The sequence below is a fragment of the Globicephala melas genome, chromosome 1, assembly GCF_963455315.2.
Source record: "Globicephala melas chromosome 1, mGloMel1.2, whole genome shotgun sequence".
NCBI classification, from domain to species: Eukaryota; Metazoa; Chordata; class Mammalia; order Artiodactyla; family Delphinidae; genus Globicephala; species Globicephala melas.
The window spans coordinates 4,349,556-4,837,142 of record NC_083314.1 but is presented as its reverse complement, the minus strand read 5'-3'; the positions used below and the strand labels follow the sequence as shown (position 1 = coordinate 4,837,142).

Below are 487,587 nucleotides of genomic sequence, written 5' to 3'. Positions count from 1 at the left end.
TTTGTATCATCTTTTTAGATTCCACATATAAGTGATATATGATATTTGTCTTTGTCTGGCTAACTTCATTAAGTATGGTAATCCCTAGGTCCATCCATGTTGCTGCAAATGGCATTATTTCATTCTTTTTTATGGTTGAGTAATATTACATTGTATATATGTACCACATCTTCTTTATTCCTCTGTCGATGGACATTTAGGTTGCTTCCATGTCTTGGCTACTGTAAATAGTGCTGTAATGAATATTGGGTTGCATGTATCTTTTTGAATTAAGGTTTTCTCCAGATATATGCACAGGAATGGGACTGCTGGATCATATGCTACCTCTAGTTTTAGTTTTTTAAGGAAGCTCCATACTGTTTTCCATAGTAGTTATACCAAGTTACATTCCCATCAAGAGTGTAGGGGGGTCCCCTTTTCTACAAACCCTCTTCAGCATTTATTGTTTATGGACATTTTAATGATGGCTATTCTGACTGGTGTGAGGTGATATCTCATTGTAGTTCTGATTTACATTTATCTAATCATTAGTGATGTTCAGCATCTTTTCATGTGCTTTTTGGCCATCTGTATGTCTTCTTTGGAGAAATGTCTATTTAGATATTCTGTCCTGTTTCTTTTTTTTTTTTTTTTTTTTTTGCGGTACGTGGCCTCTCACCGTTGTGGCCTCTCCCATTGCGGAGCACAGGCTCCAGACGCGCAGGCTCAGTGGCCATGGCTCACCAGCTTAGCCGCTCCATGGCATGTGGGATCTTCCCGGACTGGGGCATGAACCCATGTCCCCTGCATCAGCAGGCAGACTCTTAACCACTGTGCCACCAGGGAAGCCCTCTGCCCATTTTTGATTGGGTTGTTTGTTTTTTTAATATAATGCTGCATGAGCTGTTTGTATATTTTGGAGATTAATGCCTTATTGGTTGCTTTGTGTCCGAATATTTTCTCCCATTCTCTGGGTTGTCTTTTCATTTTGTTTATAGTTTCTTTTACTGTGCAAAAGCTTTTAGGTTTAATTAGGTCCCATTTGTTTATTTTTGTTTTTCTATTTCTCTAGGAGGTGGATCCAAAAAGATATTGCTGCAATTTATATCAAAGAGTGTTCTGCCTATGTTTTCCTCTAAGAGTTTTGTAGTATCTGGCCTTACATTTAGGTTTTAATTCATTTTGAGTTTATTTTTATGTACAGTGTTAGGGAGTGTTCTGATTTCATTCTTTTACATGTAGCTGTCCAGTTTTCCCAGCACCACTTATTGAAGAGACTGTCTTTTCTCCACTGTGTGTTCTGGCCTCCTTTGTCATAGATTAGGTGTCCATAGGTGCGTGGGTTTATTTCTGAACTTTCTATCCTGTTCCATTGATCTATATTTCTGTTTTTGTGCCAGTACCATACTATGTTGATTACTGTAGCTTTGTAGTAGGGTCTGAAGTCAGGGAGCCTGATTCCTCCAGCTGTTTTTCTTTCTCAAAATTGCTTTGGCTATTTGGGGTCTTTGGCATTCCCATACAAAATTTTTTGTTCTAATTCTGTGAAAAATGCCATTGGTAATTTGATAGGGATTGCACTGAATCTGTAGATTGCCTTGGGTAATATAGTCATTTTGATGACATTGAATCCTCCAATCCAAGAACATGGTATATATTTCCATCTGTTTTTGTCATATTTGATTTCTTTCATCAACATCTTACAGTTTTCAGAGTACAAGTCTTTTGCCTCCTTAGGTAGGTTTATTCCTAGGTATTTTATTCTTTTGATGCAGTGCTAAATGGGATTGTTTCCTTAATTTCTCTTTCTGATCTTTTGTTGTTAGTGTATAGAAATGCAACAGATTTCTGTATATTAATTTTGTATCCTGCAAACTTACCAAATTCGTGAAAGTCTAGTAGTTTTCTGGTAGCACAGTTAGGATTTTCTATATACAGTATCATGTCATCTGCAAACAGTGACAGTTTTACTTCTTCTTTTCCATCTTGGGTTCCTTTTATTTCTTTTTCTTCTCTGATTGCCATGGCTAAGACTTCCAGAACTATGTTGAATAAGGGTGACAAGGGTGGACATCCTTGTCTTGTTCCTGATCTTAGAGGAAATGCTTTCAGCTTTTTGCCGTTGAGTATGTTGTTAGCTGTGGGTTTCTCATATATGACCTTTTTTATGTTGAGGTAGGTTCCCTCTATGCCAACTTTCTGGATAGTTTTTTATCATAAAATTTGTTGAATTTTGTCAAAATATTTTTCTGCATCTATTGACATGCTCATATGGTTTTTACTCTTCAGTTTGTTAAAATGTTAATCACACTGATTGATTTGAGGATATTGAAGAATCCTTGAATCCCTGGGATAAATCCCAGTTGATCATGGTGTATGATCCTTTTAATGTATTGTTGGATTTGGTTTGCTAGTATTCTGTTGAGGATTTTTGAATCTATATTCATCAGTGATATTGGCCTATAATTTTCTTTTTTGGGGTATCTTTGTCTGGTTTTGGTATCAGGGTGATGGTGGCCTCATAGAATGAGCTTGGAAGTGTTCCTTCCTCTGCAGTTTTTTGGGATAGTCTCAGAAGGATAGGTGTTAACTCTTCTCTAATGTTTGATAGAATTCACCTCTAAAGCCATCTGGTCCTGGACTTTTATTTGTTGTAAGTTTTTAAATCACAGATTCAATTTCAGTACTTGTGATTGGTCTGTTCATATTTTCTATTTCTTCCTGGTTCAGTCTTGGGAGGTTGTACCTTTCTAAGAATTTGTCCATTTCTTCTAGGCTGTTCATTTGATTGGCATATAGTTGCTTGTCGTAGTCTCTTATGATCCTTTGTATTTCCACTGTGTCAGTTGTAACTTCTTTTTCATTTATAGTTTTATTGATTTGAGCCCTCTCCCTTTTTTCTTGATGAATCTGCTTAAATTATCAATTTTGTTTATCTTTTCAAAGAACCAGATTTTAGTTAAATTGATTTTTCTTTTTTTTATTTGTCTGCACCAAGTCTTCATTGCCCCATGTGTGATCTTCACTGCCCCATGTGGGATCTTCACTGTGGCATGCAGGATCTTTTAGTTGTGGCATGTGGGATCTTTAGTTGAAGCATGCAGGTTATTTAGTTGCAGCATGCCAACTCTTAGCTGAAGCATGTGAGGTCTAGTTCCCTGACCAGGGATTGAACCTGGGCCTTCTGCATTGGGAGTGTGGAGTCTTAGCCAGTGGACTACCAGGGAAGTCCCTCATTGATCTTTTTTTATTGTTTTCTTCATCTCTATTTCATTTATGTCTGCTCTGATCTTTATGATTTCTTTCCTTCTACTAACTTTGGGTTTTGTTTGTTCTTCTTTCTCTAGTTGCTTTAGGTGTAAGGTTAGATTGTTTATTTGAGATTTTTCTTGTTTCCTGAGGTAAGATTGGATTGTTGTAAACTTCCCTCCTAGAACTGCTTTTGCTGCCTCCAATACATTTTGGATTGTCGTGTTTGTGTTGTCATTTTTCTCTAGGTATTTTTTGATTTCCTCTTTGATTTCTTTGGTGACCCATTGGTTGTTTAGTAACATATTGTTTAGCCTCCTCTTGTTTGTGTTTTTTTGCATTTTTTTCCTTGAAGTTGATTTATAGTCTCATACTGTTGTGTTTAGAAAAGATGCTTTATATAATTTCAATGTTTTAAATTTACTGAGGCTTGCTTTGTGGCCAACATGTGATCTATCCTGGAGAATGTTCCATATGCACTTGAGAAGAATGTGTATTTGGCTGCATTCAGATGGAATGTCCTATAAATATCAATTAAGTCCTCATGGTCTAATGTGTCATTAAAGACCTGTGTTTCCTTATTGATTTTCTCTATGGATGATATGTCCATTGGTGTAAGTGAGGTGTTATAGAACTCTTAGCATTTGCCTTATATATTGTGGTGCTTCTATGTTGGGTTTGTATATATTTATGATTGTTGTATCTTCTTCTTGGATTAATACTGTGATCATTATATAGTGTCCTTTGTCTCTTCTAACAGGCTTTACTTTAAAGTCTGTTTTGTCTGATATGAGTGTTGCTACTCCAGCTTTCTTCTGTTTTCCATTTTCATGGAATACCTATTTCCATCCCTTCACTTTCCATCTGTATGTGTCCCTGGATCTGAGGTGGGTCTCTTGTAGACAGCATATATATGGTTCTTGTTTTTGTATCCATTCAGCCAGTCTGTCCTTTGATTGGAGCATTTTATCCATTTACATTTAAGGTAATTATTGATGCGTATCTTCTGATTGCCATTTTGTTAATGTTTAGGATTTGTTTTTGTAGGTTTTTTTCTTCCCTTCCTCTTTTGTTTTCTTCTCTTTCTATTTGATGTATATCTTTAGTGTTGTGTTTGGGTTGCTTTTTCTTTTTTGTGTGTGTATCTAATGTAGATTTTTGGTTTGTGATTCCCATGAGGTTTTGATGTAGCAGTCTTTATATAAAAAAGGTTGTTTTAATTTGCTGGTCTCTTAATTTCAAATACATTTCCAGTATCCTGCATTTGTGCTGTCCTCTTCTCATGATTGCTGGTTTTTGTGTGTGTGTGTGTGTGTGTGTGTGTGTGTGTGTGTGTGTGTGATTTCCTTCCTTTCCTATATATTTGCCTTTACTGGTGAGCTTTTACAATTGTAATTATTTTTGTTTCTAGTTGTGGCCTTTTCCTTTCTGCCTAGACAAGCTTCATTAGGATTTTTTTGTAAAGCTGCTTTGATGGTGCTGAATTCTCTTAGCGTTTTCTTGTCTGTAAAGCTTTTGATTTCTTTGTGAAATCAGAATGTGAGCCTTCCGGGGTAAATTATTCTTGGTTGTAGGTTTTTCCCTTTCATCACTTTAAATATATAATGCCACTCCCTCCTGGCCTGCAGAGTTTCTGCTGAAAAATCCTCTAATAGCCATATGGGAATTCCCTTGCATGTTATTTGTTGCTTTTCCCTTTTTGCTTTTAGTATTTTCTCTTTGTCTTTAATTTTTGTCAAGTTGAGTAATATGTGTCTCAGTGTGTCCCTCCTTGGGTTTATCCTGGATGGGACTCTCTGAGCTTCCTGGACCTAAGTGTTTCCTTTCCCACATTAGGGAAGTTTTTGTCTATTATCTCTTCAGATATTTTCTCGGTTCCTTTCTCTTCTCCTTCTGGGACCCCTATAATGCAAATGTTGGTGCATTTAATGTTGTCCCAGAGGTCTTGAGACTGTCCTCATTTCTTTTCAGTCTTTTTTCTTTATTCTCTTCCATGGCAGTGATTTTCACCATGTTTTCTTCCAGCTCACTTATTCATTCTTCTGCCTCATTTTTTCTACTATTGTTTGCTTCTAGTGTATTTTTTCATTTCTGTTATTGTATTGTTCATCTGCTTGTTCTTTAAATCTTCTAGGTCTTGGTTAAAGATTATTTATATTTTCTCAGTCTGTGCCTTGATTCTGTTTCTGAGATCTTGGATCATCTTTACTATCATTACTCTGAATTCTTTTTCAGGTAGATTGCCGATCTCCACTTCATTTAGTTGTTCTTCTAGGGTTTTATCTTGTTCCTTTGTCTGGAACATATTTCTCTGCCACCTCATTTTGTTTATCTTTCTGTGTTTGTGGTCTCATTTCCACAGGCTGCTGGATCCTAGTTCCTCTTGCATCTGGTGTCTGCCCCCTGGAGGGTGAAGTTGGTCCAGGGGCTTGTGCAGGCTTCCTGGTGAGAGGGACTGGTGATTGCCCACTGGTGGGTAGAGCTGCGTGTGGTCCCTCTGGTGAGCAGGGCCTTGTCAAGGGATGTGTTTAGAGGTAGCTGTGAGCTCAGTACAACTTTAGGCAGCCTGTCTGCTGATGGTGGCACTGTGTTCCCACCCTATTCGTTGTTTGGCCTGAGGCATCCCGGCACTGGAGCCTGCAAGCTGTTTGTTGGGTGGGGCCAGTTCTCAGTGCCAAAATGGCGCCCTCTAGGAGAGCTCATGCTGATCAGTATTTCCTGGGGCCTCCATCACTAGTGTCCCTGCCCCCACTGTGAGGCACAGCTGGCCCCCCACTTACTTCCCCAGGAGACCCTCCAAGACCTGCATGTAGTTCTAGCCCAGGTTCCTATGGAGTCAGTGTTTGTGCTGGGTCCCAGTGCATGTGAAATCTTGTGTGCACCCTCCAACAGTGGAGGCTCTCTTTCCCCCAGTCCTGTGAAGCTCCTAAACTCAAGCCCTGCTGGCCTTCAAAGCCAAATGCTCTGGGGTTCCTCCTCCTAATGCCAGACCCTCAGGCTGGGGAGCCTGACATGGGGTTCAGAACTCTCACTCCTGTGTGAGAACCTCTGCAATATAATTATTTTCCAGTTTATGGGTCACACACACAGCAGGTATGGGATTTGATTATATTGCGAAAGCGCCTCTCCTGTCTTCTCATTGTGGTTTCTTCTTTGTCTTTGGATGTAAAGTATCTTTTTTGGTAGGTTCCAGTCTTTTTTGTTGATGGTTGTTCAGCAGTTAGTTGTGATTTTGGTGTTTTCATGAGAGGAGGTGAGCTCAAGTCCTACTCTGCCATCTTGTCTCCTTCATGTCTCAAGAGTGCTAATTCAAACTACACTGAGAACATCAACTAGGAGCACTGGTTGAAGAATTTTGTATCAACATCTAGTCAGCACTATCCACAGACTGGAGAGAACAAGCAGAGATTCCTTTTGTGTAGTTGAGAAGCAGGCAGTCACACCCTCTCCTCCCTGGGGGCACCTGGAGCCCTGAGAGCATTCAGTTGCCCACAGCATGGGAATAAATCCAGAATATATTTTAAAAACTTTTCCCAAGTCAGTAATTTGAGTAATTACTCAAATTGAGTCAGTAATTGAGAAACAACTCAATACAATTATGGGTCAAAGATTTGAATATACTCTTCTCCAATGAAGCTACGTGAATTGCTCCGCATTACTGGAGCAACTGAAACTCCCACATTCTGATGGTTACATACTTATCGTGTGACCCAGAAATTCCACCCCTAGGTATTAATTCAAGGAAATGAAAACAAGTGTCATCACAGTAACTTGTACTCATTCACATGTACAGAGCAGTGTCATTCATAAAGATCCTAAAATTGAAACAATCAAATGTGCTTGGACAGGAGATCAGATGAATACATTGTTTCCTATCCACACAATGCAATATACTCAGCAATAAGAGTGAACAAACCATTGGTACCTGCAACACCATGGAGACATCTCAGTAGCTCTATGCTAAGTGAAAGAAGCCAGCCATAAAAGGCAATATTGTATGATTCCATTTGTGTGAAATTCTTGAAAAGGCAAAACTATCTATTGATGGCCAGAAGCCAGGATCAAGAGGAGGGGATAATGGCAAAAGAGCACAAAGCAAGTCTTTGGGTGATAGAATGTTCTAAGTCTTAGCATGGTAGTGGGTAGATGACTTCATACATTTGTTAAAATGCATTAAATTATACTTTTAAGTTTATATTTCGGGGGAAACTAGATAAAATACTAAATGAATACCGTCAGTGTATTTTGATATTCCAAATTGAGTCCTCAAATTAGAAACTACAGTTGTAAAAAGTAATTTGTAAATTTTAAATACATTGCTTTAATGTTTAAATGGTGTTACTACAAAACACCATGAGTATGAAATGGTCTCCATTTTTAAAGTGGGTTTGATTTTAAAATAACAAAAGTGAAGAGTAAGAAGTTTATCTTGAATGCTGGTTCTTGACCATGAGAAAAAAATTTAAAGTAGTAGATAAACATCTGTGGAGATTTTGAGAAGGACATTTAGGTGCTCTCAAAAACTTTATATGTCAATAACAGGGGCGCCACAATAAAAAAAAATCATGTTATGCCTTTCCTTTTCCTCCACATTGCTATGTCACCAGGTGTTCCCTGTGTTATAATGCATAATCAAGGCGAGGCTGCCCTATCCACTCTCATACATGCCAATAAAACTAAGAGGAAGGAAGGGAAAAGAAGAGGGAAAGGTACCACAGAGAACACATGTACACACAACAAGGGTTAGTGGAGACTGAATTAACTGAGCTGGGGAATGGGGGGAGAAGGCAATTAATTAATACCATCTCCCAAAAATCTATCAGGAAATTCTGTACTCAAAATTTAAAACTTGCCTAGTGCATTTTGTCAGAAAGCCTTGTCCAATACTTACAGGAGAGACTGTGTGTTAAGCGTGCCATTTAATTTCTGTCCCGCATTCCTGCCCCACAGCATGGGGCTGAAGCCACCATCAGGCTCCCGTCCCAGCCAAGCCACCTGTTGCTCTGAGACGCTAAGGGCTTACTTACCTCCTTTGTTCATCAGTTTCTTCATGTCTGCAAAGGACTAATTAAAGCATCTTCTCCAGAAACCCTAGGAGCATGGTCCAGGTTTGTTTTTTTCAACTGTAGAGCTGATTCTAATGAAAAGCTAAGTTTGAGAGCCACTGGATTAGCCAAAAGCTAAGATTTTTATAGTTTTATATTTTATGGTTTTATACTCCAAACATCCATCAGTTCCAATGAAATCGAGTACTTAGGCATATTTTCTACCCTTCAAATTATAGTCATCCTTTGGTATCCATGGGAGATTGGTTCCAGGACAACCCCTTCCCCCCACCCTGCCACATACCAAAATCCAAGGATGCTCAAGTCCCTCATATAAAATGACACAGTATTTCCATATAACCCATGCATATTCTCCCATGTACTTTAATCTCTAGATGTCTTGTAATACCTAATACAGTGTTAAGTGCTATGTAAATAGTTGTAAAATACAATGTAAATGCTATGTAAATAGTTGCCAGTGGGGGATAAATTTAGGTTTTGCTTTTTGGAACTTTCTGGAATTATTAAAGTATTTCCGATCTGGGCTGGTTGGATTTGTGGTTGTGGACACAGAGATACCGAGGGCAGACTGTATATGGCAGCTGCAATGTACACAAAGTGTCTCAATATTACGAATTCATCCTAAGAACAGACACTTCTATTTTAAATAGAGAGAAATAAAGCTTCAGGGAAATTAGGTAACAGGACCATACCAATGACAGAACTTGGGGAAGGTTTTAATTCACCTAGAAACTTCCACAGTACACTATTTAATTTTTATGCTGTTAATACTATATTTTCCATAAATGTATACATTTTTGTGTGTCCTATAATTCATTGCTACTTCCCGGCAAGAAGATTGTCAGACTCACTACAAAATAATACTCCAAAAAGAGTATTCTCTTTCATTTATATATAAGGAAAATCCAACTGGGTTTTTGTATTTAAATCTATAAAATTAAGATATGACCATCTTTCTTAGACACAGACACTAAGCGGTACTGAGACTAACCCCTATGACAGTGGCAGGCAAAGTGTTAAAAATCAAAATCAATCACAGCTATATCTTAGGCTTCCAAGGATGCTGTCTTTCTCAGGGTCAGACCTTTGCTCCCGCTATGGAAACAAGAAAAATTCAGCATATTATTCACAGAAATTCTGCACCCAAGGGAAATTTTGTGCTTATTTCCAGTTTGACTTTTGCTCTAGGTTGGACCTTCAGAGTCCCTGGATGAGAAGCCCATCTTCCCAGGCTTGGGAGCATCTCCCGTCCGTCCTCGACTCTTACGTGAAGGTCAGTAAACAGTCGTTTGGCTTGGCTAGACCTGCTGTGCTGTCCTTAGTGACACTGATTACCTCTTCTGTGGTTTCAGAGCCCAATGAAATTAGCTGACCAGATGCCTCCCCAGCAAACCCGCCAGAAAGGTTTAGGGCTCAGTTTACACTGCAGCAGTCACGAGGCTCCGATATGGAGATGCAGGGTCCTTGCGACAGTTCCTCAGGAGCACTATAGCCAATCATTAAAAAGAGTCACCACCAGGCAGTTCTGATTATGACCAACTTTATTTTAAACCTGCATCGTTGGGCACTTTATGGTAATGTGTCATTCATCCAATATTTACTTTTGCATATAGTTTTTAAAATTCCCCAAACAATACTTTTACAAAGTCCTCCCAATAGTAGTCAGCTTTAGAGATGACTCTTATCCTGTAGCCTCAAGGATGCAAGAACAATGACGCACATCTTGATGCTGGGAAGGTGTGTATGGATACCAGTCACCATGGCTAGCAAAAAGCTCGAGTTTTTCAGTCCTTCCAAATAGTTATTCATTTAAAGAAAGAGAAATAAGCTTTGGGAAAGTTCAGTTTTTAACCTCTCATGTACCTTTTGTGTAAAAAAGCTTTATGCATTTTAAACTGTAGGTTTTAGGCAGTTCATACTTGTTGTTTTAGGCATTGCTCTAAGTACTGAATCATGACAGATTTAAGAAATCTCATTTTTGATATATGATTATTAAAGGTTCTCCAAATAACCACATGGAAACTAGACTATGTGAAGGATGGTGACTCAACACACATGGTGCATTTAGGATGCACAGAGTCTAATTCTGGCCTGTCCTAAAAGTCATGTAATCAACCAAAGGGCAGATTTGTCAATGTACCTCAACAAGGCTCTCTTCCGAAACATGAAGTAACACAGAGACGAAGAGACTCAGAGATTTATCATATCAAAGAGGTAATCATTTGTGACTTGGCAATCTTTTAAGATAAAAGATTGTATATTTTAAATTACTTCACTTAAGTATGGTTTGAAAAAAACATAGCTTTCTGGATAGAAAGCATCTGGTTAAGTTTGCTGTTCAGTACCTTGTTTTATTTTTTTGGTATGTTTGCATTATCACATCCAGAGCTACAGATTTTCCACAGTGCTTCTGCCTCATTCAAGTATAACAAAAGTAGAAATCTATAGAAGCTCTAAGGTTAAACAAACTGTACATTATACAAAAATTAACTTAATTTACACAGTCAAAAAGTATTGGCAATGCCCTTTATAAATCTTACCAAAGATTCATCACAAAGGATATTACAGTTGACATATGTTTTGTCATCACCATAGAAATGCCATCTAGATTTATGTGGTACAGAACTATTTGTTAAATGTACACATGAAGAATCAGCATTTTGCACTATACACATTTCTCTTAAAGTAACAGTATTGTCAATAGTAATCTAAGATTCAGAATTTTCTTGTTGCATATTTATTGTTGCTGAGGCAGTTAGTTATGATATATTAATGCAATATTCATAATTATTTTAAATAAAAACATTTCTCCTGCCAACGGTATAAAGAATGTTTTCTCTAAAATCACATGGAATGTTGCTACATACAGTTTTACACAAATACTGAAAAACATGACCTTAAGGCATCTGCTAGAAAAGCAGATGTATTTATATGAACTAAATTATGCAAGAAAAAATATTGCACAAAATCCTATTATTTTCAAAATAAAACATGCTTCTTTCTAAATACACATAATTCCCTACCTTGACCAAATCACAATGTTAACTGATTTGCTCAAAACAACTCTGCCTCTTAAACAAGATTTAAGAAACACACACTAACAGATTCCTGGGCTCGACAGAGGAAAGACGTCAATACTGACAGTTTGTAGAAAGCATTTCATATATTAAGAAGTGGTCTGGGGGAATTAGGTTTGGGTGTTCATTTTACATTCTTCAATTTATATTCTGATATACAAATATCTACCCAGAATCAGGATATTGTATGCTAAACAAAATGGAATTCAGATTAGAAAATTTATTCATGAAAATAATCTTTTCCTGAAAAATTCAGATTTTCTAGAAAATAAGATCTACTAATTATGAGAATAGTCACAGTTTTGTCCTCTTTATCAGCAGTCTACTTCTTCACCTTACTTCAGAAACGATGAACTCATTAGCATTCCTGGGTCCTGTTTATTAGGATACGAGCACAAACTCCTCACAACAGCACTGTCACAGACAGTTTTAGTTTAAAAGTGTATGTGTGTGTGTGAGGGGAGGCAGTTTCTAGAGAATGCTATTATCAAGGTAAAGACAGTAAAACGAGATCCCATCAACATGCATCTGCATGCTCAGTTAATCCTGATTCGAGTGACGTGGCCCTAAGTAGTGCAAAGGGACATGGTTTCATCAGAGCCTCGCTGCCTGGTGATAGGAGAGCAGAGTGGTGATGGACAGTCAGGTAAACGAGAACACTTAGTTTCTAAGAGCCTCTGAATCTGGCCTTTAAAAGTAGGTATCCTAGGTAGCAGCATTACTGTACTTCGTATAACAGTAGAGAAAGTTAATCAAATTAGACATGGTACAATGGTTCTGTACTTAGAGCACGTTTTATATTAAGCAGCTTTAAAAAGGCCTTTTTTTTGGTGATAGAATCTTGGCTGAATAACTTCTAAGCAAAATACATTATCGTTATTATTGTTAACAGGGATTTACAATTCCTTTTCCTTTTAATTAGTTCCTGCACAGCAGGGACTAGGCCAATTCTTTTATTTCCCTATGTCCACAGTTACTGTACCTTGTGTATGACCAGTACCAACAGCTGATAAATAGTTCCTAAATGAGTTTTTAATTTTTAATCAGAAAAGTACTCATGCTATATTTTGGTGCCTTTCTAAAATATGCTAAAGTAGGTAGCCATCAAAATATACCACTTAACACGGTCTCACTTAACAAAACAAGAGCCCCTAAATTCACACACGACTCTTCTATCCCCCTGAAATACCACGGATGCAATACCCAAGGGCAAAAGGATAATAACTAGAGTGGGATTTGGGGAGAATTGTGACTTTGTCTAGAGGTCACATAAAGACTGGGCCTCAGAGCCAAAGGTCTGATTTGTTTATACAATTCTGTTGTATAACAGGTGTTGCTCCTTGGGGGTAAAAAAAAAAAAAAAAAAAAAAAGAATTCAAACAGCAGGAGAGTTTACACATATTTGGTTTAGTTATAATAGAAAATGTGAAGATAGTAGGAAAAATACTTTTATTTCAGAACTCGCCTCAATGTCACTTCATTCTCTGTACAGCCACCATAATACTGGGAAGTCTAGTTTCAGAGCAGACTTTGAATACTTAAAATGTTAACGGTTTGAAATACGAATACTTGCTACTAGTCTTTTGGAGTTTTTCCAAGAATAACATGCAGGGGTTTTGCTTTTGTTTCCAACATGGAATATAAGAGCTGATTTTGTATGTTAAAATAAGGCACAAATTCAGTTTAAAATATCTTGACACAAATGTGACTTGTCAGTGGATGAATACCCTCACCACACACAGCAGTGCAGTCAGACATCTGGTGAGGGGACCAAAAGACAGGAAAAAAACTCACGTTTCTGAGGCCTTGAAACTTATCAAGCAAATGGATCAAAACCCAAATTGTGCCTGTGCTACACTCACAATGATCCCAGTCTCCAGACAGTGAATTCTGAAGGAAAAATACCTCATTCCAATATTCACATTAGAGGGCTGCTTTACATTCTTTTCAAAAATTATGAAGAATATTTGCCCAGCAGATTAACGACCAGAGTGACAGTTTTTCCTTCTTATTTAAAATAGCTCTTCTGATAAATGGACTTTTTTATATCTTTCAATTAAATAAAATGGAATTTTGTAACGAGTATATAAAAGCAAAATTTGACAGGAACCTTGAATCTTTTGTGTTTAAAAAAAAGGATTAAATTTAAAAAAGGATTAAACACCCTTTTCCTTAATACATACAGAATCTATCCTTATATGGAAAACAAGGTCTTCCTTGTTTTCCTTCATAAACATGAATGAATAATTGTCCTCCCAAAATATATCCATTGAGAGTTTGAAATGCACTTTAGAAAAGTAAAACTTGGTCATTTTCTTTAAATTATTTAAAGACTGACCTGAATGAATATTTTACGCAATGTTTTTAACAAACCCCCTTCCAGGATTTTAATTGAAAATTAAATTATGATTTCAGTAAATATTTTAGAGCACAGTCTTGATGAGGGTTCTTGAATGGGTTCTCAAACACCTTTCCTAAAATGATAATGTAAACAAAAATCATGAGTGGGGACGTATAGAGTATATATATTGAACATACTAACAACAAATGAACCATAGCATCACTGGGTTTTTTTTCCTGATTATTCCTGTCTATCTAGCCAATCATCAAGCAGTCAATGCACGATTCCTTCTCAGGTGAACTTCAAAGCGTGAAAGTGAATTTGAGAGACAGGAGACGATGTCCCATGTAGAAGAATTCCAAGTAATTTACGTGGATTCCGTGCCCTCACGGAGAGGAAGCACGAGCCCCAAGCCTCAGTGTGGGCGGCACACGGCGACTTCCTCCTGAAGACGGCAGTAGGAGCGGCAGGGGAAGGAACGGCTTTACAGGGGAGGAACCCCACAAACGCCACCGCAGCCTGGTGACCAAGGCCAACATCGACATTCACAAATCATGTGCACAGCATGGACCCTTGATAAGATGTAATGATGAAGACGGCACTTTTCTTCTGTAACCCCCTCCCCAAAACCCAACCGTCCCGTTACAATCAATCAATCATGAGAAAAACACCAGACAAGTTCCAGCAGAGGGGCATCCTACAGCATATCTATATCTGCCCAGTCCTCCTGAAAACTGTCAAGGTCGTCAAAACCCAGGGAAGTCTGAGAGAGGGTCACAGCCAAGAGGAGCCTACGGAGCTGTGGCAGCCAAGTGTGATGTGGTCCCTGGGTGGGATTCTGGGACAGAAGAAGGATGGCAGGGAAAAACTAAGGAAATGTGCATGGAGCATGGTTCATGAATTGTGAAGACGTACTGCACTGACATCATAGGATATGAAAAACAGCGGAAACTGAGTAGGGAGACATGGGGACACTGTACTTTCTCCACACGGTTTCTATAAATTTGAAACTTCCAAAATATAACGTCAATTATTTTAAGAAGTCCATCTGAGATGATATGAAGCATTCTGGTAGAGAATTATTAGTTAAGGGAAAAACAGATAGGAACACTTTTTTATCAGGACAGTTTATGTCACATTTGGCTTCCTGGGGGTGACTCCTACTTTAGCAAAGTCATACAGAAAGACTGTGAAAAAACTTAAAGTGTCATTTGTAAACAGAAGTCATTAATTTCACATTGTAATCCAGCACTTCATATATTTCGCTGAGTGACATGTAAGGTAAATGCGAACCTTTATACCTTTTGGAAAACATGGCTGCAGTGTCCAGAAGAGAGCTTTTTAACTTTGAAAAAATGAACTTTGTCCTTGATTTGATGAATAGAAAAAGGCATTATTGCTCTGCAGAACACTTATAACTTATCTTTCAAAATTTACCTGCAATTCCATAAATTATGTAAGTATGCTTAATATAGGCTTAAGATTAAGGCAATTAGTTGGTCAACAGTTTCAGGCTAGTTCTGATAGGTTTTGGTATCTTGGCCAGTTCATGCTCAACCAGGTTAGTACAGTAGCTACTGGTTATGTGCAAGGGTTAGATGTATACTTCGTTTAAATAAAATAAGTGGCGTTAAGCACCAAATACTGGGAAATCATATGTTCAATATATACTTTCAACATACATACAAGCTAGTACCTGATTTAAGAGCACAGTAGAAGAGTTAGCTTTACATTTAAAAATCAGTGGATAAATCTATATACCACGAGACAGACGAGTGGGAGAAATGTCCCAAATGAAAAACAATGTTTAGACGGTAGGAAGAGTTGTCTTTTCTACCAATCCTTTTATGTTTATGATAGGGTACAGGGACTCCTAAAATGTCTCCGTAGAAGCTTGGATGCAAGCGACGGACTCTTCATTTGTTGATTTAAGCTTGGTTTCCACTTGCTTTTCCTTCTGAGATGTTTAAGTCTTGCTGGAAGGCAGATGTTACGTGGCATAACGACACCACCTCCTGAAGCAGTCCAGAACCTTCTGAAGTCTCTTTGGCTCCTTTCCCTTCTTTCTCCCAAGGAACAAAAGACGGACGGCGCCCAAGGCTGGGTACCAGCGGATCACCCGGAGTCTGGCTTAGTGTTTCTTTCTTCTCTGTTTGGGAAGCTCCGGGCGAAGCCAGCGGCAAACCCAGTCCTGGAGCGGGGTCCGGCTCTCCCAGCTCTGTGGGCCGGCTCGCGGCACCAACGCCGAGGCGTCGCTCACCGTTCTCCTCTTTGAGGATGGACAGAGAGTCCGTTCCCGCGCTGGAGGCCACCCGCTTCCTGGGCGAGGGCGGGAGCTGCCTGCCGTGGAGGGCACTGTCGTCCTGCCCCAGGTGCCACTCGGCCTGGTCACCGGAACCACCGCAAAGCAGGGCCAGGTTGTTCTCACTGGGCGTGTTGGATTTATTCTGAGAGAAGAAACAGCGCATTTAGAAAAAATGGAAGAAAATTATAGCATTACTTCAGCAGTACTGTTTTCCATTTTGAAATCAGTATCTTTCAAGGCTGGGAACTCAAAGTCCCTCCCAGAGGAAATGAAGCATAGACAGTTAGCTCTGAACACCTCCCAGGGCGCCCTCAACAGGAATGAAGTGAGATGGATACGGGTGCCCAGGCCCTTGCACCTTTCAATCACCTATAAAACTCAAACCAGACCCTAAGTGTTGGCGAGGGTGTGGAGAAAAAGGAGCCCTCGCACGCTGCGGGTGGGAGTGTAAACTGGTGCAGCCACTGTGGAAATCAGTGTGGAGGATCCTCAAAAAACTAAAAACAGAACTACCATACAATCCAGCAATCTATAATACACCTACTTCCGGGTATGTATCCAAAGAAGATAAAATCAGTATCTTGACAATACAGCTGTACCCACGTGTTCACGGCAGCATTATTGACAATAGTGAAGCTATGGAAACAACCTAGATGTCATTGATGGACGAACAGGTAAAGAAAACGTGGTACGTATACACCATGGAATGTTACTCAGCTTTTAAAAACAAGGAAATCCTGCCATTCGTGACAACATGGATGAACTTGGAGGGCATTATGTTAAGTGAAATAAGCCAGACAGAGAAACACAAATACTGCATGATGTCACTTATATGTGGAACCTAAAATAGTCAAACTCAGATGTCGAGAGTAGAATGGGGGTCACCAGAGGGGGATGGGGGGTGGGGAAATGGGGAGATGCTGGAGGGGCAGGTTTCAGTCGTGCAGGTGGGAAAAGTGCTGGGACCTAATGTACAGCTCGGTGACCACAGTTCTTTGCTAAGAAGGTAGAGCTCAAGTGCTCTCACCGCAAAGAAAAGGTAACTAAGTGAGATAAGGGATATGTTAATTAGCTCATCTGTGGTCAGCATTTCAAAACATCAAGTTGTACACCTTGGATGTACACAACTTTTATTTGTCATTATACTACAAAAAAGCTGAAAAATAAAAAGGATTTGCAAAACAATCCTTCAAAATAACACAAAAAACAAGCAGACAAACTATATTATATAATCAATGCCAAGTTCTGGAATTTATTACCATCAGAACAGAGTGGAAATTACTTATACTTCTCTCTCTTGTGTTCTTAAAGCAGCCAGTTCAATCTGTTTAAAGTATTATTTCTAAAGCAATACAATGAAACATTACTTGAATTAATACATTTATTAAAACTTTTTTGAACATCCAGAAAATACAGAAAAAAAGTGGGAACATTTCACGTTTAAAAGTTCCCCAGAAAAGACAACTATAAAATTAGGTTGTAGGAAAATACTACTGCTTGACAAAATAATTTCAATTAATGACAATAACCACCAGAATTGCATAAATAAAAGGGAAAATACTGGAATTTTGTTACTAGAAATAATTCTTAATGATTAACTCTTACAGTATTTTTGGAGTTTTGACACTTATCTGAGGTCAAACGCTCCTACCAACTAAGGTGATGACAAAAGCCATCACAGTGAGTGCGAGAAACTGTTCATTTAATTTTACCAGTTGGAAAATCGACTCACCGTGGGCTTGTAATCAATGTCGTCCATCGACCTAAAGAAGTCCAGGCTCCTGGCCGCCGCCAGCTTCCCCTGGTCCTGGCTGTGCGTGCTCAGCGTGTCCAGGATCTCGCCCAGCAAGTCCATCTCACCCGAGGAAGGGGCCTGTGCTCTGGTTTCAAGAGAGTCGTCACTTTCGTAGAAATAAGCAGACGCTTCTTCTCCGTCTTCAGAGGACAACCTGAAGAAAAAGAAAACACGCACTGGTGATTACGTGACCACGAATGCTACTTACAAGCAACCTCTTACCAAAGATCGTCAACTAAGGTGGGAGTTTTAAAACCAATGTAATATTTCTGTAGAACAGCAAAGTGGATAATTGGTTCATGGCCAAATTCTTTGTAGTGATGTACACACCGATTCAAATGCTGGAAATCTTGAGTATGTGCACTGAGAGCAAACAAACGTTTATGGCTCCTTATCAATCCGGAAGCACAAGCGGGGCTTCTCACAGTCTAATCCTGGGGAATTTGGGACATTAGCCTTAGAAATATCAGGTTCCCAGAATACCTGGGAAGTTTGCTAACTCCAAGTTCACTTTCAGTATTTTTATATAGTTTTCCTTTTATTTGTTTATTCACTTGTCTTATATAAACAAAGATATACTTAATGCAGAAAAAAGAATGTTGATTCTGTCATCCCAAAATATCTTAAAATTGTTTTAGAAGTTGAACATATACTATTATTGTTTCCCTTGTTTTATGTTAAAATTAATTTTTAACACTTTGCGTTAAATTCTCCTCTTCTGATACCACCATGGAGTTAGGTCCCGCCCCTCGCCTATCTGGTTTGTTTCTATTGACTACTTTCACCGTTCCTGATATCTACCTGGCCCTCTTCAGGAGGAGGGTAGGAGTCTAACTTAGTGAGTGGGCTTCTGTTTCCCCTTTAACACTATCCCAGGTATTGCTGCAGACGTTACTGCTTCCCAAGAACAAGTTATTTCAGGTCTATCTTGCTTTCCCATCTCAAGATTCATCCCCCGTGAGACTCCAATTAGCGCTGGTTCCTCCTGCTGAAGAATATACCACAAGGGAGTAAAACCTGATCTCTGGGAGTGCACGTTCTTTACATCTCTCTTGTAACCTAAAGCTTCTGCCGCTGAGCCGCATCGCGTAACAGAACAGGAGACCCCGCGACTTACTTGCTAGCTCTTTCTGCGTCCTCATCATTGTCAGCGCACAGAACACCATCCAGGCTCTGAAGAGTCCTTCTTAGGCGCGGCTACAGAGAGAGATCGACACACTGGCGTTAAGTCGTTAAGGTATGTCTCTTCCGTAAATTTTAACCAACAATTTGATCTGACAAGGAATACTTTTTAAAGAAATATGCATTCAGGGGTTTTGAATACTAGCCAGTAACTTGACTAGCTGGGCAGGAGGAAGGGGAGGATATCAGACAACATTTACCTCAACGCTCACATCTCAAACCAGTCAACAAAAAACAAATCACTGGGCTGAGTACATAAACACTCTGCCCGCTCTCCCAGTCTGTCGGTCCCCGATTTAGGAATCCCTGACTTACAGGCAATCACTTCACCAAGCACTTAGCCCCCAGTTTCAATAATAATCAATACTTGCAATCTTGTTGCTTTTATCCCTTACCCACACTCTCCCTCACACCAAGTACTTTAAGGCAATGCTTCTCAATCATTAAAGTGCATGTACATCTCTTGGAGTTTGGTACAGGTTCTGATTCTAACACGCTCTTAGGTGAGGCTGCTCTTGGGTCTCAAGGTAACAAATCCTAGACAATGCATCATTTCACCTGTAAATACTTCACTATGTAGCTTTAACAGATAGATTTTTTTAACACAACCAAATATCATGATCATACATAATGAATTAATAATTATTCTCTAATATCTCATATTCCCTTACTGCCCCCGAAATATTTGAGTGAGTTTATCTGGACCAGAATCTCAACAGGGTAGCACTGGATTTGGCTGACATGTCCCTCGTCTCAGAGGACGATCCCTTCCACCTTCCCCCGCTCCATGCCACCTGTGTCCTTTAATGTGTTATTTTACCCTCGTTTCCTATAAACTGGCAATTACATCTGGAGCTTGGTTAGCTTCAGGTTCTGGGTTTTCCCTCTGTTTTTGGCAAGAATTCCCACAGGTGTTGATGTGTTTCTCAGTGCATCACACCTGGAGGCACCTGGTGATCAGATGTCTCACTTTGGGTGGCACTAAGACTGATTAATGGCTTCAGGTGTGGTTGGGCAGTGCATCCACTACAAACTTTATCAGCCTTTCACCTGATGGTTTTAGCATCCTATAGTAACTGCTGGCTAAATCCATTATTTCAGTAGGCACTTCAAAATTATGCTTTTCAAAAGCATTTCCTTTATATTTATTTGTTGGCATTCCATAAAGAACTGTCTTATTAACTATGTGGCTATCCTGAAATACAATGTGTACCAGAAAAATAGGATAATTCCTTCCTTTTATTTAACAATTTTTAGAGTAATGAGCTAATCTAACAGTCTATAAAGGTGAGCCAGGAGGGGCCTTTAAAAATTACCTTTTGTATATATTTGATATGGCTCATCACCCCATCACGGTTACTACTCTTCTTGAGGTTCAATCTGTCCCATTTTTGAACTACACTGTGATTATGTTTTTTAAGTAGTTATCTTTTACAGATTTACCTCAAAATATCTGCAGGGTTAAATGATATGCTATTGGGTATTTACTTCAAATTAATCCAGAGGTGGGGAGGGATCATGGGTAGGGCTGGCACAGAAATAAGATTGGCCGTAAGCTGATAATTGTTGAAGATGTATGCAAGGTACCTGGGAATTCATATAAGCTTCTCTTTACTTTTGCATGTTTGAATCATGTTAAGTGTTCATTCCACAAGAAAATAAAAACTTTTACAGTTTTTGTTATGGACCAAGATGGCAGAGTAGGAAGACCCTGCATTCGCCATGCCATGAACACGCCTCATGCCATGAACATGCCTCAGCCCACGGACACGCCTCACCCCATGAACAAACCAAAACTATAACTACACAGAGTGACCCATCTGAGGACGACGTGAAGACCAGCAGAGCAGCTCCTCTACGATGAAGGATATAAAGAAACACACACTGAAACACGTCAGAGGGACAGAGACCATCGAGTCAGGACCCACACCCTCCATGCGGTGACCTGTAAGCAGGAGGGAATATCACAAATATTAGAGGCCCTCCCTCAGGAGCAAGGGGTCAGGGCCCCATATGGGGGCACCCCAGCCCGGGGGACCTGCACTAGGCAGGGGAGCCCCCTAACATTTAACTGACACCCAGTGTGGCTTACATCTGGGAGAGCCATGGGACTCTGGAAAACCGAGACTCTGCTCTTGAAGGGCTTCTGCACAGACTCACTAGCTCTGAGTCTTGATGCAGAGGCAGCGGTTGGAAAAGCACCTGGTCATATGTGAAGGAGAAGATTCACTGACTAGCTTCAGGGCAGGTCCTGAGGGGCAGAGATCTGTTAGAACTTTCTTCAGGGACCGAAGTGCTGGTGGACACCCTTTTTTAAATTATTTTTCTCTCTCTACCTAGCTGGCCCGGCACTGGCAGCTGCCACTTCTGACATTCTCCATCTGTCTTGTGAGCACCGCAGTCCTGACCCAGCGTTCTCCAGCTGCATCCAACCTGCCCATCCTGGCCACTGCCCCTCCAAAGCGGCTCCCGTCCTGCCACACCTGGCAGGTAGACTTGCCAGGGTCCAGCATCCCCTAAAGAGGCTCCCGCCCTGAGAGGCCAGCCCTACCCACCAGTACACCTGCAACTGAGCGGCTGAGCCCTGCAGCCAGCCACACCAAGGGCCAGGCTGCCTGCAGCAGTTACAACCAGCTGGGCCTGGAACCAACTTGCCCACCAGTGGACCCAGAGCAGTTGTGACTGGGTGGGCCTTCCCGCCAGTGGGCAACCTTGGTGCCACCGCAGCAGGAGGACACATAGCCCACAGAGGGGGACACCCCTGGAGCATCTGACTCTGGTGACCAGGAGGGATTGCTCTTCTGGGGCCCATGAGAAACCTTCTACATAAGCCACTCCTTCAAGGTGGAGAGATGTAGCCCATCTACCCAACACACAGAAACTATACAGAGAGCGAGGCAAAGTGAGGAGACACAGGAATGTGTTCGAAAAGAAAGAATAAGACAAAAGCTCAGAAAAAGAAACGAAATGGAAATAAGTAATCTGATAAAGAGTTCAAACTAATGATCATAAATGTGCCCAATGAACTCATGAGAAAATAAACAGTGAGAACTTCAATAATGAATTACAAAATATAAAAAAGAACCAAGCAGAGCTGAAGAATACAATAAATGAAATAAAAAATACACTAGATGGTATCAACAGCAGATTAGATGAAGCAGAAGAATGGATGGATCAGTGATCTGGAAGACAGGGTGGTGGAAATCACCCAAAAGGAACAGCAAAAAAGAAAAATGAATTTTAAAAAGAGATACTTTAAGGGATCCTAGGGACAAATCAAGCACACTAATATTCACATTATAGGAGTCCCAGAAGGAGAAGAGGCAGAGAAAGGGACAGGAAACTTATTTGAAGAAATAGTGGCTGAAAACTTTCCTAACCAGGTGAGGGAAACAGACATCCAAGTCCAGGAAACAGAGTCCCAAACAGGATGAGCCCAAAGAGACCCAAACCAAGACACAGTGTAATTAAAAATGATAAAAGTTAAAGAGAGAATCTTAAAGGCAGCAAGAGAGGAAAAAAACTAGTTACATAGAAGGAAATCTCCATAAGACTATAAGCTGCTTTCACAGCAGAAAATTTATAGGCCAGAAGGAACTGGTATGATATATTCAAAGTGCTGATAGAAAAAAAACCCAAAAAGCAAAAAAAAAAAAACCCTTAAAAACCAAGAATACTCTACCTGGTAAGGTTATCATTCATAATTAAAGTAGCAGTAAAGTTTCCCAGACTAACAGAAGCTAAAGAAACTCATCACCAGTAAACTAACCATACAAAAAAATGTTAAAGGGACTTCTTTAGGCAGAAAAGGCCAAAATTAGAAATAAGGAAATATATTAAAAAAATCTCATAAACATATAGTAAACATAGTGAGTGTATCAACCACTTACAAAGCAAGTATGAAGGTTAAAAGATAAAAGTAGTAAAATCAACCGTTGTAACTATAATAAGTAGTTAAGAGATGCACAAAATAAAAAGATGTAAAATGTGATGTCAAAAAGGTGTGTTGGGAGATAAAAATACAGTGTTTTAAGAATGTTTGGACTTAAGTAACCATCAACTTAAAACAGACTGCTATACACATAGGTTGTTATACATGAACTTCATGGTAACCACAAACCAAAAACCTGTAATAGACACATAAAAATAAAAGAGAAAAAGACCCAAAATTAACACAAAAGAAAATCATCAAACCACAGAGAAGAGACTAAGAAGAAGAAAAGAACACAGAAGGACTGCAAAACAAACCCAAAACAGTTAACAAAATGGCAATAAGTAATACCTATTAATAATCACTTAAAATGTAAAGGCCTAAATGTTCCAATCAAAAGACACAGAGTGGCTGAACTAATGAAAAAGCAAGGCCCATCTATATACAGCCTACAAGAGATTCACTCAAATATGAAAACACACACAGACTAAAAGTGAAGCACTGGAAAAAGATATTCCATGCAAGTGGAAACAAAAGAAATCTGGGGTAACAACACTCATATCAGACAAAATAAACTCAAAGACTGTAACAAAAGAGTGCACACTGCATAATGATAGGGGTCAATCCAAAGAGATAATATAACAGTTGCAAATATTTGTGCACCCCGGCTCCCTGAATTCAGACTGTACTACAAAGCTACAGTAATCAAAACAGTACGGCAGCTGTCTATAAGAGACCCACTTCAGACCTAGGGGGACATACAGACTGAAAGTGAGGGGATGGAAAAAGATATTCCATGCAAATGGAAATCAAAAGAACACTGGGGTAGCAATTCTCATATCAGAAAAAACAGACTTTAAAACAAAGACTATTACAAGAGACAAGGACACTACATAATGATCAAGGGATCAATCCAAGAAGAAGATATAACAATTGTAAATATTTATGCACCCAACATAGGAGCACCTCAATACATAAGGCAAATACTAACAGCCATAAAAGGGGAAATCGACAGTGACACAATCATAGTAGGGGACTTTAACACCCCACTTTCACCAATGGACAGATCATCCAAAATGAAAATAATTAAGGAAACACAAGCTTTAACTGATACATTAAACAAGATGGACTTAATTGATATTTATAGGACATTCCATCCAAAAACAACAGAATACACATTCTTCTCAAGTGCTCATGGAACATTCTCCAGGACAGATAATATCCTGGGTCATAAATCAAGCCTTGGTAAATATAAGAAAATTGAAATCATATCAAATATCTTTCCCGACCACAATGCTATGAGACTAGATATCAACTACAGGAAGAAATCTGTAAAAAATACAAACACATGGAGGCTAAACAATACACTACTTAATAACCAAGAGGTCACTAAGGAAATCAAAGAGGAAATAAAAAAATACCTAGAAACAAATGACAATGAAAACACGATGACCCAAAACCTATGGGATGCAGCAAAAGCAGTTCTAAGAGGGAAGTTTATAACAATACAATCCTACCTTAAGAAACAAGAAACATCTCAAATAAATAACCTAACCTTACACCTAAAGCAATTAGAGAAAGAAGAACAAAAACCCCCAAAAGTTAGCAGAAGGAAAGAAATCATAAAGATCAGATCAGAAATAAGTGAAAAAGAAATGAAGGAAACGATAGCAAAGATCAATAAAACTAAAACCTGGTTCTTTGAGAAGATGAACAAAATTGATAAACCATCAGCCAGACTCATCAAGCAAAAAAGAGAGAAGACTCAAATCAATAGAATTAGAAATGAAAAAGGAGAAGTAACAACTGACACTGCAAAAATACAAAGGATCATGAGAGATTACTACAAGCAACTATATGCCAATAAAATGGACAAATGCTTAGAAAAGCACAACCTTCCGAGACTGAACCAGGAAGAAACAGAAAATATAAACAGACCAATCACAAGCACTGAAATTGACACTGTGATTAAAAATCTTCCAACAAGCAAAAGCCCAGGACCAGATGGCTTCACAGGCGAATTCTATCAAACATTTAGAGAAGAGCTAACACCTATCCTTCTCAAACGCTTCAAAAATATAGCAGAGGAAGGAACACTCCCAAACTCATTCTATGAGGCCACCATCATCCTGATACCAAAACCAGACAAGGATGTCACAAAGAAAGAAAACTACAGGCCAATATTGCTTATGAACATAGATGCAAAAATCCTCAACAAAATACTAGCAAACAGAATGCAACAGCACATTAAAGGAGTCATACACCATCATCAAGTGGGGCTTATCCCAGGAATGCAAGGATTCTTCAATATATGCAAATCAATCAATGTGAGACACCATGTTAACAAACTGAAGAATAAAAACCATATGATCATCTCAATAGATTCAGAAAAGCTTTCGACAAAATTCAACACCCATTTATGATAAAAACCCTCCAGAAAGTAGGCATAGAGGGAACTTACCTCAACATAATAAAGGCCATATATGACAAACCCACAGCGAACATTGTCCTCAATGGTGAAAAACTGAAACCACTTCCAGTAAGATCAGGTGCAAGACAAGGTTGCCCACTCTCACCACTATTATTCAACATAGTTTTGGAGGTTTTAGCCACAGCAATCAGAGAAGAAAAAGAAATACAAATCAGAAAAGAAGTAGTAAAGCTGTCACTGTTTGCAGATGACACGATACTATACAAAGAGAATCCTAAAGATGCTACCAGAAAACTACTAGAGCTAATCAATGAATTTGGTAAAGTAGCAGGATACAAAACGCACAGAAATCTCTTGCATTCCTGTGCACTAATGAAAAATCCGAAAGTGAAATTAAGGAAACACTCCCATTTACCATTGCAACAAAAAGAATGAAATACCTAGGAATAAACCTACCAAAGGAGACAAAAGACCTCTATGCAGAAAACTATAAGACACTGATGAAAGAAATTAAAGACGGTACAAACAAATGGAGAGATATACCATGTTCTTGGATTGGAAGAATCAACATTGTGAATATGACTATACTACCCAAAGCAATCTACAGATTCAATGCAATCCCTATCAAACTACCAATGGCATTTTTCACAGAACTATAACAAAAAATGTCACAATCTGTATGGAAACACAAAAGACCCCGAATAGCCAAAGCAATCTTGAGAAAGAAAAACGGAGCTGGAGGAATCAGGCTCCCTGACTTCAGACTATACTACCAAGCTACTGTAATGAAGACAGTATGGTACTGGTACAAAAACAGAAATATAGATCAATGGAATAGGATAGAAAGCCCAGAGATAAACCCATGCACATATGGTCACCTTATCTTTGATAAAGGAGGCAAGGATATACAGTGGAGAAAAGACAGCCTCTTCAATAAGTGGTGCTGGGAAAACTGGACAGCTACATGTAAAAGAATGAAATTAGAACACTCCCTAAGACTGTACACAGAAATAAACTCAAAATGGATTAAAGACCTAAATGTAAGTCCCGACACTATCAAACTCTTAGAGGAAAACATAGGCAGAACACTCTATGACATAAATCACAGCAAGATCCTTTTTGACTCCACTCCTAGAGAAATAGAAATAAAAACAAAAGATAAACAAATGGGACCTAATGAAACTTAAAAGCTTTTGCACAGTAAAGGAAACCATAAACAAGATGAAAAGACAACCCTCAGAACGGGAGAAAGTATTTGCAAATGAAGCAACTGACAAAGGATTAATCTCCAAAATATAGAAGCAGCTCATGCGGCTCAATATCAAAAAACCAAACAACCCAATCCAAAAATGAGCAGAAGAACTAAACAGACATTTCTACCAAGAAGATATACAGATTGCCAACAAACATATGAAAGAATGCTCAACATCACTAATCATTATTGAAATGCAAATCAAAACTACAATGAGATATCATCTCACAACAGTCAGAATGGCCATCATCAAAAATCTACAAACAAACAATAAATGCTGAAGAGGGTGTGGTGAAAAGGGAATCCTCTTGCACTGTTGGTGAGAATGTGAATTGGTTCAGCCACTATGGAGAACAGTATGGAGGTTCCTTAAAAAACTAAAAATAAAACTACCATACAACACAGCAATCCCACTACTGGGCATATACCCTGAAAAAACCATAATTCAAAAAGAGTCATGTACCACAGTGTTCATTGCAGCTCTATTTACAATAGCCAGGACATGGAAGCAACCTTAGTGTCCATCGACAGATGAATGGATAAAGAAGATGTGGCACATATATACAATGGAATATTACTCAGCCATAAAAAGAAATGAAATTGAGTTATTTGTAGTGAGGTGGATGGACCTAGAGTCTGTCATACAGAATGAAGTAAGTCAGAAAGAGAAAAACAAATACCATATGCTAACACATATATATGGAATCTAAAAAAAAAAAAAAAAAGCCATGAAGAACCTAGGCGCAGGACAGGAATAAAGATGCAGACCTACTAGAGAATGGACTTAAGGACACGGGGATGGGGAAAGGTAAGCTGGGACAAAGTGAGAGAGTGGCATGGACATATATACACTACCAAATGTAAAACCAATAGCTAGTGGGAAGCAGCTGCATAGCACAGGGTGATCAGCTCAGTGCTTTGTGACCACCTAAAGGGGTGGGATAGGGAGGGGAGGGAAGGAGATACAAGAGGGAAGAGATTCGGGGATATATGTATATGTATAGCTGATTCACTTTGTTATAAAGCAGAAACTAACACACCACTGTAAAGCAATTATACTCCAATAAAGGTGTTAAATAAAAAAAAAAGAACTACACTTTCAGGCACTAAAATTTGATAAAAATTTAAAAAATTATAAAAACAGTATGGTACTGGCAAAAAACCCAGAAATATAGATCAATGGATCAGGATAGGAAGCCCAGAGAGAAACCCATGCACTTATGGTTACCTAATCTATGACAAAGGAGGCAAGAATATACAGTGCAGAAAAGACAGCCTCTTCAGTAAGTGATTCTGGGAAAACCGGACAGCTACATGTAAAAAGAATGAAATTAGAACATTCCCTAACACCAAACACAAAAATAAGATTAAAGACCTAAATGTGAGGCCAGACAGTATAAAACTCTTAGAGGAAAACATAGGAAGAACACTCTGACATAAATCACAGCAAGATCTTTTTTGATCCACCTCCTAGAGTAATGAAAACTAAAACAAAAATAAACAAATGGGACCTAATGAAACTTAAAAGTTTTTACACAAGGAAGGAAACCATAAACAAAATGAAAAGAGAACCCTCAGAATGGGGGAAAACATTTGCAAATGAAGTGACCGACAAGGGATTAATCTACAAAATATAGAAACATCTCAGGCAGCTCAATATCAAAAAAAACCCCAACCCAATCAAAAAGTGGGTGGAAGATCTAAATAGACATTTCTCCAAAGAAGACATACAGATGCACAAAAAACACAAGATGTCCAACATCACATCTCTAATTATTAGAGAAATGCAAATCCAAACTACAATGAGGTATCATCTCACACTGGTCAGAATGGCCATCATCAAAAAATCTACGAACAGTAAAATGCTGGAGAGGATATGGAGAAAAGGGAACCCTCTTCCACTGTTGGTGGGAATGTAAATTGGTATAGCCACTATGGAGAACAGTATGGCGGTTCCTTAAAAAACTAAAAATAGAGCTACCATATGATCCAGCAATCCTATTCCTGGACTTTTTTTTCCAGGAGAAAACCGTAACTTGAAAAGATACATGCACCACAATGTTCACTGCAACACTATTTACAACAGCCAGGACATGGAAGCAACCTAAATGTCCATTGATAGAGGAATGGATAAAGAAGATGTGGTACATATATACAATGGAATATTACTTAGCCATGAAAAAGAATGAAATAATGCCATTTGTAGCAACATGGATGGACCTAGAGACTGTCATACTGAGTGAAGTAAGTGAGACAGAGAAAGACAAATATCATATGATATTGCTTATACGTGGAATCTAAAAAAATGGTACAAATGGACTTATTTACAAAACAGAAATAGAGTCACAGATGTAGAAAACAAACTTATGGTTACCAGGGGGGAAAGAGCAGGGAGGGATAGGCTGGGAGATTGGGACTGACATATACATACTACTATATATAAAACAGATAACTAATAAGGACCTACTGTGTAATGCAGGGAACTCGATACTCTGTAATGGCCTATATGGAAAAAGAATCTATAAAAGAGTGGATATATGTAAATGTATTGTATATGATTCACTTTGGTGTACAGCAGAAACTAACACAACATTGCAAATCAGCTATACTCTAATAAAAATTTTTAAAAAGTAAATAAATGGCATGACAGTAAAAAAAAAAAGTATGCACCCAATATAGTAGCACCTAAGTATATAAAGCAAATATTAACAGACATAAAGGGAGAAACTGGCAGTAATACAATAATAGTAGGAGACTTTAATACCTTACATCAATGGACAGAACATCCAACAGAAAATAAGGAAACACTGGCCTTAAACAATATATTAGACCAGATGGACACACACACACAAAGAACATTCCACCCCCAAACAGTATACATTCAAGTGCACATGGAACATGGAACATTCTCTGGGATAGATCACATGTTAGGCCACAAAAAAGTCTCAGTAAATTTAAAAGGACTGAAATCATATCAAGCATCCTTTCTGAACACAACAGTACAAAACTAGAAATCCATTACAAGAGGAAAACTGGAAGAAACGAAACTCATGAAGACTGAACAACATGCTACTAAACAACCAATGGGTCAATGAAGAAATCAAAGAGAAAATAAAAAGCACCTTGAAATAAATGAAAATGAAAAACATTGTTCCAAAGTTGATGGAAAATCAGTTCTAAGAGGAAAGTTCATAGCCTACCTCAGGAAAAAAAAACATATAAACAATCTAACTTTACACCTAAAGGAACTAGAAAAGAGAAAAATAAATAAAGCCCAAAGTTAGTAGGAGGAAGAAAATAATAAAGATCAGAGTGGAAATAAATAAAATAGAGAGTATAAAAACAACAGAAGAGATCAATGAAACTAAGAGCTGGTTCTTTGAAAAGCTAAACAAAATTGATAAACCTTTATCCAAACTCATCAAGGTAAAAAGAGGGCCCAAATCAATAAAATCAGAAATGAAAGAGAAGTTACAACTAATACAAAGAATCCTAAGAGACTACTACCACAACCTCTCATATACCAACAAATTGGACAACCTGGAAGAAATAGATGAATTCCTAGATACATACCATCCTCCAAGACTAAATGGGGAAGAAACAGAAAATCTAAACAGACTAATTACTAGTAATGAAATTCAATCAGTAATAATTAAAAACTCCCAACAAACAAAAGTCCAGGATCAGAAGGCTTCATAGGTGAATTCTACCAAACTTTTAAGGAAGAGTTAACACCTATCCTTCTCAAAGTATTCCAAAAATCTGCAGAGGAGGGAAAGCTTCTAAACTTGTTCCAAAAGGCCAGCATTACCCTGGTAACAAAACCAGACAAAGATATTACAAAAAATGAAAATTACAGGCTAATATTCCTGATGAATATAGATGCAAAAATCCTCAACAAAATACTAGCAAACCAAATCCAACAATACGTTAAAAGGATCGTACACCATGATCAAGTGGGGTTTCTTCTAGGGGTGCAAGGGTGATTCAATATCCACAAATTAATCAATGTGCTAGAGTGACAGAAAGGAAAGAATGAGTAGAGAAATATGGGAACGTGCAGTATGTTTCTCCATAATTTTGGTAATCAGCAATGTATTGGGACTTATAACTGTAATACCACTTTACAACTATAAGCTTAAGGTATGTGAGTTAAACTAGAAATTTGGGAAACAGCCTAAAAACACAACTACCACTTACAACGTTATTTCTGTGGGAAAAATATATTTCACCCACTCACTCCAGAACTCACAAAATATAATGCAGCCTCTGATTCTAAAGACAAGTCATTATTGTTACACTGACCTCTGTGTATGCTTACCATTATGCCAGCTCTGGGTCTTGCATTTAATTCTTTTAATTAAAAACAAAACAAATCAAAACAAAAACCAAATGAACAAAAACTATGAGGGAGCTGGGACTTTATGCTATTTAACAAATCGTCATTGACTATTTAAGAACTAATACAAGAAGATAATAAACACATAACTTAATATTTATGTTTACAGCATACTTTGCAAAGCACTCTCACATACACACTGGGCTAGGTTCTGGGAATACAGAGTTGAGTTAGGTTGAGTCTCTGCCTTTAAGCGGCTCAATGTCTAGTGAACCCCACAGTACATCTGGAGGAACACCAGGGAGGCCCCATAATTGCTCAAGGTCACACACCTTATCAAGAATAAGAACCAGAAAGTGGAACCTGATGTGTTGCCAGCTCCTTGTTCATTTTCTTCCACAAGTTAGTTTCATATTCTACAATCTGCCTGCATATACCACAGACTCTCAGTTATTTTTTTATTAACTATATATATATATTTTTAATGAAGCTCCTGCTTTTCCACAGTCTAAGTCATTTAAGTCATAAGTGCTTCACAAGTACCTCTGTATTTAGTTTTCCATTTTCTATCTAGGCCAGGGTTCTATCAATTTATATATACATAGGAGTGTAAAAGTGTAACTTAGGGTGAGTTTTCACAACAGAATGAGAATTAGAATCAGAAGTAAAACTGATTAATGTTTTGCTTTCTACGGGCGTTACGCTTTGGCTAACTGAAATAAGCTTCTAATGAAGTTATCGAATATGTATATGCAATAATTCAATTCATTAGGACCTGCAACCTCCATATACAGTATGAAGTAACAGTGTCCAAACACATGGTGAATGTGTCAACTGCTTGATGACCTCATATTACATAATTGTTAAGGTCACAAAAAAGAAAAAAGAAAAATAATTATAATTTGATCAACACTCAAGATAGAGGGAAATGGCAGCGTATTTAACAAAAGCATCATCAGCTTCTGAGCTCACATGACCCCAGATTATCTCTACGTCACTGTTTCTGATGGGTTTGGACGCAGGCACAGTGCTTTCAGAGGAAATAAAGAATTGTTTCCACTATACCCAGCACACACAACACAGGCAAAAAGACCTGGTCATAACTTTATGAACAGGAGTCTTTTATGGGTGACTGGCAGCTAGTAAGCTTAGAGTGCAAAAAATATACTGTGTACCCTTCAGGGTGTGTGATACACAGCCAACACGAGGGCATCTTTATCTGGATTCATACCTCACAGATACATCATTGCCGAAAACCTGCACACTAAACTACTCAGAAACGAAACTACGACTAACAGAAAAATAATCCCAACACGATGAAAATTAAAAATATATATATTTTAGTAAACTGACTATAGCTTTTGAAAAGCTGTGCATATCGTTATTTTTCTAACTATAACGTTAGATAGTTAATAGTTGCAGATGCCAGTGGAATGGACTTTGTATACGGTATGTTTTCAGAGAAAAATACTATTCTATTTCAGATCTGGATAGAAACCTCACAGTAACAGGTGTACAGTGGGAAAGTTCCCAAGGGCCAATGAACATGTTCGTCATAAATTATTACCTAGAACCCCCTGAAACAAGTGCCAGGACAGTCGTAACATGGCTTATACTTGGGAACAGGAGCTTTCTTTAAAGAAAAAGTGATTATGAAATAGATTGAGAGAGAGCTATAAGCAGTCAACATGGAGAAAAAAGTAAGAAAAAGAAAAATTAAGTTGATTTACATTTTTAAAAGACCATATAAATAGTTTTCAAAGTTGCACTAAATGACACAACATGGTTCTTGCCCCTGGAAAACCAGCCAGTGTCACAGGTAAGCCTCCCATCACCTGTGCATCTGCCGTGTGCAGTTATGGAAGCTTCTCTCTTTTCTGTGTTTTGAAATGTGCGTAGCTTTTTCCATGAATTTTTCTGAAAAGGGGGGGAAAGACTCTTCCTTTCTTGATCAAGGTACAAATAATGGCCAGGTTTCTTTAATTTACTGACACAAGAAAGAAGACTGTAATCCTGGTTTTGGTGCCTCTAATCTTTAGGGAGCGTTAATAGCCTGTGATGACATTTTCTGGGCGTCCACAAAGTTAGCAGTTGCTCCCTGGTTCACTCTGCTCTGACCCACAAGGCATCACCGGGGCCCCTTTCAGCGCCTGATGCCTGCCCTGAGTTGTTCTACCACAGGACCTTTGCACAGGTTGATCCCCCTGCCTTGCAGGTTCTCCTCTTACGCTGATCCCCTCCTCCCGGCCCCACTGTCTCTGCCACTACGCATCTGGACTCACTGGAAAATCTGTAACTGCCCACCCGCATCTGAGCCTCTTTCCTCCCACCTTGTAGAAAAGCTGCAGTCGCTGAGCTGCTGACAGACACATCTTTTTAAAGGCAAATACAACAATGCTCTGCTCCTCTTTCCATACCTCCTTCAGTGGCTCCCCACTGTCTTTGGGATAAAGCTCCGACTCCTCAGTTTTGCCCAGACTCTGCCGCAGGGGTGTTCTACCAGCTGTCTTCCCTCCCGTGCGTGCGGGTCCAGCAGAACCTCCCCCACCTGGCCTTTTCCCCTCTTTCTCTAGTTGTCCTTCATGCTTTGCTCTCCCCTCCCGCCTTGCAGGATACACTTCCTCACTCATGCGTCAGTTTGCTGCTGCCTCCTGCATCCCTAGAGCACCTAGACGCACACCTGCCGGGGGCCTGTCCCTCTGCACCGCGTCCTGGTTAGAGCCCCTCCTCCCTGCTCCACAGCCGGTTCCGAGGACAGGCGCCTTGCTCCCTTCTCTCTCGTACCCTCAGAACCACGCAGCGTGTGGTACATATTAGTGTCAGGAAAACTGCAAAAGACTTTGAAAGGAGCTAAAGATGACGGCGTGTCCTGTCAGCGGTATCTGGATGGTGTTCAGGAGACTTTGTGGGGTTACCTGATTCTACAGGGCTCTCCATCTTTCATTGTCTCTAACGACCTGCCCAGGATACAACTGGACAAACTGTGCAACCAAGTCCTTACCTGGAGCCTCTGCTGTGGACCACAGGTTGTAGATTTATGGAGCCGAAGCCTACAGAGCCCTCCCAGGAGAGCTGCAAGGTACCCACCTGACAGGGTCCAGCCTCAAAGGCGCCTTTCCCAGCAGGCCGGGAGCCTGAGAAAATCCAGAGAACCTCAAGAGGGATTCACCCCAATTTGTAGCTATTTCAGGTAAAACATATTTTTATCTGGTAGAAAGCTTTCTTGGGCTTAGTTTCCTAGCCTTCAGATAGCAAATAACAGGACTTTTAGCAGCTCAAACGGATTTCTTACGAAAACTTCCAGAAGTAAATTGTGGCCATAGCTGGCCTATACTGCATGGCTCTAGATTCACAAAGGTGTGATGTAAATAATCAGGTCAAACCTGATGAGAACAGCCTTCTTTTCTGATCAAGAATAATCTTTGAGATCATGAGGATCACAGGGGGAGAGAATGTCAGGAAAAATGTAAAAGATATTGAAATGCGTCCAAAATTACGGGTGTCCTCTCAAAGGAATGTTAGGTACTGCCTAGCCTCCTGGGGCAGATTGGGGGATTGTCCAGCGCTCTGGAGGTCTGCATGGCTCACAGGCACTATTTTTTTTGTTTTTTGTTTTTTTTGCAGTATGCGGGCCTCTCACTGTTGTGGCCTCTCCCGTTGCGGAGCACAGGCTCCGGACGTGCAGGCTCAGCGGCCATGGCTCATGGGCCCAGCCGCTCCGCAGCATGTGGGATCTTCCCAGACCGGGGCACGAACCCATGTCCCCTGCATCGGCAGGCGGACTCTCAACCACTGCACCACCAGGGAAGCCCCACAGGCACTATTAATAACCCTGCAGAGGCCAAAGGTACCTTGGGGAGGACTGACAGCAACGGAAATGTTTCTTGTCCCCAGGGATGCAGCGAATTCTGCCTAGTGTAGCCGCAGGTATATGGTGCAGACAACGACAGTTTTGTACCTGTTAGCATGTACACTTCAGTATTTTTGACTGTCTAGGTGTCTGTTCTTTGAAGTATCCTTTGTATCAGTTTTTTTTTTACATCTTACTGGCTTTCTCATTAGCTAATGAACCAAATAAAACGAGGGCATTATAATTCTACCCTTTAATAAAAAATTCTTCTTTAAAGCAGGTGGTTAGTGTTTCGTGAATAAATGAATACCTCCATACATGGTAGTAGTTTCTGTTGAGCACTTCAACGACTTTTAAAACTGATAAGAAAATACATAACGCAAAGAAGACGGTACTGCGCTAACTGGCCGACATGGGCATTTTCAGCACCTGCGAGGCACAGAGGAGTGTTACGCTCATTCATTCAGTAAAGATTACAAAAATGTCTGCATGTACCAGGTAGTGGGCTACATGCTAGTATGAGTATGACCGACAACAGGGCCCCTTGCCCTCATGGAGACTGTGGTCTAGTAAATGAAACATGAATTAAGTTGAATAATATAAGCATACAATTATGACAGCAGGAACCTGTACTAAACTACGACTGCCACAAGGAATCTGACCTCGTCAGGGAGGTCAAGGGAAGGCTTCCCCTGAAAGATGTTTGACTTCAGCTCTGAAAGGTCAGTAGGAATTAAGCAGATGATGAGAAGAGGAACTAAAACGTGCAAAGGTCCCGTGGTGGGACGACCAGGGCAAACACAATAGAATCAAAGACGCCTACGGTGCCCCGTTGGTCAGAGCCTGGGTCCCCTGCACAGGGTTATTTAAGGGCCCACTGGTCTTGCAGTTGCCTGGCTGACCACTAGATGGCAGGTGTATACTAAGAAGGCACAAGGCTGGATGCAGGTAAGTTTACAGCAGGTCACAGAAACTGGGGGAGATCAGAGGTGTAGCAGGAAAGAGTGGGAAGGCAGAAGGTGGTAGCGGGGATGGAGACGGGGACAGACCCAACTTGCAGGCCCCGATGGTGGAGGGTAACAGGAAGCCATTCATTGTCTTTTCCCTTCAACAAATATTTGAGGACCTCCTGAAAGCTTCTCTGTACTCCTTGAAGGTAAGTAGCAGCCACACCTCATTTAAAAAAAAAAATTCTTGGCATCTCTTCACACCACAAACATCCGTTAAGCACCTACTACACGTGAGCTACTGTCTTCCATGCTGTGAGGCACACAAAAGAAAAGAGTTCCCTTCCTCTCAAGATTTTCAAAAAAGGGTGAAAATGCCAAATACTGAATATAATAAAGCAGTTACAAACACAATTCTTCCTATGGATATAACTGCACTCAGCTTTTTGATCACATATGGCAACTTATGTAAATGACCATTAATACTGATCATGATTTATGTCAAATTGTAACATTCCTAATAAGTAGGTTCCATCAGCAGGCTAACAATACTAACAACATAGAATTGTAACTACATTCTTTAAATACTGGTAAACTGGGATCAATAAGGAGATCTGGAAGTTTCCGAACTGTACAGACCTAGTGCAGCTGGAACTCTAGCTATGGTCAGGCACTATTGACCCCGGAGGCTGTGCAAACTAGCAAGTAACTACTGGCATTTGCAGCTCTCTTGGGAGCCAGTACTACACTAAAAGGGTACATTTTTTGGATGCAAGAAGACATCATAAGGAAACAAAACAAGCAGAGTTTTACATCCCTCTGACGCAAAGAATTAAAAATAAATATGGGGAATTGGCCGTCACACGTCTTCAATTGGACTCACTAGGTTCTAAACACATAGTTGTGCAATAAAAATTTTCTCACATGGAAATATAAAATATAAAGCGAAAAATTAATATACTATCAATATTTTGGAAGTAAAGCACTTGTATAGCAAGGGATGCTTACTAAGAATGTCAAAAATACTAAACTAATGCAAAAAAGCTATCAGTGTGGAATGAAATTTATTAGAGAAGATATTGTATTAGAGAAGAGAGACACTGAGTGAAGCAAAGAGAACGGACTGGAAAAGACCAGAAGGAAGAGCAAACACACGAGGAGAGTGACAGAGGCAGGGGGTCCAGGTCACAATACCATCAAACCCCATGTCTAATGAGGCAGCAAGAAATGAGTCTGGTTTAGCTACAACAAGCAAGATAAGTGTTTCCTTTCTTTTCACTACAATGGTTTCCCCAAAGCATATCAGAGGCTAAAATGGTGAGGATCTTCCCCGATGCACAAGGAGCCTGTTATCCTGCAGTTACCATTTCTGTCACTAGATGGCAGACAAATCTAACACTAGGGCAAAATCCTGGGTAAGGTGAAATTCATAGTTGGGGTTAAGGGGCCAGGGAAGGATAAGGGATACAGGCAGATGAATGGGAAAATAAAAGTTTTTAGACTTCATAAAATTGAGATGCTTGTAATATATGAATTTTTGGAAAGGAGGTACTCTGTGCTACTGTCCCCATTTCAGAGCTGAAGTGACTGAGGTCCACAGCGTTACCTGGCTTTTCCGAAGTCTACAAAAACCCCCTGGGCCTATGCACTTTGCAGCCTAACACAAAAAATATCTGCGTGAAATAATACGGGAATAAGTTATCAAGAAAGCTACTATACAGAATTATAATGCCAATACCTTAAAAATACATGGCAGTTTGCAATTTGAAAAGAGGTTTAAAAACGTGTGTCATCATTTTTACAGGCGGTAACTGAAGCACAAAGTGCCCTACCCGTGACTTACTTGCTTCAGTGTATTAGGTGTTTTATAGGTCATACGTTAAATACCTACTTCACCACACACTCTGGTGGGCATTTTCCCTGTTTTACATATTAGGGAACCAAAAGCTTAATGAAGTAAAGTCTCCTGGGCAAGATTAGACAGTTAGTGACGGAGCCGAGACTGCAACCCAGGTGTTCTGGCTTTCTGAACAGAACTCTTCATTATAATTACACTAGATAGGTCAGTCCTCAGAGACCCAGAAAAAAGAAATGTCTGAAAATTAACCCAAGAAAGACCTTCTTAAAATGGCAAGTCTTAACCTCAATTTTAAAACAGGTGGTAGTTACAGAATGATCAAGAGTACTGCTGTCCGGGTAGGTGAAGAGACAAGAGATTAAGACACTTTTCCAAAGATATTTCCGTCACAGCAAGAAAGTTAAATCGAAGGATTAACAAGATACGTGTTTGCTGAAGTCTGATGAATTCAGGTTATGAAGGGCTTCTATTACCAGGCTAAGGAAATAAGCTTGAATAGAAGCGTCAGAATTCCATTTCTGAGCAGCTGAGTGTCACGTGAGACTAGTTCCGGCGGGAAGATTCTGAAGTGGTCCGGACACATCCGTGACCACTTCACCAGCCTCCCCTCCTACAGCCACGGTGCCTTCTCTGCCAGCTTTAGCCACTTCATTCTCCATCACTCGGCTGTCACCTGATACGCCCTCTCTTATGAAAGCAGTGCTCTGTGAGTACATTCCTGTCTTACCAAGTCCTCAAGGCCAAGAATCATATCTTTTAATTCATTTTGCTTTTAAATCCACTTCCATTTTGAATGCAAAAAGCAGCAAAAGAATGTCGATTCCCATCCTAACCATGACAAACATCTGGATGGTCTTAAAGAAAAATATCATAATTTTTTCTTGAACCTATCAGAATGCTGAGTTGTAAGGCAACCAAGTAAAATGAATTCCATAGAGTTAGAAGCCCCTCCAAAGAGAGATAGGAGCCAGGATCTATTTCATCCTTGGCAAAGCACACACACAGAAGAAGAGCAGCTGGAATATAAACAGGGAGGAAGAAACGTGCTGAAATGCAACCAAGACCACATGGGGACTAACATGCCGGTTAGGAAGAGCTGGTAGACTCAGCGACAGGGGTGTTTGCACTCGCAAGCTCTTCTCCACAGGTAAAATCCTATAATTTTATTTGCCAGATCAGGCAACTCAACCATCTGGTGCTGCAGAGAAGGACTGGGGACAGACAGGAGTCTGAAAGCGCTCCCATGGGGGTGCAGGCCTGCAGGAGACAGGCACGAAGCCCACTGACTCCTGAAGGTCCTTCATTTACGTACAGCAAGAGCCAGAGCTGCTGGCAGACGTCAGCAAACTCAACCCCAAGACCACGGGGGCAGGTGTAGAAGTACAAACTCTACACCCCAGGGAGGAGCCGGAGGCCCTGACAGGCACAGGATCCTACACGGATACCAAGCATAAATCTACCACCACTAGGGAGGGGCAGGCGGCCTGCAAACTGCCCCAAACCAATCACAGGTAAAGGGAAGTTTATCCACCACAAGCAGGAAGGGAGGGATGCTGAGAAGGTCCCACACCTGAGCCACAGGGGCACATGGCCTATGAAGACCAAAGCCGGACCAGAGCACAGAAAGCCCATAAGGCTAGGACCACGTAACTAGCAACAGAAATTAACTGCCGAGGGACGGCTGCAAACACCGAGAGAGACCCGCTACGTAGAGCGACTGCCGACAGCTGAGGGTGAAGGCGGAACACTGAGAAAAACCTTCCGGTACCTCCACAAGTACTGCCGTCTACACACACTTATAATAACAGCAGCCACTGCAGGTAATGATGTCAACAACAAAATCCCAACCAGTCCAACACATGATGAACTCAACCTCTTGTACTAACGGCCTCACACCATTTCTGGGTGTAAGTACTATTTAACTTACTCTCTACTGCTTTTTTACACATGGGGTCCATCACCCAAGAACTACCAGACATGAAAAGTAAGAACAAAATAAAAAGGAGAATATGCATAAACAGATGGGATGACAGCAGAGAGATGGAATCTATAAAAGAGTCAAGTTGAATGACAGAATTGTAAACAAAAACATGATATAAAAGATAAAGAATTCTTTGATGGGCTCATCAGCCATTTAAAACAGGTCAATAAAAATTATTTAAACTGGCATTCCTATACACTAACAATGATCTAACTATCTGAAAAGGACAATCCCATTTACAACGGCATCAAAAACAATAAAGTACTTAGAAATAAATTTAACCAAGGAAGTGAATGATCTATACAACAAAAACTTTTAAGACACTGATGAAAGAAACTGAAGAAGACACAAATAAATGGAAAGATAGCCTGTGTTCCTGGATACGAAGAGTTAATATTGTTAAAATGTCCATATGACCCAAAGCCAGCTACAGATGCAATGCAATTACTATGAAAATTCCAACAGCATTTCTCATAGAAATAGGAAAAGGAATCCTAAAATTTGTATGGAACCACAGAAGACCCCAAATAACCAAATCAGTCTTGGAAAGAGCAAAGCTGAACTTCCTGTTTTCAAATTATATTACAAGGCTATCGAAATCAAAACAGTATGTTATTGCTGTGAAATATACATAGATCAACGGAACAGAATCACAAACCCAGAAATAAACCCATGCACTTATGGTCTAGTAAGATTTGACAAGGGAGTCAAGAATACTCAATGGTGAAAGGGTAGTCTATTCAATAAATGATGCTGGAAAACTGGATATTCACATGCAAAAGAATGAAATTGCATGAATTTAACCTTACATCACAAATAAAAGTTAACTCAAAATGGGTTAATAAGGACTTAAATTTAAGACCTGAAACTGTAAAACTCATAGCATGTTAGAAAACATAGGGAAAAAGCTCCCTGTCATCAGTCTTGATAATGATTTTTTTGGATATGACACCAAAAGCACAAGCAACAAAAGCAAAAATCAACAAATGGGGCTACATCAAACTAAAAAGCTTCTGCACAGCAAAAGAAATTATCAACAAAATGAAAATTTCTCCCATTCTCATGGGATGGAAGAAAATATTTGCAAATCATATATATTGGATGGGGGTTAATATATAGAATATATAAGAAACTCATACAATAGCAAAAATAATAATTATCTGATTAAAAAGTGGGCAAATGACTTGAACAGACACTTTTCCAAAGACATACAGATGACCTTCAAGTACACTGAAAAGGTGCTCAACATCACTAATCATCAAGAAAATGCCAATCACAACCACAATGAGATAACACCTCACACCTGTTAGAATGGCCATCATCAAAAAGACAAGAGGGAAGGAATACTGGAGAGGGTGTAGAGAAAATGAGCCTTTGTGCACTGTTGGTGGGAATGTAAATTGGTGCAGCTACTCTGGAAAACAGTATGGAGGTTCCTCAAAACACTAAAAATAGAACTACCATATGATCAGTAATTCCACTTCTGGGTAATTATCGGAAGGAAATGAAATCACTGTCTCGTAGAGCTATCTGCATCCCACAATCCCTGCAGCACTTTTCACAACAGCCAAGATACATAAACAGCCTGTGTACAGGAATGGATAAAGAAAATGTGGTGTATGTTTATACAGAGGAATACCATTCAGCCATAGAGAGAAAGAAATCCTGCCGTTTGTGACAACATGAATGAAGCTGGAGGGTATTATGCTCAGTGAAATAAGCCAGAGAGGAAAACACAAATAGTGTATGATCTCATTTACATGTGGAGCCTAAAAAAGCTGAACTCAGAGAAACATAAAGTAGATTGGTGGTTGCCAGGGGCTAGGGGGTGAGGGAAATGAGGAGACACCGGTCAAAGGGTACAAACTTGCCCTTACCAGACGAATAGGTTCAGGGACTGTGCAGAATGGTGACTACAGTTAACAACACTGCATCGTATACTTGAGAGTTGCTAATTTGCTGAGAGAGAGAGTAAGTCTTCAACGTTCTCGCTACAATAAGTAAGTGGTAGTTATGGGGGGTGAGGGATGTGTGTTAACTAACCTGACCAGGATTAGACTCAAGTGTTAGAAAAGCCACGAAGAACTTCCAGAGAAGGCTGCACACAAAGTAGTCCTATTTTGTAACCTGTTAAGATATTTATGCATCATGCTACTACTTTATGTTCTATACCAGGAAATATAATCATGTGTAACAGACATAAATCCGCTTCAGATAATAATAAGGTTCTATAATACTCTCTAGTTACACTCCTGGAAATTTCTCCCTCTCAGGGACACTAACGCACAGCAGCAGGAACATGTACAAAGACAAGACTGGCCTTTCCTTTCATCAACACTAACACTAACCTCTGACCAACCTTAAAGGCAGCTCTTATACACAAAACAGGAAGAAAGTAATCATTTCTGTATGGCAGGATGCCTGGGAGAAAATAAGAATTTGTCTAGAAAACTTGGGGACTTTTGGAATAGAGAGCTGTTGTTACTTTCACCAAAAGCCCTTAAAATAAAGATATAACGAGAAAAAGCTCTCACAAAATTAAACAGAACAGAAAGATCTTGGTGATGTAATTACCGATGTAAAGTCTAGAATGGTAATACTCAATATATTTACCAAATGGAAAATTTAAGTACCTTTGTTTTTGTTTCAAGACTTTGTGATGAATGACATAGCCATCTGTGGCAATAAATCTGAAGAGTAAAAGTATAACATTAAAAAGGTACATTTCAACCCAAAAACATCTCATAAAATATAGGGAACATGTTCACATAAGCCTTTATCATACCCTAGGTATTCTTCATTTTAAAAATGAAGTCCCGGCCAGTTGCTGAAACAAGGAGTTGGTCTTGAATTATCTCTTTGAAAGAACAATGTTCTTGAACAATTTTATGACAATATAAATTTCTCAAATATGTATTCTATTGTGTTTCCAAAAGAGAAAGGCAAATTTTATAATTATGAATTTTGTCTTGCATAACCATTCTTTCAAGGAAAGAAAATATTACCTAATGGTCACTAGAGGGCACCCCTGTCATCCATAACTGGGGTGTTGGGGAGAAGGGCTGGCAGGGCACAGATGTAACAATAATCAAATCTGACATGTTGTAAATTAATATTATTTCAACAGAGAAAAATAACTTTCTTTAAAACAACAACATGGTACCCATATTTTCAAAGTGGACTGAAAGGATCAATTCTATAAATTAGTAGCATTGGTGTAAATTAGACTAAATAGATGCTATATCAAAGAGTGGCTTTTGGACAGACTGCTAAACCATGTTTTCATTTAGGCAGTACTTTTTGTGGGCAGCTTTTAATAGAAACACACTTACTTAAATTATTTTTTAAAACATGTTATCATTTGGAACTCTCATACTTTAATACTTATACTTTCTGATCACTTTAATTCAGCACTTTAACTTAATCATAATAACAGAATTCTCAATACTGAGCCAAAGTAAACAGAGTGCTAAAAATAAAAAACTAGGGTTTCTCCTTTTTTTTTTTTTTTGGCTTACCATGATTTGGTTAAACTTATTTTTATTATTTTGTAAGATTTATATTATATTAAGTATTTTTTCCAAGTATCTGGCTCTCCTCCTTCATAAACTCATTTCTCCCCCTTCCCCTGAGGTCACAACTATTTTTCTCATTGTGGTTTACAGTCATTTTTTTCCTGGTCAGAAGAAGCAAGTGGCTACTTCCCTCTGTAAACCAATGACTATGCCATTTCTTTCTTGACCAATAAAGCAAAGCTATTCAATGGACTATATTTTTCAAAGACCTCAACAAGCATGTCATTTTCTGAAATCTATTCTGTCACCTGAGAAAGAAACACTGTCCTTAATTACATTCGTTTTACTCCCAGATTCCACTGAATTCCAATGAAGAAAAGTGTGTCACAATCACAATAGCATAAACCACACCCTACTAGGTGTGAATATCCCATCACTTAGATGCTTAGGAACTAAGCAATTTAGAGAATCTAAATGTTTAACTTTTCTGGTAAATTTCACAGAAACAAATTCATTGGCAGTATTTTAAAATATGAGATTTATTCTGTGTAAAATGTAAACCATCTGACATCTCATATTTAAAACATGCTTACATACTGGGATCTAAGTTTCCATTCAACTGCAATGTGGCTTTCAAATGCCTTACCTGCAAGTCTCCACATGCCAAAAAAGGCATATACAACTTCTAAGCACATTTTTTAAAGATGAAATTCCATTACTCATCAATTATAAAATGAGCTCATTGACGCTGTGCTATATTCCAAATCCATTAGGATGATTTATAAACCAATAAATACGTAAGGACTCAAAAATACAGTTTCATTTGAAGTCTACATTATCACCTTGTACTATGGGTAAAAAATGGAAAAATCACATATATCATATTTTATGGCATAAACTTTGTCCTTATTTCTTCACTCTAAAGAACTATTCATATCTCGGACTCCTAGTCTACATGTGAATGTAATTTGAAGAACAATAAACGGCCACTAGTTTAATAGTGCCTCATCTTATTAGGAGGCATTATGGCTGTTGAGCATATTTCTATTTGTAAACACTTGGGTTAAAGTCTTGACTACATTCCAAGTAAGGGCATTTGTCAGCAGTCACACCCTTTCTATTATAGTACAAATGCAAAAATAACCTTCCATTCATATTTTCTCATGCAGCTTTTACATAATTAATTAGACAGGTTGAAAATAAACCTGAGTGGATTGCTACTCGCCCCAGACATGCAATAGTTAAGAGTGATACGTGTGCCAGGGTTTTAATGGGGCTTAACAACAAAAAGCTTCGATCCTCCACTTTCACTCGATTTTGCTGCAGTGGTTTTGCTCGCTTAGGGCCATCCATCTGTTAAGGTTGACTTGTAATACAGCGACACACTTGCTCGCCATTCACTGGTCTAGTTGTGTGTGTGTGAGCCTGTGAGACACACAGACACACAGACAGCACACATTACGATTACCAGAGTAAGTTAAGAAAGGCTATTATTATTAAATATAATAATAGGTTCATATAAATTTTGCATAGTAAAGTTATTTCTCATTCTTAGAAAGTTTCAATAAATTTTTACAAGCAAATATTTTAAAACATAATTTTAAATGACAGACTTAGTCTAGACATTGCTCACTGAGTCTACAGTGTTTTGTTCTAAAATAAAATGGATGAAAGAAGGTAAGTATGTAGTCAAGATGAAAACGGTTCTGCACCATGGCCAGTGGCGGTATTCTCCCTGGACCCAACTGGCCCTATTTTCAATAAAACCAGAGGAGGAACCTTTCCCTGGAGTCCTGTTAGGCTGGGGCTGCTGCTGGAACTGTCATCTTCACACAAAAGGGAAAAGGGTTGGGTTTCACAAATGTGAAGCCTAATTGGAAGATCTTCATGGCTATACCCCTGACATTTATTTAAGCCTCATCAACAAAACGGGAGATAACCATACTAATTAGCAGACCAATACACAAATTACCATTTGTTGCGAGCAGATATAGATTCACAATCCATTTCAAAAGTAAGCTAAGTCATGGAAGCTTAAAACACCACACATTTCAATTTTTGTTCTTTTCTACAGTACCCAGATTATAAAATTTTATTTTTTTTTTACTTTAAAATATACTCTTGGAATTTAAGTTACCAAAGTCTCATTTTTCTCTTTCGAAAAATGGATGAAGATAAAGTGTTTCATGTACACAAATCTAGTTGGGAAACTGGAAATGTACAGTTCTTCTTATATAGCCAAAATTGACTTTTCAAATGGATAAGCAAACAGGTTAGGAATGGGATGAGGCAAGCCCACATCCCCTATGTAGACAATCTGACAATAAAATGGCATACTTCGGGTCTTATAAGCTTATAAACCAAGAGATTTCTTGGTTGAAAACAGAAAGTTGTATATTTCTTTCCAAATCATAAGCTGAGATCTAAAGGTATCCCTACTTAGAATGAAGACAGATAATTTTAGGGTCCCCAATGCTTCAGTGACTACAGGATTGTTAGTGACTCTGGAAAGAGAGAACAGGGAAGAAGGTCGGATGGTGCCACTGCTATAAAAGACCTGAAGCTCAAGATATGCGTTTATGTATAAATGGACAGCGGCCAACTACTTAGTGCCTACTGTGTGGCAGGTGCTTTACATACATGATCTATAATGCCTACAGCGTCCTCGGAAGATGACATGGACTGTTCCTACCGTTTCACAAATGTAGAAATTAAGGCTTAGAGATGGTGTGTTTGGCTTCATGCTCGATGCCAGCAGCCTCCTCCAAGTCAACACTCTCTGGCTGTAAAGTCCATACCCCTGCCTCTAACAGTCCCTCCTCCACGAGCACCCCTCTCAAAGCAAAGCATGAGAGCAGTGGCCAGGGACTTAACGTTCCAGAATCAGTCCGTCTGTCTGCTTTTCAATCCCTACTCTGCTATTTTTACTGTAGAACTTTGGGCACATTTCTCAACCCCTCTGCTCCCCCATTTCTAAATCTGAAAAAATGGGGGTAACAGTTCCCACTCTGCTTGGATTGTTGGGAGTTTTAAATTAATCCTGTAGTATGCACAAACACACACAGACTGTTAATCAAGGAACTGTCTCTTTTCCTTGTGTTTCCCAAGGCTGCTCCAGTGCACTTTAATGTTATCTCAACTCTATCACAATTGAGGTTTAGAAAATAGTAGTAAGAACATCAAAATTATCTGGATCACCAAATCCCATAGGTATCTACAGAATCTTGTCTTCAAGTAACTGAATTTACCACCAAGCAAGTCTTTTAAGAGAATCTGGGGCTTCCCTGGTGGCAGTGGTTGAGAGTCCACCTGCCGATGCAGGGGACACAGGTTCGTGCCCCGGTCCGGGAAGATCCCACATACTGAGGAGCAGCTGGGCCCGTGAGCCATGGCCACTGAGCCTGCGCGTCCGGAGCCTGTGCTCCGCAATGGGAGAGGCCACAACAGTGAGAGGCCCGCGTACAGCCAAAAAAAAAGAATCTGGTCACGTGAACAATCAAATATAAGATGCGGCCCAGGACATGGTTGCTTCCGGAGAAGCCAGTACTGACACGAGAGAGATGCTATGGAACGAAGGAAAGAGTGTATTCTAGGCTTATTTCTGCTTGTAACCTTTACATCTTTTTAAGCAGTTCAACACTCATGTGAAAGCTGAGGCCACAGTGAGGAAGCTGAGGGGGCTCTGAGGAAGGTTCTGATGAGCCTGAGCGCTTCACATCATGAGACTGCATGGGAGAGACCAAATAAAGAAAACCGACCTTCCGTCTCCTGACACAGGGATCCTTGCCAGGTACCTCCTCGGGACCGTGTGCAGCCAGCCCCATGTCCTGAGATGGCGACGAATCTCCTGAACAGCTTTCTAAATCTCTGCATTAGGAATCATGGTAGCTGTGCTTTTTCATTTTGGCTGCTAAGCACGGGATGGGGCCTTAGCTTCTTACTACACTTACTTTCTCTCTGCCGTGAATCTTCCCTAAATTAAATGAATTTTAATTCTTTATTCTATGATTCTTTGTAAGATATCAATTTATTTTTGGAAATAGGTAGAATATAAACAAATAAACATCAGTGTCTCTGACGTATTTATTGTTATCTAGGTTCTTTCGTTAACCGCACCCAACTACTCCCAGAATTGCTTCCGTATTTAATTGAAAATCTTAATGTGCTCAGATCCTAATATTATTACAACTTGTGGAGATAGGAGTGAGAGAACATACTGATTTGGGAATCACCATAGAACAACACGCACATGGTTCTAGCATCAACTTTGTCTGCTCCACAGGATACTGGATCTTATTTTGATTAAATCAATGAGATTGGATTATCTCCAAAAAGTGAACCAAGGAAGCTTCTCAATACCAGACCACAAAGAAAAGGCAGTAGACTATGCCCGATCCCTCTTGATCTCTTTGCCCAAAGTGCAAATATTGCATCTGAAGCTTATTTCTGCTGAGGTCCTTTTGTTGGCGTGAGTGGCTCATCTCTCCCGCGAGAACGGAGGCCACAGCAGCCCATCAGGGTAGGCTGACCTTAAACTTACCAAGCTTCAGATTTGTGGGACAAAGATCCAGCCTCTAACCACTCAAAAACACAGATTTTTCTTTTCTTTTGCAAAGATGACTTCTTGGCAAATAGCATTATAAGGCAATGAGAAACCGAGAAATCCTCTGAGATACTGCCACACCCCTTAAAACCCCTACTCTGAGAACTGCTTTCCCTGTTCGCACCCACCACCGTCCCAGTGTCTGTGGTAACGTGGTCCTCTCCCGGCCTCTCCGGCTAGAGTCGACGGAGCCAAGGATTGAAGCCCGATCCACTTGGGATGATTACGTCCTTCCTCAAGAAACTGGATTTGGGAATTGTGGTCAATTTCTCTCTTTTCTTTAAATTTAAATTAAAAAAAATTTTTTTTGGAGTATAGTTGATTTACAATGTTGTGTTAGTTTCAGGTGGGATTGACATATACACACTACTCTACGTAAAATAGATAACGAATAAGGACTTACTGTGTAGCACAGGGAACTCTACTCAATACTCTGTAATGGCCTATATGGGAAAGGAATCCAAAGAAAAGAGTGGCCATAGGTCTATGTGGTCCATTTCTAGCAGTTGTTTGAACTGAGGGCCTGCAAGGTCACCGAAGGGACAGAGGAGCTGAGAAAGCTGATCTACAGAATGCACAGTGAACAAACACGCAGAGAGAACAGACCAGGTGAGACAGACAGAGAAGATGGTGGGGTCGATACTCTCCCCCGACTGCTTCTCCCATTTTCCAGTCCCAATCCCCCCAGCACGTGGAGGCAGGAACACCTAGATCCTCGTAACGCATGTCCTGCTGTTGTCGTATTTCACGTGTATGTGTTTGCTAACACTATGAAATTAAAGAAATAATTCAGATCTGGAATTAGATGACAATTTCAATTTGAATGTACCATGGTCTGCTTTTATAAATAAGCTGCTGACCACAAGTTGGCTATCATTTCAGAGCCCTATAACTTTCAGCTCAAAGAAGTAAAATTAGTATTGCAAGAAAACATGCATTCTGGCAGCTATGGGGAAAAAAGTAAGGGTGGAAAGCAGCAAGGAAAAGAATTGCCAAAGGGCCCAAAATTTACCTCTTTGGTTAGTGTCTATGTGAATCTAAAGCTATCAAATTTCAATTATAGAAGAAATACAAGCAAAAGCAAAAAGTTAAATTACAATAAATACTGGGTTGCAAACGGTTGGAAATATAAACTCAAAAAATTTAGCTGTTAAAATACATATACGCAGATGTATGTACCTATTTACATAAAGGGACAGATGTATACAAAGAAACATATTCTGGGTATACACATTGCCTGAAACTCAGGCATTTATCACTTGCAAAGACTGTTACGCAGACATTGCCAGCACCTGCACAATAAATCTAAATATGTTGGTTTAACAAATTCCTATATACCGAGTAGGAAAATAATAATTCTCAAAAGAATAAGCCCTACTTCTTTTAATTCTTGTTAAAGTCATGTCATGTCCACCTGAAAACCATAAAATGCTAACTAATGAATGCAGACAACTACACGAATGGTATTACAGCAAATGATAGCCATGAAGATTCAGGGTAAGTATGTGATGAATGTAACCTATTATCCTGTAAGGTTTTCTATTACCTAATATAATTTTCTCTATCAGAAACTGTGTCTCTAGGAATTCAAAGAAAACAAACAAAAACAGAAATCAGTAATGTATTTTATAATTAAATTATCATAAAAATATTGTGCCACGTTAAAGAAAAGGCAGATTTAAAATTTTAAATATGAGGAGAGAAAAGTAATTTCCTTAATTTAAAACTGACATTTAGAACAGGGATTTCTCCTATTTAAGTGTTTGCTTTTTATCTTAAAGCATCCTGCAGGTAACAAAGACTCCCACATTTCTTTCACATAAAAATCTATTTATCATGATAACCTAAAATCTAATCTAATATAATCTAAGGAGAAAAATTAAGAAATTGATTGCAAATCCATCACGAATTTACAAGTTAATGAATGTTTTCCAGTTAATGGTGGTAGCCAGAAAAGTTTCCTACCCTTGTGGAATAATTATTCATTGAAATAATTCAGGTCATGCAACCAGCATTCATGACCAATATGCTGCAGTTAAGCAATACTAATGTATGAAAACGTAAGCTTAACAAATGGATAAATCATAGAGAAGGCACTTTGTATGTTATAAAAACAGTCCCCTGAAGCAGAGATTTTTTTATGTTTTTCCAAAATACCTAGAAAGGTGCCTGACGCGTAATAGCTGTTGAACAACCAAACGAATGGGTCTTCTTTACAAAGGCTGAGGTTTTAGCACCGCTTCCAGGGCCCTCTCCCCATTCCTAAAGACACAGGAAAGCCCTGCACTGAGTGTCTGCACATCCAGGGAGCTACCTGAGCACCGGAGGTGGGCTCTTGTCCAGCCCTGCCACTAACTAGTTACAGAACTTCAGGCAAGTGATGGGACCATTCGGCTACCAACTTCCTCAACTGTAAACTTTGGTGACTGTGATAAACGAAGCTTTGCAGCTGCTTCCAGTTCCATGGTTTCGTAACTATAATCCACTTGAGAATTCATTTTAAAAGCTAGTTTTCTAAGACCACGTAAAGTATGATTTGGCATATGCAAACTTTGCTTCCTTGAAACAAGCAGCAACACACTTATGATGCAAAATCAGAGACACATACAGCTATGATCCTGAGCCCTTTCCTACTTTAGGACAATATTTTAAGTAGCATTAGATAGAAGCAGAAGCTTTAACTATTGATAGCAAATAAAATATCTAACTTTAGAAAAAGACAGACATACATTACTTCGTATTCTCATTTCTACAGATTACTTTAGCAGTCAAATCCCCACGTATGAGTTTCATCTTACCTTTGCAGTAAAGGAAGCCATCAATAAGCTACCCCGAGTCCCGGGCCACCACACACTGCCCTGTCTCTCTCCACTCACCAGGAGGACACGACCCAGTGATGTGTGTACAGACTGGGACCTGGACCCTGGGCTCCCAGGACCCTCTTACGTGGCCCAGACGCCACCTACTCACCTCCTTGACCGTCAACGCAGGGTTTCTCACCATATGATAAAAAAAATCAGTGGGTTCCAAATTTTCCTGAAGAATTGATTGGAATTGCTTGACTTCAGAATCTGCGAGATGGGAGGGTAAACAACCTCACCTGGGCAAGCTTACGCCTTGCTAGGTTTCTTCCCTTTTCACTGCGTAGCGTGTAGACAGGCGTATATTGTACAGAACCAGAACAAGTCCCATAATCGTCCTCATTTTCCTACATGTGAAGAAGCATACAAGTGGTTATTCTAAAATACTCATTTTATTACTAAACTTTTTTGCTTAATAGATAAAGTATCCAATACAGATGCAAGTAACAAAATAACACTTGGGGTATAAGTTTAAAAAAAACCTATTTAGGAAGAAAATGCATTTTTCTATATTATGAATTAATAAATTCCAAAATAGTCTGACTCTTTTGAACAATTTCAATAAAATTTATACGAAGATCGCTCACTCTCCATTACTACAATGAAAGTTTTAAGTAGTCTCTTCCCTCCAGAGGCAGAAATTCAAAACACAACAACTGATAAAATCTGCAAAGATATTATACGTAATCAAATCAAACACACATATACATAAACGTAACTATTCACATATATGCAATATTCACAGATTCAAATACACCTTTGTAAATTAAGAACGTTCTTCAATTTAAAGTAGCTGCTATTGGCAAGATCCTATAAAGCCAAACGATGGCATTCCTGCCTTAATTCTGCACCAAAGATCATCTTTTAAAAAAAAAAAATTCTCAGCTTGAAGCAAGAATTTCAATTGTGATATCAAGGCAATCAACTTTATGAAAACATACATCCTGTTAAAGCACCTTTGAAGATCTTGGTCGCTCTGTGATAAAATACGCAGACAATAAAGAGATTATTCAGGGGGTGCATAGAGAATGGCAGATAGTTGCCAGAGGGCTTGTTATGAAAAATACATTCTTGAACAAAGGGCTAAGCATATTTCAAAAGTCATTAGAAACATAAATCTCGTGTGATTTGTAAGGCATAAGCTTCAAACTAACGCAAGAATCAAGGTAGAATGAAAAGCAGCACAGGACGTACCTTGTGTCTCAGCTTACTCTTCACTTCCTTTATTCCCTGCTTTGCATGATTCTTTGCCTAGGAAATGATAACACCAGTGTCTGGCTCAGCGTGCTTCTATTACACTTAAGGAGTAAGTACATGAGATCCCATTTAATGAAAATTACTAAGTCTTCGTATTATACAGAGAAAGAAGAAATTATAATCTAAAGCTCTATTTTCAGGGACACATACCACACACTATTACACCTAAATGAGGTGGTGAAAGCACGATTAGTCTCTGTTTGCATAGGAATCATACAAAGGCTAGCAGTTAGCCTATTCCGCCTCCTAAACTATTAAAAAACACAAGAGGCCACAAGATGACTACCGCCCAGCCATAATCTGAAACTTTGACAAATGGGCAAGGAAAAGAGAAAGCACATCAGAGCAGCAGGTTATTTGGGCAAATGTCTGGACTTTAAGAAACTCAGGCTGTTTCCATCTCCAGGCTATTGTAAATAGAGCTGCAGTGAACACTGTGGTACATGACTCTTTTTGAATTGTGTTTTTCTCAGGGTATATGCCCAGTAGTGGGATTGCTGGGTCATATGGTAGTTCTATTTGTAGTTTTTTAAGGAACCTCCATACTGTTCTCCATAGTGGCTGTACCAATTCACATTCCCACCAGCAGTGCAAGAGTGTTCCCTTTTCTCCACACCCTCTCCAGCATTTATTGTTTCTAGATTTTTGGATGATGGCCATTCTGACCGGTGTGAGATGATACCTCATTGTAGTTTTGATTTACATTTCTCTAATGATTAATAATGTTGAGCATTCTTTCAGGTGTTTATTGGCAATCTAAGTGTCCATCATCGGATGAATGGATAAAGAAGATGTGGCACATATATACAATGGAATATTACTCAGCCATAAAAAGAAATGAAATTGAGTTATTTGTAGTGAGGTGGATGGACCTAGAGTCTGTCATACAGAGTGAAGTAAGTCAGAAAGAGAAAGACAAATACCGTATGCTAACACATATATATGGAATCTAAGAAAAAAAAATGTCATGAAGAACCTAGGGGTAAGACAGGAATAAAGACAGACCTACTAGAGAATGGACTTGAGGATACGGGGAGGGGGAAGGGTAAGCTGGGACAAAGTGAGAGAGAGAGTGGACATATATACACTACCAAGTGTAAAATAGATAGCTGGTGGGAAGCAGCCGCATAGCACAGGGAGATCAGCTCGGTGCTTTGTGACCACCTAGAGGGGTGGGATAGGGAGGGTGGGAGGGAGGGAGGCGCAAGAGGGAAGAGATATGGGAACATATGTATATATATAGCTGATTCACTCTGTTATAAAGCAGAAACTGACACACCACTGTAAAGCAATTATACTCCAATAAAGATGTAAAAAAAAGAAGAAACTCAGGCAACTTTACAAAGTGCTTTTATAGGCAGACACGAGTCTTGTTGTGTCTATGTCATATACAGTTTTCCTGGAAAAAATTACAAGTCATTTAACAATTTAAAGGCTCTGTTCATGTTCCAGGGGAACCTGGCTCCAGCATCGGAGGCCGTGAGGTCCCGCTGTGGTTCCCGTGCAGTGTGAGTGAACTGAAGACCACGGGGGGTTTTCAGAAAAGCTCAATTCCCACTGGAAATTCCCACCCACAGAAGAAGTGAAAAGAAATTCACATTTATTTTGCGCTTCCTCAGCGTTTGTGCGCTGGGTACCGAGCATGCTTTACCTCATTTAATCATCACAACGCTATGGAGTTAGTACTATTACTATTACACTTTACAAATAAGGAAAGTGACTCAGAGGGTATAAGCCTCCACAGCCTAGATTCAAATCCAGGTCCAAGTCCAACTTCTTCCCAAGAAGAAGGAGAAACTAAGGTTTTTAAAATACATCCACCGAATCTAAGCCTCACGAAAGAAATGGCACTGTGAGTCTTATTCTACAGACTCAGGTCATGTGGATGAAGCCAAGTTACTTCCAGGAAGGGTCTTCCCAAGTTCACGGAGGGGAAGAGGGGCCTGTTAATATCCGAAGTACTCAGCAAGCATCTGGCAGACAGTAACTGCTCAAGAAATGTTCTGAACTGAACTAAACTGTTATTTCGTTATTGTAAATGAGGCAAAACCAAAACAAAGATTTCGTTATTGTAAATGAGGCAAAAGATTATCTAAAAAGCCACATAACACTAAATTATATTTCCATGGTTCTTTAGAATCAATAGAGCATTTCTGCATGCATTATTTTAGTGGTAAAGCCACTGAATCTATTTCAAGGGTCTTGTATTAACGCCTACATTCCCGTTAGGTAAAAATGCATAATTACCCCCCTCAAAAATGTTCCTGTTCTAATCTCCTCAAATTTGCACCTATCTTTACTCACATTTGGACTATATTCTAGTTTGCCTAAATATCCTCTATTCTTTCAAAACCCACCTGATTCACATGCATCGTTCAGATGCTTCTAATGCACAGAGCTGAGTGAGGTGTCAGTCATGGTCAGCCATCCTTGTGCTGATTCACTCACACGCCTGCTGTCCACCTCCCCCTCACTGACCTCTTTCAGACCCTCCGGAAGGTGGGATACAGGATCTCTCGATCCTTTTCAATTTATCAAGTGGAAACTTATCAACAAACAAGTATTCTCTGCAGAAAAGCACCCAGCAAATACGGCTTTGGCTAGTAATTTAGAATGCAAAGACCTAACAAGAAAGTTGACTCAGAAAATCTTTTAGCCAAATCAAATATGTATTCACTTTGCTGTTACTTTTAGATGTGTAAGAAGATAGGTATGTCCACTCGAGTTTTCTTTATGGCTCCTTATTAGCATGGAAAAACAAAAGATAGAAAAATGTTCTAAGTCTAGGACAAAATCATTATTTCCTTCAATGAATACATATTCGGTACCTCTGTAGTGCGTCCAAAGCGCCGAGAGTCACACAGCAATACAAATATAAAAGCAGGGACAGCCCCTCTCTTACTCACAGTGCCTGCCCTGCTCCAATAACCAGTACAAAGCCTAGATCATGACAGTGATTTGCTGAATGAATAAAACAGTTAAAAACATGGTTCCCAGGGTTTTTAAAAATGTATTATCTACAGAACTTCAAGGTAAATAAATCCTGTTATACCATACAAGAGAAATTGGGAATTTTGTTCATAGCAATCTGTGGTCAAAGGAGGAATTTCAGAGCTCATATTTCAGAATATGAGCAGTCTAGAAAGAAGAGTTTTCGGTACAACCATGAAGGTCACAGATTGACTTATCTACTTGCCCCAAACCTCTTGATTCATGTTCAACCTGATCACAAGACAAATGTTAAAGGTGATTGAGTATATTCTAAATACTCTAATTCGCCTGAAATTAATTTAGGGAATAATCTTCCAAAGAGCAGAATTTTAAATTTTTGAAATATTTTACTGTTCTGCTGAGCAGGGTTCAAAATAAAATACTGGTTAGAAGGATACAAATTTAAATGACAAATGGGGTTTTGAACATGTTTGCTCTATCTCTGTGCTTTTATGGAAGATATGAGTGAAATTAAGGAGAAGAACACGTATTTAGCAAAACTAAAATCTAACCTCTCCAAGCCTGAAGGAAAATGTTGAGCATTCTCTCAGGAATCAAAATGAAGGGTACTTGACTGTGACACCTTTTTAGAATCTTAAATGTGGAAAACGAGGCTCAACATTAGTTCGATTTTTTTTACATGGCAGCTATGTGCTATTTCATTGTGAAAAATTAACATCTCTTCAAAAACTGTATATAGATCAAACCACCAGTATTAATTAGAGTGAGAAGGCGATCTACTCAGAGAGCCTTCCTAGCAAGGCTTTGAACAAAGGCAGAGGCTGACACTTCTAAGACAAAACGTCACCTCTTCTTACTTTTACTTCCTGATAAGGCTTCAGATAGTTCAGAGATTTGGTTCCGTATCTTTGAATCCACTCTGTAGATTAGCCTCGCTACTATAAAACATAACCTTTGAAACAGATTTTTTTAAACAGAAATGGTGGCTACCTATATATCAAAACTGTAAGTCAGGGAAAGAGTGTAAGTTCTAAAGTTATCAAAACATATTATTCTATCATTAATTCAATCACATCGATTCATTACTGAGAAAGCATGTGAAGATAAATTCTTATAAAATCAAAACCAATGCCCAGAATATTTTTAGAAATACACACTATATATATGACCTATTGAATTTTCAAAGAAAGCCTTGCTGAGTGCCAACCCACCAGCTCCTACAGGTCTCCTGTATAGATACCAGGTGCACAGACACAAGTGTTGAAGCAGAGGTCTGTCCACAGGTCCTGTGGAAGCACAGAAGAGCTATATAAATGCTTTTTGTGTGGCGCTGGGACTTTTTTTTTTGAGGGGAACTAATGTCTAAACTACGTCTATAGGATGAATTTAGTAGGTGGATAGAAGCCAAGAAAAGGATGTCCCAAAAGCAGCAGGAACGGCCTGTGAAGAATGAAGAGGCAGAAGAGAGTGCCCTGCATTCACGAAATGAGCAGAGCTCAGGGTCTGGAAACACCAAAGCTAGGGGTTCGGGGAGATGAGACGGGACGCAGGAGGGGCCGGCTCCTGGAGGGTCTCAGTTATCACAGCAAAGAGATTTTGAGGTTGTTAATTATTTACTTATCGTGGTTGCTACTGGTATCATAATTATTATTTTACTACAAGCCATGGGGTATCACTGAAGAACTCTAATTTTGGAGAGTCAAAGTATCTTTGAGGGAAGAGAACTTGCCATATTTTTAAAAATGTTTTTCTACTTAAGCCTCAAGTGCACAATGAGAATTTAAAATATGTTGTTAAATGAAGGAATCAAATCTTTAAAAATGGCTCTTCGTCATGGACTGTTTCGATTTGAGGGCACAATTTTGCTGATAGCTTTGAAATAAAATGAAGAGCCGTTTTTAGATTATACAGAGGAAATATCCTGTCTGGACAATGATACAATTTTAATAACTGAGTTTGCTTCAGTCGATATTAACTCTAAATTTTTTAAAAAGCTTATTTAAAGGAGAATAGAAAAGATTTTGGATTTACATGTTTATCATCTAGGAAAATGTTATAAAATTTTACCAGTAGAACTTTTAAAACACCAAAGGGAACTTACAAATTTATATGCTGTTCGCACAGCGGGGGTTGCTTTGGTCATTGCTGTGTTGAGTAGTGCACCTCCTTTCTGCAAAGGAAAAACAGAAACACAGTCCTAAAAATTTTTGGCCAGATTGTCCTGAAAACAAAGCATTATTAATAGTATAGAAAAAGAGCTTTACTCACAGCTTAAAGAAAGACCTACAAAATTATTTCATGTTGGATGTTTTCAAGCTTTTATATACGCTATAGTAATTTCACACAAAATGTAAACATTCTACTCTGTTCTTTTAATTGGCATAATAAAATCCCTTCGTCTTTGCAGTTTAGGCAGACTTGGGCAATATGACCAGTATATATTTAAAGTTTAATAAAAAAGAAATACAATCATCTGTTTCTCTGTTTTGTAGTAAAGTCTCAATCTGTGACAGAGAGTTTTATATTTTAAATAATCATATTAACAAAAGCACATTACCAGAAATAATAAAACTCCCATCAAATCCTACCACTCTGCCTAACTCCTTCTTCTGGAATATATTATAAGGTGACAGTAAAATCTTGCTTTCCAGATCAAGCCATTTATTTTGAAAACGGAAAGACAAAAGCTTTCTATTTTAAAATTTTCTTTATAAGTAGCAACAAACCATAAGCATAAAATAAAAATATTTAAAGTGTGAGAAAACATAGAAACATTTCGAATATTGCCAATAAACAGCATAAACATAAACAGTATACTTGAACTGAACATTTTCCCATATATGTTAGAGTGAAAGAAAAAAAAAGAAACTGTGACGGTTTATTATTACCTTGACTGTATGCACCCATTGCTGATATGACCTCGAGTTCCCTAAAATATATAAAAATGTCAGGAATATCTGATCAAAAATAAATCCATAAACCAAAATTCATCAAGAACTAGCATTTCCAGGATTTTAGTAGGCAAATTGTATTTATCTGCAATATTGTAAAAGAAGCAATTCACCATAAGAACTAATAAATGCTCTAATTCCTAGGAAAATAGTAACTAGCACTTTTAAGACTACTTTTTCTTTACTCATATATGAAGATAACATGTTAAGGTATTCTATCTTTTTTCATTTTAACACTACTTTCAGAGGGAAAAAATAACCTCTCTTTCGAAATCCTAAATTCCTACATCTTTTAAACTGATTTTTTAATATTTATGTCTATGTTGTTTTGTAAAAGTTTGGCTCTTTTATACAATTAGGTTCATTTAAAACAATATTTAAAGTGTATAAGGAGTGGGAGGGAGGGAGACGCAAGAGGGAAGAGATATGGGAACATATGTATAACTGATTCACTTTGTTATAAAGCAGAAACTAACACACCATTGTAAAGCAATTATACTCCAATAAAGATGTTAAAAATTTTTTTAAAAAAGTGTATAAGGAAAGGAAAAAACTAGAAGGAAATTTAGAAATGCAAAGATCCTTGAGGACCAAAAAGATTCCTCTATAGTTGTTAGACATTAGTATGAATTGATAGCAAATTTTACTTTCATGCAATTAACCTGCAGTAATGTTCTGAAAATATTCTCTAGTTGTAAACCCAAATCTGAAAGGTACTACCCCAGGAAATATGGTAGTATCTCCTCATGGTTATCAGAAAGTTCAAATGCTGACACAACCAGTCCTAGTAAAACCAGTAATCATGTATTTGGCTCCAAATATGATAATTAATTTAATCAATAAGATGATATAAGAAGGCAAAAAAAAAAAAAAGAAAGCTACACAACTAAAGTACTGTTTTATATCAGCTGACTTTAGTTAGATTTCATCTACCTTCCTGGTTGTTTAAATGCTTAAATACTCCCACAAGAAAAAAAACAAAGGTTACTCAGAGACTGACTACCCAGTACAAAGGATCCCTAAAGTAGATTGTGTTCTCCTCCTGTGTGTAGCTGTGGCTTTTTAACAAATGCATCACCTTGCTGTTATAACACAGAGGCAGAATGATCCTTAGCCCAAGAACTTCTTTCTAGCTGTTACCTTTGCATCCCTAATCAACATCAGGCAAAAAATTTCCAGCTCTGGATTCCCTCCTATACTTAAAAATCTCTCCCTAATTTCAAAGAAATATCAAGAAACAACCCCTATTCTGAAGAACATCTCTTACTACTCAGCACTACACTGTACCTTTTCTGGAAGAAGAAATACGAGGAAAACAGTATTTTTCTAATCTTATGAAATGACTACTACTACAAGAAAATGTATCTGCCTAAAATAGCCTATGCATTGCTTAAAGGGCATGAGTTTCAGATAGTATACAGCCTGACCAAAATTTTTATTTCCCTTGTAAAATGATGAAAAAATACAAGTTATTCTATTAATTTATTTCTCAAGGAGATTTTATTAACAGAAATTAAACAGTATGTCTTTATCCAGATTATTCATATACTTTTACTTCTCTATTAAAAAGTCTCATCAGTTCATATACTTTTTACTTCTCTACTAAAAATGGTTGTGTGGAAATCACATATTTAAAACTTGGTTATTATTCATAGTATTCTGGAAAGTGTTTCAATTCATTCCCCAAAATGAAGTTAGAAAGTGGAAAGAGAAACACCAACTACTATATGATATAACTATTTAGCATTCTGGAACACTTGTCATTCCAGAAAATATATTTTTTAAACCTCTGAACCACAAAGAAAGTAACTATCATAAAACTTCAGAGCAGTTACAGAAAGGTCAGCTCTTGGAGAAAGTTGTGAGGAATAAAAATAGCTCATACGTATTCAGCTCTTTACAGGTTGCAAAATGTTTTTGTCTGTGTTATATTACTTGAGTTGCATCTTTCTACTGTAAAATAGGCCAAGCAGGTGGTGCCACAGGCAGAGCAGTTGGATGGGGAAGGAAGTGGGCTTTGCAGTCCAGTGAGTCTGTGGGTCAGGCCACTCTGCCCTTGTGAACCATGCCACTGGGACTAGGTCTGTAACCTGGCTGCTGCAACGTGTAGCATGTGACAGCACACCATCAACTTAGTTATTCTGACAAATAACTTGCCAAATGAGGAAACTGAGGTTCTGATGTGATTACCTGCCCAAGTTCACAAAGATTGCAACTGAGAAAGAATAAGAGTCGAGGTATTTTAATTCTTGGTTCATTAGTCCTTCAACTTTTAAGATGGAAGCATAAATAAAATATGAGAAGAGTTAAGTTATATAGAGATTTTCTCTGAATGACTTCAAAGCGATTGTACTAGAAAGGAAAGGGGGCTGCTCAAAGCTGATACCAAGAGGAGAAACAGCTGATAGTCAGAACCACCCGTAATAATAATGTGGAATCATGTGGTATAGGGACAAACAGGAAGTCCCTAAGTAACAGCTTAATAGGAAAACATGTAGTACAATTTAGGTAGATTCCCGGTAAAAAAATTTTTAAAGGCTAATTGTCTCTTTCAACTCTAGTGCTTTTAAGTCTGAAGGCTCCTATTTCCACAAAATTTATGAGACAAGCACATTATTCTCTGATAATGTGTGTTTTTTAAAAAAAAGGCTGTTTTTCTTCTCAAAAAATAAACCTAAATGCCAAAAAAAAAAAAAAAAAAACAACAACCCTCAGTCTTTCTTTTAAAGTAACTGGATTATGGAAATAATAAGCATTATGGAGGAAATTCTCAACATTGTACTTGTTAATCAAACAAGTGATTTTCTCGCATTCAAGGACAAAATGTCTTTCTCACTTGTGCAAAGACTTTCTCGTCAAATATATTTGCTTAAATTCCAGTAACCTGCAGTCACTTATCAAAAAAAGTAAATTGTTCTAAATTGTTCAGTGAGGCCAGAAAAATGTCACTAAAACTAATGATTACTTACCTACCACCCCTTCAAATTTCTTTGGTAACCAGTCAGTAAAAAAAGAAATAGGATTAAATAAATATAAGACTGATCAGATTATGCTGGGAAACTAATGAAGAAACCAATGCTAATAATGGAGAGTAACCACACACTTCTATATAAAATCAATCTGAAAATGTGTCTCCTTTTTAAAGTTCAGAAAACTGGATGTGGATTTTTAATAACTAGTCTTATTTTAAATGAAAAAAAATAGAGGTACAAACTACTAGGTACATTGTAAAATAAAATACTATGATGTAATGTACAGCACAGTATAATATACAGCCAATATCTAATAATAACTTTAAATGGAGCATAATCTAGAAAAATACCGAAACACTATGTTATATACCTGAAACTGATATAACATTGTAACTCAATTTTTAAAAATTATGCGGGAAAAAAACCATGATCTTAACTACTCAATATTCCTCAGTTGCTTTTTCACAGACCGATATTTGTGTTTATCTAATTGCATCCTTTGTCCTATTTGTGGTCTCTTTGATGACCTTTTAACCTCTATGCTATTCTTCCCTCTACACATTTTCTGATATTCTTTTTACTTTCCTCTTAAGATAAGGTTGAATGTTCTACAAGTCTCCCATGAAAGGGATCAGGGGTAACATGGATTTCCTTAACAGTTCTGACCACAGGGATTCACAGGACAGAGAGGCGTTTTGGAAAATCCACACCCATTCACAGCTGTTAACCACAGTTCTAGACCCAATGTGAATCGAGATGTTCTACATGTGATGTGCTGCACAATAGCCACAGCAATTACACAGCTCCACTATCCTCATATTCATTTTATCATAACCATGCATATTAGCAACAAAAATAGTATATAAACTGCCACTGTAATGGAATAGAAAGAGGAGAAATGAGATGCTTGTCTAAAATTTCCTATTTTTGCTTAAAGGAACATATGATTTTTTCTTTAGCTTCAGTGAATGTTGATTTCTCCTACAGTGATCTTTCTGAAGGTTTTATATATTAAAAAATCTTCAAAGGATATTCAAAAGAGACAGGAATTTTGCTTTTATCCATCAGGGCAGAGAAGGCTTGAGTACTGCTCTTGTTTACTGAAGGTCTTCTAATTGAGAAGATCTCTTATCATAAGAAGGCAATAGATCACAGTTATTAAAGCAGGAGCTCTGAAGCCAGGCCGTCACGTGTGACCTTGGGCAAATTATCGAGGTGGGTACCCTCATAAAAATAAGGCTACACCAAAAACAAAACAAAAACAAAAAACCTACTCAAAGTCCCTCACAGGGTGCTGTGAGGGTTAAGTGAGATAATGCTTGGAGAGCTCTTACGAGAGCTTCTACCACATACTAACATTCAATAAGTATGAACATTTATCATAATTTTTACTGTAACTATGAGAGAAATGAGAAATTATAACAGTTTACTTTCTGAACCCCAGTTCGGTATCTCAGACGTATTCTCTCTCACAAATGTGGTCTAGATGACAAATGTTTGCAGCAGACTTCTAGGAACTATTTTTGGAACTATACATACACATATATCTCATTAGTAAGAACGATGCTAATTTTTAAAAGATTATTAGTCTTTTTATTTCAAATTCTAATGATTTTGCTTTATTTTCTTCTAAGAAGAATCTCTATGTATCTCTAAGATAATAACCTAAAATATAATTAAAAGAATAACACCTGGCAGCCAGGCATCATTTTCTAATGTACTTTCTTGCTGTACCTACTGAAATGAATACTTGTTAAATGATGCTTTCCTTTTGGATCAGTATTGGCTCCTTAAAGTAAAATAAGAGTTCAAAACCTTTTTCATTTTAAGAAGGAACAACAAAGTGGTTGGCATTAAGTTGTACTGAAAATGCAGCAGTCTCTCAATCAGATGCTACCTGGTGATAAATATGCTTCTGTTCTTTTTTAAACAGCAGGGCCTTCTGTGAAAAAATCTGGTGACCCTCCTCCCACCAGAAAAGCCACCTACCCTCTACTCTGTTACAGAGGGTCTGTGGACCAATGGTGAAGACTACAGAATTTCACTACACAAAAGGATCATAGTTCCACCCCATTACTGTCACACGATGTCATCCTCAATCCCATATAAGATACTAGCCCCACGGGTCATAGCGATAATGAGACGGCAGGTATGTAAATGCTGAGTAGGCGCCTCAAGCAATCCGTCCACGAGCTGACAATATTTTGCTTGTCTGAGTTGAAAAGTAAAAAAGCCTTATTTTAACACAAAAGTTCCATTGAAGCTACATTTTTATCCATAAGCTGAGGAGAGCGAGGAGCTGAACGATTCCACATTCAGCTCACTTGCTGAGTCGAGGAAACTAAGTTTTTCTCAAAGCTGAAAGCTTTCAGTGAAATGCTATGCTTACATCAGAGGAAGGTCCGTTACTGCTCAGTTCATCTGTACCTCTTATAATGAACAAATGACCTCAATGGTTTTTATACTTTTGTGGTGCAAAAGTAAATCTTATTCAAGATTAAAATTAAATTTGGGGAAGTTTGTAGATGAGGACTTATTACTCTTTGTCTTTTCACATTTTATTTCTCAATGCTAGCAACTATTTATTCACACACAGACTAAAGGTTTTTTTTTTTCCCTAAATTAAACCTACATATAAGTGGAAAAACTACTATCACACCAGGTGAAAGTGAACACACCAGGGATTATTTGTTTAGCCCATCCCAAATCTAGAACAGCACCTGGTACACTGGAAACACTCAGCAAATACTGGCTGAAAGAATGAAGAGGACATTTCAAGGTCTCCAGCAAAATTCTCTGCCAGAATCAGGACTACATACTGGAACATTATGTACAGAGTACCAGTCCCTAAGTCATTAATTTCCTAAGTACTGTAACACTGTCTGAATTACTTACATTTCAAACAATGTAACTGCTCAATTATATTACATTAATTATATTAAATAAAAATGGGGTATCACCTAACTGTGTGTCACACATACAAAATAAGACGCCTCCTTCCACTGCTTTAAGTGAGCACTTATTACAGTGACAAGTGTAAGAACATGGGACAGTAAACTGAAAAGTCTGTTCCTAACGCTGCAGGGTCTGCAAAGCAAAAAAAGTAGACTTCTACAATGACACTCTTACTACAGAAGCAGCTGCGGTGTTCAAACCTTTCTTTCTGGACTACATTAAAATCTACTATACCAACAACAATCTCAGTTCTTTAATCTTAGTAGTAGATATCACTAGTAGTTTTCTAGTGGAGAAAACTAGTCAGGAGGCTGGAAAATACAAACTAATTGCATTTCTATGATATTCATCTCCAGTAATATTAAGAGACTATCCAAGCAAACCACTACCAACTCATGAGACCGCCTTCAGCCTTGAATAACATACCAGGCAAAGTAACTTAATACTTAATAGTTCTTAACTAAGAACTTAATAGTTCTTATAAGATGAAAAAATGTATCTAAGATATTAGATATTTAGGAGAAAATAGTTGTTTATGAAGTAGATTATATGAGACACAAGTGCAAATATCAAGATAATTGTTATTCAGAAAATGGATAATCTCACTGGAACTAGTCTTTACCTCCACAAAAGCCACCTGAAGTGATCTCTTCTTCAAATACATCAGAGAAACCCTTTCCTGCATTTAGTTTTGCCAGTCGACCATCGATAAACTGAAATTAAAAAGTGTCAAATATGTTAATTTTCGTTTACTTCAAATATTTAATTTTTACTTACAACAAAAATATTAATAGCAGACACTCATATAAATTACACACACGTGTGTACACACATACAGATACATGACAAGAAAATTCTCAAACCACTGAAATAGCAGGTACTCCGCAAATAGCAGCTTATTAGTTAAATGAGGAATGTACGGCACAGACTAACTTCATTAACAAGAAACAAAACAGCGTGGTGGTGAAGGTCACAGCCTCTGTGAGGGTCTGCATCAGGCTGCTGCCAGGCGAGCCTTGGCCCATGAGGCTGTGTCCTCCCCCCAGGCCTCAGTTTTCTCAGTATCTGCCTCATGGTATTGCTGTAAACATTAAATTAAATTAACACAGACTTATTAGCACAGCTTCTGATGCAGTAAGCATTCAAGAAATGTCAGACGTTACTATTTTTGAGGTTAATATTAACTTCATCCAGTAAAATAAAACACTCATCTAAACTGTTACGTTCTAAAGCACAACAGAGCACCAGATAATTCTAGCCATTTAACAACAAAATAAACAGAACTTTCACAATTCCTGGCATGTGTATTGACTGAACGATCAGAACTACGGTTACGAACATGAATATCGTTCAGGTAAACACATGCTGACTTGACTTGCATGAGGTTGTTTTCAGCAGTATTTTTCAGCATTCTGAAAGAAGAGATTGGGGTGGGAAATAGATGCTACCAAGAGCACCTGGAGACCCTTTTCAAAACACAGTACCTGGAGCGTATCTCGTCCAACCACCTGCTTTGCCCCATCTCTGTCCTATTACTACAAACACAGCATAGCAGAATCTTGGGGTTTTGAAAAATATCCTTAGGTGATTATTTTGCTGACCAATCCCAGGCATAAACCAGTGATATATTTTACATGCACACGTGCTACTGGCACTTGGTTAGTTTTATATTGTTAATCTGTGGCATCTGACACTTGTATCACTTACATTATGAAAAATATTATAAATGTTTTGAGGTTTCTCCACTCATGAGGACGGTGAAGTATCTTTAAGGCTCCACTGCATGAGAGGCAAAGGATAACACAAGAAAGACTTAAATGATGCTTGAAGAGCAGACATGAAGATCTGGGGATTAACATAAAATGCTCATTTTCATTCTGGAATTAATTAATCCTGGCGACAATTTTTTCACCCTAGAAATTTAAAGTTTAGTTAAAATAAGGTAGCTTATATTAGTTAAAATAAGAATTTTTTAAAAATTCTCACAGTCTGCCCTAGTGTTCTGGTTAAATGGTTAGCGGACAAAGCAACTAAGGGGAGTGGTGAGGGCAGTGCTGTTCTCAGGCAGCAAGGTGAAGGCCAGGAACGGCAGGAAGTCACGTCAGTTGTAAGATTCTGAGACAGAAATGTCCTACAGACCCAAATTAATGAAGAATGGCAAAGGAATCAAGAGATTCCCATTCAAAATGTGGTTTAACTACCTTATTACCATAGAATGGTTTTAACAAAAAATGTGGTAAAATGGGTTTAAACAGACATACTCTAAAAGGATACGGTCCTGGGGGGACCTTCAAGATGGTGGAAAAGTAAAACATGGAGATCACCTTCCTCCCCACAAATACATCAGAAATACATCTACATGTGGAACAACTCCTACAGAACGCCTACTGAACGCTGGCAGAAGACCTCAGACCTCCCTAAAGATGCCTGAGGGTGACCTACACGCAGAGTCGGGGCCATATCCAAAGCTGAGCCCCGGGAGCTGTGCGAACAAAGAAGAGAAAGGGAAATCTCTCCCAGCAGCCTCAGAAGCAGCGGATTAAAGCTCCACAATCAACTTGATGTACCTGCATTTGTGGAATACATGAATAGAGAGCGAATCATCTCAAATTGAGGAGGTGGACTTTGAGAGCAACTGTAGACTTGGGGTTTGCTGTCTGCAACTGACTTGTTTCTGATATTTATGTTTATCTTAGTTCAGTTTTTAGTGCTTGTTATCACTGGTAGATTTATTTATTGGTTTGGTTGCTGTCTTCCTTTTTAAAAAATTATTATTGTTTATGTTAATAATTTTATTTTCCTTCCTCCCTCCCTCCCTCCCTTCCTTTCTTTCTTTCTTTCTTTCTTTTTTCTCCCTTTTCTTCTAAGCCGTGTGGCTGACAGGGTCTAGGTGCTCCTGCCTGGTATCAGGCCTGAGCCTCTGAGGTGGGAGAGCCAAGATCAGGACACTGGACCACCAGAGACCTCCTGGACTCACAGAATATCAATCGGTGAGACCTCTCCCAGAGATCTCCATCTCAATGCTAAGACCCAGCAAGCTACAGGGCTGGACACCTGATGCCAAACAACTAGCAAGACAGGAACACAACCCTACGCATTAGCAGAGAGGCTGCCTAAAAGCATACTGAGTTCACAGACACCCCCAAACACACCACCAGATGTGGCCCCGCCCACTAGAGAGACAAGATCCAGCCCCACCCACCAGAACACAGGCACCTGTCCCCTTCACCAGGAAGCCTACACAAGCCACTGAACCAACCTCACCCACTGGGGGCAGACATCAAAAACAACGGGAACTACAAACCTGCAGCCTGTGAAAAGGAGACCCCAAACACAGTAAGTTAAACAAAATGAGAAGACAGAGAAATACACAGCAGATGAAGGAGCAAGATAAAAACCCACCAGGCCAAACAAATGCAGAGGAAACAGGCAGCCTACCTGAAAAAGAATTCAGAGTAATGATAGTAAAGATGATCCAAAATCTTGGAAACAGAATGGAGAAAATACAATAAATGTTTCACAAGGACCTAGAAGAACTAAAGAGCAAACAAACAATGAAGAACAACACGATAAATGAAATTAAAATTTCTCTAAAAGGAATCAATAGCAGAATAACTGAGGCAGAAGAATAGATAAGTGACCTGGAAGATAAAATAGGGGAAATAACTACTGCAGAGCAGAATAAAGAAAAAAGAAAAAAGAATTGAGGACAGTCTCAGAGACCTCTGGGACAACATTAAATGCACCAACATTCAAATTATATGGGTCCCAGAAGAAGAAGAGGAAAAGAAAGGGTCTGAGAAAATATTTGAAGAGATTATAATTGAAAATTCCCTAACATGGGAAAGGATATAGTTAATCAAGTCCAGGAAGCACAGAGAGTCCCATACAGGATAAATCCAAGGAGAAACAGGCCAAGACACATTAATCAAACTATGAAAAATTAAATACAAAGAAAAAATATTAAAAGCAGCAAGGGAAAAGCAACAAATAACATACAAGGGAATCCCCATAAAGTTAACAGCTGATCTTTCAGCAGAAACTCTGCTGAAGGGACTGGCAGGACATATTTAAAGTGATGAAAGAGAAAAACCTACAACCAAGATTACTCTACCCAGCAAGGATCTCATTCAGGTTCCATGGAGAAATTAAAAACTTTACAGACAAGCTAAAGCTAAGAGAATTCAGCACTACCAAACCAGCTTTAAAACAAATGCTAAAGGAACTTCTCTACACAAGAAACACAAGAGAAGGAAAAGACCTACAATAACGAACCCAAAATAATTAAGAAAATGGTAATAGGAACATACATATCGATAATTACCTTAAATGTAAATGGATTAAATGCTCCAAACAAAAGACATGGACTGGCCAAATGGATACAAAAACAAGGCCCATATATATGCTCTCCACAAGAGACCCACTTTAGACCTAGGGACACATACAGACTGAAAGTGAGGGATGGAAAAAGATATTCCATGTAAAAGGAAATCAGAAAAAAGCTGGAGTAGCAATTCTCGTATCAAACAAAATAGACTTTAAAATAAAGACTATCACAAGAGACAAAGAAGGACACTACATAATGATCAAGGGATCCATGCAAGAAGAAGATAAAACAATTGTAAATATTTATGCACCCAACACAGGAGCACCTCAATGCATAAGGCAAATGCTAACAGCCATAAAAGGGGAAATCGACAGTAATGCAATCATAGTAGGGCACTTTAACACCCCACTTTCACCAATGGACAGATCATTCAAAATGAAAATAAATTCGGAAACACAAGCTTTAAATAACACATTAGGCAAGATGGACTTAATTGATATTTATAGGACACTCCATCCAAAAACAACAGAATAAACTTTCTTCTCAAGTGCTCATGGAACATTCTCCAGGATAGATCATATCTTGGGTCACAAATCAAGCCTTGGTAAATTTAAGAAAATTGAAATTGTATCAAGCATCTTTTCCGACCACAACGCTATGAGACTAGACATCAATTACAGGAAAAAAACTGTCAAAAACACAAACACATGGAGGCTAAACTATATGCTACTAAATAACCAAGAGATCACTGAAGAAATCAAGAGGAAATCAAAAAATACCTAGAAACAAATGACAATGAAAACACAATGACCCAAAACCTATGGGATGCAGCAAAAGCAGTCCTAAGAGGGAAGTTCATAGCAATACAATCCTACCTCAAGAAATAAGAAAAAGCTCAATAAACAACCTAACCTTACATCTAAAGCAATTAGAGAAAGAACCAAAAAAACCCCAAGTTAGCAGAAGAAAAGAAATCATAAAGATCCGATCAGAAATAAATGAAAAAGAAATGAAGGAAACGATAGCAAAGATCAATAAAACTAAAAGCTGGTTCTTTGAGAAGATAAAAAAAATTGATAAACCATTGGTAAGACTCATCAAGAAAAAAGAGAGAAGACTCAAATCAACAGAATCAGAAATGAAAAAGGAGAAGTAACAACTGACACTGCAGAAATACAAAGAAGGATCATGAGAGATTACTACAAGCAATTATATGCCAATAAAATGGACAACCTGGAAGAAATGGACAAATTCTTAGAATAGCACAACCTTCCGAGACTGAAACAGGAAAAAATAGAAAATATAAACAGACCAATCACAAGCACTAAAATTGAAAGTGTGATTAAAAATCTTCCAACAAACAAAAGCCCAGGACCAGATGGCTTCACTGGCGAATTCCATCAAACATTTACAGAAGAGCTAAAACCTATCCTTCTCAAACTCTTCCAAAATATAGCAGAGGGAGGGACACTCCCAAACTCATTCTACGAGGCCACCATCACCCTGATACCACAACCAAACAAAGATGTCACAAAAAAGGAAAACTACAGGCCAACATCACTGATGAACAGACACAAAAATCCTCAACAAAATACTAGCAAACAGAATGCAACAGCACATTAAAAGGATCGTACACCATGATCAAGTGGGATTTATCCCAGGAATGCAAGGATTCTTCAGTATATGCAAATCAATCAATGTGATACACAATGTTAACAAAATGAAGGATAAAAACCATATGATCATCTCAAAAGATGCAGAAAAAGCTTTCATCAAAATTGAACACCCATTATGATAAAAATTCTCCAGAAAGTAGGCATAGAGAGAACTTACCTCAACATAATAAAGGCCATATACGACAAACCCAGAGCCAACATCATTCCTAATGGTGAAAAACTGAAACCATTTCCTCTAAGATCAGGAAATAGACAAGGTTGCCCACTCTCACCAGTATTATTCAACATAGTTTTGGAATTTTTACCCACAGCAATTAGAGAAGAAAAAGAAATAAAAGGAATCCAAATCGGAAAAGAAGAAGTAAAGCTGTCACTGTTTGAAGATGACATTATAACATACGCAGAGAATCCTAAAGATGCTACCAGAAAACTACACTACAGCTAATCAATGAATTTGGTAAAGTAGCAGAATTATTGCACAGAAATACAAAACGTAATACAAACGTAATACAAACGTAATACAAAATACAAACGTAATACAAATACAAACGTAATACAAACGTAATACAAACGTAATACAAAAATTAAATACAAAAATTTAATTTGCATTAAATACAAAATTAATGCACAGAAATCTTCGTATTGCTATACACTAAAGATGAAAAATCCTAAAGAGAAATTAAGGAAATACTCCCATTTACCATTGCCACAAAAAGAATAAAATACCTAGGGATAAACCTTCCTAAGAAGACAAAAGACTTGTATGCAGAAAACTATAAGACACTGATGAAAGAAATTAAAGATGATACCAATAGATGGAGAGATATACCATGTTCTTGGACTGGAAGAATCAACATTGTGAATGTAACTCTATTATCCATAGCAATCTACAGATTCAATGCAATCCCTATCAAACTACCAATGGCATTTGTCACAGAACTAGAACAAAAAATTTCACAATTTGTATGAAAACACAAAAGATCCCGAATAGCCAGAGCAATCTTGAGAAAGAACAACGTAGCTGGAGGAATCAGGCTCCCGGACTTCAGACTATACTACAAAGCTACAGTAATCAAGACAGTGTGGTACTGGCACAAAAACAGAAATATAGATCAATCGAACAGGAAAGAAAACCCAGAGATAAACCCACACACCTATGGTAACCTTATCTTTGATAAAGGAGGCAAGAATATATAATGGAGAAAAGACAGCCTCTTCAATAAGTGATGCTGGGAAAACTGGACAGCTACATGTAAAAGAATGAAATTAGAACACTTCCTAACACCGTACACAAAAATAAACTCAAAACAAATTAAAGACGTAAATGTAAGGCCAGACACTATAGAACTCTTAGAGGAAAACATAGGCAGAACACTCCATGACATAAATCACAGCAGGATCCTTGTTGACCCACCTCCTAGAGAAATGGAAAATAAAAACAAAAATAAACAAATGGGACCTAATGAAACTTAAAAACTTTTGCAGAGCAAAGGAAACCATAAACAAGATGAAAAGACAACCCTCAGAATGGGAGAAAATATTTGCAAATGAAGCAACTGACAAAGGACTAATCTTTAAAATATACAAGCAGCTAATGCAGCTCAATATCAAAAATCAAACAACCCAATCCAAAAATGGGCAGAAGACATGAATAGACATTTCTCCAAATAAGATATACACATGGCCAAGAAACATATGAAAGGATACTCAACATCACTAATCATTGGAGAAATGCAAATCAAAACTACAATGAGGTATCACCTCACACCAGTCAGAATGGCCATCATCAAAAAATCTACAAACGATAAACGCTGGAGAGGCTGTGGAGAGAAGGGAACCGTCTTGCACTGTTGGTGGGAATGTAAATCGATACAGCCACTATGGAGAAGAGTATGGAGGTTCCTTAAAAAACTACAAATAGAACTACCACATGACTCAGCAATCCCACTACTGGGCATATACCCTGAGCAAACCATAATTCAAAAAGAGTCATGTGGGGCTTCCCTGGTGGCGCAGTGGTTGACAGTCCGCCTGCCGATGCAGGGGACACGGGTTCGTGCCCTGGTCCGGGAAGATCCCACATGCCGCGGAGCGGCTGGGCCCGAGAGCCGTGGCCGCTGAAGTTGCGCGTCCGGAGCCTGTGCTCCGCAACAGGAGAGGCCACAACAGTGAGAGGCCCGCGTACCAGAAAAAAAAAAAAAAAAGAGTCATGTACCACAATGTTCATTACAGCTCTGTTGACAAAAGCCAGGACATGGAAGCAACCTAAGTGTCCATCGACAGGTGAATGGATAAAGAAGATGTGGCACATATATACAATGGAATATTACTCAGCCATAAAAAGAAACGAACTTGAGTTATTTGTAGTGAGGTGGGTGGACCTCGAGTATGTCATACAGAGTGAAGTAAGTCAGAAAGAGAAAGACAAATACTGTATGCTAACACATATATATGGCATCTAAAAAAAAAAAGTGGTTCTGATGAACCTATGGGCAGGACAGGAATAAAGTCGCAGAACAGAGAATGGACTTGAGGACACGGGGAGGGAGAAGGGATAGCTGGGACGAAGTGAGAGAGTGGCATGGACATACATACACTACCAAATGTAAAATAGCTAGCTAGTGGGAAGCAGCCGCATAGCACAGGGAGATCAGCTTGGGCTTTGTGACCCCCTAGAGGGGTGGGAAGGTAGGGTTGGAGGGAGACGCAAGAGGGAGGGGATATGGCGATATATGTGTACGTACAGCTGATTCACTTTGTTATACAGAAGAAACTAACACAACATTGTAAAGCAATTATACTTCAATAAAGATGTTAGAAACTAAAAAAAAAAGAAAAGAAAAAGGATCCGGTCCTGGCTTTTTTGTTAGAGTATGAGTTGTTCTCATAAAAATTAGAACTGAGGGCAGGAGCCGTAGATTATCCATTTTTACAGCCACGTTATGCTTGGCACGGAGAAGGTTCTGATAGAACAAATGAAAATGAACGTGGAGTTTGGAGTCTGAAAGCCCTCCCTCACACCCTGCCACTTATTAGCTTTATGATCTCAGGCAACTTGCCATCTCTGGGACTCTGTTTCCCCTTGTATAAAATGGGAAAAATAATACATAAATACCTTATGGGGTTTTGTAAGAGTTAACTAAAATAACGTGAAGTGCCTATATTGTAGACACAGAATAAATGTTAAATAATCAAGTTTACTTTCCCTACTGTTACCACCCTTTCCTTCTCTGTCAACCCCTGAGGTTCCTGAGCGGGGAATCACGGCCCCTCAGGTAGGCAGCTTTAACACCTGGAAGAACGCCTAACACATAGTTGGAAATGAATGTTTACGAGGGACTGAATACACTGAAACAATACTAAAGGGTATACACTTTTCATGGTTTTAAAGTTAAAGAACTATAAGTTGTGGAATTATTCATTTCATCTCGAGATAAAAGTAACTTCCAACCTTGGGCACCTTTGCTACATACAATAAATGGTTAATGTGAAAATAATATAGTTTAAAATGCTTGCAGAATTTGACTTGCACACACTTTCAGCACAGTATGATAAATCAAACTAAAGTGATCTAAGGTGATGGATTTTGAAAAAATAAGGTGAAGCAAAATGTTAAATTTAAAATAATACATTACTGACAAATGGAACAAACTAAGACATCCTTTTAAAGGACTTAATTTGCCTTAAAAGATTAAGACTACAAGACTTTTTAAAAGGTTTTCATTTTTGTGTTTACTGGAAATAATCCATTCATTTTAGTTTGAGTGGAACAGTTCAAGTCTAAAAAGAGATAAATCCCCAAACTATTTACTGATGATGCGTTTTTGAGGATGAGTAACTACTCTGTGTTACTAAACTAGTGATTTGAGCTAAGAGAAATTCATCACTTGGTAAAATGCCCCATGTTATCACTGACTTTGCAAACAATCCTGTCAGTGACTGACACTTATCAACATACATACTTAATGAAAATGTCTGTTCCTAAAAGATTAATTTTGTGTGCACACACATGCGCGCACACACACACATTACATACACACACATACCAATGCAGACACCCAGGAATAACTGAGAAGTGGTATAAATGGAGAGGAATGCTGAACCTAACAGTTCTCTAAACTCCTTTTTGTATTTTTGAGTCAATAACGGCTTTTATTTTTTCCAAGTGAGATTGGTTCATGATCACACCACTCTAATAACTCTGTAGCATTTCATAGTAAGGGAAAACAGTAGCTGCAGTTGTATAGATATAATTTTGAACTAAAACGTATTACCTGTTGGAAAATCAATGTCTATATAATGTACTGTAACCTGTCGCTTGACTAGTACTTACCCACATCACTTAGTAAACATGTATCTAAGACATAAGTTAAAATTAGGTGCAAGTAGATTTTTAAAAGAATTTATGAGTATGCTTTAAGTTAATGCTTTTTACATAAATCTTAGTACTTTGCTTTTTATTCCAAAAGTAAAAATTAAAACCTGGAACTAAACATGCTAAATAATCACACAACATAACTGGAAATCTCAAAAACATTCATAGACATAATTCCATAGTATAGATTCCATAATTTACTTATAAACTATAAATAGACAAAATGTATTTAATAAGAATAAACTTAGTTCTCAAGATCAATAACATCATCCCCTCTAAGTCATTAACAGTTGCAAGATTCTGGATTTTGCTAATCCTTACAATGTGCTCTTAAAGTGGTGTAACAGGTTACAAGATAAATGTAATTAAGCAGTGAAACTGCTTCCTGCTGACTCTTTTTTTTTTTTGATATTGATATCACTAAGGTTTTCCAAAGAGTTTTTATCTTCAAACAACCATCTTAATAGGAAACTGAGTCAATCTAAAGAAATTATCTGTTGTTGTAAATGCCCTTCAGTAAGCACTACTGTTAAATGGAAATGAACATCTCCACTTCAGCTTTTAACATGTAATTAAATATAAAATGAATGTTTTACAAATGTAATAAAACATAAAGAACAGACTTGACGGCAAGCATCTTTATAAAAAATATAAAAAGTATGTTCTGATCAGATTCACAAGTTAAACGTGAATAGATGGCCAGTAGGCCAGAGGGAATGTATCTTTCCTCTGAGAGACAAAGTGTATGTTTTTCATAGTTCTTTGATTCTTCACCATTCAGCGAGTTTCTGGCATTCAGTCCAAAAATCCAAAACAAGTTATGCTATTACTCCGTGTTCCAATGACTTCAGTGGTCTAGGAATATGTCCTATAAATATTTAATTGCAATTGATCCATCAAAACTCTGAGGACAACAATAATTAAATTTCAAGATTCTTATATCATTTTAGGAGAAATATTTGACTTTTTAATTAAGAGCTCATAAAAAGATTGTTCTGGGGAGAGGGGGCCAGGGGAGCACTTCTCTACCAAGCTGGGGAGGGGGGAGGGGGAGCACTGTTTTTAGTGCCAACATGACAGTCTTGTCCCTGAAGAAAAGCAGCAGGTGCACTGGAGCCACACAACACACAAATCCACACGCCCACACCCCTTCTCCACCTGGGAGAAATGACCAAGTCTCAAAAAGTTATCTCATATTAGAAACCCTTCTTGGGCACAAAGATAACTATTAAAGTCTTCAGAGCTAGAGAAAAAGACATTTTTTAACGAATTAGAAATCTTTAGAAATTTAAAGGAAAATTTAAATACTGCAAAAAAATTACTTTTAAAATATATTAATTTCTTATGGATCTTTAAATTTTCCTTTCTATATAATGCTTTGGGCTTGGGCTAAAAAAAAAAAGTAGTCTAATTTAAATATTTCTTCTTAAACAGGCTCAGTACACCTTGACAGGTTAGTGAAAATGACACTGAAGTGCTACAATAAATTAGTCAACAGATACTTACAGACATCTGCTAAATGCTAAGCATTCAGTTAGTAGCTATATATAAACACAAACTGCTATTACAAGTGGGGAAAAGCTAGGTCAGCTTAAAGCTAAACCAAGAGAATTAAGTATGTGAAGGAACAGAAATAGTTATTTTTATTCCATTTCAAGAATTAGGTAATCATATGACTGTAGTATACTAAATTAGACCACCATGGTATAAGGAACAGAAAAACACTTTGAAGGGTATTGTAAAAAGCCCACTCAGTGCAATTTATCATCAGAACTAATAACTTAGTGGGACAACAACAGCCCTTCCAGGATATATCAACAGACACAAAATAATCTGCAACAGAATTAAGTTTTTTGAGCTTCATGACCACCAGACAAAAAAAAATTCATTAACCTGTTCATTCAATAAACATTTAATTGAATGTTTACTATATGCCAGGCACTTTTCTAGATGCCTAAAAAACCAGAAATGAATGAAACAGACAAAAATTCAAGCCTTCATAATATTTAAACATCTAGCGTTTGGGGACGGGGGGACAGAACAGATAGCATGAAATAAGAAGTGTAATAAATTATGTAATGTGTTAGAAGGGAATGCGTGTTGGAAAATAAAACAGACCTGAACAAGGGAGCTCGGGGAGTGTGGGGCAAGGAGCTTTCAGTTGTCAACAGTGTGGTCCAGGGCAGGCATCACCATGAGGACGACACCTGAGCCAAGGCTGGAGGGCAATGAGGCAGTGAGCCCGTGAGCCCGTGAGCCCGTGGTCCGGGGGAGAAGAGGACCCGGGAGAGGGGAACCACGGGCATCAACAAGGCACAGCAGGTGTGGATGCACCCAGCAGGCCTGTCCCGAGGTCCAGGGGTTGAGAGAAAAATCAAGCAGCAGTGATGCCTGTTCTCACCTTAATTCACAATCTGCAGTCTCAACGGTGCTCTGAACGATGCTGAACCACCTCCTTTTTTCTCCAGCCCGCTCACTCTCCATCTACTTCAGGTCTTCTCTCCCCTTAAAGGTCCAACCACCTCCCCTTCCTCTCTCAGCCCATGACCTTGCCTCCTAATCTCACTGGAAAAAAAAAAAAAAGAAACCTAAAGCAACTGAAAGAGAAATTCTGCCACAGCTCCTGGCTCACGGCCCCACTCCTTCCTGCTGTCATGGGGTGTCTGCTCCGCAGGGACCAGCTCCTCTAATGCTTCCTCCTCCTATCTCCTGAGTAGACCCATCTCTGCCAGGTCTGCCCTACAGCCCACGAACACGTGCCTTCTCCTCCTGACCCCATGTCTTCTCTGGCCTTGTCCACTTCGATGCTCCTCTTTAGGGTAAAACTCAGAAGTGCAGCCAGTACTGTTGTCTCCAGGCCCTCCCCGCCTGCACCCCAATCACAAGGTCTCCCTCACCTCTCCGGTAAAGCTGCTCCTGCTGGGGTCATCCTATCTCCATGTTACTAAATCCAGTGCTCAAGTCCAAGTTCTTCCTTTAATCAACCTGTCACAAGCATCTGACACAGTTGGTCCCTCCACTATGGTGTCCTTTCTCCACTTGGTCCCAAAGGTACTCACTAGCCTGAATTCTCTCCTACCTCCAGAGTTACTCATTCCTTCTCGGCGTCCTTGGTCATTGCCCTCTGCTATTTCCTGGTCCCTGGACCTCTGGTCATTCCTATTTATACTCACTCCTTTGGTCGTCTCACTTGGTCTCCAGTCTAATGACTTGAACTACTATCTATACGCTGATGACTCCCAAATGTATATCTCAGGTCTAATTTTTGCCTCCGCCTCATCTATCCACTTGCCTAATAAATATCTTACTTGGATGTCTAGAAGACACCTCAGACTTAACATGTCCAAAACTGAACTCTTATTCTGCCCACCAAAATTTCTCCTGCCCACAATCTTGCCCATTTCGATAAAATGCGAATACATCCTGCCAGTTTCTTGGATGAGAAATCATGGAATCATCCCTGACTCCTTTCTCTCACACTGCACGTTAAATCTTTCAGAACATCCACTGACTATATTCAGAACAGATCCACAGTCTGACCAGTTCTCTCATCTTCCACAGACCAGTTCCAAACTGCTCTCTCCTCTCACGCAGATTACAGCACAGCGTCTAAGTCTTCCTTCTGCTTCCCCCGTGACCACCCTACAGGATGGTGCCCAAATGCCACGTTCTCCATGAAATCTACACCGACTATGCTACTTTAAGTTGCAATCTCACCCCAACCCCTGGTGGTCCCCCTTCTTGTTCTATTTACTTTTCCACAGTCCTTATCATCTCTGAACATTCTACATAATTTAGTTAACTTATTGTTGGTCTCCCTCCCACTAGAAACACAGAATTCACAACGTCAGAAATTCTTTTCTGCTTTGTTCTCCAAAGTATCCCAGCACCCAGAACACTTTCTAGTAGACAGTAGACACTCAAATTATACTGCTGAATGAGAGAATGAATAAAGAATACTTAGATGAGTGTTTCTAAAATTTTAGTGTGCCTATTTTTATGGTATTTCATTAATAATGTAAATTTCTGGGTTTTAATCCAAGCCTCCTAAATCCAAAATTTCTGAAGGTGAGACTCAAGAAGATGCATCTTTAATAGACTTTCTAGCTAAATCTGCAGGTGGTTTGAGCCCACATTTAGACAAACGCTGTTTAGGATACTACTTGAAACTCGTTAACAAAGGATGCTGAAAAAATGTATCCCTTGTCCTAATAAGCTCACTCTCCTTGTGTATTCCTTTTGCTACCAATAGGAGTCCATGTCTTCCCTATGTCACATGGTATTTTTATTCTTTTTTCATCATATAAAGTATGTGCTGGATACAATTACCATCTCCCATCCATTCATATGTCAAGTATTTCCTAATACTCCCGAACTGTTGAATTTTTAGTACTAGAATGCATGTGTTGATCTTAGCTATAGATGACATACCATAAATAACTATCGTGCTTCTTTCAAAAAAGATCAATAGGAAAATGTAGAAATGTATAAGAATTTATTATTTATGTTAAAAGCTTTCTAAAATCTCCAGCTAACATAAAAGGAAAATATTTGGCTTCTGACCCACTCCTTTTATCCAATATCTTATGAAGTCAGAGAAAGTGGGTTGTAGCACAAAATACAGAGAGTGCTGAGGATCCCGCAGAATTTTCCCTTTTACACACTATACCATTAAGTGACTCTGGGTTTGAAATTACAGACACCACTCAGTTGAAACACCTGACTCCTACAATGTTTGGATTTTCCCAAATGAAATAGATGAAGAGCTTATAAAATATCCATTATATTCAATTTTATGAGCTCATCATCTACCAAAATCATAAAGACATTTTCCTGCCTATTTCTTATAACAGGAATAGCAGTTTTTATTTGATTTCTTTATTTAACAATATTAAGTGTCTACTATATACTAGATATTAGGATACAAACACTTTAAAAGTGATCCTTGTCTTTACAGAGCCTACAACTCAAGAAGGAGCCAAACAAACCAACAAATATCATATGGTACAAATCCAAGACGCTAAAAGGCAAGGAATTTATAAACGACTGAGAGATCAAGAACCTGCAAAAGGGACATCAGAACCAAGTCTTAAAGAATGACTGAGTTGAGTAACGTAAAATGGAGAGAGAGCGTTCAAGCCAGAGAAGACAGGAAGGAGACAAGCATACATGCATTTATTCATTCCTTTATTCCTGAAGGGACGGTAAGTCTTAGTGGCTCTGTGGATGCAAGTCCTAACTCGACCACATACTAGCTGCTGTGTACACTCTTAGCAAATTATTTAACCTCCCCATAATTTAGGTTTATAACCTGCAAAGTGGCAGTAATAAAGTAGGTCACTGTGAAGATTAAACTAGTCTAGATAAAGCACTCAAACAGTACCCTGCATAAGTCATAATTCAACAAATGTTATTTTTATTTATTCATGATGACCATCATTCATTCTCTCACTATTTATTAAGTATCCATTACAATTCAAGTGAGAAGCATAAAGAGGGGAAACCATTTTCAGAGACCTAAGAGCAGACATCCAGAATGGCTGCAGTAAGGGTATTGAGAGAAGTATTAGAGAGAAAACTAGAGAGACAAATGCCAGAAGATGACGGAGTCTGTGTGCCAGGCTAGGGTGTGAACATCACCCTAGATATAATGAGAAATATGTAAGATATGCTTTTCACAAAGAATACTCTCAAAGCAGACTGGAGGATGGCTTGAAAGGGGCGCGAAATGAAAGAACACAAACCGGTTACCCAAGAAGTCACTGGCACTGAAACGGGGGAGAATAAAATAGGTAAATCTAATATTTAGAAAGCAGAATCAACAGAACATAGTAAACAACTAGAAACTGCGTGCAAGAAAGGTTCGTGGTGATGGTATGAGAAAAGATGACGCCTAATTTTCTGGTTTAGGCAACAGGGTAGAATTAGTTCCCAAAAGAAGGGGTGCAGGAGGGGCCAGTATGTTTGTGTATGTGCAGATGCACGTATGTATATGGGCGATGCACATGTTTGTATGGGAGTGTATGTATATGCATACACACATGTATACATTTGCATGGGTCTAGACTAAAGATACGTTTAGGACTTATCATAATAGGTAATTAACGCATGTATGGTCCTACATAAGGAAGCCCAGTGAGCTGGTATGAGCTAGAGACGTAGAGGTCTGAGGACAGAGACATTCAGGGTATAGACAGAGGCAAGCGTAATGATAAAGGGCCCAGGAGGAACTGCCTAGAGAAAGGGAAAAAGTTAGAATGTTGTATCACGGATAAAAAGAATAAGAGTATTCTAAGAAGTACTACTAGTCAATATGCCAATAAGTAAGTATTTAAGAACAGCAGAGTGAGGACTCTTTCCCTATTCACTACAGCTGTAAAAACAAAGGCTACCCTCACAGGAGAAAGCACAGGCCCACTCTTTTTAAAAACAATTTACAATAGCCAGGACATGGAAGCAACCTAAGTGTCCGTTGACAGGTGAATGGATAAAGAAGATGTGGCACATATATACAATGGAATATTACTCAGCCTTTTATAAAAAGAAATGAAACTGAGTAATTTGTAGTGAGGTGGATGGACCTAGAGTCTTTCATACAGAGTGAAGTAAGTCAGAAAGAGAAAAACAAATACCGTATGCTAACACATGTATATGGAATCTAAAAAAAAAATGGTTATGAAGAACCTAGGGGCAGGACAGGAATAAAGACGCAGATGTACAGAATGGACTTGAGGACATGGGGAGGGGGAAGGGTAAGCTAGGATGAAGTGAGAGAGTGGCATGGAGTTATATATATTACCAAATGTAAAATCGATAGCTAGTGGGAAGCAGCCGCATAGCACAGGGAGATCAGCTCGGTGCTTTGTGACCACCTAGAAGGGTGGGATAGGGAGGGTGGGAGGGAGATGCAAGAGGGAGGAGATATGGGGACATATGTATAACTGATTCACTTTGTTATAAAGCAGAAACTAACACACCACTGTAAAGCAATTATACTTCAATAAAGATGTTAAAAAAAAAAGAAAAATTACAAACCAAAAAAAAAAAAAAAGTGCTCTCTTCCAGTATGCAGAATGAGAACATTACTGGATGGGAAAGTTTGAGAAAGACACATTTATATTATCTTATGATGAACACTAAAAGAGGTTTTGCCAAGTTGAATTTCCCTATCATTTTCCACTCCGATAAAGTTAGAATATGGACAAGCAGAATTATTTTGTGGAAAAAATGTATCTACTGTAATATATTTGAGCTCCAGATGTCCAACAGTGACCTAGGCTGCCAGTGAACAGAGAGTCTGTATTCATGGACATCCCACAGGTCCGTGGTCTGCATGAGGCTCTGGGATCTCCACAGTAAGTTCAGCCACGGTCCTTGGCCATGGGGCGTGTATAGTAAAATGAGCAGAAACAACTCTAGTTCCCATGGCCTTAATAACAAACAATACCCAAGAAAATAATCTCCTCTGCTGGGTTAGTGTAATAGGAAACAAAAGGAAGACACTTAAAACTAACGGCTTAAATCTCTGTAAAGCTGCAAGCTAAAGGTGCTGTCAGAGCCATGGGTTTAAGAAGTGGTTTCTGGGATTCCTTCCAAATCCATTATCTAAAGAGGAATTTATCCAAATGGAACTTCCTATCATCTGTCTAAGCCATGTTTATTCCATGGTATCATGGAATGTTAGAGCCGAAAGGTATCTCAGACTTAGTGACCTTTTAGTCTAATTCATGTTACAGATGCAGTAACCGAGGTCTAAAGAGGATAAGAAGTCAGCTGTCAGTGAAAACAAAGCCTATTACCGGCGAATCCAGAAATAGTAAAAAAAAAAAAAAAAAAAAAGAATATGTTTTTATACAACACTTAAGGAATTTAAATAACTTAAGTAATTAATAGCCTAATTAATAATGACAAAGCCAACTCCCAGAACATTTCCTCCCTACAGAAAAGATCATAATCCTTTCAGCTTATCCTTTCCTTGTCTTTCTTTATAATTTTATCACGTTTCCCTAAATAATACATTATTTAGTTTTCCTCACTGTTGAACATTATTACATAAAAGGACTCATCATATCAATTCTTCAGTGATTTGTTCCTTTAATTCATTCACATTTAGTTCTGCTGAAGCTCATTCATCTCCCTGTTGTGTAGCTGTTCTATTGTATGAATGTGACAATTTATTCATCTTAATACTGATGACTGTCTAAGATTACCAGCAGTACTTTGCTGTTATGAGTAATTTTAGTAGATGATTTTTGGTGCACAATTTAGAGTGAAATTGCTGGGTCAAAAGAAACTGAAGTTTAAGTCATAGCACCAAAGTGTCTTGTCAATAAGTTGTGCAAATTTTCACTCCCCTTAACAGCTGAAACTTGGTCCCGTGCTCCATGTCTTTGCCAAAATTTGAGATTTTCAGGTTTTTAAAACTGGGCCAGTCTGGTGAGTGTGAGGGGGTATTTCATTATGTTTTTTATTTGCTGTTCTCTGATTACAGATGAGGTGGAACATCTTGTATATCTTTATTAGCCATTCAGGTTTCTTCATTTGCATGTGCTTATCCAAATCTTCTGCACAATTATATATGTTTTTTACCAACATGCGGGAGTTTGTTTTTTTATATTCTAGTTTCTAAACTCTTGGGTGGTTCAAAAGTATTGCAAATATGGAGTCTTTTGATAGCCAAAAGTTCTTAATTTCATGAAGTCAAATTTATTAGGCTATTTCTTTATGTCCTAAGTAACTTGTCTTTATACTCAAAGTAATAATGTCAGTTTGGTGTCTTACTTTCTAAAGCTTTATGTTTTTTGTGGCTAAATTATATATGTGAGGGGTTCCAATGGTAATAGATAGAACCTTTCTCAGAGGGAAACATTAGTGTTTTAAGTATGATGTTTATTGAAAATATGTTTAATCATGCCTTTTTGCTTTTATCATGACTCTAATGAATATTATGAAAAATCTGTGCATCTGTTGAGATGATCTAATGATTTTACTCCTATAATGAGTTAATGTAGCGAATTACATTCATAGATTTCCTAATGTGTAACTACCATTTAATTTCTGGGATAAAGTCAACCTGCCCATGAAGCAGTATCCTTTTTACACCTTGTTAGAATTGGCTGAAAATACTTTGCTTAAATTTTTGCATCTGTGGGCATAAATGAAACTGGCTTATAATGTTTTCTTCTCATGCTGTCTTAGGTTTTAGAATCAAGGTTATCCTGGCCTTACAAAAGAGACTGAAGAGTATCTCCCTTTTGCCATAGTCAAAACAGGAATTTTTTGGAAATTGAAGTGGAACCATTTGATTCTGGAATGTGTGGGAGAACTGGCCTGTCTTACACAGTAAATATTGGTTAAATTTAATTAACATATTTACCATTTATTTTGCTCTTCCTTCCTTCTTGCATTTCAGACATTCCATCTTAGATCTGAGAAAACTTTCTCTCTGAATTACTTTCTTAAAGTACTTCCTTAAGAATTTCTTTCTCCTGTTGGTAGGGTAGTCAGGGTTCAACCAGAGAAGCAGAACCAGTAAAAGATTTAAGAGACAGATAGACAGATACATATACACATATGAGAGTTATTATAAGAAACTGGTTTACAGGATTATGAGGGCTGGCTAAGCAGGTAGGAAATTCATAGGATAGGCAGTCAGGAAGGACAGACCATGGGCAGGTGGGACCACAGTCAGGGGCCGATGCTGCCACCCACAGGTGTACCTTCTCTCTTTCAGGAAAATCTCAGTCCTGTTCTACAAGCCTTCCAACTGCTTCCGACAGGCCCATCCAGCTCATGTAGGATTATCTTCCTTATTTAAAGCCAAATGATTAGGGGTTTAAATTACACATGTAAAAATACCTTCACAGCAATACTTAGATTAGCATTTGATTAAATAACTGGGGGCCACAGCCTCACCAAGTGGACACATCATTAAAGCCAACACAGAGGGCAAACTCAGCTTTAGCAGGGAAATGTCTGCATGGCACTCTTGCAATTAAAACGTATTTTAGTTGGTGTAGGACTCTAGGCATTTTTTTCTCAACACACTGAAGATATGGCAGTATCTTCTGGATTCCACTGCTGCTGGTGTGAAGTCATCTGTCAGTATTTGCTCTCTGAAAGTAATCTGTTTTTTCTCTTTTAAAAAAGTTTCCTCTTTATTGAATGTTTTAGAGCTGAATCTGCTGTGTGGGTGTAGATTTCTTATTTCCTCAGTTTGGAGATGTGGGACTTCCTGAATTTATAAAGTGTGCATGTAACTGGCTCTGGCCCTGTCCTTCCAACCAGCATCTCTCCTGCACTTCATGTCTGCTCCTTTCAGGACTGACTGTATGGATTTCAGACATTTCCACTCCACCCTTTATGTTTATTAATCTCTTACATGTTCTACTTCTTCGTGGCTCTGTACTATGTTCTGGATAATTTCTTTTTCACATCTTCCAGTTCAGCAAATCTCTCTTTAGTTAGATCTGACTGGCTATTAATTAATACATCAATTTCCTTTCATTTAAATTACATGCTTCCTTACCAGAAGTTTATTTGCTACATTCTTAAAATTGTCTTTACATTCTTCAAAGTTTTTACGCCTTGAACATTTTTAAAGCTCGTCTTTTATTTGTCTGAACATCTTAAGCACAGCTATTTTATATTCTACTTCTGTTACATCCAGTATTTGAAGTCTCTGCAGGTCAGTTTCTATCTGCTGTTTCTGGTTCACGATTTGTTTCCCTGTATGTCTAATGACTTTTAAGAGTGAAATTTCTCTTTGGGATCTTAGCTGGGAGAATTCCTTGATGCCTGGATGAAGGGGGATTCCTCAAGGAGGATGCATATTTGCTTCTGCCTGAGGGCACTAACAGTCAGGATAACTTTACACTTGACTTGAGTTTGGTCAGACCAAATCAGAAATTATTAATTCAGGCTTCAGAGTCCTGTGCATGCTGGTGAGTGGCAACTTCTCAGCAGCGCTCTTTCCTCCCCTCCACTCATGCCAGAGCTTCAGATGTACAATCCCCAGGAAGTGGCTGAAGGGAAGGAGCACCTTTATTTCTTGTTTACCTTTAAGTAAGTCTTCCCAGATTGATGCGAGTTGAATCTCCTATCACACTTCTCATCTTGGAGAGTAAGCACTGGGCTTTGTCTCCTGTGACCCTCACCACGATGTTTTTTCAAATTCTGCATTTTAAATTGTTTCAGTACATAAGTGAGCTCCGAATCCTTCCCTGCCATATTATCAGAAATTACAGTTCACTTTAATGCCTACCTTAAAATTATATGCTTCTCTCCTGGGTTCATGTTCTCTCAATTTTGATGCATAAGAATTGTTGAATAAAGAGAGGACCTAGGTAGTTCTTGACCCATAATGGATCACAAACTCATGGTCAGGAATATTAATCATTTGTACCTAATAAATATTTTTATATTCTTTCAGAAAGATCAGTAGTGTCTTTGAGAATTCATCTATGCTAATAATTTTTATCAATCGATTCCTATTTTTTTCCCTTTTCCCCCCAAGCTTTAGTGAAGCGTAACTGGTATACAAAAAACTGCACATAATTAATGCAGACAATTTGCTGAGTTTGGGCAGATGTATATACTCCTGTTACCATCACCACAATCCACGTAATAAACATGTCCATCACCTCCAAAAGTTTCCTTGTGTCCATTTATGTTCCTGTTTGTTTGTGTGTGATAAGAACATGAGCAGGAGATCCACACTCCTAACACATTCCAAAGCACACAACACTGTACTGTCGGCACCTCGGATGCTGGACCTGACTCACCTTTACAACTTTGTGACGCTGTCAACAGAATCTCAAGTCCTTTCAGGGATACCTTCAAATATCTCTTTCTTAAGGTTCATAAAATAGTATCAAGTTCAAGAACACGGTCAATTGGTGTATGTAAAACTATCCAAGTTGTCCTATAATCGGTTCTACTTTGACCATTTTCATATGTTACATTTAGCCTTTCTGACCAAGTCATACTTTTAAAACATCCTGCATAGATATGTATTTTGTTAATGTAACTGCTCTAAGGATGAGGCAGACCCTAAAATATATGAGCTTCCACAAAGTTGCATGCACTGTCGAGCTGAGAGTGCACAGGTGTTAATTCACATAAACCGTATCACAACCTGTGGGGCAGGGTACGATACTTGTTATTTTACAGAAAAAGAAACAGATACTTATGAACAAAAAGCTACTGAGTGACAAAGCCAAGGTTTAACCCAACTCTACCTGACTCCTAAAATACATATGCTTTTTGTAGTTATGTAAAAAAAAAAAAAGACCATGTATGAACTTTAACAAACGATAAGACTCCAGTTACAGAATCTCAAAAAGGGAAGTAATGCGTCATTCTACCCAACCATTCAGTCCTTGACCTCCATATAATTTGAGCTTCATAACTCAGTTTTGACAATGGGAGGTATAATTATCTCCTCTTGACAGACAAAAACACAGCAAGGGCACTGATATTTAACTCAACAAGCATGTACTGGACGACTAGCCTGGGCCTGCACTGTACCCACACACTTCAGCATTTACAGACCATCACTCGATCCTGTTCCAATCCTGCGAAGTAATTCAGTCTATACCGGAGCCCTCTAGGGACAGAGAGCTCCAAAGGGAGCCCACTCCATCCTGGGAAATTCACAAGACATCTTTAATCTGGAAACCCACAAAACCTGGTTCTTTCTGTTCCAGAAAGCTGTGTACTGGACAAATCTAATCCTTTCTTTAAGGTAACCTTTCACATATTGGAAGACAGGTATATCCCCACAGAGCATTCTTCTAACTCAGATCATTATTTAGAACTTCCTCAGAATACAGATAAATGGTATTGGATTTTTTAACCATGCTGGTTTCTTTACTTATCTAATTTGAAGCTTATTTTGAGTTATTTGGTCTCTTTCCTCTTAACAGACAAAGGAATTTCTATTAACTTGTCTGCTTCTCAAGGGCATCACTGAGTTTTTTGGTTTGTTTTTTGTGTTTTTGCCGTACGCGGGCTGCTCACTGTTGTGGCCTCTCCCGTTGCGTAGCACAGGCTCTGGACATGCAGGCTCAGCGGCCATGGCTCACGGGCCCAGCCGCTCCACGGCATGTGGGATCTTCCCGGACCGGGGCACGAACCCGTGTCCCCTGCATCGGCAGGCGGACTCTCAACCACTGCGCCACCAGGGAAGTACCATCACTGAGTTTTTATTCATGTCTGCACCCTGGCCCCAAGCACAGTTTATGACACACTGTAGGTCTTCATTAAATGTTGAATTCACATAGCTAACTTTACACTTAAAATTGTCATGTGGAATAAGAAAAGTAAGTGTTAAGAACTTAATTTAAATTACATAAACAGAAATACGGCAAGCCTAAATTAAGAAACTTGCCGTGATCACACAGTGGGATGAAAGAGACACTGCATCTAAACTTTCTGGAATCTGATGTCAAGCTGCTGCTTTTTGAAATGACAGTTTTATTTTCTGAGCCAGAAATCAAGACACACAGAAGGACTATAAATTTTTTCTGAAATTTTAATTTGTGATTATGTAAAGTTTTACAAAGCTTGAAAAGTTACGTATTTATAAATCGTTTTTATAAACTGGATTGCATTGGGATGGTCCTATTAAAAAACTCAGTTGTTTACCATACCCATCTAGCACAGTACGATAAACCCTTCTAAGATGCCTTACATAACCAGTCTTACTGCTGCTTCTGCTGCGCCTGGATACTCTCCTCTGTGAGACCATCAGCTGAGCAACTTTCAGTGAGGAAGTTTTTAATAGCAAAGTTCAGACATAATTTTACAGTGACAAAAAAGTGTTATAAATTCCTGTTACATTTCTGTAAACTTGTTACAGAACAAAACGTGGAGGTCCACTCTTACCTGCTTAAAAAGCTGGAGGTTAACTGCGGTTTCTAAAAAATGTTTCATCAGACTTGAGCGGTGCTTGACGAAACTCTCCTCACAGAACGTGATGGGCTCACCCTGGATAGAAACAAAGAATTTCGGGGACGTCAACAGAAAGTCAGCACAAACCAGTCTATCTGAAGAGGCACCTGGGGGGGTCACACAGGAGTGTAAGACAGAACTTCAAGGTACTCAGGGTGTAGAGGGAGTGAGACCCTTACACATCATGGCTGGAGGTCAGGCTGGTAGAAATATTCCTCGAGCCGATAAGCTTCTGCCATAGCTTCCTAATCAAGCATCCCTTGGGCTCTAAAAAATGGTCACTTTCACTCCCTCACAGTAAGACTAAATCCCCTAAAAACAAAGATTTAATATCATTAGATTGATTATGAGTATTAAAAATTGCACACAGGGCTTCCCTGGTGGCACAGTGGTTGAGAATCCGACTGCCGATGCAGGGGACATGGGTTCGTGCCCCGGTCCGGGAAGATCCCACATGCCATGGAGCGGTTGGGCCCGTGAGCAATGGCCGCTGAGCCTGCGCGTCCGGAGCCTGTGCTCCGCAGCGGGAGAGGCCACAACAGTGAGAGGCCTGCATGACGCAAAAAAAAAAAAAAAAAAAAAAATACACCGTATTTGCCACTATCATAGAACTTACAATCTAATGGGGGAAAAACAACAAACAAGGAATCCTGTTAAAGGTAAAGACCTGTTGTCTTTGAATCCCTAATATCAGCAATATATCTAGTTACACTGGGAGCCCAATAAATGTTTTATAAGTGAATAAATGAAATAGCAAGTAAGCTAAAGCCTTGCTCCGTATGACATATTGTCTTTTCCAAAGCAAATATAAATTTTAAAAATAAACAAAATCATTGCCTCTAACGGCAGTTCCAACTATATCATTGCTATAACAAAGAAATCAGGACTATTGATAATCTTAATTTTTATTTGATGGACTTTTCATCCCCAAACATGTGAGAGAGATTTTATTACAGTCTGTAATATGTCTAAAAGTTGTCATTAACATTGCAGAATAGTCTTCAACTCAAATATAGAGTTCTAGCTCCAGTTGAAAAGCTTAGACTTCTGATGTTACAAGCAAGCATTTCTTCTGATTGGAGGGTGCAGAGAGCGGGGGTGAAAGTCTCCAGGGAGAAGAGGTGGGAGCAAAGTCTACCGACTCTTCCTCAAGAGTTGGGCGTAACTAGTCATCAGCCAATGTGAACTGCCTGGAAGAACTCTGTCCTCACTAATCTTGTAGCAATTGCCTGCAATCTGTCAGGAGAAGGGGCAGAGAAAGCTCAGACGTGCTGCCTGCCCCCCTCCTTGATAACAACCATCACGGTAAAAGCTTCCAACTGAACCTTTAATTGATCAACAGTTTGTTCGCTAAGAATCTCAATGATTATGAAGAAGACAAAGCCCTGACACATCTTAGAATTTTCTCACAGGGGGAAGAAAAATAAGGCTTGTTTAACAATGCTGTAAAGTTTTATGTATTAATACACAAGAGTCTCAATTGCTGTCATCCTTGGGGTGTATTCTGTGGAACAGATTCTTTTCAATCCAAGTCAAATTGGATGGCGTGGTAAGAAGGAACTCTGCTTAGGATCTTCTGGTTTATTTATGACCTGATGAAAAATCAGGATTAGGACTGAGTAGTTTCTCAAAAACTGTCTTGTTCCAAGTAAGGTGACTACATATCCAGTGTTGCGTGCTAAATTCCCAGTTTAGGCCTGCAGTATGGAAGGTTTAATCTGGGGGCATCTGTGGCTTCACAGAGGAAATTTGAGCTGGTTTTGAAAACGAATGGAAGCTTTATGAAACACAGACAGTCTTGAGAGAGGACAGACGTGGACAAAACGTGGGTAGTGTGTTTGGGGTGGGTGTGAATTAGAGAAAGCACCAAAGTGGGATAATAAGAGGTTGGCTGAGGCCTAGTGGCTACTGGGCATGGGTTACAGAGAGTACCAGAGGGAAAGGGTAGGTTGAGCCATCCTAGAAAAGGCCCGAGCCACATTCTAAGACATTGGCTGTCTCCTTGAAGGCCTCAAGCAGCTCAAAGAAGCGTGTGTACGTGTTTTGGAATGGAGAGCGCATAAGCAAGAGGAAATAATGGTACACAATAAATCAGGCAAGAAAAGACAAACTAGGCAGCAGACAGGAAGAAACAGCACTGACTCTTATTACCTAACATTTATGGGGCACCTATGACTACACTAACAGTAATAACAGCAGCTAATGACTGCATAACACTTGTTATGTGCCAGGCACTGTGGTAGGGCACTTTACACATATTAACTCATATGAACCTCAAGCTCATTATCATCATATTCTACACATGATTAAACTAAAACAAAGTTTAAGTCACTTGCTCAAGACTGCGCAGCACTGTAATTGTTAGAGGCAGGATTCACTCTATGCTCTCAACCTCCAAATGATCCCATTTCTGGGTATCCAAGACTATATGAAATGTTTTATTTATTCCACGTCATGTAATCTGTAAAAGTACAATAAGCTGTGTTAATTATTACATTTTACAGATGAGGAAGCTGAGGCTTAGAAAGTTTAAGTAGATTAACCCAGGTTGTGAGAGTTTGAAGTTGATGTGGTTAATTACGCTACTAAACATTTCATGGCAAAATCAACAGGACTTGTTTATCAACTGATACACAGCAGTGGTTCTCAAACAGTGGTCCAGGGACTCTGACCTTTTCATAGGGTCTGCAACACTAAAACTATTTTCATAATAGTGCTAAGATGTTATTTGCCCCTTCACTTTCATTTTCTCACGAGATCCGACTGAGTTTTCCAGAGGCTTCATAATTTGCAATACTGCAACAGAATGAAAGCAGAATCAAACGTGAGAATCCAGCCAGCTTCTTTTAAGCTGGGTAGTAAAGAGATTTGGAAAAATGTAAAACAGTGCCATTCTTCTGACCAAATTTTTTGTTTAGAAATAGACTTATTTTTCATGAAAACATGTTTTATGTTAAGCTTAGTAGGTTTGTGTTTTTACCTTTCCATTTTTAAAAATTATTTTTTCTCCTTCCTTTTTTATTGGTTTGTATTGTTTTGAAATAAATTATCAATAATAACTATTTAAAATATATTCAGTTTTCATTTCTAATATGGTAAATAGTGATAGATAGACCCGACATAAACAAAAGTTCTTTGATGTCCTTGATAATTTTTAAGAGTATAAAGACATCCAGAGGGCTTCCCTGGTGGCGCAGTGGTTGAGAGTCCGCCTGCCGATGCAGGGGACACGGGTTCGTGCCCCGGTCCGGGAGGATCCCACATGCCGCGGAGCGGCTGGGCCCGTGAGCCATGGCCGCTGAGCCTGCGTGTCCAGAGCCTGTGCTCTGCAATGGGAGGGGCCGCAGCAGTGAGAGGCCCGTGTACCGCAAAAACAAAAAAACAAAAAAAATAAAAAAGACTAGGAATACAGAACAAAAACCAGGTTTAATAAGAATCTGGTAAAATCAATTGTGGCTTGTGTCTCGGCTTGGGCTCTAAGCCAAGCCTGAGACAGGGATTCTTGTTCAAGTGATTTGCTGGCGGAGAATTCTCAGGAAATAGGTACTAAGGGGACCAGGATACGGCAGGGAAAAAGGACAGGCAAGAATGTTGGTTTCATCTGGAGATCAGCTTCAGACTGAACCCACGGAAAAGTACTAATCGTGTGGCAGAGTCCATCCAGCCTTGAGGCAAGGCCAGTTTCCTACTTCCTGTGTGGGTCAGTCACTGAACCTGGGCCTCTCGGTGGGAGGGGTGGAGGAGAAGGTGAGATGCCTGGAAGGCCCTGCCCATTTAGCTAAGGGCAATTTTCCTCTGAAAGTAACACCAGCCGGTACAGCCTGGGGAGGGCCTCTAGGACAGTGAAGGCCGCCTGAAGGTACAGTAACACAAGCTAGAAAGTCAAGCTTGGAACATGTGCTGTTTAACCTATATTTAGGAAATAGCTGCACAGAGCTAGGTATTCAAGTTAAGCGGATCACCCTACTGAGGGACAAAGATTGATGCAACTGAGAAATACTCATCTATAATCTAATTAATTTCTTAAAATTCTACAGCTCATTGACAGAAAAGTAAGTAAATAAATATATAGTTCAGTGGAGACACAGAATAATCAGGTAGAAATATTAAAAGGTGGAAAAGAAAAAATCTTCACGGGAAAATTCTGACATGACGGTAAAGCAACTGACTCTTGCTCATGGAGCAGTCATGAGGCAACAGAAAGGAATCAAAACCAAAATTGCTGCAACTGGAATGTCAAACAAAGGAGCGTGGAAGGACGTAAGAAAAATAAGATGCATCGTAGAGTAGGAATGAAGTTCTTATTACAGAGAAGAGAACCAGACTTTCCAGAAAGGAACCACCAGCACACTGCTCACCATCACATTTAAGTATGTCAGTCAACAAACACATTCTAAGGATGAATCAACAACACACCAGCACTCTACGATGAGGACCCACTGACAATAGTAAAAACACCAGAGCTCACACTGATTTACCTTTTAAAATATAAAAAGCAGAGCAGAGTCATGATTATCCACAGAACAGTGTCACTCTCAGTCACCTGTATAATGACTAATGATTGGGAAGAAAAAGGGTGCCACCCCTGCAGGGTGCCAGGAAGTGCAAGTCACTCCTACCTGACGGCATTTAAGTTACTCAGAACTGCCCTCCACTGGCATCAATCTGGCCCATACGGACCACGGGATTTACCTCTAGAAGTAAATTCTCCATCCTCCGGATATCCAGAGACATTTGTATCTTTCTTTTAGCACTCATTTTCTGCACTGTATTAAATGTACATCTTTGGATTCCCTGTAGCACCCAACACAGTACCTTGTGTCTTCAATAAATACCCACTAGTTACTATCTGAATTATTTTTATAAGATAATTAAGGCACAGGTAAGATATGGATGAAATGGAGCTGTTTTTCCTACCCTATTACTATGTTCAGCTTCAGAGAAGTTATTGTTATTGAATTAATATAACACTTTAGTTTAGTTTATTTTTAAGAATAGATGTGTTTAAAGTTCTAGACTATTCTCCAGGGTGGGAAACTTTGCAAGAGCAAGAAAATACTTAAAACATAGACTAGATCTTTATGCTTTAAGAATGTGTATGACTTAGCAAAAGTTCATATTGATTAAAAAAAGAAAGGAAGGTGTCAGGAAGAATGCTACTGTACAAAAATGTGAAGTAAAATCCAAAGCATCAACATAGTACTTATTCAGTTCCTTAGCACACGTGCACGTAATATGTAATGTCACTGTTTCATAAGGAGTATAAACAAACTAAGCAAAAATGTCTGCATAATGACGGTATATTTACATTTTTAAATTCTCTGAAAGATTTGGCTACCAGTTGTCTCGTGGGAATATTAAAATATAGTTAGGTTCTCATAGAAAACAGTAATAAAGATTTTTCAGGCTATGTAGCATCTGTCTTCCAAGTGTCCCAATGCTATTATTATGGCATATCTACTCTCAGTTTAGTGACCATGAAAACAATGCTGCTTTAATTGCTGAGAATCGTTCGTGAAAAGTCGCATGTTCACATCATAAACTTTAGTCATTAATAAAAATCTTCTCTTATGTACATATTATTACAGGAGTGTATCCTAAGTTATTAGATCTGTCTTGAAAAAAACATAGCTCTCAATGTTCCACTGGCCTGTGATTCAGCAAGTTAAGATGGGAAAAGAAATTGATTTTGTTTTTAGGGACAGCTGCTTCTAGCACTTTGGATAAACAAGTGCACTTTAAAAGATCCATAGATTTATGTATTAATTTTATACATACTATGATAAAATACATTTCTCTTCCCCACAATTTAAGGACAAACATCCTCTATTCTCATGACACATATTACCAGTGATATACAGATGGAACCCTTACTAGCCAAGTCCCCAGTTCTCCCTGCCCCATACTAGTTGGGCAATATTTTTACATTTTTGCTAAAAAATTAAGCAAAATTCCCTCTCTACTAGTTTAAAAAAAAAAAAAAAGAGCGGAAAGAGAGTGCAACCATATTCCATCTGAAAGCCAAATACCAAATACTTCTTTTGTAGAAACCATCTTGAGGTCAAAAGGTACTCAAGGTTGGGTAATAAGATGAGTGGGTACCTCACATGCTTTGGGAACCACACCACTGCGAGGGGTGAGTACATAAACTGTCCAACTCGGATTTTGAAGTCTCTAACAAGTTAGCAGTTACAAATTTGTTAAATGGAAGCTTTAAGGCAAAGATTTAGTGATTGGCCACCTAAATTATGGATGTCAATCCTGTACTTAAATTGCTTGAACTTAATCACAAAATATAACTCGCTGGTAATGTTTTAAAGGAACATAATCCAAAAAATGTCTGAAGGACAGCTCTTGCTACTAGTCAAACAGGAGCCCAGATTACTAGCTAATCTTTATTTTAAAAAGAATTTCCTTTTTATCCATTAGCAAGGCTCACGGCAGCCCAGAAAAGCTTGAGTGTTTGAAACTAATGGTATCATCCTAAATATTCAAAGGAACAGACTTCAGCATTATTTCCATGCTCTTAGGGTAATAAAGTATATGCTTTTGAATATACTAAGCAATATTTTAACTCAGGCAAACATTTCCTTAGCATTAGCTGTTGGTCAAAAATTTGACTTTTATTTTTTAATAGCTTGTGATACAAATGATACAGAGGTACAAATGATGACCCTTTATTGGTTATTTAGTGCAATCATTTAAAAGTATTCTCATGTTTACGGCAATGTTTTTCTTTTGGGGGGATCAGCAGAGGGTACTTTATTTTAGTTACGTTAAGGGAATTTTCCTTACCAACTTTACTACTTCTAAAATGTCATTTTTAATGATCACAGCTTAATGTACAGAGCATTAACTATATATACCAGGCACTGCTCCAGTAATTTACATATATGAACTCATTTTATCCTCTGAACAACCCAAGAAGTATTTTTTTTTTTTTTAAACACATGAGGAAACTAAAGCACTAAGAGGTTATTTGCCCAAAGTCATACAGCTAGTTAGCCACAGAATGAGGATTCAAGCTCTGTTTTAGACTCTGTGCCCTTAGCACTTTTCTTCCATTTATTTAGCACATTAGCTTGATCTCCTGTTTTTGAATTCTTAAAAAGTAGCTAACTTGATGCTGGCTAAAATCCAAAACCAACAAAACACCCATTATTTTATTGAAATCACTTTCCAAAAATTTAAGGAGTTTTATAATTTTCTCTGTAATTAAGAGCAGGTACCACTTATTTGTCAATCATGCCAGTGTGTCATTCAGAGAGTGTAAATTAGGCACTATGAGAAAAGTCAGAACATATTAAGCGTTGTCACTTAGACATTCTAAGTGCTTAATTTATAAAATAAGTTACTCTTTGGCAGTATTTGTCATGTGCATTTGAAAATGAATACTCAGATCATCCTGAGGGCTTTCCCTCACAACCCACAACCAACTGGTTCCCCAGTGCCACTGCAGAGGGTGCAGGGGGAAGAGGAAGAAGCAGTTTGAGTGGCGGCAGTCACCCCTCGTGGACAAAGCCATGCATGGAAATATATGGCATGAGTAACAAATTACTTCACAAACTTACATGGACTCTATGAGACGCCTATACCATCTGCACCTTTTGAGAAAATTCTTAAGATTGTGTATTGTTTGTTCAGTCTTTACGTAAATGTATACGGAGTGTCTTCCATATATTTTCATTGAGAAGAAATGTAAGTTCAGAAAATTTATCTCAAGGAGTAGATGATATGAGGAAGGAGGCCTAATGGAACGAAACACTCCACGTTGAAGCAGGACCGGGACCGTGGGAAGGACAGATCCAGATGCAGCCCCACTCGTCACCAGCTGGGGAACCTTAGTGGAGGTTTTTAAACTCTATGAGCATCACTTTTCTTATCTTTAAAATGAAAGGGGTAATATTTTGAGGCTTGTAAAGGTTAAATGAAAGAGTTAATTCAAAGGGCCCATCAATGCCTGGCATCCAGTGGGCACTCAACAGTTATTATTTTAATAGCAATTAATAAACTATTAATGTCTGGGAAAATAATAATATAAGAACTACAATAAATAATATATTAAAAAGGGAAAAGAGGGCTTCTCTGGTGGTGCAGTGGTTGGGAGTCCGCCTGCTGATGCAGGGGACACGGGTTCGTGCCTCGGTCTGGGAGGATCCCACATGCTGCGGAGCGGCTGGGCCCGTGAGCCATGGCCACTGAGCCTGCGCATCCGGAGCCTGTGCTCCGCAACCGGAGAGGCCACAGCAGTCAGAGGCCCGTGTACCGCAAAAAAAAAAAAAAAAAAAAAAAAAAACTAGCAGATTTTCAAGACCCTTGCAAATTGTCAGGCAGCACACCAAACTCTAAGGACCCTCAAACTTTGCACAGAAGTGGTAGATGTTTTTTAAAAAAAAAAAAAAAGAGGGAAAAGAAATGTGTTAAGGAAAGTAAATATAATCAATTCACAGAAAGAAAGTGTCACTATAAACTACTGCTTCAAGGATCAGGAAAGAACTAGATGGCCATTAAAAGCTAGAAAGATAAAAGCACTGCCAGGAAGAAAGAACATTGTAAATAAGGGTTTGGAAGCCTGAGAAGCTTGGGACATTTAGAGCCTCAGGCAGAATTCTCTGAGTTGAGGTCAAAGTTCAGAAAAAATAAAGGAAGACACAGACCACCTGCCCATCACGAGGGCCTTGAACACCAGGCGAAGGCAGGGCCCTGAGACTCTGGTCCGTCACAGACCAATCAACAGGTTCAATTTTGTCAAACGTAAGGGAAATACTGGTTCAATTTTTGTGTGTGTATAAACAATCATGAAATTTCAAAAAGTAATACCTAATTAAAGAATTCATATCCATTAAAAGCTATTTTGTAATATTTTCCTTTCCAATTGTACTCCAGTAGCTGGAGGATACCACTAAAATACATTTATGATGAAAAGAGACAAAACCATGAAATAATTGTAACTTCTAAACTTGGCTCTTTTCTTTTTTTTTTTACATCAATCAGAAAATATATCAAAGATATATGCCTGCTATATAAATGTCCAAAGAAAGAGTCCATGGTTATTTGTAAAGATAATACCTAAAACAACAAATATTTTATATACAATAATTTTCCTTAAAAACTATTTATTTTGAAAATATATAGGAAAAAAAATGTCCAAATACATTCAGTATACTTTAAAAATTGAGCTTTCATTCAAAGACTGAGTCAAAAGAAATGTGAAGGCATACAGAATGAAAATACCATCCCCCAACTCCCAGAAAGAACCAGCAGTAGAAAGGAAAGGAGAAAACATCAAACATAAAAAGGAAAAATGTAGATAAGTTAACAAATAAATTTATAAGCTGTGATCAATAAACAGGAAAGACGTTCTCTGACAAAATTATTTTCCCACAAATGCTGAGAATCTGGTTTTCACGATGTTTAAAAAACAAGTCAGTCATTGAAATCCTGTAACCCTACTATCTGCTCAATCAAGCTCAAAGAGGTAGAAAATCAAGCTACAAAAACTATAGTAAGTAATTAATGTTCAAGATGGAATATTTTAATAATTTTAACCGTCACCTAACAACACGGATAATTTAAATCATTTAAGAAAATATTCTCTTCAATCTACTTTCCTCAAACCTGAAGTCTTTTACAAATTTAAAAAGGAAAATGAAAAGAAAAATGTAGCTTATAGATTAAGTATTTAAATGCAGCAAACTAATTTTGTCTTTCAAACCCATTTTTGTTTCAATTGATGTTTACTAATTTTAACGACTATGCTCTACTGTAGTGTGGATGACTGGTTTCCAGTCTTGTAAAGAATGAGACCCTATCACTGTCAATAATTTTTGAAGACTCCCCCACGTGAGATACGTATACTCTGTACGGTACTATGAGTTCTATATAATGTTTTAAAATATACACACGTATTTCAAAAAGATCAGCATGCAGATCAGACCACATGCACTTTTCCAGAGACAGTAGCTGATGTGCCTAACTCAGTAACTCCTCAGAGGTGCAAGAGCCACTGGGTGGGAACTACTAATTTAGAAGTCAGCTCGGAAAGCATATAACCCGTTCACATTTGTTTAGTGCTTCATGGTTTATGACAGGATTTACACACCAACCCTGAAAGGTAGACAGAGAAGGTATAAGAATTCTCACTTTACAAATAAGATGGAAGTCGAGTGAGACTAAAGAAATGGGTCGAGGTTACACAGCCTTAACAATGGTGAAGTATCCACTAGATAACAGGTCTTATTACTTATTACTAACTCAATACTTTTAATCCATTTATTCACCTGGTCATGAAAGGGCAGTGTAATCATTTTTGTAAAATCAGACTAACACGCTTAACCAATAATTCCGAGAGAAAAAGACATATTTTAATTTATACCTTTTTGGACCATCTAACAACTTGGGTTACAATTCTACATAATAATAATTTGGGGGTTATTAAAACAAGAAAGAAATGGCAAAGTGAGCTAGGGTATGCTAAATAGATAAGCCCACTTAGAAAAGTGTTATGAATTAGGAAGACAATAAATTTCCAAATGTTGCAAAATGTTCAAGTTCTAATATTTTTAAACTTTCACATTATACTTGTCATTTCTAAACTCTGATCTAATAAACCCAACTGTCCGGTTGATTTCTTAGTAATCCTAACAAGATTGGGTCGTTACTCTAAGACGTAGTAACACAACTCATTAATTAGTTATGAGTAAGAATTCCAATTTTAGAACAATAAACAAGGTGCTATGCAAGAGAATGTGGGAAATATTAACTCAGGGTTATTTACTAAAAGAACGAAAACCATAAAGTCAAGAAACTGGAGGTGGAACATCATGTTTTAAAGCATATTATTTTGTATTTTCAAAAACCTTTGCGATACTTTTTCGGGTGGGATATTAAAATGTTTCCACACAAGAGCACATTAAAACAGTGATGAAATAAAACGCTTACAGGTTTGTATCTCAGTGCATCTCTGTAGGATCCAAACAAAGCAGCCTGCGCCCTCAGGAAGGCCCTAGCCACTCCGTCCCCCGTAGCTGTAGACTGCTTCTTCAGTTTATTTTTCAGGGCCGAGACCTGCGTGACAGAGAGGAACCGTTCAATTCACACCTCAGAGATTGGTACAGCGAGGCACGAGCCCAATGGGCAGGCGGACCGCAGCGTGTGCAGGTCAGCCGGAGCCTCATCCTCTGCCTGACGGCTTATCTTCTAAGTCAGGGAGCACCTGCTGGTCTGTTAATTGAAAGGAAAGCAGGGGCCCACAGTAATGAGCTAATGCAAATTGGTCTGTGCTCTCTTTTTTTCCCAAGGCCTCTTGACATAAATAAGCTTTAATTATTTTACAGTAAACTGCTTGTGAGCCACTTTTCTGCAGATTTTTAGCAATTACAACATGTGTCTACTTGTTTGGAGATGAAGCCGGTTGGGTAGCGTTCAACTGCTTGTTAGTTAATTTTATTTTTGGAAGCTTCGTTTGTATATATAAATAATTTTCCAGTCATTTGTCGAATAGTTTTCACCATTTTTAGATAAAAAGAGGGGAGGGAAGTTAAGGTTACTGAGAACCTACCACAAGTGGGGAATTGTGTTGTGCTCGTTAGACACTGTCCCATCTGATCTTCAGAGTCTTCTACGAAAGGTACTCAACGTTACCATTTATGAAGAAACAGGGGCTCAAACATGTGAATCGACTTGCCCTCAATATCTGGCTACTAAGTGGCAAAACTGAGATTTCAACCCAGTTCTGTCCAGTTTTCTCCACCACCACATGCAGGATTCGAGGTCAACGTTATTGCCTTATGAACCAGTAATCACATTAATAATGTTTTAAGATCAAAGAAAAATATATTATCTAGGAATTTGTGGAATTTTGAAAGGCACCTGCATTTGTTACAATTTTTCATACAGCTGCATCCTTTAATTTCAGGTTGTGTGTATTTTAGAGAATGCATGCTGTTTATGAACAGCCCTCACTTAGATGAGTATTTTCTAAGAGTAATCAACCTTCTGATGCTCACTCTTAGTTTTTAAAGGGGAGGTGATGTGATCTGTTCCTATGCATCCAATTCACTTGACCAATTCCTTTCACAGATAATAAAAACTACACTCTGCACACTTAAAAAATACCATTGATGCTCATATACATTACTTGTCAATGCTCTACATGCGAACGTGAAGTCACGTAGAAATTCTGTTTTCTTAAGAAAAAACTGATGGGACAAATTCTGGTTGGATTGTTCCCTTATCAGAGCATGTTCTTACCCTTACGATACTACCAGATAACAAAACAATGTCATTCCTCCTTTACATATATATGCAAGGAGGAATATTTTTATTTCTTTATACAAGCAGCCCTGACTACTCTTGTGGATGATGATTGTAATTGAAGTGTCAACCTAATTAACAACTAAACTTTGAATAATGCTAATGAGAAAGGAACACAGCATCAGAGGAAGGACCAGCTCTACAGGTGATAAACCTTCACAGTAGTGACATTTTCCAGTGTAAAGTCACAGTTACTGTGATCTGATCAAAGACAGAGACCCCCATTGGGTCCAATTATAACCACAGTTTTGAAAAAATTATTGAGTTATGATGTTCATAATCTATGCAGAAAGGCCTTTGCAGTATAGGTCTTTCCCCATAGCTGTGATCTTTTCAATTTATACCCAAGCTCCATAGATTCAGATAAAAGTTTAGACCCTAATTCATTTAGCCCACAAAGTGCATAAATTAGGATTCATTTAAGAAGAAGTTTTTATTATTAAAATCTAACCTCAATTAATGCATATTTTTAGGTAACCCACATATTCAAAAATAAATACAGCTGAAGGATGCAAAAACAAACCTCTGACTTAACGTCCTTTATTCTTAAGTCTGTAATAATGTTATTTTTTAGGTTTCAAATGCCTTTGAAAAAAAACCAATGGGGATGAAAATCAATACATGTATTTCATTACTGCCCTCTAAAAAGGCTTATGATGGAAAGAATAAGATTCTAGTCTTCCAAAGTATTATAAAAAGAAAATGATTGGGTTATTTTAATTTTTACTTTAGAAAACAAAAAAAATTTTTAAATGTCATGCCTTGTATCTTTGTAAAAGAAAATTCCTCAAGATGTATTTTTCTATAAAATCTGGAAGCGACAATTCAGTTCTCCACAAATTAAGAATCCTTAGGACAAGCATGACACATATGCTCCCAGAGACTGGAGGCAAGTCAAACCATCCCTCACCCTTTATTACCCCAAGTCCTTGATTACTTAATCAATGCGTAAGTTATCCAGGGTATTCATCACACTGCCTCAGGCCCTTCCTAACCAAATCATAACGAGGTAGCCTTCACTTCCAAAATTAGTCAGTGAGAGCTCTTGAACTTCCTCAAGAGCTCTATACAAAATAGGAAAGAAGAAAATACCTGTTCTAGAACTGTCCGAAACGGTAGCCACTAGACGCACAAGCACTTGAAATGTGAGTAGCCCAAATTATCATTTGCTATTAGTGTAAAAAAAGAAATACACTGGATTTTGAAGACTTAAAAAGAGCAAAATACCTCATTAATAATTTTATTGATTACATGATGAAACAGCATTTTGAATATACTGGATTAAATAAAATACATTATTAAAATTAATTTCACCTATTCCTTTTTACCATGATTACTAGAAACATTTTAATTGCATATGTGGCTCATATTATATTTCTATTGGACGGTGCTATTCTATATGAGCATACTATATAATTTCAAACAGACATGTGAGACTAGTAAGAAATATGGTTAAGTTTTTCCTTTGCCTATTTCTACATTATTTCAACCTTTACAAACAGCATATAAGGAGTTCTTCCTTGACCTACTCTAGGTGGGCTTCGACTGCCAGTAGGTCTGAGGTGGTTCCTGTTTTTCAGAGACCAGAAGGGCAGCTGAGTTAAGCGTTTCTGTGTGCACCAATGAGCGCTCAGAAACAGCCTGTAAAAATGAAAGCGTTTTTTAATAGTCAGCTTCAGCTATTAGGATATTACTCTAACATAAAATGATTGTGTCAGCCTCGCTATTTTCCTGTCCTTTAGACCACTGGAGTAAATTATCACCAGTTACCACTATGCTTTGCAGAGCTAAATAGCTTTTAGCTGTTTTTATCTATAAATAAGGTGATATATCTTCTGCACTTATTTAAAATACTTGGTCTGGGAAATAGCATTTTCTGCTTTAATTTCCAAACTTCTAAGTTTAGTTACGAAATAAATGTACATCTTTCCATGATACCCTAAAGTTTATACTCACATATAACTGAATTCAGAAAAGCATTTGGAACCTTGGTCACATGGCTATTATCACAAAATCCTATCATGGGATCTTGAAAAAGTATCAATTGTTTTCTCTTTTTATTCTTAACAAAGTAAGCTTCAATCTCCGATGGCTAAAGATGACTTGAAAACTGACATTTTATTTTATTATGACATTTTTTAGTCTGTATATAAATTATTTTTGAAGTCTAATTAGGTATCATACTAGACCTCCCCTGCAAAAAAAAAAAGTTAAACAGTGAAAAAAACTTCAGAATAAACGTCATTTCACTGCTCTTATCAAATGTTCAAATTCCTTTCATACAACGAGAATCCAGGCTTCTAAAGCAGCCATCACAGGAGGAATTATAACCTGGGTTTGAGCCCAGTGGGAGTTCACTGCAACATGAATAATATTACTACCAATTCTCCACTTTTACCCTCTTAGCACTAAGTGACCATGGATAAAAGAAGGGAATTACATGAGTAAACACAGCAAACAGGTATAAATAGAAGAGTGCAAGCCACGTGCACATGGGCTGAGTAATGAAGCAATTATGCCAACCGGGGGTTAGGAAGGGAGGTGACATAAAAGAGCTGAGTTTTTCAGAGAAGTGACAGAAATTTTCTCTTGACTTTTAGATGTGTCTTCTCAGGAAAAATAAATCAATCACTGTAACCCATAAATTTTAATTTTAATTTTTAGGATCACAAAGAGAAACACAAGGGTAAAGAACAGAAGATAAAAATAAATGTTCAGGAATAACATTAGGATAAAACCTACATGACCGGAAACATCTCTGTGATGTCTTTAAGTATCCTTTTTCCTAACTAAGCTGCACTCTAGAAACTACGGACATTCAGAAAAGTTAATGTTTCAAATAATTATTTGCTTTAGGAAAAAGTTACAAGGTTAAAGCCTTTTATTCTTCCATGAAACATGTTATGGTCATTGTATGAATCAGATATTAAATCCCTACACTTCTTTAATCCTTCTGATGTTCAGTTTTTTAAGCAATAAAATTAACGCTTCCTTCTTAACATAATTTTCTAACATGCTTCTATCTAAGAATTAAAACAGTAACCTTTAACATTTATTAAATGAAAAACATATGATACACTCCCAGAGGGTATCATGACATTGTTTCTCTGAATGCTTAAATTACCTTTCGAAGCCTAAAATACCACGTCATCTACAACTATTCTCCCTTCAGAGGCATCTTAAAATGATCACAACCCAAACTGCTCTTACTCTACCTCAAGTCCAATGTCAGTGTCACTTCCGTGCATCCAGGTGCCTTGCAGGTCCTCTCAACGCTGCACCCTTTCTCATCTTCCAGAAGCAGTAATCACTGAGCCCCAGCTGTTCGACCTCTGATGTAGATTTCAAATCTGTCCGCTTTTCTCCAACTCCCTGCCACTATCCAGTTCAAGCACCTCCCATCTCTCACCTAGACCACTGCAAATGGTCTCTGAACTGCTTCATTTCTGCTTCGTTACCCCAGTGATCTTCAGGACCTAGAACCCAAGATGATATTTTTAGAAGTCAAAGTGGATCTCACTATTATTCCTCTGCTACAAATCTCCAGTGAATTCCCAGTAAAGTCTGGAGGTCCTGAACAAGAAGCACAGACCTTCCACTCATTTTAAGATGCCTCTGAAGGGAAAATAGTTGTAGATGATGCTCTCACTCCTACCTGTCTCTACCACCTCATCTGTGTAACCTCTTCTTTTGTTCCTCTAAGTGCAGCTATACAGGACTTCCTTCCATTCCCTGAACCTGCCAACAGCAGAGCCTTTGTATATGCTATTCCTCAACCTTCCACCTTACTCATACTCATTGTTCAGGCCAGGTCTGCACTCAGGTGTTTTGACATGTTGAGCTGAACCTCAAAAGGCAGATCTCAGTTTGGAGGCAGGTAAGAGTGGCCTCTCAGCTTGGCTACCATTATTTTCATTTGGGCTCGCTTATGGCAGAGACAGCTGTCAGCCTACCAACAGCCACTCTCCCTCTCTTTGGTAATAGAAATCTTAAGTTTTGAACGGTGCTTGGTTAACCCAGCTGGGCAAACCCAGCTATTTCCCAGGATCACCATGACCTGGTGTGGCCCTGTGGTTGGGTTCAGCTAATAATGGAATGTGAGTTCCAGGACCACAGCTTCTACGTCTTCCTGTCCACTCTGCTCCCAGCACAATACAGGCATACAGTAGGTGCTCAATCAGTATCTGCTGAACGAATGAACAAATTAACCTGTCCAAGGCATGCTGCTACACTAACTTCTCTAGTTAACTGGATCAGAATATCTGTGATGGTGCCCGGGAACAAAATTCATTGAGAAGTCCACCAAGTCATCATATCAGCAAGATTTGGAAACCACTATGATGACAGTGCTCACAACATCACGCACACAAAAAGTCTCTCAAATATGGAGAAGAACTTAAAAAACAAGGAACAAATTTTTAAATTATTTTAAAGCCAAAACATATATATACATACATACACACATACTGGCCATAAGAAGACAGAGAAGCACATTATTAAGATGATAGTGGAGGAAAAAAGACATCAGGAGAGGGGCTTCCCTGGTGGCGTAGGGATTAAGAATCCGCCTGCCAATGCAGGGGACATGGGTTCGAGCCCTGGTCCAGGAAGATCCCACATGCCGCGGAGCAACCAAGCCAGTGCGCCACAACCACCAAGCATGTGCTCTAGAGCCTATGCTCCGCAACAAGAGAAGCCACCACAATGAGAAGCTTGCGCACCACAATGAAGAGCAGCCCCAGCTCGCCGCAAGTAGAGAAAGCCCGCGTGCAGCAACGAAGACCCAACGCAGCCAAAAATAAATTTAAAATAAGACATTAGGAGAAGAGCTGGCTAATTTAGATGGAAATGAAAGGCCAGGAGAAAGCCAAGGAAATTCATGAGCACTGAAAATCACTAGAAGTAGCAAACTCTAAATCAACTTTAAAATGGCAAACATACAGAGACATGCAGGGAGGAACCGCGCAGGGATGGGTCCTGCAGAGGGAGGCACAGATTCTCTCACGCAGCCAAGAGAAAAACAACAAAGACCTTTTAAATGTTGAGGCCCAATTAATTAAGATTTTGAGCTTTTAATTTTTGTTTTGTTATGCTTTGCTATTTAAAGTTTATATTAAAAAATACACACCAAGAAAACAGTAGGAAAAAATAGCAGGATCTATTCATAGTTTACTTACAAACAAAAAGCCTTTTCGTAAACAATCTCATCTCTGAAAGTAACTATTTAGAAGAAGGGTGAATCCCCGTAACAGCCAAAGTCGAGTGCAGGAGCACGGTGACTGCCATCACAACCTGCTCTCCTTCTCCAGAGACAGGAAACACACAGTTGCACGCAGAGCCACAAAGATGGATATTAAACCGGCTTCCAGGTTTCTCCCTTTCGTTACTATGAAAGTCAGATGAAAATACCCTTACAAACACTACTCTCAGGGGCAAACTGAAAGCAGGATTTGTCTCCTGGAGACTACTCTATTAAACAAAAAAGTGTCCTCTCAATTACTCCAGAACCAGAGTGAAATTGTAACATAGTTGCAACCTGGACACTCTACCAGTTTGCTGGGGACTTCATTCACTGCTAAACAAGATAAGGATTACAGCATGGCTGTGGCAAACCTGGAACTAATAAAATATTCTCTGGGGCCTTTTTTTTTCTCTTTCTAACATATATTATGACAATTTAACATACTAAACCTTCGTGTTAGATTAGAGGAAATATCCAATGAATTAAATATATTTATTGACTTATTTGTATGGTTGTAAGAGTTAAATTTGTTTACATACTTTAATTTTTTAAGCTGATTTTAAAAACTCTCTGAAAAAGCCAGTTCTTTTCCAAACTTATTCCCAAACTAATTAACTCACTTGAATACAGATATATGAAAATTTTAATTTAAAGTCAAGAGTTGGGTTTTTTTTCTCTAGTTCTTTAGGCTTGTAATGATTTTTAGTTAATCGGAGCAATTTGTGTCTTTCCTTTTCATGTAACGGTAAAACCATTAACCTAGTCCTTGGTGTGATACTTGAAAGCCTCAGTATAAGATGCACAGTATTTTATTTTTATTTATTTATTTATTTATTTTTGCGGTACATGGGCCGCTCACTGCTGTGGCCTCTCCCGTTGCGGAGCACAGGCTCCGGACGCGCAGGCTCAGAGGCCATGGCTCACGGGCCCAGCCGCTCCGCGGCATGTGGGATCTTCCCGAACCCGGGCACAAACCCGCGTCCCCTGCATCGGCAGGCGGACTCTCAACCACTGCGCCACCAGGGAAGCCCAAGACGCACAGTATTTTAAATGACTCTATTTTATAATAAGGTCTTTTCAATGTTTGAATAATTAAATATGCTTTATACTAAATGTTGCTGTCCTGTAACATACTGTGGCCTACCGTGAATGGTACAATAACTCTTCAGTGTACATACTGTATTTTCTACACAGGCTCATAATAGAAAATAGACAATCGTTTTCCAATAGCATTACATATAGCATGAAAATGAATTTTTAAAACAGTGTTGACAATCCTAATTTAAATCAAATAGGTCATAATGATACTTCTTTAACAAGATTAGAATGGAGAGTAAGCTTCTATATCAAATTTTAAGAGTTACTCATTGCACTGTGTATCACGTTTATACGAGACAGACCATGCTCTAGTGCCTGGGGCGTAAGTCAGAGGATCAACTTCTATGAACTAAAGCTCTAGACATACCATTAACAGCATACTTTCTGTGGCTTTATCCTCTTATCTAACATAGGGGTATAAGTATATTGACCTGTCTCAGAGTATATTATTTTTTACAGTCTAATAAATTAAAATTATTTAAAAACAGTTAAGCAGTACAGGTCAAAATTTGTTTTCCTAGTAATGAATATTCTAATGCATGTAACTTTTTCAGACGTCAATTCTAACCTGCTTTCTTCTATAATAGTTTATAATTGTTTTAACTTAATATTCACATAAAGACAGATTTCCTGTATCTCATTATAACTTTACTTAGCTTAATTTTCCCACTAGTGAGGCATCCTATTTATTTTTGAAATAGTAACAATTTCCAAATTACTTTTTAAAATGTTAATGATGATAAAAATTTAAATGAGCACTAATACCTTAGAAATACAACATTTTACATTATTATGTAATTGAAACTAAATTTGTGTATATATTTGCAATGAAGGGGGTCTCAATAATGCATTTTCTTAAATTAAAATGAACCCATTTGAGATTTCAAATGTTATATTTAATACAACTGGCTCTTTCTGCCCCCACTTAAAAACATACCACAATAACACTAACTGCAATCGATACTGTTACATAGCCCTAAAATTTACTTTTTTATTTCAAAACACTCAAACTACATATGTTTGAAGGTACCTATAACTTGGCATAGCCACTAAAAAAAATAAAACTCACAATGTATTCGTAGACAAAAACTACAACAGTATACTTTAATGCTTTTAAAAGTTATTCCATGTAATAATCAATATCGTTAAAATCACTCCCAATAAAATTTGTTTTTTTTCTTTTAATGATCCAGATCTAAAGTGAAATGATGAAATCGAAAAACAACTGTTCTTGTCAGAAGACAGGAAGAGAGTTTTTTCCCCTTCCCTTAAGGAAAACAAAGGATTCCTGAAAGCTTTGGCCTGATTTATTTTTCCAATTTTAAATACCTTAAGAGTAGCGGAACTGCTACTGGCATGGTAGTATTTCTAACAGTCAATAAATCTAAAATATTATGTGTGAATATTGGAATGAAGCCATTAAGAAGATTACAGCATGCAACACAGCAGAGGGTCCACAGGAAAAAAGAACTAGTAATTCAGGACAACTGTGACCACTGACCTTGGAACAGCCAAGACCACTGGTCAAGCTGACACGATAATAAAGTGCACATGCACAGAAAGCCATCTAGCCTGTAAGCATAATTTTAATGTTTTGGTGAATGATTTTAAAATGTCCCCATTTAAATATCAGTTAATTTATTAAGTTATCAAACAATACCAACTGTAATATTTTTCAGGCTTCAAGTATATTTTATTAATTCAAGTCACAGAAAAATTCAGTATGATCGTTTGTGATTTTTAACACGTCTCATTTAAAACATTTACAATTATAGCAAGTATGATGTGATACTTTATTGTATTTCCTACTACAAGAGATAGCTTTGGAAAACTGATGAAAAAGCTAAATTTATTAGAGCTGGGTTAAACGAACAATCACCTGAAACATTTTTAGAAAATGACTCTAACTTTAAAACATCTCATACTTTCTGTAGATAGTCCTAGCTCCACCTCAGGACTATTTCAGTTTATTCATTCTTCAAATTTGTCTAAGTCTGCACTCCTTAATTCCAAGCATATATTTAGTTATATCTGCATTACCTTGCAGAGTTCCTTTTTATGAATATGTTTTTACTATTTCAGTTATGTTCAGTTAACTGTTGCTTATAAATAAACAATGAGATGGTCCCTCTTGTCATTTATATATTTGGGCTTTTACATTTCATGAATATTGTTTAACTTCCTCACATATTTAAATAAATGTTTCAATATCAAACTAATTCTACTAGGAAAGTAGAGGTTCCCAATTTAAAAAGAATCACTCATCAAAACATTACTATTAAAGATTGTTTTTCTCAAAGAAATAATCAGCTATCACTGGGGCTGACTATAAAAATTTTAATATAACACAAAAAAGCTGATTTCTTTTTCTTTTTTCTTCCTCTTTCTTATCCTTCCTCATTTAAAAAAAAGAAAAAACAATCCTTTCTTCTTAGGGAATTAATGGTAGGAACTACATGCACATAAGGAAAACATTCTTAAAAGCTAGGACTTTATTTTCATAATTATGCCCCTATCCAGTGAAGAATACTTTGATGGATTTCTAAATGAACAACTCCAATCCTTTCTAGCAGCTTCTGCAAAATCTTTATAATGAGGCAATCGAGTTATAATGAGCTAAAAAGATAATATAATTCTTCACTGGACTGGGTTTGGATTTGTTCATACATAGCATAAATTTTACTACAGTTAGATAAAGTAGTTCGATTTAATTTGCTTCAAGGTCAGCAAGTATTTTAGGTTATTTATGGGCATAAATAATCTGAGTTTGACTTTAAAGTCACATTTTCCCTATCACTAGCCATAAAAGCAATCAAGGCTAGTATTACTGTATTTTCTGAGTTTGAGATTTTTTTTATTCTTTTTTATTTTCAAGCTCCCTAACAGTGATTTCAAAGTACTTGCAGTATTACAGAAAAAAAATATATTTTAAAGGTTTTTTATTCCCGAATTTTAATATAGCTGAATAAACAATGGGTTTTTTTTTTAAAGGGGAGTTATTTTAACTTAGAACTATGTTATAAAGATATTTTAAAATAGCCATTAGAATATATACAGAAACAGTACAATCTGCATTTTTACCCTGTTCTGAGGAATACGAAGGCCAGAAAATTGACTTTGGAGACTATTTAACACAAAGTACAGAATATATCCTATTATAAGCTGCAGACCCACACATGCACACACACACAAACCTCTGCAAGATCAAAGACCAGAAGAGAGCCGGCACTTAATTTATCAGCCTTTACAGACAAAAGACAGTTTTCGTCATTTCAAAAGGATCAGATGTCTTTTATGACAAACTGGGTTTGCAGTTTAATTTACAAATAGAATTCTAAGTAAGCAGTCTTTGCTCTGCCAGAGCAAATGACAAACAGTGTAGGTTTTCATTCTTGCAGCCCTCAGCAGGATAGAAAGGATTAAAATAAAACTGAAATAATTTAGAGAAAACAAATAAATGTTTCAGAAAGTTGAGGGAGATCAAAGCCAGAATTTTCTGACCCCAACTGTACAAGCATTTCTTATTATATTGACCAGTGCCATCAGATCATTAATTAAAAGGAAAAGCGCTGGCAGGTGGCAGGGAAGCAAAAGCCGATAATTGGCCCCCTTCTTCTTCTTGCCTTCAAAAACTCTCTCATTCTTTTGCAAGACATGCCACTAGGCAGATAGAAATGCCTACTTTGTAATATAATGATTAAGATGAGATGAAGAGACTTATGTTTAAAGAAACTCTGCCTAATGAATGCATCTAGCTTTTTAATTACGATCCTACTTTTACAATAAGGAATATGATATTGCATCTGACATCTCCTCAACTGCCAAAAGGTAAAAATACGAAAGACAGACTCTGCTTTGACTCCTCTCACACCACATGCTCATATTCAGCCCTTCTATTTCAGACAGAAAAATGGGAAAGTAACTCTTGGTGATTCAAGGGTCCAGGAGAAAACATATATACGCTTGTTCACCACAAAATATCCTCCAGACTTACCACGTCACTCGGTAGGCTGCTCAAGTCATTAAATGGTGATTCTAAAGTGTTTGTGTCAACATTTAACATAACCACATCCTCCAATGATTTATTTTTCACTCTCTGTTTAAAAAACACAATTATAAACAAACATCTTAGTATATTTTCCTTCCAAAGTTATAATGAACGTAGATATGTAGAGAAAATTATCTTAATGCATTATCCTTAGGAAAAGAAAAAAGGAAAATTCTACATCATAAAAGAATATAAACAATTTTGCCTTATGAGAAAGTCTGTCTAAACCATTCAAAAAAAAAGATTAAAAATGCTTAAAATAGCATGTTTACTCATCTAAATATATTAATAGTTTGGAGACACTGAATGTAATTTAACTACCAAAGAGATACTACAACAAATACAAAATAGGCATGGCTATATTAAACTAAATATTTATATCCTTTAAATTTTACCAATTGAATTTCAATCCTATGATACAGGAACATGTGGCCCGTTCTATAGCTATTTTTAGCCTAAATCATACTGCAGGGTTAACACAAAACAATAAATATGACTACTAAGTAGTAAAGTAAGTTTTAAATTAATAAATATTTTCTCTATATCTTCATGTAAATTTGGTATAAGTTGATGATGACAAGTGAAATTGAGTAAGAAAAAATGACAGAGAGCAGTAATATGGAATTTACTGTTAGTAATGTTTATCCCATGAATTTAATATAAAGGATCAAATTTAATAGCCTATCAGATTAACTATTTGATTTGTCATATTTGTTTGAAAGCTTAGTCAAATGGTCAAATTATCTCAATATATGCATAAATGATAGTAAATTAGAATTTATTAAATTTTTATCCTTAAAGAAAGAAAATATTTATAGTTTATTTTTCTTATTTAAACTAATATGTCTACTTAAACAAATCATATAATTCTATTAGTCTTATCTAGATGATAGCAAATAATATTATTTCCTAATGAAAATAAGTAAGGTGTGCATTAATGAAATATATCCATCAACCCAGAATTCCCTAATTGCATAGGTCAACTAGCAATTGGTCAATTAATTTCAGTGCAGTAGTTTTAAAAGTGACATTCTAGAATAATAGCCATTTTTTCAGATTATTTAAATAGCTTAATATTAAATTGGCCAAGCCAATTTTTTAAGTTAGCCAAGACTGGAATTTCTGTGATCCACTTGGAATTTCTGTGATCCACTTAGGATTTCAAATCTCTGCGTATCAGGTAGAATGTTAAATTTGCTAGGAAAATGGTAGTCTAGAGTAGGGAATTTTTATGTGTTAGGATAGCCACAATGTCTATGTGGAATATGCATTCTCAAGGGGGCATGTGATTCTAAAACTCTATCCTGTAAAAGACATTATAATTATTCTAAAGTAAGACTAAGAAAATGGCCATTTCTAAGAAAGTAACTTATAACAGTGATACTATTGTCAAAACATTTATAAATAAACTCATTTCCTTTCCATGTGCATACATATACGTAAAAAAGGTTTACATATATAAATACGTGGTTATCTACAAATCAACTATAGCATAACTACAAAAATAACCTATGAACAAAAACTATATTTATATTAATGGCATTTGTATGCAAAAAGTATATAATAATTTTGATTTCCCTCTTCAATTCTAAGTTGCCCTTTTAACAGAAAATGTAAAGATAATCCAGAAACCTGATGTATTTTTCAAGGAATGAAATGAGTTCATCTAAATAGCATAGAGTAATGGTTATGTGACCCCAAAATGTTTGTAATGACGCTAACACTAAACTCTGAATAGCTGAGTCACTTTGCTGTGCACCTGAAACTATCACAACATTGTTAATCGGTTATACTCCAATATAAAATAAAAAGTTTAAAAAAAAATCTCGGAATAAAGGAAATTAGCATTAGTATGAAATGTATACCTTTTTCAAAGTTTCTCTTAGTTTTAAGAAGTCTAATAATAGCTGAATATTAAAATTTGTTAACGGGAACACTCATTAAGAATGGAAAATGTATTCATTTCAATAAATCAACAGACTGGGCCTCCCTAAAACGAGAACAATTCTACAAAGGCAAAAAAGGGGGGAGAAGATAGCATGTAATTTAAATCTTTAAAAAAAAATTCTTATTAATGTATTTTCTCTGTTATTTCCCTCCAAATCAGGCTTTAGCCATTTTTTTCTAAACAGGAGTGGAAAGTCATATGGCATATAAAACAGCACCACTTTCTCTGTCCCATATTTTTACGTCTCATAAAATTCATCAACTTGTTTGGATGGGGAAAGAGTAAGAAAATGTGAGAAAACAATGTGCTTTTTCTTCAAAAATAAGAAAATGATATTAGGACACAGACAAAATCTTATTGAGAACAACAGCAGATGCTGAACTGGCGAGACTCCTGGCATCCTCCACATGCCATCCTCCTTCCAGGTGATGCCAGCACACCTGCACACTCTGCACATGGAGCAAGGGAAGGGACACGGTGGAAGCAGCCACACGATACTGTGAAACTGGGCCAACACTTTACCTAGAATCATTTGTGCATTAAAACAAATAATATAACCCTCACATCTGTAGCCTGTACTGACTTATTCCCAATCACAGGCCTTAGTTTGCCTTGACTTCATCCCTAAAGTCTAGTTTTCAGGGAGAACAAAATGCCCTTGTCCTTTATTTTAGAAGCAAATTTACTTTTTAAAAAGAGATTTCTAGTCATCTTTTACTTATGATCGCATAAAAATAATTTTTAAAACAGATTTAGAAAGACATTAATTTCATGTCTTTGAACAATTGTTTAAAAGTCTTTGTAAAACTGATAAAAAGTGTTGAAACTGTCTTGACTGAGAGAAGAGAATATTTTTATTCTTCCTCCACAAAAAATTAGTTGTACTTGCAGCCAAACAAATGTGAAAAATTATTCAGTTCTGTCTCATATATAAAATATGTAAATATATATTTATATTTTAATTATAATACCATTTATATAAAATAAAAAAGCACAAAAGATCAGAATTTTAGTGAAAATAATCTGTGTAATAATGTCATCATAAAAATAGAAACGTAGGATCTGTATCACCTGGTAAAAGATTAAGAAGAAAGTTACTAAATGGTACCCAACTGGTTGAAAAACATTCTTAAAGTTCCTATTATAGTTTCTCATTCACTATTAAACCAAATAAAACTGACTATTAAGACAGTTTGATAAGTCCAGAGTATAAAAGGTACAGAGATTTCAGCCAATCTAATCATGGCTTTACACAGTCTCATTTAATAAGAGCCAATTTAAAGTTAGAAAGGACTGCTTCTCCAAGACAATACTCTAAGGAGTAAAAAAATTCTTAAATTTGCTCCTTTAAAAAAGGACTGATTTTCTCTACAGGTGTACAATAAACATGTGATAAACTGAATTGAATATTTAAAGCATGTACTCCTTTCTACAATATTTTGGAAAAGCTGAATCATTTGTTTTAAAAGTTGGTCTAGAATCATTATGTAAAAATAATAATAACATCAACAGGTACAATCAACCACTTTAAATATTTTTCATCTGTATAAATAAATGTATTATAAAAATGACATATTCTATTAGGTACATTACATAAGAAGAGATACGTGCACTAACATCAAAATCAAATTTGATAACTTTTTTGAAACCATACCAACCAACCATGGTTAGATTTTGCAAAAAGTCAAACTACTGATGAATAAAATTCCAGTCATATATTCCACACTCTAATAACAGATTAAATACCTATTTATTCATGTTCTATCTTATACAATTTGTCCTTTCAATGCAAGTACCTTGGGCTGTAAGAAGTTATTTTCTAAAAATTGACAAAATATAGAGTCATAATGTTATCCAACCCAGACTTCAAAATTAAAAAGGAATTAAACCTACTAAAAATTCATTAAAATGTATTCTTTATTAATGGTTAAAGCACGACTCTCTCCACAAAGGATGCTCAGGAATTTTAAAATAATCACCAGGCTCTTCCTTGATCAGCAAAGTGATGACTGATGGTATATACAATGACAACAACTAATCAGAAAACCAAATCTAACTCATTAAAGTTGCTTATTAGAAACTGGGTTAAAGTACAATATGAACAACCAGCAAGAAAAGAAATATATTTGAAAAAATCAGCCGGCATAATGATGCCATGCAACTGACCCAAGTCTTTTGTTTACTTTTTTAGAAGCTAATCTTATAAGAAGTCTTCTCTGGAAACCTCACTGATTTGAAGCTCAAGGTGTTTAAAGCTCAAGGTTTTTCACTACAGTGATAACAAGTGACAAAAGTCATTTTCGAATGACAGTGCAAAAAAAAAAAAAAAAAACCGAACTACATTTTAAGTCCCAATAGGACTGAAATTAAAGTCTTACAAAGTTATATTCTAATTTAAAAGTTCATGATTAGTGTATTAAAACACATTTTGAAAAACACCGGTACACTGAATTATAGTGCAGTTTGCAAAATAAAACTTTCCCTTTATGACACATAATTACATGAATTCTCACTTTCAAAATACAGAAATATTTCTTCTGAAAGAGAAATAGATATAAAAGATCTCAAGTTCCATAAAGAAAGTGGTTCATCAAAGACTAAGTTTTTTAGTATATAAAACTTACCATACGACTTCAACCAAATTGAACCTACTTTCAATGGGTCTCGTACCACTGAAGATGGTCATTTTGCATACTAATTAAAATAAAGTTATTTTAACACTACCTTTTTGAAAATGATCATGTAAGTACACTCTAAATATGCAACTAGTCACTTCTTTGTACTATTCAATTGATATTCTTTCAAAACACACCTGTTTTAAATTAATTCATAAAAATAATAGTTATCACAATCTCGTGTCTGAAAGATACTCACCTCTATGAGGCTGGAGTGTATTCCGATCAGGTATGGCATTGGGGCACTAAATTAAAAATATATATGTATGTGTTCATACAGCTCATTAAAACTGAAACAATAAGTAATTCAGAATGCTTTAAAAAATAAATTTATTAAATGTATAGTTCTAACAGTACATCATAGATATTTAAAATTATTCAGTATAGAAAACTCAAATATAATCTTAGAGGCCATTAATATATTCAAATTAAGGTTGATTTATATAAAATCACGAAATCATTTATAATTAAAAGTTATAATGTTTAAAAAACAAGAATATTAGGGTCTAGGCCATAGTCTGAGATGAATCTTTTCTGTATACTTCCCATCAGATATATCCTAAATAATCATCAAATTTATTCACATTTCTTTGTACAGTTTTTTTATTCAGTTAGATTCTTATATGATTTTCTTAATATATATTCATTGTTTCACACCTACTATTTAGTCACCCAAATTTTTGAGTCAGTCACAATATATTTACTGAGACCTACTATGTGCCAGGCACGGTTTGGGAACTAGAGGTGCAAAGATAAATAATTTCCTCCCCCACTGTTACCATTCTATTTCTGTGCTATCTTTCCACTCATGTATCTTGTCTATTATTTAAACTCTGTACATTCTTATTTATCCCAATTTAATTGTAATAATAATATAATTTTAATAAATTTTAAAATATTCAGGTAAGTTTAAGAATTCTATTGATTAATTCAACACAATATGTGGAGCATACTCAGGTGCCAGTACCTGGCATAGGGGTTAGGGTACAATAATGAACAATATAGACAGAATATATTCCCTTCTGGAGCTTATACTCTGGCAGAGAATACAGACATTAAATAATTTTTGTAATGTACAAATTAAGACTTACTAGCAATTTCAAAACTATTTCTCATGAAATATAGGGCAGAAATTATTCAACTTGACATTTCAAAATTAAAATGTTATTTAACAAGAAAACATGAAAATGAACAATGTCTACAAATGTGATAGAAGATATGCAAATAAATAGCTATTTAAAAATAAAACATTTTTGGCATTTCTTTTATATACATCTTTGTGTTATATTTAATGCAAACCTTTTCTGTTAATGAAAACAGATAACCTTCTTTTTCAAAGAATTTGCATAATTTTCCAAACATCCCCGTCATTATTAGAACAGAGCTGTCCAAACTCCTGCATGTCCACTTTGCTACTGAGAATCAGTAACAGATAAAAGAGGCACCTTGGTAGATCCACAGTTTTCAAAGTAACCTTAAACAGTTCCTAATTTATTTAAGGGATGGCTAGCCACTAACTTCTATATCCAGGATTCACAAAAAATAAAAACGGTTCAAGTTCTTCTTCCAATCCTTATTAGCCTGTTCCTTAAGTCATATTGTACTAGATTCTAATTCCCAGTTGTCTTTGTCTTCTACAGCTTTGTTCCTTCCTATTTTTTTTTTTTTATTTTTATGCAGTAGACCATCTGGAATTGATCTGATATTCTGGATATTTCATTTGACTGAAAGTTGAGAACTATTTATAGGCCTTGATATCCCTAGGATCTAACATATTTTCTGCCTTCAAAAGGAAACAGAAGGAATAAATGTGGACTCTTCCACTTTTGCTTAAATAAAAGGAGGCTAGTTGCTTCCCCAGTTCAAGTTCTCATCTCTGGAATTCCTTCTGTGACTCCATAGACGATATAAAATATGTGCCACTAACTCCTCTGGGCTCCCATGACTGGGTTCCGGCAACTTTCACAAAACAGGGTGGGCAACTCCCAAGATCTTAAATATGTCAAGCCTTCTCCACACCCAAAATAGTACAAATTTATTAAAGTTACTGTGCAATTTTCCAATTCGCCCCAGGCTAGGTTATCCAACAGGATTCATAATATAGAAAGATTCAGAACATCTCAAATCTCAAAGCACGTTTTAATACAATGAGTGTTAATCAAAACACTTAAGACTTCTAAAAATAATTATTACATCCATTTTACATACGTTGAAGGTACACTGAGTGGATCAGATTTCAAACAATCAGAGCCAAAAGTAATAACTACCAACTGAAGTCCTACGAAATACACTAAGGTAACACTTTTAAAACTTCATGAAAGCTAGTCACCTCTTGAAACATAAACAATAAATTTACAGAAACTGTTAAACTAGAATAAAAATCCAATAAAGAATTCCTATGCAGAACTTAATAATAAAGTAAACCAAAACTTTTTCTATGGGATCACTGGGTATCTCTACGTGTTTTTACTTCATTAATTTCTACAAAATCTAAAATATAAACATGTTAGACTGCAAACATTATCAACTAGAGCATACTTTCCTAAAATAAACATGATGTTTTTTCAGAATATAGATTTAACTGAATAGTTATTTCATTGTCATGAAAATTGGATTGTATACATCCTAATATTAAGTCAGCCAAGTCTCATGAAAAGTAATTTTGCTACCCTAGCTGAAATCTCCTAATGAGATAGAGTGTTAATAAGTCAGGAAGAGTTCCTTGGCAACACAGATGTTTTATCAGCTATGTGCAAAACTACCCTAGATCTTTCTGTCAATGGAATTATTTTGCAAAGATAAGATACAGAAGGCTCTATTATGACTGCTGCTTCTTTTCGGTAGCAACTAATCTTTGCTGAAAAATAATTACTATGTAATAGCTTTTTTTCTTTTTAGGTTTTCTCATGGAGGCCACCCATGGGGTAGGCTGTAACAGCAGTATATTAACTTAGGGTAGTCTAAACAACATAATTTTCCATTTATGTTTTTAAAACACTATTCTCTTAGGAGCTACATCTTCTCCTTTCATAGAATGAAGAATCAGATAGATAGCCTAAATAAAAAGGTGACAACCATTCTCGAACAAATAAATGATTATACTTTTACTGGTACTGGAATCATACTACCTCCGAGGTGTTCAAGGGCTCAGAAGGTTAAGCGTGTCTGGCAACATTACTTTAGACTTGCTATATTAAAGTACTTTCCCTTTGTTGTTTTGTTTTGCTTTGTTTTTACAGTATCAATACCTAACATGAGATCCGCCCTCTTAGCAAATTTTTAGGTCTACAATAGAGTATTGGTTAAGTAAAGGCACAATGTTAAACAGATCTCTAAAACTTAATCATCTTGAATAACTGAAACTTTATACCTGTTAAATAGAAACTCCCCATTTCCCCCTTATACTGGTAGATTAAGGGGAAAACAAAGATGGCGTCACTTCTTCCCAGTAGCCTTCCCTACCCTAGCAGATAGGTGGGCACTTCCTCCTAGGTGTTCTGCTCAGCGTTCTTTTATACGCCTCAGACCTAAACCCTAGAGCATCACAGTATTCCTCTGTGCTCATCATGTGCGCGTGTGTACATGTGCACAAACGTGGGAATTTCTTCCTATCTGGGGATCCGAGAGGGCAGGAGCTACGTCTTACTCATTACATTACATACTCGCAGCCTGGCAAACACATGTTTACTAAACGTCTGGCGTACAAATGGATGAATGAATGAGCCGGCAAATTAGCAAGCCTTCCTCAGCCGACCAAGATGCGCTATTCATCCACGGTCACAAGATGGCATCGTGGCCCTCCAAGTCTGTGCCACACCAGAGACACACTTCCAGGAGTCAGGACTGCCTCAGGACTGGGAAAGTCCAATCACCTTGAAGAGCTGGCAAAATACACATCTACCCCATCACATCTTCCTGGTGCTATTTTTGGAGTGGAATATAACATTTTCTTTAAAAAAACCCCATGAGATCGAAGGGATAATCTCTAATATTTTTCTCCCTTTTGCATATAGGATCATTTGCAAAGATGTAAAGGGAAGAAAACCACTTTCCCTAGGGAACAGTTTAGTCCATGGAATTTTCTGACAATGAAAGAGAGCTGGAGTCATAGACAGCTATTTTCGGGGAAAAAAAAAGTATATGATACTGCCCACTTCCTATGTCAGAAGCTGAGCCTATCACTGTGACCTTAAGGTTCAGGAACTCTCAGATAACTCCTTGTTTGACTATCACTGCTCTACTCTCTGGGCCAGGGAAGTGCCTGGCATGGCGGCTGTTAGAACTTGTCCTAAAGTGGCTATTTCAGAGGTTAGAAACTAGTAAGACTGAAACAAGCTTCCTTCATCACAGTGGAAGCAGCAGAAAAAGGACTTGATGGCAGGGTTAGAAAGTATCAGGAAGACATATCTGTAAAGAGGTAGCGATAGTTTCTAAATAACAATATTTTAGAAAGTCCTAAGTGTGTAATCATTACAGAGAACTGAACTTAAAGGGATGTTACCTCCTAAGATTTCAGAACATTTTTATAGAAAAATTTAAATGGCATTAACATTACATATGATAAAATATAATTCTAAACCTCACAAAGTGTTGGTTCTTGAACCACTAATATAGATTTTAAAGAATCATACATCAATATATTTTCAAATACTTTTGTCAATATTATTTAAAATAAGTTTTAATTACTGAATACTATGTGGAAAGATCTACTACACATGTCGACATGAAAGAATTGAGGTTCCTGCTTTCAAGGATGCTAATCTATTCTAGGTATACTGGTCAGAGAAGAACACTCTAAAGTAAATACCAAGAGAGCTATTTCTAGATCCAGCTTTACTTGCAGATTCGTGTGTGTGGTGCTTCACAGTGTAATTAAACCACACACTTACAGTCTCCTGCCCCACTGTTTCTCCCTCCCAGCACCCAAAGTGCAGAATGGCAGTGGGAGGTCACTGGAAACCTGCTGCCCAGCATTATCAATACTATTACCCTGCTGTGGAAACACACAATTCACTGGTATAATCAATATGTGGCCAAAGGTACGTACTCTCGTTAAAAATCATTTGTCCTGAAGAAGGCTAGTCTTGAAAACGTCAATGTTATGAACTTAGATCATTTTAACCCTTAAACACTTTAAGTGATCTGCTTTTCATGAAATCAGAAAGTTAAATAAATAACTACTTTGATTCTAAAAGATCTTTGTTTTTTAATAACATTAGTTGTGATATAAATGAACACATTATGGTCAAAATCAGTTCCTTCTTTCTGTGTGTGTGTGTGTGTATGTGTGTGTGTGTGTGTGTGTGTGTGTGTGTGTACGTGCGCGTGCACATGCATGGTTTAGAGTAAAAATGTCATCTGGTTTCTTAAGAACTGAGCTACGCCTGCAGAAGATGATTACCCTACAGCCCCGAGGAAGATCCCAAGGCTGCTGTTTGGGAGTCTAATTCTTCCCTAACCTCCAGGAGAAGGGGACAGTTGAAATCAGACTGGGTGAGATCACTGGCAGCTGTGTCTGTGATGCCAAGAAACTTTCCAGAATTGCCCCCGACACTTGTCAACACTGATTTTCACAGTGGCTCAAGGCTGAGGCTTCGATAACCAGGAACTCAGGGAACCCCTGCATTAGAGGCAACCCCTCTGCTGGTATCTGGTACTGGATGTGCTACTGAGGGAAGAGGCGTGCGGGAAAGCGTGTCCTGAGGGGGAGGTCACGAGCGTGTGCTCCGAGAGAGGCAACCTGGTGTCTGAAAGACTCTGCGGACAAATGCTGGCATCTGGGATGTGGTGCTCTCACTGACACTACAACTTCTGTGAAATGCTCCTAACCACCGCGAAGACCGGATCGGCTTCTATTTATGCATTTAGTTATCTAGATGATTAGAGAGGAAACTCACAAAATCTAAAGAACTTCATGTTTGCCAAGTATAAATTTTTGCTACCTTTGGAGAGAACTACTCTTCCCTTCATAAAACCACCTTTTAATACTTGTTACTCATCTCCACGTCACGTTTCAGGGATCTCATTCATGTATATACACACATGTACTCCAAGCTCACTGGATCTACACATGAATCGCTCTTTCTAACCCTAACACCTGGGCTGCCAGGGGTCCGGCAGAGCCAGCTTACCAGCAGTAGTCCAGCAGGTGAGGAGGGAGCGCTGGGATGTAGATGTGCTGCCAGTACATCGGGTAGAGCAGGGCGACCGATCCATGGAGACAGGCGGTTAACTAGAATTTGTGAAAGGAAAACAGCAGTAAGCGGCCGCTGACCTTCCAAACAGAGAGACATGCTCAAGTTATCAAAGACCGAAGACACTCATAAAACAATTTACTTAACGACCTGAATCACATTATCTTGACCAATTCTGCCTGCAAAAAGCCTCATGTTTCAGAAGGCCCTCTGAAAAACACATAAGCAGCAAAGTAGCTTCTTGGGCATCTTACGTGGATGGTTATAACTTCCTGAAAATATAGTGTTTGGGGGCAAAACTTAGAACATATAAAAGGAAACCTGAAAAATTAGGCGAGCATCTTAGAAGGAACCGTAGGAAATTACAGTGTGTGCCGCCCAGGTTGCACTCACTCAGATTAATACACCACGATGCAATATGGGAAGGAGGAGAGGCTGAAAGCTCCTGGGGGATATCATTAGGGCAAATTGCCAAAGAATGAAACATGAGCCAGTCAGGAGAGTCTGGAAGCTGCAGTATCACCAGGGGACTCAACGTTCGACAGTTGGAGCTTCAGCAACGTGTGAACCGCGGGTGACGGTATCAGGAGACTCTGCTCACTGACACGGAGAATGTCACTATTGACCAGAGAGCTGCCCAAGCTTGACAGCTGTACCACAGGAAGCCAAGGATATCATAATTTCATATTTAAACTGTTCATTTCAGATTAACATCGTGTTTCCTAGCTTTATATCACAACAGCTGCAAATACACTGATGCTATTTTAAAGGTAATTGCCATTTTAATTGTTTTGTTTTGGCAAGCGGCTAATTAAATATTTTTTAATGCTTAGCAAAGGGATATCGCTTTTTTTTTTCCTCCCTCCTACTGACCCTCATCAGAATTCTTTCTCTGACTTCGTTTACATTTTAAATTATATTTCTGTATGTGTTGAGTCATTTCTTTAGCATTTAAAGCAATAATTAAATCAGCATTCTTCATTTTAAAGTTTTGCTATAGTCTGCATTTTCAAGACATTTACTGAATAAGTCATTTTATTTAACTTGAAAATCAGAATTAAAAAACAAAACCCTCTGAAAATGCACCACAAAATTTCTATAAACCATTATTTCTATTTTATTATACAAAGAAATTAAAATTTATACATAGTAATCAAATTAATTCAAAAGGATAAATGTAAACAAAGTAACTCAATCTTAACAGCAACATTTGTCTATATTTAAGTGTAAAATAGTTCCACTAGATTTTTTAAAAGTCAGTTGAAATAATCTAATCTGAACCAAAAACATAAAAATTTTGACTAAAAGTACTTTCATCTTCGTCATATGTATTATATTTCTTTTCCAGTTAAGATTTTTAATTAATTTTATACGGCAAAAAAATTTATTTGTTCCATTTAGAATGCTATCATTAAAGGATTTTATTACTTTGCACTTCGAAGTTTTAATATTTTATCTATACTATTCCTTCAATAAATATTATTTTTTAAATTCCTTAATTAGAGCATACAGTATACCACTAGGAGGCATTCAGATACTTCTATGTAACAATTACGGACCAGATTTATTTCTCTCACATATTTGAACTAGAGGGAAATGAAAATGGGGTTGATCTCAGTTGTGTCAATTCTTAGAGAGCTTGCATGTGCTCGCTGGTTGTAAATGAGGTAACTTTAAATGCTTCAGTGTAACTTGATGGGCTAAAAGCACTTATGTAGCTGTGAAAGGCAGTTAATTTACTCAATTTCTCCATCTGCAGATAGATGGCTTTTAAAAGAGCTCATTTAAAACCGTTTTAAAAAGGAAAGTATTCTTTCTTATTGTTGAGAAAATAATTAACAGTGTAACAAGAGGGAAAAAATGCATTCTCAAAATGAGGAATGATAATAATAGTAACTTATTTTACTAGGCACACCCAGAGTCCAAAGCACTCTATTAAATGCTACAGCTGTTTCCCTATGCCCTTAATGGTTATCCTTAAGTGAAGTTATGAATTTCTCACTAATAAGGCACAATATCATCTGATGAATTTGACTGGTTTCTTAGAGGATGATTTCTGCAACGAGAAGCAAAGTCACAAACTTTCTGCAAAGGCCAGCATTCAGCAGAGGGTCATGCCAGCTGATCAAGATCTACCAGGAAAGAAGGAAGCTCTACAGGATTCGTTAGCTTCTTAGATGCAGGGGATCAGTGACAGGGAGAGGTAAAAATACTACCCATCCCACATTCCTGCCCGGCCCCAAACCTCAGTTTCTGGCCTAAGCGACCAGGACGAATTATTTAAAGAAATATAACAAAAGTGTCAGGTTCAGGTGGGACTGTAAGGAATGTGCTCTCACAAATATTGATTCTGTTAACTATGAGACATCCAAGTGGAGATTTCCAAAGAAGGCAGAAACCTACCAAAGAAGATCTCCCTTACACACCTAGCATCATGTAATAACTATGTGATTTAAAAAATAGAGAAGATACTATTACAGCATATACTTTGTAGAGGAGATAGTAAAGTTGTAAGTAAAAAAAAAAATACAATTAAGAAAAAATAAATTTACTAGGAAATTAAACAGTTATATGCAAGTTGTATAAGGTAAGAACAATGAAGTACCTCGTGGACAAAAGTTAGGGACTGGCCACTAAGAGGCTGTGCCACTCTGGCACACCTGCAAATATAACCAGATCCCAGTTTCCCAATCTTTAAAATAAGAAATATATGCTAGATGATCTATAAACCCCGTCTCTGGGAGATCTAACATTCTCTACTCTTGGATCAGATCAATTCTAACATTTTGTATTTTTAGTAATAATTAAGAATTGTTTTTTCCATACGGGTGGTTAACAGAACATTTTAACTAGACTATAATTCAGATCCACCTTCTAAATCTATCTAAACATAATCTCTAAAAGCTTTAAAGCACATTAGGTAACTGTGAAATTGGAGACATTATAATAATTTACTTGCTTAATTCAACAGAGTTTTTGAGTACCTGCCATGTACCATCATAAATCTCTACTAAGCAATAGGGACACAGAACAGAACAAGTTACATATCAGTGGGGAAAGCAAACAATAAACAAGTGAAACACATATTATGTCAGAGGTAAATTTTATGAAGAAACCTAAAGCAGGGTAAGAGCAGAAGGGCTATTCTAGACAGGAGCATAGGGACAAACTCTGATGTGGCCACATCTGCACTGAGACCTGACTGAAATATGGGAGCCACGTATGGTGCACTTGGGGAGAAGGGCATTCAGGAGTCCTGAGGTGGGAGCAGGCTTGGCACCTTCTTGGAGTAGTAGGGGGTCGGCTGATTAGATTAAACAGGAGAACAGCAGGAGTTGAGGTCAGAGAGGAAGCAAGGTCGGAACTGAAGAGCCTCCTGGGACACAGCAAAGACGCCAGATTTCATTCTGGATAAGATCTGTCCACACCTCTGAACACAGTGCTAACTGTCACAACAAATCATTTACCTAGAACATTTCCAGAACTTTGCAAATTAAGGAAAATAAACAACATACTTTAGAAGTTTGCTTTGCAGAATCAAGTTCTATAAAGAAATGAGATCAGATGGAGTATAGTCTATAAAAATACTGAATCACTATGTTGTACACCTGAAACTAGTATAATATTATAAATCAACTACATGTCAATTAAAAAAAAAGAAATGAGATCAATTTATAAGCCAAGTAAGAAGGAAAAACTTCTTACTTTTAGGTTATTTATGAAATATTGAATCTTCAAGCTTAAAGGGAAATGGTGATCATATTTCTTTGGATCAGAATTACCCAAAATTCTATGATAGGTTCATGATAGGGCTAGAACCCCACGGCGCTCTTCTGACATTCTGTCAGCTGTTTTTCTAACACCACATAAGCTGTTCTTCATGAAAGCAGGGGAGAGGAGAGAAGAAGATTCGGTGTTTGGGTTAGAACATGTTCCTGGCATAACATCCTTGAAACTGAAGGACTTATACATTGCTATCATTGAATAAAAATGAAGTGTACTAAATAAAGCAAAAAATGTACCAAATAAAGGTTAAAGAAAAAAAATCTTCGTTAAATGGCATAGGAATATTTAAACGCACATATAATTTCACAGAGCACACTCAATATATTGAACTGATTCAGACCCAAAGCGTGGACTAACACAAAATAAAATCACTGGGATATTTATTTCCCATATAGTACAACTGTAAAATAAGTACATATGAAAACCATGTGAAAGAGACAAGAACTGTGAAATCAGAGGGAGAAACCTGACAACAGAGGTTGGCAACAGTGAGCTTAGTGGTGGAATAAAGGCACCTAGAGCTTCCCGTTCTGGCCACAGGTCTAAGGGAGCTGCTCTCACGGACAACAGTTACGAGGGCAAACGTTTATAGGATGCTAGCTCTGTGCCAGGCGCTATTCTCAGCACTTGACATACTCAGATTTAATGCTACAACCACCTTATGAAACAGGCAGTATTATCACTGCTCCCATTTTACAGATCAGGACACTGTGGCAAAGTTACACCAATTGCCTGAGATCACACAACTGGCAAGTGGCAAATCCAGGAGACCAACGCCAGCAGGCTCCAGAGTACAAAAACCAGTATATTAACCTGCCTTTTGATATACAAAGATTCAAAATCCCCATTCATTGTAAGGCTTTGAATAATATATACTGGCTGAAAATATTTTATCCTAATTATATAGTGGAGAATGAGCCTCTGACTGAACAGACAGACAAGAACAGTTGACCTTTAAATGAAAAATTCAGGATCTAGGATAGAGATGCAATTTACAAAACTTTCCCAGGCATCACAGTCTGCGCCTTCAGCAGGAAACCAGGAGAGCAGATTCTCTGAAAAATGTTACAAAGATAAGATACTTGATAAAAATTCTACCAGTTATCATCTCGATCTGCATCTGCGAGTATATTTAGTTGGAAGCCAAACCAAAGTTCTTTCCCTTTGTGATATGGAATCTCATTTATACCTTGTTCTTGAACTATATATTTACTGAGGAGATCAGCCTACTAATACAACTAAGCAACGTTTTAAGCAATTCAGTAGACATCTATTTTGAGAAGAATAAAACCACATTATCAGATTTCCAAGGAGACGACAGGAAAACGATCCATCGAGTGTGATGACCACGACGGAAAACAGCACAATTCTAATTCACACGCTTTACAAGTAAAGATCTCATCCTGACGCACCGCCACTCCTGTTGTTCTAGTCTCTGTGTATCTCTTAGCCAGATTCTGCCTCATTTTAATGTAGGAGTCCCACTGCCTTCAACTAAAGTTCTATATGAATTACTGAGGGGCAGATTTATGTCCCCTAAGAATGTATTTATGCACAAAATCCAAGAAATATTGATTAGAGACTTCATTTTATTTTTAACTGAATCAATGTTTACTTCAGAAATGTAAGCGCTATAAATACCTAAAGGTACACAGAATAAACTGCTGCAGATATGAACGTGATAAATTTCCTTGTGGAATGAAAAAAATTTCAGTGGAAAGCATAAAAAAACTATCTGTTTCAACACATTTAATTTACATTCACGTTTAAAAGTTGAGGACAAAAAAGGTAGCAGCACAGTATTTGAAAACCACAAAGCTATCCCCACTATAAGATATTCTTACTTGAGCAAAATTCTGACACTCAAATTAAGTGATAGTTGTAAAGAAATGTTTACAGAAATAGCCATTTTATATCATGAAAAAAGACAGTATTTGGCTGTACATTTTTCTTTTTCAATACTTTTTTATACTAAAGTATCAGCTTATATTTCATTCTCTTTCTCCATCCCTTTAGGATGGTAAATTCTGCTGCTTCATTACTAAACTTCATCCTGACCTCTCTGCATCATATCCAAGTCCCTTGGAAAGTTCTGCTCATCTCACGGTTGGTCACTGGTTAATTAGCTCTTCCGAGCCAAACAATTCTAATATTTTCTTGCTTGCTTGCTTCTTCCATGTACTCATTCTTTCACTCATTTGACACATGGGGAAACCAAGGCAAAGTTGAACCAACCTGCCCAAGATCACACAGCTAGATGTGGGGCCCCAAACATGTGTCAGGCACCGCTGCTGGTGCTGGGGACAGAATAATCAGCCAAGGAGACAAAGCCTCTGCCCTCAAGGAGCTTTCACTCTAGTGAGCCTCAACAGGCACCATGCCTGTCATACCGACCCCACCTCAATTCTGAATTCCTGTAGCTGCCACACTGCACATAAATGTCAACGCCTTCAAACACTCCCCCCGCCACATGACTTTCCCCATCACTGAATTTACTGCTCTCTAGTTCACGTTTTCAAGCCAATTCTGTAGCAGTTTAGCTTTTCCTGGAGAAGAGGCCCGTCTAGTTTTCTACAACTTTCAAGCGTCTGACACTGTAACACAGCTCAAATGTATCTATCTTCTCTCCACACAGACTTCTAGACCCTGGATTCTAGAGGACCGTTCGTGTGAATTCTATAAAAACCATATATTTTAAAATAAGGCATTTATTTAAGAAATGAACAGTACAGTTAAAGAATCACTAAATTTAACAATTAGGAAAAACCTTAGAAATCATTCTTGTTCAATTCTTTCATTTTTTATATAATAAACTTCAGGATAAAAGGAAAAAATGGCTTATATGCAGTCATCCAATTTTTCAGGTGAGTAGTCAGGAACTGAAAAACGAATCTCTAATTTTAGAAGACATTATTGATATAATCACACTACTACCACATTTGGGGACATATTCCAAATAACCAATAAATAAAGTCTAATGGACTGAACGCACTGTTTTAAATAGTAGGCATCTCTGAAAATCATAACTTAAAATACCTCTCACCAGGAACAAAACTAATGGCAAACCACCAGCAACTGAAAGAGACAACCGCAAGCAGCCCCAAAGGACTTCTGAATCCTTACAAGTGAACTATTTGTAAATTACAGGTATTTAAATGAGAATGAATAATTGTACATATATATCATATGCTGTATCATTAAAATTGTATATAATATTCCCATATATACTTAACGTACACATATGTATATTTAGCAGGCATATCAAACACTTGTAAATATATACATCTATACATAAACACACACACACACTTTACAGAGTTACAATTTACTAGTAGCAAATGACATCAGGCTCTGCCCCCATTATATATCAGACACTAAGGAAACAGCTGACGAATATTTGTCCTTTGTGTGTCACTGTAAACTTCTCCCTCTTATTTACCTACTTTCAAGCAGACTGTACATCCAACAGACATTTCCTTATTAGCCATGCTTCTAAAACCCAACTCCATCTACCTTTCATGGTCACTGTTAGCTCAGGAGCTGGTCGCCTCTTTTTCTACTTACTGTGACTGCCTTTTAACAAGACAGCTGTCAGAGTTTTCCTACTTTATTTTTTCTAATGCCACCAGCTTCTCTTCCCCAAAACAAAACTGGTCACAGCATGTCCCTCATTTGCCTCCCCACAATCTGTTGGATAAAATCCAAACCCCTTCATTTAACAAACACGGTTCTTCACAATCTGGCCACTGCTATCTCTCCAACTACATCTTGTAGCATGACTTCTCTCTGTCACTCTATTTGCGCACACATACACACACACACAAGTATATATCTCCTAGACAAATCACAAATTTCTTCCAAGAACCAGGCGTAATATTGAGGTCAACTCTTTAATCTACCACCTTCCCTCCTATATTTCCCACATCAGAGTTCTAGTCACACTGACTGGCCTTGATTGACACTATATGATTTATTATTTATTACGATTCTAGAGAATCATAAGTTAATAACTTTGAAATTCCCACTACCTGGCAAATAATAATATTTATCGATACCAAATAAATAAATACCCTTATACTCCACGTTTGGAAAACTCTACCAATGTCAAATATCTCCTTCAAAATAAAGATCTATGTTTTTCTTCTCAAGTGGTTAACTAGTTTTTACTCTTTCCATTACACTATTTTATCATAGTAAATCACAACAAAATATGAGATTCATGGAAGCTGTGCCTTCAATTTATGCCTCTCAGATCCAAGTTCACTCTCTGCCACCCATCTGCGACAATGGATCTGGGCCCTTGAAGTATTTACCAGACAGAGGACAGAGTGAGCTCTGTCTGCAGAGGACACAGGAGACGCACTGCAGGAGGATGGGACTGTGGCTTCCTGGTTCCGTGTGCTCTGGGGCAGGCTCCTGCAGGGCCTGTGCATCTCCGGGGCCTGGCTCTTGTAGGGCACTGGTCAGTAGTACCCAGCAGTAACACCTGGCACCTTCTTCAGGTGGTTCTGCAGCAGAACGTGTCTAGGGAGCCATCTCCCATGGCAATCAGGTAAACTACCTGGTGGCAGGTTAATTATACTGAACCTCTTCCATCAAGAAGGAGGCTTGATTAGGTTCACCCTCACTGGAATAAATATTCTGGGTAAGGACTCGTCTTCTCTGCCATAATCCTTCTGCCAGCACCACCACCATCAGACTCACAGAATAACACACCTGTCAGCACGGCACTCCATAAAGCACTGGATCTCATCAAGGTATTCATGTAACAGCAAAGTAGAGCAAGAGGCTCATGTCCATGAACTCAGCTACTCTGGCCTACACTTATAACCTAGAAGCTGCTGGCCTAATCAAAAGGTGGAATGGCTCACGGACGACTCAGTTATGATGCCAGTTGGGAAAGAACACCCTTAAAGGGTGGGGCTCTGTTTAACATGATGCAGGATACGCTTTGAATCAGAAACCGTTTTGCGGCGCTGTTTCTCCCAAAGCCAGAATCCATGGGACCGGGAGTCAAGGGGTAGGAGTGGGGTTGGCCCTCTCATCATCACTCTTAACAGTCCACTTGCAGAAATTCTAATTCCTGCCCCAGCCATGCAGGGTGCTTTTGGCTTGGGGATCTGACCTCCCAACAGTGGAATGCTTCCACTTGAACCAGAAGATGTGACTGCCACCTGGCCATTGAATCAACAGGCTAAAAATTGGGGTTAATCTACTGGCTGGAATGATTGATCTCAATAACCAGAAGTAAGTCGGGTTGTTTTTACACAACAGGCAGGCAGGACTATGTCTGCAACCATGGAATTCTCTGGGATGCATCTTGGTACTTCCACGCCTGGTAGTAAATGTTAACGGGAAATGACGGCAATCAAAAACAAAAAACAAAAAACAGAACTATCGAGGATCCAGATCTTTTGGAAATGAAAGTTTATATCATTAAACCAGGTAAAAAAAAATCCAACCAGCTGAGGCTCTGGCTGAGGTGAGGGGACTGTGGAACAGGTAATGAAAGAAGGAAGTCAGAAATATCAATTATGGTCTCATGAGCAGTTACATAAACAAGGGCTGTAGTAGCTTTCCATATTTTTAATTTTCCTATGTTTATTTTTATCTGCTGACCACTTTTTCTTCTCTGTCTCATCTTTATCTTACATATATGTTGTTAGCAGTTAACAGAAAATTAAATGTAATTGTAATTGAAGAGATGGACACATGACTCTCGGCACTGTGCTGCTTCCCATTTGGGGGAAAGGGTGAAAACGTCTGTACTGCAGCTACATCTCATTAGGCAGACACAGAGCTTTGTTTTGCTGTTGCTCAGGAAGTGCAAGTGATTTAGAGGGTGTCAATGGAGGATGAGCATCCAAAGGGGTGGCCTGTACCAGTTACCGATTTACTGCCTCTCACCCTCAAGTCTACCCCTCTTTGTCAGATCTGAGAAAATAAATCTGTGCCCTTTCGATATCTTTTCCTTTTAGCAGCCGGCACGATGCTAAGCTTTGTCCGGAGAAGACAATGAAGCGACATTTCGGGAAGACAGGGTTTGACGTCCTGGCCCCAGTCTACTCACCAGGCGGTCCCCCTTGGAGCTCGCCAAGCACGGTGGGTGGCTGCCAGGCTGCCGTGTGACAGCAGCTCAGCCCTGCAGGCCGCAGGGGCCGGGGGCCCCCGGCTCGCCTCGGCAGCTCCGGGCAGGGTGCCTGTGGCCCCCGCGGTGCGCGGCGGCTGTGGCACAGAGGCTTCTCCTGCACCTGGTGGGTGAAGCGCCACCGTCAGCAGCGCCCGGCAGCCGGAAGCCTCCCTTGGTGCCACCCTCCCCTCAGCTGGCTTCCGGCGGGGCGGGGGGTCTCCGGCGAGACAGCCCGGAGGAGCGGCCTCTCCCAGTGACTCCAGAGCAGTGGGCTCTCTGGGCACAGATCCCCAGCTCCCCTCAGGTTCGTAGCTGCTTTATACCTACTATGCCAGGTTCTTCACAGCTCCCGGCACTTCCCGCAGCCCCTCCCTGTTACCCCGATCTCACATGACAGTCTTAAATTCTTTATATTCAACTTGCATCGTTCAGATGACTGTAGTTTCTCTCTCCTGACTGGACCCAGACTGATACAGAGGCTGTGACCTCGTTTCCTTGCCTGTGTATGTAGAACACTGTCTAGCATGAGTTAGGTGAGCCATAGATGAGGAGTGATTCAATGAATGAACAAAGAAACCACCTGCCATGGGAAGAAAGGAGTATGTTTTCTCCTTAGGACTACGTGAAGGCCAAAAGATAGCAAACCAAGTTCCTGTACAGATTGGACAAGAGTCAATATAGCAAGAGAAATTCATGAAGCTGAAAGAGTTTAAGATGTACTGATAACTTTTCCCCCAAGGAATTACAATTTTGGCATAGACTTTTTTAAAAATTAAAAATTTCTAGTAGAAAACAGCTGAACACAAATCTTTTTTTTTAAGACAAAGGCCTATATGGAAATTATCCTCTAATTTATCAACTTCAGAATTTACAAAGAAACCTTTACCATTGGCATAATTATTATTATTTAAAAACACTAGTGTCAAAAAAGGCAATCAAAGAGATACATTTTTACTTGTTAAAGAGACATGTTTCTACCCTGGCATTTGCAGCATCAGAAGAACATTTCATATTTCATACCATAATTAGTGAAAATTTTATTATATTTTAAATACTTTTCTCTCTGATATCCACAGTTCAGAAGATTAAGTTTACTGCACCCACATACACACACACATATCGACCATGGTTCTAACCTTTACTGTGCTCATTTCTATGAAAAACAGCTCTTATCACCTCAAGAGTTAGAAGATACAAACACCTGCAGCTTTTCCCGTCTTAGACGTTTCCTCCACACAAATCGTCCCACAAAGTGTCACATGACCAACCTCAATAGTCCCATTTCCACGCTCCAGCCACATCCACTTAGCAGGGAATGAAAATGCAATGTTCTGAAGAGCAGTATCTAAGTCAAATAACACAATGGTAAGTAGAGTCACTGTCTGCAGTTTCGGCTGACATAAGTGGTTGCTATGGGCTTTGGGAAGAATTAAAAATCCAAAAATTGTTCCTAGATTCTCTCTCCCTGAGAGGTCTTGATAATAATTTTTAACTGCACCATGCTGCTGCAGCTTTAAAATCATAAGGGGGAAAAATACACTGCAATAATCTGAAGCAGGGAGTAGATCTGGGTAATCTTTGTTCTCGCACCAACGGTTCAGTTCTTAATCTCCAGAAAGATTCTCTGTGCTGCCGGTTTCAGATTAAATGCTGATAGGTGGCACTACTAAGAGACAAGTCAAGAATACGTAAAATCCAGATGGAGAGGTTAAAATCCTGCGGATTCCCCTTCAATCTAACTCAACCTATAACATCTACATTTTAATAGCTGATTTTCCGCGGATCACAAGATTTCTTTTTGCATAGGCCCTTGATGGTATTAATGAGGGAAGGGGAGAAAAGCATATGCTTAAATGCCTGGGGGCAACTATAACAAAGGAAGAGATGACAGTGTATTAGCACAATTCCTGCACTCACAGCACACTGCTTGCTCTGAGCAGTCCAGACAGGACACGGACTACACAATCACATCTCTGTAACTAATGTGCTTACAGACTCCAAGAGGGTGATATCTACCAACTAAATATTGGTCAAAATGGGAGCTAACACTCAGACATCTGCTCTAAAGAGAGCATCTCTTGTACCTGCTTCCAAAAGGCCACAAAGATACACTCTAGTTAACACATCACTGACAGGATGACGAGAGCTCCTGTCAGACGCTGGCCAGCTCAGTGTTGGAAACAAAACGCACGGCCCCAGCTGACTAGCTAGAGAACGTCTGGGGGACAATTACAGAGCACCTGACAAGGCTTCGTGCCTGACTGACTTGAGAGCCGATGACACGGCTTTAAACAGCAATCCTTCCCTACCTCTGGTCACAAAACAGCAAAAAGTCAACTGATACACCCTTGTAATATCATGATTTATTCCTTTGCTTTGAATACATGAGACTCTGGGCCGATGTCCTGCTAGTCTGCTATTCACTTGGGGCTTAAACCTCTAGGACCTGCCTACGGCAGGTACAAAATCAACATTCTTGTTCAGGATTACCAGGAACCCTTCCGTGTGTACCGGATAATGTACACATCAGTAGGATAAACACAAAACCGATGACATTCCAATTCATTCAACTCAAAACACGGAAAAATATAATAGTGAGTCCTAACAAAATACATTTTACTATAAGGAGGAAAAATCCACGAAAAATTTTAAAACATAACAATACTCTTGATACTTTTGCTAACACAGCTCAAAACTTTTTTATTTTAAAGTTTATCGCTATAAAGATAATTACAAATTATAATTTTAACTACACACAATACCTGAGGAAGGAACACTCGGGTAGCTCATTATCTGTCAGGGTATCACCAGTAAAACCCCCGGCTAGCTATACAGTTGACAGATATGATTCTAATAAAATTATGACCATATCAAAGTATAAATCCAAAGTTCCCAAAACTATAACAAAATTATAAATGCGAGGAACTTATACATGCTCTTCCAATAATTAAAAATTTGGCCACAGATTAAAAAGTGAAAACCAGGTAAAACACAATTTCTTGCATTAATTTTAAGTACATTATAGTCTTTGTGGTACATAAAATCCTATAAGGATGTAAAAAGCTTCACTGGCAGTAGTCTTAACCTCAATTCATTGATACGTTAACTATTCCTTCCTTGGTCGTTTCAGAGGTTCCACTAAACGGTTTCTAAAAAATATTTACTTCTAATTTATGTTATGGTACTAGTCTTTGACCTTAAACATTACTGGGCGTGGAATTTATAGCACGCATGTGTGTATATACATGAATTTTTCAAGCTAGATTCAAGTGAAGCAGCTTCCCCTACAGAAGGAGGGTGAGGAGATCATGAGAGCAAACTTGAATTATGTTTCTTTTATCAGTCCTACTGCCCCAGATGGTGAACCAAAACAAAGCTGTTAACTGAGAGGTGACATCACCACCAAGTTTTCAGGAACTTTCATAAACAACTGCTATTACGTTGACCTCAAATATAAGAAACAACTCCCTGGGGGCTTCCCTGGTGGCGCAGTGGTTGAGAGTCCGCCTGCCGATCCAGGGGACACAGGTTCGTGCAGAAAAAAAAAAGAAACAACTCCCTGACTAATACCAAGCCTTTATTAAAATCATTTATTTTCTAATTCAAACAAAGTTAAAGGGTAGGCATGTTCATTTTTACTCTAAACTTCAGATCCAGATTATTATAAATTTATAGCTGATAATCATTTAACCTTATGCCGATAAAATTCTAAGCACTTCATATATACACATATGTGTGTGTGCATGTACACATATCCTTAATCTTTAAAGCAACCCTATGAGATTAAAACTAGTATCACTCCCATGTTCCCAGTTTAAATGTGAAGAAACTGAGTGGAAGAGAGGTTACCTAGCCATTAAGAGGTGTCTACAAATTACAACAAAAAGAAACACCAACATTTTACAATACCCACCAAAAAATGTTTTTACAAAATATTTACATATATTCAGATTTCTTTCCTTTTTTAATTGAAGTATAATTGACTTGAAATATTATATTATTCTCAGGTGTAAATACAGTGATTTGGGATTTTTATACATTACGAAACGATCAGCATTATTAAGTCTAGTTACCATCTGTCGCCAGAGTTTTGGCAATATTATTCAGTATGTTCCCCCTGCTGTACATTACATTCCTGTGACTTATTTATTTTCTCACTGGAAGTCGGTGCCTCAGCCCCCTTCACCTGTTTTGCCCATCCTCCCACCCCACCTCCACCTCTGGCAACCACCTGTTTGTTCTCTGTATCTATAAGTCTGTTTCTGTTTTGTTACATTTGTTTGCTTTGTTTTCTTAGATTCCACATATAAGTGAGATCATATGGTATTTGTCTTTCTCAGTCTGACTTATTTCACTTAGCATCATGCCCTCAAGGTCCATCCATGTTATTACAAGTGGCAAGATTTTATTCCTTTCTGTGGCTAATATTCCATTGTATATATGCACCACATCTTCTTTATTCATTCGTCTATGATGGGCACTTAAGCTGCTTCCATATCTTGGTTATTGTGAATAAGGCTGCAATGAACATAGGGTTGCAGATATCTTTCTGAATTGGTGTTTTTGTTTTCTTTGGATAAAAACCCAGGAGTGGAATTGCTGGACCACATGGTAGTTCTATTTTTAATATTTTGAGGAACCTCCATACTGCTTTCCATCAGATTTATTTCTAATGTTTCCCTACACAGACCAGCTTACACGCTCACGCCCACACTTCCTTTGGACCTCTGCTCAAACACCACCTCATGAGAGAAGGCTTCCCTGACCTCCCTACACAAAACTGAAATCTGCCCCTGACCTTTCACCCCAGATTCACACTCACTTTCTCCCTCATCTCTTGGTACTCAGCACCATATGACATAACAGCTATTTCTTCATTCATGTCTTCATCTTCTCTATCAGTTGGATATAAGCTCCAAGAGTGTTTGGACTTTGCTTTGCTTACTGCTCAATCCTCAGTGCCTAGAAAGTGGCAAGCACATAGTAGGTGCATAATAAATATGTTACATGAATTAATCTTGATAGGAATTTAGCTCCTAGGTCTCCAAGATAGCTTGTACAATCTTTTTAATCTTCAGGACAACATCCATATAGAAATATTCTTTATAATCTTGAAAAAACTGGCTTAAAAAAGTGATGAGGATAAGCTGTGTGGCGCAGCTAAGAAAGAAATAAATTAATAAATAAATGCAGGAAATGTCAGTATAACCGAAGATAATGTAGTTTAAAAAAAAACGTGATGAGGAGGAAGAGAAGGGGAGGATAAATAAGAATGATTTTACCTCAACGGTAAGTTAAGCACAGCAGAAAAGCAAATATATAAGAAGTACCAAATAATTCAGATTGAATTTCTTAACATCACTTTAAGAAAATGCAAATAATTACCTGCATCACTGACTAGCACTTATTCTCTGATTGAACTACATAATTTCTCCACACTTACTCCTTCAAATGCATATAACTTGTTTTTCAATGTGTAAAATAATGTATTTTCAATTTTTTTTGAAAAGTGGGCATATCATTATTGCATTTCAAAATCTCAAAACTGTATTTTTTCAACTCTAGAGTAATGCAAATAACCCAAAATTAGCATCAGGAGACCCAGTTTCACATTACCTGTCTCCAACTATCTTATTTGGCCTTGGGGTAGCCATTTAACCTTTCTCTGAAAATATCAACACCTTTCTCATTGTTACACCCTAAAGAGATGCCCTAGAGAAATCCTGAAGCTCCTTCTGCTCTAAAATACTAAAACTTTGCAGAATAAGGTTTTTATTTCTACTATCAGAGAACAAAACATAGGTATTATCTTATTTTTATCAGTTAGCCAAATTTCAAGGAAGCTAATTCATGAAATATTAAATAATGTTTTTAATAAATATCTCATACATTACTCAAAACTATATTTACATTTATATTAAAATTTTTAGGTCAAAAATACTAAAATATTAATGCTCAAAGTGAAAAAAATTAGAAAATCTAGCAAAATACTTCTGAATGTTTTTCTATGACCCAAGAAAACTCTATTCTCCCTGCCTTTACCACAGTAATGAAGACCTTCCAGAAAAACATTTCAGTGAGTAGCATAAAACCTGTGATTTAAAAAACACGCTATTTTGACTTTTAAGTTATTATCAGTCTGAAGAGCTCCTCCAAATCAGAACTATTATAGAACCCACTCCCAAACCACTACTTGGTAACAAAGATGAATCTACCTATTACCAGGTTAGGATAGCAGCTATTATCATGGCCCCTTGATTTCTTTCAAGTAGCTCCAATGGAAAAAGCCTCAAGTGAATAATAAAGATCTCATAATAGCTCTTAAGAATTCGTTAGATGGTAGAAGGCACTAAAATGAACTCTGGAGAGTTAAAAAGAAAAAAGAAAAAAAAAAAACTCTCATCTTCTGATAAGAAAAAATAATTAACCTGACTTAATGCACCCGCGAAGGCCTTCCATAAATCAGACCTTTGTACTCCAAGAGCCAGATTAAAACCATATATCAAAAGGGTATGTAGATATTGTCTCGTAAGCACACGCAGAGCATTTCTGCCTCTGCGTGGGCTGCAGGTCTTTCCGCGCGGAGGGGAGTGTGAGATACTCACGGTGCTGAGTTTGCCGGAGGTGATGATGATGCGCCTCTCGTGCAGCATGCTGGCGTAGAGCTGCAGCATGTTGTTCGCGTCCACAGCCACAAAGTACTCCGTGAGGTTCCTCTGCACAAGCCAGAGACAACTGTGTAAGTTACAGGGAAAGTATCTGATACGTTCGCCACAGAGTCTGAAGTACGAACAATGTTAGGAGAATAAGTGGTATTCATTAAAATAATTAAATTTAATTCTATTCTGCCGCCACACAGAGCACGTAGCCTTCTACTATTATTTGAAACATAGCCCTACTCTACGAAAACATTCTCAGAGGGTGATCAGAGCATCACATCTTTCCCACCCTCCCTCCCCAGGCACCTGAAAAAGAAGCCTGTTTTTTGGGCCCCAACCTAGACCTGCTGAGTGGTAATCTTCAGAGTACAGCCCCAGGAATCCATTTTCTAAAAAAATACTGCCAGTGGTTCTTACACACACTGAACTTTGAGAACTGCTGCTCCAGAAAATACATTTGAGTCTCCCTCTGTTTGCCAATCAGCCAGCAGGCAAAATCATTGCCTGAAACTATAGACTACGCATAAGGCAACCACAGGATGAGATGGGTTTATAAAGCAGACCCTTGATTCTTTTTTTTTTTTTTTCCTGTACGCGGGCCTCTCACTGTTGTGGCCTCTCTTGCTGTGGAGCACAGGCTCCGGACGCGCAGGCTCAGCGGCCATGGCTCACGGGCCCAGCCGCTCCGTGGCATGTGGGATCTTCCCGGACCGGGGCACGAACCTGCGTCCCCTGCATCGGCAGGCAGACTCTCAACCACTGCGCCACAGGGAAGCCCACCTTTGATTCTTTATTAAGGAAGATCTCATTTATATCCCATGTCAGGCCTGCTTTATACCACTATAACCAAATAAAAGTTGGTGTTAATTTGATTCCTTGACTTAACACTTCAAATTGTTTTCCCCACATAGGAACAAAACTGGGGTAAGCTGCGTTAACTTTCACTTTTAGATCCTCTCCTCTTACTTATTTTTAATTTTCTGTACTCAAACTTAAGCCCATCAGAAAGCAACAAGTGATAAAGAGACTGAATGAGAGATGACAACAGACTGAAACTGCAGTGCCAGGTGCACTATGACCCAGAAGGCTAAAACTTCTAGTTGAGCAGGAAACTAAGAAATCCAATGTTTCTTCTATTTCTGTGAGGTACAGACCTTCCCAGAACAAACCAGTAATCACAGCAGGGCACATAAACGGAAACAGTGAGTGATGCTGAACTTGGTGGAGAGATTCATTTCCTGTTTTCTCTAGCTGAAGCACACCTCACCTTCTATTTCAAGTCTTCATAATACAAAATTACTTTTATGTCATTCAACGTTAATATTTTTCCTATAATCTCAAAGATAATTTCTAGATGGGGAATTATTTCTCAATGCAGAATGCTGCCTTATGTATAGGTCCTTGCTTTTTTTTTTCCTCTTCCCTAAACAGGACATTCTAAAAATAAAATATATTAATGGAGATGTAAAAATGTATATTCTCAGTGGCAGTTTTTCCTTAGAATGGTTCTTTAAAACTTCCAAAGTCACAGCAAAGTTTGTGAAGTTTGTTAAATCAAGCTATTAGCGGCTTATTAGTAAATTTAAGAAAGGTAAGAAGAGGAGAGGCTAAAGCAAGAGACTGACTGACTTGTATTAACAACCCTGATGTGGGGGCAGGCGCGCATAAGTCAAGGCGGTGAGTCAGCCTCCAGGAAACCTAACAGACACCCGCAGCCCACGGTGGACTCGCACAAGACTTGAGAGCCTGGGATGTGACCTGCTGATTTGATGGTCTATCCCAGGCCCACGTGAAGAGCAGCTGAACGCAGTCTCTCACAGGAGTTAACTGGACTCATCTGTACCAAAAACACCACTGACAGTCTCGGTTCGAAATTAGGAAATTTACAATTGTCTTCTTGGACTTTGTTCGTTCACTTATAACCCACGTGCTTTTGGAAACCAAACACTCAGTAGGTTCAAAAACATTTTTGGAAGCACAATAGAGTTCTGAGGAAAATAATACATATTCCTTAAGTTGATGTTTCCTTCACTTTGATTGAATTATTTCTACTAATTCATTTTATCTTTCCAAAACGAAGCTGAAAAAAATTATGAAAGGAAATACTTCCTTTTCACACAGCATCCAAAAGTGTACTTGTCAATTCTATTTATCCATGTAAGCTTTTCTACAGAATTTTAATTTGTAATAACTACTAAAACACTGAAAATATTTATAGTAAGGCTACAATCAGGACTCTAAATAAATGTGAACTGTAGCAATTTTATAATTTCTTGTAGTATCCTTCAAGCCTTACAAAACATGTATTACTTATATTAAAAATCAGGAAATCAAGTAGAGAACATCTAAAATTTGAAAAGATATATATATATATATACAAGGAATCTAAATACTATGGTCATTTCACTAAAGTAACTATTTGCGTGAAAATATTTCCCATTGCACGTGTTCCTTCCCTGCCAAAAGGAGTCATCTCCTGAGACCTCTCTTCTGCCTAATCTGGGGATCTCAGGACCTAACTGAACACAGACTATCCTACTGAACTATCTCAAATGGTAGAAATCGTTTTTCTCATAATTTGTCTTATCTACAGGAGGTAAAGTAGCAGATACATAAAGAAGAAAAAGAGATAACATTATTCTTTATTTTTTCATTTTTTCTCACAGAGAGTTACAATGTTTTCTATTTCTCTACAAAGAAATCCTTAAACAGTGAGACCAAAATAAATAAATTTCATAATATCAGTAGAATAAAAACAGAGAAAACTTACACTCTCCGGTATTGTTGGGAGTCCAGTTACATCAGGGGCAATGAAGTAGGAATGCTAATCAACAGAAATAAATCACATAAGAAAAGGAGAATTAAAATTTGGTAGCATTACGTATAATTTGAGATTAAAAATTTTAAAACATATCAACTAAATAAATACCAAGGACTGATGCTCAGGGTTTGCTGAATTTGAGAGATTCTTAAATGAGATAGCAGGTTTATATGAGATTTAGCAATAACTTTCTCATACAAAAAGTTTAAGTGTTGGTTAAAAATATTTCACTTTAAAATTGAAGTGGGAATCCTAGAAAAAGTTTATTAAGACCAAAAAAGCAAATTACTGAAAAATAGATAGATAGATAGATAATTTTAACACATTTGGTTTAGGGAACCTGGAAAAATAAGGTTTGTTTACCCAAGAATATATCAAAATCTATTGAGATTTTTGAGTTCCTACAGTTAAGTCCCCATAAATTTCTCTGGTACATATCAGCCACTATATTATTTAGAAAGCAGAAATAAAAAATAGTTTTTTAATATTTAAAACTTCTTAAAAGGTAATTAACCCAAAATATGACTTTTATACACCCACTAAACAAATGTTAATTAGCTTCTATAATATTCAAAGCAATACAACAATTCATAGACATATTTACACAAAAAGCATACTGTGCACACCTTCACGTTTCACAGAATGTTCCCAAATTTTACCACCCAGAATCAGAGTACAAGTCAATCACCAAAATCATTTTATTTTCTGTTCATATTAATGTCCAAAATCATTTTACTATCTCACATAAGGACCTACTTAATACTGTCTTATAATTAAAGATTTGGGGGCAAAAAACCATTCTAGCCAATACTGAGCACCACTGAACTAGTCAGAGCAAGGCTAGTTGGCACCGTCACAATGCGTGGCTTGCAGGGTGGAAGAACAAGGTCCTGAGACCCTGGACAAAACATGTGACAGACACCCATGCAGTGAGCCCACTTTGACATCACCACCACTGACACGAGGGTAAACATGGATTTGGTCTCTATTAGCTATTTGTATTTGGATGGATTTTTAATAGCACTGTATTTCATAAAGCTATGCTTTAAAAGATAGTATAAACAGAAAATATAATCTGAATGATTAATTTTCTTAAAAGAAGCAAATTTACCACTTCCCAAAGGACCAGAGTGAATCTTAAAGACATAGTGAAAGAAGTAATTAACTTCCCAATTTAACAGTGATTTTCAGAAGCCAATGTCCTTTGAACTCACCCGTGCTAGGGAGGGCTGATCTTTCAGAACTTGCTCACTGGCAATAAATATCTCTTGGTTCTTACAATACATAAGAGACAAAATGAGTACTTTACTTTCATGGGAGAAATTTACACAACAATTTGCTGTGTATTTGAGACAAACCCATGTAGCCACATTATCTGCTGAAAATATTTGAATAGCATTCATTACAAATGTTTTAAATGCTGATTTGCTAGTTCTTGCTAGAAAAATCTTGAAGCACTTTAATTCTTTTTTTTTTTTTTTTTGGTCGGTACACGGGCCTCCCAATGCCGTGGCCTCTCCCGTTGCAGAGCACAGGCTCCGGACGCACAGGCTCAGCGGCCATGGCTCACGGGCCCAGCTGCTCCGCAGCATGTGGGATCTTCCCGGACCAGGGCACGAACCCGTGTCCCCTGCATTGGCAGGTGGACTCTCAGCCACTGCGCCACCAGGGAAGCCCAAAGCACTTTAATTCTTGACTGAGAGTACAGAATTCTGTGGATATTTAATGGTTTTGAAATGTACTTTCAAAATAAGCATTTACATTAGATATTAACATTTCATAAAATCTCTGTGATATTCTAGTGGTTATAATGTCAAGTCTTGAAAAACTCATGTGATGGAATATTAATGAAATACGAAATTTTAAGAAAATCACAGCAGTTTCTCAAGCCTTGTCATATTTTTATAATGGAAATTCTGCAAACAAACAAAAATTTCTTTTCCACTTGTGGAGGAACAAAAATGCCTATGACCATCAATTTTAACCTGACATCACAAAACTAAAACTGTACTAGTAGGTGAAGACAAGTGTTTTCATCCCAGTTTTGCTGGTCATTAACTGCACAGCACTGGCACGTGACTTTATAACCTATTATTGAAGTCAAATGAAATTACTGAGTGGACTTTACATAAACGTTTATCAACCAGTTGGATTTAACAATACCTAAGATATTGTATTGAGAACAGGTGAACAAGATTTGAAACCTATCACAGACTACTGATTCAAAAGCTTATATGTGGGGCTTCCCTGGTGGCACAGTGGTTGAGAGTCCGCCTGCCGATGCAGGGGACACGGGTTCGTGCCCCAGTCCGGAAGGATTCTACATGTCGCAGAGTGGCTGGGCCCGTGAGCCATGACCGCTGAGCCTGCGCGTCCGGAGCCTGTGCTCCACAACGGGAGAGGCCACAACAGTGAGAGGCCCGCGTACCGCAAAAAAAAAAAAAAAAAAAAAGCTTATATGTGAGGCTTAAAATATAAAAATAACCATCAGACATAGAAATACAACACAGTCACTCAAATTCCTTTACCAAGATTATTTCAGATATAATAAAAATCCTCTCCTTATCAAATGAAACGTCAACTTACTAGCAACTAACATTCAAATAGCTTTTCGTGGTATATCTAAATATATCATTTCATAAAATTCCCCAACTTTCTCAAAAACTGATTCACTAAATTTCTCAAATGGATAAAAGGGAACATCAAAAGAGATTAACTTTTTTGCCTCACATCACACATTTAGTGACTGTGATTTAAACCAAAATCTTCTAGTCTTTGGGTATTAAGAACCTAGACATCTTTGTCTTACAGTTCTTATTAATAAAGGTAAAGTGTTTCAATATCCAATATTTCTGAAATGTATTTTTATAAGATATTTAGTTACTCCTGAACAAATAATACTGTCAAATTTAGAGAATACATTTTTATTTCTCAGCTCTCCACAGCTGCCTCTATCATCTTAGCACTTACAGTATGTTTCCTTCACCATTTAACAAAGTGTTAGAATCACTTCATACATACAACTCTTCCACAGAAAAACACTTATTTTCAGAAAATCCAGAGCTTTTCCTCCTTCTCCAAGGCATTTTTCCTTGTCCTTTGTACTTCATTCCCACTAACTGTGAACCTGCATTCTTTCGGCTTCAATGACGTCATACAAATCTGAGTTTCTCCTTAACTGCTCCTTCCTCCAGTCCTCTCCCTCCATGTACTCTCTTCTTCCATACAACTTCTTCGGGCAATTAGACCTTACCCTCTGCTCTATCCTCTCTACATTCTGCCCTTTAAATTGCTCAGTTATTCCTACAACCATGTCTGCAGATGACTCCCCAATTTGGGTTAACAATTCCAGGTTAGGGCTTCCCTGGTGGCGCAGTGGTTGAGAGTCCGCCTGCCAATGCAGGGGACATGGGTTCGCGCCCCGGTCCGGGAAGATCCCACATGCCGCAGAGCGGCTGGGCCCGTGAGCCATGGCCGCTGAGCCTGCGCGTCCGGAGGCTGTGCTCCGCAACGGGAGAGGCCACAACAGTGAGAGGCCTGCGTACCGCTAAAAAAAAAAAAAAATTCCAGCTTATCCTTAGCTTTCCAGCCCCCAATCTTTAAATGACTACATAACATTTATTTCCACTTTGGCATTAAGCAACAAATGAGGATTCAGACATAAAGGGGCAGAGAACATAATGCTGTTAACAACAAGGGAACATTTCACAGAGGTGGGAACTGAGCTAGTTCTAAAGATACATAGTCTACAAGAGGTTTTAGAGGAAGCTGTACAACCAAGAAAGCACAATGTTCACTCGAGAAGATGAACAGAAAACTGTGACCAGAGTAGAGAATCAATTCGTGGGGAAAAAAACTGAGACAGAAAAGTGAAAAGCTGGATTGAGGCTAAGAAGTGGATGGTCCTGAAAGGCCAAAAATTTGGACAAATTCTACCGAAAATGGGGGACTACTAAAGGTTTTCATCAGGGGACTTTACATAGTTGAAGGAAGTTTGATCTTACAGCCTTTAGAAGGGACTGGAAGGAGAGGCTGTAGACTAAGGACTGCTTGAAGTGATGAGCACCCAGACTAGGCTGCTGCCACCAGAAATATAAAGAAGGAAACCACAGAGGGGAATATTATGATCAAACAAAATTACAGGGGGAAATCTAAGCAAGAAGAAAGTTATTACCAAAGAAAGAATGAAATAAGGCTAACAGTTTCCTTATCTTGCAAATACCATATGCTAACACATATATATGGAATCTAAAAAAAAAAAAAAAAGGGTTCTGACAGACCTAGGGGCAGGACAGGAATAAAGACGCAGATGTAGAGAATGGACTTGAGGACACGGGGAGGGGAGAAGGGTAAGCTGGGACGAAGTGAGAGAGTGGTATGGACATATATACACTACCAAATGTAAAATAGATAGCTAGTGGGAAGCAGCCGCATAGCACAGGGAGATCAGCTCGGTGCTTTGTGACCACCTAGAGGGGTGGGTTAGGGAGGGTGAGAGGGAGACGCAAGAGGGAGGAAATATGGGGATATATGTGTACGTATAGCTGATTCATTTTGTTGTACAGCAGGAACTAACACAACATTGTAAAGCAATTATACTCCAATAAAGATGCTAAATATCAAACAACCACCAAAAGACCTATTAACACGATTACATACATTTCAAATTGCTTTCTCCTTCAATTTCTCTTGCATCATTATATATTTTCCTTCCTTAATCAGGACAGTTTATTGTTATTTTGGAAGAACCAAAATCAACATAGGTAAATTTTAACATTCTATTATATGCCAAATTAATGAAGAAAATTAACGAAAACATTCATATTTTGTGATTATTAATTTTGAACACTTACAAAGCCTCCCAAAGTACTAGGGTGATTTTAGTTATAGACAGTACAGTTCATTAAAAGTTTCAGTGGTAAATAATCTATACCACCACAACCTTACTGCTTTGAGAAACTTTAATCATATTTCCAGTATTTGGTGATTATACTAAAAGATGTATTGAAGTATGGGGAAAGAGTTTTTTAACCCAGAATCTTTATCATATAGTTGGTTATATAGTACATTTTCAATACTTATTATGTACTGTTTTCATTTTATGAGAGGTATTTGGTATTGTATACTTGTGTGGGTGTGGGTGTGTATTTTCTTATTATGGACGGATTTTACCTGAAAATCAATGTTCCTTGCAATCAAAATATTCTCAGATATTTGGTAACTTTTAGCATATAATTTAAAAATCTGTGATTTAACAACTACCGAAGTATACATCTATCATATCATGTTATGATAGTTAAAGCATGTCAGAAAGCCTCAATATCACCATGTAGTAATGTCAGTACAGGCATTAAAGTCTTCATGGCAGCATGGGTGACTCAGCAGAGTTTCTAAACTGCTGTGACTCAAAACATCAATTACTGACTCAATACTTACCACACTCAAATTGACAGGAGTGTTTGCCTTTGGTACTGGCTGGTTATAGAGTGATTTGAGAGTTTCATTCAAATCATCTTCCTAGAGTTTCAAAAAAAAAAAGTACATTTTATAAATGAAATAGGAACTAAGTAAATACAATTAAAACTACTTGACAAAATCATTCACTGTGCCTACTCACTTCAGACGTGTTATATACAGGCAGACCCTGGAGATATGGGGGGGTTCAGTTCCAGACTACCGCAATTAAGCAAATATAGCAATAACGCGAGTCTCATGCATTTTTCAGTATCCTAGTGCATATGAAAGTTATGTTTACACTACACTGTAGTATATTAAATGTGCAATACCATTATGTCTAAAAAAACACAACGTCATACCTTAATCTAAAATACTTTTTTAGCATACTAAACAATGCTAACCATCATCTGGGCCTTCAGCAAGTCAGAATCTTTTCACTGGTGGAGGGTTTGCCTCGATGTTGACTGCTGCTGACTGATGAGGCTGGTGGGTGCTGAAGGGTGGGGTCGCCATGGCAGTTTCTTCAAACAAGGCAATAAACTTTGCTGCATCAACTGACTCTCTCTTTCATCGGCAGTTTGCAATGCTGTTTGATAGCATTTTACTCACAGTAGAACTTATTTCAAAATTGGAGTCAATCGTCTCAAACCCTGCTGCTGCTTCATCAACTAAGCTCATGTTATATTCCGAATCCTTTGTTGTCATTTCAACAATCGTCACGGCATCTTCACCAGAAGTAGATTCCATCTCAAAAAGCCACTTTCTTTGCTCATCCATAAAGAAGCGATTCTTCTTCTGTTCAAGTTTTATGATGAGATTGTAGCAATTGTCACATCTTCAGGCTCCACTTCTAATTCTCATTTCCTTGCTATTTCTACCACATCGGCAGTTACTTCCTCAAGTCTTGAATCCCCCCAACTCAAAGTCATCCAATAGGGTTGGAATCAACTTATTCAAGCTCCAGTGAATATTGATATTTTACTTCTTCCCATGAACCAGAAGTGTTCTTAATGGCATCTAAAATGGTGAATCTTTCCCAGAGGGTTTTCAATTTACTGTGCCCAGATCCATCAGAGGAATCACTATCCGTGGCAGCTACAGTCTTCCGCAATGTATTTCTTAAATAATAAGACTTAATAATAAATTTTAAAATGATAAATACAATAAATATAAACATAAATTTAAAATACTGATAATAATAAATAAAAGTCAAAATTACTCCTTGTTCAACGGGCTGAAGAATGGATGTTGTGTTAGCAGGCGTGAAGAAAACAATAATCTTGTTGTCCATTTCCATCAGAGCCCTTGGGTGACCAGAGGCACTGTCAATGAACAGTAATATTTTGAAAGGAATTTTTTTCTGAGCAGTAGGTCTCAACAGTGGGTTTAAGATATTCAGTAAACCATGCTGTAAACAGATGTGCTGTCATCCAGGCTTTGTTATTCCATTTATAGAGCACAGGCAGAGTAGATTCAGCATAATTCTTAAGGGTCCTAGGATTTTTGGAATAATAAATGAGCATTGGCTTCAACTTAAAGTCACCAGCTGCACTAGCCCCTAAGGAGTCAGCCTGTCCTTTGAAGCTTTGAAAAGTAGGCACTGACTTCTCCTCTCCAGCTATGAAAGTCCTAGATTGCATCTTCTTCCAACAGAAGGCTGTTTCCTCTACACTGAATATCTGTTGTTTAGTGCAGCCACCTTCATTAATTATCTTAGGAGATGTCCTGGATCTTGCTGCAGCTTCTACATCAGCACTTGCTGCTTCACCTTGCACTTTATGTTAAACGGATGGCTTCTTTCCTTAAACCTCATTAAACCAACCTCTGCCAGCTTCAGTCTTTCCTTCTGCAGCCTCTTCGCCCCTCTCAGCCTTCGCAGAGTTGAAGAGAGGTAGGACCTTGCTGTGGATGAGGCTTTGGCTTAAAGGAATGTTGTGGCTGCTTTGATCTTCTATCTAGACCACTAAAACTTTCTCCATATCAGCAATAAGGCTGTTTTGCTTTCTTACCATTCATGTGTTCACTGAAGTAGTACTTTTAATTTGCTTCAAGAACTTTTCCTTTGCATTCACAACTTGGCCAACTATTTAGTGCAGAGGAACGCTTGCATTTTCCATTTTAATTTTAAAATCACAAACCTAGTTTTTAAGAAATAGGTACAATTTAAGTAAGATTATTGTACTAAGATGCAACTTTGATGCAACATGAAAATATTCTAAATACTTCTTTTCTAAGTAGCTCTTAGTTACTATTTGCCCCATGCTAAATGGGATGACGTAAAATATATAACACGTCTATTCTATGGGATTTGTACAGTAATAATGTACCTTGATGTGCACACTCACTTTTCTGAATTACACATACGAATCCAGTAATAAATACGTGAAGGTAGCTTCTCATATACATAGTTATTTTTATTCTCTCTTAAAATGTTTATGTTGGGAGAATAAACCAAAGGTAAAGGCAGTTGTTCAAATAAGTTAATCATTCATTTTAAGGGATATGGATACAAGACACACATGACTTCTCACAATTTCTCATAACTTGACTATGAAAACTTAATAATTCAGATCTCTACAAATTCTTGCAAGAGTGTGTACTCAAAACTGCCTATTTTCGTTAGTGTATATATGTCAATGCTACTCTCACTTCACCCCAGCTTCCCCCTCTCCCCCGTGTCCTCAAGTCCATTCTCTATGTCTGCGAATGTAAAATAGATAGCTAGTGGGAAGCAGCCGCATAGCACAGGGAGATCAGCTCGGTGCTTTGTGACCACCTAGAGGGGTGGGATAGGGAGGGTGGGAGGAAGGCTCAAGAGGGAGGGGATATGGGGATATATGTATGCATATAGATGATTCACTCTGTTGTACAACAGAAACTAACACAGTATTGTGAAGCAATTATACTCCAATAAAGATCTATTAAAAAAAAACAAAACTGCCTATTTGAAATTCTCTTTAGAATGACCTAACAAGAAGGACCCTAAAGCATTCATCACTTGACCATTTAAGCAGTGAAATGTACCACAGGATATTGTGGATGATAGTGATGTTCTGTGTATACAAAATCCTTATGGAAACAAATTTTTTAAATGTCTAGCTTTTAAGAATCCTTTGTAGTTGCCTAATGCTGATCAGGTAAGGATAACTGACTGTGAATCTAAATTCCAATCTAAATACCCTGTGGCACTGAATTAACAATGAAAAGAAAAATTATTACACTCATAGATTTACTTCCAGTTATTGATTAATACTGTGAACTTATAATATTTTTTTCCTCTAATTAGGAACACAAATGTAGTCTCCCTCACTTCCTCTCTTCAGGAAACCACGGTATGTTTTTTTACATATTCCAGTACTACGTATGGTCTCAGGGAGCATATGACATACAATAAGTATAAGTTTCTGAAGGTAACATATTTAAAAGTTGGACAACTAATACAATTAATGTTGGTTCCACATGTTTACTCAAAAACACAAAGAACAAGAAACTATAATGAAGTAGAATTCTGGTTTTGGGTTTTCGATGCAATAATTGAATACTGCTATTTCCAGTTATTTTCTTAGGAAAATGAATGACTGAATAGCTTAAATATAAAATTGTTCAAGTGTAAAATGACCTTCTAATGAATATTTCACAGAAGTACATCAAGTGTAGAGAGGGAAATGTTTACACACACAGCACACGCACACAAACCCTGGACTTTTGACAAACACTAAGAACATGCTACTATGTTATAATAATAAAATTTGATTGCCAACTTAGGAGATTGCTCACTAGAAGAGTAAAAGAAGTGTCTTAATTTATTAATAATACATTTAAATTCTATTTAATAAAAAGTATCTGGAGTAGTATTTGTATTGAGTTTAGGTCTGTTTTTAAAGATATTTACACTGAATCTTAAAAGATGAGTGTTCTACCAGTGTTCTAGGAAATTTAAGTGGCTCCAAATAATGGGATAGTATATTGTGTGTAGAAAAGTGGGAGCAGAGAAGCCAAGAAGGACTATCAGATGGCAGATCATGAAGCTTCTAACATGTCAAGCTGCACACGTTTAGATTTTATTCTAAGAAAAAAAAGGAACCACTGAGAGGATTATAAGCAAGCAGTAAAATGATATAATCAGGTTTCAGAAAGATCATTCTTAGAGATCAGATTATGGTGGTACTTAACAACTAAGAATGTGCATAAGATGCCCATAAGTAATTTCTAGAGAGAAGAGAAAAGAAAACTAAGAACACCAAAATTCTAGGTGTAGATAAAGGAAAAAGTTCAAAGAAAGACTGAGGCTATAACTAAAAGCAAAGAAAACACAATGTCAGATGACCAAACAAAATACAGTCTCAAGTGAGGAGGAGTATCAAGTAAGAATTTAAGCAGATAGCCAGAGACCAGAAAATATACCCTACATTTCAAAATTAGAAAGCAACAACAGGCAATCACTGCAGATATTTAAAAAAAAAAACTTATTTGAATTAAATTGCATCAAATAGCATAGCTAATATCTTAGTAAATTAGTCCTTGTTTAAAATAGGGAAGAATGATTAAGGGGAAAATTTACAAACTATCATCCCAGAGAAGTTCATTAATTCAAAGCAAACTTCAGTTTCTGTTTTGTTTTTATTTTTAACAAAAAAGGATAAAGGTGTAAAGATAAATATAAGAGCTAAAGTTATAAAATTCTCAGAAGAAAAAAAGAAAGCTTCATGCATGACATTGGATTTGAAAATTATTTCTTGACATGACACCAAAAGCACAAAGCAACAAAAGACAAAAACAGATAAATTGGACTTCATGAAAGTTAAAAACTTTTGTGCATCAAAGGACACTATCAACAAAGTAAAAAGACAACCCACAGAATGGGAGAAAATATTTGCAAAGCAAATATCTGAAAAGGATTAATATCTGAATATGTAAATAACTCCCACTCCTCAACAACAACATGAAGACGCGATTAAAAAATGGCGAAGGACTTGAATAAATAATTCTCCAAAGAAGATATACAATGACCAATAAGCACATGAAAAGACTCTATCTCGCTAATGTTTAGGGAAACGCACATGAAAGCCACAATCATATACCACTTCACACACATTAGGATGGCCATTATAAAAACAAAACAAAACAAAAACAAAAAGTAACTGCTGGGGAGGATATGGGGAAACTGGAACCCTGTGCATTGCCCCTGGGAATGTAAATTGATGCACCCACTGTGGAAAATGTTATGGCAGTTCTCCAAAAAGTTAAACACGGAATTACCATGTTATTCAGCAGTTCTACTTCTGGGAATATACTCAAAAGAATACATGGACTCAAACAGTTATTTGTACACCCACGTTCATAGCCGCTTTGTTCACAACAGCCGAAAGGTGGAAGCAACACAACTGTTCATCTAAATATGAATGAATAAACAAAATGTGGTGTGTGAATAACAATATTATTCACCCTCAAACAGGGAGGAAATTCTGACATACACTACAACATGGATGAACTCTGAAACATGAAGTGAAATATGCCAGTCACAGAAGGATCTATATTGTATCATTCTACTTATACGAGGTACATGGTCCCATGCAGACAGACAGAAAGTAGTATGATGGTTGTTGCCAGGGACTTGGCAAGGGCAGGGAGGAATGGGAAGTTGCTGTTTAATGGGTAGAGAGATTCAATTTGGGAAGTAAAAAGGTTGTAAAGATGATGGTACTTATCACTGCAGCACAATGTGAATGTATTTAATGGTACAGAACTGTACACTTAAAGACAGTTAAAATGGTAAATATCATGTTAGGTGTATTTTACCACAATTTAAAAAATGGGGAAAAAACATGACTTACCAGTTCCTTAGCCAAGTAGTCTGCCAGAGTATTTAGAAGCTTGTAATATACTTCAAACCATGGCAGGTAACTGTAAAAAAAAAAAAAAAAAAACTTTAAAAATGTGTGTGTGTGTGTGTATCATTTAGAATCAAGAAACAAGATGGCAAAATAACATCAAATCTAGATTATTTCAAACAGGTTGATCCTGGAAGGCAAAAAAGAACTATACCCATGTTCTCTTTACTGTTACAGTAAAATTTTACATATAATATACTATTAGTTTTCATAAAGTAATCAGAATCCAAAAATTCCATTATAAAGGTTATTCATTACACGCTTCTATTTTATGTTAGCAGCACCAAAAAATCACTTAATCCCACTGTGTGGTAAGCATGGTATGAGTGCACCAAAAGCACTCATAGAATAAAAATTAACCACTGTAATAAGATAATATCAAATAAAAACTAATTTTAAAAAGCTTTTAAAACAAAGATATAATCATTTCTTTTCAAATATTACTGAATTAAGTATATAAAAAATAGAATTATGTGCTTATTAATTAAATCAATTCTTTGGAAATTGATGTTTACGTAGGATGGTAAATTTCAAAATAAATATCAGTACAAGAAAGCCTATTTTAAAAATTGTAAATATTATAAATAGCATTTAAGTATCAAAAACACGTATAATTTAAAAATCATTTTGATTCATTTTGCTAGATACAAATTAATTTTATGAAAGCAAAATACTAAATCCAAAAATCAATTGCACAAAATAAAATCTGTACTCCTTTTCAACAAATTAAGGTATGTATATTTAAAATCTATCCAAAGTTTTTAATTGTTTATTAAAATGTACACTTTTCACATATAAGAAGAGTAAATCACAACACACACCAGTGTAGTTAATTATCAGTTAACAAATACTCATTTTTTTCTTCAAAGAATGACTACAACAGACTACTTTTTAAAGAGAAAAAAGTGTGATACTTTTACTACACAATTATATACTGACAAGAGTACAGATACACAAAACAGATTTCATAATCAATGACTAGAGCTTAGAAAAACAGCATTCTTTCTGCATTTTTTTCATATAATGTCTGATTTATTAGTGACCATGAATGATGCTTTTTAATTAGGAGTTGCCTGAAGTCATAACAAAAGAACAGTCAGGTAAATGACAGCATCCTTACTCAGCAGAATGCTATAGAGTTCTTTAAAATGATCATTATAAATAGTAAGTAATGATATAAAAGAGACCTATCATATTTTAAAATATCTACCAACTTTTCATTAAATCTAGCATATTGAGTAGTACATCCATTTATCTCTGTGCCCTTTGAAAATGCCACTAAAATGACTGTAAATAAATAAAAAGGGTATAAATTAATGAGGACAAGGCAAATGCAATAGAAAGCAACAAAGGTGAATGGCTTTGTAAAGGTGGTAAGCAAGCAAAGAATAACTGACTTTGCAGAAAAGAGAAAACCAAAACCTGAGTGTCAAGAGAAGGGAAAATGACCATTAGCCAACAGACTGGCCCCCACAGGATCCTGAGACACTGATCTGGGAATTTTTCAAAGGAAAAAAACACCTCAAAGGCCCTATATTTTCTTGTGAAACTAACCACTGCACATACAATGATGCTAATTCAGTTTAGTGCCTCTATCTTAAATATAAATTAACGGTCTAACCACCAGATATTTGAGGAAATACAGACATCAATACAAACATAAAAGGAACTCCAAGTAAACAAAGACAATACAAACACCAGGTGAAAGTTTCAAAAATTATCATTAATATCCACAGGAGCTGAATAAAGAACAGGATGCTTTTTTTTTCATTGTTCTAATCTAGTATTTATTTTATTTTTTAACATCTTTATTGGAGTATAATTGCTTTACAATGGTGTGTTAGTTTCTGCTTTATAACAAAGTGAATCAGTTATACATATGCCCCCATATCTCTTCCCTCTTGCGTCTCCCTCCCTCCCACCCTCCCTATCCCACCCCTCTAGGTGGTCACAAAGAACCGAGCTGATCTCCCTGTGCTATGCAGCTGCTTCCCACTAGCTATCTATTTTACGTTTGGTAGTGTATATATGGAAGCAACCTAAGTGTCCATCAACAGATGAATGGATAAAGAAGATGTGGCACATATATACAATGGAATATTACTCAGCCATAAAAAGAAACGTAATTGAGTTACTGTAGTGAGGTGGATGGACCTAGAGTCTGTCATAAAGAGTGAAGTAAGTCAGAAAGAGAAAAACAAATACCGTATATATATGGAATCTAAGAAAACAAAAAAGATCATGAAGAACCGAGGGGCAAGATAGGAAGAACAGGATGCTTTTAAACAAAATGAAATATAAAAAAGGAAAAAGAAGTGAAAAAATAAATTTTTAGACAATAAGAACAAGTTCTTATAAATTCAAAATACAAATGCTAAAAAAAATTAAAATCAATAGAAAGGGGGCTTCCCTGGTGGCGCAGTGGTTGAGAGTCCGCCTGCCGATGCAGGGGACATGGGTTCGTGCCCCGGTCCGGGAAGATCCCACATGTGTGGAGCGGCTGGGCCCGTGAGCCATGGCCGCTGAGCCTGCGTGTCCGGAGCCTGTGCTCTAAAACGGGAGAGGCCACAACAGTGAGAGGCCCACGTACCGCAAAAAAAAAAAAAAAAAGAAAGAAAAATCCATAGAAAGATTAGAACCTAAATGATGAATATCTCTTAGGAACTAGGATAAAGAGATAAACAGATAGAAAATAAGAGTAAATATTAAAATATCAGTGTATCAACCTCGACTATCATGTAGTTGACTAATAGTGGTTCTAAAAAAAAAGAGGGGATAAAAGAAATGAAAATTTCATTTTAAAAACTACTAGAGGGCTTCCCTGGTGGCGCAGTGGTTGAGAGTCTGCCTGCCGATGCAGGGGACATGGGTTCGTGCCCCGGTCTGGGAAGATCCCACATGCCGCGGGGCGGCTGGGCCCGTGAGCCATGGCCGCTGAGCCTGCGTGTCCGGAGCCTGTGCTCCGCAACGAAAGAGGCCACAACAGTGAGAGGCCCGCGTACCGCCAAAAAAAAAAAAAAATTACTAGAAAAATCTCGGAACTTTAGACATGAGTTTCCACATTGAAAGTGCCACTGGGGTAACTGTAAAATAAATGAGCCAAACCAGAGTATCACAGTGAAATTGCAGAACAGGGGCAACAGAAAAGCACCTAAGAATTTCCAAAGAGACAAAACAGGTAGCGTACGAAGGCATCAAATCCAAAATGTCCCTGAACCTCTGTCTCAACAGCAATTCTGGGAAGTCAGAAGATAATGCCTCCAAAAGGCAGAGGTTAAATCCCTTGCAACCTAGAATTCTTTGTCCAGAGAAACTATCAATCAAGTTTGGGGATAGACTAATAGCAGTTTCAGTCTTTCTAGAACTCAAAAATTTACCTTCTCCATAATATTCTTGGGAAGCGACAAAATGCAAGAGTGAAGTAGAAAGGAGGAATATGGGGATATAGAGACAAGAAACTGAATTCCAGGGAAGAACAGGTAAGTCTAAGGATAAATGTGCCAACGCCTGGTAAGCAACCAGTCCCGATGGAAACAGGAATGAGGGCATTGGGTAGGATTTTCTGGGACAGGGGGTTGCAACAAGCTGACAGCCTCATGTGGGAGTCTCGAAAAACCTGGGTGAGTATGTGCCAAAGCTCTGACGGTTTGGGGAAAATCTAAGAATCAGAAGTTAGTATAGATAATCTCAATTTTCACGTTTAAGTTACTCAACTCTTCTAACCCTAGTGCTTAGATAGCTAATCTACTTTCTACCATATCTTTCGCTTACCAAAAAAAACCCTTAAACATTACTAATACTGTTTTTAGATTATCAACTCAATATCATGCAAATTACCACATCGTATTTTCCATACTCATTATAACTCAATGAAATAATTTTCATGGAGGATGTCCTGCTAAGACACACTGTAGTTCCTTGGATACAGTACAATTTCTTTGATTTGAAGTCATTTCATAGTCACATTTCAACTTTTAACAGCCTGAAGAAATTGCTATTTCAAGAAAATGTCAATGTGTTATGTAATTCAGATCTATATGCTCAGATGAGATGAGACCTAATCTATTTAAGGAACATGAAGGTCTGTTTCTATCCTGCTCTCAAGAATCTTAAGATAAAGCAAGATTTATTGACTTTAGGTGGTTTGCATGTCTACCTGTTAATCCTTATACTGTCATTTTCACCTTACTCAAATAATGTGGAACCTTGTTTAAACTTCCTTCCTGGTTCACTATAAAAATAAGATATGTAATAAATATCTCATAATTATAAGTTATTGCAAAGTGAGAGAATCTCTTTTTTCTAGACCAAATGTTCTGGTTTTCTCATCTTTACGTTATTACTTTTCATCGATTATCTTCCCCTTCCAATTTCTTTTCAAATTATGAAAGCAAACTGGAATCCAATTTTTCATTAAAAAGCTAGTTTATACCAAAAAAAACACAATTTATTTGTAAGATTATGGACCTGTTTTTGAAAATGAAACAAACTGAATTAATAATTGATTAACAGTCAGTTTACTTTTCAAAATTTAACAGTGCTAGGTATTTTGGTATCATTTTACAATTACTATTATTTTTTATTATCTCCAAGAATACTTTCAACTGCATTGCATCCTGATACCAGGCTATGTTTGTTCTTTATACAGGGATGCTGGATTTTGTTCTCATGTTCATTCAACTCTTGACTATTATATATAGATCACTGCTATAAATCAGACTAATATAATTTTTTAACTATTACAACAAGGCTTACACCTATGAGATATTTCTCACAGTGATCTCTAAGGCTCCATCATGCTTAGTTATTTCTGTTTGGACAGTAAGACTTACTAGTCAGGTCTATGCCCATCTAGGGAGTAGAGAGCAGAATCTAAGAATCAGAGATTCCACACATTAAAATAACTGGAAGTACAGAGAATAAAACTTCTTAGGCACTAACTATAGGTATGAAAATACGCTAGGTACTTTATACGTGTTCTCTCATTTAATTCTTATAATAATACTATGATGTATATTTGACTAAACTAAGGTAAAACAACTTATCCAGGGTCACAAAGCTACCAAATGGCAAGCCTGAGATTAGAACTCTGACTGAGCAATAATACATGTTCAGGGGTCTACCAATCACCCAATACAGGCATGTACTTCTATAATACCCAGCCTTTGAATAAACATTGTCCAATGACCAGATGTTTTCAGGAAGCTGCATAAAATGTGAACAAAATTCATTCATTCTAGTTTAATCTTAAATCAGTCTACTTATAATTTCTGTACACTAAAGTAAATCCTATCTTCTAAAATTTGTTTAACTAATGTTCAGAGCATTACCTTCCTTTCTGCCTCTTAAATTATATTTTATTCATATGGGCAAATTTCCCAGCAGATAAACATCTGTTTGACTCTTTCATTTCACAGATTGGTAATTCCTTCCAATTATAGATTTTAGTACTGCTTATACGTTCATCACTGTGGATAAAAATTTTGAAAAGGATATGGCCTGCAACATGGTACAAGATCTCTGCCCAAACAACATAAATCTATCAACATCTAAGTAAATTTCGATCAATAAGAAAGAAGACTCATAACTGCATTATCTATTGTCTAGCCAACATTTTTCTCTATATACAATGTGTTCATGAGAGATAATGGGACAGACTCTCAAATTTCTACAACAGCACTGCCTGATACACCAGTAAGTACCATCACCATAAAGAACTGAGTTTAGTTACACACAATGTGCTTCGTGAACATGTACTGGTTCTTGGTGATAACTAGCTCCTTTTTAAGAGTACATATCATTCATGTTTTTTTAATGAAAACATCACTTGTATCCAAGTGGCACTACTCTGTAACCTAGTCACGCTCTTAGGATGTCAAGGAAACAGGGACATTTTCCGCTGCAAATAAACAACAGCATCCAGAGCGGAGGGTGCAAACTGGCTACAGGCAGACATACCCAGCCCACAGTCATATTCTGTTTGGGCAACGCACCATTGTTGTTGTTGAACTGAGTAAGTGGCCAACTTCTAAATCAGATAATTCACTTAAAAATCTAGATTTCTTCTCTTAAAAACCAAAAGAACTGGCAATACTGGTTACACGTTTTTTTATTTTAACTTTGCAACAAATACCTAAAGCTGGGTAACAGCTTCTGTCTTTGGATGGGGCATGTGCTATTTATTTGGATCACCCCAATTTCCTACTGTCAGCCAAACCTGCTTATCTCATTTTAGGCCCTTATCTTGTCCCTACAGGTAACTGAATTCACAACCCCTGGTATGGTGCAACTATTCAACAGGAAGTCCTGCTTACTTTTTTATATGACAAGAAAATGGTCCAGGGTACACAAAGTCGTCAATAATTCAAATATTTTAACAAGATGCCATTGCACACTTTAAAGATAAAACGTGTGCCAAAAAAATACATACACACATAGATATAAAATAAATATTATAAACTATACAAGCTTATCTTGCTCAGGTAAGAAATGTTATTTCATGTTTTTATTTTTGTGGTTTTTAGATACTTTTCAAACAACATAAGTTCAAAGCAATTAATTTTTAACTAATGTATAAGCTCCTAAGCTGATGGTCATTAAGTTAAAATAGTTTTCACTAAATTTTACAGTCCCAATCTGTTTTTGTACAACCAAACACAAAAATCCCAGAAAGTTTTAAAAAATGTATTCAACATATAATGACTAAATAAGATACTTTACTTGAATTTTATAAAACTGAAAATGTAGTTCTTTAACAAAGGATTCCTGGGACTCTCATAGTCTTGTAAACATACATAAATGTAAAACAAATACATGAAGGCCAATTATTTTAAAACGAAAGTCAAAGCATCTCCTAAGATTATTTCCTTAATTTTTCATAAAGACAAGGCAAAGGACAGATGTATATGTAAAGCCATGCGAGACTTCCCTCACACTTGGCTTCCACTATCGAGCTGATAAAACTTTTACATCCAAAAGTCAAAGGTTAAATAAAGGAAAGGAAATGTTTTTTGTCAAACAGTCAGGTAACCACTAACAGTCTAAGTGGTCAGCAGGAACCTAACTTAGAGTAATCAAATAAAACGAAGGAAACTGCCTTTCCGTAGAAAAATGTCTAATGTCTAGAGGCTGTTTTTCTGCCTGGAAAATTGACACAAAATGTGTAAAATTGAAACATTCTGCTTCTAAGGGACTTGCTTCAAGGAAGAGTGTGAAAGCCTCAAGTTTGGTATGAGTTACAGGGGATGTGGGCAGGGAGGACTACAAAGGCCCCAAACATCAAACTGTCTTCCTTATGAAAGTATTTAATTTTGAACCCTTGGCGACAACTTTATAGTTGTAAAATTATGTTAATCAAATTAGGGGAAAAGTTACTTCTTGCATTTTTGCTATTATACAAAAGCAATTCTAAATACAAACAATGGCATGATTTAAATTAGTAATATCTCAGGGTTTGTTTGTTTTGTTTTGTTTTGCGGTACGCGGGCCTCTCACTGTTGTGGCCTCTCCCGTTGCGGAGCACAGGCTCTGGACGCGCAAGCTCATCGGCCATGGCTCCAGGGCCCAGCCACTCCGCGGCACGTGGGATCTTCCCGGACCGGGGCACGAACCCGTGTCCCCTGTGTCCCCTGCATCGGCAGGCGGACTCTCAACCACTGCGCCACCAGGGAAGCCCTCAGGGTATTTTTAAAATCTTGTTAAAGTAGGAGAGACATGCCATAGAAAAGGCTAAAGCATACAAAAATTCAAAATTAAATATTGACTTTTATATTAAATAAACCTGAATTGTAATATTTCTTCTATAGAGAGAGAGAATGAAACAAATACAAATTAAATACACTTACTTTCAAAACTTATAATAGCATAAATCCAGTCGAAGAAGAACCCATGGTTTTGAGAGCATTGTGTGCAAATTTTCTAGCTTAGAACTCTAAGGTAAATCTAAATTACTTTCAAGTCTTATATAATTGCATCATCCAGGATGAAAAGTAGCTTTAAAGCTTTATGTGAAAATTTTCTAGCTCATAACTCTAAGGCATAGAGTAGTTTTTATTAATAATGTATATAAATCACTTAGCAAAATGCTTGGCTTATAGTAAACAAACACTAAATGATGTTGTTATTAATTTATGTGTTATTATTAGTATTATCATTGTCACCTCTAACCTAAAAGTCTTTGTTATTCAAGAAATCCAACACTCAGAGTTATTTTTTGCTTTTCTAATGAAAATTTACTACCAATTTGTATTTAATTTTACTTTGTATTAAAAAATCTTAAACATCCTTAAATGTATCCCATTTTCATTATGACTACTCTTTAGGGACCTAAAATATTTTAAACTGTTCGATGTCAACAAAAACTCAAGAAATATTTATACTTTTAAAATTTAGATCATTAAAACATAAACTCAAACATTAGAAGGTAAAATAAATGAAGAGTTTTATTTTAAATGAGTTTTTTGATGAAGATATAGTTGATCACAATAAAAAATTTTAGTGTTTAACAGGATATAAAGACAACAGGAGAAATTATTAATTTCTATCTAAGAATCTTAAATCACTGATACTAAAAATGACCTCTGAATAATCAATCTAGTATTATCTCGCAACAATAACTAAAAATGTAGTGTGTTTCAATATAAATGCACTACTTTTTCACAAAAGACAGCTTCAAGAAAAAGATGCTAAAATTTTTTCATATTTGAAAGTCATAATATACTCCAGGTAAAGAAATAAGTAACTAATTTAAAAAACTATAATCAGAAAGGAAATCATCTTTATGCTAAATCTCAACTTTTAAGAAAAAAAGTGAAATGACCAATTGTCAGATTAAGCATGTACAAAAATTCTCAGCACTTACAGTGGATAATATGAAAGCCATAGAAGCTTTTTCAATTTATTAACTGCTTCTATATATATTCATTCACTTTACCAACTGTGAATAAACACTACAGTTAAATATTTAGTTTGCTATCCAATAGAAAGATTTATAAATGTGTCTTAACAAGACATGGAAATAAGTCTAGAATGAATACCAAAATTTAAGCAATGATTATGTTTTACAAATATAAGTGCCTTTACTTTCTTTTTCTTTATTTTCTTCCAATTTTTCTATAGTAAAATATATTACTTTTGTTAACAGAAAAGCATGGTTAAAGACACATATTTCTGTGTCTTGCTTATTCAAGTATTTTGTCATTTTTCTCAATAAATTTTAGCCCTATTAATGCTTAATTCTAAGAAGCCTTAGAATTTAGGACTTAGAATTAAGCCTGAATTCTAAGAGGACCAGGACATTCCCAAAACACTGAATGCAAACATTACTCTAAAGCCCTGGCAGCCACCAGTGAACACTCAGAACACTAGCAGAGGTGGCCTTCTCTCACAGAACCCCTGGAAGCAGCAGAGTCTGGAATTCAAGAAATTGGCCTTTAAAGGAAGAGACCTGATTGCCCCAACCAATCCCATGAATAATTCGTTTGCTGCTTCTACCTTCCCTTCCCACAACCCTTCAAAAATGACTAAATTCTAAGTCTTGGTTTTATATGAAGCTAAACAAACTTTCTCCTACTACATCTTAAGGATACGATGAAATTGAGTGTTGTTGGAAGAGAAAAAATAATAGAAAATAAATTGTAGGTGTAGTCACATTTCTCCTGTCCTCTCACAAAGCATTTCCACCACGTTGAACATTCTGTGTTGAAATTACAGAAAAACACTAATATCTGGCTCTAAGATGGTGATGGGAAGGTCACCTCACAAGTAATATTTTTTTGTCTTCCAAAGATCATTCTTTTGCACTGTGATTCCAAATTTCAAGCGTGTAGAATGAAATGCCTGTTCCCTCCCCATTCTTAATTCTGCTAGTCAACAATGACCAGCTGCTGCCTTTGGAGTATCTCCACGAAAACACACTTGTAGGACCATTTCCTGTCCTGGTTGTCTTACCTGACAAAAGATGATCTGGGTAAATTCCCACACATTTTTAATATGCTCTTTATATAGTCCTGACATCTCAGAATTTTAGTGCAGGAAAAACTGATTAAAATTACTTTTGCTCACTGCAAAAAGTAGATGAATGCTGAAGTGTACAAAGTCAAAGAATTAGAGATCTATCCTTTTATAAGTATATACAATCATATATTAATATATAAATCTGTTATTGACTACTCCTTAAAATATACATTTATATATACATATAACTTGTTCTTTACAAACGTAAGAACACACTATAAATATTACCTTGAAACTTTTCATCATTTCACAATATATCATAAACATTTCTCCAAGTCAGTATCTGTGTGTATAATTTTTCCTAACAGATAAATAATATTCCATTGTACTAGTCATTAATTCATTAACGTATTTATTCAACAAATATCTATTAAGAGTTTACTCTTGTAGGCACTGGGAATACAAAGCATCAGTGAACAGCACAGATAGCATTCCGGCAGGGAGGGGGCACAGAGTGGAGCCTGGGGAATGGGCCCTAAAGCACCTAATCAGTTCCTCCTGAGAGACATCTACATCCAGTGGTTTTGCTCTTATAAACCATGTCATAATAAATAACTTTGCTCACCCTTTACTACTCACCACTGGGAATATTCCTGAGATTTAAATTTCAAGAACTGGAATTAACTGAGTCAAGGAGAAGGAGACTTTAAAAATCTGATAGATATTTTTAAATCCCCCTTCAAAAAGTCATGTCATTTTACAGTCCTACAAGCAGCACATGAAATATCTATTTCCCCTCATGCTTTTTATTTTTAGTTTTTCATTTCTGCCCATCGTAATGTGCTCGTTTCTTTTACCTTTAGTAAGGCTGAGCATCATTCACAGGTGATGTGTGTGTGTGTGTATACACACACACACACATATATGTATATATACGCTATTCACATTTCCTCTGTGAATATGCCGTTCAGATGCTTTATGTATTTTTCTATTGGGTTGTTTCTCTCTCTTATTATACTCTATGGTGATTAACTCTCTGTCACAGTGGTTGTAAATATAGTCCTACCAGCTTATTATTGGAATATTCAATTTCCTTACTATATTTGTCACCAAACAGAAGTTTTCATCATTATGTAGTCAAAGGATGCCAACGTTTTTGGCTTCAGGATTCAATGTCAGGATTCAAAGGCTCTCACAGTTACAGTAGTTTTTAAAAATCAACAACAATCTCTTCTAGCACGTTTAGAGTCCCATCCTTCCTTTCAACACGTATGAAGTTCAATCGAAAGTGGTGAAGACTCAGTGTAGTCCGTGGACAAACCAGAACCCAAAACACCATTATTCCTCTCACTACAGCACTCACCGAGATTTGCCAAAATTATTTTCACAGACATACACCGATTACACCTTAAAATAGGTATTTACCTACCCATCACAACTTTCTAAATAAACTGCTGAATTTGATTATATTTTAATTCTCTGTTCTCTAATTTACTGGCTAGTCTCTAAATTGGCTATTCTCAAAGAACACCGTTGCATACTACTTTCCAGGACAGTGACTGAGACATGCCATTAACATCTATGAGATGGCAGTCTTTTAATTTTCTAGGAAAAAATAAGCTGTAGGATAGAATTTTCTCAATTTAAGATTCTCACTCTCCTCCACAGTTTTTCATAAAGCTTTGATACCTACTATTTCTTATCTACTGGAAAGCACCGTCAAATAACAAAAGGAACATTTACTCTTTTTAAAAAGACTAAATAACCAATAATGCTTACTGTGAAAGGTTTTCTTTATTGGCATAGACGATTTTTTTGGTTTTTATTACACTGATATAAGTGAACCATATTTTCTGCGGGTGAGACTGTTCTTAATGTAGAACGACAACATTCAAGTCTCCTTCCACCCAGACGGGTTTGAGAACTACATAAAAGTAACCTGATATGGTAACTGCTCTAGAATCTGCTTCCTACAAATTAATGACAACTGGTTTGGAGATACAGACACGATACTAACCCTTCAATCATTTAACAAATAGCTATAGTTCATATTTTGTGTAAATATTTCGAGGTTAACAATGGCTTTCCTAAATTGAAACAGAAATGGCTAAGAATGTTTATTCTACAAGCCCATTCACAGGGACTATTGTGAAAATTTAAAAACGTGCTAATTATTAATAGGTTCATTGTATTCAAAGTATGTTAAGAGTTCAAAACAAAGAGAAAGATTTAGACTCTTTAATTATGGATATCATAATTAATTTATGTAAAATAGATTCAAATATTACATAAGAATGATGTCTATAACTTACTCTCAAATGGGTCAGCAAAAACAATACTACAACAGAGAGACATACAGAATTTGTGTGTGCGTGCGTGCATGCGTGCACATGCGTGTGTGTGTGTGCGTGTGCGCGTGTGTACACTGAGAGAGTGGGGGGAGGTGGGGAGAGACAGAAGCAGGCTAACAACTGTGAATCTAGGGGATGTGTAGACAAGAGCTCATGGTACTATTCTCGAAACTTTTCTGTAAATTTGACTTTTTAATGAAAAGATATTCTGAGTAGAATTTATAACTTAACCCTCAAAGATTGAGAGGAATGTAGCTAAAAAGCAAATGAACATTAAATTTAATGTTATTTCTTTTACTATAAACATTTCTATAGAATCTAGCTTGACCAATATCCGTATTGTAATCACAGTATAGAGTCCTATTTGTATAGAACACACCTACATTTCTGAGTCATCAGGACATATTAAAGGGAAGCTAACCTTCCGGACCGTCCTCCTCAGCACTAGCAACTCAAACCCAAGGTCCACAGACAGAGAGACGCGCTCTCAACTGTCTACCGAGTGAGTCCAGGCCAACCAGGTAAGTGATGGAGGCGGACAGGCAGGGCTTGTGAAACAAGCAGACTCCTGACACAAGGAGACACCTGCTGCTCAGCACCAGCTCAGTGTTGCTGGGACAGCAAGACCAACGCTAGCAAAAGGAACGAAAAACGTGAACTTTATGCAAAATTTCACTAAAATTTATAAGGTTAGAAACACCTTCTAAAATTTTTTAAGCACCATGAGGCCAAATAAAACACCTCTAAACACTTCTGCCCAGAATCACCAGCTTGCAACCTTTACCTTCAACCAACAATTCACTTTCAAAAATCCAAGTTCTGGGTCAGCAATAGAACACATATTAACTTAACTGAATTTTTTGCATCCTACTTAATATGTGAAGCATATATTATCTGACCTCATATCTTAATTTTTCAAAAATAAACCCACAAAAACTAATCTTTAAAAGGGCCAATTCTAACACAATATTGTAAATCTACTATACTTCAATAGATTAAAAAGAAAAAGAAGGAGCCAATTCTTTGAAGCAAAATTCTACTGTTACTGGTATATCTTTAAACCAAATTGATGCCATATATAGAGAGTAAATAAAATTATTTTTCAACTTAGTGGGATTTAAATAAAACAATTAAAAATATATATAAGCATATTTTTAAGCATCCCAAGCACAGCAAAGTACAAAAGAAAGACACCGTTAATCTATCGTGCCTCCAATTTTATTTTTTACTACAAATACTTACCTGAGGATGCATAAGCAGATTTTCCCTCCCGATGTGAGTCGGCAGAATCCAAACCTCTGTTTACTTTCAATGTCTGTCAGTACAAAGGCAAAGTGCTGTCCGACTTGATTCTGAGACACTCTAAAATACAGTAGTATTATAACACTTTAAGCCTTGTGTGAGAATTTTCTTAGAGAAAAGCAAATGCAAGAATAGATGTATGTGTGGCATTGTTTTCACCTTTCCAATCAGTTGGTTCTCAAAGATAGAACGACGTTTTAAAAACTAAAATGAGCGTGAAATGTGCAAATTAAATCATGAAGCAAGTACCAAAATAGGTTGAAACGCCTTATGGACTGAGCAATTCAGCATATTCTAATCCCTTACTAGGGAATCATAAGGTATCTTACCGTAAGTTTTCACATGCTTGAAAGTACTTATCAAATATTTCATAAATTCCGAACGTACTACTAATGGAACCGGGGAGGTGAGAAGCTGGTCATATGACTGTCCGCCCCTCCCCAGCCTCTCCTCCAGGTGACTCTAAGGCTTCTCACACAGCAAAGCGTGTTGCCGCACAGCCTACTGGCAGCCACCACCAACTCTGTTTAATTGCTTCTTCTGTTGACATTCTCACCCAATAAAGTACCATACAAATTACTACTGGCAATTTTTTTAGCATTCTCTTCTAGAGCTACCTGTATCCTGGTAATAAATTTCTAAGTACAAAATAAGAATACAATTTCTATAAAAAAAAAGCTTACTACAAAGAATCTGAGCTAACGTGGACTAAGTATCATCATACGTGTCACACTGCCATGTAAGGTGCAGTATAAATCATTACGCTGAACCTTTACTATTATTTAAAATATACAAATATATTTCCTGTTACTGGCCATAACTCTGCCATTAGACAACAATAACTGAACATCTGCTTCCTTGTCCCAAAATAAAGTTTCCAGGACACCTAAACTTTGGCTTTGAAATAGCCACAGGAATTATGTATGAGGAAACAAGCTACTTACCCCTACTGCACCAATACTACAAATCATTTTCAATTGTCAGGAAATACTGCAGTTCAACTGCTGAATATTTAACAAACACAGTTTTATGGGGACAGGTTTGTTTTTGTTTTTTTAACTTTTACAAACTTCACAAACAACCTCTAGTGTCTCCTGTGCCCTCTAGTGCCCAATGTTCACAATTTACTTCCATAGCGTTTCTTCCTTTATTTCATCTTTGCTATTAATTTGGAAATTGCAACTTTAGCAGGCATAAGTGATTCCCCAGAAAAGAGGTAAAACAAGGGGCATATTCACCAGCAGTACTTATTACTATCAATTAGCCCATCGTTCGAAAGGCTTTTTTATCTTTAACACTGTAAAATTTTAGATTTTTACTAATCTCTACTTTTAGCAAAATATTTTCCTAAAATAAATTTTCTTTTAATACCACCTCACAGCATACCCTTAAAGAAAACTGATAATAGGGTATGAAAATCACATGAAAAACAATAAATGATCTGTTATTATGCTCAAAGGGCTATATATTCTGTGACATTCCAGTTATACACAGGTAATACTCTATTCATCCAGCATTTGTTCAGTAAAATACAAACATAATGAGATTTTCAAAACTGCTAGGTAAGAGGGTTTCTCTGCAGCCTTCCATAATATTGCACGATTTCTATAAAGCTATTCTTGGGAGACAACCAGCCATGAGTTTTACAATATCACACAGATGGTCTTTTCAATCAGGGTGAAGTGAGACAGAAACCAGGATATATACATCTGATTTTAAAAGACACAATTCTAAGGCCCTGATAAAGGACATATTAATGTTTTTTTCTCCTAGTGCTTACAACATGTACCTGAAGAACAAAAGGAAGAAATGGAACCTTAAGACTAATCCTAACTGGCCACAGTGGAATAAACAGAAGATATAATGATTTAGAAGGCTTCTCCATTTCAAATATTATTTAATTTTGAACCTCTAGTCTTTTTTGTTAGAGGCAATGGGGGAAAAATACATTTCATTTTATAAAGAAAACACATGTAATAATTTTAAAGTGCTCACTGAGATTAGGCTAAGGTTATTTTAAATGATGACTTATACTGTACCTTTCAACGTCAAAGGGGAAACAGAACTTTGGCACAGTCTGTAGTACTTCCTGCAAATGCAAAAAAAAAAAAGCTTTAGAATATTTTTAAAGATGCAGTTAAAACTTTTTTGGAGACATTTTTTAGGAAAAAAAAGTTTGTCTTTTTCTTAAGAAAAATAACAGAGGTTCCTGGACTAAAATAATTGATTATTAAAAAGGAATTAAGTGTGTGCTTTGGCAGATTGCACTGACAATGCCACGGAAGCCCCAGGAGGGAAAGGCCTGGCCTGAAGGGTATTAACACCCCTCACATCCCCGCTGGGACTCCCTTCAACAAGGCCATATGGATTTTACAAGAAGCACCGCACCATATGGGTAAGCTGCGTCTGCTGCTGCTTGTACCACAGAGTAGCCACAGGGACTTCTGACAGATCCTGGCTCAGAAATATAAATGTTGTTTCAATTAAAATGCAGGCAGAGAAAAGGGAATGAAGTTGGCAGCAATGAATTACTGAGAGGTATAACAACTCTACGTGCCCCAGAGTAAAATGGTTCAAAAAAAAGTATTTTCTATAGCTAAAGAAACACATTTATATGTTGAACTCTTGGTAAATTCAACATCAGTAACACTAAGTTTAATCCCAAATAACACTCTTAAAGAAATGTGTATCTAAAAATAAGCCTTTAATGTAAAACTACATAGCTTCTACTCTGTGCACTTTTATTTAAGAATTTCCTAATATGAAAATCAATGTTTTAATTAAGCATAGAAAATAATCTTACTGACTTGAAACTGCAGTGATTTTACAGTTATTATAAAATAATTTTAAAAGCTTTTAGAAATCATATACATTAACAAGTATAACAAAATGCAGATAACTGTCAGATATCTGGCAAAAAAATAGAAAAAGATCTATTTTGTTAAATATGAAAAACAACTTAAAATTAACTCCTGTCGTAGAGTCAGAATTGAAGACACCATCACACAAGTTTAAAGCCAGGCGATTTTACAAGAGAAAGCAGAGATTGATGAAGAGGCTTCATATTAAAAGAGTAAAGAGCAAATATCTTCATGCAGTAGCCACTCCCCAGCAAAAAATGCCCTATCACTACTTCTCTACCAATAAAACTTACATTCAGAGAAATCATCAGTATATGAATATTAAGCCCTATACACAGTCATAGGATTGAGTGTTTTAAGCAGAATTTCTCCCATTCTTTTAAAATGTAAACTGGTATAAAGTATCAAGTAAAAATAAACCATTGTAAAATTCCAATGCCAAAACCTAAGAAAGCTTCAAGAGCCTTAAGTCCCTGAAGCTGAAAGAAAAGCATATGTAAAAAAGCTATCTTCTATCTTTAGGGCAGGGTACCCAGGTTTGCTTATGAACATACATTTGTAAGTACGAGCGCAAACCCCGTATTCAGAAAAAGCCAACTGTTTTACTACTGACAATGTTTTATTATCAATAAATGGAACTAAAAGAGCTGCTAAGCTTGAAATAATTCAAATTACTTAAACTGAAAACAGGACATTACAAAAGAGAACAGTTCATCTGACCACTGCTAATCCTTATCTTGTGCTGCAAAAAGTGAAGCCATTTCCCATATTTACAACACACATGAACGCTATTCAGATACTCCCCCTGCAAAGCTGTTCATATCATTTCTGTAACAATAAAGATAGATATTCAAAATCCATTGTCTGCTTCCAAATATACCCGAATTAATAATATATTTCACATTGATTTTAAGACTCAAATAAAGAAGAATGTTTCCCAGTTAGTTGCTCAATCGTTCACACCCTCCCCCTCCCTCCTTCCAGAAGCAACACACATGCACACACTTCTGCAAAACAGCCACGGCTCGCTCCCCAACTGGCAGAAGCATCCCTCAGGGGACAAGTCTTTAAACCTCCGCACTCTTTAAAATTCAACCAGCCAGCAGGTCTATAGACTAGTGTATAAACAGTATAGACAAAAAAATCCTCTCTCAGCTTATGTCAGTGACAAAGCAGCTCAGCAGTTGACTGTTCCTCCCCTGACAGTATAAGCTGGGCTTACACAGATCAATGGCTGCAAGTCCTACCTAGCTCCCAGGGCTCGGTTTTCTTCCTTAATTACAGGTGCTATTCAAACTGAGGTTGAAAAAGAAGAGAGAGAGAGAGAGAGAGAGAGAGAGAGAGGTGAGAGAGAGAGAGAGAGAGAGAGAGGGAGGGAGGGAGGGAGGGAGGGAAGAGAGTTGGAGGGAGGAATAAAATACATGCAAATAGTTTTTTGGATCCTTTTAACAATGATGTTAATTGAAAACTGTACTTTTATATTGATTAGAAGTGCTCATAAACTCTGGTATTTCCACCGCACTGTGTTCTTGATATGACACATACACACACACATTTCTGGATTGGCATCCGTAGATTATGTGAAAGGTTTAAGACAATACTCTGCAAAAGTTATGTTTCTCTATTCCTACCGGCTTTTGTTTTTATGAAATACCTAACTTCCTCAGGCAAGAAAAATTATCTGGGTTCTCAAAATCCTCTTAATTCTCTAAAAGATTTCTTTTCATAGAAAGAACACATTGACTAACACGTCAAATGTTAAAAACAGAAATAACAAAAAGAATGATATATTAATAGAATATAAAATTATGAATAGCAAAATACAAGAGGCAATACCACATATATCTGCATATGCCCTAAAAACAAGTCTACTGCTATATAAATAAACTGACTGGGAAATATATAAATGACTGAAAACAAGGATTAATGCAAATTTATACACTGTGGTTTTTTGGTACTATATCCTGTATCTGTACTAATAAGCATTATGATCAAACTGATCGTGTAAGAGAGAAGAAACTGCTCATGTTAAGAGTGGTATATTGACTATCCATGAGGTTACCTTTGAGCATTATAAATTGATCAAATAAAAGAGGAAAGGAGCATTTAAGAATCTACTTTTAAAAAAAAAAGCTGAAATATGTAAAGTTTACCTCCTGATTAGAGTTCAGTAACTACAAAGGTCTTAGAATTTCTCTGAAAAAAATCTAAGAGGCAAGGAGATGCACCATCGTTGGGATCAGTACTTGTTTTCCTTGTCCTCAATGGCTCCTTCCCCTGCCCTCCACTGAAATGCTGAGGTTCCAACCAGTCCTCTCCGCCACACTCAGTAAATTATATCTGCCTAGGCAATCTCACCTACACCCACGGATTCAACTACAACTACCAAATTTCTTAGTCCTATAGCTCAGATACTTCTGTGAACTCCAAGATTATACTTCTAACTACTTTCTAGTATCAATCTCTGAACATTCCCCAGACACCTCCAACGCAGAATGAACAAAACTGAAGTCACTCTTTCAGTTTTATAGTCCTTATCACCCAGAACGGCAGCACTGCACACCCCGTTACCCAAACAAGCACATGGTAGTTGCCTAGACCTCTCCCTTTCCCTGACCCCCATATGCAATCAATCATTCCTCAAATTCTGTTTGTTCAACTTCATAACCGTCCTTCTCCAGGGGTTCTCAATGGGAGGGCAGAAAGAATTAGACGGAAGATAAGATGGTATAAGATAATCACTTGGGAGGGTTTTTCACAATACACTCGATTGCCTACAATAAGGGTCTTGAGTGTTTAACTTGGTTTGACTGCAACCTATAACTAAGGAATAAGATAAGGGCGCCTACTGTACACAAGCAGTAGTTACCCTCTCACTGCCAGAAGTGACACGGTGGACTTTTTTGGGGACTGATTCAGCACCCTCCTCAAGGACTCAGGAGTCCTCCATCCTTCTGCTCTGCTGTCCGGAGTTTGTGGCTTTGTCCTCAGGCATATCTACTCGTGGTCACAAAACGAGCTGCCAGAGTTCAGCTGACCACATGAAGATACCGCTGTATCCAGCGAAAGCTTCCTGGGAGGCTCTTTCTATCAGCGGGGAAACCTTTCCCAGCAGGCCCACCGGCTGACTTTCCCGTGGCAGCTGATCAGCCAGAAGGTGGCGGCCACTGCTAGACTAACCACGGGCAGGGCAAAGGTTACCCATGCTTAGCTTAGCCTTAGACTACTTAGAGAAGTCAGAATTCAAACCCATCCATTTTCCACTGGCCACAACACCTGTAATTAATTACAAAGAAGCTTGAGTGAAGCATCATCTTTTCTTTCTTAAGACTCCTCACAGCAATTTTAATTAGATAAGAATTACAGTTCTACCAAAGTTCTCAGGAAAAATATACACGATATTACATAAGGACAGTTTTCAAATATGCATAAATTTATTCATCTGAATAACACTTTCAGAATCCTTTTGTAAAAAGGGGGCTTTACTTATCAATTTTAATCTAATTTTTCACAATGGCCACTGATTCCTAAAAAGATAGTTACTTAATTTTGAACATTATCTCCCCAAACAAATGAGAATGCATTAATACCATGTATTCACTCAATCTATTTGTGCTTTACATGGGGGAAAAATAAACTTTTTTTTTCCCAAAAGAAATATTCACTGAGCTACCTAGTGACAAGCAGGTTGCACAGCGCACAACGGGGATTCCCAAACTGCACCCGAGCTGCTCAAGGCACCACGGCACACCCACAGGGGTACTGCGAGATGCTCTAAGTTTCCAAGGAAACACAGCTACACTAACAGGGTTTTTAGATTGGGATGCATTTTATTAAAATGCATTTTATTAAAAGGCAGAACAATTATACCGTAAATTACACATACAGCCTCTTTAAACATCGTCTTACTTTCTAAAGTTTTTTAAGCTTGGAGACTCTATTTTAAACTTAGAGCCAAGGAATAACTATCAGAATAATTGAGACCACTGCAGGATTTTTCTCTTGGTTTTACTTTTATGTACTATTTCAATTAGAAGTAAATTTCTCTTTCATCCTTCTTCCTTAATTTAAGGAAAACACCAAGTCTGTGAATTCTAACACTAACAGTGTTTAGATTGTTAACTCTGATCAAGTTATTTTTCACTATCAAAAATTAAGAATGGGGCTTCCCTGGTGGCACAGTGGTTCAGAGTCCGCCTGCCGATGCAGGGGACACGGGTTCGTGCCCCAGTCCAGGAAGATCCCACATGCCGCGGAGCGGCTGGGCCGGTGAGCCATGGCCGCTGAGCCTTCGTGTCCGGAGCCTGTGCTCCACAACGGGAGAGGCCACAACAGTGAGAGGCCCACATACCACAAAAAAAAAAATTATGAATGAATTTTTATTGTTGAAAGATTTAAATAACTGCCACGAAGCAAATACATTCGACTGTAAAAAGAACTGTATTGTAGAAATACGCATTTTGAGATTTTGGTTCTATGTGTATCAGTCAGGTGATGAGAGCTCTGTACTCAATATTAGCTTAATCTAATGCCAATGAAAAAGCCTAGATTCAAAGCAGTACAGCATGATGTTACCAAAAATACGTATACTGTACTTAACGATTAGATAGGTGGTTTACTTGGCAAATAAAAGGAATAATACATTTCCCTCATTAATTTAAGATAAAGAGAAGAATTCAAAAGGCATGAAAGTATATATATATATATATAAGCAAATGGGCTTCCAAAGGTTTTTTGTCAAAAATTCTATTCCAACCACCTTCAAATTTTTATGCCTACGTTAACATTAACTTTTAAACAGTGATTTGAATAACAATTATCCAACTCTAAGAAAAAGCCACCTAGGAAGACTCCCTTTCTTTTTCCCTAATAACCATGTAACCTCCCATTCCTTTCAGACTAATATACTTATTCTTTGCATCACTCACCCCTATTTTAACTAGTAACATTTTCTAGATCAAAGGAAACACCTATATAATAAAATAGAGCATTGCCTATAATATTTATTTGCATTATAGACACTAAGCTACTTAAAAATGAATATCAAACTGCCATTAAATCAAGATAAGTAGAATTAAGATAAGTAGAAAAAAGCCTCAATTTTTAGAGAGAAACAAGTTTGACACCAGTCAACTGATCTGCTACCATGACCCCAACCCACAGCTAGATGCTGTGGAGAGTAAAGGAAACGTGATTACTAATTTTCAGAGCTACGATGAGATCCCAGAAATAGGCACAGGCACCAGTGTGCAGGCACACACCCACGAGGCAGCAAAGCCCAGTGGTCAGTGCACGGTGCTCTGGAGCCAGGAGGTGACACTCAGACCTGGCTGTGCCAGCCCCCGGCTCAGCGCCCCCGTCACCACCTCTAGAAAATGTGCCAAAATTATCATCTATCTCATAGGATTAAGTGAGGATTTACTTGGGATTTGTATGAGGATTAAGTTAAAAATCCATGTAAAATGATTAGACAGTGTCAGGTACATAAACCCCACTGACAACTGTTAACTCTTTTATTAATTAGTTAACTTATTTTAAGAACTCAAGTGTCATATGAATTCAAATGAAGAAGATACTTATTCAACACATATTTACTAAATAACTACAACATTTAAGGTCCTGTGTCCAATGACCTATGCCAAAACATTAACATACTGAGATACAAAATACAAAGTATTATACTGAATAATTTATCTGCCTCCTTGGAAGATGGTTAACACATTTAATTAATATAGATGCCTATGGATATAGATATAGATTTGAATATATTCAACTATTTCTGTTTAATCAAACACAATAGAGGCAAACTCGGTTAATGCTGCAAAATCATACACTGTGCATATCTGATGTTTTCAGTATGTACAGGAGCTTACTTTGGGCTACCACCCTGGCTACTTCTTTGAATTAAAAATATCTTCAAAGAGTCACACCAACAGACATTTTTCATTTAAGGGAGGGTTTACTAATAAAATTCTTTTTTCATGTACTTATTTATCAATACACTTAATAAGGATTAATTACCAACTCTGCACAAGGCACTGTCCAGTGTGAGGAACGGAGGGACTTCCTGCCCCCTTCACCTCAAAGGGGGCTTCCCTGCAACTGTCCTGGCGAAGACACTGATAGAGATGCCCTTAGAAAACACATCCTCTTTGTAGCACTGCCCTTGATTACTGAATTATGTTTTCCATTTTCTTTAATTTTGAGTCATTCTTTGTTCTTTGTTAACCTTTAGCTGGATTTTACATTTTCTCCAGTCTGGATTTTATATTTTCCCCAGTCCTGTGGACTGCCAGACCCTTAATTCATATTATTTCTCATATTCTTCAGACCTAGACCATGTGCAATCTTTCTGTCACTGTATTCATGTAAATATTCTCCATTCATTAGGTAAATCACACATTAAAGAATGTATTTTGCTGTTATGGATGACAAACGAGGTATGATATGTCCCAGAGAAGTAAACTACAATTAACCTTTTTTTTTTTTTTTTTGATCCTGCCTTGAACCCAGTTCAGAACTATGCCTGCACTGCTTGATTTTCCTTAGATAGTGAATCCTGCGATAAATCAGATGGGAATCTTGTTTGTCTGATGCTTTAAGAAACAACAGAAACTTTAGTTTTAGAGCATAAATCAGGGCCCCTACACTTTAGATGACTATTGTATTCTGGGAGCAACAGTACACATACTAATTATTTCTCTATACCTTGAAGGTCCCTGGAGTCTACAAGGTCACCTAGTAGAAATGAGAATCACGGTGTCTTTTTAAAGTTTGGAAAAATCATAACTGACTATTTACCCATTTGGAGGATTTGTCTGGAAGAACTAAATTATAATTACACAATTATAAAATACAGACTGTTCTATGAAGATTATTTACTTAGGTATAAAGTCTAATCAGTACTAACTCATATTTACAAACTCAACATGAACTTATTTATATGAATAATTAATATGCTTATGTACATTTATGTATATTCATTTAGCAAATATTTAACATGCGAATAGTAATCAAAGACAATCACAATGTAATGTAATAAAAGCGTGGGTGGTAAAAGTGAAAAACACCAGGGAGTCTAGAAATCAGACATGTACACCAAATTCAGCAGGGGTGCTTCTGGAGGAGTGTGGTGGAAGTCCCAAGGGAAGAAATCTCATCTATTGCTAAACAGAGAAATACAGAGAGAACAAGAAGTTGGCCCGACTATTGTACAACGGGAGGGAGGTAGAGAGGAGTTAAGGGTGGTTTTCCCATCACAGGAAAGAATATTACAGAAAGGTCCAGAAAGGTCTGGAGACAAGAAAGAACACGTACAAAGTCTGGGGGGATGATAAGAGAATGTGGCTTGAGAAATAAGCAGGGGACTGATTCTATCAAAAGGGCTTTAGGCCAATTAAGAAGTTCTGACTTGATGCAAAGAGTAGGGAAACCACCCTCCTGGTTTGCCCAGAACCCTTTACATGCATCTTCTCAGCGCAGTTATCAGCAGCAACCCCTTTTACTCTCAAAAGTGTCCAAGTTACAATTTATCATAACAGAAATCAGAACAGTGGTACCCTGGGGCTGTGGGAGTGGGTTAGCAGGCACAGGAAGTAACCAGGAAGCAGCAAGAGGGAACTTTCTGGAGTGACAAAGATAGTCTGTATCTTTAAAGGAATGTGGGTTACACAGGCGTAGGCATCTGTCAAAACTCATTTCACTGTACACTTGATATCTGCATTGCACCATATACAAATTATCAGTGAAAAAGTAATAAATAAGTATCTCAGTTTGGACAATAAATCATGGTCACCCAACCTAAGAGAAACAGGGAAGCTTTGAAAGGTTTAAAGCAAGGGAGGGACATGACTGGACTTGAATTTTAGAAAGATCACTCTGACTACAGTTTGTAGAATGGGTTTTAAAAGGACAAGACTGAAGGCTGGAAAATCAGATAGAAAGGCTTTTGCAATCGTCAAGGTGAGGCGTGGTGACCTGAAATGAGACAGTGCAGCAGGAATGCAGAGAAGGTACAAAACTGAGATATAAACAAGAGTAAAAATGGAGACGCCCAGGAGGTAGCTGGATAAAACGTCTGGTGCTCCAGAGAGAGAATCTGGCCTAGACAGAGACAAAGAAAGGGAATGGCACCGATTAAAAGATACGGAAGTGGTAAGAGATAGGACTCTTTTATTGTCTGCTGTTATGGACAGTTACTATTATTCTTCATATTTTTATAGTCGCCTCAACAAGCAGCTTTATTATAATGTTCCCAAATTATGAAATCACTGTATTTTCTCATAATCCTGTCTTTATTTTTCTAGTGATTTGTATCAAGATATACGTTATAGAGTACTCAACCACTTCTGGCATTATAATCACAGTATGTCATCAGTCAGTAACCAGAGATCAATGAAGTTAGTAGTGACCCAGAAAGTCCTAGTTGTTCTAACTGACATGATCAATCAGAACAAACGAATCTCCAAAATCTGTGACGGCTTATTCAACTCTGGAGTTCTCCTAATGCCTAACCAGTGCCTGGGACATCACTCATGCTCTCAAAAAAAAAAAAAAAAAAAAAAACAACTGTTGACTTCATATGAAATGACACTGTTTTAGCACCAGCAGAATCAACCCACCTCAGTAGACAGTTCAAGGAAATGTGATTTAAGAGTCTGCATGCTTTCTTTCTGATTATCTTCCCAAATAAAGATATGATAAAATAATTGCTTACTCTGTGCCAGGTTCTGACCTAAGCACTTACATGTTTATCTCATTTAACCCTTACAACAACCCATGTTTTATTCCCTTTTCTATGTGGAGGGGAAAAAAGAGGTGAAAGAGACTAAGTAACTTGCCCAAAGTCACACAGCTAACAAATGTTAGAGTTGGGATTTGAACTCACAGGCTGAAGCTTCTAACCATTATTCCCCATGCCATGCCTTTTTTTCACTTTGTTTTCATGTAGGGTTCAATATATAATCAGAAGATGCCTGAATCTGATGCCTGCTTGGTCTCTATATGGTAGATATTGTCCATACATATCAAGAATTAAGGGTATACAATTAATACCTCCGAACCAAAGTTCAGCTTGGCGTATGGAAAAATAAAGGGGGCCGAGATGTGAGGAAATCGTGGGAGAAGAGATGGGATAATATGTCATCACAAATGTGAGTCTTACCTGCTCTGGGTTGTTCTATGCCCTTGAAATTAAGTCCTGAGGCAAAAAAGCAATGCTACTTATGTCTACGCTTATTTATTACCACTGAAAATATTAGATTTACAGTATAAACATACATCTGATTTCTTTCAAGTAAGACTTATAAGGACTTAAGTAGATTCTTTCTCACAGAGGAACAAAAGACCAAGGAATTAAATTTGAAGGCTATTATTATTATTATTATATATATATATTTTTTGTGGTACACGGGCCTCTCACTGTTGCGGCCTCTCCTGTTGCGGAGCACAGGCTCCGGACGCGCAGGCTCAGCGGCCATGGCTCACGGGCCCAGCCGCTCCGCGGCATGTGGGATCCTCCCGGACCGGGGCATGAACCCGTGTCCCCTGCATCGGCAGGCGGACTCTCAACCACTGCGCCACCAGGGAAGCCCTGAAGCCTATTATTTAAAAACTGAAACAAAATCATCTGTCACTTATCAGAACAAGGATCATACCAGAACAAGTAAATAATGCTCAAGTAACACAGGCAGGATGAGGTTAAACAATGTTAATAGCAACAGAGGGGCTGAGGGTGGAGAGAGCATGCACTGATAATTATCTTAGGCTCAAGAGTAGGAACCTGCAGATCAGGCCAAAGCTGCCTCTACGTGGCGGCAGGTGAGGACACGGAAAACTGCAGCTCAGATGGTAAACACCCCGGGCCACTGATGCCATTAGCCGTTCTATTCATGAAGTCTGCGAGACATTTTTATCCCCTTCAATTTAAAGCAGGAACTAAAGTACTTAGTAATTAATATAAAATCTTATTCAAATATAGCTAGCAAGCAGGACTAAAAATCAAGAATCTAGGAACTCTGTTTCTTTTTTTGTATTTTTAAGTCATCTTAATTTATACAAGATTTTTCCTTTATAAAAAATGTACATGCCCATAATTTTTAATATGTCAAATTACAATTAAATTTGAAGTCACAAGTGGTCTTTTTGTTTTTTGCATGATTTGCTTCTTGAGATTCTAAATAGAAATATTGTGAGCTATTATTTTGCAAACTTATTCTGCTCCACCCATTATAGAACATCTACCTCTTGGAATAAAAATTTAGTTCACACTCCCTGCTGATGTAATCTTTGGCCTCTTGCTGAGGTTTTTAAGAAAAGGTGCCAATCTTGGTCTTAGTTCTTGTAATGCAGAACTCTTTCTATGAGAAATTCAACTGTGAACACTGGTTCTTTTCACACAGAGAAAGCCACCAAACAAGCCTCACCAAATAGCAATGAGTTTTGATCATTCCTAGTCTAGTCCACTTCGGCATAAATGACCTTAAAGAGAACACACAATGTGCTGAGTCTCTTGTCTTTACAATAAAGAGTCTCTTTATTTTACTCAATAAACCAGAAACTACACACACACACACACACACAGAGCGAGAGTCATTTGATAAATTTTCTCAGTTAAGGATTGGTAGTTCTCTTGAATAAATGATCTAATGCCTTCTATTTATTCTTTACAATATATTACTGTATTGGAATATATGGAATATAAGGAGTATATATAAAAACCAGGAGTGACTTACTTGTAAAAGCAGACTAAGGTAAATTCTATAAAGGAGAGGCAACCTTTGGTCAGCTAAAAAGTAGACTAAAATAGTTCTTCCTCTCACTGAAGATTTTCCTGCAAGAACGATGTAAGTCTATCACTGCTTGCTGGTGAGTCTTCTCAGCTTAGAGTCATCAGTGATCGCTAGTTTTTAGGTTTAATAGCCATTTTTCCAGTCTTTATCATGTTTGACTTCTGCAATGTGTAACACTTTATTCGTTTAACACATGTTTATTCCACGCCTACCAGGGATGAGACATGTGGGATCAAAGGCTGACAGTGACCTGCCCCTTGACCGAGGAAGCCAAGGCTTCCGCTCCCGAGCACCCTCTCCAGACGTCTGTGCCCACTTCATCCAGCTCTCCTCCTTGGCCCCCAGGCTATTTCATGGCGCCTTCTCCATTGGTGTTCCCAGGGTTCCGTCTGCAGCCCTCACCTCTCCGTGGGAAATCCAGTCTCACTGCTACACAGCACGGGTAAAGCCTGGATTCTCCAGCCAGAAGGTGAGGGTCAGAACCCAGTTCAGCTACTCAACAGCTGTGTGAAGCCACATCATACTCCTCTCCTGAACCCCAGCCGGCGGCGTCCAGCCAGAGGCGTCCTACTACTTAGGAGACATCCCTACCAGCTTACCTGGCACGTCCAAAACTGGAAACATCCTCCCTCAAAACCTCCTCCCAAACGCCTTATTTCTATGCTTTTAAGCTAACTCTTTGCCAATGTAACTTTTCCCAAACTTCAGAATCAAGGCAACAGTCTTTCTTTCATTGTTTGCAAACACATCACAAACTAGTTAAAACCACATGGACTCTGTGTCTCCATTCGCAAAAATGACCACTAGACTGCATTGCTGTCGCTTCTGATCAAAGAGGCTAAGGATAAAGATGTATGTTATCTCTTAGTACTAGCTTACCAAGACAAGCCGCAATGTTACCACTTGTCTAGAAAAACACATATGAATAAACGTGTAACTATATATTTGAATAGCTAAGTTATAAAAGTAACAAAAAATTAATTCATATTTTAAATATAATATTCACCATCACATTTAGTTAAAATACTTAATATATAACAACCATGAAGTTAATTTTTGAAATTAGGTCTATTTAAAGGCCAAACATTAATCAAACATTGTACACTACTTGAAATATTTCTATGAAATATCATACCTAACATTATGTCTTTAAGATTTAAAAAGTCTAACATATGCAAAGTCTATTAAAATGCACATAATTTATCTCACTCAAAATGAAAATATATCTAATAAATAATACTATTCATCTGGCATCTCCCTTAACATACAAATGCATTCCGTTTCTCCAAAACACAGCAGCTGGGAATGAAAGGAAAGATTTCAAATGATCATTTTCACATCATATTCCATCATCTTTTCTTCAGTTTTTCCTAGCTTTCCTTTGAGTCCCATTCTTTTACAAGGGGTCTCTTTTTAGATCAATCCATATTTCCATAATCCACACTGCTGTTTCCTCCTCTTCTCCCCAGGGTGGACTAACCCCCATATCCAGAACTATGGCTTACAACTGTCATTAAGCCTTATAACAATAACAAGATAACAAAAGAACGGGTGGGGATGAGGCTAGCTGGTACCATATGTTGATCAAGTTCAACATTTTCAGCTAACAGAGGATATTTTTTAAATTTCAAAATTTTAATTGTGAATTGCTTTCATATCTACTTATTCTCCCTAAATGTATTTCAGGCTTAAATTTTAAACACTAGTAAACAACCTGGCAATATTACTTTAATAGGGCTTATCTATTAATAATGTACTGAGAGGGGAGAGAAAATGGAAATAGCAAAATAAAAAGGTAAGGTAGCAATTTATGGTTAGCTACTGATTCTTATAACCCACAAGTTTCACTCAACTTATACCTATTCCTAAAAAAGAAATTTCCCTGAAAGGCATTTTTTAAAGCACTATAAAGTTACAATGATTAAGATTATTTCAAAGTAAACATACTCCATGTAAATTAATATTGACTTTATGTCAATTTGAAGGATTTTAATTTCTCCACCAAGTAACATCTGAAAACATGCTACTTTTGCTTCCATCCTTTGTTTCATAGTTAATTAATTTTAACTTCTTTTTAAGCTAAAAATAAAGAAAAATGTGAAATGTAACATTTTGAACTGGTAGAGAGACTTTCATGCCCCTATATTAAATTTAACTTTTTTTCTCCTGATTTCAGGAGAATGGCTTCTGATTCATCAGCCTATGCTACATCATTTTGAAAAAAAATTATTTCCTAACGCTTTGTCTCAAAGATTCAGAACCCGTTATAGAACTAAATTCCAAAGTGACTTTTATCAAACGTTTACTGCTCAATACAAAGTAAGTTCTTGTGAAACCACATTTATCTTTTTCAATCTGCATCATCTATTATTACTTAATTTCTATAGGTTGTTGAGTAATGCCAGACCTTCCAGGATTGGTCTAAATTATCTGCATAGTTAGAATATAATAATTTCACTGCTATAAAAATAAGTATAAAACCCCTCACCTCTAAGAGCTCATTAAAGTAAAACCTGTTCACCCTTCAGCAGAAAAATAAGGTCATTTTTTTCAGGAGCTTTCAAATTTTATTATCTAAAATGTATGCAAAAATATTCTTTTCAATAGGAGTTTGCTAGATTACACAGTTCTGTATTCCAATAAATACCTCAGCTCTAAAGCAAAATTTTTCACTATGTTTTTCCAAATTAGTTTCCTTGTTTGCAATAAAACTTTAAAATTTTAACAGTAGAAAATATAAGACAAGCATGCAGGTAAAGTAAGAACATGATCACATTTTGCCTGGAGCTTTCTAGCACTGCATATACAAAGGAAACAAATCTTGCCTACGTGAAGAAAGACAGAAAGCTATAATTATGGTGATGATCTTGGACTTAATTTTAAGCACTTTCCCACATGCTTGCCACTTATGTTTTATTATGATTCTTCTTTTTTTGACACAGGAATGTGCAAAACAGATAACACTATGTGTATCTACAAAGCAAATTATAAGAAATAATTTATATTTTAGGGTTAAGATAAATCACTGATAAAATGGAATATGAAACAAAGTATACAGTCTTGATATGATTATAATTCTCTTAAATTAGCCATCATCTCTCTTTATAAGATTTAATTTCATTAAAAATTAAGAAATCAAAAATACGTGTTCATATATAACGGAAATATTCACAGTGGTAGTAAAATAAAAATTAACCATCACACATAAAAAACTGGTTCAAGACAATTTGTTCTTTCCATTTGGAAAAACAATAGTTGGTATAGAATGCAATTAAATTTTTTTTCTGTGCCTGATATAATCAACTGGTAGTATAAAATGACAGAATCAAATCCAAACAAGCAAAAAAAGAAATCCAGTTTTTAAAAATATCTGTAATTGTTTAAATATTTATTTTGAAAGTATTCAGATTTAATAAATTACTCCCAAATAATTTAGATTTTATGCTTGATGCAAGAAGCATAATTATAAAATGTCCAGCTATCAATCTACCGCAATTTCAAATCATGAAAGACTTTATTTATTGCGATCAAATCCCTTTAAAATCATTAAAAGAAATACATTTTGGAAATGATGGATGTGTAAAACATTTTTTTAAATAAAGAACAGGCATTCTTCCTAAACCATGCAGACCAACTACCAGATATCGCCGAACATGAAAACTGTATACAGTGCTGATGAGTTTATTTGTTTTGGAATCAGCTAACTAGCAAGTTACCTACAATTACAAAAGACCTACAAAGATACAGCTGAAGGGTAAGATTTAAAATGTTCTTTTATTACTGTATATTACATAGTTTCTTACTACTATTCTCTCAGAACTGTAATTCAAACTGTTGAATTCCACCAAGTTTTCTTAATTAGTCTCTACCAAGATTTGCTTAATTAATGGATTTTTATTATTGTAATTTAAAATAATTATGTAATATGTGAACGTTTCTCAATGCATTACCAAGGGTGTTTTTTAGTTATCTAGCATGAGAGCCATACTAGTGTGTCAATATATATTGATTTTTAATTTTTTTTAACCTTCAACAGAAATGTGAGAAAGAGAGAAGGTACACACAGGCAGGTGCTCGTCATGAACGAACAGTGGTGGACCTACTAAACCTTCATGTTGCCTGACCCCTCCACTGAGCCGCATCTTTTCATTCACAGTTTGATGAATCCCTATTATATGTGTCATAACACCAGTCTGAAATCTTTCAAAATTTAATATTCCACACCCTCATATCTATTCTGCTTAGAAGGTTATCTTGCTCCTATTTTTCCAAGAAGGTTAAAATAATCTATAACGAGTTTACTCAACTTCCTTTTATCTATTCAACTAGTAATTCAAAATACATTTATTCAGACCTTATTATGTATGAGCCACTGTGCTAGATGTGATGACTGAAAAATAAGAAGATACATACAGAGTAGGGGAGATAGAGATATTTGAAAAAAGAAAGAATGAAAATAAAACTGTAAAATATAGAGGTAAATGCAAGAGGCTACACACAAGTACAGACAGGTTGCCTGGGAGGTCAGGAAAACCTTCAAAGAAGGATTAATTTTCAAGCTAAGGTCTAAGAATAAGTAGAACTCGACCACAAAAAAAAAAAAAAAGGAGAAGAAGAAAAATGGGCAGTAAAAACAGAAATGCCACCAAAAAAGAAACAGGATCTAGGAAAAGCCAGGGCAGGGCATGAAGGGAATCTGACCACGCCCTCTCATTGGCTGAATGCCTACCCTGTAGTTTGATGGAGCCAAGCATATAACTGACAGAATTCAAACTCCAATTTATACTATCCAAAAAAAAAAAGTCTTTTATTTAATGCAAGAAATAAAATTCTAATGTCTTTAGCTATCATTCCACATCAATTCCAAATCACAAAATAATTTCATCATTCTGCGCTTCTAATACAATAGGGTGTCACAATCAGTTACCCTAACTATATATATGACAGTATCCTCCACTCCTACCCTAAAAGAGGACCAACTCCAAGAATACACTCAGTGGTCCAGGAACAAGGCTTAAAGAGCCCCTTCCACGCACACCTGCCAAACACCAGCATCGCCACGTGGATATCAGAATGCAAGTAAAACATGCACCCAATGCCACAACTACATTCTCTTCCCAAATATCCTTCGAGCGCCCGCTTAGATACCTGTAAACACGCACCCAATGCCACAACTACATTCTCTTCCCAAATATCCTTCGAGCGCCCACTTAGATACGTGTAAACATGCACCCAATGCCACAACTACGTTCTCTTCCCAAATATCGTTCCAACGCCCGCTTAGAGACCTGTAAACCACTTTCTCTATTGCTGGCCTCTGATAACTCTCAGTCCCAGAAGTAATGAATGAAGATTCACACCCTTCAAGTACACCAACTGCACTGCCATTGTTCTGCATGTACCAACCGACAACAATTCTTGGGGAAGCAAGAGACAATAATGTAGTAGGACCAAGGCGGAATATCCAGGATAAACTTTCCTCTCACATCCCATTACCCCTTTCTCTCAAGTCACGCCAGCATAAGAATGACAATCAAGACGATTTAAGGAACAAAGGTACTTTCAACAACCCTGAAACTGAGTCCTCCCAGAATACTGTCTTTTATCAATAAGCCCCTGCCATCAGTCTTCCTTCTTTCTGCTTATCTTAAAGAGGGAGGCACACCTCACCACTGCCGTCCAGAGCTAAACCCTCCGCTTGCAGCTGTGAGGCAATCTTGTGGGAACCACCGTTACAACCTGTCCGTTAGTATTACAGAACAGACAGTATATTATGAATAATTCTGTCTCCCCTACTGGACTACGAGGTCCTTCTGAGCTGACAACTTCTTATATTTATCTTTATTTATCTAGTATTAGAAAAAAATAATGCACGGTGTGTGTTCAGGTAGTATTTGTCATCTTGCCATCTCTGTCACTTCTTGCTACAGAAATTAGTTCTAGCTTCTGTCTTCAATCTCCTTTATAAAGTGGCTTCTTGCTATTCTATATAAACATGGTCTTCCCTCCTCAAGCCTTTTAATCCTAGAAACTACCAAAATACACTAAATACTGCCATCGCCAGCACAATTAGTCTAAACTTACTACTTCCCTCTTAGCCTGTTTAAATGTGTGAGGTCTTCCTTCCCAGAACGTCTACACTGCATTGTGAGTAACTTTCATGGCACATATAACACCCGGCCTTCTGCTGGAATTATACGTAGAACCAAGTATTGTAAAAACAATAAGCAACCTGTGGCTCCATTTACAGAGGAGAAAATTGAACCTCAGAGAGTAAAAATGATTTCCTTGAAGTCGTACATTCAAGTTAGAAGTAGAAACGGAATATTAGTTCACTTCTGATTCCCAAACCAATCTTCCTCCCCAATAATAAGACTCCTGGAAGGCAAGGACCACACGTCTTTCTGTTTACAGCCTTATGTTGCCAGACCAGTACCTTGCAAAAAAAAAAAGTATTCTATGAGTATTTTCAAGGCAGCTTTAGGCACATGCTAATTGCCTAGGTTAAGTAAACTTGTTCAATATTTGGCAAAATTTTCACCTCTGATATCATAAAAGTAACAACCAAAAACGTAACTAAAAAGGCCTTGTAAAATATAGCATTGCTTTAACAATGTATCTTTCACCTTCCTACCTATCTATATTATCTGTTCACTATGTAAAGTATACCTAAAAATATGATCACAATTGTTGGTGTCTGTGAGTCTCTATGTCTATAATTCAGAGAGGCCTTTGCTCTTACTGAGTTGGTGTGAAATGGTGCTCTATCTCCAGAGAGTATCAATAAACTAGATTATAAAGTCACAAATTAAACTCCTGCATGTGGATATTTATAGCAGCTTTATTCATAATTGCCAAAACTTGGATGCAATCAAGATGTGCTTCAGTAGGAACATGGATAAACTGTGGTACTTACGACAATGGAATATTTGTCAGCACTAAAAAGAAATAAGCTACGAAGCCATAAAAAGACACGGAGGAACTTTAAGGAACCTTAAATGCATATTACTAAGTGAAAGAAGCCAATCCGAAAAGGCTACATACTGTATGGTTTCTCTGTATGATATTCTGGAAAAGGCAAAACTATGGAGACAATAAAAAGATAAGTGGTTGCCAGGGCTGGGGACGGCAGGGAGGAATAACTAGGCGGAGCACAGAGCATGTTTAGGGCGGTGAAAATACCCATATGATATTACAGTGATGGATACATGTCATTATACATTTGTCTAAACCCACGGACTGTACAACAGCAAGAGTGAACCCTAAGGCAGACTACGGACTTTGGGTCATTATGTATCAGTGTAGGTTCATCCTTGGTCAAGAGCGCACCATCTGGTAAGTGATGCTGATAACGCAGGAGGCTATGCAAATGTGGGGCAGGGTAAATGGGAAATCACTGTACCTTCCTCTCAATTTTGTTGTGAACCTTAAGCTGCTCTGAAAAACAGAGTCCTTTACAAAAATTTTAACTAAATTAAAGGAGCGCGATTCTGATTGGTTTATAGAGAGAAACGAGCATAAACTGATTATTCCTAAAAGTCCTATAAAATAAGGAAACTGAACTTGTAATACTTCAGATGGGCTAGACTTCAAAAAAATTCTTGGTGAATTCAAATTCACATAATTAAGGAAAATCCTTAGCAAACACCTAGTTCTATCAATTTAGTTTAATAAATATAGCTGGGACTTCTCTGATGTATCAATATTAAGTACAATATAAGCATACATTCATTCTATTTGGGGTTGTTTTTCCTAAATGTATACAGGTTTGATGAACAAATGGCATACTGTTTAAGGTTACAAAAGGTGTAAATTTCTACTCAACCAAACTGTATCGTTATTCTGGTAAGCTTTATTTCAACAGTAACTATATTTTGTAATGTATCTGCTAAAACATAATTCTGAAAACCTTCAGGTAACCAAAATATTGAACTGATATTGAGTTAGTCAATGTATACTCATTGTATTATACATTATATGATACATTATATATATTATGAACCTAGATAATTTCTAAGATAGAATACTAAAAACACTGATTACTAAGCATATTTAAGTCTATATACTTTTTATTTTTGTGTGCTGTGAAAATCCTACACTTTTGGCTCATTTTAATAAACTTGTTCATTTTGGCCACTATACAGAGATCTAATCGGGAGGTGTGTGGTGTTAGAAAGTGGTATGATGGGTACCATGTCTGGTAGTCTTGTAAAATGCTTGTGCAGGACACAAGGTGCTCAGTTATCTGTCCCCCAAGTGTTTTTTGTTTTTTCTTTTTCTGTGAAACAGAAGTTAGTTATTTAGGTTAAAAGTTATGATTAATATGAGTGGTTAAGACTACACTAGGAACAACAGTATCAGATAAATACAACTGTGTGTTTTGTTTTGTTTTTTCAAAGAACAGTTTTATCCTAAAACAGCAATTCTTGGGCTTTTTTTGTTTTTTACCTCTATATACTTGGGACTTGCTGAGGATGGTGAAGAGCTAGTGTTTATGTAATTACTATTGAAATGTAGTGTATTAGAAATTAAAACTGATAAATTTTTAAAAGATACATGAATTCATTTGAAGATAGCAATCATGGATGCACTACATGTTAACACAAATGACACAATTATGATGGTGATGATAATGAAATTAGTTTGACCTTGCAGATCTCTGAGATATGTCTCTAAGTGTCAGTTTGTTCTTGACTATGACAGAGCACAATGAATAAAACTTAAAATGTTTGGTAATACCTGACTGAAAAGAAGCTGTAAGAATTTTTAAAGTTCACTCAGTTTTGATGGGCTTGCTTCCTTGGATTCCTGATTAACGCTTTCGCCTGCAACATGAAAAGTTATCCTCACCTCCGTGTACCTCTGAGATAGCCAGAACTCTGTGTCTTAACAGAATAATTCTCTGTCCTTGATACTGATTTTACTATGTCTTCTATTATTCGGGCAGAGTGGGGAGGTACAAAAGTTCCTCATTTACGAAAGAACTATTCAATTGTGTTACCGTCTATATTTACTTTTAAATATTTTATTGTCACTGTGATTTTTTTTTTTTGCGGTATGCAGGCCTCTAACTTGTGGCCTCTCCCGTTGCGGAGCACAGGCTCCGGACGTGCAGGCTCAGCGGCCATGGCTCACGGGCCCAGCCGCTCCGCGGCATGTGGGATCCTCCTGGACCGGGGCACGAACCCGTGTCCCCTGCATTGGCAGGCGGACTCTCAACCACTGCACCACCAGGGAAGCCCTGTCACTTTGATTAAACAGATAATCAAGTGTTGCTTCTTAGGCACCTATGGACCCCATCTTAATCAAACAGCCAAATCTTCTAACAACTTTTTAAATTTTGCCTTCCCAAACTCAGATTCTGAATGCAGAAAAAAAATCAAAAACTTTCAGGATACGTTTTATAACTAAAACTATCTTGGAGATTTCCTAGAGATTCCCTGAAAATCACAGGAATGTGTACTCTTGCCTTATAAAATGAGATGCTAGAAGTAATTTGGTTTGTTTGATATATTATTATCATGAGGGTTGTCTGATATAACTATTATTATTATTACACAAAAAGCTGGCAAATCAGAAGAGGTGCTTATCCTGCCCTAGGTTAAATTTGTACATGTAAATTTTATGAATATGAATATTTCAGAAATCACATGCTTTATGGGAAGTTTCCAGAGACATGCCAATGCCCCTGGTCTCCAGAATATGTTTTACTCTCCAGGAAAACAAGAGTCAAACTCTTACGAAATAGTTCTGCTGAATTTTCCCATACTATCAGACTACTGACAGTGCTTTGCCTGATAATATTAGGCAACAATAGTATAATATTGCCAGTTATAATTTCAGTTATTATTTAAAATTCCACTTGGTCGCAACCTTAGTTCTTTATTTTAAATTCTTTGTATCTTCTAAGTCAGTGGTTCAGAACTGGATATGCACCTTAGACTTACCCTTGAAGTTTTACAAAAATATATTCATCTAGGCCCTACTCCAGATACAATGAATCTCTTCACTTGATATTCTGGGTATACTCTTGCTATATTATGCCTCAGGATTATTGTATGTTATATCTCAAGATCTTTCCTCCATAAATTTTGTTCACCCATTTTCATACATCAGGCATAACCTGAACTGGCTCCTTCGAAAACAGGCTTACTTGTTGGTCTTACACACGTTTTGTCTAAAACTTTTTTTGAATGGGTTTATTACCTTCATTTTTCATACAACGGAAACAAATTTCCTTTTCCATATTTTATTTTTATTATGAACCCTCAGTAGACATTTCAAACTTGAAAATAATCATTAATAAATTAACCATATCCATTAAGTCTCTGTCATCTACAGACAGTTTACTTTTGTTTCTGATACCCTGAGGACTGCCATAAGCTAGAGGCCACAGTTTGTTTTCAACAAAGAAGGCCGGCCTCAGAGCTTTGTGGAAAGGGGTTGTATCAGGTACTTCAAACTCCTGACACTTCAAAGAACAGACGCTTGGGTACAGGTCTCTGAACTGACATCACTGAGACAACGTTCAGGCCATTCCACTGGACTGAGTCAGGATTTCCAAGACTCTTTTAGTCAAGAAGCAGAAAGTTCCATGAAACTGCTAAGCCAAGGTCCAGCAGAACAATAATTTACTGCACTGTGTTGGGTAAACTAATGGAAATTTTATTGTCTGAAATACTGATGCTGCTTTAATGCTCTATTTTCTGGACATATAAGGAAGCCCTTCCCTCTCTTCCTAAGCTGTCTGTAACCCACAATAATTCTGTAAACCCTACTCCTGTAAACTGAAATATAATTTTTAAATTACATCTAGTTCTCACTGATTCCTTCCCTCCCAGAATTCAGAAACTCTTACTAAGTCCCTTTAACTTTTCATTGCAATATTATTATTTGCATAAGTTTAATAAAAATCTGTCATTCACTTTACCAGGATATAAGTGGAAAAACTGACTAACAACCAAGGCCTTACTTAAAGTGTCCTTTTTGAGAAACATGCTTGTTTAATCAGCCATGTCAAGGCACTTGGAAGGAATAAAGGTTAACTATACTTAGGGAGCCTACAAAGCCCTCCCAGGAAACCTGGCCTAATGCCTGCCTGACAGTGTTAAAGAAGGTCCCTTCCTCACGGCCCAGGAACCTTAGCAAATTTGTTAAGCTTGAGAGGAATTTACGAATATTACAGATAGTACACATAAAATCTGGGAAAGATATTTTCTTGGACTTGGTTTCCTAGCTTTGGGATTATCTAGAAACAGACGCTTTTAAAAGTCTAATCTGAAATTCCTTATAAAAACTTCCAGATGGGCTTCCCTGGTGGCGCAGTGGTTGAGAGTCCGCCTGCTGATGCAGGGGACACGGGTTCGTGCCCCGGTCCGGGAAGATCCCACATGCCGCGGAGCGGCTGGGCCCGTGAGCCATGGCCGCTGAGCCTGCGCGTCCAGAGCCTGTGCTCCACAACGGGAGAGGCCACAACAGTGAGAGGCCCGCGTACTGCAAAAAAAAAAACAAAAAAACTTCCAGAAAGAAGTTGTGATTTTGTAGATATAGTAACTGTTCTACACTGCATGGCCCTGGATATGTAAATTCATGGAGGCTTATAGGCTAAACTAACACTCCTGTCCTGCCTATGTAAATAATCGGGCCAAACCTAATGGGACTTGTTATCTAGAATAATCTTTGTTTGATATTATTATGCTTGCCGGATAAAGAGGAAGACTGCAGGGAAAAATTGTAAAACTTGAAATGGACCGAAGGTTACTGGCTGTCTTCAATGAAAAACAAGCCATCATCTGACATCCTCTTTTCAGGGCCCTGCATTTTTCACTGTCTAAGGTATTCTATAATCCTGTAAGTTGTAGATAAATGACAGCATCGCAAATGATATTTGTCCACAGACACGTCCGATGGAGGGAAAGCTGATGCCCCTCCTCCCTCACCCCCCCATGTAAAAAAGTCACTGAAAATATATTACAATATTCCTGATTTACCTATATAATCGTGATACTTTGAACTCTCCTTTGAACAGGTTATAGCATTTTACTGATGCCCTTGCCAGTTAACGAGTTAAAAAAATAAAACACTTCTACAAAATAAAATCTTCAATTTGTGTAGGAGTCACGATTTTATTTTCTTTTAAAAATTATTCTTTAATACTAGTCTCAGAGATCGTTGGTCTAATGGGGTAAATATAAAGTAAAGAGATGACAGATCTCAGTGCCATAACATGGGAAACATAAAATGCTGACGGAACTCCAATGAGGTACATCCAATCCAGACCCATGACAAACAAAGGGCTTCTCAGAAGATATGACCTCTGAGCTGAGACCAGAAAGACAAGCAAAGGGGAGAGCAAGGAGGAGACTAGCATTTCAGGCTGAAGGACTCCCATGTTCAAAGGGAGAAGGTAAATGGATGGTGAGTACATAAGGGAAACTGTTGTTCGCTATGAAATGCAGACCACTTTTGTATTAGACAACGGGAAAGGGAGACAGAAATATGAGGCTAAAGATATAAACAAAGGCCTTGAACAAGGGGCTTGATCATGGTAAGAAGGCTGGACTTTATCTTGAAGGTGTCGTGGGGAGAACTGAGTTCAATAAGCATTTAGTACAGCAGGCTCTGGGGTCACACTGGCTTGGAATAATGGCTCTGCTACTTATTGCTGTGTGACTCCTGCTATATCAATTAAGTACTCTGCAGTTCTGTTTCTTCATCGGTAAAATGGGAATTACAGTAGCCCCTTAGGCTTATAAGGGTACTATAAGGATTAATTGGGCTACTACAGTTAAAGTAGTTAGAAAACTGCCTAGCACGCTGTAAGGAACGAGTGACAGTAGTGATGTCAGTAGCAGTATTTTCCCTTTAGTGAGATCATTTGCCTTACAGATCGTTCTAGCTACACTGTGGAGAATACATTAAATAGGAACAAAAATAGAGGTGAAAAGGAGAGTTAGGAGGATGTGAATTAAGGAAAGGACCCTAGAAGTAAAGAGAAATGGACAGATTTACAAGACATAAAAGAGGCACAAGCAATAAGATTTGATGACAGATTGAGTACAGCAGCTGAGTGGGGGACACAGAAGTCAAAAATAAATATATAAAAGTCCATGGCTTGAGAAAGAAGCTTAAGTTGGAGCATCCCCTGAAATAAGATGCACAAGAACAACTCCTCCACGTCAGGTAACGCAGTAAACCCCAAAACACAAAAAATGCCTACGGAACACAAAAAGAGGAATGCTTCAATATATCACAGCAGGTAAAGCATCTAAGTTGTATTACAAAGGAAGCACATCAGAGAAATGGAAAACGGCATCTGAGACATAAGAAATGGCCCAGAATCATGAAAGGCCTGCAGTTTGTGTGAAAGCAGGAAAAATACTGCAAGAGTGAAGAGTTAAAGGTAAACAAGAAATATGACCTGGGGTCAGCGCCTCATCATCTTACTTTTCCTATCTAGAAACCAAGCAGACGGACCTAATGATTTGTGTGTTGGCCATTACTAGCAGAGGATGGCTCCATGGTCCTATGACTTCTGCTGGGAGCCATCCTGAAGATGTCTCTCATGCTACCATTGGGGAGCAATATTTGTCACCACAAAGTGTGTCTCTGGCAGAAGATTTATTCAGGCTGATTATTTTTAAGAAACCAAGACTCGGGAAGTTTTTCTTATTCCCTCCCCGGTAACTGCCTAAAAGAATTTAGAGAGAGGGCCTGTTCCCAGAATAGACCTGTCATCAGAGATACCTGCAAAGAATATGGGCCAGGTGTGGTGGGAGAACTAGACTAGAGAGATCAGAGTCCACTCTGTGCCCCCCTGTCCCTGCCTGACCCAGCAAACACGTGTTTACCAAACATTTGCTTCTCCCTCTCCATGTGAATTGCTTTCCTCCCCTTTCAGGTCCCAAACCACGACCCCCAACATCCTCTTTTGTCTTTAGCTGAAGATGGTATTTAAGGGGAGGGTTTCTGCCATTCTGGCTGCCTACTAGTCTCCCTGGGTCTCTCCCACGTGTACAAGTTATTAACCTTTTGTTTGATTCTTCTCCTGTTAATCTGTTTCATGTCAATGTAATTCTTAAGCCAGCCAGAAGGACTTAGAAGGGTAGAGGAAAATTTCTTCTTCCCTGACACTATAAAATTATACATCTTTCTGGAGATCTATAAAGCAGTGAAATTCTCCAACTTGTTATCAAACTATAAACACAATACTCTACATAAAACAGTTTTATCTATTCCTCATCATAAATTAATAAACGTTCGTGGCATTACAATGAACTATCGGCTCACATTTATGGAGTGCTTTCTATGTGCCAGGCACTCACTATGCTTCGTAGACGTCATTCCTACCCTAACTTTTGTCAGAGTAGCAACCTCAGCCCTATTTTGCAGGTGAGGAACTAAGAGAGAGAAAACCCCTGCCGAAAGCAACACTTCATGCAATCTGTAAATACAGAGCCGTGATTCGAACGCAAAAATGCCCCCAGCATTTATAAGATTTTAGTTCTGACCACTCTCTAAAGGTATAGTTTGCTCCCAAAGCCTGACTCCTCTCGCTCAAGAAATACAGACTAGCCGTGGCCCTAAGAGGCCGATGGTTCATGAAAGCAGCACACCTACAGAAAAGTGAACCATGAAATTAACAAGCAGAAAGTACCGGGGAAAAGTCAAGTATTGTGAAAAACAGCATCAAGCTATTAAGTGTAAATGTGAGCAACAGGAATATAAGAACAATGGAGAGCTTAGCTTGACAGCAGCAAAAAGAAACAAAATTACTCATTTTATACAGAAGTGGTGAACTCACAAAGGTGATAGGAGATGTTGCAATTATCAGCAGCATGGATGGGAAGATTTGTTCTGCATTAATCTTCTCAGCCACAGCTCTCAATGTATTTGCAAAACATAAATCTGACATCAACTAAATCGGTCTGTAAATCCTCAAATTCATTCACACCTTTCTATTTCCGGAGGTTGCAAACCCTCCATTTTTCCTAAATCCCCAAAGTCCCCTCCCATCACTTGCATGGAAGATAATTCAAGATTTCTCTAAGTGCCAAAAAGAAACTCATTCTCTCTTCACTACTCTTCTCCACCCCATGCTCCCCAAAACACCTTTGCACGCAGTCTCTCTTTCCCCCCTTTACACTCGTAAAAAATTAATAAACAAAAACCTGAATTAAATAGACTGGGGTGACCAGAAGGGGGAGCTCTCACACCCTGTGACCATGGTGGAACCCAACAGGAAGAAGAAATACTGTTCTTTCCTGCAAGGACTCAGCCAATGAAAAGCCACGGCCTCTTTGTTTACACAGCTCTCCTAACTTCCTCTCTCCTGGATAAAAGGTTCTCCTTCCCTCATCACGCAGGAACTTGCACCTGGCTCGCCATGGTTGCAGACCCCAAGCTGCAATTCTCTGCTGATCCCGAATAAACCTACCTTTGCCGTGGAAACGTCTGGCAGTCTATTTGTTTCAGGTTAACACACTCATCCTCTACTTCATTCCTAATGTAACCAACTCTTTCAGATCCTTCCTGCTCCTCAGCGCCACTACTGCAAAGCCAACTCACTTCCTTGCCTCCAGTTTCTCCCACAACCAATCCATACTGAAATCTCTTCCAAATCAATATTCCTAACAGACTTATGTTGTTATATCACACTCTCCTTAAGTTCATTTGAAGGACCAACTCTTCAGCAAGGCCCTTCATTGTTGCCAAGACCCAGCCCAGTTTATGCTTATAGTTTCAGTCCTACTCTCCTACACAAAATTCTCCACTGTACAAAAAACAACAACAAAAATTAATTACAACTCCTGAAATGTGATTTGGGTTGTCCCATTGGTTCTTCTATTGCCAAAAGAAGGAAAACACATGCAAAGAAGTATATAATAAGCCAATGCCTATGATGGACCAAGAGCTGTATGTGGTACAACTAAAGGACTAAACAGATTGGTATCATTTCTTTGGATTAAACAACACACTGCTTTCAAATTATAAAGATACTGGGGGGGAAACTTCTAATAAACTTTTTCTAAAAGAACTAAAATAAGTGAGTAGGGTTTGGGTCAGCATTCCAAGCAGAAGGAATAATACAGCTTCCTTGCTAATAACACATGCTTCTGAGTTACACCAACTTGCCCTCAAGTCTCAGCTAGCTCTGCCTCTTCTAAGCAGTGTGTTATCAGGCAAGTTTCTTACTTAAGTCTCAGTTTCAGGGCTGATACTATCTCCTAGCAGTACTGGGAGAATTTGAAGATAAAATCAGTTGTGCACATAAGCACCTAGCATAGTGCCTAGTACATGTTAAGAGCTAAATAAGGAGAGATTAAGAATTACTCTTACTGAAGCAGTCTCAGATCCAGTGAAAAGGCTGTTTAGGAAGAAGTAGACAATTAGTATAGGAAAGCAGTAAAAGATAAGAAGGATGAGAAATACACACAGAGCACTTGTGTCATCTGTAGTACGCAGAATATTCACCAAAAAGCATACAGCAAAACCATTCTTCAAGGCCCTTGGCTGGATTCCCGTATGAAGTTTTGTTTCTTTAAATATAAACTGAAGTAGTAAGACAAAATGGTATCTAAAGCTCCTTTCAGCTCTAACCTTCAAAAAGTCTGTAAGAACCGCATGCCCTGGAATCCCGGGGGTTACAAATGCTCATCACCATTACATGGTCAAATGCTTTTATGTTTTACTTAGTATGTGAGGGCTTATTAATGTTCCACTGACCTCACAAATCTGGGAAACAAAGCAACAGCTAAAACATTCCTAGCACCAGTTTTATCTGTCACAAAGAGGAACAGCAATTGCTGGTCTCACTGAAAAATTTACTGTAGCTGAACTCGACAAGTACACTATCACCCTTATGTGAACCCAAAGTTAGGAGCCTTCAGATACCCTAGGAATTCTCAGGGGCAGTTTAAGAGGTAGAAGTTAGAAAAGAAAAGAAAAATGAATCTGGACAGGAGGTTAGACCAGAGAGAACTAGAAAGACCAAGAGAGGAATAGTATTGATATTTCAAAACAGTAACATTAGTCAACAAGTGTCTAACCTAACTTCCCATTACTGGGAAACAAACCCAATTAAGCCTCATATGTACAAATCATGTCTTCACTGTGGGGACTTATTTTATATACTTAAGATACTTATAAATCTATTCTTTCTCCAAGGGGCTAAAAACAAATTAAGAGTACATGCTCTCTTTTTATGTGAAAGAACAGTCAAGGACTGCACTAGATCTAATTAGTATTTAACATGCTCATTTAACTCACTTTTTCAGTGACATTTCCTAATCTTCTATACTGATTTTCACATGTAGAAAGTTATTCTTCCACATCAAAATCACATGTGTCTGTATATCTCTGAATGAACTGCTTTAAAATGAATACTTTTATCAGCTTTTATTTTGGTAAATTATGAGAATCATACCTGTGAACTTAACTGATGGTTAAGCTGGTAGTGTTATAATTTTAAGTGACAAGATTGTTTTACCCCATTTCTTTGTAGATAAAAAAAGGAACCTGCTCATCAGATTTCCAGTAGTACTTGTTTATATAAAAATTTAAATTTGTACGGTTAACCATATAATTCACTTCAAAATGATAAATCCATAATAAAAATTATAAAGATTTTTAAAATTTACATACATTATGTCAAAATAATTCATAGTTTTGGCTATACAAAATACTTAAGGAACTAGAGAATATTATAATTAAAATACAAATGCAGTAAATTCATTTCCAAGTCTCCCATTTTAAGAAAACAAAAGCCATAGATAAGAATTATTTTAAAATAAGAAAATAATGTCAATTCAACTTATATATGTTAATGATTCGAACATTACTGTAACAAGGGTAGAACTGACCTCTTAGTTATAGCAGTTACTACTTCTTACTGTCTTACTTACAGAAGGGTATCCCTCAAAGTACCACATCATCAAGTTTTCTGATGGGGAAATGTTTGTTTCCAAATATATATTCCACAGACACATTAAAAGAGTATAAAAACATGCTGAAACTGTAAACATTCACTTCCTAATAGCTTCACGAAAGGGCCTCTTCATCACGCATCTACCTGGTAACTTCAAAACATTTTCCATGTATTCTGCACACATGGCTTTTTATTCTCAGAGTTGATCAAGAGAAAATACTTAAATCAATTCATATGTAGTAGTCATAGTAGTAGTAGTAACAGTAGTAATAATAATTAATTCTCCAATTTTAAATGCTTTTTAAAAATTATGTGGTTCCAACCTGGTCTGCAAAGTCCTCTGGGAACTTCCACAATACCTCCGGATCTGTAAATAATTGACACAGAGCATTAAACAGAGAAAATAACACATTTATAGCAACAGTCTTGTTCAAATACTCTTAAAATTGTCAAAGCTACTTTTTCTAATAATTTTAAATTTTTTCTTTAAATATTTACAGTTGATGAGGTTCAAAATTAAATATTTTGATAGTTTAAGGGTTTTAATGACCTTTGGAACAGGAATAATAAAAAGAATAACTTGGTCAGATTATTAAAAATATTATTTCTTTTAGCAACTCATGTTTTACTTATATACCTTAGATTTTAAGATTCTGAAATATAAATTTTCAGATTTAACTCCACTTAATATACTGGTTTTAATTTGAAAAGAAAAATATAAATGTGGTAAATATGTAATCAATTATATTACAGCCCTCAGAAACTAGACTAAAATACAACATCTTAAATTTCCATTTAAAATCCTAAAAGACATTTTTCCAAAAAGGACATGCATATGGTGAACAGGCCCATGAAAAGATGCTCAACATCATTATCATCAGAGAAATGCAAACTAAAACCACAATGAGATATCACCTCACACCTGTCAGAATGGCCATCATCAAAAAGAACACAAATAGCAAATGTTGGCAAGGATGCAGAGAAAAGGGAGCCCTCCTACACTATTGATGGGAGTGTAAACTGGTGCAGCCACTGTGGAAAACAGTATGGAGGTTCCTCAAAAAACTAAAAGTAGAAGAACTACCATATGATCCAGCAATTCCACTCCTGGATATATATCTGAAAAAAAATGTAAACACTAATTCGAAAAGATACATGAACCCCAATGTTCACAGCAGCATTATTTACAATTACCAAGATATGGAAGCAACCTAAGTGTCCACTGACAGATGAATGGATAAAGAAGATGCGGTATGTATGTGTGTACACACACACACACACACACACACACACACACACACACACACACACACAATGGAATACTACTCAGCCATAAAAAAGGAATGAAATTTTGTCATTTGCAACAACATGGAAGGACTTGGAGGGTATTATGCTAAGTGAAACAAGTCAGAGAAAGACAAGTACTGTATGATATCACTTATATGTGGAATCTAAAAAAATAAAACAAACTAGTGAATATAACAAAAAAGAAACAGACTCACAGATGTGGAGAACAAATGAGTAGTTACCAGTGGGGAGAAGGAAGGGGAGGGGCAAAATAGGGGATAAGAGGTACAAACTATTATGTAGAAAATAAATAAGCTACAAGGATGTATCGTACAACACATGGAATATAGCCAGTATTTTGTAGTAACTATAAATGGAATATAACCTTTAAAAATTGTGAATCACTATGCCGTATACCTGTAACTTACATTTATTTATTGTACATCGACTACACTTCAATTTAAAAAATGAAAAAGAAAATAAAATCCTCAATAAAAGTGTATAAACACAGTAATAATGTTTGTTTTATATCAAGGTTCACTTTTGAAATCCTATATTTGCAACACCATAAATCAGCTTTTAAAACAATAGATAAGTTGGTAGGCATAAGGCATCAAGCTTGTTTAAAATACAATTGACATTTTTGGGGTATTTCATAGATATTTTTCTAATATATTATATCCAGTTATTCATATATAAAAATCAATGTTGTTTTATAAATTTTCGCACTGGTTTTCATTTTCGTTATTTCTTCACACTATTTCTCTTCTACTTAGCATAATAAAAAGAAGTCTTTTTAATTAACACTAAAAAATATTTTGGTTGCATACGTATCTTTTAATTCTGTCAATAACATACTTCTGAATACTGCAAATGTGCTTTAAAAGGGTACTGTACAAAGGATAATATTACTTCCGAAAAAGCCTTTGAAAGCCCAATATAAGTAACAAGCACAACCGACAAGACAGGATCAAAATATCAAAAATACCACTTTATGTACCCAGTCAGTAAAAAATTACGGCTCAATCCCACTATTTCCACTATACCATATTGCTTTTTAAAAAATACAGTCCAAGGATGCATAATTTCAAGTATTTAATCTCAAAACTCAGTAATTACCAGCAACATTTTGAGCATGAGGCGGCTTCTCCTGCTGTATTACTTATTAGGCTCAAAAAAATTTTTTTCAAATATTTTAACTTAAAAAAAAGGAAGCATACTTTCTACAATTAACCTTTTTACTAAGGAATAAAAAGTTTCTACATAAAAATCATTTAAAACATCTTATATAAGAATAATGCATTACTAATTTATGGAGCTAACATTAATGATTATGCCTTCATGTAAAACAAAATGTGTACATTTCTAAAATGACTGTGACATTTATAGATCACCTAAAAATACTGAAACATTAACGTCCTGTAGAAATTATGTTGGAAAACATATATATGTGCCCACGTATGTACATATATGTATGTGTGTGTGTGTTTATGTGGCAGTTTTACCAAAACAGTAGTTATTAAGATTTGCATCTCATAAAACAAAAGTGTATGATGGATTCTTCATGAAATATTAAACAAGTTATTATCTTGCTAAATTAACACAATAACTAATGGCCCTATAAACAAGTCATCATGCAGAAATGTGGAATAGTCCCTTCTTATAAATAATGGAGTTAGAGAGTTTCATTGTGAATATTTTAAATATCCCTTTTAAACAACCTCAATTTTACAGTTGCCATTTGAGAAAATACGACAGATTCCTTACACTTACACCTTAAAGCCAGGATAGCTGTCTTGTTGGACAGCCCTAACACTTTGCCCTGCTGTTTGCAGCATTTACCTAATGACGTCTTCCTCCCTCACTTTTCTTCATCCCTTACACTACGCAGTTTTTTCTGTCCCGTCTGGTCTGTTCTTTCACAGAGGATGAACAAGTGAATACATGAAAACAGCAAGTATCGGTTTAGTCACATAGTGGAAAATACCCTATTTCTCTTCTTTTCATTAAATGCGTGTTACACTTCAGCACCCAAAAATGTATTATAATCATGTGCAATCCGTATCTGAAATGGATTAACTTAGTTACTGCCTGTGTGGTTAGGTTTACCCCGTATCTGACACATGTTGGCAGCAACTCTTCACAAGGACTGCAGAGGAAGAAACAAAAGAGCTCTGAAAAAAAATGATAATAGTCCAATTTTCAAATTTATGCACAATGACGGAATTTTCTGTTCCCTGGGGATTACTTTCCAGATGCGAGATCTGACCTGGCAAAGCTAGGTCGATTTTACGCTGATTTTATGGGTGAAAGGATGGGAACTGCTGGTAGGAGTCACCACTGCCTGCGGTGACTGGGACACACTGTGTTTCTCTTCTGTCCAGTGTCCACCCGTAACTCAGAGGAGACTCCACATCTTAAAGAGGAACTTTGCCACCAACAATCCAGAAACCAAATAAACATGAAAGGAAGAACATGTAACTTGATTTTTACAGAAATATAGTTAATCTCTTATTTTAATAAAAGAATGTTACAGTGTAGTGAGAAAAATATACAAATTTTTATTAAATCAGTAAATTTGGAAGGAGAGTATTTAATGTATTATTTGTGCATCACCATCACAAGTATTCCAAATTCCTGAGGCTTTTTTTTTTAATGTAAAGTGAGATAAATTTAGTAATATTTTATTTTCCTTTGCAACCAAACCTTTCACATTTTCTGGCCTGTAACTAAAACCAAAAATTAAAATAACTTAAAATATTACTGATTCAACTACACTTTTTCATGCAGGAAAAACTTTAATTTACACAAATGAATAATATTTACTTAACTCTGTGGAATTCATGGATGAATATATTTAAAATTATGCATTTGTAAAACCACAGTTCAGAGACTATATACCTTTGAAAAGGCAGAATATATAGTATTAGTGTTTTGCTTGATTATAGCTTCAGTGCTTATTCACCTACATTGTAGAATCAGAATTTTACAAATGAGGAAACTGAAGCCAATGCAATGAGGAGCATGTCTTTATTTTTTTTAATAAAGTTATCTATTTATTTATTTTTGGCTGCACTGGGTCTTCGTTGCTGTGCGCGGGTTTTCTCTAGTTGCGGCGAGTGGGGGCTACTCTTCCTTGCGGTGCGCGGGCTACTCATCACCGAGGTGGCCTATCCTGTTGCGGAGCACAGGCTCTAGGCGTGCCAGCTTCAGTAGTTGTGGCACGTGGGCTCAGTAGTTGTGGCTCACAGGCTGTAGAATGCAGGCTCAAGTAGTTGTGGTGCAAGGGCTTAGTTGCTCCATGGCATGAGGGATCTTCCCGGACAAGGGCTTGAACACGTATCCCTTGCACTGGCAGGCAGATTCCTAACCACTGCGCCACCAGGGAGGTCCCTGGGAGCATGTCTTAATTATAAGGCTAGTTAATGTCAGAGGCTAGAACTTTCTTAGTTGAGATCTAAGGAGGAGCTATTTTAAATAATTTCCAAAATCAATACATTTCTGTGTCCCACTTAAGTTCAATTTATTTTATTCAAGAATCTATGCAATGCTAAAGAAACAGGAAAAGTCCCTGCCCTCCAAAGCCCCATAGCATACATGGAGAAAAATGTCACAGAGCTACCTAGTTTTTGTGCAAACAAGGTATCCTGCGGGAACGCTTGAACTCAATTTGAAAATTCACTGGCTTAATAATTTCAAAAACTGTTCCTAAGAAAAGAATGGTGATGTCTCTTGAATATAAATGAGCAGGAATCATTAAAGAAAATCTTCCACCTATAGAGATATAATGGTGAACTAAACAAAATAGGTCTCTACAATGTATAAAAAAGGATGGCATCTAAACCTATAGCTCAGTAAAATTTAATGAGTGTTATGCTAAAAGGATAGGATACTACCAGACAGCACAAGGAAAGCCACTCTAATTTAGAAAGCCACTAGTTAGACAAGCAAAGGATGATTTGGGCTATAAAGTGGGCAGAGGAGAACATTCCGGAATGGAGAAACAATATGCACTAAGTCTTAGAGATTAAAAGAAAGCAGAAAACATTTGGAAACTGAAATAAAAAAAGAAGAAATATATCTAGAATGCAGAGTAGGAGAGAGAGAATGTCACGGGATGAAGCTGGAGAGACAGGGGACAGACTACAGAGTTGCAGATGTACCCAAGGTATCAGAGGGAGCCACTAAACCGTGGGAGAAGGACCACCTGAACTGTGTGGAGAATATAGTTAGAGGGTGTGTTTATGAAAGTCACAGGAAGAGAGGGTATCCAAAAAATTCTCAAACAAATGTGGCAGAACATTAAGCAAGGCGATGGCTCAAAAAATGGTAAGTGTGTGTAGAGCATAAGCCACACACAGTAAAATGAGCTCCAGTGGCAGGATGGGAAGCAGAAGGCCAATTAAGAAGATCATGGAGTATGAGGAAAGAGAGGCACCGTGTATGGGGGCAACGTACTTAAGAGACAGTACAAGGGAGAAGAAAGTAAAGATAGGAGGAAAGAGGTGAAGCCAGACAGGTCTGTTTGTCGTTTCTGTTTCCTTTAGACTGGAGCAGACTTGCACATGTTCAGGTGATCACGGGAGTTAGTGAGGCAGTGGAGAGCCAGAAAAGAAGAGACGCACACCCCTGAGGAGGCAGGAAGAGGGTATCCTGATCAAGACAGTGAGATGAGCCTTGGACAGAAGCTGAAGAATATTTTCCCATTGTTATAGGGATGAGAAAAGAGGAGAGGAGGTATGAATCCAAGGAGATTTTAGAATCTGGGGTACAAAGTTAAGAGTTTTGTGCAAAAATTCCTGATTATTTTGTGTGTATAGTAGGAGCAAAGCTCCCTCCTAGGAGGGAAGTTGTTGGGGGGCTTGAGGAGGTGTGAAACAGCTGTTTCAGGCACTGCTGAGCACTCAGTTTGGTGGGTGCTCAGCCTAGTGTTTAAGGGTAACAGTGTGGTATTTCCCCATCATCATCCAAGGGCCAAGGTGCAGGAGATAATTGCTAGATTCAGTCAGGGCTGAGGTTTCTGTCAGTCATGTGTGATGGAATGAGAGCCTCAACAGGAGAGTGGTTACAGATGTGAATTGCTGATCTAAAGCTAAAAAAGAGAAGTGGTTTTATTTTTTTCTGTAAAACCCATTAGTACTAAATGTTATACCAAGTCACGCTAATGCATTTTAAAACAGTGTATTTTCAGTAGAAAATCTATTGCATATATCTGAAGACTGTAGGACTGAAAAATAAAGTAAAATAAATAAACAGAACATTTGTAATTATGAAGTTAGGCAGACGAAGTTCTGGTCTTATACCTATACATAACAATGCTTTCTGTCTGCGATCAGAGGTAGGTACTGAAAAGTATAGAATCAGTTTCCCTCCTCTCTTCCTTGCCTTCCACTCCTCCCCGCTCTCTCTGGAATTATCTGAAAGAACAGTCGTATCTGTTTACCCAAGCTTACCATATAAATCTCATTTTCCACATATACTATTATGTGGGGAAAAAAACCCAGAAAACCATGGAATTAGATAACTACAGTTAAAATTACAACTTTTCCAGCTTTACTGAATTATATTTGACATATAACACTCTGTCAGCTTAAGGTGTACGAGATGATTTGATAAACGTACATATTGTGAAATTTTTACCACAATAAGGTTAATTAACACATCCTTTATCACACATAGTTACTGACTTGTTGTTTTCATTATCATTGGTATGGTGGGAAGATTAAAGCCCTACTCTCAAAGCAACTTTCAAATACACAGTATAGTATTTGTGAACTATAGTCACCATGCTGGACATTAGATCCCTGGAACCTACTCATAACTGAAAGTTTGTACCCTTGAACCAACATCTCCTGCCACCCCTCAGCCCCTGGCAACCACCATCCTACTCCGATTCTTTTGAGTCCAATGTTTTTAGATTTCACATATGAGTGAGATCACATACTACTTGTCTTTCTCTGACTTACTTCATGGAGCATATGTCCTCAAGGACGTCCACCTATGCTGTTGCAAATGGCAAGGTAGCCTTCCTTTTCTCTAGGGTGGAATAACACTCCATGCTACGTATACACCACATTCTCTTTAACCATTCATTCACTGATGGACATTTAGGTTGTTTGCGTATCTTGACTATTGAGAATAATACTGCAATGAACATGGGAGTGCAGATTCTCTTCAAGATAGTGATTTCATCTTCACTGGATAAATACCCAGAAGTGAGATTGCTGGGTCACATGGTGGTTCTATTTTTAATTTTTTGAGGAACCTCCATACTGTTTTCCGTAGTGGCTGCCTCAATTTACATTCCCACCAATAATGAACCAGGGTTTCCTCTCCTCCACATCCTGGCCAGCATTTGTTATCTTGTCTTTATAACAGCCATTTTGACAGGTGTGAGATAATATCTCATTATGCTTTGATTTGCATTTCCAGGATAATTAGTGATGTTGAGAACCTTTTCATGTAGTTGTTGGCGGATGTTATCTTTTCTTTGGAAAAATGTCTCTTTAAGCCCTCTGCCAATTTTTTAACTGGATTATTTGGTTCTTTGCTGTTGAGTTCTTTATATTTTGGGTATTAACCCCTTATTAGATATATGGTTTGCAAATATTTTCTCCCATCCTATAGGCTGCCTTTTCATTTTCTTTCACTGTGCAGAGCTTTTCAGTTTGATATAGTCCCACTTGCTTTTTGCTTTTGTTGCTTGTGCTTTTGGTATCATATCCAAAAAATAATTGCCAACAGTGATGTCAAGGAACTTACCATTTATGCATTCTTCTAGGATTTTTATACTTTCACATTTTATGTTGAAGTCCTTCATCCATTTCAAGTTAATTTTTGTGACTTCTGTAAGATAGAGGTCCACTTTCATTCATTTGCATGTGGATATCCAGTTTTCCCAACACTATTTATTGAAGAGACTATCCTTTCCACATTGAGTATTCTTGGCTCCCTTGCCAAATATTGCTCAGTCATACATGTAGGGTTTACTTCTGAGCTCTGGATTCCGTTCCATTTGTCTCTGTGTCTGTTTTTCTGCCAGTACCACACAGTTTTGATTACTGCAATTTGTCGTATAGTCTGAAATCTGGAAGTGGGATGCCTCCAGCTTTGTTCTTTCTCAATATTGCTTTGGCCATTTGGGATCTTTTGTGGTTCCATATGAACTTTATAATTCTTCTTCTACTTCTGTGAAAAAAGCCATTGGAATTTTGATGAGTATTATATTGAATATACAGATGACTCTGGGTAGTATGGACATTTTAACAATATTAATTCTTCCAATCCACGACCATGGGATATCTTCTGATTTATTTGTGTCTTCTTCAATTTCTTTCATCACTGGTCTTATAGTTTTCACTGTATGAATCTTTCATTTCCTTGGTTAAATTTATTCCTAAGTATTTTATTGTTTTTGATGCTATCGTAAATAAGATTATTTATTTTTCAGGTAATTGTTAGTGGACAGAATTGTAACTTATTTTTGTATGTTGATTTTGTATCCTGAAACTTTACTGCATTTATTAGTTATAACAGTTTTTTGGTGGAGTATTTAGGATTTTCTATATATAAGATCATGTCATCAGCAAACATTTTTACTTCTTTCTTTCCTTAAGTCATTAAGATGACTTTCTTTTCCTTGCCCAACTGCTCTGGGTAGGACTTCTAGCACTATGCTGAATAAGAGCAGGCTTCCTTGTCTTCTTCCTGATCTTAGAGGGGAAGCTTTGAACCTTTCACTGTAGTGCATGATACCAGTTGTGGGACTGTCATGTGGCTTTTATTATGTTGAGGTATGTTCCTTCTATATCCAATTTGTTGAGAGTTTTCAGGAAAGGATACTGAACTTTATCCAATGCTTTTTCTGATCTACTGGGATGACCAAAAATTTGTATCTTTCATTCTTTTAATATGATGTATCATATTAATTTGTGTATGTTGAACCACCTGTGTATCCATGGATAAATCTTACGTGATCATAGTGTATGGTCCTCTTAATTTGTTGAATTTGGTTTGCTAGTATTCTGTTGAGATTTTTTGCACATATATTCATTAGAGTTATTGGCACTTGTAGGTTTCTTTTAGTATCCTCATATGGCTTAATATCAAGGTAATATTGGTCTTATAAAATTAGTTTGGGAGTGTTCCCTGCTCTTCAATTTCTTGGAAGAGTATAATAAAAACTGGCACTAACTTCTCCTTCAAATGTTTGGTAGAATTTACCCGTGAAGCCATCTGGTCTTAGGTTTTCTTAGTTGGGAGGTTTTTGATTACTATTTCAATCTCCTTACTTATTACTGGTCTGTTCAGATTTTCTATTTCTTCATGATTCAGACATGGTAGGTTATATTTTTTTGAATGGTTAAATATATACATTTCTTGTTTTTCTAGGTTGTCAAATTTGTAGGCATATAGTTGTTCCTAGTAGTATCTTATTATCCTTGTATTTCTGTGGTATCAAGTTGTCATGTCTCCTTTTTCATTTATAATTTTATTTATTTGAGTACTTTCTCCTTTCCTCTTGATAAATCTGATTTATCAATTTTGTTTATCTTTTCAAAAGATAAGATTATTATCTGTTTTATCTTTTCTATTGTTTTTCCATTCTCTAACATATTTCTGCTGTAATCTTTGTCATCTCCTTCCTTCTGCTAACTTTGGGCTTAGTTTGTTCTTTTTCAAGCTCCTTGAGGTGTAAAGTTAGGTTGTTTGGGATCTTTCTTTTTTCTTAATGTAGATATTTATTGCCATAAACTTCCCTCTTAGCACAACTTTTGCTGCATCCCATCAGTTTTGGTATATTTGCATTTTCATTTGCTTCAATATATTGTTTTATTTCCCTTTTGATTTAATCTCCAAACCACTGGTTGTTCAGGAGTGTGTTGTTTGATTTCCACTTATTTGGGAATTTTCCAGTTTTCCTCTTGTTACTGATTTATAGCTTCATACCACGGTGGTTGGAAAAGGTACTTTCAATCTTTTAAAATTTACTGAGACTTATTTTGTAACCTAACATATGGTCTATTCTGGAGAATGTTCCATGTGTGCTTGAGAAGAATATATATTCTGCTGCTCCTGTTGGATGGAATGTTCTGTATATGTCTATTAGGTCCCTTTGACCTAACAGAGTTATTTGTAGGCAGCATATTGTTGGGTCTTATTTTCTTATCTATTCAGTCACTATATGCCTTTTCATCAGAGAATTCAGTCTACTGGAGAATTTAGTCTGTTTACATCTGAAGTAATTAAAAGGCAATTCATCAAGAGATTATAATAATCGTAAGTATATATGCATACTACATCAGAACACCTAAATAATCAAGCAAATACTTGTTCATTGTTTTCTGTTTTGTAGTTCCTTTCTTGCTGTCTTCCTTTGTGAATTCATCATTTTCCATAATGGTATACTTTGATTCCCTTCTCTTTATCTTGTGTGTATCTACTATAGATTTTTGTTTTGTGGTTATCCTGAGGCTTACTTGAAAAATCTTAGAGACACAGCAGTTATTTTAACCTCATCACAACTTAACTTTGATCACATACAAAAACTCTACCCTTTTATTCCTCCTACATTTTGTTTTTGATGTCACACTTTACATCTTTTTATATTGTGTACCTAACAAATTGTTGCTATAACAATTAATTTTAATACTTTTGTCCTTCAACCTTTATATTAGAGTTAAGTGGTTAACACACCACCACATTACAGTATCAGAGCATTCTGAATTTGACTATATATTTGCCTTTACCAGTGTGTTGTTTCTTTTCATAGCATCCTTTCATTTCAGGTTGAAGAAGTCCTTTCAACATTTCTTGTAAGGCAGGTATAGTGGTGATGAACCACCTCAGCTTTCATTTGCTTGGCAAAGTCTTTATCTCACCTTTATTTCTGAAGGATGACTTTGCTGGGTATAGTACAGTTGACCCGTGCACAACACATGGTTGAACTGTGCAGATCCACTTATGCATGGATGTTCTTCAATAAATACATGCTACAGGACTACACAGTCTGTGGAATGGCAGATCAGGGGAGCCGACTGTAAAGTTATACGCAAGTTTTCTACTGCATGGTGTGTGGGGATCAGTCCCTCTAACCCCCACGTCATTCGGGGGCCAACTGTATTCTTGGTTGGTGGTCTCTTTCAGCACTTCACAGGGCAGTGAAGGCTAATAATGAGGATCCCACCAGACGCATGCAGGCACAGAGCTGGAGGGACCAGCTGCAGGTCCGCATAGTGGTTCCGGCCAGCAACAGAGCACAGGATCTGATCCAGGCCCGCAACAGCAGGGGGCCCTGACTGTCAGCATGCTCTCCCAAGACTGCATAGTCTTCCCTCAGGCATGCACAGAGCCGTGGAGGGCGGTGACACGCATCAGACCGGTGGATGCACGTGCACAGCTGGAGGAGCTAGCCCTGAGCGCTTGCACAGCAGTGGGGGTCAGCCACAAGGGTCTAGACTGGTGTCTTGCACCTGCATAGCTGTAGAGGCCTGGGCTAGCTACCGGTGCGATTCCCAGGCTCCAGTAGGGGAGGCTGGGAGAGGAGTTGGCAAAACAGGAGGGACTCAGGTGGCTGGTGTCAGCAAACACAAATATCCGTGGGGTGAAAGCCAGTAAAATCTGCAGGGGTTCCGAACCAGCTGGGGTCACCTGCAGAGCAGGTCACGGGGAACTGCAGTTGCTCTTGCCACATGGGCTGGGTGGCCAGCTTTTCTTCCTCGTTCCTAGTTATCTCTATACCTCTTGGCTTTGCCGGTCTCTGGGTGGGTGAAACTGAGGCGGGAACTTTGTGTGGTGCCCGAAAAGACTGGGGAATATGGTCACTGATCCCACTATTCTTTCCCTACAAGGGGAACTCCTTCTAGCTGTAGGGTTCATTCTGGGTACCGAGCAATGCTGGCCTGGGGGATGGGATGATACAGTCAAAATGAAGCTGTTCTTCCTTCCCCACTTTGGTTATTCTCAAATTTCTTGTTCCACTGTGTTGCTGAAGTTTCTAAAGTGGGCTCCAGAGCTCTCCCAGAGAGCAGTTTTTGTTTGTGAACAGCTGTCTAATTGTTTATATTTGGTGGGGAGAGGGGATGGAGGTCTCCTGCTCTACCATCTTGCTGATGTCACACCCCTAAAATTGTAATTTTCACTACATCTGTCAAAATAGCTTGCAAAATAATTAATTACTGTAATTTAATATCCAGCCTGATCACAAAAAAAGTATTTAAAAAAGCAACTCACTCCCTCATTTAGGGTCACAGATGACCTTGGTGAAGCCAGAGATCCAGAAAACATATATCCTCCCATTTTTCCTTGGTGTGCAACCCAGTAAAACACAGATTTACAGCCCTGGTAGAAAGATACCACTCATGCCAACAAGATATTAATAAAAATCTTTACCAAACCACCCAAAAAATGCAGTACCATAGACTGCATAACATTACAAACTTTAAGACTACTAGCAACAGTAAAAGTAAAAACAAATTCATTGCTCAATAATGTTAAATTCAAGCTACGTCTTAAGAAAGCATACATAGCCAGGTGTTTGTACAAATTACTTTAAAGTTAACATAAGATGTTAATTTAAAATTTTAGCATCTTCTTCAAAGCCCAGCTCAGTAGTTCCCGAACTTTAGTGTGCAACAAAAGCTCCAAGAGAGCTTGTTAAAACACAGAGCCCAGGGTCCCACTTGTAGAACTTCTGAGTCCGGAGGTCAAAGGTGGGTCTGAGAATTGCGTTTCTAACAAGTTCCCAAGTGATGCTGCACTGCTCATCTGAGGACCACACTTTGAGAACTAATAGCAAAGGACCACGTATCTCTCACGATGATGGGCATTACGAACCACATGTTAAAGAATTTGATATTTGTTGACTGAAAATATTCTTTAAAATGTGGCAATGAATAATTCAGAATTCCCTCTATTACATATACATTTTATCTGGCAACAGGTATATTTTCAGAGAAAATATCAACCATGACAGTGATAGTGGGAAGTAATCTGAGCAAGAAAAATGTTACCAAAATGTTTTTAAACTATTTCAATGCTAATAGTTACTATCAAAATGGTAATTCTATTTCTGTACCACAATGGAAATAATTTTATCTCAAAATTAAGTGTTTTATGACATTGGGACTATATGATTTAAGGAACAATGATGAGGAACTATGGCTACATAGACATAAAGATACACTGTCTGTTATTTCTTCCATCTCTATATGCCAGATACATACACACAGATAGTCCATGTCTAAATAAGACGTGTCTTTTTGAATGAAATCATGCCATTTGCAGCAACATGGATGGACCTAGAGATTATCATACTAAATGAAGTAAGTCAGAAAGAGAAAGACAAATGCCATATGATATGTGGAATCTAAAATATACCACAAATGAACATATCTAAGAAACAGACATAGAGGACAAACCTGTGGTTGCCAAGGAGGAGGGCGTGTGGGGGGCGGGATGGACTGGGAGTTTGGGATTAGCAGATGCAAACTATTACATATAGAATGGATAACCAGCAAGGTCCTACTGTCTAGGACAGGGAACTATATTCAATATCCTGTGATAAACCATAATGGACAAGAATATGAAAAAGAATATATGTACGTATAACTGAGTCACTTTGCTGTACAGCAGAAATTAACACAACACTGTAAATCAACTATACTTCAATTAAATTAAAAAAAAAAGATGTAAGTCTTTTTGTACCATACCATCTGTCTGTGAGAAATTATTTTTCTGTGCTTTCCTACAATGCTTTCTTTCGTAGAATTTAAGCAATTAGTTCCAATGTGAACAACAGAAAGGATAAATGCCAATATTTGTGAATGTAAAAACTAATTTTAGGGCCTGGTTTTCTTTTTTTTTCTTTTAAAACATTCAAAAAAAGGTTCATTATGTACGGATAGAATCATAGAGTTTTCTGAATGGGAGAGGACCTTAAAGATTCTTTTTTTTACCACTCATACTTAGGACATTATATTGTATTTCATGTCTGGACATACTACCTATTCAAGCCAAGACCACAATCCAGATTTCCTTGTTCCTATTATACAGCGTTTCTAACATAAACTGCTGCGTATAAAAGCACACTACAAATAAGCCAAATTTGCTCTACTTGTTGATCTTTAATTTTGTTGTGCATTAAGTGGACAGTAGTTTAAGGCATATTCACAAGTTTAGAAATTTTCCTTATTATCCACAGGAAAATACTTTTAGCAAACCAAATATTTAAGCATTTTTGTAAAATAATGGCCTAAACCCTACAGACTTTCTCTGAACAATCTTTGGAAAAATATATGTGAACAAATCTAAAATAGAATATTAATTACTAATAGATTCAAATCAGTATCTTCTCATTCTAGAACTAAAATAATTCTTCACTTGCTCATTTGAGTTTGACTTACATATACAGAAACCTTAAGGAAATGAAAATATTATTTCAAGATGTCTTACTTTATAACCAGTTACAAAAATGGCAGAGATCATGCTTCTACTTACTGCTTTACATAACGTACATATTTAAAATTAAAAACACAGAATTTTGGAAATGTGTCAGTTTGTTGAACCTCTTAAAAATGTATATAAGCAATGGTGTAGAAACATCTGAATATAATAATGATCCCATAGTGATCATCTTCACTCTGAAGAATCATCTGGATAATTAAACAACTACTACTGTAAAATTATTTTGGTGCTTTGGAAACTTAAACTATAGAAGCAATTTAATTACCAGTTCTAGCCTTTATAAATGTTTCTTCCCAGAACGATCTAAAATTAGCATCACAACTCAAAACAGTGAAGCTCTTTTTGCTCATATATAAGCAAATTCTAGCTAAGGTAATGAAAATGGAACTTCAAAGAACCTTAAGAAAATATACTCCATAGCAGCTTAGATATATCATTTTGCTACTTCTATTCCTTTTACACAAGACCTATTATAATAAAATGAAAACCCTCATCAATCACCTGATTGAGTAATTCCAAACTTAACCAAACAGGGCTAATGGGTGAGAATTGAATTGAAAACACCTTGACAAAGAAAGCAATTTCTTTTCTTCGCACTCCTCTGAAGCTGTGGGTGATCATGGTAATCGAACCATCAACAGTGAGGGGCCATCTGTCCCAAGGGCCCTTCATGAGCGTTTTTAAAAAATCAACAACAAAAAAAAGGGAAAGAAATGCTGTACCACAGATGTTCAATCTTGATTAATCTATGACAAGGAACTTACACCTGAGAATCAATGTTTTGACGTTTTTCAGATACCAGTCATTAAAAACCAACACAGAAGTTTTTATTAGAATGCAAGGGATACAAGTTAGTGGGCTGCTTATAGAAAGATGATCTTCCATACAAAATCTGGAATACCTTTTAGTCAGCTGAGATGTTCATCACATCCTAAAGCAATAGCTTCTATTATAATTCCCTTAAAGAGAAGAGCAGGCAAGAGGCCATGCTTTAAGCTAGCTCTCAGACTAGCATTTCGAGACTGTTGCTCTTTATATATTCTTTCTACGAGTACATGATTAACTAAAAAGAAGACATGTTTATGTTCTCAGTACTCATTATATTTAACTCTTTGAATTAAAATAGATTTTCAAGAAATAGCACTGACATGAAAACTCAGAAATGTAAAATTAATTGAGCCTCATAAAACAGTTCTGTTTTATTTACAACATTTAAAATAATGTTCATATTAGACCAAGAAATAATCTCAAGCACAAGGGCAAACTGGGTCAAAGCTTTTCTTGTTTGACATATAGCTTGAAATACAGTAGACTCCTGGCACTCTTGGATATAACACACGTTTCAATCACTTGGGAATAAGCCGAAGTTAATAAATAGAATATACTATTAAAATGACTCAAAGCTTACTAAAATCAAAATCTCTGTGAGCTTTATAAAGTATAACTACTAAAAACATTTAAAAACTAATTTTAAAATGAAAAATAAAACTATAAAACAAAATATTAAAGAACCAAATAAAACAATGCATCTCAGTTTTTTCAAAATACTTTCAAGCTAGAATCAAATTAAATGTAAAAGAAATGTAGTTTAAAGCTCAAACATATAAATTCACTAAGAGACTTACTGTAAATGCCATAACTCCTTATCTTATTTATCTTTGTATTGCCAGAGCCTGAGAACGGATTCTGTGACCCCAGAAACATGGCATTATCAGGCATATGACAGAGGGAAGCATATTTGCCTCTAGGAGAAACACTCAGCCCAAGTCTTGCCAAAGATGGGTTTGCAATTCAAATTTACTACAGAAAATCTATAAGCCATCAGAAACAATAGAATTAGAACCCCTCTCCCTCAAAGGCTTAAGATATTACAATTATCTGAAACAGCATATATAATAAGGATTTTTTTAATAGTTAAAGAAATAAGGATTCAAAACATGAGCAATGAGATTCTTTTTTTGTAAAAAAAAAAAAAACAAAAGGCAAATTTTGAAAACAACCAAAACTTTAAGAAATGAAAAAATATATAATCTATGAAATTAAAAGCTCACTAGAAGAAATAAACAGATCATATACAAGTGAAGAGGGAAACAGTGAAATGAATCAGACACAAAAGATATTAAGCAGAATAATGCACAGCGAAACCCTCCAAAATGTGAAATATATAAAGAAGGTTAAGAAAAATGGAGACTAGAATGATAATATAAGTCTATTTCAAGTTCTAAAAGATCAGATCTAAGAGACTGGGGGGTACAAAACAAGGGAAGGACGGAGGTCACATTAGAAGTAATAATGACTGAGTTTTCCAAAAGCAGTGAAAGACATAAATCTTCAGAATTAGAAATCACAACAAACCCAAGGAACATCTCAAGAAAGACACATCCAGAGGCATTATAATGAAGTTACAGAGTACAAAAAGACATACACATCTTTAAAAGCATCCTAGAGGAAAAGAGGTAAACTCTAAATCTCTAAATATATATACATATTTACACCTACAGCAGACTTCCCAAAGACAGCAATGGAATCCAGAAGACAGTGGAATAATATATCTAAAACTTCTGAAAAAGTATGCTTGTCCTCTGAGAACTGTATAAACAGGAATGTGGGTAAAATAAAGATGTTTTTAGAAAGATAAAACTGGACACTGGCTAAAGAACTTCTAAAGATTGTAGCACCATCAGGAAAAAAGTTAATTCTCCAAAAGAAAAGTATGAAATGCAAGAAATAATATATTTCATGTACCCAGATATATACACATAACAATATTTATTGAATCATTGTTTGCAACTAATAAAGTCCTGGAAATAACGTACAAGTCCATTAGTATGGAAACAGCTATAGCATTATTATTCTATGAAATACTATATGGCCTTGTAAAAGACTAAAGCCTTGAAAAACATATTTGTTCATAGGAAAAAAATCTCTGAAACACAGTGTTAAATGAAAACAAGGAGGCAAGATGAGGTCAGAGAGATAAGGATGAGGCAGCAAAACAGGAGGGCCTTATGAGTCAGCAAAAGGACCTTGGCTTGCACTCTGAGAAAGGGACACACAAGAGTCTGAGTAGAGAAGTGACAAGCTCTGACGTATTTAACAGGATCACCTGGCTGCTGCCTTGAGTACAAAATGAAAGACAACAAAATAATAAAGCCAGTTACCAGACTACTGCACCAATCCCGATAACATAAAATGAACCTCCTGAGAAAAGAACTTAGATCTCATTATCTTACTAATAATGGGCATATATCATTAACCTCTGGGACTGGGATTCAGACATTTATGGACAATCTGTGTGGTAAAACAGAAGGGAAGGCGGCAGATAAAACTTACGAGATGACCCACCCTCCTGAGATAGAACGCAGTAGGGCCTAAAAATCAAAGGGAAGTTCTCCCAACAGATTACAGTAGACATTTTATGCATCTGACCTGACCCAGTGGCAGGTGAGTACTTTGGGGAGAAAAGAAGAGTGTTTCATAAAAACGAAAGGAGCTCTGCAGAACTCCTTTAACATAGATGATTAGGGGCCACCTCCTCGCCCACTTTGCAGAACTGCGATCCAGGCTGTGAGGTGACACTGAAAATGCAACGAGCTGTGACTGACATCATCGCGAGCGGCGTGGCGGTCCAGTAGCCAGGAGCAGCAAGAGTGACCCCAGCAGCCCAGGTGAGAGCAAGGGTCATCGCCGTCGGCACCGGCCAGCAGCACAAGCAGCATCCTAGCGGGAGCGCTGCCAAGTCTACAGAAATGACTGCGGTGAGGCTTTGAGAGCAAAGGTAGGAAGCAGGGCAGGTGAGGTCGGCAAGCAACTCCTCAGCACCTGTGAGGCACCTCTGAGGGGTCCACAGAAATCCTAAAGAAGAGGGAACACTCCAAAATGGGACAGAGACCTGGAGGGTACTCAGCTAGGTGTTAACAAGCAGTCAACGTCTGAGTCTAAATATCAATGTGACGCCACCCGTACCCTCAAGCTAGAGAGGCCTACAGGCACTGGGACAACACCTGTAAAATGTCCACAGTAAAGATTACGGATCTTGTTAATGAGATGCGTTACGATAAGCAAAGTGTGCATAACCTAGATATTATAGCTCAGTTCTCAATTACAAGAGAGGAACTTTTAGGTCTTTCTCGATATACTATAAAAGAACAAATGAAAGGAAGAGGTACGTGAATAGACATTTCATCCTGTTCCTAACTGAATTATGCTGTTTTAGTTCTAAAGTCTTCCCTGTTGGTAGCGAGAATTTCTTTGAACTAATAATGGGCATATATCATTAACCATTAACCGAGGCCAATACTGTGATTGGTAAATATAATACTGATATTGGCAACAAGAAACATTTTGTGGAAGGGGCAGAAAGCTATTAGTCTGAACTTGCTTGCAAATAATTAAGCCCTAGGGTAATTTTCACCCTTTTCCTTGGAACATATAATTACCAAGTTATTGAGGATACATTTAGAAGACTGCCGAGTACTTCAAGTAGAAAACAGTGATCCAGTTTGGGGGCGAACTGGGCTGGATTCTACTTCTAAGTAGGCTGCAGGAGCAAACACAAGTTCACAAGAATAACTTGTCACGTGAGATTACAGAGAACGTGTGCAGAAGATGTGGTTACTTATCACAGATGGAGATAATCATGCACTGTAGATCATGGGCTGGAGGAGTCTTAAGGGGCCTGTCTTCTCCCTGAAGGTCAGGTTCCTTTTTGCTCCACTAAACAGATGTACTTGTTCGTAGTCTGCCCACACAGGGTCGGCTCCAAATCTCCCAGCCTCCCTCCTGAAGTGTCAAATAAACCTAATGGTTGGAAATTTACATCTTTTTTTCTCTTCCTGAAAAACTGGCGGGGGTGGGGGGGCAGGGGGAATGGATCATACCCACATATAATTTAAAAAAAAAACAACTCAAAAATGGTTACTGAAACTCTATTTCCCATCACCAAGTATTTCCACTATGTAAAGGTAGTGGTTCTCAACCCTTTCTGCTCATTAGAAATTACCTAAGAAACATCAACCAAAAAAAAAAAAAAAAAAAAGTGACACACACACACCCCCGCCTCTTGGCTACATCCCAGACCACAGGATGTCTGCGAGTTTTTAAAACTCCACAGGTTATTCTAATGTGCAGCTTGGGCTGAGAATGACTGCCTCAATCTTTCTGTAAAGAAATTTTTTCTCAAGCCTTTTAAAAGTTTTCAGTCTTCTTCAAGTTTCAAATATTGTTTCAGACACTGGACTCAAAAGTAGAACATATAATGCCATATATAAAACATAAGTGCTGTACAGAGTCGCTCACAAGCATCAATAAAGCAAAGTTCTGGATCTCGTGCCTGATTTTTCCAAGGATTTCATTATACCAACACCTTACACGGGTATCTAAAACGGAATCCTATCCATCTCTACTAATAGAACCCAGGCACCAAAGCGTCTTCAAACAGCTCAGAATCAGCCTTAATATGCCTCCTCCATCCTCTACATCCAATCAACTTCCTAATCATGTCAGTTCTTGCTTTGAAATGTGGCTCTCGTCCGTTCCTCCTCTTCCACATTCATCCTGTTCTACATCCTTATTACCTAAGTCTTCCCGCCCCCGGCTCTTCTCAATCCTCTGCCACTAAATTCATCTTCTTAGAAAAGCGTTCTTGTTATGTCTCCCTTCACAGAAAAATGTTCAGTGGCTTCCCGCTGCTGAGGCTAACAAAACTCAGCTCTTCAAACTTCATAGGTATTTTGTGCCTCAAATAAAATATTCAGTTTTAACACAATAACTAACTCCATGTATTGAGACTAGTCAGTGTAGCAAAATTCTGCATTGTGCACCCAATTACTTAAGTAATCTTGAGTGCATTTCCCACCACACTCCAATTCAAGTTTTCTGCTCATCCCAGGCCTCCTGTCCTTCATATAAATAAAGTTTATCCTCAATTCCAAGCACTGACTCATGCTATAACCCATTCCTTGAAATCCTTTTCTCCATCGTTCCAAAGTTTCTATATGCACTGCTCTGGACCTAGGCTCTGAGGCCTTCCCGAAACACTGCAACCACGCAGACTGGCCCGCCCCCCGGGCCACGCACACCATCTGAACCAGTTCTTCTGAAGTACACTGCCTTACACTATGACTTCACTATGTTATTTGTGTCTCCTCATTTAAATAAAGCTCCTGAAGGCAGAAATCATGTTTCATATTCTTGATGTATACTGCCTAAAGGGCTTTTTCAGGTTTTTATTGAATTCTTCATTCTCTCCATTCAATGAACATATATAATGCACACAAAATTCTTCCCTATCACACCAATTTCTTCAGAGTAAATTTCGTGAATTTTCCTTATTTTAATTTGCTTAATTTTGAGAAGTAGCCAGCCTACTCTAACATAAGTCTGATTAACCCTGACTGAAAAGTAATATAATGAATCAAGTATCTGTGCCAATGTTTAAATGTGGCATAAAGCAAAAAATAAATAAAATTTTCTTAAAAATCTGAGAAAAGTCAAGGTATAATTATTTATTCATTTCACAAATATATTCCCTCTTTCTAGACAGAAGAGGAATAATGATGTTTCAAGGTTAAATGCCTCCAGGGGATACACAGGGGATGGAACTGAGTGAGCAGGGAACTGGGGGCTGTTGTGGGGAGACACAGGGGGAAGGCAGACTCCCAAGCCCCTCCTCGGAAGGCAGCCACCACTCAGCTCCAGCCACGTGGAGCGTGGGCCTGGCACTGACAGATACTCTTGATTTTTCAAGAGAAGTCAGAATTTTCAGGAAAAAAAAGTTACCTAATTTTTAAATTGGGAAAAACAATCGAACATTTCATAAACACTGTGTGAGCCAAATAATGTATTTCAGGGGGCCATTATTTTTTGACCTCTTCACTATGGTATGAGGATTTAAATTAGAAAAGGAAAATAATTCTTTAAGGTTGATCATATGTTCAAGGTAAACCACTATTTTGAAATTTTTAAAAATCTGTTCTGGTGCCTTTTAGAATCAAGATGGTTCCTGTGTATCTAAGTTCACACTCAGTGCAGGAGAATCCCTCCAGTTTGCTGATTCTAAGGTAACATTTTAAGATAAAATGAAAATGGATAGTATTAACAAACCAGTTTCCTTGGACTTAAGAACCACACTTAAAAAAAAATAAAAGTCAGATACAGGCTGTTTAATCATAACTGTTACATATACACATCACAGAAATTTAACGTTTTTGAGAGGTCTCGATTTTACAGGCACACTATCCAAAGAAAATACAATCTCAAAGTAGAAGAGAGCTTATCACGCTCAAAAGCAGCTTACTACAACTCATAAATGTTGATATCACCATATGACAACTCCATGATTCAACATAAAGAACAACTGCTCCCAGAGAGTCTGAGGAACAGCGGGTGCTACTTTATTCTCGTAACTGCCCAAGAGTATTCACATCACAGCTTGGAAGAAATGACAAAACCAGACGGGCAAAGAATCAAAACAGATTAATAGAGGAATAAGAAAGAGAACTATGTCATTTGGAACAACGAACAGAATTACACATTTAGAAAAATAATTAAATGAGAAACTATACTAGGAAGAAAAGACAAAATGAAAGAAAAAAATGAATTTGAAATTCACGATATACAGATCAAAAGTATCTATATTTATTTGTGTATTTCAACACCAGGTTCTCCTCTTAAAAGGTGAGCAATTGACTCCTGTTTAGGTTATTCTACAGGAAGTACTAAGAAAGTAGAACAATTTTTTTTAAAAGTTGGGGGACTATCGTTTGAAGTTCAAAACTTTAGGCGGTATATAATTACACCTTCTGTGAATTTTTCAAGAAGCATAGCATAGCGTTAGGAGGCCAGGTGGCTAAGCTCCAGAGTCAGACTTCAGGCAGACGTGCCGCTCACCGCCACCCATGAGCTACGTGTGATCTTTCTCAAGATACTTCAGGCTGGGCCTCAGTTTCCCCCTTGGTAAAGCGGTGAATTATCACTAGTACCTCCTTGTGGCATGTTGTTAGGATGAGTGGAGATTATATACATACACACGCACACGTAGCTTATAAAAGCACCTGACACATGAGAAGCCTCCGCTCACTGTTAGAAATCACTAACACTCATTACTATAAGGCGAGAGGGGAAACACTGAGATACAGGTGTGGCCGTGATGAATGAAGATAATCCATCAGCCTAGGTGACAGGTCACTATAGCTATTTCTTTCTCGTCACATAAACCCACCTCCCTAACTTGTGCGTTTCAGACGTCGCCCCCAACCCCATCTCCTTCCCCCAACCCTCTCTGCACCTCCACTTTCCAGCGTCTCTCTGCTCATCCAGCCAGCGTGCTCTCTCTCTCCCCCTCTCTTTTTCAAACCCTCCCTCTTTTCCCATTTTCTTCAGGGTGAAACTGGGTACTGCAGGGAGAAGCATCTATTGTTACCAAAGGAAATCCGAACAACAGAAGGAATATTAACTCAGTGAAACGATGACCCCTGGCCAACTGAGCTTGAGAGTATGTCCCACATAACACCATAACACGATGCAAGCGGCTGTTTACCCCGTATTGACATTCAGTTTTTTTCAGGAAAAAGTTACATACATCAGCACGGTCAAGCAAGGGGCCCAAACGCACAAGACCTTAATTATCACCCAGGATTGTTCGACCTGATTGAGAGGAGAAGGGGAAGCAAACAGTCCATACTGGCTGAGCCAAGAGGGCAGGTGACCCAATGATTAACTAACAACCTAACTTCCATCCGTTCTAATTGGATTATAACTAAATTTGCAGTATTGATAATACTGGGAGACAAACTCAGAGGCTTCTTTACACTAGGACTGCAACTAGCTCCTGCCTGGAGTTGTATAATAACCCTGACCTCCCAAAGACCTGGAATTAACACAGTAGCTACGAAAATGCCACAGATCAAATGGAAGGGAGTCTTAAAATGTACAGAGATGTGCACATCCTGCTTCTCTCTGCTGTAAAGATGCAGAGCCATATCAAATAAAGAAACTGAGGGGTAAAAGAATCAAGAAAAAAGGAGGAACAGGCTCTTATCCTCGTACAGCAAGGAAATAAATATTCAGAGCTTAGCAGAAGTCTGTTAATGGCACTGCTTAATCAGAGAGAGACAGCAAAAGAAAAATATTACAATTCTACTGTTTCCTGCATTTATATTGTGGTCCGCAAGATTCAATCTTCAAATAAAGATATTAAACACCTACATTTAAGACTATTGAGTCAAAAGACAGTTTTGGAAAAATGCCTGCCTTACGAGAATGCAGGGATCCATCTCTGACAGTCACCCATCCGCTGGACCTGTTTTTATAAACCCGGCAGAGACCTCAGTGGACGGTCCTCCTATTCTTCTGCCTCGCCCCTTCCCAGCACTTTTTCCCCCTGACTGGTTTTTTATTCTGCGGTCAGAGGTTAAACTGCTCACCCCTCACCTTCCAGGGAAGGTTTTTTCTCTCCCTCATAAAAGGTTCCTCCCAGTGGGCAGCAGGCGGATTAGCCCCTCTCTTGGAGAACAAAGGCCACGTCTTTGTCTCCGGGGCTCGGGCATGGAGTCCCCACATCAGAGGAAGCTGCTCCCACTCGGCCTGGACAGCGACACTATCGTGAGGCCCCTCCACGGCCCGGCCTCTGCGTCTAGACTCCCGTCCAGCCGGCTCGCCCGAGAGAAAATCCTGTCAGGCACTCAGCTGAAAATTAACTAAGGTACCCTGTTGAGAACCTGATGAAGATGTCATTTGACCATACGGTAAAACTTTCCATTGTTTAACATAAAGATAAGAGGAAAACTTTTAAAGCTCAAGGCTTGAACAATCTCAGTCACCAATTCGCACATGGGTCAATAACTGTATTTTACTGACATACATGCACGCCCCTAAAATAATACGCAGGACTATTTATGATATTCTAGTCTCTTGCACTTAAAAATCTGCCTCACTAAAGGATACATGCAAAAAATTACAACAGGGTTTTTTTTTTTGCAATTTTTACATTAGCTATTTCTCATTAAAAATTTTACTGCTGCATTTATCACTGAAGGAGCTGGTCAAAATGCAGAAGTCAAAAAAACCCAGATCTTTTCACATGTCATAATATTTATTTATTTTACAAGTTTTTTCATGTTGAACAAAGAAGAAACTGTAAACCACAAAGCATGTATTTGATTAAAATTTAGAAATGGGAAGTATAATGGTACATGAGCCAAACCATACTTATGAAAACTATTTGTAAATGTTTTTAAACCTGTAAGTATTAAATACCTCAGACAAATTTATATTTGGTCATATCATGGCAACAAAAGAATTCTCTCAAGCATGTTAAGTTATGGGTGATTCATGAATATTTACAATGGCTGTAGGGAGGAGAGCAGCTTTTTAAATATACATAATCTTGTAATTCACATCCATGGCAGCAACCAATATTGAAAATTATTAAGTAAAAACTCTATTCTATACAATTACAACCACATTAAGTAAGCTCACACTGAAATCTGAAAGGGAATGCACAAAAATGAATATTTTTATGTTGCTGGTATGAAAAAGAAGAATCTTTTTACTTTTTTTCAAAATTGTTAATAACATACTACATTAATAATTTAAAAAAAGAAGAAACTACAAAATAATCAGAATAGTTCAAAAGACTACAAATGGAGAGTGATTAATGAGAGACGTGCAACCACTGTATAAAGTATTCAGGATTAAGGAATAAGTCATTTCTTTTACATAGCCCATACAGCAATATAAAGTTGATTTCCCAAATTTTAGGAGAAATAAAATGTGATTCTTTTTTAATCTATGATGCTGATTAGCCTGACAATTTCAAGAGGTTATGACAAACAAGCTTAACAAAAGGAATACATTTATCCTTGGGGGGTGGTGGGGAGGGGTGTGCGGGGAATCAATGCTTATACACAACAGATGTCTGGCTTGGAGGAGTATGTACTTACTCTTTTAAAAGTTACATAAAAATCTAAGTTTGGCAAAGGAAAACATTTAAATTGAAGACTCTAGAGCTTAAGCACATAGGCAATGACTGGCAGGAAATGTTAAATATTTTATTCTGACTGCTGCAGGAAAAAATGCACAACAATTTAACAAAATTAAAAAGGACAACATTTGATAAAACAGAAAAACACTAAACTCAAGATTGAACGGGTCTATCGTGTCTACCATTAAATATCTTTTTTATTTATGAATTATGCCACAGTAAAATGAAGACAAAAGACAACCAACTGACCATGACTCTTAAAAATCAACATCACATATATTAAAGACACAAGGGAAATACCTAAAAATGTTAACAATGGTAATTTCTAGAATATGGCATTATAAGTGATTTATATTTTCTGATATATGCATTTTTTATTTTTCAAATTCTCATCAATAAATATGCATATATATGTACTCATATACATACAATAGATATATGTATATATCAGTATTAGACTACTATTAAAATATAAAAGTTAATTTATAGAGTATCTTAACTTGGTAAAGAAGAATACTTTGCAACAAAACCTTTTCATTCAGAAGTATTTCTATACCTCATAGTCACCTCCTCCAACATAAAATCAAACTGAAAATCCTAAATAAGAAATTCACTCCATACTTCTGTTAAAAATTTAATTTTGACCAGGTTTAGGATTAAATATATTAACATGCCAGCTTTTCAAAATTAAAGAAAGCATAATGTTAAAAATAAAGCCTTCTGTAAATAAATGAAGGATAGAGGGAGAAGAGAAAGATGAGGAAAGGAAATACCAGAGGTCACAAAAAAACAACGCAGTGACACGATGGTGACCAGCCAAGGTTTTTATCGTAAGAAAGAATAAAAAAATATATATTAGAGCTAATATCTGGCACTTCTATAAAGCTTGTTCGTAGTTTTAAATGCTTTTCCACTATAATGGCCAGCTGAGCTAGTATCCGTGTAATCGGTAAAAAGAGTGACATCATTCCCACCACTCTTTCCCTGGTATTTCGTTAAACCCAGTGACACGCACGGCAGCTTATGTTTGGAAATTAGATGTGTTTGCACCGGAGGTGAGGGATGAAGGACAAGAGAAAGAACAGTAAACAGGTTTGGGCCTATAATGTGTTGTTTATTCCTCACAAGCTCCTTGGACTGGGGTGAGCTCTTGAAACCACAAAAGATGCCAACTGGATACGGGCACAAACAGCCGACTGCTAGCTGAGCCCCTTAACTCCTGTCCTCCTTCCTCACCGCCTGAACGTAAAGACTACATTTTCCAACCTCCCTTATAGCCAAGGATCACTGTGGACCAAGTTTTTACCAAGGAAAGTGATGTATCGAATTTCTCCCTGCCGTGCCACGGAAGAAATGTCTTGCTGGAACTACTTCCCTTGCCCATCCTGTGGGCTTGAACTTGGACACAGTAGTGACCCAGCTTTGACTCTGCAGATGAGAACAACAGTCTAGGAAATAGCAGGACATGAATCCCTGAATAACTTCACACAACAGCGTCCTCCAGACAGACCACCTGCTTCTAAACTTGTTACTTAAGCCTCTACGTTTTGAGGTCTTTAAAAATAAATAAATAAATAAAAACAAAGCAAAAAACGTCAGGTTGGCCTTTACTCTTTAAAATAGAGCACTAACAAAAAACGGACAGTTTTGAAAGAGGAATAACTGATATGGAGAACAGCTTTAGGGATTATGCCAGAACTCATAGGAGGAAAAAAGGACCAGAAAAAAAATCAGAGACACAAAGTTTAATTTGGCATCTAGCATAACTTTGATTCAAAAACTCATATCCGTAGTACCTGGTACTGCATTTAGAACAAAGTATGCCATCAATTAATGTTTGTTGAATGAATGAATGAACGAACAAACGAACTGGTCTCAATAAGAAAAGGGACAGTTCTTTTTTTTTTTTTTTTTTTTGGCAGTACGCGGGCCTCTCACTGCTGCGGCCTCTCCCATTGCGGAGCACAGGCTCAGCGGCCATGGCTCACGGGCCCAGCCGCTCCGCGGCATGTGGGATTTTCCCGGACCGGGGCACGAACCCGTGTCCCCTGCATCGGCAGGCGGACTCTCAACCACTGCGCCACCAGGGAAGCCCGGGACAGTTCTTTTAACGGGAAACAAAATGGGCAAAATAAAATAGGTACAATGGCTCTGTTTTGAACAGCATAAAAATCTATATGGATTCCAAATAGACAAGTCACTTCTTTATACCAAAGCTGACATAATAAGTAAGGAAAATTCTTCTTTCTTTTCTGTACTTGCTCAAAGTTCAAAATTCAAGGTGTAGAATCTTACATTGTTCCTACAGGTCTGGGTCCTGATTTGTTTCTCCTTGATTACAGTATCAAGGGCATCCTTCCAAATGCTGGAGGGAGAGTAGCTCTTATTTTACTATGTCCTCTGCATAACACACCTGCTTCAAGGGTCTTCTTTGCTGCAGAAGGCTACTCAGCTCCATAAGAAGGGTTTTATAAAATACCCTGGCTTTTGGCAGGAAGATAAAATTGAAATGAAAAAAATTCAGGCTGAGCATTGTCTCCATCCATTACACTTAAAAAAAACTCCTCACTCTGAGGCTATTTCTCATGGGTTCATGAGCATATTTCCTTTTCTGGGTGGGTGATCTGGAGTTTTGCTCAACAGTTCATGCTCACTTTTGCGTGAGCCATAAAACATTCCATTAACAATGGGTATTTAGACTCCTATCAATTTTGAGATATTATTAGAAAATGCAGGTTGGAAAAACTGTAAAACAACCCTCTTGCTAGAGCTCAGCAGCAAGAGATGAGAACTTTTATTGAATCTGAATAGTAAAGACACTAAGAGGGAACCAAAGATAATACCTAATCTCATCCACTCGTTTTGCGACCCAAGAAGATAAAATATAAGAATTGGGCAAACCATTTAAGTTAAAGGAATAAATTCTATCTGTCATGGAGATGATCCCTGAGATGAATGATGATGATGAGCGATACATCTGACACACACGCCTGTGCTCCACGCCCACTGTGTGGAACGACTATGCACTAGCTTCAACTCTCCTGCTCTCATGACCTTCGCTTCTGACTGCTTTCCTTGCTTTTGTCGTATCACTCATTCTGAAAACGCTTCCTCTTTTTTGTTAACTTCTGTGTACACACCCAAGCCTCTATTTTTCTGAATGTCTCTTTGAGACTGATTTCATAAATGAGATTTCTCAGTACTAGCGTTTATGCAAGACATCAAAAATCCGTTGCCACCCCCTCTTCAAAGTCACCCGACTGCCCGATTACACGGTCAACGGCCTGTTATGAGCCCAAATCCCCCCCAGTCTTTCTTGTTCAAGTACCATTGCCCACTCTCAGCCGGCCCGCACCCGTCCCCAACCAGATCCGGTGTTCCTACTGCACACGTAGCGCCCTAGGGGAGACACTGCCCAGCCCCTGCAGCCAGCGACCAGCAGCGCACCTGTGGAGCGGGGGGGTCAGACCTTAGCCTCTGCCCTGTGCCCAAGCAGCTGGACCTATGCACCACCACAGCCCTCCTCCTTTGGACAATGACTTCGAACTTCCATATGCTTAACAGTCACCTGGGAAACTTTTTCAAAAATGCAGGTCCCACTTCTATCTCTTTCCTCCCGTAAAAACAATCTAAAATGCACCCCAGGAACCTGATTTATCAATCAGTCAAGCAAACAATCAATAGCTCCAGAACATACTGACAAACATTGAACAGCAGGTCTAAAAAAGCTGTGGACACCCACCTAGCAGCATTCTACCTGGACACATTACAGAACTCCAGAGGCCCCCCAGGATAAGGAGATGTCTGCATTCTCTTGTTAGACTCATTTACCTCTATTTACTACCAAGTATTATAGGCAATTCTCCTTAATCATTTCAATGACAGTAGGGCCATTATCCTTACTAGTTTTTAGGCCTTTCCTTAGCTAGACGAGAAAGACATGCACAACATAATAAGAATCTAATTTAGTAAAGGATACAAAGCCTCTAGATTCCAATTATGTAAAATTTGGTAAATTTCAAAATAAGTATTTAGAATTTAGCTTTAAAAAAAAAAAGGCTTGGCTTCCTTCCTTCATTCACACATCTCTCTTTAGTCTTGACAGAACTGTGTTTTCCAATTAACTAGCCTTTAGAGAAATAAATAAGGCATTACTTATTGCAACGGCAAAATTCCCAGTATAACGCTGAAACAGCATTAGAAAGGAACGCAATGATGTACGGATACTTACTGGAAAGCACCTAATCCAGCTGGTTCTCTTCCAGCAGGACCTCTTTACTTCCCTGATTTCCTACGATTTACCTTCTCTACTTACATTCCTCTTCAACGGCTTTTACACCAGTAATTTCTCTGATGCCTGTTTATTACATTTCCTCTTTTTCTCTAACCCAGTATGGATAAGCAAGCATGAGTAACCACTGTTTAGGACAAAGAGGAGAATTTAATATAATTACAACTGGAGAAGCTGCTTTCATGACAAATTATTTTGAAGAGATGCTGAGTTTTGAATTTAAGGTACTATTTTTCTCATTTGGACTTATAAATCTTTTCCTTCCAAAACCAAAAACAGCAATATTAAATCCACAAAGGGAGTGAGAGCCCAGGTCACAATTCCCTGTTTCCTGGGAGCTGCAGCCTAGACCCTAGGTGGCGTCCAGAAAGCCACATCCATACTTGGTAAATCTGACCCCAGGCCAGAGCTGAATGAGCCGAACACAGGCCCAAATCTGGGCCCGTTCTCTCTCATAGAAGAATTCCGATTGTGAAGTGAGAAATACACAAAGTGGGAGGTGCTGATGCAGAATCACTTTCTCGGCAGAAAGATGACAGAAGATCCTCAGAACTACCATGAACTATATTTCTAAAAAGTATTTATCCCATATATCTAGTTGCCATCTCTTTTCCTCTAACCCAAGGTACGGAGTGTTAAAGCAGCACTTCTACGATCTATAAACGGGACATCTGCTTCCAGCCAAGAGAAAGGAACAGGAACTAGACTGACCCCCGACCCTAAACAAATGTTTCAGACATCAGTCAGCACAGGACAGTGATCCCTGACAGAGAACACAGAGAAGGCAAACCCTGCAGCTGCCCCCGCTTACTGTCTGGAGAGCTTCCAGCGTGTAGCACAAGCAGGACAGAACCCTGTGGTTTTCCTGAGATGAGGAGGTGGGCCTGGGAGGCTGAGGCAGCTAGTGTGCCCAGAGAAGAGCATGGGGAAGAGAAAGCTGCACAGGAACGAGCTCTGGAGATCCACAAGGGCTCACCACCGCCCCAGCTCCCTGCCCTGCCCACCTCTCCAGTGGAGTCTGATCCATGGGTACATACACATACGAGGAAACTACCTGAGGCTGAGGAAAGGACCGCCCAAAGGAAGCAGAATGAAAACTCCCGGGACCAGGAGTAGCTGACGTTCACACCATCCGAGTGGGGGGAAAAAACCTAATAATAAACAGGGTATGGGGTCCAGTCCCCAGAGGGTAGTACTGCTTTGAAAGCAGAACAAGTTCAGCACTAGACTGAAGGTGTCACCTGACAAAGCCTCAAAGCAAGCCTCAAACAATCAAACTGTTTTCTTTTCTCTTCTTCTTTTTAAAATTTTTTATTTTTTGGCTGCGTTGGGTCTTCGTTGAGGTGCGCGGGCTTCTCATTGCGGTGGCTTCTCTTGTTGCGGAGCACGGGCTCTAGGCACACGGGCTTCAGTAGTTGTGGCACGTGGGCTCACTAGTTGTGGCACGTGGGCTCACTAGTTGTGGCACGCGGGCTCTAGAGCGCAGGCTCAGTAGTTGTGGCGCACGGGCTTCGCTGCTCTGCGGCATGTGGGATCTTCCCAGGCCAGGGCTCGAACCCGTGTCCCCTGCATCGGCAGGCGGATTCTTAACCACTGCGCCACCAGGGAAGCCCTCAAACTGTTTTCAAATAATTTAACTGTGTCCTAAAACAAAAACCTAAATGCATACAGGATACTTAAGAGGAAAGACCATATTCTGGGTCATATGGCAAGTCTCAATAGATTTAAAAGGATTCAAATGAAACACATATATATTCTCTGGCATTACAATACCAAAATATAATGGAAAGATGGTTGGAAAATCCCCAAATAATGGGAACCTAAGTACTACACTTCTAAATAACCCATGAGTCAAAGAAGAAATCAAAAGGAAAACTAGATATATATTGAACTAAGTGAAAACGAAAACTAATAAACTGAACTTGACCGAAACTAAGAACTCCTCTCTGGGAGACACTGTTCAATTAAGAGAATGAAAAGACAAGACACAGACTGGGAGAAAAATTTTGCATATCCAACGAAGAAGTCCTGTGTATGTGTGTGTGTATCCTTAAAAACTTAGCAATAAAGAAAACAAACACCCAATTTTAAAAACTATAAGGAAAAGATGTGAATAGACTTTTCACCAAAAAGATATTCAGATGGAAAATAAGCACATAAATTCATTCTAATAGAACATAACTGAGTCTCCAAAATGTTTCCACAAATTTCTAAGAAATCAGACATTTACTTGTAAATGAGAATGTGTAATATGCTAAGATATTGTTCATAATTCAAGTACCCTAAGGAGTTCTGTACTATCAAATTTCATCTTATATCAGAAACTCAAGGAAGAATATGCATACATGTATGTACACACACACACCCCCCAATATGGCATTTATCAGATAAATAGCATGTCCAATTTAATACCAACTTCATGACTGAAAGAGCACCTCTTACTGTCATATATATGTGGAAATATGAGGACATATACAACATATAGAATCCATAACACCTTTTTCTAAAGGCCCCTGATTTCCATTCAGGGAACCATGTAGTTCCAAGGAAGTTAACGTTACTCCCAACTCCTAGAATGAGTTCATCCCAATAGAACATAATTGAGTCTACAAATGCTTCTATCAACTTCTAGGAAATCAGAACCTTACTTCTAAATTAAAATGCGTAACGTGCTAAGATATTGTTAACGGTTTCACTTCATGACTCCAGGGGCTATCAAATTTCATTTTATATCAGCAAAGACAATCACTACAGCCGTGAACTAACTAGTGTTTGATTCAGGGCTGGGCACATAATTGAACCATGAGTGCCAAGGAAAAAAAGTGTGCAATTTTCATTAAGTTGGTCAAAGCGGGTCTCATTGCAAATGAGCAAACAGTTGGAAGAAGGTAAAGGAATTAGTCATGGAGATATCCTGGAGAAGAGCACTTGGCAGAGTGAAAGCCAAAAGGCTTCAAAGGAGCATTTCTGATGTGTTCCTGGTACAGTAAGGAGGCCAGTCTGGCTACAGCTGAGGGAGCAGGAGAAAAGGATAGAAGATACGGTTAAAAACACAAAAAGAGGGGATTCAAATCAGACTGTAGAGGGCCATGGAAGGTCCCTGGAAGGTTTTTAGTTTTTATTTGAATGATATGAAACGGCAGAGGGAAGGACACTCCTGTAGGGGAAAAGTGATTCTTGTAAAGTTGAGGTCTGAGGATTGAGGCTGTGAACAAGTTTCTATTATTATATCCAATGTACCATACTATATGTTGTGAGAAGTACCAAAAGTAAGATAAAATCCTTGCCTTCTTGAGTTGCTAATCTAGTTGAAGAACTAAAGCACAAATACCCTTAAAATAACAGAATGTTTAAACTGCAAGAAGCTTTAGGATAGTTACAGTTTCCCTTTAACCAAAGCAATTCGAGCGAAGAAAGGGGAAATGATTTATGCAAGGTTATGTAACTAGTTATAGGCTCAGGTAGAACTAGAAATGAGCTATCTTCAGTTCGAAGTCCAGCTTAGCAATGGAATGAAGGATAAGCTGAAGACAATATTTATAAAACACTTTTGCAAAAACGGATAAACACTTGTCACTTTCACTTGCTGTTATGATGTCCAAAGAAACCAGCTGCTGGCCAGCCCCAAAGATTTGCCCTATAATTCTGAGGGAAAGAGTGAAACACAAAGCTGATACCTATGTTGATAAGTAAATCCACTGGATCAAAAGATAAAGAGCCTTCTGTATTTTGATAAGAAAAGCATTCAAAGCTTTCATATAAAGACTGTATTTTCTTCCTAACAAAGAGACTCTGTTTTCTGGAATTTCTAAAGGCTACAAAGAAAAAGGATAAGGCAAGTAAATCATTATCCTATGTGTTGATAGAGCTAGCCTCTCTCAAATCAAGTACAAACACCACTGGCTGGAGGAAAACTAACATCTCATGCCAAATAATCCTCTCAGTGAAAGTACTGGTACTTCTGAAATACCCTAAGATACAGTAATCAATATAATTCAAGCATGCATTCCAAATTGTCAACATTTGAACTCAATGCAACTAAGGATATATTATCCAAATAAATACACACAGGGTGATTACAATGATGTCATACCTATTTATACATACTAATAATGTAAATAATCATTAAAGCAGTTTTAAACTAGTAACATGATTTAAGTAGATTCTAATGTTAGAATACTAATATCTACAGTAAAATAAGCCTAATATGAGGATGTGTCAACAAACAATTCTTAAGTTTTTTACATAATAGTTTGAACCTAATTATCAAATTGACAAATAGGACCATAAATATTTATGGACTGAGGTAACACAAAAGCATACTTTTTATGCCTTTAAGAAAGTGTTTACTATTAACAAAAACCTTTAAAAGGAGTTTCAAATTTTAGCAATTACACAAAGTTTACAACATTAGCACCCACACAATCTCACCGGATTAAGAATTTAACGTTCTATGATCCCAAATAGAAATCAGAATACATAAGATGGACATAAACTGTACACACTCAGAAAATAAATAAAGCTAACTTGGTGGCCCACACATATGGTGTGCAACAAGACCACTAAACTTCATGTGGAGACCCCATGGCAGCCCCAGATCTCCCACTACATAGCTCTGGAACCTTAAGTGTGAATACTCTTCACTGAGCTTTAATTGCCTCATCAGTAAAATGAGGAGAGCTGTTGAAGCGCCTAACACAAAGAGCTGTTGAGAAACTCAAAAGTAACTTAAGATAATGCATGTAAAATTCCTCTTTGACCCATAAATTACTATGCAAATTTAAATTATATAGAGAAATATCAAATATAATACAATGGCACTATTTCAAGTTTCAGTAAAAAGAAGTCCAAACACAGCACTCTAATTTTTACTAATTTCTCCAGGGGTTTCCTTTTCTTTCAAAAAACTCAGCAACAATTCATACAAAGTTTTCTGTTATCAACTTTAGACATCTGTTTACATAGAGGTAAATAGCTATAAACCAATCTGACATATAGCATTCTCAACATTATCACAGCAATAATATCAAGGGACAGCACTTTTGTACTTCAGTACAAACTGTGTACTTCAGTCTCATCTCTACTGTGTGTTTTGTGGAACATGACACATTTATTAAGCACCTATTTATATAACAGTCTGAAGAATAAAAAGAAAGATAAGATCCCTGATTTTTAACAGTCTCATAGTCTGGATGCCACAATACATAATGCATAAATCAATTAAAGTGATAGGAGACTTCCACTTCTGGCCATGAGGCAGTAACAGGTAAAAACTAGCCAGCCCACCATAAGCAACGTAAAATCAAATAAAACTGCGCAAAGTATCTGAAAAAAATGTTTTTAGATGCTGGGCAATAGGCAAAGCAGGATTATGGTCCCTGAGAAAAAGAAAACACACAGAATGAATCGAGCGCTACAAGCTCCCTGGCTTTGCATCTGGAGGCGTTTTCAAAACTTCAGCACAGAGCGAAGAACAGCAGTCCTGCTGAGCAGAGGAGGAGGGAGTCAAGCCGGCCAATAAGCAGGTATGAGGCGACGGGAGACCAAAGTCAAAGAGCTCCAAAAACAGGCATAAGGGTCATATTAACAAGTCTTTAGCCAAACACTAGGCTGCACACATGCGGGGCGACAGTCTACAAAACCTGGCTGTGAGCAGGTGAACGGATTCTAGAGGTCACACAGCACACAGATAGTGCCACACTGAACACCGGGAAATCCCACTGAAGCTACCCCGGAAAGGTTACACTGGTGGGAAGCAAGGCCACAGGGCTCTTATCTTTCTTCACTTCTTGAGAGAAGAGCCGCTAACTAGGTTTCGTTCCAGACTATCTTTTCCAGGATGTTTTACTAATAAAGCAAGTAATCATTAAAGCAGGTCAAAACTATTAACGTGATACTAATGGAATTAAAGCAGACAGAGAATCTCCCTCCAGGAGCAAAGGGCAGGCATGCTGACTGCACATCATAGACAATCTGGGTCCCCTAACCTCAGGGTTCCTCCCCTATAATGCAACCAGTTGCATCTGCAGGCATCCATCTAGGCTCATTCATACCACCCCCATGTAACTTAGGGGCAAGGAAAACATGATGGTGCACACTCTGCCTGATGTGCCACAAGCAATAAAGTCCTTTGTTTCTGAGTCAGGAAACTCCCTGTCATCTGACAGCATCCATGAAATAGGGTAAAATCTCCGACCTTGCACAGTTCTGGAGATATACCTTGGGAGTAAAATATTCTAGACCCACCCAAACAAAGATTACAAAGAAATCTTAAGAGAATCAAGCTGATCCATCCGTCAAAGAACTGACTGCACACAAAAACAACATTCACTAAAAGAAGGTAACACATTTTAAGCTGTCAATAATAGGACCTCCACAATGTTCAACATACAATTAAAAGTTATTAGATATGCAGAGATGCTATAAAATGTAGTCCACAACCAGATCAGGAGGGGTAGTGTGTAGGAAAAAAACCCCAAATGAACCAGACATTAGAATTAGCAGACAAGAATTTTAAGAGAGTGATATGGAAGGCAGACGACCCTTAAAGATGTCTATGCCCTAATCTCTAGAACCTGTCAATATGTTAGGTAACAAGGCAAAGGGGAATTAAGGTTGTTGATGGAATTAAGGTTGCTACTCAGCTGACCTTAGAATAGGAAGAGCATCCTAGATTATCTAGGTGGTCCCAATGTAACTACAAGAATCCTTAAATATGAAAGGGGGAAGTGAAAGTGTCCATGTCAGTGACACAATGTGATAGACTCACTGGCCATCACCAGCTTTGAAGATGAAAGGGGGCCATGAGCCAAGGAACACAGGCAGCTTCTAGAACCTGAAAAATGCAAGAAAACCGATTATCTCCTAGAGCCTCCAGAAAGAAACACAGCCCTGCTGACACCCTGATTTTAGCTTAGTGAGACTCATTTCAGATTTCTGACCTCCAGAACTGTAAGATAATAAATCTGTGATGCTTCAAGTCACTGTGTTGGTAGTAATTTAATACAGCAGCAATGAGAAACTAATACAAGTTATTAAAAGTATGTCTAAGAGGACTTCCCTGGTGGTGCAGTGGTTAAGAATCCACATGCCAATGCAGGGGACACGGGTTCAAGCCCTGGTCCGGGAAGATCCCACATGCCGCAGAGCAACTAAACCTGTGCACCACAACAACTGAGCCTGTGCTCCAGAGCCCATGAGCCACAACTACTGAGTCCGTGTGCCACAACTACTGAGCCAGCGCGCCTAGAGCCCATTCTCCGCAACAAGAGAAGCCACCGCAACAAGAAGCCCGCGCACCGCAATGAAGAGGAGCCCCCACTCACTGCAACTAGAAGAAGCCCGCGCGCAGCAATGAAGACCCAACGCAGCCAAAAATAAAAAATAATTTTTAAAAAAAGAACTTAAAAAAGAATAAATTGTTTGTTTAAAAAAATATATGTCTAAGAATTTAAAGGAAAGGCCAGAATGAGTGAACAGAGGAAGAATTTAAGTGGAAAAATATCTAGAACTGAAAAAATCTAGAACTGAAAAATACATTATTTGAAACAAAAAAATTCACCCTATGGGCCTAACAGCAACTGAATATTACAGAATAAAAGATTAGAGAACCTGAATACAGAATAATTGAAACTATACAAACTAAAGCACAGAGAGAAAAAATACTAAGAAATATAAAGCAGAGTTTCTGTGATTAGTGAAACACCTAACATACATGAATTGCAGTCCCAGGAGAAACAGAGGAGGGTGAACAGAAAAACCATTAGAAAAAAATAATGGTCAATAATTTCAGAATCTGAACACACACACACACACACACACACACACACACACACACACACACATCCAAGGAGTTCAACAAAGCCCCAGGCAGAATAAATGCAAAGAAAAGTAAATCTAGGCGCATGATAATCAAATTTCTGAAAACCAAAATAAAAAGAGAAAACCTTAAAAGCAGCCAGAGGGGGAAAAAAGACATATTATCATATAGAGGAATAATGATTAAAAATTTCTGCTGAGATCTCATCAAAAATTTGGCAAACCAGAAAACAATGGAACAACATCTTTAAAATGCAGAAAGAAAAATCTGTCAAACTAGGATTCTATTTCCAAATAAATTATCCTTCAAAATAATGAATACATTTTCAGATAAACAAAAGCTGAGAGAAATTTCTCACCAGCAGACTTGACCTACAATTCATACTAAAACAAGATTTTCAAGCTGAAAGAAAATGAAACCAGATAGAAATTCAAATCTACATAAGGAAGACTGCCAGACATGATAAATGTGTAAGTAAATATAAAAGACTATTTTTAATATTTTCTAATTTCTTTAAAAAGCAATTGATGGTTTAAACAACAATAATAATTTATTGTGGGATAATAACCCATATAGAAGTAAAATGTATGACAGCAAAGGCATAAAGGAAGGAGGGAGTAAATATAATTTACTGTTGGAAGGTTCTTATAATTTTAATTTATGGTAGACTATGATAACTGAATAATGTATAATGTAATCCTTAGAGCCACTAAAAACAAAGCCAACAGAAGAGAAAGGTATAAAATACTTTCTAAAATCCACTGATATAGAAGAAGGTAGGTAGAAAAAAAAGGAAACAAATTTTTTTTAAAACCTGATAGTACAACTAGAAAACAAATAACAAGACAGTAGATTTAAACCCAAACATACCAATAATTACATTGAATGTAAATGTACTAAACACTTTAATGAAAGGTAGCAATTGTGAGACTGGATAGAAAAAGGAAAATCCAAATCTACATATTTTAAATACAGATACAGAAATACAGCTTAGAGAAAAGAATGGAAGAGGAATTTCGTGTCAACACTCATCATGAGAAAGGCAGAGCGGCTTATTCCTCAAAGTAAACTTAAAGACAAAAAGCATTACCAGATACTAAGAAAGAAATTCCATACGTTAAGAGGGTTAGTTCATAAGGAAGACATAATCAAAAATGTGTATGCATCTCATAAAAGGGCTTCGAAATACATGAGGCAAAAACTGCCCAAACTGGAAGGGGAAAATCAACAAGCACATAATTATAGTTGGAGATGTTAACACTTCTCTCTCAGTAGCTGAAAGAAATAGACCCCAAAATCAGTAAGGATATAAACGATTTGAAAAACAGTATCAACAACTTTACCTAATTGGCATTTATACAGCAATACATCCAACAACTGCACGATGTATACTGTGTTTAAGCACACATTGAATATTGACCAGGATAGAACACATTATGGGCCACAAAACAAACCTTACATTTTCGAGTACTGAAGTCATATACAGAGTTATGTTCTTTCACCTAAATTAAACTGCATCATAAGTCAGTGGGGTCTGTCCTTGGGCACCAGCCACGGCGCTGTGCTCACCAGCATCTGGGCTTGGATGGGCCACAGGGCTGGGGGTGGGGGGAAAGACCAGGTAGCACGGGCCAGTGCCCCTAAGTGCGGCTGGGACCGCAGAGCAATGGTGCGAGAGCAAGGAGCCCCAGTCCACCTTCCGCATCCAAGTGCTGTCTGAAAGCAGTACCTCAGTTACTCAACTCACCCAGCCTCTACTGGGGGTGCACAACACACCAGGGATTGTGACAGTCCTTACACGGGCGTCTCATTTGGTCTTACCACAAACCTGTGGTGACAGGATTTTCCTAGTTTTATAAAGGAGTCCAGCCTAAATTACAGAATTCGGCCTGGAAGTCAAAACTGACTCCCGAGTGCAAGGGCCAGTGGCTACACCACAATGGCCTTGAGGTGTGAGACACACAAAACTGGACAGAATGGACAAGGTTGTTACAGTGTTACTAGAAGATGGGGCTGGGATTTCATTTAAAAATCATTCAAAAGTGATACACAGGGCTTCCCTGGTGGCGCAGTGGTTGAGAGTCCGCCTGCCGATGCAGGGGACACGAGTTCGTGCCCCGGTTCGGGAAGATCCCACATGCCGCGAAGCGGCTGGGCCCATGAGCCATGGCCGCTGAGCCTGCGCGTCTGGAGCCTGTGCTCCGCAACGGGAGAGGCCACAACAGAGAGAGGCCCGCATACCGCAAAAAAAAATAAATAAATAAATAAAATAAAAGTGATACACAAAGCAACAGCAATATAATGAAGTCCAAAGTCCATCCTGAATGAATTTACAGTGTAGCTGGGCAGAAAAACAATGATCATTAAATGTGCTAAATTTTTTAAAAAGGCAATAACAAGACGGAATCCCAAGTATTTAGAAATTAAGCACTACATGTCTAAATAACCCATGGACCAAGAAAAAAATGAGAAGTTAGAAAATATTTTCAACTACATAATAATGAAAACATAACATGTCAAAATTTGTGGGATACAGCTGAAACAATGCTTAAAGGTAAATTTATGATTCTATTAGAAAAAAAGGTTTAAACATCAATGCTCTAATTTTCCACATTAAGAAGCTAGAAGACACCTGTAACTCAAATAATATTGAACATCGACTATACTTCAATTTTTATAAAAGCAAAAGAAAAAAATGGCAATAAACAAACACCAAAAGGAGGAGGAAGGGGAGGGGAGGGGAGGTGAGGGGAGGGGAGGGGAGGGGAGGGGAGGGGGAGGGGAGGGGAGGGGAGGGGAGGGGGAGGGGGAGGGGAGGGGAGGGGAGGGGAGGGGAAGAAGGGGAAGAAGGAGAAGAGGAAGCAGCAGTGGCAGCAAGAAGTTAAATGCAAGATAAGAAGGAAGAAAATAATAAAGAGCGGAAATCAATGAAACAGAAAGTGAACAAATAGTGGAGACATGAACAAAACCCTAAACTGGTTCTCTGAAAATATCAGTGAAACTGGTAAACCCCCAGAGCTGTAATGATCAAGAAAAACAAGGGAGAATATTCAAGTTACCAATACTGGATGAAAACAAGGGCTTATCATTACAGATCTCACAGAAATTAAAAAGATAATGAGAAATCTTATGAACACGTTTGTGCAAATACATTTTACAATTAGATGAAATAGGCAAATTCCTTAAATGATGTAAATTACCAAAACTAACACAAGAAGAAACAAAAAGTCTGAATAGCCATTTGTGTGATAAAGAATCTGAAATCATAATCAAAATCCTTCCTACATAAAAAACTACAAAAGCAAGCAGCTTCACTGGTGAATTCTTACCAAACATTTAAGGAAATAATGTCAGTGTAATTCAATTAACTTTATTTTCTCTGTACACTAATAAAAATATAACTGTAATAAAGCTGACCTGTATCAGAAATATATTCAAAACACTTGCTCCTCCTGATTTCTTCCTTGGGTTCAGTAGCTCCTTGGCAAAAATCCAAAAAACAGAAACCATAAAAAGAGACTAATCTGACTAGAAAAAAAATTTTTAACTTCTGAATAAAGATCATAAACAAGATTAAAATATAAATGTTACATTGGAAAAATATCAATATTTGATAAATAATTGGTGGATATAGATAAAATGAAAGACTTTATCGATCAAATGTGCAAAAGACAAAAATGGAAAACGTATCGAACAAATAATAATGCCAACATGAAATAATGCCAACTTTTCTAATCAATCAAAAGAAATATAAAGTAAGACAGGTAAAAATGTTTTCAAAAATTTAAGAGGGAAGATATCTCTGGAAAAGCAAAATTGTGGAAACAATAAAAAGATCCCTGGTTGCCAGAGGTCAGGGCAGAAGAAAGGATGAATAGGCAGAGTACACAGATTGTAGGGCAGGGAAGCACTCTGTATGATACTATAATGGCAGATACATGTCAGCACACGTTTGTCGAAACCCACGGAATGTACAACACCAAGCATGAGCCCGAATGTAAGCTACGGACTTGGGGTGACTGTGATGTATCAGTGTAAGTTCATCAGTTGTAGCAAGTGAACCACTCTGGTGGGGGGGATGCTGATAATGGGGGAGGCTGGAGGGGGGTTTGGGGACTCCGTACGTCCCACTCAATTTTGCTATGAACCTAAAAGCACGCTTAAAAATACTGTATTTTTCAAAAATATACATAGACTAAGTTGGAAAAAATTGTGTAAATTATTTCAGTAATGTTTTAATATTGACTGCATATTGTAATGATGTGAATATGCTGAGTCACGTAAAATATATTAACATTTTAAAGAGTAATACCTAGTATTGTTGAGAACTGTTGTATTCAAACGCTCTCTTGCACTGATGATAATATATATCTTTTTGTATGATAATCTGCCAATACATATCAAAAGTCCAACAATGACACCTCTAAGAATTTATTCAAAGTAGATAATAACAGAAGTGCAATAAGATGTATGCCCAGCAGGCCCATATAATGGAATTCTAGGCAGCTGTTAAATCCGATGAAGCAGACTGCTATTTTCAGACACAGGAAGATGTTCATGATAAACTGTCAATTGGTGAAGGTCAGATTACAGGACACTACGGACAGAGGAGCCAGTTTATGAAAAGGCACATAATATTAATGCACACATATTCACTACACATTATACAGAGATGTGTAACAGGTTGTTCAGCAAAATTTTAATCATGATATTCTCTGGGTGATAAGATTTAGTGATTTTTAGTCTCTTCTCTCTATTATTTTCTTCTTTTATTTGAATTTTTTCCAATAAGCCTGGATCTCTTTTCTCAAAACATAAGGGCAGGGCTTCCCTGGTGGAACAGTGGTTGAGAGTCCGCCTGCCGATGCAGGGGACACGGGTTCGTGCCCCGGTCTGCGAAGATCCCACATGCCGCGGAATGGCTGGGGCCCGTAAGCCATGGCCGCTGAGCCTGCGCGTCCGGAGCCTGTGCTCCGCAACAGGAGAGGCCACCACAGTGAGAGGCCCATGTACCACCAAAAAAAATAATAATAATAAGGGCATTTATAGTCACAGATACACATAGACAATTTAGCTACTCTAACTTCCAATTTATCCTAGCAAAGACAAAGTTCATTCTACCTAAAGAAATCATTCTCTTGATTCTGTACTTTGGGGCAAGTTCCTCAATTTGCTCTACTTTTCTGACATAAGATCAAGGTGGACTGCAAAGAGTAGATTTCAGGGTTAAAGTCATGGTTCAAGTCGGCCGACCATCTACATGGCCCAGCCACTGCCGTCCTAGGACAAGGCTGACGGATGATCAAACGAGTAGCTCCTGTGGAGAATACTTTCTACAATACTTTCCAACTAATGAATATTAGCAGTTGCAGTATACTGCAAAGCAGAAGGATAATGGTTCAGGACACCAAAACAATGAAAGGAAAGAAAAAAGCAGAATTTTTAAAATGGGAAGAAAATTAGTAAGGGGAAATATGTGAATAAATAGATATACAGATATAGATATATACTGAGAAAAGAAAATGAACTTTAACAAATTTCCATTTTAAAAAGTTGACAGTTGATTAGACTGCCTCAAAGACAAAATGAGAAGTAGTTATAACATGGCCAAATAGAGAATAAAAATTTGAACTTTATCCACCATATGTTAAGACCTAAAGTATTTGAAATATGAGTTCCCTATAAAAGTATCTTTTATACTTTTAATGAATAAGATGAATGTGATACCTGGCGCCAGCCATCAAAGGAACTTACAGCTACTCTATAAAATATAAGTAAGCATTTTCATCACTGACTAGTATACATTCATTTAAATGCCTACTGAATACAGAGCGCTACGCTAAGCATATGGAATTCAGAGGTACCTGTGACATTATTTCTTGTTTTTGAAAAACTTACCATTTACTCAAAGAAGGAACTGGAGTACCAACACAAACTTAAACCCAGTTACGAGAACTGAGACACACATGGCAAAGGGTAGAAGAACGGAATTATAGCCCAGGAATAAGAGAGAGGCTGAGTCGTCATCACACCTGTGTCTGAGTTGTGTCAGCAGCAACCTGAAGCTACAACACAGACCATGGGGATGGAGCAGAGTTCCTCCTGCTTCTGGAGATGACTGGACCAGGCAACTGGAATTATTTAGTTACCAGATATTACTTCACTGGAAATAAAATACTAACCATTAAATAAGTTGTCATACAGTACACCACCTGGTCAATGCTGCATTCCTGTTGAAACACTGCCAAAACTGAGAGGAAAAGGAAGCCATCAGGAAATAATGGCTGTCTCTATCTGCCTGACACAGAGGTCACCCAAGCATTAATTAAACAAGGGAAAAAGTTCGGAGGGGTAATATTTTTTTAACAGCCTGCCTGGAGAGCTTCCCAAAAATTGTAAAAAAAAAATTAAATTAAATTTTTTAAATAATGCTTAGACATTAAAACAAAGACCAGTTGTGATCCAGCACTTCTCACTGATTGATTCAGAATAGCTCTTCCTCATAGCCTCCTTATTAATAAATGCATCTTCAAATCGGAAGTGATCCCATTCAGAGAGGATATTAACATAGGCACTTCCATAAACTAAAAAAAGAATTAAAACTTTATCATATCCAGTTGTAATTATTGGCTTCTCAAGCATTCAGTCTTCTACTGAGAGTAGCAGTTACAGATGGGGTTTGGAAAGAGTCCAAAATCTAACAAATTCAATAAACCCAATATATGTTCTCTCTCACTAAACTATAAATTCCTTGATGACTGCAGCCAGTATCATCTCTGCATTCCTTTTAGCAACAGGAATGACGTTTTATACACTCAGATGGATAACTGTATAGATGGACAAACAAGCCATGAACAAACAGATGTGTGTCACAGAGATTAAAAGTTTAACAGAATACTCTGAATGTTCGGGAAACTAACTAGCTGGCTGTTAAAGACAGGTTCCGGGAAAGTGAAATGGCACGGAGTGTGAAGTTGGCTGGAACGGAGAGAGAAGATGTGATCTCTACAACACAGCCTCCACTGCCCAACAGAGGGAGGAAGGGGCACCGAGAGATGGCACGAAGCCAGGTGGAAAAGGTAAGGCAAGGACAATAAACTAATGAAGGAAAACAGCCAAAAAGGCACAGAAAGGAGAGACATTAAAAGCAAATAGAACATTGAGAACTCTAAACAGAATCGGCAGTCTCATGCCTCTTCAGGACAGAAGACGTGCTTTTTCCTTATCTTACTTGAGGGATTCAACAACGGTTCTCACACAGTGTAATACAAACCATCTTACCAAGTGACTTCCCAAAGTACATGGGAAAAGAAGAGCAGAAGCAATTAGAGTTGCATTGGCCATTAAGGTAGAAAATAAATAATTGCATACAATCTGACAATGAAAATATTTGATGACAAATATTATTTTGGGCTTCTTCTGGATAGATGTTGAGAAAAATCTTATATATTAGATGGTACGTTGATTTTAATTTCTTATAACATTCGTAAAAATTTTACATTTGTCATTTTTCCACATATATTTTCTCATGTGATAATGCAAAATGGATTCATTTATTATAAATGAGCAAAGAGAGACATAAAAAATGGATAAGTAATTTGCCCAAAGTCACAAAGACAGTAGATGATGCAAATGGATTTTTGATCTAAGATTTTCCACATTTTATAATAAACTATTAATAAAAGAATAATATTTTCAAAGTGCAATTTTAGGGAGTAAAGTTCTTTATATCATGGTGAAAAGAAATTAAATGAGAGGCAAGTGAAATTTTTTATTCATCAAAGCAAGCTTAAATATTTCCACTTTACAGAATTGATGGCATTAGTAACAAATGAGGAAAAAGTGAAAATAAAAGCCTTCAAGAATCTGAACACATCACTTACAACAAAATTAATTGAGAGATGGAAAAACTATCCTATGCAGAGAAAATCTCAGGGAAGAAACTGTAAAGGGGAACCAGATCATAGTAGAGTCACTGAGTGACCCCTCTACAGAGCAATTAGCCAGAGCCCTGTGTGAGGAAGTAGAAGAATCTGCAAACTAAACTAAATAAAGCAAAGAGATAAGTTTGCATGGAATGCATCCATATGTGTCCAAGAGAACATTTATATAAATACGCTGGCAAATGTACTGACATTTTCTGAAAGGATGTACAAGAAATGGCCAAAACTATGTCTTCTCTAGGAAGGGGTGCTAAGGCACTTTGGATCTGATGTGGGGAGAGACTCTTTTTTGTATTAAATTTTATATAATGGTAATAAAATTTTTTTTTATCATTTGTGTTTATTTTTTCTGACATAAAAGACTGTTACCTTAGAAAAACCTTTTTAAATGATTGCCATTAAAACAAATATACATTTTAGAGAACTGCCATTAAAACGAGTGTGTAACCTGATGCTAGGTTTAATACACTAACATGCATTTAGACATGACTGACACGATCACCATGGCTGAGCTTTAAGAATGAGTACAAGCAGACTACAGTTGACCCCTGAACAACACACGTGTGAACCGCACTGGTCCACTTACACGCCCGTTTTTTTCAATGAATATACAGCGGGCCCTCCATATCTGTGGATGTGGAATCCGCGGATACGGAGGGCCAACCATGGACTTGAGCATCCTTGAATTTTGGTATCCCCGACAGGTCCTGGAACCAATCCCCCGAGGATACTGAGGGAGACTGTATATAGAAGTGGAAGGAAACAGAACTCTAGACAGAAAGGAAGTGTATCTTAGCATCACCTAAGATTTGTTTGAGTGGTGAGTGATGTGAAACAGGAATGTCAAGTCTAAAATGGTCATCTGAGCCCAGGTCACGGAGGATCTAGAACATTAGGCTTAAAGGTAGAGCTTATTCTGGAGATCAGGGTCTCTTACACATGAGAGTTTGCAGGCCCTAGTTTGAAAAAAATGCAGTTAACAACAGAGGCTGACAGCTCCTTGGCTGGACAAGACTGCCCCACACACTGGTCACACGCTCAAAAGAGCAGCGCTACTCCAGCAAGGAGGCTCCCTTTGGTTCCAGAGAGCGTTACAGACGTGTAATAAAACAGAGACCTCATTTCTTCAATGGTATCAGGCTAGTTCTTCAATAAAAGTGCGAAGAGTTATCCTAAACACAGAGTCTAACATGATGGAAGAGAACATTTTGATTAGTCAATTGTGACGGACAGAATTAACATATTTACCCACTACTTTGTGGTCTTACTCTGCAAGGCCAGAGGCTACTTATTCCTAGGAATTAGAATAATGCCATTGGACATTTAGCTTAGCTTTATTATTTAGGAAAAAAGTGGTATGAATATCCAGACTATCAGTAAGTGTGGGTTACGAATACTGAACTTTATTCATTATCCTTTTTATTTTAAAAAATTCATTAAGGGCTTCCCTGGTGGCACAGTGGTTAAGAACCCGCCTGCCAATGCAGGGGACATGGGTTCAAGCCCTGGTCCGGGAAGATCCCACATGCTGTGGAGCAGCTAAGCCCATGTGCCACAGCTACTGAGCCTGCGCTCTAGAGCCCGCGAGCCACAACTACTGAAGCCCACGAGCCACAACTACTGAAGCCTGCATGCCTAGAGCCCGAGCTCCGCAACAAGAGAAGCCACCGCAGTGAGCAGCCCACGCACCGCAACGAAGAGTAGCCCCCCGCTCGCCGCAACTAGAGAAAGCCCACGCACAACAACGAACACACAACACAGACAAAAATAAATAAAATTTTTTTAAATTCATTAAAATAGATGAATATGAAAGTTGTTTATAATATTTATCAGAAGCCATAATTAGAATTATTATCAAAAGTGTATGCTAGGCCTTAGCCTGAAATGCAAAGAAATGCATACATCCCTCATTAATCCTTATATTATCACAGACATTGTGAAATCTTGCAATTCACCCTCCTACCTTTGGAGTCAGCAGCCCTCATAGATGGACACTATGTCATTATATACTAAATATGTGTGTATATATATACACACACACAGTATACATATCTAACAAAAGCATCTAAGTATTACTTCTTGTGAGTTATGAAAGACATGTACCTACACTTTGCTTAAATTACAATAAAAATAACCACTGTTTAAAAGCATATTCATATGTAATATTTTATTATCTCTATTGGTCATCACAGCTTTATGGTGGAAAGAGGAAGGTTGTTATTGTTGTCATTTTAAAGACAAAGAGGGACTTCCCTGGTGGCGCAGTGGTTAAGAACGCGCCTGCCAATGCACGGGACACGGGTTCGAGCCCTGGTCCGGGAAGATGCCACATGCCGAGCAACTAAGAGCAACGAAGCCCGTGCGCCACAACTACCGAGCCTGCGCTCTAGAGCCCACGAGCCACAACTACTGAGCCCGAGTGTCGCAACTACTGAAGCCCACGTGCCTAAAGCCGTGCTGCACAACAAAGAGAAGCCACCGCAATGAGAAGTCCATGCACCGCAAGGAAGAGCAGCCCCCGCTCACCGCAACTAGAGAAAGCCCGCGCGCAGCAACAAAGACCCAATGCAGCCAAAAACAAAAATAAAAAAAGTAAATTAAATTTAAAAAAAAAGACAAACTGAGGCTCAGAGAGGTTAAGAGTCACACTACAAACTTAGAACTCCAACCAAGTTCTTCTAAATCCAATCTAACTTTAGAGTCCTACCATACTAGCTAGCATCAACAGCAGTGAATAAAAGAGCAGACTCTCCTCTCACCAAAGAAACCATAAAGAGAACATTCCCCCCGTGTCCCTCTCATGGTTAAAAGAAGAGTGGAATAAAATGATCCCCTCAACCCTGGGAGCCCCAGGCCAAATATCTCCTAACCACTGATAAAGTCCATCTGCCCAGATGTCCATACAAATGCTGTCATCATCTTTTTTTTCTTTTTTTGCGGTACGCGGGCCTCTCACTGTTGTGGCCTCTCCCGCTGCGGAGCACAGGCTCCGGACACGCAGGCTCAGCGGCCATGGCTCACGGGCCCAGCCGCTCCGCGGCATGTGGGATCTTCCCGGACCAGGGCACGAACCCGTGTCCCCTGCATTGTCAGGCGGACTCTCAACCACTGCGCCACCAGGGAAGCCCTGTCATCTTCTATGTGTCATGACATGAATAAGGTTGAGAACACTGCTACTGAGAACTCAGGAATATACAGAATGCTCTTAAATTTGTTTGAAAAAATGTAAACTTCATAAACTTTATAAAAATGCCTATAAAAAGAGATTGATATCAATGATATAACAATTCTGCTTCAAAGTTAATTGCTGGACTTAAATCTGAACACAATGGTTCTCAAATTTTATCCATTATCACTCGAATAAAAGACGATGTTCATAACCACAACCCACTCTTATGGCACATAGTCCAGATTTTTGTTAAAAAGCCTAAACAGGTTTTTCAAGTAATTAACACTGGAGCAACTTTTAATCATTAGTTATTTATCCAATCAGTGGCTTATTCTATTCTGTAGCATTGATAAGCTAGCCCGTGCTATGCATACAACTTCTAATGCTCACCACAGCTACAGGATTCCTTTAGCATGCATTCCAGAAAGTTATACAGGAATGCAAATAAGTAAGAGTGATGGCATGACCGGGACGACCCTGAATTTGCTATAGTCTAACCACTCACACACTGCAATGCTTAGTATCAGTTTACACAGAACTCCTAAGGAACTGCACCGCACCTCCACCTGATAACACGTCCTTTGAGAACCCTACAGTTACATAACGTTACCCTTACTCTCACCTCATTATCGTTGAGAGACGTGGGCCCTTAGTTTATTCCCATTCTGATAACCTTCCAGCTTGTCAATATTAACTCTTCAAAGTTTGAAATTTTACACATATATGGAATCCCCACTTCCCTGTTTAAGTTAGTGCATGTCAAAAATGTGGAAGAGCGTAAAGAAAAGTCACATTGTGATTTCCAAGGTCTGCTTAGTCCCTCTAGATGCCACCCAGCCTTTCAATGAGTACTGTCAGACCCAGTACTACACATCTGTATTCTCTGACAAACGTCCTTGTCAAAGTGAAACTAACTCATCAGCCCAAAATACACTGGCATCTTCCATCCTCCTAGTGTCTGACCCTTCTGCAATACTAAATGGGGGCCTGGGAGGTTTCCTTACCACCTTCCTTTCTCATTCTTTTCTTCCAAGTTGATCACACACATCAAAATAGGAGGGAACTTCATCACTGACACCTGATTTCTGTTGAAGTGATCATGCCTTTTTTCAAAGACTTTACGACCATGATACAGAAACCAAATAAAAGTTTCCATCTACATAGTGATTTACAGCAGTTTACAAAGCACTTTCATGCCATTTTGTATGTGACTCTCATAACAATTCTTGAGATATGCAGTGCAAACTTTTTATAACTGTGAAAAGTGAAATTAAAAGAAGTTAAACAACTCTACCAAGTCACACAACTATGAAGTAGCAAAGCCAGGACCAAAAGCCATGTTTCTACCCTTAGTCCAGTACCTTTCCACTCCACCATGACGTCTGTGAGGTAAGACATTCTGTTTTATTCATAAGAGGACTGCAAACTTCAGGTTTTTAGAAAATCATGTCATCAGACCCATTTACTCCTGTTCACCTTGAAACAGAGATTTAACTACCTATTCATATTCAGTCAAAGAGTAAGCATCAGTTTTATGTAGAGTGTGTCTGCTCTGAGAGTTTCCACAACAATTACCTTTCATAATATTCACCCTCCCCCCCTGCACTGCTGGTGGGAATGTAAGTTGGTGCAGCCACTTTGGAAAACTGTATGGAGGCTCCTCAAAAAATTAAAAATAGAGCCACCATATGATCCAGCAATTCCACTTCTGGGTATTTATCTGAAGAAAACAAAAACACTAATTAGAAAAGATATATGCATCCCTATGTTCACTGCAGCATTATTTACAATAGCCATGATATGGAAGCAACCCAGGTGTCCATCAACAGAGGAATGTGGTGTGTGTGTGTGTGTGTATGTGTGTGTGTATATATATACATATATATGTAAATATACATGCACACCATGGAATATTTACTTAGCCATAAAAAAAGAATAATATCTTATCCTCTGTGACAACATGAATAGACCTAGACGGTATTATGCTAAGTGAAATAAGTCAGGCAGAGAAAGGCAAGTACTGTATGATTTCACTTATAGGTGGAACCTAAAAAACAAATGAACAAACATAACGAGATAGAAAAAGAGTTACAGATACGGAGAACAAAAGGTAGTTGAAGGAGATGGGGGTGGTAAGAAATAGGTGATTAGGGGAGGGAGATGAAGAGGTGCAAACTTCCAGTTACAAAACAAATGAGTCATGGGGATGAAATGTACGGTGTGGGGAACATAGTCAAGAACTATGTAATATCTCTGTAGGTGACATATTGTAACTAAACTTATCCTGGTGGTCATTTTGAAATGTATATAAATACCAAATCACTATGCTGTGTAACAGAAACGAACATAGTGTGGTAGGTCAATTATATTTCAAAAACAAACTCATAGAAAAAGAGATCAGATTTGTGGTCCCAGAGGCAGGGAGCAGGGGAAGGAGAATTGGATGAAGGTGGTCACAAGGCACAAACTTCCAGTTTTAAGATAAGTGAGTATATGAGGGATGTAAGGAACCACATGAAAAACACAAACAACACTGCTGTATGTTACCAAGCTGGTACGAGAGTAAATCCTAAGACTTTTCATCACAAGGGAAAAATATTGTTTTCTTTCTTTAATTTTGTGTCTATACGAGATGATGAATGGTCACTAAACTTGGTGTGATAATCATTTCATGATGTATGTAAGTCATATCATTATGCTGGGTACCTTAAACTTATACAGTGCTGTATGTCCATTATATCCCAATAAAACTGGAAGAAAAAAGAAAACCTTATGCTATATTATATTATTTTTATTTTTCATTCAAAGAAAGCAAATAAGTAAATAATCAGGTTAAGGAAATATAATAATAATATTCACTCTCCTCTACTAACTCTCCTTGTCTCTTCATTAGAAAAAGAAAAAATGCCCAAAGGGCACTCTGTATCAAAACAAGAAAGAACAAAACTTTTTCAAACAAAAGAATTTCATTAAATGATTTGTTAAACAATAAGAGGAATAAAACCTTTTTAAAAACTGAATAAAAGAATATAAAATAACAAAAGCAAAGTACAATTAAAAGTAAAATTACAAACTAGGGCTCCCCTGGTGGCACAGTGGTTGAGAGTCCGCTGCCGATGCAGGGGACGTGGGTTCGTGCCCCAGTCCGGGAGGATCCCACATGCCGCAGAGTGGCTGGGCCCGTGAGCCATGGCCGCTGAGCCTGCGCGTCCGGAGCCTGTGCTCCGCAACGGGAGAGGCCACAACAGTGAGAGGCCCGCGTACCGCAAAAAAAAAAAAAAAAAAGAAAAGAAAAAAAAAAAATTACAAACTAAAGAATTAAAGTTAAAACAGTCCAAAGGAATATAAGAATATTAAATGTCTAAGGAATGAAAGAATAAACATGGCATACGCCAAAAAGTAAAAGTGAAACAAGGCAAATACAAATTCCAGAATTTAACACCTCCGTGGCATGAGGTGTGCAAACAGCTCGCCGGCCTCAGTGGGCCAAGTTACTGGTTATAGATCCCAGAAGCAGAAACAGGGCCTCTGGCCTTTCCTTTGCTTGTAGAAGATTCAGCACCCCTGCCCCTATGGGCCGTAAACATCTGTATGGGAAGAAGACGTCTCTCAGGGACCACTGAGCTCCAGCTTACTCACCTCCTCCAACCCATAAGCCAAGCAAAAGCACCCACCGTCCACTCTCCTCAAGCCTAGCTTTAAAATTAAGAGCTGTAACTCAGAATATGAATCGATAAGTCCCTTAATAACAATGCCTAAATAATTTCTGTGTTATGACCAAATTAAATTCAGCCATATCTAAGGTGAATTCTAGTCAAATTTAAAATTATGTTAAGTAAATATAAATTATATGTGGTAAATCTGTCATACATATTAAAGGTAATACAAATCATACATTTTCAAAGAACTACAATACCATGAAAAGATAAGCTGTAAACCACGGTAAATATAACTCAGTCCTACTGAGATGGCCTGGCAGTTCTGAAGTGTTCAGTGACCTCATTGTCAATACTCTGGCCACCATTTGAATGTACCACAAGGAAGAAAATAGTGGTATATGATACAAGGTTTAAGGTAGAAAACTTGATATGAGGGGCATCTCCACTCTTCTTTCCATACCCATCTATAAACAAAATGGTCATTGCCTATCTGGATAATACCTAAGGGAAATGAGTCAAAAAATTACCAAGAGATTATATGAATTCCCAAACTGAGTAAACTATAAGCGAGTGGATTTTATAATGGCTACATAAGGAATTCCGGACAGCTACATCAGCGTCAAAAACCAAATGCAGAACAATGCCACATGAAAAGCGTTATACTGGAGATTCATTTATGTCTTCAACTATCGAGCTAAGAATGAAATAAATATTTACAAATTAAAATTCTGGCTTGCAAGTCATATTCCATTTTAATATTTCCACTTTTTAGAGTAAACACTGTTATGAACAAACACAACAGTAACCACTGAAAACTAGTATTTTTGTACATAACAATTCTTAGCTTACTATGTCTTTTGCACCATGTCAAAACCTGTACACAGTAAACACAACCAACACATAATCTTGATGAAACTGTGTTGCCCCTTACTATCACAATGATTATTCTGCAGATATTCATCACCACAATCACACATTACACAGCAAAACAACTCCAAAAGTTAGTTCTCATGTCCTCTGAGGTAATAAGAACAAAATAAAAATAGATAAAGCAGTATTTTCCAAAAGTAAACTCATTAATTGCTTATAATTATTAAATACAAAATACCATTTTAATTTATATAAAAGACTAACAATGACCAAGACCTTGAAAAAAATTCCCCAAATATTACATGACTTCCTCTTCCAAATATCATATCCAAAATACACAGGAATCTCAAAAAAGAAAGCCACTTAAGAATCTTTCCTGAACCACTTCCATGTATCTTTAAAGTACAGACCTTGAGGACATTAACACACTTCTGAACTTATTTGTGTTTCATTTCAACCAATGTTTTCTGCACAAATTCATGCTGTTTCAAATAATCTTTTATCAGAATAAGAAGTCTAAATTTTACAATTACTCAGGTTACAAAATTTTAAAGGACTGCTTAATTTTCATTAATGATAAATGAAACATATCTAAACATATCTTTATGCTGGTGCATCTCTGCTACCAAACCAGGACAAAATTATTTTTGAAATGACTAATTTCTGGACACTTACACATTTGCAGAAGACCATCAGATGTACTAAACTGATAGTTCTATGCTTTATTTTCAGATTCAAATGATAAGACGGAACTGAAAGAGGAAAAGGCTCTATCTGATCTTTACCAGTTCTGCCTACTAAGTTACAGAGTTTGTGGTTTATCAACAGTTCTACTAAAAAAAAAAAAAAAAGTTCAATAAAGCACCTATTGCTTATGATAATAAAAATCTATAGTCTTTCAAAGTTCTACACATTAAAGTTTTTTAAAAGATTTAAGAAATCTAAAATAGGTATTGGAAATACAGCACAACCTTTTACTAATTTCACCTTAATAACAGAGTATAACTTAAGTCACTATTGAACATCATCCATACAGATGACACCTTCCAAAAATCTACAAGAGATCCAAAGAGACACTTGTCCTCAGAAACCTAAAATCCAGTGTTCACATAGTCAGGACAGTAAAGACCAAGTTCAATATACAATATAACTGCCATGAGGCAAATATCAAAAGGATTATTACTCATCAACTTCTTTTTATATCTTCTACTTCTGTAGCTTCACTTTCACAAATACCACCTGTTCGATAAAGTTGTTATATTTTTAAAAAAGAAAAGATTTTAATAGCAATACCTCTCAACACCCTTCATAATTTTCATTCCTTTTCCGTAAAAGCCATCTCAGTACCTTAAAAATAGTGCTTCAACAACTGAGCAAATACTCACTGAACAGATATTTTGGGTCAGACACTGTTTTGGGCTCTGAGTAAGCCCAACAGTCCCCTGCCAAGGCAGATCACACTGTAGCAGAGAGAGTCCTTCTTAATCATCTTCCTTAGTTCGAAATATTTACACCAAAAGCAATGTATTCTTTACTCTTAATTATTCACACAAGATTCTGAATACGAAGTACAACTAACTTCGGAAAGAGATAACTGCCTGGTGCCCAGCTGAGAGCTGACAAGACATCTGTCTCTCCCTACATCCCGTCAGGAACCCCCCACCATGGCCCCCATGACCCAGAGTGAGGTGCCGCCCTTGTCACACTCGGTGCTGGGCACTGTGCCAGCCTGACCACAGCCCTTGCAACATGATTACAGTCACTGATTTGGAACTGACACACTCTCTCCGAGAATGTCACCTTCTCAACTGCTTTGCATCTGTGTCTGACACATAACTGCCACTCAGAAACACTCACTGAATGAATGAAAGGGGACTGAATATTTCCTATGTCGTTTATACTTTTCTTCCCATTTTCGTCTTTTGAGTGACGTTTGTTAAAATGTTTCATATAATATCACAACAACTCTGGTCAAGCCTAGAATTAGGGATTGTCTAAAAGGATGGTTTTCTAAAATTGCTGCAAAGAAAAGTCATTGCTATTAGAAAAAGATGATTATTTTAAAGGCAGCACGGCATACTGGTTCTAGAATCAGAAAAACAGATTCAAATTACAGTCCCACCTCTTACAGCCGTGTGACTTGGGCACATTATTTAACCTTTCTGAGATTCCATTTCCTCATCTTTATGAAAATGATAACAGTCCCCACTTCATACGGTTGTAGTGAAGATAAATAGGATTTGTAGGCTCTTGGCACATTTACTGACACATTGTATAAATTAGATACATAGTTTTTATTTCTGTTTCTGTAATACATCTAACTGGAAGCCTAATCAGAGAAAATTAATTGGTAAATAAGGCTCCGTAACCATGATGCTATATAACTTTATTTCATTAACTGAGAATTTATAAACCAAAAAAAACAGTCTTAATGAAATTCACTGAACAAATACTCTAAATATACTTACACTCATATTAAAGCTGTTAATCACAAATTACGAACAGAGTATCAATATAAATGGGGGGAAATGAGTAACCTAACCAGTAACTGACAGAGGTGCACTTGATCCTCAGTTCAGAGATCTTTCCACTATAGCAAGTTGCATCTTTCTAATTAATTCAAGTGTGCAAGGCTTTCTTTAAAATTAAAATGCTCCCCTGAGGGCTGTCTACCAGTTGTTCACACCTCACGGTGAATTACTTTAATCAGATAAATACGTTAAGCAACACTACCTACTTAAAGAAATTGTGATTTGAAGAGTGGTGAGCAGAGGGGTAATTTTAAAGCCAGGTGCGTGGGGTGGGGGAGGCCTGTGTGATGCTCTGTCCAAGTCTCTGTGTGGTCACCGCGCGGCATGATGACAACGCACCTGCATGCTGGGACCAGAGGGGCTCCAGGAGTCAGAAAACGTGTCAACGCGGTGCCCCTCTAATGGGCTATACCAGGTGCTCTTTAAGGAAACTTCCAGTTCTACAATTCTACTGTTCTCTTCTGCAGTGTGCCCTAAGACCCCAGGCGGTACTAACCTCCTAAATGCCTCTAGAAAATCAATTCAGGAGCATCTCTGGCAAGTTCCCCAACCAGGCCTGAGGACTGACCTACCACAGAAATGCAAAACAACACATCCTTTTCCATAGATAAAAATCAAACCACCACCTGGAATAAATTAACATCCTTAATTTATGTAAACTAAGAGTCTAGCTGTGCCCAAAATAAATACAGCAGGAAAACCATTTAACGTAACGGTATAAGACCATCACAGCATCTCAGGAGTTTATTAAAGCTGTCTTGAGGGCTTCCCTGGTGGCACAGTGGTTGAGAATCTGCCTGCCAATGCAGGGGACACGGGTTTGAGCCCTGGTCTGGGAGGATCCCACATGCCGTGGAGCAACTGGGCCTGTGAGCCATGGCCGCTGAGCCTGCGCGTCCGGAGCCTGTGCTCCGCAACGGGAGAGGCTGCGACAGTGAGAGGCCCGCGCACCGCGATGAAGAGTGGTCCCCACTCGCCACAACTAGAGAAAGCCCTCGCACAGAAACGAAGACCCAACACAGCAAAAATAAATTAGTTAATTATAAACTCCTACCCCCAACATCTTCTTTAAAAACAAACAAAAAAAAAACAAAAAAGCTGTCTTGAATGCTTCCTAGCTCGAAAAAAAAATAATTAAAAAAAAACTCTTGGTTTCCATAATATCCCTTTAGCATTAAGCCTAAGAGTTTGAAAGTGGGAAGAGTTTTTGAATGTTAAATATTAAAACCTATTTCTACAGAAGACGGATTCTTTTGGAATTGATTGACAACGTATTTCACCCTTAATCCCTTTGATTTTCATTGTTATCTAAAATAATTCCATGGCTGCTTGTTTAAAGTACTCCAAAAATGTCTACTGCTAATACTGTATATGCACTTTGAAATTGTATATTTTAAAGGTAAATTACTGTCCTCTAACTTGCAAGTAGAAAAGTAAAATTTGGAGGAAAAGAAAGAGGGAAATTATTTGATCATAATCTCAATATTCTCTCCAAATGAGAGAATATGATCAAAAGTATACCAGAAACATATTACCTTGAAAGTCAAGAAAACAAGGAAGTTCCAAGAAAAAACCTGGACACACTCATGGCACCGTGCAACACAGCAGTGGCCAAACAGCAGCCTGAGAGCACAGCGCCTGGAGGAGCTGTCTCACCTCCAATGGAATGGCGGGGTCACTCACCTGGAAAATCAAAAGGGCACCTTGGACGAAAGCAGCAAAATTAAAGAGCATGTGAAGAAATAAAAGCACCTAATGAGACAAGTTACAATCACACTACCAAAGTATAAATTCTGCAACATCCCTATCAAAGTAACAATCAACAAATATTGAACCCTGAAATGTGACTTGCTTTTTCCCCTGCAGGCAGCTGCGTGAAGGAGGTAATGCTCAGAGCCAAACAGAAAAGTACAGCTGTTCTCAATATCTTCGACGTAAAACGAAAACGGTGTATCTCAAAGACATGCTCCTCAAGAACCACATTAAACTTTGCCCCTGGTTAGCAACCATGAGAAAATAAGTTTTGCTTTCTTCTACAATGTAGGATATAAAGTTAAAACTTTCACTCAAGATTACTCTAATTTATCCTAGTGCACGTGGGCTGAGAGGGACTCAAGAGTTCCTTAACGAACACAAAGCGAGAGCAAAAGCAGGGGAACCGCGTTTTACTCACAGGGTTTTTTCCACTTGGGCAATTTGTAAAGTCTCCTAGACCATTCTATCGTATGTATGACTCATCGAAGTTCTACTTTCCAACTGTTAAGGTTTTCGCGGGGTTTTGGCATGTGTGGGGGGCGTCAACGGGCTTTAGGGCAGCCTCCACAAACGCACAAACACAGCACGTGTGCCAGTAAATCCTGTGACGTGAGGAGGGAGCCGGGCAGATGTGGGTCCTGAATAGGGGATGGGGGGTGAGCACAGGGACCCCAAACAGCCCCACCCAAGGCACAGGTCGCTAATGTCCCTGCTACTGTCCACCAGCACACACTGAGGATCACGTCCACAAGGGCAGCCTCTGTGAATTCATCCAACCAATGGTCAGGCTCTATGCTCGGTCCAATTTCTGTTATTCACTCTGTAACTATGCACTAAACATGCCAGTTACTGTGCTAAACTGTTCCTTAAGGATACATACAGTTACTATGCTGTGGCCCAGTCCTTGAAAAGCTTCCTTGAAGCAGGGCAAGCAGATGCTATGCTATATCTACATGTCTCTATATTACTATACTAGACATATCTAGAAGAACACAGTAAGTGCTAAAACACAGGAAGAAGCAAAATGCTGTGAATCTGTGTAAACAGTATCCCTATAGACGAAAACTCATCAAATGTAAAAGTGAGTTTAGAAGTACCTTTCATTTGCAGGGCATGGGGGACACAGACCAAGGCAGGATTCTTTGGCCTAAGGTTCTGATTTAAGAAAAAAGAGGCAGTTAAACTGTTCACATAAGCTAGAGCTCAGAAGGACGCATAATCTGATACTGGGATAGGCAGGCTGATAAAGTGAAAAGTCAGTAGCAAGGAGGGATTTGCTCCTAAGAGAAATTATTCTAGCTAAAGAGAAAGGGATAAAGAAGACAAGACTTGCTAAAAGATGTGTTGAACACTACTAATAAGTAAAACTGTTAGATCAAAGAGTCACTAAATACGGAGATGGAAATCCTAAAAAGACTAGTGCCAGAATCAACACTACAAGGAAAAAGCTCACTAGTTATTTTATGTGGAATTATACTTCATTCATTAATTTCCAGGAAAAAAATACCTGAACCGCATACATTTTATACTCTAGTATTTCCTGATGCGAAGTTACTGCACACTGAAAGGCGACAGAGGCAGCAGATTTAAAATACACATGCATATATCAAATCTATTAAAAGGCAATAGGTTAAAATACAGACTCTGGAGCCAGACTGCTTTGGGCAAGTTTTCTTCATTCCTCTGTGCTTCAGTTTCTTCGTTTCCTACCTCAGCATTTTTGTAAAGTACCCAGAACTGTGTGTGGCACGAAGCGCTACACAAGTAGGGGCTACTGCCCTCCTGCTGCTGGGGGTGCACTGCCAACAACACGAAAGAGAAAGCGGAGCTCCAAGGCCACTGCCTGGAAGGAAAACCCCAAGAGGCCGCATCTCCCATCTTCTACTGAGCATTCCCTTCCCTGAATCACTCTGGGGAAAGCAGGGGCAGCCGGGTTACAATAAGTTCTGCTATTAGAATCGAAGGGAGGCCACCCTGCTGGCTGAACTTCCCTGATGGCTGGGAAGAAGAAAGACAGCAAAGAGAAGAAAAGGGGCGCCAGCAATGTCTGGAAACCCAACAGGAGGAGCGTTAAGACCTAGATGTTGGCACCTCACTCTCGGAGAGCTGGAGCAGAAGCTACCAGGGAAGCTGTCCTGCCAGGAAAACATCCACGAGGAGACGCCCCAGCCAGCCGGGCGGACACCACCAGAACCCCATCCACTAACACAAAGGGGACGCGGTAGGAAACACTACCAACCCCACTCACAGCAATGCTTCAATCTGTGGGGCCCTTCACATGTGCTCTAAAATGTGTCCTTTTCAAAAAAATCAATATACTGCCTTTGAAACAAGTCCAAACAGCAACAGATGAGATGATGAGCATCACCTCACCAGAGCCGGATGTATCAAGTTATAGTTCAGCACCGCCATTTCCAATCGTAACTAAAACTCAGTTAACGACGGTCTGTCTCTGAAGATATTTATGACGTAAATTATTTGGGATAAATAAGTTAAAACTTCTCTATTAATAAGTAAACAAGAAACATGCCAAATATCTTAATGTAATATGACCAGTCTTAGCATAAACCAAGTTTACCCTGAGCATCATATTTTCTACTGGATCAAACAGATAGTCATCAAAAAACTACTCCAGGGGGGCTTCCCTGGTGGCGCAGTGGTTGAGAGTCCGCCTGCCGATGCAGGGGATGCAGGTTCGTGCCCCGGTCCGGGAGGATCCCACATGCCGCAGAGCGGCTGGGCCCGTGAGCCATGGCCGCTGAGCCTGTGCGTCCGGAGCCTGTGCTCCGCAACGGGAGAGGCCACAGCAGTGAAAGGCCCGCGTACCGCAAAAAAAAAAAAAAAAAAAATACACCAGGGCTTCCCTGGCGGCGCAGTGGTTGAGAGTCCGCCTGCTGATGCACGGGACGTGGGTTCGTGCCTCTGGTGACCTACTTCTAGACTTCCTCTCCTATGAAATATCCAGTTTCCTTATTATTTAAATTGGTTTTATATCTGTACCCTGAAACATCCTAACTTACACATTTTGTTTTATCGGTCCATTACTACATAAGAATATCATCCATGTTCATGTAAATGTTAGCCAAAAAAACCGTATCCTACTTTAAACAAACTGATACGTATATGAGACTCATTAGATAAATAGGTTTCATTGACAGTTAAATAAGAATATTCCAATAACTTATTTTAATAATTTCTGGACATTTTGCCCTTCAATATTTATCAATACAATAGAAAACTAACAAAAAAAATTTAGAAACATCAAACTCTCAATTTGACATAAAATTTTAGTTATATAGTAGCATCACTTTTTAGAGCATAAAAAGTGTAACTTGTTAGGCCCTAAAATGTTAGTTATATTCATAAATTTAAGTCACAATCAAAAAAGAACAGTTGTTAATGCTTTTTACATAGTTAGTTGAATTTAGCTTTTTAAAAAATCTTTTGAATTTGGTGCCAATGAGCCATTTTAATGGAATACATGGGTAGAATGGATTAATTGCACCCTACAGAGAAGCCAAAGTGCTTATTTTAACCATTTATTATATTTCCAACTTCATCATGCTGGATAAATGGTTAACGTACAAATGAAGATGTTTCTGATGAGTAGCGATTTAACAATAACAACAGCAAAAAAGCAAGAAGGTAATAAAAGAAGGGCAGAAGTAAAAGATACCAACTGAAATGACCAGTTCCTGAAAAATGGAAAAAAGGCAGAGGGCGGAAGTAAGGAGTAAACCGCGCAGGAGTCTGCATGGAAAGTCCGAATCCCTCTCACACACACACAGAGCGGGTGTTCCATAAGGTAGGTCCATGCTTTCATCAAGATCACATTAGCATGCATTTAAAATTACAGAGAAACCATGTTTGCCAAAGGAATTTAGCCTGTTTTACAAACACATCAGGTCGGCACTACTTCACACACCTTAGCTGATGCTATGGTAGGTACTGTGAAGATTTATTCATATCAAATATACTATAAGAACAGATTTAAATTGGAGCTAAAAATAATAATAATAACGTATCCATTGGAGTCTTCAAAGAGAACTTACTTGGGCCTGGAAAGAACGTAAACAGACCAATGTTAATACATATAGGACAACAAAAGATTACCTTTTTAATCGGAGAAAGCTCACGTACAACCTAGGATCAGTCCCCGCCTGGGGAAAAACCTGACCACAGCTGCAACTCACATGGGCCTAAGTGCAGCAGGCAGGGCTGGGGGAGCCAGGAAGGTGTCTGACTTCCTACCTAAAATTAGCCAGGCCCACTTCACCACAGCTGGGTTAGGTTCCTCTATTTTAAGGTGTGCAGCCCCAAATTGCTTAGGAGTATATAACTGCTGGCCGGTTTCAGGAGCTAAGAGTGTCGAGAGACTTTCCACCAAGCCTTGAGAGTGGACAACTAGCCTGGACAAAAATTCCACACTGAATCATCAAGCTGTCTGGGGTCTAAGTACACTGGCAGTGAAATCATACACTGGAGATATCCATGAAAGCATATCGCCCGAGGGCACAATACGAAGGAAATGAGCAAGAAGAGACGTCCCTTACTCTTTTCCACCACCCAACACACACACACACACACACACACACACACACACACACACACACACACACACACACACACACACACACACACACACACACACACACACACACACGCAGGATAAAAGTAAGGGAGAAACTGACAAAAATTCATGATCCTAAAGTGTTCTTGTCCTTTCAGGAAATTATATAGAACTGACAGCTGAAACCCTTCCAAGTAATGTCCCGTGATTGTTTTTTGTTTTTTTGTTTTTTAAAGTGTGCAATTCAATGGCATTTAGTACATTCACGGTCTGGTACAATCCCAGCCACCTTTATCTAATTCTGAAACATTTCCATCACTCTAAAACAAAACCTCCTACCCATTTAAACGTTTCTTCACATCTCCTTCTCCCCTCAGTCCCTGGCAACCTATTTACCTATTTTGGATATTGCATATAAATGGAATCATAACAATATGTGACCTTTTATATCTGACTCCTTTCACTTAGCATAAATGTTTTCAAGGTTCATCCACATTGTGGCATGTATCAGCACTTCATTCCTTTTTATGGCTGAATAGTATTCCGTTGCATGTATAAACCACAATTTGTTTATCTGTTCATCCACTGATGGGCCTTTGTGCTGTTTCCACCTTTTGGCTATTGTCAGTAGCACTGCTGTAGACATGCGTGTACATGTATTTGTCTGAATACCTGTTTTCAGTTCTTTGGGGTACATACCTAGGAGTTGAATTGCTAGATCATATGGAAATTCTATTTTTAACTTTTTGAGGAACCATCAAACTGTTTTTCACGAGCCTGAACCATTTTACACTCCTACCAATGTCCCATGACTCTTTACCTCCCCGTGAAAGTCCTAGGCTCCCGGAGTGAACCCCATGGAGTGGGTACTCAGTTCACATTCTGCATTTGGGAAACATTAGAAGGGAACTGGTGCCGCTCCCATTTGTACAGGCGAGAAATTTTTTGCTAGCATTTAAAAAAGGAGCTGAATTTTCAAAAAAAAATGAAAAATGAAAAGGCATGCCCTTCCACCAAAACTAACAATAACTTCATCAACCAATGGTAAAGTTAAGTTGTAAGTTACATGGCCTTTACGTACACCTGAAATTTAAGCTGCACAGATAACATTCTGGATTGCTACCACCTCATGGCAAAGACTTAGCATCTATTTTATTACCAGAACTTGAGACACTAGACACAGAATACACATTTAATTCAGTATGATCCTGATGCCACCACGTTCTGGTCGTCTACAACAGTAGCGCTTGTTTTGAATTAGCAAACACACATACCTTCATCTTCTGAGGCATGACATTTCACTCTCAATACCAAGTCAAAGGTTCTTTCTGGATTTTCCCTAAAAGAAAAAGAACTTTGTTATTTTTATCTCCTATAACAAAGTTTATATTTTCTTAACTCTAAAAATTAATCTCCTTCTTGTCTCAGTATGTTCCATATAACTACATGACCACAGCGTAGAAGAAGTAAAGTGTTTTCCTAGTTCAGCAACTTAAGAACCCTGAGGCTTAGGAGCCTGGAGTCTTGGGGCAAAACATTTAACCTCTGAGCCTGTTTTCTTACCTATAAAGTACCCTGTTCGCTTCAAAGAATAATAATGGTGAGGATTACAAATCAAATAATACAAGTGGAAGTACTTTATAAAGTATTAAGTGCTGTATAAATATAAAGCATTGCCTTTATCTTACTGAATCAAAACCGGAAAGCCAGCACGTTCCTAAGTGTCTCTACCTTTCCCTGCCAGCAGAGTTTGACAGCAGGTTCTCCAGCTTTCTTCAAAGGACTTGCAATACAGGTGTAAATGAGCACCTGGTTCCACCTGCCATGTCCTAGAGCACCATGAGTCATTCATAATGTTCCTTAAATGCAATACTTCGCACATACTTTTCTTGAGATATAATAATTACAGCACATAAGCATGTTTAAAGTGCCAAACTAAACATAGCCTCCAAGGCCAACCAAAAAAAGCCTTATTTTACGTCAGTTATCTTTGGGGAAATTGGACATCTGCCTCAATACTTGGATTTTATCACTAAGAACAGTGACGTTTTGCTTCATTCAAGAGTTATCCACATCTTCACTAACTGCTCATACATTCAACATAGTCTCTGCTTTATTTCAAAAAGCAAATTGAAACCTACTGAGACATCTGTTTTAAAAACATAGTTCTGGGTTTTTTTTTAAACTTAGTTCTGTTTTAATCTCTTTCTGCCAGAAGATAAAAGGTCAAAGTCTGATACCACAAAGTCCATGTGATCAAAGTGTTAATATATTTCAGTTATTCCTGCCAAGAAGACCTTAGTGTCTTTGTGTGCACTGGCTGTTTGTAATATGCACTTCCTTCAAGAAACTAATGGCAGCTTTGGCTTCTAAATAAACATTTGATTTTTAAAAAATTTATTACAAGAATCTAGAAACATAGGAAGCGACAACCCACATAAATTTATTTGCAAATAGAAGTTTCCTCAGCCCTCCCACGATTCACTTGCTTCAATGGGAATAATCAACCTGGACCCTCAGTCAGGTGACCCTCCCTCCTAAGCCGGTTCAGGTCAAAAGGTCCACTTTTCACGTCATGCACCTAGCAACCCACCCCCCGCAAGATATCAAACACTGAAGAAAACAATTCTAAATCACACAATTTTCCTATTTTCGTAATAGTCTTTAGGATCTCTCAAGTGTAAATAGTAAATATCGATTCTATTATACTGGGAAATTTTAAAGGCCTTTCACGCTAAAAGAAAAATACACGATATTCACGATTTTAAACTCGGAGGAAGGGAGGGTTAAGGGGGGCGGGGGAAGAGAAGAAAAATGGAATTCTTTGCAAACTAAGTTTCTGTAGCAAAATATAAAACTCATGCCTCTAAGGTACCCAAAAGAAAATCACCACACTTAACACAAATAGCTTTCTGCCTAATTCGTCTCCTAAAGAAAAGCCTCCCCTGGTGGGTACCGGAGCCAACACATCAAAACACCACCACCGCCCACCCAGCCTCCCAGACCCTCTGGCAGGGACCAGCGGCCGTATTACCGCACACGGGGGCCCCTTTCAGGTCCTAAGAAGAGGCGTAAAAAGAAGGACCTGGGACCGCGCCGGGAAGACACCTCACACCCGCACCGCGCGGCCCGGCGCGGCGCGGGCGCCCGGCTGTCACGTCCGACCCGCGGCCCAGGACCCGCAGCGGCCGCGCCGGCGCCCAGGCCTCCGCGTCGGGCCGCGCGTCCCCGCCGCCCGCAGGCTCCGCGGCCTAGGCCGTCCGGGGACCCGGGGGTCCTGGGGCCCGGGGTCGGGGTACCGAGGAGGGGCCGCTGCCCGCCGCTCGCACTCACTTGGTCCTGCAGTCCATGGCTGCATGTCGCGGGGGCCGCCCCGCCCCGCCGGCCGCCGCGGGAACGGCCGCTCAGAGCCCGGCGGCCGCGGCCCGGCGGTGGAGCTGCGCCCGCCCCGCCCCCACGTCCGGGTGACCGCGCGGCCGCCGCCCCCGCCGCCCCCTCGCGCCGGCCTCACGCTGCCTGCACCTTCAGCGAACCAGGAAGTCGGCGGGCGGGGCCGCAGCCGGACCGCCTCACCTGGGCCGCACGGCCCGCCGGCCCCCGCGGGGGGGCGGGGGGCCGGGCCGTGGGCGGGCGTCTGGGGGCCCCCCTAGGGGCCTGCCCGGTGGCCCGCGGGCCGCTATTAGGCCAGACTGCAAGTGCCCCGCGTCCTGAGCGCCGGACAGGCCGGCTGCCTCCCCGGGGCCGGCCCAGGCTCGGGGCGTCAGGGCTGCAGCCCGCGGAAAGCTAAGAACCTGACGAAGCACCTGGACTCGCCCTGTGCTCCAACCCGCGTGCGCCCGGAGCACCAATTGCCCGTGTTTGCTCGACCCTGCGTAGGCTGGTGCGTTTCATTGCTGTCAGGCTGCAAACCCGGACGGAGCTCCAGGTGCCGCTCGGCTTCAGCTGGGCCTGGTTACCTCCGATTCCAGAGCCGCCCCCTCTGGAGTCGGGAAGGTTAGGACCTGCACCTGCTCAAGAGCCCTGCCAAGCAGCCAAATAACAGTGCTCCACTTGCTTGCACATCGGGGACACAGACCTCCCCCACCACAGGCCGCCGCACGGCCAAGCACTCACCTGGGGACACACCCACGAAGGGACAGGCCTCGTGAAAGGGCAGCCAGGGAGCTCAGGGCTGGACGGCGGCCCGAGGGCAGAGGGGCTTGTACAAAGAGCTGCAGTGTTCAGAGCCCTGGGGTACGTGGGAGCAGCTGGTATGCACCGTCCCAGCGCTTGCGGTCACTCTACATGACAGACACTTTCACCAGCATCTCATAGATGAAGAAGCGGGCCAAACCAACCCCGGGATGATGGCCAAGCTGGATTTCAGACCAGGTCTACCCTATACCGCCTCTCTCCCTGGGGTGAGAACAGAGCTAGAAGTAGTCTTAGGATGGACGTGCGAAAGGCCGTCCAGGGCTGGGCTGTTAACGCAGAGACCTTCCCAAGAAGGCTTCTCCCACACGTTACCACCCTTGACACATGGCTTCAGTGTTTTTCATCCAAATAGGGGCTGCTTCAGACTTTATTCACGTAAAAGGTAAGAGGATGAGAGGAAACCAAATGTGGTATGTATAGAGTGTGAGTCATGAGACATACAAGTTAAACAGGAAGTCTTGGGAATTAAGTAAAGAATTTAGAATCAAGAACCTAAAATTAAACTCAGTTATACCGATCTCAAACGTTCTTACCAAAGATAGGCTGTTACTTGGTCAACAGAACAAGATATATTGCATAGTCAGACCCGATAACTTATAATGAGGACAGGACATAATGGGGAAACAAAAAAGTTATATTTTAGCATAATGTGTTGTCATAGCTTCACTTGGGGTGAGACACTCAGTTTCTTGGTTCCTACATTTGTAAAATGGGAATTACTACTTGTGTATCACATGAATGATATGATGTTCAAATTTAAAAGTGCTACTAATTGTGTGCTCTATTGAGAAACCATTCTGTGGATTTCAGTTTCACAATGAGGCAACATACACCACAAAATTTTTTTCCCAAATAACACTCTTTTCTACATAAGAAGTTACCATAGTCCAAAGCCTTGGAAAAAAATCTGTAAACTCAAAAACCACTTCTGCTCCAAGTGTCACTAAATTTCTCAGACTTCTACTTTCATTATATTTAATTCTTCTCCAAAGAAAGGAACCCTACCTGGGCTGCCTACATCAGGAGTTTTTAATTTGTGGTGAGGAACTATTAATACAACTGTTTTCTCCAACCATTTGTTGAGATTTAAGTGACAGTCATACCCCTGCACAATATAATTTTTTTAATTTACTTTAAGTATATGAAGAGGAAATACTACATATGCACACACAAATCTTTTTAAACTGGCTTTTAGGCTGACCATGATGAAGAGGTTTATTCATCTATTCAGATATTACTGAGGTAAAAGGGATAGAAACACAGATGGACACAATTTGCATGATTTGTTTAAAATTACTGAAAAAAGAGAATTTTGTATACAATTATCTTGGTGAGATGTTTATTGAAACCCATGGTATAAGTTTAGCAGTTTTAGAACTTCTGACATGAGTGGTAGAGAACTCGACAAAGGGCAAGTCTTCAAATTGGTATTAGATCTTCCTAAGATCATATTTCAGCAGTAATATTTCCTACTTGACTATTGATGTTAACGTATTTCAGGACTACAGTCATCAAAGGACATAGTCTGCATGTGGTCAAAGAACATAGTTTATAAGCTAATAATCTTAAAATCTTTTGAGCTTATTTTAGTTTTCTGTGTGTGTTTGTAAAGAATATACATAAAAATATGTCCTTGGGAATTCCCTGGTGGCCCAGTGGTTAGGACCCAGCACTTTCACTGCTGTGGGCCCAGGTTCAATCTCTGGTCGATGGAACTAACATCCCACAAGCCGCGCGATGCGAAACAGCCAAAATATAACTAAATAAAAATAAAAATATGTCCTTGATCAAATATTATGATTGTGTTGTTGACATCTCCTCTTACTGGATTTGCATCACAGTTGACACAATTCAATTAATGGACGAGATGACTTGAAATCTCCTAATGTGACGGTGGATTTGTCTATCTCAATTTGAAGTTCTTTCAGTTTTTGCTTTATATAGTTTGGGGCTGTGGTGTAATATGCAAGCCAGTTTATAATTATTATATCTGCCTGGTAAACTTATCATTATGTTGTGACTTTCTTAAATTCTAGCAATGCTTTTGCCTTAGTATCTAAACAGCTTTCTTCTGATTAGTGTTTACCTAGTATTAGTAACTCTCTTTTCATCCTATTACATCAAAGCCTTCTAAATCATTATGTGTAGATTTAGCTAACAAATGTTACTTTTGGCTTTCAGCCTAGTCTGATAATCACTGACTCTTAGATTGGGCTTTTAGACCAGTGCATGTATTATAATTGCTGACATATTTGAATTTATTTCTGCCATCTAATGTTGTACTTTCCATTTGTCTTCTCCGGATCTGTGGTTTTTTTCTCTCACCTTTCCTTCTTTAGGATTGATTGATTTTTTTTTTTAATGCTTCCACTTCTCCCCTATTCTAGTTGTAAGTTATGTACTCTGTTCCTATTCATCTAGTGATTATCCTGGAAATTTTAACAGGCAAATTTATCTGATTAAGTCCAAAGTTTATCACTACATGAACCTTCTCCCAGACAATACAAGGACCTTTAAAATACCCTCCAAAACTACAATACATTATTTATGTTGTATTATACTCTTGTTTTATATCAATGTTTGTTTAGATTTACCCAGACATCTACCACTTAGTTTGCTCTTCTTTCTTATTTCCATCTTAGATGTCCCATCTATGATTGCCTTCCTTCTGCCTAAAATACATGCCATAGGTGCTGACTGATTCTCTCACTTTTTGTTTGGGTGAGGAATGTATGTATTTCACCCTCACTCTTGAAAAATATCTTCACTGATAAAGAATTCTAAATTGACATTTCTTTCTGTACATTTGCAATACCATTACACTGTCTTCTAGCATCTCTAGTTATAATGTGAATTTTGAAAGTAATCTTGAAGTGTAATCTGTCTTCTCTCTCTGCTTTTAAGATTTTTTGTTTGTCTTTAGACTTCTAGTTTCGCTATGAAGCATTGAGATGCAGATTTTTTTTTAATCCATCCTTCTTGATTTCTTTGCATTTCTTGACCCTGGACTGGTGATTTTCGTCAGTTCTGGGAAATTCTGAACCCCATCCTTTCTCCTCTTTCCTTCTGGGACTCTGATTATACACATGTTCTCTTTTTATCCTCCATTTCTCTTAACATCTCTTTCGTAATTTCTTTTTCTTTATCATTCTAGGCAGAATTCTGGATAATTTCACAAATATCTTTTTTTTAATAGATCTTTATTGGAGTATAAGTGCTTCACAATACTGTGTTAGTTGCTGTTGTACAACAAAGTGAATCAGGCACATGCATATATATGTCCCCATATCCCCTCCCTCTATCTCACCCCTCATATGGTATCTTCCTTTTCATTAATTCTTTCCCTGGCTTTGTCTCATCTTCTGTTAAAGCTAAACATTTAGTTTTCAATTTATATTACTTTTATTTCTAAAGCTCTTTTTGGTTATTTTTAAATCTGCTTTCTCAACTTGTGTTTTAAGCCTCTCTTTAATTTCTTAAAATATATTTAACATACCTATTTTAAATTCTGTTTATGATAATTCCAATCTCTGCAGCCTTTGTGGGTCTGATTCTACTATCTGATTTTTTTCTGCTGGCTATAATTTATGGTCCCTTCTTTTCTTCCACGTGTGGTGATTTCCTTTTGTTACCTGATCCTTGGAGCTTCATATGTGGAAATTTAGTGAGATCTGAAAGGAAGCTGAGTTCTCTGGAGAGGATATTCATTTATTGCCAGTAGAAGTCTAAGGAGCACTACCAGTTCAGAACCCTCTGATACTAAATTCTCAGCTTGAAACTTTTCAGACCACCCAGGTGAGATGTGACTTGTAGTTATGAATCCTCCAGGAGGATTAACTCTGCTCCAATGTTTGAGACAATCAGTTTCCCTTGAATCCCTTTGGTATGCCTGGTTCTGAGGGGTATCCTATTGGAATTCTCACATTACGAAGGGCCTTAAGCCCCAAATGGCCACGATAACAGAGACTCCAGTTCATCCAGTTTAACAAACCCCCTCTCGATGGAAGATGGCTGTGGTGGCCACTTCACTTGCTCTTCACCCCACCAAGTACTCCTCGCTTCCCTGACTGCCCTTAAGTGCCTTTAATAATTTTCAAAATATTTAATTCTGAAGTTTTAACTACTTTCAGCATAAGTTCTAACTAGACATCATAATTGACTGGCTTTAACTACACTATCCACCTAATAATGTCTACCTTCCTCAAGCCATACCCAAATAGTCCCTGACTTATATACACCCTTATATATTAATGGTGTGGGGAAATCTAAGTTCAGGGCCTTTAGTGAGACAACTGTCCTGCTTCACAACGTACTATGATAACCATAAAGGTAACCCCTGGCCCCCCAGACTCGATCCATTCACACAATGGAAATATGCCTTAGACAGAAATCAAGAGATACTGATACCTGGAGTATCGACAGCTCCTTCCCCTTTGGAGTATGGAAAAAGAAACAATATTGTCAACTCTAGAATGGTATTTCTTAAGTAATACCTTTAATAATGCTTCAAGTTTGGAACAGCATAGCTAGACTCATCTGGGCCATGAGCTTCACCAATTTATATCAGGGTTTTAAGTTCCAAACAATTAACTTAGACATGAGCTTTTAGACACAACCCTCTCATGAGTTAACACTCAGCATGGATCCAAGTCAGGCATTCCCTAAAATCTAATGCTACACTGCCTCCTATTATTATTCCCTGGTGAAATTTATTAATAATATCATCACCTCATTTACTAAGGAAGAAAAATCCTTTATATAAAGTATTTAACAAGTCAAATTTCTTGAAGTCTTTAGAAAAACATCTTGAAAATATTTTAGTAGGACCTGCCTTCTAATACCAACTGAGATAGTGTTAAAAAGAACATTCTCTAAGTATATTATTCTTTTTATGCTTAGCAGCAATATCATGAATTTGAATCTAAAGGTAAAATTCTCCTTTCAAATGACATATGAAGTACTTTTAAAATAGAGAGACTTGGTGGTCCAGTGGTTAAGAATATATCTTGCAATGCAGGGGATGCCGGTTTGATCCCTGGTTGGGGAACTAAGATCCCACATGCTGCTGGCCATTACTAAGCCCGCTCCCCACAGCTAGAGAAAAGCTTACATACCCCAATGAAAAGCCCGCGGGCAGCAACTAAGACCCAACGCAGCCAATAAATAAATAATTTTTTTTTAATACAGATAAGGTAGATGAGAAGACTTTGGAGCAATATGTTTCCTGAACATATTATTCCTTGAGTTGTCTTCACACCTCATAGCCTATATTAGCATTCTATATTAATTTGAAAGCCAACTTAAGAAGTTGTCTTCCAGCTTGGAGACAAAGGGTTCAGATCATTCTTAACATCTTTATTACCAAATCTGAACATATCCAAATATTTATAAAATTCAAATAGGAAATGATGATATTTGTTTCTTTTGCTGTTAAACTTTTAGCTAAAAAGACAGTAGAATTCTCAAAAATAATGCAGCAAAAAGAGATTCTCCTTCCCCCCTGTTTCAGGTGATTTGCCCAAAATTATAAAATCAGATTCTCTTACCTCTGACCACCTTCAGCTAGTTCACTTTTACCTTTGTTCCTCATTTTTCCAGACACTGGAAAATTTAAAACAGTCCTTCGAGTTAAGATAAAAGAATATTCGGAGCAGAGTATCAGCAACCGACTGTAAGCAAAGACAAGTTTTCTTCGTAAGTCCTGGGAGCTGCGCTGGATTGCAAGAAGCAGGGCGGAGTGTGTGTAACCCTGTGGCACTGCGTGGGAAAGACTCTCCCAACCCCACCCACCAGATACTCCACACAAATAAAGACATCCGCATTGTATGGCAACTCTGCTCACACCCATCTAATACTCTCTGGAGCCTAGTAATCATATCCGATGAGCAATGACGTTAGAATTCACTTGAAGGTAGCGTAAGAGCATCTAATGCAATGTTACTAGTTCAACACAGTCAGTAACCCCTATAAGCAGCCCTCATCCTGATACAAACAGAGAAATGATCCCCAGCCAATTCCTTACAGCAAGTTCTACTTTCCTAAGATACAATAACTAGGCAAACATTACACGCACTTATGTCTGAGCAATTCTAGGGAGAGAAAGGAAAATGCTGTGTGCTCGCAAACAGAACTCAGTTAAATACCACAGCAGAATATCCTTGAGGAGATAAACAGACATTCAAAACTTCAAAATGTATGACTACTTCCCCCTTTCTTACTGGTGCAAATAAGAAGATGATAAAAATAAACAAGGAGGGCTTCCCTGGTGGCGCAGTGGTTGAGAGTCCGCCTGCCGATGCAGGGGACGCGGGGTCGTGCCCCGGTCCAGAAAGATCCCACATGCCGCGGAGCGGCTGGGCCCGTGAGCCATGGCCGCTGAGCCTGCGCGTCCGGAGCCTGTGCTCCACAGCGGGAGAGGCCACAACAGTGGGAGGCCCGCGTACCGCAAAAAAAATAAAAATAAACAAGGACTGAGAGGTCTCCTGGCTGTCATCTTATCTCTCTGCTGTTTTTTCTGATGTCACAGATCCAAGACATAGGCAGGTATCTGGCAAGACAACCGTGGCCGGTAATCTTCCCTGGGAAGGGAAGCCGACGGGCAGCTCCATGAAACTCATCAAGGTCTTCTTAGCTTGGTGGGAACTCGCTTGACTTGTAAAGAGGACTCGGCCGTACCTGCCTTTCTTCATTCACCGTGCACAATTCCAGTAGCTTTTCCTGTCTTCTTGAGGCTGCCAATCAGGATGGCTGAGCAAAGCAGGAATGCAGGGGGGCTCAGGACCGGTGACTCAGTCACCCCATCTGCTGCCCCTGCACCCGTGTGGACTGACTGCTCTGTCTGTTGCCACACAGCCACCCCCTGGACTTCCCTTCACCTCCCTCTGCGTTGGATTGTAGGTCAGGAACATAGGACATTACCCTACGTACTGTGCATGGTAATTACACTGTGTTCTCACAGCGGTTACTTCAGAAAATTACCAAACAGGTGCTAGTAATTCCTATTCCACGATGACATAAGGCCATTGATCCCCACACGACCCATTTATTTCCCGCTCTGATTTTTAACACAAGCATGTTGCCCTTCCCCTTTAAATAAGCAGGTATGAACTCTTAAGTGATGCAGGCATGAATTCATGAGGAGAGGCCTACTATTAGAATTAGAAGGAAGTTTTTCAATCAAGTGGCCTATGATTGAGTTAACAAAAACTCACTCCAGCAAGCCAGCTGGCAAAACTACTTCCAATTTGTGAGAGAAAAAAAAAAAATCTTAACATTTGAGTCACTATATCATTTCATGCACAAAGACTTGGTGTACATACCAGAAAGACAAGCCTCTCCACATTTGCATGTATCCTTTTTATAGCTGTTGTGATTTTGCCAAGTGCTTTATGATGATATTTTATTTGCTGGGTCTCTCGATAGTCCTGTGAGGTACAGATTAGTAAGTAAAACAGGTACTACTGTACATGATGAGGCAGGAAGCAAACGCTCCAGGGACATTTTATTCCAAGAAAGCCTATGTGGAGGAATGCTCTTTCCCCTGTGTGCCAGAGGTACCAGGAAATAGAAGTCAGCCTGCAGAATACCACTGAGCCATTTTTAAAAGCCATTTTCTTTATAAAGCACATATATTTCTTTTCTCTCTCTGTCTCTCTCTCTCTCTGTCTCTCTCTCTCTCTCTCTCTTTCTCACTCAAAAAAAGTGAGCAACACTCCAGCAGGTCTATATTTCAATTCAAAAGTATTATTATATGGCATCTCTCTCATGACATCTTTACATACCCAAATTACAAGCAGTATTAAATATTTTTGAGGTTATTCATTTCTTTAGAAGTCCTCCGTACAATAGGATAAACAAAAGCACCTATATAAGAAACTAAAAGAGTTTGTTATAAGTTTGTTATATGGATCTAAAAGATGCTGAAAAACTTATTACCCCCTCATTTTATAGATAACGAAAGCTAAAGTTGAAACTTTCTTAATGTATTGAATAATTAGTCCGCAGACGAACTGTGTCTTTAGGGAAAGTCTTGGTCCGGCAACTGGATTTTCTGGTTCTCAAAGATGAAAAAGCAAAACTAAGTATAATCCTCTATGAACATTCATAAAAATTCAAAATAGACCTTCTATTATGATTCTTGTTATTTTATATTATATTATTTGTTGTGTGAGTCTCCATTCAACACAAAGCTTTTAACCTATTACATTAAACTTCCATACTGGGAAACAATTATGCAGTAGCAATTTTTTTATGTGAGGTGGAGGCCTAGAAAAAAAGAAGCCAATGAAGATACCCGTCTCTCTAGTTGAGCTGCGTATTACAAAAAATGGATGCTAGCAAGAGCTGCCTGGGTAGACTTGAACTGACAGTTATCTCAGGATGGGCTCAGGCACACGCCCCCCGAACTAACGTTCAAATCCATCTGCTACTGCATACCCACTGGGCCTTATGCTTCGCCACACCGTCTCCTCTGGCTCCAGGCAGTGCTCTCCCCTGATGTGCGGTTGCCACGGTCCTGTCCAGCTCTAGCCCTCTTCCTCTAAATGAGCAAAGCCTGTATTTATTTTTTTTCCTTAATAAATTTATTTATTTATTTTTGGCTGTGTCAGGTCTGTTGCTGCACGCAGGCTTTCTCTAGTTGTGGTGTGCGGGCTTCTCATTGCGGTGGCTTCTCTTGTTGCGGAGCACGGGCTCTAGGCGCATGGGCTCAGTAGTTGTGGCTTGTGGGCTCTAGAGCGCAGGCTCAGTAGTTGTGGCGCACGGGCTTAGTTGCTCCGTGGCATGTGGGATCTTCCTGGACCAGGGATCGAACCCGTGTGCCCTGCATTGGCAGGCGGATTCTTAACCACCGCGCCACCAGGAAAATCCCAAGTCAAACTCTTAAGAAGGCAATTTCAATCACTTGCTGGGGTATAAGAAGGATTTGCTCTTTTGTTAGTCCTTTGTTTTTAACCTCCCTGTCCTGGAGAGGACAACTCAGGGGACCGGGATTTCTCCATTTTGGCAAAAGTAGGTAATCGCTTTAGTAATGGATCTGTCATCCAAAGCCTCTTTCTGCACTTGACATTATGTCCCCTTGGCTGTGCTGGTCACATTTTCACCCATCCCTCACTTTATGGACTTCTGATGTAACCTACTAATTAGGCTGATCACGTGTCCCCTGTCTTTCCCTCGACTAAGCCAAACTTTTGCTCTGTGTCATTGGAGCCTGGGATTAAAATAATAAATAAATACAACCCTGAAGTCTACCCCTGTCAAGGTTCTACTTGGTCAGGATATTGGAGAAACAATACTTTTCCCCACCTGTGTCCCTTCCATGTTGAATATCTAAGTGTTTCAGCTGAAGGGATAACGATTGAGGCACTACAACATGTCAAAAGATGAAACACAATCCCTGCTTGACTGTGTCCTAGATAAAACCCTCAAAACCCCAAATGTCAACCATGACTGGCCCTCTGTGTTCCCCCTGCGGGCGTATTTTGCAGATTCAGTTACCAATCTTGGGCCTGTGGTTGCCTTGACATCTGGCACATAGGTGGTGTTTGTTGCTTGGGATCAAAATGGGAACTTGAAACTAGATACAAGAAAATTCTCTCAAAGAAAGGCCAACCAGTTTCATTCCTGTGATCATTACTTTTCAATCTTAGTTTCTCAGTATACCCTTTTCTACAATATGGTTAATTTTCTGCATCGACAAGTTCAGCAGAGTAGAACTCTGGTTAAATAAAATGAGAACAAATTTAAAAGTTGCTAAGCTCTGTACCTTATAAAAATCATAGGGCACCTCCCTGGTGGCACAGTGGTTGGGGGTCCACCTGCCAATGAAGGGGACATGGGTTTGAGCCCTGGTCTTGGAGGACCCCACATGCTGTGGAGTAACTAAGCTCATGCTACACCTACTGAGCCTGTGCTCTAGAGCCCGCAAGCCACGACTGCTGAGGCCCATGCACATGGAGCCCATGCTCTGCAACAAGGGGGGCCACCGCAATGAGGGGCCTGCGCACCACAACGAGAAGTGGCCCCCACTCGCCGCAGCTGGAGAGAGCCCACGTGCAGCGACAAAGAACCAACACAGCCAAAAATAAAAATAAATAAAATAAATAAATCGTTTAAAAACTCATAGGAACTATGCTTTTTTATTATTTTCCAAAAAAAAGAGTATACTTGGACCTCAGTCTACCTATAGATTCACTGTATTAATATATATATATATTTTAATAGATCTTTATTGGAGTATAATTGCTTCACAACACTGTGTTAGTTTGTGTTGTATAACAAAGTGAATCAGCCATATGCATAGATATGTCCCCATATCCCCTCCCTCTTGAGCTTCTCTCCCACCTTCCCTATCCCACCCCTCCAGGTGGTCACAAAGCACCGAGTTGATCTCCCTGTGCTATGCAGCTGCTTCCCACTAGCTATCTATTTTACATATGGTAGTGTATATATGTCCATGCCACTCTGACTTTGCCTAAGCTTCCCCCTCCCACCCCACGTCCTCAAGTCAATTCTCTATGTCTACAACTTTATTCCTGCCCTGCAACTAGGTTCATCAGTACCATTTTTTTTTTTAGATTCCATATATATGTGTTAGCATATAGTATTTGTTTGTCTCTTTCTGACTTACTTCACTCTGTATGACAGACTCTAAGTCCATCCACCTCACTACAAATAATTCAATTTCGTTTCTTTTTATGGCTGAGTAATATTCCATTGTAAATATATGCCACATCTTCTTTATCCATTCATCTGTTGATGGACACTTAGGTTGCTTCCATGTCCTGCCTATTGTAAATAGAGCTGCAATGAACATTGTGGTACATGACTCTTTTTGAATTATGGTTTTCTCAGGGTATATGCCCAGTAGTGGGATTGCTGGGTCGTATGGTAGTTCTATTTTTAGTTTTTTAAGGAACCTCCATACTGTTTTCCATAGTGGTTGTATCAGTTTACATTCCCACCAACAGTACAGGAGGGTTCCCTTTTCACCACACCCTTTCCAGCATTTAATGTTTCTAGATTTTTTGATAATGCCCATTCTGACTGGTGTGAGGAGATCCCTCACTGTAGTTCTGATTTGTGTTTCTCTAATAATTAGTGATGCTGAGCATCTTTTCATGTGCCTCTTGGCCATCTGTATGTCTTCCTTGGTGAAATGTCTATTTAGGTCTTCCACCCATTCTTTAAATGGATTGTTTGTTTTTTTGATATTGAGCTCCATGAGCTATTTGTATATTTTGGAGATTAATCCTTTGTTCATTGTTTCATTTGAAAATATCTTCTCCCATTCTGAGGGTGGTCTTTTTGTCTTGTTTATGGTTCCTTTGCTTTGCAAAAGGTTTTAAGTTTAATTAAGTCCCATTTGTTTAATTTTGTTTTTATTTCCATTACTCTAGGAGGTGGGTCAAAAAAGATCTTGCTGTGGTTTATGTCAAAGACAGTTTTTCCTATGTTTTTCTCTAAGAGTTTTATAGTGTCTGGTCTTACATTTAGGTCTTTAATCCATTTGGAGTTTATTTTTGTGTATGGTGTTAGGGAGTGTTCTAATTTCATTATTCTACATGTAGCTGTCCAGTTTTCCCAGCACCACTTATTGAAGAGGCTGTCTTTTCTCCATTGTATGTTCTTGCCTCCTTTGTCATAAATTAGGTGACCATATGTGCATGGGTTTATCTGTGGGCATTCTATCCCATACAATTGATCTATATTTCTGGTTTTGTGTCAGTACCATATACCATACTGTCTTGATCACTGTAGCTTTGTAGTATAGACTGAAGTACAGGAGCCTGATTCCTCCAGCTCCGTTTTTCTTTCTCAAGATTGCTTTGGCTATTCAGGGTCTTTTGTGTTTCCACACAAATTGTGAATTTTTTTGTTCTAGTTCTGTGAAAAACGCCGTTGGTAGTTTGATAGGAATTGCATTGAACCTGTAGATTGCTTTGGGTAATACAGTCATTTTCACAATGTTGATTCTTCCAATCCAAGAACATGGTATATTTCTTCATCTGTTTACGTCATCTTTGATTTCTTTCATCGGCGTTTTATAGTTTTCTGAGTACAAGTTTTTCGCCTCCTTAGGCAGGTTTATTCCTAGGAATTTTATTCTTTTTGCTGCGATGGTAAATGGGATTTTTCCTTAATGTCTCTTTCTGATTTTTTGTTGGTGGTGTATAGGAATGCCAGAGATTTCTGTGCATTAATTTTGTATCCTGCAACCTTACCAAATTCATTGATTAGTTCTATAGTTTTCTGGTGGCATCTTTAGGATTTTCTATGTATAGTATCATGTTATCTGCAAACAGTGACAGTTTTACTTCTTCTGTTCCAATTCGTATTCCTTTTATTTCTTTCTCTTCTCTGACTGCTGTGGCTAAGACTTCCAAAACTATGTTAAATAATAGTGGTGAGAGTGGGCAACCTTGTCTTGTTCGTGATCTTAGTGGAAATGCTTTCAGTTTTTCACCATTGAGTATGATGCTTGCTGTTTGTTTGTCATATATGGCCTTTATTATGTTGAGGTAGGTTCCCTTTATGCCCACTTTCTGGAGAGTTTTATCATAAATGGGTATTGAATTTTGTCAAAAGCTTATTGAGATGATCATATGGTTTTTATTCCTTAATTTGTTAATGTGGTGTATCACATTGATTGATTTGTGTATATGGAAGAATCCTTGCATTCCTGGGATAAATCCCACTTGATCATGGTGTACAAGCCTTTTAATGTGTTGGTGGATTCTGTTTGCTAGTATTTTGTTGAGGATTTTTGCACCTATGTTCATTAGTGACATTGGTCAATAATTTTCTTTTTTTGTGATATCTTTTTCTGGTTTTGGTATCAGGGTGATGGTGGCTTCTTAGAATGAATTTGGGAGTGTTTCTCCCTCTGCAATTTTTGGGAAGAGTTTGAGAAGGATTGCTGGTAGCTCTTCTCTAAATGTTTGATAGAATTCGCCTGTGAAGCCATCTGGTCCTGGACTTTTGTTTGTTAGAAGATTTTTAATTATGGTTTCAATTTCATTACTTGTGATAGGTCTGTTTATGTATTCTAATTCTTCTTGGTTCAGTCTTGGAAAATTGTCCCTTTCCAAGAATTTGTCCATTTCTTCGTGGTTGTCCATTTTATTGGCATATAGTTGTTTGTAGTAGTCTCTTATAATCCTTTGTATTTCTGTGGTGTCAGTTGTGATTTCTCCTTTTTCATTTCTAAGTTTATTGATTTGCGTCCTCTCCCTTTTGTTCTGATGAGTCTAGCTAAGGGTTTATCAATTTTATTTATCTTCTCAAAGAACCAGCTTCTAGTTTTATTGATCTTTGCTATTGTTTTCTTCATTTCTATTTCATTTATTTCTGCTCTGATCTTTATGACTTCTTTCCTTCTACCGACTTCGGGTTTTCTTTGTTCTTCTTTCTCTAATTGTTTTAAGTGTAGAGTTAGATTGTTTATTTGAGATTTTTCTTGTTTCTTGAGGTGAGATTGAACTGCTATAAACTTCCCTCTTAGAACTTCTTTTGCTGCTTCCCATAGGTTTTGGGTCGTTGTGTTTTTGTTGTCATTTGTTTCTATGTATTTTTTTATTTCTTCTTTGATTTCTTCAGTGATCTCTTGGTTATTTAGTAGCACACTGTTTAGCCTCCATGTATTTGTGTTTTCTTTATTTTTTTTTCCTGTAATTGATTTCCAGTCTCATAGCATTGTGGTCAGAAAAGATGTTTGATATGATTTCAATTTTCTTAAATTTTCCAAGGCTTGATTTGTGACCCAAGATGTGATCTATCCTGGAGAATGTTCCATGTGCACTTGAGAAGAAAGTGTACTCTGCCACTTTTGGGTAGAATGTTCTATAAATATCAGTTAAATCTATCTGAACCATTGTCATTTAAAGCTTATGTTTCCTTATTTATTTTCTGTTTGGATGATCTGTCCATTGGTGTAAGTGGGGTATTAAAGCCCCTACTATTATTGTGTTACTATCAGTTTCTTCTTTCATGGTCATTAGCATTTGCCTTATGTATTGAGGTGCTCCTATATTGGGTGCATAAACATTTATAATTGTTATATCTTCTTCTTGGATTGATCCTTTGATCATTATGTAGTGTCCCTCCTTATCTCTTGTAACAGTCTTTAAAGTCTATTTTATCTGATACAAGTACTGCTACTCCATCGTTCTTTTGATTTCCATTTGCATGGAATATCTTTTTCCATCCCCTCACTCTCAGTCTGGATGTGTCCCTAGGTCTGAAGTGGATCTCTTGTAGACAGCATATATACGGGTGTTGTTTTTGTATCCATTCAGCCAGTCTGTGTCTTTTGGTTGGGGCATTTAGTCCATTTACATTCAATTTGATTATCAATACGTATATTCCTATTACCATATTCTTAATTGTTTTGTGTTAGTTTTTGTGGGTCTTTTTCTTTTCCTGTTTCCTGCTGAGAGAAGTTTCTTTAGCATTTGTTGTAAAGCTGTTTTGGTGGTGCTGAACTCTCTTAGCTTTTGCTTGTCTGAAAAGCTTTTGATTTCTCCTTGGAATCTGCATGAGATCCTGCTGGGTAGGGTAATCTTGGTTGTAGGTTTTTCTCTTTCATCACTTTATCGTGCCACTCCCTTCTGGCCTGCAGAGTTTCTGCTGAAAACTCAGCTGATAACCTTATCGGGATTCCTTTGTATGTTTTTTTTGTTTTTCCCTTGCTGCTTTTAATATTTTTTCTTTGAATTTAATTTTTGTTAGTTTGATTAATATGTGTCTTGGTGGGTTTTTCCTAGGGTTTATCCTGTATGGGACTCTCTGTGCTTCCTGGACTTGGGGGACTATTTCCTTTCCCATGTTAGGGAAACTTTCAACTATAATTTCTTCAAATATTTTCTCAAACCCTTTCTTTTTCCCTTCTTCTTCTGGGACCCCTATAATTTGTATGTTGGTGCATTTAGTGTTGTCCCACAGGTCTCTGAGACTGTCCTCAATTGTTTCTTCTTTATTCTGCTCCTCGGCAGTTATTTCCACCATTTTGTCTTCCAGCTCACTTACTCGTTCTTCTGCCTCAGTTATTCTGTTATTGATCCTTCTAGTGTATTTTTCATTTCAGTTATTGTGTTGTTTGTCTCTGTTTGTTCTTTAGTTCTTCTAGATCTCTGTTAAGCATTTCTTGTATTTTCTCAATCGGTGCCTCCATTCCATTTCTGAGATTCTGGATCATCTTTACTATCATTACTCTGAATTCTTTTTCAGGTAGATTGCCTATTTCCTCTTTATTTATTTGGTCTTGTAGGTTTTTACCTTGCTCCTTCATCTGTGACATTTTTTTGCCATTCATTTTTTTTTTTTTTTTTTTTTTAATGAGTGGGATTGAGTTCCTGTCTTACTGGTTGTTTGGCCTGAGACTTCCAACACTGGAGTTTGTAGGCTGTTGTGTAGAGCTGGGTCTTGATGCTGAGATGAGGACCTCCTTGAGACTTCACGCCAATGAATATTCCCTGGGGTCTGAGTTTCTTTGTTAGTCCAGTGGTTCAGATTCAGAGCTCCCAGTGCAGGAGCCTCAGCCCAACCCCTGGCTCATGAACCAAGATCCTACAAGCCGTGTGGGGTGGCAAAAAAAAAAAAAAGGAACAATAACAAACTAAAAATTAAAATTAGACTAGGAAGCTAACAGATATGTTAGAAAGAATATAAAAATAAAAATATAGATGAATCAACAACTGGAAGGTACAACAGTACCACAACAGTAAAAAACTAAATGAGCAAAGCCTTTAAAGATGCCGTCCTCTTGTTTTAAGCTGTTTCGCACTTTTCCCGCATACCATCATTCTCCCAGAGGACTCTATGTATCTTGGCTCCCAAACTGACTTAGCTAGAGTATGTGATCCATATTCTCTAGTTGGTGATAAAGGCTAGTCTACTCTTTGGTGAAGTTCAGATTTTTTGCCTAGGCTAATATTTTTATCACTAGAGACCACGGAGTTCCTGCCCTCATAGAGCCTATGGTCTAGTTAATAGAGACCAACAATAAACATGTAAGTACATAAATAATAAAACTTCTGATCGCAATGAGTGCTAAGAAGAAAATAAACAGAATGGTGACATAGTGATGGTGGATAGACAAGGCAGGCCTCGCTAAGGAAGAGACATCTGAGCTGCAGACTGCAGCGGTGTGAAGATCCAGGGGTGAGGCTTCCTGGCCAAGAGAACAGGTAATGCAGAATCTTGGAGGCAGGGACAAGCATGGCACATTTAAGGAAAACCAGGGTGGCTGGTGAGAGTAGTAGGAGATAAAGTCTCCCAGAGAGCTGAGCAGGGGCCACATTGCAAAGGGTTTTTGCAGGTCATGGCAAAGGCTATGTATTTTATTCTACTTGCAGTGAAGCATAGGAGCAAAGTAAGGGATTAAGGAAGCTCTCCATCAGGCCATTGCTATAACCCAGGAGAAATGACAGTGCTCTGGATTCCAGCTGCAGTGAGAATGACAAGTCGTCAGGTTTCAAAGACACGTTGCTATGGGCCTTTTGACCATTTGGTGAGGGACAGAAGGGATGTGATGGTATAGGGTGAGGAAGGAACCCCAAATTCTGCTTTGAACATTAAAAGGCTGAATGCCTGCCAGACGTCCAAGTGAGGAGGTGGCCTAGGTGACTGCTGCTCAGGAGAACCAGCCTGCACTTCTCACCTGTGAACCTGAGCTGTCACCATCACAATATCCAGGGATTGTAGGCAGACAACTAAAGTCTTGGGGGTGTTCTTTGGGCTCATTTATAAATAGAGGTGACTGGCATGCTCGGAGCCCAGTGATGGGTTAAACTTTTCAGACTCAGGTTACCAGCTTCATCATGTTCTCTGAGCTTTCTTTAATGGTTCTTGCCCCCAGACAACGCTATACGAAAGTGAAAAATAGAGTCCTATTATTTTGGTAGTAAGCAACAAAAAGCTTGAAACTCATAGCAAGAAAACCAGCATAAATTCAAGCAAGAGAAGAACAGAGCTGTATCCTGGCATTCACCACGAAGGTGTTGATGTCTCCTGGCTGCCTCACATTCTGTGATGCTGATTCAGGGACCCTGCAGGAGGGGCCTGCAGCTTCATGGGGCCAGGCCAGGATCTGTGGAATCACAGGATCTACAGAATCAGTACAGGATCTATAGTAGTGACTTGTAGGAAGCCCAACGTACCCTGAAATCAGTCCTTAACTGTTGTGAGCCTAATGGCAGGAGTCCCCTCAGTGGAACAGATGCATCTGGTTACAAACAATTGCTTCCTGAAGCCCAGAGTAGGTCAGAGTACAGCCTTTGCTGACTCACTGTGCCCGTGCCTGTCCAGTCAGACTCGGGCATGTGCTAATGAATGTGTTAGGACTGCAGCTTCTTGGGCTGAGATTCTCCATTTAGTTTGTTTGGCAAGAATAGGAGAATCAAGTTCAAGCATTAAGTTTATAAACACAGTATTAAGTGCTACCAAATAATAAGCCTTACATAGATGAGGCTTTACGTCATCTATGAAAGAGGGCAGTGATATTTCAGTGGCACTTCACTGCATCTCCGGTCCCACCTTTCAGTGAAGGAATTCAAAGCATAAAAATACAACAATGATGAAACGTCAGAAAGTCTCTAATGACAAGTCTAATTATTCCCGTGTGTTACCACACCACAACATGCAACGGCATCCTGCAACCCTGCTCAGCAAAGGCCATCACATGAATTCAATTTCAGTCCCCAAACTTAATCACTCTGGAATCTAGACAGACACAAACGTGGCCTTTTTAGGCCCCAATTCAGGTCTCCCTAATTTCTCAGAACAGCCAGAATGCATCAGCCAGAAAGTTTGAGAAGAAAGAATATGATAGAGAAAGACATGATTGTCATGAGAGAAGTGGCAGTCTGCATTTAATACTTGTGTGCATTGCTACTTTCAGGGACAACTGCCAAGCACACCACAACGAGATTCTGACTTTGAGAAACGTGGAACACTTCTCATGATACAAGCTTGTTGGCTTTTTACTCAATGGTTTATAGGGTTTAAAATTTTTTTTCTCATGTCTTTGTTCTTCTCTTTTCATAAAGAAATGTAGTGAGGGTCAGTCGCAATTTAATACTGTGCCCAGGGTAATTTTCAGTAACGCTCCCTTTTACACCAAAGAAACGTCACAAGTTTGTATAAGTTACGTGGTATTCTTGAGTACAGTTGCCTATTACTTGAACTGAGAAAGGAAAAGAAGGGAAAAAGGAAAATTATGTGCCAAGAGATTTACTCCATATTTTGAATATATTTTTCCTTCCATCTTCACAATCCAGTGAGGCCAATTTTTTCTCCCTCTCTCACAGATTGGACTCAGAAAGATAACTTCCCCGAAGTTACACAAAATGGGCTACAAACCCAAGTCTTTCTGGATCCCAAGCCATCAAAACACAGGATTTTACTAGGTGAAGCATAGTTAGACTAAAGGAACAAGTCAGATTGTGCCAAAAATTAAGAAATGATGTCCCTAAATTCCTAAAACATAACCAACACTCTAAATTTCTTACCTATTTTTTTAAACAGAACACCCAGCAGCTCAGCTACTCTCCATGAGCCTCTTTCATCACCAATTAGAGTATTCACAGCACACCTGTTGCAGGCACAAACCATTAAGACTTAAATCAATTCCCAAACAATAGTGCCACCTGTCACTGTCCCAAGGCAGCATTTCTCCTCAGATAACATTAACCTGGCACTTACAGCCTGGGGCTTGCTGTGAGAGACACACCTTACTCTGGCTTCTAACACAGAGGATGCATCAGCATCATCCTTCTTCCATCTCTGATGCCTGCGTTCCTGCTTAGCCATCCCACCTGGAAGACCTTCCATCTTCCTGCCCATACTTCAAGGTCCTGCTCAGCTCTTGCTTCCTTCACGGAAACTCCTTCTACTGGTTTTGGGCCGCGATAGTGTGGACCTTTGCGTTTCCATGGCACTTTTAGCCAATTTCCAACTGTTTCATATTTAACTGCTCCTTGCTTTTTTTACATATAATAATTTAAGCACTTCTGGCTATAAATACCTTAAGGGCAGGAAGTATGATTTCTGCTTTGCATGTGTGTGTGTGTCCTCTGTAATACCCACATCATTTGGGGGCCATTTGTATTTATTACTCACTGACTAGTACAGTGATGGGATGACCACCAGGTAAAGAAGGGAAGAATGATAAAGTGCATATTATCGCCATTCAGGATTTCACTGTTTTCAAGATGGGTCCATCTGCGAACTTTATTGTCTCCATAAGATTTATTTATTTATTTATTTAATTTATTTATGTTTGGCTGCGTTAGGTCTTTGTTGCTGCGCGTGGGCTTTCTCTAGTTGCCGTGAGCGGGGGCTACTCTTCGTTGCGGTGCACGGGCTTCTCATTGCGGTGGCTTCTCTTGTTGCAGAGCCCGGGATCTAGGCATGCAGATTTCAGTAGTTGTGGCTCGCAGGCTCAGTAGTTGTGGTGCACAGGCTTAGTTGCTCCATGGCATGTGGATCTTCCCAGACCAGGGCTCGAACCCATGTCCCCTGCATTGGCAGGCGGATTCTTAACCACTGCACCACCAGGGAAGTCCCTCCATAAGATTTTGATAGAGAAAGGACATTTGGCTCAATATATAAAATTACACTTGAAAGAATAAAAAAGCTAAAAGAGAAAATGAAAAAAATATTTAACATCAATATCAACTGAATAAGAGTTCTTCTGTGAAAAATTCAAATGGCTTAGAATGTGAGTACTTAATAAATCATTTTATTACTTGAATAATATGAGGAAGGGGAAGAGAGGAGAGAAGGTCCCCTAAACAGGTCATAGACTCTCCCCCGGAGGCATCATCTAATATGAGGTTCTGTCTTGCCACACTCTTCTCCTTCTCCCCTCCCCTAAATTTACCAAACCTACTCCTATTTCATTCATTCATCTATTCAATAATAACAAATATTTGGAATGCTAATTTTCCTAGCTCCTAGGAGACTGAACTGCATAGACTCAGGACTTGTATTTAGAGAACAATTCAATTTATTGCAGTTTACAAAAGCGTGTCCTCTGTATTTCTGCGAAGCCAGGTCGTGCTGGGGCTTCTCCTCACCACACCTGCAGCCTCCAGCCTGGGGAACCCTTGGCAGCAGGTGTGGCAATGTGGCCCACTGGTGCTTTCAGGGTGGTGTTGATGAAATGTGGGCTCCTGCCCCAGGGCTTTCTGAACTGGCGGCCCCCTCTCCCTCACAGCTTCTCAGGATAAGCATGAGTTTACAGATAGAGAAGCTAAGCTCTGACATTCACGACTTCAGCAACCCACCCATTCCTCAACAGAACTTTGACCAAGGTGACCAACAGCAGCTTTTGCCCAGACAGAGGTAGTGCTTTGCTCTTTAGGCACAAAAAACCCTACCCTTCTCTTGCTGACGACTGTAGCGAAGACTACATTCCCTTCAGCAGTGCACTGGGCAGGCTCTTCTCTGCCCTTTGCAGTTACACTGAAGCCTTTGTTCCCTCTGTATCAGGACACGGAGGGTGCGCCAATCACCATCCCTCACCATGCATTACACAAGCAGGTCCATCAGTTAGCATGCTCCCAGCACACCTGTTACCTGCAGGGCTTCATAGCTACATTCAAAACCCTTGTCCAGGGCTTCCTTGGTGGCGCAGTGGCTAAGAATCCACCTGCCAATGCAGGGGACACAGGTTCGAGCCCTGGTCCGGGAAGATCCCACATGCCGCAGAGCAACTAAGCCCGTGCACCACAACTACTGAGCCTGTGCTCTAGAGCCCATGAGTCACAACTACTGAGCCCGCGAGCCACAACTACTGAAGCCTGTGCACCTAGAGCCCGTGCTCCGCAACAAGAGAAGCCCCCGCAATGAGAAGCCCACGCACTGCAACGAAGACTAGCCCCCACTCGTCCCAACTAGAGAAAGCCCGCGCACAGCAATGAAGACCCAACACAGCCAAAAATAAATAAATGAAATAAATTTTTTTAAAAAGGCACTCATTAAATTCACATATTGGCAATGTATCCCTCAGTCATGTATCCAGAGGCAACAAAAAGCCCAAGGGAAAAAAAAACAAGCGCCTTACACCCTGTAGTGCTTTAGCCCCAAAGGCAGACAGCCCCAGTTGTTTAACACTATTGTGTTTCATCATTATGCACCCCGTTTGGAAGTTCCAGGAGAGTCGTAGCTGTGCCGCCCACCGGAATCACAGAGCAAGAGGGGGTGCCAGCTGCACGATGAGGGAAAGAGGGGGCAGGCGGTAGGGTGGGGTCCTGCAGAACCGGCGCCTTGAGGAGAGCCGTCAGCTTTGGTAAGAAAGCTGGAGCAGACACCGCAAGGAGGAAGCCGGTGGGAGGAACACCCTGAGTTCACCCTCCTTTCTTCCTTGGATCTCCTACCGAAGCTTCCTTGGGTTGGATCCAACAAAAAGGCAGGGGGCCCACGAGCTGAGTTGATGTAGCCTGTCCAGTTCTGTCCCCCAGGGCCAAAAGCAGAGTGAGGGGTGGAAAAGTGATCTAGAGAGGCAAGCAGAAGAGATTCAGCCCATTGTCCATTTTGTATTGTACACACACTAAACTACCTCTTGTCCTTTTGTATGTCCTAAATTCTAAACCGAAGTATATACTAAGGTAGGAACAGCACACTAGCTTGTTTAACTTCATCCTCTTTTTCACCCAGCATAAAGGCAGGCCTTGAGGGAAAAACTTCTTTTTGTTGGCATGCTGATTCATATGGTTTCTTCAAGCCGTCAGGCTGGTTAGTCCAAGACTTGCCCTTTCTACTTCTGTATCCTCATGTCCCACACACTTAATTTGAATCACCCAAAGAATGTCAAATATCATGCTATCCTCTAATCTATCCTATATTTTCTCACCTCTGGGCCTCCTTGGGTAATGATGGTAAAAATATTAATAAACAGGACCTTCAATTAAATAGATTCTGGAGACCAGAAGGGAGCGCTCTCATGCCCTGTAACAATAACAGAGCCCAATAGGAAGAAGAAAGACTCCTTTCCTGGAAGGACTCAGCCAATGAAAAGCCAAGGACTCTTTGTTTACGTAGCCCTCCCGACTTCCTTTTCCCCTGTATAAAGGAGTTAGGTAGATAGCTAGTAGGAAGCAGCCGCATAGCCCAGGGAGATCAGCTCGGTGCTTTGTGACCACCTAGAGGGGTGGGATAGGGAGGGTGGGAGGGAGGGAGACGCAGAGGGAAGAGATATGGGAACATATGTATATGTATAACTGATTCACTTTGTTATAAAGCAGAAACTAACACACCATTGTAAAGCAATGATACGCCAATAAAGATGTAAAAATAAATAAATAAATAAATAAAAGAGTTGTCCTCTTCAATTTTGCTAGGGACTTGCACGTGGCTCACTATGGTTGCAAATTTCAACTCTCTGATGATCCCAAATAAACCCACGTTTGCTGGAGAAATAACTGACCGTCTATTTGCTTTAGGTCAACACAATTAATTAACACTGAATCACACTGATCACCAGGCTGGTCACTAAGTCTCAGAGTCCGTATCTTTCCAGTGGAAATGACGCTCTCTACAATGTTCCTGTGCAGGTACTGAAAGAATGAGACTCCTCCGCGCATGCTCCCTCAGACTGTCATGTAAACACAGAAGAAAGAATAAAAACGTCTATCTCCAGTCCCTCCCAAAACCCCACAGCAATGATTGCAGAGAGGAAAAATGGCAGACACACACACACACACACACACACACACAACTAGGAAAATATATGCCAGCATACAAAAAAAGAAATCTTGGAATGGAGAAGGGAACTGACCTAGCAGTCCAGAGAAAGCTCAAATCTAAGCATCCAAGTCCAAAAGATGCAAATCAATTCTCAGGCCAGACTAACGGGAAGACAAAGGAATTAGAGGCAATGTGTACCTCTGAAAACAGGGTGAAGCTGAGAAGAGGAGGGCTATTTGAAAGTCTTTGAAAAATGGCATTTGAACCCTGGTCTCCCTCACCCCACGCAACAAAGCAAATGTGCTTTCCCAAAGAGAAGATACCTTTACTCTCTGGAGCACCTGAGCCACAGGGGCTCTAAGACTCAAGTACAGGCATAGCTGATGCGCTGGGGAGGAGAGACTCCAGACTTAGAAGGAAGGTTAGAAAAGTGGACATGCTGAATACTGCAATCTCCAGTTCCCTTTCCCCCCAACACCAGCAGCCAGGGTGTATAACCTCCAAGCAGAAAAGAGAAGATACTTCTCTAGGCAAGTGGACTAGCCCAAGGGAAAAGAGCCTTGCAAAACGGCCTGATGGTAAAGTCCACCTGAGCACACAGAGCTTCTAATCAGCTTTTTAGTGCCTCACTCTTTAGTAATAATAATAATAATAATTGGATAGCAAAGGATCACCAACATTTGCAGAAAGTCTCTAACATAAGAGGCAGAGACAATATAAACAAAAGAAAGGAACAAAGAGGAAACAAGGGGAAAAAAATTAAGACATATAATTATTACACTCAGACAAGTTATTGAGTCCCTGAAATAAAAACTAGGTACTGTCTAAAAAAAAAAGGAACATTTAGAGAATAAGAACGAGCTCTTGAAAGTAAATAGCAAAAACAAAGTAAAAAAAGTACTCGGCAAAAAGGATTGGGAGAGAAAGTTGAGAAAATATTCCTAATTAGCATAAAAGTCAGAAAGAGAAAGAGAATAGAGAAGAAAACTAGACTGTCAAGACAGGAAGTTCAACATCTGAAAGAGAGAACAAAGACATAAAGAGAAGATGTTATCAAAGAAATAGTAAGAGAGCATTTCCTAGAACTAAAGGACATGACGTTCAAAACTGAAAGGGGCCACCCCCAGCTCATTGAGTAGAAAGAAACTCATTTCACATTGTCATGAAGATTCAGAACACCAGGGTTAATGTGAAGATTTTACGTGTTCAGACATCAAAAACAAACAAAAAACCAAATTACATAAAAAGGACAGGACCCTCCCATCCCCGAGGTTGGAAGACAACGGAAAAATGCCTTCAAAACTCCGTGGAGGGAATTCCCTGGTGGTCCAGTGGTTAGGACTTGGTGCTTTCACTGCCAGTGCCCAGGTTTGATCCCTTGGGAGAATGAAGATCCTGCAAGCCGTGGAAATGATTCCTTCTCTAACATTTTATACTCCACCAAACTACCAGCCAAGGATGAGGAAAGAATAAAGACATTTTCAGAAATGCAAGGTGTTAAGAGTTTACCTCCCATACACCCTTTTTCAGGAAGCTACTAGGGAATGCTCCCCCACTGAAATGAAGTAGTAACCAAGAAAGAGGGAGATAGGGATCCAGGGACCAAGGGACACAACACAGGGGGAAAGTAAAAGGAATTCCCAGAATGATGGTGACAGAAATACCAAGATAACAGCAGTCAGCAGGCACAGAGAGAAACGAGATTAGAGAGAACAGAGGCCTCCAAGAGTGCTGTCTCTAAGAATAGTATAAGACTGATTGAAGAGCTAATATCTGTGACCCTGTTCAGAGGGGAATTAGTTTTAAGATGATTGGTACAAAAACCAAGGGAATAAAAATAGGAGGCAACTATTTACATCAGGAGTAAGAAAAAGTTCATGAAACACAATATAGTCATAGAAAACCATGTGACTTAGCTGTGAATAATAGTTACACTGTCATTTTACTGCATGCTGATTTATCTAAAAAGGGTAAGATAACTACCTAGGACAGGTGGAATGCGGGGACAGAGGACAGAGAAGATATCTGTGCAAGACAGAGAAGTCCTCATCTACTATGGCAGGAAGTCAGCGGGGATGCCCCACGTTGAATTCTGAGATGGAGATCATCACGCTGGACATTTATGAGGGAACGTTCTTCAGAAGGGAAGGCACAGAGAAGATTGGGCGGAAGAAGTCGGGCTCTAATGGAGTCTCAAAGAGGGCCTCAGCCGTCCCTTCAGGGCACCCTGATGCTGGATAGCTCTTCAACGTTGTCCTTGAATGTGGGCCTCCCCGGAAGAGGCTGTGACCCGGGCAAAGCGGCACCGCCCCTTTACAGAGGCAGTTTCTGAAGGTAACTGACACCTGAGGATGTCTGCCAGCAGCTCTTGTAGCAGGTGGGAGACTAAGCCCTTCGTTCCTAACGGAGGAGCATCATAAGTGTCCACAGTCAGGAATATCAGTAAAAGAAAAATCCAGAAATTTCAGACTAAGCACAATTTTTAGAATTAGGTAAGTAGGCAAGATAAAATAGCTAAAAAAGAAGTGCGTAAGGTGATGGGAATAAGGAGTGGGGAGGAATGGGGCAGGTACTGCTGTTTTTCATCAGAAAGCTAAAAGTACTATAGGACTTTGAAAGCTTTTCAGGTCAGAGCTTTGGCACGTGCGTGCATGCGTGTATGTGCATGTGTGTGTGCGTGTGTGTGCGTGTGTGCGTGTGTGTGTGTGTGTGTGTGTGTGTGTATGGCTAAGGAAGTAACCTTTAAGATGTATATCACTCTATAAAGAGCATGGTCCTTAATTCTATTAGTAGTAGAGGTAACAGTGTCGAAAGAGCTAGAGGTAGAGTTTGGAAAAGGAAGGAAATGAGCAATTTAAAGCATTCTGCATAATAACAGGGAAGGCTAAGGCCATTGAACAGGAGTCATTTAAACACTTGCATAATAAAATGAAAGGCTAACTTGGCAGAAGCCTGGGGTAGATAGCTTTGCTAAGGAAGAGGCAGTTAGGAAGGTAGTCCTCTTTCTCTTGAACGGTTAGGAAGCTAGACTCTGTCAGAACAAACATTCGCTTTGCTGCAAAGATTACCCTTTGGCACTCATGCTCAGGAAGTTCTTGAAGGCTAAACAGTAACTCGAGTGTTCTTCTCCACTCCGGCTTTTGATGAGATTTGGAGGGCTGCGCCTACCCCAGACTGGCCTGCTGAGGTTGTTCTAAAGCTGAACAACCAGGTTTAGGGATATTAACTGCCTGACAAAGGAGGCGGGGTCCTGGGATGATAACAGACTCTGATAGGTATGAGGTTAGGAGTTCTCAAGGTAGGTGGAGTTTTTACACAGAATTTAAAAAAAAGAAACCCCCTGGCAGGGAACTGGGACAGAGAACACTTAAGTTAGAAACTGAGCTCCTCCTCAAGGGGACTCTGGATAAACTGACCGGCTTCTTCAGCGTTTGAACACAGGAAATGTTGTTTGACCGTTTGGTCTCTTGAACATGGGAAGAAGTTACATCTAAGGAATAGGTTTAAGTTGTCTCCTTCCCACGCCATTATGCCTTTTATTTGCTCTAAGCTGCAGTATAGTTTGACACATGTGTTTCACTGTTAGGAGGTTCTCCTAGGCTGACTGGCCGGTCTGGTCTCTACTATCACCGCAGGGTCTGCTATGACCCTCAGGGATACTTTGCAGCCTACCTGTCCCAGCAAGGCCTCCAAACACCCGAGCCTCTGGGCTTAGATAATTCTTAAGCTTGCTTCATGCTGGTGGAGCAGGGACAACACACATAACAGAAGACCAACAGAGTGGCTGTGAGCCCCTGCACCCCTCAGCCTCAGAACATCCCAGCCATGCCCAACTGGAGCTGCTCGGCTCCAAAACATATTGGAGCCCTTCTCTGATGGATCTCAGGCCAGGGACTAGCCAGCATCTCTAAAGTGAGTATCACGTAGGGTCTCAACAGGCAGCACATGGCACGCCCAAATTAGGATAAAGTTTAAGGAGGGTTCATTTACAAAGAGACTAATTGAAAAGGAGTGACAGTGTTGGGAAGCTACAGAGAATAGTGCGTGAACCTGGGCTGCCAGCAGCAGAACTATCCCACCTCTAGAGCCTTTTGGCCTTTTGGACAATGACAGAGGTTATCAAAACCCAGGAGAGAAAGACTGAGAAGAGCAATGGCTTCAGAAGAGGGATACGGTCACCTCAAGGCAATTTCATAGGGGAAGAGTCAGGGTTATCAATACCCTATCTCAGTCTCCTGTCAGGAATTCTCATTGGCCAAACCCTCCTGGAAGCCAGAGGGTGGAGGTGCTCATTGACTGAACCCACTAAAACTCCTCTCCTAGGGAGCAGGGGATGGGTGGTGTGAAGAGGCAAATGGAAGACATCCAGCACACCTGACACAGCTCGGGATCCTGATAGCTGCCCGGAGTTAGTAAGCAGCTTCAGTTGGGAGTGATTAATGCAAGTCTTAATACAGAGTTTCCCTAACTGAGGTGTGTGTTTCCATGTGAACATTTCCCAAGGGTACACAGGCACAGACTGTTGTAGGAGAATCGATTTCTAGTTTTTCAACTTCCACTGAAATTGTACCCATTTCTAAAGTGTTCAGCTTGAAAATGAGCCTGTCACTGCGCAAAGGACCACACCTCACTACCCAGAATCTTAACAAAAGGTATTTTACAAGGGTATACAGGTTTCTGGGGTGCCAAATAAAGGAGGAGCATTCCTTAATGAGGAAGCCTCATAAACCTTGGAGGTTTCCTGCCTTTTCCTTTCTTACACGTATTTCTGTTAACGCAAAGCCTGCTGCAAACAGTGTTTTGGCCCATTATGAACTGAAATATATGAAAGGGGGGGTGGGAGTGGTGACAATTTTCGTTCTGTGACGTTGCCTTTTCCTGTATTTAAATGAGAGTCATTCTTTTTTTGAGTAATTCTTTTTTTTTCGGCTGTTCTCAACATTCATCCCTAGGATGTGCCGTTAGCTGAAAAGAAAGGTACCTTTGAACAGCTTACAAGCCCTACGTTAGTGATGTTAATTCTTTTAAACGTTGTAGAAATATTTTCTGTTTTAGGAAAACTTACCCACACTCTGGAAATAGAGCAAAATGATGACAGGATATCCTTTCAAGATCGTCCTGGAACATTGTCTTACAGGCCAACCTAAGGGATATATATCTGACACATGGATATCTATAGCTGATAAATGATTCATACCCAAAATGTTTAAAAATCTCCTACTAATCAATTTTTTTTTAAAGTAAACGACCCAAAAATGGACAAAAGACTTGGACAGGCACTTCATTAAAAAAAGATATCCAGATGGATAGTCAGCACGTGAAAAAGTGTGCAACGTTATTAGTCACAAGGAAATGCAAATTAACACCACAGAGATTTCACAATACACCCAACATGAGGCCAAAATTATGAAAAGATGAATAGCAAGTGTTGGAAAGGATTCAAAACACCTGGAACTCCCGTACATTGTTACTGGGGATGTAACTTGGTACAACCACTTTGGAAAACTCCTTGGCAGAATCTGCTAAAATATAACACGCACAATACCTTATGCCATTGAAATTCCACCTCTGGGTGTACGTCCAGGAGAAATTATATGTGTCCATCAAAACATACGTGTCCATCAAAACACATGTACAGGAATGTTCATAGTCACTTTATCCATCAGAGACAAAACCTGGAAACAATCCAAATATCAGTCCACAGGAACCAATATAAATCTCTTTGGGTATATGTGTATGATAGAATACTACTCAGCAATATAAAGAATAAACCACTGCTATACACAGCAACACAGATGAATTTTATAGGCATAGTGTCAAGCAAAAGAATGCAGACACACAAAAACTACATTCTGTATAATTCCATTCATATGAAGATAAAGAATAGGGATATCCAATCTATGGCGATAGAGGTGTGAACAGGATCTCTCTATAGAGGAAGTAATGACTGGGAGGGGACGTAAGGAAACCTGCGGAAGCGCTGGAAATGTTCTGATATAGATCTAATTGGTGGTTACCTGGGAGTATGCATATGTGAAAACTGACTGAACTGTGCTCTTAATATTTATGCACTTTATAGTATGTAAGTAATACCTGAAAAAGATTATCAACTAGAGCAATATATAATAGAAAGCAAGAAGTGGGTCGTCACTTTGCTTTCTCTAGAATTTAGTACCAAGAAGACTATGGTTACGAGTTTGGATTTTCTCCTAAAATTTTTGGATTTTCTCCACATCTCTTTCCCAGATACAATTTTGGACCGATGTCTCAAAACTCTTAATATATGCAGACTAACAGGTTTTTGCATTCCTTTTAAGTAGCTGGTTGTGATAGAGCTGCTTGTTAATCAGATTCAATTTCATTCATATGTATCGTAATTTTTTTTGTTTTGTTTTGTAAATATGTTGCACCCAACAAAATGTGATTGGTCTAAAATATTTATAATATTAAAAGATTCAAATTTTTTTATAATATTTATAATATTTTTTATAATATTTATAATATATATTAAAAGATTCAAATTTTTTTCAAGTGGAAAGACTCTCAGTGGAGGGTCTTAGGCAGGGAAGTGACATAAATTAACAATATAAGAAAATTATCTAGCTTCAGGGTAGACAGTTCACTTTAAATGGGTAAGAACAGAAACAACACGACCAGTTAGAAAAGCCATTGTAATAATCCAGGACTTTTTTCAATAATTTAGAAGTTGTGGTAATTCCAAGAAAGATGTGGCTGAACTGTCCCTTTATTTTAAAAATGAAAATATTAAAAATATTTTTTTAATATTTTATTATTAAATAATATTTTATTAAAATTTAACAATATTTTATTAAAAATATTAAAAATAAAAAAAAATTAAAAATCTATTAAAAATAAAGTTTCATGAACATTTAATACTATAAACAAAATTAGAAGACAAAGCTTAAACTATTATACAGTACAAAGAAACAATCCCATTCTCATAACTACTCTGCTGTTATAAACAATTATTTATTTTTGCAAGACTTTGGGCAACAATTTGTCCAGTAGTTCATGTACATGCAATACCTGGCACATACTATGCCTCAATAAATGTTTTACTAAATTAAAAAGAAAGATTATCGCATATGCATGCTTTTTTTTAATTAAAAAGAAATTATTTTTGGCCGTGCCTCATGGCTTGTGGGATCTTAGTTCCCCAACCAGGGATCAAATCCAGGCCCACAACAGTGAAAGCACCGAGTCCTAACCACTGGACCAGCAGGGAATTCCCTTTTTTCTCTTTCCTAACTGCCACAAAGTTAATGTTTTCTACATCCCCAAATTATCATAGAGGTTCACAATTTAAGATGAGAGAAGAACTCGGTGTGTAATGACAGATGTGTTCTAGAAGTATCACAGCCTCTTGAAGTTGGAAAGTCCTAATAGTTGGTTATGAAAGTATGAACATACAAAAATCAGTAAGGAGGAACCCTTGGTCCATAATACACACACAATTTGTTTTATATTCACAGGCTTAGTCTTATTTCCTAAGGCCTTATTTCCTTATTTCCACGAAACAGAAGGATGAGGTGGGGACGGGGGAGCATGAGAGAGAACTTCCAGAGCAGAGAGTCAGGGTTCCAAGGGGCACATTTTTAGAAATTTCTCACCTTAAGGAGTAGGCCACTCCAGCCCATGAGGGAGGAGCTGGTGTTGGTACAAGTCTGGGAGTGATCATTATGGGGCAGATGGGACAATTCTAGCTATAGGTTGAGACAGTTCCTGCAATCCTCAGTGAAGTTTCCCAGGGCGCAGGTTTCCAAGAGAGCGTTTCAACTTCCCTGACCAACGTTACTTTTTTTTTTTTTTTTTGCGTTACGCGGGCATCTCACTGCTGTGGCCTCTCCTGTTGCGGAGCACCAGCTCCGGACGCACAGGCCCAGCGGCCATGGCCCACGGGCCCAGCCGCTCCGCGGCATGTGAGATCTTCCCGGGCCGGGGCACGAACCGGCGCCCCCTGCATCAGCAGGTGGACTCCCAACCACTGCGCCACCAGGGAAGCCCCACTACTTTTTTTTATTATTATTTGTTTATTTTTATTTTTGGCTGCTTTGGGTCTTTGCTGCTGCACGCAGGCTTTCTCTAGTTGCGGCGAGCTGGGGCTATTCTTCAACGCTGTGCGCGGGCTTCTCATTGCAGTGGCTTCTCTTGTTGTGGAGCACGGGCTCTAGGCGCACGGGCTTCAGTAGTTGCAGCGCAAGGGCTTAGTTGCTCCGCGGCATGTGGGATCTTCCCAGACCAGGGATCGAATCCGTGTCCCCTGCATTCGCAGGCGGATTCTTAGCCACTGCGCCACCAGGGAAGTCCCCAAGGTTACTACTTCTAAGCAGGAATGCAGGTGACCTAAACCATGCAAGATATATGCATATTGAACACAAAGGTTTATCATCAACACCACTTAGCCAACATCTCCAGTACCCTAGAAGCACTTAAGTATGTGGGCTTTGTTTTACCTTTTTATCTATGACTTGAATTTTTTCCTTCATGATTTAATCTTTCCTCTGCAGCAAGAAAGTCTCACAGACTGACACCCCTGCGGAGACTTTCTTTTAAAATGTAGCTAACTAAACCGTGTGTTGCTCTGCTTCTAATTACAAGTTACTTCATTTGTATCTTTTCTTGTTTTTCCCCCTAGCTTTATTGATATATAATTGACATATAACATTGTATAAGTTTGATTTGATACACTTAATACATTACAAAATGATTACCACCATAGCATTAGCTAACACCCCCATTATGTCACATAATTACCATTTCTTTTCCGTGATGAGAACATTTAAGGTCTACTCTCATAGCAACTTTCACGTTTATAATAGAGTATTATTAACTATAATTATTGATAATCAATTATATGTAACAAATATTATGTAACATAAATATTATTATGTAATACACTATTATTAATGATAAACCATCCTGTACATTAGAACCCCAGAACTTATTCGTCTTATAACTGGAAGCTTATACCCTTTGACCCACATATCCCCATTTCCCCACCCCACAGCCCCTGGTTACTACCATTTTACTCTCTGTTTCTGTAAATTTGGATTTTTTGAATTCCACACACAAGTGAGATCACACAGTATTTGTCTTTCTCTGACTTACCTCACTTAAGCATAATGCCCTCAAGGTCTATCCATGTGACTGAAAATGGCAGGATTTTCTTCTTTCTCATGACTGAACAATACACCATGTTGTATATGTGTGTGTGTGTATATATATATCACATCATTTTACTAATTCATCTCAACAGACACTTAGGTTTTTTCCCCATATCTGGGCTCTTACTAGTGCCACAATTGTATCTTTTTTCAGTTTAATAGAATTAACATGGGGAGAAGGCCTTTGCCAAGGCAAATGGGAGTGGAGGATTTTTAATTCCGTCTTTATTGAAACCCTAATCTACTTGGGTATTTGGTTCACCTTATCTCTGGAGTTCAAAGAAACTAAAACATCCTCGAGTTTCTCCTCCTGATTTTGTCTTTCTCCCCCAACTTGGTAACTCATGTATATTCCTTTGCATTCACAAATTCTCTTTCTAGTCATTAACTCTGGTACACTGTCCTCTGCTGTTAGTTCTGACCAAGGCTACCAGTTCAACAAAAGGCATCTGCAGCAGGCTGAGACCTCAGGGCAGGAACTTGGAGATGGTATGCAGCAGTGCAGTGCACAGTCACCCCTGACCAGCCCACAACATAAGTCAAGACAGTAAACCGGGGTGGGGGGGCTGTGGGGGAATGGGAAAGGGGATTGTTAAGTATTGCTCACCAATTAGGCAAGCATCACCTTTCAAACGTATCAGTTACTTTCTATGAATCCTTTAGCAAAACAAACAGAAGAGAAAAAATATATATATATAATATACACATATATAGACACAAATAACTACTCCCTAATTTATCTCTTTTTAAAATTTTTGTATATAGTATTTTCCAATTTTGTGACTCATTGTACAACTGGTACATTCTATCTAGACCTATAATACTGCGAAGGCCAAAGTATTAGACCACTTTCTACTTTAAGGCAGAATTTAAGTATTTCCTATCTAATCTGTACAAAACTAATACAATATTTATAAGTTTTAAAATCTTGCTATCTGGGTCTTTGTTACAATTTACACGTGGCTTCAGAGTCCCTGAGGAGGATCTAATTTCCCTGAGGTGGATTTCAGCATAAACCCCAGGATCAGATAATCCCTGCCCAGATGCTACCATGCTGCTGGCTCTGGGATTTGGTATTTAACCTGGGGGCTGTGTCCATATTCTAATTTAGGGGAATACTTGCTGGCGATCAAAATTTTCCTGGACTTTCAGTTAATTCTCGTGCTTTTCTTTATTCCTGGCCCTAATCCATGTACTTAATGTTTGTTTGCTGGGTGGAAGAGGGGCTATATACTAATGGGAAAGGAACGGCACAGAATATAGATGAAAACATTTAGGGAAATCAGGGAAAGATGGAGTCCAGAGAACATTTGTGTGTCTTGTATTTGTCTATTCTTGCATTTTTCCTCTATCTACTTAGTTGGTCAAGTAAGTCTTTGTCCAAATTTAGATCAAAAACAAGTTTAATTAAAATAGAGATCAAGAAGGTTAATGAAATAGCAATTTTTACCACTGAAAATTCTCTACATGTTCTATGTCTACTGATTCCTTTACTAGACTGTATTTTATTGTATTTACTTATTTATTTTTTATTGAAGTATAGTTGACTTACATTATATTAGTTTCAGGTGTGCAACAGAGTGATTTGATATTTTTGTAGATTACACACCATACAAACTTATTATAAAACAGTGAGTATATTTCCTGTGCTGTACATTACATCCCTGTGACCTATGTATTTTATAACTGGTAGTTTATACCTCTTAATCCCCTTCACCTATTTTGCCCCTCTCCCCACCACTCTCCCCTCTGGTAACCAATAGTGTGTTCTCTGTATCTGTGATTCTGTTTCTGTTTTGTTGTATTTGCTGATTTGTCTTGTTTTTTACATTCTACATATAAATGAAAACAGACAGTATTGGCCTTTCTCTGACTTTTTTCCCTTAGCATAATACCGTTTGGGTCCATCCATGTTGTCCCAAATGGCAAGCTTTCATTCTTTTTATGGCTGAGTAATATTCCATTTTGTGTGTGTGTGTGTGTGTGTGTACACATGCCAAATCTTCTTTATCCATTCATCTGTCGATATGCACTTAGGTTGCTTCCATATCTTGGCTGTTGTAAAAAAAAAAAAGCTGCTATGAACATTGGAGTATATATATCTTTCAGAGTTAGTGTTTTTTGTTTTCTTCAGATAAATACCCGGGAGTAGAATTGATGGACTGTATGACAGTTCTATTTTTCAAGGAAACTCCATACTGTTTTTCACAGTGGCTGCACCAACTTACAATCTTACCAACAGTGAACAAGAGTTCCCATTTCTCCACATCCTTGCCAACATTTAATCATTTCTTGTCTTTTTGATGATATCCATTCTAACAGGTATGAGGTGATATCTCGTGGTTTTGATTTGCATTTCCCTGATAGTTAGTGATATTGAGCATCTTTTCTTTTCCCTGTTGGCCATTTGTATGTCTTCTTTGGAAAAATGCCTATTCAGGTCCTCTGCCCATTTTTTAATCATATTTTTTTTTCTATTGAGTTGTAGGAGTACATTATATATTTTGGATATTAACCCCTTTAGACGTATCTTTTGCAAATATCTTCTCCCATTCAGTAGGTTGACTTTTGTTTTGTTGATGGTTTTCTTCACTGTGCAAAAGCTTTTTAGTTTGCTGTAGTCCCATTTGTTTATTTTTGCTTTTGTTGTCCTTGCTTGAGGAGACATATCCAAAAAATATTGCTAAGACCATTGCCAAAGAGTGTACTGCCTAAGTTTTCTTCTAGGAGATTTACGGTTTCAGGTCTTATATTAAGTCTTTAATCCATTTTATTTTTATATAGTATGATATACATCTAGTTTCATTCTTTTTTACATGTAGCCATCCACTTTTCCCAACACCACTTATTGAAGAGACTGTATTTTTCCCCATTGTACATTCTTGCCTCTTTTTTCGTAGATTTGTTGAACATATGTGCATGGGTTTATTTCTGGGCTTTCTATCCTGTTCCATTGATATATGTGTCTGTTTTTGTGCCAGTAACATGCTGCTTTGATTTCTGTAGCTTTGTATTATAGTCTGAAGTCAGGGAGCCTGATACCTCCAGCTTTGTATTTCTTTCTCAAGATTGCTTTGGCTCTTTGGGATCTTCTGTGGTTTCATGTGAATTTTAGGATTATTTGTTCTAGTTCTGTGAAAATTGCCATGGGTATTTTGATAGGGATGGCATCAAATCTGTAGATTGCCTTGGGGAGTATGTTCATTTTAACAATATTGATCCTTCCAATAACAACACATTATATCTTTCCATCTGTTTGTGTCATCTTCAGGTTTTATTCATCAGTGTCTTATAGTTTTCTGAGTACAGGTCTTTTACCTCTTAGGTAGATTTATTCCTGGGAATTTTATTCTTTATGATGCAGTGGTAAATGGGATTGTTTCCTTAATTTCTCTCATAGTTCATTGTTAGTGTATATAAATGCAACAGATTTCTGTATATTAATTTTGTATTCTGCAAGTTTACTGAATTTATTGATGAGCTCTAGTAGTTTTCCAGTGCGTATGTAGGATTTTCTATGTGCAGTATGATGTCATTTGCAAATAGTGACAGTCTTATTTCTTTCTTTCCAATTTGGAATCCTTTTTCTTTTTCTTCTCTGATTGCTGTGGCTAGGACTTCCAATAATATGATGAATAAAAGTGGTGAGAGTGGGCGTCCTTGTCTTGTTCCTGATCCTAGAGGAAATGCTTTCAGCTTTTCACTGTTGAGTATGTTAGTGGGTTTGTTATATATCGTCTCTATTATGTTGAGGTAGGTTCCCTCTATGCCTACTTTCTAGAGAGTTTTTGTCATAATGGATGCTGAATTTTGTCAAAAGCTTTTTCTGCATCTATTGAGATGATTATATGACTTTTATTCTTCAATTTGTTAATGTGGTGTATCACATTGATTGATTTACAGATATTGAAAAACCCTTGCATCCTTGGGATAAATCCCACTTGATCATGGTGTATGATCCTTTTAATGTACTGTTGGATTAAATTTGCTAATATATTGTTGAGGATTTTTACATCTATGTTTATCAGGTATACTGACCTATAGTTTTCTTTTCTTGTAGTGTCTATGTCTGATTTTGGTATCAGGGTAAATCTGGCCTCATAGAGTTTGAAAGTGTTCCTTCCTCTTCAATTTTTTGAAATAGTTTGAGAAGTATAGGTATTAAATCTTCCTTAAATGTTTAGTTGAATATCCCTGTGAAGCTATCTGGTGCTGGACTTTTGTTTGTTGGGAGTTTGTTTTACTACCTATTTAATTTTATTACTTGTAATCAGTCTGTTTAGATTTTCTATTTCTTCCTGATTCAATCTTGGAAGATTGTATGTTTCTTAAAACTTACCCACTTCTTCTTGTTTGTCCAATTTGTTGGTGTATTACTGTAGTATTCTCTTATGATTGTATTTCTGTGATACCAGTTGTAACTTGTTCGCTTTCATTTCTGATTTTATTATCTTGGGCTCCTCTCTCTTTTTTTCTTGATGAGTTAGGCTAAAGGTTTGTCAATTTTTTTTTATCATTTCAGAAAACAAGCCCTTAGTTTCATTGATCTTTTCTATTACTTTTTTGGTCACAATTTTACTTATTTCTGCTCTGATCTTTATTATTTCCTTCATTTTACTAACTTTGGGTTTTGTTTGTTCTTTTTCTAAATTCTTTAGGTGGAAAGTTAGGATGTTTATTTAAGATTTTTCTTATTTCTTGATATCTATATTGCTATAAATTTCCTCTTAGAACTGTTTTTGCTGTGTTCCATAGATTTTGGAAAGTTATGTTTTTATTTTCATTCATCTCAATGTATTTTTTTCATTTCCTCTTTGATTTCTTCATTGACCCATTGTTTTTTTAGTAGCATATTGTTTAGTCTCCTTATGTTTGCGACTTTTTCAGTTTTCTTCCTATAATTGATTTCTAGTTTCATACTGTTGCAGTCAGAAAAGATGCTTGATATGATTTCAATCTTAAATTTATTGAGACTTATTTTGTGGCCTAGCAGGTGAACTATCCTGGAGAAAGTTCCATGTGCACTTGAGAGGATTGCGCATTCTGCCATTTTTGGCTGGAATGGTCTGAGAATATCTATTAAGTCCATCTGGTTTAATGTGTCATTTAGTGCCAGTGTTTCCTTATTGATTTTCTGTCTGGACGATTTGTCCATTGATGTAGGTGGGGTGTTAAAGTTCCCTACTATTATTGTATTACTGTCGATTTCTCCCTTAATGTCTATTAATATTTGCATTATACATTTAGATGTTTCTATGGTAGGTGCATATGTTTACAAATGTTATATCCTCTTCTTGGATTGACCTCTTTATCATTATATAATTCCCTTCTTTGACTTTTGTTATAACTTTGTTTTAAATTCTATTTTGTCTGATATGAGTATTGCTACTCAGCTTTCTTTTTGTCTCCTTTTGCATGAAATATCCTTTTCCATCCCTTCACTTTTAGTCTGTGTGTATTTTAGCTCTGACGTGAATTTCTTGTAGGCAACATATACGTGGATCTTGTTTTTTAATCCACTCAGACATTCTTTTCATTGGAGCATTTACTCCATTTACATTTAAGTGATTATTGATAGGTATATATTTATTGCTGTTTTGTCACTAGCTTTCTGGTTATTTTTGTAATTCTTCTCTGTTCTTTTCTTCATTTGGTCTTCTCCCTTGTGGTTTGATGCTTTTCTTTAGTGCTGTATTTGTGTTCCTTTCTCTTTGTTTTTGTGTATCTATTGTAGGTTTTGGTTTGTGGTTATCATGAGGTTCAGAAAGATCAACCTCTATATATATCTGTTTTAAACTGATGGCCATTTAAATTCAAACACATTCTAAAGGCTCTAAATTTTTTTACTCTCCCTCCCACATTTTATGTTTTTGATGTCAGAATTTACATCATTATGTTTATCCTTTATCATTTATTGTAGTTATAGTTGATTTTACAACTTTTTGTCTTTTAACCTTCATTCTAGATTTTTAAGTGGTTAATCCAGTGCCTTTACTGTATACTTATCTTTACCAGTGAGAATTTTTCCCTTCATATATTTTCTTATTTCTTGTTATGGCTTCTTTTTCTCTTAAAGAAGATCCTTTAACATTTCTTATAAGGCTGGCTTAGTATCAATGAACTCTTTTAGTTTTTACTTGTCTGGGAAACTTTATCTCTCCTTCAATTCTGAATGATAAGCTTGCTGAGCAGAGTATCCTTGGTTGTAGATTTTTTTCCTTTCAATACTTTAAATATATCATGCCACTATTTTCTGACCTGCAAAGTTTTGGCTGAAAACTCAGCTGATATACTTATATGGCATCCCATATATGTGACTCTTTTTCTCTTGCTGTTTTTAAAATTCTCTCTTTATCTTTAACTTTTACCATTTTAATTATGATATGTCTTAGTGTGGATCACTTTTGGTTCATCTTGTTTGGAACTCTCTTTGCTCACTGAGCCTGGATATCTGTTTCTTTCTTCACGTTAGGGAAGTTTTCATTAAATGTGTTTTCTGTCCCTTTCTCTCTCTTGTCCTGGGATCCCTATAAAGTGAATGTTAGTGTGTCTGATGATGTCCCAAAGGTCCCTTAAACTATCTTCATTTAAATAAAAAAATAAAAATAAAGGGAATTCCCTGGTAGTACAGTGGTTAGGACTCCATGCTTCCACCGCAGGGGGCCCAGGTTTGATCCCTGGTTGGGGAACTAAGATCCCACAAGCTGTGTGGCATAAATAAATAAATAAATAAATAATTTTTTCTTTTTGTTGTTCTGATTGGGTGATTTCCACTACTCTGTCACTTATGCATTCTTCTGTATCACCTAATCTGCTGTTAATTCCTTCCAGTGTATTTTTCATTTCACTTATTATATTCTTCAGCTCTGACTGGTTCTTTTTTATATATTCTAAATCTTTATTGAAACTATCACTGTGTTCCTCTATTCTTTTCCTGAGTTTGGCAACCATTTTAAAGACTATTTCTTTGAACTCTTTATCAGGTAAATTATTTACCTTCATTTCACTAGGATTTTTTCCTGGGGTTTTATCTTATTTTTTTCATTTGGAATATTCCCCTGTCTTATCATTTTGTTTGACTTTCTCTGTTTGTCTCTATGAAATGAGGCCAAACAGTTACCTATCCCAGTCTTGAAAGTGTGTCCTTGTGTGCAAATATCTTTATGCTGTTTAAGTGTGCCCAGTTGCTTTGGGAGCTGGATCAGAAGCAGTCATGCACTTGGGCTGCTTCTGGGTGCACCAGGGTGTCACCTTTGTGGGTGCAGGGCTGGAGCCAGAGCCCACTGAGGGCTGGCCAGAGCACAAATCACTTTGCAATATGCCGCCTCCGTGGTGGGACTGGGAGAAGGCAAGTCTGTGCCTGAGCCCTTCAAGCGCAGAGTCTCTGTTTCCTACAGCCCTTGGTTATGCCAGTCCCAGCCAAGGGCGCTCCTCTCCCTGGTGCCAGACCCCAGGCTCAAGCCCCTCACTCCTTGGGGAGGATCCCCAAGCCTGCGATGTCCCCCTATTCTTCTTAGTCACCTGTGGTGGCGTGGGTGCTGACTAGATCACTTCTCTTCCCTTCCTATCTGTTTCGATGTGGGTGTTTTCTTCATATCCTTAGCTGTAAAAGAGCCGTTCTGCTGGTCTTCAGGTCATTCTCAGAGAGAGTTGCTCTACATGTGGTTGTAGTTCTGGTGTGTTCATGGGATGAGGTGAGCTCAGGGTTTTCCTCCTCTGGCATCTTGATCCCACTCCCTTACTAGACCATAGTTTTCAAATGTACGTAAAAGAGACTCAAGAATTACTTGTTTCCTGAATTTCAGCACAAAAAGCCACTCTTCTCTATCTGATATGGAGAGTGGCAAATTTTTGCCAACCCCAAGGGAAAAGCACGGTCTTGGAATATAGAGTGAACAATACGGAGCTTAAAAATGATGGGTACCAAAATAAAATAAAGAAAATAGAGCAAATGGGAAAATTAAAATGTGAAGACAAGCTGCACAATAAATATGGTATCACTAAAATAAATGTGATACATAAAAAGTAGCTCGTATGAGTACTTAGTTGAATTCCACCTGTGTTTATTCATTCTTATGCAGTAGAATTTAACATATAAAACGTGTCATCTTTAGTGTTAAAATGAAACTACGAATCAAAATAGAGACTTTATTAAAAAAAAATATATAAGTAGAACTTAAAATAGCTCTTTTTTAAAGGATCACATTCAATATTGTATTAGTTTTCTATTGCGGCTGTAACAAATTACAAACTCGGTGGCTTAAGCAACACAAATTTATTCTCTTACAGTCCTGGAGGTCAGAAGTCTAAAACAGATCTTCCAGGGCTAAAACCACTGTTGACAAATCTGTGTCCCTCCTGGAGGCTCAGAAAGAGAGTCCATTACTTTGCTGATGACTGTTCTGGGGAGAGTTTGCTCCTTTTCTTCCCAGCTCCAGAGACCATCTGCATCTCCTGACTCATGGCCAGCTTCCTTCACCTTCAATCTCTCTCCTTCTCTCTGACCTCTTTTTTCCTGTCCTCCTATCTCCTTCTCTGACTCTGACCTTCCTGCTTCTTCCTCTCGTAAAGACCCTTGTCATTAAATTAGGCCCACCTCTATAATCGGGGATAATTTCTCCATCTCAAGGACTTTTAACTTAATCACATCTGCAAAGTCCCTTTTCCTATGTTAGATAACATACTAAACAGATTCCAGGGGTTAGGATATAAAATCTTTAGGGGAGGGTGTCACTATTCTGCCCACCACAGGTATATTCATATTCTTAAATGAAATACAGTAGAATATGCTTACTAAATACTATGGATTTTAAAGCATTCAACTCTAGCTTTCTAGGACAATCAGTAAAATCCTGACATAGTTTTAAAAATAGATTATATCATAACATTACACATGCTCTATGACCCAACCATTCTGCTCCTAAATATGTACTTAAAACATTATATATGTTATGTTCATCAAAGCCATATACTCAGATGTTTACAGCAGCACTCTTCATAATAGCCTGAAATTAGGAACTACCTAAATGCCCTCCAATAGTTGAATGAATAATTAATGGTGTATTCATATATGGGAATATAATCTAACAGCGGAAAAAAAAAATCTAAATCTACACACAACGATATGGATGAAGCTCATAAATACAATGTTGAGCAAAAGAAACCAAACGCAAAAATAAAATGTAATATATTATTCCACTTATATGAAATTCACAAACAGGCAAAATTAGTCAGAAGGGTGTTAACCTTAATAGGAAGTAGTGATTAAAAGGAGACATGACAGGAAATTTTGAGGTTCTGGCAACATCCTATTTCTTGATCTGGGTGAAGTTTATCTGAATATGTTCATTTTGGAAAATCTATCAAGATGTACACTTACAACTTATGCATAATTCTGCATGTGCTTTTTAACTTTAATAAAGAATTTACATAATTAAAAAGGTTTTCATTTTTCTTAAAATATAAGTGAATACAAACAGAGGCTTCTCTCAGGTTGTAAAAATTAATGCTAAAGGTTATTACTTAGACTTTTTTTTTTTTTTTTTTTTTTTGCGGTATGTGGGCCTCTCACTGTTGTGGCCTCTCCCGTTGCAGAGCACAGGCTCCGGACGCGCAGGCTCAGCGGCCATGGCTCACGGGCCCAGCCGCTCCGCGGCATGTGGGATCCTCCCGGACCGGAGCACGAACCCGTGTCCGCTGCATCGGCAGGCGGACTCTCAACCACTGCGCCACCAGGGAAGCCCCATTACTTAGACTTTTTAAATGTTATTTATATGTTCAAATTATACGCAGTATACCAAGAGAAATAAGCAAATTAGCTATCCCAATTTCATATTTGTCACAAATAAGGCTACAGTTGGAATACTATCTTAAATATGAAGTTTATGAAAAGTCTAAGAAATGGTTAAGAATTAGCAAATAGATTTTGACAGTAACTTCTCTTGTTCTAATGCAGGTATTAACAATTATAATATTAGTATTTATGGAGTAGAACAGAGCAAAGAGCTTTTACACAACAATATCCAAAAGGGCTTGATTGCGTTTATTCATTCAGCAAATAGCTATTGATCTTTTTTTTTCTTTAAGTCTACCAGGCAGTGGGGATAAAATAAAGAACAAGAAAGATGAATCTTTGTCTTGACAAAGCTTATAGTATTGTAGGTGAGACCAAAAAGTAAACGAACAAGTGATAACTGGGAAGGGATAACAAGTTCTATAAAGTGACCAAACAACATGCCTGAATCTTAAATGCATTTTGCTAAGTGAAATAAGCCAGTCTGAAAGCCTCCAAACTGTTTGGTTCCATTTACAGGACATTCTGAAAAAGGCACAACTATAGAGATGATAAAAAGATCAATGGTTGTCAGGGGTTCCCAGGCGGGGGTTCAGTAGGTGAGGCACCAGGGATTTTTTTCAGGCTGGTGAAACCATGACAATGATGCTATAAAGGTGAATACATGACTATGCATTTGTCAAAAATATAGAACTTAACAGCACCGAGAGCGAACTTTAATGTATTTCAATTTAAAAAAACAAATATTTAAGAGGTCAGGAGGACCAGGATGGAATGCAGAATGTGACTGAGAGAAACTAACTGCAACATCAATGTGTGAAACATCCTCACTGACAGGGCAGGGGGAAAGGTGTTGACCTAAGTAACTCTGGGAATGAGTAGATTTTGCAGGATTAAAGTCGAGAGGAGTTGTTAACTGTACTTGGGTTGACAAAAGTTGTTTCCTGCAGGGGTGCAGGCTAACAAGTCTGAAACCACCTTACATGTGTACTGCAGTTGAAGATTTAAGTTAGTGAACGGGGTGCATGGCTCTTCCTGTTGCAACGGTAGTTTACAAATAAGCGAGGGGCAGAGTCTAGGATGAGCTATGCAGTAATAACATAGAGCATGAGAGAACAATATGAACTCAGGGTCAGCTTAGTATACGTACAGTGGTTACATATAGATATATTGATAGTGATGTGCACATACACAGGTTCACATATGCACATGTGTTTCCTTGCTCTGTCAGATGAGAAGTCCCGAGTAGTAACAAGCACACTTAGTGCTCAGATCTTAGTTTCTAATGTCATTCTCCAAACTAGGGAAGCAAGACTCCTTGGAGAAATGGCTGGATTCTAGTACTGGGTCAGGAAAGATGTACGATAAGCCTGGAGCATCTTGTCGTCCCAGAAATAAGAAAGTGCTCAAAAAACCAAACCCACAGCGATAAGGGAAATGTCAAAGGAATTCAAAACCCAATGGAAAGAGCTCCCAATGGCCAGAGCTGCAACAATTTAAACAACAAAATAAAGTAGTATTGAGTTACAACCAAAGTAGAAAATAAATATCCATGAGTCTCTATCAGTATAATAAATGATTGAATAAATAAATAAATGGGGACGAATAGGTAAATCTCCCATGCAAAAGAATTCCAAATAATTTGTGTAGCAAAACTCCCCATTTTTAAGTGTGGACTGTGCATAGTGACTTTCTTCCAGAGAGAACAGTATGGAAAGGGGAAGAAAAAAGTAAGTACATGTGAAAAAATTTTAAAAAGTAAGTACAGAAGAGAAATACTGTCTCAACCAGGTGATCAAAGTCAACATCAAAGGTGGTAAGTCATACGTATGATAATACGTATCCTTCACATGATATGATGAGAATAGCACTTCACGTCTGTTGTCTTTACCCCCAAAACATAACTCCAGTCTAATCACGAGAAAAGCAGCAGACAAATCCCAATTAGGCATTCTTCAAACTATCTGAGCAGCACATCTCATAACTGTCAAGGTCATCAGAAACATGGAAAGTTGGAGAAGCTGTTTCAGACAAGAGGAGCCTATGAAGACATAAATACTAACGGGGTGTCCTCGATTGGATCCTAGAACAGAAAAGGACCTTGGCTAAAGAATAAAGATGCTTGCATAAAGTATGAATTTAAGTTATTAATACTTTATCAATATTGGTTCATTAATTGTAACAAACGTACCATAGTAAGTTGTTAGTCATGGAAACTAAGTGTGGACTATATTGGGGACTCTTTGTACTATCTTTGTAAGTTTTCTGTAAGTCCAGAACTTACTAAAGTAAAAATTTTATTTAAAAAAACCAAACTGAATGTGGGATGGTTGGTCACTTCATGCATGTAAGCTACATAAAGGCCGAAAACATGTCTCACTCAAATTTTCCTCTTGAATCTCTTTGGGTACCTCTTTGCCAATGATAAGGGCTAACTAAGTATGGTTTGAATTGAATTAAATTTGTAGGCAGAACAACAGCAACAAAAAAGTAAAAAAACAATTAGAATATAATTTAATTTTCAGGAGAGAACAAAATGATAGAGGAACACCTATACCAAACCTTTAACTTAAGACATTACATGTACATCCTTAAACATTCTGCTTTAGGTTACTTTGTCACATGATCTTACCCAATCACCTATTGTTCCCCAAGCCCCTCCCCCAAGCCCAACTCCTGATAGTCACAAATCTGATCTCCTTTTCTGTGAATCTGGATTTCTGTTTTAGATTCCACATGTAAGTGAGATCATACAGTATTTGTCTTTCTCTGTCTGACTTGTTTCACTTAGCATAATGTCTTCAAGGTCCATCCATGTTGTCACAGATGGTAGAATTCTCAGGTTTTATGACCAAATTATATTCCATTGTATATATACCACAACTTCTTTCTCCATTCATCCATCAGTGGACACTTGCTTGGGTTGTTTCCACGTCGCATCTATTATAAATAAGCTGCTGTGGACATGGGGGTGCAGATATCTTTTTGAGTTAGTGTTTTTTTTTTACCTTTGGATATATTCCCAGAAGTGGAATTGCTGGATCATATGGTAGTTCTATGTTAAATTTTTTGAGGATCCTCCATACTGTTTTCTATAGTGGCTGCACCAATTTACATTCCCACCAACAGTGCACAAGTGTTCTCTTTTCTCACATCCAGCATTTGTTATCTCTTTATATTCTTTATTTTGACCCAATTTTACAACCTGTAAATTCTTTTTGAATCTTGATTCTACTTTCTTTCCTATTAAGTTATCCCTTCCAGGTTTTGATCTGAACTGATTTCTCAGAATTTGCATTTTTCATTCAAAAACAATCAAAGAAAAACTTTCCCAAAGATTTTCTTTCATTGAAATTTCTACAAAAGCATTATCAGCCACTCTAAATTGATGGAAGAAGCATTCCTTTCAGAATTTCTCTTTCAACTTCTTTCCCCTCCCTTTCTATATGGGCTTCTGCTTTCTTCCCATGCCCCTCTTCATTTTGCCAGTTCCCCTCATTGTACCACTGACCCACAGAGCCGGGTCCAGCCAGAATAGGTCAGACAAAGGTATTTCTGACTTTACTTCTGAAATGTTTCCCTGAGGAAGTAACTTCCTCCGTATCTTGTTTTGCTTTCTTGATCTTAAAGACAGCCACAAAAACACAAGACATCTTAAATATCTCAAGCCAATGAAATGCAAAACAGGGCCATGCATACAAAGCAGTACTTTCCCTCATAGATTAAGAGTTCATCAGGTGAGCTAGTATGAAGCTTCCTAAGCTGCCTCTGGGGTCTATAATATTCCATTTTTAGTTTGGCTTAGAAGAGTCCTTGTATATGATCAATGGTATCAGAACAAGGCTTCATTTAGTACCAGGACAGATTCCCTTCATTTTTTTTCACAGCAGAATGTGATGAATTGCACAGAACTGAATGAAATCCCTTCAATTAAATCCCTTACCCAATGGCACTTGAATCTTTGCTTCATGTTCTAAGCCTCTTTCTTTAAAAATAAAAAAAAAAGGGGGCTTCCCTGGTGGCGCCTGTGGTTGAGAGTCCGCCTGCTGATGCAGGGGACACGGGTTCATGCTCCGGTCTGGGAAGATCCCACATGCCGCAGAGTGGCTGGGCCCGTGAGCCATGGCTGCTGAGCCTGTGCATCCGGAACCTGTGCTCCCCAATGGGAGAGGCCACCCGCGTATCGCAAAAAAAAAAAAAAAAAAAGCGTTTGTCAAAGGATTTAAATTTTGAGTAAAAAACCAAAGCAATGTGCAAAAAAAAAATTATATGAATTCTTTTTTTTTTTTTTAACATCTTTATTGGGGTATAATTGCTTTACAATGGTGTGTTAGTTTCTGCTTTATAACAAAGTGAATCAGTCATACATAAACATATGTTCCCATATGTCTTCCCTGTTGCGTCTCCTCCCTCCCACCCTCCCCATCCCACCCCTCCAGGCTGTCACAAAGCACCGAGCCAATATCCCTGTGCCATGCGGCTGCTTCCCACTAGCTATCTACCTTACTGCGTTTGTTAGTGTGTATATGCCCATGACTCTCTCTCGCCCTGTCACAGCTCACCCTTCCCCCTCCCCATAAACTCAAGTCCGTTCTCTAAGAGGTCTGCGTCTTTATTCCTGCTTTACCCCTAGGTTCTTCATGACATTTTTTTCTTAAATTCCATATATATGTGTTAGCATACGGTATTTGTCTTTTTCTTTCTGACTTACTTCACTCTGTATGACAGACTCTAGGTCTATCCACCTCATTACAAATAGCTCAATTTCGTTTCTTTTTATGGCTGAGTAATAGTCCATTGTATATATGTGCCACATCTTCTTTATCCATTCATCCGATGACGGGCACTTAGGTTGTTTCCATCTCCGGGCTATTGTAAATAGAGCTGCAATGAACATTTTGGTACATGACTCTTTTTGAATTTTGGTTTTCTCAGGGTATATGCCCAGTAGTGGGATTGCTGGGTCATATGGTAGTTCTATTTGTAGTTTTTTAAGGAACCTCCATACTGTTCTCCATAGTGGCTGAACCAATTCACATTCCCACCAGCAGTGCAAGAGTGTTCCCTTTTCTCCACACCCTCTCCAGCATTTATTGTTTCTAGATTTTTTGATGATGGCCATTCTGACTGGTGTGAGATGATATCTCATTGTAGTTTTGATTTGCATTTCTCTAATGATTAATGATGTTGAGCATTCTTTCATGTGTTTGTTGGCAGTCTGTATATCTTCTTTGGAGAAATGTCTATTTAGGTCTTCTGCCCATTTTTGGATTGGGTTGTTTGTTTTCTTGTTATTGAGCTGCATGAGCTGCTTGTAAATTTTGGAGATTAATCCTTTGTCGGTTGCTTCATTTGCAAATATTTTCTCCCATTCTGAGGGTTGTCTTTTGGTCTTGTTTATGGTTTCCTTTGCTGTGCAAAAGCTTTGAAGTTTCATTAGGTCCCATTTGTTTATTTTTGTTTTTATTTCCATTACTCTAGGAGGTGGGTCAGAAAGGATCTTGCTTTGATATATGTCATAGAGTGTTCTGCCTATGTTTTCCTCTAAGAGTTTGATAGTTTCTGGCCTTACATTTAGTTCTTTAATCCATTTTGAGCTTATTTTTGTGTATGGTGTTAGGGAGTGATCTAATCTCATACTTTTACATGTACCTGTCCAGTTTTCCCAGCACCACTTATTGAAGAGGCTGTCCTTTCTCCATTGTACATTACTGCCACCTTTATCAAAGATAAGGTGTCCATATGTGCATGGGTTTATCTCTGGGCTTTCTATCCTGTTCCATTGATCTATCTTTCTGTTTTTGTGCCAGTACCATACCGTCTTGATGACTGTAGCTTTGTAGTATAGTCTGAAGTCAGGGAGCCTGATTCCTCCAGTTCCTTCTTTCGTTCTCAAGATTGCTTTGGCTATTCGGGGTCTTTTGTGTTTCCATACAAATTGTGAAATTTTTTGTTCTAGTTCTGTGAAAAATGCCAGTGGTAGTTTGATAGGGATTGCATTGAATCTATAGATTGCTTTGGGTAGTAGAGTCATTTTCACAATGTTGATTCTTCCAATCCAAGAACATGGTATATCTCTCCATCTATTTATATCATCTTTAATTTCTTTCATCAGTGTCTTATAATTTTCTGCATACAGGTCTTTTGTCTCCTTAGGTAGGTTTATTCCTAGATATTTTATTCTTTTTGTTGCAATGGTAAATGGGAGTGTTTTCTTGATTTCACTTTCAGATTTTTCATCATTAGTATATAGGAATGCCAGAGATTTCTGTGCATTAATTTTGTATCCTGCCACTTTACCAAATTCATTGATTAGCTCTAGTAGTTTTCTGGTAGCATCTTTAGGGTTCTCTATGTATAGGATCATGTCATCTGCAAACAGTGACAGCTTTACTTCTTCTTTTCCGATTTGGATTCCTTTTATTTCCTTTTCTTCTCTGATTGCTGTGGCTAAAACTTCCAAAACAATGTTGAATAAGAGTGGTGAGAGTGGGCAACCTTGTCTTGTTCCTGATCTTAGTGGAAATGCTTTCAGTTTTTCACCATTGAGGATGATGTTTGCTGTGGGCTTGTCATATATGGCCTTTATTATGTTGAGGAAAGTTCCCTCTATGCCTACTTTCTGCAGGGTTTTTATCATAAATGGGTGTTGAATTTTGTCAAAAGCTTTCTCTGCATCTATTGAGATGATCATATGGTTTTTCTCCTTCAATTTGTTAATATGGTTTATCACGTTGATAGATTTGCGTATATTGAAGAATCCTTGCATTCCTGGAATAAACCCCACTTGATCATGGTGTATGATCCTTTTAATGTGCTGTTGGATTCTGTTTGCTAGTATTTTGTTGAGGATTTTTGCATCTATGTTCATCAGTGATATTGGCCTGTAGTTTTCTTTCTTTGTGACATCCTTGTCTGGTTTTGGTATCAAGGTGATGGTGGCCTCGTAGAAGGAGTTAGGGAGTGGTCCTCCCACTGCTATATTTTGGAAGAGTTTGAGAAGGATAGGTGTTAGCTCTTCTCTAAATGTTTGATAGAATTCGCCTGAAAAGCCATCTGGTCCTGGGCTTTTCTTTGTTGGAAGATTTTTAATCACAGTTTCAATTTCAGTGCTTGTGATTGGTCTGTTCATATTTTCTATTTCTTCCTGATTCAGTCTTGGCAGGTTGTGCATTTCTAAGAATTTGTCCATTTCTTCCAGATTGTCCATTTTATTGGCATAGAGTTGCTTGTAGTAATCTATCATGATCTCTTTTATCTCTGCAGTGTCAGTTGTTACCTCTCCTTTTGCATTTCTAATTCTATTGATTTGAGTCTTCTCCCTTTTTTTCTTGATGAGTCTGGCTAGTGGTTTATCTATTTTGTTTATCTTCTCAAAGAACCAGCTTTTAGTTTTATTGATCTTTGCTATTGTTTCCTTCATTTCTTTTTCATTTATTTCTGATCTGATTTTTATGATTTCTTTCCTTCTGCTAGCTTTGGGGTTTTTTTGTTCTTCTTTCTCTAATTGCTTGAGGTGCAAGGTTAGGTTGTTTATTCGAGATGTTTCCTGCTTCTTAAGGTGGGCTTGTATTGCTATAAACTTCCCCCTTAGAACTGCTTTTGCTGCATCCCACAGGTTTTGGGTCGTTGTGTCTCCATTGTCATTTGTTTCTAGGTATTTTTTGATTTCCTCTTTGATTTCTTCAGTGATCTCTTCATTATTAAGTAGTGTATTGTTTAGCCTCCATGTGTTTGTATTTTTTACAGATCTTTTCCTGTAATTGATATCTAGTCTCATGGCGTTGTGGTCAGAAAAGATACTTGATACAATTTCAATTTTCTTAAATTTACCAAGGCTTGATTTGTGACCTAAGATATGATCTATCCTGGAGAATGTTCCATGAGCACTTGAGAAAAATGTGTATTCTGTTGTTTTGGGATGGAGTGTCCTATAAATATCAATTAAGTCCATCTTGTTTAATGTATCATTTAAAGCTTGTGTTTCCTTATTTATTTTCATTTTGGATGATCTGTCCATGGGTGAAAGTGGGGTGTTTAAGTCCCCTACTATGAATGTGTTACTGTCGATTTCCCCTTTTATGGCTGTTAGTATTTGCCTTATGTATTGAGGTGCTCCTATGTTGGGTGCATAAATATTTACAATTGTTATATCTTCTTCTTGGATCGATCCCTTGATCATTATGTAGTGTCCTTCTTTGTCTCTTTTAATAGTCCTTATTTTAAAGTCTATTTTGTCTGATATGAGAATTGCTCTACTCCAGCTTTCTTTTGGCTTCCATTTGCATGGAATATCTTTTTCCATCCCCTTACTTTCAGTCTGTATGTGTCTCTAGGTCTGAAGTGGGTCTCTTGTAGACAGCATATATAAGGGTCTTGTTTTTGTATCCATTCAGCTAATCTGTGTCTTTTGGTGGGAGCATTTAGTCCATTTACATTTAAGGTAATTATCGATATGTATGTTCCTATTCCCATTTTCTAAATTGTTTTGGGTTCGTTATTGTAGGTCTTTTCCTTCTCTTGTGTTTCTTGCCTAGAGAAGATCCTTTAGCATTTGTTGTAAAGCTGGTTTGGTGGTGCTGAACTCTCTCAGCTTTTGCTTGTCTGTAAAGGTTTTAATTTCTCCATCAAATCTGAATGAGATCCTTGCTGGGTAGAGTAGTCTTGGCTGCATGTTTTTCTCCTTCATCACTTTCAGTATGTCCTGCCACTCCCTTCTGGCTTGTAGGGTTTCTGCTGAGAGATCAGCTGTTAACCTTATGGGGATTCCCTTAGGTGTTATTTGTTGTTTTTCCCTTGCTGCTTTTAATATGCTTTCTTTGTATTTAATTTTTGACAATTTGATTAATATGTGTCTTGGCGTATTTCTCCTTGTATTTATCTTGTATGGGACTCTCTGTGCTTCCTGGACTTGATTAACTATTTCCTTTCCCATATTAGGGAAGTTTTCAACTATAATCTCTTCAAATATTTTCTCAGTCCCTTTCTTTTTCTCTTCTTCTTCTGGAACCCCTATAATTCGAATGTTGGTGCGTTTAATGTTGTCCCAGAGGTCTCTGAGACTGTCCTCAGTTCTTTTCATTCTTTTTTCTTTATTCTGCTCTGCAGTAGTTATTTCCACTATTTTATCTTCCAGGTCACTTATCCGTTCTTCTGCCTCAGTTATTCTGCTATTGATCCTATCTAGAGTACTTTTAATTTCATTTATTGTGTTGTTCATCGTTGCTTGTTTCATCTTTAGGTCTTCTAGGTCCTTGTTAACTGATTCTTGCATTTTGTCCAATCTATTGTCCATTCTATCTCCAAGATTTCGGATCAACGTTACTATCATTATTCTGAATTCTCTTTCAGGTAGACTGCCTATTTCCTCTTCATTTGTTAGGTCTGGTGCATTTTTATCTTGCTCCTTTATCTGCTGTGTGTTTTTCTGTCTTCTCATTTTGCTTATCTTACTGTGTTTGGGGTCTCCTTTTTGCAGGCTGCAGGTTTGTAGTTCCTCCTGTTTTTGATGTCTGTCTCCAGTGGCTAAGGTTGGTTCAGTGGGTTGTGTAGGCTTCCTGGTGGAGGGGGCTAGTGCCTGTGTTGTGGTGGATGAGGCTGGATCTTGTCTCTCTAGTGGGCAGGTTCACGTCTGGTGGTGTGTTTGGGGGTGTCTGTGGCCTTATTATGATTTTAGGCAGCCTCTCTGCTAATGGGTGGGGTTGTGTTCCTGTTTTGCTAGTTGTTTGGCATAGGTTTTCCAGCACTGTGGCTTGCTGGTCGTTGAGTGAAGCTGGGTGCTGGTGTTAAGATGGAGGTCTCTGGGAGATTTTCGCCGTTTGATATTATGTGGAGCTGGGAGGTCTCTTGTTGATCAGTGTCCTGAAGTTGGCTGTCCTACCTCAGAGGCAGAGCCCTGCCTCCTGGCTGGAGCACCAAAAGCTTTTCATCCACAGGTTCAGGAGAAAAGGGAGAAAAAGTAGAGGGAATTAGTAGAAGTATGAGGAAAGAAAGAATGAAAGGAGGGTAGGAAGGAAGGAAGAAAGAAAGAAAGAAGCAAAGAAGGAAAGAAGGCAAGAAGGAAAGAAAGGAGGGAGGGAGGGAGGGAGGAAGGAAGGAAGGAGGGAAAGAAGGAAAAAAGACAGAAAGAAAGAAGATACAATAAAAATAAAATAAAGTATAATAAAGTTATTGAATTAAAAACTTCTTATTTAGAAAAAAAAAAAAAAAGGGACGGAAAGAACCTTAGGACAAATGTTGGAAGCAAAGCTATACCGACAAAATCTTACACAGAAGCATACACATACACCCTCACTAAAAGAGGTAAATGGGGAAAAATCCTAAATCTTGCTGTCAGAGACCACCTCCTCAATTTGGGATGATTCGTTGTCTAAAGGAGGGAAGGAAGGACGGAAAGAAAGAAAGAAAGAACGAAGGTAAAGTATAATAAGGTTATTAAAATTAATTATTAAGAAAAAAAATTAAAAAAAAACATGGACGGATAGAACCCTAGGACAAATGGTGGAAGCAAGACTATACAGACAAGATCTCACACAGAAGCATACACATACACATTCACAAAAAGAGGAAAGGGGAAAAAATCATAGATCTTGCTCCTAAAGTCCACTTCCTTAATTTGGGATGATTGGTTGTCTATTCAGGTATTCCACAGATGCAGGGTACATCAAGTTGATTGTGGAGCTTTAATCCGCTGCTTCTGAGGCTGCTGGGAGAGATTTCCCTTTCTCTTCTTTGTTCTCACAGCTCCCAGGGCTAAGCTTTGGATTTGGCCCTGCCACTGCGTGTAGATCGCTGGAGGGCGTCTGTTTTTTGCTCAGACAGGATGGGGTTAAAAGAGCCGCTGATTGGGGGCTCTGGCGCACTCAGGCCGGCGGGGACGGAGGGGCACAGAGTGCGGGGCGGGCCTGCGGTGGCAGCCGGCGTGACTTTGCACCAGCCTGAGGCGCGCTGTGCGCTCTCCTGGGGAAGTTGTCCCTGGATCCCGGGAACCCGGCAGTGGCGGGCTGCACAGGCTCCGCGGAAGAGGGGTGTGGAGAGTGACCTGTGCTCGCACACAGGCCCCTCGGTGGCGGCAGCAGCAGCCTTAACGTCTCCCGCCCGCCTCTGGGGTCCGCGCTTTTAGCCGCGGCTTGCGCCCGCCTCTGGGGTCCGCGCTTTCAGCCGCGGCTCGCGCCCGTCTCTGGATTCCGCGCTTTCAGCCGCGGCTCGCGCCCGTCTCTGGGGTCCGTGCTTTCAGCCGCGGCTCGCGCCCGTCTCTGGAGTTCCTTTAAGCAGCGTTCTTAAACCCCTCTCCTCACGCCCCAGGAAACAAAGAGGGAAGGAAAAGTCTCCTGCCTCTTCTGCAGGTGCAGGCTTTTCCCCGGACTCCCTCCCGGCTAGCTGTGGTGCACTAACCCCTTCAGGCTATGTTCAAGCCGCCAGCCCCAGTCCTCTCCCTGCGCTCCGGCCTCAGCTCGCAGCCCCGCCCGCCCCGGCGGGTGAGCAGACAAGCCTCTCGGGCTGGTGAGTGCCGGTCGGCACCGATCCTCTGTGCGGGAATCTCCCCGCTTTGCCCTCCGCACCCGTTGCTGTGCTCTCCTCCGCAGCCTCGAAGCTCCCCCCTCCGCCTCCCGCAGTCTCCGCCCGCGAAGGGGCTTCCTAGAGTGTGGAAACTTTTCCTCCTTCACAGCTCCCTCCCACTGGTGCAGGTGCCGTCCCTATTCTTTTGTCTCTGTTTTTTCTTTTGCCCTACCCAGGTACGTGGGGAGTTTCTTGCCTTTTGGGAGGTCTGAGGTCTTCTGCCAGCCTTCAGTAGGTGTTCTGTAGGAGTTGTTCCACGTGTAGATGTATTTCTGGTGTATCTGTGGGGAGGAAGGTGATCTCCGCGTCTTACTCTTCCGCCATCTTCCGCCTTCTCTATATGAATTCTTTAAGGTTTATTCATACCAAGAGACATACTAAATTTGAGTCCTTTTTTTCTCTCCTTAAGATAGAGCATACGCTTCATGAAATTCTTCCTTTTTCCTCTGCCAGCCCTCTGATAAGATTGCAATCAGTTTTCTGATAAGCAAGAGGAATAGGAATCAGAGAAATTTGATCCTGGTTTTTTGGGCCAGTTTCTCCATTAGCCAAACAGCATGTTTTCAGATTCAGCTTTCACTTATTGACCTTTTAAGTGCCAGCTCATTTTGTCATTTAAGACCCACAAAAGCAAGATGGTGAACCTTTGCTGTGAGGTGTCAATCTAGACTCTACTTTTCCGTCTTTTTTTTTTTTAATGACATTTTGCAGCTTACTTTTATTTATTTATTTTTGGCTTTGTTGGGTCTTTGTTGCTGCACGTGGGCTTTCTCTAGTTGTAATGAGCAGGGGCTACTCTTCACTGCAGTGCACAGGTTTCTCATTGTGGTGGCTTCTCTTGTTGTGGATCATGGGCTCTAGGCGCACAGGCTTCGGTAGTTGTGGCTCGTGGGCTCTAGGGCACAGGCTCAGTAGTTGTGGCTCACGGGCTTAGCTGTTCTGCAGCATGTGGGATCTTCCCAGACCAGGGCTCGAACCCATGTCCCCTGCATTGGCAGGCAGATTCTTAACCAGTGCACCACCAGGGAAGCCCTACTTTTCCTTCTTAACACTTACCAAAACTATAATCAGCGAAGTATTAATGCCATTTTACTGTGTTAAGTCTGCTTACCTCCATGGGCTGTAAGGTTCATGAAGGCAGAGTTTATGTAGACAGTGTTCATTTTTGTAACCTCAGTGTCTAACCCAGCGCCTGGCACAAGAGTAGACATACAGTAAATGGAGGTTGAATAAGCAAGTTAAACAAGAAAAAAAGTAAAACTGAACAAAACTGAAGCTCAGAGGTTTAGGTTGTCTAAAACCAAACTGTTCAAGGGCAGAGCTGTGACTAGCACTCAGGTCTTTAACTCCAAAAAGAATTCCCATTCTTGAGTTATTTCCACTAATATTCACCATTTGCCTTTTAGAGGTCAATTGAGAGAATACAAGAATACATGGAGTCCTCTCCCTTTTTTTCTTGATAAGTCTGGCTAATGGTTTATCTATTTTGCTTATCTTCTTAAAGAACCAGCTTTTAGTTTTATTGATCTTTGCTATCGTTTCCTTCATTTCTTTTTCATTTACTTCTGATCTGATCTTTATGATTTCTATCCTTCTGCTAATTTGGGGGTTTTTTGTTCTTCTTTCTCTAATTGCTTTAGGTGTAAGGTTAGCTTGTTTACTTGAGGTGTTTCTTGTTTCTTGAGGTAGGATTGTATGCTACAAACTTCCCTCTTAGAACTGCTTTTGCTGCATCCCATAGGTTTTGGGTTGTCATGTTTTCACTGTCATTTTTTTTCTAGGTGTGAACAGAATGGGAGGGATATCTAGCTTGTCCAGTATTAGTGGTGGATGGGGAATGTAACTGATCCTGATCACTGACTCTTGGTCAACATTTTTTAAAAGAAAAACAAAACTTAAGTTTTAACAGTTTTGCAATACAAGCTTGTGATTTATGCTTACTCTAAATGGAAATCAGGATTGTTTTAAAGATTTAAGGTTCAGTATTTTTTTTTTTTTTTTTGCGGTAAGCGGGCCTCTCACTGTTGTGGCCTCTCCCGCTGCGGAGCACAGGCTCCGGACGCGCAGGCTCAGCGGCCATGGCTCACGGGCCCAGCCGCTCCGCGGCATGTGGGATCTTCCCGTACCGGGGCACGAACCCGTGTCCCCTGTATCGGCAGGCGGACTCTCAACCACTGCGCCACCAGGGAAGCCCAGGTTCAGTATTTTTGAACAAAAACATTCATTTAGGATGTAACAACTAGGTTGAGTAATCTATTACTGTTAAATACTTTTCAGGTTTTCTCAAGTTAGTTATATTGCAGGATGCACTTAAGCAGTAGGTGTATTTAGGTTAAAGCAGTTGAATTATGTTAAATGCTGCTCTTATACCACGTTACATTGAACACTGTTTGGATGCATGTTGAAAGACATGCTTTTTTGTAAAACTCAAGATAGGAGCTGTGTCTACAACTAAAAGTGAAACATTTGGCATGTTTGTTAATTCTAGTTTCATTTAATAACCTCGATGGCACATAAGTTTAATCTTTTATTTAAGTTAACAGGGAAATTTTGAGATGCAATACCAATACTTTAGGATTTTGGTCTTGGTGTTTGTATGAAATTCTGAGGCCTTGATTTAAATCTTTCTTTGTACTGTGATTTTCCTTTTAGGTGTATTGCACTAAGTGAAACTTGTCGATCAATCTTCCTTTAAAAAACAAAACAACAACAAAGAATATATGGAGGCAAAAAATGAAATCCCTACATTGAAAACATGTGACGTGGGTCTTTTATTCTGTCTGATTGCCCAAACTCCAGGTCACAAATTACTTGTAGACTTTTATTTTTTATTTTTATTTTTATTTTTTTTTGCAGTACGCAGGCCTCTCACTGTTGTGGCCTCTCCCGTTGCGGAGCACAGGCTCCGGACGCGCAGGCTCAGTGGCCATGGCTCACGGGCCCAGGCGCTCCGCGGCATGCGGGATCCTCCCGGACTGGGGCATGAACCCGTGTCCCCTGCATCGGCAAGCAGACTCTCAACCACTGCGCCACCAGGGAAGCCCTACTTCTAGACTTTTAATGAGGCACCCTAATTTCTGCAGAAGAAAGCTTCTAGGACTTAACATAATCTACTTTCTATAGAATAAGCTGGAATTATTCAGGTTCCCTACTGTACACTGACCCCAAAGGAATAAGTCAACAAAATGCTAAAAGTATTTCACTTCTCACTTGTCTATATTTTCTACTCTGTCGGGTCCTAATTACAGAAGGTTCTAGGTTAGGCTGATCTGCTATACCAGTTCTACCCTTGAAAATGGAAATGTTTAAGCAGTAAACTTTAGTAGAGTCTAACTTCATTGTGTTTTTCATTTTTAAAACGTTCCATAGAAATACATTTACAATATTCTGTCTTTAAAAGAAAAATCTTCTGAGTAAGAAAAAACTGTTTAAAGTTTCGATAATAAATAGTATACAATAAAGTCAGATATTGTTTTATAGCATAGACGCCTTCAAAGTCATTCAGGAATAGGCATGATTAAAATGTCCCTGCAATTGTGAGTCAGGGATAAACACAAGAGTAAAACATACTGTAGAGGAATTTGGAGAAAAAAAAAAAATCCTGCTACTTTGTTCTGGGTTGAGATGCTGAAGCATTCTCATTCACAGTAATAATTGCCAAAAACCAGGGTCATTTTCCAAGAAATTTATGTTTCATGGACTTTCTGCTCCAGCGCTGTATTGACCGTGCAGCGCTCTGCTCCAAGTCTCAGTTCCAGCTCATTGCTGCTTCTATCCTGTAGCGATTAGGAAGGATGGTGGTGCGGGGTCCTGGGTGGTGGAGGAGGGGGAACGAGGGGTAGGGGGTGAAGCCCATCTCAGCTTTGAAAAGTCCAGTGTTGACCTGCATTTTTCAGGGTGATAGAGTCATTCAGACATGCTGATTGACTACAGAGCCTCCCTGCTTCTGGTTTTTTTCCCTGCGAGACAAGACAGGCTGTTTTTGCAGTAACCTTTCTCACGTCTGCCCACACGAGCGGCTCCTTTCCATACGCTCAATCATTGTCTTCATGAGGTTTAAGCAAATCTCCTTCCAACGCTCTTCAAATTCAGTGGCATATTATAAATCACATGCTGGCTTTTTCAATTGTCCAGGCATTATTTTGAAGATCTTTGGCTATTTTTTTTAAAGCAGCAGATTTGTGGTAAAAAGCTTGGCCAGATTTTCTGTATCATTTGCCAGATTTTGAGATTTACCTCTAAAATTTGCATTAACCTCAGCTGTAGTTTAATGGATGTGCTCTCTCATGTTCACTCACAAACCATTTCATTAATTATGATATTAGCCTTCGGGCACTTCTTGGGGACTTACGGGAATGGCCTCACATGGCTTCTAATCAGGTTCAGACTTTGTATTTGGTCTTTTAAAGATGAGCGTTATGAAATAAAATGTTAGCCAAGCTTACCTCCCCCTCCTGCAAAAGAGGAGGGCCACTCCTTTGAGGGCCACTGTCCTCTTCCGCAGGGCAAGTTACTCCTGCTCTCATGCTTTTCCTCATACAGTTTCTACAGCTTCCTAGCAGGCTCTCTCTATGCCCTAGACGGAGCCAAGTGCCACACTGGGGCCCATATTCTACTCCACCTCAAATTTCTCTCTCTTCCTAACTTTCCCCGAACTGACCCCCATTTTGGCTGCTAAGTATGTAATGACTGTGGCCACAGACAGACCTGTTCTGTCACAACTGAGGTAACTTTGTTCACATGATTTCACATGCCTCACCTTTATTCAGCATCTTTGTCTGTGTCATGAGAACAAGAATAGCTTGTTAGGAGGATGACAGGTGTAACCTACGCAAAATGATTATTAGCTCCGGTTAAGTACAAAATAGGTTCATTCCATTCTCTTACCCTAGAATTTACATTACTGTTGGATGTGGCTAAGCCCTGGTACTTTAATAAAGTCTCCTGAAGGAGTAGCATTATATACATTTCTTTTGCAACCTACAAGCTGTTCTTTATTGAGGTGTATGGGACCTGAGGGAAAAAGACAATAAACTAGGATGTAAATTTATCTGCTTCCTGAAAACAGACGAATGAATCATGCTCAGGGCCCGTGGACACTTGGGTATGAGCTCTTATGGAGAGAAGAGCTCCCTAGTGTTGGTTGTTAACCCTAGTGTGGGAGCAAGATGGGTTAGTCAAGGCCCTGGATCAACTCTGGCTCCGCCACTGAGCAGCTGTGTGCCCTCGCGCAATGGGCAGTGTCTCCATCCTTCAGTTTTCTCTTTTGTGAAGTGAGGATAATAATGGCAAATGGTACTTGCTTTATAGAGGCATGTTGTATTAAATGACTGTGTGTGTATACACACACACACATTTTATAAAAGCCATATAAGTGCTGCTATCATCATTATACCATGATGTTGTTGTTGTTATTACTGTTATTAGAGCTGGATAAAAAGAGGCAGCTGTTGTTATCTCATAACACAGTGGAAAGAGAATACAGTTTGGATTCAGGTAGACCTGGATTCTGGAAGCCCTTACTTCTTCCTTTTTCTTTTTTTTTTTAAATGTTTTCTATTTATTTGTTTATTTATTTACTTATTTATTTATTTCTTTTTGGCTGCGTTGGGTCTTCGTTGCTGCACGCGGGCTTTCTCTAGTTGCGGCGAGCGGGGGCTACTCTTTGTTGTGGTGCATGGGCTTCTCACTGCAGTGGCTTCTCTTGTTGCGGAGCAAGGGCTCTAGGCACCCAGCCTTCAGTAGTTGTGGCACGCAGGTTCAGTAGTTGTGGCACATGGGCTTAGTTGCTCCACGACATGTGGGATCTTCCCAGACCAGGGCTCGAACCCATGTCCCCTGCATTGGCAAGTGGATTCTTAACCACTGTGCCACCAGGGAAGCCCCCTTACTTCTTTTTTTTTTTTTTAAGAAGATGTTGGCGGTAGGAGTTTAATAATTTTATTTATTTATTTTTGCTGTGTTGGGTCTTCGTTTCTGTGCGAGGGCTTTCTCTAGTTGTGGCAAGCAGGGGCCACTCTTCATCACGGTGCGTGGGCCTCTCACTATCGCGGCCTCTCTTGTTGCAGAGCACAGGCTCCAGACGTGCAGGCTCAGTAGTTGTGGCTCACGGGCCTAGTTGCTCCGCGGCATAGGGGATCCTCCCAGACCAGGGCTCGAACCCGTGTCCCATGCATTAGCAGGCAGACTCTCAACCACTGTGCCACCAGGGAAGCCCCCCCTTACTTCTTTTAAGGTAAGGTCTCCCAGTCTGTTTTCACATATGTAAGATGAAGCTAATCCTCACACATTTTTGTGAGGATTATATTAGATAAGATACTAATTGCAAAGCACTTAGCACAGTGACTAGTACAAAGAAGGTCCTCAAAAATGGAGCTGATATTACTATCATTATTACTTTATTGTTTACTTAACCTCTTATAAAGTGGACCATTATTTTATTTACCACCAAGAAAGAAAGAAATCCTGTCAATTGCATAATAATGGGTCATCAAGACAAGATACATTTGATTTTCAGATAAATAAAGATGTGAACACAATATATCTTTTTTTTTTTTTTTTTTTTTTGCGGTACGCGGGCCTCTCACTGTTGCGGCCTCTCCCGTTGCGGAGCACAGGCTCCGGACGCGCAGGCTCAGCGGCCATGGCTCACGGGCCCAGCCGCTCAGCGGCATGTGGGATCCTCCCAGACCAGGGCTTGAACCCGTGTCCCCTGCATTGGCAGGCAGATTCTCAACCACTGCGCCACCAGGGAAGCCCAACACAATATATCTTAAATAGATGAAAAACACTAGTTTTGCTAAGTGAGGGGTCAGGAAACAGCTACCCTCCAACGGAGGCTCCGAGGTCTGGGAGGTGGAGACTGTGAAGGAATGTGTAGACAGTTTCAGGTCCTGAATTAGATTTCAAGCCTGGGTGTGAGAGAGGACAGCATTGTAATCCCCGCAAGCACCACAGAAAGCTGCTAGGAACTTACGGCTTTGCATAGTTTCCTCTTCCCCAAAAGTCTGGTGCCAACTAAGGAATGTCGCTGGCCACCCGGTTCTACAAGGATTGAGTCACTTGCCGCTGCAGTCGCTGACCTTCAACACACCTGAAAGGAGTTCAGGGTGGAGATCAGGAATGAGGCCCTCTGTGCTCTGGGAAAACCGGCAGAACAGGCCTTCAGATAGTAGATATTTTCAGGATTTTCATTAAAAAGTTTTATGAACCTGGATTCTTGCATGTTCCCATACTTCGAAAAGCACTAAAACCTTTAACTAAGATGTCTGTTCCTCGTGACTAGCAGCAAACTTCTACCGAGATGTGTGCTTGGTTACACGTCTCTCCTTTGCCAAAAACACATATACGCTGACGTCCCACCCCTACCTCCTTGGAACAATTTCTCAGAGCTGTCTGACAGCCTGTCTCCGAGGCTAGTGTCCTCAGTAAGACACTGCATAAACTCAACTCACACCTTTTATGTTGTGTGTTTTTCTTCAGTCAGCACTGGCTGTAAGAGTTTGGACAAAATGCAACTAAACTGTCTATGAAATATTTTTACTTTTGCCTTTTCTCAGGCCTCTCCACTTTAAATTTAAAAACAGCCCAAACACAGAAATTGCACAGTTTTCTTAGTCTTCAAGGCGTTTCCTTTTTAACTACAGCTGCACAAAATATTCATTCCATGTCCTCTGAGTGACCATGAGAAAAGACTCTTCTTTGTCTGTTTCTGGTTCTAAGACCCTAGAGAATAAATTGAGTTTTTGGGACGTTGCCAGCTGTGTGATAGGTCTACAAGGAAAACAATAAGCAATCTTTTCTGTTTGGAAAGACGAAATTCAGAGACTCCTGCCCTGACAGGTTACACATAAAACCAGTCCTCTCTCCTCTCCCCCAGCCCCTCTGCTGATTAGCTTTCCTTTGAAGGTTGACTGAGATGAGTTGGAGTAACTTTCCTAATTCAAATCTGGGGGAGTGGGGGGGTTACAATTTACACACAGACAAAAAATTACACACACAAAAAAACTTTGCAACGCCAGATTCTAAATCATCACTATCACTGAGTTTAGTCTATGCCACTGGCCTCATCACACACATCTCTCTCTCTGCCATAAGGGATTTGGGGGCAGCTTATTCAAAGTCTCAGGACACAACTGTTTCCCTTTCATTCCTCCATATTCTTCATTCAAGATGAATCTAAACAGCTTTTTAAAATTGTGTCTTATTTTATTGCCAAGCAATGCTGCAATGTTCATTCCTACTCCCGTTTCTAATCGTATGGCGCTCATCTTCCTGCCACTCTAGGAAGGAAAGGGCTTCCTCTTATCAGAGATTAAGGGAGGGATCTCAGGACAGGAGTGCTGCTTGTATTTTTGCACAGACTTTCCATTTAGAGTTGCAACACTTACATGTCCCCAGCTAACAGGGACATGGCTGATGTACATAGGGGAGTGCCAGCGAGCCAACTAAGTCCAGGAAGAAATTTTCCTCCTCACACAACAGACACAATTGTAGTGCCATTTTGAAATAGGGTGAGAAAGGCCCTATGTCAACCAAAAAAGAATGACTTCTTCCCTTAAGTAAATACAGAGGGTAAGTTTCTAGATGTACTGAAGCTACCACCTGAAAGTGAAACAAAAAGTTTCTCAGCAAAGAGAATTTGACCAAAATGAATTAAGATAGAATACAATGAACTGATCAGAACAACCCTACAAAGTGTCTCCTGCCTTGGTCTCATTTGACCCTTGGGTGTAAGAACGATCTTACTCACGTTTAAATCTCCTGCTGTTTTAGAATGCTCGGCAGCTTGTCGGTTCTCAACAAATGTTTGGTTTTTTTTTTTTGCGGTACTTGGGCCTCTCACTGTTGTGGCCTCTCCCGTTGCGGAGCACAGGCTCCGGACGCGCAGGCTCAGTGGCCATGGCTCACGGACCCAGCCGCTCCGCGGCATGTGGGATCTTCCCAGACCGGTGCACGAACCCGTGTCCCCTGCATCGGCAGGTGGACTCTCAACCACTGCGCCACCAGGGACACCCACAAATGTTTTTTTTTTAATTGAGTAGAATTAATCATCAAGCTCCCAGCCATTGCTACGAACACTCCTAGTGAAGAAATATACTTTATTACATAACTCATATAGAAGTAGAATAAGCTTGTTGAAACAAAAAAATATGGATATGCAAACAGAAAGTTTTCAGCCATATCTCACCACCCAAAGGCAACGACTCCTAACATTTTGGCAAATACATGTGTTTAGAACCTAGTCTGAATTCGGGGTTTAGAATTCCAAACTCCGTGGAACTGTATACAAGCCATACTATAATATGATCAGTATGGACTTACATTGTAGAACTGTTTAACTCATAAAGGAAAAATCCTTTTCTAAGTTAAAAAAGTCATAAAGAGCGTTGCAGGTGCGTTCCCCAAGGAGAAGCAGACCCTGAAATGAAGTCAGGTGCGCAGAAGATTCATTGGGGCATAACACCTAAGAAAGAAAAAGAGAGAGAAAACAGGATTGGGCGAGAGACTGTGAGACCACAGTGCAGATTTGACAAGGTCTCTACCAGCCTGATGCGAACTCCAGAGCAAAGACTGCCCATCCAAGGAGTCCCTCATTGGGTGGAAATGGCTTGAATTACCGCTTTGCTCAGTCTTTGCCTGACAACCTCCCCAAGAACAGCATTAGGCTGGACCAAAAGCTGAGGTGGATCTGGACAAAGCTAACATCTGGAGGCTAACAGCTGTCCACACTGCTTGTAGTCCACCAACGAGATCTTTCTTCAAAATGGATCTGCGTGGTGCCTCCTCTTTTGGCCACAAAGGTATCCTCTTACATTTCCTTTCAAAAGAAAACCGCTTGTGCTTTGCGATCTTTAATCCATGAGGAATTTTCTTTTTGAGTGTGGTGTGAATTGGCCTCTAAATTTTGCCATCATTCACTGGATAGCCCATCACTTCCCAAGGAATTTTAATGTGACCATTTAATGTGACTTTGGATGTGTTACTGGATAATGGTTTTTGAACACTGAGGGACGATTTCCTCACTTTTTGGGCTATTCACAATGTAAGGACTGTAGACACAATACATTTTTAAGATGAATCTGCAGTATTAACATTTCCCTCCTTATTTTCTTAAGTCTAGACCATCAACAAAACACTAAATTAAGTCCTGATTTGTAGTAGGGTTCAATTTCTGTGATGTGAACACTCCCACCATGACTGATTTCAAGCTACCAGTGTGGTGCCACTCAGTGCAGAGCTGGGAAGAGATAAGCAGTATCACACTGTTATATAGTATTTCCTCCATACAGATAAAACAGATGTAAATAACCTCAAGAGCATAGATAACGGCAGTATGTACAAAGAGAGCATAGTATCAATAAATTACAGTAAAATAATTAGTAAGTGATAAACTTTGGGTATTTATTACTTTGTTTTTAATATAAGTTACTTGTAAGTTTACGTAATTTAATTTTTAATAATGTCTGTGTTTAAAATCCAGTTTGCAAAAATTTTGAAAATATATCAATAGGCTCTAATAAGCCAGCCCAAGCCAGCTCCAGTGTATCACTACAAACCAGAAATTTCCCTTTCCAGTACCAGTACTGGAGAAACTTGAGTACGTACGCACAAGGACCCAGGTCCAAGAGTATTTGTTGCAGTGCTGTTTATAACAGCAGAAAGTGAAAATGACATATCTGTCTATAATTAGACAAATTGATAAATAAACTGGGGTTCATTCATATAATGTAACATTAAATTGTGGTTAAAAATAAAATGAATTAGATCCTCATATTTCAACATAGATAAATCACCAAAGAAGCTACAAATACATTCACACAGTATGATACTGTGTAAAAATTTAAAACACATACACATTTAAAATCTTGTTTATAAAAATATGCACATATAATTAAGGTGTAAAAATATGTAAGAAAATGAAACACACAAAATTCAGGATGGTAATTACCTCTGGGGAGGGAATGAGAGGTGGGATGGAACTTTAACTGTATCTATAACATTTTATTTCTTTAAAGAGAAGATGATAATCTGAGCATTAATCATAAAAGAAAGATAATCCAACATTATGTGCCCCTGATAGAAGTACAACAAGATACCTCTGAAATATTCTTGTTAAAAAAGAGAACTTATATATGCTTAAATTTCTAAACCCAGCTCCCAATTTATGGAAAAACAAAGGAAAATATTAAATGGAACCACTGGGATGCAATCAACAAAATCTGGAGTGTGGGTTTCTCCAAAAAATAAATTGCAAGGAAGTAAATAGACAGGGGGATGAGAAATCTGCAGATTCAAAGAGATTTAGGAGACCTGTCAATCAATTGCAATGTGTGGACATTACTTTGGTTCTGATTCAAACGAGCAGACTGTTTGTATTATAGAATAAAACAGGAAAATTCGAATACTGAATGGATATTTGAGGATATTAAGGAATTACTATTAATTATTTTAGATGAGACAATGATATTGTGGACACATTTAAATAATCTTTATCTTTTAGATATTAATGTTTTAAAAATGCATGGATGAAGTGATATGATAGCTATGACTTGCTTCCAAATAATCTTGGGCAGCTGGGGGAAGTGGGTTGAGGTTTAGGTGAAACAAGATTGTTGTTTCTTCTTTTATGTCTTTGAAATTGCATATAAATATTTTTTTAGAGGAAGAGAACGAGGAAGAAAAAAACATATGTTAAGTAGGTGGTTTACCATCTATTATATCTAACTGGGTGTCGTTTTATTTTCTGTACATTTTGGTAAGTTTGAAGTATAACTTATCACAACATTGTAAATCAACTATACTCAATTAAAAAATAAAAATATGCTGCTAAGTTCTATTTGCTAATAAAAGAAGAAATATAACTTACATTTTTTAAAGATTTCAATCTGTATGAATACCTCCAAAGTACCACACACAAAATTTACTCTGACAATATTTTAAATACCATGATCCAGCTTCCATGGAAGGAAAAAGATAAGCTATCAGCAGTAAGGCTGGGGCTTCCCACAGCCCGCTGCTCGTACGTGCCAGACGCTTTTGATTTACCTCCTACCAGATTCCCCGGGCCCTCCTCAGATAGTGGACAACCACTATCTAGTGGCAAGAGCCAGAAATTAACTCTTCACGTCCACTTAAACAAACAAGCCTTAGTTCTACTGCTGCACATTGTGAGTAGCTGGACTGTCACTTCTAGTTAAATTTCCTTTCCAGTTATTTACACCTTGCTCCCTGGTGAATGTTGAAATCACAAGATTAGTTCACAGAAGGCAGTGTTTGATCCCTAGAGTACAACATGCCTTGTTCTTGTGTATGTGAAGAGGGTATTTCATGTTCTCTTGCGTTTGTAGTGTTATCCAGCTGAACAGTTAGGTGTTGCTGAACAGTTTGAGAGTCTCGAGAGTGATTCAAACATTTCTCATGCAAATTGTACACCCTCCCCAATGCTCACATGTGCATGTGTACGCACATGTGCTCACACACACACACACTCATAATCCCTAGTACATATTAAAGACTGTAAGACACTTTCCTGGTGGCCACTCACAAACGGCATGGGAGAAGTTGGGCATCTTCAAAATTAAATTAATGAAAAAGAAATCAATATTGGTGAGAAGCAGATAACAGTTTCCGCATTCTTCCAAAGACATTATGCTTGATTTTTTTTTTTTAATATGAAACTCTTTTTCTGGATTTTCAGTGCCTTGCTAGCTCTAGTTTTCCAGTAAAAACAGCATTACCGTTAAACCACAGATACATAAAGGTGTCTGAATACCTCTCCACATAAATGTCCAAAAGGCACACAGACCACTAGGCCAGGCTCTCCAATAAATGACTTGGAAAGGCAGGATGGTGTTATGAGACGCTGGAGTTTGAAAGCAACATGTTCGTGTTCAAATTCCAATGGTATCAAAACTAGCTAATTGACCACAGGAAGGCTACTAAACCGTCTTAGGTCTCAGTTCCCCTTCTTTAAAATAAGGATAATAATAGAACTTAACTCATTGGTATGTTGTGTAAAACTTACTTACTGTAATATATGTAAAGCACCTAGAACAATGCTTGGCATATAAAGAGGCTACAGAAGCTATTAGCACTGAAGCTAATAAACTACATTAGCTGCTGTCACTTAATCCTCCAAACAACTAGCACCATCTTACAGATGAGGTTAAATGACTTGATCAAGGTTGAAAAGTTTACAGTAGTAGAACACAGGCTTGGATCCCAGTTCTTTCCAAAGCCTATGTGCTTCCCACCACACCCCCTGTCTTTCCTGTGTTAATTAGATACCAAGATCCTTTGTTAATAAGAAAGCCATGCTTATAAAAGGACGTGAAATTTACCCTAAGCCCTACACGACTTTGAGGTATTTAAGAACAAGGAAATTGAAAATGATATAATTGTCCAATTCCTATATTGAGAAATTCCAGAGATTGAGAGAGATTTGGAAGAGAGTTAGAGTATCGAATGATTAACATTTTGATGTAAATGTTCAGAATATTTAAACTACTTCACTTTGTATTGGTCTAATTAGTTAAGCAGTGGTATCTCATATACTAACAATAGATATTAATGGTTCTAGGATTAAATATGAAACACTTATGAGTCATAATAATTTCTTTCAAATCATCATGAGGAAGAAGATGTGAAAGAAGTAACGTATTTGAAATTTAATGAGAAAACATGTCAAAGCCATCTATAAACTTAAAAGTAATCACAAAAATGTAGTTTTACATATTACTATGGGTTGAATTGTGTCATCCAAAAAGATGTTGAAGTCCTAATCCTGGATTCCTGTGAATGTGATCTTATTTGGAAATAGGATCTTTGTTGATGTTATCAACCTAAGACTAATGTCCTTCTGAGAAGAGGAGAGACTCAGACACAGAGGAAAACTCCCTGTGATGACAGAGGCAGAATTTATAGTGATGCACCTACATGCCAAGGAATGCCAAGGTTTTAGGGCAGAAGCTAGGAGAGAGGCATGGGACAAATATTCCTCAAAACATTCAGAAGAAACCAACCCTGCTGATCCCTGGATTTTGGACTTCTAACCTTCAGAACCATGAGAAAATAAATTTCTGTTGTTTGAAGCCATTCAGTTTGTGGTACTGTGTTAGAGCCTCCCTAGGAAACCAGTACACATAGATAAGTTAATTCAACAACTACATCAATAAATGTGCAATGATTTTATAGAAACATTTCTGTGCTGACGATACTCCTCTTTAAAACGTTATTTATTAGCTGTTCTCACTTGAAGTATGTCAAAATATTTTAAAACACATGGATGCACACACACATGAAAGTCGTACTCAAAGACCAAAGAAACGACAGAAAGTATGATTCAGCATTTAGCAGATTAAACAGGCACCACTTATCAACTAAGTAAAATATTATGCTGAGAAGAATCACAGGCACAACATTTTTTAAAAAATACCAAAAAGCCTGCTGACAGAAAATATACAGTTACTTGAGGATACCTTTATTCCCCCCAGTTTTAGTGATATAATTGACAGACATCACTGTATAGGTTTAAGGTGTGCAGCATAATGGTTTGACTTACATGCAATATATTGTGAAATGACTATCACTGTAAGTTTAGTTAGCACCCATCATCTCATGTAGGTACAACAAAAAGAAAAAGAAAAAAAAGAAAAAATTTTTTTTCTTTGTGATGAGAACCCTTAGGATTTATTCTCTAAACAACTTCCCTGTGTATCAGACAGCAGTGTTGACTGTAGCCATCATGCTGCACCTTGCACCCCTAGTACTTAAAGCTGGAAGTTTGTACCTTTTGCTCATCTTCTTCCAGTTCCCCCTCCCCCCATATCGCACCTCTGGCAACCACAAATCTGGTCTCTTTTTCTATGTGTTTGGCTTTTTTTTTAGATTCCACATACAAGTGAGATCATATAGTATTTGTCTTTGTCTGGCATTTCACTTAGCATAATGCCTTCAAGGTCCATCCACAGTGTCACAGTTGGAAGGATTTCCTTCTTTTTCATGTTGAGGAATATATACAGTGTAACATATATATATATATATATATATATATATAAAAAACATCTTTATCTCTTCATCTATCTATGGATACTTAGGTTGCTTCCAAGTCTTGGCTATTGTAAATAATGCTGCAGTGAACATGGGGGTACAGATAGCCTTTTTGAGACAGTAATTTTATTTTCTTTGGAAAAATACCCATAAGTGGAATTGCTGGATCATATGGTAGTTCTATTTTTAACTTTTTTGAGGAACCTCCACACTGTTTTTCATAGTGGCCGTACTAATTTACAATCCTATCAACAGTGCACAAGTGTTCCCTTTTCTCCACATCCATCATTTGTTATTTTTTTGATAAAAGCCACTCTAACAGGTGTGAGGTGATACTTCATTGTGGTGCTTTCAGGTCAATTCTTTAGTTGCCTATCAATGAGCCAGTGATAGGATACATCTAAGGTTTTCAGTAAAGAAATAGAAAATATAAAAACAAGGAAAAAATGTAAACATGTGTCTCAAGGATTCAAATCCAATTATAAATTTGGAGATGTTGAGGTCATGAATTCAAAAGGATAGCAAAACAGAAACCTAAAATCTCCACAACCTTTATCTCAGTATTACAATCTCATGCAAAAGCAGATGCATGTGAGTCTCCTGTGCAATTTAAGACATCATCAATGTATCAAGCATATGCTATTAAAAAATAATATGAAGAACAGTAGCCAGTGGTCTTTCTGAAATGACAGTAAAAAAGCTGAAAATGCGGGCTTCCCTGGTGGCACAGTGGTTGAGAGTCCGCCTGCCGATGCAGGGGACACGGGTTCGTGCCCCGATCCGGGAGGATCCCACATGCCGCGGAGTGGCTGGGCCCGTGAGCCACGGCCGCTGAGCCTGAGCGTCCGGAGCCTGTGCTCCGCAACGGGAGAGGCCACAACAGTGAGAGGCCACAACAGTGAGAGGCCCGCATATCGCAAAACAAACAAACAAAAAAAACAAAACAAAAGCTGAAAATGCATAAACTCTCATTAAAAGAAACTCAGCAATGTTAAGCACATTAGAAGTATATGATTAATTCTGAAAAAATTCTCATAGCATTTGCATACAATTAATCTCTTACATTTTATAGGATTTGAATCAGATTTACTTAGCAAATGTTTAAATGTATATAGATATAAACATATAAATATAGATACAAAAGGAGTACCCTTCTTAGCAACACTGATTTTACAAACAACTGATACTTCCTGTGTCTGTTGGGTCCTCCAGGAAGCAAGTGCTGAAGTGATGTTAGGAGAGACAGCGTCTACTGCTTCTCCGTGAAAAATAGAGGAGGCTGAAGGGAAAGCCTTCAGACCGTGATGCTGATCTGACAGCTGGGAAAGGAAAGGGAATTTGGCAGAGAGGACTTCACACCAGGAGGCAGAGCTGCCAAAGCCTTGGCCAACCCAGTGGGGAGCTGGGGATATTGCCTTGTTAGAGGAGCCCCCGGTTGGCAGAAACGGCAGGGCCTTATCCCCATCTAGTGTTCAGCTACCAGCTGGAGGCTCTCCAGGGAGAACATGGCCTCAGACCAACTGCAGGCGTGCCCCCTGAAGGTGTTACCACTGGACACTGACGGTCAATATCACTGCTTTTACCTGAATTGCGTTTTCTCTCAAAGGCAGATTGAGCATGGTTGCTACACATACAGAAACTTACAGCTCTCCTGCCCACCCTGCTGGAGTCCTGATCCCACCTCTTTCCCCTTCCTGCATCCCCTTTCCAGATGCATCCTAAGATTCCAATCATCATATTCTCTCTCCCACACCTTACATAAACAACTTTCTAAATACCAACATGGAGTACGTTTACCCTCTTCTTATATCCTCCATTGCTCAGTTCACATCCTCTACGTAGCCTTCACCACCTCTCCATGTAAATCTGTCAGTCTCTCCTCTAGCAACCATAAACATTTTAATATCTCTATTGCTGTACATTGAATTCTAAGTATTTATTAGATGCTTCTCTCTCTAAGTAGATAAGTAAGCTGTTCAGGAACAGAGTTTATGACTTTCTCATCTTTGAATCCCCAGCATTAACACAGTTCAGCACCTGGAAGGTGTTCAATAAATATTTGTTCAGTTAGTTTAGCCATGATGGATATTATTGCCAGCACCTTCTATCATTGACAGAGCCTACATATTTTTCACATTTTTGTAAAAGCTTTGTGTTCTAATGTTTGTGTAGCCATTACTTGTATCCTTGCAATAGCTCAGTATTGTGTCTGTCCAAAGATTCAATGAAGCTATGAGTTTCTACACATAGTGTTTATCTAGATTTTCAGCCCATAACCTTTTTGTTCACAAATGTCACAATCTCAAGACAGATCAGTTAGTCTCTTTGTTCATATATGCTTTTTCTAAAAAAAATTATGAATACTCATTTTATAAGTGGCATGATTTTCATTTTGGCTTTAGCTGAAAGGCAGTTGTGTTTTCACCTAAAGCTGCTGTGAATACATTTTTAAATGAATATAATTTGCATACTGAATTTGCATTTTTACGACCAGGGGTTGTAACTGAAACCGAGGGAATTGGAAACAGAGAAAAGGAAACATTATGTATTATTTAATAATCCAACTATCTAGTTAGAAGTCCTAACAAAGTACAGTAGAAGAAATTATAACATTAGATCATAAAATATTACCAGATTAAAGCGTATTTCCATAAAAAACAATACAGGTAAGTGACTATATTCATCTTTCACGGGGCATGGGGAGACCCCATTCTGTTGTAAGGAGTTGCTCTGTGTTAAAGGTCTAGACAAAAAACAACCAGATTTTTTTGTCATTGAACACATAAACAAATGACATCTGCCCTAAAACTATAGTGTTTCTTAAAATTGATAATTAAAGTTCATTACCTGTTTGATATAACTTTAACTCTTTAATTACATGTGAAAAAATAAATCAGAAAATAAATAAAAGCAAAAAAGAATTTATATTTTGAGAATTACATTTTTTATACACATTGACTTATCATTTCAAAATAGATATTAAAAATAGCCATTTATAATAGTCTTTCAGAGTCACACAGGAATATGAACCAGATGACATAAAAGTGACCTAGACTATGACTATTTTTTATATGTTAAATTCAATTATTATTAATAGGTATCAAATGTGATTTACTCTGAAAACTTTCAAATTAATGAACACATACATCAGAGGAAAAAAAAACAGTCAAGAAATAAAAACTTAGGTATCCAGTTGTCTAAAATTTCTATTACATTTAAATATTTTATAAAATATATAAAACAGTTTTCATTAATTTGTGGCTCCAGTTATAGCAACTGCTACAGATGTGTCTTTTTCCTGGAACAAATTGATACCATTGGCACATGTAAGCAGCTACTGAGGTGGTAGATATTTTTCCTCTGCTGACAATCAGGGAACACAGAAGTAGTTTACTTTCACCTGGCAGGACAGTGGGACACCTTTACTATCTTGCCCCAGAGAGGTGACAGCTCATGGATCCTGGGCCACTACTGACATCTATTGTCTCATCAGAGCGTAGGAGTTCATGTTGGTCCCCTACATTGATGACAATATGCTGATAGGATTCAGAAAGCATATAGTGACAGCTGCCCAAGAAGCCTGGATAAAATACTTCTGTGCCAAGGGGTAGGATATTGGTTCCACTAAAATACCACTTTTGTTAGCCACTTTGTTGCAGGAAAATGGGGCTTAAGAGGAAGGTCATGTCCCAGGTCTCGAGTGAGTCCCTGGAACAGGCTGCCAAGTGCAGGAAGGAATTCAAGAGCAAGTGGAAATAGAGTGAAAGCAGATTTATGCAGGGAGATACACACTCCATAGACAGAGTGTGGGCTGACTCAGAAGGTGAGAGGGCCCCAGGGTATGGGGTTGTTAGTTTTTATGGGCTGGGTAATTTCATAGGCTAAGGAGTGGTAGGATTATTCCATCTATTTTCGGGAAGGGGCAGGGATTTCCAAGAATTAGGTCACTGCCCACTTTTTGTCCTTTTATGGTTGACCTCAAAACTGTCATGGCACCTGTGTAGCAAATGTATTACAATAAGCACATAATGCGGTTCAAGGTCTACTGGAAGTGGAATCTTCCTCCATCTTAGGCATGGTAGGTTCTAACCAGTTTTTGTCGTATCCTCAATGGCTATGTCATTCTTTTAAAGGTTGTGCCATGCCCCCTTCCCTCCTATCTCATTTTCAGGAAAATTTCTGGGGATCCAGTAGAACTCAGCATGTCTATCTGTTCCTGATGAATTTAACGTTCTTGCCTCGTCATGAAAGAATTCAGAGACGAAGTGATAGGTAAGAAGTGGATTTATTTAGAGAGAAACACACTCCATAGACAGTGTGGGCCATCTCAGAAGGCAAGAGACCCCTAAATATGGCGTGGTTCGTTTTTATGGGCTGGGTAATTTCATAGGCTGATGAATGGGAGGATTATTCCAATTATTTCGGGGAAGTGGCGGGGATTTCCAGGAACTGGGCCACCGTCCACTTTTTGACCTTTTATGGTCAGCCTCAGAACTGTCATTGCGCTGGTGGGTGTGTCATTTGACTAATGTATTACAATGAGAGAATAAGGAGGCTCAAGGTCCACTGGAAGTCAAATCTTCCACCATCTTGGACTTAGTTTGTTCTAACCAGCTTTTGTCATAGCCTCCATGGCTATGTCATATTTTTAAAGATTGTGCCCTGCCCCCTTCCCTCCTGTTTCATATCTACCCTCCCCAAAGAGGTGAAGCTCCTACGCCTTTTCACTGTCTACCTGAAAGAAACAGACACAGTGCTTGGTAAATATTTTTTGATTTTGGAAGCAATATACCACATTTAAGCATCTGCTCCCATCAATTTATCAGATTTAAGAAAAGGCCAAATACTTTTAATGGGTCCCAGAGCAAATCAAAACTTAACAAAAAAACATAACGCAAAGGTCCTTACGATCCAGAAGCTTTAACTGCACTCAAGAGTCTATGAGCAGTTACAATGCTTTTGTCAAATATTGGAGCAAAAATTTCTAAGGTTGGGTCCCAAGATCTTTGAGCAAAGCCACTTATATTTAGCAATAACAATAGTATTGATATTTTGAGAAATAGCTTGACTTAATTTGTCCCTGACAGAGAAGTCTGACTTTGGAACATCAGGTAACAACATAAGGCCATTGCTATCACAAGCCCGGCAGTTATCTAACTCTAGGAAGTCACAGAGTTAGGCATACCCGGTGGCATTCCACTATTCAAGTGGAAATAAAATATATGGGTTCAGACAAAGCAGCCCCTGAAAGCACAGGTAAATTTCATCAGCATCTGACTGTCATTCCCAACTTGTCCTTTGTTCTGCTGCCCCTCCCTCAATCTCTATTTTTATCCCAGGGGGAGTTTTTTTAATTATTAATTGACCAGGAAGGGAAAAGTTTAGGTCTTATATATAGGTATTGCTGTATAATTTGCTGGTACTGGACAGAAATTAACAGCTGAAACTTTACAGCCCCACCCAGGGTTGATCCTTTAAAAAGCATGGGTAGGAGGGTGGGCAACAAATCCTGTTGATGGTTTATAATGGTTCACTTGCCTTGAAGGAGAGAGAGCCTTAGGCAGGTATCTACTTTTCTTTCATTGAGGAATCGCTATCCCTCCCAGGGCTGCCCTGCTGGGACAGGGCTTTGCCCAGCATAGGAGTTAGTGGCCAAAGCTGGGAACTTAGCTGGAACCTCCATGGCTTGGACTACAAGTTGTAGGTGACAAACTCTTCCTATTCTTGTGAATCAGGGTTCTGATCTTTTAGAAACTTTAGTACACACGGAAATAATACATCCTCTAGGTACACAAAATGATAACTGAATTGGAAGTAAAGACTGCCACCTGGGTATTTCAGATCTTTCACGCCTTTAAGCAAACAGACCAAAGTAGGTTTCATTATTAACTTGGGTAAATGATCCTGATTATTAAAAGGAACAATGAATCCTGGGGACAATGGGATATGAAGCTGTATAGATAGAAGCCTGAGAAAACCCTGGAGGGTCTTCAGTGTTCAATGTCAAAAATTGACGAAACTTAAGTTTTGACTATAATTGAATAATACGGGTCAATTTAACCCTCCAAAGTTCAACAGCTAGAAAAATGGGTGAGTTTACATGAAACACTCATTTTGAGACAGTGAACAATGAACAGTAGACACAATAACCACAGAGAGAAGAGAAACAAAAAGCGTGAGCCCTGTAATTATCCCAGCTTCTTGCTTACGGAGAGTGTCCAGGCTGCAGTAGTGAGAAGAGGTCCCCAAACAGAGCCTGGCGTTCTTGATGAGTTGAAAAGAGAGAATTCAAAGTAAAGGGAGGCCAAAGCAGCTAGAATTTTAGTGTGTAATTCCAGGAAGCAGATAGGTGTGCAAAAAAAAAAAAAATGCCTCCGAAGATCTGCAGAAGGATCTGTTAGTCTGTGGTTGAACAGTGGTCTTCACGTGCATGGGAGGACAGTGCATGAAGCCTAAGAAAGGACTAGTGGAATATTCCCTGGCGATCTACAGGGTGGGTAATATGTCATGTTCTAAGCAATCAGAGTATAAAGACCCCTGAATCATTAGGGCATTAGGTAGAGTCCTCAGAAGGGTGTAATCTCAGCAGTGGAATCAGATAAGCCCTAGATGGAGGGCTGCTCTGGACCTGCTCTGACAACGCTTAAAAAGACTCAAAAGGGTCAAAATGATTCCAGTAATCTGGCAGCATTCTAGAACAAAATCCATCAATATTTAAAGAAATGCAGCAAAACACAACACCAACTACATAGAATTTACCATGTTTGGCATCCAATCAAAAATTTGCATAGGAAGGAAGCAGGAAAGTGTAATCCCTAACCAGGAGAAAAGCCTATCAATAGAAATGGACCCCAAATGACAGAGGATAGAATCATTAGAAAAGACATTTTAAAAAAGCTATTATAAAACAGTATATCCAATAAGGGATTTATAGCCAAAATATACATAAAAATTCATACAACTCAATATCATAAAAACCAAACAATCTGATTAAAAGATGGGCAGAGGACCTGAACAGATATTTTTCCAAAGAAGAAATACAGATGGCCAACGGGCATATGAAAAGATGCTCAACATCACTAATCACCAGGGAAATGCAAACCAAAACCACAATGTGATATCATGTCATACCTGTCAGAATGGCTTTTATCAAAAAGACAGCAAATAACAAGTGTTGACAGGGATGTGGAGAAAAGGGAGCCCTTGTGCACAGTTGGTGGAATGAAACTTGGTGTGCTCACTATGGAAAACATTATGGAGTTTCCTCAATAAATTAAAAATAGGACTGCCATACAATCCAGCAAGTTTACTTCTGGGTATTTACCCAAAGAAAAAAAACCACTAACTTAAAAAGATATATGCACCCTAATGTTTATACCAGCAAGCCAATTTACAATAGCCAAGATATGGAAGCAACCGAAGTGTCCACTGATAGATGACTGGATAAAGAAGATGCAATACACATACACACACACACACACACACACACACATACACACACACATATATACACACATGTACACACACACATATACACACACACGTACACACACGTATATACACACATATATATATACACACACACACATATATATACACACATATATATACACACAATGGAATATTACTCAGCCATTCAATAAAAAAGAAATCTTGCCATTTTTGAAAACATGGATAGATCTACATGGCATTATGCTGAGCAAAATAAGAGAACGACAAATACCGTATGATCTCACTTATATGTGGAATCTAAAAAAACAAAACAAGCAAAACAAAACAGAAACAGACTCATAGATTCAGAGAACAAACAAATGGTTGTCAGAGGTGGAGGTGGGGGCAAAATACGTGAAGGAGATTAAGAGGTCCAAACCCGCAGTTATCAAATAAATCACGAGGGTATAGCTACATGGTCAATAACACTGCGGTAACTTTGTATGGGGACTAATGGTTACTAGACTTATCCCGCTGATCATTTTGTAATTTATGTAAATGTTGATTCACTATTTTGTACACTTGAAACTAACATAGTATTGTACATCAACTATATTTCAATTTTTAGAAAGCTATAAAATATACTCCATAGGTACTATAAATATACTCCGCATGTCCAAGAGGATAGAGAAAAAATCATCTTAATGAGAGGAAAATTTGAAGATTAAAAAAGACTAAAATTGAAGTTCTAGGCATAAAAAGTATAATATCTGAAATGAACAATATGCTAAATGGCATAAACAGCAGATTAGATATAACAGAAGGAATGATTACTGAACTTGAAAATATAGCAATAGAATCGTGCAAAATGGAACACAGAAATACAAAAATTGTACTGTGGCTGGGGTGTTGGTACTGTTATTCTGACACTTGTACATTGTGGATAAAACAAATAGGCAAGTATGTGATATTCTAATTATATCATCTGTGATGACCTTGAGAACTGGGGGTTTCAGCAATGTAAAGGATATATAGATGCAAAATACAAGCAATACAGATATAAGACAGCCCTGACTTTGACTTTAAAATATCAATAGGGGGACTTCCGTGGTGGCACAGTGGTTAAGAATCTGCCTGCCAATGCAGGGGACACGGGTTCGAGTGCTGGTCCGGGAAGATCCCACATGCCATGGAGCAACTAAGCCCGTGCGCCACAACTACTGAGCCTGCACTCTAGAGCCCGTGAGCAACTACTGAAGCCCACGCACCTAGAGCCCGTGCTCTGCAACAAGAGAAGCCACCACAATGAGAAGCCCACGCACGGCAACGAAGAGTAGCCCCTGCTCGCCACAACTAGAGAAAGCCCGCGTGCAGCAACGAAGACACAATGCAGCCAAAAATAAATAAATTTTTTAAAAAGTGATTGATCTACTTAAAAATATATGTAAATACGAACTCTGATATAATGACATATTTTATTGGAAAAAAATATTTTCTACTCTGTCCACTCATAAGGTCTAGAAATAATGACTACCTCAACAGAGCTAAGAACCCACCAAAAGGAGCCTTGGCTAATTCCAAGTGTAATTAGAAATGTGCAAGGTGAGTGTGGAACACCTTGTCATCCCAAAGAGCAAAGAAACCATCAAAAACTAAGGTAATGTCAGTGGGAATCAGACTACTTAGGACACTAGCCACATACAGCATCAATAAGAATAATAGCTATAATGTCTTGAAACATAGCAAATATGTTTAATCCCATGTGTTTGCAGTGATACTAACCAAAGAAAACCCCAAAACCTGATTGGTTACTCTTGCATGATGCTAGGGAACAAATTCATTATTGTGAAAACTGGTAAGTAAAAGGATAAACTCAAACATTTACCCTGCCTTCTCTTTATGAATTGTAACACTGGGTAACTAAAACGATCGAACAGTAGAATTTTCTATTTAGAAAAATAGCCCAGCGAATAAATAAAGAAGGAATGCCATAATTAGGATATCACAATTTTGCAGCTTCTAATAAATTAATACAGCTAGCTGTTAAGCATTAACAGCTACCAACATCACAAAAAATGAGACAATCAACCATTTGTGTCTCCTTATAGAACACAACAGTCCCTGTAAGGTGTCTTGGCAAGAAAAAATGTCTAATCTAAATCTGATGAAGTCTCTAGCTCCAACTTCCAATTCACAAGGAGTACAAACAACCCAGTTTCTTCAGCAAATACATTTCAAAGGGGAAAAATATACCGAGGAAGAACCTATAGATTAAAAACTGTAAGAAAAGAAAATATACTATTTAAGAGACAACTAGAAATTCTAACAATAACTCTGTATTTGTTGATATTAAGAAAATATCCCTCTTCTTTTAGATATAATAATAGTGTTGTGGCTATATTTGGAAGAGTTCATATGCTTTAGACTTAAGGGCTAAAATATTTGTGGTATTTGTCATTTGTTACAAAATAATATGGTTGAAGGAACAGATGTGCTGTAGATGAAATAACAGTTGCCATGGGTACATGACTGTTGAAGCTGAGTGATGGGTACATGGGGATTCATTACACTTTCTCCGTATACTTTTGTATTTGTTTCATATGTTCTGCAAGAAAGATTTTAAGGTAATAAGAAAGAACAAAAATAGAACTCTGGGAAGAAAATTAATGTAAGATGATAGCAATCCTAACAAAGAGGTCAGCCAAGGCTCAAACCCTTCAGAAATAAAGATAGAAATTTGTTCAACCGCATAGTTCACATAACTCATTAAAAACTCTAAATATATACCATTTTAGGAAGAAAAATTTCAAAAGGTTTATCTGCACAAGTGTTTAATAATAGCTAATTGTCACTACATGAGAAAAATCTTGGCTTGGTCCCTTTAACTAATTAATATATTCTATTCTTTTTTTTGCCCTTGTCCACATAAAGTCAGAGTCTAAAGATCTGACTTTTCTTTTAGAGTACTTGGCATTATTGCCTACCATAAGAAGATAAACTGCTGGTTTCTTATTTATATATATAATATATATATACACATATATATATGTATATATAATATATATATTTTTTAAAGGCATGTTGTTTTTGTATTCACTCTGAACAACATGATCTTAGGAAATTCCATTTCACTGGAGATTCCATTTCACTGGCAGAATTCCACTGATAGGGATGGGGGGGTACTCTATTCTTCTGCTTAAAAAGAAATTTTGCAATAAATATTTAGTGCTTGAGATAAAAAAGAAAAAATAATAATAAGCTGCTTTTCTGTACACTTCCAGTCTGGTAGAACACTTGACTTGTAATATGTTCCCATTTTCACAAAAATACTTTTGTTTTGTTAGGAGAAGTAGAGTATGGAAAAGGACAAGGAAGAAAGTGGGGGGGGAAAGAGGAATAAAGGAATAAAAAACAAGGATAGGAAGGGAGAGTAGGAGTATTTTTCTCAAGAAATTTGCATTGTGCCAAAAGTAGGTATATTTTTGTAATTATTAAGTTCTTCATTAATTAAACCACTTCCTTTTTAGTTTCTCTCATCCAAAAGCAGTGTGCAAAACAATGCATTAACACACATAGAAAATGCTGATTCCCTCCTAGCCCCAGTCCTGAGGTAACCAATGTCATCAGTCTGGCATGTGACCGTCCTCACTTCTCCCATTATATATAAAAACATTCAAAGGGCATTTGGAAATTTTTTGTTTATTTGCTGTTTCCAATATTAGATAATACTGTAACTATCATGCTGGGACTTGCTTTGTTCAGTATATCATGGACCTCTCAAGTCCATAGAAAACTAAATCATCCTTTTAAACAGTCACATAATATTCCATGGTAAAAATGTACTTCGCTGAACTATCGCCCTGTTGATAGACAGTGAGACTGTATCCATTTTTGGCCACCATAATCGATGGTAAAATAAAGATTCTTTAACATGGCCTTAAAAAACAATGTGTCTACGGGCTTCCCTGGTGGCGCAGTGGTTGAGAGTCCGCCCGCCAATGCAGGGGACACAGGTTCGTGCCCCGGTCCGGGAAGATTCCACATGCCAGAGAGCGGCTGGGCCCGTGAGCCATGGCCGCTGAGCCTGCGCGTCCGGAGCCTGTGCTCCGCAACAGGAGAGGCCACAAGAGTGAGAGGCCCGCGTACCGCAAAAAAACAAAAAAACCAAAAAAACAATGTGTCTATTTCTACAGAAAAGCTATTCAAAATGGAGTGGGTATGTTAAAGAGAATATGTGTTTTAGATTATAATAGACATTGCTAGACTTCTTTTCAAAATGCTTGCAGTTTATACTCCCACTAACAATATATTACCGTGTCCATTTTCTCATTTACGTCTTACTACCAATGAATGTTATGAGCCTTTTAAATTTTTGCCATCAAATAAGAGAGATTCGAATTATCAAAAGAACTGTTCCTTAGTGTTTTCCCTGAGAACTCACAGTCTGTGTAGGTCTCTGACATCTGTAGGTGGTTTGCTCTATGAGGTCGGCATTGGAGACTGGATTGAAGCAGTGGTGTGCTCTGCCCTATTCTGTGGTCATAGATTGCTTACAGGAGATTGTACCATTGGAATGGTACTACCAGGAAAAAAGCATGATATACAGGTTAATGTCACCATTGTCATATATGAAAGATACCTCGCTATTCACTGGAAACAAAATGATAGAAACAGAAACCCTTAGGGGTTAAAGACGCTATCCAATGCTTAACTTTGATCCATAAAACTCCTACCAATTTATTATTGTACCTCTGCTTAATTTCCTCTAGTGCTGGCGAGCCTACAAAAGCAGACAGCCATTCCATAACAACAAAGCTAACTTTTATTGAACGTTTATTCTGTACCACACACTTAAAAGTGCCCGGCAGGAAGCATCTCATTTAATCCTTACAAAAACCCTCTGGGGGAAGCATTACTATTATACCTATTTCACAGAATAAACCAAGGCACACATCACAGGGACAGCAATGGCTGAGCTGAAGTCCATGGGAAACCATCTCAATCTCTGCACCTTACTGCCTCCCAAAGGCAGGTTTATAAAATTCTGAATGCCAACCTTTTTCTTTACAAACCTAAACATGCCTTCCTGTAGTTGTTTCACTGCTCCTAGTCTACTCCTATTATCCCACATATTCTCCTAAACTTTTTTACATATGAAAATACTACAAATACTTGAAATACTTAATGAGGTTCTCCATTAGTCTTTTTTTTTTTCATTGCTGATATTTTTTTTTTCGGCCGTGCCACGTGGCATGTGGGATCTTAGTTTACCGACCAGGGATCAAACCTGCACCCCGGGCCTTGGAAGCACGGAGTGTTAACCACTGGACGGCCAGGGAAATCCCTCTCCATTAGTCTTTAGCTCTAGAACCAGAGAGATTTTAATGGAAGCCTGAGAAAGATCAGCTCACAGAACTCACCCAATGGCAAGAGGGAGAAAATGGTAGTATCTGTATCTCCTACTTATTACAGACCCCAATTCAAGCCAACTATGAGTCTTTATAGGAAAGGGGACTAAAAATTTCCAGAGGAGGGACCAAGTACGAAGCATTAAAACACAAAACATTAATGGGAAAGATTAACATAATACCATTATATTTTTGAAGTCTCAGTCAAATTCATCAGTGAAATGCACACTCTTATAGAATACCTCACATACCTAAGGATTAAGTCTCTCTTTTTTTTTCAGTCTTCTTAAATGTATTGAGACTTGTTTTGTGGCCTGGTATGTGATCTATCCTAGAGAAAGTTCCACGTGCACCTGAAAACAATGTGTATTCTGATGCTTTTGGATGGAGTGTTCTATATAGATCTAGGACTAAGTCTTCTAGGAATACAATAATTAAGAGTATGGCACAAGAGACAAGTTTAATAATGTTTCAGTCATAGGAATTCAAAGATAATGGAAAGTACAATAATAAAATTCACGTTCATTAAAATCACAACAATTTCCAAATGTATCACAAGAGAATGTATTTGGTGGAACCACAAATAGAAAACAAAATCAGACGGCACAATGGAAGTAAAATGTGCCCGTGATGAGTATCTGGTATGTCAATCAAAGGTTAACCAAGGATATACTAATGTAAAGTCTCTCTCTCTAACCACATTTCTTTCATTGATGAAACACCTATGATTTAGGTTATATTTTCCATTTATAATCTCTTAGAGAATTATTTTTTCTTAATTTTCCTCTATTTTTTGCACTTTCAGAATGGGGAATAAAGTTAATCTCTTGAAATCCAGGCCATATTAACATTATAACTCTCTTATTCTGATAAATTATTTGCACACATGCGAGGTCAAGAGCTCATGGAGCTTTATTCCTTACAATTTCCCCACATTTTCTCACTGCTCATTTTGCAATGTATTTATACATCACTTCTTTAAACTCAAGATACCAAGCTATGTATTGTTGTCTTGCATTGAAATAATTCTAAACCCTACACTAAACACTCCACACAAACAGTAGAAATAAAAACTAGTAAAGATAAAGCAATTATACCCCAATAAAGATGTTAAAAAAAAAACTAGTAAAGAAGAAATAGCTTCATTAGGTGATTATGAATATTTTTTGTTTATGCCATTTTATATTTGCAAATTATAAGTGATTTTATATAACATTTATACAAAATGTGGTTCTATATTTTTTAAAGTAGTGGACTCTCAAGATAATTGTTAAATCTATCTGAATATCCCTGTTATTGGTTTGCTTTGAACTAGATTATTAATTATTAATTGAACAAATTGAATAAATGGAAGATTCAGCCTGTTCCTAAGACTCTGGAGATCTCTGAATATTCAGTTCCCTAAATTTCAGTGAGGTGGATGGGCTATTTAAAAATGTGGACTATACCTTGATGAGATTTAGTAAACCTATTTTAACTTCTGATCCACTATACTACAGGTTAATATATAACCATTACTGTAACTATTTATTTGCATTTTCTATTGAATTTTCCCATAGAATATATGCAGAGGGTGAGTTAGCTTGGGATAAAGTTTTTTTTGTTTGTTTGCTTGTTTGTTTTTGACATGCACAAACATACCTAGCTGGGGAAGTTATGTACAGATGGATTTATTTCAGAGGTTGGAACAAAGACCAATTTGTTGGATTATTAAGGGAAACTAATGACTCAATATAAATACTTTTTAATTAAAATGTGATATATATTAATTCCTTTTCATAGGAAGTTCCCCCCCCAAAATGGGGGGGGGGATTTTTAAAAATTGAGACATAATTGAATATAACACTGTATTAGTTTTAGGTGTACAACTTAATAATTTACGTATATATTGCAACATGATTACCACAATAAGTTTAGTTAACATCCATCACCACAAATTGTTACACATTTTTTTCTTGTAATGAGGACTTTTGAGATCCACTCTCTTAGCAACTTTCTATACAATACAGTATTAATAACAATAATCGCCATGATGTACATTACATTCCCAAGACTAATTTATCCTATAAGTGGAAGTTTGTACCTTCTGACCACTTTCATCCATTTCACCAAACTCCTACACCCCTCCTCTGGCAACCACCAATATGTTCTCTGTATCTGTAAGTTCAGTTTGTTTGTTTGTTTGCTTTTCAAATTTCACACATAAGTAAGATTATACAGTATTTGTCTTTCTCTGTCTGACATGTTTTACTTAGCATAATGCTTTCAAGGTCCATCCATGTTGTTGCTAATGGCAGGATTTCCTTCTTTTTTTTTTTTTTGTGGTACGCGGGCCTCTCACTGTTGTGGCCTCTCCCATTGCGGAGCACAGGCTCCAGACGTGCAGGCTTAGCGGCCATGGCTCACAGGCCCAGCCGCTCCGCGGCATGTGGGATCTTCCCGGACTGGGGCACGAACCCGTGTCCCCTGCATTGGCAGGCGGACTCTCAACCACTGTGCCACCAGGGAAGCCCTCCTTCTTTTTTATGTCTGAATATTATTCCATTGTATGTATATGTATGTGTGTGTCTGTGCTTATGTGTATATATATGTATATAAAACATATTTTCTTTGTCCATTCATTCATCAGTGGACACTTAGGTTGTTTTCATGTCTTGGCTATTGAAAACAATGATGCAATGAACATTGGGGTGCAGATGTCTTTTCAAGATAGTGATATTTTTTTCTTTGGATAAATACCCAGAAGGGTAATTGCTGGATCATATTTTGCCCTATGTTGTTTTGTTTCCACAATTTTGTGGACTTCCCTGTTTTCTTTCTGTTACTGATTTCTAACTTCATCCCACTGTAGTTAAAAAAGATACTTTGTGTGATATTTCCCTTTTAAAATGTCATAAGACTTAATTTGTGGTCTAGTCTGGAAAAATGTCCCAGGTGCACCTGAGAAGAATGTGTATTCTGTTGTCATTGAGTACAGTATAAAATTTGTTAGATCTAGTGGTTTATTGAGTTAAGTCCTCTGTTTCCTTACCTATTTTCTGTCTAGTTGTTCTATTTTTTATTGAGGGTGGAGTATTAAGTCTCCATCTACAATTGTAGTTCTACTTCTCCCTTCAATTCTGTCAGTTTTTGCTTTGTATAATTCAACAGTATTTTATTAGGTGTGTAAATGTTTATAATTGTTTTATCTTGTATTGAACATTTATTAATATATAATTAATGTATTATTAATATATAATGCCCTTTGTTTCTTATAAACTTTTTGAATTAAAGTCTATTTTGTCTGATATTGGTATAGCCATCCCTGTTCTCCTTTGGTTACTATTTCCATGGAATATCCTTTTCTGTCCTTTCACTTTCAACTGATTTGTGTCTTTGGATTTAAAGTGAATTTCCTGTAGACAATATATAGTTGGATAATTTTTTTTATCCATTCTGCCAATTTCTCTCTTGATTGTAGCTGAATCCATGTACATTTAAAGTAATTGGATAAGGAGAGAACTCTGTCATTTTCCTATTTAGTTTCTCTATGTCTTATAGATTTTTTTGTCTCTCATTTCCTGCATTACTGTGTTCTTTTGTGTTTAGTTGATTTTTTGGTAGTGAATTGATTTAATTCCTTTATCATTTCCTTTTGTGTACAATGTACACCCTCAGCTTTTATTTATCTGGGAATGTCTTAATTTCTCTCTCACTTCTGAGGGACAGTTTTTATGGATATAGGACTCTTGGTTGACAGTTTATTTTTTCTCTTAATACTTTGAATATATCAACTTACAACTATTCGACCTCCAAATTTTCTGGTGAAAAATCTGCTGATGATCATTGAGGATCCTTTGTATGTGACAAATTGTTTCTCTCTTGCTGCTTTCAAAATTATTTGTCTTTGTCTTTCAACAGTTTGTTTATGTGTCTTGTTGGTGGGTTTCTTTGAGTTCATTCTACTTGGAATTCATTAAGCTTCTTAAATATTTATATTCATGTCTTACATCACATTTGGGAACTTTTCTGCCATTGTTTCTTTAAATATTCATTCTTCTCCTTCTGGGACTCCTACAATGCATATATTGGTCTGCCTGATGGTATCCCACAGATCCCTTAGGCTCTATTCATTTTTCTTCAATCTTTTTTCTTTCTGTTCCTCAGACTCAGTAATTTCCATAGTCCTATCTTCAAGTTTGCAGATTCTTTCTTCTGCCTGTGCAAATCTGCTTTTGAATCCCACTAGTGACTTTTTTCATTTCAGTTATTTAATTTTTTAGCTCCATAATTTCTTTTGGTTTATTTTTAGATAAATAAAAATGCATTAGTTCTTTGAGTGTCTCTAAGGCAGTTATATTAAAGTCTTTATCTAGTAGATCTGCCATCAGGTCTTTTTCAGAGCCAGATTCTGTTTTTTCTGGTTTTTTTTTTCTTCTCTTTTTTGAATGAGTCATATTTTCTCATTTCTTTGTATACCTTGTGATTTTTTTTTTTGAAAACTGGATATTTAAATCTAATAATGTGGTAGCTCTAGAAGTCAGATTCTCTCCCTTCCCCAAGGCTTACTGGATTTTGTTTTGTTTTTGTTTTTATTGTTGTAGACTCTGTGCTGAGGATCAGTCTGCATGAAAACTTAAGGTCATCTCAAATCCTTTCTGAGTCTGTACTTTCCCCTGGGCATGCATGGTGACTTTCTAATTTCCCCTGCATGTGCAGTTGCTTTTGAATGTTCTAATCTTCAATGTCTGATTCCCAAAAGGAGAAAAAGAAAAATGAAGGGTGTTTGGGAAAAGGCACCATCCCTTTAACCCCCTGGAAATCACTTTACAACAGTGGGAGGAGGTGCAATAACAATGGCCACTGCCTCTTTGCCTGCCTTTCTGTGATTAGAAGCAGAGATCAGAGCACAGATCGCCAGTATTTGGAAGACAGGGTCCTTGTTGCCAACCCTGGCTCCTGCAAACTACTTCCAAAACACATGCACAGCTGCCTGCCACAGTGCTGGCTGGGGGTAGATGGGTAGCTGCTGCTATGCTAAAGGCTGAAATTGACTAAAATTAATCACAATTTACTCTTCAAGCCTTCCCCTGGAATTTGCAAGCCTTCAGTAGACTGCAGAGTTCCAAAATAGTCATATTCTACCAGTGCCATTGTTGTCTGGGTTGGGGGAGAGATTTATTTATTTATTTATTTGTTTGTTTGTTTATTTATTTTTAACATCTTTATTGGAGTATAATTGCTTTACAATGTTGTGTTAGTTTCTGCTGTATAACAAAGTGAATCAGTTATATGTATACATATATCCCCACATCCCCTCCCTTTTGAATATCCCTCCCACCCTCCCTACCCCACCCTCTAGGTGGTCACAAAGCACCGAGTTGATCTTCCTGTGCTGTGTGGATGCTGCGGGGAGAAATTTCTAGTGCTCCCTACTCTGCCATCTTCCCAGAGTCTTCCTCCTTTGACCATTTTAAAATTCAATTTGTTTTACTTTTCATTCATTTTAAAACGTAAAAAAGATCATGTCAGTCCCCATTTAATACCCCTTAATGCCTTCCCATCTCAGTATTAAAATCTAATCCTCTTATATCCAGATTTACAAAACTCAAACATCTCTATCCTGCCTGCCTGGATCTCTTATCACACTTATCACCACTCTCCCCATCACTCACTGCTCTGGTCTCTGTCTTCCTCAAGCTCCCCCAAGTTCATATTGCTTTAAGCATCTAAACTAGCTATATTCCCTCTGGTACTCTCACAAATTGAAAGGGGCTTGGTGTAAATTGGTACAACAACTTTGAAAAACTCTAAGGGCCTCTTGAAGTTTGAAATGAATCACTAAAATGATTTTCCCTGCCATCTTCTCAAAGGGATCATCCCTGACCATTTAATTTCAAATACCTGCCCACTGACTCCATCTTGTCACCGCTTTAACATGTTCTACAAACACATATTATTATCTGATTTTTGGCAGTTATGGTGTTTGTTTGTCATTATTATCTGTCTCCTCCTTATTACGGAGTAAGTTCCAGGTGAGCAGGAACCTTTTATGTCTTGTTCATTGCTGAGTCTCCAGATCTAGAAAAATCCCTAGCATATAAATAGTTGGCCTTCAACAAACATATTAAATGAATGAGAGGATTCTACAAAGTTAAATTTTTATAACTTACTTACTTCTTCAAAATGTATGTTTATTTTTACCAGATTTTACCTACATGAAAGGTGACTGGCAAGAGAATGGGAAGGGAGAAAGTTTGGAAAAGAGTCCTGCTAAAGCAGCAAGGTATATATTTTCTGTATTAATAATTAATTCAACAAATATTTATGAAAAACCTACATATACAAGTGAACAGGAAAAACTGCCTGCTATAAAAATATTATTCTACAGGAGATTACTTACTGACAATAATTAAAGAAACATATAAAACCATTCAAGTAGTAATAATTGCTATGCAGAAAACAAGGCAGTGTAAAATAATAGAACGTGTGATGGGGGAGGAGTCCATTTTAGAGACTAAGGTTAGTAGAGACCTAAATTGTGGGGCTGAACCTGGGTAATAGCATTTTAGGCCTAGAGAAAAAGAAAGGCAGATTCCTGAAGCTTGGCCTATTTGAGGAAGAGCAAAATGACTAACCTGTAAGGGAGAGGAAGGGGGATGGGAGAGCTTGGCCAGTTCCACAACCCCAGATCATGTAAATATATTAGAAATGGAGCGTTCCTCTTTCTGGGTCATTTTAGGGTTTTAATCTATAGTAACAAGACTCCTTTGTTAGAATAGAAAAAAAAAGAAAGAAAGAAAACAAGCCCCCCCCCCAAAAAAGCAGAAAAAACCCCACTCTATCTATAAAGAAAAATCATAAGCTCTTGGGACTGAAAGGCACAGAGAGGAACAACTCTAAAATTCTCATTTGAAAAGACTCTCAATTGCTGACATATTTGGGGTAGAAGAATCCCATTTTCCTGCAACAACCCCATTAAGTAGTGTGTCTATCCTATTATAGCACAGCCTCTCTTTTACATGGCAACTAGGAATGTTGGAAAGACGTCTGAGGAGCATTTGGTCTTGAGTGACATCAGGCAAGTCATCTAATCTCTTTAAAACTCAGCTCTTCATCTGCCTCTGTGCTTGGGATAATAACATAAACCTTAAGCTATTTTGTAAGCATGTAAATGTATTAGTTCAGGTTGCCTCTAGAAGCAGCTGCCAAGACGGGATTAGACGTGCGAGAGACTTACTGAAGGAAGGGGCAGGTGCTGGTTTGACCCAAGTGGAAGGAGACAGAGAGGAAGGAGGAATGGGTGGGAAGATGTCAGATGGCAGCTCAGTTCCAAGAGATGCTCAGCCAGGAGGAGAGGTTGTCCTTGAGCCAAAGTCACCTTTTGGAGGAGTCCCTTGCCTTGATGGAATGAGCCGACTTTCGTATCCCCTCTGTGCTCAGTCATCAGTTTGGAGATGCTTGTGGGAAATGTGGTGTCTGCGCAAACACAGGAGTGGGCCCAGGGGAGCAGCATTTTGGGCCATCAGTCAATGATGCTCCTCGCAGCAGGATCCAAGCAGCACATTTCCATGACTGCAAAAATCCACCACCCTCGTGCCTCACAGATCTACTGCCCCCAGCAATTCAGGAACAGCCAGCTATTCTGTGGTTCCTGGGACCTTCTCTTCCTGAGAAGAGGGGATAGTGGGACAAATTATAGCCCCCAATACCATAGTTGGTTGGTCTCTGGGCACAGCTGGTGGCTCCCAGCTCACCTTCCACTCTCCATCCTAGTGGGTCTCTGGTTATGGTCCCACTCCCACACCTGCTTCACTGTGAAGTGAGTCCCTCGGTTGGATGCTATGTTGTATGGGATTCCATGGCCATGGATCAGGCATTTTGTAATTCCCTGGATTGTGGTGCTGGCTGAGGCTCTGAGGGCCAGAAGGTAAGCTCATACCTAGAATATGTATCTATCGCTGTGAGGATAAGCCACTGACCCTTCCAGCGTGGAAGGGGCCAGTGCGTTCGATATGCCACCAAGTGGCTGGTTGGTCTCCTTGGAAAGTGCCACACCAGTAGTACCTGTTGGTGTCTGTTGCTCACAGGTTAAACATTCGGAGGCAGCAGTATCCAAATCAGTCTTCTAAGTGGAGTCTAACCTGTTGTCCTATAGACTCCCTCTCTGTCAACAGGGTCACTTCATTTATGGGCCCATCATACCAACTCCACTGCTGGAGTTCCAGCATCCCAGAGGCCTATGCTGTGATCCTCCCCCTGGGGCTTGCCATTAGCACCACATGGCATTTTTTCCTACTACTGACACCTCTAATGCCATAAGGTTTGTTGGACTGTATGGCCCAAGGGATAGGGCTGTTTGCATTCAAGCCGAGACCTGGTACGGAACTCTTTCATTCTCTGGGCCCCATTCAGAACTATCAGACTTCCATGTCACCTAACATACCACCTGGACAGGTGTTCTTAGATGTGGAGTGTGTTGCCTCCAGAACACAGCTTTGTGCTTCCTGCTCTGTGGTAGGAGATGCAAGATGTGGCAATTTGTGTTTTATTTAGGAGTGGATATCCCAATGCTCTCCTGACTGCTGGACTCTTGAGAACATCGCTGAAGAGGCATGTCCCTGAATCTGCACAGGATTTAAGTTCCACCTCTTGGAGTGCATGTGTCTTACCAAGGCCTCCAGAGTGCTAGCCACTTCTTGCTCATCCTGTCCAATCAGCATGATATAATCAGCGTAATGGATCATAATGATTTCTATGGATGTTCAGGCAGTTCAGATCTCTTCGGACTATATTATGATGGAGGGTGGAAGAATTAACAGAAACTTGATGCAAAATTGCAAATGAATATCGTTATCCATCCCATGTGAATTCAAACTGATTCTGGTCTTCTTTTCCAGGGGTCAGCAAAATTTTTTATGGCGAGCATGATAGCAAATGTTTTAGGCTCTGCAGGCCATATGGTCTCTGTTGCAACTATTCAACTCTACTGTTGTAGTGTAAAGCAGACAATATGTAAATGAGTAAGTGGGGCTGTGTTCTAATAAAACTTTATTTACAAAACAGACAGCTGACCAGATTGGATCCACAGGCTGTAGTTGTTTTTCACTCCTGCTCTTTTCTATCCAAAATGAAAAGGAGTGCACTCACCATTTCAGTTGACTCATATCACCTACCTGAGACCTTAGTAAACTGTTCTAGCTTTTTTCTGGCTAGCAGCACAATTGAGGCTTGTTAAGTCTATAGTAGTCCATAGTCATTCATCAGTTTCTATAGGGCCCAGATTGGTAATATGATATGGAATGTTACCTCGATTCTTTAGGCCTTTAATGGTAGCATTAACCTCCACCATGACCCTTGCGATGCAATAATATTTTTGCTTAACTATTTTGGTGGAGAGGGGTTTGTTTGCAGAGTTTTCCACTTGGCTTTAATCACTGTAATAGCTCTTACCCCCTAAGCTAAAAACCCTATGTTAGGGTTACTCCAATTGCCAAGTATATCAATACTGGTAATACATTCAGGGCAGGGTTTGGAGAAAGGACCAATGGATGGATCTTCAGACCCATTGTCTCCACAGCAGACCAGACCCACTGTAAGCCAGACTTAGGCAAGACTCCATTTTTCACCTGGCTCCTGAATTCTTCACTCTAACAGAAACATGATGATTGTGTTGGTGCAAGTCCTCCAAGAAACAGAAACCAAGATGGTATTAAACATGTAAGAAATTGGATGGCCAACAGACACATGAAAAGATGCTCAACATCACTAATCATCAGAGAAATGCAAATCAAACCACAGTAAGATATCATCTCAGACCTCTCAGGATGGTTATAATCAAAAAGGCAAGAAATAACAAGTGTTGGCGAGGCTGTGGAGAAAAGGGGACCCTCATGTACTGTTGGTGGGAATGTAATTTGGTGCAGCCACTATGGAAAACAGTACAGAGTTTTCTCAAAAAATTAAAAATAGAATTATTTTCAATTCCAATCCTAGGTATTTACCCAAAGAAAACAGAAACACTAATGTGAAAAGATATATGCACCCCTATGTCCATTGCAGTATTATTTACAATAGGCAAGATACGGAAGCAACCTAAGTGTCAACAGATGAATAGATAAAGAAGATGTGATTATATATATATACATATATATATATATAAACAGAATATTACTCAGTCATAAAAAAATGAAATCTTTCCATTTTGACAACATGGATAGATCTAGAGGGTATTATGCTAAGTAAAATAAGTCAGACAGAGAAAAACAAATACTGCATGATCTCACTTATATGTGGAAACTAAAAACAAAACAAACAAAACAAAACAAAATGAAAACAGACTCACAGATACAGAGAACAAAAGGGTAAGTGCCGAAGGAAGGGGGTGGGGGAGGTGAAAAAGGTGAAGGAGTTAAGAGGTAAAATCCTCCAGTTATATAATAAATAAGTCACAGGGATACAGGGATACAGCATAAGGAATATGGTCAATAATATTGAAATAACTTTGTATGGGGACAGATGTTTACTAGACTTATTGTAGTGATCGTTTCATAATGTATGCAAAGCATTATTTAGTACACCTGAAACTAACATAATATTGTATATTAACTTATTTCAATTTTAAAAATACATGAAAGAGAAATAAATTATCATTATAAGCCATTGGAGGGGGGCCCACGGGGACTTCCGGAAACTTAATATCCAGCATTTAAAGAGTTCCCACAATTAAATAACAAAGAACAAACTAACCTATTTAAAAATGGGTAGACTTGAATAGATATTTCTTCAAAGAAAATGTATAAGTGGCCAATAAGTCCATGAAAAGATGCTCAGAATCACTAATGGTTAGGGAAATGCAAAGCAAGACCACAATGACATACCACTTCAAACCCATTAGCATGGATATTATAAAAATAATAAATAAATTACAAGAGTTGGTGGGGATGTAGAAAAATTAGAAACCTTGTGCACTGCTGGTGAGAATGTAAGATGGTGCAGGCACTGTGGAAGACTAGTATGGTGATTCCTCAAAAAATTTAAAATTGAATTACCATATGATCCAGCAATTTCACTTCTAGGTATAAACCCAAAAGAATTGAAAGTAAGTTCCCAAAGAGATATTTGTACACCTATGTTCATAGAAGCATTATTTACAATAGCCAAAAAGCAGCCCACATATCCACTGAACAGATGAATGGGTAAACAAAACGTGGCACATACATACAATGCAGTATTATTCAGCCTTAAAAAGGAGGGAGGGACTTCCCTGGTGGCGCAGTGTTTAAGAATCCGCCTGCCAATGCAGAAGACACAGGTTCGAGCCCTGTTCAGGGAAGATCCCACATGCTGTGGAGCAACTAAGCCCATGCATCACAACTACTGAGCCTACACCTTAGAGCCTGCAAGCCACAACTACTGAGCCCACATGCCACAATTACTGAAGCCTGCATGCTTAGAGCCCGTGCTCCACAACAAGAGAAGCCACCGCAATGAGAAGCCCGCACACCACAACAAAGCGTAGCCCCGCTCACCACAACTAGAGAAAGCCCACTTGCAGTAACGAAGACCCAATGCAGCCGAAAATAAATAAATAAATAAATAAATTTATTTTTAACAAAAGGAGGGAAATTCTGACACATGCTACAACATAGGCGAATTTTAAAGACATTATTGGTTAAGTGAAATAAGACAATCACAAAAGGACAAATACTGTATGATTCCACTTTGATGAGATACCTAGAGTAGTCAAACTCATAGAAACAGAAAGTAATAGAATGGCAGTCTCCAGGGGCTGGGGAGACAGGGCAATGGATATGAAATTTGGGAAGATGAAAAAAGTTCTGAGGATGGATGGCAGTCATATTTGCACAATGGGAATGCACTTAATGCCTTTTTAAGAACTATACCCTTTTAGGGAATTCCCTGGCAGTCCAGTGGTTAGGACTCTGCACTTTCACTGCTGAGGGCCTGAGTCCGATCCCTGGTTCGGGAACTAAGATCCCACAAGCCACTATGTGGCCAAACCCCCCCCCAAAACCCAAAAAACTGTACCCTTTTAAATAGGTTAAAAAATGGTGTATTTTATGTGCATGTATTTTACCACAATTTAAAAAATTAATGTTTAAAAAATTAATGTTTATAAATTTTATGTTATGCATCTTTTAAATTAAAATACACATTTAAGAAATGCAAGCAATTAATTTTGGGAGAGAACTTGTAAGAATAAATGCAGAGGGAGCTAGAAGAGGCTGGGGGAACCAGCAGACCACAACACCATTGTGACCCCAAGTGAAAGAGACGCGGCAGGAAGGCTGGGTGAAGTGTCAGCCCTGCAGTTCCAAGCAAAGTTGGCAAGGCTGCCTGGGGATCCTCAATCCACAAGTGGCCTCTCAGAGGAATCGCGCACCTCCCAGGAGTGGTCCTGCCCTGGCTGGCTTAGTCATCGGCTGGAAGCAGCCCGGGGAAAGCATGGCCTGGATATGAAGATGGTGATGGATTTGGAGTTGAGCAGCTGGAGCTGGCAGGCAGTTCCTCTCTCCAGTCATGGCTGCTAGCGACACTTCCGACCTAAGTATTAACGTCAGCGCAGACCCTGCATCCAACAGACCCTCAAAATCCCTAGATGTTCCCCTCCGCCCAGTGTATTCTCACTCAAGGAAATGGTCCCACAGTGAAGGATCCAGGGCGTCACTACTGTATACGCTTGTCACGGTGCCGCATGGTTCTTCCTAGGAACCCGGCCAACAGCTTCAGTCAGTGAGTTCTCGACCCTAAACTGGCTCGGGTCCAGGAACTGAGTAGGCGCTTGGACATCTTATTGGGATGCCCATCCGGAGTCTCCGGTTCTTTCACTCGTGTCATTTTTTTATGGTTTGCACGCGTTAAGTAGTCGTTTGGGTCTGTCTGGCCCTCAGGGTGCTATGCTCTGTTAACTATCTCTACCACTTCTTGCCCCTCCAGCCTGGCTGGACATCTCCGGTCTCAGGACCTCGCTCCTGCGGCTCCAGATTCCCCACCGCCAGCCCACGGTGGTGGGAACCGCTCAGCAGCGCGCTCTAGCGGCCCCGGGAACAGGATGCTCTCCAGGTCATTCCCGCTGAACACTTTCGGGTTTTCTGGCCTCACAAAATATATCCATTCCAGCACATTCGTCACCGGCAAAGCCCGTTAACAATCCCCAGGAAATAAAAATCGACTATGGATAATCAAATAAGGTCTAACCTTTTTTTATCCTCTGAGCTTAGTCTCGTTTCACTGGCTCACAGGGTCCCATGTGCAGTGGAATCACACCAGGCCCTTCCGACCGGAGCTCCCGGCGCTAAAGGGCTGCGCCCCGCACCTCAGCTCAGGGCCTCATGCAGTCGCTGCGCACGACACTCCATCCAAGATGGCGGGTACCGGGCGAGGGCAGAGTCGCTGCACCCGGCACTGAGATCTGGAGCCTGAGCAGGGCAGCTGCCCCGCCCCCTAGAGCCCCGCCCCCTCCCCGCGGAGCAGCCCTTGTAAAGCAGCCCCGCACGGCTTGTCGGAGAGCCTGTGCTCTAGAGCCCGAGCTCACACCTCTCCACTCTCTGACCCAAGATGAAAGCTTTCCTTTGCTTCTGAACCCAAGTGGGTCTCGTTCTACTGGCCGGAGAGACACCAAGCAGGAGGAACCTTGTTGGGGACCCACTCGTCAGGGTCGGTAACACATTCACTTCCCTTAGCATCTTTATTCCTTCTTCCAGGCCATCTTGGGCATTTATTCTGTTCTTCACTTTTTTTCAGGCTTTTAAAAGCCACCCTAGCAGTGAGTTAGACACATTAGAGTGTCCTGGACAGGGTATTAAATTCCGAGAAGGATCCTTCAAGTCAAAGATTCTTACTTACCTGCTCTTATTTCTGGCCATGAAGATCCAGTCCTGGGGATACTCACCTGGTTCCTCCTGGTCCGTCCTGTTAATAATTCTTTCACCTGGGGGGTAGTCTCCTCCCTCACTTGCCAGGCTGTCCTCAGCTGGCTTATGCTGAAATTTAACCCTGGATTATCAACCTGGAAGCCAGGAAAGGAGGCGGGGGCAGCTCTTGGGGGAAAGGGAGACTCCAAAGGCATCTTTTAGCACAACGGAACTGCCAGCTCTTACTGGGGAAGGTTGGGCCACCTCTGCAAGCTCCCAGGTTTCAGGTTGCTCTGCAGAGCACCAGGGGCACCCAGGTAGACACCACCACCCCATGTGTCAAGCTTCCAGGTTTCCCCAACCAGAGTACTGACTTCAGGACACCAGACCTGCCTAGGAGGAGCATCTAAATGGATTCCATTAGACCTACAGCCTGTAGCTCAGCTGGGTGCTCTTCCACTGCAGGAAACAAGGACCTCTTTGTAAGCTACCCCACAGAACCTCTGATCCTCACACCCAGCCTTTAACCCACTGTTAATGGCTCTCAGGTTCTCATTTTCCTTCTTCGGGGCACCAATTCAGCTTAGCTCTATTGCCTGTAGGTATTTTCCCCCATACCTTTCAAATACCTGCATCAGTACATCGCATTGCCCTCCAATGCGATGTTTTCCTAGGTCACTGCTGGTGAAATCTTTAGCAATCAGGCCACCATCTTGCAGTAAGGATTCTCCGTATCCCACCTAGCTCCCTACTTTGTGCTCCCTGGAGATATGAACAGCACTTTTTTATGGCCCCTACATTAAGTAAGCAGGGAGAGTTCTTGTATAGATATGTATAGAAATAAATGGTAGCTAAAATAACTACTATCACTCTCACTTAAGTTCTCTATAATAACTCAGTTCTCTGATCTATCAAACAGGAGTAATTTAGTATCATATCTAATTCATACGTTTTTGGAGACTCAAATATAACACTTCATTTAAGGGTGCACTTAAAATTTTTAAAGATAAAAAACTGTACTAGTGAAAGATCTTTATAACTAAGAACAGCTCTTAATTTTTTCCCTTTTCCCTAGGAGAACAGATTGATGTTGTATAAGGAGATACTAAGCACAGCACCTTAAGCAATTGAACTTGAATAAATCTGTAAATATCAGCTTCAGTCAGGGAGCTAAGTATGTACTTACCGAATGTTCTGAAGATACATTCAAAATGTATCTTACTGAAGGCTTCAAATTAAAAAATATAAAACTAATGAGATTACTTAAGAATTTTCTTCCATCAGATTTAAAAGCAATGATAATAAATGGCAAGATCCTTTACTTACAGAGGTGCAGGTGAATGTAGCTAAAAATGAGATCTAACAATGTGTATTAATATGTGGCAATCTGAAGCACGTCATAAGGCAGTGCTTTTCGAATTATTCCAACAAAGTCTCCCTAACTTAAAAGGAAAATAAATTCAAATACCCAAAGAGGGATTGGTTGGGAAAAAAACTTTCATTGAATGTATGTCATGTCAAGTGTATGAGCCAGCAGTGCACACGTGTTAGTCAGAACAACTTAATGCCCAGCAATAAGATTCTCATCTAATTTCTTTGACTACTTTTATTATCACAAAGGCAATATTAGAAAATATAATCAAAAGAACAACAATGAATTCACACAATCCCATCCACCTTGAGAGATCTCAGTGAATACCTTCAGGTCTTTCTCCATGCATGTATGTTCATGTGTGTACGTATACGTGTGTGTCTGTGTTATTTTAAAATGGGGTCAGGCTATATATACTCTTAAAAAACCTGCCATAATTTCAGTCATCTACTAATTATTAGACAATTAGGGCATTCCATCTTATTTTCTATTGTTATATACTTAGGTTCTGTCTCTACTTTTCGTAATAAAATCAACGAGCAGGAGTGATCGGTCCAAATAAACCAGAAAAAATTTTAAAGCATAAACATCTTTTAAAATTAAAAAAATACTGGCTTTAAAAATGTTTAAGAAGACAGTTGTAAAATCATGCTGGGTCGCATCTTACCAATTCTTTGAACACCAGTGATTGTGGAAGGCTGGTTTTCAACTAAACATTCCCATACCATGAATGTACCTATTCTTCTTTATAGTCTTTGAAATATATGTGTTCATAGCTAAATAATACATTGTTGATGTTTGTATGTTTTTGAGCTTTATTTAAATGACGTTACATGTATGCATTCCACTGTTTTTCACCTCCATGTCTTGTATAGCTGAGGTCCATTTGTTTTCACTGCTGTGCAGTATCCCATTGCTAGATCATATCACTGGGGTTTTTTTCTCTTGTTAACACATACTTGCATAGTGTACAGGTTTTTGCTCTTACATACTATGCTGTTAGAAAAATTCTTCTACAAGTCTGCAGACAAATATATCAGATTCTCTGCCAAAAGTGAAATTATTGGTTGCAAGATATGCACATTTCCAACTTAATAGAGTGCCAACTAGCTTTCCAAAGCATTTGTGCAAATTTATACTCCCACCCACAGAGTATAAATGTTTTCTTTGCTCCATTTCACAGGCAATATTTCTTTGTTTTACAATCTGTCAGGTATAAAATAATATCTAATTGTGGTATTACTTTGAATTGTCCTGAGTAATTTAGGTTGAGCACCTTTTCATACTTTTATTAGCCATTTATATTTTCTCTTCTTGGAATAACTATTCATGTCTTTTGATATTTTTAATTTTTTTTTAAACATCTTTATTGGAGTATAATTGCTTTACAATAGTGTGTTAGTTTCTGCTTTATAACAAAGTGAATCAGTTATATATATACATATGTCCCCATATCTCTTCCCTCTTGCGTCTCCCTCCCTCCCACCCTCCGTATCCCACCCCTTTAGGTGGTCACAAAGCACCGAGCTGATCTCCCTGTGCTATGCGGCTGCTTCCCACTATCTATCTATTTTATGTTTGATAGTGTATATATGTCCATGCCACTCTCTCACTTTGTCCCAGCTTACCCTTCCCCCTCCCCTCAAGTCCATTCTCTAGTAGGTCTGTGTCTTTATTCCCGTCTTGCCCCTAGGTTCTTCATGACCTTTTTTTTTTTTTTTTTAGATTCCATATATTTGTGTTAGCATACAGTATTTGTTTTTCTCTTTCTGACTTACTTCACTCTGTATGACAGACTCTAGATCCATCCACCTCATTACAAATAACTCAATTTCATTTCTTTTTATGGCTGAGTAATATTCCATTGTATACATGTGCCACATCTTCTTTATGCATTCATCTGTTGATGGACATTTAGGTTGCTTCCATGTCCTGGCTATTGTAAATAGTGCGGCAATGAACATTGTGGTACATGACTCTTTTTGAATCATGGTTTTCTCAGGGTATATGTCCAGTAGTGGGATTGCTGGGTCATATGGTAGTTTTATTTTTAGTTTTTTAAAGAACCTCCATACTGTTCTCCATAGTGGCTGTATCAATTTACATTCCCACCAACAGTGCAAGAGGGTTCCCTTTTCTCCACACCCTCTCCAGCATTTATTGTTTCTAGATTTTTTGATGATGGCCGTTCTGACCAGTGTGAGATGACATCTCATTGTAGTTTTGATTTCCATTTCTCTAATGATTAATGATGTTGAGCATTCTTTCATGTGTTTGTTGGCAATCTGTATATCTTCTTTGGAGAAATGTCTATTTAGGTCTTCTGCCCATTTTTGGATTGGGTTGTTTGTTTTTTTGATATTGAGCTGCATGAGCTGCTTGTAAATTTTGGAGATTAATCCTTTGTCAGTTGCTTCATTTGAAAATATTTTCTCCCATTCTGAAGGTTGTCTTTTCATCTTGTTTATGATTTCCTTTGCTGTGCAAAAGCTTTTAAGTTTCATTAGGTACCATTTGTATATTTTTGTTTTTATTTCCATTTCTCTAGGAGGTGGGTCAGAAAGGATCTTGCTGTGATTTATGTCACAGAGTGTTCTGCCTATGTTTTCCTCTAAGAGTTTGATAGTGTCTGGCCTTACATTTAGGTCTTTAATCCATTTTGAGTTTATTTTGTGTATGGTGGTAGGGAGTGTTCTAATTTCATTCTTTTACAGGTAGCTGTCCAGTTTTCCCAGCACCACTTATTGAAGAGGCTGTCTTTTCTCCATTGTATATTCTTGCCTCCTTTATCAAAGATAAGGTGACCATATGTGCGTGGGTTTATCTCTGAGCTTTCTATCCTGTTCCACTGATATATATTTCTCTTTTTGTGCCAGTACCATACTGTCTTGATTACTGTAGCTTTGTAGTATAGTCTGAAGTCAGGGAACCTGATTCCTCCAGCTCCGTTTTTCTTTCTCAAGATTGCTTTGGCTATTCAGGGTCTTTTGTGTTTCCATACAAATTGTGAAATTTTTTGTTCTAGTTTTGTGAAAAATGCCAGTGGTAGTTTGATAGGGATTGCATTGAATCTATAGATTGCTTTGGGTAGTATAGTCATTTTCACAATGTTGATTCTTCCAATCCAAGAACATGGTATATCTCTCCATCTATTGGTATCATCTTTAATTTCTTTTATCAGTGTCTTATAATTTTCTGAATACAGGTCTTTTGTCTCCTTAGGTAGGTTTATTCCTAGGTATTTTATTCTTTTTGTTGCAATGGTAAATGGGAGTGTTTTCTTAATTTCACTTTCAGATTTTCATCATTAGTGTATAGGAATGCCAGAGATTTCTGTGCATTAATTTTGTATCCTGCTACTTTACCAAATTCATTGATTAGCTCTAGTAGCTTTCTGGTAGCATCTTTAGGATTCTCTATGTATAGTATCATGTCATCTGGAAACAGTGACATCTTTACTTCTTCTTTTCCGATTTGGATTCCTTTTATTTCTTTTTCTTCTCTGAGTGCCGTGGCTAAAACTTCCAAAACTATGTTGAATAATAGTAGTGAGAGTGGGCAACCTTGTCTTGTTCCTGATCTTAGTGGAAATGGTTTCAGTTTTTCACCATTGAGGACGATGTTGGCTGTGGGTTTGTCCTATATGGCCTTTATTATGTTGAGAAAAGTTCCCTCTATGCCTACTTTCTGGAGGGTTTTTATCATAAATCGATGTTGAATTTTGTCGAAAGCTTTCTCTGCATCTATTGAGATGATCATATGGTTTTTCTCCTTCAATTGTTAATATGGTATATCACATTGATTGATTTGCGTATATTGAAGAATCCTTGCATTCCTGGGATAAACCCCACTTGATCATGGTGTATGATCCTTTTCATGTGCTGTTGCATTCTGTTTGCTGGTATCTTGTTGAGGATTTTTAAATCTATGTTCATCAGTGATATTGGCCTGTAGTTTTCTTTTTTTGTGACATCTTTGTCTGGTTTTGGTATCAGAGTGATGGTGGCCTCATAGAATGAGTTTGGGAGTGTTCCTCCCTCTGCTATAATTCGGAAGAGTTTGAGAAGGATAGGTGTTAGCTCTTCTCTAAATGTTTCATAGAATTTGCCTCTGAAGCCATCTGGTCCTGGGCTTTTGTTTGTTGGAAGATTTTTTTTTTTTTCCGGTATGCGGGCTTCCCACTGTTGCGGCCCCTCCCACTGTGGAGCACAGGCTCCGGACGCACAGGCCCAGCGCCCATGGCTCACAGGCCCAGCCACTCCACGGCATGTGGGATCCTCCTGGACCAGGGCACGAACCCGTGTCCCCTGCATTGGCAGGCAGACTCTCAACCACTGCACCACCAGGGAAGCCCCCTGTTGGAAGATTTTTAATCACAGTTTCAATTTCAGTGCTTGTGATTGGTCTGTTCATATTTTCTATTTCTTCCTGGTTCAGTCTCGGAAGGTTGTGCATTTCTAAGAATTTGTCCATTTCTTCCAGGTTGTCCATTTTATTGGCATATAGTTGCTTGTAGTAATGTCTCATGATCCTTTGTGTTTCTGCAGTGTCAGTTGTTCCTTCCCCTTTTTCATTTGTAATTCTATTGATTTGAGTCTTCTCCCTTTTTTTCTTGATGAGCCAGGCTAATGGTTTATCAATTTTTTGTATCTTCTCAAAGAACCAGCTTTTAGTTTTATTGATCTTTGCTATCGTTTCCTTCATTTCTTTTTCATTTATTTCTGATCGGATATTTATGATTTCTTTCCTTCTGTTAACTTTGGGGTTTTTTGTTCTTCTTTCTCTAATTGCTTTAGGTGTAAGATTAGGTTGTTTATTTGAGATGTGTCTTGTTTCTTAAGGTAGGATTGTATTGCTATAAACTTCCCTCTTAGAACTGCTTTTGTTGCATCCCATAGGTTTTGGGTCATCATGTTTTCATTGTCATTTGTTTCTAGGTATTTTTTTATTTCCTCTGATTTCTTCAGTGATCTCTTGGTTATTAAGTAGTGTGTTGTTTAGCCTCCATGTGTTTGTATTTTTTTACAGATTTTTTTCCTGTAATTGATATCTAGTCTCATAGTGTTCTTTTCTGTTGTTTTTATTAATATGTACAAGTTTATTATATTTTCTGAACAAGAGTCTCTTGTGTGTTGTATATATCACAGATATTTTTTTCCAGTTTCTGACTTGTCTTTTCACTTTTTAATGGTAGATATTCAAGAACAGAAGTTTCATTTTAATGTAGCCAAATGTATTCATCATTTTCCTTATGTTTTGTGCTTTTTATATCTTGTTTAAGAAAATTTTCTCTAACTTAAAGGCCATAAAATAATCTCATATATTGTCTTAGAATTTTTAAATTTTTGATTTTTATTTTGAAGTATTTTATCCATCAGAAACTGGCTTTTGCGCATAGAGTGAGATAGAATTTCTATTTTATTTGTTCTTACCAAAATGTCCTAGCACTCTGTATTGAACAGTTCACATATTCCTTGCTAATCTTCCATGCCATCTCTGTACTGTACCAAGTTTCCATATACACATAGAGCTGTTTATGAGTTTTCTGTTCCGTTCCAATAACTATTAGTCTATCACTTCTCTGACTCCACAGTGTCTTAACTGTACTAGTTTTGCAATCTGCCTGCATATCTGATAAGACAGTCCCACCCACATCTCTTTTCAAAGTTTTCTGGGGTAGTCTGTTCATTTCTCTTCCACGTAAAATAATTCCATTTAAAATGATTCTTTTTTTTTTTTTCTGTGATTCCATTTTAAGATCCACTTTATGTCATGTTCAATGAACACCCCTGTTGGTTTGTATGATGGGAAATGCATTGAATATAGGGATCAATTTAAGAATTTACATTGCCATAATATGGAGTGTCTATTCATAATACTCCTTCAGTGGTTTTTATCTCTTTCCACAAAGTTTTACAATTTACACCAGTATGGTATAGCACAGCTTTCCTTATATTCATCCCTAGGTACTTTATATTTTTGATGCATTATAAATCTATCTCTTAAAATTATATCTTCTAATTGTTTGTAACATGCATAAAAATAATAAAGTTGATTTTTAATATTGATTTTTATCTCCAGTAACCCAGTTAAATTTTCTCATTTGTTCTCACAATGAAACTAAACTTATTGTTGTTTTCTATTCTATGACAACTTTACCATGTTTTGTTTCTGTCTTTCCAAAATTTACAATTTTTAATTTTCTTTTTTGTCTTAATGCTGATAAGGGCTTTCAGTATATTGTTGAGAGAAGTGGTAACAGCAAATATCTTTTTCTTATTTCACGTTTTAAAGGAGGTTCTCCTAAAGTTTAGCCATTTAGTATAATGTTTGCTATAGATTTCTTCAGCTACATTTAAACACTTTTAGGAAGTTATATTCTAAGACCCAATGCATACTATTTTAGAAGTATTAAAGCTTCGAGTGAACAAAACTCTTTAACATTATGTAGTATCCCTTTATATTCTAACTTTTTTTGCCTTAAAGTTTATTTCATCTGCTATTAATATAATTACAGCAGCTTTCTCTTGGTTAGAATTTGTTTGGTATATAATTTCTCATCTGTTCTCTTTCAATATTTTTGCACTAATATTTTACATATGTTTCTTTTAAGCAGCATATAGATTTAAAAATTCATTCTAATAATTTTAATCTTTAACTGAGATGTTAGTTCACTTCTATTTGATGATTACTAATATAGTTGTGTTTATTTTTATAATTCTTATGCATCTATTTTTTTTTGCTTCTTTCTCTTATTTTGGATTGATTTTTTCCTTATGCCATTTTTTTTCTGTTTTCAAAATTATATGCTATATTTTATCCTCTTTGTGGTTATTTTTGAAAAGTAGTAAGCATATTTAAGTGAACAACTTTATTCCATAGCTTTTTCCTCCTCCCAAACAATACAAGATTATTGAACTCTTCAATTCTGCTTATTCCTCTCCTGGCTTACATCGTACTATTGACCATTGTGTTAACTTTATTTAATAGTGTTTTTAAATTCCATTAATTAGACATTAGTATCATAATTTTAAATCAGTCTTTGTTTAGCTTTACTTACTCACAGATTTACAAGTTTCATTGCTTAACTTCCCTTCTCACATCTCCATTCTTTCTGCAGTATGTTATTACGGAGTTCCTTTACTACGTTTCTGTCGATGATAAATAGTTTTTTTGTCTGAAAAAATATTTATTTCACACTTATTCTCTGGTTGCTTTGATGTACAACTCTAGGTTGACAGGAATTTCATCACAATATTTTGAAACAATTAAGCAGTTGCCTTCAGGTTTCTAAGGTTGCTGATTTCAAGTTGCTGTTGGTCTAATTTAATTCCTGAGTGGATAGTCTGACTTTTCTCTCTGGCCATTTTTAAGATCTATTTGTTTTCATGTTCCATACATTCACCATGATGTGCATTAGTGTCTTTTTATTTATGCTGTTTGGAAGTTACTGTACTTTCTGAATCTGGGAACTTGTGTTTTCTCAGTTACAGGAAAAAATTCTTATTGCTCTTTCCCATCATTTATAATATATTATTTACTTCTGGGAACCCAATTAGACATATGGTAGACCTTCTAGTTCTGTCTTCCTTCTGTCTTCTATGTCTCTTTACCCCTATTTCAAATCTTCCATCTCTTGATCTTTCTGTGTTTTAATTTGGGAAACATTATGTATGTGTATGTGTGTATGGAAAAACCTGAACGAACTCTTTGGCCAACCCCATAAATATTATATATATATATATATATATATATATGTGTGTGTGTGTGTGTGTGTGTGTACATACACACACATACACACACACACACACACATTCTCATTTTAGTTAACTAATATATGTATGTTATATATTCTCATTCTAGTTAACTAATTCTCACTTCAGTGGTGCTTAATCTGCCCTTTAAGCCACTCTTTGAGTTTTTAACATTAGGTATTCTGTTTTTCATTTAGAATTTCCATTTAGTTGTCATTCCAACCTGTTTTGATTTTTAAACCGCTTGTGTTGCTTCCGTCTCATGTTTTCAATTCTCATTTTTATTTCTTTAAACATGTTAGGCCTTTATGTTTTACTTTCTAACCAATAATTCCATTATTGGAATTTTTGGTTGTCAGAGTGTACTGTTTGTTATTTGCGTTTGCCGTTGCCCATGATGCCTTGATTCCTCCTGTGCTTTGTAATTTTGGGTTGTGAAATCATGGCCAGAGGACTTTTTCTGAGGAATCTTGTGGGGCCAATGTTGAAGCTTTATCTCACTAGAGAGAATGTGTTTCTTTTTGCTCCTGTCAAGCAACCAGGGGTTCTACTAACTTAGGACAAATTCTTGTTCTCATCCTGACTTAGATTTTACAAGACTAAGTAGGTAGTACTACTACCTACTACCTACTACCTGCTTCAAGTAAATAGTACTGAATTGTACTCCCCACCAAATTCATCTGTTGAAGTCCTAACCCCCAATGTGACTGTACTTGTAGTAGGACCTTCAAAGAAGTATTAGGGTTCAATGAGGCCATAAGGCAGGGCCCTAATCCAAATAGGACTGGTGTTTTGTAAGAAGAGGGAGAGACCCCAGGGTTGCATGCACACAGAGGGAAGACCATGTGAAAACACAGCAGGGAAAGAGTTGGCAGCAAGCCGAGGAGAGAGGTCTTAGGAGGAACCAAACCTGACAAGACCTTGATTTGGATTTCCAGGCTTCAGACTGTGAGAAAACAGATTTCTGTTGGTTAAGCTATCCAGTCTGTGGTATTTTGTTGTGGCCGCCCTAGCAGACTAACATAGTAGGGAATAAAACTTTAACCTCTAACTCATGTGTGTGCAGACCTCTCTTTACAGATTTTCTGGGGAGTCCAGGCAGAGTCAGAGAGGAGCCCTGCCTTCTCTCACTCCTGGTGGGCAGATTTGTTTTATAGTCCAGCCATTCACCGAGGGCAGGGCTCTGACAAAGGTCAAGTGCTGCCCTCACTAAGGGAACAGCTCTCAGGATGTCTCAACCCGAGGATCTTGTCTCAGACCATTCAATTGGCACAGGCCAATGACTCCATCAGCCACTAAGACTCAACTCCCAAGACTGAGAAATTCTCCAGGACAACAGTAGTGTCAGAGACAAATTACAACCCTGATGTTTAGCTCAGTTTTCAGGTTTGGGTACCTAGATTTTTCCTACTTTTTCAGGCTTAACTGTGCATTTAAAAATATGGTTGTTTGGTTTTTCCATCTAGGTTTTTTGGTAAGGGAAATTTTTAAGGATACCTACTGTGCCATATGCCTGGAAACTAAGGTCCCATTAGTCTTGTTATACGAGTAAGAAAACCTTTCCCAGAAGCATTCCTGCAGAATTTCCCCTGTGTCTCATTGGTAGGAGCTTTTGTAAATCAATCAGTGCAGGAAGAATGGGATTTCCAAGGTTGACTTAGACTGGTCAGAATTTCTCTCAGGGTCCCATGGAGGAGTGATGGACAATGAAACATATTTGGGGAACTGTTGTAGAGACAAAATAGCATGACTGCAACATGGATAATTTAGGGGAGGTGAGTAAATTAGTCTGACTAGTACAGAATGTTTGACCTAGAGAGTAACAGGACGTGAGACTAGAAAGATACTTCAGGGGTCAAAGTGTTGGAGTACCAAAAATGCCTAGCTAATTAGTTCATATTCTATCCTACATGTAAAATTTTGACATTGAGGATTTTCCAACCAGAAAATGACAATTAAAATGAGGTGTTAGTACTGTTATTTTGACAACAGTGTTAAGAATTAATTAGAGGAGGAACAGAATAGAGGCAGGAATTATAATTTAGGCATCTACTGCAGTAACTTAGTCATCAAGTGACAACGACCCAAACCAGGTAAGATTTCAATAGGAATTTAAAGAAAGAGAGACACACATTATGAGAGAAGAATGAATGAAATGTGGTGACTGAATTGGACATAGGACAAATTAGGGGGAAAAAAGGCAAAGCGCTAGTTTACTTAAATATTTTTGACCATATGAAAAAGACTTGAGTCATATTATAGGGTTCCAGTTCCAGCTCTGCCGTTTCCTGGGTGGTGACTTTGGGCAAATCACTTAGAATCTTTAGTCCTCAGTTCCATCATTTGTAAAAACTGGATATGATTATATATTTTCTATCTTAAAATGTTGTGAGATTTAAATGAAATAGAGTTTCTGAAAGTACGTTGAAAACTCTATAAGATGATAGATGTGTATTAGGGCACCTCTACCGCATGCAAGGATTTAGGTTCGGTATTACAACAGACACTAGCAGATATGACTGTATTCTTTAAGGTTATAGCTCAGTGTTGGGAGAAGGGACACATAATTATTTATGTCTTAAGAAGATATGAAGAGGAAAGGGGTAGAGGGGTAAATCAGAGATGGCAAGGACCGAGTTGGATACATTTCCATCCAGATAAGGAGATATGGCTAGTGGATGAACACACTTCCAGGCTGAAGTGGTTAGGTACCTTTTGGTGAATTTAGAGGTTATCAGTTAAAAATAGTGGTGTGTAACGGAGACTGCATTCTGGAATCACTACTTGAAGGAGAGCTGACTGACCAGAAACATATCCTGTGGGTTTTGCATAAGTAAGAAATAAACTTTCATTGTACAAATTCATTCACACCTTGGTATTGCTCATTAAAGCAGTTACCTTGCTTTGACTGAAACAGGGGCATTAGGGAAGTGTTTCAGTTAACTGTTGATGATACAAGTTGCCCCAATACCTACTGACTTAAACCAACAACCATTTTATCTGTCATGACTCCACAGGCAGCAAATTGGGCAGGCTCAGTTGAGCAGTCCTTTTTCTGGTCTACCCAGAAATCACTCCTGAGGCCGTATCCATCTGACAGATTGACCGGGGCTGGACTAAGGAGGCCTCCTTCACACATCCGGCGGTGGGTACTGCAGTCAGCAGGGGCGCCTCAGTTTTCCTCCTCGAGTGCTCTGCCAAAGACTATCGTGGGCTTGTTTATTTACAGCATGGTCTCATGATTCCAACTCTGTCTAAAAGAAGCGGGGGGGCACGCAAGCTTTACAAACAGTGGTTTGTGTCACGTTTGCTAAAGTCACAATAGTCAAAGCAAGTCATATAACCAAGTTCCAATTTAAGTGGGAAAGAGAAACCTCAATGCTTGATGGGAGGAGATGCAAATATCCCAACAAGAGGGGATATGAGCACATGGATGGGGGTGGATTATTGAGGTCAATTTTACAAACAAGCTGTCATGAAGAACACAAGATCACATTTTACGTGTATATGAAAGGGTTGAAGGAGGAAATACCATTTTAGGTGGACGCTGAATGATGCAAGCATATTTTATCAGACTTGAAATGACAATAATTTACTCTCTGACAATTTGGGGGACTGGAAGCCAAAATCCAGCAGCACTGCCGTCCCTCTGAGGGCTCCGGTGGGGGGGGGATCCCTTCCTTGCCTTGCCCAGCTTCCTGGGCTTCTAGCCGCATCTCTCCAGCGTCTCCCTCCATTGTCATATCATCATATCCTCTGTATGTCAGTTATAAGGACACTTTTCACGGGATTCAACACCGCCACCTCGGATAATCCAGGAGGACCTCCTCATCTCAAAATCCTTAGCTTAATTACATCTGAAAAGACCATTTCTTTCCAGAAAAGGTATCATTTATAGGTTCCAGAGATCAGAACACAGACATATATTTGGGGGGCGGGGGGGTGTGCACCATTAGCCCATTACAGGTCTAAATACCAATGAAAACATAGGGCTTGTGAAATTGGATTTTAAAAAAGACCCAACTATATGATGCCTAAAAGAAATTCATTTTAAAATATAAAAACAAATAAAGGGGTAGGAAAAGTTATACCATGACAACCCTTATCAAAAGAAAGCTGGAGGGCTTCCCTGGTGGCGCAGCGGTTGAGAATCTACCTGCCAATGCAGGGGACACGGGTTCGAGCCCTGGTCTGGGAGGATCCCACATGCCGCGGAACAACTAGGCCCGTGAGCCACAACTACTGAGCCTGTGCATCTGGAGCCTGTGCTCCGCAACAAGAGAGGCCGCGACAGTGAGAGGCCCGCACACCACGATGAAGAGTGGCCCCTGCTTGCCGCAACTAGAGAAAGCCCTTGCACAGAAACGAAGACCCAACACAGCCAAAAATAAATAAATTAATTAATTAATTAAATAAAAAAAAAAAAGCTGGAGTGGTTATGCTAATATCAGACAAAGCGCATTTCAGAACAAGGGAAACTATCAGAAGTAAAAAGGGACATTATATAATGATAACGGGGTAAAGTCAAGGGGCTATCACAATCCTGTGTATTTATGCACCTGGTAACAGAGCTTCAAAGTACATGAAGGAAAAGCTGAACAAATCACAAGCATAGACAAATCCAAACCTATCTTCTCTGGTGGCGCAGCAGTTGAGAGTCCGCCTGCCGATGCAGGGGACGTGGGTTCCTGCCCCGGTCCGGGAAGATCCCACATGCCACGCAGCGGCTGGGCCCGTGAGCCATGGCCGCTGAGCCTGCGCGTCCGGAGCCTGTGCGCTACAACGGGAGAGGCCACAACAGTGAGAGGCTCGCGTACCGCAAAAAAAAAAAGAAAGAAATACCATCAGATAGAGCAATTGGTGGTGAGAGCATCCTTATAGAATTGTACAAATATGACCATTCACACAGCAAGTGTACAGTTTAGCTACATGTAGAAGATCGACATTCCACAGGACTCCACAGATGCATCAATTTTACACCTGTAGGAGACCTAAAAGGCTTGTGTGCTGTGCTGATCACTGAGGCATATCCCTCCTGCCCACCACGGGGAGGGTATTAACATAGACCATACTAGGCAGACTAGTCAGACACATCAATGTCATGGATATTTGACCTGAAACTCAGTGTGCCTTTCACTGCAGTCATGGAACAGTGGACATGCTCTTCTCCCTCAGGCTGCAGCAAGAGTGCAGAGAACAAGGCTCTGATTTGTATGTTGTATTTACGACCTGAACCGAGATCTCTTTGCTGCTGTGTTGGTAAGTGGGAAATCCTACAAAACAGTGGCTGCCCGTGTAATTGTAAAAGCACAACACTAATCCATCTATTGTAATAAGGTACAAATGGAATCACATTCTTGCTAGCTCTTTAGCAATGTTCTTTCTGGGAAATACACTGTTAATACCGAATATCCATAAGAGTAGGTTTCATTTCGAATAATTGCATAACAAAAGGGCTAGAAGTAATCAGTCTGGATATTTTATGTGACAGTGATTGTGTGCATGTAGTTTATAATTGGAATGATTGTTCAGGGTTAACAAGGCTGCACTTCACTGTCAACATACACTGACTTCATTTGAAATGCAGCCCATACACTGCACTTACCATTAATTCGATGACTGTTTGGGGGGAGCTTACTAAATAGATTACCAGATAAAATCACGGTTACCTTGTGGTTATCTTAGGATATTGTCTCTCAGGACAATAGACTGAGATCAACCGATGTGTCGATAAAACCCAACACTGATTCTTAACCATAAAATTTTAGGGGAAAGTGCATTTGTATCGTTTCTTTACTGTGTGACACAGATGTGGGGTTTTGCTGCTGTTATGTGTTCATCCATTCATTTCAACAAGCTTTTCTTTTTTAGCATTTCCTATGTACTTGTGCTGCTAGGGATACAAAGATGATTAAGACAATCCTTTGCCCTTAAAGACCTCACAAGCTGCTAGTAAAAAAGCCCTCATAAATACAATAAGAGAGTGCAAATACATACAATAAGAGAGTGCAAACATAGAGACACGTTTTGGTTGGAGCACTGAAGTGGTGTGCCCAGCCCAGCCTGCAGAGGAGGCGGTAAGCAAGATGAGCAGTCAGGGAGGGCTTCATAGAGGAGGGAACATAGCAACCGAGGTTTAGGGACAGGCACGACTTCACCACTTCAAGGAGCTGATGGATATCTTTGTCAGAATAAATATCGCGCGTGAAGTATGAACAATCCGTCTCCAGCACTTAGGAGAGGGCCCTGATACAGAATAAGTCCTCATTATTTGTTATTTACATCAATGAGCCATTCTGTTCTAGCTGTAGCCGTGGGGAAAGAAATGATAACAAATTGAACTAGAAGAATGATAGATGCAAAGGAGGACAGGTTTGAGACATAGATAAGTAAAACGGGTAGGACATGGTGATCCCATGGGCAGGGAGATGTGGAAAGAGTGAAGGGTCATGCTCTGAAAAGAAATCTCTGAATTTGCTGTGCTTTTAAAAGAGGAAGTAAACAGGGCAGTAGGACTTCGAAGGGAATAATGGTGAAGTCCATTCTGAGTTTGGGGGTATTTGTAAGTGTATCTGTACAGCAGGCAGGTGGAGAGTAGGTGTTGGGAGCCCACAATCGTGGGTCCTGAGCGGAGATCTGGGAGCCGTGAGCATGTAGGTAGCAGATTAAAAACGTAAGCATAGATTAAATCACGGGAGGGCGCAGTGTGCAGTGAGAAGGGCTGAGGGCTGCTGCTTTCAATGCAGTCGGGTAAGTACTGTCTGTCCGAGTGCCCCGAATTTAACCACCAAGTCAAGCCTGCCGCCTCACCTTGGCGGTGGGGGAAGAAGCTGGTCTACTGCTCAGTAGAGAGTGATTGCGAGGGTGGAGGAGGACCTGAAATGGCTAGATTCCTTCATGTCAGGCAGCCCATCCACAGCTTGTCTGTCCAGGGAGACAAAAATAAAACGGAAAGATAGGAGCCGAGTGCAGGTGCGCTCCGGGCAGGCAGCGCTGGTGGGCGAGCACCCCTCGTGAAAAAGCCGAGATTCGCTGGGCTGGCAAACAGAAACGGTTATAATTCCCCGAAGAATTTTCTAAGACCAGCTCTGTGAAACAAAGTGTGCTATGGGATGTCGGATGAAATGAAACGAAGATTCCCTATGGGCGACCTTAGGGGCGTGTAACATTTGCTCTCAATCATAAGAATTGAGAGTGAAATGCGCTCTACGTGGAGCATGACATGTCATAACTCACCATCCGGCTATTTGAAAAACATCAAATACATAAACCAGTGTCCAAAAACAACTGCGCAAAACAGGCAGTGCCCGGACAAGACGTCTGTGCTCTGTGACCCCAGCACCCATTTGCCCACTAACAGTGCAGTACATTCATAATTCGTTAAAAGATAACGCAGATAATAACACTTAAAGTTAATCAGAGGCAGCTTTTGGGGGCTTACATCAGACATTTTGTTAATGTGTACATATGTCCTGATTGTCAGTAAAATGGCCCAATGCTATTTAATAAATACAATTTAATAAGACCTCAGAGTTAGTATCTTTATCACCCAGTTTTTAAAGTATTTATTTGTAATTATTAATCCATAGTAAATACTTTCAAATTTGCATCATTATGTAAAGAATGTTAATTTTAGAATTTCATATGAAATGTTTATCCACTAGCTAAGGATTACATATTTCAGAATGAACAACCACGGACTTGCCCATTTGAAAAGCCTTTGTTCACTAAGTGTCGTAGCAATAGGTAAAAAAGTACAGGTGGGGTTGTGGAGATACAAAGATGAAAACAGCATATTCCCTACCACAGGGGTCCCCAACCCCCGGGCCACAGACCGCTACTGGTCCACAGCCTGTCAGGAACTGACCGCACAGCAAGAGGTAGCGGTGGGCCAGCGAGGGAAGCTTCATCTGTATTTACAGCCGCTCCCCAGCGCTTCAATTACTGCCTGAGCTCCGCCTCCTGTCAGCATGACGGTGAGTTGTATAATTATTTCATTGTATGTTACAATGTAATAATAATAAAGTACACCATAAATGTAATGTGTTTGAATCATCCCTAAACCATCCTGCACCAGCACCCCACCCCGTCTATGGAAAAACTGTCTTCCACAAAACAGGTCCCTGGTACCAAAAAGGTACTGTTGCCCTACCATCTTGTTTACAATCTGTTAAGAAAACAGTGCCCCCAAAATTACTACATGTAAAAAGCTAAAATGGAGCAAATAATTGTGGGAGATCAAAGGAAGGACATCTAGAGGGGAACCAGAGGAACAATGAAAAATGTTTTAAACAATAAGCAATTAATACTAAATGCTAAGAGGACTGGGTGGGTTGGAGGAATTTATTTTGCCTTTGCAAGTCACACTGCAGTGGACATTTGTTAATTGTGTCCCCAGCATCAATACAGGCCGTTCTCAGGCCTGGGTCTGGGAGGGTTCACAAGGCAGTTCCCGAGACAGGCCCCGACTGCCTTCGGCACAAGCTATACTCGTGAAGATCAGTTCAGGAACGGACACATGATGAAGAGATGGCTGTTAGAACTTCTGGGGGCAAAAAAGCTTCTTCTCGTCCAGGACCTTCATAAAAAGGCTCTCTTTTCAGCTGGCCAAGGATGAGAAAGCTGTTTGCAGCCATCCTTCACCCACGAGAAAAGCACCTGCCTGAAAAGGCCACGAGCAATAAGGAGGCAGAGCTGGGAAAGGAGCCTGAGCCCTGGCCGTGGCACTGAGCCTAGATCAAGTGCTGCCTCACGGTGATGGGAGCCCATCCCTTTTACTGTAACCAGACAAAGCTGTGTGATCCACAGCCTACAACAGAGAGAGGGCTAATGTACCTATTTAAAAATCAATGCCTAGGGAAGCCTAGGGAAACACGTTTCTCTGAAACTCCTTCCTCCTCCTCCAAATAACAAACATGTTCAGTATCAACACAAACATCACAGATGAGAGGAAGGGGGATAAAATATATGCCATATCATGTAACATGCAGAGATGGGGCACAGAACTCTTTCTAAAGCAAACCTGGGTGTAAATCCTTCATAAATAAAGTGGGAACTACATTTACCATTCTAAGGTGGAACACCGTGCCCCCATTTTCACACAGGTGTGTCTACTGTGAGCGCAGACAGTCTGAGAAGAAATGAACACACGCTAGAATAACGTAAGGGTCAAGATCCAAGGAGGCTCTTTCAAACAAGAGATGCAGTGAATGAAAGTTACGTGACGTGCCACGACACTGACTCCCAAGTGTGAAGATGAGACGAAAACTGAAACGGGCAGATAATCTATTCAAAGTTTAAATGACACTCTAATTATCAAATCTGTTTGGAAACAATTTGTACTAAAATACTTTATCAACTCTTAACTATACAGATTTCCAGCTCAGATTATGTTTAAAGATATATAAGAATGCACACACATGTAACGTGAATAGTACAAAACAGCTTTCTTTTTTTTTTAATGTTTATTTATTAATTTGGCTGCGCCAGGTCTTAGTTGTGGCACACAGGATCTTTGTTGCAGCATGCAGGATTTTTAGGGATCTAGTCCCCTGACCAGGGATTGAACCCAGGTCCCCTGCATTGGGAGCGTGAAGTCTTAACCACTGGACCACCAGGGAAGTCCCACAAAACAGCTTTCTGGGCCTAAATGCCCAAAGGCCTTACTAACTAATGGATGATTTTTAAACCTGGGGATGGAGGAGATAAGGAAAGGTTCTGGTTAATTCATGATCTGCTTTACCGGGTAATCCGAAAGCTATTTTTTTAACATCTCTTTTTCCAAGTACTGTTTTTAAATTTTAAAATAATTAGATTCACAAGAAGTTGCAAAGATAGTACAGCAGTTTCCCTTCACCCAGTTTCCCCCACTGGTTACATCTTATACACTTGTAACACAAATCAAAGCCAGGAATGTGACATTGGAACAAAGTACTCTAGTTCTACCTCTAAACACACGTGTAAACTTCTGACAGGACCAGAACACAGAACTATTCCATTATCACAAAGATCTCCCTTGCTCCTACCCCTTTATATTCACACCTGCCCCTCATCCACCAAAGCAAAAGCTGCACAAACTAGTGTTTACTCTTCCTAGATGACTATTATTTTCTATTTGAACCTGGTCTAGTCTATTTCATTTCTATAAAATTTGGTCTCCACCCTTTGAATTAATGTCATGAACTATTAATAGATCCTCATCCTCAGTTTTAAAAACAATGTAATCAACTGGAACTTCCAGACTTATTTCCCTTATTTGATAATTTGGTTTGACAAAAAAAACACAAAAAGCAAACACACACAACTGATTTATGGTGAATTCCTTTTTCTAATCACAGTTGCTCTTTCCATAGCTTTACTTAGGGTCCCTTCTCAGGCTTCCACGTTCTGAACTCTTCTCAGATCACTAAGCAGTCTCCAGAGCCTGATAACTAATTTATTATTCCAACACAAAGGAAACTGGTCTGCAAAACAGGATTCCGATTTATTAATTCACTATAAGATTCACTATAACAGACCAATAGGGTCGTTTCAATCAGCACCTACCAAGAGAATCCAGATATGATTATAGGTAAATGCAGATGCCAAAAAAGGGGTGGTGATGGTTCAGGGTCATCCTTCTCCTGCACCACTCAACAATCTACTCTTGTCCTCAGGGATCAATTCCTGCCCTCATTTTCTCAAAAAGTGAAGAACACTTACAAAACGGCTACTCTTCAAGCCTGAAACACAGGCTGAGGGCGGGAGTCAGGAGTGGTGTTAATTTAATTCTAACGCCTGAAGTTACCTCCTGGGCTTGTGCTAATTTTCTCAAATTTAATTTTGTGGAGGGTAGCAGAATAACTTTCATTTTTCGGACGGGAAATATAATTTTAGTTTGGATTTTGCAAATACTTTGCAACATGAAACCACCGCCCGTTCTTCCTTTTGGTCCTCATTTTAGTCTGGGTCAAAGAACCAGGCCGTGAGGGCTCCCCTTCCAGCTGCCCTCCAAGCACACATCACCTGTAGATACTCAGCCTTTTCTGGACGAGCCCAAGCGGGTTATACACAAACCTGGGATATTTTGATCACTTTCTGGCATCTTAGTTGTAGCGATTATGCTGAAAGATCCCAAGACTAGTTTGACACGAGAAAAAAGGTCCACATGTCACCTCAGAAGACCAATGGAACACCTAGAATGAAAGTCCAGAGAGTGGAAAAGTCACGTTCTTCCCCGTCGCCGCATCGTGTGGGATCCTCCTCAGCTGCCTAAGGTCCACTTTATCTGCCGGGCAGGGCCGGTGGGGCTGCGGAAGGCCGGGGTCCGGGTCCGGAGGGCGAGGGCGGGGTCGGGGGTCTGGGCTCGGAGGGCCAGGTCCAGGACCAGAGGGCGGGATCCGGGGTCAGGGGTCAAGGTCCGGAGCCGGAGAGCCAGGGCTGGGTCGGGGTCCAGGTCCGAGGGCAGGGATCTGAGGGCGGCGTCCGGGTCGGGGGTCGGAGGGCGGGATCCGAGTCCGGAGGCCGGGGCCCTGAGTCGGAGAGGGAGTCAGAATCCGGAGGGCCGAGGTCAGGAGGTGGGGGTCGGGGTCCAGGACCGGAGGGCGGGTCCGGGGTCGAGGGTCGGAGGGCGGGGTCCGGGGTGGCGGGTCTGGGCCCGGCCTGGCTCTGCGGGAGCAGTACGGACCGCCCCTTGGCCCCGGCGCCCCGCCTCCCAAGGCGGCAGCCATGGCGGCCTGGCGGGTCCCGGCGTCCGTGGGCGCTGCGCTCGGGAGGCAGCCGTCCGCCGCCCCGCCGCCAGAACCGCCCCGGGTCGGAGAAGGGTTCCGACAGCGCCTCAGCTTCACCCTCTGCTCCGCTTCGCAGGGAGACTGCGGCGGCTCTGGGCCCGACTCGCAGGGCGGGCCGGAGGGAGCAGCGAGGCGTCCGGCGAGCAAAGAGTTAACAGCGGCAGAGCGGAGGATCTCGGAGCTTCACGCCGCCGCCTGCGCGGTGAGGCCCCGCCCCGTCCCTCACGGGCACCCGGGTTGCTCCGCCCCTCCCCGCCCCGCCCGGACCGCAGCCCCAGGACCACGCGCTTGCGCAGTGAGGCCCCTCCTCCCCAGACACCCCGCCCCGCCCTCCGCGGCAGCCCCGCCCCCTGCAGCCCCGCCCTCCCCGGCCGCCTGGTGATAGGTGCGCCTGCGCGTCCCCGGTCTGGAGAGGGATTGCCGGAGGTCGGTGCAGTTCTGCCTCGGGCCTCTGACGGCGTGCAAGGTTACCGCTCAGAACTTTTTGCTTGATAACTGGCCACAATTTCCTATTCCGGGCAAAGAGTTATCGTGGATCTATCCTGAGTATGAGCGCGACTCCTTTCTGATCAGTGTCCGAGCTAAACTCCGGTCGCAGTCTAGGGCCTGTCATCACTGTCCTCTGTGTGTGTGTGTGTGTGTGTGTGTGTGTGTGTGTATGCGCGTGTGTGTTTGGGGTTGGGGGAGTGGTGTAAGGCATTGATAGAGGAGGTAGAGGAGCTGAGAAGTCACAGGGAAATATGTGTGTGTTTATCTGCAGTATCAAACACTGCCATCCAATGATTTCAATAATGAAAACATAAAACATGAACTTATTTTTAATTTATTTTAATTTTTGCTATCATCCTTTCGTCCTTTCCACCTATCGGAGCAGAGTTACAAAAGAAAGTATAAATAGGCCTTTACATTTTTACTAGACAATCTAGAGCTGTGTGTTCTTCTGGTTTGGGGATTTGACAATTGCTTGTTAGCACCAATATCAAAACTTATCACCTCCCTTAACGCTTTCTGACACAGACTACATACGTTCAAGGGTAGCATGTTTATATTTGTATCATCTTGAAAGAGCAAGTGAGTTCTGTGATAAATATATATAGAAAAGATACAAAAGTAGCCTGTTGAATACACTGCGGGTGACCAGCACTTGACATGACTAGTGTTATTTGATCTGGCCTGAACCAGGGGAGCAGAGAAGAAAACCTTGGAGGTTGCCTAAAGTTGACTTTTTTTTTTCCACGGTTAGTTAGTAGGCCCTGAGATCCACTTCTGTGTTGAAACTTTTGCACAAAGACTCTTTAGGAAACGACTGGCAGCTTTTGATGGTTCTTGTTTATACTCTTTTTAAAATAATGTGTAATTTGTTCCCGCACTTCACTATATAAATGTGGTAAATAGAAGCAAAAAGTATCATTCTCTATAGAGCAAACACCAGTGGCCTGGAACGACCAGCTCAATCGGCCCGGGAAGGGAAAGAAACTTTTTCTCACTCAAGGAATTCACACAGTTTCATCAGTGTCAGAATCGCAGGTTAAATGGCTGTCTAGGAGACCATAAGCAAACCCAATAATGAGCTTGTTGTTTTTGTTGTTCAACAAATCAGAGCCCCCTCACAGTGGTCCTTCTTCCACACCTGCAGGCAGGTAGCTCTCTCACGTGTGCTGACCTGCATCACTGGGCATCTTGTTCTCCAGTCAGACTGTCAACACTCTTGCCCTGCCTTTGTCTGTTGCCACCATGACCTGAGGCTCACTTACTGAGGACAAATTACGTTTGCGTGGGCAGCCATCAGAGTTTCCCCATTGACTTGGAGAGCAGGAGAGCAGCCCAGGCCCAGGAACAATCTGTGAGGCTCCCAGGTTCCAAAAGACCCCCAGCGATGAAAAGCAGAAAGAAGTCTGCTAACAGAGTTCCCAGCGTTCTTTTGCTTTTCTTCCAAGTCTTCCAACACGGACTTAGTAAATAAAGAAGCAAGGTCTTGACAATCGGTCGTTCTAAAGTAGGGTTCAGTGCCGCTGGTTTCATGTAATCTGCTTCTGCGGCCCCAAAGGATTCGGGAGGCCCCTTAGGCTGGCCTTGGGACTTGATGGCTGGATTTCTGCTGCCCTGGGCTCACTTTGCTGGAATGCCTTAGAGGAGGCCTAGGCTTGAACTCTAGTTGTCCTTTTACTCCACGCTTTATTCATGACGCATAGTTGATGAGAAGCTGAACCAGAACAAAATATTCAGCCGCTAAGGAAGACACTCTGAAGAAGTAGTTTGCCGCATACGCAAAAATACATGTAAGAAGATATTTAAGTGTCACGTGTATTTTAATGGAAAGGCTCTATGCAAGAGTGGTGCAGAGTTACTGCGTGGTAAAAGGGTTATAGAAAAAGCCCAGGAGACAGTTCCCCTTCAAAATCTCAAGGCTAAATAATGTCACTCATGTGGCCCAAATCCACAGAAGAGGTTGCATTATTTGTCTTCACACAACGTGCTTGGGACAGCTTTTTAAGACTATGTTTGAATGTAGATAGAGGATGCTTTCTTGACATCTGAAGTGCTGTAGTAAAAGCTGCTTTTGATCAAAGTCGTGAAGCAGTGAGTGTTAATATGTTAAAAATAATAGTTTTATTTTGCTTAAAAATGGCACTAACAACACTCCAAAAAAAAAAAGAAAACCGCAAAATATGCAGTGGAGTAGCAGACGATGAAGGTAAGGAAAAGTGTTAAATAATAGTAAAGGTAGTGCTTTTCTCTAAGGACTGTTGGTTTTGATTAGCACCTTTTCTGTAAGTTTAAATCATTATCCACATATTTTAAGTACTGAAATTGCAACTGCAACTTCTGAGTGAAAGTTCATTTTCAGCCTCTTAAGCTCTTAAAATCATTAAATCACCTGTTATTAAACTTGTTACCTAGAAACTGAATGAAAAATACCTGAGCAGCAGCTACATCGTTATTGGGTATAGAGGAGTTCTTGTTTTTCCATCAACTTCTCACTTTTCTCAAACTGTATATTTTCTCCTTATGTCACATAAAGTTGGATTGTGTATAATGTTGGAATGCATTCAGTCCTTAATTGCAAGTGCCACGAAAATGGCTGGGAAGAAGTTTAATATTGTTTGAAGAAAATGTTGCAGTATTTTATGAGTAGGAATGATGGTGAGGAGATACGATGAATACTGAGATGAATGAATTGTTTGATTTCACTACTCTTCAGGCTGGCCAGCTGAACTACGTGGACCCAGCTACCGGCTACATTGTGCTCACCCGGCTGGCCCACTTGCAGAGGGGCAGATGCTGCGGCTCTACCTGCAGACACGTGAGTACCAGTTCGGCAGGATGGCAGCAGTTTTCGGTGCTTCCGTGACTTCGTAAATACCTATTATTTGAAAAACAAGTCAAATAAAAATGCTAAATAGAACCTGGTGTGCACTTTTCACAAGCTGCTCTGGCCATGGACAATAAAGTCCTTAGGACCAACAGAGGACCTTTAAAGTTAATGGAATTTTGTAACGTTTCACCGTGAGCATCAGTTCCTTGAAACACTGTGTTTGGAAATTCATGGGAGTTCTTTATTACGAGGAAACTTTTCACAAGGTTTCAAATAAGTTGTGTTTACTAGGCAAGTAGAAAGAGGGCAGGAAAAGAAATCCGGAATATTGCAAACTAGATCCCAGGAAGAAGCATTTATTTTTCATTTTTAGCTGAATAAATAGATACTTGCCTAACATTGACAGGTAGGTTTTTTATAATGATAATGATTTCCTCCCTCCGTGTCCCTCCCTTCCTTTCCTCCTTCTCCATTATTATTACTATTATTATTATTACTACTACTCCCCCTCCCCTCCGCTTTCTTCTCCTTCTCTCCCCCCCACCCCCTGCCCATTCTTTCTGTGGTTGTTTTCTACTGTGTCTTTAAAATAACCATGAAACTTGCTACTCCAAACTTAGTGCTGTACGTTTCCTAAAATGTATATTTCAGCAGCCATATATCTCTATGCTCACTGATTAAAATGAACTAACTATGTAATACTTCCCTACTTTGAACAAAAAATAAATGGGAATGGGTTCTTCCCTCTAACTTTTTAAAAGCTACTACTAGTAAGGTAAATTGTTATACAGTTAAGATTATAAACAGATAAGCTCTGTTTATAGTCCACTTTGACTGTATGTTTGGGGGGCAAGAAGGAGTTATTTCCTCTAAGCGACCTACTTTCTAATCAAGGAATTGACATTAAATGCTTGTATTAACAGTAGCCAGTATTGAAAAATTAAGCCTTCACTTTTATGGATGTTCCTACCTGTGCCATTAGCTGTTTCTAATCAAACCCATAAGAGCTCTGCCTGAATTGAGGACTGGAGAATTTTTTAAGGGTGAGGTTTTGACAGTAAAATTCTTGAAGTTGGAAGGATGCATTTAGGAAGTGATTCTTGGACCCTAATTAGAACCATTTGCCAGATGTTGCCATCGTTCTCCTCTTAGTCTATAGGAGGTAGAAAAAATAATCTATAGAACGTTACTAGCAGTCTCTTTTTTTCACCATGAAAAGTGTACTTCTTCGAGATGACTGTTAAATAATTCAACAGTAACTTGTTTTATTACTTTTGCAGTGTCCATATGGTCACGTCAATGTCAAAGATCCATCCAAAAAGAAGCGATTCAATTCACACTTTTATGTTTGAGAAGAATTTCATTGCTGTTCTCCATCTAATTGAGCCTTATTAAAAAAATAAATAAAACCGTAATCCAGAATTGCTTTCTGTGCTGTTAGTACTTGGGCACTAGTTTAATCTTAAACTTAAGCATATATTAATCTTAAACATGTATTAAAAGAACATCAGTAAAATGAAAAAGCTAGCAAATGTTTGTGTGTTTCTTTTCTGAATATAAATTTATTTATTTATTTATGTTTGGCTGCTTTGGGTCTTCGTTGCTGCACGTGGGCTTTCTCTAGTTGCAACGAGGGAGGGCTACTCTTCGTTGTGGTGCCTGGGCTACTCATTGTGGTGGCTTCTCTTGTTGTGGAGCGCGGGCTCTAGGCGCGTGGGCTTCGGTAATTGCAACGCGCGTGCTCAGTAGTTGTGGCACACAGGCTCCGTGGCACGTGGGATGTGGGATCTTCCCCGAGCAGGGCTCGAACGCATGTCCCCTGCATTAGCAGGAGGATTCTTAACCACTGTACCACCAGGGAAGTCTCTGTTTGTGTGTATCTGAAGTGGCACATTGATGATTATTTTCCTTTCTTTTTGCTTCATTATTAGACGTATGTCGAAGAAAGAAAATAATGACTGTTCCATTAACTAAATAGCAGCAATTGGGTCACATTAGTAGCTCTTGATTTTTTTTTTTTATAGCCTCAGTTCTACTGTTTTCTCCTCAGTGTTAGCAACCCAAGGGAGGTTGCTGGCAAACAGAAGAGTTTGAATACATTCTTCCTTTTATTTATATCTTGAGCTATAAGGAGATTGATATAATGCTATATCTTGCAGCATATGAGTATCCAAGAAGGGCCGTTCTGCGGCGAGAAATGCTCTCATCTTCCATCTGTTCTCCTAATAAAACCTTTAAATCATTCTGACTTGGGGGTCAGGCTGCTTAAGATGCTTCGATTAAACCATTCTTTTTTTCTCTCCCCCCCCCCATTTTATTCCTCCATCTCTGACGGCACTTTGCAGGCTCATCTGTCTTAGGATGTTTTATTAGCTTTACACCTATTTCATTCACTGCTGCGAAGACCCTGGGCTTCAGTCTCCAACCCAGGTTCTGGGTCCCCTCCCCATGCCTCCTTTTCTGTTTCCCTCTGAGGATAGCAGCCCCCAGGAAGCCTTTTCCTTGCAGGGGAAAGCTGGTCAGTGAAATGGAAGGCTGGCTTTACCCAGAGCTGACCCTCAGCTTTTTCTCCCGGCAGAATCTGAATGGTTCTCCAACATCTCAGAGGTCTGCCTTTGTCTCTGCCCGTGGCCCTCAATGAAGGTTTTTTCTAAAGCTTTCTAAACATCTTAAGCAGCAAAAAGACTCTGGTGCCTTCTCCCATATTTGATTCAAAACAAAACACCTTCTAAACTGTAAAATGAGTGAAAAGAAGCCCATTAAGTCTCTAATGTGCCACGTGTTCATTTTATGTCAAATAGTAAGTCGTTTCCCAAAACTGTCGGCGGTTTTGGTGTCCCAGTGTTTCTGATGTTCCTGACTGTGGGTCCCTCAGCAGCACTGCCCCGGGGCCCTCCTTGGACGTAAAGAGCAGTGTCTGTGGCCTGGTGTTGCCCTCTCCAGGAACTATTTGGAGGAGAACAGGAGAAGGGATCAGCATTGTGACAGAGGAGGCAGTCAGTCTTTCCAGAAAGGTTTATGGACTCCTGGGGGCCACTTTCCTTTCCACTCTTAGGTCAACGAGCAGCCAGCTAGCTCCACGTTTCCCACTAGACTTGAAGATTACCACAGACATCTTCTGGGTGGGAGCTGTATGGGGCGTTCTTCAGCAGTCCCAAGAGGAAGACCAGAAGGAAATGGAGTGGAGAAGGCCAACTTTCTGGAGACACAAGAGGAGGAGGAAAGCAAAGAGAAGAGTTCTATTTGCTTTTTGCAAGTTCACTTTGAGGCTCCCCCCCAGTCCCCGCCCCCTCCTAAGGCAGTGTTTTGAGAAAGCCCCTTGGCAGATGGGAATAAGGTAAGGGATGCCTCCCTCCTAGAGGCAGCTCTTTCCTTCTCCCAGTGCAGCTCCTGCAGTGCCGAACTGGCCTAAGACGGGAGGACCCTTGCGTGGGACTTTGTGACTCTTCCTGGCAGAACTTCTAGGCTTCCTGGCGACAACAGCCGAGGAGCCGCCGCTGGGGTGTGGGCAGGGAGGGGGACGCTCTTACTCTTTCCTGCCTCTGGAGCCGGGGAGCCGAGGTCTGAAGTTCTCGGCCGCGGTTCTGGGTAGATGCTCGTGAACCACACGTCGGGGATGGCAGTGGTGGGTGCTCCCACATTACACACAATACGGCCACATAAATGGGCCTCGCTGCAAGAACTTCAGGTTCTATTGTATTCGCACCTTGTAAAGTAAAAAGTCAGGTTTCTTACTGGGTGGGTGTGTGTACAAATACCGAGAAATAGACTTCCCAGTTTAAATCAACTCCGCTGCTACTCCACTTTTAAGGTTTTTGCAGAGTCCTGCCGCCGCAAGGCAGGCACCATAAATCAAGGGAGATTGATTTCTAGATTGTTTCTAATACTGAAAGACCCAAGGGAAAGCTGGGGGGTCTTGTGCGGTGTTTAGCGGGGTGGAGGGCGGGGATACGTTCCTGCCGTGGTCGTTCTTCCTTTCGCGGGGAAGGCCCTGCCCTGGGCCATCCTCCCAGCAGGTGGATTACGTGCACATTCCCCCCTCTTCCAAAAGCCACACCGACCCCATCGATTTTGCAGAGCAAGGAAGGGAAGGGCTTTCCCGCCCCCCCAGTGCAACCTGGAGCTCCCACACCGGTGTGGGTGTCTTTGGACCAGAAGGGCCTGGAGAAGGGGGAATGCTCCCCGGACGCGGCGCGGGTCTTTGTTCCCGGCAGGGCGCCGTGTCCTAAGGCGACCGCAAGTCTTTCCCGCGCGCCCGGATCCACCGCCGGAGGCCAGCGGGGTCTCCAGACAAGGCTGGGGAAGGGGGCCCACGACCTGGCAAACGGCCATCGGCATGTCGCCTTCCCCTGAGCACTTTGAGGCCTCACGGTCCCCGCCTTTCCCCGAAGGAGCCCCCTCCCCCCACCTGCCCACTGCCTGTCAACACCTGCCTTTTCATTTTCTTTACATTCGAGCGAAGTCTTGAGTTGTGGACGGGACGTCTGACCGTGAAGGAGGATTAAAACTCGGTGCTCTTTTAAACTACCCTGCAACAATTAAAAGGTACTTCTGGGTGCCAGAAGTATCCCCTCCCTCAGGAAAAAAAGAAAGATGTTTAAGTGTGTGTGTGTGTGTGTGTGGTGGGTGTGTGTGTGTTGGCACCCTCTTGCGCGCCTCTGGAGAGCTCGATCTCTGAGAAAATGTCGTGGAAGAACTCGCAACTGACTCTTGCCCACCCAGGCCCGCGGGATGCCCTGCAGAGCGCCCAAGCCCCACACTGGCTGATCCTCGCCCCTACAAACGGTTTCCAGGTCGGGCTCCTGGCCCAGAACCTCCAGACTTACGCCCCACCATCCTCCTGAGACCGTGGGTGTAAAAGAGAGTAAAAACTCAGAATCATGGGCTCTGGGAGGATTGGAAGATTTCTGGCGATAGCATCTTCCCGTCCGAAATTTGTATTCTGAAGTGTGAGCTTCTGTGTGCGCTTCAGTGCGCGCACGCGCACCTCTGCCTCTCTCTCTCTCTCTCTCTCTCTGTGTGTGTGTGTGTGTGTGTGTGTGTGTGTAGAATGCATGTTTTTATCAAATACCTAAAACGGTTCGTGACCCCAAAGAGGATTAAACCCACTGCTTTGGACACAGATGAGCGGGAGCAACTGAAGATCTTCGGGTCGGTGTCGCCGTCCATCCATTCGACGGCCTAGGCAGCAAGCGGAGGAGCTGAACCTGGGAGGCTTGTCCGCTCCCTGGCTGGGAACACGAACCGAGATAGGGGGGATTCTCGAGGACAGAAGGAGTTAAAGAAGACGGGTTGGGAAGGGGAACGTCGGGGGTGAGGGGAACTTAGAAGGTAAACTAGTAGGAATAGTTGACTGGTGGGACTGGCTAAGTGCAACCAAGGGTTCCGGTAGAAAGAGGGACCCTACCGGGGTGCTCTGAGCTACATTCCGGGACGTGGGACAGAAAGAGAAAGCCTGAGGGCTTTGATTCGCGGCTCCTGCTGGATCCCTTGCCAGCCCTAAGCTGTGGGCAGAGCTTGCGGGGCGGGCGAAGGGGTGGGTCTACCCCTGCACAGTCCCACGGGCCCCCATCCCGGGCAGTGGTCTCCTGCGGCTCGCTGATGTGCGGGATCCCCCAACCCCCTGCGCGCTCGGCCCGCGCCCTGCGGAGGAGCCCCTGCTGTAGCCCAGGGGTGGAGGGGCAGGAAGGGAACGCGGCAGCCCCACCCGGACCCGCACCGTGGAGCGGCCAGTCTCTCTGCTCACACCCCTTCCGCATCCGCGCTGGAGCCTCCCAGAGGTCCCCCCGCCCCCATCTCTGAGCGCGAGGGGCGCACCGGGTGGGCGAGTAGGTAAATAATTGGCCAGAGGCCAGGCTTCCCGGTTCTCTCTCCGTTCCCCGCGGCCTGACTGCGCCCCTGGTTGCTGGGGCGACGCAGCCCCTCGGGAAGCCGAGACCAGGTAACCGGGCCCCCGTCCCGTCCAGGTGCGGGAGTCTGTCTGTGCCCCCGCGAACTCTCGTTTCCCAGGGTTTGAGTCAGTTTTCTCCCGGCTGGATCTCCATCCCCGCCTCCTAGCCAGAGCCGGGCTGCAGAGATACCTCGGGCCCTCGCGCTGACCCGGCCGAGAACGCCACCCTCGAGCGCAGAACGCACCCCAAAGTGTTGGGTTGCTGGCGCCAAGCCCGGGAGCGCAGAGAGGAAAGGGAGGACGGCGAGGGAAAGGCGGGGAGGTGACGGGTGAGCAATCAGTGGCTTAGCCCAGCTCCCTGCAGGAGCTACCGCCCGCTCACCGTCTATGCAGGCACCAGCTGGCAGCAGCATCTTTGAGGTAGCAGCACCTGGAAGGCCAGGGCCGGATGGAGACCTGGGAGCCCAGGGCGCGCCGCGGGACTCCAGCCCTCCCGCTGCGCCCAAGGCTCATGATGCTCTCGGCTTTATGAGGTTCCCAAACGGCCGAGTCCTCCATTAACACCTTCCCTGATTACTGAGAGGCTGGAAGGGCTGAACGCGGCCTCGGAGCTTGTCTCCCTGCACTGGTCCGCGTCTGTGTCCCCTGCCCACCCCTTTCTCCTCCTCTTCCCGGTCTGGAAGCATAAATAGAAAATAAAAGACAGGTGGAGGGAGCTGCGGGTCAGAGGTGAGGGATTCGGGTCAATTCCGACGGCGGGGGAGAGAGACAGGGAGAGAGAGGGAGAGAGGGAGAGAAGGAGAGAGAGAGAGAGAGAGAGAGAGAGAGGGAGAGAGAGAACCATCCACCCACCCAGCCACCGGTTGACTTTTTTATTTGGATTAACAGAGGACCCCTTGGCGAGATCTGGGGACTGGCTCGCACCTCTGGCCGCCGCCTCCCGCCCTCCCTCGCCGAGGACCGGGTTCTTGGGCGGGAACGTCTGGACCTCAAGGTAAGATCCCGATGGGGGTTGTCTGTCCGGAGCAGTTTTCCACCCTCGGCGTGAGCCCGACCGCCCGGCTCCCGGGAGCGCCCCGGGCACCTACCGCAGGCTGCCCGGCTTCCCTCGAGGCCTCTCGGTGCCCGAGGCCGCGGCGGGAGGAGCAGATGGGACGCGCCCCCCGGGGGTGGGAGGCGCTCGGAGCCCCGGGCCGCACCTCGGAGCTGATGCGCTCGTTTCTCCGCGGTGCAGCCACCATCGCTGAGTGACCCACGCCAGCTCTCAGAATGCTGAACGGCACCACTCTAGAGGCAGGTGAGTTACACGCCAGGCTCTTTCTCTTGCCCTTTCTCTTAGGCCGGAGCATATATTGTGCGGGTGTGTGAGTGTGTGTGTGCACGCGCGTGTGCACGCCTTCACCGGGTGGGAAGAAGAGGGGTTTGTGTTTGTCTTAGAAATTAAACCGCGAACCGTAGGCTCTAAGATACATGGTCTCGTTCCGAGTCTCCTGACAGCATTCCTGAAATCCGCGTTCCCCTCCTCTTTCCTTTCTCTCGAAGGTCTGAGTTACTCAGGGCGGAGGCGCTGGGGGCGGAGGTCACGGTGCCACTAAGCCGCGAGGTGTCCGGGCGCGAGGGATGCGCTCCGGGTCCTTCGCGGAGCTGCTGGGGGCGTCTCCTCACTGGAAGGGATGGGGCGGGGACGGGGGCAGGAAGACGTCGCTTCTCACCCATTAGGGCTTAACTGGAAACTGGTTTCACCCCCTCTGTTGGCTCAACCTGACCCGCGCGTAGCCGTTTCTGCGGGCGATCTCCGCGGACGCGGGGGTGGCGAGGGGCGGGGGGAGGCTCCCTTTATTCCTGCGGCTGCTGCGGGCCCGCCGCGCGGCAAACCCCAGGTAAAAGACCTTCAGATTTCAGAAGCGCGGTCTCCGCCACCGGCCGGCCGTCCCTTGCAGAAGAACCCAGGGGCGTTGGAGGCAGAGGTTTGAAGGGAGCGCGCAGCGGGCCGGAGGCCTCGCGGGGCTAGGGGGATGCGTGGACACAGGGCGCACCCGAGGGCAGGGCCCGGCGCGCCGGCCGCGCGGAACGGGCTCCCGGCTGAGGTGCGCAGCGGCCCGCCCGCGGGGCTCCCTCTCCTCGCGCTGGAGCTCGCGCACCCCGGCGCCGCTCAGCTCGTTCCCATCCCGGCTGGGGGGAGGCCGCCCTCCTAGTAGGACTGAATCCGAGGGGCGCCCTGGCGGCGGCGCCAGTCTGGATCGGCCACCCTCGGTGTACACAGAGTTTCCCTGCGCCCACGGACGGAGAGGGGCCGGCTTGCCTCCGGGCTATGCTCTGGCCTCCCGCCCAGCGCAGACCCCGAGGCATCCAGGGCTGGTTGCGCGGCTCCAAGCCCCAGGACGGCGCCGACTCTCCGGGACCCTGGGATGCTCAGGACGGCGCCCAAAGACGGACACCGCTCCAAGAGCTGCACCTTTCAGACCAAGGAGGCGCCTCAACTAGCTTAATTGGGTCAGGCGGAAAGGCGACCTCTGCCCTTTTAAGGGCAAACTCGGGGCACAGGATCTTGGCCTCCAAAATTCAGGTCTGAAGAGACCTTGAGTCGCTTATTCTCTCAGTCGAGGCAGGGTTTCCCCTTGGGACCCTAAAGCCTCCGTTGCCGCTTGATCAAGCCGCGCGTTCCCTTTGCTTCCCTCTCCACCCCTCTGGGGAGGGAGTGGGAACCCGGGACCAGGCTGCCGCCCTAGCGGAGATTCCGAGGCCCTGACCCTCAATCCCGACTCCTCTGCCCCCGATCCTAGCCGCCCGCTTTCCTCAAAGCGGCCGCTGTAAGCGGCTGGGTGGCTGGTGGAGCAGAAAGGCAAGAGCGGACGAAGTGGGCTCCGTCGTGACGGAGGGCAGTCCCTGGCCAAGGTTCTGCCGCCCTGCTCCAAATAGAGCTTTGAGTTTAGAGGGGAGAGTCGAGATGCCCCTCCGGGCCGCGGGGGTAGGGGTCCCTGCACCTGTCCCATTGAGGGATGCGGGGACTCAGCCCCAGGAACTGGTGGGTGCGGAGCACTTGAGGGTCATTCGGCGGGCCCCGGGCCCCAGCAGCTCTTCTGGAGACAGGAAAGAAGGCAGAGCCACCAAGACGCTCTCCTTAAAGTGCTTTGAGAGTGGTGGGCTGGGGGACACTCTTAGGCCATCTCCCCGAGGCTGCAAGACAAAAAGGTTAGGACGTCCCAGGGCACGCGCCCAATTCTTGGAGAAAATATCCTCCGCTCCCATGGGCTTCCTTTTTCAGGAACTGTGAGAGGAGACAGGGCTGGAACGACGGGGAGGGATTTCCGATCTCCCCAGAACTAAGGAGGACTTCCCGAACTCCAGCAGCCCCCCTGCCCCACCCCCAGCTCTCTGCAATCTTCCTGCACTGGCTGAGAAGGAAGAATCCTAGCAGTTCTCATCTTTATGGGAAGTAGCAAATCCCACCCGGCACAGGAACTTGCAACCCGAGTTTTATAAGAAAAAGCAGGGATAGCTGGGCTCCAACCTGGAAGCTGATGGCAGGAGGTCCTCTGCCCTGCCTGTACCCGATTCACAATGAACAAATCTGTGTACAGCGGCTTACGGAAGGACCGAAGGATTGGTGGGCTCACAGGACTTCTGTGCCTGGCTTCCCTGGAGACTTCACAAAGTTCTGGCTTTTTCTTGGAGTTGTTTGTTAAGCTCTCACTTAATGAAGTCTCCGAAGTTTCAGCCCTTGCAAGGAGGCAGTGGTGTTCTTGGGTTCTTTGTTGTTTTTGCTGAGCAGGACCGAAATCCAACAATAGCCAAACCCACTTCTGAACATCCACATGGGGGGGGGCGGGCGGCAGGGGGAGTTAGCCTAGAAACTAGACAAAACGGGTCCCTGGATTGAGGTCCCATATTTACTTTTTCCTTGGAACCTCCTTGGGTTAATTGACTGATGTTCTTCTCAAAGACCCCTCCTCTTCCTACCCCCCCTCCCCAGTCCCAGTCACCGCCTTGTGGGAAGGCAGTCTGCCCCTTTGTGAGAGGACCTGCTGTCTCTGAAAGGGCTGCTGCCCCCAGCCTCAGCGTTTGTGCACGTGGGTTTGAAAAGCTCATTGATTTCCATCCAAAGGGGCTAATTACATTACTTACAGTAAATAGCAGCCCTGCTGTCCAGTAGGGCTGCCAAAGTGAGGGGAGGTCTCCAGCTTAGTTCACTTGATTGGCTTCATTTCTGTGTGAAATTGTGTTTTATGAGCTGTATTCTGGCACCCGGAGGACCGTAACAGCGTCCAGTCTGCAAATAACATTATTTTTGACCCAGAGAAAAGAGTAAGGGGGAAGCAGTGGAGTCTTGGGTTTCATGGTACAGGTGACTCCAGCAGCTTCAGAAGGTGATGCTTTGGGGCAGGAAGTCAGGATCTGCACCATTCTTCTCTTCCTTCCTTTCCTTTCTACTCCCTCTCTCATTTCCTTCCTCCCCCATGCTCTTCCTTTCTCCCTCCCTCCCTCCCTCCCTTCCTTCTTTCCTTCCCTCCTCCCTCCCTCTCTTCTTCCCTCTCTCCCTCTATCTTTCTAGATTTGGCCACCGTTCCATGTCGGGCTTCTCCCGAGGGAAGCGAGTGCGCCACCAGGGGACTCCTCCAGGTGTCCGGGACGTGCCGGGGAGAAACAGGCGGTCCCGGGAAAGCCGACGGGACGCGGTGGGAAACAGGCGGCCAGAGGGAGGACGGCGCAGAGCAGAGCGCAGCCGGGGCTTCCTCCTCTCGGCTCAGAGCTGGGTCGGTTCCTGCCGCCCCCGCTCTCCGCTTCGGGCCCCTAGGGGGCTTCTGGTGGTTTGAATGAATCGACAATATCAGAGTATTGTGGACACTTTTTAATAGGGCCGAGGAGGGGCCGCCACTCACGGGAACAGAGGGAGACAGAACAATCCTGCCTCTTGTGAGGCGCGGGGCTGCCATTCTGCTTGTCGGCTCTCACCTTCCCCTCCTCCACGGCGAGAAGCCCCCTTCACATCCTCCTAAATGTGTGGCGCGTCTAGATTACAAGCCCCCAGTCCAGCCGGGGCAGTGGGACGCGCGCCCGGTCCCGGGGGGCGGCGCCAAGTTCGCGCGAGTCCCCGAGTTGCTGCCCACATTGACAAGTTTCATACGGGACACGGGACTCGCCATCGGTTTCCCTCCAAACCTGAACTGGGTGAGAGACTACATCCCCCTGTGGTCACGGTTCAGTTGCACATCACGTCTCCAAGCCCACCGCCTTTCCCCTACACTGATTTGTCAAAGAAGAATCTTTTTGCCAGAAGTAAACTCCAGATACATAGGCTCTTTTAGCTCCTTTTCGCTTTGGGGGTTCCTTCAGTGCCTGCTGGGGTCGGGAGCCCTTGGGCAGGTGAAGCAACTTACTTTTAAAAAGTGAATTGAGGAAGAGGGGATGGGGAGGACAGGAATGTCTGTTCAATATTTACTTATTTGGGGTTCCCATAAGCTGGGGACCAGAAAGTCCACAAGGAGGAAACCTAAAGGTGGGAGCTGACATTCTGCATATCTTGAGCCGGGGTCTGATCTTGAACTTGGACCAAACAGGCCGTCTCTCTGCCTTCTGCGCCAGGGCGGGGACAATAAGGGCTCCTTTTTCCCTTTAAAACGTGATTGCTGGGAACTCTTGGAAGGGTGTGTGTGTGTGTGTGTGTGTGTGTGTGTGTGTGTGTGTGTTGGGGGGAAGTAAATGCCCCCTCCTACTGCCTCCCCCCTCCCCCCCCATGTTTGTCCCCACTTGCCCATCACCAGGGGGTTGAGAGGAGTATGACAGGTCTTTGTTGTCTGAATAAAAATCCGTGGCAGCTCCGGGGAGAGAACTCCTCCTACTAAATTATCAAAAATGGGCTGGCTTTAGTCTCTTAACAAATTGGACACAGCTCCGGCGGCAGGAGCAGTCCCCAACCCAACCTACAGGCACTGGGAACTTGCAAGCAGCCAGGGACCGCTGAAAATAGCACTTCTTTTTCTTTCTTTGTGTTCAAAACTATTTTCTTTCTTCACCAGATTTTGTTTTCCTCCCCCCGCTGCAGTTGTTTCCCATTAGTAACTCGATCTCTCAGAGCAGTAAGATTCTCTAGCCTTCGCCTCCTTTCCCCTCCGCCCGTGTTTGTTTGTTTTCCGCACATCTCCTTCAGGGAGCTGCTGGGGCTTTTTCTCCCCCCTTCTTCTTTTTTCCTTTCCGAGCAGACCAATTTCCACTCCGTCTGCCTCTTTCTTTCTTCTTCCCTCTCGCCCCCTCGCCCTCTGTCCCCGAGCGTCTCCGCAGCCCCCCATCGCGCCGCCTCTGCGGTCCCTGCTTCTCCTTCCCTCGGATGAGCTGAGAGCCACGGGAGTGTGTATATGGAAATAGTGGGGTGCCGAGCAGAAGACAACTCGTGTCCTTTCCGCCCCCCAGCCATGCTCTTCCACGGGATCTCCGGAGGCCACATCCAAGGCATCATGGAGGAGATGGAGCGCAGATCCAAGACCGAGGCCCGCCTGGCCAAAGGCGCCCAGCTCAACGGCCGCGACGCGGTAAGGAAGGGCCGGCGCCGGCGGGAGCCGGGCGCCCGTGCGCGCGCGGGGCAGCCGAGCCGAGCCTCCCCGGCGGCCGACCGAGGATGGCGGCTCGTGGGGGCGTCCGCTCCAGGTTGGCGGTGGCTTATCTCTGGTCCGCCTGGCTACAGGGTAAGAAAGGGCTCTTTTCCGATTTGAATTGTCTACGCTCCTGACACCCCGAGCTCGCTCCCCTCTGCCGCAGCTGGTCCCGGGAAAGCAGGGAGAACCGGGCGCGAGAGGATGGGGTCGTCCTCTCCTCCGGACCTCAGATTCCCGGGCCCCTCCCCGGCGAGGATCGGCGGCCGGAGGGCGAGCTGGTGCGGGCCACGGGCTGCCGGCGCGCGGCCGAGCGTCCGGGCCGAGCTGAAGCCTGGTGACTCTAGTCCCTGGGTCTGGTGACCGGACATTTGGCGCGGACTAGAATGCGACTGGGCTCCCTCCAGCTCTCCAGATGCTCGGAACGTGGAACCTTCAAACCCCGCGAGTTTCGGGGTCTCTGGCAGCTCATCTGGGCCCTTTGAGTGAGACAGGACTGCGCTCAGCTCTCGGGCCGGGCGGGTATGGTGTGCAGGGGACTCTAATAGAAAATCCGGAGGAGTGGGCCACCTAGCCCAAGAGCGAGAACTTTCCAACCCTTAAACGCTGTGATCGACCACCTCTGTCGATTACATACGTAGGATAAAAGTCATGCTAGCTTAATAAAGAAAACCAATGAATAATCTATGTGCTCGCCTTTCCCACTTACGAGCCGGAGGAGGGAAACTACGAAAGTCTCCGGAAATGATTTCAGCCGAACATAGCTGTGTAGATCCTCAGGCATCACACCGGGAATTGTGGCTCAAACTAAGTCGGTAGACTGCCCTGGGCGGGTCAGCGGTATTTTGGGTCCACCAAGTAGCCGCGTTGGTGGATGTTTCTACATTTGCAAAATGAATTCAATGCAGGCCCTTGTCTGAATAAAGGGCGAAACTTTACTTTTCCAGGCCCGCCAGAGTTTCGTGGGGGAAGTCCAACCCATTTCTGCTAGTCCTGAGGGAAATGTACAGCGGTTAACTTCTATTTTTCCCCCTTTTGTGGCTACCCTGTTTAAAAACAAAAAGCAGTAATCCAAACCCGAATTTCACAGCGGGGCTGCGCTTGTTAAGGCGAGGTGTCCCCATCCTTGCTGTGTCGTGGGGACGCAGGCGGGAAGCTTAATTTGGGCATTAAAAAGATTTTCAGGACAAAGATCTCCTGGATATGTTGATGCCAGGGAAAGAGGGCCCGTGCAGAGGGGATAACGGACCCTCCCCGGGAACAGGCACGGTACACCCTTATTAGGGGAAGGACCAATAACCCTTAAGACTGGAGAACAGCAAGATCTGTCAAATACATCCCGATCAAAACAATGTCGACCAAATTATGAGCACCAGTATAAAAACCTCTCCCTTCCTTTTAATTTCAACGTTGCTTATAAGGATTTAGAGAAATAGCAATGTAATAGTATTTGTTGAAAAAACAGTATGTGCTTGTTCAGATCGCCTTTCCATTCTCCAATAACAATTTCCGTTGTTTTATTTCGTGCGCACCGGAACCCACAATTTTTAACTTTTAATTATTCGAGTTTGGAAACATCCACCAAACTATAGTCCGTGCGCTCCTAGCCCTTTCGAAACAGGCTCTAGGTGGCCGGCGCGTGTTTTTAGGTTAAGTCCGGGAAGGACGCGGACGCCGCGTTCAGGCGGACGCAGTAGAAAGCGTGCGAGTCGCAGAGGGAAAAACTGCAAATGTTCCTCCGACGTTTGCCTTTGCGCAGGGGCCCCTGACCTTGCGGCGCTCGCCGAGGCCGAGGGCTGGCGCCGCGAAGGGTACCCGCGTGGGGCGGCCCCGCGCGCCCTCCTGACGCCGCGCGCGCTTCCTTGCAGGGGATGCCTCCGTTGAGCCCTGAGAAGCCCGCCCTGTGCGCCGGCTGCGGGGGCAAGATAGCCGACAGGTACTACCTGCTGGCCGTGGACAAGCAGTGGCACCTGAGGTGCCTGAAATGCTGTGAATGTAAGCTGGCCCTCGAGTCCGAGCTCACCTGCTTCGCCAAGGACGGTAGCATTTACTGCAAGGAGGACTACTACAGGTATTCCCACCCCTATCCCTTACGCCCTGGCACACCTGGAGGGGTCACCTGCCCGAGCCCCGGAGTCCCCTCCCTGTCCCCAGCCTTTGGTCCCTTGGGGGTACTCTTACCAGTCCCCAGACCAGAGAAGCCCACTGCGTGCGCCTTCAAGCTGCAGCATCCCCATCCCCGCCAGACGCGCGGGGAGGATGCGCGCGGATAGGGGCACCCAAGGTCCAGAGCTTGATCAGCGACTATCCCGCTCAGGGGGAGCTTGGCAGCTCGGCCGAGGGGATTGGGCAAATCTCGGAAGGGTAAATGAACGTTTCTCGGTCCACCGAGACGAAAGCGGTTTTTTTTTTTTTTTTTTTTTTTCCGTTTACTACGAACTAAGCAAGGCCCGTGCCTTGGAACTCAACTGGTGGCCGGGGCAGCAGCAACTGGTGGCAGGTTTTCGCGGGTGGGGGGGGGGGCGGGAACTCACGTAAAGGACCATGAAAAGGAGTGATCGCTGTCGCCGAAACCCAGGCCTCTCAGTTCCGAGATGCCGTTCCCGCTGGTTGGAACCTGCCCGCCAGCCTCGAGAGACGCCGGAGAGTCAAGTCGCCGGCAGCTTGTTTATTGATTCTTCCCAGGTCTGCTTTTGGACTGGGGACGCGAGTGTTGTGCAGGGACTCGACTCCGCTCTCGGCTGAGGCGAGAAAAGTGGTTAAAAAAGAATTAGCTTCCCTCTGCAAAACTGTCCTTTTTCTTCCAGGGCCGTGTCTGAATGCTTTCAGGCACGCTCACGCTTCCATAAATAGTAACACCCTTCGTTTGTATGTTTTGTAATCGAGGAAACGTTTTCACTTGACATCGCAATGTAATATTCTTAACATAGTGTTGTGAGTTAGTCAGTGCAGGGTTTGTTTTTGGTTTTGTTTTTTAAAATTTTCACTTTACAGAGAAGAAAACGGAGGATCAGTTACCCGATTCTTCTGAATTTAATGCAAGGGTTCTTTGTCTTGTTCACCAGAGCAGGTCAATGAGCAAATAAAATTAATGTCCAAGTGGGCGTGGGTCCTCCCCTCCCGGACCCCTCCCAGGTCTCAGTCCTGGGCCACTGCTGACCATGCCCCAGGTGTCACAGTGGGAGGTGGCCCTGCCTTTGCCTCCACCAGCGCCCTGACTCGACTGTTTCCTTCCAGAAGGTTCTCTGTGCAGAGATGTGCCCGCTGCCACCTTGGCATCTCCGCCTCCGAGATGGTCATGCGCGCCCGAGACTCCGTCTACCACCTGAGCTGTTTCACCTGCTCCACCTGCAACAAGACCCTGACCACGGGCGATCATTTTGGCATGAAGGACAGCCTGGTGTACTGTCGCGCCCACTTCGAGACCCTCTTGCAAGGGGAGTATCCACCTCAGCTGAGCTACACCGAGCTGGCGGCCAAGAGCGGCGGCTTGGCCCTGCCTTACTTCAACGGCGCTGGCACCGTGCAGAAGGGGCGGCCCCGGAAGCGGAAGAGCCCCGCGCTGGGGGTGGACATCGTCAGTTACAACTCAGGTGGGCGCCCAGCCCCTCCCCAGTGCCCCTGTAGCCCTAACCTCCTCTGCTCAGAGGAGAATTCTATCCAGCTCCTTCCCGTCCAAGACCTGGCTGCAAGACGGTGCTTTCCTTAGCACGACCCTTTTCTCACTACAGCTCCCTTTCACCCAGAAAGAAGGGAGAGGTGGAGAGAGGGAAAGAGGGAGAGAAGAGGGGGAGGGAGAGGGAGAACAGGTGAGAGAGACCTTTTTGTAGTTTGGGGCAGAAAACACATTCATAAGGCTGCAATGACTTCCCCCAAACAGGCCAGGCCAAATCCTTGTTGCCCATTAGTTAATGAGCCCATTAGTTTCTGGCTCCCAGTTGGAGCAAAACAGCCCCAGGGCCATTCCTGAGTGGAGGCCAAATTATAGATCCTGGAGGAGGTTTCCCTAAATACTAAAAAAGAAAAAAAGAAAAAAAAAAGAAGTCTTTAGAGCCCAACCCCAGCCTGTCTAGAAAGGGCAGAGGCTGTGGCCACCAGCCCAGAGTTAATCAGGGAAACAGTTGGCAAGAGTGTTGAAAAACCAAATCCCTGATCTTGGTGAAAAGCAGCTGTAGGGGTGGGAGTCACTCTCCACAGCTGAGCTGGCCTGCTCCTTCCCTGGGTCAGGGGACCCATCCAGCCAGCTCCTTCCCTGTGGGATAAACCATCCAGACACCCAGACCGCCCTGAAGACTGGAAGAACCTCCAGGTCAGGCCCTCTGAGGAGGCTTAGTGGTGTCACAGGCTGCTCTTCTGTCCTCCTCCAGCTTTCTCTCTTAATTCAAAACAAAATGCAGGCAACAGGCCAGAGAGCACGCTTTCCTCCTTGCTTTGGGAGGCGCACACGTTATCATTCATCAATCTCTCTCACTCACCGGTTTCTCATTGTTGGTAGCCCGCCCTCACCTGCCATCCCCCAGGTGAGGATGGTGACAGGCCCTGAGGACCACAGTCTAACTCCAAGAGGGATGGAAGCTCTTCCGGTGAGTCCCAGCCACTGGAAAAGAGGTTCCAGAAAGCCCTAGGATAACTTTGGGGCAACCTAAGGGTTGGTTTAGCTGCTCTGACGCCCTGTCCCCTGGCCTGGCCCCAGATGGAAACCTCAGCAGGCAGGAGACTCAGGCCAGGGGAGTCCATTCTATTGGGAAGGACCTTGGGGACCTCATGGTGGCAACCCCTGTCTGTTACCATGAGCACCCAGATACCAGCCAAAGGGTGGGCGCCCAGAGCACGGATCTTGCCTGTTTTTCTCTTCCAGTTCCCATGTGCCTGGTGTGGTGTGTGAGCCACTGTGGCTCAATGGTAAAGGGACACTGTCCCGTCAGATAAGTGACTTGCCCAGGGTCACACAGCCAGTGTGTGCTAGAGGAATCTGGAGTCCTGCTCGGGCCCACAGCTTTCAGGGTCCCCGCAGGCTGAGTGGGCTCTGCCCAGCTCTCTCCTCGGCTTCCTCCTGGTTCTAGGGAGGTTTTCACAGAAAAGGCGCAGCGGGTGGTGTCCCAAGGAGCGGGGACCCAGCGTGACTGTACTGGTCCCAGGGGGTTCAAGCCCGGGTCACTGGGCAGAGGCGGAGGGCCGGCTGCCGGCTGAGACGCTGACCGGCTGGGTTGGTGTCGCACAGCGGGCGCACCCCTGGGTTTTGCCAACCCCCCGCCGGAGGTCGGGCTGCGCACTGCCCTTGTTGTGCCCGAGGCTGGGGCTCTGGTTTGGGGCCACGGTGCCCAGCGGGCTTACTTGGGCTCCTTTGATGCGTGGTCCCCGGGGCAGGCTGGGCAGGGCACTAATTGTTCTCTGTTAATAGAAGATGACATCGGAATCTCCAGCCACAGACCAAGGCCCTAATGCCCTAATTAGAGTGAGAGAGATTGACAGAGAGAGAGAGAGAGAGAGAGAGAGAGAGAGAAACTAGCCAGGCTTTTGGAGACAGGGAAGCCCTCAGCCAGAGAAGGTCCAGAAGTGTGGGGAGATTTCTAGCCAAAGGTGGCAAAAGCCTGGGCTTTCGCTTGTTTATTTAACCTAATTAGCTACGTTTGATTTCGCCTTGATCTTACTTTACGTGAGAAAGATCCACAGAGCTTTAGGGTCAAGAAAATTGTGCTTCTCCGAGGAGAGCTAGAGAGTACACATTTATTTCTTAGAACGAAAATCTCTTTCCACTTAGGCCTTCAGTTTGCAAATTAGTGCTGCTACAAGGTTATGGAGGAAGTTGGTGCTCTCCTTCATCAAGGAGGGAAAAGTAAGGGAGGGGCCTCCCTGACCCCAGGGAGTTTGTAGATCACACCACTGCAGAGCCGGTGCCTCTTAATTAACATCCACCTCCTCCCTTCTGGACTTTTCCCAGATACGAGCAAATAGCATAGAGTTAAGATCAGGTGAAAATGATCTAGAGAAACTGGGTTAAAGATGCCTGACCAGAAATCAATCTGCCATTAAAAAAAAGTTTATGAATCCAATGTCAGTTTGTTACTATAAGACTAGCCAAAGAAACACTTCAGTGCATTAAAAACACGTTAAAGGGCAGACAGTAAAATGGACCCGCGGTTTTAGCTCGTTATTTTAGCTTTCTTTGGAGCCATCTCTGCTTAAGTGTAAATCTCAGAAAAGACTAATGTTGATACTAAACACATCTAATTTATACACTGATATATTTTCAAACACATGTACACAGAATATGTTTATGATTCAGACTTCCAGAGATGGGAAGCTTGGCAAAGATCAGCGAGTGCTCGACATAAGGCAAACGTCTTTTCATGAGACTCTTCCTGATGTAGTTTGTAGCTCTTTGTGCAGATATCAGGCAGATATTTTAGAAAGAGACCTGGAAAGTTTATCTGGGATGCTGGATTGAAATGCAGCCCTCCAGGGTGAGAAGAGGATTTAGTCTGGGGCAGGTAGCTCTTGTTTGGGTAATTTAACATTAATTGAGAGACTAAATTTTTGCCACTTCCCCGAGTCTCCCTCCTTAGGGTCTTTATTGGCTTCCAAACTTCAAAAGCTGCCTGCAGTCGTTAAATTTGCCTGGCACTGACCCCTAGTGGTCTCCCAGGGATCAGTTTTCAGAAGGTTACACACCTGCAGAATAGAAACTCACTTCAGGATAGGGGACCATTCCCTAAATGACCGGAGAATAAAATATTTAGATCTTCTAATTAACTTTATAGTGCCAGATGTGTACTTACAGGTGTATGTTTAAGACAGTCTTAAGAGATTTATCATATCTTCTCATAATTCGGGGGGAAGAAAACCCCTGTAGCTTTAAAAGTAGACCCTGGGGAAACGCAATCACTTGCAAGTTTATGTGAGGCATTCATAGTAAACACACGTAATTTAGGCCAATGCACTGCGTTACTCTGTAGATGACATAGATTGCTCTATTAGTTCACATAATATAACTGATCACACAGTTTATCTGTTTATATTAATAACAGTTTAATAAAGAGCTAACAATCTTTTTGCACAGTGAATTGTATTCTATGTGAAAACAAGTCCCATAATTGTGTTTAATACACTATAATTCTCTGCTGAGTTCTTAATCAGCAATAATGGATATAGAATGAATATTCAGAGAAGCAATTTTATCAAACCTGTCTATAATGTTTTTCATAAACTTCATTTTAAAGACTAATGAGTATATAGTTAGGATAGGAATCAAACCCATTTCTAAGAAATAATAACTTGGGTGGGGGTGGATGGTTAAGGGCATTACTTACGTACCAAGTTAAGTCTTCTACCTCAAGTGTAATATTCCATTTAATGTGCTATTCAGGAAGGGTTACACATCACTCACCTATGACAGAATTGAAATCTTACTTGAAGAAGCCTCCAATGACTAAGGTGTGCCTCTTTGACTGTTTTGGTGTGGCTTCATTTATAATCTGGTTGTGAAATATAGCTCAGTTTACTGGAGATAAGTATAGTTTTATAGTCGGTCATGAGATGCTGTTTCATCCATCTGAGGATACAAAAGTGCAATTCTGTAGAATATTTGAACTTGACATCTCTCCCCGGGGATGCAATAGGATAAAATGTAAAGCATATTCTCTCTCTTATTTCTGGGTACAAGTTACCCTTTCTGGTGGAGTTTAAGGAGCCTCTGTTCAACATTTGGCCGTATATATCTAACTTGCATTCCATTTCAAGTTGATTTGACTTTGCATTTATAGTCACTCGTGATTTTACGGACGAACAAAGATTCAAAATCTTGATCAAATGCTCGTTGAGCTCCTGGCCCTGTGCATGACTTAGAGGACCGGATGGTGAACACGATAGAGCCTTTCTCTCCATGAACTCAATTGCTCTTTTGCCAAGTGTGCCCTCTTTATGGATTTCATGGAAATATGAACAAAGGAGACATTAGTCCATGCCTAGTCTTGTTACATTAGGGAGAATTTCTTAAGTGGATTTTGTGATGCAGCTGACTCTTGTTGATGACTATAAAACTACTGGGTTTCTGTATATATACTGTATATATACTGATATACAATTGTACTGATATACAATTTAAAAGTAATTGTAACCAGAGAATAGCAGGCAAATACTATTTTCTCAAGCAGAATGAAAGAGGTAATAGTAAGAGATGTCTCACTTCTTTCAAGATTCAGGTTTCTCCCCCCCATCTCCCCCAGGGAAACGACCAGGTTCACTTTAGATATTCTATTATAATGCACTAACATGCACGATGATCAGTGTGAATATATATGAGATAAGCATCTGAAGTAAGGTTTAAAGGGGAAAAAAAACCCAACCTGCCATGCCCTTTAAGTTGCGAAGTTGGCTGAATCAGTAAATATTTAGCAAAATGTTTTCATTTTGTAATCATATTTCTTATGCAGAGCCAGTAGGTTATTGGAAATGACCTCTTAAATGCACATCTTTACATCCTGGGCATAAGGACTTTGAGGCATGTTTCAAAGGCTGGGTTGTTTTGCCCTCAGTGTTGAGGGAGCTGTGCAAGGGGTGTTGTGATGCCGCCCTCCTTCTGCCCTGCCAGCCAGGGACACAGCTCAACCCGCCTCCGTACCACGTGCCAGAGCAGACGGGGCCACGATCCTAGAGGGACGTCAGAGCCTCTGAACTGGGAGCTGTGGGGTGCGCTGCAGGCATGAACCGAGGGAAGAAAAGTCTGCGCTCCTTCTCTTTCAGAAATATTTACTAAAATAACTCCAAGGGAAAACTATTTTCATCCTGGTTAGCCCTACGCTAAGCAGTTATAGCTAAAAGCCCTCAAAAATAATATTCCTACGGTTACATAAGAATCCTGCAAATCCTGTATTTTCTAACTTCTCTCCCTTGTCCAGCCACTTTTTAACTTTTTCTGGAAATGTTCTAGGATTAGCAGAAAAGGCTAAAAATTGGAACACAGATTCTTCCTTCGTTGGGGGGCTCTCCCAGACCTTCAGATGTGAGAGAGCTGAAATTACTCGCTCGCGTATCTTTCATGCCTTCAGAGAATACACCTCATCTCACAAATACAGACAAAACGTGGAGTCTCTAAAAACTGTGTGTGGAGCGGTGGTGTGCTGATACACATAAATATAGTAGAAAAGGGTTTTTTTCTTTTCCCTCTTGGAGAATATTTCTCTCCCTCCCACACTTAGAGTTTATTCATCTTTTCAAGGTTTTCTAGCAACCATTAAGCCGAAGAGGGGATTTATCTAATCTTTTTCTTCTACCTAAACTTCGGGTGTGTCCACATGAACAGACTAGTTTGGAGGTCGTGGGCAATTAACCTCTTTCTTTTGTCTGGCTACCACTCATAATTGGGTCGACAGCTTTTTCCACCGTTGTTGTCGTGTCGTGACATTATCATGCCACCTGCCATCTTCTCAGCTAACGCAGGACTTTCCACTGAGCCCCTGTTTGTCCACTGTGACTGCAACAGGTTGTAACGAGAATGAGGCCGACCATCTGGACCGAGATCAGCAGCCTTACCCGCCCTCGCAGAAGACCAAGCGCATGCGCACCTCCTTCAAGCATCACCAGCTCCGGACCATGAAATCCTACTTTGCCATCAACCACAACCCGGACGCCAAGGACCTCAAGCAGCTTGCTCAGAAAACAGGCCTGACCAAAAGAGTTTTGCAGGTAAGAAACCTCCATCGTTGGCTGTGTATACATCTTCCCCTTGCAGTAAAAATAGTTCTCTTCCCTGTTTGGAGTGATACGGCTATTTCCTGTACTGCTTCTCATTAGTCTACCTTAGTTAGCTCCCTAGAGGGTACTGAGAGGTACCCTGTCAGGTAACTCCCTCAGTTACTCTAGGTAACTCCCTAGAGAGTGTACTGAGATTTTGCAGGGGCTTTCCGGAGACTGCCCAAAGAGAGACGCAGGGTCTTCTAAGATGCAGCCACATTCTCCCTGCAGATGGACAGACGGGTGCACCAAAGCCAGTTCAGCTTGCCTAGCTGCTCTGCAAACGCGGGTGACGTTATCCGCGCAAGCTGTGGCTTTGGAGACAACGTTCACATTAGGGTCAGTGCACAGACTTGGCGGGGGGACCTGCTGGCGCTGTCTTACTTCAGCACACTCCTGGCAGCCTCACTACCTGTTGTGAGCTTCCAAATTCAAGACGACCCTTTTTGTCAACTCCTGAAAAGCCACAAGTATGGTTAGTGTCTCGGCAACCACTTGGAGAAAGTATTTTCCCATTTTAACCAACCATATTTCACAACTAAATACCGGGAGTGAGATCTGCTGTCCAACTGCTTTCCTAAACTCATCATGGTAAGAATATGTAACTAGAGACATGATAGTGGGTTGCTGTGGGTCACCTGTGATGCTCTTACACTTTTCAGTGACAAATAGCAGGCATTTAAAATTCCACCCGCCAGTTTCCGGTTGCTTGGAGTCTGTGGCCCTCGGGGTTTTTCCTATGCAAGTAATACTTGCCATGTGTCAGACTCAAGAATAGGCTGAAATCTGTTTCAATGATGTTCATTTCATGCGAGTGATTCTTACTTTGTGAACCATTCCCTGACCTCGCCTGCCCTCATTCTCAAAAAGACGGTAGTTGAGGAATCAGGGTGTGTTTCCCCCTCTTCACCTCTGTGCCTTCATTTCCCCACGGTATCTCCACTTAAGCATCCGTAGCCCCCAAGCGGCATTGTTAATGCTGGGGCGGGGGCACACGTGCTGCTCAGAGGGTGTCCGTAGTCGTACTGGAATTACTCTGTTTTAAAAGAAAGCAAAAAAAAAAAAAAAAAAAAAAGGCCCTGCTTTCCCAAGAAAAATAAACAATTATATTTAAAAGAGAAAGATATCCCCCCCCAAAAAAGAAGAAGAAAAAAAGGAAAGAGAGAGAGAAAAAAAAAAGAAGTATAAAAATAAACATCGGTAAAGAAATCCATTGGGATTGGTTTGCAGGTTTGGTTCCAAAACGCACGAGCCAAATTCAGAAGGAACCTTTTGCGGCAGGAGAATGGGGGTGTTGATAAAGCTGATGGCACGTCGCTTCCGGCCCCGCCCTCAGCAGACAGCGGCGCGCTCAGTCCACCCGGCACTGCGACCACTTTAACAGACCTGACCAATCCCACTATCACTGTAGTGACAGCCGTGACCTCTAACATGGACAGCCGCGAATCCGGAAGCCCCTCGCAAACTACCTTAACGAACCTTTTCTAACATTGGTGTTTTTTTTTTTTTTAATTCTTCCTCTTCTTTTTATTATTATTCTAATGATTATTTTATTATTTACAAGACTTTTTTTTTTTTTTTTCCCTAACCCACAAGATACTTGGGAAATAAAAACAACAGCTTGGTGTGTAGCCTCTGCAGCCACTTGGCAAATGAGTTTACAGTATTGTCTCCTTTACAAAGTGTATTTTTTTTTGTCTACAAAGTGTATTTGGATTTAAAAAAAATTAATTAGATCTTTCAGTCGGTAAGGGGAGTTTGGGAATCATTCTAATAAGTGCCTCTTAAAATTGTATGTTACTTATTTCCAGAATCTCGAAGAAAAAAAAAAGAGTGGTATTATGATGGGCAAATAATCATATTCCCGGTTATATAATTAGGTTAATAAAGAATCAGATAATTATTAAAATTATTTTTTTAATCTTGCAATTGTACGTGTACTTATGGAATTTTGAAAATTTCATATTGTCTTTTTTAAAATGGAAAAAACATGTTTTGATTATTCCTTTTTTTTTTTTTACAATTGAGGAATATGGTTAAACAAGAGCATTAAGGATAGCAAATCTAAATATTAAGGATTAATTAGGTGGGAAATCTAACCAGGAATGTGACTCTTTTTTTCTCTTAGGGTGTACATCCCAACAAAACTTTCTTATTAGTTAGTTATTGCTTTTCAACATTTGAAAAATACTTAAACCTCCTGTGTATCCATAAAAATTCCAAACAGAATTTGAAATTCTATACTTTTAACCTCCTCAAGCTAAAAATGATAGTTATAAAACCATTCTTTCTAAATTATTTTTTTCCCAGGGAAAATGGAAATAAGCAAAATATAATTTTTTAAGAAGTTAAAAAAATCAGTATAATTTAATCAATAGCTCTTAATTGGCTTCAGCTGTACCATGATATTGTATCTGGCATTCTATACAAATAATGTTTAAAAAAAAACAACTTAGTAACATGCTAGCAATGAGAATTCTTTGGTTTTGTTTTGCTTCATTTTACTTTGACACAGGTTGATGTATTTGTCAGAAAAAAAAATTTCTGACAGTAGAGATTTGAGGTTCTTAGTTTTAAAGTAGATAAACTCAGAAGCCTTGTGGATGCTGATCTGAATATATTTCCTAGTTTACAGTAGCATTTTTTTCCTTTTAATTTAAGCTAAAATCTTAATGGTCTGGGCAGTGGTGAATGTTCATCTATATGCTTCTGTTGTAGTTAAATACCAATTAGATTGTGGATTTCCTAAAAAAAATAAAAATAAAAAAGAAGTCAAGATATATGTCTTGCTTTAGTGGATTGTTAAGAATAACTTTGCACATGTTCTCCACTTTTTGGACCCCTTAAATCTCCTCTGGTGGTCGAAGTGGCTATTTAATAGATTTTAAAGGTGTCCTTCTGGCTGTATAAATGTGTGGTTACATATTGACAGTTCACTGCCCACATTAAAGTGCATTATTGTAACTTTTGCTCAGGGTCTTTAGAAAATTAGCACAGAAAGTAGCTTATTTTTTAAAAAAAGATGATGGAAGATAACACTGTAACAGAAGAAGGTGTGATTGCCATTATATATTTAGCAAGTGTGGTTATCATCTTATATGGAGCTTAAATCTTGACTTTTCATATTTCTATTACATTTTGGGCATTTACCACTAACCAGACCAAACAACCTTGGTAAGGCTGAGATCTTATTAATACACTTTTACAGGTAAAATATTGATACTTATAAATTTTGTTCTTTGACAGAACAATATATGGTACTATAGATCTACTTTATTAAGTAGACTAATTATAACTCAGTTCTCCTATGTGCCTTATGAGATAACTTGGAAGTAAGTTTGTGAAAAATCAGGATATATGTGTTGTTTGTTAAATTAACTGTTTTAAGCCCTTTTGACACCTCACTAGTTTTGTACTGTTTTACCTCTTATTTCTGAAACTCTTTTTATGGTGTATCCTGTTAGAGGGGACAAACATGTCATAGAAAGCAGTTGTGCACTCTTCCCAATATAGTTGATAAATTCAATAATCTTATATATTGAGCTTCGTGTTTATAGTACAGTAAGTGGTCTAGCAAAATTGTCCATGTTTCTTTGTTTATTGATAAATGCATTGTATAGAAACTATTTCCCCTAAATATTTATGGACCAAACAATTGTGATATATCCTATTAAATTTGTGTGAATAAACGATTTTGAATCTAAGGAGTTTTATTTCCCATTAGTTTTACTTAAGCCTTAACTGTACTAGTGTGTTTTCGATTGTCTATTTGTAAAAGCTATTAAAACGGTAATATGAAAAATTTTAGATATGCAAACATACAAATAGCTTTTAGATTTCCAAACTTCTGATTCATTTTAAATTACCATTGCATATGTAGTGTAATTCAACTTAGAATTACCTTTAAATATATTTTCCTACAATAAAAGTAATGCCCCACTGATTTGACTCAGCCTGATTTTTAGAATTAAAAAAAAGATAATTAGCAGATAAAGTAATTGCATGAAAAGAAACCTTAAATATGATTAAGTTTAATGTTAGGTCTATTGAGCACAAATGGATATTTGTAAATCTAAATAGAAATTGCAGACCCCTAAAAGCCAAGTTGCTCTGTAGTTAATAAATTGTCACTATGATTTTTTTCAGGGAGAACAAATCTTGGGGCATTACAGCCAAACATCCCGACGTTTGAAAATTCCCTAAAGTATTAAAAGAAGGGGAAAAGTTTGATCGGAAATCCACTGCAGTGAAGACAAAGACAATATTAGGTTATGATAATCATACATTTAAAAATCTATTGAGCCAAAAAAAGAGAGACAGACAGAGAGAGAGAGAGAGAGAGAGAGAGAAAGAAAGAGAGAGAGAGACCGGGAGACTTAAATGTCATTTACTGAATGTTAACAAAACTTCTGTTCTTTATGATGTCTAACACAAATGGAGGCTTAAAATTATATGGTTTTAAACAAAATTAGATAAATCGTGTATAAATCAGAGCAACCAGGCAGTAATATGCCCACCCCATATTTGAAGAAAATTATTGAATAAAAAATTCCCACACATTTGTCAAGCACAGTAGTTGTAAAATAAAATCCAAAAAACATTCATTTCACCTGCTTGCTAATGTGTATTAGTCCTCTCTGTTAATGGCATTTTCCAATTGTAAATTCAAAGAAAAGCTATCACTCATTTAAGAGTATAGGAATCAAAATCCAGTGATTTTAGTATTATTGTTTATTACTTCCTTTTTAAACAGAAATCTCTGCATGCACTTTTACATCTGTCACTTCTAGTGTACATCTCTGTATGATGACTTATCTTTGCTGTTTCTTGTATGATAAATAGCTTTCATTAATAAACATTTTATTTGATGGAAACATAGTTAACTTTATGTTAAACACACACTTTTGAAATTAATTTGGAACACTGTCTTAAAAGGCAGCACAATACATTTCCAACTTGTTATACTTAGGAAAAAGCCCAAATGATATAATGAGGTTAAATTCTGGTAATCTAGGATAAAATTATTTACTTGGTTTTTGACGTCTCATGACTTTTTATTAGTTGTATTCACTTGACACATGGACTAAAAATATTTTTTAAAAGAACAAAGAGAACCCAAATTACAACAAAAATAAACCTCAATATACTGTCATGTAAAATTTCAGCAACTTTTTTAGATAATTAGGGTAAAATTTATAGATCCTCTGTAAGTTTACATGTTTGCTATGCAATGAGCAAATTTATTGAAAGTATACAAATATATTCTGAACTATGACAAGATCCAATCTTTGCGTAGTTCAAACTACATATGATATCACAAACAAAAGAGCAAGTGGAAAGAAAAACAAATGTTTAGGAATGAGGTTTTTTAATTGTTAAGGGGATATTTGCAGACAGAATTTTTTAAACTATTCATATTTAGCTGTATATCCAAAGCATATGTTAAACAAATTAACATATAACTTTCCAGAAAAGTTTTCATTATGATGAAATTTTTATTATATACAAATGAACCCTATGTAAATGATGTAACTTTTATGAATGATAGTGTAAATATTTCACTTACATGTATTCTCAGAATTTTGAATGTTTTCTAAAATGCTTTCGCTTCCTGAATACTAAAAAAGAAAAAAAAATTTAAAAAGAGAGAGCAACTTACTAATAAAAGAAAAAAAAACAATGCACCATGACAAGTAGACTATTTTGAGTGATCATGAAACATGTTGGTTTTGTCAGTAACTTGAATGTTTATGCCTCATTGAAACCTCATCCACGGCTGTTGTAACTTAAATAGATTTTCCAATACATTTCCAGCCAGTTTATTCCAATCCTTGTCCTGTAGCTTTGCCTTCTTTCCCTGTGTTGTCAACTGCGGCAGTTTCGTTTAGAAATATTTTGGAACTTCACCTGGTTTTACAGACCTTTAAATATTTCTCTGGAATGTGAATTGTGGGAAGAGACCACAGAGGGAAAGAACGTAACTGAAATTAGACATCTGAAAAAAATAATACACATTTGAAACAGGCACATTTTTAAAGAGGAAAGGAAAGGAGCGTTAATTATGTGAGTGGGAAGAGAAAAAAAGCATATGATGCTGAATCCGAAGGTCCGTGGTGCTTTTCTGTGATGGACAGCGGTCTCTGAGTCTGCAAAACTGCACCCTTACTGTCTGGCATGGAAGAGAAAGACGCGGACTTCTTGGTTGGGAGCAGGGCACTATATTTTTGTAGCTTCTACCTCCCAAAGGCTTGGGTTAGTCTACTTCTTGCAAATTGGTCTTGGGCACAAAACGCTTCACTGGGAGTCAGCATCTGTCGGCTTTGGTGAGTTGCCACATTGAGGCTGACTTGCAGAGTGGGTGGGTTTTTTTTTATACCTCAAATAAGGACATGACTCCATAGCAAAGGACCCAAAGCAAACACTTTTAAAAGCTTGGTGATGTTTCATCACCTATAAAGTAGATAGCTTTATTTAACAAAACCTTATAGAATCCACCGCACGTTATTTTACAATAACATTTCTTTGGCCGCGCAGCATCTTATAAGCCACGTAGAAATAGCATCTCATTTTCTGTTGCAGTGTGCCTGCCAGGGAGAAGTGTTAGAAGTGGGAAATTCTGATGAAAAAAGATATACGTATATATGTATAACTGAATCACTTTGTTGAACAGCAGAAATTAACACTGTAAAGCAACTACACGTCAATAAAATTAAAAAAAAAAGAAGTGGGAAATTCTGGAATGGAAATTTGGAGTCATGTTATTCTAGGCTCTTACGGAGAATCCTAGGGATAATATCGTTATAAAAATAATGTAAAGAACTAATTTTGTATGGAGTTTTGCTGTTTAATTTTCAACTATGTTATAAACAAAGCTAGCTTTACTCGTAGGGAGTTTGTGTACGTGGACTCTCCAGGGGATCCAAAACCTTTTACATTTTATGGCCTCTAGACACCAGGGTTAAATGAGGACACTAGGACTTTGTCCAAACTGCAGAAATGGCATTGTATTTTCTTTGAAACCATACAGCTATATAACTATATAGATACACTCTGGATTGGACTTTTGGATCTATTTTATACATTTAGTAATCGGGAACCAACTCTGAATAATCAAATAAATAAAACGCTTCTGGTGTAAAGCCACAGTCCTTTGCTTTACAGTCCATGTCAAAAATAGGAAGTTACTTTCTTTACAGTGCACCATTGATTTTAAAATATTTTTATGATACCTATTCTGCCCATATAACATTTTTTTCAGAATAATATTACCATCTACCATATTTTCAAAATACATTATAACTCTAAGTTAATATATTATTTTGAATGCCCTCTGGAAAGATTTCCATTTCATTTTATCTGTTTCCATAGCAAAAAAAAAAAAAAGTTTGGAATTGGGTGTGGTACTCAAGGGAAAGCCTATGGATATGATGTAGGTAGCAATATAATCACAACTAAATTTCTCTTTAACTCTGTTGCAAAATAGATATTTTTACCTAACATCACTCCCCACTTCCAACATTCCTTTGCAAATATTAATATAGTAAACTCTCTCGTATCATGCATCACATCAACGAGTTTTTCTTCCCTTGGATTATTAACTTTTGCTTCTTTGCACTACATTTATCTGTGCTGAAATGACGAAAAGCAGGCAAGAATAAAGATCCAGGTATTAGCCATATGTAGAAAGTTCCTGGTGTGTATCTCTGTGTACTTTTTCCTCATCTATTAGAATTGTCAGGAATGATTTTTTTTCCTTTGGAATGTCATGTTTACATCTTGCATGATCTCATAAATTAATCTGAAGAGTAACTGGATACCTTTTATGGTCATTTGAAAATAAAATTTGCTACAAATAAGATACTCCAGTCTCTGTTGCCTCCTATTATGCATGAATATATTAATTTTTTATGTACTTTCCCTTTGAACCAGAAAATATTAACCTCAAAGGGTATTTAAATTGTTATTTACGATGAAAATACAAAGATGAAGAAGTCTGAAGGTGAGGTTGCCTTTCCTTAATCGTTCTCTTTCTGCTTCCTTTCTTATTCCGAAGCAGCAAAACTCATGAAGGGCTATCTGCTTTAACTTTGACATTCAAGGGTTTTGACAGCTTGCATCACTTAAAGTTATATTTATTATTCAGTAAACTTTAATTCTATAGAATAAATATCCTTTATGAAATGTGATTTTTGAAAAGCACAAAGGTATTTCACCATCTCAAGCAGTTGAAGCTGTTTGAATTCTACAGAGTGGTGTTATCAGAAGAAAAATATAGTGGAAATTATTTTAAATATAGTATTTGTAGCATTTTACCAGCTTGACCTGGATGCTCTGCAGGATTTTTAAAGAGCTGTAAAAACCTCCAAAATGTTATGTAAATAATTAAATGATGGTATTTTTCTGTAATATAAATAGAGACAGTTTATTTTATAAATACAATTACACAGTCATTTTATTATTTCAGTGCAGGTCTAAGTTCTCCTCTTGGATATGTTAATGACAAGGAGAACTTTATATTTCCGAGTGTTCTAATAGAATTCTTTATCTAATTTTCCTCTTAAGCATCACCAGCCTGCGTGTGTGTGTGTGTGTGTGTGTAACACCCATGAAAAGACATATATTTTTAAGAAAGAAGGCTCAACTTCTAATTAAAAGCTAAACAAAAAAGCAAAATAATGTCAATTTTCCTTAAGTTGGAGATATTGTAATAGGCCTACTTTTTGCTAACCTAACATGAAGCTACATTCCCCAGAGCTTCCCTGCTGATCTATCCTCTTTCTGGGTTCCGTGCATGTTACTGTCTTCACTGAGCTTGGCCATAACTTTGCTTTTTATTGGAATTACGTTCCTGGGTTGGACTTTTCTGTTCAACAAAGTTTGACTAATGTTTACATTTCAACACAAACAACCACCACCAAAACAGAAAAGGCAATTTTTGTTGGAGTGAACAGTTTAACTCACTTCATCTATTAAAAGAGGCGTGTTAGAAAGAAAAGGTTCTTTTATAATTCAAGGAAGGTATTTTGGTTTAAATTGAGCAGTGTTAGTCTGTTAAGGTGGCTAGAGCTCAATGCATTTGTAAGTGATCATGAGTATAAATATATACTTGTGGACACATAAGTATGCAGGATGGTATGCTAAATATGCATATTATATGATAGATGCGGCTAGATTCTGAGGCTTACCAAGAGACGTTTCACCACACAGGCAACTCCCATAGCCTGATTACCTAACCGTTAAGTATTAGATTATGAAACATTTCGCATCAGCTCTGGTGTTTTCTGTTTCTCTGCAGTACCTTGCGTAGGAACGTATCACCAACAAAAATGATCACCGTGGGCTTTGTTTTTTGTTTTCGTTGTGACTCAGATATGGATAAACTCATGGAATCACTCTGTAGGTTGGAAAGAACCTTAGTAAATAGTCTGGTTCAAATCCTACCCAACCCCCTCTTTTCTTCCTTTTGCTGTTGAAACAGAAAGCACTGAGACAGATGTGTACTGTTTTCAGTTCAGAGACAATTGTGGGCTTCCCTCAGAAAAACAAGGATATCAACAGTTCCAGTTTAACCTCTGCAGATTTACTTTTTTGTTTTTTTTTTAAACCCAATGCTGGAACCACGTCAGTGCAGTAGTATGGCCACTGCTAATACCGTTTATTTACTGCTGCTGCTTTGTGAGCGCTATGTACGTTCCATTTAGAAAGATGACAATGATAACAGAACACAGATGGTTATTACTTCGTGGACTTTTCTAGAACCGTTCACCGCTTCTATTCGTCTCTTCAGCTACTCACCCCCATCCTCTAAAATTCCCTTTCATCACATGTCTCTTCCCATCACACCACTGAAACCATTTTCCTTCCAGTTAGCAGTGATTTTCTTTTTTCTTTACCAAAATCATGGTATTTCCCCTATCTTTAATCACATTTGCTTTGGTGCCAGATTTTATACCCCTTATGACTTGCTTCTCTAAAACGACTCCCAAGCCCTGGGGTTTTCCACAATCAGAGCACCTGCTCTGCTGACTCAGGGCCACCATGTCACCGTCCAGCTTGGGGACCTCTCTGCCTGGCTCTGCGTGCTCCCTGGAAGTTCTTTCTTAAAGTTTCATCTTTTTAGGGATGACTCCAAATATATTTCTTGGGATACCTTCCCCTGACTGTTCTGTCAGTGAAAGCGCAGCAGAAACGATGTTGAACTCATTGTTTTCTCTGCAGCAAACTTCACCTCTGGGCTTTGTTATTTCTGCTCACGATTTGACTCTTCTCCCATCACCCAGACTGGGAGTCACCGAGTCATCAATTTCTCCATTGCCTTCTCCTTGACCAAAAAAACCTCCTTTTGTATCATTCTATTGCCAAATCCTATTGATCCTTTCTTTAGCCTATGTGTTTGATCAGCCCTGTTGATCCACTTTTTTTTTTTTTTTTGCCATGCCCCCACCCCTATATCACTGGAACTTGTAGGGGACAGACCAGCACAGACCTGTGGGAAGATATTCTCTGTGAAAGCTGTGAGTCGTTCCAGACATTGTTTTGCTTTCCCCATCTCTGCACCCTGATCCCCCATAAGAGTAGACCCAATGGTCAGCAATTTAAAAAAGATTATATTTAAACTAATTATATGACATAACTTTCTCATGAATGTAGAAGCCTACAATCTACAAGATAATGACTCTTCTCTGTGGGGATTTAAAAAGATCCTGGTTTGCTGCTCATTTAGACAGCTGGAGGAGGGCTTTCTTGGTCCATGTATAATTGGAATAGAATATACCTATCATTACTTTTACGTGGCAAACATTTTATTTTATTTTCTTAGAATAATACAATTTCTTTATTACTTTTAATATAGATGAACTATGTGGCAAACATTTTAAATATTAATTTCATATCAAAACAAATGCGATGCACAATAGGAGAAAGTAAGAGTTGCTTGAAATGTAAAATCTTCTGTTTCAAAGAAAATTTAGGTTTGCAGCTTGCTGTGCCCTAGGTCCTTCGGGACGCTGGTGGAGGAATTTGAAGTTGTGGAGTTGATGGTCTCCAGGGTCCTTTCTGGTTCCAGTCACACGTGACAGGTGTGTGAAGAGCAGAATCGTGGGCTTTGGGCAGATAGATCTGAGTTCACATTGTATCTCTTCCATGAGGTTCTCATCCAAGCCCTGATTTGCTCACATTCCCTCAGACTGCAATCACAGCTTTGCGGTTTTTTGCTTTTGTTTGTTTGTTTTTCTCTCAGTCTCTCTCCACTCAAAATCTTTCCTGTACGTTACCAGAGCAATCTTTCTAAACATTATCTTTCAGCTATACCTTCTTTCTTAGGAACTTTAATGAGTTCCCAATGTAGATATGATTAAATATAAACTCTATGAGACAGCCAAGGTTCTTGGTACTATGACTCTGGTCTTACTTTCTTGGTTTATTTTCCCAGAACGAACACTTCACTGTCTGTAGCACAGGCCATATTCTGTCATATTTTTGCCCACAGTCCCTTCTCTAAGTATAAAACATTTCCCATTGCTTCTTATCTGCCTACATCTTAGAAATCCTTTTTTATTCCTTCCTTACAGCACATATAATACTAATAACCAAAAAAAATTCAGAAGAAATAAAATCACCTGCAATCCCCAAACCATCATATAACATCTCTCTATGTTTTCTCTGAGTTCCTTTCCAGTTTCGGTATCTTGTTAAAGCTTATCCTGTGGTTCCTGGGGTATGATAAGCACTCAGTAAGTGGCAATTTATTTGAACCTCACAATGATCATTTCTTTAAATTATTCTAATTCTATCTCCATGAAAATTGTCTTCATTAATGTTTGTGATAAGCCAAGTCTTCCTTCCCGAGGCCCCCATAACCCTCACTGTATGTATGTCTCACACCCTCGACATGAGTATTTTTGTCCTGACACGAGTATTATTTCCTATCTCTTTCTCAAACATTATATATTTCTTGAGAAAAGGGATGGTGTCTTATACCTCTATTGCCTTTCTATAGGTGCTAGGAAAATAGTAATTGTTCAGTAAGCATTTTTAACAACCAAGTTGAGAAGCAGTACTTCTCTCATGGATTAGTGGATAGAACTGGCTGAAGAAGACATTGTGACCTGAGCTCTGGGGGAAAGATAAGCTTTCATTGTGGAGAATTACTGCTGGCACTTAGAATTCTCCATGATGTCAGGCAGGGGAAAGGCGACAGATACGGATCCAGCAGGACTTACTCGAGTCTTGCTTTCCTTCTCTGACCAATAAATGCTTTGTGGCTTTAACCTCTCCAGAATGGAGGGCATATGACACCCATCATCATTGTACATTTCTCATAGAGAGAAAATTCCAGAGGCCCATCCTGGCGTCCTGTTGGGAAGCACAGGAGCTCTTTGCCCTAAATCTTTCTGTTATGTCACTGCAGTAGCTCTTTCCATTTTGTTACAAGCACTGCTTTCCAGTGTGTTTTTGGAGGCATGCTGGAAAGGAATTAAAAAACTCAAAGGAGCACCACACTGGTCACCAATGATAACAGCACGAATGACAAAGACATTGAGCTGTTGCCCGCTTACCAGCCAATCCTTCCAGTCTTGGTAAGGTTGTGTACTACCCTGACCGGACTTTCTTATACATTTACAAGGCAAACTTCATACTTAGATAAGCATTGATATTTTTTTTTGGTGCCAGGTTCGTGTTAAGCTACATTTCTTCCTCTTGTGGACACCAAGTATTAATATATCTGGCTCCACAGACCTCTAGCCAATGGCAGTACCTTATCAGTATATAAACTCAGGACAAAAATAAATTCTGTACACTGATCAGAGTTTGGCATGAAACCCTTTGTGGTGGTCACAGCTGAGCTGCAAAGGCTTCTCAGAGTTTCCTCAGAGAGCAGTGTTCTGGTCGAGAGTCTCTGTGTGACAGAAGGGGTCATGATCGTTTCTCCCTGAGAGACCCCAGCTCACAGGTGTCTATATATCCTATTATTTTCCAAGGATGGTTGTCGATTTTGGTATCCTTCACGTTAGAAAATAGGTATCAATTTTCTCCACCAAATCCATGCTAATAGTCCTTAATAAGCATGAACTTTTTGAGATAAATGGTGTCTAGTGATTGGCCATCTCTACTTAATAAAATAGACACAGCCTTTAGATATATACATATAGATGTTCCTAGCAGCGAGGATTAATGACCATCCAATGAACATTGAAATAAGAGGCTCTGAAGTATTTCTTTTTTTTTTTTTTTTTTTTGAGACAGGTGAACTTTTCAAGCATGATCAGATATTTCAGGCCAGTTGCTCCCAAATTCTTCTTTTAAGTCACAAAACCTTGCTTGTGGAACTTTCTCGCGGAACTTTTTCACAGAACTGAATGTATGAAACAGGTGAGAATAAGGCTTTTCTGGTGGAGAAAAGAAGGCGTGTGGTAAGCCGTGGTCCCATAGAGCCTTGCTGTGGGGTCCGGGGGCTTCAGGTGCTCATTCTGGAAAGCATGAGTTTGGAACCAGTCCTGAGGTCCTGTTAAAGATTTTTTTTTTTTTTTTTTTTTTGCGGTACACGGGCCTCTCCCTGTTGTGGCCTCTCCCGTTGCGGAGCACAGGCTCCGGACGCGCAGGCTCAGCGGCCATGGCTCACGGGCCCAGCCGCTCCGCGGCACGTGGGATCCTCCCGGACCGGGGCACGAACCCGTGTCCCCTGCATCGGCAGGCAGACTCTCAACCCCTGCGCCACCAGGGAAGCCCCCCTGTTAAAGATTTTGATAAATGTGTAGAGAGGCCCCAAAATGAGCCTCTTGTGGCCATTAGTTAGATGGGGGAGAATGTAAAAGTGGTGAACAGAGCTGGGACCTGGGTGAATTCCTTCAACAGTGTCTGTCTTGGTTTCATCATCTGTAAAAAGTGAGGCTGCCCTAAATCATTGTTTCTAACACTTACCTTACCCTACGCTTCACCGGGAGGGTTTGCTGGAAGAAGGGGTTCTGGCCCCGCCCCTACTCCATGGAAGAGTTCTGAAATCCGTTGTTTCATAATTGTGCCCCAGGGAATGGGGTGAGTTTGGGAAAACACTGGCTTCCATCTTTTCTGCCATAACTTTCAGCACCAACCTTTTCTAGGGTTCCACTCAGTTCCTCCACTTCTTCCACGGGTTGCTCTATGACAGGGATGTTTCTTCAGATTGGAAAGAGCGTAGCAACTGAAAAGCAGGAATTTAAACCTGCTGGAGTAATGACAGTTATATAAAGGTGTTTCGCTTCCGGGAAACTTGCCAAAACAGCAGTCAGGAATCTTTGAGAAAGTAGCAAAAACTAGGGTGTTCAGAGTTCAGTCAGCTATTAAAGTGCTTCTCAATATCATTTGGGGTGAAAAGTACACTGATTACAAAATATGTATTTCCGCACCTCCCCAGGCTCGTCTGTCTGGGGGCGGGCGCAGAGGCATCACATGGTTTCAGTCACCCCAGTCTCAGTGTTTATCTGCTTCGTGCTCCGGAAGGACTTGTACACCACTCTCTTCCCAAGTCCCCAGGGGGTGTTTCAGACACGTTCGTTCACTCATCTGGCAGGTATGTAAAGGAGGTGCCCTTGTGTTTCCCCCTCCCCCTCTGGTTTCCCTGGGTGTCTTCTGAACAAGGGTGTCTTCCTGAGAATTCGACATTTGTGCCCAAGATGCTGTTTCTTAAGATTCCCAAGGAAGGAGGATGCCTCTCCTGGCTCACAGCTGCTCTGTCCCCTGGGGCGGAGTCCTTCCTCAACTTCTGCTTGGGGTCCCCCTGCCCGCAGACCTTGCTGCCAGCCCACAGGACTGGGCTGGGGGAGAGATACCATTTCAGCATTCCCCCCACGTCACCCCCAGACATCTGCATGCAACGCTCCTTTCTCCTTCAGCCCCCAAACAAAAGTCCTCAGACGATGAATTCCTGCAGATGGACTCATCCGAGGTCTGTCCATTTTGCCAGACCTGATTCGACAAATTTGAATCTCAATTCGGGCTCCAGGTGGGAGAACCACTCTGGAATGTGCGGATTGGGAACTGATTTGAAAACTCAATCCCAGAGAGCTCCAGTTAATGAATTGATACCCCCTGAGGGAGGTGCCTGGGGCTTGTTCAAGGACTCTGTTTTTATTACTGAATTAGGACAGACCTGTCAAGCTAGTCACGCTTGCAGATGGCGCGAAGCTGGGAGGGATAGAAAATACAGCGGATGGTAAAATCTGAATGGAGAAGATACCAAGAGGCTGATCTGAACCTAAGAGATAAAATTTAGCAGGAAGAACGTGTAGAGCTACATGGAGACCCTAACTTCCACCTGCACTAATTCAAGGTGTGATAGAGATCGCTGCATGCATTTTACCATGGAGTGCTTTCAAAACACAAAATCTTACCAGAGTTCTCAGATAGGACATAAAATGTGTTCTGGCTGAGGTGGGAGTGGTGGAGCTGGGGACCCCATACTTCTCCTCGCCTCTCTCCATGGCCCCTGCGGAGGTTTTGTAAAACCTGGTTTGAAAGCTCTTGGGCTCTCAGGTAGTGGAGAGAGTGAGGGAGGGGAGAAAAATGGGAGGACGGGATGGCTATGAAAACAACGTGATTAGTTTTAGTTCAAGGTATACTCACTAGGAACCCACAGGGTGATGTGGTCATTCCCGAAAACACGTGATTTTATCTGAGGCTGGGTTAATGCACTAAGAGTGTACTAAGACTGGGAACATGTCTGTTCTGGGCAAACCATACGGGGACATGATGTTCTCACATGGCTGTGATCATCTGGAAGCAATAATTTTGCATCTTCCTATTTTAGGAACATTTCGTCACTGTTGGAAACTTGGCCAGGGAAGTCACATATGATTGCATAGGCTGTGCACTGTGCAAGTCCAAGGACACTATTTTCAGAGACTGTAATGATTATAAAAGGCTGTTGCTCTTAACTTTTTCTCATTTTTCCTTTAGTGTTCCTGCCATTCAGAACTTTACGCTGGTTTCGTTTTTTTTTTTCATCTTTATTGGAATATAAACCTTTATAATGTTGTGTTAGTTTCTGCTGTACAACAAAGTGAATCAGCTATACATATTCATATATCCCCATATCCCTTCCCTCTTGCATCTCCCTCCCTCCCACCTTCCCTATCCCACCCCTCTAGGTGGTCACAAAGCACCGAGCTGATCTCCCTGTGCTATGCAGCTGCTTCCCACTAGCTATCTATTTTACGTTTGGTAGTGTATATATGTCCATGCCACTCTCTCACTTCGTCCCAGCTTACCCTTCCCCCACTGTGTCCTCAAGTCTGTTCTCTACGTCTGCGTGTTTATTCCTGCCCTGCCACTAGGTTCATCAGTACCGCTTTTTAAAATTCCATATATACGTGTTAGCATACGGTATTTGTTTTTCTCTTTCTGACTTACTTCACTCTGTATGACAGACTCTAGGTCCATCCACCTCACTACAAATAACTCAGTTTGGTTCCTTTTTATGGCTGAGTAATATTCCATTGTATACATGTGCCACATCTTCTTTATCCATTCATCTTTTGATGGACATTTAGGTTGCTTCCATGTCCTGGCTATTGTAAACAGAGCTGCAATGAACATTGTGGAACATGTATCTTTTTGAACCATGGTTTTCTCAGGGTATATGCCCTAAGCTGGCTTCTTTTAAGGTCAGCCATATACCAAAGTGTACGGCTAGAAAATGATATGAATTTAAAAGAAAAGATATTTGTTCTGCTAGGATTTAAAGAATTATAGTAACACCAGGGTGTGTTGTTTCCTTGTTGGGGTGTGGGATGAAAATAACTGAGGCAATAAAAATATTCCATACATTAAGGGTTCCAGTATTCTTTCCACAATCCCCACTGGATTGTGACTCTGACTTTCCCAGATTAGAGGGTGGCTTCAGGGTTATCAGGTAAATCAGCTCTGACCTCCTTCCACACTCAGTTTCCTCTTAAAAACAGTGGTCTGGATGGGGTGACCTCAGTGTTTTTTTTCAACTTTAATGCTTCACAATTCTATGGTAGTTCCCCGTCAGTGAAAACTTGTCATTTAGAGATGGAGGTGATGACACCTAACACATTATATTATAATTGAATCCGTCTGTTCCACTCAGAGTCATGCAACCTCCCTGGGGAGATGCTAAAGCAATCGTTCTCAAAGTATGGTGCCGGGAACACTGGGGGTTCCTTAGATGCTTTCAGAGCTTCCACAAGGTCAAAACTATTTGTAGAATACTACTAAGATGTTATTTGCCATTTTCACTCTCATTCTTTCGAGTGTACAGAGTGTGATAAGTTTGTGGTAATGTTTTCAGATCCTGTATTGCAACTAACCTTTAAGAAACTACCATTGTCTAGACTTGAGGACATGGGGAGGGGGAAGGGTAAGCTGAGACGAAGTGAGAGAGTGGCATGGACATATATTCACTACCAAATGTAAAACAGATAGCTAGTGGGAAGCAGCTGCATAGCACAGGGAGATCAGCTTGGTGCTTTGTGACCACCTAGAGGGGTGGGATAGGGAGGGTGGGAGGGAGACGCAAGAGGGAAGAGATATGGGGATATATGTATACATATAGCTGATTCACTTTGTTATACAGCAGAAACTAACACAACATTGTAAAGTAATTATAGTCCAATAAAGATGTTAAAAATAAATAAATAAAAGCCACTCTGGGAAACTGTTAAAAAAAATATCAATCGACAGATGAATGGATAAAGAAGATGTGGCACATATATACAATGGAATATTACTCAGCTGTAAAAAGGAACAAAATTGAGTCATTTGTAGAGAGGTGGATGGACCTAGAGAGTGTCATACAGAGTGAAGTAAGTCAGAAAGAGAAAAACAACAGGAAAATGTATGCTAATATACATATATGGAACCAAAAAAAAAAAAATGGTACTGATGAACCTAGTGGCGGGACAGGAAAAAACACGCAGACGTAGAGAACAGACTTGAGGACACAGTTGGGGAAGGGTAAGCTGGGACGAAGTGAGAGAGAGGCATGGACATATATACATTACCAAACGTAAAACAGATAGCTAGTGGGAAGCAGCCGCATAGCACAGGGAGATCAACTCAATGCTTTGTGACCACCTAGAGGGGTGGGATAGGGAGGGTGGGAGGGAGACGCAAGAAGGAGGAGATATGGGGATATATGTGTACGTATAGCTGATTCACTTTGTTGTACAGCAGAAACTAACACAACATTGTAAAGCAATTATTCTTCAATAAAGATAAAAAAAAAAAAAGAAACTACCATTGTCCAGTTTTGGGGTAGGATCAAAGAAAAGTATTTACAATGATCTGAAAGGCTATTAAAATATTCCTCTCTTTTCCAATTACATTTCCTCACGAGGCCAAATTTTCTTCATATACTGCAACCAAAACAACACATTGTAACAGACTGAAAACAAGAAATTGTGAGACTAAGTTGTAATTTCTAATATGATAAATATTGATATAAACCTGCAAAAAACAAGAATCTTTGAGGTCCTCCATAAATATCGAGTGTAAGAGTGAGAACAGAAAGTTTGAGAACAGATGTCCTAAAAAGTCATCAAAATAGCAAAATTTCCTCCTCAAGCAGGTAAACTGCTGCTGTTACTTTCTGGAACTCCTAACACTTCTGTCCTCATTTGTTTACACGAAGCTCCATCAGGAATTTTAAAAGTGATTATCCTGTAAAACCTGCAGTGCTTTTTGAGTTCGTATATTTTGATTCATTTGAAGCTGTGATGGGATTCCCTTTTGTGGACATTTTTTTCTGGGTTTTGCTTCAATTAGGGCGTTCTTTAGGAAATCTACAGGAGAACAAAATGGTAGCTAATTGTTAGGTCTCAAGTGTTAGGGAATAGATGTGGGGTGTCGGGGGTGGAGCAAGAGACTGGAAGCTGAGATGAGGGCGGTAGTAGTACTCGAGGTCCAAGATTCCAGAGAAGAGGTTACACCCACCGCCCTTGTATATTCCTCAAAAGAGGATGTAGGAAGGGCGGATGCCATGGCCACTGTGGCTGGAGGGGTCCCATGAGAAAGGAGAATGAAGTTTTCCTCTGGATGACCCTGCTTTGTGCTGTTTTTGACTTGAGAAGGAGTCAGGATGTGTCCAGATCACTGCATGATCTGTCACTCAAATGAGGGCCCAGTGCGTGATGCCTGTTGCAGAGGCCAGAAGCTGTACGGTGAAAGCCCAATGCCCCCAAACCCCAGCATTTACTCGGAAGTGCCTCATTAGTTGGATGATTTTTCTTTTCTTTTCTTTTTTTATTGGAGTATGATTGCTTTACAGTGTTGTGTTAGTTTCTGCTGTACAATGAAGTGAAGCAGCTATATGTATACATATAGCCCCGCCCTCGTTGAACCTCCCTCCCAGCCCCTGCATCCCACGCATCTAGGTCATCACAGAGCACCGAGCTGAACTCCCTGTGCTACACAGCAGATTCCCACTAGCTATCTATTTTACACATGGTATTGTATCTATGTCAAACCTAATCTCCCAATTCATCCCACACTCCTCTTCCCCTCTTTGGGTCCACACGTTCGTTCTCTACGTCTGCATCTCTATATTCTTGCATCTCTATTCCTGGACTATTTCTCTCTCTCTCTCTCTCAAAAATAAGCCTTCCACTTGAGTATTCACAATGCACGAATCAGCAAAAGGGAAAGAGTAGAAGAACTGAGTATACAAAGAACCTGTATTTGTGTACTTTCATGTACCTTCCTAATGAATTTTCAGATGATCCCTGGCCTGTTGAGTTTCCCATCCCTACCCCTCCCACTTAAAAAAAAATTTTTTTTCCAGGGCCGTATTCCTGTTTTTATCCCACTCAGGGTGAAGATACACATCACCTAGGTGAGGCAGACTGACAGAGGCTGGCTTCAACCCTTGCTGGGATGCAGGCAGCATTGGAAGGGACACAGTGGCTTTTATCAATGCCACCAGTATAACGCAGGCCCTTTCACTCCCAATCAGGTCACCAGTCATGAGATAACTGGAACCTTTCCCCAGGGTCAGCCCTGGATGTGAAAGTCAAGCTCACTGCAATTTTGGCTCATCAGATGGAACACAGGAAGAGGGGAGGTGACAGCCCAAATCCTAATAGTTAGATGAGGGCTGCCTACAAGCAAGGTTAGAAGATGGAATGCAAGGTTATGATGATATACAATCATTTGGAACGTGGTCTCGCTATGGTTATTTTCATACACGAATTTTCAAGGAACTAAGTGTAAAATATTTATGGAGTAGAATGCTTCTACCATTCATTCACTCATCTATACACTTTTGCTAATAATCTAAGTCCTCTCACTCCATCTTTTCATCACGTTTGAGTGACAAAAAGTCAAACTTGGATGAGCCTAACGATGTATTTTTTCCACAACCCCAGTCAAACAGCCGAGCTCTGCGGCAGAAATTGGCACAATAGGTCAGATGGATGCTGTGATAAATTCACAGCGTGAGCCTCAATATTTCCTGGCCATCCAAGAATTCCTTTGATCGAACTCACCCCTCATCCTCGGCAACAGCTCTTCAGATCCGCTCCACTCTTGTCAAACCTCTTACATCATCTTCTCCATGACACCACCTACTGTGCAGCCCACTCTTTCTAAGCAGATGACCTGGCTTATTTCCCGGGAGATGGAATCCATTAGAATGGGAACCATACCAACTCCTGCTAAAACGGACCAACCAAATCATCAAGATTCAACCTCTCTTCTCTCCTGTCCCAGGGAAGGGGGTTTCCTTTCCCATGTAAAATCCTTCTATCCGTGGATCCATATTCTCTAGTGTTTCAGGAGCTGCTCACAAGTCATTCATCTTCTCTCTTATTCGTCAACTTATCTGATTTTTTTTTTATTTTAGGGAATGGCATCATCATTTATCTGTTCTACAAGCCAGAAATCTTGGACTAAAACTTAACGCTTAATTTTCTTTTTTAAGAAACCTTTTCAAATTTTTAAAAATAATTTTTAAAGGTTACATACCATTTACAGTTGTACAAACTACTGGCTATAGTCCCTGTGCTGTAAAGTACATCCTTGAGCCCATTTTACACCCAACAGTTTGTGCCTCCCACTGCCCCACCCCTATATTCTGTCCCCCCAACTGGTAACCACTAGTTTGTTCTCTATATCTGTGAGTCAGCTTATCTTTTGTTATATTCACTAGTTTGTTGTATTTGTTTAGATTCCACATAAAAGTGATCTCATACAGTGTCTTTCTCTGACTTATCTCACTTAGCATAACACCCTCCAAGTCCACCCATGTTGTTGCGAATGGCAAAATTTCATTCATTTTCATGGCTAAGTAGTATTCCATTGTGTGTGTGTGTGTGTGTGTGTGTGTGTGTGTGTGTGTGTAAAGATATAGATATATATCTCATCTTCTTTATTCATTCATCTGTTGATGGAAACTTAGGTTGCTTGCATACATTGGCAATTGTAAATAATGCTGCTATGAACATTGGGGTGCATGTACCTTTTTGAATTAGTGTTCTTTTTGTGGATATATGCCCAGGAGTGGAATGGCTGGATCATATGGTGGTTCTATTTTTAGTTGTTTGAGAAGCCTCCATACCATTCTGCATAGTGGCTGCACTAATTTATTTTCCCACCAACAGTGCATGAGGGTTCCCTTTTCTCCACACCCTCTCCAACATTCTTTTAAATGCTTAGTTTTAGCTCTCATATCCAATCCATCATCACATTCTGTCAGGTTTTACTCCAAAATGTTTCTCAAATCCATGTCCCCCTTTGCTAGCTCTGTGGTCTGAGCCTGCACCCTCCTGGCCTTTGACCGCAGCAGTGCTTTGAATGGGCTCTATGTGTTCCCATCATATATTTTCCATCCGCTCAACACAACTCCAGTCATGTCCCCACCATCACCCCACCCTAGTCCTCCTTTCTAAACCTTTCTTATGCTGCTACCCACCATTTCAGAAAAAAGACCCGTTTTTAATTTGGGATGGAAGGCCTACCTTTCATTGTCGCCCCCTGATCCCTGCGCTTCAGTCCCGGGGATCGCATTCTCCCTGGGCACGGGGCCTTTGCACCTGCTGTGCCCTCAGCCTGGGATGCGTCTTAGTCCCTCCGACACACGCTCATTCTTCCTTTTTAGCTTGAGTGACACTTTCTTAGAAGCACACCTCAGACAAGATCAATTCTCCATGATAAGCCTTCATAGCATCACGTGCCTTTCCTTTCTACAACTGGTGACAGCTGCCATTGTATATTTATTTGTGAGATTACTTAATTAACTCCAATCTCCCTAACTTACCTACAAATTCAGGAGGCTGGGGACATTTCTACTCTTGCACTGTATCCCTAGCATCATGCCTGGCATGTGGTAGACACTCTATAAATATTTATTGAACGAATGTGGGTCGAATAAATAACAGTACGTTCAGGGCACGGTGTTAGATGCTCCAGGGCTCTGGTTCTTAAACTTCAGCAACAGAATAACCTGAAGGCTCGTTAAAGCCCAGTTTGCTGGGCCCCAATTCTAGAATTTCTGACTCAGTAGGTCATGGGTGTTGCGGAAGAATTTACATTTCTGACAAATTCCAAGGTAATGCTGATGTTGCCGGCCCAGGGTCCACAATTTGAGGACCATTTGCTTTAGGGAATTAAATACATGATTGTGACATGGTCAACTGTCTTCCAGAAATTTACAGTTTTGTTCAGGTGCAAATAGTAGATAAGAGACATTTGATTTAAAAAAATGCAGAATTTAAAAATGGTGGATGCCAGAACTAGAAAAGACATGTCATGATCTACTGTTTACTGTTGATACAAGTAATTGGTTGCTATGCCAGTTTTAGGGCCAGTAATTGCTATTTTGGTAATTGCTGTTAGTATCTGTCTGATATGATCTTAGAAAGAGTTCACAGGATTTAAAGTGAGTCTTAAAGTAAACTTCAGAAGCGTTGAGGGGTTGAATTTTCAGGGTGGAGTAGGATGAAAAAAATATATGAAAGGGCAATATATAGAGAGAATAAGCTAATTTAGCTGGAATGCAGATTCACATAAAAGAAGAGTATAAAATTAAACAGGAAGTGAAGGGAGGGGAAGAAGGCTTTGAAGGCAGCTGGATATAAAAGTGAAGGTCAGCCAGGAACACTTTTCTGTGCAGGACCAAACTATATCTACATTTGGTTTTTCATCCCCTATTTACTACCTGCCTCATCTATAGGGGACAATGGTCCACGGAAAAACCAGTGGCTCCTCCTATAGGGCACCAGATATGGGAAATAATATCTGTTCCATTTCTGTCACTACAATCTCTAGTATGAATTTGATAGAAATGGCAGGGCCAAGAGGGTCAAAACTTCTGTAAGACTCAGTTTTTAGGTGATAAAAGCAGGTCCTGGTACAAGTTCTCATAGCCCATTAAGATTCTACTTTTTTATTAAGGGTGCTAAAAACATCACTACCGTCTGCATAGGTGCTACAGCTATTGCTGAATCAAGATATTTTCAGAGATAAATTGCAAAGTACTCACGGCCACTGCAGATGGTACCCTGCTCAGGACACAAGAACTGAGGTCCTAAGGAAGGACTGTGCCTTGAAAAGTGACAAAGTTCTACTCATACGACCAGGTGACAGAGTGTCAGCAGTCCCGCTGTCATCGAGATCTTTAGAAACACAGCTGTTGGACTTCTATGCAGGGAAAACTCTCGGTTTTAGAATATATCACTTCATAAACATGATACTTTTCAATATCATGAAATATAAAATTTTGCATCACTTCTTTTGTGTCGTGAACACTCAATAGATATAGAATTGAATTAAAGAAGTCTTGGGTTCTTTTACATGACTAGATAATTTTAGGCATGTTTTATTTCACATGTTCATACAGGTTACACAGTAAACATTATGCTATGAAATTTGTCAAAGGTTTTGTATTCATTCCAGTAAGTTAGGTAGGGGAAAATTTTTTTTCTTCCCCAAAAGACCTTAAAAACTCCATTGCCCATTCTCAAGTGTGAAAGCAGTATTTAAGGAAAAATTCTGCCCTCTTATACATCTATTTGGCAGGATAACAGTTTGCCTAATGTACATTCCCTCTGGTGACCGAGAGTTGTGTCCTGATTTAAAAAGGAGTGAGTATACAATCAAAGACCTTCATTCTTACCAGAATCCAGCCCTTTTCTCCTTTCCCTTAAATAAGATGTCTCAGGAGGGGGGGTTACCTTTTCCTCACTGGTTAGCAGGAAGTGGTATGGTAGGATGTTTCTCTTCTGTCAGGATAGTTTTTCATTTGTTTTTGAAATTTGCATGGCATATTTGATCACAATTCACTGATATTAAAAAAACCAACACTATTTTTATATATAGAAGTACCACCAACAGGCTTCATTTAGTCCAGGTTGCCCAGAGAACTTCTGAGGTCCCACAGCACGTACTGTGGGTGACACCTTCTTTGTCACTTCACTCTATCATGTCTTGTATCAGTTTCACAGCTGTGTTCTGTGTAAATTTTTTCTCCTCTCTAAGATCACAAGCTCCTTGCACCCGGGGAGAGTGTTACATGTTTCTTTTGTGGTTTGGGGGCTGCATCTGTGGCCAAGCATAGCAAATGCTAGTTGATGGATTCATGGAGTGAGAAAAGCCATTTGTACATCTTGGACTGTTTGTTTAGTTATTACTAAGGAAGCAGATCATGAATAGAACCTTGAAACTCAATTACCAGGTTCTGTTTTTATTTTGTTTTATTTTTGTTTTTGTGAATGAGACGTTCTGACAGATTGGAGTATTAAATAGACCCCTAATAGTCCTGTCGGGAAGGAAAAGCATAATTACATCCATTAAAAAGATATTGTATGTGAGGACATTGTATGTGAGGACTAGGAAATTTGGGATTAACAGATACACACTACTATATATGAAATAGTTAAACAACAAGGACAGGGAACCAAAAAAAAAATTGAATCCCACATATGCCATGACTCATGAAGAAAAACAGAACTTGGTTTACTCTGTTCTAGGCTGAGGCAAGACAATTCAATTCATAGATTGAAATGTTTATCCCCCCAGGTTCACGTGTTGGAGCCCTAACCCCAGTCTGCAGTAATTGGAGACTAAGGAAGTAGTTAAGGTCAAGTGAGGTCACAAGGGTGGGCCCTGATGCAACAGGATTGGGGTCCTTATAAGCTCGTGCTGTCTTTCTCCCACGTGCCACACCAGGGACAGGCCTTGTGAGGATACAGGGGAGAAGGCAGCCACCTGCAAGAGGAGAGAGTCCTCACTCGAAATCGAGTCAGCCACAACCTCGATCATGAACTGAGAAAATTAATTTCTGTTGTTTAAGCCACCCGGTTTATGGTATTTTGTCATGGCAGCCTGAGCAGAGTAATACAGGCCATGTGTGATCAACATTACTTTCCTCTCTTGGCTCCTAATTTCTATCAGTCAGCAGTCCCACCAGCCCAAAGGTGAGCTTCTAAGACTTTTATCTACTCGTGCTTTAAAGGCAACAAAAAGGGCACCACTTAAGACCTGGATGCGCTGCAGACTAGGGAAGTGGCCTCACGTAACTCTTAATGCACAGCAAACAGTTCTGGAGGGCCTTCGTGGAGTCAGGCACCAGCCTAGGTGCAGGGGATGGAGTGGCAGGCATCCCTGTCTTCAGGCAGCTTGCATATTGCAGCTGTCTGTTGTGGAAACAGAGGGCACCCACACAAACACAAGTCCATATACAAGTAGTGTTGGATGGTGACAGTGCCACAGAGAAGAGAACAGCAAAGGACTGGGGTGGGGGAGGGCTGGAAGGAGTCAAAATTGCGTAAGGCCGAATGGAGCCATGTAAGAGGGGTGAGAGGCATGTGGCCGCTGGGGGAAAGTGTTCCCGGGCTGAGATGGCCACAGTGTGATTGAATGACAGAAAAGAGCAGAAAGGAAGCCAGCGGAGGGTTGGCAGCAGAGGCCTGACACCGTATGTCTGATATCTAATGTTCTAACGTCTAATGTCTAATGTTCTACTGCAATCACTTGGGCTGTTACGTTGAGAAGAGCCAAAAAACGTGTCAGGAGACTGTAGCGATTGGCCAGGTGAGAAACTATGGTGGATGTAAGCGGCTTAGAGCCATGGAACTGGCAAGAAGTGATGGGATTCGGATATACTGACATTTCCATAGGCTGAATGGGTTGGTGGACAGATTGGATAAGGGCTGTGAGAGAAAGGGATTAAGAATTATTCAAAACACGTTCATCTCAGCAGCTAGAAGGATGGGGATCCATCAGCCGAGGTGGGAAAAGCTGTGGGAGGAGGGCTTGGGGTGGAGAATGGGACATTGGGGGCTTGGATTTATACACATTAAGTTTGAGATAGTTATCAGATCTCAAGCGGAGACACTGAGTAAGCAGTGACTAAGGACTAACTGACATCTTAACTGATGCAATGAATGACATTTGGTGTGTTTGCTGGTGGGAAAGATCTTGCAGAGATGGGAGCTCTGGGAATGCTGAGAGAGGGGGAGAGGTGATCTTCTCCTGCAGGTGGGAGAGAGGCTGGGCTTTAGTGCCCCCCCCCGAAAAAAAAACATTGTCACAATCGAGCGTAACCCTAACCCTAACCCTAAGGATGGTAAGAAAAAAGGCAGCCTCGGCAGCACAGGTGTTGGGGGAGGGTCATTGTGATGAGAGCAACAGGTGGAAATTCTTTACTGACTAATTTTCTCAGTGGAAAAGGAAGCGAGGTGATCAGCGAGAGAGAAACTAGGGAAGGAGCGGTCGGAGGTTTGATGAAAAAGAAGACATGAAACAACGGGCTGGGAATGGAGAGCCCGCGGCCCGGGAAAGGATGCAGCATTGCCTGCCAGCCGGAAGGGCCCCCTCGAAGGTCATGGTGGTGAATTTCAACAGAGCCCTGCGTGTCCCAGCCGCCGTCAGCTGAGCAGGTACAGGCGTGGATTCCGCCCGAGCGGGAGCTTTGCCAAGGTACGAGGGCGGGCAGGGTGTGAGAGGGCCCTGGGAGGGAAGGCCAGGCCGGGGAGCGGCGGCCACGGTGCACCACGGAAGCCGAGTGCTTACAGGGGGCAGAGTGATGACAGGAGGGACCCAGGGACCTTGGAAGGGCGTCAGCATCCGCACACTGAGGTTCCCTGCACCGGCCAACAATTGCTGGAGTCCCGGTAGCAGAGGAAGTGAGAGAGTGAGGTTCTGAAAACGGAGACCGTCATGACGGGAATCCTCCAAATCCAATTTGCAGAAAGGCTTCTGAGCAACGGGGAGAATTCATTAATTAACAGGAGTTTGAAATAACGTCTAAAAGTGCCCCTTGGCTGTGACTTCTCTTTGGGACTATTTCCACAAACAGAGGGAAGGCAAAAAAAAAAAAAAAAAGTGGATGTATTCTCAGAAGTTGTTAATAGTAAAACCATATGCCTGGAAGTACCTCCAACAGGTCCTAGTTTGGATTAGCCCCCACTGTCCCGCAAGCTCTAAACACCTTGGCCAAGAGACGCCACCGTGCAGCTCAGTCCATCCTGTGCTCTAGGACTCTCTCCGGTTATGGCTTTTTGTAAAACACTTTTATTGAATTTGAAGCCTATGCCCTTATTTTTTCTTTTAGGGGAGTTAAGAACAAGTCAGAGTCATCTGCCTAATAGTCCTTAAACACCAGAAGGCAATTTCCAATTAGAGTTTGGTGCCTACCGAGAATCACCTGGCAGAAGGTTTTCACCTGGCTGAGAGGTAGAGCGAGATCTCTCCGGGCAAAAGGCCCATGAGAAAATTCATCACAGCGCGCTGACCTGGGGATGCCTCACTCCTCTTTATTAAAAAAAAAAAAAAAAAAAAAAAAAAGACTTTCATGACCTTCACGTGCATTTACAACAATAGCATGAAATCTCACTCAGAAAAATCATGAGCCCACACGTCTAAAGAAAAGGTAAGATTCAAAATTTTAAAACTCTAGTGTTAATATATTTGAAAAAGTAATCCACGCCGTGTCAAAGGTTGGAGCTGTCTCTGTGCTTGAATTATCCTTGGAATTCTCTGGTCACCGGCTTGGGAACACAAGCCTCCGTTCTGGGTTTGAGGCCTTTGCTGCAGGACAGCGTGTTAGGGAAGGTGTGACTGAGGCAGCTGACTCAGGTGCTCTTGAGGGGAAGTTTGTTCTGGGGAGAAACTGTTATTCTAAGGCCTTGTTAGGGTTTTGGAGCCTTGGGCTCTTTGGCAGGTCAGTGTGCTAAGTCATTAAAAAATATGGAAAGTCAGATAGAAAGTCTTTCCTTTTTCTTTTGGAAAGGCCGGAAACAAGCACAGCAGACACAGATGAACCAGAAATCGAAGTGCTGCTGGGATGGTGGCTGTCGTCTGTTGGTTGTATGTTTCTGGTTCTGATTAAACTTAAGTCGATTTTAAAGGGAAATGCTTTTAAGTCAAGGGGCCTTAAAAGCCCCCAGTGCAAGGGAGAAGTGAAAACAAAGATTATTTCAAACTTGCCTCATTTACTGCATCCATAGACACCCGTGGAAACATATTCAGAGATTGCTAACCGCGAACTAAGAGAAGGAAGTGGTTGGAAAGAAATCGGTTGTTTCAATGTGGTGTGCGTCACATAGCGGGAGAAGGTGGGAAAGGATTAGGTATCTCAAAGAGGAAGAAAAGCTGAGATAGACTGTTACAGAACTCCCTCCAACTAGCACAGGGAAAATGGAACAGGAAGAAATACAGCAGAGTCTGAGGGGCTGGAAGTAGGAAGTGGAGTGATATTGGGTCCTTAGCTCTCTTTCCCTCCCCCTCCCCCCGGCCCCATATCCCCACATCCCTGCATGGCCCTTTGCCTCTGCTTCTCTCTCTCCAGTTGGGTTTGACTGCTTGGCATGTGACGGACAGACATGGCTGCACCACAGCTCCTGGGGGGTCCATGTATGGGTTGGGACTAAGGACCAGAGTGGCTGACTGACTCACCTCTCTCCTAATTCAGGACTCCTGGAGAGAGATGCGGATGGGACCCACTGTGGTCAGGGCCACACCAGTGAGGCAGGGTTATATGATGCAAACCAGAAGGCCGGTTTCTCCCTGTGGGTAGGTGGGCACCAGAAGTTCTCTGAGAAGGCTGTGGCCTGGGCAACACCCCAGGAGTGATGCAGAGAGAAGCCTTTGTATCACTAGGTTGATGTGAATGGGACCCGGGCAAATGTATGGTTTGCATAGTATTTCAGTTTTTGCACGACTCTGTTCCTGTTGATATGTTGAGCAATCTCTCTCCTGGGACTGGAGAGGATGGGGGAGGATTGATTGTGTATCATAGTGAATTGCTAGTTCAGCCTGGCTCCTCTTGCCGGTGTGTCACTGTTCACGTTCCAAAGCCTTTTGGGTGACGAGGGGTGAACGCGTAGAGCTCCCTGCCAGTAAACAAGGGTCTAGTCGTCTTCTGGATGCCCCATCTCTCTTTAGTGCGATGACTTGGAATCGTGAATGGTACTAAGGGGAAGTTTATTTTTACTCTGAACATACTAACACTAATTTAGTAAACATGTATTTTTTAAAATTAATTTTTATTGGAGTCTAGCTGATTTATAATGTTGTGTTAGTTTCTGCTGTACAGCAAAATGAAGCAGTTGTACATATACACCTATCCAGTCTTTTTTTAGCTTCTTTTCCCATATAGGTCATTACAGATTATTGAGTAGAGTTCCCTGTGCTCTACAGTAGGTCCTTATTAGTTATCTATTTTATATACAGTAGTGTGTATCTGTCAATCCCAGTCTTCCAATTTATCCCTCTCCCTGCTTTTCCCCCTTGGTAACCATGAGTTGAAACATGTATTTAAATATGTCGATTTCATTACATTTTTAAATATTTGAGGGAATCGCAGCACCAAAGAGTTTCAATAAATTCGACCACAGGCCCATTTAGGGGCATATTTCTAGGCTATGAACATGAGAAACAAAAAGAAAATTTGCATCTGTAGGGAAGATTTCTGGATTTCATAAGTAGCCTAGAAACTTCACTGAACGAGTGGCTGTGTGTTTCTGCATCTATTTGGACTCGTCTAGTGACAAACGTGGGAAACCATGCTGTCTGCCGTGAGTCAAATATTGCTCTCTGGGGGCTGGGATCCTTCACACATCCTCCTTGCTGAGAGTGAGATGGGGAGGGGAGTGTCTCTCTCTTTCCTTTAATAGAATCTGTGTTTTCATTTAGTGGATTCTGGAAACAAAATTTAGGGCTCTTTTTTCTTCTCCAAGTTTTGCGTGCCTTTTGGCTCAGATATTTGTCTTGCCAAGAAGCTTTTAAAAACTAAGTGGTCTGTATTTTGAGATACCACCCTCAACCAAGAAGTAAACCGTGAAATTCTCTGTAATTTAATGCTTTGAATTCAAACACTTGGAAGGCATTTAGTTTGTGTTTAGCGGTGTTGATATGACTATGTTTTAAAAAATAGAACACTAGATTCCGTTTTCACTTAAAGAGCTTTAAAACGTCTCTTGTGTGTGGGTGAGTTTCAGAAAGCATCTCAAAGGGGATCAGAGTGGGAAGGTAAAGGGTAGCCCTTCCTTTATTTTATTAACCAAGTCTGATGAAGTATGCAGATTAGTAAACCAAGGTTCATATATCTGTATAAGCATTATTAACATAATCTTTCTTGCTATTGTCCTGTTAGCAGTAGTGGGTCATATTTTATAGGGGAGAATGATCATAAATATGAAAATGGATCTGAGGTCATGTCGGAGTCCAGGGTGGTACTAAGGGTTTTCATCCCTGCTCTGTTAATGCTTGGTGTGTGCCCTTCAGCAAGATACCTCATAATATTTATTTTTTGACCATGCCGTGTGGCATGTGGGATCTTGGTTCCCCGACCAGGGATCGAACCCGTGCCCCCTGCAGTGGAAGTGCAGTCTTAACCACTGGACCACCAGGGAAGTTCCCCTCATATTATTTTGAGATTCTTCTCATTCTAGGTATGAGAAAGAGAATGGCATCTCATGGTTGATCTTTCCAAATACGGAAGTCATTAAACTGAGTCATTCATGCTGTTGTTGAAGATATATCCTCAGGGTTGAGAAGTCCGGCCAGCTAGACAGGTTTTCCCTTTTCCCCTTGTTTGAAAGCAAAGCATCTTGATTTTTTGGGCCACTTTTGCCTGACTTGATCAGGCTCTCCAAGTCTGGCTCATGTGAACTAAATTAACAACAGTAATAACACTACACATCTGAGTTTATTAACAGCAACAACTTAGGGCTTCCCTGGTGGCGCAGTGGTTGGGAGTCCGCCTGCCGATGCAGGGGACACGGGTTTGTGCCCCGGTCCGGGAAGATCCCACATGCCGCGGAGCGGCTGGGCCCGTGCGCTATATGGCCGCTGAGCCTGCGCGTCCAGAGCCTGTGCTCCGCAACGGGAGAGGCCACAGCAGTGAGAGGCCCGCGTACCGCAAAAAAAAAAAAACCCCCAAAAGCCGCAACTTATTGATCTCCAGAGAATATGCCCTTCCAATATCCAGGTATTTGTTTCCGCCATTTAGGGATTCCAGTTTCTAGAATTAAGTTACTGGGAAGGACACAGTAATAAACAGAATATTGCTTGGTTGGTGATTGTGGAATCAGAGCAAAGGGAATGGATTTTTGGGGATGATATTTTAATGATGCCATGGTGGTAAATCCTGGTGGTGGATTTTCTCTGCTGCTCGACAGAGGGCACTTCTGTTGTGACTCATCTGGATTTGGTCTCTCTTTTCCTTTTTTTCTGATTCAGAGTTGGATAAGTACTGTGAAAATCTTGAATCTCGTGTTTCCATGTATCCTCTATTGCATGAAGATTGCAGCCCTTCTGTTAACACCTTCTTATATGAAGCCATTGCTGTTGTTTCCGGCTAAGCCTATTTTCCCGTAGCTAAGTGCCCAGAAGATTGCTTGGACTTGCGGGGGGGGGGTTCTAGATACCTCTCAACCACCCACTTTTAGACCATATTTCAAGGTGCGCTTTGTTCACAGATGACTGATCTCAGGGTAATCACTGAATTTTTTGAGCCTATGATGTACCACCAGGCTTGTTAACTCTTAATTTGCAGACTGGGTATTTGATACTCATTTTAGAGGTAAGGAGACTGAAGCTCAAAGAGGTTCAAGAGGGCTTCCCTGGTGGCGCAGTGGTTGAGAGTCCGCCTGCCGATGCAGGGGACGTGGGATCCTGCCCCGGTCCGGGAAGATCCCACATGCCGCGGAGCGGCTGGGCCCGTGAGCCATGGCCACTGAGCCTGTGCATCCGGAGCCTGTGCTCCGCAACGGGAGAGCCCACAACAGTGAGAGGCCCGCATACTGCAAAAAAAAAAAAAAAAAGAGGTTCAAGAATTTGCCCAGGGTCTCACAGCTTGCTTCTGGCTGAGTTGGGATTCAGAACCAGTTCTCTCTGATCAAATCTTGTTCTTTCTAACACTGAATCTTCCTACTTTTACTTTCAGGGGATACTAATGTCTAAGTTTTGTAAGAACCCTACTTTGCCTTTCAATCCTGATTAGAGTGGAATACTCTATTATATCACTATATTGCTATAATATAACAGTATATTATAGTAGAATACTTATATTTTAGAACAAAAATATGTAAGCCAGAGTCTTTACAGCGCATCAAAATGACAGAAGTGTTACACAGCTCGCATTTATTTAGAATTTAGTAAGTGCTCATATTATTGAAATGCTTGACACACATAATTTTGTTTATTTTTAAGGACAGTTCTTTGAGGTTGGTGGTACTGTTACCAACACTGTGGAGTTGGGGAGATTAAGTCAGAAGTTAAATAACCCACAGAGTGACACATGCCCTGACTCGAATCCATGCTGTCTGACCAGGTTTGACCTCTTACCAGTTCTATCGCACTGCCTCTTTGGTGAATAGAAACTTGAGGACTCCAGGTCCGAAGATCATACTGCCTGAACTAGTTTTACCTATAGGTCTCCTTCAAGAAAGTCTGCACCTCCTCTATGCCAGGTGTGGTGTCAGGATACGATGATAAATAAGTCCTTTCCTTTAAACATTTTATTGACATGTAAGTGACATAGCTATAACCCAAAGTGATAAGTAAGGGAGTCGCTGGGGCTGTGAGAATACAGATGAGGAGGAAATTCATTCTGCCTGAGGGAGGGGGAGGGGAGGGCATGCCACGTAGGAACTGAGAAGTGATGAGTAAGGAGAGTCTTTAAGTCCAAGGAGGCGGCAGGCGGGGGAGAGGGACAGCTAAGAGGAATATCACTGTAGGCAGCGGCAAGAGGCCTGGGGGCGAGAAAACACAAGGCTTGTCCCAGAAGAGTGAGTGCTGCAGCAAACCAGAAGAGGGCACTGGTGAATGACTGGAAAAGAAGACAAGAAAGTCAGACTGGGACCAGAGTTTGAAGAGCCTTTTACTCGTGGAGGTTGGAGGTTGGAAGTAACCGAGAGCCACGGAGGTTTTTCAGCATTGGAGTCACATGATTAGCTAAGACTCCTGTGGAGAATGGGAGATCAAGTGAAGGAAATACGGTGCTTCAGAAGAGCAGCTTTCAGTAATACAGGTGAGAGTAAAGGATGAGTGTCTGGTGTCGAAGAGCCACACTGGGCATGGAGGTCGCTCAAGTAGAACCTGCAGGGACTGGAGGCTGATTAGTTGGAACCAGGGAGCCAGGGGCGACTTTGGGGTTTCCAACTTGGGCAATGGAATGAATGGTGGTTTTCTTTTTTCTTTTTTGAATGTAGTTGCTTTAATGAAAAATGACACGGAAACATACAAAGATATTTACTTAAAGAAGGAGATAACACAATATATCCTAGACTAGGGCATAACTTCCCAGTCCCCAAGCTCCCCACGAGAACACATTGTTATGAATGATACCACTGCTTGGAATGAGGGTTACCACTCTTTTTCATTTTTATGGGGTTTTATGCCCTCCAGATGCCTCCCACCATGGGGGCTTGGCTAATCAATAATCTTCCCACAGGGTACAAGAAACTGGAATTGGTAACAATGCAGACTCTATAAATAGGGACATGAGCTTCACATGGGTTAGAGAATTTAATTTATACAACTAGTACTGTCCGTTAATCTTCACGCTGAAAAGTAATATTAAAATATTTTGCTAAGGGAAAGAATACAGTCGAATGGTGCTTTTCTTAACCAATGTTAACAATTTAAGTTGAGGAGCATGGGCTTCCCTGGTGGTGCAGTGGTTGAGAGTCCGCCTGCCAATGCAGGGGACATGGGTTCAAGCCCTGGTCCAGGAAGATCCCACATGCCGCGGAGCAACTAAGCCCGTGCGCCACAACTACTGAGCCTGCACTCTAGAGCCCACGAGCCACAACTACTGAAGCCCCCATGCCACAACTACTGAAGCCTGCATGCCTAGGGCCCATGCTCTGCAGCAAGAGAAGCCACCACAATGAAAAGCCCGTGCACCACAACAAAGACCCAATGCAGCCAGAAATAAATAAGAAAAAAATTTTTTAAAAAGCTGAGAATTTTTGTAATTGTGTTTTTATTGTTGTTGTTTGTTTTTTTGACATAACTTTCAAGTGTCTCGAAAATTTCTAAGCTGTGAATATAAGTTTTAGCTTGTATGGTCTTAATTTTTCTTCTCTCTGACATAATATTTTTTTCACATCTTTATTGGAGTATAATTGCCTTACAATGGTATGTTAGCTTCCGCTTTATAACAAAGTGAATCAGTTATACATATACATATGTTCCCATATCTCTTCCCTCATGCGTCTCCCTCCCTCCCACCCTCCGTATCCCACCCCTTTAGGTGGTCACAAAGCACCGAGCTGATCTCCCTGTGCTATGTGGCTGCTTCCCACTAGCTATCTGTTTTACGTTTGGTAGTGTATATATGTCCATGCCACACTCTCACTTTGTCACAGCTTACCCTTCCCCCTCCCCATATCCTCAAGTCCATTCTCTAGTAGGTCTGTGTCTTTATTCCCATCTTGCCCCTAGGGTCTTCATGACCATGTGTTTTTTCTTAGATTCCATATATATGTGTTAGCATACGGTATTTGTTTTTCTCTTTCTGACTTACTTCACTCTGTATGACAGACTCTAGGTCCATACACCTCACTACAAATAACTCAATTTCTTTTCTTTTTATGGCTGAGTAATGTTCCATTGTATATATGTGCCACATCTTCTTTATCCATTCATCTGTTGAAAGACACTTAGGTTGTTTCCATCTCTGGGCTATTGTAAATAGAGCTACAATGAACATTGTGGTACATGACTCTTTTTCAATTACGGTTTTCTCAGGGTATATGCCCAGTAGTGGGATTGCTGGGTCATATGGTAGTTTTATTTTTAATTTTTTAAGGAAGCTCCATACTGTTCTCCATAGTGGCTGTATCGATTTACATTCCCACCAACAGTGCAAGAGGGTTCCCTTTTCTCCACACCCCCTCCAGCATTTATTGTTTGTAGATTTTTTTTTTTTCTTGGCAGTATGCAGGCCTCTCACCATTGCGGCCTCTCCTGCCATGAAGCACAAGCTCAGGACGCACAGGGTCAGTGGCCATGGCTCACAAGCCCAGCCACTCTGCGGCATGTGGGATCTTCCCGGACTGGGGCACGAACCCGTGTCCCCTGCATCGACAGGCGGACCCTCAACCACTGCGCCACCAGGGAAGCCCATTTTTTGTAGATTTTTTGATGATGGCCATTCTGACTGGTGTGAGATGATATCTCATTGTAGTTTTGATTTGCATTTCTCTAGTGACTAATGATGTTGAGCATTCTTTCATGTGTTTGTTGGCAATCTGTATATCTTCTTTGGAGAAATGTCTATTTAGGTCTTCTGCCCTTTTTTGGATTGGGTTGTTTGTTTTCTTGATATTGAGCTGCATGAGCTGCTTGTAAATTTTGGAGCTTAATCCTTTGCCAGTTGCTTCCTTTGCAAATATTTTCTCCCATTCTGAGGGCTGTCTTTTCGTCTTGTTTATGGTTCCCTTTGCTGCGCAAAAGCTTTTAAGTTTCATTAGGTCCCATTTGTTTATTTTTGTGTCCATTTCTCTAGGAGGTGGGTCAAAAAGAATCTTGTTGTGATTTATGTCATGGAGTGTTCTGCCTATGTTTTCCTCTAAGAGTTTAATAGTGTCTGGCCTTACATTTAGGTCTTTAATCCATTTTGAGTTTATTTTTGTGTATGGTGTTAGGGAGTGTTGTAATTTCATTATTTTACATGTAGCTGTACAATTTTCCCAGCACCACTTATTGAAGAGGCTGTCTTTTCTCCACTGTGTATTATTGCCACGTTTATCAAAGATAAGGTGACCATATGTGCGTGGGTTTATCTCTGAGCTTTCTATCCTGTTCCACGATCTATATTTCTGATTTTGTGCCAGTACCATGCTGTCTTGATTACTGTAGCTTTGTAGTATAATCTGAAGTAAGGGAGCCTGATTCCTCCAGCTCCGTTTTTCTTTCTCAAGATTGCTTTGGCTATTTGGGGTCTTTTTTTTTCCCATAGAAATTGTGAGATGTTTTGTACTAGTTCTGTGAAAACTGCCAGTGGTAGTTTGAAAGGGATTGCATTGAATCTGTATATTGCTTTGGGTAGTAGACTCATTTTCATAATGTTGATTCTTCTAATCCAAGAACATGGTATATCTCTCCATCTATTTGTTTCATCTTTAATTTCTTTTATCAGTGTCTTATAATTTTCTGCATACAGGTCTTTTGTCTCCTTAGGTAGGTTTATTCCTAGGTACTTTATTTGTTTTGTTGCAATGGTAAATGGGAGTGTTTTCTTAATTTCACTTTCAGATATTTCATCATTAGTGTATAGGAATGCAAGAGATTTCTGTGCATTAATTTTGTATCCTGCTACTTTACCAAATTCATTGATTAGCTCGAGTAGTTTTCTGGTAGCATCTTTAGGATTCTCTATGTATAGCATCATGTCATCTGCAAACAGTGACAGCTTTATTTCTTCTTCTCCGATTTGGATTACTTTTATTTCTTTTTCTTCTCTGATTGCTGTGGCTAAAACTTCCAAAACTATGTTGAATAAGAGTGCTGAGAGTGGGCAACCTTGTCTTGTTCCTGATCTTAGTGGAAATGGTTTCAGTTTTTCACCATTGAGGATGATATTGGCTGTGGGTTTGTCATATATGGCTTTTATGATGTTGAGGTAAGTTCCTCTATGCCTACTTTCTGGAGGGTTTTCATCATAAATTGGTGTTGAATTTTGTCTCTGCATCTATGGAGATGATCATATGTTTTTTCTCCTTCAATTTGTTAATATGGTGTATCACATTGATTGATTTGCGTATACTGAAGAATCCTTGCATTCCTCGGATAAACCCCACTTGATCATGGTGTATGATCCTTTTAATGTGCTATTGGATTCTGTTTGCCAGTATTTTGTGTAGGAGTTTTGCATCTACATTCACCAGTGATATTGGCCTGTAGTTTTCTTCCTTTGTGACATCTTTGTATGGTTTTGGTATCAGGGTGATGGTGGCCTCAAAGAATGAGTTTGGGAGTGTTCTTCCCTCTGCTATATTTTGGAAGAGTTAGAGAAGGATAGGTGTTAGCTCTTCTCTAAAAGTTTGAAAAACTTCACCTGTGAAGCCATCTGGTCCTGGGCTTTTGGTTTTTGGAATATTTTAATCACAGGTTCAATTTCAGTGCTTATGATTGGTCTGTTCATATTTTCTATTTCTTCCTGGTTCAGTCTCGGAACGTTGTGCATTTCTAAGAATTTGTCCATTTCTTCCAGGTTGTCCATTTTATTGGCATATAATTGCTGTAGTAATCTCTCATGATCCTTTGTATTTCTGCAGTGTCAGTTGTTATTTCTCATTTTTCATTTGTAATTCTATTGATTTGAGTCTTCTCTCTTTTTTTCTTGATGAGTCTGGCTAGTGGTTTATCAATTTTGTTTATCTTCTCAAAGAACCAGCTTTTAGTTTTATTGATCTTTACTATCGTTTCCTTCATTTCTCTTTCATTTATTTCTGATCGGATCTTTATGATTTCTTTCCTTCTGCTAACTTTGGGGATTTTTTGTTCTTCTTTGTCTAATTTCTTTAGGTGTAAGGTTAGGTTGTTTATTTGAGATGTTTCTTGTTTCTTAAGGTAGGATTGTATTGCTATAAACTTCCCTCTTAGCACTGCTTTTGCTGCATCCCATAGGTTTTGGTTCATCATGTTTTCATTGTCATTTGTTTCTAGGTATTTTTTAATTTCCTCTTTGATTTCTTCCATGATCTCTTGCTTATTAAGTAGTGTATTGTTTAGCCTCCATGTGTTTGTATTTTTTAAATATTTTCCCCAGTAATTGATATCTAGTCTCATAGCATTGCAGTTGGAAAAAATACTTGATACGATTTCAATTTTCTTAAATTTACCAAGGCTTGATTTGTGACCCAAGATATGATCTATCCTGGAGAATCTTCCATGAGCACTTGAGAAGAAAATTTATTCTGTTGTTTTTGGATGGAATGTGCTCTAAATATCAATTAAGTCCATCTTTTTAAATGTATCATTTAAAGCTTGTGTTTCCTTATTTATTTTCATTTTGGATGATCTGTCCATTGGTGAAAGTGTGTTGTTAAAGTCCCCTACTATGATTGTGTCACTGTTGATTTCCCCTTTTATGGCTGGTAGTATTTGCCTTATGTATTGAGGTGCTCCTATGTTGGGTGCATAAATATTTACAATTGTTCTATCTTCTTCTTGGATTGATCCCTTGATCATTATGTAGTGTCCTTCTTTGTCTCTTGCAATAGTCTTTCTTTTAAAGTCTATTTTGTCTGATATGAGAATTGTTACTCCAGCTTTCTTTTGATTTCCATTTGCCTTGAATATTTCCATCCCTTCACTTTCAGTCTATGTTTGTTCCTAGGTCTGAAGTGAGTCTCTTGTAGACAGCATATATACAGGTCTTGTTTTTGTATCCATTCAGCCAGTCTATGTCTTTTGGTTGGAGAATTTAATCCATTTACATTGAAGGTAATTATCTATATGTATGTTCCTCTTACCATTTTCTTAATTGTTTTGGGTTTTTTATTGTAGGTGTTTTCCTTCTCTTGTGTTTTCTGCCTAGAGAAGTTCCTTTAGCATTTGTTGTAAAGCTGGTTTGGTGGTGCTGAATTCTCTTAGCTTTTGCTTGTCTGTAAATGTTTTAATTTCTCCATCAAATCTGAATGAGATCCTTGCTGGATAGAGTAATCTTGGTTGTAGGTTTTTCCCCTTCATCACTTTAAATATGACATAATATTTTTAATCAAAATACTTCTAGAAGCTAATAATTCAATTAATCAAAAAAAATTTTATCTATTATGTGGCAGACACGTGTAAATATTTGATGAACAATAACCATTCAGTCTCAAGGTGAAACAAAGGCAGCTGTCACAGTTGAGGCTTTCCATGGTTCTCTGGTCAGCTTATGATGGTGAAGGAATTGCCCTACCTCCTTGTGGTCCCTCAAGTACAGAGAGCGCCCCCTTGTGTTCTTGGACCTCACAACTGACATCCCTGGTAACCACCTGCCAACTCCTTAAACATGACTCATTAATCCTTATTTAGACTAATCATTTTCCTACCCAGAAGGTTTTGTTTTCAATCTTACATGAGAATTTGCCTCCAGAAGTTTATTTTTCATATATTCATTAAGGTAAGCCTGTTTCTTTAAACCAGGATCAACATATAACAAAAATTGGGAAACCTGAAAGGAAAACTCTAGCAGTGAGAAAAAGCCATTTCCTTTAGTCCTATGTTTTCTAATTTTTGCATTGTTTCTAGATACACTAATCTAAGGTTAAAAAATTTTTTTTTTCAAACTTTTAACAGACTGTATTGATTCAGAAGCCAAACAAGGCAGCATTTAGTGAGTAAGACATCTTGTTGAAAACATATCCCAGTGCTTTCAAGTGATCCTGGGCATGGGATTTGAGGCTGGAAAAGACTAGGTTTGGGTGATACAATTTAGGATCATTACTTATTTATTAAAAAGTGTCCTTTCTTATTCCATGAATGGAAGAAAGCTAGAGCATAGAAAACAGAGAATATAACTTTTTGACCAGGGACTGAGGCATGAGGGAGCTCTGTGTTCTTGGCTGCTGTGTCTGGAGTGGAGTTTTGCATCACTGAGCTGGGAGGGGGAGGAAGGGAGGGAGGGGGCAGGTCTTGGTCAAATACCACTGACTCTCATTGTTCTCACAGAGTTTTTATGTTTTCTTGAATAAATGTGTCTTCATTTGCTGTATGCCCTTAGGACCATTTCCAGAGACTTCTAACATTTTTTTTTGTTTTTTAAACTTTTACCAGTTTCCCTGGGGAGAGGGTCCTTGGAAGTCCTCACACTATCATGCTGGAAATAGAACTCCCTTCTAGACTTTTTTTTTTTTTTGCGGTACGCGGGCCTCTCACTGTTGTGGCCTCTCCCGTTGCGGAGCACAGGCTCCGGATGCGCAGGCTCAGCGGCCATAGCTCACGGGCCCAGCCGCTCTGTGGCATGTGGGATCTTCCCGGACCGGGGCACGAACCCGTGTCCCCTGCATCGGCAGGCGGACTCTCAACCACTGCGCCACCAGGGAAGCCCCTAGACTAGTTTTTAAAAATATTGTCATTATTCTAGAAAAACGAAAGATCAATCCCTTTGGCTTACTTAGGAATAATACTGTATTGCCATGTTTACTTTCTTTCATGTGTACATTTACAAGCTCCCATCTATATGAAAAAGAAACTGCCTCATTGCTATAACATTGCTATAACTGCCTCATTGCTATAACAATGTTATTGCTGCAATTTGCAGCAATTCCAAATACTCTTTTTGAATCCCAAGCCACCTCCCTGCATCTTTACTGTGACTCACCACCTCATGGCAGGAGGGTCACCCATGGGATCAATCAGACTTCTTGTGACACTATGGATAAGCAGAGTCTAGGCTGCTGAATTCAATCATTGAATCAGCTTCTCTTTTCTCTTTGCCACGAGGTCACCAAGTATTTCTACCTGCTTTAGTCCAAGGGAAGGATGCAGAAGGAAGACATTCCTGGACAGAGGGCTCTCTGAGTTCTTCATGAGCACACTGTAACTTCTCACCCAGCAGCCCCCTGGTGTCCATTGCCGCCTGCAGCTTTCCTCCCAGCTTTGAGCAGCAGGGGCCAGCTTCGGGGGCATGCAGTCTGTATAGCTACACTGTGCCTGTTACTAAAAAGGGTTTAATCCTCTGCTGTTACTGTCTTGAAATTCTTAATAACTTTTAGGCAAAGGATCTGCATGTTCATTTTGCAAATTCTGTAGTTGGTCCTGCTGAGTGAGAGGTCACCATGTCCTGCATACTGTCCCTCATGACCCAAAGGCAGACACAGAGGGTTCAGCCAACCTGGCCTCCCTTGGCAGCCTAGGCAGCCCAGGAAGCACTTCCTGGGTTCCTTGGGGATACTCTTAGGCCAGTTTGACCACTGGCACATGGGGTACCGTGTCGGCTGAGGCTTCAGCCTGCCCATACCCCTCACAAGTCCTTCTAAGTTTAAGTTAGCAAATATTTGTTGAGTACCTGTTATAGTCTCAGTACTGTGGTGGCTATAATAAACAGGAGAGACTAAAATCTCACTGAAAGGAATGAACGTATGGTTATGTGATAAAATTAGAACCGCGTTTTCCAACTGATGTTCCAAGGCACACTTGTATCCCATAGGTGTTAGGAGGTGATGCACTAAAGAAACGTTATTACTAATAAACAAGAACTTTGAGAACCAGTGGGTTGACATTTCTTCCCTCTGCAACTTTATGGAGACTTTTACACAATGATGGGCATCTTGAATCTCTTCACATTTCTTTAAAGAAGCATTTTTGTAACAAGTACCATTTATTGCTCAACTACTGTTGCTCCTTCAGTGATGAAATTTAGGAGGAAAGAACTGAAAGAATTTCCCACATCTAAGAACTTGTGACTCAAACCCAGTTCTTTATATTTCTAGTTCTCAAATGAATTAATGAGTGAGCAAATCTGGGTAAATCTCTTTGAACTGAATTTTAGGGTACAGAATTGGATATAGCATTAACATATGAGCTTAAGAAAGATATATGACTTTAATACATCATGATATTCAAGAGTTTGACCAAGCAGTTAATATTTATTACATCTAGACTCATAGATTCATTTAAATATCTCAAGGAAAACACATTTTTTGGCTTTGGTTACTCCCCTTTCAGATTTCTTTCTGTTACTTTAGTGCCAGGCTTTGCTCTTTAAGTATCAGATACCCTGGAATGATGTGGACTCTGGCATATTTGTGGGAACCACACATAGCTTTTCCAAAAAATTTCTTTATCTGAAAGATAACTTAAAGACTGTTATCCTGGACGTTACTTGAATGCCTGTAGACGCCTGCCTGGACTTGACCGCAGAGAGGCTCTGGTTCAAGTTGTTATTTTGCAACAGGGAAGCTGGAGCCAGAGAGGAGAGGGATCCGCCCATGACCATCTGGGAAATGACAATAAAGTGAAGATTGGATCCCAGAACGGCTTTCTCTCCTCCAGTCCTGTGCGATGAGAAACATCAACTCTCTGTTAGGTAAATAGCACACACGTCCATCATTCGTACCAAAGGAACACTTTTCAGGTTTCTCCGTAGAACACAGTTTGGGAAATGATGAATTGGAGACTAATGTAAGCCCTCACTTGTTTAAAATCCAAAATATGTGGAATGAGTAACACATGATAATGTATAAGAGGGCAGAGTTCACGTGGTATGAAACGACCGAGGAACGTATCACCTAATAAACATCTCATAATTGGAAGGGTCCTCAGTGCCAACACTTGGACTGTTGAGACCTCAGGGACAGGCAGGGGAAGAGGAAGAAGAAGCCAAAACCAGGAGGGATCAAGGCCAAGGGAAACAATCAGGCCAGAAAACTGGGTCCAAAAGAGCATGTCTGTTCCTCTTGGGCTACTCTGGAGAGAGAGGTTTAGAAACAAAATTTCCCAGCATAGATGGTACTTGAAGTCAAGAGAGTGGCAGCGACATGGTTCCTAACGTTATATTTTGGAACATGACCCAAGGCGATGCCTGGGGCTGGCCTCAGGACATCACTGTCTCCTGTTACTTCATTAGCTCACAAAACTCTCATTGGACAATCTGCTCAGCCCACTGCTCTGTTCTTGATCTCATGGACCAATCGCGGTGGCCTGTTCCTGCTTCTGCAGGGTCGTGCCTCCTGCCTCTTCCATGTCGGTGTCTTTATCCTGCTAATGCTTTGTGGCAGGTGTGACAAGGAGATCATCAAAAAATGCAGGAGTGTTTTATAGATGCAAATCTACACCTTGGATGCCACACTTCTTCCGATTAGAGTAAGATATTGAATAGATGGGAGTTCATTAACTAGGCAATTTACTTTTTACCTTTACCATGGACATCAGTTTTGGTCCTCATTCAGGCAGAGTGCAACTGACTTTAGATCAGTGATTCTTGTGGGAATCTAACAAAATTAATTAATGTTACTTAAAACTTAATTTAAACATAAATAGATTTAATTTCCCCCTATCAAGAAGAATTAAATATTACGGAAGAAGACTCTGTCTGGTGGAATTAAGCTTTGCAGGACTGGAAACCACTGCAATATCTAGATATTTTTCTCACAGCCACCCAGGAACAGATTTTTGTTCTTGGGATGTTATTTGCCCATTTGGGGTCACATACATTACAGTATTTCAGGCCTTGACATGTAACATCCGAATTGGTGTCCTGATTTAGAAAGGTATCAGGTTGTGGAGTGATTTTAGGGATTGACTTTGGCCTTTGAGTTTGTCACGGAGCAGCCCCCGGAGTGACTGGTGCTTTCTATCCTTCTGGCGGGCTTCTCCATGAATGGATCTGGTTATTCATTCATTCAATCGAGCAATACACACCCATCTTTAATGAGCACCTACTACGTGCTGCACTGTACAGGTGGTAGGGGTACAAAGAAGATAAGGTAATACAGCCTGCTGGGGAAGGCACACAGACAAGCTGGGACTTACAATAAAATAGAATTTTCCCAGTGCAGTGATAACAGTTATTCTGGGACACTGAAAAGGAGCAGCTAACAGCAGATGGGATGGAGAGAGCTGTTCAGGAAGGCTTGCTGGAGCTGCTGACACCTTGAACAACATCAGAGAGAATTTTATGGACTAATGGTCCAGAATCAGACTGAGCCAGCTCACTTCATCTGGTCCCATCCCTGCAATTAGGAAGTGGAAGACTCAGCTGGGCAGGGCAAACGGAATAAAGCATGTTGATCCTGGCATGTTGGACTCCTAGCTGAATCATGCTCTATGTGTGTATATATAAATATATAGTGTAGATATAGTATAGATATACACCTCACACACACACACACACACACACACACACACACACGTACGTGCATTGTATAGTCTGTCTGCCCTTCTCCATTCCTATCCTCCTGTCCCCATCCCCACCCCGATTCAAGGTAAGCACTGTTACCCATCTGATGTGAGTCTTGTCATGTTTTGTCTATTACAAACAAGACTGCAATAAGCTCCTTTGCACCCAATCTTTTCCTTTAAAAAGTGTTACATTGATTGCAAAATAATTGATGTTTATTATAGAAGCTTTGGAAAATAAAGGAGAGAACAGTGACGAAAATATCAAAGAAGGGAAACAAATCCAACCATACCCTGCCTTCCAGAAACAGACACTTTCCACATTTTGGACACTATTTCAGTTTTTTTTTCTATGCAACTACATATGCTTACTTGCATACATGTGCATACACACATTAGGATCACATTTGCGACATTAGGATCACACCATGTATGCTGCTTTGTAACTTTTTTTTCTCTAAGTTGATATATTGTCAGTATTTTACCATATCACTAGAGAATCCTCTTTATTTATAAAATCTTAATTGATTTCTTCCTCTGATCATGAACATAATTCATACCCATTATGTGTGTATGTGTGTGTGTATAAAGTATATATTGTCTTTGTATACAGATATGTCCTAATTGTAGATTAGATTTCAGATTTAAAATATGTATTATAATTATATATGCATATAGAGTATAATAGAAGTGAGATAATATGATACATGCTATTCAATAAATTGCATTTTTCCCTAGAGACTGTATCTTGAACCAGTCAATTTAGATAGAGCTATTTTTACATGGTTGTATGGTGGTCCATTATTCATTAATCAATCTCTTATCAATAGATTATCAATTAACAATTAACCATAAATGGATGGGCATTTTAATTATTAACAATTCTTTTTTCTTGACAGGATTACTGAATGAGTAACTGATCAAATATCTTTGGGCATGAATGACAGCATTTCAGTCGGAGTAACCCCTAGAAATTTCTTGTATAATTCCAAGCATGTTTGTTTCTTATAATTTCTGTGTCTCACAAAAAATAAACCAATCCCAATTTTTATTAAATAATTTTATTTAAATCGTCTAAACGTACCATGCGTTAGATTGGTTTTCAGAGCTCTGAATGGACTGAGGGTAATTTATAAACATTATCTCATTCTCGACAAATTGTGATAAGAAGTTTCAATCCTTAGTCAAACGTTGCCGTGTTTATAATTAAGGCTCAGACTAAACTTTCCTTGAATGAGAGGTATTTGACCACTAGCAATCGCAGAGTGCTTCCGGCTAAAGCAAAGAGAGGCCAGTTTCACTGTTCGCAGTAAAAAAAAAAAAAAGGAGCATCAAAGTACCAGAAGCAACCTGGTGTGGGTGGAGGCACCCCATTAGCAATTGATAGATTCTTGCTGACTATGGTCCATTAGAGCTTTTTTAGGCATATATGGAGAGATGGGGGCCGAGAAAGAGAAGTCCCAGAATAGATTCTACTAGAAGAGACCATTTCTGATAAGACACACTTGAACCCAGAGACAAGTTCCTTGACAGCTGAATGAGGGCTTTCTAACCATGAGCCATCTCTGCTTAGGTAATACCTGGACTCACATCGCCAGGAATAGCTAAACTGTCAAGGAAGACTTCCTGAACTTTGTTATTTATAAAGTACACATTTGTTCAATGATGTCTTCAAATCATTTAACCAGCACGACTTGGCACCAAGGTATCAATATTTGACCTAGAATCAGTCACTTCTGTGTCTTCTTTAGAAAAAGGGGAGGCTTTTCTTCTCTTTTCATAAGGTGTTCAAGTCCTAGGGGGTCACTTTCAGGGTCATAGGTGATAAATTATAGCAAAAACATTATTTAAAATATGTTGTTTTAGCATAATACACTGTACCTTTCCTTATGGAAACAAAAAATGCTTGTTATAATGTCAATAATGTCTATTTTGTTGGCTTATAAATGAAGGCCCTTATAAGCATTTAACTAAAAATGCGTTATATTTATTTATTGAAGATTTATATAAAATGTTATTGACAAAATCAAAATCATAAAAACTGCCTCTCTGAAGAATCCCTATACAGGTTTTTTTCTTTTAAATAAAATTATTTATCTTTTTGTCTGCGTCGGGTCTTTGTTGCGGTGCGCGGGCTTCTCACTGCAGTGGTCTCTCCCATTGCGGAGCTCGGGCTCTAGGCGTGCGGGCTCAGTAGTTGTGGCTCACAGGCTCTAGAGCGCAGGCTCAGTAGTTGTGGCGCATGGGCTTAGTTGCTCCGCGATATGTGGGATCTTCCCAGACCAGGGCTTGAATCCGTGTCCCCTGTATTGTCAGGCAGATTCCTAACCACTGTGCCACCAGGGAAGTCCCCTATACAGGTTTAAGATAGGAATAATGAAAGGTGGCTTACAAAATAATGACATTTTCAGAAAAGTATATTGATATATAAATATATGCTAGCCAAAGCTCCTTGATGAGTGGTTTTCTTAATTATGATGACTGTGTAGGAAAAATACTGGTGAAAATATCTACTCTCTCCTGGTTAAAAAAATTAACGTTTTTCCCCCCAGTAAAAGTAGAGACACTTTAGATTTTAGGACCCTCTTGGCTCCTGAAACCTAAGGGCTGCTTTAAAAATGGCCCTTTCAGCTTTTAGCAGCAGCCCGTTTAAGTCCACAACAGAGACGCCTAACGACTGTGGTTTAAATGGCAGGCTGCCGTTTTGGAAAATCGTACCTTTTTGAAAGAAGAGAAAATCTAGTAAGCCATTTAATTCACCCCCTTGGAACTAGCTGTAAGTTAAGGAAAAAATAAGTGGGGTGAGCAGAAAAGATGCTGAATTCCTATTTTAAAACTCTTTCAACGTTTGGTCAAAGTGGAGTCTGTCATGAAAGCCTCCAGACTAGCTGTTCAAATAGAATCATTTTAAAGAACTCAGGTTCCGTTAAAGAAGAAAGATGAAAAAAAAAAAGATAAAAATAAAAAAGATGGATGCCTTTCTGCCACTTGCACCTGGACAAGGAGAGTTAGCAGACAACTAACGAATGTGCGACCTCAGATGGTAGAATTTGTGCACCTGACACTATCACAACATTGTTAATCGGCTATACTCCAATATAAAATAAAAAGTTTAAAAATAAATAAATAAAATGGAAAGATTTAGCAAGACAAACAAGAAAATGAAAATGTATTATAACCATGAATAAAAAAGCATGTGTGAGTGCACGGAGATATTTAAAAAAGAGGGGATGGGAGGGACTCTTTTGCACAGAAGAAAGCCAGCTTACAAACGTAAAATGAATAATAGAATTTAAAAATCGCTGCTCTACTACCACCTCTATTATCAATTCAAGCAAGGATTATCAATGGATATGAAGCCCATTATGTAAATGTTTGTGGGGGAACAAGATAGCTACACAGTCTTCACGTGTTACCCACAGATGATGCGTTCAATACAAACAGGAAAAAGGTACTTTTACAATGGATAAATCTGACACATATCATGTTAAAGAAGAGATCAGCCTTTTGCTCACCGACGATGGGATCGATGCACATGGCACGCCTCCTGATGTGATGCAAGGAAAGTATAAACCATCACCCAGGTAGCACGGAAGCTTCCAAAGAACGTTCAACCTGATATAGTCACGAGGTAAGAATCTGAAAAATCCAGATCAGGAAACGGTCTACATCTGCAAGACAATGAGCTGGATTCTTCAAAAATATCAATGTCATGAAAGACAATAACAGACAGACCTAGGGCCTGTCCTAGGTTACAGGGGACGAAAAAGAGGCCTGGCAGCCAAAAGTAAGGGGGATTCCTTGGTTGGATTCTGGATGTCACACACACGCAGAGCACAGCTGTAAAGAACATTTTGATGACAATAGGGAAATTTGAATGAGGACTTAGTATTCTTGTGTAATATTACATTTATTTCATGTGATAATCATGTTGTAATTGGGAAGGAGAATGCCTTTGCTCTTAGGAGACACATAGTGGGGAGTTTAAGGTGAATTTATCATGTTTGCAACTTATTTTTAAACAATGGAGAAAAATGGAAATAAATATACACGTGTGTATGCGTGTGTGTGTGTATATATATATATATACAATTATGAAATACAAATAAAATATTTGGAAGAGAAATAGAGCAAAATACTAATCTGTCGAGAATTGGTAAATCTAGATGAAGGACGTGTGAGTGTTCATTATATTCCTGCAACATCTTTGTAGGTTTGAGAACTTTCAAAATAAAACATTGGGGAGATAAAGAAGAGTTTAAGTCTAATGGGAACTTAATTAAAACAAAGCCATTCCTTTCCTTGTAAAGGGACGTGTAAACAGGCCTGGGTCACAGTGTGAATGAGATCGACTCTTCTTCCCTCCCACACCTCACCATGTTAGAGATGTGGCCTTTATGTATAGCATAAGAAATTACAATGTTCAGCGAAGTTAGGATCACTTAGCTAAAAGGAATGACAAAGATACTATCTGTTCTAATTCCTCAGCTAAAGGCAAGTAATGGAAAAAACATGTTATGATTAGTAATTTTTGACTTTCCTCTTATGGCTCTCATTAATTTATCTTCAACTCCACCAGTGAGCACTCAGGGTCAAAGCTATGTGCTGGGCACCAGGGTCACAGAGATGACCAAGATGAGGCCTGACCATCTGGAAGCCCAGCTCTCTAGTGAGAGCTAAGTCACACTGAGAAACATGTAAACACACCTTAACGCTGAACAAGTTGCCCCAGCTTGTATGAAATTTTTTAAGAAATCATACTTTCATAAATTTTATAATATTAACTATTTGGTGTCTGAAGCATCAGTCTACTAATGTCTATAACGGAAAAAGGATGTGGAGGCATGGCATGCTTTGAAATTGGCAGGTTCTAGCCTTTGTTGTCTGCTGAGATGAAACTGTGGCTTGGAGTGGGTGATGTAGATGTGTTTATCTCACTATTTAGAAATGTTTATTAAAAATCTCTCAGCTCTCTCGTCAGGAGTGGCCATCTGAAAACCACGAGTAACTCCCTTGGAGAAAGAATTTGCTTACTGAGAGATAGAAGCCAAGGGTTTCTCAAATTTGTGGCATGGTACCCTGCATGGACATAGTCCCTTAAGAAGACAGGGATATTTCTAAGTGGACGGAATGCATAGGTTGATAAGACAATGGCTGTAACATCTGTCCCATCTTCATCAGGTGGTTTATGTAACCAGTCTAGCTTTCTAAGTTGGTGTTTCTTTTTTTTTTTAATAATAATAATTTTAAAATTCTCATTTATTTTGAAAATGGGTAAAATTAATATTGAAATTATGATGAGGAAACATACACTATGTTGACATAGATGCTATTCTAGTTTTCAATATATTTATCTTGACAATCCAATGTACATGACCTTTTTAAAAATATATGTATATTTATTTTATTTAAAAAATTTTATTTTATTTTGACATACAGTTGATTAACAATGTTGTGTTAGTTTCAGGTGTACAGCAAAGTGATTCAGTTATACATATACATGTATCTATTCTTTTTCAAATTCTTTTCGCATTTAGGTTATTACACAATATGGAGCAGAGTTCCCTGTGCTATACAGTAGGTCCTTGTTGGTTATTTTTTTTTTAAGTACAAGTCCCTTTTTTTGTTTTTAAAGATTTATTTATTATTTATGTATTTAATTTATTTTTGGCTGTGTCGGGTCTTAGTTGTAGCACACGGGATCTTCGTTGAGGCGTGCAGGATCTTTCGTTGTGACACGGGCTCTTCGTTGTGGTGCATGGGCTTCTCTCTGGTTGTGGTGTGCAGGCTCCAGGGCGTGTGAGCTCAGTAGTTGTGGCACATGGGCTTAGTTGCCCTGAGGCATGTGGGATCTTAGTTCCCTGACCAGGGATTGAACCCCCGTCCCCTGCATTCTTTAACCCAGGACCACCAGGGAAGTCCCTGGTTATCTATTTAATTTAATTTATTTATTTACTTATTTATTTATTTTTGGCTCTGTTGGGTCTTCGTTGCTGCACGCGGGCTTTCTCTAGTTGCGGTGCACGGGCTTCTCATTGTGGTGGCTTCTCTTGTTGCAGAGCATGGGCTCTAGGTGTGTGGGCTTCAGTAGTTGCAGCAGGCGGGCTCAGTAGTTGCGGCATGTGGGCCCTAGTGCAGGCAGGCTTCAGTAGTTGTGGCACACGGGCTTAGTTGCTCCTCAGCATGTGAGATCTTCCCGAACCAGGGCTCGAACCCGTGTCCCCTGCATTGGCAGGCAGATTCTTAACCATTGAGCCACCAGGGAAGCCCCCCTGGTTATCTGTTTTAAATATAGCAGTGTGTATATGTCAATTCCAAACTCCCAGTTTATCCCTCCCCCCATCCTTTTCCCCTGGTAACCATAAGTTTGTTCTAAGTCTGTGAGTCTGTTTCTGTTTTGTAAATAAGTTCATTTGTATCATTTTTTTTTTTTAGATTTTGCATATAAGTGATATCATGATATTTGTCTTCCTCTTTCTGACTCACTTCACTTAGTATGAAAATCTCCAGGTCCATCCATGTTGCTGCAGATGGTACTATTTCATTCTTTTTTATGGCTAATATTCCATTATATATATGTACCACCCTTTTTTATCCATTCTTCTATCGATGGACATTTTAAATTCAATAAAAATGTATCAAGCACCAGTGAAATGTCAACACTATGTTAGATACTGGGAATGCACAAATAAATAAAACTAATTTCCCACCTCGGAAGAAACTACAGACCCGCGAGATGAAGGGAAAGAGGAAGCAGACACGTAAACTAAGTAAGTGTAAAGGTGCTATTCGTCCTATAATAGAAATACATTAAGGACATTTCCTTAAAGTAAATCACAACATCAGAATTTCAGGTAAATGAGGGAGGGGGGAGAGTGTCATTCGAGGAAGGAGCAGTGTGAGAAGAAGGATGTTGAGGGACTGTCCAGAGTCTGTCCCGTGGGGAGACGGGACGTGGAGAGCTGTGCGAATGCGGCTGGAGGTGTAGACAGAAGCTCAACCACGGAGGGGCTTGGAGAACATGCTGCATCTGGACATTGGCTGACGAGACTGAGAATTCTAGGATTCGAAGCACGGAAACAAAATGACCAGAGTTGCCTTTTGCTGCTCTGACAGATATCACTGCAGGTGGAAGGAGGGTATAAATGAGTGAGATGTTGAGAGTGTGGACTCCAGGGGATGCGGTTGACAGACCTGTTCTTGGGGATGAGGACTGGAGAACAATCCCCCGGTTTGTGGCTTCGGTGCCTGAGAGTCACTGAGCGTGGCATTCAGTGACAAGGGGGATTCAGGAGGAAAACAGGTTTAACCAAGACTAATTTGCCATGTTAAATTTGAGGCGCCATTGGGTCGGCCAGTAGGTTGTTGGATACACAAGTCGTAAGGACTAGAGAGTAGTTTCCCCTAAAGAGGAATGGATTCACAGGTCATCAAAATATGACCGTTAAGAGTTGAAAGGGTAAGGGTAGATAAGATGAGCAAAGGAGGGTATATAGAGCCAAAGATAAAAAGACAGAAAGCTTTCCTTTAAAGAGTGGGTGAAGGACAGAGAGTCATCAGTGGAGACCCTGAAACCCAAGAGTACCTCATCCTCCTTCACATCACAAGTGAACTCGATTGAGAGTCTTAACTGGTAGGACTGTTTAGGGTCCAGAGTGTATCCAAAGGCAGACAGCCAGCAGAGGGTCGCTACCGTAGTGCCATCTTACAGCTACCTGGTATGTCTCCATTCAGACACTGATGTCTTAGAAAAAGCACTGGAGTTAGCAAAGCTGGATTGAGTTCCAATTCTTCTATTTGTCATATGACCTTGGGCATGGCGTTTAACTTCCGAGCCTGGGGTTTTCATCTGTAAAATTGGGACCAGGGTAGCGTATAATGCCTGTTATACCTATTTCGTGGGGTTGTGGACAGTCAGATAACACATTTGGTAATGATTTGTGAACTGCAAAGTGCATTAGCATTGAAGTGCTCTATAATCACTCTTGGAGCTTTGGAGTTTACCTCGGCTGATATCCTTGGACTGGAATGGAAACGGAGTAAATCGAGGCAAATTGGGGCCAGAGTGTGTACAACGATTTGTTCAATTTTCAGTCTTTTCTTTAAGTGAAGGCCTTCTTGAAGGAATGCAAAGCAGGCAGCCGGGAAAGATATGCTATTTTATTTCCTTGTTTGACTTTTAAACAATTAATCCCTTCTAGTTGTAAATCAGCTCCCTCACGAGTTTGGGCTCATGGGTACCAGGTTAGCTGTGTGATGGAGTAGATGCTGCTCAGGGCTCTGCCCAGATGCCCTTAGAGCCCTGCATTCTTGGACTTTTGCTGAGCACTCATCTCCCGCTGTCCTCCCCCTGCTTACTACTCCCCTCCCACTTCAGTGTGTCTGGGGTTTTTACTGCCCCCCATTCTTTCTGGAGGGCTGCCCTTGGGCCACTGGAGCTGCTTTGTCCACTTACACAGAGTCAGAAGCCCCTGGAGTTTGCATTCCCCTTCTGACCCCCAGTCCACAGCCTGTAGCCAAAGACCAAAGTGTGCCATGCCTAGCTCCCCTGCCTTGAGCAAGGATTAACCCAACCCCGGGCACAATTTGTACTTCAGTGCTCCCCTGCAGGATCCGGGAAGGGCAGGGCTTGACCTGAAGTGGCCCCTTCTTTGCTCTGTCCCCTTTCCTATTCTGCTTCCCTGCCCCCCCCCCTTTCTGGTTTTCCACTGGGGCGCTTCCCTAATAAACCCCATGCTTATGCTTCCTCATCTCAGGATGGGGTCTGCCTCTGGGGCACCTAAGATAAGGACACTAACTTGAATACCTGAAGATATTTCCACCTGCTCCCTTCTCATACCAAACCATTGGGTATTGAGTTTCAATGTACATAAATAGTTTTGTTTTTATTTTCTATAATTTTTATATAAAAGTTAGAATGGTGATATGGAGAAGTCTATGAATAAATTGATAGACCTAACCTAGAGTCCTATAAAATATCCCTCACAATTTTGAAAGTCTAAGGCAAATCATTATAATTATGCAATGTTTTGGTTTAAGCCTATAGTGTGAATCCCACGTGTTAACGCATGCTGTGTGTCAGACCCTGCCGCTGCTTTGCAGGCATTATCTTATTTAATCTCCTTAGCAAGTCTACAAGGCTGCGCTTATTATCCCCAACTTACAGATGAAGAAACCGAGGCTCTGGAAGTGAGGTAACTTGAACCAGGTCACACAGTAGGTGGCTGAACACTGAGTTCATGTACATGTACACCATGTAATTGCCATCAAATTTTATTGCATCAAAATGGATAAAATAACGAACATTTCCATCCAGTTTGTTCCTTGTTAATTAGAGGTAAACAAGAATGTGTTCTTTTGCAGCATTCTTGATTTAAAGTTGTTCAAAATCCCATGAAAACTTTTATACAACATAAAGTGTTAGAAGTTACTCATAAATAATCTTTTCCCTTCTGAGTGGTTTGGAAAGGAGGACGCTCTAGTAGTAAAGAGAGATCCTGTCATGAAAGACTCCTGGACAGTGTGTCTAAGTGAAGATAGAATTCTTATCGTTTTGGTATTTTAAGCCACTTAAGAATATTACATCAGTTCCCTTTGGACATTTGACTGATGAGATAGTAGAAAAGTTGAGAAAGACAGTCCTTTGAACCACTAGACTCTTTGTGTCTCCAGCTATCTGCACAGTGGATTAAATAGTGCTTTTCTTTTGAGGGTGTTTTAAGAATGATTAAATGATTAAACACACTGTTTTCATAATTTTAATCAGTTTTCCTATTACCTTGGCCCCAGGAAAGGCTATGGGCAGAATTCAATCAGGCCAGGAAAGAGTCCCGATACTTGCTCTGGGAGTTGTTTGAAAATTCTCAAAGGACATGTGGTCAAGTCCACTTTTGTGTGATGACAGATGGACCATATATTTCTCTAAAAAGTGAGCCATGTCTCTGAAAAGGCTGTAGCTGCTAAGTTATAGCAATGAAAAATGCAGAAGTTTATCAAGAGGAATGGTGTGTAACCTTACAGAATACACGGCAGCTAAATAAAAACAGTGTTGCAGGAAATACTGAAAAAAATATCCATGTGCCGATGGAGGAGAAGACTAGAGGTAAGGAAAGTTCAGAGACAGCCTGGCCCTGAAAGTCTGATTTAGCCTCTTGCCTGCGAACTGAGCACATAAATGAGAGAGGCGTGCTCTCCAACGTGCTGAGTGGCAAAAAATTAAGAACAGCTGAGTTTCTGTGCGAGACAAAATGGCCTTCCAAACCCCACTCCTTTCTATGGGAAGTAGCTGCCCAAATGTTTTACCATTCCATAAAATTTCCCAAGCATGTGCTTCAGTTGTTTTTAATGTGCTTCTTGAACACTGTACCCGAAATAGCTTCTGTAGACTGGTAGCTGAGATGTGTGCGTTCTAAATGGAAGTACCTTTGAGCCGAGGTAGCAGGGTGGGCGTTTGTGAGAACAGAGGCATGAACGTTGACTCATTTAGAAAAACGATGCATCCCAGCGAGCCAGAGAAACAATGGGATGGGGAGGAAGAGATGGAGGCGTGTATAGATAAGAAATGGGGACCAGAAAGCCGAGACGGAGGTTGAAAGACACTGGAGGGAGGTGCCAAAAATATCTAATCAGACTTGTGAAGAAAAGTTCCAATTTCAGAGGGTACCTTTTTAGTTTGAAATCCATCCTCATGGACTCAGCAGACCTCTCTGTGTTTACCAGTTTTCCCTGTGTTGGATTCTTTGGCTCATTCTAAATCTTTAGCCTTCCGTCCTCAAAATTTTACTTAAGATGCTTCAAATCTAGGTAGATCTTGCCCAAGGAGAAACATATCCAAATTCATATGACAGATTTGAAATCATATTTATTTAAATAGACATTCTATTTCCATGAGACTACTCTGGACACTAAAAAAAAAAAAAAAAAAAGAGAGAGAGAGAGAAAAGAGCCCAAGTAGCTCTGCTCATTAAAATATCTCTTCCTGTGTGTGCTGAGAATGTCAAATGGCCACTGCATTCTCCTCCAGGGAGTTTATAATCAAGCCCAGGACCCAGTTAGATGAGGGGAAAAAAAAGGCATTTTTTTAGTCTTAACAAAGTCGTATTCTTTCTTCCACCACTCCTTGCCCTCAGTAAAAAATAAAGTAAAAATTTTAAACCTGTTTATAAAAAAAAATGTTTCCACCTATGAGGCCATAATAAGGAACAAGAGTTTTTAGTGTGGCGGCAGAATCACGTCATATTTTCCCTCTGTCCTGAACACGTGCCTAAGGAGCTCTAAGAAGCAGACTTCTTCTGATAATGATTTTTTCCTCAAATATTAAGTGTTTGCCAAATCCATAGCATGATCAATGCCTAGCACTGTTTCAGATGTTAGAAAACATGTAGTAGATATGAGACCATCCTACCTTCAGCCTGAAATACAACAGAGAGACACACAAATCGGAGGGTCGATATGGAAATATTTTTGCATAAGATTCAGGGATGCAGATTCAAATGGCTGCAGGGGCCAGACAGGCCATATAAAAGTGTGAATGTTAGCCTACGTAAGGCATCTGGTTTTGGTGGGACCTATGGCGAAACTGAAGACTTTGAAATTAAAAAAAAAAAATCTTAAAGCAATGACCACAAAACACATCAGATTTGGAAGATATGGCCTGCAACTGTAAGTAGGCCAGGTCTGGCCCAGATACATGGAATACTTAAGTAATTATATGAATGACCTGGGGAGAAATAAGGAAAGTCTTAAAAATCATGCCAGCAGCTTGGAGATTAAGGAGCCTTTATCAGGGAAGGTTTTCTAGAAAAAAAAAAATCATTAGCTGTGGTCTAAAATAAGGATTCATTTTACTGCATTGAAGACCCAGAGACTGCAGGAGAGCCCAGCAGACTGAAATGACCTGTTCAAACTAGTATTTCTCATCTAAGTATCCCTCTTACACCATCACATGCTCTTAGCTGGTTCTAACACATTTATTTTGACTCTGGGAAGGACAAAGAAGAGAGATGGAGAGAAGGGATGGTGGTGCTGAGACCAAAGGGAAGGACCTTTTCCTCCTCTTCCAACCAGGTAAATGAAAGGGCTGGTTCTAGAGAAGAGCAATGAATTTCACAGCCCTGCTCACTGCGGGTACCAAAATCAGCTGCACACGGCAGCAGAAGTAAAGCCAGGAGCGGAGTGCTCATTCCTAAATCTAGGATGATGAATCACATATATTTATTTCAATGTCAGAGAAAAATTTCCTGAGAACCTTCTGTGAGCATTAAGATGTCATCTATTTCAAGGGGGAAGAAGGCTCCAGTCTTTCTCTCTCTGAAGCCACATTATTCTCCAGCACATTAATTGGTCCCGTTAGATTGATTTTTGAAAGATGAAACCTTGCTGAGGAAAAATTCTGATTTCCTGGTGTGATTATCTTCTCAGTACTTATCTTCCTAGGAAAAGCTCTTTACCAAAAGCGCTTTCGTGGCTAGTTTCGGGGAAGGTTTTTTAAACTGTGTTTTAACATAGCATTTTAAAGAACAGGTAAGAATGGTTCTGTGGAGGATTTAAATTTTTCTTTAAAAGAATTTTAGGTGTTGGCAATTGCCTGAAAAGCAGAGGCCTGAAATAAATGAGCAGAGGTGTCTCAAAAATCAGAGTGTGAGTCTGACAAGTAAGAACCTCAGTATCTGAAGCACCTTAGGGATGATACACATGGTCTAACGCTCCATCCAAGGCTTGAGTTTCTTCTGTGATACAGTATTTGTTGATAATCTATCCTCTGTTTGAAGTCTTCTAGTTTTGAGGAAATTTAGTCTCTTAATGAAACTCACTCCATTTTTCTTGACTTCCCAAGTCATTCAGAAATTCTTCCTTAAACTAAAAAAGATATATATATCTTTTTATTACTTCCAGTGACTATGGTACACACTAAATAAATTTAAATCTTCTTGCAAATAGATTTCATATACTTGAAGATAACTATTATCATACTCTAGATAGAATCATTAAATCCTGTTTCCCTTTCTGTTTCATTTCTCTAGCTCAATTATAATATTGCTAGTACAAAAGATGCGAGAATGTTTTCTGTGGTCAGAGAGCTGTTTTTCCTAAATTCAGTGAGGGGCAGGATGGAGTGGATGCACACAGTATGTATCTACCAAGATCTCTCCTGGACTGGGAGTTGGAAGAAGAAGTAAAATTCGTAATAGATCTGATTTCTGGACTTGCGACCTCTACAAATCTAAAGGAGAGCTTTACACTGCTAAGGGCTATGTCATGAAAGAGTACATGTGGATGAATGGCATGTTAACTCTTAGATGGGGGTAATCTGGGAAGACTTCATGAAGGAGGTGAGATACACTCAGGAGCTGGAAGACCGGAAGGTACATTGTTATAACAAACTGGATCACAATTCAGATGTCAAGAGTTACTCTTAAAGGAGTGGCTTTCTTACTACCTGCTTAAGGCAGAGACTGATAAATAAAACCAAAGCAAATTTAGGCCAAAATACTTTTCACTCTTTGACAGCAAACTTTTTTGTGTCTACAAGCTTTTGAGAATTTGTCAGGTGGTTCCAAATGTAGTTGGTATTCTTTTAAAAATAATGTAATTTATTAAAATAATAAAGGAAGTGTAATTGTAGCCCTAAATTTCAGTTGTAACATTAACAAATATGAGATGGATAGGGTAATGTTAAGGTACAAACAATACAGTCAGAAAATACAGCCATTGAGAAAATATACAGATTAACTACCTGCATTTAATCAATCACATGAGGCAACTACTTGGATGCAGGTTGCATTGCCCATTCAAAGTATGAGAATAACAGAATTTTAGAATTGGGAAAAGAGTTAGCGTTTATGAAGGAAACATTTTCTACCCAATATAGGAATCGCCCAACGTGGAAATAATAGTATATTTAATTGATGTCGTTGAAAATATGTTGGATGCCCCCTCCACCCACCAATTATAATTTAGTTCCCAGTTATTTTATTCAACAACACCAAATGTAGTTGGTACTCTTATTCTGAGTATATGCCAACATGGATTTTTATCTGAGTGAAATAAATTTTCTTAAATTACTTGATAACTTTTCTTAATATGTAACAAATTCATGTAGAGATTTTAACATAAATATATTAGATTAACTATGCATCCCCCAAATAATTTCTTTATGATAAAATTAAAAACATTTTTTCACCCTTCATAAATCATTAGTCTTTGTTGAGAGTTTTCTTCAGCTTTCCATCAGTGTTTCCCCTTTAGGCTGAAACCAAGCATGGAGAATTTCACCTTACCAGACAGGCCTTTTTGGAAACCATAAGCAATGGTAAGGGAGTTTAAGTTTATATTTAACTTCACGTGCTTTTTACCACAAATGATATAATATGGGGTATTGAGAAATCATTTTTTTTTTTGGTATAATTGAGCTAGCTTGCTGGTTTGTTCAATTTTTTATGAGCCACTTATAGATTTATTTAGGTATTTCAGTACACTTGGGCCTCTATCTCCCAGAATTGAATGTCTGAAGTTTTTTTTTCCCCCCTTTTTGGGTACATAAATAAGAGAATTTCATACCGGCAAAAAATTTCCATGTTGCAAAACAATAAGGTGATTATGCATTATATGAGGTTATTTGGAACCCCCAAATATAAAGAATGTGGAAATAAAATGACATAGATCTCAAATACACTCTACATTGATATGATTTGAGACCGAATTAAAAAAAAAAAAGAGGTGGGGGGCCATGTTGGGAGGGTAAGGCATTTGCTTCCTTTTTATTTCCTTATTTAAGGCTTTATGTATTTAAAAAAATGGACAAAATAGGGATTTGAGAAGTTGGAAACATTAAATCGAAAGTGACAAACTTAAACTCAATAGGAGTACCAGAAATTAAACACTGAGACTGGGGTCCTGATTATTTATTTATTCACTTATTTAATTGTATGTATATATTTATTCATCACTTTGAGCCATATAGTATAAAAATTAGTATCCCAGAGGAATTAAATCTTTCAGAAGAGAAGGGGAGAGAAAAAAGTGGCTAGAGGTAGAAAACATTAAGAAGTAGTAAAGAAAACTTGGTGAAAGTCTAGAATACTTATGATTAGATACAGGAGGCAGTGGGAAGTAATAACTTTGATGGGCATCGCCTTTCTGTTGTAGGTGTCCTGGAATTCTTTGGAAAGGTGTAGGCAGAGCGAGCTCGGGGAAGTCATAAGTATTTGGAATGAAATGGGGAACAATGCTAGTGGGGCAATTGCCACTTCAAACTGCTGGAAGGTGTGCCCTGAATCTGTCAGCAAGACTTCTGTCTGGGTTGAGTTGGATAAACAAGCAGGGCAAGGAGATCAAACCTAACTAATTTTTACTCTGGGTCTTCATTGGCCCCTGGAGAAAGCGACAATCTCACATTACTTTTTATTATGACTTTTTGGCCTTCATTCTGCTTAAGTTATTCAGTGAGAGTCTTAATATCGGGGTTTTCAGCCCTTACGTGGGATTAGCACCTTCTTAGGCAGACAGTTTTTCCTGAGCTGCCTCCAGTTATCACAGCATCAATGATAACTTGTTAATTTCAGAATTTTTGATCACATCGCTTACGGGATTTCACTTGTTGGTCCATAGTTCAGCTCTGATTATTTTAGGTGACATATTCATTCACCGTGGCTTTGTGTGTCTGATTCTCTCCACGCCTCCCTTCCCCACGGTCCACTAAGTGAAGGTGCTCCTTGAAGAAACTTGAGAATAAAAGAGAGCATAAAACGCACCCCCAGAGTGTCAAGAAGGTAGAGCATATCCTGAATGACCTCTAAACAGAGTTATTTAAATATATCAAAGAGAGAGGAATAAAATAACAGCTATAACAACAAAAACATCACAAGAAAACAGGATTTGGATACCTTTTTTCATACGTTAGTGCAGGAATTTAATACACTAATATGCATTATGGAGCATCAAGAAAGAAGGGGTACTGTGTTGCACTTTCCCCAGACTTATTTAAGATTAAAATAATTTTTGGCAGAGCATCTAATAGAGACAATATTTAGCACCACATGCTTTGAGAAGTGTTTCTTATATTCATTGATCAAAGCTTTTCACATCCAGTGAAGAGCCTGGCTTTTAATATAAGAAAATTCAGTACAAACTTCTAGCTATAAGACAAGTAAGTCCTGAGGATGTAATGCACAGCATGGTGACTATAGTTAATAATACTGTATTGCACATTTGGAAGTTGCTGAGAGTAGATCTTCAAAGTTCTCATCACAAGAAAAACATATTATAACTCTGGTGACAGATGTTAACTACAATTATTGTGATCCTTTTGCAATATATACAAATATCAAATCATGATGTCGTACACCTGAAACTCAAATAATGTATGTCAATTATACCCCAGTTAAGGAAAAGAAAGACAGTTCAATGCAGGAACCTGGTTATCGCACCCATGCACAGGGTTTGCCAAGTCTGTTTAGCTGTGAATGGGCAGGTCTTCACTTCCCCTCGTCTTTAGGTCTGAGATGGGCCCAGAGCTCATGGGGAAAGCCGAGGGACTCCAGCCTTGGAGGTGTGTTTTATGTCACCTGCATGGCTTTCCTGGGGGTCTCTCTCCAACACGGATGCAATGTAATGAGCTGATGACATTTCAACCAAAGCCAAATTTGCAAAAGCCAATTCATCCAAGAATCAATTCACCCAAGGGCCAGTTTTCTAAATGTACTCTTTTCTAAGCACTTATGAGAAACAGATTCATCATCTATAGGGATATTCATGCAGAATGAAAGGCTTTAGAAAGTGTTTTTGAGAATTTTGAAAAGTCCTAGTTGGTAGGTTTCCGTGGCAGTGTGTGAACGTTTCACCTGCCTTCTGCTGTTCCATATGCAGGGCCTGGGCACAGAGGGGACTCTGTGCTGGGGACACCAGAGGACTGAGAAGCAGAGGCAGCGACGTTGAGCCTCTGAGAGAGGAGGAGACCGAGGGTCAGAGAGGCGGGAGAGGAAGGTCAGAGGAGTGGGGAGAAGGTCAGAGAGAAGAGGATGCATGTTTAAGGCAGGGAGGAGGGTTTGATGTTTTGTCTTCCTACATATTTCACAGGCTCTGCCCAGCCGTCCAGTATGAATTTCTGTGCCCTTTAGAAGTACTTTACTTTTAAAAATGCAGTAATGTAGTGAATTGGTAGATTTGAGAAATAAGGTCTTGCAGACTGCTTTAGTTAACTGGCTTTTGGTGACTTCACCCAGAGCCTGAGGCCCTCGACCTGCAGTGTTATTGCCAAACATCAGTGTTTTGTTTATGATTATATTCCCAGGGCCTTGCACCGGGTCCTCCCCTCCCACCCTGAGGAAAAGGAGGAAAAGCAGGGACTATTTGAGAGAATAGAGGCAAGAGTACATACGTGAAGGTGCGAAGTATTTAGAGCTGAGCTGTCTCCAGGTGCCACCCTGTTTGTTCTCTCCTATGCGCAGACCTACTGTGGGCAGTTGGACACATTGTTTTTGTTCGGACTTGTTTAGTGGTCTTAAGAAGGCACCTGAAAAGCAAAACAGAGACAAAATATTGATATAATGTAATTGCTGTTTAAGGAGAGACAGTGCAGTGTTTGGCAATCTTTCAAAGTATCTCTGAAACGAAATTGATTTGCTCATTTCTCCATCTTGTCCCTTTATTTATTCTATATTGTTAATAGAATTGTGTCTACTTCATTGATAAACAACTGCTGTGACTCCTTATTTAACAGAATTTGTCTTTCTCCTTATTTAAAGGAATTTGATTGTTTAAAAATCACTGCTTTCAGCAAGTATCTCAGTTCAGTTCAAACAGGACAGCCCCCTGCCCCCAACCCTCCCCACCATCTTGGTGACAATCTCAACTCTGAATAACCAGACTCACTCAAAATTCTGTACTTTCATTTGCTTTCATCTCAGGGGTTTATACCCATTTAACTTTATGTTTTTGATGATTGTTGTTGCTTCCTTTTCCATAATGTAAAACTCTGTTTTGAACCAAATGAGATTTTATGTATTACCAAATAAGCTAAGTTTTAAAAAATAACTTAATCTTATAATGACTTCTTTCACCCCACTGCTTATGATATACAATAATGTGGAATGATTACTATATAGGAACTCTTTTGGAAACAAATAGCTTTTAAGCACTTTCGATGGGATATTTCAGAAATTCACAAAACTGAAGAGAATAATATAATGAGCCCACATGTGTCCATCCCTCTGCTTCAACAGTTAATAACCCAAAGCCTGTCTTGATTCATAGATAGCCACCCACCCCCACTGGATTATCTTGAAGCCATCCCCAGGCGTCATACCATTTTCTCCCTGAATATTTCAGAATGTATTGTTATCTCTTAAGGGTAAGAATTCTTTTACAAAGTATAACCATAATACCAATTATAAAAATTTAAAATGTTGTTAATATCAACTTTTCCCTGACTATTGCATGATGTTTTTTTTAACAGTGTGTTCCAATTAAGATCCATGGCAGATTGAATAGGCTTGAAATTCCAGATTTAATTTCTGCTTGTTAATCCATTCCTGTTGAAATATTACATGTTAAATATTTAATGGGCTTATTTTCCAGGTGTATAAGGACATAGAAGGTTATCTGGAAGGATAGATGTTTTTCAGAAGTCTTTTGTTATTGTTATTATGATGCTTGTATTAGTACTTGTTGTTGTAGTGGCTTTTACTAACTTGGTGTAGTTTTGCTATTAGATTTAGGATTAATCTTTTGGGCTGTTATGATGGTTCCCAAACCTTAATTTAGAATCAGTTTTAGTTATGTTTTTACTGTGCAGTGTAATTGAATACAGCTAAAGCATCCATACAACAGTTGGAAATATATTTATCTACAAGGAGGACTATTTATATCAGTGATTCTGGGGCAAGCTCTTCAGATTTTAATTACACCCAAGGGAGATAGCAGTGCTCAGCAATATCTCAAACTTTTCATGCCTCTGGAGTTCATTACCATACAATAACTACATTATCTGTCACACCTTATTGCTTAGTTTTTGCCTTTCAAAGCTTCTTTATTAACTGCAATAGTTGATAGTAACAGAAAACACAAAAGGGCCACTATAATTGTAAATCTAGTCCTGTATTTGGGTGGAGTGCTGAAATTATCTGTGGGAACAGTTCATTTTTTACTTTTTCAACTCAAAAGATGCTTGTAGTTCTAATCTAGATTTTGCTTATGAAAAATAGGCTTGAAAACATTGTATGCAGCTAAGTGGACATCAGTAATTACCTCCTTTTTCCACAAAACCTCCCAAACTTTCTCTATGATGCAAGCGATACAAATTCATTATAGAGAAATTAGAAAATACAAGTGAGCACATAAAATAATTGTCAGAGATAACAACTGTTAATCTTTGGTTAAGGGGTTAGAATTTTTCTAATATGCTATAATGTAATTAACAAAATAGTAAAAATCGGGTATATCTCTATATTCATTTTATAACAATTCAAACTCTACAAAATATTCTTAGCATGCTTTTTTCCTCTCAGCAATATGTTATGAACATCTTTTCATGTTAACACACTGGTACTCAATCATTCTTTACTGCTATGTAAGAGTCCGCTGTTAGACTGACATGATATATACATTTATACTGATTCTAATTTTTTGATTTTATAAAAAACTGTACCAGAAACATTCTTGTACATGTGAGATACATTCTTGTGTATTCTGGTCCAGTTAAATTTTTGTGATAAATTACTAAAAGGAGAATTGGCAAAAGGTGGCAATTTTAAAGGGTTTTGAATCACAATGAAAAGTTGACCTCCATGGAGTTATTCCTCAATATTCCTCTAGACTTTCTTGTGGGTAAAGGGATTCTATTTCCCCTCGGGCTCACCAACTCTGGGTATTATTATTATTATTATTTTTTTTTTGCGGTACGCAGGCCTCTCCCTGTTGTGGCCTCTCCCGTTGCGGAGCACAGGCTCCGAACGCGCAGGCTCAGCGGCCATGGCTCACGGGCCCAGCCGCTCCACGGCATGTGGGATCTTCCCGGACCAGGGCACGAACCTGTGTCCCCTGCATCGGCAGGCGGACTCTCAACCACTGCGCCACCAGGGAAGCCCTGGGTAGTATTATTTTTAATCTTTGTCAATCTGATAATGAAAATTTTATCTTGTGTTTTAATGTGCATTTGTTGAATCAATAGAGGGATTTTTTTTTGGTACATTTATCGGACATTTGTATTTTTTCTACAGTGCATTGCAGCTTTGTATTTTTAGAGTTGTTTTCTTCTAGAGCATTTATAATTTTTCTCATTAACTTGAAAAGCCTTTGACATATTGAGGAGTTAAGCTTTTAAATACAATATATTTTGTAAATGTTATCCTACTTCATATTTTAATTTTGTGGATTTTATTGTTATATAGAAGTTATTAGTTCTAAGAGAAAAATTTTACCAATTATTTTTTCCAACATGATAGAGACAGCAGTTTTATGTATATGCCTGTTTCTTGGATTTCTGTTTTAACCAACCCTGGTGCTTTAAACTTATGTTTTGTTGTCTGATAGGCAAGGCCCCCTCTGCCTACTGTTCTTTGAATTTTTTGTTCTGCTTTGTTTTAAAAAATGTTTTGACTACTTGGTAAATTTATTTTTCCCAAATATTTATTTTTTTCAGATAAAATTTAGACTCTTTACACTGATTGGAATTGAAGCTGTAACTGAGTTCGTTTAATAGTTAAATTTGGGTAGAATCAGGAGCTTTATTATATTAAGCCCTCTAGTGAGGAAACATGGAATGTCTCTCCAGATATCCGAGTTTGCATTTTTGACTCCCAGGAGAGTATGAGAGTTTTATCTTCATGGGTTGTCTTTATTCCCTTACTAAATATTTATCGAGCTCTTACCCTGTGCCAGGCGCTGTCCTAGGTGCTGAGGATCCAATGGTGAACCAGACAGTCAGGTTTGTGTCCTAGCGTAAGGAGATGGAAAGTAAACATATGAGCAAGCTAATAAATTTTAAAAACCCAGAATGGGAAGTAGTAAGAAAGCCATGAACGAGGTTAGTGTGATAGAGGGCAGTGGGGGGGAGGGAGCAGCTTTAGCAGGTGGCAGGGAATCCCCTCTGAAGAGAGGATGCTTGAGCAGAGATTTGATTTCTTCTGATGAAGACCCAGTCACCTGGGAGAATATTTCTGGAGAGGGGCAAGCAAATGGGAAACACGGATTCAATTGTGCTTGTTCCTTTGGGGTCAGCGAGATGGGGTGTTGGAGCAGATGAACGAGGGCTCAGGTTGTAAGGAGTTGAGGTTGAGGTGGGCGGGATCAGATCAGATCTGGGAAAAGGAGCTTGGCTTTACCTTATTGCATCAGGAAGTCTCTGAAGAGCTTTAAGCAAGGGAGGGGGTGTGACCAGATACATGTCTTTAAAAGATCATGCTGGCTGTGCTGTGGAAAATAGACTGTTGAATGGCAAGGGAGCACGTGTAGAGGCTTGTCAGGAGACTGCTGCAGAGCAGAAGGAGATGTCAACAGCAAAGAACAGGTCACTTAGGTAAGCTGAGTGCTTAACTCACCGGAGGAAACTCAAGACTGTGTTTTCCCGGGAAGTGGCCTCCAGACCATCTCTGCTGCCTTACAGGGCAAGAGACAGGAGGAAAGGACCCAGGAGACAGGAAAGGACCCAGAGTTTTGGTAAGACAACTGCAAACTCACTCAATGATACCAGGTAGTTATTTTAAGAGTATTTATACTGTTTTAAGGTGAGATACTTAATTATTTTTCTAAAACTTGCTCTGAATTTTTCAATCTCTCATATCTGTTAATGACTAGTAATTAAATCTATAAAGGTTCAATTTAATGAAGATGATTGTTAACATACCTAAATTACCCAGACTGCACATATTAGAGGAGAAAACAGCAACAACCCTGGAAAGCAATGTTACAAAGAATGCAAGAGTATCAGCCAATGACAATTTTAGAGCTTACAGGCACTATGACTCCACTGGGGATTAACAAAAATCTGTGATGGATAGTGGTACAATTTATCTATCTACAAAAATAGTTTTTCTCATTACAGTTTTAGAGAACCTAAAATTTCTATCATTAATTTCATTCTTGTTTAGTTATCTTTATTAATAATTTTGCATTACTTAGTACTTTATAGTTGACACATTTATTTAATCTTCTCTGTTATGATGTCAGCTTATACTTTATTATTTTTATTTCACAGAGAAGAGAAGATTCAGAGACATGAAATAACATGTCCATTAAAGGTCCCTCAGTTGGAAAGTGGCTAACAGGTCATGCAAATCCTGCCTTCTCTTTCCAAGACCAAATTATGTTTCCACCAGTCTGCTAGCTAAAGACATTGGTATAATTTTATTTTCTTTGAGAACATAACTCAATATTTATGGTTATTTGTTTGAAATTAGCTCTCCTAATCTAGTAAGCAAAATCCTGAGGGCTGGGGCAGGATTTACAGTGGGGTGGGGGTAGAACAAGCAGGGATTCTGAGGGTGAGAAGGCTGGTGATATTTGGTTACGAGGCATTCAACAACCTTGTAGGCCCCCTGGGCTCAATTGAGACTAACCTCTGTGGTCCAAGACCCTCACCTGAGAACCTACTGGGACTCTCTGACTTATATGGGGCGGAGGGCAGGAAGGTCTGTTTGTGTTGGGTTGAATTTTGGTCTCTTTCATTGAGCTCCTCAAATACTAAGTTTATTTTTTTCTCCTAGGAGTAGGGCATACTTTTTAGGAATCCTTCGATTATCTGATTAGATTTGAAAAAAAAAATTATCCCTGGTGGAAATCTACCTTATTCCTAACAGCATTACTGTTTGTCTGTCTGTCCTTGACATTTTCTTTTTAAATTTTATTTATTTATTTATTTATTTTTGGTTGTGTTGGGTCTTCGTTTCTGTGCGAGGGCTTTTTCTAGTTGCGGCGAGCAGGGGCCACTCTTCATCGCAGTGCGCGGGCCTCTCACTGTCGCGGCCTCTCTTGTTGCGGAGCACAATCTCCAGATGTGCAGGCTCAGTAGTTGTGGCTCACGGGCCTAGTTGCTCCACGGCATATGGGACCTTCCCAGACCAGGGCTCGAACCCGTGTCCCCTGCATTGGCAGGCAGATTCTCAACCACTGCACCACCAGGGAAGCCCTGTCCTTGACATTTTTGTTGTCTGTCAGTAAGAGGAAAGTTCATAGGGAAAAGGATGGATGTAGGCCCTGATATAAGCTTGTTCCCCAAGCCACCCCAGGAACTGAGGTGTTGAAAAGATTTCTTCTCAGACTAGCATCTTTTGGACAAATTTTATCCATAGTCGCTCCTCAAATTCTGTGTGAATTTTCCCCTATCTTGCTTGGCTTTGTTCATGAGAGTCTGGTTCTGGAAGATGGTTCCTCTCCAAATCTCTTGTTGGGGTTTTGTAATTTTGTAGGACGTGGTGAGGTAGAGTCTGAGTCACAAGCTTTTGCAGCCTGTTTGACCAACTTTTCTCACTCTTAGGATTTGTCTCAGTCTAAACTTAGTTCCCCTGCTCCTTGGTGTTCTTCTAAGATATACCAAATGACCAACGTTGTCTATTTGAGAAGTGCCTTAGATCAAAAAGAGTATATAATTTCAAAAATCCAGTATGGTCTGCATTTTCTCATAGGTATGAGGAAGTGTTCAAAAGAAATTCATATTTTAAATTGTGTCCTTAAGATATTCCTCAGTCAAAGCAAAAGAACATTGTGCAAATCTTAAAACTATCTCTCTCCCAAATCTCCTTATATCACAGCTTGGATCTGATAACCTTTACTGTACTGTTATTGCATTATTCCTCTTCCTCCATCCTACGTTCCACTGCTTTCCTGGGCCTCCTTCTCTCCCTCTGACCAGTTCCCCATCCCTCCTCAACCATCAGAAGTCCTGCTGATTCACTTTGTTATGCAGCAGCAACTAACACACCATTGTAAAGCAATTATACTCCAATAAATATATGAAAAATAAATAAATTTAAAAAATGTAAACATTTTTTGTCTTTTTAATTTTTGCTTTTTGCTTGAGTAATTAAAACATTTCTCATTAAAAAAATTGTGAACATTAAAATAAAAAGTCTTGACACTCAGTTACCTCCTGAAGTTAAGCACCCATCAGACAGAGAAAACTTCTTAGAGTTGACTGTAAGCCCTGGTCTTATCAGAGCTGAAGGACATTGTGAAGACTTGCCAAAGTTTAGACAGGATAAAGAAAAATTACCAGGGGGACTTAGAATAGTTTTAGGAACCTATAAACCAGGTTAGTTCATATGTTAGCAGAAACCTCCATGTTAAAAATGGTATGGATGGACTTCTCTGGCAGTCCAGTTGTTAAGACTCCATGCTTCCACTGCAGGGGGCACAGGTTCAATCCCTAGTTTAGGAACAAAGATCCCACATTCCATGTTGTGTCGCCAAAAAAAAAAAAAAAAAATTGTATGGAAAAGGCAGAACGGGAAACCACAAGGGTGACTTAAAAGACCCTGAACTGCATAGGAAACCGGAGGGGTTTAGAAAAGCTATACATGGTGGACAAGGTGTCTTAGAGGCACTCATCAAAGTCTGTTCTGTGAAAATAGATTACACTGTAATCCAGTCCTGCAAGCAAAGAAAGCATGAGTCTGTGGACGACTTCAGAACAGGCTCTTACACGCTTTCAATCAGCACTGAGGAGTAGACTGCACAGCAAATGTGACTCCAGTTCTCTCCCCACTTTCTGTAAATGGCATCAAGCTCAAAATGGAGAATTCAGTAGTGAGCATAAACTCTAATGGGAAATAACCCCCATTGCCAGAATGCCAGCGTCTCTCTAAGCATTTTGAAAGAGCTTTAGAACTCATAATAAACTGATGAATTTATACATAAAACAATTATAGGTTCCCATCCCGGTCATTTAACCCTGCAGAAGAGAGTCTCTCAATAGCTACGTTTATAAACTATAAACAAAAAAACCTGGGGAAAAGAGTTGCCTTGCATCAGCCAAGGAACTAAAGGAAACAATGAAGCAAGTGATCAGAAAATGTGCTGGAAGAGGGGGAATAAAGCACCTAATCTCCTATTTTGCCCTTAAATTCACAAGGTGAAGTTTGTATAAATATTAAAAAGATAAACTTGTAATTTTTTTTTCTTTTGGCGGTACGTGGGCCTCTCACCGCCGTAGCCTCTCCCGCTGCAGAGCACAGGCTCCAGATGCGCAGGCCCAGCGGCCACGGCTCACGGGCCCAGCTGCTTCATGGCATGCGGGATCCTCCTGGACCGGGGCATGAACCCGTGTCCCCTGCATCGGCAGGCGGACTCTCAACCACTGCGCCATCAGGGAAGCCCTGTAATTTTTAAACTGATATAGGCACTCTGATAGATTTATCAATCTTAAATCTTAACTGTTACACAACCTCACCCTTGGAGTTAACAAACTACCCATGGCATGGATATCTGCCTACAGTAAAGGTAGTATATCAACCATGTACAAAGCTAGTAGGAGGGCCAAAAGACAAAAGTAGTAAAATCATCTATATCCATGATAAGTAGTTAAGGAATACACACAAAAAAGATGTAAAATATGATGGGGGGAGGAGAGTAAAAATACAGTGCTGTTAAAATGCATTTGAAATTAAGAGATCAGCAATGTAAAATAATCAATAGCTACATATAAACCTCATGGTAACCACAGGCCAAAGATCTATAATAGATATGCACACAAAAAAGTGAAGGGAATACAAACATAATACTAAAGATAGTCATCAAATCACAGGGGAAGAAAATAAAAGAAGAAAGGAACAAAAAAACCCTACACAAACAACCCCAAAACAACAAAATAGCAATAAATACATACCTATCAACAATTACTTTAAATGTAAATGGACTAAATGGCTCCAATCAAAAGACATAGAGTGGCTGAATGGATTTAAAAAAAAAAAAAAGACCAAAATATATGCTGCCTATGAGAGACTTACTTCAGTTCTAAAGACACACACAGACTAAAAGTGAGGGGATGGAAAAATGTATTCCATGCAAATCGAAACAAAAAGAAAGCTGGAGTAGCAATACTTATATCAGACAGAATAGACATTAAAATAAAGACTATAGCAAGAGACAAAGAAGGACATTACATAATGATCAAGGGATCAATCCAAGATGATATAACAATTGTAAATATGTATGCACCCAACATGGAAGTACCTGCTATATAAAGCAAATATTAACAAACATGAAGGGAAAAATTGACAGTAACTAACACAATAATAGTAAGGGACTTAAACACCCCACTTACATCAACTGATGGATGATACAGACAGAAAAATCAATAAGGAAATAGTGGCCTTAAATGACACATTAAACCAAATGGACTTAATATGCGTATAAAACATTTCGTCCAAAAGCAGTAGAATATACATTCTTTTCAAGTGCACCTGGAACATTCTCCAGGTTAGATCACATTCTAGGCCACTAAACAATTCTCAGTAAATTTAAGAAAATTGAAATCATATCAAGCATCTTTTCCTACCACAATGGTATGGGACTAGAAATCAATTGAAGAAAAAAAAAACTTCAAAAAACACAAACACATGTAAGATAAACAATGTGCTGCCAAACAACCAGTGGATCACTGAAGAAATCAAAGAAGAAATAAAAAAATACTTGGAGACAAATGAAAATGAAAACACAATGATCCAAAATCTATGTGATCCAGCAGAAACCGTTCTAAGAGAAAAGCTTATAGTGATACAAGCCTATCCCAGGAAACAAGAAGCCTATCTCAGGAAACAAGAAGTATCTCAAATAAACAACCTAAACTTACACCTAAAGGACTAGAAAAAGAAGAACAAAGCACATAGTAAAAGGAAAGAAATCATAAATATCAGAGCAAAAATAAATGAAATAGAGACTAATAATAGAAAAGAGCAATGAAATTAAGAGTTGATTCTTTGAAAAGATAAACAAAATTGATAAACCTTTAGGTAGACCATGAAGAGAAAAAGAGAGAGGGCCCAAATCAATAAATCAGAAATGAAAAAGGAGAACTTACAACTGTCACCACAGAAGAGATTACTACAACCAACTATATGCCAATAAAATGGACAACCCAGAAGAAATGGACAAATTCCTAGAAATGTACAATCTCCCAAGACTGAACTGGGAAGAAATAGAAAACATGAACAGACTAATTACCAGTAATGACATTGAACCAGTAATAAAACTCCCAACAAACAAAAGTCCAGAACCAGATGTCTTCACAGGTGAATTTTACCAAACATTTAGAGGAGAGGTAACACCTCTCCTTTTCAAACTATTCCAAAAAATTGCAGAGGAAGGAATGCTCCTGAACTCATTCTACAAGACTAGAATCACCCTGATACCCAAAACAGAGAAAAATACCACAAAAAAGAAAATTACAGGCCAATATCACTGATGGACCTAGATGCAGAAATCCTCAAGAAAATATTAGCAAATTAAATTCAACAGTACATTAAAAGGATCATACACCATTATCAAAAGGGGGTTGTCCCAAGTGGGATGCGAAGACTGTTCAAAATATGAAAATCAATCAACATGATAACCCACATTAACAGATTGAAGAATAAAAATCATATGACCATCTTAATAGATACAGAAAATGCTTTTGACAAAATTCGGCATCCATTTATGGTAAAAACTCTCCACAGAATGTGTATGAAGGGAACATACCTCAACATAATAAAGGCCATATATGATAAGCCTACAGCTAGCATTATACTCAATGGTGAAAAGCTGAAACATTTCCTCTAAGATCAGGAAGAAGACAAGAATGTCCACTCTTGCCACTTTTATTCAGCATAGTATTGGAAGTACTAGCCACAGTAGTCAGACAAGAAAAATAAATGAAAGGAATCCAAATTGGAAAGGAAGAAGTAAAACTGTCACTATTTGCAGATGACATGATATTAACAATAGAAAATCCAAAAGGCACTACCAAAAAATATTAGAATTCATCAATGAATTTAGAAAAGTTGCAGTGTACAAAATTAATATACAGAAATCTGTTGCATTTCTGTACATTAACAACAAACTATCAGAAAGAGAAATTAAGAAAGCAGTCCAGTTTACCATCACATCAAAAAGAATAAAATACCAAGGAATGAACCTACTTAAGGAGGTAAATGACTTGTACTCTGAAAATTCTAAGATGCTGATGAAAGAAATCAAAGATGACACAAACAGATTGAAAGATATACTGTGTTCTTGGACTGGGAGAATAAATACTGTTAAAATTATCATACTACCCAAGGCAATCTACAGAGTCAATGCAATCTCTATCAAATTACCAATGGTATTTTTCACAGAACTACAACAAAAAATTTTTTAAATTATATGGAAACACAAAAGACCCCAAAAAGCCAAAGCAAACCTGAGAAAGAAAGATGGAGCTGGAGAAATCAGGCTCCCTGACTTCAGGGTATACCACAAAGCTACAGTCATCAAAACAGTATGGTACTGGCCCCAAAATAAAAACATAGATCAATGGAACAGGATAGAAAGCCCAGAAATTAGTCCATGAACTTATGGTCAATTAATCTATGACAATGGAGACAACAATATACAATGGAAAAAAGACAGTCTCTTCAGTAAGTGGTGCTGGGAAAACTGGACAGCAACATGTAAAAGAATGAAATTAGAACATCCTCTAACACCATATACAAAAATAAACTCAAAATGGATTAAAGACCTATATGTAAGACCAGATACTATAAAACTCCTAGAGGAAAACATAGGCAGAACACTCTTTGACATAAATTACAGCAGTATTTTTTTGGATATGTCCCCTAGAGTAATGGAAGTGAAAGCAAAAATAAGCAAATGGGACCTAACTTAACTTAAAAGCTTTTGCACAGCAAAGGAAACCATAAACAAAACGAAAAGGCAATCTATGGAATGGGAGAAAATATTTGCAAATGATATGACTGACAAGGAATTAATTTCCAAAATATACAAACAGCTCAAACAGTTCAATATTAAAAAAAACAAACAACCCAATCAAATAATGGACAGAAGACCTAAGTAGACATTTCTCCAATGAAGACATACAGATGGCCAACAGGCACATGAAAAGATGCTCAATATCACTGATTATTAGAGAAATGCAAATCAAAATATTGGGATTAACATATATACACTACTACATATAAAACATACAGCAAGGACCTACTGTATAGCACAGGGAACTATATTCAATATCTTCTAATAACCTATAATGGAAAAGATTCTGAAAAAAAAATATCTGAATCACTTTTCTGCACACCTGAAACTAACACAACATTGAAAATCAACTACACTTCAATAAAAAAAATGAGCAGAAGACCTGAATAGACAGTTTTCCAAAGAAGACTTACAGATGACCAACAGGTACCTGAAAAGATGCTCAACCTTGCTAATTATCAGAGAAATGCAAATCAAACCACAGTGAGATATCACCTCACAACTGTCAGAATGGCTATCATCAAAAAGACTACAAATAGCAAATGTTGGCGAGGATGTGGATAAATGTGAACCCTCCTACACTGTTGGTGGGAATGTAAATCTGTGCAGCCACCATGGAAAACAGTATGGAGGTTCTTCAAAAACTAAAAATAGAGTTACCATATGATCCAGCAATTCCACTCCTGGGTGTATATGTTACAAAAATGAAAGCAGTAATTTAAAAAGATATATGCACCCCAATGTTCATAGTATCACTATTTACAAGAGCCAAGATATGGAAGCAACCTAAGTGTCCATCAAGAGATGAATGGATAAAGAAGATGTGGTATATATACACAATGGAATATTATTCAGCCATAAGAAGAGTGAAATTTTGCCGTTTGCAGCAACATGGATGGACTTGGAGGGTATTATGCTAAGTGAAATAAGTCAGACAGAGAAAGACATATACTGTATGTTATCATTTATATGTGGAATCTAAAAAAATAAAATGAATGAATATAACAAAACAGAAACAGGCTCACAGATATAGAGAATAAACCAGTGATTACCAATAGGGTGATGGAAGTGGGGAGGGGCAAGATAGGGATAGGTTATTAAGAGGTACAAACTACTATGTATAAAATAAATAAGCTAGAAGGATATACTGTACAGCACAGTGAGTATAGTGAATATTTTATTACGACTTTAAATGGAGTATAATCTACAAAAATTTTGAATCACTATGTTATACACCTGAAAAATAATATAATATTGTAAATCAACTATACCTTGATAAAAAATAAATTTAAAAAGAAACACAGGAAAAACAAAAATAATATTTTTCTTAAAAGGAATGCTCAGCAAACTAGTGAAGTTTAGAGTGCTATAAAGCTTCCTAAAGAGATGGCTATTATAAAAGTAAGTGCTCATATAAAAGTAGGTGCCCTTGTAGAAGTAGGTGCTCATAGCTAGCATGGAGGTTAAAAAAAGAATTAAACAAAATGCCTTGGCTGATCATTATGCCAGGCAGGCAGCCCTCACTGAGAGCCTAACTAAATTCTTGGAGAGGTTCAAAGGCTATTATAGAATGCCTGCAGCCAACTCCAGTCAGAAAATAGGTACTGGGAGAAATATGAGTGTAAATTGGATGTAAACAAGCTACCCTTTCTCTTCTTTTGCTGATTTAAAGCTACCTTTATCTATGTTAGTTATAAAGCCACTATTCTTAATGCTGCTTTTTGCATCCTTAATCACTGCTTTATATGAGCCCAGTACCCAGTTGCAGCTGACTAGCAAACTGATGGTTTGTGTACATTTTCATTTGGGAGTGTCTTAGCTTGCTAGGTCTGCCATAACAAATGACCACAAATTAGGTGGCTTAAAATAAGATATTTATTTTCTCATAGCTCTGGAGGCTAGAAGTGCAAAATCAAGGTGCCAGCCAGGTCTGATCCTTCTGGAGAAGGAGGGAAAATCTGTTCCACACCTGTCTCCCAGCTTCTGGTGGTGGCCAGTGTGGCTTGAAGCTGCATCACCCTCATTACTGCTTCCAACATCGTGAGGGGAGCAGAATAGGTGATCCCAATATGTGCCACTTTGGCACATGCATTGTTTTGGGCTGAAGGTGAGAAAGACTCAGCTGACACAGGAAAAGGTTATTTGGCCTCTCCCTTAATTGCCTAAAAGAATTTAGATAGAGGGCCTGTACCAGGAAGAGAGCAAATACCAAGGATAACTTTTTACATCAGAAAGACTTATTTGCATGGCATGGCAAACATTTGTTTACCAAATATTTGCTCATCTTCCTATGAATTGCCTTCTTCCCCTTTGAACCCTGACCCCTACCCGCTTCTCCTTAACTTGGGATGGCACATAAGCCTCAGTTGCCTGACTCTCTTTGTGGTCCCATATATATATAATTTGGTTTTCTTCTGTTAGTCTGTCTTAAGCCAATTTAATTATTAGACCAGCCAAGGAACCTAGGAGCGAAGGAGGGAAGAGTTTTCCTTCCTCACAATCCCATGGCATTTTCCCATGAGTCTCTGCCCAAATCTTCTCCCTGATAGCACCCAGTCATGGTTATTGGACCACCCTTATGCAGTACAAGGTCATCTTCACTTGATTACATCTTCCAAAGCTCTGTTACCAAATAAGTTCACATTCAGGTTCCAGGTGGACAAAAAATTTTTTGTGGGGGAGCACTACTTAACCCAGTGCAGGGCCCCCCAGCCTCCCTTGGTTCCAGCTGCCTGTACTAATCAGTTGATTTTCTGGGTAAACGAACTCAACCATTAGGTGATTTTTAGATGGAAAATAGCACAATAGACTAAGTAACCTAGCCCAAACTCCCTATTGTGTTGTTCTTAGAAAAGGAAGTTCCTGTCTCCACTGGAAAATAGTCAACAAACTTTTGTAGGAGCTGGCTTTTGTAACTAGACTTTTATAGAAATAGAATTGAAAGGGGGCTCGAAAACAGATGGTGTTTGTTTGGAGGATATCGCACTTTTATAGATCTTACAAGTAAGATGCACTATTTGTTTTTGATTTACCTAATGATCTCCACACTACAGATTTTATTACTCAGCACCAAACTATTCTTTGTAAGTGATGCCAAAATATTACAACATTATTTGACAATCCAGTAGGGGTATTTTGGCTGCAAACATGTCATTGGGTGACCTCCAATGACTGGTTTTGGATTTGTAGCCTACAAGCTACTACCCATAATCTGGACAGGAACTTGTTATCTTGGTAAACTGATGCCTCCTTCCTTCCTCTCTTCCTCCCTTCCTTCCTCCCTTCCTTCCTTCCTTCCTTCCTTCCTTCCTTCCTTCCTTCCTTCCTTTCCTTCCTTCCTCCCTCCCTCCCTTCCTTCCTTCCTTCCTTCTTTCCTTCCTTCTGTGCCGTGTGGCTTGTGGGATCTTAGTTCCCTAACCAGGAATTGAACCTGGGTCCTCAGAAGTGAGAGCGCAGAGTACCAACCACTGGACCATCAGGGAATTTCCTGGTACCTCTTTTCAGTGTAGCTCCTGACATCAATATAGTTTCTTCCTTTGGCCCATACATCTCTCCTTTAGGAGAAAGACATAATTAGAAAACATAATTCAAGGAGAAAAACTCGACCTTGATTTGGAACCTAAACCTTAACGTCTCAAGGGGAATTCCAGATTACATTATTGTCTCCTCAAGCTTCTTCATTCATGCTTTACAAAAGGCCCAGAAAGTGGGGGAACACACCTACGTGCTGTGGTTAGGAGAATAGCAGGCAAGTTAGATGATACCTGCTCATCTGAGAGGTGCATAAACTTGGCAGGTGGCGGTTAAGAATGGAACCACTGTAGCCACAGCATTGGCTTCTCAAGGGTGGACCTGTGCTGCTTTAGGAGAAGAATGTTGTACTCCCACCCCTGCAGATTACTGTTAGTAAAAAGAGCTGGAATACAGCAAAGAAATTAGGAGATTAGGTAATTTGGTTAATAACCCCCTACCTGGTTCTGTGGGCTCTTCAGATTGGGGCTAGAATCTTCTCTATTGATTAAATCTTGGAACTCTCAGATCTTGTCTGAGAAGTGGACTCAAACGGATCAGAATCTTTCTCTTAGTATTGATATTTGTCAGTAGTGTGGTGATTAGATGTGTGATCTCCAGAATTTTAACATGCTGCTGTACAGTCACTATCCCATGAAATGATCCAACGAATGAAATTGCCCAGCAAAAAATCAGGAAAGCCTGACATTTATGGAGGGTGAAACAACCCCTAGTGTTATGGGTTGAGTTGCATCACACAAAAAAGGTATGTTGGACTCCTAAATCCCAGTGCCTCAGAATATGACCTTATTTAAAATAGGGTCTTTACAGATGTAACCAAGTTAAGATGACATCTTAGGGTGAGCCCATATCCAGTATGACTGGTGTTCAAATAAAAAGGGGAAGTTTGGACACAGAGGCAGACATGCAGAGGGAGAACACCATATGAAGATGAATGCAGAGATTGAAGTGTTGCTTGTGCTAGCCAAGGAATGCTGAAGATCACTAGCAAACAACCAGGATCTAGGGGAGAAGCATGAAAGAGTCCTCACAGCCCTCAGAAGGAACCAGTCCTGCCAAAACCTTGATCTTCTAGCCTCCAGAGCTGTGGGGCAATAAGTTTCTGTTTAATCCACCCAGTCTGTCGTACTTTGTTATCTAGCCCTAGCAAATTAGTGCAACTGGAAATCTTATAGGTGACCATGACACTTAAAATAGCAGAGAAGATCTAGATGGATCCCACACGGAGATGCTAATGGTCTGTCCTTCAGCTCGGGTTGAAGATACTGGGATCCTATAATTGGAACTACCTATCCCTACACAATTAACTATCCACATTGACACAACTTCACCATTCCATTGTCTTCATTAGCACAGATTTATTATTTTAGTAAACTCTTTCCTGGGAAAATAAAAGTTGGAAATGTTTTTATTGTTTACACCAAGAAGTTCTCCAAAAAGCCATCAACTCTTCAATAGAGAGCATCAACCAAGGACAGTTTATGCCCTAAAAATCTTTGAAACCATGTCTTCAAAATCCTTGTCTTGCTAAACTACTTTAATGCTACCATCAGTCCTAAAGTATTATATCATGTCTCTTACCCAATATTAATCAAACCCCCACCTGTATTAAAAGACCCACCTTGAAACAGACTGCAAATTCTCAGTAAAGTTGACCATGCCCTTCCTTGTTTGAGATCCTTCCAAAGCTCTGTGAGGTGGTGGTCTACGCTGTCAAGGCTGGCAATGAACTTAGCTCTGTCTTATCAGCAAGTTGTGTTGTGATATTTAGGAGCCAACATTCTAAAGAATGAGGCAGTTTTTTAAGCAGTTGGAACTCGTAGTGATTCTGAGTGAGAGGAGGGATGGTCGAGGTAAAGTGACAAATGGTGAGTTTGAGCCATCCATGTACCTTCACCCAAAGAGAACCAAGGACCAAAGAAAACCAAGGAAACTAACATGTGGACATAGTTAGAGGTGGGGGGCAGGCTGGGGAAGTGATGACAAACATCAATTATGTTAAAAATAGATCTTTGACCTTGATTGCAATGCTATTTACTTATTGTCTCTGTCCAGGCTGCTAAAACAAATTCCTATGGACTAGGTGTCTTAAACAACAAACATTTATTTCTCAGTTCAGGAGGCTGGAAGGCCAGGCCAGGGTGCCAGCACGGTCAAGTTCTGGTGAGAGTTCTGTTCCAGGTTGCAACCAACTTCTTGTATCTTCACATGACAAAAGAAGAGGGCTAGCTAGCTCTGTGGCTTCTTTTTTAAGGGCACTAATTCCATTCATGAGGGGTCCATCATGATGACACAAGTACCTCCCAGAGGCCCCATCTCCAAATATCATCACATTGAGGATTATATTTCAATATATGAATTTTGGAAGAATACAAACATTCAGTCCATAACACTTACCTTGCAATTAAAAATTCCATGTAAGTATGCTCTAGTCTTGCTATTCAAAGTATGGATGTTTGTGGATGAGTATAGCACCGGGATCACCTGGGAGCCTGTTAGAAATTCAGCAACTCAGTTCGTACTCAAAAAGTGCTGAATCACAGTCTGCATTTTGACAAGAGCCCCAGGCTGACTCAAATGCACATTAAAGTTTGAGCAGCATGAGTCCAGTAGATTTCAAACGGAGGTGAGGAACTTAAATAATCAAGCCCTCCTGGCACAGGTTGTACAAGAATTTCTGTGTGGAAAGTCCCAGAAAATGGGGATAAGTTTAGGTCACCCTTGGAAACTTTTTTTTAAGTCTTTATTGAATTTGTTACAATATTGCTCCTGTTTTATGTTTTGGTATTTTGGCCATGAGGCATGTGGGATCTTAACTCCCCAACCAGGGATCGAACCCACATTCCCTGCATTGGAAGGCGAAGTCTTAACCACTGGACCACCAGGGAAGTATCCCACACTTGGAAACTGAAGCAAGTAAATCACCACATCATAGGTGGGATTTGTCATTGCTGGAGGGAGGTAGCATAGTAGAAAAAAGCAAATCAGAGGATTCAGACATCAAGTTCTGTTTTTGCCGTTTACCATCTATAACCTTGAGTTATTCCTTACTAAAATTTCCCCCTTTGGCAACCAAAGTGAGCTTATTCACAGACATAGAACACACGTATTCCCTTATGTGGCTCTTGCGCCAGGCACTCTGCTAGGCACTAGGTATACAAAGGTGGATGAGACACTGTCCCTCCAAGGTCTAGGCTTGCTGAAGTTTAAGGGAGTTCCTTTACACAAAACTTACACATGGCGCCTGGCTGTGCAACTCTGAATTTCATTTTCTTTGATTACTCTAAATGGCTCTCGTGTCATTATTTCATTAAAGCATGAAGCATTTCCAGTGTGACGTCCTACCAGACTTCCTGTGTGGTGTGTCGGCCTGTGGGCTTCATGGGATGGTAACTCTACTTCTCACAACTCATTCAAAGGTGATTGGTGGGGGACGGGAGGGCAGACCTATCACAGACTAGGAAAAACTCCTATTTTAATTTACTGTTACAAAACGTTGACTTTAGTGTTGATAGGAAACATTAACTGTAACAGGATAGTACAAGCCCCCAGTATTTACTCCATTTGAACAACGAGAGGTGCTTAACAAATACCAGAACTCTGGCACATGCCATGTCAAAAAGCCAGCTTTTCTGTTCACTCGCTAACCAGATGAGGGATGACAGCCCTGAGAGCCTAACTAGCACTTCACGTAAAACTGATGCTTTGTTAATGGGGGAGCTAATTACTATGCCACTTCCTTGGCTTAAAAGTCTTGAATTTCTCTACTTGCTTATGCCTGGGGCACAAAGAATAACAAAACCAAAGACAAGCCTTCCTAGGAGTTACATTAATGAAATAACCCAGCCGTGTTTTAGTGGGATTGTTTGTCATCAAATATGTATGAAGAACCCGGTGCCCCACCTGACTAGACGCGACCATTTACCTCGGTGTTTTCCTATTGTGGCGACATGATCATAAACGTATTAACAAGTCCCACAGTGTGATCAACAACAGATGTAGAATTAAAAGTGTTGACAAGTTTCATCAGGTATCTGGACCTTATGCCCTTTCCACCACATCTAAATCCCATTGCTCCAAAAAACTGCCCAAGCAACTGTTCTCTCTGAAAAGCTGTTTGCTGTGAAAACATTCCCTTTTGTTTTATGCTTCGACTGGAGAAACACAGATTCCCTTGAACCAGCTTTTTTGAAAGAAAGAAATACTTTCAAAAACAAATTTATGAAATGAAATCAGTGATTTGATGAATATCTATTAAAACAGAATAAAATAGTATTTTAAATAATTTAAAGGGGGGGGGGTTAGTAATCATCTGATGCTTTTTGTCTTCCAGCCTCTTCCCCTTTTGGAAATTTCCCAATGCCCTTCTCGGGGTTATATGCATCCTCTGGCCTCAGGATCTCAGATGCAAGGTTGAGCACATCACCCAGGCTGGCTGGTTGGAATCCTTACCTCTCCAGGCCTAGCAATTCATGCCATCAATGAGCTGTAATTCCACGGGTAGAGGGAGCAGAATTTTCCTCTGTGCTTTTGGAAAAGCCCTTGGGAAATACATGCCTTCTGGGTTCATGAGCTGTGAGAACAATGTAAGTCTAATGGTATATTTGCTACCACTTGGGAAGAGCATCCTTGACCACAAACCTAACGTAGAAAAAAGCAGAGCTGAGGATGGAAAAAGAGAGTGCAAGAGGAAGGATGGTGAGAATAACAATGAGACCATGTTTGAGGCTCCTAGTTCCAGCCAGACCTGAAAACATGTCCACCCCTGAAATTTTCAGTCATGTTAGCCGCCAACTCCTTTTTTTTCTTTCTTTTTTTTTTTTTTTTTTTTTTGCTTAATCTAATTTAGATGGTCTGGTACCGCAGGCTGCAAACTTTATTCTAAAGAGCCAGATAGTGAACTGGCTTTACTTAAGCTTTGCATGTCGCATGCTCTCTGTTGCAACTACTCTCGCTGTAACATGAAAACAGCTACAGACAGCACATAAACAAACAAGCATAACTTGTTACAATAACCTGTCCCCAATAACAGTCTCACTGGGGACACCAAAATTTGAATTTTATATCGTTTCCATGTGTCTCAAAATATTATTTTTCTTTTGTTTTTTTTCAACCATTTAAAAACATAAAAACCATTTTAGCTCAAGGGCTGTGCTCAACAGGTTACGGCTTGTCTAAGTTTCCATCCTTCCTTTCTGCCGACACACTCAGACTTTCCTCCAGCGAGTCACCCCTTTCTCCACCCTATGTTGTTCACTTTGGGTGGATGGACACTACCCTTAGCTCTAGGAATAGATATGATTGGTTTAAGCCAATAAGAAAATTCCATCTCCCTGGCCACAGAGTTGATTCAGGAGTGGACCCATGATGGAATTCAGCCCAGGGATACTTGAAGACGTTTCCTCTCTTCTCTCCCTACCTGCTCTGCCTCCCATGCCATCTGTCAAAGGAGATGTTCTCTTTTTAGCTGGTATTGCAAGGAATGAGGA

General features: G+C 39.5%; 3 protein-coding genes across 9 annotated transcripts; 2 read left to right on the top strand and 1 right to left on the bottom strand.

Annotated features, from left to right (window-relative positions):
• Positions 1–9,836: 9,836 nt before the first annotated feature.
• DENND1B (DENN domain containing 1B) lies at positions 9,837–263,213 on the bottom strand. 4 transcript variants are annotated; one of them, XM_030884092.2, is made up of 22 exons: positions 263,104–263,213; positions 261,045–261,109; positions 197,752–197,795; positions 167,891–167,940; positions 165,792–165,911; positions 152,188–152,257; positions 146,333–146,413; positions 140,846–140,899; positions 138,022–138,132; positions 121,438–121,538; positions 115,506–115,551; positions 110,630–110,731; positions 98,922–99,047; positions 87,915–88,016; positions 64,272–64,362; positions 57,660–57,700; positions 56,873–56,941; positions 51,757–51,813; positions 50,802–50,909; positions 18,930–19,009; positions 17,750–17,966; positions 9,837–16,159 (listed from the first exon to the last, which is right to left on the bottom strand). In XM_030884092.2, the coding sequence occupies exons 1-22, from the start codon at positions 263,118–263,120 to the stop codon at positions 15,641–15,643; spliced, it is 2,271 nt and encodes a 756-aa protein (XP_030739952.1). In that variant the 5' UTR covers positions 263,121–263,213; the 3' UTR covers positions 9,837–15,640. The 4 variants fall into 4 exon arrangements, with proteins under 4 accessions (XP_030739952.1, XP_060150091.1, XP_060150180.1 ...); XM_060294108.1 differs by lacking the exon at positions 51,757–51,813; XM_060294197.1 differs by lacking the exon at positions 110,630–110,731.
• A 116,530-nt stretch (positions 263,214–379,743) lies between these two features.
• C1H1orf53 (chromosome 1 C1orf53 homolog) lies at positions 379,744–384,675 on the top strand. The gene is made up of 3 exons (XM_030884084.2): positions 379,744–380,029; positions 383,030–383,131; positions 384,424–384,675. Exons 1-3 carry the CDS (start codon positions 379,766–379,768, stop codon positions 384,493–384,495), a joined length of 438 nt encoding a protein of 145 aa, XP_030739944.1. The 5' UTR covers positions 379,744–379,765; the 3' UTR covers positions 384,496–384,675.
• A 5,627-nt stretch (positions 384,676–390,302) lies between these two features.
• LHX9 (LIM homeobox 9) lies at positions 390,303–409,605 on the top strand. Of its 4 annotated transcripts, none has more exons than XM_030884065.2 (6): positions 390,303–390,330; positions 395,442–395,560; positions 397,489–397,691; positions 398,858–399,213; positions 405,102–405,304; positions 406,583–406,840. In XM_030884065.2, exons 1-6 carry the CDS (start codon positions 390,303–390,305, stop codon positions 406,838–406,840), a joined length of 1,167 nt encoding a protein of 388 aa, XP_030739925.1. The 4 variants fall into 4 exon arrangements, with proteins under 4 accessions (XP_030739925.1, XP_030739927.1, XP_030739924.1 ...); XM_030884063.2 differs by lacking the exon at positions 390,303–390,330 and adding an exon at positions 401,999–402,004 and having other exon boundaries at positions 395,443–395,560; XM_030884067.2 differs by lacking the exons at positions 390,303–390,330; positions 406,583–406,840 and adding an exon at positions 409,499–409,605 and having other exon boundaries at positions 395,387–395,560.
• The last annotated feature ends 77,982 nt before the right edge of the window (positions 409,606–487,587 follow it).

Coding starts and splice junctions, on each gene's coding strand:
- C1H1orf53 (XM_030884084.2), top strand. CDS start 379,766: ATGGCGGCCTGGCGGGTCCCGGCGTCCGTGGGCGCTGCGCTCGGGAGG. Junction 380,030..383,029: donor TTCACGCCGCCGCCTGCGCG/GTGAGGCCCCGC, acceptor ACTACTCTTCAG/GCTGGCCAGCTGAACTACGT. Junction 383,132..384,423: donor GCGGCTCTACCTGCAGACAC/GTGAGTACCAGT, acceptor TTACTTTTGCAG/TGTCCATATGGTCACGTCAA.
- LHX9 (XM_030884064.2), top strand. CDS start 395,387: ATGGAAATAGTGGGGTGCCGAGCAGAAGACAACTCGTGTCCTTTCCGC. Junction 395,561..397,488: donor AGCTCAACGGCCGCGACGCG/GTAAGGAAGGGC, acceptor GCTTCCTTGCAG/GGGATGCCTCCGTTGAGCCC. Junction 397,692..398,857: donor TGCAAGGAGGACTACTACAG/GTATTCCCACCC, acceptor GTTTCCTTCCAG/AAGGTTCTCTGTGCAGAGAT.
- DENND1B (XM_030884092.2), bottom strand. Junction 138,133..140,845: donor TCCCAACAATACCGGAGAGT/GTAAGTTTTCTC, acceptor TGGCTTGTGCAG/AGGAACCTCACGGAGTACTT. Junction 110,732..115,505: donor TACACTCCAGCCTCATAGAG/GTGAGTATCTTT, acceptor TTTTTTAAACAG/AGAGTGAAAAATAAATCATT.